Genomic DNA, 576,716 nt, shown 5'->3' with positions numbered 1-576,716 from the left:
TTCCTCTTCCCTTACCCCTTTTTCTTTTCTTTGCTGTTTTGGTGCACGTATATTTATGGTTGATATTTTTATGTTGTCCTAATTGGTGACAATGATGGATATGCACCGGCAAAGTCCCGTCAAATCCCGCTTTGCCCACTGCTCTCTGTGCTCTGAAATCGTCTCTTGAACGAGGACGCTCTCACATTCATTCTTCACTACGGACTTCAATATCCACAAGGCACTCTGTTTCCCTGTGTGGACGTGCCTATTGAAGAAGACTTGCGCGCGCACCGCGTGCGCGCACCAGCGAAGTCCTGTCAAGTCCCGCTTTGCCGCTTCGCCACGGCGTCGCAAACTAAGCGAGTCTCGGGGTTGATTTTGCTAGTTGCGTAAACTGGCTCGCTCACTTTCTGGATAGTAGCCCTGAGTTACGTGAGTCTTGCGGCTGCTGCTGCTGCTTTAAAATATCCAGAAGTTGGGCTCCTCTGGTCAAGTGTCCCTGATTTTCATTCCTTTGAGGCACCATGAAACAAAATTTATATACTTTACGTATTGGAATGCCTCTTCTGATCTCAACGACCTCAAGATCAAGCTGTATGCAGGTTAAAGCAGTCCCCTGTGTATCGACTCCTCGTGCGGTAGGCTCAGGGGTTGAAGCTCACCCCTTTTCTAAACTAAAAAAGCGAGTTACTGCTCGAATACTAATTGTAAGTAACAATCCACAAGTACACAGGATATACGTTTCTTCTATCCGGATTGTGTTACTCTAAATCCGACTTTACAGAATCCCAAAGACAATTCTCAGGTTGTTCCAAACACAAATACAAACAAGCAAGAGGAGTGTTGTATGACTGTGCATGTCTCTTTATCTGACAGCACAGTTTTAAGAGGGGACTCATTGGCTCCAAACTCAGAAACCAAACACAGCTCATCGTCAGCAACAACTCCTGAAGATGTAGCAGTGATTGATTTGCCTTCCCCTGACTCTGAGTTTATGTTACAACAAACTCTTGGAAATTTGTCTTTTTCGCCAAAGCTATTTTCTAATGGTGATTGCACAAGACCAAACTTAACATCTTCCTTTTTACATCCTACTCCGCGCAAATGCCCTCATGTAGAAAAACCTCAGCTCCCACAAAATGTGTCAAAGGTAGTGGAATTAACTTTGGGAGCAATGAATTTAACCATGCAAACAATTACCACTCTGTTTAATACGCTGAATACTAAACTGGACGTACAAAGTGCTCAATTATTATCTGTTTTAGCCTGGCAGGCTAAACAAGACATACTTTGGGCTAACAAACAACATTTTACTAATGAAATTTCCTTGCCCCCAAAGATGACAGTCGACCAGTGTTTATCACAAATAAAATCTACTCCTGTAGTTGATTTAACCTTGGATCCGAATTCTGCCCTTCCAATAGTACTGCCGAATTCGGTGGAAAATACAAACCTGCATCACATGTGGGGAGTCAACTGTCACCAATTACTGTAGACAACTCAGGCATTTTGTGCTCTCTTCCCTATATTGGCCAAATTATCAGAGAAGTCAATCCAGACAACAAGTGCCCAGTTGGTACGACTAACAACGCTCCTTTACAAGAACCTTATACAATATTTTGTAAACATTCCACACTATCAGGAATAAAACCTGCCTCTTCTGGGAAACCCAAACAAAAAATAAAGGCGCCGGCTGGTCCAAAAAATCTAAAAATGTTAAAAAAACTGGAGTAATTGCTCCGGTAAGCTCCAAACCATTCTTTAATATGCTTACTCTTCCTAAAAAGCACAGTCAGTTATCCTCATGTGCTATTATAAAAAAGTACACGCAATTGAACCAAATACGCAAAATAAAGCTTGATTGTGTTAAAAAAAATGTTGCTGCAGCTGCTCCTTGCGCGCCTTTGGACCACTTAGTTCAAGCAGTTCAAGACTTTGAAACTCTTGGAAAACAGAAAGCTTGTTCAGAGATTCAGCCTCCATTGCAGGCTGTTAGTACCAAATCTCTGAAGACTGTACCAAGGGGAACCGATAAGAGAATTACTAAGAGTCCCAAAACGAGACAAGTTTTGACCTCCCTATCTAACACACCTTCTGATCTCGCACAAGAGATGCTAGCGGCTCGTAGAGCAGAAATCAGAAAGGAAGTTGACTCATACATGAGTGCCTTTGTAGCTCTACCGTCACTTAAAGCTCCAATGGTTGAGTTAAGCCAGTGTAAAACTCTAATAACCCAATCGCCTGTGCCTAGACGGTCAGTTACCTTTAAATGTGACCATGATAAGAAAGTGTTAGCTTCTGCACCATCTTTGCCAACTCACAAGGCTGAAATTGCCTCTTTGTTAAATTCTTTACGCCCAGTGCCAAATAACTCTGACTCCCCCCTGGCATCAGCTCCTCCGAAGAACCCTGCCTCAAAGTCCATCTTGAAAACAAAAGCAAAAAAAGAACATCATATTGCTTTAGTGTTGGGATGTTGGCCAGCGCCGCATCCTTAATACGTGTTAAATCGTCATAGCATTTTACAGGTGTTCTCTGATATTCCACTCCTACAGGACATTGGGTCAGCAGACATAGCTCAGGTGGAGTTCTTCAATGACAACCTAGTGAGTACAGCGTGTATTTGGCTAACGTCCCGAGTTGTTAGAAATCTTATATGGGAAGCTAAAGACCAATTGCTAGAGCTAGGGTTCATACTCCTATTGGGACCCATCAATCCACGTAGTGGACCCCACAGTGCAGAAGCCTGGATTGAAACAGCTTCAAAGGAGCTTATGAATTCCAAAAGGTCAATTGAAGCTAATACAGTTGTTGACGTACCCTCCAATGCTGCTGTAATTGTGACTCCAGAAGTTAACTTCCGTACAAAGTTAAAAATGAATGGCTTGTTACTCTTGCCTCATGGAATACGCGTGGGTTTCGCCATCTAATTAACAACACACAAAAGTCCCTTCATTAATTATGATGTGATCCTTTTACAAGAAACCTGGCTGATGTCTGTCCCCTCATGGGATAATCACGGTTTACATTTTCTGCCAGCAATGAAAGGAGAGAAAGGTCGGCCGATGTCTGGTCTTCTGACAGGTGCCAAATTGACTTCAAATATTAGCATAATATTTATATATACTCCAAATTCCTTTGCGCAACTAACAATCATATCAATTGAAAAAATCTTGTACGCGATTGTAAACTTATACTGGAATGTCTACCATGTTGGACTTTATTGTACTAGTCCCGAATATCTTGCATACAATTGTTGCTGGTGATCTTAATCTACACTGCCTCCATGAAAAGTTGTGATAGAAAATTCAAGACAAATAGAGGGTTTTGTATGTTGAATGGGAGTAGACTTGACATTGGTGACTCTAATTACACATGGCAACAAGGTTCTCAAAAAGCCACAATTGATTATATCTACACAGATGACAGGCTTTTTTCCAAAATCCAAGCTTTTAATATTGTCTCAAATGTTAATAGTGACCATTCTATTCTTTCTATCAAATGGTTAGTTGATGCTTCTCACACCAAGTGTCGTACTATGGCGGTCTCTGGTCAAATGTCTTTCTCCAACCAGTTAAACCGCATACTCTGGAATGAAACCAGTCTTAATAATTTTGACAACTCCTTGCGAGCAGCCTTCCGCCACTCGCGAGACAGCCCACTATTCACTGTTACTCCTTACTATGATCTTATGCAATACTTTCCAGACAAAAGGGCTCGTAAAACTCTGGCCCCTAAGTGCACTCACATGTTTGATAGGGAAGCACAAAACAAAAAAACAGAATTTCGACTTCTAAAAAGAGAGGCCTTAAAGCTCCCATCGAGCATGAGATATGAAGTTCTAACCAAAATTAAAACCTCATACAGAAATTGGCGGCGACAACACCGCAGTAAATTACTCCAGCAAGATGGTGAATTAATGTTAACAATCACTTGTGACAGGAACACAGCTCAAATTTGGAAGGTTTTAACTGATGCTTTATCTCCGGTGCAAACAATGTCCCAAATTCAGAGTGTTCCGGAAGAGAGATGGATCAGTTACTTCTCCAAAATGTATGTGCTTCCGCCTAATTCTGTGCAAACTTTTAGTACATTCTCTCACAAACCTTTTCACATTGATATCTCGAAGGCCGATATATTGTATTTCATCAACAAAATAGGTAATTCCAGAGCCCCGGGTCCTGATGGCCTGTCTAACAAAATCTTCAAACAGCATCCTGAACTATGGTCATCGATCATGTATCAAATTTTTGAGCATATTAATGATAAGCAAGAGATTCCTGCCTCTTGGAAACGCTCTTTAATTGTCCCTATCCATAAAAAAGGTGATCGGTGTCTGCCTGAGAACTACAGACCCATAGCCCTATTAGATGCTCTGGGGAAGTTATATAGTCGCATCATATTACAAGAACTGAATAGATGGACAGCAGCTGACCTCAAACGAGATCCGTTTCAAACCGGCTTTGTGGCGGGTTTAGGAACCTCGGTGAATTTAATCACGCTAAACATGTTAAAGTCGAAAAATGCCGAACTCAATCAACCACTGTATATGGCATTCGTAGACTTTCGGTTAGCGTTTGATTCGGTTGATAGAATGCTACTTTTATAGAAATTGCAAAAGTATGGTTGTCCACCCTCAGTGCTAACCATAATTAAAAAGCTACACTCAAATACATCTATGCAAGTCAGATTGTCTCTTGAGGGTGCCCTGTCTGCGAACATTGAGACATTAAGAGGCCTAAAACAAGGGTGCATTTTAGAGTCAACTTTATTTAACCTTTTTTATTAGATATTGGAACTTTCTTCAAAGAAGCAATCTCTGATGCACCTAAGCTAGGGTCCCAAAAGATCATATGGCTTCTCTATGCCGACGATCTAGTCTTAATTTCGCAAACCCCAAAATGTCTGCAAGATCTACTAAATAAATTGGATGTTTATGTTGGTAATAACAACCTAACCATCAACGTGAGCAAAACGCAGATAGTGATCTGTCAAAGAAAAAATAACACAAAAATGTCTACTTATCAGTGGTTTTTGCAGAAATCACCCTTAAAAATTGTAGCCAATTATAAATATCTAGGACTTCCTTTCTCAGGCTCTGTAAAAAATCAAATTTATGAAGATACACTTAGGGCAAAAACTTTGACTTTAACGTCGCAAGCAAAGATAATTCTGTACAAATATGGAAAATTCACATCAACTCATGTAGTCACTTTTTTCAACCAAAACGTTGTCCCTATCCTTTCGTACGGAGCTGAGACTTTCACACCTCGTCCAAGAACCTTCTGGGATCTCCTGGAAGGCAAATTTTGGAAAACAGTTTTCTGCTTACCGATGTGCACCCCGATTTGTTTATTAAGGTAGGAATTGGGTTTGATTTCGTTATCTGCATTGGTTATGTGGAAGTTGTGTAACTTTTATCGTAAATGCTTGCTTGGATTTAACTACACGAACATTCTGGGGTCACTGGCAATGTATTTGTGCTCAACTCATGATGTTTTTCCTAAATTGTGGATAAAAGTTATCTTGAGGCTGTTGGTTGATGCTGACATTTCAATTGATTTGTTGCTAACTAATCCAGACAAAGCGAAGAAAAACATTTATTGGCATGATTGGGTGCTGACGCAGCAACTGTGTACTAATTATGTGGATTTTGATTTAAATATCTTTCCACCTAAAAAGTTTAAACAAATGGCCAATTATCTCATAAAGTCTCCATCACATTTTGTCCGTGCAGAAATGCTAAGAGTACGTCTAAATCTGCATCCGACTAATCAAATCTTAGCTAGACGTGGATTAATTCCAAAAGATCAACAATTTTGCCGGTTCTGTAAAAACTGTGAACAAGTGGAAACACTAGCTCACTTAGTAGTCGACTGCCTCGATCTCTCTAGTTTGCGAGAACTTTATTTTCGCAATTTACTACAATTATCGTGTGATCATTCCTCCATTGAAATTTGGACTATATTAATCACGATCAATCGAACTGCTATTCACATTGCACTTACGCAGTTCATAAAAACAATTCTGCCACATGTTTCCTTGCCATAAGAGAATTTTATATTTGTGTGGTTTAGGGTTCTTTTAACATTTATCTTGTTCAATGTAATATGCTATGTTAACTATTTTATATATTTTAGCTGTATTGGCATAGTTTTGGTTTGAAAAAAACTTTTCTTTTTTCTGTATAATAATGCTGTTTTTGTATAACTGAAGATAACTGATTTAATTATGTAAACAATCTGTAATTGTACTTCTGTTTGTCATTGTCTAAAATATGTTGTAACAAAGTTGTTTTTTGAAAGGTTGAAGTTTTCAGCCAATCAAATAAAGAAAAAAAAAACAAAAAAAAAAGGATATGCTCTAATGTTTGGGTTCAATGTACTATTTATGTTTTTTTCGACTCTTCTTGATAGTAATATATTTGTTTACACCCTGAGGACGGCCCAGAGAGGGCTGAAACATGTGATGGCGTGGCGTTTTTTGTATTGATTAAAAATGATGTAACTATCAGTACATCACTGTTGTCAGCTACCTTTACTTTCAAAGGGAACCTTGTGGATACATTTATTTACCCTTATGTAAACGAGGAGTACTAATACTGTTTGGGAGCACATATAGTGAGGCACCCCGCCTATCCTACATGAATCTGAATGGTGGCGGAAACTGACAGATTTGATTTTACATCTGTATCTTTGCCAGCCAGACTGCTAATATTTTCATTACTTGTGTTTCTCTGGTCACTCCTTCCATGTGGGGGTGGACTTTTCTGCCTTTGCCGGAGTTGCTGGTCCACGCCTTTTCCCCCCTTATTCGTCACTATTGAACAAATTGAAGATCTCCTTTCTTTATGAAAAGTGTATGCAATTTTATATCGCTGTTCACCATGTCTCTCTAATGTTAACGCTGTTTCATTCTCGTAATTCATTTGAAAATCACCATTGTCTCTCGCCCTGTTCATTGATCCTACCGTTGCAGTCCGGTCTGGCGAGGTAGTTGGATGTTTTTGCACCGATTATCTCACTCTCTCGATCGGCTGGAGGTCGTTCTCAAATGAAGTGACATTTCCAGAGCTGATTTTGGGGATGCTGTTGTTGCCGGCTTTTCCATTTGTAAAACTTTCTGCAAGTCTTACTTTCATTTTCTCGAAATCAGCCTGGAGTCTCAGCGTCAAGTGTGCCTCACGCCCAGTCGATCCCCTTATGAGATGTGCCTATACCAGGACCATGTTGGAAGTCACAAGCGTATCCACTAGTCTCAGCACTGGTTCCTAGTTCCAAACTGTTTGTCGTGTTTATTTCATTTTCCTCTCTTCTGTTGCAATCATTATTTTTCAACTTAAAAGTAAGTCCATCTTTGTTACAGCTTGCAGTCTTCGATATTGGAGTGCTCTCATTACGTAAGTTTAGATGTGGTGCGTGTGCTTGGGGAAAAGTGAATTTCAACAAGTTTGTGTCTAAAGCTACACGCGGAACATCTAAAGCGAGCAATTCCGTATCAGTCACGTCGAAGGGCGATTGAAATGCTCCTGCATTTATTTCCATCACCTCCGGGTCAGCGACGTGTACGATCGGGCCATTTTCATTGGTATTTAAGCCTGTGCTGTTACCAGAGTCGGATTTAGCTTTGCTATTAGCTCTAATGTCTTCAGTAACAGGGAAGGTTGTCGGTACAATACGATGGAAAGCAATTTCCTTTCTTTCGTTCTCTTTGCTGAGTTTAGATGTGCAGTCGTGTGCCCCACCTGAGTTCACATCAGCTGCCACAGCTCGCAAATACAATTGTTTCGGTATTGAAAGTGTTTCCGACATCTGGGTTTCTATTGACTTCACTACCGAAGCCGAAGCCGAGGCCGCATCCCTGTCAAAATCAGCAAAGTCCGACTCGGCTTCTACATTCAGAAGCGTTCCCGCTGTGATACATGGCACTATTTCTGTTGTTGTTTGGAGGGTGGATGCCTCCCGCACATCAAGTGCTATGCATTCTAAACGTGTCTGATTCTCGCTGGCAATACAGGACAGCACCGCCCCCTTCCGTTCACATGTCGCAGCGTTGATTCCCACACATTGTCCTGTTTCGCTCTCAATTTCAATGTCAGTTTTACAGTCAATGTCCATGCATTACACAATCAGCCATGTTACAGGACAGAGAGGAAAGAGAGTTCTGGGCTTGTTTTGATTTAAGGCGAGTCAATGGCCCATTTACCGCCATAAATTACTCTTACCTCTTGCCTCCTGTCACTGCTGTCTGCTGCGGACTGCTGCAGACTGAATTCAGCACGAACTCTGCGCGCGCTCCGTGCTCTTCCAGAGTTTTTAAAGGGAATGGAGCTTATTTTCCTTAAAGCCACACCACAATTCACTGGAAACAGAGTCCACACGCTGTAGCTGCAGCTCCTCTCTCCGCCTCACACTGCTGCAGACTGAACTCAGCACAAACTTTATTTTGTGGAGCTCATGGAATTTCCAATATGTATCTTCCACATCATCCCAGTAGACTCACACCAGATGATTTATCATTATTGATGTTCCCAGGTGTTGTGACTGAACATTACAAGGGCCACGCTTTAGTGTTTTCTTGCACAATGGGCACTGAACATTCTCTGCCTCCATTTTAGAGCAGTGTTCTTTCATCTTGAACCATCTCCAACTGTCTACATAGGTTTTCTTGTGGATTTCCCCCTGGGTGGTGATGGATTGGGGTCCTAGATGCGATCACCATAGTTTCTGATGCTGATCTCTTGATTAGACATATAAAAATGTACAACTGGTAAGGAAAATGTACAATCCCACAAATAACAACTCTAAAAAGACAATGCCACAAAAAATGAAGCCTCCTCGCAGAACCTCTCAAACATTTCTGATGACTCTTCGAATGGAGTGCTCCATTGCTACAGATGTTTCAAACATCTGGCAGCACATTTAATGGGTGGAGGTTGATTCTGCACAACCACCTCTCAGAGCTTCAATGAACAGGAAATACCACATATAAGCTAAAAAATGCTGCAGCCCAGTATGGGCCAGACCATCCAAAATATGTTAGGTGCAAGTTTGAGACATAGTTCACAGCATCTATCCCTCATGCAGGATTGGTTAAAGTTCACCCAAGGCATGGACAAGATAGGAAGTACAGGCAACAATGGAAAACAAAAAGAGGGAAGAAATCTCAGAGGCAAGATGATGGCCACACACCTCCGAGTACACCACAGAAAGAGAAAAGTGGCAAAGGAAAAGCCCTGACATTGAGGATAAGGGGAAGCACATGGTAGAAAATATCCTCACCCAGCTTGGTTGAGGAAAACGACAGCTAGCAGTAGTAGTCCCTTGAAGAGAAAGCGGAAACGCTGCCATTTTACAGCAAAGATAAAGACAAAATAGCTCTAAATAAAAAACGATTGACTAAAATCAGAAGGCTACAGAGACAACTTTGACCCAGACACTCTCATTCATCCCTGATAAACAGAATGGAAGCCACCAACAAAAATAGCGGCGTACCTGAACACCACTGGCCAAAAAAGCCAGAGAAAATGAATGAGTGTCCCAGACCATATCTGCCAAAAGGAATTGCTGAAACACCTAAAAAAGAGTCAGAGCAATGCTCACCTGAATGGGCAAATATACTAAAGACATCCGGAAACAGCTTGATGCATCTTGGAAATCATACCAAGATAAATTACTGGATGTTTTGGGACCAATTTGAAAGATACTCCAGCTGGCTGATAAAGTAAAAGAGAAAAAGGAGGAGCTTAGACTCCATAAAACCAACCGTACAATCACAGAAAAAAGGAAAAGGGACATCATAGTATAAATGTATCATATTTCAGGACAGGTTACCAACATCGAAGGCGGCAGCAGCCAAGGACACATTATTTGGCAAATCAGTCATCAGAGAAAACCATAACAAAACATTTTTCATTTTTATTCATTCTTTCAGACTGTCTGTCCCCTATTTACGAAACACCAGTTTGGTGAAAAATAAACATCTGTTACATGTTCTGTTTTATTTGATTTGTATATACGACACTAGCTTAAGAATCTTCGACTAGATATCCTGCTGACATATTTCAACATATAAAAAAATAAACTCCAGGAATATGCTAAGTTGCATTGGACATTGTCACTTTCTTGGGGAAACCTTATAGGAAACTTGCTCAGCACATAGAGGAAAAAACAATAAAAGGAAGTATTAAAGATGTGCATGGGTATGCTAAATCGCCTTAACTCCAAGGAAGAATCAGTGTGCCCAGAATACTGTAATTGACAGCTGCCAGTATTTCTGTGTCAAGTAGCAGTAGAGTAACAAGAACATTAAAGACATTCACAGGGTAATTCATAGAATTCAGCACACAAGTGGCGCACGCGGCTGGCGCACAGTGTGCGCGTGCGACAGTCTGCGCCAGCCGCATGCGCCAAAATCCTTTTCCGCGCACAGCGTATTCTTGGATTTTAACATCCATTACCAGCCGTGGTGCAGAGTGGCGCAGCGACACAGCGACACTGCAGCAGCGCCAGTTACGCCCCCAGCCCCTCCCCGGGCGCCATGCACAGCGCACAAATCCCGTACACGGTGCACAGGCCAGTGGACCAGCATACAGGCCCCCAACCACGAAAACGCCTGTAAAACTCCCTGCGCACCCCTCCGAATACATGTACACCCCTGCGTGGGGAGAATCACACGCGATTGGGCCTGTGAGAGCGGGGTACTTGTATTACTGGGGTGCGCGGGGAGTTCCAGACACGATTGGGCCTGTGCCAGCAGGGTATGTGTATTAATGGAGTGCGCGGGGAGTTCCACACGCAATTGACTCTGTGTGAGCGGGGTACGTGTATTACTGGGGTGCGCGTGGAGTTCCACATGCGATTGGCCCTCTGCGAGCTGGGTATGTGTATTACTGGGGTGCACAAGGAGTTTCACATGCGATTGGGCCTGTGCGAGTGGGGTACGTGTATTACTGGGGTGTGTGGGGAGTTCCACACGTGTTTGGCCCTGTGCGAGCGGGGTACGTGTATTTTGGGGGTGCGTGGGGAGTTCCACATACGATTGGCCCTGTGCGAGCGGGGTACATGTATTTCGGGGGTGCGTGGGAAGTTTCACACGCGATTGGGCCTGTGCGAGCGGGGTACGTGTATTTTGGGGGTGCGCGGGAAGTTTCACAGGCGATTGGCCCTGTGCGAGCGGGGTACGTGTATTTCGGGGGTGCGTGGGAAGATTCACACGCGATAGGCCCTGTGCGAGTGGGGTATGTGTATTTCAGGGGTGCGTGGGAAGTTTCACACGCGATTGGGTCTGTGCGAGCGGGGTACGTGTATTTTGGGGGTGCGCGGGAAGATTCACACGCGATTGGCCCTGTGCACGTGGGGTACGTGTATTACTGGGGTACGCAGGAAGTTTCACACGCGATTGGGCCTGTGCGAGCGGGGTATGTGTATTTCAGGGGTACGTGGGAAGTTTCACACGCGATTGGCCCTGTGCGAGCGGGGTACATGTATTTCGGGGGTGCGCGGGAAGATTCACACGCGATTGGCCCTGTGCGAGTGGGGTACGTGTATTACTGGGGTACGCAGGAAGTTTCACACGCGATTGGGCCTATGCGAACGGTGTACGTGTATTTCGGGGGTGCGCAGGAAGTTTCACACGCAATTGGCCCTGTGCAGTGGGGTACGTGTATCACTGGAGTGCACGTGAAGATTCACACGTGATTGGGCCTGTGCGAGTGGGGTACGTGTAGTTTGGGGGGTGCGCAGGAAGTTTCCCACGCGATTTCGCTGTCAGAGCAGGGTACGTGTATCCAGTGGGCGCACGAGGAGTCCCACATGTGAATTGGCAGTGTGCCCTCTACCCCCTCCACGGCCCCTGCAGGCAACCCACACCACAGGGGACTACCCTGCACCTCTGTTCATGTCCCGCAGGCAGCCCATCCACCATGGGCATGCCCCCCAGCCAGCCCACATGTCACCTTGCACTAGTGATCATCAACTCATGTCCCCCTCCACCCCCACCCACCCAGCATTGACGGGCACCTGCCAGCAGGGCCCGACTCATGTCCCCCAGCGCCCCCACCCACCCAGGATTGACAGGCACCTGCCAGCAGGGCCTGACTCATGTCCCCCAGCACCCCCACCCACCCAGCATTGACGGTCACCTGCCAGCAGGCCCCGACTCATGTCCCCCAGAACACCCACCAATCCCAGCATTGATGGGCACCTGCCAGCAGGCCCCAACTCATGTCCCCCAGCACCCCCATCCACCCAGCATTGATGGGCACCTGCCAGCAGGCCCTGACTCATGTCCCCCAGCACCCCCACCCCGCCAGCAGTGAGGGGCACCTGCCAGCAGGCCCTGACTCATGTCCCCCAGCACCCCCACCCACCCAGCATTGACGGGCACCTGCCAGCAAGCCCGACTCTTGTCCCCCAGCACCCACACCCACCCAGCAGTGAGGGGCACCTGCCAGCAGGCCCAGACTCATGTCCCCCCGCCCCCACGTCATGATGGTCCTCAATCATGGGCCTTATGGCCACCCACATCACACCCCACGCCACCCCAGTCCAAACACACAACCAGGTATCACATCCACCCCACAATGTAATCCCTATCACATGACACATCACAAATGGCAAGTATCCACATCAACACAGTTCTGTTACACCCACACAATGCGTGCATGAGATTGAGAAAACACACATCCTGACATGCATGTAACCAAAGAGAGAATACCACACATTGAAGTAGGAAATGAAAATGTATTAAAAACAAAAGCAAGGGAATTAAATGAAACATACAAGAATGGAAATGATGAAGAAAAAGCTGCATGTCCAAAATATAAAAAGAAAATGAGTGAACGCAGAATTGAAATCAATCCAAATGCACATGGGTCCAAAGTGACTGTCCGGCAAAACAAATCCAAAGTGATAAACCAAGACAAAACCATTGATCCATGGGAAAAAAAAATCAAAATAAAAAGTGAAATCCAGTGTTTAACTATTTACAAAGTACAAATCCAGGGTCCATGAGCCCAACCTTTCAGCTGAAAACGAGAAAAAACCCTACCTAATGAAGAACTATATACAAAAAAGTGGGGCATTGTGCCACAAAATAAGTAATAACAGAAAGGAAACCTAACACTATCTAACTATATAGAATGGCGGCGGGCAAGTCCCGGGCAGGGGCATCATCGAACTCCATGTCGATGTCCTGGAGGCGGGACTCTGCCCTGGCCCCGATGTCTCGCAGGGATGCACTCATGGCCTGTTCCAACTCCCTGCGAGTTGCCTCGAGGCACTCTGTCCGTCTCAACGCCCGACGCATGGAGAACTCTGCCCTGACCATGGTGAGCCGCGCCTCTTCCGCCCGCTGCCGCTCCACATCTATACGCTGGCCCAACTGCAGCCACACGGAAGACACACCCATTCCAGGGTCCTCCTGCCCCTCTGATGTCGATGGCCCTGAGCCATCATTGCTCCCACCTAGAGCCTGCTGCTGTTGCTGCTGTCCATGTGCCCTGTCCGATGATGCCTGCACATCCTCCATCTGCTGGTCTCCAGCTGTTGGGGTGTCCACCCCTGCTGGACCGCCGACTCCCGACTGTGGCAGGGATGGGATCTCCACCAAGCTGGCTGTGTTGGTCAGACCAGGTTCACAGGGGGCCCTGGTGGAATCTGGGCCAGAGGACGGCAGGGAGGACGACTGGCGCATAGTCTCCACAGAGGAGGAGAGGTCCGCCAGAGTGCGCAACACATGTAGGAACCCACCAACCAGGGCCCCTCCCAACAGTGCCACGTTGGGACGCTGCTGTTCACGAATGTCACGCGTGCGCAACATGACACCAACCAGGACGGAGCCCATACGGTCGTGGGACCCCTCATCCGCAGGTAGTGGAGAGGCAGATGATGTGGCACTCCCCCTACCTGCAGACGGCCTGGGACGGGGCATCCCTGCTGGTGCATGGTGGTGCAGTCACAGGGTCAAGGACAGCGGCATGCACAGGCCCCCCCACGGTGACCAGTGCTGCCTCCTGACCCTGGCCCTGGACTGCACCACTTGCACCAGTGGTACTACCCACACCAGGCCCCATGTGCGGGTCAGTAGCGGGCTCCTCCTCCTCTGTGGAGACCACCAACCTGGATGTCTCCGCACTGTCTTCCGCCATTGCAAGCCCCTGTGGGGGCCCACCCGGCCCTTCCGCTACAACCGTAGTGGCAGACGCGGCACCAGTCCCCTCGGTCCTGGATGATGGCAATTCCTGGGAGGGTGGCTGGGCATTGCGTCGCCACCCGGCGGAGGCATCCCCGCCGCTTGGCTCCACAGCGCCGTCTCCACCCTCTTCTTCACTTGACGCTGCATAGTGGGAGACATAGAACACAAGCATCAGGGTACAGTACAATATTCCCCTAGACAGGACGCAATAAGGCATGAGTGGCACTGTCAAATGTCACTTCCATCCTGTCCCTCCACAATACATGGCTGAATGCACGCAACACACATGCACAAACAGGCACGGCGCCTGCAATCAACATCAGCATCCATGTACAAGGGCCTCTTTTAAACAAAAAGTTGTCTTCAAACTCATATGCATCATGGCTCACACTGATCCCATGCACACACATCACCGGAGGGTCATGCATCATGGCTTGTACACCACAGACACAGTGGATAGTCACAGTGTTTACAACGGTGACGGCACTGCATGAGTGAATCTACACATCATCAGGGACATGTGTCATGCATCCATGGTGTTTCAAAGTCACACACACACTTCTCAGACACACACACACACATGTGCACCATACATGTACATGAGAGTAGCACCCATCCCTCACCCCCCCCATGTCCAAGAACAGAGACTGGCATGCATCCATGTGTGAATTCCGCATACAGCTCCCCATGTTGCATTGGAACACATGCACGTCCATGTGGTTCACACATTACTGGTCTCACATGCATGACCATGATGTCCCTGCACACACACATCCAGACATGGCCTATGTCACACATACAGGCAAGTATCAGACTACCAGCACACTGCAACATGCCCTGTCTCACACAGCAATGCTTGGCCACTTACCGCTGAACTCCAGACGGGTCTGCCTCCGAAGGATCTGGGTGTGGAGCGCTGGGCCTACGCGTTCCAGGACCCTCATCTGGATGTTGCTCATGCTGACCCGGCCCCCCTGCGGAAGACGGCGGGCCTTGTAGAGGGTCCTGGACCTGAAGTCCTCCCAGCGATTCCGGACATGCTTGATGTTGCGGGTTGCCACCCCCTCCACGGGGATGGCAACCACTGCGTCCTCCCAGATCCTCTCCCGTCCTTCCTTGTTGGCGCGTGATGTTCCGAAGAGGGCATCATAATGCCCCAGGACATGCACCACCAGGACACCAACTTCCTTCTCACTGAAGCTGGTGTCCCTCTGCCTCTCTGGCTGGGGGTCGCAAGTGGTCTCAGATGGTGTTTGTCCCGACATGGCGACCCCCGAGGCAGGCGTGGGTGGGCAACTGGGTCCTGGGGCTGGGCTGTGGAGCGATGGTATCCCAGTCGGGAGTTTTCTGTTCCAGCAGGGGTGGACACAGCAGCTGGACCCCTGCAGATGGCTGACGTGCAGGCACCAAATAGCAGGGCACGTGGGCAGCAGACAGGCAGCAGTAGATGGCTGGTGGGAGCGTGCTCGGGGCTCTTGGGGGCATGAAAATGGCCTTCTGGGCTGGAGCGTGGTCTTCCATGTGTTTTTGCGTGGCCAGCTTGATACGGAGTGATTTGGCACGTTAAAAAATTGCACGTCAGCGTGTAATTCGAGGAAAGGCCCTTAGCGCGTAAGCGCGTCTGTGATGTAGCGCACACGGGTGTTTCCCTCGTGACGTGGGCATAGTGGTTCAGCGCACGCGTGAAAAAACTGCACGTCTGCGTGTGAATACGTGTAATCCGAGGAAAGGGGCTACGCGCGTAAGTGACGCGACGCGCATGGGAGTTTCCCTCAGCACGGGTTAAAGGTGAGCGGGGCCAGCAGTTCACTGTACGTGCCTTTCGTGGAGACCGACGTGTGTTGCTACTTTGTGTTGTTTCGCGCACCATCACAACTTCACAGCGGATCAAGGACGTATCTCTTCTTTTGGCGGGAGTATTGGCTATGTGTGTTTTTCATTATCACGCTAGTCAGACGGTGAGTCGCGCACCCTATTTTTCCCACTGCGGGTGCCCCTGTGTATCGCACCCGTTTTCAAGATCATAGTAGCCTGCGTGTCCCACGCGGACATGTTTTTCGTGTTACTGGGTGCCACTGCGTACTGCGGGAGGTTAATTCCACGCACGTAGGCTGCAGGGTTGTGTGCACGATTTACTGAAGTTTTGGGGTGCCTGAGCGTTGCGTGACCCGTCACTAAATCACCGGGGTCACATACAGCCTTGCAGGTGCAGGGGGGCTGTTAACATCTTGCATCCCACCCCCTTCACCCCAATTGCCCAGGACAATTGTGGTGTACACCTCCCATTGGCACTCCTCCATCTGTGCCGGCACTACTCCATCTGTGCCATGGTTGGGAGGCCACCAGAGGTGAGGGGCACCTCAGCTGGGCGTCCTCCTCATGGCAGGCGTGGTCAGGAACGTGGCCGGGGTGACCAGGGAGTAGGGGGACTCCAGGGTGACCAGGGTGGTCGCAGAGGGGGAAAAGGCAGGGGTGCGCTACTTGAGCATGATGTTGTGCCCTGTGGTTCCGGGAGATGCAGCTTCTGCATCTGGCAATGGCGCCTGTGTGACCCGGCAGTGCGTTTCATCGACTGTCACGTGCCCAAGGATAGTGGTAGCTGCAGGTGCAGCTGTGGACACTACCACCCAGGCTCAGGGTCTGCCAGCGCAGGCTGCGTTGGCACTTGAAGAGTCCTTGGAAGATTTCCAACAGGCCAGGAGGGAAACCGTAGGTGCATGCAGGGCTGCCAAGACACGTGTCCCTGGGGCAGTAATGTCATCTGCTGCCCCGAACAACCGGGTGTTGGCAAGTGCAGGGGCAGATGCAGCCAGCAACACCCCGGTTGTGAGTCTGCCAACCAGGACAGTCACGGTCAATGACCCTGCCACAGCGGATGTTGCTATGCAGGGTACATTAGAGGGCAACCAGCTGCCACTGACGCAAGTCAGGCCTTTGGTCGTCCCTCCACCTGCCACTCCCTTGGCTCAATCCACCGGTGCCACTGGCCATAATGATCAGGGAGGCATTTGCCAGCGAGGGTCTGCGCCACAATCCAAGAGGAGGAAGGTTGCACCTGCAGCAAAGGCTGGGACCTCACACACAGCCACAACCTCCTGCAAACTGGACTTCCTCGTGGACTACGTGCGGGATCACAGCCGTGACATGCTAGTGGGTCCTAATTGTCAGACTACGGCTGCCTACCGTGATACCCACTGGAAGCAAGTTGCGGAACATGTGAGTGCATTCGGCCATGAGGTGCGCACCGCGCAAGAGTGCAAAAAGCATTGGAATGGCCTCAAACGCAGTGCTAATGCTAAGCGTGCCTCAAATTACAACTTGACTCTGGTGACTGGCAGTGGGCCTGCACCTGAGGAGGAAGACCTCACTCTGCATGATTCACTCGTTGCAGAGTTCATACCATCTGAATCGGTCGAAGGAGTGGGAGAGATGCCCAGTCCAGTGAGTGTTGCTGCGTATTTGTTCAGGACATGCGTGTTTTACTTGTGTGATGTGTTGTGCATGACTGCCACTACATGTCACGTGTACATGGTTCTGATGTGCAAGTAATGCAATGCTTCCCTGATGCATGGCTGCTCTGCTGGATGGTGGACATGTGGAGCAGACGGGGACTGTCCGCATCACCACTATTACACCCTACTCACATGCTGGTCACCAGTCCATGTTGCAGCTCACTGGCCCTTCTGCATGTAGCGTGCGGTGACCTTCTTCTCAGCACAGGGACTATGTCATAGCATGACTGATGTGCATGTGTCCTTTGCCTGCATGCGGGTACTCCATGTAGGTATGCTCCCTTGCCCCTCCACCCCCCGCTCTGCACCCCAATTCCACCTTTGCACTGGTCTGCTTCAATTTTGCCATTGAGTACTTCCCTGTTCATGCGTCCTGTGTACATGCTAACTTCCAGCGGCCAATCTGCCAGACATATCCCGTGTGGTACATCCTTTGTACTTGATGCAGGTTGTCTCACTTGGACTGTGCAGAGGTCAGATGCCCCGCAGGGACATGAGTGCCCATTCATGCTCCATGTGTATTCCACGCATGCCCCTATGTGTCCTTGACTGGATGATCATTGTAGTACAAGTCCAGGGTGACCTACATTGCATGGCATTTCATCAGCCTTCCCATGTCCACTGTAGCTCAGTCCTGCGTCGCACACATGTTTAGGGTGTGACAGTCTGTGTGGGTCACTGGCCTCAGCCTGTTTAATGGCCAATGACTCTGTCCAACTGGTGTAGTATCTTCTTCACACGTGGGTGTACTCCAGAGGTTTCATCATATGTCCTTCTTACTGTCCCATCATCATTTGCTGTGTTGTCACATGACTCACATGATGCAGTTGATGCTAGTCAACACTGTCTGTCAATACAAAGGTCTATGGTCAGCCTTTTGATACCATGCTAGGCATCCCTGCATTTGCACTTGGGGGGAGGGGTGGTTTGCTTGTAGCCATGCTACCCATTGAATGCACATTGCACGTGATGCCTGAAGTTGACCTTGCACTGCCTTCACATTTTCTGACACACATCATGAAGTACTTGTACATGTAGATAGTGAGTAACGTACAAATTTGCTGCACTGCATCGACCCACTTCTGTGCAAACTGACACCATTCTACATGCCTAATCACAGAAGCAATGTCAAGATTTCCAACAGAAACAATGTCAAGTTGCCCAGCATGCATGGCAGGTTCTATTTTGTGTGTGACATGTTTGCGTGATGTGTTTGGTGTCCGTGTGTGTGTGTGTTGTGTGCTTCTGACATGTGTAGTGACCTTTTTTCTCTTTTCAGATGATGACGCAAAGGAGCCAGAGGATGGTGTTGTCATGCCAGGCACAGGGTTGTTATCACTACAGCAGCCCGGCACAAGTGGGGGTCGTGGGGTGGTAGGCCACGAAAACCCAGATGTGCTACAGTCCATCTTGTCTCTGGCAGGCAATGAGTCCAGCCCTGATGAACACTCTGATGTCCATGTCGAGTTGGATGTGCATCAGGTCCATATGTCAGGGGTGAGTTATTCTGATGTGGGCACTCCTCTGTCTGCGACACCTGCACTGAGGGGTCAGACAGTGTTGGAACCTCCGCCTGTGGTGGATCGGGACACAGGGTCACCCTCCACATCAGTCACTGATGTGCCTGGGCCATCACATCGACGGGGGCATGTAGTCGTGCAGCCGCGGGTGGTGCCAAGACAACGAAGACACCCGGTCCTTGGGTCCCGCAGGGGTCAAGCCCAGCAACGCGGTCGCCACGTGCAATCGCAGTATGATGAGTGGGAGCAAGACATGACTGCCAATTCTGAACGGCAGGGGGCAGCAATGGCGAACATCGCTGAGAGCATGGACCGTGTGGCCCAATCCGTGCTCCCCCCTGCTAGGCAGGTGCTTCTCCAGCAGCAAGCGGCACGGTCCACGGCCCGCTCGCTCAGGCTGGGCATGGCGGCCTCAGACAGGGCATGCTAGGCTGAAATGTTGTCTCTGGGTAAAGCAATTGCTGCTCACACAGAGGCACACATAGAGGCCCTGGTGGCAGGAGTATGCTTCCCTCAAATCCACTCTGGGTGTCCTTATGATGTCCCAGAGGGAGCGGGCAGAGGAGAGGTTTGCGCAGCTTGAGCGTACCATCTCGGCTGAGCTACATGCTTTCCGGGAGGTGCAGCAGTTGTCCAGCCAGGCCTTGCAGCAGGAACTCCGTGTTACATGTGCTACCTTGCAAGAGGAAGCACGTGTATCTTGGGAGGTTCTGCATGAAGACCTACGTGTCATCGCCACACAGAACCAGGCTCACCCGTCCAGCAGACTTGCTGCCGACGAGGGGCAAGCTGTGGCTAGGCGTGGTCAGGCTCCTGTGTCACATCCTCCTTTCCAGGAAGAGCCAGACTGAGACGACAATGTATCTCCCACATTGGTCGGGCTGTGCAGGCGTTGAGCCCATGGAGTTTTTTTTTCCTCAACATCATCACATGTGGGTGTTGAGCAGCACCCTGTACCTCCCTCCTCCTGGTTGCCTCCCCCCCTGGGTCGTATGTGGCCAGTTCTGATTTTTCTTTTAGTTTAGCTAGTTTAGTTTCAATTTAATAGTTAGTTTAATTAGGTAATGTAGGTTTTTCATAGTTAGTGTAATTAGTTAACATAGTTTAAAATTGCTTGTCTATTGTGCTTTCATGTAACGGTGTGGTGCTTTGTGGCTTTTGAAAGCATCCACTGTCTGTTCCAGCTGGGCCCTTCAAGCTTGTCTTGTGTATGTGTTTGCAGCTTGGGGTCCTTGACTCACATATGCCACTCCTGCTTCCCTTATCCATGGGCTCGCAAGGATGGTTCGGTGTAACAGCCTATTACACAAGGGCCTTGGACTGTCATATCTATGGCATGTCTGCTGCTGTCCAACTTGTGTTAACACCCCTAGTGGGGATGATAGGGGTGTTATTGACCACTGTTCTTCTTTCGCTAGATGGGGGGTTTCATGATTCATGTGTACATTAATTGCTATGCATTGTGTAGTATGTTTCTTATCTTTACTGTACATGTGCTTGTTGCAATTCATGCCGTAGATAGTGTGTTCCACACTTTTCCTGTGAAAGAAGCACTGATGGTGTGATTTCTGATGTACGTCTCTGACATGGTCCAGTCATGAAATACCTGAAGAGACACACACAGATGATTTTAAAGCATTAATCATGTGTTTCATGCCCTTTTTGCAGGGGGATGAGCCTCCAGACCACCTTTGCCAGCAGACCTAGGCCATTGGACGTCTGGAAGCTGGACACGTTTGGTGGTGCCGGCATGCGCATGTGTGCGCAAGCAGAGGCACAGGGATTGCGCTCATACATCCAAAAACAGCTGACGTGTTTCAAGGGACTCCAGGCAAGGTGAGCAGCACAGGGCGACCACAACGCAGCAAACCTTTCACCAGGCCAGTTGCACATGCATGCTTAGTAGCAGCACTGATGGTGAGCTTGGACAAATATTGGTGTTGAAGCGCACAATACTGCTGAGATGTGTTGGTGGACTAATGGCTAGTTGATGGGAAAGTTGTCTGGGGCACCTGCAGTGGCAGTGGCACATATCCTCCGGTCCTCCATGGTCCATTGAGGCACTTGTATTAGCCATGTAGCATTCCAAGACATGGAAAGAAGCAGCTCACAGGGACAGACAGCAAGGGACAGACTTGTGTGCAGTGCATTTCATTCCCATGTAGAATGTGACACATGCACTACCTACTTTATTTTGTTCATGGTGGAACACGACTTGTTCTGAAGTCATACCTTGCTATATGCATCTGGCTGCTTACCCAGGGAACATTGCATGTTGTGTGAATCGTAACACATTGGTCTTCCATTTGCCACACACCCACCGGCGCCTGACTTACTGCATTGACTGTGTATGAACCATCACAGGGGTAATGTTACGTATGGGTACGAAGCATCCACACCAGATTGTTTGTTTGTAGAGTAGTTTGTTACTTTGGGGCATATATGGTGGTGTTTTCGTGTGTTATGGGCACTAACAGATTAGTAACTGTGGCTCTCTTGCATTGAACTGCTCCTGTTACCGGACCAGAGAGTGCGCAGGCAGGAGGCCAGCACTCACCCCAGAGATAAGTTTCTCTTTGTCTTCCATTTGAGTAATTTGTTACTATGTGCATGATGATCAAGTTTGGTGTACTTGTGTATGTATTTGTTTTTTTGTATTTGTTTATTATTTTATAATGCGCACAAAACCCAGGGGTAGCCGGGCGCAGCAGGTACAAGGTTACTTAAGCTTAGGTTGCATACAGAGGGTAAGAAGCATATCAATACAGTGCATACATGTCAATACAAGCAGTTGGAAATGAGAAACTAACATGTTACAGTATAAAAGGTGTATACAAAATGGTAAAAGGGTAAAAGCAGAATAGTCATAGACTAGGTTTCAGGAGTATCATGGCCATAGATACCGCGCAAATTAGTTGTCGTTGGACCAGAGCCAGTTTTTTACCTTACATCTGAGGTTGGTGTAGGGTAGGTTAGCCCTTAATGCAGTAGGCAATGCATTCCACGCCTGGGCAGCTCTGACAGGGAAGCTAGCTCTGCCCTCTTTGGATCGTCTAAATCTAGGGGTTTCAAGCAGGAAGTGGTTGGTAGCCCTAGTGTGGTGTCTGGACGATTTTCTGGTCAGTCTGGCTGAGATGTAGCGGGGTGCTGTGTTGTTAAGCCCTTTATGGGTGAGCGATAGTGTCTTGAGAAGGACTCTGTCGCTGATTTTAAGCCAATGGTGGTCTTTCCTGATGTTGGAGATATGTTCTCTACGAGGTATGTCAAGGGCTGCTCTAAGAGCGTTATTTTGAAGGATTTGCAATTTATTTATGATAGTTTTGTTGGCTCCTGCGTAGAGGGCATTGCAATAGTCCAGCTTGGACATTACTAATGCGTTAGCTAGTGTGATGCAGTTAGTTTTAGAAAGGTACGGTCTGCAGGTCCTGATTAATTTACAAGTATACGCTGTGGAAGATGCCAAGGAGTTAACTTGTTTTTTGAGGGATAGAGTGGAATCGAGGTAAAAGCCTAGAGTTTTTACCTCAGTTGCCACCTTGATTATGTTACCATCTATGTTGAAGTTACTATAGTTGGGACTCAGTTTTTTTTGGTTGGAGTCGGAACCCAAGATCAGTATCTCTGTCTTGTCGTCATTTAGACAGAGGCCGTGGGAGGCCATCCATGCCTGAATGAGGAGGTACATTTTGTTTACTAGAGCTGTGTCTTCGACAAAGTTGCCAGATAGTGGTATGAGAATCTGCGTATCGTCCGCATAATTGGTGTAGGTTACGCCTAATCTGTCAAGTTTGTCGAAGAGTGGCTTAGTAAATATATTATACATTGTCGGGGAGACACATGAGCCTTGTGGGACACCACAAGTGATATGGATTGGGTCCGCTGCCGCTACAGGGGAGAACACTCTCATCGTACAGTTAGCTAGGAAGGATTGTACCCATGATATAGCTTCACTTGAGAAATGGGCGGCAGATGCTAAGTGGTTGCATAATACTGCATGATCCACCAGGTCAAAGGCCACTGATAGGTCAAGGAGGAGGAGCATAGCTGTAGTACCTTTATCTTTCAACTCGTCGATTTGTGTCTTGAGGTCAATAAGGGCCGTTTCAGTACCGTGAAGTGGTCTGAAGCCAGATTGTCGTGAACCTGATAGTTGGTGTGTCTCCAAGTAGTTTTGGATTTGGAGGTAGGCTACTCTATCGATGATTTTAAGGAGAAATGGGACCGTAGTAATGGGCCTGTAGTTAGTGGGGATTGCTGGGTCAAGTGTCTGTTTTTTGAGTAGGGGTAGTACCCAAGATTCTTTAAGGTTTGTAGGTACAGTACTCGTATTGAAGGAGGCGTTGATAAGTTTCGAAATGAAGGGTGCTAAATCTCTGGATGCATCCTTGATGATTTGCGCAGGGCAGCTGTCGCCTTAGCAGTTCGATGGTTTAAGGGATAGAATGACCTTTTCAGTTTCCAATATAGAGATGTTAGTGAACCTGACGGGTTTACAGTTGCTTTGGGTGGATGTGCTCGGTATTTCTTTCTGTGGGGTGGTATGAGTTCCGCTAGGGATCAAGGAGGCTTTTTTCTTAGCAATTGTAATTTTATTTGCTAGGGCATTTTGGATGCTGGTGCACCAGGATTTGTCCTTAGGGACATTGTCTGTAGGGGCAATTGGATTTTCCAATTCTCAGAGAATAGTGAAGAGCTCTTTGGAATTCGAGTTGGCTTTACTGATTCTATCATTGAATTAATCTTTTTTGGTTTGAATTATTTCCTTCTTGTAACTTTTGGCAAAGTTGGCAAGTGTGGTTTTATTGTCAACCGAAGGGGTATGCCGCCAGATAGCTTGGAGTTTGCGTTTTTGGATGCGCATTTCTTTGAGTTGGGGGGTGAACCAGAAGTTAAGGTGAGCTTCACGTTTACTTTTATGAAGTTTGATAGGGGCGATCAAGTCTAGAGCTTTGGCCATGGAGTTGTTAAATGACTCAACTAACTCGCTAGGGTTGGATTCATTGGAGCTGGCGGTGAGAGCTGGTAGGAGTAGTGGGAGTAGTTTTTCAGCCGTGATTTCTTTTTTGCTTCTCGTTGTAATGGGGGGTGCTATTTTAATCTTGTTAGGTTTGGGAGGCTCGATGCTGGCTGTAAAGCATATGAGATAGTGGTCCGTCCATATTTGAGGTAGAATACTAGAGATGGTGATGTCGCAGTTATGGTTAGCTATCCAGTCTAGTGTGCGTCTTTTTGTGTGTGTAGGAGCTAGGACATTTGGGTAATGTCATGATTGACTAAAATGGATTGGATAGATTGTCTTCAGCGTCATTAAAGCCCAGGTTAAAGTCACCTAGTAAAAGGAGCTGGGTGGAGTCATTAATGCTGTTAGTAAGGAGACTAGATAGGTCTTCCTCAAAATTACCTAATGGGCCTGGTGGTCTGTACACTAGAAGTATTGTTAATGTGCTATTGTTTGAGATAGGTATTTTAGCTGAGAGAAGTTTGCACAATGTGATTGCTGGGTGTGGGGTGACTCTAGCAGCTAGCTGCTTTTTGGTTATGATGGCCAGGCCGCCTCCTCTAGTGTTAGGCCGGTCGACTCTTAGGATGTTGTAATTGTCCGGTATGGCAGTCATGAGGGCCGGGCCGGCTGCATTCTGGATATCTAAGTTATCCATAGCCAGTATATCGGCTATTTCAGTATTGTGTGCTATAAGGGACCTAGCATTAATAAGGGCTCATGATAATGTAGGAGTAGTAATGGAATGTTTGGCAGATCAGGGATTAGGGTGGTTGGGTCTCCTCTGTTTGTAGTATAGGTCACCTTGTGGTTCGGGACGATTTATCGTCGCTGAGGCTAAGATGTTAGGCTTAATGGCGGTAGGGGTACGTGTAGGTACTGGTGGACTAGTTCGTTTATTTTTGATGTCATAAAGTCGTGGCAGCCTAGCTCTAAGTCGCAATTTTCTCTCTTGCAGGTTGCAGGGGGTGAGGTTGGTGAGGGCCATTATTGTGGTGATGGTTAGAGTAGTCCAGGCTAAGGACCAGGATGTATATAGAAGGCAGGTCTGGAGGGTACGCATGTTGGGTGAAGAGGGCTCAGTGACAAGTATATTGGGCTGACCCAGTAGGGACTGAGATACAATTATGCCGATGCTTTAGCACCAAGGTTTGACAGTTTTAGTCAGGGCTAGTATGCCTATATACTTCAGTGAGGTGTCACGAGGCACAATTAAGCTAGAATGCACAGGGCAGTATCAGGATTTGGGCATCAAAGGCAGGCTACAATACACATGGCAGCACCTACATTCGAATCATCACAGGGCATCACAAGGCAACACAATTAAACTAATATGCACAGGGCAGTAACTAGATTTGGGCATCAAAGGCAGGCTACAATACACATGGCAGCACCTAAATTCGAATCATCACAGGGCATCACAAGTCAACACAATTAAACTAATATGCACAGGGCAGTATCTAGGTTTGGGCATCAAGGCTGGCTACAGTGCACATGGCAGCGCCTAAATTAGAGTTAGTACATGACATCACAGTAGATCTGGAGTGCATGGGACCCCATCTGGTTTAGGTAACAATGGTGGGCTAAAGGTACTCAAATGGCGCGCCAGAAAGGCGGCGATGCACGAGTGGGTTTAAAAGTGCACTGCAAAGTGGAGATTGGGGCAAAAAATCATTTGCAGCAGGGTTCATGTAGATTTGTAGCAGGAACTACGCATATATTGACAATGTGGTACAGTAAGCTGTAATGAAGAATTACCTTGGTTGTTGTGTGTGGGAGAACCAGGGGTTCTGGCAGACGGCAGAGTAGGCAGGTAACAGGCATGGAAACAGGAGATGGCCTTGTTAGCAGTGGGCCTTGAGTGAAGTGGGCCAGTTTCGCCTGCCGGCGCCCAATCAGAGAACAAATAGGCAGGGGCAGCCAATCAGGTAAGCTTGCTCGGGCCTCAGTAGGTGATGCAGGCAGGCATCAGGAATCGGTCGGCCATTTTTGAGCAATGAAGTACCACGTGTACTTCAATGGCGAATTTCGTTTCCAGACAGCGTGTAGCTGTAAACAGGCAGCGGATTGCCCTGCCCTTGCTTGGGCAGTGAAGCGCATCGGCTGCTGATGCGGATGCAGCAAGAAATGGTAAAAAAATGGTCAAGGCGGCGCTCGGACAAAGCGCTTACCTAAATTAAGGCATTTAGGAAAGATGCCTTGGTGCTGGATTCCCGCTGCTCCTGCAGGTCGGGATCAGGTCCATGAGCTCCAGCTCCGGTGCCGTGTTGCAGAGAGTGAGTTAATGTGTTAATGTGAGTAGTACAGTGATCCTGTGGCCACATGAACTTCAAGGATGAAGGCTACATAACCCAGGTGCAGTTGTTCAGTGGGTCCTGGTAATTTGCGAGGGGGGGGTGTTTTGTTGTTGACAGTTGCCTTGCCCTACAGTGTGATGCGCACCCTGACATTGTAATTGCGGTATCCTATGTACATGATGTATTCTGCTGATCAATGCCTGGTCATGTGTTGTGTTTACATTTCAGGTGTGAGGGAATAGTTGTGGCTTGACATGCTGGGGTGTACACAAGGTCAATGTTCACATGTGATGTGTAGAGGAAACTGATGGTCACTTGATTGCACATGCATATATTGAGTGCATTTCCCTACTGACCCACACACTCGCACTATGATCCACTACATGTACAACCACCCTTCCATGTCCACATGTACACTCTGTTTGCCTTCTGGTGCCCACTGTGTCCCTGCAGCACATGATCTATACCAATTGTGGATCCTGTGCATGCGTGATTTGCTTTTTGATGTAGTTTGTCGCTTAGATGTGATGCTCAGGGTGTGCGTCACACACAATGGCTGTTCACTATGCTGTGAACTGAGCAATGTGTTGCAGGAGGTGGACACGGCATACTGTCATGATCTCTGCTTCCAAAAGATCAGGACTTGCCCGACTCCCTTGGAAGCAGACCCATAACCCCGGTTCCGAGTGCCAGCCAGTCCCAATTGGGACCTTTTGGACCCTGTCCTGGCGCCAGTGGCACCAGGCTCATAAAGATGCCCAGTCCCAGCACTGGAAGCGCCGGGCTCATAATGCTTGGGTGGACTTACCTGCAGCAGACCATGCTGCTTACTTACCTGCCAGTTGAGCCCCTGATCCTCTTCTGTTTGGGACTACTTTTCCTGTTGGGTGGGGCAGGAGCCACTCCCTAGGTTCAGAACACTGGAACTCTTCTGGAAAGCAGGAACTCTTTTCTCACCTAGGCGAGGCTGTGGAAGGAGACACCTAAGCACTACAGGAGGCTATTTAAACCACACCCGATGGATGAATCTTGCTTTGCGTTATTCTGCATTCTCTGCAGCAGAACGCTCATCGTGTCTTCTGCTTCTGATCCTGGGCCTAAGGGAACAAAGGCTTACCATCCTGGAATCCAGTCTTCAGCAGCACCTGTAAAGACAAAGAAAGAACAGGTTAGCACTACGGTCTTCAGTGTCAGCGCATCTCTTACCTGGTCCATCGGCAGTCACCAACGCCTCGCGCTGCATTCCGGCATCTGAAAGACAAAGGCTTACCTACTCTTCGCATGCTCCGGAGGTCTTCGCACTGCATTCCGGCATCTGAAAGACAAAAGCTTACCAGCTCTTCGCACGCTCCAGAGGCCTTCGGCGCTGCATCCCGCATCTGAAAGACAAAAGAAGGTGCGTTTAAAGACATTGGGCAACTTTATTACTCACGTGCCATTACTCCTTCCCACGCCGAATCCAGTGGGTATTCCAGCACCCTTCAGCTTCTCTAAAGCTCCGAACTTGTACCTGCAAGATAAAAGGGACAGTTAGTGCGCATCGTGAAGCAGGCTACAAGCGCTTACTTACGTGCTTCCAGGCGCTTCTATTCCTCACGCGGGTTCGATCCTCAACTCTCATCAGCCCGCCATCCGCCATCGCCGGAACCCTGCAAAACAAGAGATATCATTACAAAAGACTTCTAAGACATCTGAAGTGCCCAGAACTTACCGTTCGTGCAGTTAACGACGGACAGCAGTCCTCTGAGGTCAAGAGGCCTGCACCCTTATCCAGTGAAGAAACTGGTTACGGCACCCTGCCCCGAGGCAGATGGAGAGCTCGGCGTTCACTTACCTAAGGTGAGGGCGTTAACCTTTGGGGTTCTACAGGAGAAGAGAAAGGGAGGAGGAGAGAGGCACCCAATAACCCCAGTTCATTAATCCCATATTTTCTATCTGCAGACATCTTACTCTTCGAGTCAGACATACAGTGCACAGAGGTCCAGCCCAAAGAGCCAACCGTGTGTTACACATCACCTTTGAAGATACGGCATTCACCCAGTCAAGACCGGCGCCTCTGCGGGAATCGGGTGAGCGTTACACATACAGAAGCTGCAGTGTTGATTTTGCAATGCACAATGTGGATGTAGACAGGCATTCATTGTTATGTTACAACTACAACTGTTGTAATGCATTTGGGTATGACTTATTTTGGGTGGGAGGTTGTTGGTCAGTCATTTCATCTGATTCCATGTCAGGCATCATTGTGTGATGCCACTTTACATTTTTCGCATGTCAATGTGTACCTTATTGGTACTGTGTTGGTGTATAGCTATTGCTTGCCATGTCATGTTGTGGTTTGGGAGGGTTTGGGTGACATACCAGTGATAGACATGGCCTGATTTGCAGGTCTGTGTGATTCACACCTTGCATGTGTGCCTTTTGGTCACACAGGATTGCTTATGTTTAAGTTGCTAGGGATGCACACAATGTGGCACTTCCATGGCAACATTCTCAGGGTGGTAAGGTTGTGACAGTTAACTGTCTCTTTGTCATCATCGATTGTCACCTGGTATGTGCCAGCCCTGTGTGCACTCCGCAGGGGTGGGAGTTTAGGTGAAAAATGTGGCCACAAGCTGGGTCCGGGCTTCCTCGCGACGTGCCCTATCCCCTCCCACAGGCAGCGTCTGTGCCTGTGGTTGGGGATGTGGGGGCACCACCATGTCCACCGGTACGCCCTGCCGTGTTGCAACATTGTGCTGGACACATGCTGCCACAATGATCCTGCACACTACTGGGGGTGCATAGAGTACCTGCCCGCCAGAGCGGTCAAGGGAGAGGAAGCGTGACTTGAGCACTCCGAATGCGCGCTCCACTATGGCCCTGGTTGCAATTTGGGCCGCATTGTATCTTACCTGGGGTGGTGTGGTGGGATTCCGGATTGGCGTCATCATGTGGTTGTTCAGAGGGTAGGCACTGTCCCCTGGAGAGGTGATGATGGTTGTGATTATTGGGGTTGGTGTATTTGTGTGTGTGTGACATACATGCATGTGCACAGGCATTTGTACTCACCTAGGAGCCATGTATCACCATGCTGCCCAGCTTCCAGGGCCCGGCTCAGGGCGGACATTCTGTATATGAAACTGTCATGGGTGAAGCCAGGGTAGTTTGCATAGACAGAGGTGATGATTCCCTTTGCATCGCATACCACCTGCACGTTGATGGAATGCCAGTGCTTGCGGTTTTGGTAAATGTGCTCAGTGGCCCTAGGTGGACGTAGGGCCACATGGGTGCAATCTATGGCACCAAGCACTTTGGGGAAGTGTGCCACCCTGTAAACGTCCTGGACAGCGGCCTGCCTTTCTGCAGGTGTTCTGGGCATGTATATGTGCCTGCGGCCTGAGGGGTGCGCTGTCATGATTGCTAAGACCTGGTGTAGGAAGCGTGACTGCATGGCCTGTGAGACCCCTCCCACTATGGCAGTAGTCCGCTGAAATGACCCAGTGGCCAAAGAATGCAGGACATTGAGCCCCTTCTCCAAGGGGCTCAATGGTTGGGAGCAGAGGGTGGGGGATGTAAGGTCATCTACCCACTCCCTGACCAGGTCTAGGATGATACGAGATGGAAACCTATACCTGCCGTAAACCTGATTGTCAGGCATCCCAAAAAGGCTTGTGCGGGGTGAAAAAATGCAGGCCCTGGCTATTCTCCTCCTCCTGCGGTGTCCCACGATCAGTGCTGCGACAAATGGGGCATTCATCGTAGCTGTATATATGTGTTTGTTTTTTGCGCGCACTTTTATACTGTGCGCGGGGACGCTTCCGCCTGCCTTCATGTGGCGGACGCGTTGCCACCTCTGCACGTTATTTGCTAAGCGCGGGTTTCCCGTATTCGAATCAGTGAATACGGGTTGTTCGCGTGCGTGTGGGCGTTCCGTGTAGTTCCCTGCAGTACTTCCCCAGTTACGTCTTCTTTTTCATGCGTTGTTCCCCATTCCGCGGGCTACGCCCCATATTACACCCACTTTTGTTGTGTGCGCCGCGCTATGTGCGCTTTCGCTGTGCGCGTAGCGCACTTCATTTGATGACGTGTGCCCTGCGTGCGCCACGCAGGATTTTAGCACACATCCCAGGATTTACACGCACACGGACTTCCATGAATCGATGTGTGTGCCTTTCGCACGTTTGCGCTGCGATTCGCACGCTTTCCCACACTTGCGCGGCACAAGTTAATTCCATATATAATTCGGCCCCTCAGTGTTAAACTGTTGCAGATGAAAGCTTCCAATAAACCATCCAACACTTTTGCAACCTCTAATTTGATTAAGCATCTCATCCAACTCCATTACAAGATGTGTACAAACCTTATAGTAAGGCTATTTTCCATCAAAATGTACAAACCCATGGCCTATAATCTTCACACAGGTTATCTGCTATAGAAAACCACATCTGAGTCACTCACTTCCACTTCGGTTGCTTCCTCTGTTACAGCTACCTCCACCCACCCTCGTCCTATCCTACCTATACCCAAGCTGCACGACTGCAGAGTAATGTGTTTGAAATATAATAACTGCATCATGGTGTGAGATTGCACCCTATATGGTTGCAGAAGAGCAATTTTAGAACACCAAAGCAATTGCTGCCACTACAAAGATATATACATTTTTTTAAGTGGACATTATTTAATCCCCTTATTTTACAAAATTAAAAACAGAAAGAAACTCATAAAAAGAGTAGACACAACAAACCCATACTTCAAATATTCATTGTAAACGGAAATTGCATTGCTGAAGCCCATAGTTCACCTGTATTTATTAAGGCAATTTGCACCAGAAAAAACATCACATTTCTTTTTTACATAAATACAATTACATATTTAACAACATCAAAGAAATTGCTACCACTACAAATATATATAAAAAAATGTTCAGTACCAACTTTTTATATCCTCTTATTTTACAAAAATAAAAACTGAAAAAAACTCATGAAAGGAGTAGCACAACAAACCCATACATCAAATATTATTTGTGGACCGAAATTGCATTGCTGAACCCATAGTGTACCTGCATTTATTGGGGCAATTTGTACCGGAAAAAAACATTCTATGGGCCTCATTATGACCTCATAATGAGGCGGTAGGGAGTTCACGGCTCAGGTAGAGCTGACGGTGCCGTTAACCCCCTACCGCCTCATTACGAGGTCTGCTTGCGGATCCTGCTACGGACGGCTGGTAAAACCAGGCGTCCTTAGCGGGTCCCGCGAGCAGACCTGGATACTAACAATGGGCCTGTCATTAACCGGCCCGTTGTTAGCATCCTCCCCATTCCCATTTGAGCCCTATGAGGGCTCAAATGGGAATGGGGATGTACCGGGTCCGGGTTCCCTGAATGGGGAAATACCGGACCCTCCAAGGTCGGAATCGACCAGTATTTCCCCATTCAGCGAACCCGAGTTTGGGGGAAGCCTTATAAAGGGCATGGCTACCTCCAAACTCGTAATGAGGCCCAATGTCTTTTTTACATAATAGCAGTTTGCACAACTAATATCATTCCTATATTCTTCATGAGTGTACATTTAAAAATAAAACCAAACATATTTTTCATGAAATTAAACTCTAGGTTTCATCAAACAACAAACAAATTAACACAATGGGCCTCATTACGACCCAGGCGGTAATTGCCCTTTTCTGGGACCTGGTAAAAATGAATCCCCATTCCCATTTGAGCCCCAGAGGGCTCAAATGGGAATGGGGAGGATGCTAACAACGGGCCCGTTAATGACAGGCCCGTTGTTAGCATTCTGGCCTGCTAGCGGGTCCCGCTTTTCATGTCTGGTCTGACCAGGCGTGAAAAGCGGGACTCGCTAGCAGGCCTCGTAATAGGGCAGCCCGTAATGAACGGTGCCGGTACCATACCGGCACCGTTCATTACGGGAACGCCAGGGTCCTAATGAGGCCCAATATGTTTTTCTCTTATAGCTAACCACACAGTAACACACTCCAGCAAAACAAATCCTTTAAGGCACACACTTTTTCAGATCACCTCATTCCAGCAAAAAAAATACTTTTAAAGCATAAACATTTTCAGACCACCCCAAAATACACTTTAATACACACCATAAGTGATTAGAAAAGCATTGTTAATAAAATCGCATGTCTACTGCTCTGTGATCATTCTTTTATTTTGAGTTCAGGAAGTATACTTAGTGATTCTATATCATGCACTTCACTGAAATACATTTTCTTGCCTAATAAACAACTTCCAGCAATTGTCCCCACCCATTTTCTACTTATGCAGCAGGACTACATCAATGTTAACAAATACAGTAAGATACAAAAAGAAATCACAAAGCCCAATTATCAACATATTATCAAATAAAACTTTCAACAAACCTATGACAAACGACTGAGGAATGCCAATCATATTTTATCACAGGTAACACGAACTGCAGAGTGTGAGTTCTGCAGTCAAAATTAGAAAAGTAGACATAATTGTGGGTTTCATACTTTCCACAATCAAAAGCAGAAAAAGACTATATTATAAGAACAATAATAAAATGGCCGACACATATTCACTGCAACCTATCACAAAGAAGTACACATTTACAACATTAACACCAGCCAATTAAAAATACTGAAACACAAACAAAACCCTGCGTAGCATCTCTAGTACCTGCGGCTATTCAGCGCGGCTATACATATTTCTTGTAACCGCGGTTACACAGACATATTCTACAAACTCAAAACCAAATTAAGCCATCCTTCAAAACTTCAAATAAGAAAAGAGAACATCTAAGCACAGAAAATAACACATACAGATAACATTCTGGCCTGTATCATCCACATAAAAATATGAATATTGCTCAGAAAGTTTATGGTCCAATAGACACGGCTATAAAAGCGAGGGCGCTCCCATGCACGTTCTTGGAATAGCCGTTGTTATAGAGATGCCTTGCCGGTTTGGCTGTTATTACCCGCACAGGGTACCACTTTTAACTTCAGGTACCAAAGCCGCGCAACGGGTGGGTGCTGTCTAGCCGCAGTTATTAGATTGAAAAAATAAAATATCTGAGTATGGAATATGGATGACAAAAGAGACAGTAGTGATACAATGGTAGTTATGACTTATGTAACATACATGATAATAAAGAGAGCAATTCAAATGTGCTAAAATACTACACTTGGTGTACTCCAAACCAGTCCTTTTAAAGACTACTTATCACATAGGTTTCAGGTAATAATGTCCCCATACATAATGTCCCCATACATAATGTTGTCAGCATAATGTCATCATATATAATGTCATTGGTGACATTATATATGATGACATTATGTATGGGGATGGGTTGCGGGGATATCCCCTGCACCCCTTGTAAAACAAAAAAAGAAAATCAGGGGTTACAGGGTGTCATCTGCATGTTCAATGTAATAATGTCTCCGCAAAAAACTGCCACTTTTTTGTCAGGAGACATTTTTACGGGGACATTATTACGTGGAACCATCACATTTGAATATACAAATACAATGGGCCTCATTACACGGAAGGCGGTAAGCCATGCCGCCGGTACCTCACTGGATCCGCCTTGGTGGATGGCGGAATTAGCGCCATATTCCAAGGTGTGTGGGGGCGCTAATTCCGCCATCCACCATTGCCCCTTCACGATTGCCAGTCAGCCCCATAGGGCTCCATGTTAATGGTGAAGGTGCTAATTACGGTACCGCAAATTGCAGTACTGTAATAAGCACCAAGGTGCCTTTGCGGGTCCCGTACTTAACGCCTGTAAAAACCAGGCGTTAAGGGAGGACCCGCAAAGGGACCTTGTAGTAAGGCGGTAAGGGTTTACCGGTACCGGTGCCCTTACTGGTACCGGTAAACCCTTACCGCCTTCCGTGTAATGAGGCCCAATGAAATCACATCCATCACTTAAATACACAAATACAAGGAAATGACTTCAAAAAACGTTTTCGATAATGATTCATCGCTGATAGCTGCGCTTAGTTCATTGACTTTTGTTCTAGCCACGTTTACAATATGAAACTTTTGAGGGATAAGTCGCATAGATTTACATACATATATACATAGTAGATAATTATTAGAAAGGGCTCTTTCCGGGTACAAACACTATACTTTTTCACATCGGGGCCTATAGCACGGGTATAGTTCAACACACCCCCAGCTACCATCCTTCCCAGTCGTTGTTCAGCTTAACCGCGTCTCCAAAATTCAACACCCCATTGGCCAATCCCATAGCTGTGGTTATTCATCTATTTTTAAAAAAATGATAATTTCCTTCTATTTGTAAAAAAAGAAACCCTAATTAGATTATGAAATTCTACTGTAACTAATAATTATTAAGTACCATTATGTATTTAATTTTTAATTTTTACCCTTTCATTTTGTCTTTTTTTGGATATTTCATGGACCCTAACCATCCTCCCCTCGACCCCTCCTCAATATCTGTTTATATATACTGTAATACATGGGTGTGGATATATGATGATGTATGTGAAATTTACATCAGATGTTGAGAATGTATATGCCCTGATTTGAGAAAGGCACATGACATGCTGAAACACATGTCATCCAATAGGGCTCTCCTTCGAGAGATATGACATACTTTCAAATATATAAAGCAAAAGAATTTACCCATCAAAATACTTGTGGCGCAGTTGTTGTGTGGAAGTGAGAGATTCAATTTATTGACAACGGAGGAGGGGAAGAGGTTCCTCCAATTTCTTCCACACGTACGCAACACTGAATACACTAACAAGTGACACTGGCCACGGGGCCGAGAAAGTTGATACCAAAAAAACCCCCAAACACCATGTTTAAAAAAATACAGTTTAGACTCTCAGTGGAGTTGGTCTAAGTGTCGTATGCGGATGGATGTCTCCAAGCTCTGCGATGGGATGTTGGAAGGTTGTTTTTTGCAGAGCTTGCACTAAACTTTGTTATCTGTTTTTGGGAATGGTGCTCCTTAACCATGAAGTATCTCCAGTTGTCAGATATCCTGGGAGGAAGATCGAACTAAAATTTAAAAAGTTTTGACAATTAGCACTATGCCACTGCAAATAATAATATTTACAAGAAAAGAAAATAACGAACTGAAATAATTATGGGCAATTTCCTGCGAGGTTAAAGGTTTGTTTGCTTGTCCTAAACTTTGTGTGCAATGAAATGTGGCCACATGAATGTTGTCGCGGTGTAGCTGGACTAATTGTTGATTGAGGACGGATGTTCCCAAACTATGTGATTGCACTTTATAAGGTCCACAGCATAGAAGCTTCTTGCAGAACTTGCCCCAGGCTTTTTCGATCTCACTTTGGCATTAAAATCTTAAACAATGTATGGGGGGATGGTGTGACGACTCAGATGACATTGTTGCTGCTACTGCTGCGGTGAGACATGGTGGACAATGTCTGAATGCAAAGGTTGACATGGTGGTTGTTGGTGCAGAGGTTGACATGGTGGTTGTTGGTGCAGAGGTTGTTGTTGGTGCAGAGGTTGACATGGTGGTTGTTGGTGCAGTGGTTGACATGGTGGTTGTTGGTGCAGAGGTTGACATGGTGGTTGATGGTGCAGAGGTTGATGCCACGGCAGCTGTTGGACATCGTAAAGAGTCAGACCCATGTGATTTTATTTTGTGTTGCTCATGGGCCTCGCGAAATGTTTGTTCATCAAACCTTACCCCTATCCTCGCTTCCAACACCTGTGCTTTCTGCATGCTCTTTACCCCAACCCTGCCCTACCACACCCTGTCTACCCCATCCTCTCCACCTCTCTACCTCCTCTTTCTTATCCTCTTATCCTACCACTTATCCTACCACATGCTTTGCTCAGTACCCCCATACCCTCACTCTTTATATCCAACCCATCCACTCACTTCTAACCTCACCCACCCTATCCTAGTCTCAGTTTCCCCACCCACGGTACTTCCCCTCACCCACCCTATTTCACCCTGTGTGTACCCGTATCCACTTATTGTATCCGCACCCATTCTACTTCCACCCATTCACCTTATCAAGGTCTTAGATAGTGTAGGTTTCTTTTTTAATCCACCTTGGATTCTTTTCCCAATGACACCATGATTATTATATGTGAAGACAACAACAGTGGAGAATGTACAAATGTTGTATCGAATATAGTGCATATGATGCAATACATATGAGGGTGAAAAAATGAACATATGTGCACAACTGTAACACATTTTATTTCATAAGGTATGTTCTCTAATTTCATCATCACTTACACTTTAAATATCTCCAAATGTGACTTACAAGGACTACTGAATACACACATATGTACATTTGTAAATAATTGATTTGTTAAAAGCATAAATTCCTAACCATGACTACCATAGTATCCAGCGAGATGGCAACAATATGTCTAATTGCAGCTGAACAAATATAGTCGCAGCTCACCTCAGGACGCTGGCGTAGGCGCAACTATCTTCAGACCAGTGGGACAATGTATTTCTTTACCCAATGGCTATGACGCAACCTTTGGTAGACGCGGCTAGAAGGAAAAAATGGTGAAAAATAAATGTTATCTTGTCTTTTTTTATAACTTAGAAGGTGGCCCTAAAAATGACCAATCACGGGGAGAGTATAGGGGAAGGGCAGAACTGAGAAGGGAAGAACATTATGATTCACAGAAGTAAAAAAAAAAAAGGAATATTCATCATCTGCACAAAACTTTGCAGACATTCAGGTCCGGTGTGGGCAGCACTAGGGTAGGTTGGGGCCCGCTGGAGGTTGTGGCAGGTATGGTGTTGGAGGTGGATGGTTGCCATGGTGGTTGCTGCTGTAGAAGGTGATGTCACAGCAGTGGTTCGACGATGCACATAGTTCGGCCCATGTGCCTGTATTTAGTGTTTCTCATGAGCCTTTCGGTAGTCCTCGTCAACATAGTCCATGTGGACTCTGATTAAGTGTTGTATGAGGACGGATGTCCCCAAGCTCTGTGACGGTACGTGAGATGGTTTACAGCGTAACTACTTTTGGCAAATCCTGCACTGCACCTGTTCTGTCTCTTTTAGGAAGTGGTGCTGCTCCACCATAAAGTATCTTCAGCTGTCTGCACCTTTTTTGGCGGGAGGGTGAGGTCGGTAATCAAATTACCTCATTGCTGCTGCTACTGCTGTGTTCAGACATGTTGGACAATGTCTGAACTGGGAGGAAAATGTAATCAAATCAAAACAGACACAACAGAGACTATGCCACTAAAAATTAAAACAGAACAAATGACAGGACAAAGGCAAGAGGTCAAGGGACAAAGGAGGGCAAAGAAGGATGGTAAAAAAATGAAGAGTTTGCTGAAAACCTACTTATACTCAGTAGTCAGAAGAAAAATCAATGAGAAAAAGTAAAGGAGTTGTCTTTGGGTGTGGTGAATATTCACGGCTATGGCCAGCAACCAATCAGGCGGCGCGGTTTGTACGCCCAGCTATGGGTCATGTGTCACTGTGTTACCACAGCGCGTGTTCTGATTGGTCAATTCCGCATGCACAGGTTATCATCATAGCAGCACCTATGGAATTCGACACATAATTGGTTGAGGCTTTAGACGCGGCTGATTGGTGGGTGGTTTAGGCACAAATGCGCATAGCCACGTTAACAAATGTGCTGACTTATTTGGCCGTCTCGTTGACACAGCTATATAGTGCACACAGTCCGATTGGTCGGTGCAAATGCACGTAGCTGCATTAATGAACCACGCTGCCTGATCGGGCCCTCTCGTTGATGCAGCTATATAGTGCGCACAATCCGATTGGTCGGTGTGAAAGGAGTGAATGTGTGAGGTGTTGACAATATAATGTATAGAATCAGCCCACGTACTGCCTATTAGGGGTATGTGAGGGCGGTAGAAGATATGGGAATCAGTGGTTTGCACTTGAACCGGAGTCTGGATGTGAACATACACTGCAAAAAGAACTTATTGCTGTATCCTGAGGGAAAAGGCAATGCCAGAAAAACCCTTGCTGGGATGGAGTTGCCAAAGCAATGAAATGTTGAAGATCCCAGCAGGATGGATGAAGAATCCTTAGCAAAGCTGCAACTTCGGAGGACAGAAGAGCTGTTGAGAAGGCAATCCAAGGAGGTGGAAGAACAGTGGGTTCAGTGCATCCAGAAGGCAGAAGGAAAAGAAACGCTGTACTGCAGGAGTATATGAAGTAGAATGGCAGGTTAAGGAAAAAGAAGGAGACCACAGAAGGAGTATTAAGTAATCAGGAGCCAGCAGAGGAACGGACGTAGCAGAAGGAATTGTAGGTTACAGCTTCAGGAGGAAATATGCAGACGCGGGGCGCAGAAGGCAATGATTCAGCAAGGAATCAGACAAGGAATTAACTAACACACTAGCGTCTGTACTCACGGGTTGAGAAACGTCTGTCCTGTGATTCTTTCCCAGACAAGTGCCTCGTGTGAGAGATGATGGGCGCCATCTTGAATCAGCAAGAACTGCCAACATCGCCATAGCTACCATGGCTGCAATCTCACAGAATGTGCGTAACCGCATTAACAAACCGCACGCCTGATTGGGCCCTCTCGTTGATTCATCGATATAGTGCGCGTAATTGGATTGGTCGGAGTGGAAGGCGCAAATGCACGTAGCTCCATTGACGAACAATGCCACATGATTGATTCCTCTAGTGGACATGGTTAAATAGTGTGTGCAATATGATTGGTCGGTGCGGAAGGCGCAAATGCATATAGCCACGTTAACAGACCATGCCACCTGATTGGGCCTCTCATTGACGCAGTTATATAGTGCAGGAAATCTGATTGGTCAGTGCAGAAGGCACGTAAGGTGCGAATGTGCAAAGCCACCTTAACAAACTGCACGCCCTTATTGGGCCATCTCGTTGGCTATATAGTGTGTGCAATCTGATTGCTAAGCACGGAAGGTGCAAATGTGCGTAGCCACGTTAACGTACCACACGCCTGATTGGACCCTCTCGTTGATGCAGCTATACATTATGTGCAATCTGATCTGCACAGGACATGAGCTATGCAAAGGAAACCCTTTAGGGGAACACCCAGCAATATGCAGGGTCCTGAAGTGAAACTGACCAGACCCTGGAACCCAGCTTTGCTTCTCTCTGGGACATTTATTTAGTACTGAGAAAGATAGAGGAATGGCAGAAAAGCAAGGAATTAGAGCTGAAACATGCCCTGCCGCTATGCCTGGTGTCCTGTAAGAGGGTATCAGACATAAAGCATTGAACATAGCAGGAAAGAGTTCTTCTCTGGAACGGGTCACCTTTACAGTGATGAGACGTAAAAAGTGTTACTGTAGGACCATTGCATATCCATAATTCACAGCTAGACCTAAGTTATGCGTAGCAAATTGTCTAAGAGTGTACGAGAGGGCGACAGCAGTACATAGGCCAGTGAGCTTGACTCAATGGCTAATAGCGCAGCAAGCACCTTTTGGATCAGTTTCCACTACCACCATTGCCAGATGGGTCAAGAGGGTTATGGCAGAAGCGGGCATTGACATATCTAAGTTTGGAGTGCATTTTGCTAGGGGTTCTATGGTGTCTAAGGACTCTTCAGTTGGTGTGGGTATAGAGGAGATTATCAAGATGGCGGACTGGTCTAGCGATGTAACTTTTAAGAAATGTGATTTTAAACCAATCATGGGAGTGGGAACTGCTGTGATCGATAAGGTTTAAACTCGAATAATGCTCCCCTCTGCTCTTGCCAAAGAATAAAGATTACCCAGAGTAGAATAGTTCAGGGAGTCTCGCTTCTATTAAAGACACAGGGCCGAGCATTATCTTCCCTTGCTGTTAATTTATACAAAAGCATTACAGTATTGGTGACTTTGACCTCTTGCTTATTTGATGTTTCCACTCGAATGATTTCAGGTGCAGAGCTGAAGCAAAATACTTGAGAACTCAGAAATGATAAGAGAGTTAAGGCTATTCACGAAGTTCAACAGTTCAAGTCAATTCAGGGTGTTGTCAAGTTCAATGAGACGGAGTGTCTGTAGTCGAGAACGTGTAGAGAAGAGATGGCATTGATCATCAAAGAAAGAAGAAGGAATGAGAATGGGGCTGGGCTTATAGGACCATGGATAGAAGAGGCATTTTCAAGAGAATCTACAGAACCTTAGACGTTTCATGTTGTACTGTTTGGTTTGTAGTTCTTAAAAAGTGTTTGTTTTTACTGCTGTTGAGAGTAGTAAAAGAAAGTGAAGCATAATGCTTGCATCCGTGCCTTTAATAGAATCAAGACTCCCTGCACTATTCTGGTCTGGGTAATCTTCATTGTCCAAGTGGTTGCTAATTGCAGAGATCATTGCGAAGGGTCTTTTCCATCTAGTGTTAGTCCCTCTTCGATGTCATGCTACTATCCTTTAGTGGTAAGGCAGTGTGCGCAAAGGTGAGTATGAATGGCGTTGCCTGCTCCATGCATCCAGTGTTTGTCTTTACCAACCGCCAATGCAAAGACAAGAGACCTCATAATGTCCCGACTTGGGCAAAGATATGTAAATACATTTCATAGCCAAAGTTTGATCAGTTGATACTGGTCTACACTGTCACCAGTACAGAACTACAAAATATTCAACTTTTCAAACTAAAATTGTATTTCTGTGGAAAATCTGCAATAGGGAAAATGATAAGTAACACAGAAAAAAAGCAGCAATAGAGGGTGCAACCCTTTAGAAAGCATCATCAAAAATGTACAGCATTAACTTTTGAAAAGTTTCTATAAAAAGAGATCTTGTCAGGAGTTGTTGTTTCTTATATCCTATGCTCTGTTCTTGTTCTTTCTCAGGGCGCTTTTTAACTCTGCATTTTTTAGACTGTATATAAGGGGGTTACACAGTGGAGTAACGGCGATGTAAGACAAAGACCACAGTTTGTTGCTTTTAACTGAATACGTTGATGTTGGCCGGATGTAGGTAGAACAAATAGAGCCATAGAATAAAATGACCACAGTGAGGTGGGAGGCGCATGTGGAGAAGGCCTTGCGCCTCCCTGCTGTAGACTGGATTTTCAGGATGGCCGAGATGATGTTGATGTAAGATGAGATGATTAAAATAAATGACATCAGCGGCAATATAGCACCAATGATGTAGGTCATTGTCTCGACGGAGCGGGTGCTCGTGCATGAAAGCTTCATAAGAGCAGTGAGATCACAGAAGAAGTGGTTGATTATGTGAGACTCACAGAAGGAGAGCCTTGAAACTCCTATAGTATGCGATATGGGAGTTGCAAGACCAATGGCCCAGGTGCCCACAGACATCCGGATACACATAGCCTGATTCATGATGACCATGTACCGTAAAGGATTGCAGATGGCCACGTAGCGGTCATAAGCCATGACTGTGAGAAGAATTAATTCTGAAGCCACCATGGCCATGAAAAAATATGTCTGCAGCAGGCAATCGGGAAGAGAAACATGCGTGCCTTCCAGAAAGAAGTGGACCAGCATTGGTGGGAATATGGTTGTTGTGTAAGTGATGTCCACGAAAGACAAATTTGTGAGGAAGAAATACATGGGAGTGTGCAATTTTGTGCTAGAATAGACAATTGCCACAATAAGAAGGTTTCCCGTCAGAGATAACAAGTAAATCATCAAGAAAGTAAAAAAAAGCGGAACTCGTAGCTGCGGAAAATCAAAGAACCCCACCAGGATAAACTTGATTGTCGAAGTCTGATTGTCGTTTTCCATTTTTACAGCGTCTGTTGAGGGAGACAGAAGACTGTGTTTAAATAAATCTGTTCAATTTTGGCCCCTTACTCCCTTGCCTGTGTATCATTCCTCAATGTGCTATTCATACATGGAACCAGGAAGATAATATTGACCTCCTCTCAGTTGTTAACACTTTTTTACCACAGAAAGTGGGGGACACCCCCTGTAATACCCCCTTTAAGGCCCCTTCTATCTATCTTACCCCAACCTACCATCTGTGTTAAAAAATAGGTGTAACAAATTAGACAAAAACAGAGTCTGTAAAGTTGCCATTCGGCAAATGTGGGGTATGTCCATGTTGTTGAGTGTTTTATGTAAACATATACACTGTCATTTTATATTTTGTGTGTTTCTTTTTCTAATATTGACATTTTATAATTCAGTGTGTTGCTTATTACATTTGTTGCATGCTAAATTTGATGAAGATTAGTTCAACGTCCTTAAAATGATGTTCCTCACATAGAATTAATTACCTTTTTCGAATGGGTTAAGAGTAATTTAGGATGAGTAATTGTTATATTTAGTTCCCAGTGTAAGCATGGTATATATTTTTGATTTTGGAGGGGGAAAGATCACGTTTTATGTTTTCTCATTTTTACAGCCTTGCTCTTGTCCTCAGTAAGTGCCATTTTTTTCATTTTGGTCTATCAGAATACAAGAGGCATTGACTGCATTGTAGACATTCTGATTTCAGAAGCACACAGAGAATTCTGGTAACAACAATGCAATTTCCCTGTAAGATATCATTAAGGGCTTTAAGTGTGCGGGGGCTATGGCAGCCTGGAAATACCGCTAGGGTTCTGCTTCTTAATGGGGTTAGGAAGAGTCGTTCAGCAGCAACATATGAAGCTGTCTTGATGTTTTTAGTGGCCATGTGAAAAGGCATCTGGAAAGGTCTATGGTGATTGTGTCTGCCTGAGCCCACAAAATCGAGGCACTTTTGTGCCTGGATAACACTACAGGTAGGGGTCTTGATAGAGCTACGATGAGAGTTGGCATCTTGGATGCTTGGGTCTTAATGAGAGCAAATTAAGGGGTTGTATAGACTTGTTTATGAAGAGGGGTTCAGCAGTGATATAGGAAGAGGTCTGGATGTTTACTTGTTTCTGGGTGGGAGCAAATGAAGAGGTGCTATGGATGGGGTTAGGAAGAGGGGTCCTGCATCAATATATGAAGAGGCCTAGATGGGCACCATACACAAATGGTGAAGAAACCCGGGTGGGCGTAACCAACATTATATTGACATGGAGAAGAGGACCAGGCATGCAAAACACCCTAAAATAAATAAAAAAATAAACCTTTTTAATTCATGATAAATAACATAATTAAAAAGCATATCTCAAAACATTACAATTCAACACGTTCAGAATGACTCGCATGTCATACAACCTCACACATAGCTGGTCTGATAGCACAGCGAGTAGAGCGCTCGCTTTGACATTTGTGCAGAGCTTACTGATGCAGGTTCGAATCCTGGCAACCATTCTAAAAACCACAAAAAATAGAAACCACTAATTAATACTGGTAAAATGCTGCAACTCCACCAGCCATTCCCTCACCCACTCTTTCCAAATGTACAAAAATGCATGGAATAATATTAACAAACTAAAATATACCATGTGTGTCCTGAATTGAAGGCACAAAGGTTAAAATACTTTGCCCAATTTGTAAACTCAACTCACAATGTAAATAGAGATTTCATATGGTACAGAATGCTACATAACAATTGTACAAGTCTAAAAATTCGTGAGACAACCTTTTTAAGAAATGTGTGTGATTTGAGTTAAAGATTGCAACGATTTTAGGTCTATGGATACGTTTAGTGATTTTAATGAATTTAAATTAATGAACAGTTTATTTGTGAAACTGCTCTTTCGTGTGTTTTTGTGAGTATGTAGAATTGTGTTTAGGTTGCTGATACTTTTCTCTTGTACAATATGTTCTGTTGATGAAAATGACTACTTAATTTGCTTTTCTTTACTTTTTTAATTTAAGATATTGTTATGTTCGATACTGTGATTTTGTAAAGGTTTGTAAATAAACTAAAATAAATAAATACATAAATAAATAAATAAATAATATATACCATGTCAATTTATGCCAGTATCACGCATCGGTTATGATAGGCTTCGCCAATTCAGTTGGGACCTCAAAAGTAGGTTGTTCCATAAAGCACCAGGGACCAATTTGACTTGTAGAATCTGTATAAGCAAACCTTGAGAACAGTACCAGGCATTAATAATGGAGGGCACTAAACTGAAAACCAAAAGGCTCAGAGAGCCTGCCCATGACTGCTATTCCAGAGTGTCAGCGGGTGGAGAAATGTGAAGAAAGGTGAGACACTGCCCCAGTGAGAGTTCAGCTGCACCCCAAGATGTATTTATCTATTTTATTTATTTTTCTTACATAGCGACCAAACCCTGAGGGACCAAGGCTTTACTTCAAAAGTTACAGTGATAGAAAACAAAAGTGCTTACAGTTACAAAATTAATACAAAAAAGGGTAAGTGCATGGTGCCAGCCACATGTTACATGGCAACAGCAGGATATACAAATACTGGGTCATAGTTAGTGGGCAAATACATGGTGCCAGCGGCATGTTACATGAAGGCAACTACATACATATGCAGGGTCATAGTCAGGTGGCACGTATATGGTGCCAGCCACATGTTGCATGGCGGCAGCAAGCCATATATATGCAGGGTCTTGGTTAGTGAGGGAATACATGTTGCCAGCCACATGTTACATGGCGGCAAGGTGCACATATAAGCTGGTCATAATAAGTAGGTACATGGAGCCAGTCGATATTACATATTATCACTCTTCATACTAACACGGAGAAAACTCTACATATGCAGGCACTGTGCCAATCCCATATTACATGTGGCAAATACATACAGATATAAGGTTTTGATTGGCTAGTAATATCGCAGAAGCGATGACAATAAAGTAGGGTGACAGCTACTCACATACATGAAGTCGGGTCCATGGAAGCACTTGTACTGACAAACCTCGATCCGTTAGTGGGGTAAGGGTTCATGTGAAAAGCCATGCGACAAAAGGGAGGGGGTGGGGGGCATTCACTCACACTGGTGACTGAGGGGAGGGGGTGGGGGCATTCACTCGCTTGGCACCCAAGGGGAGGGGGTGGGGGATATTCACTCCACTGGCGACTGGGGGGAGGTGGAGGGGGGCATTCACTCACACTGGTGACCGAGGGGAGGGGGTGGGGGGCATTCACTCGCTTTGCACCCAAGGGGGGGTGGGGGGCATTCACTCGCACTGGCGACCAAGGGGGAGGGTGGGGGGCATTCATTTGCACTGGCGACTGAGGGCAGCGGGTGGGGGGCATTCATTCACACTGGAAACCGAGGGGAGGGGGTGGTGGATATTCACTCCACTGGCGACCGGGGGGAGGTGGAGGGGGCATTCACTCACACTGGTGACTGAGGGGAGGGGGTGAGGGCATTCATTCACATTGGCAACAGAGGGGAGGGGGTGGGGGCATTCAATCACACTGGCGACCAAGGGTAGGGGGCAGGGGGCATTCATAAATACAGGTACGTGGCATACCGTGGTGGACAGGGGTAGACAGGGCCTTGGGAGTGGGCCTTTTGAGGAAGGCCGGCCAAGCCTGCCGGCCTTCCCATTGGCCCAGATGAGCAGGGCTATAGCCAACACCAGGCTTCCAGCAGCACCCTGCCCAGCACTTGAGTGCAGGCTCCAAACACGGCCATCTTGGAATGGCAGATTGAAATACCAACAAAGTAGGGCATACAACGTTGAAGCGAAAACAGGACAGTAACAAAGCAAAAAAAACATGTGGGACTTCAAGATTGTAAAAGTGCCTATGCAGGCAAAAGTCTGGGAAATATTACAGTCCAATTCACAGCTCTGTCACGCACCGCTTCGTGGGAGCCCAAAATATAAGGCTTACCTTTCTAATGTCCGTGCTGACAGTGCGATGGAAATCCGAGGCTGAGAGAGGAGAGGGAGCTGCAGCCGCTCACACTGCTGCATCCGTGAAGAGAAATTAATGTAAATATATTAATGAAAATACAGAGGACATGCATTCCATCACCAGCACCACGACAGAAGAATTCCAGAGAGGTATGGGAGAGGGCAATTACTAAACCCACACCTCAAAGTGAAGTCCTTGGCACCAGAGTGAACATGTCTAATCCACCACACATCACATAATTTCCACAAGGTTAAAGCCGGAGAGTGAGAATATATGTCAATATACATGATCGCGCTTGCCCTTCCAATATTCTGTGTATACAGCCTCCTACTTCTTGATTTCCAAAGTGCTCACTGTGCAGCATCTAAAGAAACACTGCCTGCAAACATCAAAACTCTGCACCGCATCAAGCTGCAAAAACTCTTGTATTCATTATATTCACCCAAAAACATGGCTCTCAACAGCCACCAGTGCCCAGCAGACCATGTAAAGGCTCCCTTACCTCAAACCGGAGCAAGGTAGTCCAGACGCAAAATAACAGTAAGTTTCCCGTAACACCCGAGTACATGAACGCACTAAATGTAGTGCAACAGACACCTAAAAACGAGTCACGTGTGCAAATATCACGTGATCGTGGCAGGCCCACCACAGGACCAGACCACGTTGCCAATCAACCCGGGCTAGATGGCTCAAAAGGAATTAAACAAAACTACAATGCCCAACTATACTCGGTGGATGCACGACTCAGGAGCATGATAGGTAATTAAGCGAGTACGAATTCCCAGGATCTTATCCACTGTGTATCGCAGCTCCTAACCACTAAATGTGTCAGTCACTGCCAACCTCTGTTATGAGTTCTCAATACTGTAAAAGGAAATTCGCCATAGAACGTGGAACGCAAAGCATAGAGGATGTACGGTATAAATGTAACACTTCCATTTTCATTATTATCTGCATATGTAGTCAGTGGGAAATGAACATGGCAATATTAACCATCCAAAAGAAAAGCCAACGATGCAGGCCACCTCAGAACATGTACATGCGCCCTGAACCCCCCCCACCACCCCACTCAAAGACGCACTAGTGAATGCTGGGTCAATACCCGCACATGCCCTAGACATTTGTGACCTAACCTCAATGCATTACCTTGACTTCCTAGCTGTCTCTGCGACCTGGCTACTTGCAGCATCTGGACCTGCCTCATCTATTGCCCTTCCCCCTGGCTTCACCATCCTTAGGAGTGACAGACACAATGCCACAGGTGGCGGAGTTGCTTTGATAACTAAGATCTCACTCCCTTTCAGACAAACCTATAAGACCATGTTATGAACTTCTACCTCCTCACAGCTAAACTCTCTATATCTAACACTGACACTATCACTGTTCATGCCATTTACCGCTCCCCAGGCCCAGTCCTTTCCTTCAAAGAGGACCAACTACATACACTGGGCTCTAACATAAAAGCTACCTCTAAATCCATCCTCCTAGGAGACCATACCCTTGGCCTCATTGATCCCAATGATCTTCACTCTACATCCGCAGCCAACTCACTCAGCGCATTAGGCTTCAAACACTGCATCAATAACTCCATGCATTGCAAAGCACACAGCTTGGACTGGATCGCAGATATTAACTGCAAAGTAACCATCTCCGTCAACACCCTTTGCCCTTGTTCTGATCACAGTATCCTTCACCTTGGAACCCACTAGACATCCCAGGCCCTCCACCACTGCCTTGCTCCCTGCCCTTACACGTTGCTACAAGAACCTCACAAAAGAGAAAACCATACCATTGCTTAGCTCACTCCAGTCAGCTGAGCTACTCAACACATCTGACCCCAATGAGCTTGCCAATGCATGCACAAAAACACTTTCTGGAGCCATTGACACCATCGGCCCACTGACAATGCAAAAACCCAAACCTACAGTACACTCCAACTCATGGTTTACTCAGAAGCTCCAACTGCTCCACAATGGGAAAAAGCCCCCTCTGACACTCACAGACACCTCTTCATCGCCACAGCCAATTGCTACAAGCAGGCCATCATATGTGCTAAAACCTCTACATACAATGCCAGAATCAAGAATGCTAAATCCAATACTAGAGAGATCTTCTCCAGTGTTAGAGTACTGCAAGCACCGTCCACCCCCCTTATATCATCCTAAAAGATGAGGCCTGGTACTACAACATACAGAAAGCGCTCTTTGATAAAAAACGACTCCCTACAAACAAAATCTCCCTCAAACAGGCGACCCTCAAACCCCTGACAACAAACTGTAGTGCTCCCCATGGTACACTCCATCCCTTTTCTGAACATGCATTTGTTTCAATTCAAAAGCATTTCAGTAGCCAAGGTGAATGCCTTACTAAAAACCCTGAAACCATCAAAAGGCAAAGGCGATGTCTGCCCAGCCCAGGCATCAAAGACTGTTCCGACACCATAACCCCCTTCATAGCCTCCTTCATCAACGCCTCCTATACAACCAATGTGGTCCCCTCCAGTCTCAAAGTAGCATGGATACTTCCCCTGCTGAAAAAACCTACCTTACACCGGGGGAACCCCCAACAATAACCGTCCCATCACCATGGTCGCATTCTTCCTAAAAATCCTGGACAGGGCAGCATACCTCAAATCCAGCACTACCTAGAGACCTACCATATCTTGGGTATGCATCAGTCTGGCTTCAGGCCAGGACATGGAACGGAATCCGCTTTGCTCGACTTGAAAAATCAGATGGACGACATCAGGGATGAGGGAAAACTGGCACTTCTCCTTCTCCTTGATCTCTCCACTGCCTTCGACGTTGCCGATCTCAAGATTCTGCATAATCATCTCTCCATGGCAGCCAACGTCGCTCCCGAGGCCACGGCCTGGATTGCCTCCTTCCTGGAGGAAAGATCAAACAGTCTTTGCTAACAATGTCTCTGCCCAACCGTCTCCCATCTTCTGTGGGGTGCCCCCAAAGCACCTGTGTTTCCCCCACCCTCTACAACATATTTACAAAGCCCCTATTTGACCTACCTATACTCCATCGGCATATCATACACTAATTATGCCAATGACACTCACATCCTCCTCCTGCTCTCTGGCAACTACCAACAGGACACAGAAACCCTAAACTCAGTATACCTCATCATCCAAGCCTGGATGGCCACCCACTTCCTGTACCTGAATGACGACAAGACTGATATCCTCCTACTAGGTCCGGCTGCAGTGTTAAAACATCTTACCCCTTGCTACTCTTCCTTCATTATTGATGGAATCTTCATCCCAGTCTCCCCAGCGGTGAAGGCACTGGGTGTATGCCACCCTCTCCTTCCCATTCATGCTATTGCCTCTTCAGCCTCCTACATGTCAAAGTTGATCAATGCTGCCAGATCCTTTCTCACTGAAGACAGGTGCCTGACTATTGCCTGTCCAGTCATATGCTCAAGACTTGACTATTACAATGCTTTGTTTTCAGGTACTTCGGCAACCAACAGTTACAAAATGCAAATCATACAGAATACAGCTCTCCATGCAGCAGCCATACGATTGGTGCATTGGCTCCCAGTAAAGGAAAAAATTATGTTCAAAACCGTATCTATAGCACATAGATGTTTATCCAAATCAGCTCCTCCTCACAAAGGATCAGCAAAGTCCAATCCACTATGCCTACCAGATCAGCCTATGCACACCATCTTAACCAGCCCAAATTCAAATGTGCCAAGGCAGGTGGGTCGAGTTTCCCCGCCATGGCAGCCAAACACTGGAACACACTCCCGCCCGCCCTAAGGACTGAGCCCTCGTTTTTGGTTTTCCAAAGATCCCTCAAAACATGGTTTTTTGTATAACGTTTCCTTGTTGCTTCCTTCCTGCCACAACCAGCAATCTATTCTACACTCTATGCTCTGTGAGTAACTTGGCGGTCCATGTAACTAGTCCTGTAGCAACCAGCAATCTCTTATGCATTCCAATCATTGTGAGTAACATGTATATTTCAGCGCCTTGATGCCCTTGGGCTTAGCACGCTTTATAAATGTGAAAATAAAAAATAAAAATGAAAAAAAAAACATGGACCCTTGCAACACTGGTTTAATTAAAAAACATAACAAGGCATTAAAACAGGCCACCCAGCAATTGCTTAAAAGTGTATTATTTATTTATTATTATTTATGTGGAGGCATCATTATGCATTCCACATATCTGAATCCAAGTTATAGTAACAGACTTTTCTTTTTTGAAACCCTACATTCACACAGTGTTTATACCCATTTACACGTCTGCAGATTGTCCCAAAAAATGCAGAATCCCAAAGATAGGGTGTTACCAAATTGCTTCATTATGCATTAATTACCAGGTGTAACACAAACAGGTCTAGTGGTTTCATTGATAAATATTGTTCATCCTACACATTGCGCCATTCAATGCATTCTTTTAAGCCTGTTAAATGGCTTTGTAGGTTAGAAAATCAAGCGCTGTTCCATTGACAGTAATCTGTGATTCATCTGTTCCTGGTTTTGACCTTTGATCTTCATTAGTGTGACTCATTGAAATTCCTCAAAACCATTCTTCCTCTCTATGAAATGGTGAACCAAAGGTAAATTTTCTACTGAATATTTCAGAAAACTATGATGTTCAATCATATGCGTCTTGCATTTGCGATTGGTTTTACCAATATATCTTAAGTCACATGTGCAGACCAGCATGTAAATTACATTGCTAGTTTTACAATTAGTCAGATAAAGCAATTGCCATGGTTCTCTGAGGCCAAGATCGATAGTTTTTGTGTTGTAGGTCTGGTTACACATGGTACGCCGTATTTGAAATGACCAATCACGGGTGTTAGCCCCGATGTAGCGGGTAAAGTAGTAGCTCTCAAGGGTGGTTTTTTAAGTTGATTGTGTTTTACCATGTCTCATACCTTTTCACCATTTTTAAACGCAAAAGGTGGTTGGTCATAGCCTTTTTCAAAACACTTCTTCCAATGTTTAGTCAACATGGTTTTGATTTTATACTATAAGTCTGTGAAAGTAGTCACAAAAAAACAACCTATTCGAAAGTGTGCTTATCCCTGATGAGTTCCAACAAAGCTTCACAACTGTGGTTCCAGGCTTGTTTTTTAGCTCGTCTAACTGTAACAGGACGATATCCCCTGTCCTGTAGTTTGGCGGTTAAAGTCAGGACCTCATTCTTGTAAGATTCCTTAGTACTGATATTTCTCTTAAGCCTCAGGAACTGGCCAAAAGGTTAATCAGATTTAATATTTACCGGATGATGGCTATTATATTGAAGCAGAGTGTTCCAAGGTTTCACTTGTATGTAAATTTTGAGAAAAGCATTTTGTACATTGATCTATTTAATGAATACATCAGCTTCAAAAGAGCTTCCTGACCAAATGATAAAGATGTCATCAATGAACCGATACCATGCCATGATCTGGGATTTATATGGATAGGAATATGCATATACCACAATTCTCTTAAAAGTTTGTACATATAAATTGGGCAAATTAAGGGCCATGGCGGAACACATGGCAGTCCGTTCAATTTGCAAGAAAAATTGTTCTTGGAATCTGACAACGTTTTTGGTCAAGGAAATTTAATACACCACATGATAAAGGTACTAAGAACCAGATGGTTATCAGTTCTCCCCAACAACACCTCTTCGATAACATCCTAGGTGGCCTGTTGGGGGATGCCTATGTAAAGAGATTCAATATCCATACAAATGGGCAATTGTGTGTTAGGATCAAATGTCACACCTTCAACCTTGTTAATAAGGTTCTTAGTATCTTGTATATCGGAGTCCATCATCATAGCAAATGGACGTAGGTAAAAGTCTGAAAACATTGAGAGTGGTTCCAGGATGTATGAGACACCTGATTCAATAAGTCTCCCAGGAGGATTTGCTAATCTTTTTTGTATTTTAGGCTAAATATAAAAGATTGGCAATCAACCATTCTTTTTAACCAAATGTCCTGCTTCCTGGGGACTAATACAGTCATGTTCTAGTGCCTCCAACACTTTAGATTCCATCAAGCCTGACAGTTCTCCAGTGGGATTCCGTGGAATCTTTTGGTAACTAACGCCATCCCCCCACCCTTATCTGCCTGGCGAATAACAATGTCATCCTAGCTACCCAATTTTTTAAGGATGTTTATCTCTAGTTTGGATAAATTGGAGTGAAATGGTCTTACTTGTTCCTACATAATTATGAGATCTTGTAAAGCTTTTTTTTCAAGTAACAAAGATGTGGGGGAATGAGAGTGTGCTGGTGCACAAGAAGTAGAGGGATTTTTTAGACCTGAGCAGTTGTTATGGTCAAATGTCTTGGCTAGTTGGAAATATTCTTTCAGATGGATTTTTCGCATAAAATTAAAGAATTCAGTGTGGAACTAAAATGCATCATTATGTCTAGTGGGTACACATCCTAAACCCTTACTGAGATCTTGTTCTATTTCAGGTGACAGTCTGTAAGTTAATAGATGTATAACCACTGTGCATGGCTCCTTGCCTGTACCCGGTCGTACGTAATCCCACTGTCTTCTGCCCTGGCCCGATCTGAAAAAGCAGAAGAATGTGTGTGGATGTGTCTACAAGGGAGGGGGTCTAGATGGGGGCTGCGTTGCTTGGGACAGGTTGGGAGCACATGAAGAGGTGGTATGGATGGGGTTATGAAGAAGGGTTCTGCAGCAATATATGATGAGGTGACTGGGTAGCTTGCATCTGGATGAGAGCATATGAAGAAGTGGTATAGACTGGGTTACGAAGATGGGCTCTGCAGTGATATATGAAGCAGTAGGATAGCTCAGGGGCAACATGCTCGCCTTGGAAGCAAGACGATATGGAGCACCACAGGTCCGCGCTCAGAAACCTCTGGGTTTTAAACGTATTATAAATAACCGATCATATCATATCATATGGGTTGTTTGGATCTTAGCGGGAACAGATGAAGAGTTGGCATGGATGGAGTTATGAAGATGGGGTTCTGCATTGATATATGAAGAGGTCTGGGTGTTGATTTATGTGCTTCTGTCTGGATGGGAGCATTTGAAGGGGTGGAACGGAAGGGGTTATGAAGAGGAGTTCTGCATGGACATATGATGTGGTCTGTTTGGCGACTTGGATACGCGAGTATCGATGGGAACATATGAAGAGGTGGTATGGGTTGAGATACAAGGAGGTGTTGTATCTCAATGTGGCTATGGGTATTGGATATGTCGGAGGCTATGATGATGAGATTTGGCAGGCCCTATGGGAGTGGGGTCTGTCAAGGCTATGAGGATCAGGTCCCATTGTAATTGGGTCTGGGGTGTAAAGCTGCTTTTATTGTGTAGGGTGGTTCTGGTGATTCTGTCTGGGGGACGTTCTGACTGGGTCTGGTGTATATGGCTACTGTCTAGATGGGCCTGTGACAATGTGTCTGGATAGGGCTATGGCGATTGAGTCTGGGTGAACATACAATGAGTGATCAATATTGTGTGTGGATGGGCCTGCAGGGGAGGGGGTGGGGAACCTGGATAGGGCTATGGCGATTGTGTCTAAATGGGCCTACATAGAGGGGTCTGGGTGGTGACTAGGGTGCTTGGGTCTGGACAGGACCATTATGAAGAGTTTAAATGGATGGGGTTATGAAGAGGGATTCTGCACAGGTATATGAAGAGGTGGTCACAATGGATATAGGAAGAGGGATTGTGCCTGTCATTGGCTCCAAGGATTGGGTCTGGCAGGGGCAGTATGTAGGATATGACTGGGGCTATGGGTATTGTTTCTGGCAGGGGCTATGGGGATGGAGTCTGGCAGGAGCTATAGTGAATGGATCTGGGTGTAGGATTCATGGTGGTGGTGTTTGGATGACTCTGATGATTTCATCTGGGGGATGCTCTGACTGGGTCTGGCGTCTATGTGACTGTGTAGATCGGCGTTTAACGATGTGCCTGGACGGGGTTATGGTGATTTTGTCTGTTTGAGCCTACTCAGATGGGTTTCAATTGTGCTGGATGGGAAAACAAGGAGGGGTCTGGAAAGAGCTATGGTGATTGTTATTGGATGGACCTACAAAGAGGGGTCTGAATGATGACTACAATGCAAGGGTCTGGGTGGGACCGTATGATGCGGTGGTATGGCTAGGATACGAAGAGGGGTTCTGCAGGAGTATTTGAAGCGGTGGTCTTGATTTGATACAGAGAGGTTTTGGTCTGGCTTAAACGTTCGTGACTGGAAATGGCAGGGACTATGAGGATTGTGCTTGGAATGTGCTAGAGGGTTGGTCTGATGGGATGTGGGTATTGGCTCTAACAGTGGTTGTGGGTGCTTTGGTGTGGGAATTTGAAGTGACAGTGACTCGGTCTGGTGGGCTATGGTAAAGGTTGGGTGTATGTTGGTCTCAGTGGGATAGCTCAGGGGCAAACATGCTCACCTTGGAAGCAAAACGACACGGTGCAACACAGGTTCGATCCCCGGGTCCGTGCTTAGAAACCTCTGAGTATTATGCGCGTTATAAAATAACCTATCATATCATATGGTGATTGATTCTGGGTATTGTGTTATATTATGCTGTGTTATGTTTTTCAGATGTATACAGTGCAATATTGTGATTTGTCTGGTCTCCGAGTACTCGTGTGGATCTGAGATGGAAAGTTGGTGTTTCTATAATGATACAGTCTGGGCGATATTATAACTGGATTTGGGTCTGTGGTGAATGACTAAATGGACTCTTGATGAGTTTCCTGAATAGGGCTACATGCGTCTAGCTGAGCCTACAATGTTGGGTTATCATTGTGGAAGTCTACAAGGAAGGGTGTAGGTAGTACTTGGGGGATTGTTTTTGGATAGTTTGAAGATGAGTGGTATGTATGGTGACCAGATCATGTGTAGAGATGGCACTACGTGTGGGGTTATGAAGAGGAGTTCCGCAGAAGTATTTGAAGAGGTGGTCTTGCTGGGCATATGAAGATGATTTAGGTGTGGGACTATTTATGCAGACTGGACTGCAAGGGCTACACAGATTGGGTCTGGCAGGGATTATGAGAACTTGGCTTGACAGGGGCTTTGGGCAATAGGTCTGCTAGCAACTATGGGGATTGGGTCTCGTAGGTACTACAGGGGTTGAGCCTGGCAGGGGTTGTGTAGGTTTGGCCCAGTTTTTCTGTGGGTATTGGGTTTGACAGTGGTTGAGGGAATTTGTTCAGACAGGGGCTGTGAGGACTAGGTTAGACAGGGGCTAATGGGATTAGTTTGGACAGGGGGCAGTGAGGATTTGGTTTTGCTGTGCCTTTGGGGATTGGGTTTTGCTAGTGCCATGAAAATGGGGCTTTTGTTGACTGGTTCTGAGGATGGGAAATATTTTGATTGAGTCTGGGTGTGGGTGATATTCTGGTTGGGTTTGGGGGTGCTGCGACTGACTGTGTCTGGATGGGCCTGTGAACATGGGTTTGGATACAGCTAGAGAGATTGTGTCTGCTAGGGAAAGTACAAGGGGTTAGTATAAGGCTATGGTGTTTGCATCTGAATGAGTCTATGAAAGGCGGGTTGATTTGTTTCTGGTGGTCTGGATGGGGCTATGAAGGCGGATCCGCAGGTGTCAATGAAGAGTGGACCGGGATGCGGATATAATTATTATTATCATAATTTTGTGTTTTATGTATTGCTTCATGTTGTACTCTGCCAGCTTCTATGCGCTCCACGGGGACTGAACACATTTTGCATGATATGGCCCTGTTTCCAAGGCAAGCACATTGACCCTGAGCTATCCTCCCATTTATGGAGTGTGACTCTGGTTAGGGACTTTGAGCGGGGAGTGATTTGACCTGTAGGTCTACAGTGGGCTATAGAGGTTGGGTCTAAATGGGGATATAAATATTGTACCTGGACAATTAAATAGGGGCTTGGAGGAGACCATGTGGCACATTGTCATTGCCCTACTGGCCCATTGTCTCCTGGTCCAGTCTTGCTGCGTGTGTGTGACACTCACCGAACTTTTCAGCTCTCTCTCTTGTGCAAACGTCTGCTTCCTAAGTGAAAGGAAATAATGGGGAGGCCACCTCCGGCTTCCTGTTGCCACCACTGAACAACCAACCAAGATCTACCTTAATACTTACCGTTTCTAAAAGTAAACATCATTGAGAAGGCCAAATTGGTATTTCAGGGCATGAACACTGACTTGAATAAGACTGAGTCAGTGCTAACACAGGACTGGGGTATTGAGTGCAAATGTTATTGCAGACTGAGGTCTGACCCACCTACAAGCAGATCTTGAAGACCTCAGGCAGAGGATGGCTACTATTGAAGATTTGGGAAACCACCATAAATGGGATAAAGCAAGGGACCGGAATCTCATCGATGGGATGGAAGTGGCTGGCCTCTGAAACTAGATTCTACACCTATGAAAAACATTCTTTCCAAATATTACCCAAGGTGAGATAATACTAGACTGTCTCTATATAGAGGGACCATTGCATTGAGGACCGGGGCAATTCCTAGAGATTGTACTATGAAATTGAACTAATACTCCAAAGACCTCCCACCAAGTATCCAACTAAATGGGCCCCATCTCAAGAACAAACATTATTGATTTTGCAGAAAATGATGGCCTTAACTCTACAAAGGCAGCAAACCTTCCGACTGGTCAATCCTTCCGACCGCTCAAATATAAGTGACAGTCCACGTCAGCCTGTGGTTCACATGGGAGGAGAAGCAGGTTCATTGCACTAATCTTGCAGAGGCAGCTCACAGGTGGCAAACAATACCTACATTTTAAAGGAGAAAAGAGAAAGCTGTAAATCAGAAGGACACACCATCCGCATCCCATGCAGAGACTGAATTTGCCATCTTTTGCCCTATTCCTTCAATATTTAGGTACTCTTCCACCTGCAGAGTAATTGTTCTTAACCTTATATGAGAATCACACACATTCTTCAGTCTGGCCATTGTCTTAGAGCAGTTCCATTTTAGAACTCCCTAATGTTTACTGAGCCAGGTGGTGCTCTCTTGGGGCATGGATGACATGGTCTTATGTCTTCTAGTTACGTTGTGGCACAACTTGTCAGCGCGCCACAGCCAGATCACAACTCCTAACACTTTATGATGCTCGGATTGTGAGTGGTCCTTAACATGCCAGGGAGGCATATTCAGATTTCCTAAGAAGGGGGTCCTTTTAACAATGATGCTCATTGTTTGTATACTAAATGGACTCACCCTTTCCCGGGACACTGCAAATATTGGAGATCCCTATGGGGTCCTCCAGTTTTATGCACCAGCATTAAGCATGCAGACCTCATAAGAATCCATTGTATGTGCTGTCTCCCATAGCAGGCAGCATGTTCAATTACAATTGAACCCTGCTCGACATGTCGGGTAGGGTATAATTGTAATTGTGAACAATGCTTACCATGCACGCATGGTAATCAGTGTTCTCAATGAAAATTAAACCCTGCCTGCTTGGTGGAAACAATTCAAATTGCATGGAGGTGCCCATTTGGAAAAAAATTGCAAATACAAGTGGCCCCTTCTGTGCAATTTAGGATTCAAAACCAATTAACTCCTTTACTCTTTTTCATCAACACATTTCTACAATGATGCATACATTGTCCTGTTGGTTTATCATGTGACTTTTTGAAGTAATTGAATACAATTATGTAGTATTTCTGGTATTGAAAATCAAACTTCAACACATATTTTTACCAACTTGAGCGTGGAAGATATGTGTGATTAGGTATCTAAATTTCAAGCTAGCCTCAAATTCTGGCTTTACCACTTAACCAACGTGTGTTATCCTGGGCAAATCATTTAATCACACTGCCCGATATGTGCAAAAATCAGGTGCCTCTTGAAGTGATTTAGTTCACAGTATAAGCTATTTCAAAAAAGTGTCACTCATTGTTTAATAGATGGGCAGTGCATGTTTCAGGATCTGCCAAGAACACACAGCACACACCTTTCTTTGAAAATATCAAGCCCCATTATTGAACAAACATATCAAACAAAAAGTCATCATGGATAATTGCATATTATAACCAGTATATAAACAGTATGTACCAGGCAATGAGGTACAGGGCATGGTAGGGGAGCAAGAGCTATTCCCCCCTGCCAATCCCCACCAGGAATGATACCAGGAAGACGGAAACCCCTCAACTTGCACTGTATGCCTCCTGATACCACTCATCCTCCCCACCCACCCTGGCTCTCCTGCATGCAGGCACTCCCTTGTGCACTCAACTTAACTTAAATGTTCTACAAAAATGCAACAAAGAAATAACATTGTGTGCTTCGAATTGTCATTTTGTAAGAAACACAATATCCTATTCCTTGCTTCAGTATTCTGAAAGGGGTGGGGGGCTGTCTTTTACACCAACATGGCTGCACCACAACCACCTCATCTTTGGCCTAATGGGAGTAGCCACCGTGTTCAGGGTGGTATTGTTGAGCGCACACCATCTAAAAGGAAGCATTACCTTTGATTCTCCCCAACCAGGCCAAGAAAGACATGTGTGGGTTTTTTGGGAAGGTGGAATTTGAGGTAAATGGGAATGGTTGTCAGGGGGAATGTGACCTGATCGAAGGTAACTGGGGGATGAAAGGTGAAGGAGAAGTGGATATAATAGAAATGAGAAGAGCAAATGGCAATGGAAGATAGGTAGCTTGATGTTGCAACACTATTTTCTGTGTTTCTCTTTTGTTCTATACTGTATTTTATACAGCTGAGCAAATATACTTCCTGGATCTGTGAAGACATTTTTTGCTGGATCATGGATTTGGGAAATCAGGATTAATGCCAGCAGTTTGTTTAGGGTACTCATACATCCACAGCCAATAGAAAGTGGGCCCTCCTGATCACAAACCTGGCCCACCCAGATGAAAATTCCTGGAGCCGGACCTGCTTTATAGGTGCAGTATAGCCAGCAGATACTGTAATGCCAGATAGGTGTACTCAGAAAGAGTGCAGTTAGTTGCATAGTGGGCTTCAGGTGTGCTCAAGCATTCCAATGTAATGTGTAGCCCGTCCGGGTAAATAGTACAGATTCTGCACTTTTCCCCCTTGGTCATGGTAAATTGTTGCGAAATCTCACTAATTACACGAACAGTGATGATGGCTGATTAGCACCGCTCTAAGACCCTGTGAGGGCTGGTTCCATGGTGTATTCTGCATAGTAAATAATATGCGCTATGCAGTCTTTGTCATGGGAAATAGTCGACATTCTGCACTTGGTACCCTTTATTCTGGTAAATCGTAGGGGTGCTGCACTGTTTATCCTCCGTCCAGGTAAATTATAGGAACCCTTCACTATTTATTAGGACAGTGGAGAATCTTGCCTAGCTCCTTTCTAAGACTCTCTCATGGCTATTTCCATAACGGTGTGGTAAATAGTAGAGGATGTGCACTATTTACCCTTCGTCCTGTTAAATAGCACAGAATGTGCACTGTTTACACTTTGTCCTGGTAAATAGTAGGGAATGTGAAAGATGTATGCAACACCCTAGTAAATAGTAGCAATTCTGCACTTTTTACCGTTTGATCTGGTAAATAGTAGAGATACTGCACTATATCCTTTGTCCTGGTAAATTATTGGAAAACTTCACTATTTAGCAGGAAATGGGTACCATGGGTCCATGGTGGTGCAGTATTTGACCTTTACTCTTGTAAATAGTTGAGAATGCACACTAATTACCTTTCACCCTGGTAAATAGTAGGGAACATGTACTATTTACACAACACCTTAGTAAATAGTAGCAATTCTGCACTTTTTACCCTTTGATCTGATAAATTGTTGGAAAACGTCACTATTTAGCAGTAAATGGGTACCACTGCCTAGCTCCCCCCTAAGACCCGCTCAGAGCTGCTTCCATAGTGTCCTGGTAAATAATACCAAAAGCACTCTATTTACCGTTCACTCATGTAGATAGCAGAGAATGTACACTTTTTCCCTGGTAAATAGTAGGGAATGTGCACTATTAACCCAACACCCTGGTAAATGTTGCACTTTTTTTTTTTCTTCATTCTGCTACATAACAGAGATACTGCACACTCTATTGTGTGACGTGGTAAATTATCAGTAAACTTCACATTTTAGCAGGACAATGGGTACCTCTGCGTAGCTCCCCACTATAACCCTCTCAGAGTTCATCCTTTGCGTCCTGGTAAATAATACCAAACTGTACACTATTTACCCTTTGCCCTGGTAACTAGTAGAGAATGTGCACTACTTAACCTTTCTCCTTGTGAATGAATGCTGCCAAGCTCTCTGCAGAGACATGGAAGTAGGTTGCCAGTTGGTAATATGGCAGAATGTGTTAGATTGTGACAGTGTAGATTAGAAAGGGTTTGGACCAAATGTGTTCCTTTACAGTTTTGGCATTTATGTGTGTGCTGTTAACACCTAATATCTATTGAGATTTTGATTAAGCTTATTGTTGCCACTAACCACATGTGATGAAAGATCTGGGAAGGGTGCTATTTCGTTTGACCTTTCCCTTTCTTTCTATTGTGAATGGTCATAAATGGAGCATGAAGTTAGTATGGAAATAAGATAGCAAATTAGGTTGTGTACCTGTTGCAGATTGTCAGGCCGCCTTTAGATCACAGCGTGGAATACCAGGGGCTGCTCGTCCATTATGTTTGATGAGCTGCCGACTTTATGGACACCTCATGGAGAAGCGAAGCCAACCCCGGACCGCTCCTGTAGCTGCATGAAGTAGCCGAAGTAACACTACTGAGCTGGATTTAACTGACGCTTCAGCAGTGCAGGATGCACCCCTAATGGGCCATGCAGGTCAGGGGGAATTTTGCTTTCTCAGACTTGCATATCGCATTGGGGATTCAGGCTGGTGTATTTCACGGCTGAATGTGCAAGGATGCACTAATACGCCTCCATGCACATCCAGAGACCGTGGAGTGGCATGATGGAGGTGCTCCAGCTCCACTGTGCATGTGCAAGAAGCTCTCCCTGCTCCCTGTTGTATGCTGCGCAGGAGTTGGAGTGCCACAGTGGGAGCATGAGATGGTGTGAGGCTGAGCAGCATGTTGTGTCCATGCGTGGCCTGCAGGTGTATCCGCACAAGCGACGGTGTGTGTCAGAGGGTTTGCGTTTCACTGAAAGAGCATATGATGTTTGGGTGTGCATATGAATGAGAGTGAATGTTGTGTGGGAGTGCATGTAGACCAGCGAGTGTATGTGATTGCATGCACATGTGGGTGAATGCGAGTGTATGTTGTATGAGTGTGCATGAATGAGAGAGTGTATGCTATGTGAATGGATGGGCTTAAATGTGTTAAAGGCCGGGGAACTGGCATCTGATTTGGGGATGGATCCTGGGAGGGGTTACATTGGTGCAAGGTGAACCAGTCCAGACTTTTTTGTTACTGTGGTGTGGGACGTTTTATTGGCATGAAGGGTAAAGCAAACATGATGAGTGTTCCCATACCGACCCACATTGGTACAGCCTGTCTGGACATGTTTTCTTACTATGGTATGCCATTTTTTACTAGCATCAAGGGTAAAGCCAACATGATGAGGGTTCCTATGTGGCCATACTGGCATACGTTGGTGCTGCAAACCTGGACATGTTTTCTTACTGTGGCATGGCATTTCTAATGGCAAATACAGCAGGGGCATGTTCTTAAATGGGGAGACTGGCATATGTTTGCAGAGCCAGCATGGACACGTTTCATATACTATCATCATTGGCATTAGAGGCAAAAAAAAACATGATTATGTTCTTTTACGGGAATACTAGCATATAGTGGTGCAGCCAGCAATGACATGTATGGGAACAGCCAGCAAGAAATTATTCATTTTATTGGCATATATTGTTGGCAAAGGCACTAGCAAATGTTCTTGTGCGTGTATTGTTGGTGCCTGACATTTTTCTTTCTCACATACGCTACTCTACTCAATCAATTGCAAACTGTGTGGCTTTTTATCAAATTTTTCACCAAAAGTGCATTTTAAAATGCACCATTTTAACGCATTATTGTTAAAATGGTCCAAAACAACAATAGATTGTAATAGTCTATTTGAAATGAAGGAGAAAGCAAATAAAGATATCATTTGTATAATGTATTTTTGGAATCTCCAAGGACCTCTGGTCTTTGGCTGGCAAAGTCATGTATAAGGTGATACTGCCTAGATATTGTGAGTAATGTAGGTCAACTAGCAGGTGCTTCACAGTGACTGTGCAATCCTACTGCTGCCAACAGTAGCTTGATTTTAGGGTTAATCCCACAGGCAGGGGCATAACTGACACTCCAGCTGCCGCAGCAGGATAGGGGAGCTCCCACTATTCATGGCCCAGCAATTGGCCTAGGGGCTGCATCTATTTCTCTGGGTGGTGGGAATATCAGCGGCCCCGCACCATGCTTTGCAGAGGCACCCCATAATTTCATGTCATGGCACCCGCCAAACTTCGCATAGGGCTTTGTGGTCTGCTTCTATGGACTGCAGTTTTGTTCTGAGGCAGCCCCTCGGAGCCTGCCTGCTTCCTTATCTTTTGCTGCTGCTGTCCTTGTGTGACCCAACGTTCAAACCATGATGCAGGTGCATCATTTCAAAATGGCAGCCATTGGTCCAGAGCCAAATATCAGGTCACATGTCAAAATAGAGAATAGATGCCAGCGCCAAGTAGTTCATGGGGCTCAGAAACAACCTTGCTGAGCAAGAGGGCTGGGGGCACCCAAGGAAGCTTCCCTCGTGGAGTGAAATTTGATCTAAAAGAGGTCCTGTCACTAGGAATCATATCAAATACCAATAGGCTGGGATGTGGAACAGTGCAAAGAAATAGGACGGTAGCAACCAAAGAAAATTACCAATTTGCCCAGAGCAACCAAATAAATTACCAACAAGCCACAAGCAATCAGATAGTAGGGAATTAGAACATTTGCCAAACTACCAGTGGTTATCAATATGATTTGATATGATTGGTTATTTAAAACACACTTAATACCCAGAGGTTTCTAAGCGTGGACTTGGGGCTCAAACCTGTGCTTCTCCGTGTCGTCTTGTTTCCAAGGCGAGCACGTTGCCCCTGAGGTATCCTCCTGAGACACACCATAGTGTAAAGTGTCCTTAGACACACCATAGTGTAAAGTGTCCTGAGGCACACCATAGTGTAAAGTGTCCTGAGACACACAATAGTGTAAAGTGTCCTGAGACACACCATAGTGTAAAGTGTCCTGAGACACACCATAGTGTAAAGTGTCCTGAGACACACAATAGTGTAAAGTGTCCTGAGACACACCATAGTGTAAAGAAGTGTCCTGAGACACACAATAGTGTAAAGTGTGTCCGTTGGAACAAAAAGTGTGTAATTGCCATTCTATCCTTATGACAGTGCTATATTTGAGTAGGTGGGTGAGCTAATGAGTGAGTAGGCTGGTTAGAAAGGTGTGCAGGATACAGTTATCATCCTACCACTCCTGTTCAGTGTCAGACCTTTGGGGACAGATGACTCCTAGGGAATGTGAGGTCTTTTTTTTTTTTTTAATTTATTTGTTTTTGGTTTTAAAAGAAAACCTTTACAAAAGAATAGTGCATTTCCTTAGATAAAATTACGAACGGTTCTCGGAAACCAGGGAATAACTAGATTACTGAGAGGCCAGTGAGTGTCGGCAAGGAAGCTCAGTAGGCTGTGTCATCTTTTGATACTTTGTTAGAATAGTAAGTTCCTCTGATACTTTTACTATCGCTGCAGTGAGCATGATTTCCTGGCCGGAGATCAGTCTGTTCCAGAATGCATCTTGAATTAGGCTCTCTTCTCTGCTGACGAATCTCCTCAGAAAAGACACTCTTATGGCCCATGTGCCTTCGCACTCCAACAGTAGATGTTTCAAGGTTTGGAGGTTCGAAGTTTGGCAGATTTCGCAGAATTTTATTGCCTTCTCTCCCTGGTTTCTTTGAGCCAGAATTTCTCCTGTGTAGGCTAAATTCAGACGTAGTCTGAGAAAGCTGTTCCTTATCTCGCGATCTGGGAATTTTTCCAGGTAACGTGGCATGGTTCCAAGTTTCCTGTCTACTATCAGGAAGGAGTTCGGTGATTTTAGGTTTCTAACTCTTGTGATTGTGTCGATCCAGTCAGCCATTTTTAGATTTTTTTTTACTTTCGAGGGGTTTTGTGGAAGGATTTCTGTTGTTAAATCAAGCTTATGCAGAATCTGTCCGATCTTCTCTTCTAGGCTCGATAGCTGATTTGATTTTGCTTTCTTTAGATGTTGGTTTATGTCGAAAAAGAGAGGGAATGTGAGGTCTCAGTCATGTCTGGACCAGGGTACCCGATCCCGCGAAGGGCTGTAGCAGTGATGGTCGGACAAAGAAAGAACAGAATGATGGGAGCACTGTGATCGTGTTTGAAACCCCACCTCCACAGGGGGAACAAGTTATACTGTGATGCCGTTGATGGCTGATAACAGTTTTTTGCAAACTGGAGACCGCGTCCTAGATTATTTCAGCTGGCCCAGTGATTACTGTTCACATGTGACTGATATCTGAGCAATAATGGAAAGGATCATGGGGCCTGGAGAGCAAGGAGGCATTGCCTAGCCCCAGATACATATGATGGGTAGGGCCAAGTATGAAGTCTTTGAACCTGACCTGTGAGTTGCTAGGCATTCTGGCATGATGGAGAGTGGGTCAGGTGGAGACCATGCCCACGCGTCAGGCCTCGGTACGCATTTCAGTGTTGCACTAGACTGCCATGGAGTCCTGAATGCAGGATTCAAAAGGATGATGTGTTTCCAAGAGGCTAAACCTTGGTATGATCTTAACTAAAATAAGCACATACCTTTGAATTTTAGGAGCATAAATAAATCTAGGGAAGATCTTGGTAGTTCAATCGTATGAGGTTCTCTGTAGGCCAGAATAGAGGCTCCACCCATTGCCGCAGTTTAGCCATTTGCATATGTTCAGGCACTGCATCCACCCATTCAAAAGAAACAAGGAGATTATGGAGGAGAGAGTGCAGAAAATGCCTTACTTCAGTGTTGGGCTGCAGTGAAAGTGGGGGATTTAAACTACATCTGGACTGGTACAGATGTCTCGAGTGTGGGGGTGGGTGTGGAGATCAGATAAGAGGATAGGTACCCGGACTCTTGTTGCTAGTGTGAACATAAAAGGAAGCCAGGAATGCAGCCAACATAAAACATGGCGGCAGAGAAGGAGTGAATAGAGAATGAGTTTTTTTGCAAAAATGCAACCAGGCTCACATGACATGGAAATGGAAAGAGAAAATGCCAGGCCACATGTTAAAATGTGGAGGGTGCCCTAAGGCTCTGAGGAGAAAAGGGGTCAACATTGAGCAGTAGAAAGGAATGCATTGGGAAGGTCCTCTTTTGGAGTCAGCATAAAAGGAAGGATAAAGTGGAAAGTACAAAGAAATAATAGTTCTAGCCCAGGGAAGGGACTGTGCAAAAACAGAAAAAAGTGGAGGAAAGAATGAGACTGGCAAAAGGACTAAAGGTGTGTGCTTAATAATAGATCGGATAAGGCAATGAATATGGGGAAAGGGCAAAAGGTGTAATCTAGGGGGTGGGCGGGTGGGTAGCTGGTGTTATCAGTGCGTAAGGATAGCAGAGGCTCTGATGGAAGTTGTTGATTTTACAAGATAGGTTCATACTCCTTAGATTGTCAGAGGAAAGCAAACCAGTATTGCCACTGACCCTCTCCCATGCCACCAATATGCAACATTCAGGGGCTATAGTCTGCCGTGAGCTTTAAGTAGTTGTTATTCTGGTAAATGTTAGGAGCAATATTTCAATAATGAAACACAAAACTGAAGAAAATATCAAATAGGCCAATCTCACTTGCTGTAGCAGTGCTACTCACCTGTGAGAAGTGAACACTCCTAAGGTTAGTCTCCAGGAACCAGGTGGCAATGCTGGGGTACAGAATCCCAAACTCTGCCAGAGCTTCATGAAATGGAGGAAGCGGCCGTAGGGGTGGGAAGGGGGGCAGCTGACCTCTGCACAGACCTCCGGGAGACGAGAAGGGACAGGTTTCTGCAGCAGTACAAACACACCTGGTCAAATGTAGTCAGTCAACTAATGTACTCATGGAATAGCAGCAAAGGATGAATTCGTCCTCCCTAATGCCTGGGCCCCAGGAACCCTCTCCACCTGCACTGGAGATCATGCTGCTTATATAGTCTATATCTGATGTGAGTCTACAGGGATGTGGTGCCTGAAGAGTTGGCTCTGGCAAAACATTCACAACCAGCCGCAGGTGCAGAGCAAAATGCTTTTTACAGTTTTTGGTCATTAAAGGTTCTGTATGGTTTCTTCCAAATGTTAACGTTTCTGCTGCAAAACAATAATGCTAAAGGTTGAGCATGCAACAATTTAGTAAGCATGCACAGCTGCATAACTACATTAATTGAATGAAGAGTCTTCATTTAAAGTTTTGTATTTCATCTTCCAATTTTTCTGCAATCAAAGTACAGGCCTTAAATGAGGCCATTCGCGGGTTGGTCAAATCAGGGACTGCAGATCTGCACTATAACCTATGCCCTGTAGGCACTATGGGTATAATCAATGTGCCAGGGGCTTGGCAGAATGAGATGCCTGAATGAGCATTAGATGCGCCATATATGACCCGTTTGCCAAGATGTCACTTTTTTCAAAAAGCTGCCCGCTTGTCAAATCCTCTTCTTCATGAGTTCCCAAGTGCTAGATATTTTGCCTACTATGCTCAGTTGAGCTGCAAATATGCTAAGTTAAGGTTTACTGGTGTCAACAGATGGCGGTTTCAGAATCAGTGTTTGAAAGTGAGCCGATCAATAAAGCATCAGACTGGAATCTCCAAATAAAAATAAAAAAATACGGAAATAAATATATATAAGTTAGATACATGTGCGGGACACTCCATCTACACCAGTGGTGGGTACTAAGGTGTACTAACGCCATAAGAAACACAAAAACTATATTTTTGACATGAAATAAATGCCATCCTGGCAAATGCCAACTATCATCAACAACATGGCTCTTGGGGCGTAACCATCACATACGATGCTCTCTGAAAAAATGCACCCCTGAATATTTTTTCCCAAAAAAGTGGGGTTCAAATGAATGGCAGTGTTGTTGGGTGTCCTGACCCACGTTTCAGCTATCATGCTGCAACATTTGGTGCTGTGGGATTAGAAAATCCAAGATGGCCAAAAAGCCCACATGTGCTCCAAAATCCAGGAGAACGACGCAGTTTGTGCACACTAAAATGGTTGCCTAACTTGCCACCCACCATTGCGAGCAGGATGGGCCAGGGTGCCATGAGTGAAATGTGTGCCAAAGGAAAAAACGCACTTTAAAATCACCTTTTGTTTCTCTGAATGCCAGCTCAAAATGCCTATTTTCAAACATTGCAACACATCCAAAAATCTCACTGAACACCAGCGGACATCTGGCAGAATGAAGTATGTGTGCATACTAAATCTGGGAAGTTGAAGAGCCCCAAAACAATGTTCATAACAAGACTGGCTGAGCTCTGCAGGTCTGCAGCAGCCTAACTGAAACTGGATTTAAAACTACCAAAAATCGAAAATGTTTAAATTAACTGAGTGACCTACTTTGAGTGTCACATAGTTTGTCACTGTTGAAATGTCATAGTTTTGAACTTAGAATCAGCATTCTAGCTGCATATGTAAAAATTGTATTCACTTAAACTGGGGAACAAAAAAATGACATTTTATCTGAAACCTGGCTTAATGAAACTGAATTCTGCTTGACATCTACCCCCACATGAGTTAAAACCTGCTCAGCCATTCTTCCCCTTGCCAAAAGGAGTTGTCACCTCTCTGATTAGATGAGGGGTGGAGCAGCTACAGGGAGTTGAACAAAGGTCTGTCCTGGGCCCAGGCAGATGGTTTATTAGGGTGGTCGTAAATGGCTTCCTTTTGAACAAAGCCCTTCCTTGACTCAGGCAGATGGTTTATTGGGGGGACCGTAAAACAGCCTCCTCTTGGCAGAAGCTGGGAGGGGCAGGTTCTCTGAGCTTGGCAGAAACTGGATAAACTGGTTTCTACACCATGTGACCTGAAAAGACACACCCCTGTTGGCCAGAATATGATTCTAAGAAAGATGTATAACTCACAGTGCGGACTTGTCAAAATTATTTAAATGATACCATAATTCTTGTGAATTTTCTGTGCACGTTTTAAGACGCGTTGGGAATTTGTGTGATGTTCTGGGGCAAAACCATGCTATTTATGGATACTACAGACTCTGGGCCTCATTACGACCCTGGCGGTAAGGGGTTTACGCCAGCGTTAGCTGCGCCGACCCCTTACCGCCAACTACGAGTTCCCAGAGCGCCATGGTCACTTTTCCGCCCGCTTTTTGCGGGCGTAAAAATCCATGGCGCTATGGGACCTCGGTGTTAATTATGCCACCGTAGTGTACGGTGGCGTAATTAACACCTTCCCCACTCCCATTGAGCCCTATGGGGCCGAAATGGGAATGGGGAAGGGTAAATGGGTCAAAGGGGACTTACCGCCCCGCCAACCTCGGAATGGGGCGGTAAGTCCGCCATCCGCCATGGCGTAAAGGGACTTTGCGCCATGGCGGAAAAATCCGCCGATGGCGGAAAAAATCCGCCAGGGTCGTAATGAGGGCCTCTGTGTTTAAGCTAGAGACATGGAAATTTACTGGAGTATGTATGGACAGGCCGTGTATATGTGTATAATTTTTAATGACGAACCAAGGTTGCATAACCCACTAAAATCGAAAATGTTGCCGTTCCTGAATGCAAGCCCTCAGGAAGAGCAGATTTGGGACAGAGACTACCTCATGTGATAGGTAATATGTACATGCAATGACAAACCACTATGTATTTGAGAAATGTGTATTTTGATCAAATATAGATTTGTGGGCAAACTGACCAGGGGAGGATCCTCTGACCCATAAAACCTACAGCATCACTCTGACTCACAGTTCCTTCCCCAACCATGGGAGAGGGGAGAAATGGGCCAATGACAAGTTGAAAGAGGGGCTGGCTAGTGATGCTGCACACACACACACTTTCAAAAGACATAAAAAGAGCCACTGGGAGCTAGAGAGGACATTCAATTCCATTTGCTGCGGAGCATGCTGCCGGACCATACAACATCCAGAAGATACCAGATTCAACACTTAGACTTTAAAACTCCAAAGAACTTGATTCAGAACTCAAGGCAAGGGCCTAAACCCACAAACTGAGAACTCTTCTCAGTAGGCCTCAGCATCCAGCAAACCTAACAGCGGTAGCAGCATCCAGGAGCCGTGCAGATCAGCGCTGGATCCAGAGAAAGCTGTGCAGAAAGATCCAGAAGCAGTGCTTTACCCAGAGAAAGCAGAGCAGTATCCAGAACCAGAGGCCAGAGATCCAGAGTGACCCAGACCGCTGTTAGCAGAACCAGAGAGCTGACCCAGATCACTGTGAAGTGCCAAGACCAGAACCGGAGTCCAGTCCAAAACCTGACCAGATCCGTGGGGAGGCCTAATTCAAAAATATATTGTGAGTACCTAGCAGAACTGTGCAGAACCAATCTCTTAGTTAAAATAATCTAATCCAAACTATTTTAATCTAACCAGAACTGCCTCCTAACTGTCACCTGTCGTTTGCAAAGCTGTCACCTGTCATTTTCTAGCTGCAAGCTGTAACCTGTCGCTTTGAACTTTTAAAATTCCAAATCCGAAAAACTACCTTTATTTAATCGTCCGTATCTCTGGAACCGCTTGGGCTAGGAACTTGGTTTAACTTTCCCCTGAAAGCTTAGAATCTCAGCTCCTTATATTTCCTCCGTAATCACGATTCTCGCACCCGCGAATTTTGCCGCAATTTGCGATTTGGCCCGATTTCTTTACTTGTAAAAAGATAGCTGCTTTTGCCTGAACTACTAAATTTCGTTTGCCTCTTAAGAACCATCCCTGAATCATTGCTAGAGTGAGCCTGGACTAAAATTAACTAGATACCACTCACCCTGAACCTCCTTAAGGGAATTAAAAGCATTTTCAGCATATTTCTCACTGCATTGTCACCATATTCAAAGCACTTGGGTCTGTGTTTCAAAACTCCTATCTGGATCACAAAGGATCCACTATGCCTACCAGATCAGCCTATGCACACCATCTTACCCATCCCAAATTCAAATGTGCCAAGGCAGGTGGGTCGAGTTTCCCGCCATGGCAGCCAAACACTGGAACACACTCCCGCCCGCCCTAAGGACTGAGCCCTCGTTTTTGGTTTTCCAAAGATCCCTCAAAAGATTGTTTGTTTGTGTAATGTATCCTTGCTGCTTCCTTCCTGCCACAACCAGCAATCTATTCTGCACTCTATGCACTGTGAGTAACTTGGCGGTCCATGTAACTAGTCCTGTAACAACCAGCAATCTCTTATGCATTCAAATCATTGTGAGTAACATGTATATTTCAGCGCCTTGATGCCCTTGGACTTAGAATGCTTTATAAATGTGAAAATAAAAAATAAAAATGAATAAATAAGGTGTCATTCCAAAAAAACATGGACCCTTGCAACACTGGATTAATTAAAAAACCTAACAAGGCATTAACACAGGCCACCCAGCAATTGCTTAAAAGTGTATTATTTATTTATTTATTTATTATTTATGTATTCACATTTATAAAGCGTGCATCAGCCTGGAAGCATCATTATGCATTTCACATATCTGAATGCAAGTTATAGTAACAGACTTTCCCTATTCGAAACCCTACATTCACACAGTGTGTACACGCATTTACACATCTGCAGATTGTCCCAAAAAATGCAGAATCCCAAAGATAGGGTGTTACCAAAATACAAATTGCTTCATTATGCATTAGTTACCAAGTGTAACACAAACAGGTCTAGTGGTTTCATTGATAAATATTGTTCATCTTACACATTGTGCCATTCAATGCATTGTTTTAAGCCTGTTAAATGGCTCTGTAGTTTAAAAATCAAGCGCTGTTGCATTGACAGTAATCTGTGATTCACCTGTTCCGGGTTTTGACCTCTGATCTTCATTAGTATAACTCATTGAAATTCCTCAAAACCATTCTTCCTCTCTATGAAATGGTGAACCAATAGTACATTTTCTAGTGAATTTTTCAGAAAACTACAATGTTCAACCATATGCGTCTTGCATTTGCAATTGGTTTTACCAATATATCTTAAGTCACATGTGCATACCAGCATGTAAATTACATTACTAGTATTACAATTTGTCGGATAAAGCAATTGCCATGGTTCGCTGAGACCAAGATTGATAGTTTTTGTGTTGTAGGTCTGGTTACACATGGTACACCATATTTGAAATGCCCAATCACGGGTGTTAGCCCGGATGTAGGGGGTAAAGTAGTAGCTCTCAAGAGTGGTTTTTAAGTTCATTGTGTTTTACCATGTCTCATACCTTTTTACCATTTTAAAACACAAAAGGTGGTTGGTCACAGCCTTTTTCAAAACACTTATTCCAATGTTTAGTCAACATGGTTTTGATTTTATACGATAAGTCTGTGAAAGTATTCACAAAAAACAACCTATTCGAAAGGGTGCTTATCCCTGATGTGTTCCAATAAAGCTTCACAATTGTGGTTCCAGGCTTGCTTTTTAGCTTGACTAACTGTAACAGGACGATATCCCCTGTCCTGTAGTTTGGCGGTTAAAGTCAGGGCCTCATTCCTGTAAGCTGTCATGATGCCTACCCCCGGGGATCCAGACCAGGTCCAGCAACCCCGGAAGCAGGCATCAAGTAATTTTGGGCAAGCCCAAAAACCCCTGCTAGGGGCTGTTTGGGTGCGGTCCTGGTGCCTATGGCGTCAGGCTCATATGGAGAGTCAGTCCTGGAGCCATAGGCGCCAGGCTCATAGAGTAGAACTTACCTGATGCAGGCCATGCTGCAAGCTTACCTGATGCAGACCATGCTGCAAGAGCTCCAAGCCAAATGAGGTTTGGAAGGGACTATTTTACCTAGGGACTATTTTTTACTCGGGCGGGGCTGGGGAGGAATACTTACCGGGGACTACTTTGGAGGCTATTTAAACCACGGCCAAAGAGCAGCACATGCTTTATGTTATACTGCATCCAGCAGCGTAACGCTCACCGTGCCTGCAAGTCTGCATCCAGCCTTCTACCACGCCCGCCTCGAGTTTGGAGCGCCTAGAACAAGGGAGAAAGAAGGAGGAAAGGTTAGAACAAGAGCAATACCTTTGATCCTTACCTGAATTCCCGATCCATCACGCCTTCGAGCTGGAAGAAAGAAGTTATTTTATGCGCGTCGCCTCGCCTGCTGCAGCGCCGCACTGAACTCACCGGCCTTCGCAGCATCTTCACATTCCACCGCATCCTCCTGCATGTTCCTGCCGCATTCCGGCACCTAAGGAGTAGACAAGAACAGCAAGGTGAGCCAAGGGAATACACAGAGGAATATTAGTAACCCCCCCATAGACTTACCTGATTTTACTACCGGGGGGTACTATTCCTCTTCACGGGTCGGCACAGCTTCCACTGCAACTTTGCCGAACCCCGCCCCCTAAGGGGAAACAAAAGGACAGCAAGGTGAAACAAAGGGACTATCAAGGGGAACCACATTAGACTTACCTGATTTTACTGCCGGAGGTATTATTCCCCGAGACTTCATACTTTCTCTCAGTGCCTGAATAAGGGAGAAAGCAACAGGTTACATATTGACATTATTTATCGAACTGTGTTGGAAATACAACTCCTTACCACAATATTACCGGTTGCTCCGAGGAACTCTTCACTAGGGTCAAGCTGCAATCTCCAAGCAATCGGACAAGAGTGAAAGTCAGGCATTTGAACTCAATATTGTTCTGGAACTCACCAATTCCTTCGAGCGAGTGAAGCAACTGGTTATTAACGCGTCGTGCGCTCAATGCAGGATGGAGAGCTCATCTTTTCAAACCATCAGGTGAGACTATAAGAGGGGACATCAAAGGTGATCCGTGGGGAGAACAGCAGGGACGTGGGGGGATTTACACTCAACTCCACGGGTGGTTAATTCCCTTTCTCCATTTGCAGAAGAATATTCCTACAGGCCAAGCAAACGAAGCTAGGTGGGCCAGTCCAGTCCGTCATCTCGGCCCTATGGGCCACATTGGTGGAGACCGCAGCTGTCCAGTTCAGATCGACGCCTCAGTGGGAGCCAGGTGAGCGTAACATAAGCTTCCTTAGTACTGCTATTTCTCTAAAGCCTCAGGAACTGGCCAAAAGGTTAATTTGATTTAATATGTACCAGATGATGGCTATTATATTGAAGCAGAGTGTTCCAAGGTTTCACTTGTATGCACATTTTGAGAAAATCATTTTGTACATTGATCCATTTAATGAATACATCAGCTTCAAAAGAGCTTCCTGACCAAATGATAAAGATGTCATCAATGAAACGATACCATGCCATGATCTGGGATTTATATGGATAGGAATATGCATATACCACAATTCTCCTAAAAGTTTAGTACATATAAATTGGGCAAATTAAGGGCCATGGCGGCACCCATGGCATTCCGTTCAATTTGCAAGAAAAATTGTTCTTGGAATCTGACAACGTTTTTTGTCAAGGACAATTTAATACACCACATGATAAAGGTACTAAGAACCAGATGGTTATCAGTTCTCCCCAGCAACACCTCTTCGATAACATCCTAGGTGGCCTGTTGGGGGATGTCTATGTAAAGAGATTCAATATCCATACAAATGGGCAATTGTGTGTTAGGATCAAATGTCACACCTTCAACCTTGTTAATAAGGCTCTTAGTATCTTGTATATCGGAGTCCATCGTCATAGCAAATGGACGTAGGTAAACGTCTGAAAACTTTGAGAGCGGTTTCAGGATGGATGAGACACCTGATTCAATACGTCTCCCAGGAGGATTTGTTAATCTTTTTTGTATTTTAGGCTAAACATAAAAGATTGGCAATCAACCATTCTTTTTAACCAAATGTCCTGCTTCCTGGGTGCTAATACAGTCATGTTCCAGTGCCTCCAACACTTTAGATTCCATCAAGCCTGACAGTTCTCCAGTGGGATTCCGTGGAATCTTTTGGTAACTAATGCCGTCCCCCCACCCTTATCTCCCTGGCGAATAACAATGTCATCCTTGCTACCCAATTTTTTAAGGATGTTTATCTCTAGTTTGGATAAATTGGAGTGAAATGGTCTTACTTGTTCCTCCATAATTATGAGATCTTGTAAAATGTTTTTTTCAAGTAACAAAGATGTGGGGGAATGAGAGTGTGCTGGTGCACAAGAAGTAGAGGGATTTTTTAGACCTGAGCAGTTGTTATGGTCAAATGTCTTGACTAGTTGGAAATATTCTTTCAGGTGGATTTTTCTCATAAAATTAAAGAATTCAGTGTGGAACTAAAACGCATCATTATATCTAGTGGGTACAAATCCTAAACCCTTACTGAGATCTCGTTCTACTTCAGGTGACAGTCTGTAAGTGAATAGATGTATGTCCACTGTGCATGGCTCCTTGCCTCTACCCGGTCGTAATCCCACTGTCTTCTGCCCCGGCCCGATCTGAAAACGCAGAAGAATGTGTGTGGATGTGTCTACAAGGGAGGGGGTCTAGATGGGGGCTGCGTTGCTTGGGACAGGTTCGGAGCATATGAAGAGGTGGTATGGATGGGGTTATGAAGAAGGGTTCTGCAGCAATATATGATGAGGTGACTGGGTAGTTTGCATCTGGATGAGATCATATGAAGAAGTGGTATAGACTGAATTACGAAGATGGGCTCTGCAGTGATATATGAAGCGTTTGGGTGCCTCAGGGGCAACATACTCGCCTTGGAAGCAAGACGACATGGAACACCACAGGTCCGCGCTCAGAAACCTCTGGGTTTTAAACGTATTATAAATAACCGATCATATCATATCATATGGGTTGATTGGATCTTAGCGGGAACAGATGAAGAGTTGGCATGGATGGAGTTATGAAGAGGGGTTCTGCAGTGATACATGAAGAGGTCTGGGTGTTGATTTATGTGCTTGTGTCTGGATGGGAGCATTTGAAGGGGTGGAATGGAAGGGGTTATGAAGAGGAGTTCTGCAGGGACATATGATGTGGTCTGTTTGGCGACTTGGATACGTGAGTATCGATGGGAACATATGAAGAGGTGGTATGGGTTGAGATACAAGGAGGTGTTGTATCTCACAGTGGCTATGGGTATTGGATATGTCGGAGGCTATGAGGATGAGATTTGGCAGGCCCTATGGGAATGGGGTCTGTCAAGGCTATGGGGATCAGGTCCCATTGTAATTGGCTCTGGGGTGTAAAGCTGCACTTATTGTGTAGGGTGGTTCTGGTGATTCTGTCTGGGGGACGTTCTGACTGGGTCTGGTGTATATGGCTACTGTCTAGATGGGCCTGTGACAATGTGTCTGGATAGGGCTATGGCGATTGAGTCTGGGTGAACATACAATGAGTGATCAATATTGTGTGTGGATGGGCCTGCAAGGGAGGGGGTGGGGATCCTGGATAGGGCTATGGCGATTGTGTCTAAATGGGCCTACATAGAGGGGTCTGGGTGGTGACTAGGGTGCTTGGGTCTGGACAGGACCATTATGAAGAGTTTAAATGGATGGGGTTATGAAGAGGGATTCTGCACAGGTATATGAAGAGGTGGTCACAATGGATATAGGAAGAGGGATTGTGCCTGTCATTGGCTCCAAGGATTGGGTCTGGCAGGGGCAGTATGTAGGATATGACTGGGGCTATGGGTATTGTTTCTGGCAGGGGCTATGGGGATGGAGTCTGGCAGGAGCTATAGTGAATGGATCTGGGTGTTGGATTCATGGTGGTTGGGTTTGGATGACTCTGATGATTTCATCTGGGGGATGCTCTGACTGGGTCTGGCGTCTATGTGACTGTGTAGATCGGCGTTTAACGATGTGCCTGGACGGGGTTATGGTGATTTTGTCTGTTTGAGCCTACTCAGATGGGTTTCAATTGTGCTGGATGGGAAAACAAGGAGGGGTCTGGATAGAGCTATGGTGATTGTTATTGGATGGACCTACAAAGAGGGGTCTGAATGGTGACTACAATGCTAGGGTCTGGGTGGGACCGTATGATGCGGTGGTATGGCTAGGATACGAAGAGGGGTTCTGCAGGAGTATTTGAAGAGGTGGTCTTGATTTGATACAGAGAGGGGTTTGTCTGGCTTAAACGTTGGGGACTGGAAATGGCAGGGACTATGAGGATTGTGCTTGGAATGTGCTAGAGGGTTGGTCTGATGGGATGTGGGTATTGGCTCTAACAGTGGTTGTGGGTGCTTTGGTGTGGGAATTTGAAGTGACAGTGACTCGGTCTGGTGGGCTATGGTAAAGGTTGGGTGTATGGTGGTCTCAGTGGGATAGCTCATGGGCAAACATGCTCACCTTGGAAGCAAAACGACACGGTGCAACACAGGTTCGATCCCTGGGTCCGTGCTTAGAAACCTCTGAGTATTATGCGCGTTATAAAATAACCTATCATATCATATGGTGATTGATTCTGGGTATTGTGTTATATTATGCTGTGTTATGTTTTTCAGATGTATACAGTGCAATATTGTGATTTGTCTGGTCTCCGAGTACTCGTGTGGATCTGAGATGGAAAGTTGGTGTTTATATAATGATACAGTCTAGGCGATATTATAACTGGATTTGGGTCTGTGGTGAATGACTAAATGGACTCTTGATGAGTTTCCTGAATAGGTCTACATGCGTCTAGCTGAGCCTACAATGTTGGGTTATCATTGTGGAAGTCTACAAGGAAGGGTGTAGGTAGTACTTGGGGGATTGTTTTTGGATAGTTTGAAGATGAGTGGTATGTATGGTGACCAGATCATGTGTAGAGATGGCACTACGTGTGGGGTTATGAAGAGGAGTTCCGCAGAAGTATATGAAGAGGTGGTCTTGCTGGGCATATGAAGATGATTTAGGTGTGGGACTATTTATGCAGACTGGACTGCAGGGGCTACACAGATTGGGTCTGGCAGGGATTATGAGAACTTGGCTTGACAGGGGCTTTGGGCAATAGGTATGCTAGCAACTATGGGGATTGGGTCTCGTAGGTACTACAGGGGTTGAGCCTGGCAGGGGTTGTGTAGGTTTGGCCCAGTTTTTCTGTGGGTATTGGGTTTGACAGTGGTTGAGGGAATTTGTTCAGACAGGAGCTGTGAGGACTAGGTTAGACAGGGGCTAATGGGATTAGTTTGGACAGGGGGCAGTGAGGATTTGGTTTTGCTGTGCCTTTGGGGATTGGGTTTTGCTAGTGCCATGAAAATGGGGCTTTTGTTGACTGGTTCTGAGGATGGGAAATATTTTGATTGAGTCTGGGTGTGGGTGATATTCTGGTTGGGTTTGGGGGTGCTGCGACTGACTGTGTCTGGATGGGCCTGTGAACATGGGTTTGGATACAGCTAGAGAGATTGTGTCTGCTAGGGAAAGTACAAGGGGTTAGTATAAGGCTATGGTGTTTGCATCTGAATGAGTCTATGAAAGGCGGGTTGATTTGTTTCTGGTGGTCTGGATGGGGCTATGAAGGCGGATCCGCAGGTGTCAATGAAGAGTGGACCGGGATGCGGATATAATTATTATTATCATAATTTTGTGTTTTATGTATTGCTTCATGTTGTACTCTGCCAGCTTCTATGCGCTCCACGGGGACTGAACACATTTTGCATGATATGGCCCTGTTTCCAAGGCAAGCACATTGACACTGAGCTATCCTCCCATTTATGGAGTGTGACTCTGGTTAGGGACTGTGAGCGTGGAGTGATTTGACCTGTAGGTCTACAGTGGGCTATAGAGGTTGGGTCTAAATAGGGATATAAATATTGTACCTGGACAATTAAATAGGGGCTTGGAGGAGACCATGTGGCGCATTGTCATTGCCCTACTGGCCCATTGTCTCCTGGTCCAGTCTTGCTGCGTGTGTGTGACACTCACCGAACTTTTCAGCTCTCTCTCTTGTGCAAACGTCTGCTTCCTAAGTGAAAGGAAATAATGGGGAGGCCACCTCCGGCTTCCTGTTGCCACCACTGAACAACCAACCAAGATCTACCTTAATACTTACCGTTTCTAAAAGTAAACATCATTGAGAAGGCCAAATTGGTATTTCAGGGCATGAACACTGACTTGAATAAGACTGAGTCAGTGCTAACACAGGACTGGGGTATTGAGTGCAAATGTTATTGCAGACTGAGGTCTGACCCACCTACAAGCAGATCTTGAAGACCTCAGGCAGAGGATGGCTACTATTGAAGATTTGGGAAACCACCATAAATGGGATAAAGCAAGGGACCGGAATCTCATCGATGGGATGGAAGTGGCTGGCCTCTGAAACTAGATTCTACACCTATGAAAAACATTCTTTCCAAATATTACCCAAGGTGAGATAATACTAGACTGTCTCTATATAGAGGGACCATTGCATTGAGGACCGGGGCAATTCCGAGATTGTACTATGAAATTGAACTAATACTCCAAAGACCTCCCACCAAGTATCCAACTAAATGGGCCCCATCTCAAGAACAAACATTATTGATTTTGCAGAAAATGATGGCCTTAACTCTACAAAGGCAGCAAACCTTCCGACTGGTCAATCCTTCCGACCGCTCAAATATAAGTGACAGTCCACGTCAGCCTGTGGTTCACATGGGAGGAGAAGCAGGTTCATTGCACTAATCTTGCAGAGGCAGCTCACAGGTGGCAAACAATACCTACATTTTAAAGGAGAAAAGAGAAAGCTGTAAATCAGAAGGACACACCATCCGCATCCCATGCAGAGACTGAATTTGCCATCTTTTGCCCTATTCCTTCAATATTTAGGTACTCTTCCACCTGCAGAGTAATTGTTCTTAACCTTATATGAGAATCACACACATTCTTCAGTCTGGCCATTGTCTTAGAGCAGTTCCATTTTAGAACTCCCTAATGTTTACTGAGCCAGGTGGTGCTCTCTTGGGGCATTGATGACATGTTCTTATGTCTTCTAGTTACGTTGTGGCACAACTTGTCAGCGCGCCACAGCCAGATCACAACTCCTAACACTTTATGATGCTCGGATTGTGAGTGGTCCTTAACATGCCAGGGAGGCATATTCAGATTTCCTAAGAAGGGGGTCCTTTTAACAATGATGCTCATTGTTTGTATACTAAATGGACTCACCCTTTCCCGGGACACTGCAAATATTGGAGATCCCTATGGGGTCCTCCAGTTTTATGCACCAGCATTAAGCATGCAGACCTCATAAGAATCCATTGTATGTGCTGTCTCCCATAGCAGGCAGCATGTTCAATTACAATTGAACCCTGCTCGACATGTCGGGTAGGGTATAATTGTAATTGTGAACAATGCTTACCATGCACGCATGGTAATCAGTGTTCTCAATGAAAATTAAACCCTGCCTGCTTGGTGGAAACAATTCAAATTGCATGGAGGTGCCCATTTGGAAAAAAATTGCAAATACAAGTGGCCCCTTCTGTGCAATTTAGGATTCAAAACCAATTAACTCCTTTACTCTTTTTCATCAACACATTTCTACAATGATGCATACATTGTCCTGTTGGTTTATCATGTGACTTTTTGAAGTAATTGAATACAATTATGTAGTATTTCTGGTATTGAAAATCAAACTTCAACACATATTTTTACCAACTTGAGCGTGGAAGATATGTGTGATCAGGTATCTAAATTTCAAGCTAGCCTCAAATTCTGGCTTTACCACTTAACCAACGTGTGTTATCCTGGGCAAATCATTTAATCACACTGCCCGATATGTGCAAAAATCAGGTGCCTCTTGAAGTGATTTAGTTCACAGTATAAGCTATTTCAAAAAAGTCTCACTCATTGTTTAATAGATGGGCAGTGCATGTTTCAGGATCTGCCAAGAACACACAGCACACACCTTTCTTTGAAAATATCAAGCCCCATTATTGAACAAACATATCAAACAAAAAGTCATCATGGATAATTGCATATTATAACCAGTATATAAACAGTATGTACCAGGCAATGAGGTACAGGGCATGGTAGGGGAGCAAGAGCTATTCCCCCCTGCCAATCCCCACCAGGAATGATACCAGGAAGACGGAAACCCCTCAACTTGCACTGTATGCCTCCTGATACCACTCATCCTCCCCACCCACCCTGGCTCTCCTGCATGCAGGCACTCCCTTGTGCACTCAACTTAACTTAAATGTTCTACAAAAATGCAACAAAGAAATAACATTGTGTGCTTCGAATTGTCATTTTGTAAGAAACACAATATCCTATTCCTTGCTTCAGTATTCTGAAAGGGGTGGGGGGCTGTCTTTTACACCAACATGGCTGCACCACAAGCACCTCATCTGTGGCCTAATGGGAGTAGCCACCGTGTTCAGGGTGGTATTGTTGAGCGCACACCATCTAAAAGGAAGCATTACCTTTGATTCTCCCCAACCAGGCCAAGAAAGACATGTGTGGGTTTTTTGGGAAGGTGGAATTTGAGGTAAATGGGAATGGTTGTCAGGGGGAATGTGACCTGATCGAAGGTAACTGGGGGATGAAAGGTGAAGGAGAAGTGGATATAATAGAAATGAGAAGAGCAAATGGCAAGGGAAGATAGGTAGCTTGATGTTGCAACACTATTTTCTGTGTTTCTCTTTTGTTCTATACTGTATTTTATACAGCTGAGCAAATATACTTCCTGGATCTGTGAAGACATTTTTTGCTGGATCATGGATTTGGGAAATCAGGATTAATGCCAGCAGTTTGTTTAGGGTACTCATACATCCACAGCCAATAGAAAGTGGGCCCTCCTGATCACAAACCTGGCCCACCCAGATGAAAATTCCTGGAGCCGGACCTGCTTTATAGGTGCAGTATAGCCAGCAGATACTGTAATGCCAGATAGGTGTACTCAGAAAGAGTGCAGTTAGTTGCATAGTGGGCTTCAGGTGTGCTCAAGCATTCCAATGTAATGTGTAGCCCGTCCGGGTAAATAGTACAGATTCTGCACTTTTCCCCCTTGGTCATGGTAAATTGTTGCGAAATCTCACTAATTACACGAACAGTGATGATGGCTGATTAGCACCGCTCTAAGACCCTGTGAGGGCTGGTTCCATGGTGTATTCTGCATAGTAAATAATATGCGCTATGCAGTCTTTGTCATGGGAAATAGTCGACATTCTGCACTTGGTACCCTTTATTCTGGTAAATCGTAGGGGTGCTGCACTGTTTATCCTCCGTCCAGGTAAATTATAGGAACCCTTCACTATTTATTAGGACAGTGGGGAATCTTGCCTAGCTCCTTTCTAAGACTCTCTCGTGGCTATTTCCATGACGGTGTGGTAAATAGTAGAGGATGTGCACTATTTACCCTTCGTCCTGTTAAATAGCACAGAATGTGCACTGTTTACACTTTGTCCTGGTAAATAGTAGGGAATGTGAAAGATGTATGCAACACCCTAGTAAATAGTAGCAATTCTGCACTTTTTACCGTTTGATCTGGTAAATAGTAGAGATACTGCACTATATCCTTTGTCCTGGTAAATTATTGGAAAACTTCACTATTTAGCAGGAAATGGGTACCATGGGTCCATGGTGGTGCAGTATTTGACCTTTACTCTTGTAAATAGTTGAGAATGCACACTAATTACCTTTCACCCTGGTAAATAGTAGGGAACATGTACTATTTACACAACACCTTAGTAAATAGTAGCAATTCTGCACTTTTTACCCTTTGATCTGATAAATTGTTGGAAAACGTCACTATTTAGCAGTAAATGGGTACCACTGCCTAGCTCCCCCCTAAGACCCGCTCAGAGCTGCTTCCATAGTGTCCTGGTAAATAATACCAAAAGCACTCTATTTACCGTTCACTCATGTAGATAGCAGAGAATGTACACTTTTTCCCTGGTAAATAGTAGGGAATGTGCACTATTAACCCAACACCCTGGTAAATGTTGCACTTTTTTTTTTTTCTTCATTCTGCTACATAACAGAGATACTGCACACTCTATTGTGTGACGTGGTAAATTATCAGTAAACTTCACATTTTAGCAGGACAATGGGTACCTCTGCGTAGCTCCCCACTATAACCCTCTCAGAGTTCATCATTTGCGTCCTGGTAAATAATACCAAACTGTACACTATTTACCCTTTGCCCTGGTAACTAGTAGAGAATGTGCACTACTTAACCTTTCTCCTTGTGAATGAATGCTGCCAAGCTCTCTGCAGAGACATGGAAGTAGGTTGCCAGTTGGTAATATGGCAGAATGTGTTAGATTGTGACAGTGTAGATTAGAAAGGGTTTGGACCAAATGTGTTCCTTTACAGTTTTGGCATTTATGTGTGTTCTGTTAACACCTAATATCTATTGAGATTTTGATTAAGCTTATTGGTGCCACTAACCACATGTGATGAAAGATCTGGGAAGGGTGCTATTTCGTTTGAACCTTTCCCTTTCTTTCTATTGTGAATGGTCATAAATGGAGCATGAAGTTAGTATGGAAATAAGATAGCAAATTAGGTTGTGTACCTGTTGCAGATTGTCAGGCCGCCTTTAGATCAAAGCGTGGAAAACCAGGGGCTGCTCGTCCATTATGTGTGATGAGCTGCCGACTTCATGGACACCTCATGGAGAAGCGAAGCCAACCCCGGACCGCTCCTGTAGCTGCACGAAGTAGCCGAAGTTACACTACTGAGCTGGATTTAACTGACACTTCAGCAGTGCAGGATGCATCCCTAATGGGCCATGCAGGTCAGGGGGAATTTTGCTTTCCCAGACTTGCATATCGCATTGGGGATTCAGGCTGGTGTATTTCACGGCTGAATGTGCAAGGATGCACTAATACACCTCCATGCACATCCAGAGACCGTGGGGTGGCATGATGGAGGTGCTCCAGCTCCACTGTGCATGTGCAAGAAGCTCTCCCTGATCCCTGTTGTATGCTGCGCAGGAGTTGGAGTGCCACAGTGGGAGCATGAGATGGTGTGAGGCTGAGCAGCATGTTGTGTCCATGCGTGGGCTGCAGGTGTATCCGCACAAGCGACGGTGTGTGTCAGAGGGTTTGCGTTTCACTGAAAGAGCATATGGTATTTGGGTGTGCATATGAATGAGAGTGGATGTTGTGTGGGAGTGCATGTAGACCAGCGAGTGTATGTGATTGCATGCATATGTGGGTGAATGCGAGTGTATGTTGCATGAGTGTGCATGAATGAGAGAGTGCATGCTATGTGACTGGATGGGCTTAAATGTGTTAAAGGCCGGGGAACTGGCATCTGATTTGGGGATGGATCCTGGGAGGGGTTACATTGGTGCAAGGTGAACCAGTCCGGACTTTTTTTGTTACTGTGGCGTGGGACGTTTTATTGGCATGAAGGGTAAAGCAAACATGATGAGTGTTACCATACTGACCCACATTGGTACAGCCTGTCTGGACATGTTTTCTTACTATGGTATGCCATTTTTTACTAGCATCAAGGGTAAAGCCAACATGATGAGGGTTCCTATGTGGCCATACTGGCGTACGTTGGTGCTGCAAACCTGGACATGTTTTCTTACTGTGGCATGGCATTTCTAATGGCAAATACAGCAGGGGCATGTAATTAAATGGGGAGACTGGCATATGTTTGCAGAGCCAGCATGGACATGTTTCATATACTATCATCATTGGCATTAGAGGCAAAAAAAAACATGATTATGTTCTTTTACGGGAATACTAGCATATAGTGGTGCAGCCAGCAATGACATGTATGGGAACAGCCAACAAGAAATTATTCATTTTATTGGCGTATATTGTTGGCAAAGGCACTAGCAAATGTTCTTGTGGGTGCATTGTTGGTGCCTGACATTTTTCTTTCTCACATACGCTACTCTACTCAATCAATTGCAAACTGTGTGGCTTTTTATCAAATTTTTCACCGAAAGTGCATTTTAAAATGCACCATTTTAACGCATTATTGTTAAAATGGTCCAAAACAACAATAGATTGTAATAGTCTATTTGAAATGAAGGAGAAAGCAAATAAAGATATAATTTGTATAATGTATTTTTGGAATCTCCAAGGACCTCTGGTCTTTGGCTGGCAAAGTCATGTATAAGGTGATACTGCCTAGATATTGTGAGTAATGTAGGTCAACTAGCAGGTGCTTCACAGTGACTGTGCAATCCTACTGCTGCCAACAGTAGCTTGATTTTAGGGTTAAACCCACAGGCAGGGGCATAACTGACATTCCAGCTGCCGCAGCAGGATAGGGGAGCTCCCACTATTCATGGCCCCGCAATTGGCCTAGGGGCTGCATCTATTTCTCTGGGTGGAGGGAATATCAGCGGCCCGCACCCTGCTTTGCAGAGGCACCCCATACTTTCATGTCATGGCACCCGCCAAACTTCGCATAGGGCTTTGTGGTCTGCTTCTATGGACTGCAGTTTTGTTCTGAGGCAGCCTCTCGGAGCCTGCCTGCTCCCTTATCTTTTGCTGCTGCTGTCCTTGTGTGACCCAACGTTCAAACCATGATGCAGGTGCATCAATTCAAAATGGCAGCCATCGGTCCAGAGCCAAATATCAGGTCACATGTCAAAATAGAGAATAAATGCCAGCACCAAGTAGTTCATGGGGCTCAGAAACAACCTTGCTGAGCAAGAGGGCTGGGGGCACCCAAGGAAGCTTCCCTCGTGGGGTGAAATTTGATCTAAAAGCGGTCCTATCACTAGGAATCATATCAAATACCAATAGGCTGGGAATGTGGAACAGTGCAAAGAAATAGGACGGTAGCAACCAAAGAAAATTACCAATTTGCCCAGAGCAACCAAATAAATTACCAACAAGCCACAAGCAATCAGATAGTAGGGAATTAGAACATTTGCCAAACTACCAGTGGTTATCAATATGATTTGATATGATTGGTTATTTAAAACACACTTAATACCCAGAGGTTTCTAAGCGTGGACTCGGGGATCAAACCTGTGCTTCTCCGTGTCGTCTTGTTTCCAAGGCGAGCACGTTGCCCCTGAGGTATCCTCCTGAGACACACCATAGTGTAAAGTGTCCTGAGACACACAATAGTGTAAAGTGTGTCCGTTGGAACAAAAAGTGTGAAATTGCCATTCTATCCTTATGACATATATTTGAGTAGGTGGTTGAGCTAATGAGTGAGTAGGCTGGTTAGAAAGGTGTGCAGGATACAGTTATCATCCTACCGCTCCTGTTCAGTGTCAGACCTTTGGGGACAGATGACTCCTAGGGAATGTGAGGTCTCAGTCATGTCTGGACCAGGGTACCCGATCCCGCGAAGGGCTGTAGCAGTGATGGTCGGACAAAGAAAGAACAGAATGATGGGAGCACTGTGATCGTGTTTGAAACCCCACCTCCACAGGGGGAACAAGTTATACTGTGATGCCGTTGATGGCTGATAACAGTTTTTTGCAAACTGGAGACCGCGTCCTAGATTATTTCAGCTGGCCCAGTGATTACTGTTCACATGTGACTGATATCTGAGCAATAATGCAAAGGATCATGGGGCCTGGAGAGCAAGGAGGCATTGCCTATCCCAGATACATATGATGGGTAGGGGCATGTATGAAGTCTTTGAACCTGACCTGTGAGTTGCTAGTCATTCTGGCATGATGGAGAGTGGGTCAGGTGGAGACCATGCCCACGCGTCAGGCCTCGGTACGCATTTCAGTGTTGCACTAGACTGCCATGGAGTCCTGAATGCAGGATATCAAAGGGGTGATGTGTTTCCAAGAGGCTAAACCTTGACATGATCTTAACTAAAATAAGCATATACCTTTGAATTTTAGGAGCATAAATAAATCTAGGGCAGATCTTGGTAGTTCCATCGTATGAGGTTCTCTGTAGACCAGAATAGAGGCTCCACCCATTGCCGCAGTTTAGCCATTTGCATATGTTCAGGCACTGCAGACACCCATTCAAAAGAAACAAGGAGATTATGGAGGAGAGTGTGCAGAAAATGCCTTGCTTCAGTGTTGGGCTGCAGTGAAATAGGGGATTTAAACTGCATCTGGACTGGTACAGATGTCTCGAGTGTGGGGGTGGGTGTGGAGATCAGATAAGAGGATAGGTACCCGGACTCTTGTTGCTAGTGTGAACATAAAAGGAAGCCAGGAATGCAGCCAACATAAAACATGGCGGCAGAGAAGGAGTGAATAGAGAATGAGTTTTTTTGCAAAAATGCAGCCAGGCTCACATGACATGGAAAGGGAAAGAGAAAATGCCAGGCCACATGTTAAAATGTGGAGGGTGCCCTAAGGCTCTGAGGAGAAAAGGGGTCAACATTGAGCAGTGGAAAGGAATGCATTGGGAAGGCCCTCTTTTGGTGTCAGCATAAAAGGAAGGATAAGGTGGAAAGTACAAAGAAATAATAGTTCTAGCCCAGGGAAGGGACTGTGCAAAAACAGAAAAAAGTGGAGGAAAGAATGAGGCTGGCAAAAGGACTAAAGGTGTGTGCTTAATAATAGATCGGATAAGGCAATGAATATGGGGAAAGGGCAAAAGGTGTAATCTAGGGGGTGGGCGGGTGGGTAGCTGGTGTTATCAGTGCGTAAGGATAGCAGAGGCTCTGATGGAAGTTGTTGATTTTACAAGATAGGTTCATACTCCTTAGATTGTCAGAGGAAAGCAAACCAGTATTGCCACTGACCCTCTCCCATGCCACCAATATGCAACATTCAGGGGCTATAGTCTGCCATGAGCTTTAAGTAGTTGTTATTCTGGTAAATGTTAGGAGCAATATTTCAATAATGAAACACAAAACTGAAGAAAATATCAAATAGGCCAATCTCGCTTGCTGTAGCAGTGCTACTCACCTGTGAGAAGTGAACACTCCTAAGGTTAGTCTCCAGGAACCAGGTGGCAATGCTGGGGTACAGAATCCCAAACTCTGCCAGAGCTTCATGAAATGGAGGAAGCGGCCGTAGGGGTGGGAAGGGGGACAGCTGACCTCTGCACAGACTTCCGGGAGACGAGAAGGGACAGGTTTCTGCAGCAGTACAAACACACCTGGTCAAATGTAGTCAGCCTGGAGAAAACAGGACTTGTACAATGAATATAATCATGGAATATCAATAAAGGATGAATTCGTCCTCCATAATGCCTGGGCCCCAGGAACCCTCTCCACCTGCACTGGAGATAATGCTGCTTATATAGTCTATATCTGATGTGAGTCTACAGGGATGTGGTGCCTGAAGAGTTGGCTCTTGCAAAACATTCACAACCAGCCGCAGGTGCAGAGCAAAATGCTTTTTACAGTTTTTGGTCATTAAAGGTTCTGTATGGTTTCTTCCAAATGTTAAAGTTTCTGCTGCAAAACAATAATGCTAAAGGTTGAGCATGCAACAATTTAGTAAGCATACACAGCTGCATAACTACATTAATTGAATGAAGAGTCTTCATTTAAAGTTTTGTATTTCATCTTCCAATTTTTCTGCAATCAAAGTACAGGCCTTAAATGAGGCCATTCGTGGGTTGGTCAAATCAGGGACTGCAGATCTGCACTATAACCTATGCCCTGTAGGCACTATGGGTATAATCAATGTGCCAGGGGCTTGGCAGAATGAGATGCCTGAATGAGCATTAGATGCGCCATATATGACCCGTTTGCCAAGATGTCACTTTTTTCAAAAAGCTGCCCGCTTGTCAAATCCTCTTCTTCATGAGTTCCCAAGTGCTAGATATTTTGCCTACTATGCTCAGTTGAGCTGCAAATATGCTAAGTTAAGGTTTACTGGTGTCAACAGATGGCGGTTTTAGAATCAGTGTTTGAAAGTGAGCCGATCAATAAGGCATCAGACTGGAATCTCCAAATAAAAATAAAAAAATACGGAAATAAATATATATAGGTTAGATACATGTGCGGGACACTCCATCTACACCAGTGGTGGGTACTAAGGTGTACTAACGCCATAAGAAACACAAAAACTATATTTTTGACATGAAAATAAATGCCATCTTGGCAAATGCCAACTATCAGCAACAACATGGCTCTTGGGGCGTAAGCATCACATACGATGCTCTCTAAAAAAAATGCACCCCTGAATATTTTTCCCCAAAAAAGTGGGGTTCAAATGAATGGCGGTGTACTAAAATATAATAAAACACAACTTTTTTCTGGGCTTCAGTCGATGGTCAGGCTATTAGGTTGACCGTTTGTCCCTGAGAGTAGTTTGGGTTACACTTGTGACATCTGCGTTACACCTCTGCCGCTTTCCTGAAATTAGCTGATATGGGGGGTCATTCCGAGGTTGGAGGTAAGGGAAAAACGATGCTGGTAAGGGATTACCGGCATCGCTTACCGCTACGGGCTATTCTGACCAACCAGACTGCTATTTATGGCTCTGTAAAGTACGATGCTGTAAATAGCAGTCAGGGCGTGCGTGCGCGACACACCAAGCCGACATTAGCGGCATGCCGTAAACCGGAGCTGATCCCAAGTAATGCGGACATGCAAATAACGGCCTCCTGAAGGCCAAAAAAGACCTTACCGGCATAGAGTAAATACCGGAATCTCTAAGAAGGTGTTAAGAACCCTGAGCAGTGTTTACTTGTTCCACGGGTGCACACAATCAGCACAGGTGGAGGCAATGGAGTCAGGGCCAGTACAAAAGGAGCACACCCACACACCACATCCCCTCACACACCAAGATGATACCAATAGTGGTAGCATTACTGGAGCTGAAGGCCCTGCTTGGAAGGCCTCAACAACAACAACAACAACAGGCCCCACCACAGAGGAGACACAGGTGGAGAAGGAGAGTGAGACAGGCCCAGCATGCCCCATCAGTGCATGTCACGCTCACCTGATTCCCACGGAGGCGCAGGTCTGGCTTCGAGTGCTGATGCTTCTTCAATGGTGAAGCGCAGGACTCTGAAGATGGACAGGAAGGGCCCTTCTACTCTGGCTTTTCTGGCTCGCAGGAATATTCCCCTGTGCGTGAAAAGGGAGTATTACCTACTGACGGAATAATGCTCAAGCCTCCCACTCCCTTCCAACCCTCCACAATACCCTTCCACGATTCCCCGTGAAGTCTCACCTTAGGGTCTGGAAGGATGAGTTCTCCATCCAGCTTCTGATGCAGAGGCGCGTTGAAACCCAGTTACTTCACTGGATTGAGGTTTGATGGGAGTTCAAAATAAGCTTGACTATTCAGGTGAGGCGCTGTAAGAGTTCTGTTGCAAGTTCAAAAGTTCAAGCTTAATAATAATGTTCATTGTCTTATTGCAGCAAGCGCTAATGCTTATGTCTTTTTCCCCTTAGGGGCCGGGGTTCCGAATGCCGGAGATATGGCGCCGACCCGAAGTGAAACGTGCAGTTCCAGTAAATGACAGGTAAGTTCTGGATGAGCATTCAGGTAATGTCTTGCATTCGCTCATTCAATGTCTTTGTCTTTTTTCCCCATAGGGGCCGGGGTCCGGAATGCCAGGAAGCGGCAGGACCCGAAATGAAATGGGAATGACCCAACAGGTAAGTCTTAGAAGGAAACTGAGCCTTTCCTATTCCCTTCCTTCTCTCACCTTGTTTTCTTGTCTTTTTCTCTCTAGGCTCTGGGAAGTGGGTGCGGATCCGGATGATCGCTGCTGAAGATGGTGGCGCCCAGGAAAGGTGAGTGAAATGCAGCGCTGCAGCGATCGAAGCAAAATGCTTTTAAAATGATGTCTTCCCTTTCAGGATCGTCGGTGTGATGTCTCCGTGATGCAGCTTTATCAGGTAAGGTCTTCATTATCTTCAATTCTCTCTTATCTCCCTTTGCAGGCGACCCAGGATGCTGACAGGCGTGGCTGAAGTCCAGATGGAGGAGCTGACACAGTGAGCGTCCAGCTGCGAGGAGCAGAACAACGCGAAGCGTGAGTTGCTGATCGGGCGTGGTTTAAATAGCTTTGGAAGAAGTTCCAGGTATGTATCCTTCCACCGATCAGGTATGTATCCTTCCCCGACCACACCCAGATGGAAAGTAGTCCCACAGGTAAAGTAGTTCCATTCAGGCCTCAAGAGGGCCTGGATGTAGCAGCATGGTCTGCCCCAGGTAAGTGCACATTAAAATACTTGAACACATGTCTAGCTTTATGAGCCTGGCGCCTAAGGCGCCAGGACAGGGGTCCAACATGAGCCTGGCGCCTAAGGCGCCAGGACTGTGTCCAAAGGGCCCCAGCTTGGGCCCGCTGGCACTTCCCTGGGGGGAATGATGCCTGCCTCTGGGGTTGCTGGGTTGGACCTGGCTCCTTGGAGGTAGGCATCATGACAGTACCCCCCCTCAAGGCCCCTCCCAAGGTTGTTCCCTCCGGGGGTTTTGGCTTGTTCGGAAATCTCCGGTGGAACCTCTGTATTAATCGAGGTGTGTGAACATGGTTACTAGGCTCCCACAATCTCTCCTGAGGTCCAATCCCTTCCAGTCAACAAGATAGAAGAGTTTCGACCTTAACACCTTGGAGTCTAAAATGTCTTTAACTTCGAATTCCAATTCCCTTTCAATTTGAACTGGGTCTGGAGGCTTGGACAGTCGGGTCCCTGGTTGTACTGGCTTCAAAAGTGATGCATGAAAAACTGGATGAATACGCATGTTGGACGGTAAATCCAGTTTAAAGCCACAGGATTGATTATAGCCTTGATGGGATAAGGTCCTATGAATCTGGGATTGAAGGTTCGCGGGCCCTTGAGGGGTAAATGTTTCGTTGCTAGCCATACCTGGTCTCCTACTTGGTAAGGAGGAGTTTTACTTCGGTGCAAATCAGCGTTTTCTTTATACTTTTTCTTGGCTTGCTGTAAATGAGTTACAGCTTCTTTGAAGGCTCGGGTTATTGTGGAATGCAGATGATTTACTGCGGGCATTTCCAGGGTCAGAGGTTGATCTAGGTCATAGGTCCGAGGATGGTGACCATACAAAGTATAAAAAGGAGTTTGTCCGGTTCCAGAATGCACTGAATTGTTGTATGCATATTCTGCGATCCAAAGGATGTTTTTCCAATTTAACTCGGATTGGTGTAACATGCACCGAAAATATTGCTCGAGAGTCTAGTTGGTTCTCTCGGTTTGTCTGTCGGTCTGGGGGTGGTGGCTGGTGGATAACCGCACATCTATTTGTGCTAGTTGGCAACACTTCTTCCAAAAATGGGAGATAAATTGACTTCCACGATCCGAGACTAATATGGAAGGGAAACCATGTATGCCAACTATATTCTCCAGAAATTCCTTGGCCAAGGTGGAAGCTGAAGGCAAACCTTTTAAAGGGATAAAGTGGGCCATTTTGGAGAATAGATCCACAATTACAAGGATAGTGTTGTAACCAGCACAAGGAGGCAGATCAGTTATAAAGTCCATTGACAAGGTGTGCCATGGTGCCGGTGGAATATCCAAGGGTTGAAGTAGGCCGGCTGGCCTTTTCTTTTGACCCTTGTTTTGGGCGCAAATTCCGCAAGACAAAACAAAAGACTTTATTTCTTTTCTCCAAGAAGGCCACCAGAAGTGGCGTTTGATTTTTTCCTCCGTTTTAGCGATACCAGGGTGTCCTTCCATTAATGATTCATGATGATGGGCAATAACAAGTTCTTGCAATTCTTTACTTGGCAGAAACAACCGCTCCTGGAAGTAGGGTAAATCATCCTTAACGGTGTAATGAGGACCCTTTTGACTCCATTCCAGTAAGGCTGAAGAGTCTAGAAGTTGTTTTACTTGCGTTTGGATGTCCTCAATAGTTTGCAATGAATTTAGGCCTAAGATTCTTTGTTCAGGTATGATTGGCACAGGTTCTAAACTCAAATTGGGTTCTTCCATGCCAATCCGGGATAAGGCGTCCGCTTTACCATTCTTGCAGCCAGGGTGATAGGTAATTACAAAATCAAATTCCGCAAAGAATAGAGCCCATCAGAGTTGTCGTGAAGATTGAGCTTTAGCCGTCTTTAAATACTGTAAATTTCTGTGGTCCGTAATTACGGTGATGGTGTGTCTTGCCCCGAGAAGGTAGTGACGCCAAGCCTTGAAAGCAGATTTAATAGCCAGTAACTCTTTGTCGGTAATTGCGTAGTTGATTTCAGGAGGAGAAAATTTCCTGGACCAAAAGGCCACAGGGTGTAGTTGGTTAGTTTCTGGGTCTCTTTGCGACAGGACAGCTCCCATGGCCGAACTGGATGCGTCGGTTTCCACAATGTAAGGGAGATCTGGGTGTGGGTGCTTCAATACAGGTGCAGAGGTGAATTTGGTTTTCAGGTCCTGAAAGGCTATTTCGGCCTCAAGAGTCCATTCAAAGCGTTTGTTTTTCTTTAGGAGAGCTGTGATGGGTTGGAATGTTCGGGAAAATTCCGGGATGAATCTTCGATAAAAATTGGCGAAGCCGAGCATGCTCTGAACTCCCTTCACCGAGCTAGGAGATGGCCATTTGAGGATGGCATCCACCTTTCGCGAGTCCATTCGGACTCCTTGAGGTGTCAGGATGAATCCGAGAAACTCAACTTCTGTGGTATGAAAAACGCATTTTTCGAGCTTTGCAAATAGTCTGTGCTGGCGCAATTTCTCAAGAACTGCCCTAACATGTTTTCTGTGATCGGATTCTGAAGAAGAGTACACCAGGATGTCGTCAATATAAACAATGACACAGACATCGATAAGTTCCCGAAGAACATCATTCATAAAGTACTGAAAGGCGGCAGGTGCATTGCACAACCCGAAGGGCATCACCTGATATTCGAAGAGCCCAAATTTGGTGCAAAATGCAGTCTTCCATTCGTCGCCTTCTTTTATACGCACCAGGTGATAAGCTCCTCGGAGATCTAACTTGGTGTACACACAAGCGTCTTTCACCTGGTTGATAAGCTCAGGGATCAGGGGCAGAGGATAACGATTCTTAATCGTTATTTGATTTAGGGCGCGATAGTCTATACATGTTCTAAGGTCGCCCTCTTTTTTCGGCACGAAGAACAGAGCTGAGGAGACAGGAGACTTAGACGGGCGAATAAAACCATTGGCGAGGTACTGATCTAAATACTGACGCAAATGCAGGTTCTCAGGTTCCGTAAGAGCATAAATCCTACTACAAGGTAGTTGAGCATTGGGTACCAGATCGATTTGGCAATCATAAGACCGATGGGGAGGTAACGTGTTAGCCTGTTCCTTCTGAAAAACGTCTTGGAATTCTTGGTATTCTGACGGTAGCTCTACAGGGGTGGAAGTTGCTGAGGCTAGACCCATAGCTGGATTTCTTGGATAACAAGTTGATTCACAATCAGGAAAACTTATCTTCTTTGCTCGCCAGTCAATTCTGGGATTATGTGTTTCTAACCAAGGAATTCCAAGGATTACTTGAAATTGTGGGGCCTTGATCACATCAAACACGATTGCTTCCCGATGTCCATCCTGACCCACCAGTGTCACTTCAACAGTGGAATGCGTTACAGGCCCTGAGGCTATTTCGGTTCCATCTACTGTAGTAATGACATCTTGGGTTACTTTCGGGCGGAGAGGGAGCTTAATCCTGGAAGCCAATTCACGGTCTATGTAATTTCCAATAGCTCCGCTGTCGATGTACGCTTTTATAGCATGCAACTGCTGAGGCTGTTTTGGGTCCACGAGCACCATTGGCATGACAAAATGCGAGGTCAAAGAGTTTGTTTTCAAGCTCGGCAAGCGGACCCCTATGCTTGTCGGGCTAGGTCGTTTCCCGAATCAGGTGTCAATAAATCATTATCAGTGGCTCCAACCACCTTCTTAGGTGGTTTGACTGGACAATTTCGAAGAAAGTGACCGGAAGTCCCGCAATACAGACAAAGTTGCATTTGCCGCCTTCTCTCTCGTTCCTTCTACGTTAATGGTCCTTTAACACCGCCGATTTGCATAGGTTCGGATACATCGGTACTCTTGGAGCTAGCGTGGGTTTTGATCGGTACTCGGGTTTCGTACTTGAACCGATCTGCTTTTCTATTTTGAAGTCTGTGATCAAGTTGAACCACCAAGTCTATGTAGTCTGCGCAGACCTGGGGTAGATTTACAATCTGAGCTAGAACATCCTTAAGCTCTCCGCGCAGGCCTCGATGAAACAATGTGATCCTTTTGTTTTCTGGCCATCCAGTTTCCACAACCAGTCTATTAAAGGTGGCAACGTAGGACAGGAGATCCTGATTACCTTGTCGTAAGGATAGCAGTTCGTTATCAAGGGCCTGTCCTTGAGAGTGTCGAGCAAACAATCTTTCCATGCTGGCCTGGAAGCCCTGAAAATCCTGGAGAATGGGATCATCCTGATTTACCAATGGAATAGACCAATCGGCAGCACTGCCACTGAGGTAAGATAGTATAAAGGCTACCTTGGTCTGGTCGTTAGGGAAGGCCCCAGGTCTGCATAGAAAGTGTAAACGACATTGGTTCATAAAGACGGCATATTTCTTGGGAACCCCCGCAAAACGTTCAGGCGGGGCCAAAGGCATGTGTCCAGGTAGATTGATTTGTACCAGGTTATTCAAACCCATTGATGTGGAAGTACCTCCGGAATTAGGTAAAGGAGTGTGCCCTGCCTGGGCCTGCAATAACCTTTTGGCCAAGTCATCTGTTCTTTCCTTTGATAGGATCAGTTCTCTTTTGAGAGCGTCAGTCTCCTGGCGGGCTGAGTGCACTTCTGCCCGTAATTCCCACAAAAGCTGGGCCAGCTGATCTGTCTCGGAAGTCTCCATAGCGCCCGGGTGGGAAATTGTGGGTAGTCTTCGCGTTCTGTCACGCTCGCCTGATTCCCACGGAGGCGCAGGTCTGGCTTTGAGTGCTGATGCTTCTTCAATGGTGAAGCGCAGGACTCTGAAGATGGACAGGAAGGGCCCCTCTAATCTGGCTTTTCTGGCTCGCAGGAATATTCCCCTGTGCGTGAAAAGGGAGTATTACCTACTGACGGAATAATGCTCAAGCCTCCCACTCCCTTCCAATCCTCCACGATACCCTTCCACGATTCCCCGTGAAGTCTCACCTTAGGGTCTGGAAGGATGAGTTCTCCATCCTGCTTCTGATGCAGGGGCGCGTTGAAACCCAGTTACTTCACTGGATTGAGGTTTGATGGGAGTTCAAAATAAGCTTGACTATTCAGGTGAGGCGCTGTAAGAGTTCTGTTGCAAGTTCAAAAGTTCAAGCTTAATAATAATGTTCATTGTCTTATTGCAGCAAGCGCTAATGCTTATGTCTTTTTCCCCTTAGGGGCCGGGGTTCCGAATGCTGGAGATATGGCGCCGACCCGAAATTAAACTTGCAGTTCCAGTAAATGACAGGTAAGTTCTGGATGAGCATTCAGGTAATGTCTTGCATTCGCTCATTCAATGTCTTTGTCTTTTTTCCCCATAGGGGCCGGGGTCCGGAATGCCAGGAAGCGGCAGGACCCGAAATGAAATGGTAATGACCCAACAGGTAAGTCTTAGAAGGAAACTGAGCCTTTCCTATTCCCTTCCTTCTCTCACCTTGTTTTCTTGTCTTTTTCTCTCTAGGCTCGGAGAAGTGGTTGCAGATCTGGATGATCGCTGCTGAAGATGGTGGCGCCCAGGAAAGGTGGGTGAAATGCAGCGCTGCAGCGATCGAAGCGAAATGCTTTTAAAATGATGTCTTCCCTTTCAAGATCGTCGGTGTGATGTCTCCGTGATGCAGCTTTAGCAGGTAAGGTCTTCTTTATCTTCAATTCTCTCTTATCTCCCTTTGCAGGCGACCCAGGATGCTGACAGGCGTGGCTGAAGTCCAGATGCAGGAGCTGACACGGTGAGCGTCCAGCTGCGAGGAGCAGAACAACGCGAAGCGTGAGTTGCTGATCGGGCGTGGTTTAAATAGCTTTGGAAGAAGTTCCAGGTATGTATCCTTCCACCGATCAGGTATGTATCCTTCCCCGACCTCACCCAGGTGGAAAGTAGTCCCACAGGTAAAGTAGTTCCATTCAGGCCTCAAGAGGGCCTGGATGTAGCAGCATGGTCTGCCCCAGGTAAGTGCACATTAAAACACTTGAACACATGTCTAGCTTTATGAGCCTGGCGCCTAAGGCGCCAGGACAGGGGTCCAACATGAGCCTGGCGCCTAAGGCGCCAGGACTGTGTCCAAAGGGCCCCAGCTTGGGCCCGCTGGCACTTCCCTGGGGGGAATGATGCCTGCCTCTGGGGTTGCTGGGTTGGACCTGGCTCCTTGGAGGTAGGCATCATGACAGTGCAGCCACCGTTACCACGCCGGCAGCCCCCAATCCCTCGCATCAGAGCCACCCCCTTCAAGCTAACACCTGAGCAGATCCACACCCTGTACTGGCTTGACCGTGACACCATCACCACCGTAGTGGACCTGACACACAACAACATAGTGAGCCTCATAGAAATATGCACCGCCATTCCCCCTCTACTGAAGGTAGTGTCTGTCCTGCACTTCCTTGCCACAGGCACCTACCAGCACACAGTGGGGCACATGCATGGCATATCACAACCCTTAAGTTCCCAGAAACTGACCCAAGTGCTGGATGCCTTCCTCAAGCACAAAAGGGACTACATATCGCTAGCACGGACTCCCCGGCAGATATTTGATACAAAAGTTTACTTACATGCACTGGCAGGCATGCAAATTGTATAGGTGCACTCAACTGCACCCATGTGGAGTTGGTGGTCCCGCATTCCATGGAGGTGGCGTATTGCAACCACAAGCAATACCACTCCATCAACGTGCAGATGATATGTAACACCAGCAAGATCATCACACATTGCTGTGCCCGATATCCAGGATCAACTCATGACTCTTTGGTACTGCAGACCTCCATGCTACCACGCTATATGGAGCGACATGCTGGATGATGTGCCTAGCTGCTTGGTGAGTTTCCTGACCGGGCCATGGCAGGGCATCGGGGTTGTGAGGTGGGTGGCTGCATACTCCACCTGGGTAGGAAGGGGGGGAGATGCATACTCCACCTGGGTGGAAATGTTGAAGCCAGTGCATGATGTGCACCTCACCGAACACTGTGCCCCAAAGCAAGTGAAACGGCACATGACTATCAAATCCCACAGTGAGGAAGTAAGGCCGACACCTAACACTACATGACTAACAGGTAACCAGGCCGCATTCAACAACACATGCACCACTCATCTGCAGCCCTCACACATTGTAAGGGCTTCCTGCACTATGCACTGCATATGCACTATGTCGCTGCCTCCAGCATATCACCACACAGGACAGTCATCCCTGGGAGTTCATTGAGGTGAGCCTAACAGGCATACCACAGCGTGTCACTGGTTCCGCACACCCATAGGAGTGCTACAAGTCACCATGGTACTGATCAGTGTAGAATGATGAATATGCTACTGACTACAGCCAACTCTCACTACTACCAAATCTCACAGAACACAGCACATCAATGATTTTACCCCAAGACTGCTGCATGCATATATGATGCACATGCAACAAGATGTGAGTGCACACCATAAACCATCTTGAAGATGCTACCCCCTCCATCATTCCATTGCACAGGACACATAGCGGTGCCAGAAATGGGGTCAATGCATCCAGGGACATGTGTGTATGGGCAGAAATCACCTGCTGCCACTTAAGACTAGTTCAGTTGTCCACCATGAATGTACAAACACTTGCCTTCATTCCCCTTTCATGCAGGTGATGGTGGCTATCCCTTGAAGCCATGGCTCATGACCCCTGTCTGAAACCCACAGAACAGGCACAAGAAGGACTACACACATTCCCATACCCGTACACGTGTGGTGATTGAGCAGATCTTTGGCCTGTTGAAGGCACAATTTTGTTGCCTCAGCCGGTCGGGTGGGGCACTCATCTACAGCCATGAGAAGGTGTCCAAGATCACCATGGCATGTGTATTGCTGCACAATATGTGCATATGTCGGAACGTGCCCCTGCCCCCTGACATGGAACTGCTACCACCTGATGATGAAGGGGAGGAGGAGGAAGAAGGGGCAGGACAGCATCACGGTGCCGATGCACAGGAGGGACGTGCCGTGCGGCAAGCATTGATTGGACAATCTTTCTGAAACACAAGTCAGCAGAGGGTGTGAGGATGTCAGGACATCGGGCCCTGGGTGTGGGGATACATGTACACTATGCACTGTGCAATATTAAATGACACATGCGCAATGATGAATGTCCACTCTGTTTTTTTTAGATGAACAACCAGTGTATTGAAATTGAAGGTTCAAATGTGAAAAATAAACCCTCCACCACCCTCCTCCCCTCCCTCTCCCACCACAACTCCCAAACACACCCTCATCCCCAACCCCCTCCCACCACAACTCCCAAACACACCCTCAACCCTCTCCTCATCCCACCACAACTCCAAAACACACCCTCACCCCCCTCCCCCACCCACCACAACAACCCCACACTAGTCCCATAAGGACCACATAGGCCACATGTGGATGGTAGAATTGTCACTGTGCGCTCCCAAAGCCAGGGGGAGGCATGTCCTGGCGGCACATCACACGTTGGGACCGACGGAGCGGACTGGTCTGGGTGGAGGAGTACAAAGAAGGTGTGTCCTCCTGCTGGGGCTGTCGTGCAGGGGGTGCTGCCTCCAGAGTATCTGCAATCCGGCCAAGGACCTCACAGAGCCGGTTTGTGCTGTCCGTAATGACCTCGCCCAGTGCCCTAAGTTCATTCCGCCACTCCTCCCTGGCCTGCCGATTGTCTTGCATGAAGTCATTGATCAGGCCTGTGAGCTGCTGAGCCCACTCTACATCAATGGCTGATGTTGTTGGCCTGCTGGGAATCAGGCTCACATGTGTTTCCGGCGCTTCACTGAGGGAACTGGCCACAGGACTGGCAGGTCCCTGTGTTGCTCCTTGCCCCGTAAACCCAGGTGTGTCACTCTCACCAGAGTCACTATATGAGACCTGGGGGTTGGTTTGGGCATCAGGGGTGTGGACGATCTCATATGTGTCCTCCTCAGTTGCTCCGCATATGGATAAGGGTCTGTCAGCAACATCGAGGGGGGCTGTGGCTGCAATCTCCCAGCCACACTAGACTCCTCAGAGCGCGGTGTAGGGCATGTGTCTGCTGCCAGTGCAGGGTGGGGTAGGGGTGGAGGTGGGGGTTGTGCACCCTCCATGGGCCTTGCTGGAGACGGTGGTGTGCCTCCAGTTGTTTTCCTGCTGGCAGGTAGACGGCGGCCCCTGCCTTGGCCCCTGGAGGTGCTGTGCCGGTTGCTTGCCTGGTCCTCGCTGTCATGCTCGCTGCTTGTGGGGGTGGAAGAGAGGGACGGCATGAGTGATTATTTGAGAGCCAGCATTTGGACATGGCTACAATATCACAATAAGATACTAGTGGGTTATCGGCATTTGGGTGGAGAACGGCACATTATTCTATGCTTGGGTGGTAAATGCATGCATATGTCTGTGTCACTCATGTTGGCCAGGTACTGTGCTGGCTCACATGCACACTGTTTACATCAACTGCCCTGTGTGCCTCACGGAATGGCATGTGGTATGTGTCATATAGGTTACGGCCTCGCACCTGGGACTAGCCTGGGTCTCACTTGTTTTGGCATGATTTAAAGGGGGGGTGTGGCCGACCATGCCGTGACACCGTGAACATTATTTGGAGTTCATCAGGGCTGAAGCGCTCCTTCCGGAGGCGGGCAGCTCCCTTTTTTGGCGCTTTGGGCATTCCTCCTTGATGATGCGATCTTTCCAGTGTGTCAAAAGTTTGTCAGGGGTCCTGTCTAGTGTGGATGGCAATGGATTGTGTTTTTAAAGATGGCCGCCGTGCTCCTTCCAGTTCCTGTGCAATGACGCTGTTTCCGGTTCCGCAATTTAACGGTGACCGTAAATAACGGTGATCGCTATTTACGGTCACTGCTAATGCTGTGTTACTCTAAGCCGGTAGTGTTTACTACGGTGCGATTCATGCCGGTATAGGGTTTTTCAGCAGTTTTTGCGGCATGGCGCTAGGTTCATTACCGGCATGGCGCAAATCTTGTGCCCGTGAACTCGTAATAGGGCGCTTTTAGCGGTCTATTGCCAGCTCAGACACGCTATTTGCACCATGCCGGAAATGAATGGAACTTACCTCCAAACTCGGAATGAAGCCCATTCACACATAAAGATCACTTTTTTTTCCCTTTGCACTTTTTTAACATTTGGAGATATGCATTCAATGCAGCTTGTTCTGAAGCCCACAAATACAGGCTTTATTCTGCATTTAGTGCAGTTTCCCCAAAAATTTAAAACATTTGTGAACTGTGCATTTCTGTTGACACATAGAGAAATATGTGTTTGTGTCAGTGAAGGAAACAATTAGAGTGCTCAAAATTAATTTGTGATCTCACTAGTAGCATGCCATTACAGCCATCTAATTTAAATTCTCCTCTGGCTGCATTAGCTGGACCTTCCCTGTAGCGACCCTGCCTTCCCTTTATGCCTTGGATGGCTCTTCCTTGAAGTTACCATGTCTTCTCTGGCTGCCTTAGATGGCCCATCCATGTAGCCACCCTGTGTTCTATGGCTGCCTTGTATGGCCCTTCCATGTAACCGCCCTGTGTTCTATGGGTGCCTTGTATGGCCCTTCCATGGAGCCACCCTGTGTTCTATGGCTGCCTTGTATGGCCCTTCCCTGTTGCCACCCTGTCTACTCTGGATGCCTTCAATGGCCCTTCTCGGTAGCCACCATGTCTTTTCTGGCTGTCTTGGATGGTCCTTTATTGTAGCCATCCTGCCTTCTCCATCTGCCTTGGATGGCCCTTCCTTGTAGTTGCCATGTCTTCTCTGGGATGCCTTAGATGACCCTTCATTGTAGTCACCATGTCTTTTCTGGCTGCCTTGGATGGCCCTTACTTGTAGCCACCATGTCTTCTCTAGCTGTCTTGGATGGCCCTTCCCTGTAGCGGTATGCAGTGATTATATTGAAGAAATAAAAACAAATTAAATAACACCGAAAATAATTACGAAAAATAAATATATGGGGGTTGGGGTAAGGGGTTATAAAGTGTGGGGGTGGTTCAATGTGGGGTTCAAAACAGAGGGAAACAAGGGGCTTGGGCCCCCAATTAAAAAAAAAAACATCTATGTTTTCTTTTTTGGTATTATTTCATTCATTATTTTTTGATTTGTTATAATCACATGTAACCCCCTGTAGACACCCTGCCTTCTCTGGATGTCTTGGACTTCCCTTCCCTGTAGCTACCATGTCATCTCTAGCTGTCTTGAACTGCCCTTCCCGGTAGCCACCATGTCATGTCTGGCTGTCTTGGACTTCCCTTCCCTCTAGCCAGCCTGCCTTCGCAGGATGCCTTGAATGGCCCTTTCTTGAAGCCACCCTGCCTTCACTGACTGTCCTGGACGACTGTTTCTTATAGCCACCATGTCGTCTCTGGCTGTCTTGATGACTCCTACCTGCACCCATCCTACCGTCTCGTGCTGCCTTGGATGGACCTTCCCTGTAGCTGCCCTGCCTTCTCTGGATGCCTTGGATGGCCCTTCATTGTAGCCACCCTGTCTTCTCTGGCTGCCTTGGACTGCCCTTTCCTGTAGCCAACATGTTGTCTCTGTCTGTCTTACAGACTACTGAGCAGGGTAGTAAAGCAACATGAACACAGGTGAGAACATCGATTTTGGGAAGGAAAACAATGCAGCAGAAATCACATGCGGCAGGATTGCAATTTCTTATTTCACACAGGCTTTAAACTAGCAAACAGCTGAGAAAATGAGTTTAGCAATCAAAATCGGAAATTGGATTTTGGGATGAGGAACAAAGGCACAAAACAGGTAGGATACTGAGGGGAAGGAATGACACTTTATAGGATGATAGCATGGGTTTTTCTATGGGAAATGGAAATCAGATTTTAAAGAAAAGCAAAATACACTGGCAAATTTGATTTTGGTTGCACAATGACAGGTTCTACTGATGCTATATTTTAATGACTATATTCTTAAGGAGAGACACTGTGCGCAAGGGGGTTAATTTCAGATTTCAACCAGCTTGCACTACGTACCTCCTTATAGGGGAATTAATTAATTTATCTCAAAATGGTACTAAGGACTTACACAGATAACTGAAATAATTATAAAAGAAATACGCTAACAGATATGTACTAACACAGATTCTTCTAGGGAAAGGGTGAACATAGGATACTGGCAATTTGGGAAATTATTAGAATCTTTATGGAATTGTTATAGGATTTGAACAGGATGCAAGGTAAAACAACAGAATATACAGTTTTTGGGTACTTGGAGATGTGATACTTACAAGATACACTTGAGTTTGGTACTTACAAGATACACTTGAGTTTGGTAATTTAGACAGCCAGCAAGGTCTCTGGACAGCGGGATCTACTGGATGGGAACAGCTGGGCAAGGTCTGGTCACTGTGGACAGCGGGATGGGTCAGCTGGGCAAAGGGTCTGGTCACTGGATTCTCCTAAAAGGGATCAGCGGCCACTCCTCTTTTTCCCCTGGATTATTTGGTATGCCTGGATCTAGATGGGTGGTTCTGCCTGGATCTGGATGGCCCTGCCTCTGGATTTGGTTTTCAGTTGCTTGTCCCTAGTGTTTCCCTGTCTCCTGCTCATATAGGCAAAGTGACATCAGAGAATTTTACAATCTTGGCGGAAGTACTATGGACTTGCCCCCCTACAGGGATAGGCCAAGCTACTGGTGTCCCTACCTCCCTCCAGGCTGATTGATTCAGAGGAACTGACATCATTTTGTGTGTGTGATTTTATGACTTCCTTTGTCTCCCAGAAGTTACTATTTACAAAAATAAGTTATGGAGCAAAACTTCAAATCCATGCTAGTCACCATCATAAGAAGCACATATGCAGATCCCATATTTCACAGGGAATCAGACAGTCCAAATGCCAACTCTGTGTGATGTTGCATCGCTTTTTGGCACAATTTTGCCATTTTTAGGAGACACATAATCTTTAAAATGTGTCTCCTTTAAATGCGTCTCCATTTAAAATTTAAATGGCTACACATGTGCCCCTTACCATTTTCACATATTTACACCAAGTTTCATGTCGGTGCCATATACGATTCACAGCAAAATACTTTTTTTCTGTCATTCCAGTTCACCATGGGCTAAAGAGACGCACATAGCCTCTTTCTGTGTGTCTAAAAATCACTTGATAACTGTCATAATATCACATTACTGCTTATTCAGGGAAATGAGAGAAACATCTTAATGTAAAAAGTTCTTTAAAGTCTGTCGAGGGCATTTGTCACTGTGTGGGCGGTCCTCCCAATCCCACGGCCAAATTGTCTGCTCTTGTCTTCAGCTTACACAAAGGCTCTCCTGGGAGAAGGTGCTTGAAGGAAATCACACCTTTAGGTGAAACACAGGGCTTCACTCCCCTCCTTTGTATTTGATGGCAGCCCTGCCGGCCAGTCTGGTAAAGCCAGTAATTCTCACTCCCTCAGCCCACTAAGAACAGAGCACATGTCCTGGCAGCATCCGTTCACTGGTAGGTATGAAAAAGTGGGAGGCAAACTTTCCTGCCAAAATGGTTTGACTGCAATTCCTGGGCTTCAGCCAGGCTGCTTGAAGTCTTTGTGGGAGGGGAGCATAATGTACATTACTTTGCAGTCCCCCCACCCACAGGGACAATAATATGTCTTGTGCGAGCACCAGTGAAGCATTTGACATTTAACTTTAAATGATATTTTCCCTGATTTTCAGAACAGCAAATTCACACGTGTGTTTATTTCAGTTCATTTTGATATTTCCACTGCGGTTTCTACAGCACACAGTTTCTTGTTAATTAACTTTCTGGACTGCTTTTACAAATATGGTCAGTTTCTGGACACAAAGAGATATACTGCCAAGCATTGCTTTGAAATTGACATGAGAAAAAGAAATACTGTGTTATTTCTTTCATTTACTGCAGTTTGTGCGCAATGGCCTAAAGAAAAGAAAACATAGCCATGTTTAAGTGGAAAACCAAATTCTTTGGGCCTCATTACACGGATGGCGGTGAACCATGGTGCTATCAGCGCCATGGTTCATGCCGGTAAAATACCGGCACCGCCTTGGTGGAAAGGGGAATTACCGCCCTATTCCAAGGTTGGCGGGGCGGTAATTCCCCCTTCCACCATTGCCCTTCCCCATTCCCATTTTTGCCCCATTTGGCTCTATGGGAATGGGGAAGGCGCTAATTACGGTACCGCAAACTGCCGTACCATAATTAGCTCCCTGGTCCCTTTGCGGGTTGGTTTTTAATGCCTGCAAAAAGCAGGCGTTAAATTCCCCAACCCGCAAAGGGACCTCGTAGTAAGGCGGTGAGGATTTACCGGTACCGGTAAAATACCAGTACCGGTAAACCCTTACCGCCATCCGTGTAATGAGGCCCTTTGCCTTTCACGTAATTTCCTAGTACATCAGCTTTCCTGGGAATGTTTTGCCTTAATTCTTAGTACTGAGAAGAAGTAAAGCATGACAGTGTGGGTTTTAAATTGAAATCAAGAGAAAATTGCAAAGCCATCTTGGAGGTAATGCGTGCAGCTTTAGTATTTCAGAAAACAGAACAGCAAATGTGGTGCCATTCTGCATGCAGGACATTTTTTAGATGATTTCAAATGGAGATAAAACAATGTAGAGCACTTCTTTTGGAAGCATTCCTGTGTTTAGTGCTCGACCACACATATGCGCCATGTTTGAAGGGGATTCCTGCAAGGGCCTAAATGTACCCCACACCTTCCCTGTAGCAACCATGCTGTCTCTGGCTGTCTTGGACTGCCCTTCCCTGTACCAGCCTGCCATCTCAGGATGCATTGGATGGCCCTTCCCTGTAGCCACGCTGCCTTCCCTGGCTGTTTTGGATCGCCCTTCCTGTAGCCAGCCAGTCTTCTCTGGATGGCTTGGATGGCCTTTCATTGTAGTCACACTGTCTACACTGGCTGCCTTGGATGGCACCTCCCTGTAGCCAACCTGCCTTCTCTGGCTGCTTTGGAGGGCCCTTCCCTGTTGCCAGCCTGCATTCTATGGATGCCTTGGATGGCCCTTCGTTGTAGTCACAAGGTCTTCTCTGGCTGCCTTGGATGGACCTTCCCTGTAGCCACCCTGCCTTCTCTGAATGCCTTGGACTGCCCTTCCCTGTACCCACCATGTTGGCTCTGGCCGTATTGGATGACCCCTCCCAGTACCCACCCTGCCTTCTCTGGTTGCCTTGGATGGACCTTCCCTGTAGCCTCCCTGCCTTCTCTGGATGCCTTGGATGGCCCTTCATTGTAGCCACCCTGACTTCTCCAACTGCCTTGGACTGCCCTTCCCTGTAGCTACAATGTCTTCTCTGGCTGCTTTGGATGATCCCTCTCTGTGCCAATGCTGGCTTTTCTGGCTGTCTTGGATGGCCCTTCCCTGTAGCCACACTGCCTTCTCTGGCTGCCCTGGTTGAGCTTTTCTTATAGCCACGATGTCTTCACTGGATGCCTTGGACAGCCATTCCCTGCATTGACTCTGCCATATCTGGATGTGTTAGGGAGAATTCTCAAGAATGTGCTAATTTCCCTTACCTTTTGAGACCCCCAGCAACTTTGCTGGATTTCTAGGATTTGATTTTTTTTACCTGGGAAGAGTGTGAGCCTTTTTTCCCACTCGTCCATGTATTTTGATATGTGTTTTACTTTTGTGTTCTTTGGTTATGGAGTTTTAAGACAACTCCATAGGCATCATCTTTTTCTGTGTGTCACACAGCACCTTCAGTGCAGTGGCACAGGGATGTCTCTCAGACTTCCCAAGGTTTAAATAACTTCTCTGGGACTGACAACTGTCTCCGAGAGCATGTACAGTTAAATTGACTTTACTAGTCTCTTTAAATGTACAGACCCAGCACACACTATCTTCCTATAGAGTGCTGGAGGGGTTGCCTAGCTTCCCCCGAGTCAAAACACTCATGTAACAGTCAAATGTTACCCTTTCCTACTTTAAATGGCTGGTGGAAGTGGTTTAGATCAAACAACCGTGATTGTTCCCAACCGCTAACAACGATAGCAAAAATCGGGTCAGCCATGTTTTTCAATATGTCGCCCCAGACCTAACTGTAAGGACAGACTCCGGTCATCTTTTTTTGCTATTTCTCTTAGGAAAGGTCCTTCTTGTGTTTTTCTCTGCATGCCATACCAGGTTTGGTCCCTTTGTTCGTTGGCCTTTGGCGAGCTTCAGTGCTGAAGCCCTCTTCTGGCGCCTGAGTGTCTGGGATGGACTGGATCTGAGGGAGGTGCCCGAAACTCCCTGTGCTTAGTCTCCTAGGAGACCTGAATGCACTCTGGCGTGATTGGCCAGTGGCTGTCCGGCAAGGACAGACACCCTGCTGTGTGAGTGACAGCCAGGCTGAAATGAATGGGGGAAAACTGTTTAAAAGCAGATCTCTGGGACTTGGAAAGCAGAGTCAACCACTGGAACAAAAAACCGAAGACGAGCTGAAGGAAGAGGACTGCTGCAACTCCTGGACGACCGGTGAAGCCCTGCTGCAAGACCGAATTGCCTGAAACTCCATCGAAAAAGAAGCCCTTCAAGGTTAACTTCTTCATTTGAGTTTGGTGGGAACAACCAACTCGTAAACCGCCTGGACACCGTCTCCTCCTGGTCGAATTTTCTGCAGAGTGCTGTGGAAAACCTGATAGCAAGCGAAAAGGATACCAGTTTGTGGTCTTTAAGACACTCACACCATAAACCAATGTTTTGCCAAGTTTGTGGCCTCATCCCTGGGCAGTGGAAGAACCTCCCTACGTCCTGCTTGTCCCCACGACTGAAGCTCAGGAACAGCGAGTTCTGCTCGAACTGCCATGAACAACTGCCTCAGCTACAGTTCTTCTTCACTTTTAAGGTACTGTGCAAATGCGGTCCGGAAAATTGTCCGGAAATTGTACTGACACTTGTAGTCTTAATTACATGCACATACTGAATGTGATTCTGCCTAACACTCTTTGCAGTCCGCCATTTTGAAATGGCACAACAGCACTTACTAATAATACAAGTTTGCATTAAACATAAATATGAGATCTAAAAACCATGAATTGAATGTGCATTCATTCGGATTAAAGATCAAGGTGATTTCAATCGTTCGATCCGTGTGAAATTAATAAATGTACCAAAATGGTTAACTTACTTGTGGTTACTCTACTACTAATTCTTCTTCTTATCTCACCATTATTGGTGGCCTAAAGCCTGTACATATAAGAAGACGTGTCTTCTCTGGCTGCCTAGGAGGACCCTTCCCTGTAGCCGCCATGTATTCCCTGGCTGCTTTGGATGGCCCTTTCCTAAACCCATCCTGCCTTCTCTGTATGCCTTAGATGACCCTTCCCTGTACCCACCCTGCCTTCTCTGGCTGCCTTGGATGGACCGTCCCTGTAGCCACCCTGCCTTCTCTGGATGCCTTGGATGGCCCTTCCCTGTAGCTACAATGTCTATTCTGGCTGCCTTGGATGGCCCCTCTGTCATGATTCCTACCCCCGGGCAACCGGACCAGGTCCATCTGTCCCGGGAGCAGACATCCAGATACTTGGGAAAAACCCAGCTGCCCCGGCTAGGGGCTATCTGGGTACAGTCCTGGCACCGTAGGCGCCATGCTCATAGAAGGGGTCAGTCCTGGCGCCATAGGCGCCAGGCTCATTTGCTTTCACTTACTTCATGCAGACTATGCTGCCAAGCATTCAAGCCAATGTGAAGTCTGAAGGGGGACTACTTTATTTCAGGAACTATTTTCCTACTCGGGTGTGGTCTTGGGAACTTCTTTCCTGGGACTACTGTGAAGGCTATTTAAACCACGCCCGAAGTGCAGCTCATGCTTCTCGTTATTCTGCATCTTGCAGCGTAACGCTCACCGTGCCTGCAAGCCAGCATCCAGTCTTCTGCCACGCCCGCCTCGAGTCTGGAGCTTCTAGGAAAAGGGAGAAAGAAGGAAAAAGGTTAGAACAAGAACAATACTTATTTCCTCACCTGATTCTGGATCCATCGCGCCTTCGAATAAGAAGAAAGACATTATTTGATGCGCGTCGCATCGCCTGCTGCAGCGCCACGTTATACTCACCAGCCTTCGCAGCACCTCCACGATCCTCTGTCTTCATCATTTCTTCGCCAAACTCCGGCACCTTAGAGGGAAAAAGAACAGCAAGGTGAGCCGAGAGAATAATAAGGCAATATTAGTCACCACAATAGACTTACCTGATTTTACCGCCGGAGGCATTCTTCATCTCCACGGGCCGGCGCAGCCTCCATTCATCTTCGCCAAACTCCGGCATCTAAGGGGAAACAAAAGGACAGCCAGGTGAGCCGAAAGAACAAACCAAGGGAATCTCTTTCACCATAATAGACTTACCTGATTTTACCGCCGGAGGTATTATTCCTAAAAACGCCATAATTTCTCACTCTGCACCTGTAATAAGGGAGAATACAACAGATTACATACAAGAGTCATTTACCGGACAGTGTTGGATAGTACAGACTCTTACCTGAACTTTACCAGCCGCACGAGGCAATCTTCTCTAGGATTAAGCTGCAAGCTGCAAGGAATCTGACAAGAGTGAAAGTCAGACATTTTGATCTCTTACGAACTATATACTTACGGCTCCTGAGGTGAGAATATAAAAAGAGACATCAGAGGTGATTAGAGGGAAGGGGAGGTGTTATCACTCAAATACACGGGTGGCTAATTCCCTTTCTTCACTTTCAGGAGAATACTTCTTTGGGTCAAGCAGACGAGATTAGGTGGGCCAGTCCAGTCTGTCATCTCTGCACTACGCGTCACGTGTTTGGAAACCGCAGCTGTCCAGTTCCGATCAACGCCCTTTGGGAGCCAGGTGAGCGTAACAAAACGCAAAGCCTACCCACAAATTCCCACCCGGCGTTATGGAGACCTCAGAAACTGACCAACTGGCCCAATTACTAGGGGAACTAAGGGCTGAAGTACATTCTGCCCGCCAAGAAACTAATGCACTCAGGAGAGAACTGATTTTGTCAAAGGAGCGAACTGATGACCTTGCTAGGCAATTGCTGCAAAGCCAGGCTGGACAAACACCTCTTCCTGGGCTAGGGGGAAACCCAACTCCTGCTTCATCAAGCAACCCTGTGCAAGTAATCTTACCAGGAACTATTCCTTTAGCTCCGCCCGAACGCTTTGCTGGGGGCCCCAAAAGGTTCGCCGTGTTTATGAATCAATGCCGCCTGCACTTTTTATGCAGACCTAGAGCCTTTCCAAATGATCAAGCCAAAGTAACCTTCGTACTATCATATCTCAGTGGTAGCACAGCCAATTGGTCTATTCCTCTAGTCAACCAGGACGATCCTCTTCTTCATGACTTTCAGGGTTTTCAACTGAGCATGGAAAGACTATTCGCTCGACGTTCACAGGGACAGGCCCTGGATAACAAACTTTTGTCCCTGCGACAGGGTAACCAGGATCTACTAACCTATATCGCTACCTTCAATAGGTTGGTGGTGGAAACAGGATGGCCTGAGGTAAAGCGAATTACATTATTCCATCGTGGACTGCGAGGAGAACTCAAAGATGTTTTGGCTCAAGTTGTGAACCCACCTCAAGATTGTGTTGAATATATAGACTTAGTGGGTCCAGATAGATCACCGACTTCAGAATAGAAAGGCAGATCGAGCTAAATTCGAGAATCGAGTGTTGGTTAAACCCAATGTTACCCCCAAAGGAACTGATGCACCGGAACCCAGGCAGATCGGGGGGGGGGGTTAGGGGACCTTTAACTCAGAAGGAAAGATAAAAGAGACGACAGTTGCACTTGTGTCTGTACTGTGGAACCTCGGGACATTTTCTACAGGATTGCCTGGTAAAACCACCCAAAAAGGTGGTAGTAGCTGCGGACAAGAGTCAAACAGAGTCTGATCCGGGAAACGACCACGCCCAACAAGCGTGGAGGTCTGCTTGCTGAGCTTAAAGAAGGACATTCAGACCTCACACATAATCGTGCCAATGGTCCTCATTGATCCTAGGTAGCCATCACGTATGCACGCAGTAAGAGCGTACATAGATAGCGGGGCCATAGGACACTATATGGATCAAGAACTGGCTTCAAGGATGAACCTATCTCTTTGCAAAAGAACCACTACAGATGTCATCACTACCGTCGATGTAACTGAAATTGCCTCTGGGCCAGTAACTCATTCCACTACAGAGATGACACTGTTGGATCAAGATGGGCATCGAGAAAGCATTGTGTTTGATTTAATCAAGGCCCCACAATTCCAAATAACTCTGGGAATGCCATGGTTGGAAACACATAATCCTTGTATAGAATGGCGAGAGAAGAGAATGACCTTCCCAGATTGTACACACACCTGCTACCAAAAAAAAACCTTGAACAAGGGCATGGCCACAGTCACTAACCCACCTGTTCAGTTAACTCATGAATATCAAGAATATCTGGATGTTTTTCAGAAAGAACAGGCAAACACTTTACCACCTCACAGATCTTACGATTGTCAAATCGATCTTGTACCTGGTGCACAACCTCCATGCAGCAGGATCTATGCCCTTACGGAGCCTGAAAACCTTCATCTACGACAATACCTGGATCAATACCTTGCTGATGGCTTCATTCGCCCATCCAAGTCTCCTGCATCCTCAGCTCTGTTCTTCGTACCTAAAAAGGAAGGTGACCTCAGAACATGCATAGATTACCGCGCATTAAACCAAATCACGTTAAAAAAACGATACCCTTTGCCTCTGATCCCCGTATTACTGGACCAAGTTAAGGATGCTTGTATTTATACTAAGTTAGATCTCCGAGGGGCATATCATCTGGTACGCGTGAAGAAGGGCGATGAATGGAAAACTGCCTTTCGCACCAAGTACGGATTATTCGAATATCAGTTGATGCCTTTCGGGTTGTGCAATGCACCGGCAGCCTTCCAGTATTTTATGAACGATGTTTTTCGCGAACTCATTGACATCTGTGTTGTTGTTTACATAGACGACATTCTTGTGTACTCCTCCTCAAGATCAGAACATGTGAAGCACGGTCGAGCAGTCCTTGAAAAATTACGCCAACACAAGTTGTATGCAAAGTTGGAAAAATGTGTCTTTCATTCCACAGAAGTTGAATTTCTAGGAATTATCCTGACCCCAAACGGAGTTCGAATGGACTCTCGAAAAGTGGATGCCATTCTCAAATGGCCATCACCCAGTTCAGTTAAAGGAGTTCAAAACATGCTTGGCTTTGCTGATTTCTACCAGGAGATTTATCCCTGAATTCTCTCATATTGTACATCCCATCACAGCACTTTTGAAAAAGAACAAGCGCTTCTTGTGGACTGAAGAAGCTGAAAAGGCCTTCCAAGATCTAAAACTGAAATTCACGTTTGCACCTGTTTTAAAGCATCCTCGCCCTGAGTTTCCATACGTAGTTGAAACTGATGCATCCAGTTTAGCCATGGGAGCGGTCCTGTCTCAGAAGGATCCGGAAACCGGCCAACTTCATCCAGTAGCATTCTGGTCAAGAAAATTCTCAGCACCCGAATTAAACTATGCGGTTACCGATAAAGAGTTATTGGCCATCAAATCTGCTTTCAAGGCTTGGTGGCATTATCTTCTCGGCGCCAGGCATACCATCACTGTAATCACCGATCACAGGAATTTGTAATATTTGAAGACAGCCAAGGCCCAATCATCACGTCAACTTAGGTGGGCATTATTCTTTGCAGAATTCAATTTTGTGATCACTTACCGACCAGTTTGTAAAAATGGCAAGGCTGATGCCCTATCCCGAATAGGAATGGAAGAAGCATACTCGAACCCGGAACCTGTACCTTTAATTTCAGAAGAAAGGATCCTTGGCATAACTACTCTACAAACTCTAGAAGACATTTATTCAAAAATCAAGCAATGTTTTAATCCAGCAGCCCTACAGGACTGGGTAAAGAAAGGCCAAGATTATTCAGTTATCAATGATCTACCGTACTATCAAGGTCGTCTATTCATACCACACAAGGAGCTACAGGAATTAGTCATCTCCAACTATCATGATGCACTGATTGAAGGACATCCAGGGGTCACAAAAACTGAAGCTAAAATTAAGAGGCAATTTTGGTGGCCCACCTGGCGAAAAGACGTTAAATCATTTGTGCTATCTTGTGGAATCTGTGCCCAAAACAAAAGCCAGAAGAAGAAACCAGCTGGTCTTTTACAACCTTTCAACCTTTGGATGTTCCACCCACGCCATGGCACACTTTGTCTCTTGACTTCATTACTGATCTGCCTCCATGTAGTGGATTTAACACCATTTTAGTTGCAGTAGATCTTTTTTCCAAGATGGCCCACTTTATTCCTTTAAAGGGATTACCGTCCGCTGCAATTTTAGCCAAGGAATTTCTTGAAAATATTGTTCGACTACATGGATTCCCTTCAGTATTGGTCTCAGACCGAGGTAGTCCATTAATCTCACAATTTTGGAAAAAATGCTGCCAACTGGCGCAAATCGATGTGAGGTTATCTACCAGTCACCATCCCCAGACCGATGGTCAAACAGAGAGGACTAACCAGACTCTTAAACAATACCTACGTTGCATGCTACACCAAACCGAAGGTAATTGGAAGGATATTTTGTGGATTTCTGAATATGCATACAACAATTCTGTAAACTCAGGAACTGGACAAAGCCCCTTTTTTACCATGTATGGGCATCACCCTCGAACCTCTGAACTCGATCTGCCCCAATACCTAATAATGCCCGTGGTGAATCATTTGCACTCTACTATTACACAAGCCTTCAAGGAAGCAACAGAGCATTTAAAAAGGGCAAAAAGAAATACAAAAGAAATGCTGACCAACATAGGAGTGATGCTCCACAATACCAGATTGGGGATCAAGTCTGGCTGGCTATTAAACACATACCCCTGAAAGGAACTTGGACTTTTAACCCTAGATATTTGGGACCTTACACCATTAAGGCCATCATCAACCCGGTGGCCGTTAAATTGGAACTTCCTTCTAACATGCAAATTCACCCCGTCTTTCATGTTTCACTCCTGAAACCAGTCCAACCCGGGACAAAATTAACCAATCCACCTGATCCTATCCTAATTGATGGGGAACCCGAATTTGAAGTTAAAAATATCCTGGACTCTAAGATAGTTAACTCAACTTTTTTATTTAATTGACTGGAAAGGTTACGGACCACAAGAAAGATCCTGGGAACCTAGTGACCACGTTCATGCACCCCGACTGGTGAAAAAAGTCCATTGGGACTTCCCAGACAAACCAGGGCCAAGAGGAAGAACGACCTTGGGAGGGCCATTGGGGGGGAGAGCTGTCATGATTCCTACCCCCGGGCATCCGGACCAGGTCCATCTGTCCCAGGAGCAGGCATCCAGATACTTGGGAAAAACCCAGCAGCCCCAGCTAGGGGTTATCTGGGTACAGTCCTGGCGCCGTAGGCGCCAGGCTCATAGAAGGGGTCAGTCCTGGCGCCTTAGGCGCCAGGCTCATTTGCTTTCACTTACCTCATGCAAACCATGCTGCTCAACATTCAAGCCAATGTGAAGTATGAAGGGGGACTACTTTATTTCAGGAACTATTTTCTTACTCTGGTGTGGTCTTGGGAACTTCTTACCTGGGACTACTTTGAAGGCTATTTAAACCACGCCCGAAGAGCAGATCACGCTTGGCGATATTCTGCATCCTGCAGCGTACTGCTCACTGTGCCTGCAAGGCAGCATCCAGTCTTCTGCCACGCCCCGCCGCGATTCTGGAGCTCCTAGAAAAAAGGGAGAAAGAAGAAAAAAGGTTAAAACAAGAACAATACTTATTTCCACACCTGATTCTGGATCCATCGCGCCTTTGAATAAGAAGAAAGACATTATTTGATGCGCGTCGCATCTCCTGCTGCAGCACTGCGTTATACTCACCAGCCTTCGCAGCACCTCCACGATCCACCTCTGTCTTCATCATTTCTTCGCCAAACTCCGGCACCTAAGAGGAAAAAAGAACAGCAAGGTGAGCCGAGAGAATAATAAGGCAATATTAGTCACCACAATAGACTTACCTGATTTTACCGCCAGAGGCATTCTTCATCTCCACGGGCCGGCACAGCCTCCATTCATCTTCGCCAAACTCCGGCATCTAAGGGGAAACAAAAGGACAGCCAGGTTAGCCGAAAGAACAAACCAAGGGAATCTCTTTCACCATAATAGACTTACCTGATATTACCGCCGGAGGTATTATTCCTCAAAACGCCATCATTTCTCACTCTGCACCTGTAATAAGGAAGAAAGCAACAGATTATATACAAGAGTCATTTACCGGACAGTGTTGGATAATACAGACTCTTACCTGAACTTTACCAGCCTCACGAGGCAACCCTCTCTAGGATTAAGCTGCAAGCTGCAAGGAATCGGACAAGAGTGAAAGTCAGACATTTTGAACTCTTACGAACTATATACTTACGGCTCCTCGCCAGGAACCTCAGTGTCAATATTGTTCTGGAACTCTCCAATTCCTTCGGACCAGTGAAGTAACTGGTTATCAACGCGCCCCTGCATTCTACGCAGGATGGAGAGCTCATCCTTTAAAAACCTAAGGTGAGAATATAAAAAGAGACATCGGAGGTGATTAGAGGGGAGAACAGTGGGGTGGGGGGGTTTATCACTCAAATCCACGGGTGGCTAATTCCCTTTCTCCACTTTCAGGAGAATACTTCTTCGGGTCAAGCAGACGAGATTAGGTGGGCCAGTCCAGTCTGTCATCTCTGCACTACGTGTAACGTGGGTGGAAACCGCAGCTGTCCAGTTCCGATCGACGCCCCTGTGGGAGCCAGGTGAGCGTAACACCCTCCCTGTAGCCAACCTGCCTTCTCTGGCTGCTTTGGAAAGTCCTTCCCTGTTGCCAGCCTGCATTCTATAGATGCCTTGGATGGCCCTTCGTTGTAGTCAAAAGGTCTTCTCTGGCTGCCTTGGATGGCCCTTCCCTGTATCCACTCTGCCTTCTCTGGATGCCTTGGGTGGCCCTTCATTGTAGCCACCCTGTATTTTCTGGCTGCCTTGGACTGCCCTTCCTTGTAGTCACCATGGTATCTCTGGATGTATTGGATGACCCCTCCCTGTACTCACCCTGCCTTCTCTGGCTGCCTTGGATGGATCTTCCATGTAGCCGCCCCACCTTCTCTGGATGCCTTGGATGGCCCTTCATTGTAGCCATTCTGTATTCTCGACTGCCTTGGTCTGCCCTTCCCTGTAGCCACCACGACCCCTCACTATACCCATGCTGCCTTCTCTGGCTGCCCTGGGTGACCTTTTCTTATAGCCACCCCTATAGCCTTCCCTGGCTGCCTTGGATGGCCCTTCCCTGTAGCCACCATGTCATCTCAGGCTGTCTTAGACTGCGCTTCTCTGTAGCCAGCGTGCCTTCTCAGGATGCTTTGGATGGCCCTTTCTTGTAGTCACCCTGCCTTCTCTGGCTGCCCTGGATGACCTTTTCTTATAGCCATCATGTCTTCTCTGGATGCCTTAGATGACCCCTCCCTGTGCCCACCCTGCTTACTTTGGCTGCCTTGGATGGCTCTTCCCTGTAGACGCCCTGCCTCTCTGGATTCCTTAGATAGCCCTTCATTGTAGCCACCCTGTCTTCTCCAGCTGCCTTGGACTGCCCTTCCCTGTAGCCGCAATGTCTTCTCTGGCTGCTTTGGATGACCCCTCCCTGTACCCACACTGCCTTCTCTGGCTGCCTTGGATGGCTCATCCCAGTAGCCACACTGCCTTCTCTGGCTGCCCTGGATGACCTTTTCTCATAGCCGCCATGTCTTCCCTGGTTGCCTTGGACAGCCCTTCCCTGCATTCACCCTGCCATGTCTGGATGCCTTGGATGGCCCTTCATTGTAGCCACCCTGTCTTCTCCGGCTGCCTTGGACTGCCCTTTCCTGTAGCCAATATGTTGTCTCTTTCTGCCTTGGACCACTCTTCCTTGTAGTCAGCCTGCCGTCTCTGGAAAAAATTGGATGGCACTTCATTGTAGTCACCATGTCTTCTCTGGCTGCCTTGGATGGCCCTTCCCTGAAGCCACCATGTCTTCTCTGGCTGCCTTGGTAGCCCATTCCCTGTAACCACCCTGCCATCTCTGGATGCCTTGGATGGCCCTTCCCTGTAGCCATTTGCCTTCTCTGGATGCCTTGGATGGCTCTTTCTCCTAGTCACCATGTCTTCTCTGGTTGCCTTGGCCTGCCCTTTACGGAAGCCAACCTGCCTTCCAGGATGCCTCGGATGGTCTTTTCTTGTACCCACCCTGTATTCTCTGGCTGCCTTGGACTGCCCTTCCCTGTAGCCACCATGTCATCTTTGGCTTACTTGGACTTCCCTTCCCTGTAGCCAGCCTGCCTTCTCTGAAAGCCTTGGCTGGCCCTTCATTGTAGTCACCATGTCTTCTCTGGATGCCTTGGATGGCCCTTCCCTGAAGCCACCATGTCTTCTCTGGCTGTCTTGGTAGCCCATTCCCTGTAACCACCCTGCCATCTCTGGATGCCTTGGATGGCCCTTCCTTGTAGCCATCTGCCTTCTCTGGATGACTTGGATGGCTTTTTCTTGTAGTCACCATGTCTTCTCTGTCTGCCTTGGATGACCCCTCCCAGTACACACCCTGCCTTCTCTGGCTGCCTTCAAGGGCCCTTCCCTGTAGCCAGCCTGCCTTCTCTGCATGCTTTAGATGGCCATTCCCTGTAGCCACCATGTCTTCTATGGATGACTTGGATGGTCCCTCCCTGTAGCCACCCTGCCTTCTCTGGCTCTTTTGGACCACCCTTCACTGTAGCCAGCAAGTATCCTCTAGATGCCTTGGAGTGCCCTTCATTTTAGTCACAATGTCTAATCTGGCTGCTTTGGATGACCCCTCTCTGTACCCATATTGCCTTCTCTGGCTGCCTTGGATTGCCCTTCCCTGTAGCCATCCTGCTTTCTTTGGATGCCTTGGATGGCAATTCATTGTAGCCAGCCTGTTTTCTCTACCTGCCTGGGACTTCCCTTCTGTGAAGCCACCATGTCATCTCTGGCTGTGTTGGACTGCCCTTCTCTGTAGCCAGCCTGCCTTTTCAGGATGCCTTGGATTGACCTTTCTTGTAGCCACCCTGCCTTCTCTGGTTGCCCTGGATGACTTTTTCTTATAGCCACCATGTCTTCTCTGGCTGTCTTGGATGAACCCACCCTGCACCCACCCTGCCGTCTCTGGCTGGCTTGGTTAGACCTTCCCTGTAGCCGCCCTGCCTTCTCTGGATGCCTTGGATGGCACTTTCTTGTAGCCACCCTGCCTTCTCTGGGTTCCCTGGATGAACTTTTCTTATCGCCACCATATTGTCTTTGGCTGACTTGGATGAGCCCTCCCTGTACCTACCCTGCCTTCTCTGGCTGCCTTGGATGGACCTTCCCTGTTGCCCCCCTGCCTTCTCTGGATGCCTTGGCCCTTCATTGTAGCCACCCTGTCTTCTCGGGCTGCCTTGGACTGTCCTTCCATGTAGCCACAATGTTTTCTCTGGCTACTTTGAATGACCACTCGCTGTACCCACGCTGCCTTTTCTGGCTGCCTTGCGTGGCCTTTCCCTGTGGCCACACTGCCTTCACTGCCTGCCTTGGACTGCCCATTCCTGTAGCCAACATGATGCCTCTGTCTGTCTTGGACCACCCTTCCCTGTAGCCAGCCTGCCTTCTCTGGATGCCTTCAATGGCCCATCCCTGTGGCCATCCTGCTTTGTCTTGATGCCTTGGATATCCCTTCCCTGTAGTCACACTTTCTTCTTCGGCTGTCTTGGCCTGTCCTTCCCTGTAGAGACCATGCTGTCTCTGGCTGTCTTGGGCGGCCCTTCCTGTAGACAGCCTGCCTTCTCTGAATGCCTTGGCTGGCCCTTCATTGTAGTCACCATGTCTTCTCTGGCTGCTTTGCATGGCCCTTCCCTGTAGCCACCCTGCCTTCTCTGGAAGCCTTGGATGGCCCTTCCGTGTATTCACCCTGAATTCTCAGTCTGTCTTGGATGACCCCTCCCTGCACCCACCCTGCCTCCGCTGGCTGCCTTGGATGGCTCTTCCCTATAGTCACCCTGTCTTCTCTAGCTGCCTTGGATGGCCCTTCCCTGTAGCCAACATGATGCCTCTGTCTGTCTTGGACCACCCTTCCCTGTAGCCAGTCTGCCTTCTCTGGATGCCTTCAATGGCCCATCCCTGTGGCCATCCTGCTTTGTCTTGATGCCTTGGATATCCCTTCCCTGTAGTCACACTTTCTTCTTCGGCTGTCTTGGCCTGTCCTTCCCTGTAGCGACCATGTTGTCTCTGGCTGTCTTGGGCGGCCCTTCCTGTAGACAGCCTGCCTTCTCTGAATGCCTTGGCTGGCCCTTCATTGTAGTCACCATGTCTTCTCTGGCTGCTTTGCATGGCCCTTCCCTGTAGCCACCCTGCCTTCTCTGGAAGCCTTGGATGGCCCTTCCGTGTATTCACCCTGAATTCTCAGTCTGTCTTGGATGACCCCTCCCTGCACCCACCCTGCCTCCTCTGGCTGCCTTGGATGGCTCTTCCCTATAGTCACCCTGTCTTCTCTAGCTGCCTTGGATGGCCCTTCCCTGTAGCCACAATGTCTTCTCTGGCTGCCTTGGGGGGCCCTTTCCTGAACCCACTCTAAGGTGGTGAGTGTGCACAGCCTATGCAAATATCAGCTTACTATAAAATGATTATAATCTGTTATATTCACTGTGGGGTGCAAACCCACTGAAAAGGTGCCTCTCTGTAGAGCACTCAAAATGTAACAAAAAGCCAAAACCTTGGCTACAATGCCAGATGTGTGGGCTGCACTCCCAAATGTCACGTTGTGGTGTGTAATATTCTAAGTAATTCTCTAAAAGAATATACATTCAAAGAGTTCAGCGATATTTAATTCTCCATATCCTTTGATTGTTTATCTTCATAGTGCAATTCAATATTCAATCATATTTGGCAAATGCATATCAGTGCCAGTGAATTTTGGACAGAAATTGTCCTTCATCAGGGCCAGTATGATCTTTTAGCTTGTAGTGCATGTAGCTATAAATAATATCTGCAAAACATTTAAATACAAGTGTTTGCAGGTATTGCATTTAGTAATCATCCACAGCATGACTATTCAGTAATGCCTGGTATATAAATGCCCAGATGTCTTACCTAAAAAAAAAGTAATTCTGCATTCAGTTTGTATATTAAAACGAGCGTGGCAAATAACTGGCATTCTTCTTATCAAGTAGTGTGTATAATCGCTGTACTGGATATAAAGACAGATCAATTTGTTTAATTCTATGGTTCTGAGCTATGCTATCCGTACTCGTATAGAGTACTGTAATCGTGAATCTTACCTAATTCGTGTTCATCTGGAACTTGGAAACTGCCGCGAGGACGCGGGAGTGAAGCAATTGTTAATGTTAGCTTCTCTGCATTGTCATGGAAACAAATATGGTGGATGTTTCTCATCAGGGTCCACCATCTTGAAATGGCGCAATAGCACTTACTAATAATACAAGTTTGCATTAAACAAATACATATAAGATCTAAAAACCATGAATTTGATGTGCATTCATTCAGATTAAAGATCGAGGTGATATCAATCGTTCGATCCGTGTGAAACTAATACATGTACCAAAATGGTTAACTTACTTCTGGTTAGTCTACTTCTACTAATTCTTACTATCTCACCATTAGTGGTGGTCTAAAGTCTGTACATATAAAAAGACATGCCTTCTCTGGCTGCCTTGGATGGGTCTTTCCTGAACCCACCCTGCCTTCTCTGGATGCCTTAGATGACCCCTCACTGTAACAGTCCTGCCTTCTCTGGCTGCCTTGGAAGGACCTTCCCTGAACCCACCCTGCCTCTTCTGGATGCCTTAGATGACCCCTCAATGTACCCGTCCTGCCTTCTCTGGCTGCCTTGGATGGACCTTCCCTGTAGCCACCCTGCCTTCTCTGTAAGCCTTGGATGGCCCTTCATTGTATCCACCTTGTCTTCTCTGGTTGCCTTCGACTGCCCTTCCCTGTAGCCACAATGTCTTCTCCGGCTGCCCTGGATGACCTTTTCTTATAGCCACCAGGACTTCCCTGGCTGCCTTGGATGGCCCTTCCCTGTAGCCACTGTGCCTTCTCTGGATGCCTTGGATGTCCCTTTGTTGTAGCCACCCTGCCTTTCTAGCTGCCTTGGACTGCCCTTCCCTGTAGCCACCATGTCATCTCTGGCTGTCTTGGACTGGCCTTCCGGGTAGCCAGCCTGCCTTCTCTGGATGCCTTGGATCCACTTTCTTGTAGCCCGCCTGCCTTCTCTGGCTGCCCTAAATGACCTTTTCTTATAGGCAACATGTTGTCTCTGGCTGTCTTGGATGTCCCCTCCCTGTTCCCACCCTGCCTTCTCTGGCTGCTTTGGATCACTCTTCCCTGTAGCCACCCTGCTTTCTCTGGATGCCTTGGATGGCCCTTCATTGTAGCAACCCTGTCTTCTCCAGCTGCCCTGGACTACCCTTCCCTTTAGCCAGCGTGCCTTCTCAGGATGCCTTTGATGGCCCTTGCTTGTAGCCACCTGCCTTCTCTGGCTGCCCTGGATGACCTTTTCTTATAGCCACCATGTCTTCTCTACCTACTTTGGATGACCCCTCCCTGTACCCACTGTGCCTTCTCTGGCTGTCTTCAATGTCCATTCCCTGTAGCCCCACTGCCTTCTCTGGCGTCCCTGGATGACCTTTTCTTATAGCCACCATGTCTTCCCTGGTTGTCTTGGACAGCCCTTCCCTGCATTCACCCTGCCATCTCTGGATGCCTTGGATGGCCCTTCCTTGTAGCCACCCTGTCTTCTCCGGCTGCAGTGGACTGACCTTTCCTGTAGCCAACATGTCGTCTCTGCCTGTCTTGGACCACCCTTCCCTGTAGCCAGCCTGCCTTCTCTGGATGCCTTCAATGGCTTTTCCTTATAGCTACAATGGTTGACCCCTCCCTGTACACACCCTGCCTTCTCTCGCTGCCTTGGAGGGCCCTTCCCTGTAGTCAACCTGCCTTCTCTGCATGCTTTAGATGGCCCTTCCCTTTAGCCACCATGTCTTCTCTGGATGACTTGGATGGCCCTTCCCTGTAGCCACCCTGCCTTCTCTGGCTCTTTTGGACCATTGATCCCTTGTAGGTAGATGACCAATGCATTCAGGAGCCGTTGAAGCCCAATCTCAGTTTGGTCGACTAATACAATATCATCGGCATATAAAGCCCAACTTATCATTTGATGGTTCAATTTTGGGGGAAAACAGCAGATGTTCTGGAAAGCTGCTGGCAGGTCAGCAATGTAAAGCTTGAACAGTAACGCTGCTAGCGGGCATCCTTGTTTAACTCCATGGATTGTTGGAACTTCTTTTGTCAGGCTACCACTGTTGTTAGTGCAAACTTTTATTGAAGTTTCTTCATGTAAAGCCATTAGAGGCTCCAGTAAAGTTGGAGGGCAAGCCCATGTTGTTAATTTGTTCCACAATTTTATGCGGTTTATTCGGTCAAAGGCTTGACGCATGTCTATAAATGCTAAAAAGAGTTTCTTCTTTGTCTTTAAAGTTTCCAGCTTCAACAGATTCACAATTAGAAGATTAACTTCTGTTCCAACTTCTTTAGTAAAACCGGTTTGGCGGACATCTGATAGATTTTTGTTTACCGCCCAAGCTGTGATTTTCTGTTGTAAGCAAGACGCAAAGATTTTCCCTATTATGTCCAAGAGGGCAATAAGGTGATAGTTGGCAGGATTTTCTCTATTGCCCTTCTTGAAAATAGGCAAAATGACAGCCGACTTCCATGAATTGGGTATACATTTGGACACTGATTTTACTTCAAATAAATCCGCAATATATTCAGCCCATAACTTCTTTTTTTCTTTTATCATAACATTCGTTAACCCATCAGGGCCTGCAGCACGCAAGTTCTTAAGCTGCTTTATAAGTGCGAGGAGTCTATCTCTGGGTTCACATACATCCCAGGGCTTCACGGATTGTGTAAACTTTATTATGTCATGGGTTGATGTCCCAGCAAATACTTTTCTGAAGTGATCTTCCCATGTTGCCATGGATATACCATTAACCAGAATTGCTTCTTGGGAATTATTTGTATTTAGAATTTTCCAGATGTCTTTTGATTGACGTTGGATTATCAACCCAAGTATCAATTCCACACGTTCTTGATCTCTAAGTATTTTGAACGATTTGAGCCAATTTCGATATTTCATTTTGCATTTTGTGATAGCTCTTTCTATTTCAATCGTTGTGCTATCTTTCTTTTTTAATTTCCTGATGGTCTTATGCATTTGTTTTTTTTTCTGATTAACCTGAATACTGAAGACAAATTTAGGTTTGTTGGTGGTGGGGCTTTGATGTTGTTTTTTTCGTACATATTTGCAGTAATAATGGGGCGTAATTTATTTTTACAGCGGCAGTTGTTTGCTCATTTTTTAATCGGTTTCTCAACTGGCAGATGTGATGATCTTTAATTCGCAGACGATTCCTGCCTTCATTTACTTCTACGGGACAGTTGTAATTGTGCAGAGTTTGAATCCGCTCTATTGCACAGGTTAATTCCAAAACCCTATGGTCGCTGTTGTCAGTCTTATGTACTGCCATTGTGTTTACTTTTGGCCAGAAAGACGAGGAGATCCAGAAGTAGTCTAATGTTTTCTCGGTGCCAAGTAGGTCGTTTTGGAATATCTCCATAAATGTGTCCGTTAACCAATTCACAACTTCTCGGTTTCATCGCTTTCCTCCATTTGTCGCCCTTTGTATGTGTCAAGCTTGTTTCCGCCACGGTTCTTGAAGAAGCGTTGAACCAGGAGAAGTTGAAGTCTCTGCAGATTAGTATTAATAAGTTTCTAAATAGTGTTAAGCATGGATCAATTATGCCTGTCACTGCTTTAATGAAACTCATCGTCAAAATCATTGCTGGATTCCAGTATAGATTAATCACCAGTAAGCATGAAGTCTGATTCGTATTGGCCGACATCAGCTGTAACAGTCAACCTTGTACAAAAATATTTGGCATATAGGTTTGAACAATCTCCCAACCAAAGGTGTTATTTACCATTGTGATTAGAGCAGAAAAGGGTCTTCCACGATGATTTTTCTTTGCTTTGTTTAACACAATGTTATACCCGTCCTTTATTGTGTTTTCTCTCAGCCAAGTCTTTTGTAAACAGATTATAAAGTTATTTACCTGCAGGATTGGAAATTCTTGAAATAAATGGGTAAATCCTCTCGTATTCCAAGATAGTATTCCACATGTTTCCGTTCCTATCGTTAATGATGGTTACGCTCAATGGACTTTGTTGGCGTCAACTCTTCTTGCGATTTCAGATGAGTCTTTCAAAGTATAGATCGTTGGAGACCGAGAGGCTCTTTCGGAGAAGTGCGTCCTTAAATCATCACGTCTGTGTTCATTTGAAGAAGTTTGTTCTGTTGATTTAGAAACTTGTTTCACACTTCTCTCAGATTGTACTTCGAACCCAGACGATAGAAGTTCATCCTTTGCTGCTAAAAGAGTTCTTTCCACAGCAGTTGATCTAATATGTAGAAAGCGGACTTTTCAGAAATATATTCTACAATCAGAATATCTTCTGTAGTTATTGTGCGTAAGGATGGAATATTGTGAAGTAATCTCATCACATTACGTCTGTTTAAATTCACTTCACTTTCTTCAGGGAACACATTTTCCACTCTGATTTTCCATGATTTAGGATTTATCTCTATCTGGTGTTGTTCATGATCTTTAGTTGTCATTGTTTGATGTTTATTTAATTGAGCAGCAGTCATTCTAGGGTTCAGATTTGTAGCTGACTTCAAGCTCCTGTTTTTTGGGGACATCTTTGGCTTTACGATAGGTCCTTTCAAAGATGTGCTTTGTTCATCATGAACTGATGACAACATGGGTACTCTATCTGCATTCAGCCGCTTTGTATTTATTTGTTTAGTCAATCTAGTCTGAAAAGTAAGATCACGACTTCTTGATGGCCTTTCTCCTGCACTTGTTTCTTCATGTGAAGATGATGAAACTTCTGACTCGATTGAATAAGTCGATAAGTCACATAGCTCCACCGAAACTTTGTTTTCCCCTGTTTGTTGAGTATCAGAGTCTAACCTTGCCCGTTTTTTTGGATTCTGCCTTTGGTTCAAACAAGGCTTTGCACTCTTAGGCTGAGATTTCAACTCCAACAATTGTGCCTTTGTTGAGTTGTTTGACGGTTGCCCTTGTGGAGTGCGCTCAAATAGGCTAAGCTTATGTGGGGTTGACAAGTTTCTGACAAATTGTTTGACTTTTGAAGAGGACTTTTTTTTCCACTTATTTCTTACTTTCTTTAAAGCAGGTTGTTGTTTTGTTGTAGTCATCTTCGCTGTCGTGACCTTGCAAGTGGGCAGATTCTTTGCTGCACCTGTGAAGATATCAAAGGTCATTTTCTTCACAGTCACGGCTATTGCATCTGATACAGCACTAGATTTTTCAGGGTCTTGTGTCTGGCCATTTTCGGCAATGGTGTTTCTTGCATATACTGAGTTCGACTGAAGGCATCACAGGTACAGCCAGCGAGCTTTCCTGCTCATCAGACGGATCCGGACTGCTTGCCTGTGTTGCACTTACCACTAATGTAGTAGGCTTTATTGACTGAGCGGCCTTTCCTGAAGATTGCATTTGTTCTAGACTATGGCAATTTGGATGTAGGTGAGTTCTATTTTCTTTTCCAACAGTGTCAACGCTGTGTACTTCATGGATCCCATCACATTTTGTATGTATGTTGTGTCTCAGCCATTTCATACATTCTAATGTTGCTGACATTAGAGTAGAATTTTCTGCCTGTGCACCTGTCGCCAGATCACCAAGGCGATATTGCCATTGTGAAGAGATCTCCGATTCTCTTTCTAATCTTTGTTGTAAGGCACTGTTTAAATGTGTCATTGCGTCTACTTTTGTGATTAAGTTGTTAATTTGAGTTCCTTGATCTTTTATGGAGTCATTTAAACTTTCGTATAACTTCACGAAAGGAATGAGCGCTAGGGAGGTTGCAGCTAGGACGTTATTGTGTATTTGGATGCCGGCAGCCACCGACAGATTGGTTTTATTCAATTGCTCTTGTGCTAATTTATCACATGCTGATTGTGAATGCACTTCTGGTCGATGGTCATCTAATGTGGCATGCTTCTCAGCATTTTGTGGCATATTTTCTACTTCCATTACGTCCTTATTTGTATTTTTAGGCCACATTACACCATGTATCTTTGGCAAATTGTCATCCATGGAAAAAGAACTCGACTTTGTTGGAGTTAACAGCAATCCATCGTGTGAATTAATTTGATGCAGCCTCATTTGCTCTCCAATAGATCGTCTTGCCAAATCCGTTTTATCACGTCCACTTCGTACTGACTTTACCAGGTTATCACATGGTGAATGAACGAAGCTTTGTACTAGCTTTTCTTTAATAGACTGGAAGTCAGCCGTCAGCCTCTCAGTGAGACGTGTCTCCCGACCTACCAGGTCAAGTATTCTTGGTGACTGACTGGATGGAGTATGAGACTGTAGACCTTTTAGTGTCTGCGGGCATAGTGACGCTGTGGTCATATTCTGAGTCTGAGGCCCTCGCAAACTGTTTAGTATGCCGTCATTATTTGAAAGTGTCATAGACATATTACATGGCAGAGTGAATCTTTCGCCAGTCCCTTTTGAGGCTTTATATTCACAATTTGATTTCTCAAAACATAAGTTTGTCTTTATAGTTGCTTTACGTTGTACATTCGCCAGATTATCGTCTCGTGTTTTATTAGAATTGTTTGATGACAGCCCCATCTCATTTTGAACAATTGGAGGCATGAACATTCTCTGGCTGCCCTGGATGACCTTTTCTTGTAGCCACCATGTCTTCTCTGGCTGCCTTGGATGGCCCTTCCCTGTAGCCACCCTGCCATCTCTGTCTGAATGGCATAACACAACACCTGTATTGTCCAAATGCTGTTCTTAATGTGATCTTACAGTCATCCCCAGATCTTCGATTCAAAAGGTTGCAAGGACCCTGGAGGCTTTAACCTTCCAATATATCTGCAATTAACAATAAAGGCCATCAATCCTTTCAAAGTTAACAGATAATATGTTCACTAAAAAGCCTAATAGTTAATAATTAATAAAATAGTTGATTAAACTCCTTAATAGTCTACATATGGGAAAATGATAGTGATTTATGGGCGCAAACAATATGTACCAGATGAAGATATATAATAGAAATACGTCCATTATGTACATTCTTCTGGACTTTACTCTTTAATATTACTTTCTCATTCTGCAGAAAAGAAGCACCAATATTGTATATTATATATTAAAATGCACAATCATACACTCCATGAGGAGGAGGAACAAAATGAACTGGTTTCGGAAATGCCTTTATAAAACTCATGAATCTGAGAAGGGGCTCCTGATGCATTCCAATTACTGATTGCCCCAATGGATTCTCATAGTGAATTCTCAATGGAAGTCTCTTCTTCATCTGGTCCAGCTTTCACATCATATTAGCTAACATCCGAGTGACCAGTCTGTGGTGTCAGACAGGAGTTGAAAAGTACCAGGTAGTTGCTTTATTGGTACATATGCAGGATCCTGTGTCCAACCATCTCCCTGGGCTCATGCTTGCACATTCCAGAGTCTTCAAATATTCCATACACGCAGGTGCTACACACCTCTCCCACCAATAATAGCGTAATGTGTTAATTTTGAAGTAAACACAAAAACACAGTGAGCATCAAGGGTCACTCAACTTGGAACTTCTGTCCCAAATTTTACATATACACTAAATGACACTAATGTATTAATGGCATGCAACATGTAATGAGTAGACTACGTCCTGATATAACCCGGACATTTAATAATAATATTCCTATTTCTTTTTGTGCCTCACTTCTTTCTTAACATTATAACACTTTTGTCTTTTTTTGTCTGATAACTTGGATGCATACCTGGTCTCTTCATCAGCGAGGACATTCCTCCATCACACTCATGTGCCTCATGACTCATCCCGAAATTCGTTAGCGTATTGGCTTGTGATTCCCCATCATGCCCGTACACATTTCTTAGGCTCCTTCTCTTCAGCCCACTGCCCTCCACTCCACCATCAGTCCTCTTCTTGCCTATTACAATGCTGTTCTAATTCCATATAGAACCATACTCCAATCTTACAGCAGTGGATAATACTTCTGTTACTATTTTGAGACTGATGAACGTATACTCACCCTTTTCTGTTATGGTTACTTTTTATACTCTAAGCCATTCCACTGGAATTTCTGAAATCCTCTATCAAAATATGCCTGGTAATTCCTTTGGGACTGGTAAATATGTTCCTTAACTACTTGGTCGCTTACTCATTTCATCCCTAGAAGATCATTCACGCATCTTAGGTTAATGTTGGTATTGATAGCTCCCTCGCATGCAGCAAAATGGTGGGATTCCTGTAGATACATTGGGTGCTGTTCACTAACTCCTTTTCAATTTCCTAAGAGTGTCTTTGTATCCATACTGTTCCTTAATGTCTGTTCTACAGTTTACACAATGTCCCTAGTGCTGTGGCCCCGAAAGTGTGGCTTGGGAGCAACATGTTGATGCGGCACCCGAAATTGCTGCTTGCGATGGTGTGGAGGCCTAGAAGGAGATACTGAAGGGGTGAGACCTCCGTAGCAGTATAGCCACGACAGAGTCCTGGACTGTGCGGGAGTGTTGGCCAATGAGCCTGCTGTGGTACCAGTTGGCTTTTTATTTGTACATGCAAGATTTGAGTTTCTTGCCATTGTGCAAATTATTTGTCAGTAAATGTCCTTTCTTATTATAGATTTCCCATTGTTCAAACCCTGTCATCTTCAGATACTTTACTCAATTGACACATGTATTAATTAGCAATATAATTGACCTATGTGTGTGCCCTGGAGAAAATGGCCATATTCTGTTCCTTTGTACGGTTAGTAGGAGAGTAATGGACAAATAAGTGGCATGCATACCCAACGTTCTTTTATTAAATAATTTGAATGCACTCGTTTTTTTACAAGTAAGATTTGTGTTTGATGCTACCATGCATTACATTTATCGGAAATATTGCTTTTATTTTATATATTTAATATTTCAGTGCCCTGGTGGAATGTCATAGTTTGTTACTCGGATAACGGGCCGATAAGGCAAATGCATGCATGCATGCCACATTTTTCATAAGTAATTTGTCCTATAATCAAATCCAATGATTTACTGTTAATAAGTATAAATTGTATAATTTGTATACAATGTATGAATTTGACAAGGTTGCTGTAAATTGAGGAAATGCTGAGTAAAATGTGATAATTTGTAATAAAGGTTTGTATAAACTAAAAGTTACAATAAAAAAGAAACAAGTGTAAATTAACAATCCAATGAATTAATCCAAATATCTAGTTAACACCATACCCCTCTATGAAATAGTGATCAAATGCTCACCGTTTTGACCAATGTTTGCCACTAAAATGTGTGTAAAATCCCTTTTGAGCAGAAGAAAAGAGAAAAGAAAAAAGAGGCTTCAAATCCTTCAGAAAAGTTTTGTTTAACATTCCTAATCCCTTTTTCACCAATGTAACAGGTCCCAGGTGCTTTAAAATGCAGTATTGGCCATTCAATGCCAAACGAACTCCTAGGATGTGACCTTCAAAGCCCCAGTGAAGTGATCTTTAAAGCCTACCAGGAAATGACCAGTATTACTCAATCAATATGTATTTAATCATATGTCTCCATTAAGTTAGCAACATTTAACATTTAAAAACATGTATCATATTTCATAGATTTTACATAGAACAGGTTCAAAATAACAAAGCAGCTTTAACATATTCACAAAAGCAATATGTAAAAACCAGATCATTACAATTAATGATATAAAACATTGCTTCCATGCATGTCCACGCTTATGCAAAACCGAGAAACAATGATACATTAACAGAAAATGAACCAAATCTTCATCCACTCCCATTCTGTAGGCACACTTTGACCCTCATTACAAGTCAGGCGGTGGACCATGGTGCTATTAGCACCATGGTCCATGCCGGATTCCGCCATGGTGGATGGCGGAATTACCGCCCCATTCCAAGGTGAGTGGGGCAGTAATTCCCCATTCACCATTTGCCCTTCCCCATTCCCATTTTTGCCCCATAGGGCATAATGGGGATGGGGAAGGCGCTAATTACGGCACCGTAAATTACGGTGCCGTAATTAGCACCAAGGTCGCTTAGCGCCTCGGACTTAAACGCCTGCAAAAAGCAGGCGTTAAAGTGTGAATCAGGCGTTAAGGGTTAACGGCGCCCACGGCGCCGTTAAACCCTTAACACCTGACTTGTAATGAGGGCCTCTGTGCTTCCGCCTGCACACCTTCTTTATTTATTGACGGGTGTGTATATTTAAACGTACCATCATCAGCCTCCTGCATTCTGGGGATCTTATTTCACAGAGTTCTCCTTGCCATCTTCTGTGTATGAAAGTCTGCAAATAAAGCTTAAGAGGGCAGTTTATGTATATTTTGGACATCTGCCTCTCTCCCCATTGGACAATCTCTTGCTTTAAGATCTATTTTGAGTTAACTTAATGTGCCAAATGTAGTTCTATCCCAACCCTCACCCCCATCCAAATGGACAGTGCCCTATAACCCCATGTACTACTAGAATTTATTTTTACCAGGGGAGGTTGCAATCACACTTATACTGAAATTCACTTTATGATTAACAGAAAATTCCAGATGTCCTTTTGAAAAATAAGATACAAATCTTAACTGCTCTGACAACTACAAACTGAACACCCCCAATTCAGCTCATAAGGTGCCACCAGGTTTACCTGGAGGGACAGCTGCTATTTGGCACAGGAATCTATTTTATAACTACTCCAGGACATGACATTTTCGAACCACCCCAGATTTTGCTGCCATAAAAAATCATGGAACACACCTTTGCCTTATATACCTTCAGGCACCTGTCCAATCTGAATGCCCCAAGCTTGAAATAAAAATGTAAAAAGCTATTTCATCTTTAATGGTGCCCTTTCAAGTGTCTTCTCAAAATTATTGACCCAAGCACCGCTATTTGAGAAGAGTAGGCTCACATAAAAATGAGGCTACCTCCTCATATGAACATTCATTTAAAAACTAGCTACACAGTTTCACTATTTTCCCAAACACCATAATTTTTATTTTTATCGGATTGAATTTCAAACTACTGCTTGTGTTAATTCCAAAATTGCTGTGTCATCAGCATAAAGAAGCATGCTATAAAAAGTACCCTTCAGAGAGGGTGAACTAACTTTGCTAAGAGAAGTAGCAGAGCCAATGTCTGAAAGGAATAAATTGGGGCCACCTGACATCCCTGCTTTTCACATTTATTGGTGGGAAAAAAAAATGTATAATTCTCTGATCTTGTATATCGGACAGACGCTGAGATGTCTGCGTATCACAGTTGGATAAGATTTAATAAACCATTAGGGACCCCAATAACATTTAAATTATGTCACAATATGTGTCTATCAATCAAATCAAATGCTGAAAAAAGTCACAAATAATCTCCCTCACTTACCCTTACACTATTTCTCCATGATGGTGCTCGGAGTGAAACAGTGGTCCACTGTACTAAGCCCTCCTCTGAAACCCATTTGGGAGGGCTTCAAGTTATTGTTACTTTTAGCTCACTCCTCCAGTATGAGTAACAAACATTTGGAAACTATCTTGCTGGCAATATCCAGTAAGGAAATTGGCCTATAACCGTGGGCTGGTGGTCCACGGCTACTTGTCTAATGAGATGGCATAATGCCTGTCTCGACAATTGAATTAAACATAAAACAATTTGGTGGCCTTCCAAAAATCTCCCATTGTTTCTCAATAATTGTTTTATTGTCTTTTAGCTAACTTTAGATGTCCTTTTGAAACTATAAATCTGAACAACCTTGTACACTCAACTCATTAAATCATGGTTCAATGTTCTTTTTGAGATTCTACATTCTGCATGGAACCATCGGGCATCCCTTTCTATGACCTAGACCTCCTAAACTTGGGAACGCTGTTTCCCAATAGCTCTGTCCTGGATAGATTCAACCAAAGACTCAAACTGACACTTTCTTTTGTGGCCTCTGAACTGTTTAAAGGTTTTCAGATAATATCTTAATTTTTAGGAATTAATGAATCTTTCGAATACCTCCTTGACGAGCTTAGGCATTGCTAACCACCACCTCTGGCTGTTCGATATTTTCACTGTGCATACTGTTCGGCATTTCATCTATGATGGACCTGGGGTACTTTTCAAGCAATGATGTTCCTGTTCACGTCCCTCAAATCTATGCACACTCTTATCTTCCCATTTTATTTCTTCACAACTACAATCTGGCTCACCCATTCTGGCGACTGAGTAGGCTTTTTTATATTGATTTACTAGGCACTGCAATTCTTTTTCCACCTCTACCTTGATGGCAATACGGATGCTCCTGACTTTGAGGCAAGGCTTACAGGTTTGGCTCATGATTTCAACACAAGTTTATGGGAGTACCCCCTGATCCATTCAATATTTGCAGGAAAATCTTCTGGAACTAGTTCTTCCTCTGTTCGTTGGTCTCTAGCATACCAGACTGTTTTGTTCATGGTGGGATCAAGTTGAAATCCTAGTGTCACTTGGTTTCTCCAACTAAGGATATCTACTCCCTTTTTCACCCCATATATGTTTGCTATCTGGCCTGGTGTCAAAGGATGTAGCAGCCACAACTTGTCATCAGCCCTTGAAGAACAGTGAATGTGAGACCCAGAGGCATCCCTTGTTAAGTTGCAAAGAGAGAACGCCATGAATGCCAATTTTCTCTATTAATGACAATTACATGCAATAATATGGGAAAATTCACGGTCTCGTGAGTCGAGGATGAAAATAGAAGTGGGCATGCAGACTGGAATCTTGGTATGCGTGTGCTCACACTCCGGTATAATACCCAAAATAGAGAAACTACTACAAGACCAAGTTCAAATGCAAATTGCATGGCAGAAGGCACGAGTGTTGAGAGATTCTGGGCTAATTGGGTGGGGAGACACGGTCAAGTCCACCCACTGACACCTGTGCTACCAACTTAGGAGCTGCTAGTGAGTCGAATATTCCAGAAGGGTAGAAGCATGCCAACCAATTGTAGAGGGCCATATAACAAAGGGCCTTATAGTTTGAGAGCTAATGAGATGCTTTGTAATAACTGTTGAAGAACAATTGCACTAGGGGAGGGCACACGTTGTCCACCTGACTATATAGATCCAATCACAATGCAATGCCTTATAGAAAGTACACTTATATGTCCCCCTTAAGCCATCCGCAATCTCACATAGATTTTCATAGTTTGCCACATAGTATGACATCTCGTATGACGAATTTTCATTATAAAGTATGATTATTTATGAAATGCTTCGAGACTATGCTGTGTGACATCCGTTGATGTCCATTGTAACTCCCTGTTTTAGACAATTGAAATTAAAATTGTCTTTCGCAGCACTTTGCCAACTTCCTGAGTCGGTTTTATCATTTGGTGTAAAAGTTACTCTGCATCTCCCTCCATCATACGATGTGTTGCCTCAATTAAAAGGACCATACAGGTTCACTCTGGTGGACAAAGTCAAAGGGCCTCATTACGAGGTGGGCGGTAAGGGATTACCGGCACCGATAACGGCACTGGTGCCAGTAATCCCTTACCGCCCTACTACGAGTTCCCTTTGCGAGTCCTCCCTTAACGCCTGGTTTTTCCAGGCATTAAGAACGGGACCCACAAAGGGACTCTGGAGCTAATAACGGTACCGCAATTTGCGGTACCGTTATTAGCGCCTTCCCCATTCCCATTGTGCCCTATGGGGGCTCAAATAGGAATGGTGAAGGGCCCTGGTGAATGGGCAATTACCGGTCCCGCCAACCTTGGAATGGACCGGTAATTGTTCCATTCCCCAGGGCGGAGTCGGTAGGGTTTTGGAGGTAGCCATGGAGCTAATAGCTCCATGGCTACCTCCAACCTCGTAATGAGTCCCAAAGACTAAAACACAAAACAATAAAAGAACAGCCACGAATAGCAGAAGAGTTGCAGGGCATCTCAGTTTTTTCATTGACAGCTTCTTCTATACTATCCATGTGAATGCAACAGGTTGTACATATTATTTCCCCATTTCATGTAAATTGGATACGTACATTAAAGTGCACAAAGTCCATACTTTTATAACAGTGCCAAGAAACAGAAAGTTGGTGCATGGCTTGAAGTTGAGGAACCACACCTCATCATTCTATAATAAAAGCAATGTACAGACCCTCTACAATGATGAACCTCAAGCGAGGCCAAAGAAAACAGTAAATGGTGAAATGAAGCTGGAACACTAATCACTCATCCTGTCCCCCGTGCACCCCTCCATCAAACATGTTCTGAAGCTTCAGAGTATCAAGCACATCTCTAATTGCCATGAGCACCAAACAATTCCCTTTGGTTATCGCTGTCAAAATGACACCAATGCTCCATAGGGGCTTCAAGCCATTATTATGCCTCAGTCCCAATGGCATCCATGCATGACCCTATGCCCCGCAATGCCACGCTGGCTCAGAGGAAAAGACAAGACAGTTGTGAATGAGAAAGAAAATTATCGTATTCTCAAATTAAAATGTAAAATTCAATCAATAACAGACTAAAGCAATATCAGCTACATTTTCAGGCTGCACCTCAGTAAAAGCAGGATGCAGAAATATCATGCTCTATTAGCCAATGGTTGCCTGAAATGTCTGCTTCCCAGGGGCTAGGTACAGGCAAAGTTCTTTCTCCACAAACTTCTCTCCAGGTCAACTGCCATGCCCCTCCCAGGAGCACTCCCTCCTCCTGCTGGCCCCTCAATTTTTAGATGGCTGCCGAGGCAGGCTGGCGCGTCTTCCCACTCTACCCAGCACCCTGCTCACAGGCTTTTCCCAGTGCGGCAACCCCACCAATGTTTTCACACCCAGCAGGATTGTATGGCCGTGGCTCTCTGTGCATGCAGATTGCCATAGCTTAAAAGCAGTAGCAGCATAGGGACGGGAATAAAGGATATTATGTGTCCCCTGCCCTCCTTAAGGGCCACCCTGAGTAAATATTGACTGGTTTCCCTCCTCCCTTAAGGGGATAATGCATAAATAAAAAGTGCCACATTTTAGAACACATTGCCACTAATTAACTATTTTCAGACAAACCCACCTTAAAGAGGCTTTTTAGAATTTGTGCATGCTATAATGTAATATTTCTCTTCCTTAGTGTGTTTTTCAACTGTGTGTTGTTTAGACTATATATAATGGGATTACAAAGTGGAGTAACAGCGATGTATGACAAAGAACATAGTTTGTTGATATTAATTGAATACGTTGATGTCGGCCGCATGTAGGTTGAAGAAATAGATCCGTAGAATAAAATGACCACAGTGAGGTGGGAGGCGCATGTGGAGAAAGCTTTGCGGCGTCCATTCGATGTCTGGATTTTCAGGATGGCTGAGATGATGTTGATGTAAGATGTGATAATTAAACCAAATGGCAGCAGTCCAACTACAGCACCAATGCCGTAGTTAAGCATCTCAATAGTGTGAGTGCTGGTGCAAGAAAGCTTCATCAGGGCTGTCACGTCACAGAAGAAGTGGTTGATTGTGTGGGACCCACAAAAGGTGAGCCCTGAAAGTGCTACAGTGTGCGGTATAACAATCATGAAACCAATGGTCCAGGTAGCCACTACCATCCAGAGACACAATGATTTATTCATGATGACCATGTACCGCAAAGGAAGGCAGATGGCCACGTACCGATCATAGGCCATGACGGCAAGAAGAAGGAATTCTGTACACATCATGGCAATTACAAAATACAACTGCAAAAGGCATTCAGACAGAGACATTTCAATGACTTCCAGAAAGAAGTGAGCCAGCATTTTTGGGAAAATGTTAGTTGTGTAAATGATGTCTAAACAGGACAAGTTTGTGAGGAAGAAATACATAGGTGTGTGGAGTTTGGAATGTGAGTAGACAATTGCTATAATAAAGATGTTTCCCAACAGAGTGAACAGATAAATCAGCAAGAAAACAGCAAAAAGGGGAACTTGCAGCTGTGGAAAATCTAAGAAGCCCACAATGATGAACTTGGTTGCTGCCGTCTGATTGTCTCCTTCCATTTGTCCAGTGATGCAGCTCCAGCATGTTGGAGTTTCACAGCAACCTGCAGATAGAGAGAAAGGACATGTCAAAATTCTGTACGAGCTCTGTGAGGGGGATTGGACATGGGTGGATTGCAAATTTAGATGCTATGTTTCCAGTTCAAACAATTAAAACAAGTCATTGAAATGTGCTGAATGGTGTGATTCTAATTCTAATTGTAATTGGTTATTTGTAACGCGCTTAATACCCAGAGTTTTCTAAGTGCGAACCTGAGGATCGAACCTGTGTTGCTCTGCGTCATCTTGCTTCCAAGGCGAGCAGTTAAGGTGAATACGTTAAGTTAATCAAACCTCCTGAAATTCAGTGGAAAGAATGTAGTTGAAGCACCATTAGGGTGAAACAATCTGATGCAACAAAACCCTTGAAATTCAGTAAACACTTTTTAACTTGAAGTAAATTAAGGGACTGATTTAATGACACAAAACCCCAAGCAACTGTGCTTCTACTAAAGTTGTGAGTGAGGTGGTGGCAGAGGGGTACTGTGAAGCGGAAGATGACGTTGGCCGTAGTGGTGAGTGATGAGGAAGACTGAGAAGTTGGTAGTGGGGTACTGTGAGAAGGAAGAGTGATGTGATAGTAGTAGTGGGCTGTGAAGAGGAAGACTGACATGGTGGTAGCGGTGGACTCTGATGAGGAAGAGGGAGTCAGTAGTACTGGGTGTCTGTGCAGTAGAAGAGACCCATGATGGTAGTGGGGTACTGTGATAAGGAAGAGTGACATGGTGGTAGTGGGGGAATGTGAAAAGAAGAGTGAATTGGTGGCAGTGGGGTACTGTGATGAGGAAGTGAAAGGTGGTGGTATTGGCAGACCGTGATAAGGAAGAATGAGGTATTGGTAGTGGGGTACTCTGATAAGGAAGAGTGACATGATGGTAGTGGGGGACTGTGACAAGGAATAGTGAGTTGATGGTATTGTGATGAGGAAGAATTATGTGGTGGTGGGTGTAGTGTGACGAGGAAGAGTCACGTGCTGGTAGTGGGGGACTGTTACGAGGAAGGGTGAGATGGTGGCAGAGGGGTACTGTGACCAGGAAGAGTGACGCAGTGGTAGTGGGCAGCTGTGATAAAGAAGACTGAATTGGTGGTAGTGTAATACTGTGACGAGGAAGAGTGATGTGGTGGTAGTGAGGTACTGTGATAAGGAATGTAGTAAAGGAATAGTGTGCTCAAAAATGTTATGGTCCCGAGCGTTCGGGCATGTGGTTTTAAACAAACTGTGAACGATCGTAAAAACATTTCCTATGCACCTTTCCATGGTTTTCTGCACTTTTACACATGCGAAATCAGGCAGAGGGCGTGGCCATCATGTGCTAATCTTATCTGTTGCCGCATCGCCCTAAGTTGAACTGCCTTCGCTGCACTAATTCATATCCCCCACCCCTGAAGCTGACATGACTAGACACGTACGGCCCAGTTCACAACACACATGCAGGTCTCGTGTCAACGTTCTCTGTGCGCCAGCTAATGACGCATCTCCATGGAAATGGCATGGAAATGGCAGGACGCCTCTTTCCTCAATAAGTATAAGCAGACCGCGTCTCATCCCTTTTTTTTCCCCTCCTGCACTTATCAGACCCACCTGATCTGCTGCCTCAAACCTAGAACTTGCCACTTGGCTGCACTACCACTTTGTGCTGATTTTATTATTTATTTATTTATGTTATGAGTATTTATCCTGTTTCTCCTTTGCTCTGCACTTTCCACTTTCTCCCTCCCCTCCATGCACTTTTCCCCTCCCCCTCTCCCATGCACTTGCACGTTCTCAATGTCACTGGGCCTAATAAGATCGTTGTTTCGTTCTCCATACACTTCTCCCCTCCCTTGCCCTGTCGCACTCTGAAACACCTGTGTATGAGCACGATATAAATAAAATATCATTTCATCAGCAACATCAGAGTTGCTTTTTCAATCGTTTCACTGTCTTTTCTTGTATTTCCTGTGACTCATTTCTGCTCTGTTCAGCTATCTTCGTTGCTCGTAGCCTGTGCCAACCAATACGACTACTAGCGTTAATATCGATTTTAATTTTGTCTTATAATGGCAACAATACAGCCCTACCAGTACGAGCCAGAGTATTCCGAGGCAGAATTAGTTGAAAGAGAAAGATGCGGGAACGATGGGGCATGGGAAGACAGTTGGGAGGACGAATCACGGGATCATGAGCCTGAGTCTAGTCGCATGGACGACGTCTCCACCTGGTGTACCTGCAATCGGTGCGAGGTCATGCCGACCGAGGAGGAGAACTGCTGCTGCTGAGAAAACTCTGGATGCTTGGCCTACATGTCGGAAGATGAGACACGGCTGCTATGCGTTACCCAGCTGCATGACTTCAGGGCAGCCTGCCTCGCAAGGTCCGTCTTGAGGATTATGATGGTGCGTATGCACGAACTTCGAGCAACAGTTCGCCCTCACAATCCAAGTAACGAGTAAGTGTACTCTAGATCTGATGTAATTTAGGAAACCTTACCTTAGGTTAGTCTCCTATGTTATTGTAACTTTGATCCATCACTTCCAAATAAATGTGGTCTGGCAACACAATACATCTCTCGTGATTTGGGGAAATCATAGTGGTCATTTTATGTGTCTTTCACGTACAACCATGAAACAATATTTATCTGTCCCCAAACATTATGGTTTGCATGGGTGTTCACTTTTGCAATGTGTCTACACTTTAAAGCCCAAGTGGATTGATCCATGAAGTCACATTTGTACTGGCAACTATGCATAGGATACAAGATTGCATTTTCAACTAAGGTTTTTACACTTATCATGTTCATTTAAATACAGTTTGTATGTTTCTCTTCCACAGGTGGTACAGGCTGGTGGCCTATTGTGTGTTTACATGGTGGCTTCATGGGAGGCTTGGATACCGCGTTCGACGAGCAATACCCGCCTGTGTCGATGGTGCCATTCGAGCCAAATTCCCCAGTGACAGCATATTTTCCCACACTCTGCTGCAACCCGAAGTACAAAATGTGTAGTACATCTGTCCCATCAACATCAGCAACAAAATAAAATAAAAATCAGCTTTTATGAATAGTTGTTTAACATTTTCATTGAATCAAGGACACGCTCACTTGTCCTGGCAGGGCTGGCTGGGTGGGAACGGCCAAGGTGCCAAACACCATTTACACTTCAAAGGTATCTTCCGCACAGGGGCCATTGTACACATGGCCTCCTTAGACCCAGTGTCTCCAGACAGGCTCCCATGAAGCAGGCTTCGCCCCTGCAATCCACATAAGTGTGTCTCCATACCGAAGTGTTCCGGCCCTTTTCTGCATGCCCCTCCATCCCCCCTCCAGTATCAATGGCAGTTCGCACCTGTGGCCGTGCCCTCCCAAGGCGGCTGGCAGGATGGGACGGAAAAGGTGCCAAACACCATGTACACTTCAAAGGTATCTTCTGCACAGGAGCCATTGCTCATATGGCCTAACCAGACCCAGTGTCTACAGGCTCCCCTCAAGCAGGCCTGCGCCCCTCCAATCCACATAAGTGTGTCTCCCTTCCGCAATTTTCCGGCCCTTTTCTGCATCACATACACACCCACTTTTCTAACTCTTTATAAAACCCTTGATAGTTATCCTCAGAACATCTGTGAGCATGGGAAGTCAACTCGAGATAGTGCTACCTGTTCTCCTGCTACTAACTACCCAGCTTGCTGAATCCAATTGTTTGTCAGTCAAGGTAAGGGCAGGTCACCTAATAAGCTCTTTCTGATCTCAAAATTACGATCTATTTCGGACGAATGTACCTAGTAGTGTAATGTTCATTCATCAGAATGACTTTACCATTGTCTACTGTTCAAAGTGTTGTGATCTCGATATATAGCACATTTCGTCAGTGTCAATAGTGATAGAATAGCATCTTTCTCAAATCATGTCTATAGAAGAGTTTGATATAATCCGATCAATCTCATGTATTCTGTAAAAGTAAAAAAAAATTGTAATTATGTCTACTTTTTCAATACAGATTTTCCACAAATACCTGCTCGTATGCTTTTCGTTTGCCGTTCTAGTAGCCATGTCAAAATTATGGGCACTATCATGCATAAATTCCTGATGAATATCGGTTTAATAAGAGAATGGGTTAGACGTTGTGGATTTCCGGTGGACGAGCTTGAAAGTAGAGTTGAGGATGTCTTGGGAGACTCGAGGGACTATCGATTCTGCATCTGCAGCCTGCACTTTACCCCAGATATGTATGACCAATCGCAGTACACAGAAAAGCATCGACTCGGAACGTCTCGTAAATTGCTTCCCAATGCAATTCCAATTCTATTCGTGCACACGCTGCCTCAGGTGAGTCCCGGATGATGAATACAATATTGTATTAGTTTGTAACTATAGCATATTTTACTACAGATCTGTCCTTGGTTTATAGAGCATTATAGAAAGTAAGTATGATCATAGAAAACAATGCCATAGTGCCCTTCAAAAGAAGCATAATCTTTTTGTAATCGCGTGCTTGACATGTCCTTTTTTTTAGGAGAGCATACTTACTGGAACACAGACCCTCGCAAGTGACGACAACACTGACACGTCCAGTTACCAATGGTGAGCCCTACAGATTTGCAGGAGATCATATTATCAAGAGTTGGGTCTTCCCACATGTCTAATGCAAATCAAATGTTCCCTTTTGCAACTTTACGATAATGCACTGAAAATGAAGGAGCAAGAAACTGCATCCAACAACAGATTCTAGCGCCTACCAGGTATTTTTTTTTTTTACTTTTCAATTACGAGAATGCATTATGCTTTGAATTTCAAATAATATGACATTTTTATGCATCCGGTCGGTTGTTTACACTATGTGTCATTGAAGTGTTTCTCTTTATATGTTCCATTGTCTGCATCCCATTGTCTCTGCTCCATTTCGCGGTTTTCATCCATACGGAAACAAGTATTGTGTTATAGGGGGATGCTGGTACCTCAACTACAATCTCATCATCCTTTGGAGCTGGTCCAGAAACGTAAATCCTACATAGAATACTATCAGACAGTGACATTCATATGAACGTGCATTCGTTCATACTTTTATCATGTCAGTCCCAACGTTACTAATTCTCCCTAATGCTGAATACATTGCAAAATGTTTGAGGGCAACATTAGAATCACTATGTTTGTTTACAGTGATCTCCTATCGAGTACATTTGCCATCAATCAAGTGAAAATCGAAATGTATATTTTGACTAAATGGCGTACACTATTTACAAGGTTATGTATGTAAGCCATGTGTGCGATGGAAGATTTTAATTTCAATAATGTTTGATTCCTTTTTTTTAATCAATGTTCTATTCAAGAAATGTGTGCAAGGTTGGGAATTAGAATAGGAGGCACATGGATCAGAGGTGGTGGACCAGCTTGCTGGTGCGGTCGTTACAGAGAGGACCAGGGTTTCACAGAAAAAAAAACAAGGGTAAGTAACAAACTTTTTTTATGTTTCCTCAAAGTGTTTTGGGCCAGTGTTTCCTCCATAACATGCTTTTTTTATTTAAAGCGCTATCTACTGTATGTGTGAGTCACATTGAACATTTTTTTCATCCCATCTCCTAGAGGCCCAGAAGGAAAAGAAGTATAAATACACAGACAACAAATGAAACCAAAGATGCAGCTTGTCAAACAGATTTGACCATGGAGCAACTACTATTTGAGGCGCAGTGTGGTCCAGTCAATAAGCAGACTCGAGATGCTTATGTCCAATGGCCAGAAAATGAATTGAATATGACCGACGAAGCCAGAAAAGTGTTGTTAGACCATTGCTACAATGTGAGAGCTCTAGAAGATGAAAATGAAACTGAATATAATGAAGATTCATTGCAATTCCTCGAGGACCACTTGACACAACCTACACCAGCAAAAAAAGGACCACCCAATAAACATTTGTTGTTGACGGTTTTTCCAATAAGTGTGCAAATAACACCAGCTGAACTAACACAGACTGAAGCTTCAACGCAATTGTCCGAGGAACTTGCCAAAGGTCTCGACTTTAGTTTGCCTAGTTCAGTCGAAATCTCCACCACAGTTGAGTCACAATCCACAATCATGCAGGACGATTCGTTAATAAAGGAGCATAAATACATTGTATTCGACAGCTGTCTGGTGGAGATTCTACTGATGCTGAAATGTGTGCATGCATCGAGGGGAAAAATATGCGGGGAGCCATTGGCGATTGTGACTCGTGTAGTACTAGGCACTAACCTCAAAATCCAAGCTACCTGTGCCCACCTCGATCATACATTTTCATGGTCCGCTCAACCAATGCTGGTAAAAGTGCCAGCTGGAAATCTACTGTGTTCAGCAGCTCTACTTTTCAGTGGGTCTACTTTTAGTAAATTGTTCAGTTTCTGTGAATTTCTGGGACTTCAGTTCCTTGCTAAAACGCAGTACTACAAATATCACCGCTATTAGTCAAGCCTGGAAAATTGAACAAATGTCAATTAAGAGAACATTCTCTGGGAAGCGGTTTAGGCTAGCTGGCGGTGGACAGTGTGACAGCCCCGGATTTTCAGCAAAGTTCTGCACATACCACTTTCAGAACATGGAAACAGGTGTCTGAATGTACATCCTCAGTGCCTTGGGGAAACATGGTTTCATAAAATCTGTCGAACATCTTCAATCGAGGGGAATGCAAATAGATCTCGTAGCCACTGACAAACATGTTTCAATAGCCAAAGCCATGCGAGAGCAGTTTACAAACATTCAGCAGCATTTTGATGTATGGCACGTTGCCAAATCAATTAAAATATCACAGCTGCAGGTAAAAAAAAGGGTTCTGAAAATATTTTACAGTGGTCCTGGTCTTTCAGCAACCATCTGGTGTGGAGCTCGAAAATGTGTTATAGGTCTGTGGAAATTCTGCTAGAAAAATGGCGCTCATTGATGCACCACTGTTCCAATGTTCATTCGTGGACAGAAAAACATTTTCACCAATGTGCACATGGTCGTTTATCAGAAGAACAGGAACGCAAGAAGAAGTGGTTGGTTCCATCTTCACCTCCACACAAAGCTCTTGAGAAGATCGTGTGTGATAAAACTCTTTCAAGAGACCTGAAGGGACTCACAGAATTCTGTCACACGGGAGATTTGGTGGTGTTTCACAATATGTGCCTAAAGTACAGACCAAAGAGGTTGCATTTCATCATAGACAGTATGCAATATCGAACATTACTGGCGGTATAAGCGCATAACAAGAAAATTGGTAGACAACAATCGAGAACTGCTGGAAACTTTGGGAAGCTTCGTTACACAATGGCCGTTGCCCAAAGAAGCAAAAATGGGTTGTCAAGCCAATATACCAGGAAATGGAATTCCATTTTGTGAAAGATCTCACTTTGACTGTGTTGCACATGCACACTCATGGAATCGATCATGATTTCGTTCCTAGGACTCATTCATTGCCACAAAACATTGCAAACGTGCCCTGTCCACCAAAAGAGGACCTCGTTGAACAGTTGATTTCCTTTTTTAAATGATTACCATCAGTGTGTATCTCCCACAATGTTTGTACAATGTACATGACCACTTGAAATCTATTTCACTTGATTTTCAAAGCTAATAAAAAGTCCAAATTGCCTTTTCAAATGTATCCTCTTCGTCAATTTTTTGTTGTTACAAGACGTGCCTGTTGGGGGATGCCATACAGTTTAATTCTGTGAATTCCCGCTTCCCGCTTTCGCCCGCTCTTGTGGGTCCTGCACTGATCAGGGCACGGGATGGTCAGATTGATATCAGCATGAAAAATATGCAAAATAACAAACTTAGCATGCAAGAACTAATGACTGTAAGCAAAACACTGCATGAAAGGGTGTTATTGGTGTGAAATAGGTGCATTCTGACCGTTATTTTTATGGGGGCATATGTTAGGGGTTGTTGCATTCGGATGCCTTATCAGAAGGGCTGATCTTTGATTTGCGGCCTTTGGAGTCTTACATTTTCAAACATAGTGGGGACAGGTGTTAGTGTTATCAAAATATATGACCACTCTAGATTAGGTATATGGTAGGTGAATTTGAGTTGGTGTGGGTTGTAGGGTCTGCTGACCAGATTTGTTCAAAGGAAATAGGGGTCATGGGTTCAGGGGACAGTGGCCCCACAGGGAGTGGTTGGAGATGGGATTAGTAAGTCAGCAGAGATGGATGGGGTACTGAGGTGGAAGCAGGCCTTGGTGTAACCTTCTTGGATGAACACAAATTGTCAGGGCTCGATAATCGTGACTTGCAAAAATGAATAGCTGCATTTCCGTGTGAACAGAACACGCACTGAGCTGACAGCGTTGGTGGGGGCTGGCTGTGTGCGGCGCTGGGAGAGGGATAGTGAACAGTCCGCCAGAGGGGCATAAGAAAAAAAAGGCAGTAGGAAGGACACCAATGGAGTTCAAAGTATACACATTGGCACAGTGTTAATACACTTATATGAAACATGGATGTTGCAAATAGGTGTTTAAGGGGTAGAGATGTCTCCCACCCTAGCTTATACATCATTTGCCAGGTACAAGAATGGCGCAGGGGGGCAGGATATACCACCTCTCCTCCAACATTTGTTAGTGCATGGGAAGTTCAGTGGAGATGGAAGGGCACTTGGATTTATGACTTGTCAGTGTCTCACGTTATCCGCAGAGCACATTCTCCCGTGAAAACAGGGTGCATGCAGATGTGACAATGGGGAGAAAAATAACTGGAACTATTGTCAGAAAATAACTAAATCACTATCAATGTAGAAGAGTGAAATAGTATTCACGGTAGCGCGGCATTGGTGGATGCCAGGTAACAATTAGTTTGTTTCTTGAAAATATTTCAAATTCCATGTTAGTCGGCAGGCAGGGCTGTTTGCTCCCATGGGAGTGAAGGTCACTGCATTTGAAGTTGCTTTAGGCCTGTTCACACCGATGCATCATGTACAGTATATTTTTGATTTGTGGCTTTCCTTCACCAAAAGGAAAGTTAGCATGGGCGCTCCTATGAAGGTTTAATTGTTGTTTGTGCTTGGAAGAAAGGGAGTATTCGCTTTGGATTGAATGACAGGAGGTTTGTAATACCCGCAACAATGATAACGTTCACCATTTCTTTTTTTTTTTAAACTTTTATTTTTGTTGGCAGAGGTTCACAGGGTACAAACGACAGGACAACAAGCATATGAATCGAGTGGCTCGCAGAGCTGTCAACGGGCCACAATAGCATCTTTACAATAATGACTGCAATATTTTACAAACAACAGAGGAGGCTGAGTAACATCACAATGCATGGGTGGGTGCCGGGGATGGGGAAGACTCCGAAGTGGCATCAGACAGGTCATTGAGATATGAGGTGAATTCACTCCAAATGTTCTTAGGACGAGAACGAGCAGGCAGTGTAGCCAGATAGTCTTCCTCGCAGTTCCGTGACCATGTGAGCATGCCCAACCATCTCTGAGGGGTCGGGGGAGAGGAACACCGCCAGGCCTGAAGTATACATTTCTTGGCAACCATGCAACTTATGTCTAGAAACTTTTTTTGGCGTTTAGTTTCCTCGGTGCCCCAAACCCCAAATAGGACTGCTAGAGGGTCGGGATTGACAGTGGTTCCAGTTACAGCACTAAGTGTGTTCATGACCCCACTCCAAAAATCGGACAGCTTGTGGCAGGACCAGAACATATGGAGGTGATCAGCCTCTGTGGCCCTGCAGCGCGGGCAGAGGCGCACCTCGGAGCGAGCAAACCCAGAAGTCCTGTGAGGTGTGTAGTAAAGCCTGTTGAGGAGTTTATACTGCATGGCCCGGAAGCGAAAGTTGAAGGAAACTCTTTTGGTGTGTAGGCACATGCCTTCCCATAACCCATCCGGTATCTCTAGACCCAACTCACCAGCCCATTTGTTGCGCGCCCCAAGGATCGGGGCAGGGGAGGCATCCTGCAGGATGTGATAAAGTGATGAGACAACCCCCCGTGCCCCGCCCGAATTGGCAATGTACGCTAAAGCAGGATCGTCTGGGGGTTCGTTCGGGAAGGAGGGCCACATAGTACGGAACGAAGCGCGGAGCCTGAAGTATTGAAGGGTCTCTAAGGGAGATCTGGTGTGGCCCGGCCTCCACGTCTGGGGATCTATAAATTTGCCCTCTGGGTAGAAGTCAGACAGTGCCCTATATCCCAACGCCTCCCAGTGGCGGGTCAAGGCCGCATCGTGCGTGGGTTCCAGGCCCGGGAAGGCCCAGACAGGCAGCCACTTGTAATACGGAGAAGTCCCAGGCGATGGGTTTAGTATGTGTGACCAGGCGAATAATGTCGCGGCTAAGGGGTCAATGGGGGAGTCCGGTGCGTAATGTCGGTGCAGAACTAAGGTCATCAGATTAATACCCGAGGATGCCAGCCGTTCCAGCTTGACGTGAGGGCGACCCGGGGCGCCAGGGTACCAGTGGGTGGCATACTGGGCTTGGGCCGCGAACCAGTATGTAGCCAGGTCAGGGGCAGCCATACCCCCCCGTCTGTACGAGAGTGCCATGTCAGTCCACTTTTTGCGCACCGCACCAGAATGCCAGAGGAACTGTGCGCAGAGCGTGTGAAGATTAGTGAAGTATGCCTTCCCAGGCCACAGGGGCACATTGCTAAAGGTGTACAGGAGCTTGGGGAGGAGGATCATTTTGATCAAGGACAGTCGACCCGCAAAGGACAACGGGAGAGTGCGCCAGCGTGAAATTTTTGTCTCAACAGTTCGCGCCACAGCGGAGTAATTATCGGTAAGTAGGGTGGGTTTAGTGAGGGATACATGTACTCCCAGGTATTTAATACCGTTAGGGGCCCAGCGCAGAGGATATTCAGAAGCGGGGTGTGTGGTAATTTTCGTAAGCGGGAAGATCTCCGACTTGGAGTAATTAATCGTGAAGCCAGAATGTGTACCAATGCGAGTGATGTCTCTCAGTATGGGGTTGAGGTGGGTAGCGGGATCCCTGATGTAAAGTAGGACATCATCTGCATATAGAGATATGATTTCAGGCTCCTCTATTAATCTTATACCCTTGCGGGAGTGTCTCGAACGCACATAGTCCGCCATCGGTTCAATCGCTAGTGCGAAGAGAATCGGAGAGAAGGGGCAGCCCTGCCGGGTGCCTCTGAAAAGCGTGAAGCTCTCAGATGTAAGAGAGTTAACACGAACCCGCGCCACGGGGGATGTGTACAAAAGTCTGATGAATCCTATCATGTTGGGGCCAACACCCATTGTCTCGAGGACCAGCCACATATATTTCCAAGAGACCATGTCAAAGGCCTTCTGGGCGTCTAGCGTAACCGCTACAGCATGGGCGTCCTGGTCTATGCGGGACATGACATTAAACAGTCTCCTGATATTGTGGGAGGTGGACCTGCCCGGAACGAAGCCCGCCTGGTCCTCATGAACGAGGTGCGTCATTATTGGCAAGAAACGGTTGGCAATAATTTTAGCGAAGATCTTTGTGTCCAGGTTCATGAGGGAGAGGGGTCTGTATGACCCACATTCGTCTTCCGGCTTACCCGGTTTGAGCAACACCGTGATTACCGCTTCCCGCATGGAGGGGGGAAGGATGGAGGTTTGTAGCGCCTCGTTCCATACCTCGAACAGACGAGGGGCCAGGACAGCAATGTGTTCCTGATAAAAGTCGGCGGTGAGGCCGTCAGGGCCAGGCGCCTTGCCTTTGGGCAAGTTGGAGATGGACGACACTATCTCGTCTAATGTAATCGGGGAGTCTAACTGGTCCCTAGTCAGTTGGGAAATCTCCGTAGTGGGGATTTGCACGAGGAGTTCACGCATATGCTGCTCGGTGTGTTCTGCGGGCTGGGAATAGAGGGAGCTATAAAACTCAGTGAATGTCTCCAGTATTTTCGAGTCCGCCCATTGTGCGTCCCCGTTACGATCTTTGATGGAGGAGATCTGTGTACGGCCCAATTCCCCTCTAACCAGGGTTGCAAGCGTTTTCCCAGGTCTATCGCCCTCCCCATATCTCCTGGCGGCCTGTGGGCGACTGAAATAACGGACTTCGGAGGTGGCCAGTGTATTATATACTTGAAGTTCGTCAGATATCTGGGCAAGAATGGAGGGGTCAGAGCCGGTAGTGGCGCGTTGCTCAAGTTGTTTCAATTTGGCCTCAGATTGCCCCAGGGCAGTTCTAATGGCCTTCAGCACCCCGGCCTCCCGGGAAATGGACATGCCCCTTATATATACCTTGAAGGCCTCCCACCTAACCGCTGCGGTCGTGTCCTGGAGAGAGTTAAGTTCAAAGAATGACTCGATATCCGCTAGTATTTCGGCCTTAAACACGATGTCCTTTAGGGCCTCAGACTTAAAACGCCAAGTGCTGACCGTAGGAGCAGGAGTGCCCAATTTCAGGGACAGTGTAATAGGGGCGTGGTCCGAGATCGTACGGGCAAGGATGCCCGCGCCCTCCACCCCGCCCATTACCCCACCGGAAACAAGAAACAGATCTATCCTGGACGAGCTGTCGTGCACAGACGAGTAATAGGTGTATTCCCGTTTCTGCGGGTGGAGAGTCCTCCAGGCATCGCAAATGTTGAGGGATGTCATGTGGCCCCGTAGCCTGCGCGCAGCGCGAGAGACTGCCCTAGGAGTCGTGGATGTTCTGTCCAAGACAGTGTCCAATATAAGGTTTAGGTCTCCTCCCCATATAATGTGCACTCCCACATAACCTAGAAGTATGGTGGCTATTGCGTCAAAGAATTCCGGTGAGTCAACATTGGGGCAGTAGGTGTTGATAAGCAGGTATTCCCTATTGACCAACGTGCAGTGTAATATAACGTAGCGACCCTCGGGGTCGATGTAACTTTTATGTAGTCCAAACTTAATTGATTTATGGATAAGCGTGAGGACCCCCCTGGACTGCGTGGAGTAGGAAGTGAAAAATCTGGCGGGACCCCAGGATGGGGCGAGTGCCCTTGGTATAAGACCATTGGAGTGTGTCTCCTGAAGTAGCAGGATCCTAGAGTTATGCCTGTTGGCATACGCCATGATCTTGCGCGCTTTAGTATGGTTGCTCAATCCTCTAACATTCCAGGACATTATGACAGTAGACATTTCAATTGTAGCCATATTCAACCGCAATATTCATCCTCAGTGAACATCCCAACCCAAGTGGCAGTGTGGGCCCCCGTAGTCAAAACAGCATGCGCGCTTGTGCCCCTTCAGCCTGCGCCCAGTGGAACCTCGTGTGCCTTTTGAAAAAACAACCCCCTTCCCACCCCCCACCCGCACCGCTAACCGTGAATCAGCAGTGTACCCATCACCCACCCTAAGCCGCCCAAAAATAGGCCAACCCCAACCTGGCCTAAACCACCCAAGGGCCCAACAGGGGCCAATCCATACCAACAGAACAGAGAAAAACAGTGCAATCGCAGTGGGGTGCGCCGTTGCCACGCACTAGCACGCCTAGAGCCAGCGGCTCTGTTACCAAACAAACAATATCAGCAGGCTCCCAACGCAAGTCCCCGCCCGCAATCGGAAATGCGGGGACCGCGCGCAAGCCCCTGCGGCTCCGCAGCCCTCAGACCAGTGTCAACAAACGAATAGCATCTACCCCATGTGTCCAATGAGTGGGAAACTGGAGCGGTCTTAATGAAGTGGGGGTCTCGCAATGGTGCCGTTTAGGGAGGAACACATGACAGTTGGGCAGCAAAACATTGCAATGTTGGCCTTATGCAAAGTGGCAACCCAGACCCGAGGAGGAGCAGGGCTCGGGCATCACAACCCGGGCAATAACGGAGGCATGGACCATCACAATGAGGTATCGTAATTACAAAGACAGCAAATGTAGCGAATAAACCCTCTCCCCAACATTCCCTCAATTCTCATCAGCAGGGTCCTGGAGCGGTATCTCCATTTCAATAAACTTCGCCGCCTCTTCAGGGATGGTAAAGAAAAAAAGTTTGCCCCTGTGGGTGATTTTGAGTCTGGCAGGAAATAAAATGGCATATGGGACTTTGCGCTCCCGGAGCATCTTCTTGACGCCAAGGAACTGTCGCCTTTCGTGCTGCACCGCAACTGAGAAGTCTGGGAAAATTCGAATAGTGTTAGACTCCAAGCGCAGCTCACCCTTCTCGCGCGCCAGGCGGAGAATGTGGTCTCTGTCCCGGTAATTGAGGATCCTGGCTATAATGGGCCTGGGGATATCACCAGGCTTGGGTCGCGGGGACAAGGCCCGGTGAGCTCGCTCAACAGTGAAATAAGGGGAGAGGTCCGGGTCGCCAAGCAAGTCCTTAAGCAGGCGCTCGACTGCCTCCTCCATTCGACCCTTCAGGGCGGCCTCAGGGACCCCAATGATGCGTAGGTTGTTCCTACGGGAGCGGGATTCCAAGTCATCACATTTGGCCCTTACATTCTTCATGTCGCGCGACAAGGCAGCCACTGTGTCCTGTAGCGTGTGTATAACGTCCTCGTTGGTCGAAATCCGATTCTCGGCCTCTGTAATTCTGGAGCCAGCCTGATCGACACGTGTTTTGAGCGAAGCCACATTAGCATTGATGTCGTCAAGCTTCTCATGAAAGGAGGCGAAGTTTTTTGCCATCGATTCCATCATGGCCGTAAGATCAGGGGATGGAGCCGCGGGGGCCTGCTCGGCATCAGGTTCCTCCGGCGTAGTCGATGTGTGGCCCCCCTCGGATCGAGGGACCGCCTTAGTAAATTTGTCCATGGCACCCCCTCTAGCGCCGCTCTTGGAGCGATTCGACATGGTCGATGGTAGAGAATGAGAGAGAGATGCCGAGCGAAGGGTAGCCAAATCCAGTGGCACGTGCTGCTACGGGCACGCAGGAAGCGGCCTAGTAGGCCTAGGTCGGTGAAGTCCCCGAGCCGAGAGGGAAGAATACCATATGCGTGGGAGTTGAAAATATTAAGCCAATGCAGGGCTCAGCAGAGGGACCGGCTGCCCCCCCAGCACAGACCCAGCGGCGGACCCCACCAAGGCGGGCCGCGCGCAGTCCACATGAAGTTGGAGCGCTGAGGAGGCGAGGTGCGCAGAGGAGATGCCCCAGAGCCAGAGGGAACGGTGCGGGGAGGTTCGCTGCCAGTGGCGGGCCCGGTTAATGTGGCGAGGATCAAGCCGGACCAGAGAGGTGGGAGTCCATTAGGTGTGGAGCAGGTCACCCGCCCCGGAGGAGGTAAGGTGTAGCGTAGACTCAGGAGCGGGGAGAGGCCCCCATGCAGACCCAACAGGAAGGGCCGCGATCCATACGTCCAGGTCACAGCAGGCCGGGACGACGCAAATCACAGCCACCCCCGGCTCTCACCTCGTAGTATGCCGATCAGGTCCAGGCGGGGCCGCTGCAGCGCGTCGGATCTCCAGCAACCCCCCGGGGGCGGAGGGGGAGGTCCGCAGCCGGGCGGGCGGCGATCACCGGCAGGCCCGCACAGCTCACACACACAGCCGCGGCAATGTTCCTCCTCCTGGAGGGGCGGGCAGGCGGAGATGGCTGGAACCTCGGCCCAGCGGAGTGGAGGAGTCGTGGAGGAGTCGCGCCCAATCCGCAGGACGGGAGGCGTACGATGGGACAGGGCCGCTGTGGGCACCCTGAGTCCGCCGCCGGGCGGGCAGTGGTCACCCGCGGGCCCGCTCAGCCCACGCCCTCAGCCACGGCCCGGCGGCCGGCGCAGTAATGTTCCTCCTCCCGGAGGGGCGGGCAAGCGGGGACAGCCGGAGCCCCGGCGCAGCGGCGTGGAGGAGCCGCGCCAGAGATGCAGGCACGATCCGGCTGCAATGGGGGCGGCGGCAAGCGCCAACTCGGGCCGTACGCGGGCGGATTACGGGCACCCGTAGACCGATTTCCTTCAGGAGTTGGTGTGGGAAGAGCCCCCACCAGCAGCCGTCGTTTGTGCGAGGCGGGGTACCAGGATCAGGCAGGGAACCGCAGATGTAGCCGGATAGAAGGCGGCTAGGCGTGGAGCTCGAGCATCAAGCGGCCATCTTGCAGGCTGCTCAACAGCGCCCCCCCAACGTTCACCATTTCAAAACTGGAAAAAGTAACATGCAATTTCATTTTATGAAAACTGTTGCGTTATGCTAAGAGTATGGAACTACCAACTATAATGTAAGTTTTACTGTAGACCAGTTCATAGACGAACGAGTCAATGTTTCATTTTCTGACCGTTATTGCTGGATTACATTGTAATGGGTTGTTGGTTGGGGCAGATTGGACGACACGCAAACAAAACCTGTATGTATTTGTCTTTGTCCGGGACACATTGGCAGTCCAGCACCGAAATGCATGTAGTCCACGTCTCGGTTCCCCCACGTTTCACCCACGCCAAGTTTGTGGCTAATATTCCGTTAAAATGCTGTCTATGTGTTGTTCTAATTCTTCCATCACCTTCCGCATCCCCATCCCATTGAGAGCCAAACATACTCCACAACACTAACTAACCTCTTTAGCACATTGTGTACTCAAACTTTCCGCAATGTTTTCTCTGTGTTTCAATTGCTTCTGGTTTGTGTTCATCATTAGTTTTCCCACGGTGCAGAATTAATGGTTAACTGGATAAATTAGAATAAAGGACGGTTATTGAGATACATTTCTGTTATATTTTTTACACAGATACATCCTACCATTCTGCAAATGTCATCGTTTCCAGATACCCATTGATGGCTTCTTCAGCAGGCAGTGGCAGATACACCTAAATGGCTGGCTAACAATCACGCTGTTGTGGGACAATCACCCTGGGCCGATATGCCCTTTCGCGGTACCAGCGATCCGGAGCAACCTGACATCGTTTATGGTGGTCTAGCAAGAACCTGATATCGAAGCCTTGCGATTCATGATGCGTCCAATGCGCTTCTTCTACCGAAATGAACATTCTGTGCCTCATGATAAACAATTGACGTTCGAAAAAAAGTAATTTAAAAATGGGGTTGAATATGTAAAGTGGCTGATGTTCTCGGAGCGTTTATTGTGAAATAACAGCACATTATAAATTGCAGAGTATTAGTGTTACCTTTAAAAATAGTGTTTTCTATTCCGATTTGGGACGCGCTGGGCTGTGTGAGGATGTCTGTGTTGATTTTCCGGGTTCTGCGTCAACAAATGTTAAAACGTAGGTGATGACTGGGCTCGTTTGGCTACGCTGCCTACTAACATCATAAAAATAGGTGGAGAATATCGCTAGGAAGAGTGATGTCAGCTTCAGGGGCGGGGATATGAATTAGTGCACGGGGGCAGTTCAATTTAGGGCGATGCAGCAACTGATGAGATTAGCACAAGATGGCCATGCCTCGCTGCCTGATTTTGCATGTGTAAAAGTGTGGAAAACTATGGTAAGGTGTATAGGAAATGTTTTTTCAACCGTTCACAGTTTGCTTAAAACCACATGTCTGAACGCTCGGGACAATAACATTTTGAGCGCACTATTCCTCTAAAGGGACTAACCACGTGAGAGATGGAGAACGAGCTGGAGCCGAAGAAGAAAAGTGAGACAGAGACCGAGCTGAGAGGTGATGGATAAACCCTGAGCACCGTGAGGCAGGCTGGCAGAGAACGGAGCACTGATAAGCTGAGAGGCTGTGGTTTGAGAGGGCACAAGAGAGTGTGGAGAGGGAGCCAGAAGGGTATGGCATTGAAAGCTGCTCTCTGAAAACAGAATCCTTAAAGGTGTTCATTCCCCTGGCCCAGAGAGGCCACCCAGGAGTGTAGGAGCGTCAGAGGGGCGAGCGAGGAGTCCCTGACCTCGACACAGAAGGCTACGCTGATCACAACCGGTGAGTTCAAAGTCAGAGAGGAACCCGGTTGGTGAAAGATGCGAAGAGCGTGAGGTAAACTGTAGCTAAATGCAGGACAAGAGTAAGATGAAAGACGCGCTGAAGAGAAAGCTTCAGTTGTCCATTGTGAACTGTAAATATTGTGTGAGTGAGAAAGAAACAGAAGGTTAGCTTGTACGTTTAACCATCATGGAAAGATTCAGTTGAAAGTGAAGATATCTCTCCGAAGTGCAGGGGACCTGTGCAAAGCCCGAAGTGGATCAAAAAGTAAAAGCACGAGTGATATAGTGCCTGGGGCATGATCATATGAGAGTTAAGGTGTCAGAGTTATCACGCATAGAGGAAAGTTATATATGCACATTCGAAAGTCTCAGATACAGAGAAATGTTAAATTGGAGGAACTTGAGAAACCAAAAGCCAGGGGCACGATCCTATGAGAGTCAAGGTGTCGGAGTGGTCACACATAGAACAAAGTAGCCTCTGTGCATTCGAAAGTCTCTGACATGAAGATTTTGTGAACTCTGTTAAGTTGTGGAATTGTTGGGGAAGGGAAGCCCTGTTGAATCAAGAGTGAGAATCAAGACTGAAAAGAATCTTATGTTAAAGCCTTTAAAATCGAACTTGTGAAACTTTTGAAATCGGGATTGAAAACCAGAAGCATATGAAAAGTCTAGGAACTGTAAATTGTGAAACCAAGAGGGCTGTGGAATCTGTGGAACAGGAAAGCCTGGAGAAGCCCGAAAGAATGTTATGAGTATTCAAGTTTATGGAACTTTCGTGATCCCGAGCAGTTCAAACTGTGCGACAGCTCCTCTATCGTTGAAAGAACATTGGAGAAGAAAGATGCAGAGCTATTGTTGTGCTATCCTAACATTCCTGTGCTACACCCTTTTTTATGTTGGCCAAATCCCTACACAGTATCTATTTAGAAAGTGAGGGCAAGATTAGGTTAGACACAGACTGTATTTTTATTTTGACGGGTAGACTTTGGACTTGTATTTATTTTCCTTCACGATTGATATTACTCATCTATAGCGTAGGGCAAGATAGGAGTTATCCCAACCCCTTGTCTTAAATAAAGGTTTTCAAAATGTATCCTTTTGTCTGTGTCTACTTCGTCGTACCATGCCAATCTCACACTGGGCAATTAATTTAATTGTGTGGTCCCTAGCCTGTCAAAATTGCCATTCTCTAAAAATGTCAAGTTGTCGGCCCTTAAGAGGGGTTAAAGTCTCAGGGAATCCTCTTCAAAAAAGTCTCATTCCACATTAAACTAGTTATAGTGTTGCTTCATGTGCAACGTGTATATTGTGAGCAGGCACCACTGTTTTAACAAAAATTATGATCAGATTTGATCAATTATGAACAACAGTATTTGGGGTCAACCAATACCTGAAATTCACTGTCCCAGGGAAATTACTATCCCAGTCCGCTGCAGCCATTTTTCTTCTTCTTTTTTTTTCTGGTGCAAAACACGACGCGTCTCACAACCAAACCAAAACACCATTAGTACCCCGGTCTAATGGGCTGGGGTGCTAGTGGCAATAAGCCCCTCGCCAGCAAGACATTACCACTCAGGCCTGTAACTATGGGCCCCGGGGGCCTTACTGGATGTAGTAATGGCCTGCCGGCTCAAGGCTTATTGCCTAATTAAATCAGCACCTTAATGCCATTTCAACCAGTTTTTCCACTGAATGTTATGTGTTTTGTTGCAGTGAGCATATTGACCGTTACTGTCCCTTAACTAAAGTTTTTTCATTGAATTTGAAGAGTTTGAATATGCTATACCTCCCAATCACCTATATAATTCTGTTTTTTCCTCCTGTAGCATAACTGATGTCATATCATTGTTAACAGTATCAATCAATTTCTTTCTTCTAGGGCGAGCTTTCACCAAAGGCATCTTGGCGCTTACACCGAGGGAACGAAGAGAACAGAGATACCAGAAGGAGGAGAACCCCCTATGCAAATATAAAGGTCTTGAGCTCTAGTTTTGTGGCTGCGGCTATAGCATGGCAAATGGGATGTCGTTTTCTTTAGCTGCGTCTATTGAAAAGTACGTGTGTAGGCGCGTCGGTACTATTCAGCATTTTATTAGTTGTGGCTGGAACCGGACGTATCTTTAAAGCTGCCTCTATAAACATACATTTTCTATGGAAACTTGGAATTCCAGGTCGGAAAGGGTGCTATGCAGCCCAGGGTAGGGGAGTCCCATACTTGGCAGATACTTCTCCTACAGTGTACTGAGAAGGAGTTGCTGGCCTGCCTTAGACTGGGTGGAATTGGTTGGTTACTAATGGACATTCCTTTCCCACTTCTCAAGCATTGAGGCACTGCTCAACTACGAGCCTCACAACCCGCCGAGCTACAAAAGACCCACCAAAGTTGGCAGGTCTTCGAAGAGTTGAAGCATTATCTATGCATCCACACCTCCTCACAAAGCCTGATTTCTCTCAGCCATTTAATTGCAAATGGGTGCTTCCTAGGAGGTATTAGGCATTTTACTCTCCAAGAATGAGGGGAAGTGAAGGGCCCATTTTCTACATCAGTCAGCAGCTAGTCCTGTGGGAGGGGAATTACACGACCATTAAGATAGAAGGTTTCATCAGTAAGTGAAAGCCCTGAAAACGTGCTTGATGAGTAGACACTTCCAGCTACTCACTGACAATAGCACTCTAACCTTCGCACATTACAAGGCGGTTCTTGGCATTGCAGCCCTATACTTTCATGATTTAAAAAACTGGGAGGAGCCCTTCCAAGCAATTTGTCACCACCCCCTGGCAACCACAAGAGAGAGCACCACAAAAGGGAGGTAGGAGTGTGACAAAGTACCATGCTTGGGGCTAGTGAATAGAACTGGGGTGAACAACCACTGTGTGATGCAGGACCAGAGGAGGTATATGGAAAATGCCCCAGGCTCTCCAGCCATCTGTAGCCTTGTATTTGTGGCACACCCTTCTTTCCCTAAAACACTATTCTAACCTTTGAACAATTCCCCTATTGGCACAGGCAGGAGATATTGTGAGTGGATTCCTGCAGTTTGCAGAGCCACAGCTGCAGGCCTCCAGAAACTTCAGCAAACATATAAAAAAAGGTAATCCGACAAAGGCAGAGTTATGTGAGGGCTGCATGTGCAGCGTAACACAGGTACAGCTTGTTGGGTCACAACCCCCCCAGAGAGCTGGAAACATACACATTAGTAATATAGATGAGATCCTAGTCTCTGCAAGAAAATGTGATGAAACGTAGAATGATTCCAAGATGGAGGACCAGTGAAGTGTATAATTGCATTGTGGAGTCATAGTGCTGTCCGCTAGCCAATTCCAAATACCTCGGGAATCGGTAGTCCACACAATCAGCAGATATCTTCATATTATGCACACACATAAACATAGATACACACAAACACAAACTTGCACATGCATGCACACACATGCACACATACTACCTGAACGCAAATACACAGATGAACATTCCGGGAACCACAACGTACAGGAATAAAAAGCGAATTGGACCACAAAAAAGCAGGGGGAGTCAGGAATAGTGAGGAGCAGATTACTATATGGCATGCGGCAAGGAGGAAAGGAGCAGAGCTGGCAGAGTTAAGGCCAGGAAAGAGTAGTGGGAGGTTGGAGAGAACAAATTGGAATTCGAGGAGAGGGAGCTAATAAAGGACGCAGGAGAGAGAAGAGTGGAGGAGACAAAGAGAAGGGCAGAGGTGGGAGAGAGCATTCAAGGAAGGAGAGAGAAGAGCTGATCTGGAGGCGAGCAAGTGATAGAAAGAGAGAGAGAGAAAGTAAGAAAGAGTGAGGTTGGGATGTGTAAGAAAAGACAGGATGTGGAGGAGAGAGTGTACAGAGTGGAGGAGGAGGAGGAGAGTGTGCTAGAGAATAACACAGAGAAAATGGTGGGAGGCAAGAGAAGAGTGGAGAGAATTCAGTTGGAGAGGATAGAGAGTCATGAAGTGGTGAGGAGGAAAGGGAAAAGAAAGAGAGTGTCAAAAGATGGCAAAATGAGGAACAGACAGTCCAAGATAGAGGAAGGGAGAATACAAAAGATCAGGAGGAGTGGGTAGAGAAAGGATGTAGAGAAAGGGAGGCCTGGCCCAGGACCGGGGCTTTGTGGTACTTCCTAAGCTCGTAGAGGTGGAAGTTAAGAGACTGTGGAATGAGACAAGGAAGGACTGAAGACACATGTCCTAGGAAGGCTAAGAAGGTTTTAAATGCTGATCCCTCGTAACTATGTTTTTTGTTGTTGTTGAAGAATAAACCTGATGTCATACTCTATTCCAAGAACTTTGTTCACCCACTTGATTAAACATGAGATACCAGTGCGTAATACCTCAAATAGCCAGTAGTAGGGAGGGTCACACTGGAATGAGATATCAGTGGCAGACATCCAGGGGTAGACAGACTACCATATGTTGTTTCAATTACTGCAATCTTAAGGCTAATTTTTACGAGTGCCTTCCCTTGGGGTGGAACATCGATGTCTTCATTGCTATAGAGGTCACAACCTGCTACCAAAAGGGCAGATCTGGTAGGGAGTTTAGCAATCTTCGAGACCCTTGCAACGCTTAACATTTCTAAATGTGGATGGCCTCTGTATCGGGCTTTAAAGATCCCACTACTGCCACCACTTATCATTTGTTGGTTCACTGACAAAATGGTTTCAAGAGTGTTTATTTTGTCTATTTTGGTTTGAACAAGAAATACATTTGTCAGGATGTAATTGTAGCATGCTCTTATGGGTCCTATAAAACTACATACTTCTATCCCTCAACCTGGAGTGGCAACCTACCAACCTAGCCCAGAATTCCTTTTGCCCTGGTTCAAGCTGTGTGGCCCAAGTGCTACAACCAGGGATATCTTACTGTCTAAACTAGGCTTCAATATTACACTTCAATCTAGGGGTTGCCTAAAGGTCATAACCTTATCTCACTAACACAACTGGGGATTTCTGAGGATCTTCCTATTTGCCCTTCCCGTTTTGCAACCAGTGGCGTAACGCATCATGCTCACCTGCGAGTACTCCCGAGGGGGCTGCGCTAGCCCCGTCCCAACAGTTATACCCCTCCCATCTAATTAGACCACCCCTACCACCATATGCCCTTGCCATGCATGTATGCTCCACCCATAAAAATGAGCTCCACTCATACATTTATTCTCCACCCATAGCCATTTCATCCACTCATGCCCTGATGAGCATCTGCACTCAAGTGCAATTCAGTACATTTTATTTTGTAAACATTGGTACTGAGTGTACAATGTACAGTATCTAATAAATAACACATCGTCAGCATATAATACAATAATACTTACTTATGTTATCCTACCACACATACAAACAAAGCACATATACATAAAGAAGTGATAAAGATAACAAGCCCCAAGTCAGAGTATAGTGATCAAAGGCATATATTAAGAAAATCTATGCCTCTGCATGTCAATAACACTATATCATCATTATCACAATTGAGGTATTGGAAATTTGGAAATGCAGAGATGTCCAACAAGAAAACAATCTCAATGACATGTGTATATCACATATAAATACAGAGAACATGCATGTGTGCATGTCCATCTACAGCACATAAACATCAGCGGGAAACAAAAAAAGCCAATACAGCAAGTTGAAAAAAAGAAAGTGGTCTCACCAGTATAGACAGTCTGACACACTGGCCTACAGACTGATGACTGCTTAGCTGGCAAGCTAACTGGAGTACACCAACTACTACTTTGCTGTCACAATTGACGACAGACTAATGTCTGCTTGATTGTCCAATGGGACTGATGACTGCTTGGCTGACAAACTGTTTTTTGTACTGTTGACTGCCTAGATAGAAAACTTGATTGATGACTGATTGCCTTGCCACATTGACTGGCAAACTGAACTAAAGACCCATGGCTGTGTGGCTGGCAAATCTGATTCATGACTGCTCATCTGGCAATCAAGACTGTGGACTTATAATTGACTGGCTGCCAAAAATGATGACTGCTTGGCTCACACAATGGAATGATTGCTTCTTTTCTGGCAAACTGGACTGATGATTGCTGGGCAGGCAAACTGGACTTCAGACTCATTGCTGCTTGGCTGGCAATCCCAACTGTTGCCTTTGCAAATGGGACTGAGGATTGCTTGGCTGGCAAACTGGAATTCAGAATCATGGCTGATTGGCTGGCAAACCTGACTGAAGACTGTTAATCTGTCAAACAGTACTGTGAACTGAGTACTGATTGGTAAACATTATGACTGCAATGCTGGCAGACTGGATTACAAGCAGGTGACTGCTTGGCTGTTGTCTGGAACACTAGACTGATGACTTCTTGGATTTCAAACTGGACTGATTGCTTGGCTAGCAAACAGGACTCCATACTCATGGCTGCTTGGCTGCCAAACCTGGCCATTGACTGCTTGACTGGTAGACAAACTGGACAACATCAATTCCTGTTTTGCTGTCACACTGAACTATAGACTGATGACTAATTGGCTGGTAAATTAAAAGTGTAATTAAAGGTGTAGAATATTCAGGCAAAAGGCTTCTTTTGTACCATTAGTCAAGCACTGTCATCATACTGTCAAACGCCAAGCACTGTTATTGTCACGACCCACACTCTGAAGACCCCCTGGCCAACCTATGGGCCAGGGAGAGTCTTGATTCCAGTCCACACTAAACTCAAGAAATTGCAGCCTAGGCCTGCTTGGGGCCAGTCCTGGCGCCTATGGCGCCAGGCTCATGTTTGGATATGGACTTGTGCTTGGGAACTACTTTTCATTAATGCCAGTCATGTGGAGGCACCCTCATAACCTGGCTCCTTGAAACCAGACTTGCAGTGTAGTGTTTTTGGGTGTGGTACCATGGGGACTATTTTACCTGGACTTCTTTCTTGAAGCTATTTAAACCACACCCGAATAGACTGACACGCTTCGCATTTCTGCAACGTAACGCTCACCGTGTTCAGCTTCAGCCACGAACCTCAGAAGAACAGCACCTGCAAAGGAAAGCGGAAGACATCGTGAGAAAAGGCAGCAGCTTACCTGAACTTCATCGCCAGCAGTCTGCAGCTCTCCCGACCATCATCCTGGAACCAGCGCTCCTTCGGATAGACAGACCTGTAAAAGAGAAGAAACAAGGCATTAGACATTTTACAATTAACGAACTGTGCCAAAAGGCTTACCTCGCCAGCCGCTCCTCAATCAGCATCACTACAGAATTCCATACTCCGGCCGAGTACCGCGACCTGTGGAGAGGAAAAGATAACAGGTTAGCAAAGGCAAGGCATTTTAAGCACAGCGCATAGCGCCTACTCACCGCGTCAAGGCGCAGATCTACAGGGAGGTGGGAGGCTGTTTACCCCGGTTGCCCAGTCCTGAACATAGCTTACCTGTATTCCAGGCAGAACTCTTCCGCTGGTCGCATCTGGGCATCGCAAGGAGGGACATCTGCTTTACAATGCACTGTAGAACTATGTTAACATGCAGACCTTGTTTACTTTGAATTACTGTCGATTGAACTTTATACATCAGACCTTGTTATGGTATACCCACAGTGCTCTTATCTGTTCAAAAAATAAAAAATAATCTTCATTGTGCAATTTGTAAATCCAAAGCCAACCAACTCTAACTCGCATATATCTGCATCTATAGTTCCTTTAGTCATTTTCCTTTTTCTTCCATACTCCTTAGAGCTTCGAGTTCTATCATTAGTTTATCCCTTATAAGTACATTCAAATATGGCCGCCATTAAGGACAGACACTTAGGAACATTCTTCAATCTAGGTATTGCAACATGAGTCCATTTTCTACCTCTACATAACATGAACTTCATACACAGTCTTACGCGTGCAGGAGGGTCCTTCATTCCAGATGGAGCGTCCCCTGCTTAGCAACAGTTTCTATTCACTCCCGGCTCGTTAGTGTGCCACTTCTGAGATCGGCTCCATAATGGACGAAGATTCCAACACACAATCGCGTATTGTGTTTACACTAGTAAGTTCCTGCATCCACACATGGCATTGTGCCGGCTTTGTATTCCACTCTTTGACTTTCCTTTACTTATCCGTAGCTCCTTTGTGCTATCTCTTATATTCACAGACCGTGTATCTTTCAGCACTATCTAGTGCTTCTACATTGTCCTTTGGATGCAAGTTACCGGACTCCACTGGCAATTGGCGAAAAGCATACGTACTCACCTTGCCAGGGTGAGTACCTCCCTTTCTTTCTTTACCGCTCCGAATTTGTACCGATTATGTCACAGCCCTGAGCACACTCTTTGCACATCATTAACTATCTGATTTGTCCACAACGAATAAGCTGCTGCTCTGTGTTATTTTAAATATCATTAATTCCCTACACCACTTAATGTAGGACCTAGGTCTCCCTTGTAATTGATGCCCGATAGAGTCTCCCTTGACTGATTGAACCCTCACTACCCCTTTACATCTTTACATCATCAAACGTAATAGGACTAAGGATCCTCCCATTGATGGTGAGCTTATATCTAGCCCACAGGGCATTATCTTACTCTACAAGGACTACTCCATTTTTTTCTTTCCATCTAAATTGATCATGGCGGCCATACGTAGGTTGGGTTGTTTGTGGCTTTGGATAAATCACCATATACTATTAGAAATGTCCACACAGAAACTGGTTGCTGCCTTGGGGCTATGTTACTTTGTCCAAATGGCGACTTACAGTCTATGATGAATGAGTAAATGTGCACTAGAAACAGACTGTGGTCTTGACTTGAGAGCGTTACAACCCTGATTATATTTCCTTTGTATTCTTTACATTTTAGTTCATATGTATGATTTATGGCTCAAGAAGAAGAGAATTGGTATCTCGAAACACGTCAGCCATCTACAATGAATTCAATCTTCTCTACTGTTTGTGTTTGGAATAAACAACACTTGTTGTAATATTTATACATCTGATTGTATTATTAGAAAGAGCCACACATGCTTCCGTATTGTACATTTTTACTTTGAACAATGTACAAGTTGTTTTGAATCAATGGTTAGGCGTCATATCGACACAATTTAAAGGTGTGCAGGGGATGGGAGGGTTCCATTTTGGATACTCTTTTTCTCACCTTTTTACAAACAGGCTGTCAGCCAGTGGCCAACACAGTGAAAAGGACACAGTGGAACACTGGAAAGGTCAAGTGCAATGTAAAGTGGACTTTCTCTCTCAGTTACCCTGTGAAGCACCTCGATCCAACCTGCATTGGGGAAGGGTATGAGAGAAACTTGAGGGAATTCACACTTCTTTTCCCTGTGGGTCCTCTGCGCTGGTGGCCAGGGAAAGGCCATCACTTTTGAATCCTGACCCTGGGGGTGGACAAGTAAGGGAGAATCACTGGGGTGGAGGGTCCTTGGGGACTGGGATTTGGATGCCCTTAGGAGAGACATGGTATCCCTCTTTCCCTACTAATGACCAACCCAACCCCTTCCCAGCCTTCATGGGTTATTGTGACTCAGCTTCCCTAACTTCCTCATATATGATGACTGACAGTACTGGGACGAAGAAGAGGCAACCAGGAGTAATGAAGACTATGTGCTTTTACCACTTTGGTACTGGGATGAGGAACAGGCCTGCTGAGAGTTGTAGAAGTCAGGCATGTCTCCTTAATGATGGTCAGGCAGGGCTAAGTACATAAACGCACCTGCAGTCTGTTAAAGGGCTGCAAGTGTATATAAGAAGATCAAATCAAGAAGTAAAGAGAGAGGCGGTGGCAATGGTGTCGGCAGCAGCAGCAGTAGGGGTCAAGAGAAACAGCGGAGGGCTGTGTTTGTGGAACACACTGACAGTTTATGGAAGTGCGCCTTGTGAGCCGGGGCTCTGTGGAACCGATCAAATGCTGGAAAGGGCGCTATGCAGAGGCTGTCCCTTTTCCTGGTGTTCACAGTGCTCATTCTCCTGTGGAGAGACACCAACACAGAAGTGCCTGAGGGGCAGGAGGAAAAATCCTGAGGCGGAAGGCAGAGGGACGAATGATTTGCTGGAAAGCCTAAAGACACAACCTTTGAATTTCTATCATGAGAGAAACCCGTATGGAAGTGTTTGAGCTTTCATGGAAGCATACTGTATAGTGCAGTGGTCGCATGTTTGATGAAGCATGTTTTCGAAGGTCTCTGATGTGAATCCTTGTTAACTACTTAACTAAAAAGAATACTTTGCAGCAGGGTGGTCACATGTGAATGAAGCACATTTTCAAAAGTCTCAACCTTGGTAGAAGCAAAACTACAAGTCCCCGAATGCTAACTGCTGTTAACTGAAAAACCAGACTTGGGGGTACTTCCTATATCACATACAGCAATAATTATGTGAAATTCAGTCCCCTGACTACCCTCTCTGTAGATCTTTCATGCAAGTGTCAGGAGTGATGAAAGTCTTGACCTACACCACCTTACAAATCTGCTTTTTGTCCTGCGTTCATTAAATGATTTTGAATGAAGGAGTATTGTTAGACGATTACAGTAAGCACCGGGCAGCATTGTGTCAACATTACCAGCATTGCTGACCTTAAAACGTTCTTACTCTGAAGTTGGCAGACTACATTTATGCAGCAAAACAGTGCAAGGTAAAATCCGTTCCACATTGTTGGATGGGGAGCCTCATCAAAACACACTTAATGTTGATTCTGGCTAAATATGGCCCCCTGCCAGCAATTTATAACCCACTAAAATTGATTTTTATATTATATCACAAAAGGATGAAATACCACCTCGGCCAACTTGAGCGTATCTAGATCCAAACCTGGGATTTAGCAATCCCAAACTTCTAGAGCAGGCCTCCAAAGCATTGAGTCATGTTGCCAAGCCATCTTTGTTATGATATATGATATGATATAGTAGGTTTTTTCCAAAGCACTTAATACCTAGAGGTTTCTAAGCGCGGACCTGGGGAATCGAACCTGTGGTGCTCCGTGCCATCTTGATTCCAAGGCGAGCAGGTTGCCCCTGAACCATCCTCCTGAGACGCTGTCTGTGGCCTATATATCCCGAACACACAATACTAAACAATTGCTAAATGGAAATGAAAGCAGGAGGCAGGCCAGTGTACATGATGTGCTCAGAAGGGCTGCATGCTTGCAAGATTGCCACAGCTGTGTCATGTAAGGAATATGCACCAATTCTTAAGTTCTCAAAATGCTCTTCCATTTTATGCAAAATAGCGTGCATTCCTTTTATCCCACCTCCCTGGGTGACTTTGTGGCCTATAGAAGATGCATGGGGTCTATTTTCAAAATGGGAGCCCCCGAGTCCCCACCAACGTCTGAGGCAGCTTATGCGGCATAGAATATAATGACATGTTTCCTAATGCAAACTCTAATGGGTGATTTCCCTGGATTTCTCATGGATGTGCAAAACCTGAGCCCCACCTTGAACTTCGTTATTATTCGCCAAACATATTCCCTGCCCTGCATCAAAGAGTTCCAAGCCGGTTAGAGGATCAGCGATAACACCTTTTAAAGAGGTCTGTCTCTGGCCGGCAAAAGCCCAGTGAAAGTGACACACCCTTTATAGTTTGCAGAGGCTGGTACCTCCCTACTGGGCAGAGCATGCACACCCACCATCAGTCCTTCACTGTGGGTTCCCAGTCAATGCAATGGTGCCATGCCAGCCAGGGCCAGGCTGGCATGGCTGCAGATTATCAGGCTGGCAGATAGAGCAGCGTAAGCCCTAAATGTGCCCACGAGAAAAGGGCAAAGGTCATTTATTTTACTAAATGAACAGGATTTACTTTCTGAATGGCTCACTGAGAAACTCATTTCTTTACAGACATCAATGTATTTAGAAACGAATCCATATGGATGCAGGGTGTTGCGTTACCTGCCCTCGGCTGTGCCCACCAGGAGGAGGGGGTTCCCTTCCCAGAGTCAATGTTTTCTATTTCCAGCACTGTAGCATGCTCTCTGTGCCGCCCATTATTTCATACTTAAATAAAATATATATATATATATATATTTATTTTTTTAATACAATTATTTATCTCTACACATTTTATTTGGCAAAGTCAAGCCGACTCTGAGAGTCGCAGTCGTCCTGACATTGTGGTGGTGAGGGAAGCAGGCAGTCAGGGCAGGGAAGCAGCCAGTTCAAATCCGGTTGTGCTGACCTCAATGACCTATAAAAGGAGGAGGAGGAGAGGAACGGTCCAGGGAGGGGGGGGGGGGGTGGGGGAGAGAGAGAGAGAGAGAGAGAGAGAGAGAGAGAGAGAGAGAGAGAGAGAGAGAGAGAGAGAGAGAGAGAGAGAGAGAGAGAGAGAGAGAGAGAGAGAGAGAGAGAGAGAGAGAGAGAGAGAGAGAGAGAGAGAGAGAGAGAGAGAGAGAGAGAGAGAGAGAGAGAGAGAGAGAACGAACATTTTAATTGTTTTAGTGTACAATGTTTAACCTTTATTGGAATTCTCATTCTGTGTACCTTCAGAACAAGGGGGTCGTTATGACCCTCCCGGTCCGGAATAAAAGTGCCAGTATTTCTGTATACTGCCATTTTTCCGGACCGGCAGAGTACATGTTTGCCAGTGGGGTGTGCGGGGAGGAGGGAGCTGATTTACCTCCAGCCAGAAGCTGGATGTACATCAGGCCCCCACCAGCAGAAAATAGCTGCTATTGCCAGCACAAGCAGTAGCAGTGCCGGTAATACCGGCAATTCCTTATGTGTAGCACCGGGATATTAGGCGATGGGAACAGTAATACCGTTTACTGCCATGGTGCCGAAATGACCAACGGGATACCGGCAAACGTATAATGAACCCCAAAGTGTTTGAATACTCCCCGTCTAGGATTTTAAGATCTGCTTCCTCCAGATCACAGATTCAGAGGGGGCCGAAGAGAAGGGCAGTGGCAGGACTCTGGGTGCTGCCGATACCAGACTATGGCACAAACTCCCGGCCCAAAACCGATCCGAAGAGATTTAACTTTGTTTTACAAAAGCCTGTGACTCATAGACCCTGTGCCTGTGTTCCCTGGTAGAGCCTGCCCGCCTTTCATCCATTGCCAGAACTGGGACGGGGCAGTGCCCCTGCCCCTCCAATACTGACTTACCCTCTGCACTGGCTGTTCTGTCTGCCTGGGGCTGGCCATGCCTCCAGGTCCCTCCTAGCCACCTTCCACTCCTGACCTTTGACCTGCACATCCAACTTTCACTTTGTTTTCCGTGATATCTGGCAATGGCCACCGGGCTCCATCTGTGACTGTCTGCAGTTGCTGTTTCTGTTTGTATTTGTAATGCCTGCATGTGCCCCTTGCACCATCTCTGTAGATCCGACTGTTCAAAGGCTTTATACATCAGTCTCCTGCCACAGCTACCTTTGTACTTTGGGGACTTACACAGTGATCACTTCAGACATGGCACTTTACACAATGCCTTTAAATTTTAAAAAAATGAAAATAAAAAATGAAAGTCAACAGTCATGAAATGGAGCCGAAAAACATGACTAACTAGTAAGATAAAATGTCCCCATCGGTAAACAACTATTCATTCCTGGGAATTAGGTGCGTCATTAGCAGTCTGTATGTATTGCTTTAATGTGGCCACATTTAATGGAGTGCGGCGCAAAGTGGTTTTATGTCTTTCTTTAATCTATAAACTCTACGGCCTCAACCTTAATTTATACCCACAAGAGCAAATACACACATTGCATCTTAATATGCAGCGCTGGAGCAACCCACCTGCTGAGCAACCCACCTGCTGAAGTAAGACTAGTGCGTGGCTAGAATAATAAGGGGATTGTCGATATTGACTTGTCATTTGTGGAACTAAGTGTTTATGGGAATTGTCAAATGCGGAAGCGGATGTATCCCGTTTCTGAACTGAATTGGAATGAGATAGGTTGGTCCATACTAGGATTATTTTCTATCATGTTGGACCAAGGTCGGAAATGGGTGGGAACTAAACTGAACGCAGCTGGCAAAGTTTGTTTTGTAGAAACACTTGTTTCTTCCCATAGATCAGCTCCCAAGCACTCAACCACCATCAGCCGGCGGGTTCAGGACACTTGGCCAGAGCCACCAGCAGCAGAAACAGCCAAAGCTGTATACCTTGTTGACAATCTGTTCAAATTGATATGTCTTGTGATGTACAGACATTTTTTAGTAAGGGCGAATGTTGTGAACATTAAAAACAGAAGAGAGTCTGACTCCCATTACTTGCTGAGAGGGTTTCTTGCTGTATCACTAACACAGACATATTTGAAATTTGAAATGATGCAGCCATACAGATGCTCCCAAAATGCCCTACGGTTTTATGAAAATCGCCAGGTTTTGATCCCTTGAAGAGACAGGATGTTGCGTGACCTGGGCCGGAGCTAGGCCCCTCATCCCTACCCTCAGCCCTGCTCACATGACCCCCAACACCCAAGAAGGAGGTTGTTCCCTTAGTAACCTGAGTAATGTGTCTTCATTTGCAGCACCTGGAGCACTGACAATGCATAGTACAGAATCTACTCTCCAGAAGACCTAGCGTTAAGCACTTGCTACCTCCTCCCTACCCCCCTCTCTGCGATAAATACCTTAATTAATCCAGGAAACAAAATGCAAAACTCCCTATTTAGGCAAATATCCTTTCTATATGGAGGAGGCACTCACCTTGGAGAAGGGGTCTTCGAAGTGCTAGCATGCGGCCGTAAAATGGCGCAGCCCGTACACAGTACCCTGAATCCTGACAAGGTTTAGAATTCCAAAGCCATGTTTTTGCACGTGCCACCTTGGGTTGTAAACTGGGGCGCTCCCTTCTGGGAAAGCGTCTTCCTGCCGCTCATAAAGAGGAGATGGGACAATATTGTCAGACAGGAAATGACTTGCGAAACGAAGTTGATCAGAGAATTGGCAGTGAAGGGGAAACGTCAGCATGATCATGTCAGTGGCCCAGCTTCCCTTTTCACACTGGCTGGGAGATTCTGCCGGCACGTGTTTTATACCTGATCTGGGTCCCCAGTGACATGTTCTCTCAAATGATATATGTTGCAAAACTTTCATTAGCAGTAAGAGAACCAACAACAATACTTCATTAAATCTATGAGCTCCCTTCTCCCAAGCACAAGCAGAGCAGTGTGTGCAATGGAAATGCAGGCCCCAGGGGTGGGTACTTTGGTAAGGTCGCAATCAGATCTGGGATTATAGCCACTCTGCAGCGTTGAGTTCTGCAGATGTCCAGCTGTGCTCTGCAGGAGATCCCCTGAGATTACTCTCCCTCCCCACCCACGCTGTAATGTAGCTGCCCTGGAGGCATGACATGTCACTCACTCACTGTGACATGTCACTCACTGCTCCTAACAGCTCATGCGCAACCCTCAACTGTGACATGTCACTCACTGCTCCTAGCAGCTCACACGCAACCCTCCACTGTGGCAAGTCACTCACTGCTCCTAACAGCTCACGCGCAACCCTCCACCGTGCCATGTCACTCACTGCCCCTAACAGCTCACGCGCAACCCTCCACTGTAACATGTCACTCACTGCTCCTAACAGCTCAGACACAACCCTCCACCGTGACATGTCACTCACTGCTCCTAGCAGCTCACACGCATCCCTCCACCCTTACATGCCACTCACTGCTCCTAGCAGCTCACGCGCATCCCTCCAACATGATATGTCAACCCTGCACAGTAATCTAACAGCTCACATGCAACCCTCCACCGTGACATGTCACTCACTGCTCCTAGAAGCTCACGCGCATCCCTCCACCGTGACATGTCACTCACTGCTCCTGACAGCTCACGCGCAACCCTTCATTGTGACATGTCACTCATTGCTCCTAGCAGCTCATGCGCAACCCTCCACCGTGACATGTCACTCGTTGCTCCTAGCAGCTCACGCACATCCCTCCACCGTGACATGCCACTCACTGCTCCTAACAGCTCACGCGCAACCCTCCACCGTCTTTGAAAACTGATGTGTAGAGTCTGGTCGCTTATTACTGACTTATATTTTTTTTAATGTGGACAAGGTCGACTTAAGTGTTTTGCAATGAAAAATCTCTTGGACATTGTGAGTAACTCAGAAGCTTCTTCTTAATCCCATCAGTACCAACGTTCACAATAATACCTACATCATGTTAAACCCCAATATGGAATTTTCACCCCCACAATAATCGCTAGATGGATCAAACCCAATACTTAATCAGTAGTTGGTGCCTGGGACATTTATTTGAAATCTTCCTTTGGTTTTTTGAAAATGAATCGGGTATCTATAAGGCGGTGTTTCAGCGCCATCTATAAGCCACATCTATTGCATTGGAGTACAACTAGAAGGGAGGTGGCAATTAATGAAGAGAATTGAGCTTGTTGGTGCTGTTTGGTTATTTACCCACCCATTGAGTGCCTCATGGCTATACTAATTCCTATGGCCATTTCCGCCCAATACCTTCCCCTCCTCGATCCAAAACAAATCCCCCTGGGATCTCTTCTGCTATCTTTATTAAGCAGTAGCATAACACTTTGGCCTGCCAGTATTGTTTCTTAGTTTTCTAAATGTCATATGTGATAGGCTAACACCCACCTTTGACCTGCTAATGGTTTTAATGTGCTCTGCCTAACCTGAATGCCTGAATAAGGCCTATACTCACAGACTGGGGCCATGACACCTGCCTACCTCCACATCTTGTCTGCCTGCTCTACTAGCAGGGAGGCAAACAAACTCTTTATATCTCCTACAGCTAAAGTGTTTCCTGCTGTGTGCTTCTCAAGGGCATAAATCCACTTGCCACTTGCAAAAGAAACTAAATCTGATCAAAAAAAATCATGTGAATTCACTTTTTTATACAAAAACTCACTATTTTTCACTTTTTTCAGCGAAAAAAACAAGTTCACAGTGAATTCATACATTTGATGAAAATATCTTGTTTAAAAGCCCTAGACCGTAGACCAGAGAAACAAAAACATATTTAATGAATATCTGTTTTATTCACTGAGTTATATTCAGTGAGTTTTTGTGTAAAGAAGTGAGTTTACATGATTTTTTTTACCAGACTTACTTTTTTTGCTCAGAATCAAGTTAGTCTTTGGGCCTGTATGTTTTTATCATTTTCCATCTATCATCATCAACAATCTATCAGCATCACATATTTAAACTCTTTTGCACTTTCCATCCCTGTTGACAAAGAGCCAAAAATATGTTTTTGTGAAGGAAAGACATATAGGACCTCATTACAACTCTGGCGATAGCCATGCCATTAAAAACGGCACGGCTGTCGCCGGAGTTGCATTTTTTCTGGCACCCGCGAATGGGCAAGTACAGGGTCATGCCGAGCTCGGCGGACCCGGTAATTGCCCATTTGCGGGTTCCGGAATCAAGGGCCTCCTCATCCCCATTCTGCCCCATAGGGCTGAATGGGGATGGGGACGTCGGATGCACCGGCACATTCAGAGTTGTGCCGGGGCATCCGACGTGCTCTGCTCATGGGTGCCGTTACACCCGCCAGGAAAAACCTAGCGGGTGGTACTGGCATGCTTACCGGTACCGTAGTTCCCGGACGTCCATGCTTTTAATGAGGCCCATAGTGCTGAAAATTCATTTGTGAGCTCACTATTACCATGCCATTGGAGCCATCCAATTTAAATTCAGGAAATATGTAATACATTTTTGAGGCTCCAAGTGGGACAAATTCAACATTTTACCTAACAAAGAGTTCCATGGCATCAGATCATAAAAGCCCTTCAACGTAAAATGTAGATTTTTTTTTTCCTGTGCACTTTTTTATCATTTGTAGATATACATTCAATGCAGATTGTTCTAAAGCCCTGAATACAGGCTTTTTTTTGCATTTAGTGCATTTCTCACAAACATTTTGAACATTTTTACACTCCGTGTCACTGGTGACGCATAGAGAAATGTATGTTTTTCTCAGTGAAGGAAGGACTTAGAGTTTTGGAAATGCATTCGTGAGCTCACTGGTACCATGCAGCCATCTAATTTAAATTCAGGAAATATGCAATGCATTTTTGAGCCTCCAAGGGGGACATGTTTCATGACATCGGACCAAAGAAGCCCTATGACACAAAAGGTGAAAGAAATATGAAAAAGTCTACCTATGTATGTGATACAGACCATCTACTCCACCTGTGGGTTAATCTATGTTATAATGCCTAAGATACAAGTACACTAATCTCCTGGATATGAACATTAGTGATGCACTAATGTCTCGCAATGGAATTTTCAAGTTTTCATCAAAACTAAATGTTGTATATATAAGTTAAATACATATGCAGGACACTCCATCTACCCCAGTGGTGGGTTCTGAGTTATACTGACGCCATCAGAAACATGAGACACAAATACTATATTTTGTCTTGACATGAACATTATTGACATCCTGGCAAATGCTCCATAGAAAAAGCTGCCTTGCTTGTCAAATCTTCTTCATAAGGTCCCAAATGCTACATATATTTGCTAGTATGCTCTGTTAAGCTGCAAATATGCTAAGTTAAGGTGCACTCGTGTCAACAGATGTCAGATTCAGAATCAGTCATCAAAGGTGAACCGAGCAATAAGTTCTCAGACTGAAGTTTTGAAAATAACCAAACCGTGTTGTATTTATAGGTTAGATAAATATGCGGGGCACTCCATCTATACTCCATCTACACCATCAGGAACACAAAAACTATATTTTGCCTTGACATGTGAATTTGTGATATCTTGGAAAATATTCCACAGATTACCATTTTCCAAGAATGCACTCTTTTTGAAAATTTGCCTCGATTGCCAAACCTCCATCATAAGTTCACATTTGCTCAATCCAAGTGCTGGGATGTTGAGTTAAAATGCACTGATGTGTCCAGTTGTCATTTTCAGAATAGATCTTGAAGGGTGAACCGAGCAATAGGGTATCCGACTGACATGTACATATTTCAAAGAAAAAAAGACTATGAACATATGTTGGACAACCCATCTACACCACCTGTTCATTTAATTTCACTCAGAATTGCAAATATGATCACATTTGAAATTCATTTTTATTCTGTTCAATACAACTTTGAATACATCAGTTACATAGAAATCACAATACATCATCGTCAAGATATTTTCACTTAGTGAATTTAATGATTAAACAGCTCAACATGATCACAGATATATTCACCACATTGAAGTTTCTAAATTGCATATCAGTCATGAGTGAGTTGATGAAAATGTGGCATATTTCTATGACGGTTTAACCGGTGGAGTCTGTACCCTTTCCACCAAATGAATTTGTTGGCACACCATAATCAAACAAGAGCTCTTCCTCTACACCGATGTCTCTCAATGCCATGAACATGATCACAAGCTGTGAAGTCCCAAAGATCTGCACCGTGACTTCATTTTGTTTGATGTTGTCATTCTCCCTTGAATGATTAATCAATCGTCCAAATGTTGGATGGCAAACACAAGGTAACATCTTTGCATCAACACACTCTTTTTTGCCAGCGTAATCCTGAAAGAAAAATAAGTAATCCATCTCATCGCTTTGCATGTCTTTCATTAATCCTTTTCCTTGCTCAGCTGGTATTACCATCCCATGGTGATCACAAATAATGTCTCCTTTTTGGAAGCTTTTGGTTGCGATCACCTTCTTTACTTTTATGGCATCACTTGTACCGTGAGGTCCATGCCACTTTGATGTTCCACTAATGAATGTTTTAAACTTGGCATTAACACTTATTCAGCACTTCTTCCTTCCTCATTTGTTTTTGTCAGATGGCTACTTCCAGTCCACCGATAAGGTGCCTAATGCAGGTGGCTCCTTCTTAATTCCTGGAAGCTTTTATGCAAGGGTTCCCAAGGCTGTGCTGGCCCCTTATGCCTACCACAGGCACAACAAATGCCTAGACCTGAAATGGCAATGTGATGCTAAAAGACTAAACCAGAAATGAAGTTTCTAGCTCCTTCCAATCCAGAGACAATATGCCTACTGCAGGTGGCCCCTTTTGCATTCCTGCAAGCTTTTATGCAAGGGTTTCCAAGCCGTTTCTTTCCGCTATTCCTTGTAAAGGCGCAACACATATATAGAAATGAAATGGTAAATTGGTGATAAGACAAAGGAACCAAAAAATTAAGTTTCTAGCTCTTTCCAAGCTGGAGATAACGTAGCTACTGCAGTTTGGCTCCTTTTCCATTCCTGCAAGCTTTATTGCAAGGGTTGCAAGGCTGAGCTGGTCCCTTTATACCTACACAGGCACAACACATGCATATGAATGAAATGGGAATGCGATGCCAAGAAATATGAACCAGTCCTTAAGTTTCTAGCTCCTTCCAATCCAGAGACAATGTGCCTGCTGCAGGTTGGCTCCTTCTCCATTCCTGCAAGCTTTTATGCAAGGTTGTCTTATGCCGTGTGGGCCCCCTATGCCTACTACAGGCACTCAGAATGCATAGAAAAGAAATGGCAATGAGATTATAAGACAAATGAACCAGAAGTTAAGTTTCTAGCTCCCTCCAATCCAGAGACAAGGTGCCTAATGCAGGTGGCCCCTTTTCTAATCCTGCTATTTTATTTTGCAAGCGATTCCAAGCCCGGGCTAGCCCCTTACGCCTACTACATGCACTAATAATGCATAGAAATTAAATGGGAATCTGATGCTAAGAAAGAATAACCAGAATAGAAATTTCGATCGCCTTCCCATCTAGAGAAAAGTTGCCTACTCTCCTATAAATTGGTGAATAAAACAGATATTCATAAGGTAAGTTTTGTATATTCTTTGTATCTCTGGCCTAAGATCTAGGGCTTTTAAACAAGACCTTTTATGTAAAAATAGTCACATATCTGAATTTGCAGCCAACTTTTTTTCTGTTGAAAAAGTCACAAGATTGAGTTTTTGTGTAAAAAAATGAGTTTACATGATTTTTCACCAGACTTTGTTTTTTATCTCTGACTCAAGTTAAGCCTTGGACCAGTATGTTTTTTAGTGATTTTCCATCTATCATCAACAAATCGCTTTTCGGGTGCAAGCATCACATATGATGCTCTTTGAAAAAATGCACCCCTCGTCGTTTTTTCCCAAAGTGAGTTCACTTGTTCAAACAGTGGTACGGCCAGTAAAACAACAGACTACCGTCCACTTCTCATGGCTTTTAAGAAACTGGACGGAAAACCAACAATTTGTGCAAGATCTGAAACTCACACTTACGACCAGGAACTAGTTCTAAAGCGCAGACTGATGTGCAAATTAAAGAGTCAAGCAAAAAAAAACAACATCACCCAAAATAAGAGCAGAGGCTATCAAAGTAGAAAAAGAATACAAAGCCTAGGTGAGAAATCATAGAAAGAAAATGTATCAGACTGACTCTGAAGAAATGCTGAGGGCCATCTGCGGGAGAAAAACAAATACCTTTTGGACTTTCGTAAAATCTACCATGAGATCATCAAATGAGGCATTACAGAACAGCGTGGGAGAAGCTAAGTGGATTAACCTGATCTGCTCACCAACCTTGACTCTAACATTCCATCTGTCCTCATCCTCCTCGATCTCTCTTCTGCCTTCGACACGGTCAACCATACCAGCCTGCTCAACCGTCTCTGTGAAAACCTGGGTATCACTGATCAGCTCTGGCCTGGCTGACCTCTTTCCTCTCAGATCGACCCTCCCCGGACCAACTTGGGTCCTTCCTTTCATCTGTCTTCCTCTCTACCTGTGGTGTTCCCCAGGGGTCTAACCTCTCGCCCTGGCTTTTCGACCAATACCTGGCAACCCTCGCCCACTGCATTGCCATTTTGTGCTCAAATTTCCAGTGCTACGCTGACGACACTCAACTCATTTTCAAGCTGCCCTCTGTCACCCCCTCTCCCTCTCTAATCTCTGATTGCCTAACTGCCATTCAAGATTTGTGTGCCGCCAATGATCTTTGTCTGAATGCCAGCAAGACGGAGATCCTCCTCATCGGCACACCTTCACCATCCTTTCTCCTCACTCTCTGGCCGGCCTCCCTTGGCCCTCCTCCTACCCCCACCTGCGAGGCTAAGAACCCCGGGGTCATCTTTGACTCCACCCTTTCCTTCTCTGCCCACATCTCTGAGGGCTCTAAAAAGTCAAATTTCCAACTGCACCTCCTCAGGGGTACTCTGCCTTTCCTCTCCTTCCCCCAGAAGCTCATGGTATCTCAAGCTCTGGTTCTCGCTTGTGGGATGTTTGTACCCATGCATACAAGCCCTACCATAAAACTATGCAGTACTGGCATGGAAAACATCATGATGGCCAGAACTCCCCAGAGAGTGCACAGGGAAAACATGAAGAATAGGCTGCCACCCATTGTTGCCTATGTTGTGAGCACAGGAGGGCATTGCTTAAAACCACCATTGGGCTACACACACAGTAGCCTGAAACCATTGGGAATGGCAATGCTGATTGCCAAAAAAGCAACTCAGAACTGTGGGGTATTCATTTTCTTAATCCCAAAAATGGTTGCATTACCAGTACTCACCACTATCAGAAAGCCAGCGTTTTAAAACCACCAGACTTTTGTGTAAAACTGAACAAATGAAACAAAACCAGGCCCAGGAAAGACTTGCTAAGAGGTGGATACAATGTAAAACTATATTCTGAAATGACTTGAAGGAAGTAATTATTTAATGTATAGGTAAAAATTGTCAGTTTGATTTGAATGTAGAAAACTGGGAACAAAAAGTGACATTTAGCTGAAACCTGGCTTAATGAAACTGAATTCTGCCTGACAACTACCCCCTACAGGAGTTGAAACTGGATGCTCAGCCACTCTGCCCCTGGACAAAAGGAGTTAACACCTCTCTGATTAGATTAGGGGTGGAGCAGCTGGGGGCTACAGGGAGTTGAACAAACGCCTGTCCTGGACTCAGGCAAATGTTATATTGGGGGCGTCGTAAAATAGCTTCCTCTTGGGAGAAACTGGGGGGCAGCTGTGCCTCTGCAAGCCAGCTGAGCTTGGGGGAAGTGGATAAACCAGTTATTCCACCCTGTGATGTGGGAAGCCACACCCCTTTTTGACCAGAGCATAATTTTTAAAAGATAGATAACTCATAGTGCGGACTTGTCAGAATTATATAAGTAATATCATTATTTTTGTGATTTTTCTGTGAACATTTTAAGAGGCGTTAGGACCCTGTGGTGTATTCTGGGGGGGTTGCTAGCGGAAAATAGGGTCTTAATCCAAATGTCTGCATGTTAAAAATCTGACACTTCATCAATTAATGTCCATACTCCTTGCGCACATGTGTGTAATTTTGGGTAAATGTCAAATATTGCAAAACCAGTTAAAAAGCGCAAAATGTTGTCATTCCTGAATGCAAGCCCCCAGGAAGATCAGAGGCGGACAAGCATGGACCATAAGGAATATATAATGTGCACATGTAATTTCAACAAATTGTATATCTGGGAAAGATGTATTTGAATCAAATATAGATTTGTGGGCAAACTGACCAGGGGAGGATCCTCTCACCCATAAACAGACCTCATCATGATGACAATCCATTTCCTTCCCCCAATCATGGGAGAGGGGAGAATTGGGCCAATGACAAGTAGAGAGGGGCAGGCTTAGCTAGGCCCAGGCACACACCCATTTTCAAAACACATAAAAAGAGACTGCTGGGACAGGTAGAGACATTCAATTCCATTTGCTGCGGAGCATGCTGACCGACGACTTCACATCCAGAGATCCAACACTTAGACTCCCAAGCTAAACAGAGACTACAGAACTTTGAAACAAGAAGGCCCACTGCAAGCAAAAGTATTTGTCAGCAGGCCTCAAAATCATTTGCAAACTATTCCACAGCCGAGCGAGCTGTCTGAATTCTTTTGCCAAGCACTCTTGCCAGTACCCAGAAAGCAGTGTTACATCCAGAATCCACTTGATCCGGACCGGAAAGCAGAGCAGTATCCAGAACCAGAGGCCGCTGAATCAGAGAGGCTAGACCAGCAGAGCAGAGCTGACCCAGATCGCTGTGAGCAGAACCGGTGCCTGATTGACCCACCGAGCAGACAGAACCGCAGCCGGACGTGTTGACCAGATCCGTGACGAGGCCTAGTTCAAATTTATATTGTGAGTACCTAGCAGAACTGTGCAGAACCAATCTCTTAGTTAAAATAATCTAATCCAAACTATTTTAACCTAAGTAGAACTGCCTCCTAGAAATCGTGTCATCTGTCATTTTTAAAGCTGCACAACTGTCACCTGTCAATTCTGCAGCTGCAAGCTGTCACCTGTCATTTTGAGTTTTACTTTAAATCCGAAAATCTACCTTTATTAAATCGTCCGTATCTCTGGAACCGTTTGGGCTAGGAACGAGATTTAACTTTCCTCTGAAAGCTTAGAATCTAAGCTTTCCGACAAGCCTAGCAGCTCCATTCTTTCTTTTGTTAAAATCCGTTTGCAACTTGGTAATAACACGCATCTCCCACTCACCCTGAATCTCTAGAGGGAATTAAAATCAGTTGGCACATTTTCCCATCCATTGCCATCACATTTAAAAAGCATTTTGGGCCTGTGTTTCAAACTCCTACCTGTTTCCTCTAAGCTGGCTGGGGGGGAACTGAATTTCATATTGTATTTGATTGCATTCCTGAGAAGTGTGTGCTCCTCTTTCCATCTCCTTCCATTTCTTACATTGCATAGGGGAGGGGGGTGAATTGCCAGAGAAAAAGTGATTATCTTATCTTTTGCTAAAATCATATCAAGTATCTCTGTACTGCAATTTTTTCCTCATTGCTTTTCCCTTGAAACCATAAAAGTATTTTTGCTACTTCATCCATCCTATACTAACTCCTCATTGATTGTAAAGAAGTGTGCTAGTGCCAGATTACCCATTGTTGATCAACATCATATTCTGAAGTGTGATATCAGTTATCAATTTATTATAAAGTGTGATATATATATATATATATATTGTTTAAATTCTCAAATAAACCTTTTAATTTGCAAAACAAACCTACTTCTTGGCTCAGTGGGGTCAGGGGGATTCCAAGAGGGGGGTGTTATGCAAGGGTGGCCATCCAGAGTACTGAACTAGACATAAAAATACATTAATAAGGGTTTTCCTGAGCATCCCAGACTAGGCATTGACTTGGCTGTAGTGTTGATTGAATATCGCTTACACTCTAGCTTGGACTATTGTAACAGCCTCTTTCTAAATCTACCTGCCTCTACTCTCCGCCCTCTGCAACTAATCCAGAACAGGACTGCAAGACTTGTCCTTGGCCTCAAGCCCTGGGATCGTATCTCTCCAGCTCTGAAATCTCTCCACTGGCTCCCAGTGGATGCAAGGATTAAATGCAAAACTCTCTGCATTATCCTCAAAGCTTTCTGGGGCCTGGGTCGAAAATACCTTCATCTATCCCTTCGCAAATACCTCCCCTCTCGAGCTCTTCGCTCCTCTACCTCCAACTCACTCAGGGTTAGTCGTTTTTCTAAGAAACGAGCTGGGGGTAGATCTCTGTCTTTGGCTGGGACCTCCCTCTGGAACAGCCTCCCTGCCACTCTAAAACTTGAGGAGAATCATCTCCGGTTCCGGAAGCACCTCAAGACCTTCCTCTTTTCTTCTGCCTTCGCTCCCCCTCTCCCCTGCTGATCTGTTCTCTCTTGGCACCGTGCATCTGGCCACCCTTTGTCTTTTGGGCCCAGGTACCTGCTCATCCTGCCACCCTCCCGCACTGCCTCCGGGCCACCCCTTGCACTGGGGTCTGTATCTGTACCCATACAGCCCCCCCTTTTTTTCTTCCTGCACTTATCAGACCTACCCTGTCTGCTGCCTTAAACCTAGCACTTGCAAATTGCTGGCTGCATTGCCACTGTTTGTTGCCTTTACTATTTATTTATTGTTATTTATCTGTTTCTCCTCTGCTTCACACTTTTCACCTGTCTACCCTTCCATACACTTTTCCCCTCCCCCTTCTCCCATGCACTTGCGCGTTCTCAATGTCACTGGGCCTAGTAAGATCGCTGTTTTGTTCTCCCCTATTCCCCTCCCTTGCCTTGTCGCGCTCTGAAACACTTGTGTACGAGCGCGATAGAAATAAAATATCAATCAATCAATCAATCACTTTGAACAGCTGTATCAAGCAAGAAACATCGACCCTGAACAAACGCAAGAAGAATCCTTGGAGCCATGGATCATTCCGCACAACCCAGATCAAATTTTAGCCAAAATAAGGAAACTAAATCACTCCAGAGCCCCGGGCCCAGACGGGGTGACTAATTTCAACTTGAGAAAACAAGCGGATGCTTGGTCGATATTCATTAGCAAAGTATTTGCAAAATGTAAGAGGACCAGATCAATCCCATTGTCATGGAAATGCACAAACATCGTCCCAATATTCAAGAACGGAGCAAGGCATAACCTGAAATACTACCGCCCAATCGCATTAATTGACACAATAGGAAAGATTTTTGCTTCTTTTACACTGGATCAATTTCAAATTTGGACCAACAATAACAAAATCAACGACCCCTTGCAGTCTGGATTCGTCAAAGCTACAGGAACAACAGCAAACATCCTTCTCCTGAGCATACTCAAGAACAAAGTCTTGGAAGGCAAACCAAGAGTATTTATGAGGTTTATAGACCTCGTACAGGCATTTGACCAAGCCAACCGGTCCAAACTTTGGAAAAAACTCATCTCTTGGAACTACTGGCTCAAATTAGAGCACTATACTCTGATACAACAATACAAGTACGTCTCAGCAGAGCGGGCCAACTAACGAAACCTATAAACACGTCCCGAGGTGTTAAGCAAGGCTGTGCCTTGGCCCAGGTGTTATACAACACCTATATTGCTGATTATAAAACCAGCGAACTTGAAGTCTCAGCATTCCCCCCAACTTTTGGGGACGAACCCCTACCGCGACTTATTTATGCAGACGACATTATCGTTATCGACCAGATTCAAATCGGCCTCCAGAGAAAATTGAACAACTTGGCCTTGTACATTAAAACGAACGACTTGGAAATAAACAACTCCAAAACCAAGATGTCTTTTAAACTTGTAAAAAAGAAAAACGAAAACTCAAAGTGGTACATCGAGGAGGAAAAACTAGACACAGTTACTAGTTTTAAATATTTAGGCGTGACCCTTAGCTCAAACAGAAAGGACTTACCTATGCACGAAGCCCCCCAAGGAAAACTGAAATCCCTGATTGTACAGACCAAAGCTGTAAATAGGAAATTCGGAAGATTTTCCTTTATACTTGTCCTGAACTTCTACAAAGCCAAGATTATACCAAGCCTAAAATATGGTGCAGAAGCAATGCCAAATCTTCCTGAAACTTTATGGGACAAGTTAGAAGGAACGTTTTGGCGAAGGGTCTTGTCACTCCCACAATCAACACCAATAGCATCGATTCTATTTCATTGATAGTGACTCGCAACAGAATCATGCTATACAGGAAGATAATCGACCCTGCAAGCCCTCACATATTTGGCCTAATTAACAAGGAACTTCAGGAAAACAGGACAAAGATCATGTCAAGATGGGTCAAGGATATTCAAATGAGACTTGGTCAAATCAACTGCCCAGAGGAGGACCTTCTAAAAAAAACAGACTAAAATAAAAAAAAGCTACTACTTCAGGATTGGATACTAACACAAGATCAGGCTAACCGAAATAAACTGACAAAGAATATACCTCTAATAATAAAGAAAATCAACCAACCTCCAATCTACATGCAAATATTTCCCAACAAAAACCTAAGGGAAAACTTCATGAGAATAAGATTGAACTTACTAATGACCAAAGAGGTAGTAGCTATAAGGAGCAAACAAAGCAACAAATTCTGCCCTTTCTGTCAAAGCAAGGAGTCAATCAAAAACTCACGACACCTATTATTAAACTGTCGAGCCCTCGAACAGCAACAAAAGACTTACTTTGGCCATATTCTCTTTGATCTCCAGTCTTATGAAGAAAATGAATGGTGGTCACGCCTCCTGAGTGGTGAAAGAACTATGTGGGTGATCACTGTTACAACATTTCTTAAGAGTTTGAAATTATAGACCCTAAGAATAGACTGAAAGGCAAGATGAAAGACTGCACAAGAGATAGGGGGGAGGAGTTCCTTAAATAGCCCAGCAGAACCCGCATTTGAAAAAAGAAAGGAGTATTACATGGGGTTTTGAGCACCTGCAATAACTAATCAGTTATGTGGAGTACTACACGCTTCCATCATTATCTCCATTCAACCCTCCGCCCCCTTCTTAGGACCTTGACTTTCTTCTAAAAAGTTTTATTAGATTACAGAAATGAGAAACTGTCGACTCTTGTAAAAATTGATTTTCAATTAAAACAAGTAATAATAAAAAAATTTAAAAAGTGGGTTCAAATTATTTTAGGTGTACTACAACATAAAAAACACAACTTCCTTTCTGTGCTTGTGGGGAGGGGTATACACCTTCCCCTTTGCTTCCCACAATCCTCCACTGACAGTCCTGTGTGTGAAAAAGATTAATATACAATGACCTTTTGTGAAGATGAGGGTCACCTCCTGCTAAATATATGTTGCTTTAGACCCTTGCTGAGCCCCCCTCTTCCCTATTACTAGAACCTTATTTTTATGAGTTTAAAGAGTGAAGCAACTTGCATGCGACCCTGCTCAGTCAGCAGATTCCACGGCAACCTGTGTTAAGCTCTCTGCACACTACGTGGTACCGGCAATGCCTACGTAACCGATACATCAAAACCAATTCACGTCATCCTTCACCTCTCTCTCTCTCTACCTTTCCATCCTAAAAGGTCATTCCCACACTGGGGTTCAGTGGGATTGTTAAGGTCATACATATCTATGGCAATGCTTGCAGGATTTCCGGCATGCCTACTTCTTGAGAACAGGGATACAGTTCTAGATAGTTCTAGAACATGAGCCTTCCGCCTGGTCAATCTGGCGCCATTCATCTCATGGACCTGTTCATCACTCATGTCCTCATCCAGTCATAAGCTACCCTCATTTACCTCTTGGTTCAGTCATCTTGCATCAGACACCATCAAGCACCCAACCCCTCTGAGGTTATATGTCCTGCCTGTTTCTCGGGGTGCCTGTATGTGCCCGCATCTCTGTGTACAAGGTTAAAAAACACAGCTTACTTATATACCCACTCACTGTATGTAAAGTCAGCCCACAAACTCTTGATTCAAAGTTTTAAAAACACATTAATATTTGTAAATGTACAATGGGGGTGTACCATATTTCCATTCTGATTACATGAGGATGTGTTTAGAGAACAGACATATCTGGAAAAAAAGCTTATATTCTTCTATTGTCACTTTTGCTCCCCCTGCCCTCCCTGCTCTTTACTGCCCTTCACCATTGCCTTCTCCTTTACTTTTCTCTCCTCCTTTTCCACACCCTTTTCCTTTAAAATCCCCCTTTCTTTTTTCAACATCCTTTCATTTTCCTGCTATTTTCTTTGGCTGTCTTCGCTTAATTCTTCAAGGTGCTCCTTTTCATCCCCTCCTTCGCCTTCTGTGATGATGTCATGTTTTTGTCTTGGGCAGTGTTCTCCGTCACCTTCTTGTCTGGCTTGTGGCCTCTTCTTTGCTTCCTCCTCATGGGTTTCCTTACCATAATCATGAGGAAGGTTAATGTCTTGGTTTTGCACCTGTAGAATTTCTAAAAGATAAAACATAGGAAACAGTGAATGAGGCAAGACATAGGTGTATCACTTTCAAAAACAATGCTAGCATTGGGGATGCAGAATCAGGCAGGGGTGATCGGATTTGTGGTCATATCAACTCCCTGACGTTGCCCTGATGGATCCCCTGGCTAGGGAACGTGGCGGTGAGGACGACAGGCTCCACATGCTATATTTACTAGATTTCCAGAAGGCTGACTGTTCTGAAAAAGGCAGACAGTAGGAATATGTTAGGCTGGCTTTTTGCATGACAATGTCAAAATGTTTCGGACTTGGAAACAATCAAGATATAACATTCATCAGGTTCAGGCAGAGGAGCAAAAGGTGATGTTGCCTTGAAGGATCTCCTGATTGTATAATTGAGGTGACACCAAACCATGCCAGACAAGACAAGACACATAGGCCCTAATCAGCTGTGCCAGGAAGTGATGTAAAAAAGAGAGATTTTACTAAGATGCAACAAAGGACTACATTGACAGGAAGAGCCTGGCACAGAGAGCAGCAAAAACAACAGGAAACCTATGGACAATTTTAGATGTAAACATGATGTGAAAAATGAGTTTCAGAGGCAATAGAGAAAGAGCAACAGCAATAGGGAAGCACTGAAATAAAGGAAGGGGGAGCGAGAGAGGTGGGTTGACAGCTACAAAGAGAGAGGAAAAGAGGAAAAAAGTAGCAACACACACACACACACACACACACACATGAATTGTTCTACAAAGAAACGTCTGAGAATAGCTTTCAACATTCACCTTTCCACTGGGTTTTCTCTTGATCTAGGAGTTCTTCTGTGTGTTAAGGGAATTTAACTTTGTAATGATAGAGTACGTACTAGAAATATTTTTTAATGAATGATTGTTGCCACCCAGCTCATAAATCCCAAGGAAAAAGCCAGGTCCCTACCCAGGCTGAAGGTCACTAACCCATCATACAGATTGTATGAATGGACTTTAATGCAATTAAAACATTTTAGAGTGTATGGAATGTGCAAAATAATCTTTGTCCCTGGAGCCACAGGAGATGTAAAACAGCCACAAGGGTGCTAACGGCTCTCCTCCCTTGCTCCCAAAATGCTGAATGTAATTGAGTTGGTATCAGGTAATATTATCCCCATAAATAATGTCCCAATACATATAGTCGCTGGGAAATGGCATAGGCAGCATTATGTACTGGGATCATTTATGGGGTAAATGGGAGCAGGGTTGCAGGGGTATCCCCCCACTCCCTTTAAAAAGATATGGGGGCTGCAGGGGAGTCCCCCGCAGGTTCCATGGGGTAATATTGCTGCAAATAAATGGCGCCATTCTTGTATGGTGACATTTTTGTAGGGATATTATCACATGGAACCATTGAGTTGCTGTTTCAGCAGGGCCTGCAAGTTGCGCATTGTGATCCCCTCTGTAACTGGCGTTCCTTTACAAAGGAAAGCACAGAGATGGCTTATCACAATTCAAGGCCCAGATCCTGTAAATAGCAATTAGAGACAAAGGGAGGGTGGGGACTGAGCTGGGTGGAGGAAAGGGGAAACTTACCTTTGCCCACGGCTCATGTAAGTAGCTGATTGAAAGCTACAGCAAGAGCCACAGGTGGAGACAGGTGGGGTGGATCCTCCTGTCCCTGGCAACCACCTGAGCCCCAGTATCTTTCTCTGCTCCATCCTTGCATCAGAGTTTTGCTGGAATGATGACACAGGAGAGTAGTCTTCCCACACCTGCTATTAGCAGTGTCTGATCTAATAGACATTTAGGAATAACCAGGAAAGATGGGTGCTGGGAGAGAGTATCCGACTTGAGTTGTCAAGCCACTCCTATGTCCTTCTCGATGCAAAGAAATGGTCCAATGGTACAACTTACACGTTCTGTGTTGCGCTCCATCATGGTCTCTTATGTCGCTCTTTCTCCAGCAAAGAGTTTCACCCCAGAGTGACCATGGGGTGAAATCCCTAGCTGGAGAAAAACTCACAGGTAGAGAAGTCCTCAAGGAAGCAAGCACGTGTCTATTTAAACTTGACCGGCCCTTCCAGCAAAGATCAGGTAAACACAGCAACCATGAGTCAAAGGGGCCGATTCATGGAACAAACGTGCGCCGAAAATCCCAGCGCAAGCAGGCGCAAGGAGGCGCAAGCTTGAGAAAGCAAGCGCACGCGCACGCGTGCGATTCAAGGAAGGCACAGCGCTACTTTCCCACTGGTTGTGCGCCAAATCCGTGCATGGCGCACGCTGGCGCACACGTCTCCAAACAGCATGCGCTAAGCGCACAGCGAAAGCGCACATAGCGCAGCGCACACAACAAAATTAGGCGGAACAGGGGGCGTAACACGTGGAATGGGGAATAACACGTGAAAAAGAAGGCGTAATGGGGGAAGTACTGCTGGGAAGTACACGGAACGCCCACACGCACGGGAAACACTCGTATTCATGGAATCGAATAGGGCAAACCCACACACGGGCAAAGACACGCACAGGCCTTAACATGTCCACCACACGAAGGCAGGCGGTGGCGTCCCTGCGCATTACAAAAGTGTGCACAAACAAAAAGCACGCATATACTGAGTGGGGTACGTGTATTCCTGGGATTCGCATGAAGTTACACACGCGATAGGCCCTGTGCGAGTGGGGTACATGTATTTCCGGGGTGCGTGGGAAGTTTAACACGCGATTGGCCTGGGTACGGGAATTTCAGGGGTGCACGGGAAGTTTTACACGCGAGTTCAGCAGGGTACGTGTATTTCAGGGGTGCACGGGAAGTTTTACACGCGATTTCAGCAGGGCACGTGTATTTCAGGGGTGCGCAGGAAGTTTCACACGCGATTGGCCTGGGTATGTGTATTTCAGGGGTGCGCTGGAAATTTTGCATGCAATTTCAGCAGGGTACGTGTATTTCAGGGGTGCGCGGGAAGTTTTACACGCGATTTCAGCAGGGTATGTGTATTTCAGGGGTGCGCGGGTAGTTGTACATGCGATTGGCCTGGGTATGTGTATTTTAGGGGCAATGCCCGTGCGCGATACGTCACAGATGCGCTTACGCGCTAAGGGCCTTTGGTCCAATGAAATCGGGTATGTGTGCTGACGCGCTTACGCGCTCAGGGCCTTTCCTCAAATTACACGCTGATGTGCAATTTTCTCACATGCCAAATCACTCTGTATCAAGCTGGCCACGCGAAAACACACTGAAGGCCACGCTCCTGCCTTGAAGGCCATTTTCCTGCCCCCCACAGACCCAAGCACACACCCACCTGCCATCTGCTGCTGCCTGACTGCCTGCTGCCCACGTGCCCTGCTATTTGGTGCCTGCACATCAGCCATCTGCAGGGGTCCAGTTGCTGTGTCCACACCTGCTGGAACAGAAGACTCCCGACTGGGATACCATCGCTCCACAGCCCAGCCCCAGGACCCAGTTGCCCACCCATGCCTGCCTCGGGGGTCCCCATGTCGGGGCAAACACCATCTGAGACCACTGGCGACCCCCAGCCAGAGGGGCAGAGGGCCACCAGCTTCAGTCAGAAGGAAGTTGGTGTCCTGGTGGAGCATGTCCTGGGGCATTATGATGCCTTCTTCGGAACATCACGTGCCAACAAGGAAGGATGGGATAGGATCTGGGCCGACTTTGTGGTTGCCATCAACGCGGAGGGGGTGGCAACCCGCAACATCAACTAAGTCAAGAAGCGCTGGGAGGACTTAAGGTCCAGGACCCTCATAAAGGCCCGGCGCCTCGTGGAGGGGGGCCGGGGCAGCATGAGTACCATCCAGATGAGGGTCCTGGAATGCGTAGGCCCAGCGCTCCATGCCCAGATCCTTCAGAGGCAGACCTGTCTGGAGTTGAGCGGTAAGTGGCCGAGCATTGCTGTGTGAGACAGGGCATGTTGCAGGGTGCTGGTTGTCTGATACTTGCCTGTATGTGTGACATAGGCCATGTACGTTTGTGTGTGTGCAGGGACATGTGTGCAGGGACATCATGGTCATGCATGTGAAACCAGTAATGTGTGAACCACATGGTAGGTTCATGTGTTACAATGCAACATGCGGAGCAGCATGCTGAATGCACACGTTAATGCATGTCTGTCTCTGTTATTGGACATGGATGGGGTGTGAGAGATGAGTGCTGCGGTCATGGTCATGTATGGTGTCCATTTCTGTGTGTCTGACTTGCGTGTCTGTGACTTGTAAATGGCATGGATGCATGACACATGTCTTTGACAATGTTCAAATTCACTGATGCAGCCTACTCATCCTTGTATCCACTGTTTCTGGGGTGTACGAGGCCAGATGGATGAAACTACGGTGAAGTGTGTGCATGTGATAGGCATGACCCATGATGCATGTGAGTTTCAAACCAGCATTGTATGTTTCAAGAGTCCCTTGGATATGTATGCTAATGTTCCTTGCATGCGCCATGCCTGTTACTGCAGGTGTTTTGCCTGCACTGACCCATGTGTTGTGGAGGGACATGATGGAAGTGATGTTTGACAGTGCCACTCATCTGCTATTGCTTCCTGTCTAGGGGACCATTGTACAGTACCCTGATGCTTGTGTTCTATGTCTCCCTCTACACAGCGGCAAGTGATGAAGAGGGCGGAGACGGCGCTGTGGAGCAAAGCGGCGGGGATGCCCCCACCGGCCGGCGACACAAGGCCCAGTCACCCTCCCAGAATTTACCATCGCCCGGGAGTGAGGGGACTGGTGCTGCGTCTGCCACTACGGCTGCAGCGGAAGGGGTGGGTGAGCCCCCACAGGGGCTTGCAACGGCGGAAGATGGTGTGGAGCCATCCAGGTTGGTGGTTTCCACAGAGGAGGAGGAGGCCGCTACTGAGCCGCACATGGAGCCTGGTGGGGGTGGCACCACTGGTGCAAGTGGTGCAGTCCAGGGGCAGGGGCAGGAGGCAGCACAGGTCGCCGTGGAGGGGCCTGTGCATGTCACTGTCCCTGACACTGTGACTGCACCACCATGCACCAGCAGGGATGCCCCATCCCAGGCCCATCCGCAGGTAGGGGGGGTGTCCATGTCATCTGACACTACTCTACCTGCGGACGAGGGGACCCCTGGCTGTATGGAGAAGGTCATGATTGGGGTCGCGTTGCGCACATGTGACATTCGTGATGACGTGCGTGCTTCCCGGGGAGAGCATGCACGTCATCATGAAGAGCAGCGTGCCAATGTGGCCCAGTTGGGAGTGTCCATGGTCGGGGGTTTTGTACATGTGTTGGCCACTCTGGCGGCCCTCTCCTCCTCTGTGGAGACTATGCGCCAGTCATTCTCCATGCCGTCTTCCGGCTTAGATGCCACCAGGGCCCTCTGTGGACCTGCCCTGACCAACGCAGCCAGCTCGGTGGGGATCCCATCCCTGCCACAGTCGGGAGTCAGAGGTCCAGCAGGGGTGGACACCACAGCAACTGGACCTCAGCAGATGGAGGATGTGCCGGCATCATCGGGCAGGGCACGTGCACGACGGCGTCGGTGGATTCCATCAGCCTGGATGCCATCGTGCTGGCAGAGGCAGTTGCGTCGGAGGCAGGGGCAGGCTCAACGTGGGAGGCTATAATCTCAACAAAACAAAGATACTGGTATGCTAAGGGTTAGCCATCTACATCAGAGGGGCAGGCATCGGCCGGAGGGCAGGAGGACCCTGGAACGGAAGTGTCTTCTGTGTGGCAGCGATTGGGCCAGCAGATAGGTGCAGAGCGGCAGCGGGTGGAGGAGGCACGGCTCACAATGGTCAGGGTGGAGAACTCCATGCGCAGGGCGCTGAGGCGGGCTGAGCGCCTCGAGGGAATTCGCAGGGAGTTGGAGGTGGACATGGCGTTATCCCTGCGAGACCTCGGGGCCAGAGAACAGGCCTGCCTCCAAGACATTGAACATGAGTTCGATGATGCCCTGGCCCATGACATCAACAAGTGAGCCTTTGGACTTGCCCGCCGCCATTGTATATAGTTCATTAGTGTTAAGTTTCATTTCTTTTTTCTTTCATTTGGGGCGCATGGACTATGCCCCACATTTTTGTATATAGATAGTAATTAGGTAGGTTTCATTGTAGGTTTCATTTATGTAGTTGGGCTCATGGCCCCTAGTTTTGCTATTTTGTAGTTTTACAGTGGATTTTTCGCCTTCATCTTTATTTTTCTTCACCATGGAGCAATAGATATTACGCTTTTCTTTCCCTTTGGATTTGCTTTCTTGGACGGTGACTTTGGACACATTTTCATTTGGATTAATTTGGATTCTCATTTTATTTATTTATCATTTTTTGGGACATGCTGCATTTTGATTATTATTGGCATTATTGTGTGTTTTGATTTCATTCCCTTCATTTTGACTTGATTACATTTTTGTTTCTTACTTCAATGTGTGGTCTTCTCTCATTGGTTTCATGCATGTCACAATGTGGGTTTTCTCAGGGCCTCATTACACGGACGGCGGTAAGGGTTAACGGTCACCGTTAATGGCAACGGTGACCGTTAACCCTTACCGCCGTACTACGAGGTCCCTTTGCGGGTTGGAGGATTTAACGCCTGCTTCTTGCAGGCGTTAATATCCAACCCGCTAAGGGACCTCGGAGCTAATTACGGCACCGCAAAATTGCGGTGCCGTAATTAGCGCCTTCCACATTTCCATAGAGCCCTATGGGGCAGAAATGGGAATGGGGAAGGGCAATGGCGGAAAGGGGATTTACCGCCCCTCCAACCTTGGAATGGGGCGGTAAATCCCCTTTCCGCCAAGGCGGTGCCGGTATTTTACCGGCATGGACCAAGGTGCTAATAGCACCTTGGTCCACCGCCTACCGTGTAATGAGGCCCTCAGTCATGTGTTGCCATTGTGTGGGTCTGGCAGACTTTTACTCATGCGCATACTGCTTATTTATGATCTATCATGTAATGGGGATTTCAATTTGGAGTGGATGTAAAGCTTGGTTGGGTGTTTGGACTGGGGTGGCGTGGGGTGGGATTTGGGTGGCCATAAGAGCCAGGGATCTAGATTGTGATGACATGTTGGCTGGGGGACATGTGTCGGGGCCTGCTGGCAGGTGCCTGTCAATGCTGGGGGGTGGGGGTGCAGGGGGACATGTGTCGGGGCTTGCTGGCTGGTGCCTGTCAATGATGGGGGGGTGGGGGACTGGGGGACATGAGTGGGGGCCTGCTGGCAGGTGCCCCTCACTGCTGGGGGGTGGAGGTGCTGGGGGACATGGGTGGGGGCCTGCTGGCAGGTGCCCCTCACTGCTGGGGGTTGGGGGTGCAGGGGGACATGTGTCGGGGCCTGCTGGCAGGTGCCTGTCAATGATGAGGGGGTGGGGGTGCTGGGGGACATGTGTCGGGGCCTGCTGGCAGGTACCTGTCAATGATGGGGCGCTGAGGGGGCTGGGGGACATGAGTGGGGGCCTGCTGGCAGGTGCCCCTCACTGCTGGGGGATGGGGGTGCTGGGGGACATGTGTCGGGGGCTGCTGGCAGGTGCCTGTCAATGATGGGGGAGTGGGGGTGCTGGGGGACATGTGTCGGGGCCTGCTGGCAGGTGCCTGTCAATGATGGGGGGTGGGGGGGCTGGGGGACATGTGTCGGGGCCTGCTGGCAGGTGCTTGTCAATGCTGTGGGGGTGGGGGTGCTGGGGGAAATGACCAGGTGTGCAGGGTAGTCCCCTGTGGTGTGGGCTGCCTGCAGGGGCCATGGAGGGGGTAGAGGGGACATCTGGGAGGACCCACACTGCCAATTCACATGTAGGACTCCCCGCGCACCCCCGAAATATGCGTTCCCCGCTCTGACAGCAAAATCGCGTGTAAAACTTCCCGCGCACCCCTGAAATACACGTACCCTGCTGAAATCGCGTGTAAAACTTCCCGCGCACCCCTGAAATACAGGTATCCTGCTGAAATCGCGTGTGAAACTTCCCGCGCACCCCTGAAAAACACGTACCCAGGCCAATCGCGTGTAAAACTTCCTGCGCACCCTGAAATACACATACCCTGCTGAAATCGCGTGTGAAACTTCCCGCGCACCCCTGAAATACACGTACCCAGGCCAATCACGTGTAAAACTTCCTGCGCACCCCTGAAATACACGTACCCTGCTGAAATCGCATGTAAAACTTCCCACGCACCCCTGAAATACACGTACCATGCTGAAATCACATGTGGAACTTCCCGCGCACCCCCAAATTACACATACCCTGCTGAAATCGCGTGTGAGACTTTCCGCGCACCCCCGAAATACACGTACCCCACTCGCACAGGGCCTATCATGTGTGAAACTTCCCGCGCACCCCCGAAATACACGTACCCTGTTGAAATCGCATGTAAAACATCACACACACTCCAGTAATACACGTACCCCGCTTGCACAGGGCCAATCGCGTGTGGAACTTCCCGCGAACACCAGTAATACACATACCCCGCTTGCCGTGCTGGTACAGGGTTAGCTGAGCCCTTTGTGCTGGATTGGGGATTTTGATGGCTTTTCCCTGCGCGAGAGGGGTTTTCGGGGGCGTAACTGGCGCTGCTGCAGGGTCGCTGCGCCACTGTGCGCCACGGCTGATTTTGGTAGCTAAAATCCATGAATACGCTTTGCGCGGAAATGGATTTTAGCGCACACGGCTGGCGCAGAGATTCGCACGCGCACAATGTGCGCCAGCCGCGTGTGCCACTTGTGCGCTAAATTCTATGAATTACCCCCAAAGAGTAGAAGCTGCTAAGAAGTGTCTTTGTTCCTGACAGCTACCATCTACTGAAGAGGGAAAATCGAGATCAAACTCCTCCCCCTCACCCAAGGCACATCGACAGACAGAACAGCAGGAAGAACAAGCAGCGCACTTATCATTTGCACCAGAATCCAGCGCACCCATGGGTGACAAATATGCTGAAAGACACCCACTTCACCAACAGTGCAACTTCCATGCTACATTAGAATCAATGCAGCAATACCATAATCTACAAAACACAAGAACCCCTGTTTAAAGGCTGCAGATGCCTATAGTAATTAACATGAACTAATTGCACAGTGTAAAGCCATGTTTCAGGAAAATCACAGCCAAGTGCATTTTGCCTCACTGAACACCAGCCGTGCTGACTTCATCAATACTCCTCGCAAACCCAGGAGCAGCCAAGGTCGCAGAGTGAGATAAGATTACAGACAAACATTTTTTAATTCTCAACAAATACGAGTAAAGCCACGTCAAAGTACCAAAGCCCAGTGTGTTTTTTTCTTTTCTTTCTGGGAACAAAAGACATTTTCGCAAAGACTCGCACGCCATTTGAAACATAATTGTAACAAGAATGGCTCAGCCCTAGCCAACGAACACTGAGAGCCCAGGGACGAAAAGCTTGTTTCAGCTAAAAAGTGAAGGGAACAAGTTCATAATGCAACAAGTTAGAATTAGGTAATGGTGGGTGGCACAGCTAAACCAACCCACTGACGCAAAACTCTAATGTCCAATTATCAGGCTCTCTATAAGGGCTACAGAGGGAACCTATTACTCAGCAGTCAATAACAGGAGGACCTGATCCAATTATGTGAGGTCAGCCTACAGTGTGTTACAAAGCTGGCTTGCAAGCCAGCCCCGGGGGAGACGGCGCCTGGACTTTTGATGTGCACGAAGCTCTGTGTGTTTTTTTTTTCTTTTTTGCTGCCCAGGAATAAACACAGTTTGGAACATGTGGCTGCCTGCTTGGGTCTCTGTTGTATTCCTGTGGGCCAAATGGGAGGTGTTGGGGTCTCCCATTGCTGCTTGCCCCACAGCCCTGGTGGGGGTCCAGCTTCTCCCCAACACTACATACAATGCTCAGGTCATCTGACAGAAAATAGATGTGCATACTCCATGATGGCTTGGGAAATTCTCACTCATTACCCTGCAATGATAGCAACAGCAAAACACATGGCAGACATCTTAGAATGGAAAACAAACCAATGCTTTCTAACCAACATCAATACAACACCAGGCCAACCTTGAGGCTATGGTCTGCCGTGTGGACAGCAGTGCATCACCGAGGGGAGACTTCTCTGACTTGCCATGACCTCAGACATTACCTCTCCGGACCCTGTCAAGCTCACTAACCTGCAAGGAGTGCAGAGGGAGAAACAGGTGTGGAGTTTAGGAACAACATTAGAACATTCATTTTCAGGTAGTGGGCTCTTTCCTTGTTTTAGAACATGCTGCCTCTCCAATGTAAACCATGTAAACACTGTTAACATTCAGGGCATGCACATTCCTATATTGTAATAGCTAAAAGTGAGCTAGTTGTTCAGAAAGGGCTATCAGTGGAGTGGAACATTTCCCAAGCAGGACAAGATGGCGGAGGGACCTTTCACCACCAGAGGACCAAGGTAATAATTTCTCTAATACTATCCAAATTAGACTATGCAAACATTCTCTATCTCAGACTCCCAGATTACCTAATGAGGAGACATCAAACATTTCAAAATGGAGCGCAAAACTAGAATTAAGTGATTTGAACATATCACGCCAGCTTTATTTATTTTTCCACTGACTGACCATCAAAAATAGCATTACATTTAAAAACCTTGTGCTACACCCTTCATTTATACCACAGAGAGGCCATTCCCCCTTCAGTAGTAAGTTCAACACTGCACTACACAACACTACACTCCCTCCAGAACATTTGGGTCCAGCAATGCTGCACTAGTACCAGTGTCCAACATCAACAAGAAACGGCCAAGAGGATCCTCATTTTCAGTGTTGCCCTCAAAACTGTGGAACTCTACCCAAACCTCTCTGCTGGAAGTAAACCACCTGAGTTTAAGGAAACAGCTCAAGACTTTGATTTTCAACCAACCTCTTTGAAAGAAATACAAAATAATAGAATCCAACCAAACACTGTGCACCAGAAACTTGGGCTAATTTACGATAAGCAATTTTCAAAACTTTTAACACCACCATCTGTGGGAAACCCATTCAACTCATGGAACCTCTGCTGCATAACACTTGTCCACAGCTTAATCTCAATGAAATTGACCGCCAAGAGCCAGGAAGTGACAACACCCCCACATCCCTCTCTATCCATCTCATCCCTTAACTCACTCCTCACCACTAAAACCTTGCATCCTTACACCTCGCACACTCCTACAGGCAACCTCATAGGTTTAGCGTACTTAACAGATTAATATCCTATCCAGCTTCTATAAACAACATGCTGTTACTTTTTGCCCTCCACAATCCAGGGGCTGCCCATGTGGCAAACCAACCTGATCGTCACCAACCACAAAAAACATAGATATTTTCAAATCGCCACACAGGTAATGGCTACTTCTGACCTGCATCCATCAACACCAAAGTTTTCTGCACCTGTCTTCCCTCTATCTGATTAACATACTGTGCCCTCCTTTCTTACAGGCCCATGTACAGTGAGGCCAACATTGTTGGCAGAAGGGTGCTATATAAAACCACTATTCATATAACCATCATTATGTATCATACCCCCATGTTCTTGGCTTTATAGATCCCCTCTTTAACCTCATTTTCTGCTCACGGACACTCACCATCACAAACAACCTCTGTATCCTTTTTAAGTAGACTGTGAATGGGATGTTACTTTTTTGCTAAATTCTTCAAGAATTTACTGTAGAATTCTGCCATTCCCAGGAAGGCTTGTACTTGTTCTTTATTGGATTAATTGGGTGCATTAATGATGGCCTTCATTGTGTCCTCTCTTCGTCTATAACCTTCCGCACTGATCACATGACCAAGGCACTCAACATCTTGTTCTCTGAACTTACACATGCTAGATTCTATCATCAACCCCTTGGACTTTGGTTTGCTCAATATTGCTTGGAGTTTCTGGTCATTTTCCTTACTATCCCTGCCGTGTACTAGTATGTCATCCTTGTATGCTAAGGTGCCAGGGATTTCCATCAATGCATGACTCATACTCTTCTGGAGGAAAACGTCTGCAGCTGCCGCTAAGCCTAAGGCCTTTAGGAGGTAACAAAATTGTCCAAATGGAGTGACGAGAGACGTTAATGTATGACTATCTTCTTTTAATGGGATTTGTTTGTATGCGGCAGATACATATAATAAAGTGGCTCTACAGGAGAACACATTTCCTGCACAGGACGTCATTTCCAGGATCTCAGCCTCCGGCGACCATTTTTGCGAAACCTACCACATCTTTGGCCCTCCATTCCTCAAACGGATGCCACACATCCAGCATCCACTTGCACCTTGAGGACACTGTGACAGCCGACCACAGCCCGTGGACCTTGCCACACACCATTGAAACAGCAATTCCAAGACCCATCCAGCATTGCTGCCCCCCAGGGAGACCTATTCCAGGCCCAAGATGAAGGCATCTTGCCAAAACGTCTAAGGACCAGCACTCCATACTCAACCTGGTCCATCCATCCTCTTGATTCAGATCTAGACGTCGACCACGTGTTAGGTCACCCTTTAGCCTGGCTACATACAACCTAGTGTTATACAATTTACTGTTTTCAGCCTGGTTGTTCTGTGAGTACCTATACTATCACATGTCACTATAGGTGGTGGTTACGCACTGATATTAAAGCACTACTATGTTTTAAGCAATGTATATTTACAAATCAGTTGCTAACTCAGTTACGTTGAGGATTTGTGAAGACTAAAGATTAATTACCCTTAATGTACTGTACCTTTTACTTTCTACAAAATCACAAAAAATATAAATGCATGATTTTGAAATGCATTCAACAGAAACATAAAACAAAAGCTGTATGATTTACATCTATTATTGCCTGAATGTTTCCATTTCCAGAGGACTACTATATTTAGAGTGTTCTTGCATGCATGTGACTTAATAAAATAAGCCTAGGCCTACTGCAGTCAATAAGAAGACCCCAGAACTTCAGACCTCAGAGCAAACCCCCTTTTTGTGTACCTACATATAATAAAGTGAACACATTTTCACTGTGCATACAGTTCAGCATTTCATCTGTGATGGATCGGGGGTACTGCTCAACAAATGATGTTCCTGTTCAAGTCCCTCAAGTCTATGCGCACTCTTATCTTCCCATTTTATTTCTTCGCAACTACAACCTGGCTCATCCATTCTAGTGACTCAGTATGCTTTTTTACATTGATTAACTAGGCACTGCAATTCTTTTTCCACTTCTAACCTGATGGCAATATGGATGCTCCTGACTTTGAGGCAAGGCTTACAGGTTTAGCTCATGATTTCAACAAAAGTTTATGGGAGTATCCCCTCAATCATCCAGTATTTTCAGTGAAAACTACTGGAACTAGTACCTACACTGTTCATTGGTCTCCAACATACTGGACTGGTTTGTTCATGGTGGGATCAAGTTGAAATACTAGCGTCACTTGGTTTCTCCAAATGAGGACATCAACTCTCTTTTTCACCCCATATATGTTTGCTACCGCCATACTATCTTTACATTTGACCACTGCATAAAACATATCCTATATACTAATTCAAGATTCTTCAAACCCACTAGGGTCTAGATGTCTGACTTCTTAAGTCTTGATGATAATTCTTCATTTTGCATCTTTGTCCATCTTTCATTGGATATGATGTGGCGGACAGCTATCCAACCTTACTTTGATCAGTGCACCGTTAATTCATACTGTGCAGCTGGTACATCTTATTTTCAATTAGCTGGGGGGTCAATCAGGAGGCTCAGAACAGAGGTTTATCACATGGTAAAACCCCTACTCCAAGGGTACTCGGAAGCGTGAGGTCGCCATCTTCCCCATCGGTACTAAGGTAAGTGTGTCCCTGAACCCTCTTACCCCAAGCCACCAACTCCACTTTCCACATCCTCCACCACTACTTACATTGCGCTCCTTTGTCCCTCGCCAGTTCAGCTCTGTCACTGCAATGGCCACCATGGAGAGGGAGAAGAAACTACGTCTAGTTCCCTTCTCGCTTTTCTATTGTAGGTATCCTAGTTTGTATTTTCTTTTAAGTTGAGAAACGGCACAAACACTGTTTCTCAACTTAAAAAAATAACTATTAGTATCCCGGTACAATGTGCTGGGATACCAATAGCAAAAGAAAACTCCTGAGAGGGGGCATTACCGGGAAGGGGGGGCAGTTAATGAACCAGGGAAACGTTAAAGCCTTTTCTTCGCTCAGGCTTATAACTGGCCTGGGGCATTACCTGGCCTGGTAATGCCCCTGCCCATCTGGGTTTATTGCTTAAGCTTAAGTAGTCTCTCATATTATTCAATATTGTCATCACCCCTTCTTCATCCGAACTGCCATCTTCTTGGACACACAAGACTTTCTTTTTTTGGCATACAGATGTGACGGGCCTCCTTAGCCAACAACACTTTTGGTTTATTACTGGACAGTTAGTTGCATGAGTTTGAAAAGTGTTCATGTCTGCCACAATGGGAGCACCTATTTCATTACAAATTGCAGTATGCTCCTGACTTCTTTTTGTCCCTTCTTTCTTCTGGATCCTTCTCCTCCTTATCTTTAACGTGACCCTGCTGTTTTGTCATTTTTAGTTAAATGTTCTCATTTCTCAACGTGGTTTCTGAATTTTCAGCTAATTGCTTCCTTTCTCTGAAGGTTTTCAAACAAGCTCCGCCTTCTTTGCTATCTCTATGACTTCTCCCAAGGTTGCGGTGCTGAATATCTATAGTGTTTCTTGGGTGATAGGGTTATTAGTATGTATAATGATCTGGTCCTTGATAAGGTTGTCCGTGCCCATGCCATTGTTAAAATTACATGATGTGGCAAGATTGCATAACGCAGTTGCATGTTCCTCCATTGACTCTTTTGGTTCCTGTCATCTTGTATTAAAGTTATATCCATTAATGGCGTTATTTGTTTTGGGTAGATAATAATTATCCATTGTTTGAGTCCTCATCAGTGAGAGGGTGGGGGAATTTCCATTAATTTCTTTGACCCTTCTGGTCCCAAGGCATGGAGAAACAATGATTTATTTTTGTCCTTCATGATCTATTACGTTGAAATAATTGCACAGAGGGCCGGAAACATATTGCATTTCCGTGATAGACATTCATTAATATTCATGAGATACATTTGCATACAATGAATCTAAATGTATGCAGATGTATTCTCATGAATAATAAAGAGGGATATCATAAAAAACGTCAGGATTCCTGCCTTTGAGGCCTGGAGTTGGACAACTCTGGCATAAATCATTGGCCCTGATGAATCTCTTGCAAGGCCACAAGTGCCAAACAACGTCATGAATTCTGAAGTTATGTTTGAATCCCCCACCGCCATCCTGGTTCTGATGAACCAAACTGCAAGACAGGTTCTGATCCCTCAAAGCACATACCAATCCCTTATTGGCTATAATCACCAAACATAAGCGATACCCAAAGCTCCAATGATGACACCAGTGATCCACACCACAGGACACGCTCCGAACTCACAGACATTAATGCAGGATTCTATACCACACTGATCCAGAGGGATAGACAGAACAGTTGCCAATAAGTGAGAGATAATTACAAAAATGATTCTCAAATTAAAATATATATTGAGAGGACACAAACATGGACTTAAAAATTGCATCCAAATTAGATTGAAGGAATGTTAATGGGTGCTGCATGTTGGGACAGATGTATTCCTTTTCTTCCTCGGGGTGTTTTCGAACTGTTTATTTTTTTGACTGTCCATAATGGGATTACATGGTGGAGCAACAGCAATGTAAAACACCAACCATAGTTTGTTTGTTTTATTTGAATATGATGATGCAGGCCGCATGTAGAAGCAACAGAACCAATGAATAAAATGACCACAGTGGGGTGGGGGGTACACGTGGAGAACACCTTGTGCCTCCCCTCCTAAGACTTGATTTTCAGGATGGCCGAGATGTTGTTGATTTAAGATTGAAAGTCAAACCAAATGGCAACACTCCGACTAGAGCTCCAATGCTTTACCTCAGTGTTGCAACAGTGCGAGTGCTGATACAAGAAAGCTGCATCAGGGCTGTCACATCACAGAATAATTGGTTGATTGTGTGCGACCCACAAAAGGAGAGCCTTGAGAGTGCCACAATTGGTGCTATAAGAATTATGAATATGATGGCCCAGGTAGCGACTGCCACCCGGATGCCCAATGATTGTGCATGATGACCATCTACCGTAAGGGATTGCAGATGGCTGCATAGAGATCGTAAGCCATGACTGCAAGCAGAATTAATTCTGTACAGAGTATGGTCATGATACAAGACGTCCGCATCAGGCATTCGCCAGAGACTTGCATGACTACCAGAAAGAAGTTGGCCATCATTGTTGGAAAATGATTGTAGTGCTAATGATGGCCATGCATGCTAAGTTTGTGGCGGTGAAATACATAGGTGTGTGTACCTTTGAATTCAAATAGACAATCATTATTATCAAAAGGTTTCCAAGCAGAGTAAACAAATAAGTCAGGAAAGAAACCACAAAAAGAGGAACTATCAGCTGTGGGACATCAAAGAACCCCAAAATAATGAACTCAATTGCCAAAGTCCGATTTTCTCTTTCGTTTTTAAATGTTATTTTGTTTCTATTTATTTTTTTTTCTCTTTCTATGTGTTCAGTGATGCCTGCAGTCACAGCGACCAGAGTATCCAAAGTGTGTGACATACAGTTATGCCTGTGGCTTGTGGTCTCGTGAAGAAGGGATGCGGCCAAGCAGTTCTGGCTGGACTGACTCTTTTGTGGTGGGACCAAGCCTGATTTGCATATGGTTTTTTCCCTTTTGTAATGGCTTGGCAGGTTGAAGAATGATGGTCTGGAGGGTTGTCCAGAGCAATGTAGGAGGTTAGGATTAATTACAAACCTTTCAGCCATCGTCTCTTTTGTTTTGCATGTATTACACGAGACCACAGCTATTATAGCTCATGGCATGTTGGTATCGTGTAGGCAGCTGGCACTATAAACTGCTCACAGTGTAGTAGGGGCCTAGGCCCTTGGGAACAGTGCATTATTTGGATTCTAATAAAATGGAGAACTGCATTAAGGATATGAGATAATGGAAATATGCTGAATGTTTAGAATGAAGATAAGGCACCAGGTAGCCCCAAAGGCATTGCCGCAGTATGAACACTTCTAAAAGGTTTGCGGCATATGATCAGGTGCACCAGGTGCACAAGAGGTCAAAGAAGTACTACTAGAGAAATGGCAGAAGGGCTCAGTGGGTCCTGTTCCTGAAGCTGAGAAATGCACCTTCCCTGGACTGCCCAAAGTTATCTAACCTCATTGTTTATGATATGGTTTGCTTCACGTCAACATGTAATGTTTTTAAAAAGCTTGTGTTTTGGGGTTGGGTCCAGGTTACTGCTTGAAGTTTAGGAGGGGACTTGCTGTCAGTTAATTGTATTGCATGGCAGTGTAAAGAGCTGACTCTGTTTTTGATACTCTTGAAAATGATATTGTTGGCCTTTGTCATGCCATGAAAATTTGGTTTTGTGACCCAGATTTGTTGTTGGCCTGAGAGGACACTCGTGGCTTGTAGATTGTCTTCCTCTGGATCCCTACGGCATCACATCTGAGAGGTAAGGGGTCTATTATGGCTTGACCATAAGGGGTGTTTTCTTTTGGGCTACACAAGGAATCACATTCCTGACGAAGGAGCATGTTCAGATGCAGAGAAAGTCGCTGGAGTAATTGGAATGATATAATGTAGGGATCCACAATCTGTACTCTTTAATCTGCCCGATACAGTTTAAGAAAACACACATGTGCACAGTCTAGGAACTTAGTACACCACACTGTGTCTGATACATGCAGCCGGTCAATTGCGGAGGGGCAGAAGCAGCTAGTGTGTTGAGAGATGCACATCAGTCAATCGGTAAGGTAAGGTTGTTAGTTCCAAATTTTCCCCACTCAGGGCCTCAGGAAAGTTACATTTGTGTGAGTGTTGGTGGGTGATTGCGTGTGTGTTTGTGGATAGATCAGGAAGGAAAAGGGCGTTCATGGATTTATTTATTTTTGCATTTTCAAAGCACACAAGATCCATCATCACCAGGGATCTATGAAACCTGGTAAAAGACGTTACAGATATCACAGAGATTCACAGAGGGATTAGAGCATGTTGTCCAGTGCTATCATTCCTCGGGAGCTGAGATAAGCTGATTATCAGCATATGAGCGTAATCACTCCCACAGTGGTCAGACTGGACTCATTCAGCAGGGCGGTTGGCCAGTGGCTGACCCAAGGATAGCTATAGACTTGGTACAGTTATGGGAAATCCTGCTTAATACATACCAATCGTTGATGTTTTCATCTGACCATATGTACATTTCTACACATGTAATGTGATTTAGACCTTACGGATTCAAATTTGTTTTTGGCTTTAAAGAACACTTTAGGATTGTATTTAATGGCATTTGTTGTAAGATATACTTCCATTATATTTTTGGAATGTTGGTATAAAAGTTCAATTTAACGACAGAGGGTTGTTGGATCCAGAGATGTGCATTCGGGGGCACCAGTCAGCAGCGATTGGTATGTGTTTTGTTTAGTTGATGCTGGAGCCCCAACAGGTCAGGAGGCACCACCCGAATGCACCTGAAATGGTTTGAATTATTAGAGACATTAGTATTGAGTTTTTCTCACACCTATTGAGTTTGAGTGATTATCACTTTGGTGCATCTCCCATCTGTTCGGATTGTTTTAAAACCAGTGCAATGCCATCTCCGAAGTATGCCCAGGAATAAATGGATAGTGCCAGAATCACATTTACAAACAGAAAAAGAGGGAACCTTCAGTGCACTGGTTTAGAATAGTTTTTACTCACCATTCAGAAAACTAGAAACACTGCACAAGAAGATGTGACAATGACACATGCATTTCTTCTTGGACTACAACCAAAACATCAACAGCAGCCTAAAATTATTCTCACTTGGTGGTAAACTAAGTCCTTGTCGCAATTGGTTACGGTTGCGAGCCACCCACTGTCTCGCTTAGCAAGAAGAAAAGAAAGAAAATGCTGAGTACAAGCCCATGGCTTTGCAATTGGTTACGGTTGCGAGCCACTGCCTGGTTTAGCAAGAAGAAAAGAAAGAAAATGCTGAGTACAGGCTCATGGCCTTGCAATTACAAAATCTCCAATGTCAGAGATCTCAGACAGAAATGTGAGGGTCCCACTGGGGGGCAGGAAAGAGGATGGGGTAGATAGATGGTACAGAAAGGTAAAGAAAAATGTTCTCTTTATGCCACTGACCACATTACATTTGAGAGAGCAAACAACAATTAAATGTGGATGCAATTAAAGATTCCTAACCCTCCTCATTTAAATGACTATTAAGCTATGCAATATCTGATTGTAAGTGCAGGTTTAGTCTAACAAAAATTACATTGAAAAGGAAATGTTCTTTTTCTTTTTGTCCCTAAGCTGCTGCAATAGTCAGCTTGTTCATATCGGATATAGGTCTATCAATTGACTCAGTAAACTCATTCCCACCAAAAGTAGCTAACTCACACCTAAGCTGGCTTTTGTATGCTGACGAAGCGGTCCTGATTGACGTAACACCTGTCGGCCTACAAAGAAAACTGAATGCTGTCTGCCAATACGTTGCATCCAACCAACTCTTGATAAACACAAAAACTTGTGCTCAAGAACTTGAACGGTCAAAGTGTGAAAAAAACGAAAAACGGAAATGGTTTCTGGGTCAGGACCTAATCCAGACATCCCAGAGTGTAAAATACCTTGGAATGTTAATAAACTCATCCATCAATGATGGTCCATGGATTGCTGAAACCCAAAGGAAATGCAGACAACTGGAGAGTCAAGCCGTGATTATGCAAAAGAAATTCGGGAAATTTTCAATAAAACCATTGTTGGCTTTTTACCAACAAAAAGTAATCCCAGTTTTGCTATACAGCGCTGGAAACGCATTGGGCTGCTTCCATGAAATATGGTCGTCACTAGAGAACTGTTTCTGGTCTAAGGCACTGGCTCTTCCAAAGGGAGTTATGACAGCGTGTGTCGCTCATATCGCTCCACGCTAGGATATATTGGAGCTTGCTGGGTTTGTTTCGCAAAACTCAACACTGCGAGCAAATACCACAATTTGACATTTTTCATTGTCCGACAGCAGAGAACAGGAGCATGGTGTCATTGTGGATCAACAGATGCGAATGGATCCTGAAAGAACACGGAATCAGCCTGGTTATGCTTCACGATGATCTGAATGCCGCTAAACTAAAAATCTGGCATGCTGACTGGGATCAAACCTGTACACAACGAGCCGCCACTAAAATGATGAGTGAGGTGCCTCTTGAAACTCGGGCATTTAATATGCCATAACGCTATATCGAGCTGTTTCCAGATCCTCAAGTACGAAGGTTGTTTATGATGTTGCGTCTATACACATTCAAAACTAAGGAACGGCTGTGCGCATGGAAATGTAACAAAACTTTAAACCCAATGTGCAGGTTTTGTACTCAAGACAAGGAAACCCTTAAGCATTTAGTGCTATTTTGCACTAAGCTCTGATCAGAAAGAACAATCCACCTGAGACCTTGGAGCTTAAATCACCCCTCGCTCTGTGCAGACGACTGGTGGGCCTACATGTTTCAGGGTTCTGACATGAAACTGTTACTGCCACTGACCTGCTTTTTAATGATAATAGAACATCGTTTAAGCTTGCCTGTAGTTGATGGGCAATGAAGGTAGTGATTGGGTCACAAAAAATGGGAATGAGGGACTTCTTAGGAGAGTGTATACAACAAAACTGTTTTGTTATGTGTATTGTCTGTACCATTTTAAAGGTTTGTGATAAACTGATAAAATATAAAAATAAAAAAAGGACATTACAAAGCCGGGTGGTGGAGAGACAGGAGAGCATGACACAAACCGGTATCCAGTGAAAATGTTGCTGAAAAAAATCCAGCGGCCAAAAAAGCCTCTGTTTACAAAGCACTTTCAAAAGCATATATATTTGTGGAGGGTGGGTTAGGGTTATATTCGATGGTAGGTTGGAGGATGGGGGAGCTGCGGGGGCTCTCCCCGGGTTTTACATGTGCTCAAAAGTGCATTTTTAAAGGCGGCTTCTTCAGCCGCATGATCGTTTGCAGCAAGATATTTACATAGAACCCACAAACCTCCCTTCCTACCACTCAAGATGTAGAAGAAACTCCAGAGACTGGCACTTCTTGAGTCAAAGTGGAACATCCAGAAATCTACCCCAGATGGCCTCATATTGAGGATGCGTCTCTTTCACCCATTGCAGGGCAGATACAATTTCACAACATTGTATTCTTGGCATCGTGATGGCTCTCCTGTGCATTATCTTGTCATGCCCCCACAGCACATCTTGCCCCTCCGAGTCATTAAATACCATCATATCCTATGAGCCGCATACTCTCTGCTGAATGGATGCCATGTCAAGGCTGATACATGCCTCCTGTATTCCTTTTAGGTGACACAGCCAGTTCCTTTCCAGCAGATCCCTTCTGAGCTCGTGCTCCCATGCCTTTTGCATTCCTTCTAGGCTACCAACTCCTGAGCTTGTGAAGGCCCTACAAATGAGCTCCAGACTTGACTTTGACCAGTTAATTCTGTAGCCCTTGAAGTCTCTGAATGTTCTTGCCAGGTGCACCAACTCTGGCAGTCTTCCCTTGGCTGTGTCAGACAGCATCAACAGTATGTCATCTGCGAAGGGCAGCCGCTTGTGCACCTGGTTACCTGAATGAACACCTTTAATATTGGATGCTCCTCTCATGATGATTACCAATGGGTCTAAGTCTATGTCGAAGAGGATCGGTGATAGAGGACAACTCAGTTTCACTCCTTTGGCCAGCAGAGTCAGCAGGACAGCAATCCATGTGGGTGGACGTTCATTGTAGCCCTCTGCTAGATTCTTCACACATTCTGCAGAAGCTTGCCCTAGATCAATTCTTTCCATGGCTGCATACATGTAGTACTAGTTATATTATCAAAGAGCTTTTTTATGTCAAGGCTCACAAAGAGTTGCGATTTAGATATGGCGATTTATGTATATAATATGCCTGGTGTTGCATGTATCTATGACCTTTCCTCAAATTTGTTTTGCCAAGAAGAACTTTGCTGAATTCTCTTTGACTGATTCTACCACTTTTTTTCTGAAATAAATGGGGGAGATTTCCTGCAACCACCCTTCCAAACCCCTATGCCCGACCATTCTATATACAAAGCCCCAACTTACCATCTATAATTTGGCAGCAAAGAAAAGTGGTGAAAGAATCAGGAGAGAAAATGTGGCAAAGTTCTTGTCAGGAAAAGTGAGCATTGCCACTTTCTCGACTATTAAACATTTGGCTTAGGCATATCACCTTGTCCACAAACAGGCAGAGCCTAACTGCGTAGCTTTTGGTGTTCAATTGTGTTTCTAAGTTAGATAAATAGGCCTGCAGTTGGTACACTCAAGTGTATCCCTCCCAGGTTTCTGAAACACAAGGGTTTCAATCTCCTTCATGATCCCTGGGAAAAGCTGTGTCGCAAGCGTTTTATTGAACAGCTTTTTTCGCCGGTCTAGCAATGTTTTGTTGCTCTTGCGAATGAAAGACATGAAGCCATCAGGCCCCAGAGGCCTGCCAATTTCCAGTCTGCTTAATGCCCTCTTCACTTCCTTCTCTGTCATTTGCCATTCAGGAATTCTCTGTCTGAGTCCTTCATATGAGGCAAGTTTTACATGTCCAGATAGCCAGATAGGGCCCTCAAGTTTGGGTTCCTCCACTTTACATGAGTGCATGTAGAACTCCTCAAAGACCTTGCTAATTCACTTGTCGACTGTCACCAAAACACCATTAAATTTTCTGATGGCACGTATACTCTTTTCAGACTTTTTCGATTTGTGCACCAGTAGTTTGCCAGACTTTGCACCCACTTTCCAGTATTTTAGCTTGGTCCCAAGGAATGCTGCTATTGCCATTTTTGAGTTTTATTTTTTTATTTTTTTTATTTAGCTGCTTCTATATTGCTCTGCAACTCAAACAAGACAGCCTGCGTTTTCATCGACCCGTCCATGAAGCCAACATCCTGCACGCAATATTTTCCCTTCACTTTTCTCTCATCGTGGCAGCCTCTTCAATGTTTAAACCTTAGATAAATGCCTTCAAGCTATGCCACACTGTTGTTATGCTTCACATAGTTCCCTTGTTAGACTCTATGTATTGATCAATTTCTGACATAATTCTCTTAATTCTCTTGGCTATATCTGTGTCCTGCATCAGTGTAGGGTGGAGGCTCCAACAACATTCTCTTTCCTGTAACATTTGTGGTTGAAGTAACAATTCTATATGAGCATGAGCTTACATGACTTATTATATATTTTGGAAGAAAGAGAGCTGATCCTCTCAACTCTTTAACTGAAAGGATCAGGGTTTCTTAAATAATAGGATGGGTGGGCTTTTGAGTACTATGTGTAATCCTTGTCTGATGGGTGTAATAGTCTCCAAATGTCAGTGAGCCCCAGCAGGTTTTGGAAGATTCTGTTAAAGCCTGTTCCTACAATAATATTGGCACAGTGATTGGACATCATTTCCTTCTTTAGTTTTTCTCAAGGAGGTTGACAGACTGGTGTTCAACATGTACACATTAACAAGTGTCATGGGGTTTCCATGTTACTCTGCTCAGGCTACTGCACACCTAACGCCTGGGTCATTTTCTTACAAAATATGATTTTATTCTGGATTTCTAATGTAACAAGAAACTCACTGCTCTCGTTTTCCTTTAATTTGCACCATTACATTTTGCCATCACCCCGCTTCTGGGCAACGATGCCAGGCACCAAGCAAGGCGGAGTAACCTGTTCCCCATGGCAGCCAGGCTGGGGGAGAGGGGCAAGCAGCAGCTCAACAAACGGGGCCGCGCTCCCACTCTTCCTCGTCACGGCCACAAGGTGACACAGAGTCGCCGGCCGTGATGCCAAAAAGGAAGGGTGAGGTGTGAAACAACACCTCGCCCTTCCTTCCAATGTAGGTGCTAAGCACACAGGAAGCTCAGGAAGCAGGGAGGCAGGGCCACATCAAAGAAGCACCCCCTGGTGCTGTGACAGTCAGCGCCTGCAAACCGGCATCAAAAACAACGTGTTCAATGAAAAACACATAGTAAAACACCTCTTATCACCCATGATATGCCATGATATGATATGGCATTTATAACGCGCCTATACACAAGTGTTTCAAGGCGCGACGAGGAAAGGGAGGGGGAATAGAGGGAAGACAGAGACAACGATCTTACTCGGCCAAGTGACATTGAGATTGCGCAAGTGGGGGGGGAGCGGAGAAGTTCACAGGAAAGGGGGGAGAGGGGAGTGCTGTGCATAGGATAAACAGTACAAAAATCAAACACGATAAATAAATAAAAAGTGCGGCCAGCTGGTGGCAAGTGCAAGGGTAAGTGCAGACATCAGGTGTCAATGGCCAGTGGATGTTTTTTGGGTGACCTTTTTGCAACTGTTGAACATAGATTACCTTTTCAGGGTGCATATTAACTTGATGCAAAACTTAATTTTCTTAAACTTACTCTGAACTTGCATAATATCAATTATTTTCAGTTTGCCAATTTCTGGTGTCTTCATATCGAAAACATCCAAAATAAAGAACAGTCAGTGAATACAATTAACTAACAGAAATATGCAAATGCTTGACAAAGGTTAATGAAACATAACAGATATATGTGATGAGAGATATGACAGACCTCATCCAAACAAGATTATATAGTCATCAATTAAAACAACTTTTGACAAATAGTAACATTAAACCACAGACAATTCAAAATGACTTGAAGGTAACATAAACAGGAATAAAGCAATCAAATATCACAACCAAACTATAAGCAATAAGGGGAGGCCAATCTTATAAGTGATGAACATATGATTCCGATAAGGCTAAATAGTTCAATCCACATTCAATAAATGAGTCCAACAATATAAAAGAGCATACATGCACAAAACAAGAGCACACGCAAGAGGAGGGAAGGACATACAAGTGACGCAAAACATTAGCATAAAAATATCGCAACCTGCACCTTTTAGTCATATAGCCTAGCTCAACCAAAACCCAAATTAAGATGACTCTAGCCTAGAGAACAGGATGCACATCAATCATCATGTCACAATGATGGGGTGATGGGCAAGAAAGTGATATACGTAATACCATTTAATGTATTTCCTCAACATTAGGTTTGGGGTTGTTGCAGGGCATTTTTCTAATCTATGAATATTACTTGTGTCATTCCACCATTCACTAATCATAATATTATGGAAATGCTTCCAGATTGCTGTAATGACATGTAGCGACAAATATAAATAAATCAAAAAGAGCAAAATAATACTTATCTGTTGCAGCACCAATAGCTGAGCTACTTAACACAATATGTCCAAAAGAAACAGGAACATTGATCTTAAATATACACTGCAATGTTTCCCAAACTTGATTCCAACCAGATTTCATTAATTTACATTCCAAGAACATATCAGGTTTAACATTAAAAAGTTTGCAGACTATTAAGAAAGTTCTATGAATTAAAAAATAAGAATTTTGAGTCAAACTAGCTGACATAGAAATCGTTCCAAGTCTACTCCAGCGTTATGAACAAATCTTCCCGTCCATTTCACAGTCCAACTCCCAACCTGTTCCAGAAGACCATTATTTGTCCCAGGACCAACGCGTGTTTAGAATGGAAAAATGTAGAAGCCCTAGAGTGAGATATATTAATTTCACACAATTTAGCATCATTCAGGGGAAACTCATAATTACATTGAAGGGGTATGTTATCAATGAACGCATTAAGTATCTTACTACATTGGGTCAAAAGCGAGATAGGGTGGGCAAATGTAGCCCTAAACTTATCAAAGCAAAAAAGATCATCAGTATTAAACAATTAGGTTACAAAATGAATCTCTTTCTTCACCAATGCCTCCACTGGAAAGGTTTCCCATTGATCTGTATCAATGTAGTATGCTATAAATATTGGATAACAAATTCAGAATGCAGGAATAAGAACTCTTGAAGATGTGAGATGGTAATATTATTGCATATTGGCTCGAGAATTTTAACCCTACTATTTAAATAAAAGTACCCATAATAAACCAGACTGGGGGATTAACAGAGTCATCAGGTAAGAACAACAATTGTGCCTATTTAAGTGTTTATGCGCAGACGGTTATGCCCAGACTTGGACCCCATGCCTGCTGGGCCTAGAGACCCAATCTACTCCTCACTGATAATGCCCAATGAGGCTGAAACATAAGTCTTGGGATGTCTGGTGCAGAGCAGTGTAACCTAACAGTTCGGGCAGGACTACTATTTTGAGGGTGGGACCAAGCCTGATTTGCATATGGTCTTTCCCCTTTCTGTACTTGCTTGGCTGGCAAAGAATGATGGTCTGGAGGGTTGCCCAGAACAATTGCCAGAGGTTTAAGATGAATTCTAAACTTTCCAGCCATCAACTCTTTGTTTTCATTGTGTTGGGTGAACCAGGCAATTCATAACAAGGTGCTACTTATGACGATGCAACCCAAACTGTTCCTGACATCCTTTTTCTTCCTCAGACACTGAAGCAGTGTCTCATATCAATCTGTTAAGGTGCATCCATGTGGATCATTTTCCTGATAATGAAGGGGGCCTGGTTTCCTCAAATCAGCCTCTTGGGAAGACAATGACATTCTAGGATTGTTCCCATTCCTGAGCCTAGAAATACATTAAAATGAGTCCTTGAAGGTTTCAGGGCTTGCCACTCTTCCCAGCTCATCTGTAATCTCTACCTTAATTTCTCTATGAATCAAAGTATATTGGGCTTCATTAGGAGTTTGGCGGTAAATCCGCCAACTTACCACCATAATAATGTATCCATACTAACACTTTGTCACGTGCCATGACCGTGAGGTTATAAGTTGTGGTATGGTGGTTTAAATCCCCATTTAGGAGTCCAAAGGACTCCATGGGATTGGCATGATTAGCAGTAATGGTAATTCCAATGTGGTAATTCCACTAAATATTGGAGGTAAAATGGAAGATTCACTAACAGCTTGTTTGCTGGGGGAGAATTTTCCATTTTAACCTCCAAACTCAGAATTCTGCGGTGCAGTAAATGTGGCGATAATTTCGTTACTGCCAGAAAATAGGGTGTTAATGGATTTACCAAAACCTTTTTACCACATGGCTGAACTTCTTGTGAGGCCTATTGTGCTCTATCAACCTACTGGACTCTGATGTCAACTGTTTATATCTAATGATGCACAAAAGAATAGGCTCTCTCTCCAAATCTAGTTGGTCAAACATCTGGGGAAGCATTGCCAAAATACACTGTATTCATCCAGATTGTAATTAGTCAGTTTGCTAGATATCTCCCAACTTTACAATGTCTGAAACAAAAGCAAGTGACTGCAAAGTAATGTCTATCAAACAAGCATCAAAGAATTATTTGATCATGCCTTGTTGACCAAAATAATTGCCCTATTCGGGCGACCTACAGCCAGCTCCGGAACATCAGCAGGCAGGTTGTTGTGGTGAATGTCAATTGTGCAATTCCATTTTTAAGATGGTGGACCTTCACTGTCAAGCTGCAAACCATAGTAAATAGTCCCTATCATTGGTCTATGCTAAAGCATGAAGTCCATCAGTGTAGTATAATCTGTATGGCTCTATGTGTGCTGTCATTGCTTTCTCCCTCTTAGTCCAGAGAGAAGAAGGCCCATACCCTGTACCCGCTCTGCCTCTCCTTATAACCAAGCAAGCAGAAATAGAATAGCCTCTGGCAGACAAAGTCAAAGGCTAAAACACAAACAATAAAAGAACAGCCCCAAAGAGTAGAAGTGTTGCACTGCCAGATTCTCTATACCATCCATGTGACGGCAACAGGTTATACACACTATTTCACCCATATCATGTAAATTGGACATGCACATTAAAGTGCACAAAGTCAGTAGCATTAAAACACTGCCAAGAAACAGATTGTCGGTGCATGTCTTGAAGTTGAGGAACCAGACCTCATCTTTCTATTATGAAAGCAATGTACAGACCATCTACAACGATGAACCTCAAGAGAGGCCAAAGAAAACAGTAAATGGTGAAATGAAGCTTGAAAACCAATCACTCATCCTGTCCCCAGCGCACCCCTCCACCAAACATGTTCTGAAGCCTCAGAGCATCAAGCAAATCTCCAATTGCCATGAGCACCAAACAAGCAACCCGGCTGAGAAAGTGTCTTGAGGAGCTGGGGACATGGATGACATCGAACTGGCTAAAGCTAAATGGTAGTACAACCGAGGTCCTGGTTGTAGGTACTACATCTGCTCATCTGTTTTGGACGGCTGATTTCTGGCCCACATCTCTGGGTCCTCTCCCCATGCCTGTCCTGTCGGTCAGGAATTTGGGGGTGATAATCTCTGCCTCTCTGGCCATGGATGAGCAAGTTGCTGCGGTCTGCAAAGCCGGCCACTTCAAGCTTTGTGTCCTCCGGAAGGTTCTTCCTTTCATCCCTACAGCATGTCAGGTCCCGGTGGTTACAGCCCTGGTTGTAAGCGTACTGGATTACTGTAACTCACTTCATCGGCTATCTGATCAGTCGGTTACAGTTACTACAGAATGCCGCTGCCAGATTTATTCTGCACCCCCCTTTCGGAGCCCACATGACCTAGTGAGGCAATTGCACTGGCTCACTGTTGCCGAATGTTTAAGTTCATGTGCATGGTACATCGGGCTTTCAATGGCATGGGATCAGAATATTTGCAAGCCAAATTTGTCCACAACATGCCCACTTGTTTGCTCCGATCCCAGGCGGCTATTCGGGTAGTGGTTCCCCGAAATATCTCATTCTCAAATTACAATGTAAAATAAAATTCATAACAGACTAATACAATATCAGCTTCATTTTCAGGTGGCACCTACGTTGTCTCCATGACCATCAGTCTGGCTACAGAGCTGCCAGAAGCACAGAAACTGCTCTCCTTAACATCGTGAAGACCTGCTCTCCAACCTTGACTCGAATACCCCCTGTGTCCTCATCTTACTTGATCTCTCTTCTGCCTTTGACATGGTCAACCATGCCATCCTGCTCAACCATCTCCGTGATAACCTGGGTATCACCAATCAGGCCCTGGCTTGGCTGACCTCTTTCCTCTTAGATGGACTCTACCAGGTCCTACTTGGGTCCTTCCTCTCCTCTATCTCTATCTCTACTGTGGTGTTCCCCAGGGGTCAAATTTCTCTCCCTGGATGTTCAACCAATGCCTGGCACTTCTTGCCCACTGCATTGCCGCTCTCTGCCCCAACTTTCAGTGCTATGCGGATGACACTCAACTCATTTTCCAGCTCCCTTCCGCCACCGCTTCTCCTTCTGTCATCTCTGTCTGTCTGATATCCAGGAGTGCTGTGCTACCAATGATCTCTGCCTTAATGCCAGTAAGACTGAGATTCTCCTCATCAGCAAACCTGCTCCATCCTGTCCTGGCGCTCTCTGGCTGGCCTCTCTTGGCCCTCTTCTTACTCCCACCTGTGAGGCTAAAAACCTTGGGGTCATCTTCGACTCCACTCTCTCCTTCTCCACTCACATCTCTGACATCTCTAAGAAGTCAAACTATCAGCTGCACCTCCTCAGATGTATTCTTCCTTTCCTTTCCTTCCCCCAGAAGCTTACTGTCTCCAGAGCTCTGGTTCTCTCTAGGCTGGACTACTGCAAAAACCTCTTTCTAAATCTGCCTGCTTCTACTCTCCGCCCTCTGCAGCTCATCCAGAACAGGACTGTGAGACTTGTCCTTGGCCTCAAGCCCAGGGATCGTATCTCTCCAGGACTAAAATCTCTGCACTGGCTCCCAGTGGCTGCAAGGATTAAGTTCAAAACCCTCTGCATTGTCTACAAGGCCTTCAGGGGCCTGGGGCCTCAATACCTCCAACTCTTTCTTCCTAAATATCTTCCTTCGCGATCTCTTCACTCACCCGCCTCCAACTCCCCCAGGTCAGTGCCTTCTCCAAGCAATGAGATGGTGGTAGATCTCTTTCTTCGGCTGGGGCCTCCCTCTGGAACAGCCTCCCTGCCTCCCTGAAACTTGAGGAGAACCATCTCCAGTTCTGGAACACCTCAAGACCTTCCTCTTTGCTTCTGCTTTCGCTCCTCCTCTCCCCTGCGGAATCCCTGACTGAAACTCCACTGGTCACCTGGCCACCCTCTGATCTCGGGCATAGGTCCCCTCCCAGCGGCACTCCTGCACTGCCTCCCGGGCAACTCCTGCACTTGAGGGCTGTTTCTGTATCCCTATAGTCCCCACCAGCTCTGGACACTTGATGTCTGCACTTACCCCTGCACTTGCCACTTGCTGGCCGCACTTTTAGCTACTGTTTTTATTATCTTATTTATTTTACTGTTGATCCTATGATTTACATTGCACCCTACACCCCCCACACACTTTCACTTCCCCCCTCCCCTGCACTTGTGCAATCTCAGTGCCACCTGTCCCAGTAAGATTGTTGTCTCTGTCTTCCCTCTGTTCCCCCTCCCTTGCCTCATCGCGCTTTGATACACTTCTGCATATATGCTTAAAAATGACATATCATATCAGATCCTATCACCTCAGTAAAAACAAGATGCAGAAATATCATGCTCTATTAGCCAATGGTTGCCTGAAATGTCTGTGTCCCAGTGGCTAGGTACAGGCAAAGTTCTTTCTCCACAAACTTCTCTCCAGGTCAACTGCCATGCCCCTCCCAGGAGCACTCCCTCCTCCTGCTGGCCCCTCAATTTTTAGATGGCTGGCGAGGAAGGCTGGGGTGTCTTCCCACTCTACCCAGCACCCTGCTCACAGTCTTTTCCCAGTGTGGCAGCCCCACCAATGCTTTCACACCCAGCAAGATTGTATGGGCGTGTCTCTCTGTGCATGAAGATTGCCATGGCTTAAAAGCAGTAGCAGCATAGGGACGGGAATAAAGGATATTATGTGTCCCCTGCCCTCCTTAAGGGCCAACCTGAGTAAATATTGACCAGTTTCCCGTCTCCCTTAAGGGGATAATGCATAAATAAAAAGTGCCACATTTTAGAACACCTTGCCACTAAATAACTATTTTCAGACAAACCCACCTTAAAGAGGCTATAGCATGTGTGCATGCTATAATGTAATATTTCTCTTCCTTAGTGTGTTTTTCAACTGTCTGTTGTTTAGACTATATATAATGGGATTACACAGTGGAGTAACAGCGATGTATGACAAAGACCATAGTTTGTTGATATTAATTGAATACGTTGAGGCTGGCCGCATGTAGGTAGAACAAATAGATCCATAGAATAAAATGACCACAGTGAGGTGGGAGGCGCATGTGGAGAAAGCTTTGCGGCGTCCATTCGATGTCTGGATTTTCCGGATGGCCGAGATGATGTTGATGTAAGATGTGATAGTCAAACCAAATGGCAATAGTGAGACTAGACTACCAATGCCATAGTTCAGTGCCTCAATAGTGCGAGTGCTAGTGCAAGAAAGCTTCATCAGGGCAGTCACATCACAGAAGAAGTGGTTGATTGTGTGGGACCCACAGAAGGTGAGCCGTGAAACTGCTGCAGTGTGTGGTACAGCACTTACGAGACCCATGACCCAGGTCCCAACTGCCATCCGGAAACACAATGATTTATTCATGATGACCATGTACCGCAAAGCAAGACAGATGGCCACGTACCGATCATAGGCCATGACGGCAAGAAGAAGGAATTCCGTACACATCATGGCAATGACAAAATACAGCTGCAAAAGGCATTCAGACAGAGACATTTCAATGGTTTCCAGAAAGAAGTGTGTCAGCATTTTTGGGAAAATTATAGTTGTGTAAATGATGTCTAAACAGGACAGGTTTGTGAGGAAGAAATACATCGGCGTGTGGAGTTTGGAATTTGAGTAGACAACTGCAATGATCAGAATGTTTCCCAACAGAGCGAACAGATAAATCAGCAAGAAAACAGCAAAAAGGGGGACTTGCAGCTGTGGAAGATCTGAGAACCCTACAATGATAAACTTGGTTGTTGCCGTCTGGTTGTCCATTTCCATTTGTCCAGTGATGCAGCGCCAGCATGTTGGAGTTTCAAATCAACCTGCAGATAGAGAGAAAGGACATGTCAAAATACTGTATGTGCAGTGTGAGGGGGATTGGACATGGGTGGGCTGCAGATATAGATGCTATGTTTCCAGTTCAAACAATTAAAACAAGTCATTGAATTGTGTTGAATTGTGTGATTGTGTGTGTATATATATTCACTGTAAAAGTTAAGGGGCAGTTAAGGTGAATACGTTCAGTGCAACAAAACCCCTGAATTGCAGTGGAAAAAATGTAGTTTAAGCATCATTAGGGTGATACAATCTGATGCAACAAAACCCTTGAATTCAGTAGCATTCCTTTAGCTGTAGTGACTTTAAGGGGCTGATTTAATGACACAAAACCCCTAGCAACTGTGCTTCTGCTAAAGTTGTGAGTGAGGTGGTGGCAATGGGGTACTGTGAAGAGGAAGACTGATAAGTTGGCTGTGGGGTACTATGATAAGGAAGAGTGATGAGATAGTAGTGGGGGACTGTGATGAGGAAGAATGATGTGATAGTAGTGGGGTACTGTGAAGAGGAAGAGGGATGTAGTGGTAGTAAGGTACTGTGATGAGGAAGAGTGATGTGATAGTGGTGGTGTACTGTGATGAGGAAGAGTGATGTGATAGTGGTGGTGGGCTGTGAAGAGGAAGACTCACATGGAAGTAGTGGGGGACTATAACGAGTAAGAATGAGGTGGTGGTAGTGGGGTTCTGTGACAAGGAAGAGTGATGTGATAGTAGTGGGGTACTGTGATGAGGAAGAGTGATGTGATAGTAGTGGGGTACTATGACAAGGAAGAGTGATGTGATAGTAGTGGGGTACTGTGATGAGGAAGAGGGATGTAGTGGTAGTAGTGGGGTACTGTGATGAGGAAGAGTGATGTGATAGTGGTGGGGTACTGTGATGAGGAAGAGTGATGTGATAGTGGTGGTGAGCTGTGAAGAGGAAGACTCACATGGAAGTAGTGGGGGACTATAACGAGTAAGAATGAGGTGGTGGTAGTGGGGTACTGTGACGAGGAAGAGTGATGTGATAGTAGTGGAGTACTATGACAAGGAAGAGTGATGTGATAGTAGTGAGGTACTGTGATGAGGAAGAGTGATGTGATAGTAGTGGGGTACTATGACAAGGAAGAGTGATGTGATAGTAGTGGGGTACTGTGATGAGGAAGAGTGATGTGATAGTAGTGGGGGACTGTGATGAGGAAGAGTGATGTAGTGGTAGTGATGTACTGTGACGAGGAAGAGTGATGTGATAGTAGTGGGGTACTGTGATGAGGAAGAGTGATGTAGTGGTAGTGAGGTACTATGACAAGGAAGAGTGATGTGATAGTAGTGGGGTACTGTGAAGGGTAAGACTGATAAGTTGGCTGTGGGGTACTATGACAAGAAAGAGTGATGTGATAGTAGTGGGGTACTGTGATGAGGAAGAGTGATGAAGTGGTAGTGATGTACTATGACAAGGAAGAGTGATGTGATAGTAGTGGGGTACTGTGATGAGGTAGAGTGATGTAGTGGTAGTGAGGTACTGTGACGAGGAAGAGTGATGTGATAGTGGGAGTGGGCTGTGAAGAGGAAGACTGACAAGGGGTTAGTGGGGGACTATAACGAGTAAGAATGAGGTGATGGTAGTGGAGTACTGTATTTTTTTTTTAAACTTTATTTTTCGGAATTTGCATACAAAACCTATACATTTGCACCAAACGGGTGCTTTCATGACATTATCAACTTCAAACACCCTTACGCGAATTCTTCCTCCCCCCTTACGCCCATTTGTGTGGATATGAAAGTTATTTTCTCAGCTGTGCCAATGTGGTTTGACTCCTCCGTTATTACTGAGTTGCATTGTCCTTTATGCTGTGTCTATGTTATTAAGGTTTCTGAGTCTGAGGTTTCAGCGCTGTTTAGCAAGTATGTTATGTATGGCCTCCAGATGTCAGGGGGACGTGCGTGTAGTGGCAGCGTCTTTATGAACTCATTGTCCATATCTTGACAATACACAATATCTTTTTTGCTGTCTTCGATCCTTTGCAGTGGGCCACTGCCCCAGGTCATGGCGATTCTCCTCCGTGCCAGTACCATAAGTAGGGCTGCTAGTTTTTGTGTTGCGGGATGTATGTGTCTGGTTAACCCGAGGAGGGGCCCCAGTGGGAGTGGGGTCACCTGTTCTCCTATGATGTCGGCTGTTATTTGTACCACGGTGGTCCAGAATTGATGTATTCCGGGGCAGTTCCAGGCTAAGTGGAAAAAGTCTGCGTCAGCAGTTGTGCATCTTTCGCATTGTGCTGACATTTCTGGATGGTGTCTGTGTTTTCTAGCCGGGGTGTAATAGGTTTGGTGCACGAAGTTGAAGTGAATTAGTTTATAACGAGTGTTTAACGCAACTTTTTGGGTTTGGCGGAGGATGTAGGTCCAGTCTTCTACGGATATTGTTTCTTGAATGGCCATTTCCCAGTTTTGCTTCACCCAAGGGTCTATTGCTTCCGTGTCTGTTAACAGGGATTTGTAAAGTAGTGACACTAGTCTTCCTTCCCATTGGGCCTGGATTACGTTGTGCAGTAAGTCCCAAGTTGGTGGCTGTTTGGGGCATGAAGGGAACAGTGTTTGTAAAGTGTAGCGTAGTCTAAGGTAGAGGAATATGTCAAGGGAGGTGTTCCCTCCTCTTTCTTTGGCCATTTGTGGAGTTAGAAAGGTGCCTTCTGGGAATAGGTCTCCGAAGGATTGTATGCTGACTTTGTCTGTCCATACAAGGAATACTTTTCATTTCTGAGGGGAATGCTGGGAATAAATTTGATTGGCAGTAGGGGGGAGAATCTTATTTTTACCTCGTATTTTCGAGCGATCTTTTTCTAGATCGCATACATGGATAAAACTGTATTTAGCGTGTTGTGTGGAATCAGAGTGTTACTTATGATGATGGCTCTTAGCAAGTTGGGGGATGCAACAGCCAGTTCCACTTGTACATGTGGACGGATGAACTGTGTTGTGTACCAGTGGCTTAAAAATTGTGCTTGGGCTGCCCAGTAGTACTTCTCTATGTCCGGGAGTGCCAAGCCACCGCTCGAGGTTGGTAATGTTAGTGTATTATATGCTACTCGTGCTGGCTTTCCCGCAAATAGTAGATCCAGGATGAGACTCTTCACTTTTTGGAGGAAGGACTTCGGGATTAGTAACGGAATATTTGTAAATAAATAGAGGAGTTTGGGAAGGATGACCATTTTAGTTAGCAAGGTCCTGCCCCATAGTGTTAGCGGCAATAATTTCCATCTCTGAATTCGTTCCTGCAGGGAGTTTAGTGTTGTTACGTAATTGTCTTTATATATATCGTTGTTACTGAGGGACATATAGATACCCAGGTATCAGACTTTTGAGTTTTCCATTTGAAGCCGTGATCATCTTGGAACTCACTGATATTTGGAGTCAAAGGGAATACCACTGATTTCGAATGATTGGTTTTTAGGCCGGACATTTGACTCAACTTGATCATTTCGTGCACTATAGGGTTAAGGATGGTTTGTGGATCGCTACGAAAAGCATGACATCGTCAGCATAGAGGGAGACTATTAGTCTATGGGGTCCTAACTTGAGGCCTCTGTGTAGTTGGTTGGATCTTAGCCTTGAGGCCAGGGGCTCCATCACTAGCGTGAAAATGAGGGCCAAGAGGGGGCATCCTTGCCTAGTCCTGCGCTCTAATGTGATACTTGAGGATCTAGTGTACCCTAGTGTGATGTAGGATCGTGGGTCTCTGTATAGCAGCGATACTAACTTGATAAAGAAGTTCCCCAATCCCATTTGTCTGAGCGTTGCAAACATGAAGGGCCATTCTAGAGAGTCAAACGCTTTCTCAGCGTCGAATAATACTGCTATTGCCTGTTGTGTTGGGTATAGGGCCTCTATGACGCCAAATAGCCTTCTAATTCTGTAGGTTGTGCTGCATCCTGGGATGAATCCGGCTTGGTCACTGAGTACTAGGGCTGGCATTAGGGGGAGTAATCGTGTCATCAAAATTTTAGCCAGAATATTATTATCTAGATTGATCAGGGTGATCGGTCTATATGATGCGCATTCTTCTGGGGGTTTGCCTGCTTTGTGCAGTACTATTATGTTGGCTTCGCGCAGTGTGGGAGGGGCAGCTCCCTCGTTCTATTGATTCTTCGTAGACGCGAAGCAGGAGAGGGGCCACGATAGTTGAGTGGGCTTTGTAGAACTCTCCTGTGAGCCCATCGAGTCCTGGAGCTTTAGTGTTTGGGAGAAACTTAATTGCTTCCAGGATTTCTCCCAGTGTTATAGGAGTGTTTAGAGGTTTGCGTAGCTCTGCGGCTACCCAGTATAGTTCGGTGTCATTTAGGAAATCTTGCAGAGTCTCTGCGCTTGTGCTGCCTTTGGAACTGTAGAGGTTTTGGTAGAAGTTGTGAAACACGTTGGCTATTTCCTCTTCCGTGTAGACTAATGTTCCTTGTGCGTCTTTAATGCGTTCCACACGTGTGGGAGTTTTGTCGATTGTTAAGAGACGGGCCAGCAGTGCACCTGGTTTTTGACCTTCTCCGTATTGACAGATCTGGTGTTTATGTCCAAGGAATTTCCGTTCACGTTCGGCTGTTTCTTTGAACTTTAGTAGTTCCTCTTTTAACTCAGCTTGGGTGCGTGGGTTTCTGGTGATGGTGTATTTGAGCTCCAGTTCCTTTAGGCACTGTTCACTGCTGGTCTGCTCTCTGCGTATCAGTGTAAGCAGTCCATTCTCTTTGGCCATGCATACACCTCGGATGTAGCATTTTAGTGTTTCCCTTATGGTACTGGCCGAGTCTACAGAGCCCTGATTTATTTCTAGGAATGATTTTATTTCTTGGCGTAGCTCTGCTGCAAACACAGTGTCGGCTAGTGAGCCTGGCTTGAACCTCCAATTGAGCCCAGGTGTTGTAACGCCCGATAGTGTGGCATCGACTGTTACCACTGAGTGGTCTGAAAAAGACTGTGGGAGAATTTGGCACTTTCCCCAATTGAATGGGCTATGGGTGGATGCCAGAATATAGTCTGTCTGGGTGCTGGTATTATGGACAGCTGAATGGAAGGTGTATTCTCTTGCATCTCGGTTATATTGTCTCCACGTGTCAGATAGGTTGAATGCTTGGCAAATCTCTTTGATTTGAATGCTCGCTTGGATGGGTTTTCTGCTGTGTTGTGGGATATGTCGATTCTGGGATCCAATAATGTATTGAGGTCTGCTGCCCATATGATGGTCGCTGCGTCAATCTTTCCTAATTGAGTCATAACCCAATTAAAGTTGGTTGGTCCGTCGATGTCAAACAAGTTTACTATGACTACTTCTTTCCCTGCCAGTATCCCTCTTACCAGTATGGTTCTTCCTTCTGTGTCTTTCCTCGAGTCGATAAGGATGAAGTTTGCTCTTTTGTCGATTAGGATTGCGACGGCCCTAGCATAGGATGAGTTGGACGAGAAATATCTATGGCATCCCCAGGACTTGGCCCAATGTTGTTCCGAAGACTGGAGGAGTTGGGTCTCTTGTAGTATGGCAATGTTAATTTTGTGTCTTCTGAGGTATTGGAGGATCCTCCTGGTTTTTGCTGGTTGCTTAGCACCATGGATGTTCCAGGTGGCGATTTTAAACCCTGTCACTGGCATCTTGGAGGATGGTTGGATGTGGACCAGTCTTGGGTGTTGAGGTGAGGCTGTCATCTAGGCGCGTGTAGGGGTCTGTTGGAAATTGCTTTCATCTGGCTCGTGTTCTGTTGTGTGGGCGTTGTGATGTGTGGGTGTGCTGTAACAGGCCTCTTGCAGAACTAACTTCCCTCCCCTGTGTGGGCAACCCCCAACTGGCCCACAGTGAACATTCCCTTCTAAACAAAACAATCAGCATTGCTGTGCTCGGGGTGCTGGTAGCCCTCCAAGAGAGGGTGGCTCCCTGCTACTGCTGTAGATTTGTTCTGTGGTGATTATTTTGTGAAATTAGTGGTGACATGATGCCTTTGCCTTACGTTTCTTGTAGAGTGGTTTTATGGCGGGTCTCTTCTCATCTGGTCTCTCCTTTGTGGTCTTCTATTGTTCGAGGTGGGCCTGCAGCCGGCTCGGTCTAAGTGGTCACTGGTTTCCTCTGGTGTGTTAAAGAAATGGGTTCTACATTCATATTGAATACAGAGTTTTGCCGGAAAAAGCATTGAGTATTGTATTTGGTTATCTTGCAATCTGCGTTTCACGGCTGTGTACAATCTTCTTTGCGCCTGGACTGCCTGGGAGAAGTCTGGGAAGAATTTATGTTGTCTCCTTCAAATTGGAGGTCCCCTTTTTCCCTGGCTGCCTCGAGTATTGCATCGCAGTCTTTATAGTTTAGCAGCTTTGCTACAATAGGGCGGGGGTTTGTTCCTGAGATTAGTCTCGTGTTGGGGACTCTGTGTGCTCTTTCTACAACGAACAGCTTGGAGAGGGTCTCTGCTCTGAATAGTTCCATGCAGATTTTCTCTATGTGCTCTTCCATTCTGATCTTAAGTTGTTGTTCTCTCACTCCAAAAATCCTAATGTTATTTCTGCGAGAGCGTCCCTCTAAATCTTTGTTTTTGGTGCACACAGCTTTCATTTGTGCTTCTAATGAGGATACTATGGCGGTTAGGGATGTTGCCCCGTCGTCGAGGTCTGACACCCACTGTTCAACCGTGTCGAGTCTGTCTGCGTGCGGTTGAAGATGGTCGTCTTTGGAGGAAAGTGTCTCTAGTTTGCTTCCCAAACCTCCAATTCCTGCTTTCAGGTCTAGTAGAATCTCCCTCATGTTGAAGTCTTGCACTTCTTCTTCTTCCTGTAGGGGCGCCTGTGTTGGTGATTGTGGTCTGCTTTTGGGATTGGCGCTTTGGAGGAGGAACTGGTTTCGAAGTTCAGTTTTCTTTGAGATTTATCTGTTTTCCCCATTTCTTGACTTGATATGTTCTCTTTTATGCCCAGGTGGTGACTTGAAGCAGGTTTGTGGTTGTTGGCTGCGTGACTGCGTTTGTGTCTGATAGGTTGTCTCTCTGTCGTTAGCGGATTAAGGAGCTTTATTGCCGAGCTTTGTGTGGCTCTGCTGCGTTTCACGCGGCCCCTGGGAAGGCGCGGGACCAGGGTGTCGCGCAGTGGTCGACGGCGACGGTGTTGTCCTCTGCAGGAGGTCTGTGCCTGATGTCGTTCTCCTGAGCGGGGGGTTTATGCCGACTGTGGTATGTGGCAATCACCTTGATTTGCGCTGGTGGTGGGTTTGAGTCGGGGGACTGGAACGGCTTTTTTGGGTTTATGCAGGGTAATTTGCATCTATAGTTCGGAGCACATCGGGGGTGTGCAGTAAGACCGCCACCGTTCCATTCTTGGAGGCTAGTGTTTGCGGTTCCTGTCCGCCTTGTCTGTTGGCGTGGGGCTGCAGCTTGGTGGTAGCCTCTCTCCTGCAGGCACTCTGTCTGGTGAGCCAGTTAGGGGCTGTGTGGCACTTTCACCACCCTCGGCCCTGCGTGCCGCTCCGGGGTGCCCAGGTTAGACTTTGGTTGTTGAGGCGGTCTCAACCTAATGCCGCCCGCCTTTTAGGTGCTTCCGGGGGGTTTGGTCGTGATCGGGGTCTCATCGAGAAGTGGAGCTTCGGCCGGAGGGGTGTCAGGAGCTCCTGCGGCTGCCTATAAGTCGTGTGTCACTTGGGGAAACCGGGGTAGCAGGGGAGACTGATACGCGGTTGGGTGTCTGCAGCGTCGCAGGGGGTGCTCATACCTAGATCTCCCCTGGAGCTCGTCCGAGTGGCGTGGAGTCTCCTCTTTACTCCGTGCCGACTCTCCATGGTTCACAGGGCCCTCCTGTGCACCGTGGGTGTGCGCACATCAGTGCTCTGCCGTGGCCCGGGACTACTAGCAGGACGCGTCCGGTGCTCCCCGGGTGTTCCTTTCTGCACCGGATCGCTTCACAGCAGGCTGCACTCGTTCTTGGAGCCCGCAGCGTTACAGCCAGAGGTCCCGGCTCCATGCTGGCAGGAGGGGGGGGTACTTCTTCCCCGGATTTCGGAGTGAATCAGCAGGCTGCGGATGGAATGGGGGCTGTGTTTTGTGCCGAACCACCGCGTGAGTTTGCTGATGGCGTTTGCAAGCAGTTTAAACACCACAGAAGCAGCGATTCTTCAGGATTGTTTTGGGAGCTACACGGAGCTCACTTGGAAGCCGCCATCTTGGATGGCTCTCCAGCACCCTCCGTGGGGTACTGTAATGAGTATGCTTGATTTGGTGTTAGTGGGGTACTGTGACAAGGAAGACAGATGAGGTGGTAATGGGGATCTCTTATGAGGAAGAAGGAGACGGTAGGACTGGGGGTCTGTGCCGAGGAAGAGACACATGATGGTAGTGGGCTACTGTGATGAGGAAGAGTGACATGGTGGTAGTGGGGCACTATGAAAAGAAGAGTGAGTCAGTGGTAGTGGGCTACTGTGATGAGGAACAGTGACATGGTGGTAGTGGGGGACTGTGACATGTAATAGTGAGTTGGTGGTACTGTGACGAGGAAGAATCATGTGGTGGTGGGTGTAGTGTGACGAGGAAGAGTCATGTGGTGATAGTGGGGGACTGTGATGAGGAAGGGTGAGATGGTGGTAGAGGGGTATTGTGACAAGGAAGAGTGACGCAGTGGTAGTGGGGGACTGTGACAAAGAAGAGTGGGGTACAGTGATGAGGAATGTTTTAAAGGGATCTGGGAAGTTACTGTTCAGTCACCCCTGAAATTGTCACTTCTGAGAATATGCTGACCAGCACAATTCTGAATGAGCGTAAATGAAAAAACGCGTAATCTGCCCTATTTTGTCTGTTCACTAAAGCACGACGCTTATAGCATTGACACCTTTCTGTGGGAAATATATTGATCATGTGTAATCCTGAAAGTTGAAATGCATGTTAAAAAGTTTACATTTCACAATTTCAGTGGGGTAAACACTAATTACAGAGATTTGAGGTCATATACCACATCACTGTATCAAGTTCCTGCAAGATCGACTCAGCATTTCCTATGTGCGTGGTTGATAACTCGCATGTACATATAACGATAGTAACACCTACTCCACAAAACAATAAAGTACCTCACCAGACAGTGCCATTAAAGGTAAAACAGCACCAGTATGCATATGAGGTTTGTAAAAATTAGCAACCACCCCCCTAAAGTGTTAAGTGGGAAAGGTGATGAGGTATTCAAATTAAAGAGAGTTGAGGCTTATATCCTGGCTTTTCCTGCAGAGGAGATAGTGATCCTGGACAAATCATCTCGCTCATTGTTTAGTACTCTACCATCAGTGGGAAGGTTTGCCTTCTCAAACAGTGGTGCCATTCTTTAGCCTGATCTTTATTTTTTATGTAGGCTATTTGATCAAATGTCGCTGGCCTCTGGCAAGATTATTTTCAGGTGGGCTTATTTAGCTCCTTTATACAATTTCAAAGGTATTTCTGCACATCATAACTTACAGTCAATAACTCTGTGTGTTGGGTGTATTTGCACCTTCAAAATACAAAAGAAATAACCAGCATAAATCTTTGAAGCGCACAGCAGTTACTATTCTGGTACTCGTATACATGCTTTGATGATAGAGAACATGAAGCTGGAATGGTTCTCCTTTTGCATAACATGCTTCTATAAAGTTTTGTTTTTAAAAATGGTCAAGTTGGGTTATTATGTTATTTGTGTACTTTCCTAGTAAGTTCCATAAAACAGGGTGTTATTTTAGCCCATGAAAGTCAAACATTCACATATCATTGTACCTTTCTCTATGATAAGAACTGGGAAACAATATGCCAAGTGTAGAAGTTGCAGATTGGCTCAACTCCCTTCCTACTCCCGGGGAATCTTCCAAACAGGTTGGCCATGGGAGGGCCATCACTTTTGGATCCGGACCGGGGGGGCGGATTAGCAAGAGAGGATCACCTGGGTGGAGGGTCCTCTGGGATTGGGAAGGGATTACCCAAGGGTGAGACATGGTATCCCTCACTTTCCAAATACCCCCCTAAAACACATCCCTTCTGCCTACTGTTAACAAGAGCCCTGGTTTTCCCTGAACACTCCTTGTTTAAACCGTCACAATGTTACACAGACGGAACATCTACATTCAGAGGGACTCGACTATTTTCATGAATATCCCATTAATATCCCATTAGGTGAAGGCAGGCAATGAACAAACATTTTCACCACCTGAAGCCTGTTAATTCTCCTCAGGTGCATGAAAGGAGTAACCATATGAGAGACAGAGAACAAGCTGGAGCCGGAGAATGGACATGAGACAGAGACCGAGCTGAGAGTTTATGGAGAAGGCCTGAGCACCCTGAGGGAGGCTGGCAGAGAACAGAGCACTGAGAATCTGAGAGGCTGTGGTTTGAGAGGGCCCAGTAGAGTGTGGCGAGGGAGCCAGAAGGGCATGGTGTTGAAAGCTGCTCTCTGAAAAAAGAATCCTTAAAGGTTTTCATTCCCCTGGTCCAGAGAGGCTGCCCAGGAGTGTAGGAGCGTCAGCGGGGCGAGCGAGGAGTCCCTGACCTCAACACAGAAGGCTACACTGATCACAACCGTTGAGTTCAAAGTCAGAGAGGAACCCGGTTGGTGAAAGATGCGACAAGCGTTTGATAAAATGTAGCTAAATGAAGGACATGAGTAGGATGAAAGACGCGCTGAAGGGAAACCTTCAATTGTTCATTGTGAACTGTAAATATTGTGTGAGCAAGAAAGAAACAGAAGGATAGGGTGTACGTTTACCCGTCATGGAAAGATTCAGTTGAAAATGAAGATATCTCTCCAAAGTGCTGGCGACGTGTGCAAAGCCCGAAGTGGAGCTAAAAGTAAAAGCACAAGTGATAAAGTGCATGGGGGACAATCGTATAAGAGTTAAGGTGTCAGAGTGGTCACGCATAGAGCAGAGTTATATATGGGCATTCTAAAGTCTCTGATACAAAGAATTGTTGAATTGGAGGAACTTGAGAAACCAAGCGCCAGGGGCACGATCCTATGAGAGTCAAGGTGTCCGTGTGGTCACGCATAGAACAAAGTAACCTATGCGCATTCGAAAGTTTCTGACACGAAGATTTGGCGAATTGTGTTAAGTTGTGGAATTGTTGGGGAAGGGAACCCCTTTTGAATCAAGACTGAGAATCAAGAGCAAAGATAATCTTATGTTAAAGCCTTTAAAATCGAACTTGTGAAACTTTTGAAATAGTGATTGAAAACCAGAAACATCTGAAAAGTATTGGAACTGTAAATTATGAAACCAAGAGGGCTGTGGAATCTGGGGAACAGGAAAGCCCGAAAGAACGTTATGAGAAGTATTCAAGTTTATGGATCTTTGGTGATCCCGAGCAGCTCAAGCTTGGGCATGGGAGCTGTGGGACAGCTCTATCATTGAAAGAACATTGAGGAAGAAAGCTGCAGAGCTACTGCAGTGCTATCCTGACATTTATTTGCTACACCCTTTTTTATATTGGCCAAATCCCTACACAGTATCTATTTAGAAATTGGGGGCAAGATTAGGTTAGACACTGACTGTCTTTTGATTTTGATGGGCAGACTTTCTTTCATAGTTGAGATTACTCATCTATAGCGTAGGGCAAGATGGGAGTTATCCCAACCCCTTGTCTTAAATAAAGGTTTTCAAAATGTATCCTTTTGTCTGTGTCTACTTCTTCGCCCCATGCCAATCTCACACTGGGCAATTCATTTAATTGTGTGGTCCCTTGCCTGTCAAAATTGCCATTCTCTAAAAATGTCAAGTTGTCGCCCCCTAAGAGGCTATAGTGTTGCTTCATTTATAACATGTATATTGTGAGCGGGCACCACAGTTTGACCAAAAATTATGATCATATTTGATCAATTATGAACAACATGTCTCAGGAAAATTACTATCCCAGTCCGCTGCAGCCATTTTTGTTCTCCTTTTTTGTTTTTCTGGTGCAAAAAGCAACGCGTTTCACAACCAAACAAAAACACCATTAGTACCCCGGTCTAATGGGCTGGGGTGCTAGTGGCAATAAGCCCCTCGCCAGCAAGCCATTACCGCTCAGGCCTATGACTATGGGCCCCAGGGGCATTACTGGATGTGGTAATGGCCCGCTGGATCAGGTCTTATTGCCTAATTAAACCAGCACCTTAATGCCACTTCAACCAGTTTTTTCCACTGAATGTTAAGGATTTTGTTGCAGTGAACAGATTCACCATAACTGTCCCTTAACTCAAGTTTTTTCATTGAATTTGAAGAGTTTGATTATGCTATACCTCCCAATCACCTATATAAATATGTTTTTTCCTCCAGTAGCATTACTGATATCATATCATTGTTAACAGTATCAATCAATCAATTTCTTTCTTCTAGGACGAGCTTTCGCCAAAGGCATCATGGTGCTTACACAGAGGGAACGAAGAGAACAGAGATACCAGAAGGAGGGGAACCCCCTATGCTTGAGCTCCAGTTTTGCGGCTATAGCATGGCAAATGGGACGTCGTTTTCTTTAGCTGTGTCTATTCAAAAGTATGTGTTTAGGCGCGTCGGGACTGTTCAGCATTTTATTAGTTGTGGCTGGAACCGGAAGTATCTTTAAAGCTGCATTTTCTATGCAAACTTGGAATTCCAGGTCGGCAAGGGCACTATGCAGCCCAGGGTAGGCCGGGCAGACACTTCTCCTACAGAGTACTGAGAAGAAGTTGCTGGCCTGCCTCAGACTAGGTGGAATTGGTTGGTTGCCAATGGGCATTCCTTACCCACTTCTCAAGCATTGAGGCACTACAAGCCTCACCACCCCGCCGAGCTACAAAAGACCCACCAAAGTTGGCAGGTCTTCGAAGAGTTGAAGGGTTATCTATGCTTCCACTCCTCCTCACATAGCTTGATTTCTCTCAGCCATTTAATTGTAAACGGGTGCTTCTTAGGAGGTATTAGGCACTGTACTCTCCAAGAAAGAGGGGAAGTGAATGTCCCATTTTCTACATCAGTCAGCAGCTAGTGGCATGGGAGGGGAATTACACAACCACTGAGATAGAAGGTTTCATCAGTAAGTGAAAGCCCTGAAAACGTGCTTGATGAGTAGACACTTCCAGCTACTCACTGACAATAGCACTCTAACCTTCACACATTACAAGGCGGTTCTTGGAATTGGAGCCCCATTCTTTAATGATTAAAAAAAACTGAGGGGAGCACTTCCAAGCAATTTGTCACCACCCCTTGGCAACCACAAGAGAGAGCATCACAGAAGGGAGGTAGGAGTGTGATAGAGTCCCATGCTTGGGGCTAGTGGATAGAACTGAGGTGAACCGCTGTGTGATGCGGTATATGGAAAATGCCCCAGGCACTCCAGCCAGCTGTGGCCTTGTTTTTGTGGCACACCCTTCTTTCCCTAAGAAAACTATTCTGATCTATAAAGAATTCCCCTATTGGCACAGATGGGAGATGTTGTGCGTAGATTCGTGCAGTTTGCAGAGCCACAGCTGCGGGCCTCCAGAAACTTCAGCAAACATATACAAAAAGGTAATCCGACAAAGGCAGAGTTATGTGAGGGCTGCCTGTGCAGCGAAACGCAGGTACAGCTTGTTGGGTCCCATCCCCCTCAGAGAGCTGGAAACATACACATCAGTAATGTAGATGAGATCCTAGTCTCTGCAGGAAAATGTGATCAAACGTAGAATGATTCCAAGATGGAGGACCAGTGAAATGTATAATTGCATTGTGGAGCCATAGTGCTGTCCGCTAGCCAATTCCAAATACCTCGGGAATCGGTAGTCCACACAATCAGCAAATACCTTCATATTATGCACACACACAAACATAGATACAAACATACATACACACAAACTTGCACATGCGTGCGCGCACATGCACACATACCACGTAAACGCAAATACACAGAGGAACATTCGGGGGACAACAGCGTACAGGAATAAAAGGCGAATTGGGCCACAAAAAAGCAGGGGAGTCAGGAATATGGAGAGTGAGGAGCAGATTACTGTATGTCATGCGGCAAGGAGGAAAGGAGCAGAGCTGGCAAGGTTGGGGCTAGGAAAGAGTAGAGGGAGGTGGGAGGGGAAAATTGAGGATAGCGAGAGAGATAAGTAAGGACGCAGGAGAGAGAAGAGTGGAGGAGAGAAAAAGTATGGCAGAGGTGGGAGAGAAAGCATTCAAGGAAGGAGAGAGAAGAGGTGAGCTGGAGGCAAGCGAGTGATAGAAAGACAGAGAGAGAGAGAAAGTAAGAAAGATAGAGTGAGAAAAGCAGAGGTTGGGATGTGTAAGAAAAGACAGGATGTGGAGGAGAGAGTGTGTGATAGAGAATAACACAAAGGAATTGGTGGGAGGCAAAGAAAAGAGTGGAAAGAATTATGTTGGGGATGACAGAGAGTGGTGAAGTGGAGAGGAGGAAAAGGAGAAGAAAGAGGGCGTGAAAAGATGGCAAAATGAGGAACAGACAGTCCAAGACAGAGGAAGGGAGAATACAAAAGATTAGGAGTAGTGGGTAGAGAAAGAATGTAGAGAAACGGAGGCCTGGCCGAGGACCAGGGCTTTGTGGAACTTCCTAAGCTGGTAGAGGAGTAAGTTAAGAGCTTGTGGAATGAGACAAGGAAGGACTGAAGTCTGATGCCCTAGGAAGGCTAAGAAGGTTGTCAATGCTGACCCCCCATAACTGTACGTTTTTTTGTTGTTCAAGAATAAAGCTAATATCATACTCTTTTCCAAGTCCTTTGTTGACCCACTTGATTGTACACGAGATACCAGTGGGTAATAACTCAGATAGCCTGTAGTAAGGAGGGTCACACTGGAATGAGATATCAGTGGCAGACATCCAGGGGTAGACAGACTGCCACATGTTGCTTCGAATACTGCAATCATAAGGCTCATTTATACCAGTGCCTTCCCTTGGGGTGCAACATTCATGTCTTCATTGCTGTAGAGGTCACAACCTGCTACCAAAAGGGTAGATCTGGTGGGGAGCTTAGCAATCTTCGAGACCCTCGCAATGCTTAACACTTCTTAATTTTTATGGCCTCTGTATTGGGGCCTTAAAGATCCCACTCTGCCACCACTTGTCATATGTTAGCTCACTGACAAAATGCAAGAGGTTGGTTTCAAGAGTGTTTATTTTGGTTGAACAAGAAATACATTTGTCAGGATGTAATTCTATCATGCTCTCGTGAGTCCTCCAAACTACATACTTCTATCCCTCAACCTTCGCTGCAACCTACCGACCTAGCCCAGACTTTTTTTTCCCCTGGTTCAAGCTGTGTGGCTCAAGTGCTACAGCCGGGGATATCTTACTGTCTAAACTAGACTTCAATACTACACTTCAATCTAGGGGTTGCCTAAAGGGCATAACCTTATCTCACTAACACAACTGGGGATTTCTGAGGATCTTCCTATTTGCCCTTCCCGTTTTGTAACCAGCGGCGTAACACAAAATGTGGAGGCTCCCCTGCGAGAACTCCTGAGGGTGCTGCGCTAGTCCTGTCCCAAAAGTTATACCCCTCCCATCTAATTAGACCACACCTGCCACCATATGCCCTTCTCCTGCATGTTTGCTCCACCCATAAAAACGAGCTCCACTCATACATTTATGCTCCATCCATAGCCATTTGACTCACTCATACCTTGATGAGAATCTGCACTCAAGTGCAATGCAGTAACTTTTATTTTGTAAACATTGCTACTAATGAGTGTACAATGTACAGTATCTAACAAATAACACATCATCAGAGTATAATGCAATACTTACTTATGTTATCCTACGATAGATACAAACAAAGCAAATATACATTAAGAAGCGATAAAGATAACAAGCCCCAAGTCAGAGTATGGTGATCAAAGGCATATATTGAGAAAATCTATGCCTCTGCATGTCAATAACACTATACAGTCATTATCACAATTGAGGTATTGGAAATTTTGAAATGCACAGATGTTCAACAAGAAAACAATCTCAATGACATATGAATACAGAGAAAATGCATGTGTGCATGCCAATCTACAGCACACAAACAACAACGGGAAACCAAAAAAGCCAATCCAGCAAGTTGAAAAAGAATAAAATGATCTCACCAGTATAGACAGTGTGACAGGGCGTCCATTTAATGAATATGTCCATGCTGTTCCATGATACGCTATGCTGTGTTTGCTAGATTGTGCCTGTGAAATCGGTTGTAATGATTCACTCTGTACAGGTATAACGCCTCTTCAATTAACTGTCCCACAGTGACAGCTCCTTGAGCCTGGCGTCAAGATCTATAATTAGAGAACAGAAACAAAATAAATATGCTTAACCAACTAGCAAACTACAGAATTATTTGAAAATAATCATGTATCTGCATATGAACTGCCTTTCAAATATTGTTCCTAACAAATGATCAGCTGCACTAATTCATTGTTAAAAATGGCAAGTGAATGTTTGCTAAATAACCACAATGCTCACTAAAGTAATTTCAACATCACTTTTAAAATACTTTTTTGGAGAGGGAAATGAGCATTATAAATCATGGATACCTCACATCTGTAAAAATTCTTGGCTGTCACACTGGACTGCAGACTGATGTCTTCTTGGCTGGTAAACAACCCTGATGACTGCTTGGCTGGTAAATTGCCCTGATAACTGTTTGGCTGACACACATCCTTAGCTGGCGCACTGGAATACAAACTCACGACTGCTTGACTTACAATCAGGACTGATGACTGCTTGGCTGGTAAATTGGACTGATGACTGCTCGGCTGTTAAACTGGACTGGTGACTGTTTGGTTGGCACACTGGACTGATGACTCCTTAGCTGGCACACTGGACTACAAACTGACGACTGCTTGACTGACAAGCAGGACTGATGACTGCTTGGCTGGTAAAGTGGACTGATGACTCCTTAGCTGGCACACTGGACTACAAACTGACGACTGCTTGACTGACAAGCAGGACTGATGACTGCTTGGCTGGTAAAGTGGACTGGTGACTTCGTAGCTGGCACACTGGACTACAAACCCACGACTGCTTGACTGACAAGCAGAACTGATGACTGCTTGGCTGGCAAACTGAACTGATGACTGCTGGGCTGTCAAAATGGACTGATGACTACTTAGCTGGCACACTGCACTACAAACCCACGACTGCTTGACTGACAAGCAGGACTGATGACTGCTTTGCTGGTAAACTGGACTGATGACTGCTTGGCTGTCAAACTGGACTGATGACTACTTAGCTGACACACTGCACTACAAACCCACGACTGCTTGGCTGACAAGCAGAACCGAAGAATGCTTGGCTGGCAAACTGTTCTGAGGACGGATGACTGCTTGACTGTCCCAATTTACTGATGAATGCTTGGCTGGCACAATGGCCTTGAGGCTGATGACTGATTTGCAGGTGCACTGGATCAATGATTGATTGGCTGGCAAACTGGACTGTCGACTGCAAGGCCAAACGAACTGTACTACACCAACTGATACTCTGTTTTCACAGTGGAGTACAGACTAATGATGAGCGACTGATGATCGCTGTTCTATTGACTGTTGACTGCCTGGCTATCAAACCTAATGGATGACTGATTAGCTGGCAAAATCATACAATGACTGCTTGGTTGCCACATTGCACTGCATACTGTTTAGCTGTCATACTAGACTACAGACTCATGACTGCATGGCTTGTAAACAGTAATGAGAACTGCATGGATGGCAAAATTGACTGATGTTTGCTTATCTGACACACTGGCCTACAGGCTGATGACTGCTTGGCTGACACACTGAATAGCTGACTGCTTGGCTTGCAAACTGGACTGTTGACTGATTGGATGGCAAACAAAGTGAAGTACACCAACTACTACTTTGCTGTCACAATGAACTACAGACTGATGAATGATTAATTGGCCAATGTGACTGATGACTGCTTGGCTGACAAACTGTTTGTTTGACTGTTGACTGCCTAGATAGCAATCTTGATTGATGACTGATGGGCTTTCAATATTGACCAATTACTGCTTGGCTGACAAACTGAACTAAAGATCCATGGATGTGTGGCTAGCAAACCTGAATCATGACTGTTCATCTGGCAAACGAGACTGTGGACTGATGACTGACTGGTTGACAAAAATGATGACTGCTTGGCTGGCACAATGGAATGATGGCTTTGTGCCTGGCAAACTGGGCTAATGATTGCTAGGCAGGCAAACTGGACTTCTAGTTCATGGCTGCCTGGCTGGTAAACCCAACTGTTGGCTTTACAAATGGGACTGATAATTGCTTGGCTGTCAAACTGGAATTCAGAATCATGGATGATTGGCTGGCAAACCTAACTGATGACTGTTCATCAGCCAAACAGTACTGTGGACTGAATACTGACTGTCTGGCAAAAATGATGACTGCGATGCTGGCAGACTGGATTGCAGACAGGTGACTGCTTGGCTGTTGGCTGGCACACTGGACTGATGACTTCTTGGACTTCAAACTGGACTGATTGCTTGGCTAACAAACTGGACTTCAGACTAATGGCTGCTTGGCTGCCACGACTGGCCATTGACTACTTGACTGGTAGAAAAACTGGATGTTAGGCAGAATTATATGCAGTACCCTTTGGGAACACAACACACAATTAGGACTACAAGTGACAGTACAAATTCACCTTTGGTACAAGCCTGTACTACACAGTAAAGTGGTATTGATGGCTGAAAAGCCAGACTTATCTCAATAGTAAAGTGAGCAGTATGAATAGTTAACAAAGGACAGCAATTACTATGATTCAAACAAACACTGACTCAAGGTTTCTGAGTAAAAGAATATACATTTATGTACACATCAGTTATTAAACATTTCACTATTGTTAAGCAGTTCAAAAATCATGTTTCTAATACACTACACCACACCCAATAGATTCTGGACAAGTTAGGCTCAAAATGAAGTGTGAGCAAAATGGCACTCCAGAAATAAAAAGGAAGGGAAAGACAAAGTTAGACAGAAATTGAGCAGCACCAACAAGTAAGTATCTAGAAAAAGGAACAACAGTGAGGAAATCATATCAAGAGGCCAGGGCCGAGGTCAATGGGCCAAAGTCTTTGCAGAGGATCACAAAGTTCAGGGTGGTTCGCGGTTAAGTCTTTACCAAGAGTTCAGAACGAAGTTGGTTGAATGAAAAGTTACTTTGAAGAATAGAGAAGGACAAGCCCTCGGATTGGCAAAAGATTAAACACACTTTCACCGTGGCTGTACGAAACGAACAACCGGGTTAGCACAGTACCTTTAGAGCAGAAGAATGCCATAGTTGCGGCACACATTCCTGGCAGGTCCTGCAGGCTCGTGAAGGGACTGTCGGACTGACACGAAGTAGGAAGACTGGAGGGTCCTGCACTGCCCAGGGAAGAAACCAGCAGCGCAGCAAAGCAACAAATAAAAGGTGCACCCCTTAAAACGCAAGCAGAGTCCGTTCCTCCTGGCTATCCGTTTCACTGTAAATGTGCACAGAAAATTCGACCAGAGGAGGGAGGCCGGCTAGCAGTTTGGTCAACTGGTTGTTCCCACCAGCTCAAGGGGAGAAGATTCCTTGCAGATCTTCCCTGCTGTCAAAGTTTGGAGATTCGGACCTGCAGCAGGGCTTCACCGGGAGGTTCAGTAATGGTAGAGGTCCTCTTCTGTCAGATTCTCTGTGGTTCTCTCAATCCAGTGTGACTCTGTCTTCTCAGTCCCAGAGACCTGCTTTTTATGCAGTTTTCCCCCATTCACCCAGCCTGGCTGTCAATCACACAGCAGGGTGGCTGTACCGCCGGGACAGTCACCACAGCCAATCATACCAGAGTACGACATGGGTCTCGAAGGAGACCCTGTGCAGGGAGTGGCAAACCCCTCCCTCACATCCTGTCCTGTGCAGAAGCCTGCAAAAGGTCGGCGAACAAAGGAACCAAACCTAGTTTGGCACGCAGAGTAAAACACGAGAAAGACTTTTACAAAATGAAATGGCGAATAAAACCAGCCAAAACCGTATAAAAACGCATATGGTCCAGCAAGTTTAAGTTCGGGGCTACCAAGATAGCCTAAAACAATACCAAGGCTATTTAAAATAACCGCAATAGGAAAATAGGGTAGCTACCACTGCCACCAGCCAAGTCTTAATGAAAAGGGAACGAAACAATGTTCCATGAGAAACAGACAAAAAGGGATACAGATTAACCCTTTCCAGAACTCTATGTAAGATAGTTTGTACTGGGTCTGTGAGTTTAAAAAGACTAATAAAGTCAATGGCAACTTTACATGTTCTGAGAGACAGTAGTCAGTCCCAGAAAATAGAGTCTGAGTTGGGAAGTCTGAAAAAGAAAACCCTGTGTTACTGCACTGAAGGTGCTGTGTAACACACAGTAAAAAGATTGTGCCTATGGAGTTGGTGAGGCTCAGCAGTTTATAAATACAAAAATGTTAAACACACACAGCAAAACACATGTAAGAGTGGGAAAAAAGTCTCACACTCTTACCAGGTGAAAGAATCAATCCTAGAAATCCAGCAAAGCTGCTGAGGGACTCAGTAGGTAAGGGAAATTAGCCATTTTGGCGAATTCTCCCTAACACTGGACAACATCAATTCCTGTTTTGCTGTCACACTGAACTATGGATTTATGAGTAAATAGCTGCATCAAATCAGCTGTTCTGTGTTGCGGAACAAACGTTTTTTATCCTGCAAGCCAGCACTGCGAGCTGTGAAGGAGCTCTTGCTGTTACTCGTGTGCCCGTGTGCCCGTGTGCTTCCTGGAGGAGGCGGGGCTTGTGTTAACCATGTGACGTATCACGTGAGTTCCAACTTCTTGAAGAGGCAGAGCAATTCGCCCAAGGGGCGAACGTAGCTGCATCAAATCAGCTGTTCTGTGTTGCGGAACGAACGTTTATTATCCTGCAAGCCGTCACTGCGAGCTGTGAAGGAGCTCTTGTTGGTACTCATGTGCCCGTGTGCCCGTGTGCTTCCTGGAGGAGGTGGGGCTTGTGTTAACCACGTGACGTATCACGTGAGTTCCAACTTCTTGAAGAGGCAGAGTAATCCGCACGAGGGGCGAACGTAGCTGCATCAAATCAGCTGTTCTGTGTTGCGGAACAAACGTTTTTTATCCTGCAAGCCAGCACTGCGAGCTGTGAAGGAGCTCTTGCTGGTACTCGTGTGCCCATGTGCCCGTGTGCTTCCTGGAGGAGGCGGGGTGTAAGAATGAAGGAGAGGCACTTCGAGTGGAACAAACAAGTAAGTTTATTTGGTAAGGGACCCGCCGTGCCCAACCACTCGACAACTCCTCCAACGGCTCACTGGGTCACGCAAACCAAGCTCCGAACAATGCAGGGAGATTGGTTTGTGTGCCCCAACATTCCAAAGACACATCACTACACACCTTCCTCATTAAAGAAAACAAAATTCATTTCCACTACAATTTGTGAAACTAAAATTAACAATTTACCTATTGCATAAAATAGAGAATAACCACATATAGAAATATTTGTGTAAATAAAACTACTATGCTTGTACCAGAATGGACACAAACGTAGACAAATAACCTTTGTCAACACCAAAAAATTTACCATTTTAGCACGGATGATACACATTCTTGTCAATGTTTCAATAAGAAGCATAGTCTTTCATCCACACTGGTTTCGATCTGGATCTCTGATTACTACCGGAACTGTCATGTGCATCACCACCACCTTGGGCACTTTCACTCCCACCTTGAACAATTTCACCCTCTTCATCTCTTTTCTTTTTGCTGTCATTATTAGACTCATTTGTTACCACTCTCCCATCCACGCCATGTGCCCTTGCAATTTTTCCTTTGGACCAGACCTCTCCTCCTTCCATTATAACCACGCTCTTCCTTACTGCGGAAATCATTTTTGGGCCCACAAATTTGCTGTCCAAACATTTGTTCACCAACCTGGGATTCTTTATATATATCATATCTCCTACCTTCCACTCACGCTCCTTCACTTTCTCACGGGGATCAAAACACAATTTATTTTTTTCTTGGTTTTCCTTGATACATTTCATTATCTGTTTTCTATCCACCTGGACTACACCTGCTACTCCCAGCCACCCTGGACACAATTTGGTTCCTGGTTCTCTTCCCGTAAGAGAAACAAATAGTGATATCTTTGTCACTGAATGCGGGGTGGTGAGATAATTCCACACCATAATCTCTAACATCTGCTTCCATGGCTGCCTTACCCTCATGGCTAGTTGCAAACCTTCCTTCAAAAACCGGTTGACCCTTTCCACTAGGCCATTGGCCCTTAGGTGATACAACGCAGTTCTAACATGTCTAATGCCATAACTGCTGAGAAATGTCTTCATTGCCAACGAGACAAACTTAACCCCATTGTCCGAAATAAGTTCAGCGGGCACCCCCTCTCAAAAGAAAATTTTCTCTAAGAACGTAATGAGCTCTTTAGCTGTGACCTCTCTTACTGATTCCCATTCAATCCATTTTGTGTGGAAATTCAATAGCACAAACACAAATCTCAATCCATCTCCTAAACCCATAATGGGTCCCATGATGTCCACAGCAACTTTAGACCACGGCTGGTCTGGCACCATGTTAGGACTTAACGGGGTCTCCCTTGTCACTTTAGTTTTGTCACTCATTTGACACTCCATGCAATCCTTCACCCACCTTTCCGCCATTTTGTCAATGCGCGGCCACCAGAAATTCTGTCGCAGTTTTCTCTTCATTGCACCTTCCCCTGGGTGACCCTCATGATCAAATTCCAACAGAGTCTGCCTGATCGCCTCTGGGGCACAATACATCGTCCTCTTCTCAGTCTGCCCTCACTTATGTTCAACTCCTCCTTGACTTCCCACCATATGTCATATCTCCTATCTTGTGGGGCCATCTCTTCACCGTCCATTCTTTGATCAACTTGAGTTCCTTGTCAGAATCCTCTCCCTGCAACCACTTTTCTTGAGCCACTGCCTCATTAATTTCAGCTACCACTGATTCTTCCACTGTCTCATCTTCTCCCATTTCATTATCACATAAAGGCATCCTCGATAGGCAATCTGCCACAACATTCTTCTTCCCAGGCAGAAAACTCAGGTCAAAATTATATCCTTGAAGACCCAATCCCCACCTGCTTCTCCTTGGCGAACCTAAAGCCCACCTTCCACTCTCAAACAACTGTACCAACGGCTCATGATCCGAGCGAACTACAAATTGCCTGCCCCACAAGAAAAATGTAAAATGCACCACAGCCCAAAACATGGCCAAAGTCTCTCTCTCAATCACTGAATACTTGGACTCTGACCCCCTCAATGCTCTTGAAGCAAAGGCAATAACTCTCTCCTTATTCTCTTTATCCAATTGCACCAATGTGGCCCCCAACCCCATCAAACTGGCATCTACAATCAGTACTGTCTTATCCATGGGATTAAACCTCCCAATAGACGGTGCCTTACTGATTGCTTCCTTGATACTTTCAAATGCTCTCCCACACTCCGGAGACCACTCAAATCTCGACCCCTTTTTAAGTATCATTCTTATTGGGGCCGACACTATAGCAAAATCTTTTACAAAATGATGGTAATATTCTGCAAGGCCTAAAAAAGACCTCACTTGGTCCTTGTCCATCGGCACAGGGGCTTTCTCCACCGCTTCTACCAAACATCTTTTTGGTCTCACTCCCAGTTCATCGATCTCATGCCCGAGATACTCCACCTTCCCCACAGCAATCTTACACTTGCTCCTTCTTACAGTCTTCCCGGCATTTGACAATCTTCCTAGCACTTGCCTCAAAACCTCATCATGTTCAGACTTAGAATTCGCAAACACAAGCATATCATCTTGGAACACCACAACATTCCTCACACCCTCCATACCTTTGTCCATTACTCTCTGAAATACGGCCGCTGCTGAGGCAAGACCGAATGGCATCCTCCGATATTTGAAAGTTCCAAAAACTGTAATGAACGCCGTCAAATGCTGGCACTCTTCCTTCAAAGGGATCTGGTGATACACCTGAGAGAGGTCAATCACAGAAAATACTCTGCCCTTATCGAGAGTCGACAACTTGTCACTGATGATCGGCAAAGGGTGCCTGTCCACAAGAATGTTCCTGTTGATGTCCCTCATATCAACACAAAGTCTTATATCACCATTTGCCTTGGCTGCTACGACGACTGGCGAAAGCCATTCTGAGCTCTCACTTTCTTCAATAATTCCTTTCTGTAAAAAGGACTCAATCTCAGTCTTCAGTCTCTCTCTCAGGTTATGAGGTATCGGCCTCACCTTATGCACCTTGGGGACCGCTCCGGCTTTAAGGTGAATCTCATGTTCAAAATCTCTAACCATCCCCAATTCTTCCTTAAAAACCCTCGGGAACTCTTCCTCCCACTTGTCGCGAATCTCAGCCACTGAAACTGGTTCCTTGGCGCTTGCTTGTATCCTGATTCCTAGTTTGCGCTGTTCCTCCCAGCCTAACAAGGACAAGCCTTCCTGTGTGACAAACACTTCCGAATCACAACTTCTGCCCTTATACTTAATCACTGCTTGGAATTTGCCCAACACGTCTATCTTCACATTTCCGTAGGCATATGGCTCTATGCCGTGCTCCTTCAATTCGCTCACTCTTCTTTGCAAACAGACTTCATACGTCTTCCTCGAAATCAGAGTCCATGGAGAGCAACTATCCACTTTCAAAGCCACTACTCTCCCGTTCATCATAAATACGTTGGTGGGAGCACTTTGTTTGCCGGACACTTCTGAGACTTCCAACACGTGTTTGGCCTGAGTCAGTTGAGCAACATCCGTGTTTTCTTCCTGCTCGGAGATTCTCGCACCTGACCCAATGTACTGCAATTGCCTTGCTTCCCTACACACTCTAGCGAAATGCCCTTTCTTCTTGCACTTCAAGCAGAAAATGTTCTTAGCAGGACAAAATGTGTTTGTAGAGATATGGCAATTGCTGCCACATTTGTAGAATTTGAGTTCTCTACTCAAATTCATTTTCTTGAATGCTCTCACAGCCGCTACTTCACCCTCTGGTTTATCACTTTTCATCGTGGACATGTATTGTGGGTCTGTTCCATACTCCGGGCCACTTCCAGAGATACATCCTTGGTCAACAACCTCTCCTGTATCTTCATGTTGCTAGTGCAACATCACTACTTGATCTCGTATCAATGAGTCAGTCAGCACTCTGAACTCACAGGTGTGAATTAAGGATTTTAGCGCTGCCACAAAGTTTTCCACTGGTTCCTGCGGATCTTGGACTCTCTGGAAGAATGTGTGCCTTTCAAACGTTGTGTTCTTTTTGCTTCAAAATGTATTTCCAGTTTTCTTTCAGCTATATTGTACTGGTCCATATCACCTTGCCCCTCCAGTGGATGTTGAGGCAAGCCATCGTAGACACTGCAACCCTCAGAGCCCAGGTTGTGCAGTAGAATCGCTTCTTTCCTCCCTGCAGCAAATTTGTCGCCCCCAATTCTTCCACCTGTCCCATCTTATGGGCGATGCTCCTGGTTCAGATAAGAAAGGCGGGGGCGGGGCCATGCATGCTGCTGCCATGATAGGCAGGAAATGTCACCTGCTCCACCCAGCAGGTCCTGATTTCACTTGTAAATGTCTTTCCACCTGACTGCTTTGCAATTTGCTCCCAATTGCTTTCTCTGTAAATATGCCTGGGCAGTGCAGACAAACGTTCACATCATCTGTGCCTTATGTGCTCTCTTCCATGTACATGCGTGTGAACAAAATTCGCTTAAAGCTCTCTGCTTTAAACCTTCAGCCCCTTTTTTTTCCAGGCCAGTTGGGCTTGTTTTCCTCCCGAGGCGAAGGCAGATCCTGCTCTGACGCCGCCCCCTGTGTCCGCCCCTGCCTCCCTTGTCTCTCTTCCTCCTCCTCACCTCTGTAGTGCGGCTGCGGCAGGGAAGCGCGGCTGTATCCAGCGCCTTGCGTGGCTTCTCCCAACGGCTCCGGCAGCTACAGCAACGCCGCCGCTCTTCACAGCGCCGGGCCTGCAGCCGTCCGCGCTGGTGAGACCCAGGAGGAAGGGGCTGAGGTGGCGCTGCGGCTGCGTGCGGCGAATCAGCTGCTCACTGGCTGTGGGTTGAGGACTGTCAGAGCGCTGTGGCGGGCCCCCTCTCCTCACCTCGTCGCCAATGTAAGAATGAAGGAGAGGCACTTCGAGTGGAACAAACAAGTAAGTTTATTCGGTAAGGGGCCCGCCGAGCCCAACCACTCGACAACTCCTCCAACGGCTCACTGGGTCACGCGAACCAAGCTCCAAACAATTCAGGGAGATTGGTTTGCGTGCCCCAACATTCCAAAGACACATCACTACACAGGGCTTGTGTTAACCACGTGACGTATCACGTGAGTTCCAACTTCTTGAAGAGGCAGAGCAATCCACCCTTGCGGCGTTAAGCCCGTAGGAGACAAGCCCACTGGCTGTTGTACGGCTGTTTGGCACTGAGGTGCTCAAATTGAAGTTAGCCAGGAAGTAAGTTGACATTTGTGAGTACTGTCCACCAAGAGTGCAAAATCGATGTAATAGCATCATTAGATGCTTTTGCTAGGATAACAACTGATAACTAGCTCAAAAATTGAACTTCCATGCAATTTATATCACTGTACATCTAAAATGGTGGATTGCATGTGAACTTTGGCTGCGGGAGTGTTTTTGCTACAGTTGGCCTTTTTGGGTGGCCGAGTTTTCTCTTTGGATACCGGACATGGGGCGGATGCCTTTTGAAAACTGGCATTTCTTTTTTTAGAATTGTGATTCATATTTTATCTGCTTCTCTCTGGGTGTAATCCGTTGCTCTTATTATTCAACTAGGCGTTTGCCTCTTTTATAAGATTACCCCGCATATGCAATATTGTTTGAGATTTATACAAGGGAATAGTTAAGTGATTGCTGTCTCGCTGTCTAGTCAGATAGCGGGAGAGTAGGTGTGATTGTGAAGTAGGGTGCTTTGATTTTTTGTGTATTTCTTAATTTTTTTGGGTTTCATTACTAATTGTTCTAATTGACGTTGATTATGTCCCGGATAACAAAATCATTGAAAACGGGAATGCCAGAGCATGTAGTAAACACATATAATTTGGTCTCCCCTACAACTAAAAAAGCTTTAATTGCTAAGAGAATCAAGGATAATAAAGACAGAAAGCGGGCGAGTTCTGCGAATACATACATTCACACTTTCTGTACATTAGATGGTGTGGGGTTAGAAACTATTACTTCTGTTCCCCATTAAGTGAGACTAATACGTTATCAACATATAGCTTGTGAGTGGCTCAAAATCCTCAGGCTATTTGTTCTAATGTCTTGGCTTTGATTGAAGCATCAATTACATCAAATATACTCTTTAAGGAAACAGTGATTGATTCAAAGGCATGTCCTACAAATGCACAATTACAACAGGCAGGAAGAGAAGTAGCGAATGCAACGATTGCTTTAGCTTATACAACAGGAGAAATAGGTATTTCTCAAGTGAATACTGGTGCTGACATCGCAGTAGGAGTGCATGCGACTAAATCACCATTGCCTGCACCTACGTGTTCCGTTGCAGCTCAGCACTTATTACGAGCTGAATATGGGAAATTAACCACAGTGGGTGAATTTAGTGATGACACCTTAGTATCTATGAATGCGTCAAGCCCACATGAATTCAAATCACCAGAGGTTATGTATATATGCTCTAACACTGGTGATTTGATACAATTGGCTGACAATTCGCATATATATACATCTGCCTGCGTAGAGAATGTACAGACACACCTTCCCATTTCCCTAATGGAAAATATGAATCCAGAACTATATAAATCTCCAGTACTCTTTGAGAAATCTCCATCTAGTATATCAAATTTATCATTTGTAGCCCCAACACCTAGATGCACTAGATTTAATGAACCGGATAATAATCATCCGTATTTTATCCGTGATAGTCAGATGCCATATAAAGATAATAGGTTCTCCTTTCCGGAGGCTCCGGCATTAAATAATACATTGAGTGCAATGAACACAGTTTTATTATCCCTAGCAAAATTGTATGAATCATTAGAGGAAAAAATGACATGTCAGACCAGAGAAGTACACTTGATATATTCTCTACTTAACAAAGCACAGCAAGCACAAAACCCATTATCTCGTCCCCCCTTATATTGAAGCTTATAAGCCAACACACTCAAACAATTGCATTTTCACAACAGGATAAGATGGGAGATTTATTAACAAATCCAGCAAAAAATTACAACCTTGTAGCAGATGTTGTTCAGGGACCAAGAACTCAGTTAGTACTTCGTAATTTGACAGAGGTAATTCCTAAAGTGCAAAGTGCCTTATATATCACTGAGGGTGCAAGTAGTCAATCAGTCTCTGCTGATTTAATCGGGGTAACGCCGAAAGTACAAGGAATATCATTTTCACCCTTGTTCATCAACGTGCAAGCCCAGCCAGCAGCCCCTACATGAATAATTGAGCAGGTTACTGATCCTACAACTCGGGAGCTAACTGTCAATAGAAACTCTGGGCTGAAAGCTAAAAAGGCTGCAAAACTAGTGATCTCGGCCAGGAAAAAAAGGAAATTGAATCTAAACCTTGAAAACCAGTGTAGGAGAACAGAAGCCCTAAAATATAAACCACTTGATGATCTGCTTGCCATCGCAGTACCTTCATCTCAAAAATTAATAGAAGATGGTACACAGGTCTCAAATGTGGTTATGTCCACTCAAACTATGGCTGTTGATATAGCGGCCTTGTCCAACCTTTCACCCACTGACACAGTACAAACCAGGAGTTCTATAGTAGCTCCTACTAAAACTTTAGTACAGACACACGAAAATGTATCAAACTCGACAGTTGATATAATACAGATTTTACGAGAAGATATACAAGCTTCCTTTGACAAACAGTCTAACATAAATTATGCCCTTGTGAAGTCTTACACAGTTCCTTCTAATGAGTTTCAAAACAACAAAGTACATGGTACCTTTGTAGAAGTGAAAAAATGTACAGGCAAATAATACTGATGGCATGATGCAAGATCTACGTGAGGAAATTAGAGCTTCCTTCGAAAAATATACCAGAGTGAATGAGGCTCTCACACAAACTATTAGGTTAGCCAATCAGGGCATACGAAGCAATTCTAATCAAAATAAGCAAGACACTCATAAAAAAGTGCCCAATATTGAGCTTCTGTTAAAAGGACCTCAAACATTACAAATAACAGTGCCACATGAGTCTGCTGGGCAGGGAATGAATTTTGGGCCCTCCAACTGCTAGTAGGCCGCTCAGGGCCCAACAGAGTGTGACCCTGGGATGTCCAGGCATATTGGTAAAGGCCAATATAAACACCATCATCGCCTACTTATCAAATGTCATGGCTACCCTTTTGCCACATATGATCTTAATCGTGCTAGCATCTTGAATATTTGCGCAGAAATTACCGCTCTTGAAGATATAACATCTGCGGATATCAGTTTAGTTGAATTTGTCAATGACATAGATCTAACAGAAGCACGATTGTTCATTCAATCAAGGGTTGTTTTAAACACCTTGTGGCTAGCACGAATGGCCTTCTACAATCTGGGCTTTATTCTAACTCAGGATGTGACGCCCCATGATATGAACCAGATGAATATTGAGTGCCCAAAAATGAGAACATATGGTGACAATGTAACATCTGTGACATCTAAGGAAGGGCGCTCACAAAATACATGGCCATCTGACACTTGTAATGCGAGATCATAACAACCCCAGACGATGGTCCCCATAAGTCTACTCTCCTGGAACACAAGAGGTCATAGACATTTAATCAATAATAAGAGCAATGACCTCTCCCAGTTTGACATACTAGTGCTCCAGGAGACATGGATTCGTACAATACCAGTATGGGATCAATATAACATCTTTATGGTACCCGCTATAGAGCAGTCAAAGGGACGACCCATGGCTGGCATGTTAAATAAAATAATAATGGGGGAAAATTAGCCCGATAAGTTTCGCTTGGACTGGCCGGGATCTGAACTCCCAAGTAGCTAAGTTCTTTGGTCGACCAGTGTATTGGGCACAGCGGAACCAGGGCTTCACAGGCTTCTTGGGTCAAGCCCACTCCCATGGCGACTGATTTCCAGTAGGTAACTGTGAAGCCATAGCTCGTTATCTCAGCCCGGGCTTGAGGGAGGGAGGAGCGGGGTTTCGTGATAGTCAGGAGGACATCATCTGCATAGAGGGCCAGCTTGTGGTGCGCTGAGCCTGATTGAAAGCCTTCGACTGCAGGGTTCAACCTGATCCGCTGGGCAAACGGTTCCATAATTAAAGCGAAGAGAAGTGGCGACAGCGGGCATCCCTGTCGGGTTCCGCAAGTTAGGTTGATGGGGGAGGAGAGGGTGCCGTTAACTCTAAGAAGGGTTTGGGGGCTTTGTAATTTGCCAGATTCATGGTTCAGAAGTCCGGGCCAAACCCAAAGCCTCCAGGGTAAGCCTCATGAAAGTCCAATCCACTTTGTCAAACGCCTTGGTCGCGTCCAGGGCCAGGAGCACCAACTCCCGGGAATCTCGGGAAGCGAGTTCCACCAGATCCAAGGCTCTGCGAATGTTGTTGGCCGTGGAGCGGTGTCTGAGGAAGCCACTCTGATCCGCACTGATTATCTCTGGCAAGAATCGAGACAGACGAGATGCCAGGATTTTAGAGTAGATGCTGGCATCTATATTGAGCAGGGCAATGGGTCTATATGATGCAGGGTTCTTCGGATCGCCCCCCGGTTTAGGTAGTGAGACCGTAATTGACTCCTGCATGGATGGGGTTACAGTGCCCATGGTCCTGAACAAGTTAAACAGCTGTACTAAAGGAGCTAATAGCTGGGGTTTAAAAATCTTTTAGAACCTGGTTGTATAGCCATCAGGGCCAGGGGCTCGGGATTTGAGAGTTTTTATTGCCTCGTCCACTTCTTTGTCTGTGATCGGCGCCTCCAGAGAGTCACGGGCTGTTCTTTTTAGTTGGGGAAGTGCCGCACCCCGCAAGTATTCCTTCTGTTCCTCTGTGTCCCGCGCTGGGGCGGTCATCACCTGAGTTAGGTGGGCCGCAGCGAGCCGCAGTTTGTCCTGGTCAGCGTAATGGACCTTGCCACGTTGGTCCTGCAGGCCCACAATTGTATTGTTCCTCTTCGCTTTGGCAAGTTTGGCCACTAGTAGCTTATTTGCTTTGTTGTTTTTAGCATAATAAAACTGTTTTGCTTTTGCCATTTTGTGGGCAGTGTGTTCAGCATAGTGGGCCTCAATCTTTTTCTGTGCTATCTGGATGGCTCGTTCGGTTTTAGGGGTCCAGCCCTTCTCCTTATGGGTCCTTTCTGCATTTTTAAGATCTTCCTCAAGGCTCTGGCAAGTTTGACGCTTGTGTCTATGATAGGCCGCTCCTTGCGCAATCAGTTCACCCCGCACTACTGCCTTCATTGTGTCACAAGTGTTGGCGGTAGAGGTGTCCTCACTGGGATTTTCCTTAAAGAAGTTGGAGATCGTGGTTGCGATTGCGTCCCTCAGTGGCATCTCGTTGAGAATCGGATCATATAGGGTTCATCTGCGCTGTTGGGGGTTAGCTGGTTCCTGCGCTCGATCTCCAGGGGCACCGGAGCATGATCGGACAAGATTCTGGAGCCATTCGTCACATCGTTTGTAAACGTAAAGATTTGTGGGGACACTAGGAGAAGATCTAACCTGGAGACGGTCCGGTGGACATAGGAATAAAAGGAAAAGTCTCTTTTGGATGGGTGGAGAACTCTCCATGAATCCACCACCCCCAAGGTTCTAAATAGTTGTAAGAGAGCCTGGGCTATGGCGAGGTCTCCAGCGCTGGGTGGGTGTGACTTGTCTTTCGAGGGGTCCGGGACCCCATTGAAGTCCCCTCCGATCACTATCTGGCCTTCAAAAAACGGGGAGAGGGTTGTACACAGGGATTCATAGAACGGTTCCTGGCCTGAGTTGGGTGCGTATACAGAGATTATAGAGTAGAGTTGTCCTAGTAATAGGCATTTCACCGCCATGTATCGCCCCTCCGGGCAGCTTATAGAGTCCAGAATCTGAGGGTTCAGGCCCCTCCCGAATAGGAAAGCTGTGCCAGGAGGTCCCAGACGCGAAAAGTTGCTTCGGAAAGTCTCAGGAGCGCAGGCGGCAGTGGTCAGCCGGAGCAGATGGGTTTCTTGTAGCATAGCCACAGCTGAACCGTCGTTCTGAAGCTTCTGTAGGATAGACTTGCGTTTGGCGGGTGAATTTAGTCCCTTGACATTCAGGGAGACAACCCTTAAAGTTCGATGTTCCGGGGCCAGGACCGGGGAGGTTGACGAGTCTTAGGGGAGAGGGGGAGATATAGAGGAATCAGCCATCATGTCGCAGAGTGTGTAGCCATTCCCCAACCTGCCTGTGGGGTTTTTTCTCAGGCCGCCAACAGGGGGACCGAGTTTTAACTGAGGGTGGCTGACCTTTTGCGGGTCTAATGCCTCCCTTGGCCAACGGGGCCATCGAACAGTGTGTAGCCAACATGGCTAACTTTATGAGCAATCGTAGTGGTTTGTTCCAAGGACTCATAGATGAATTGTGCCTTGAAACCGGGCATGGGCCGTGGAATAATGCCCGCTGCTTAAAGAATATAGCTTATCTGTGTTCCTGAGGGTGTAGATCGGATCATGGTGCTGGACTGTAAGCTGGGATTGAGGTGGAAGCTCCACCGTGGGGTCGCATCTGGCTATTTCCTCTTCCGGAATCTGGGAACCCTCGACCAAGAGTTTTGTGTGGGATTAGGGGAGGCCACCAAGGTTGAATCAGCCACTGCTTCGGAGGGCAGGAGAGACGAGGGGTTGGAAGCATCTGGACGTAGGATGTCAGTAGCATCTTCCAGGTGGCTAATTTTCCTGAGCAAGCCCTTGTAGGAAAATTGCAAAGCTGTGGGAAAGAGCCATCTGTAGCGAATTTTGTGAGCCTGAAGAAGGGCGGTTAAAGGGCGAAGGGCCGCCTCTTTTGAAGAGTAAGCGGAGAAAGGTCCTGGAAGATCTGGAGAGAAGTCACTTGAAATGTGATTTCGTCTTTGGAGCGGCTTATGGCCGAGATGGCTTCCTTCGTAGTAAAGAAGTGCACCCTAGTAATGACGTCGGGGGGGCATCCGATTCCACTCTGCGTCGGGGGTTCAGCCTGTGAGTGCGATCCAGTAGAAGCAGTGAATCTTCGAGGTCGGGAGAAGAGATTGGAAAAAGAGGCCTACATATTCGGCTAACCCCTTGTCTGGGATTGAGGTGGGAACCCCCCGAATGCGGAGGTTGTTGCGCCGGGCCCTATTTTCGAGGTCTTCTTGCTTGTATTCCAGGATGTCACACCTGTCCTGCAGTAGTCCGATTGAGCGTTGGACCTCTGTTGAGGCATGGTCTTGGATATGATCCTCAACAACTCCCACTCTTTGTTCAACCTCTGAGAACTTTTTGTCTGTGCTTTCCAGTTTAGTTGTGAGTTCTGCCATACAAGAGCAGAATTCTGATTTGATATCCGCCATGAATTCACGAATATCTTCTTTGGTCGCCAAAGGTCCCTTGTTATCTAGGGATTCCCGTTGGATAGAGGTGCCGGAATCTTGTTTTTTAGCTTTGTCAGAGGCGGTCAGCAGAGTTGCTATGTCCGAAGACTTGGTGGTCTTTTGTTGCTTGGACATCGCGCTGGTTGTTAGTGGTGAGGAGGAACCGGATTGTGGGCCGGGGCGCCACAGGAAGTGCTCAGGGAGAAGCGCATGCAAGCTAGGCCCACCTTAAATCTCTCAGGGGGCTCCCACTGAAGGCTCCCGCCGCCAACTGTTGGGGGGAGGGTTTCTCATCTTCGCTCCATGAATTGAATCGCTTTTTAGGGCCGATATCTGTGTCCATGAGCCATAAAGTAGGCCCCCCCGAGCATCCAAGTGGGCCACTAACGCAGCCGCGTAGATCTCCGTCCGCTGGAAGTGTGTAGGCGGCGTGGGCCGGAGCGCCCCAGGAAGAAAAGGGGAGAGGGTGCGCAAAACGGGGCCGATGTATGCGGGGCTCCCTGCCGGATCCAGGGGGAGGCCCTCGCCGGCCGATGGAGATAGTCCCCGTTGTCTGGATATCCGGATGTCCGGCCGTCCCCTCTGGCTCAAGTGTTACGGAGAGGATCGCCCTCGACCCTTGACTGCGGCCGCCATCAAAGGTGCGCCCGCCATCTTGGATTCTCTGAGCCGCAGAGGGGGGGACCAGGATTCAGGCGACGAGTACGGATATAGTGCTCCCTCTCCCAGCTTTCATCTTTGAGCCGCTCGTGCTCCATCGGTTCCGATCCACATAGCTGGCGTCGGTGGATCGTATAGGCCACAGGAACTGCGCAATTTTAGCTAAAGCAGCGTGCCGTCCATGGGCGGCTTTAGAGGAGCGACTGCATCGTGTCGGCTCCAAGCCTCGCCCCTCAAAATTATTTTTTAATTTACTTTTGCACTACTTAGATTTGAGCTTTGCTTAACAATTTTCCTCTGGGCATCCTTGCATTCAGGAATATACTTTAATGACTACATAAAATACACATTGTATTAGGCCGTTTACTCCAACTTCCCATCATGATGGAAACATGTTTATCTGTGATCTTCCATAACACAAGTAGCTGATGGTAGATTACTGGATCCATTGATTGGAGTCTAAACATTGCTTACATCTTTCTTTGAAAATCTGGAACTGTGCTGGAATAAAGTTTGTCTCCTTGCCTTTCTTTGTGCAAACTCCTCTGTTAACTCTTTAACATCTACTTTCCTTTCTATTTTGCTCTCTATACTCAGAATAGAGAGCCCTGTCCGTCTCTCCTGTGTCATGGAACTTCAAAGGTAATCGATCTACTAATTCTAGCCTAGAAAAAGATGGTTCTGCAGTAATAACAGTTACTGGGATTGATATGAAAAGTTTAATAAAGGTTGCAATATCCAAAACAATTGGGAGAGTTCCATTATTTTTCACAAAAAAAAGAACTGCCATATCCTTCATTGTTCCCTCTGAAAATGTTTTGATTGGATCTTTCAATGCTGCCCTGAATTTTAGACGTTGCAATGGGAAGTTTAAGTATAAGGCATCCTTTGAACAGTGGTATCTATACCTGAAAATATTTGTTGAAATCGTGTTACAATAATATCAATATTGGTATAAAAATCTGATACCGTAAAATGATCTTCAGTGTTGGATTATCTTTTGTCTTCACTCAGTTCATCGACATGCTTTTTTGTGTCCAGAATTCTTTACTTAGCAAGAGAAGAGGCAGTGTTTTTAATATATTCAAACTGTCCTCTGAGACTTACAAAGGTTTTAGTTGTGCTCTTCAACATACCAGATGCTTAATGGCGGGGCATCTGTTGAAATAGCCTAATCCATGGGATTTTGAATGAAGGCAAGGTGTGTCTACTGGGAATGCATTGATATTGAAGCATACAGTCATGTAATACAAGGGTGTGTGTGATGTTATCAATCCACGATGGCCACCGTTGCGGATACTAATTTTGTTCTTGAGCTGTACGCTTTTAGGGAGGTTTCTTTGAAAACATTGCAATGTGGGTTTTTTGTTAAACATGATCAAGGGAATACAAAAGTTCATATAAGTACTCTGTGACATCTTTTACAGTTTCCGAGATATAGGGCCTCATTATGACCCTGCCGTTCCGGTGGCAACGGTGCCGGTAGGCTCACTGGCACCATTGTTACCGGACCGGCAGAGTACAACTCTGCGAGCCGGTGGCCTTTTTGCCCGCCAGGTCTGATCAGGCAAGCAGAATGGCATCCGCTCAAAGACTTTGACGGAAGCATCAGCACTGTTGCGCATAGTGCTGGTGCTTCCATCCTCCCCATTGCCATTGAGTCCTATGGGACTCGAATGGGAATGGGGAGTTACTTTTCTGGCCTCTGGCTTCTGGGACCGCCGATGCTGTAATGCCCATGTAATTGCCCAAAGCCAGGCGCTGGAAAAAAACACAACTCCGGTGGCAGCCGTGCCATTTTTACGGCACAGCTACGGCCAAACTCGTAATGAGGCCCATAGCCTCGTAAATTATTGCAGCTTCATCGCAAACCTTTGAATGTATGTTCACTAAATTAGAAATGTTTAAATAATTATCAACTTCCTCTGTGAAAAATACTATTTATTAAAATTACAATAGCTATTTACATTTGAAGAAATTAAGGTTTTACGGCTCATTTCCTGAGTCCCAGAGTTCATTTTCATCATCTAAATTGTGATTATCACAGAGTTCTTTGTTGCCACCACACTTACACAGTTCTGTGCACCTTAGTGACAGAGGTTGGTATTTGCAATGCATAGCACACCATCTGTTGATGTATGCACACCATAACGGCTGTTGTTTTGGGGTGCACATGGAAGTGTACACACAGTAGGATAATGTTGATTATCTGTCTTCTCCTACACAAATTGTGATGGCTCTGGGAATTTGGGTGTTGTTGATCAGTGCGTTGCCACTCCATCATCTGGTAATGAGTCCTTAAGATGTACAGAATTAGAGAGGATCTTGATGACGGCAGATTTTCAATTTACATCTCGTTTTTTGTGAACATCCACAAACACAGTTGACCAATGTCTGAAATCTTTGTTCCTGGCAAGTAGACTTAGCAAATTAATTGTTATACCAATCGTTCATCCTCCTTCTTAAAATCTCCTAGACATCCAGGTCTTCCCAAAGCGGCAAGGATTTCTTTTACTAAAGTCTTGAAAACTTTCCAGAACTATAGCTTTCCTTTATTCCTAAAGCACCCGGTAACATCACACCCTGAAAGAAAATGAAAGCCTAATATTGCCTGCGCTTTTGTAGGCCTTAAGCAGGAGTGCACACATTTGAGATCTATAAATCTTCTATTCTTTCCAACTCCTGTGACAACCATGCTGTCAGCTGGGAAAAACAGTGGCCACCACAGTGAAAGACACAGTGGAACACCGGAAAGGTCAAGTGCAAAGTAAAGTGGACTTTCTCTCTCGGTTTCCCTGTGAAGCACCTCGGTCCAACCCGCATTGGGGAAGGGTATGTGATAAACCTGAGGGTATTCTCACTTCTTTTCCCTCCCTGGTCCCCTGCGCTTTTGGCCAGGGAAAGGCCATCACTTTTGAATCCTGACAATGGGGGTGGACAAGTGAGGGAGGATCACCTGGGTGGAGGGTCCTTGGGGACTGGGATTTGGATGCCCTTGGGAGAGACATGGTATCCCCCTTTCCCTACTAATGACCAACCCAACCCCTTCCCAGCCTTCATGGGTTATTGTGACTCAGCTTCCCTGACTTACTCATATATGATGACTGACAGTACTGGGACAAGGTGGTTTTACCACTCTGGTACTGGGACGAGGAGGAGGCCTGCTGACAGTTGTAGAAGTCAGACATGTCTCCTTAATGAAGGTAAGGCAGGGCTAATTACACATTTGCACCTGCAGCCTGTTAAAGGGCTGCAGGTTTATATAAGAAGCTCAAATCAAGAAATAAAGGGAGAGGAGGTGGCGGTGGAGTCGGCAGCAGCATGGGTCAAGAGAACCAGCAGGGAATTGTTTAAATTGACATGTCCTTTGGGACTAAGGGGGTTATTACAAACCCTGGAGGTAGCCATGCCGCTATTTGCGGCATGGCTACCTCCATTCTGGGTACCAGGTCTGGGTTCCTGGAATGGGGAAATATCGGGCCATTCCAACCTTGGAGGGCCTGGTATTTCCCCATTCCAGGAACCTATCCCCATTCCCATTCGAGCCCCCATAGGGCTCAATGGGAATGTGGAGCATGCTTACAATGAGCCTGTTAATGACGGGCCCGCTTTTAGCATGCTGGTCTGCTTGCGGGACCTGCTAAGGATGCCTGGTAAAACCTGGCGTCCTTAGCGGGTCCCACGAGGAGACCTAGCAATGAGGCGGTAGGGTGTTAACGGGGCCGGCAGCTCTACCGGCCCCGTTAACCCCCTACCGCCAGGGTCGTAATGACCCCCTAAGTCGTTATGGGAATTGTCAAACAGAGAAGAGGAAGCATCGAGTTTGTGAACTGAATTGGAATGAGATATGTTGGTCCCTTCTAGGATGATTTGATATGATGTTGGACCAAGGTAGGAATTGGGTAGGAACTAAACTGAACGCAGCTGGCAAAGTTTGTTTTGTAGAAACACTTGTTTCATCTTGTGGTCCAAACCCAGGATAAAGTAGCCCAAAATACAGGTTCAGACACTTGACCAGAGCCACCAGCAGCTGAAACAGCCAAAGCTGTATATCTTGTTATCAAGTTGTCTAAATTGATCTACATGTCTTGCTATTTACAAACATTTTTTTGTTAGGGTGAATGTTGTGAAAATTAAAAACAGAAGAGAGAACGACTTCAATTACTTGCTGAGAAGGGTTTCTTGCTGACTCACTAACACTGACATATTTGAAATATTAAATTATGCAGGCATTCTTATGCTCCCAAAATGCCCTACGGTTTTATGCAAATCGCATGTTTTGATCCCTTGAAGAGACAGGATGTTGCTTGACCTGGGCTGGAGCTTTGCCCCTCATCCCTACCCTCAGCCCCGCTCACATGACCCCAAACAACCAAGAAGGTTTTTTTTCCCAGAATAATGTGTCTTCATTTGCAGCACCTGGGGGACTGACTATGCATAGTACATAATCCCCACTCCAGAAGACCTAGCTCTAAGTACTTGCGATAAACACCTTAATTAATCCAGGAAACAAAATGCAAAACTCTCTGTTTAGGCAAATATCCTTTCTGTATGGAGGAGGCACTCACCTTGGAGAAGGGGTCTTCGAGGCGCTAGCATGGAGCCGTAAAATGGCGCAACCCGTACACATTACCTGGAATCCTGACAAGGTTAATAATTCCAAAGCCACGTTTTTGCACTTGCCACCTTGGGTTGTAAACTGGGGAGCTCCCTTCAGGGAAAGACGAGATGGGACAATATTTTGCAACAGGAAATGACTTGCGAAATAAAGTTGATCAGAGAATTAGCAGTGAAGGGAAAACGTCAGCATGATCATGTCAGTGGCCCAGCTTCCCTTTTCACACTCCCTGGTAGATTCTGCCGGCACGCGTTTTATACCTGATCTGGGTCCCCAGTGCAATGTTCTCTCAAATGATGGATGCGGCAAAAGTTTAATTAGCAGTAAGATAACTCAGGTAACAAATCCTTCATTAAACGTCTGAGCTCCCATCTCCCAAGCAGAGCAGGTTGTGCAATGGAAGTGCAGGCCCCAGAGGTGGGTGCTTTGGTAAAGTTACAATCAGATCTGGATAATAACCACCCTGCAACCTTGAGTTCTGCAGGTGTCCAGCTGTGCTCTGCAGGAGATCCCCTGAGATTGCTCTCCCTTCCCGCCCCCCCACCTCCACGCTGTAATGTAGCTGCCCTTGAGGCATGACATGTCACTCACCCTCCACCGTCACATGTCACTCAGTACGCCTAACAGCTCACGCGCAACCATCAACCGTCACATGTCACTCAGTGCTCCTAGCAGCTCACGTGCAACCCTCCACCGTGACATGTCAATCAGTGCTCCTAGCAGCTCACGTGCAACCCTCCACCGTGACACATCACTCACTGCTCCTAACAGCTCACGCGCAACCCTCCACCGTGACATGTCACTCACTGCTGCTAGCAGCTCACGTGCAACCCTCCACCGTGACATGTCACTCACTACTCCTAACAGCTCACGCGCAACCCTGCACTGTGACACGTCACTCACTGCTCCTAGCAGTTCACGCGCAACCCTCCACCGGCACTGCTCATAACAGCAGGGCGCTGAGTACACGGGTGCTCTGGGGCCCGGGCATCAGCCGGCAGAATGAAGTTTCGGCTGAGCCGCCCCGCGGCCCATAGAGTAGAGACGCAGTATGGGTGGCCCTTTGTTCCATCCATACTGTGTCTCTCTGGCTGCCCGGGTGAAAGCCGGGTAAAAAACGATGTTTAAAAATTGAGGGACGGATTCAAAGCAAGAGGCTTTTGCTTTCACTCTGTCCCTCAATTTCTAAAAATAATTTTGGTTTGGGTATACTTCCCCATCTGTGCACAGATGTAGAGGTACACCCAACCCAAAATGATTTTTAGAAATGGAGGCACAGATGCAAAGCAAGTCTGTCCCTCAATGTCTAAAAATCTTTTTGGGTTGGATATATTTGTACATCTGTGCACCCCTCTTGCATTGCATCTGCGAAGGGAGGTGGCAGGGAGAGGGCAAATTAAACTGTTTGCATGTCTCTGAGTGTGTACGTGGTGAGGGTGAATGCTTTGCTATGGGCGGGGAACGGAAGCATTGAGGGAGGTAAGTCCCCTGAATTCTAAGGAAGGTAACAGCGTGGGAGAGGGTGAGAGTGTGGGGTGAGGCGGATCACCTTCTTCGGGGGGTTTAGCGGGGTGGTGGGGCAGTAGAATGTGATAATTCGGCCTTTTGAAGACCACACAAATCGGCCGAAATTAATCAGCTTTTTTTGTATTTGTTCTTCAAAATGAAGAATTATCACATGGAACCCATGGACCTTGCCATACTGTTGACCTTGTTCAGTGTAATAGCATTCGATGGGACAGTACTTGCAGGGCCTAATGGTGAAGGCTTCTGTATGTTTAAAGAGACTGTAACAACACTTCTTAGCAGGGCTGTGTAATCTATTTTCTACTAGAGCTGCCATATTTGAAATTGGGCAATGCTGGTACTTCTCAGCTCGCTAAACAGGGCTTCTATTATTGTAATGCTATGCTCTTGTTGAGGCAATGCTAGTTCATCTTAGTGGGGCTGCTATACTTTTGATGGGACAACATCAGCACTTCTCAGTTGAGCTGCTACACTCTTATTGACAAAGCCCCAGCACTTCTCACCAGATTTATTTATTTTTATTTTTATTGGTTATTTATAATGCGTGTAATACCCAGAGGTTCGTAAGCGTGGACCGAGGGATCGAACCTGTGTTGCGTGGACTGAGGGATCGAACCTGTGTTGCGCGGACCGAGGGATCTTCTGTACTTCTCAGCCGCTCTGATTTACATTTAAACAGACCGAATTGTCATTTCTCTGCAGGACTGCAATACTATTCCATTGTGTTCTGTATGTTGAGTGCTTCTTCACCACCAATGTGGGTTCATGGCACTCTCCCAGTGTCTAAATTGTAGATCTGGCTATATTCAATTGGCAACAAGCATGTCCCGAGCTGCCTGCTGTACATAAGTAGCCGCTCAGAATGTTGGAAGCCGTGATGGGGCAAGGGATAGAAGGCTGGAGCTTGTAGGATAGCAGAATCAGCAGGGTCTGAAAACCTGCTCACTCATTCTGGCATGAGGGACCATGGGGCAAAATGAGCCTGATACCACATACAGGGGGTTGTTACCACTTTATCTCTCCTGAATGAAAGAAACGCTCTCTCGTACACAAGTTATCACCCCTGCACACACAATGAATGAATATGGTATGGATCTATAGATCGAGAAAACTGGAGTGAGAATTTGGAGTGTTTTAACAGAAATATAATTGTCTTCCCAGATGGGAGACTGACTCCATTAATATACATGGGGTCACTGAGATGACCAAGAGTGAAACTGTACGTTCAGTTGTGAGATTATAAGCAACGGGTATACTATGTTCCAAGGAGTGAGGTGCCCACTCAATATATCACACTGTTTAAAGGTGTGAGACCCATCCTGAATGCTTGCCCAAAGAGCCTTGGCCAGAATTTCACACTGAATTAGTGAGCATGTGATCCGAGGTCTGCAGCCCACACACATGCATGGGATTCCCATGCACCCACTTGCGAGATTGTGCTCCAAGGTAGGAGGCACACGCACAGTCTGCTCTGAGGTTTGACACACTCACAGCATGGGATGGCATTTCCTTCTCCCATCCTAGTTGTGTATCCTAGTTGTGTTGCTCTGCCTTTTGAGGGCTACTACAACCTGGATGATTATAGAGGGGTGGAGTAGGGGCAGTGTTGGCCTACTGGAATGCAACTGGAAGGCTTAAACCTCCTTCTTACTTGACTTTAATATATGCAGTACATGCTAGCCAATGTTTACACTGTTCTGCGCCCCCCCACTCCCTCGCACAAAGTTGGCGACTACGTGCAAATGCGGTCATATAAATGCTGGTGATGTCACTTTCTATATTTGGGCACCCAATTCAAAAGTCGGCTCCCCTTCCTAACAGCTCACGCACAACCCTCCACCGTGACATGTCACTCACTGCTCCTAACAGCTCATTCGCAACCCTCCACCGTGACATGCCACTCACTGCTCCTAACAGCTCATTCGCAATCCTCCACTCTCTTTGACTACTGATGTGTGGAGTCTGGTCGCTTCTTACTGACTTATATTTTTTTTAAAGTGGAAAAATGTCTACTTAAGTATTTTGCAATGGAAAATCACTTGGACATTGTGAGTAACTCAGAAGCTTCTTCTTAATCCCATCAGTACCAACGTTCACAATAATTCCATACATCATGTTAAACCCCAATATGGAATTTTCACCCCCACAATAACGGTCAGATGGATCAAACCCAATACTTAATCAGTGGTTGGCGCCTGGGCCAATTATTTGAATTCTTGCTATGGTTTTGTGAAAATGAATCAGGCATTTTTATTAGAAAATAAAAATGTAGGCCACAAATATCCATATGTTTTTAGTTGTATTTATAAGGTGGTGTTTCAGTGCGACCTATAAGCCAAATCTATTGCATTGGAGTACAACTAGGAGGGAGGTGGCAATTAATGAGGAGAATTGAGCTTGTTGGTGTTGTTTTGTTATTTACCCACCAATTGACTGCCCCTGGCTATACTAATGCCATTGGCCATTTCCACCCAGGACCTTCCCCTCCTGACCCAAAACAAAGCCCCCTGTGATCTCATTAGCTATATTTATTAAGCAGCAGCATAACTCTTTGACCTGCCAGTATCATTTCCTAGTTTACTACTGAGAGTTAATGGCTATATTGCAGATATAAAATGTGCTACAGGTGTAATAGAAATGTCTTAACCAAGTGTGCCTGTCGCCTTGTACTGAAGTCCTGTTAAAAAGAACCATTAATAAAGCCAACCATTGTATCTGACTTTCTCATGCTACTCACACCTGGCATAGGGCAGTATGCGAACTTTGAAGTCATGGGATTTCATTTGTCTCTTATATATGGCATATTCCCCACCTTAGGATGTGCGGATCCAGGCATGTTTTCTGGGTGCAAGATCATGTTCTGATGTGTGTTTGCTAATGAGCAGCTGTAATACCCATTGCACGCCGTCATCACATTGTGTTGAGTGAATGTATGTTTTACATCTAACCATTTATTAAGTGGCTATTGTTGTGTTTGTCATTAAATAAACTGTATACAATGAAATATTAAAATGTCTAATTCAAGCCTGACATTTGCTACCTGAATATCTTTGGTAATTATTGGTCCAGTCCTTTTGTGCTGATGCGCAGGGAAAGCCACATTTGCACAGTGGCAGCTTTCATTTTGTAAATACTTCCACATCGTTGATTATTTCCTAGTTTAATGCAATTGGTTTTCCTTGTGTTGTGCGCCATATTCCTAGTGTGTCTAAGCCTAGACACAGCTTTCCACGGGACTGCTTTTTGATTGGCCACGTGTCATATCCTTGCATTTCCCATAACTTCACCTGAAATATTTATAGCGACTCTTTATTTTCAATGTGCCCTGTTTTAGAGACTGGAATGGGGGTGCTGGAGGGGAAAATGGCTAGAGGCAAATCACATTATACCAACCTAACCATTGGTTCGTAGACAGCGGCAAATCAGAATGCTTTCTTGAAGTGCGCTTGAGTTCACTGATATTGCATGTTGAGCTCAAATACTGAACTCTCTTCAAATGGCTGGGAATACAGAATCACAGAGCACCCAAGCTTCCAATGGCCATGTGTGAGATGTAAGAAGTCCACCCAGTCCTGGTTTTGCTTGGAATTGTGGGATTTGTAGTTTTCCTAAATTTCAAATGGGAAACCCCAAGGACCCAAAGGGGAAAAAACAGAACAGGAGGGTCCCTTGTGCCTGGCCACTTGAAACCTGAGAGCTCTGGAATCAGACGTTGACAATTAAGCGACACTTGAAGCGCTGCCCATAAGCAGCAGCTATTGGCCTGGGAAGTGAAGCTGGGAGAGAGAAGGGACGTGAAAGGGGGGACATATATGCTATGGGTAATGTTTGGATATTTATCTGCCCACTGACCAGTCATGGCCATGCTAGCCCCTAAGAGCATTCTCAACCACTACCTGCGCCTCCCCATCTAAAACACCCTTCCCACAGGATCCATTTGAGCTAGCTCTGTGCTTTTAAGAGGAAATCTTTGTTATTTCTAAGCAGTCTTCTGTAAGGTGTGGTGTTTTTGCCACTAGTGACCAGCTCCTGGTGGACTAGAAAGTGCTCAGATAAGTGTGCTTTCAGGCATTTGATTTATAATCAATATGTGTACACTTGCATCTGTTTCTTGCACTGAATTCCTGGTAATAACATGCATGGTTGGCTATTTTATAGACATTAGATAGGCATATGTCATGTACTGTCGTAATATACCCAGGTGCTCACACCATTTGCCAGATGTTGCCATCTTATGGACAGATAATACAATTATGGCAGTGCCTGGAAAATGTCTCTCCCATTCCTAAATAAAAGCCACAACTGTTGTCTTTGCCAATGCGTGTTTCCAATTGGATCTATGGACAGTCGAGGATTTGACGCTCAATCCGAGATTATATTTGTCAAATTAATGTCTGAAAAGTTTGAATCTGGCAACTATCTTGGGTCCAAAGTTGTGGGGGGGTTGATTTATGTTACAAGGAATCCAGACACTTCTCATAAGGGGAGCTGTTCCAGGGGGGAAAGGATTAGGGAGAGTTGTGGAATAGTTAGGGAGAGTTAGGACCACCGGTTGGAGGATTAGGAAGAGGATGTGCAAAGGTAAAAGGGTGGATTGCTGATAGTTCTTGCTCGATCAAATTGTGCTTCTTTGCTGCGTTAGATGACTCGCTTTCCCCCTCTCTCTGACCCTCTCTCTTTTCCTCTCTCTTTCCTTATCCCTCCCTCCCTCTTGCTTTCCCTTTCTCTTTTTCCCCTCTCTCTTTCCCTGTCTACCCTGCTCTCTCATCCTTTCGTGCCCTCTCTTTTCCTCTCTCTTTCCCTCTTCCTCCCTGCCGCCCTCTCTTTCCTCCCAACTCTTTCTCTCTGTCTATCCTGCTCTCTCACCCTCTAGCACCCTCTCTTTCTCCCTCACCCCTCTTTCTTTCCCTTTCTCTTTCCCTCCCTTTCTGGTTCACTCTCCCTCTCTCTCTTCCCTATTCTTTCGCTCTGTCTATCCGGCTCACTCAGCCTCTCTTTTTCCCTCTCTCCCTCTTTCTTTTCCTTCCTCTTTCCTTCCCTCCCTTGTTCCCTCTGCTTCTCTCTTTGCCTCTCTGTCCAAATTCTCCCTCTTTCTTTATCTATTTCCCTCTTGCTGCATTTATTCACCTAAACTCAATGGTGTTTGACTCATAGGTGTCTCAGGCACTCGATATTCACTTGCTTTACATTGACAAGATTGTGCCAAAGTTCTTCAATATTCTTCGCTTGGTCCTGAAAAGCAAGCCCATAATGCATGTTTCAATAAACTGTTCATTAGTTGCGATGACCATTACACATCCAGAGAAGCAATGTCTGTAAGCAGGAATTAGCGTCGTGGTTAGTGTTCAATGCTGGAAAACTAAAGTTTTGCTTGGCTTTAGCTTCGTCGTTGTACTAGTCCTTCCCGAGCCTGTACACAAGTGTTTCTAGGTGCGACAAGACAAGAAAGGCAGGACAAAGGAGGACAAACAGCGATCTTACTAAAGATTAAGGAGAGTGCAAGTAACTCATAAGTGCTGTCAGGAGGTGCCTCATATATGCAGAGAGTCAGGGGACTGTAGGGTTACAGATACAGTCCCTTAAGTGTTAGGGAGGCCCAGAGCCAGTACAAGGGAAACTGGTCATGCAGGAGCCTGGTCCCGTAAATTCAGAGAGTGGCCAAGTAACCAGAATGCAGAGCAGACAGGGACATCAGCAAGGGAGAGGGAGACATAAAGCTGAAGTGAAAAGGAAGGTCTTGAGTTGTTTACGGAACCTTAGGAGGTACTGCTCAAGTTTAATAGAGGCTGGCAGGCTGTTCCAGAGGGAGGCCCCAGGAAAAGAGAGAGATCTACCCCCCACACTCTGCCTGGAGAAGCGCCTGATCTTCAGCGAGTTGGAGGTGGATGAGCAGAGGGCTCGAGAAGGAAGAGGCTTAGGAAGAGAAAGTTGGATATAGTGTGGACAATGCTGACTGTCTTGAACTTGATCCTCACAGCCACAAGGAGCCAGTGGAGGGATTTCAGGGCTGGAGAGATATGATCCCTGGGCTTGAGGCCAAGGGCAAGTTGTGCAGTCCTGTTCTAGAAAAGTTGTAAAATGGCGAAGAGTAGAGGCAGGCAGATTTAGAAAGATGCTGTTGCAGTAGTCCAGCCTAGAGAGAACCAGAGCTCTGGAGACAGTGAGCTTTTGGGGGAAAGTGAAAAAAGAAAGAATACCTCTGAGGAGCTGCAGCTGATAGTGTGAGTTCTTAGAGACGTCATAGATGTGAGGGGAGAAGGAGAGCGTGGAGTCGAAGATGACACCAAGGTTTTTAGCCGCATATGAAGGAGCAGATTGAGGGCCCAGAGTGGGGGCCACAGTGAGAGCGAAGGTGGGAGAAGGTGTCCCAATGAGGAGTACCTCAGACTTGAAACTCAGTAACACAATGTTACCCATGCCCCTGACTGAATATGACACATGCCCAGACATATTGTCCATCGCCAGGCCACAGTAATATGCGCCACTAGCTTTCCAATGGCCTGTCTCCAAACCATGTCACAAAATAAAATCTCCTCCCGGATCGAGCAGTGGGGGACTATCGTTCAAATTTATCTTTAAGGGTCTGTGGGACTGAAGTCTTGCAGTGGCGTTCTGCATGGTACTCTCCTCCCTCTGCTCCGCCATCAAGGGCGGTATCCAGCATGGATGATGCACATGTGTCTGGGAAGTGCAGGTTCGCCCCGCGTGTTGAGATCTGTGTTGAATCTCCTGTGTCTGTGGAAATTGGCAATGTAGTGCTGTCCCTCTCTGGGTATTTTGACAGCGAGTGGCAGGTTCCATGCGTGGTAGGGCCTAAGTAAGCAGGCCCACAATATTGCCGCTGCTTGAGCATGTTGGTATCTATGACTGTAAGCCTGCTTTCATCAACACTGACCTTCAATGCTTTCCACGAGCAGAGCAGATCAGGCGATGAGCTTGGTCATACCTGTCCCTGGTCATGGATGAGAGCATCCAGATACTTATAGCACAAGCCATTGGAAAGGCACACAATGTTACCCCCGTGAAGCCCTTATTATGACACTATGGTAGCATCAATTACCGTTCTGGTTTCCCTTGTGGATTGGGCCCTGAACATTTCAGGCCACTCAGGGAAAGAAACTATGGCTACATGTGGTTACAAGGTCTGCTGAGCCCTCGGGTGTACCAGTGTCCCAGAGGACACTTATGTCAGACAACTCTATCTCCATGGGGTTTAACACCTTGCTTTGATCTCTGAAGATATTTTTCAGGGAAATGTATACTTCATTCAGCGATCTTAGGCTCTATCTACCTTTCTTCAATGCCGTATTTCAGAAAATATAACATATTCATCAGTACACATACTCATTTTAGAGTCTTTTGCTAACCTCACTTCAGACCTGTCTCTGCCTTCCATATCTTTATATTTTGGGTGACCTAAACATCTGAACAGACCAAACCTCTGCAGCTGTTTTTAAAGTTTTTTTTTTTTGATAAGACATTTTTTATTTATCAATTAGTCATAACATAGACAAGACAACCAAAACCAAGGGAGAGGAACAAAAGAAGGAAGAGGCAGCAACATCAAATGAGGCTGACACAGCCCGTTAAGCAGTAGTAATAGTAAGTCTTAGATCACCATTCTTATGGGACAGAACTACAATTCACAGTGTAAATGTTCAAACTAGCGTCCCCCGAGTCAATATCTTCCAATGTCTTTCAGGGCCCTACCTCCTCCCATGCCGCTCATATTTTAGAGGCCTTGTTAGGACAGCCCCTTGCGTTATAGATCCGTCTTTCGAGCATAGCACATGTGTCCATGTCCAGCGCCCACTGCTCCATTGTCGGAGACTCCGGGACTCCCCATTTCTGTGCAATGTTTCGCTTCATTAGGGCGGCCGCCGTGTGCAGTAACAGTTCTTCCCATTTATTCAGTTTGTACTCCCCTGGTAACTCCCAGGAGCAGGACCTTCGGGTCAAGTTCAATTGTTTTGGAGAGTATCCGGGCCAGTTCCCGACAGCAAGCCTCCCAGAAAGTTTGGATGCGGGGGCAGGACCACAGAATATGGAAGAAGGTCCCCTCCTCGTCCCCACACCTGAGACAGTTCGAGTTCGTTGCTTTCTTCCACCCAAACAGTGCAGTTCTAGGGTAGTACACTCTGTGCAGTATTTTGAGTTGCACCAGTCTGAGTCTCGAGGAGATGGCAGTTTCCCGTGCGTGCATTAATACCCGTATCCAGTCCTCAGGGTCGATATCCCCTACATCTGTTTCCCACTTGGCTTTTAGACTGGTCAGTTCAGGGGTCGCGAAGGATGTGATGGCATTATAAAGGAGGCATGTGCATTTGGAGGGGATAAATTCAGGAAAAATGTTGCGTTCTATAGTTGAGTACTCCGGGGTGTTGTCTTCTGTCGCTATGTGGACTCTTAGGGCGTGGGACATTTGCATGTGATGGTATCTTTCAGTATCAGCGAGCCGAAATCTGTGTTGTAGGTCCGCAAACGGGGCAAGATTCACGTCTTTCAGGACATCCCCCACTTTCTGAATCCCAGCTCTTACCCAGGATGGCCAAGGTTCAAACCTTGCAATTTCTCTCAGGTTAGCGTTTCGCCATAGGGGCTGCGCCGCTGATATCTTGTTCCCCCATCCCACAAACTTATGTACGTTCTTCCAAATGGTGGTAATCTGTGCTCTTGTTGTTGGTGGGGATGGTCTAGGGGGGGCTTGGTACAATAACTGTATTGGATCGGTGTCGTGCATGGCAGCCACATCGGCTTTGATATGGGGTAGTTCCCGGTCCCCGTGTAGTAGGTCATTGATCACCGCAAGTTGTGAGGCCCAATAGTAGGTCTGAAGGCGGGGCACACCGATCCCACCCTCCCATACCGACCTTTGAAGTTTGGCCAGTGCTATGCGCGGCTGTCCTCCGCCCCACAAGAGCTGCCTAAGGAGGGTTTCCACCCGGCCAAATTCAGCCCCCGAGATCTGCAAAGGGGCGTTTTGAAGGATGTAGAGGAATCGCGGGAGGGCCAACATTTTGAAGAGAGCGGCTCTGCCCATGAGGGTCAGGGGGAGAAGCTTCCAGTGTTGTACGTCATTAGAGAATCGGTCCAGGATTGGTTTGAGATTGTGCTTGCTATAACTAGTTAGATCCGTTGTTATCCAGATCCCGAGGTATCGGAAGCCAAGTTGTTCTATTTGGTATGGGCATTCCCTTGGGTCGGGCTGTCCTCCTCCCTTCACCGGGAAGAAAACAGATTTCTTCCAGTTGATCCTTAGACCGCTAAATTCCCTGTACTGGACAAGAATCTGAGTCACTATGGGACAGGTTTGGTTAGGGTCTCCCAAGTATATCAGGAGGTTGTCAGCGTATAGGGATATCCGATCTTCGTGACCCTCTGGCCATTTGAATCCCACCCAGGATGTGCTCTGGCGAAGCCATATGGCCAATGGTTCTATCGCCAGAGCGAAGAAAAGGGGGGAGAGGGGGCATCCCTGTCGTGTGCCCCTGCCCAGTCGGAAGGGGCGAGATGTCCACCCGTTCACCTTGACTTCCGCCCAGATGTTTGTGTATAGCAGCTTCACCAATCCCAGGAACCCCTCCCCAAAGCCCATCCGTGCCATGATCTCCCAGAGGCCATCCCATCGGACCGAGTCGAAAGCTTTCTCGAAGTCGATTGCTAGAAGAGCAAGCGGATTGTCAATGATAGGGGCCCTCTCTAACACTAAGTGAAGTCGGCGCAAGTTCATCCTGGTCGATTTGTGTGGCATAAAGCCACATTGGTCCGGGTGTATTAGTGTATCAGCCACTGGTTGTAACCTGTTGGCCAGGACCTTGGCGAGGACTTTAGCCTCGCCATTGATTAGCGAGATTGGCCTATCGGAGGCACACTGCTCCTGGGGTTTGTCAGGTTTAGGGATGACTACGATGGTAGCCTTACACAGGTCCTGCGGGAGAGCGCCTTGTTCCTGGGCCATCAATAACATTTTATGGAGGGAAGATGCTATGTTGACCCCCCCACCCTCTGCCATGTTTCGACTGGGAACCCGTTCGGGCCTGGCGTTTTCCCGGTCTGTAATTGGGCTAGTGCTTCAGCCACCTCAGTCTCCGAGAGGACAGAGTCCAAGCGCGCTTTTTGTTGCACTGAGAGAGTTGGGAATGTTATGTCGTTTAGGAGGGTTGGGTCCGCCGCGAGGTCGGGGCCCGGTAAAGTGCTTCATAAAATTGGGCGAAGGCTTCAGCTATCTCTGCGTCCGACTGGAACCTCTCACCCCGTGGGGTGACAATCTCGCGAACACATCGTTGACCCTCGTCCCTCCTCTCCAACCAAGCTAGCAATTGACCAGCCTTGTCCCCATGCTCATAAGTTCTGGCTCTGGAGTCCCAGTGGGCTTGTTTGGCATTGTCTAATAAGAGGTTACGGAGCCGCTCAGTGGCACGTTTAAGGGAGAGTTGGATCTGCGGGGATGGGTCAAGGATGTGTTCGTTCTCACATTGGGCCAGTTCGTCTTCCACCTTTGTTATATCCTGGAGTCTCTCCCACCTTCTATTTGCCACCCAGGAGATTAAGGCACCCCGCAGAACGGACTTATAGGCCTCCCAGATCACCACCGGATCTTGTTCTCCGTTATCGTTAATTTCGAAGTACTCGGTGGAGACTTCAGTGAGGTGGTCAACAAGCTAGGGGAAACCCAGGTAGTAAGTGTTTAGTCGCCATGTCCTAGGGGGGGGAAGCGCCTTGTGCGCGAATCTCCACAAGTAGAGGCAAATGGTCTGAGGTGCCTGTCGGACCCGAACCATCAGTGAGGGCATTGTCTTAAAAAGTGTGAATCCGGCCAAAACTTCATGGGCAACCAGAGGACCCTACAGAAGCAGGAAACCATCATCAAGAGTCCCCTCACCAAAGTCCAGGACTGAGGGATCAAGTAATTTTCACTGAGAAAATGGTGCCAAAACTGCAAAAGGCTACTGAATCAAGGAGAATCCATTGCTGCTGAGTCCCTCTCTCCAGTGCTGTTGCAGGAGCTCACCAGACATCCTCCCTTTCCTCACCATGACCAAGGACCAGTAACAAGGGTCTGCTACACTGCAATAGAATGACATCCAGCTAGAACACATTCTTCAGTTCAAAGGTACTGTGGGGTATGGGGTCCATCTACCTTTTGCTGTTTGTGGTGCTTCCTTGCTTGGGGAGTACTATTGTAAGCCTTCTTGAGTTGACCTCAAATCACCCACACTGGTCTCCCAGCTTGTACTTCTTCAAGGTGGCTCCTCTTGAGCTTCTGTGATTTTCCACTGAACTACTGACTGTTTCAAAACAAGAAGAAGGCATCAGACGTTTGAACTGGCCCATTCATGTTGCCTGTCCTGGCTCCCCAATTGCCCCCTTCTGAACCTATTGGAGTTGGCAATGCTTGTTCCCTTACAGGTTTTAATTGTTGAACACTATTACTGCTGGGATAAAAGACTACCTACATTCTTCTGGGAGAATCTAAATGTTTTACAAAGTATGTTCTGATCTGACTATAACTTTTCCCTCCTTATAACTCAATATTGCAATGGTGATCACAAATAAGTGTTATTTTTGACCTCAAAGGGCGTCACTCAATGTGCTAGAATATGTATAACATATGAAAGGTTACTTACCTGCTTTATTGCTCTTGTTGAATTTCATCCTAATTTAGGGATTAATGTTACTATTGGTTGCTGCTTTTTAAAGATTATCTAATTACCCTTGTTTATATATAAATACATATGTATATTATAACTTTAAGTGTTTAAGTGTTTACTTGGATACCTGTATTTACTAATTTCATTGTAAAGCTCTACACTCACATTACCCCTCTTAAAATAAGCCTGGCTGCTCAGTAACACTACCAACTTGTGTAGTACAGGCCTAAATATAAAAGGGGGGTTACCTAATATCAAGAGATAAGTCTTGTAAAGTCCCACACCAGTTGGACTCTACAAATTCTTACCTAATAACAGATTGAAAGTAAGAATGTGATACTGTGTGCATCATACTAATGCCATGAGGGTCTGATCATAAACCTGTGAGAGACTGTGCTTCCAGACTGTGAGTCTCTGAGCAAAGCCTTAGAAAACCATGTTCCCTAGAAGTGCCTTAATGTGTACGCTTCTATCAAGAAATCAGGAAAGCATCTGATTCTATTCTTCTACCAATATAAAATGGAGAACTTCTACCTTCCAGCTCATGCAGTGGCGGGCCTTGAGTCAAGTTCATGAATGATAAACCAAGCATGAATTAGGCTGATATGTTGCTTCATCCCTGTGTGAAAGCCCGGTCGAGTGTCCAACTTTAGACCACCACAAGCCCTCACCCATGTCCTAATCAGCATACATTGAATAGTAACATGGCTTATAGATTCTTCTGAAATCCTGGCATGTAGAGCATTCTTCACTGGACAAATGCACAGATGAATTAGTCGCTGTTTAATGAGTTCATTATTGGGAGTTTTTTGTATCTCCCTCCTCGGCAATTTGGGTTCTTATTCTCGATATTGCTGATAATTCTGGTTGGAAACATCCTCAATATGGCAACCATCTGTGCTAATAAGCAATTGCACACACCAATGTATTTCTTCCTTGTAAATGTCTTTCCTCAAAATCACAGCTACCATTTTTCCAATTATGTTGGCCCACTTCTTTCTCGGCAGCCGACCAACCCCACACGCTAAATGTTTGATGCAGGCATATATTTTTATGGCGTATACAGAATTCCTTTTTCTTGCGATCATGGCTGATGATGGCTACACAGTCATCTACAGACCTTTACAATACATGCGCATCATGAACAAGACTGCGTGCATCTGGTTGGTTCTGGCAAGCTGGGACATTAGTTTCATGAACGCATTTCCACATACTGTTAAAACACACGACTCTCCTCATGTGGGTCCAACACGATCTACCACTTATTCTGTGATATGACAGCCCTGATGAAGCTTTCCTGCAGCAGCACTTGCACTAATGAGATACTTACATAAATGATTGGTGTGCTAGTCAGGGGTGCCTCTTTTGCATTGATCATCACATGTTACATCAAGATTATGTCGGCCATCCTGAGAATCTGGTCTACATAGGGATGGCGCAAGGCCTTCTGCGCCAGTGCCTCTCACATCACTGTGGTCATTTTATACTATGAAATGAGTTGTTCTATGTACATGCAACCGATATCAATGTATTCAATAGATGCCAACAAACTAGCATCTTTGGATTACAACACGGTTTCCCCACTCGGTAACCCTATCATATACAGTCTGAAAAAGACTTGGACATTGTATTGAATTGTTTGTTGGTCTGATTGAGCAAACTTTAATCATTTAATTTCTGCCCAAAATACAATATCAAAGGTGAAATTATTCTTATATGTATGTGTTATTTGTTCTTTGCAAGACAAAGCAATTATTGTACAATAACATCATTGCACCAAAGAAAACAGTAGAAAATAATTTTCATTTGTCATTTGTCTTAACAATATTTTTCTTTTCCCATAAAGAGTGGTGATAAAAAAGAGTTGGGTGCATGAAGCGCTTTTACAGCACACAGGCTGCTTATCATTTGTGATTAAAACTGTCTTTTTTTCCTTGGGTTTGTCAAGGGTTTTGAAGGTAAAAGAATTCTTTCCACGATTTGGGCTTCCAAGGGTAATTTGGTCGGACAATGGACCCCATTTTGTTGCAGCAGTAATTTTGCAGATATGCACAGCGTTACACATTGAAAAGCGATTTCACTCGGCTAGACATCCTCAAAGTGCTGGGTTGTTAGAGAGACATAACAGTATCTTAAAGAATAAGCTTGCAAAAGCATGTGCCGGCACCAAACTGAAATGGCCAGATGCCTTACCTATTGTATTGTTAGCCATGCGTACCACACCTCAAACTAAGACTGGGCTCTCTCCATTTGAGGTAGTGTTGGGGAGACCTGCTAACATTTGGGGTCTTCCGAAGCCATTGGGTCATTGAGGGAGGTAGAAAATGTATTGCTTGTAGACTACTGTAACCAGTTGACTAAAAATCTGTATCTCATTTATCATCAGGTCCAATTACCTTTACCTGTACGGTTTACGGACCCAGGACACGATATTCAGCCTGGAAGTTGGGTCATAGTGAAGGCCTACGAAAGGTCTTCCTGTCTCGCGCCTCGCTGGCGGGGACCCCACCAGGTACTGTTGGTCACCCAAACAGCAGTGCGGGTGGCTTGAAAGAAGCATTGGATCCACGCGACGCATGTCAAGAAACTTCCTCACCCGCCGCCACACGTTACAGAAGAAGCAGAACCCCTCGCTGATGCTACAATCTCTGATCCTGGAGTAGCAAACAGCGCTGTGAGTGCGTCAGAGAATTTCTCTGAGCCCGTGGAGCTTGGGGAACAGTCAATTTAATCTCCGCACTCTTTGAAAAAGTCACTTCCGGAAAACACTGTTTCAAGTTCTGTGACTTCCGTCGCCTCTGATATGTTGCTTCCCTCAGGAAGTGACGTTACCTTATTTCCGGATCAAACAGCATTGGGTACCACCAGGTACGACCTTCGACGAAGAAAATAGAACTACGGCACAGGTTTTGCCTGTGCATTTGGAAAGAAAAAGTCATTGAGAGTTTTTTCTCTTCTAAAAGGAAGTTTTTGTTGAAAAAAGGGATTCTGCTGGATAGGGTTGGGGAAGGACTAAGAAGTCGCGCGACCGTAGTGTCGCCAGCAACAAACATTGGGGTCGTCGATTGAGAAACTACGATGCCTGCCACCTCCACCGCTGCTGTTCGCATTGGACTTGTAAATAAGGGGGTGACCAACTCGGACAACGAACAATGTGCCTGGGCCCCGAAAACGTATTGCTGTGTTGTGATAATAGTAATTGGAATTTGTATAGTTACTGCTGTGGGACTTTGGTACTTCGAAGAAATGTACCCTCTAAAACCTTTACTGCCAATTGATATTTTACCTACTGCTTTGACTCCCTCTGTACAACTTCACACTCTGTCACCTAGAGACTCCCAGCATAGACGAAAGTACCATAATAACACTTTAATGATAATAATGAATTCGACGCATGCCATTTTTAATAAGAGTAATTGCTGGATTTGTACCCATTTACCGCAACATGGAAACAAGGGGCTAGGATGGTATATTCACCCTTTAACGACTGCTTGCTATGCCTCTCTTAGAGCACTATTCTTTGGCCGTTGGAATGATAGCATCTCAGGGAACTTTGATGGAACTAATTTAAATGATTTTGAAAAACGTGAATTGACTCCCCTGGGATGTTCGCTTTTTGCAAATAGAAGTAAACCTAATGTTGCTTCTATTAGGCCATCTGATAAACTATCTCTTCCTTTTCAAACTCTAATATCCTTTAAAATGGCTCCGATAGGCAATAAGGACGCCGTGCCTCCTTCCTACTCTATTAATCATAGCCCTGATGCAGTCCCCTTCTGTGTACAAAGAAATGGCACTCGGTCAATGGGAGATTTTGAAGGTTGTGTGAACATTGTAAATTTGACCGGAGAGAACAGGCCTCTGTATGTAGGGGGGCCTGTCTATTTTGTTTGTGGTAGTTCAGCATTTCCCTGGTTGCCCAAGGATTGGCAGGGGACCTGTTATTTAGGAATCCTGTTACCTGGGGTATTTATAGCTAGTACATTGGAAGTTTCTAAGACTCGCCCACGGCGGGACGAGAACGGAGATACCCCTGTGCAAGTATTGGGAGATATAGCAAAATCAGTTGTGCCATTTTGGGGACAGATAGCAAATTCCGAAAATATTAGGGGACTAGCAAGGGTACTGGAGAGAACCATCAACCGGACCACTGATATACTGTACAATATGACACTAGAACAAAAAGCAATAAGATTGGTAGCACTCCAAAATCGGATCGCATTAGATGTCATTCTGGCAGAACGTGGTGGAGTATGCAAATTAGTGGGGTCCGCTTGTTGTGTTTTCGTACCAGATTCCTCACCGACAATTTTCAAAGCAATACAGAACTTGCACATCCTTAGTTCTGAAGTGCATGTTCCTGTGGGAGATTGGAATATTAGCGCCTGGTTCTGGGATTCTCTACGATCCTGGGGTTGGAAGGTGCTTTCTGTTATCCTGGTTATTTTGGGAATCCTGCTATTCCTTTGTTGCTGTTTCCAATGTCTACCTAGTGTATGTGCAATGCTAGGGGGATGTTGTGCTCAAGCAGTGAGCACAGTAGGGCACAACATATATGCCCCAGATACAGCACCTAAAGAGTTTGTGTTACAAGAAGTTCTGATGAACGACCTAATGGCTATAGATATTACAGATAATGATTCAGGATGTATGGATGACAATGCATGGAGTTATTTACAAAGATATTAGAAATGATATTAGCACTTGGCATAGGCCAAAAGGGGGGTTTGTCGGAATTGAAACAATGTTATGCCTCCTATCGCAACAATTGTAGGTGTATTGGCCTACGCCAAGTTGTCTAAACATCATATGCGAACAAACTCCATGGCAAGGGAGAAAGTAATGTAAGTCGCCATCTTGATTAAGCCGCCATTTTAGGTTCTCTTGTTATATGGAAGTCACCCTGAACATCAAAATGGAGGCCGAATGACATTCTGAGTAAAATTCTGGCCGTTGTGACCTCCGTACACACAAATAATTAATATGCCTGCACGCCACTTGTCGGGGTCGCGAACTGAGACCTTGTCCTACTGTTGACCTATGTGTAAATGTACAACTATATCAGCAAAACTAATCAAAATGCATATATTATAGGATTGACCTGGCAAGGAACCATAGGCCCGACTCCTAAATTGGTTAACCCGCGAGAGTATTCCAATGTACGGTCTCTCTCACTAACGCATTGAACTCTCGTTGAAGTTTGTTATGTTACTCTGAGAGCCGAATAGCTATCCGTTTGTCAATTGACTTTGGTAACTGTTATAGCTTTTAAATAAAGCACTTGTATTTTCTTTGTAAACCTGTGTTGGTGTGTTTCTTTCTGGGCTTCCCGGCCTCATATTATTTATATGTTTTCACAGCTTTGCCGGGAGACTTCAGACTTCACATCCAGAGATCCAGACTTCAAATCCATCAACCTCCAGAACCTGTAGCAGAAATTAACTCCAGAATTTGTAGCAGAGAGGCCTGAATCCACAAGCTGAATCTTCTTCAGCAGGCCTCAAAACCAACCAAACTATTCAACAGCCGGGCAAGCTGTTTGAATTTTTTGCCAAGAACTTTTGCAGTATCCAGAAAGCAGTGCTGTATCCGGAACCAGAGAGAACCACAAACCAGACCTTTGTGAGCAGAACCGGTGCTTGACAGACCCAGAGAGCAGAGCTGACTCAGATAGCCGGGACTTCAGAACCACCCGCCGGAAGTCCTGTCCAACCTGACCAGACCTTGACGGCTTATTTCAAAAATATAGTGTGAGTACTCACTGTACCAAAACCAATTTCTTAGTTTAAAATAATCTAATCCAAACTATTTTAGCCTATTAGAACTGCCTCCTAGAATCGTGTCATTCTGTCATCTTTAAAACTGAAAACTGTCATCTTTCATTCTGAGCTTTAAAATTTCAAATCCGAAAAACTATCTTGACTAAATCGGCCGTATCTCTGGAACCGTTTGTGCTAGGAGCGAAATTTAACTTTTATCTTAAAGCTAAGATTCTAGGCTTTCCAGCGAAACTACTTGCTACTCCTTAAACGGCCTCTGTAATTACGCTCAACGCACGCAATTACATTTGCCGCGATTTGACATTTTGCACAATTTCAGCCACGTGTAAAAATCAGCAGCTCCTTGCTTTCCTTTGCTAAAATTCGTTTTAACCTGCTAGTTACTCGTAGAGCATTGCTAAAGTTAGCCTGAACTACTATAAACTAGATATCACCCACCCTGAACCTCTAGAGGGAATTAAAAGCATTTTTAGCACCTTTCTCACTACATTGTCATCACATTCAAAGCATTTTGGGCCTGTGTTTCAAACTTCTACCTCTTTTCCTCTAAGCTTGCTAGGGGGGAACTGAATTATATTGTTTGCATTCCTGAGAACTGTATGCTCTCCTTTTCATCTCCTTACATTGCATAGGGGGGGAGTGAATTGTTCAAGAAAAAGTGACCATATTATCTTTTGGTTGAAATCATCTCAAGGTTATTTCTGTGTTGTATTCTGTCTCACCTTGCCTTTCCTTGAACCATATAAAGCATTCTCTGCCACCTTATTCTTCTTTTCCTATTCATAAGTAACCAAGAACTGTGCTACTGTAGGATTACCTCTTGCTGATTACTGCTCATATTCACAAGTGTACTATCCATTATCAATTTATTTATAGAAGTGTGATATATATATATATATTGTTTTATTTTTCAAATAAACCTTTTCAATTTGCAAAACAAGCCTACTTCTTGGCTCAGTGGGGTCAAGGGGGATTCTAAGAGAGGGGTGTTATACAAGGGTTCATCATCCAGATTATAACTTGCTATAAAAATACATAAATAAGGGCTTCCCTTGGGCATCCCAGACAAGGCACTGACTTAGTGGGATTGCTTGATCAGAGTCACGTGCGTGGGGACTCGTGCCGGGAAATTCTGGGTTAGAATTACCACTTGTGCAGCTTAATACAGTGTGCTAACTGACGGGATACATACATCCGGTCGGATCACCACGCTGTGGTACGCTGTAAAGCACTCCTCAAAGGAACGCTCGAAGGAGAAGGTTTGTTTTGCAAAATAAAATACAAACTTCGGTAAGTCAGGAAGGAACTCAAATCTCCAGAATGACGACACTGGTAGACATCAAAATAACCAGGGAGCACTTCTTACATAAGCTATTTGTGAGAGGTGAGTGGACTCATCAGGACCAAACGGTCTGGTTGCAGGCAATCGCGCAACAGGTCACTGAAACAGGGTCAGATACATGGAGAGATCAGGGTCCATTACATGTGGCCCTGTGTGAATTATATTTGGCCCCTAAAGCCAAAGATGAACACAATAAGATTGTTAGGATAGTGGCATATTTGTATCTATATATGGGAGCCATGCAGGATAAATGTGCTGAAGGCCAAGATCTGGCAAATAGGCAACAGATGGCGTTAGAAAAGGCCCAATCTGACCTGGTCTCTTCTGAGCAGAGGCTGCTCAGGAGCCAGGAGTCAGAAAATGACAGCAGACAGTACATCACTAAAATAAAGGAGGATATGGATATCCTGCAACAGGAAAAGGCTGACCAGGATACCAGAATTCTGGCTTTGCAGAAGGAGCACCAAGACAGTTTGGATTCCTTACTGCAGAGCCAGAAAAAGCTGGAGCAACAGATAGATTTCAACAGGGCATGCACAAAGCAGGCAGCCACCCTCAAAGCCAATTGGACAGAGAAAAAGAGGAGAGCAATAAACTGATTCTGAAAGACCTGGACACACAGAAAGAATTTCAGGAAGAGCGCCAGAAAGCTGGTGCCTTTCAAAGGCAGAGGGACGACTTGGCGGCACAGATGCAGACTCTTAGTCAGGAAAGGGACACCTTAGGCCAGGAAGTCTGCCATTTAAAAAGAAAAACTGAAGAAAATCACTTAGCCCTCCAGGGGCTGGGTGACCTCCAAAAAGAGCATCAGAACCTGTTAGAGCACACCAGGAGGGTGGAAGAGGCTCTGGCAAGAAAGGAGCAGGCCAGTAGGGATGGGACGCAGGAGGTAACCCTCCTGCAGCAAAGACTGGCCCAGTAGTCCAGGACCAATCAGGAGGCACAGAGAGAGAATGAGGCTCTCTGCCAGCACAATGATAGGCTCCAGCAACAGGTAGTCATGCAGGAGAGATTGATAGAGTCGAGTAAGGCCTTGGTTGAGGAGCTGAAAGCCCAGGCTCTAGCATTGCAAAAGGGAGCAGGGGCTGATAGAGATGAAGTTCGCTGGGAAAGGGAAACGCCTGAGCATAACCCCAGGAGCCCTAGTACCAGAGGCCTTCATCTCTACCAGTCCTTGTACTCTGCCACCCCCATGTTCCCTGGCACACATGAGCACGGGGCCACAGGGATGGCAGATTACTATCCAGCTAAAAGTATGGGACTCATAGGCCAGTACCACCCAGGAATGGAGGGGCGGGCATCCGGGTATGGGCACCCAAGCACAGTGCAATTTAGTGGGGAACCCCAGGAGAGTAGGCCCACTAAGGGCATCCTGAAAACCTCTGCCCAGTTAGGTCAGTGGGGGGGGTACCCAGCAAATCCTGGCAGCAAGGAGGGATCTGAAGACTCTTCTGAGCATCACAGGATACAGGAGACCAGGTTCCCACATTCTGCCAGCCATTCCCAGGCTAGCAGAATCTGGGAAAACCTGGAAGATCAGACGGGCACCTCTGGGAGCAGTGCTTCTTAGTCGGAGGATGAATGGACCAGGGTTACCCGAACCAAAAAGGCCAATAAGGCAAAAAGAGCCTTGCTTAAGGACCCATTGAAACAAATAAAGGCAATAAGGAGTGTCATCACGCCTTATCATAAGGACGCCAAGTATTCTGTTTGGGAACACTTGGAGCTCTATGAGCAAATGATGGAGACTTTCCATTTGAAGGACAGCAGTAGCTGCATCCAGTACGTCAAATGGACATTCTCCCCAGAATACTCCAGTTTCTTTGCAGGGCTGGAGGACCAAAACCATTCAAGATGGTCCGCATATAGGGCGGCCATCTTGAAACATTTTTCTGTACATAGAAATCCCCAAGAGGCTCGCAAGGCAGCCTACAATTTGCAATGTGGGGAGGATCAGGCCCCACAAGAATTCGTGCAAGAATTGAAGCGTGCCTTTGCGCAGACCACCAGAAGGGTGCGCACGAACAGCAGAGAATTCATCAACACATTTTTCCATGCTCTTCCCAAGTACATAATGACCCAGCTCGTGAGAAATTTTCACTAGAAAAGATCTTTAGACTTGGTCATGGAGCAACCCATCCGGATCTATGAGGTGCAGAAGCCCATAGAAAATACAAGTAATGCGCAGAAAAACCCCAAAACCAACAGCACCCCTGCTGCTGCCAAGATGGCAGAGGTAAAGGTTGCCCCCGTTTTAGATTTGGAGATGGGGGGCCTAAAAACCTGCCTGCACCAAATAATTCACAGCCCAGAAGGCCCTTGGGCCAGTCACAGACAGGGAGTCGAGGAGGTAGTCCCACAAATGGGGTCCCTCGCTCCCCTGATTATGTAAGTCCCCGCTACAAGGGAAACCGACCCATCCTGGGTTATGTGTGGACTCCTCCAGCCCAAGGGGGGGGATCCAGTCAAGGATCTAGCCCAGAGAACTTCCCTCCAAACTTCCCACAGGAGGGCAGAAATTCACCAAATCCTGGGCAGAACTTTTTCCCCAGGTATCCACCCAATTTCCAACCCCAAAACCATCCATCCTTCTTTCCCCAATTCCCTGAACCCAGACAACCTAATCCGGGAGAGGGGAGGCCAAGGGTGGAGGGGTACCCAAATCTTCCCAATCTGGGGTATTACCAGAGAAGGGATAGCTACCCTTCCAGGGATCAGCCCAGGGGAGAAAATAGAGCCCCGTATCAGCCTGAGCGGGTTTCACAACTTGAGCGCCAGGTCCAAAATATTGCACGGGATCTGGGTCACATACTGAGGGCTCAACAGAACCCTCAGATGAGCATGCCACTGCAGAATGCCCCAAACTCTGGGCCTGGTGCTCAAGAACAATGACGGGGGCAGCACCCCGATAACCCACCGGTTCCCAGGGAGGAGGCACAAGGGGAAGGGGGGTGTAAAGCCTTGGAGGAAGCTTCCTTCCCAACTTGTAAACAGCCCCTGGAAAACCAGGAACCGGAAACAAAATCTCCTACCCCTGAAAGTCTGCCACCCAAGGAGCAGAGAGGAGGTAGGAGAAACAAAGGACCCAAACAGACCCACTTTGTGGAGGAGGTACAGGTCTTCCAATTTGAGGGAGAGGGATCCTCAGAGGATCCTGGGAAAAGGACCGTCTCCTTCCGAGATGGGGGAACTCCTCCCAAGGAAAAATGGGTCCCAAGAGATTCCAATCCAGAATGGGTAGATGTGGGGATTGAGCTGTCTCCGCCCATCATCCTATCCCAGAACCAACAAAACCAAAAACCCCTGGTTCAAACCCATCCTGGTGACTGCCTCCCAAAAGGCAGGGGCAGCCCAGAACCGGAACCAGGGGAACCTAAAACCGAATCAACAGACTGGGTAGATGTGGGGATTGAGCTGTCGCCGCTGTTGGGTATTTTGTGTAGATTTGGGGCCTGGCGGTATTTTCTTACCGCTGAAAAATAATTTAGCAACAATCACTCCTTGTATTCAGATTGGGTTATGTAGAATAATAATACAGTGGATATGCATTATTTCAGTACACAGACATGCATGGTTGGTATGCGTGGTTGATATGCGTGGTTGGTAGTATTTTTGGTGAGCATAATTCCTTTGTTTTATTTGTGGCCCCAATATCCAGAACCCCTTATTTTTGTTTAGATTGTTCATGTAATCACTAGAGGGACCTCAGGCTTGCATTTCAGGAACATCAGATTTTCATTTTTAGTGTGCCACCATGGGCAATTTCTTATCTACGGCAGCGAGCTATCATGCGGTATTTATCACCAACTTATTTACGTCTGGTGAGCTATGTCCAGGGCACCCCTTTCTGCTGACTCATAGACCTCCGGCAGACTACAACACACACAGTTAGTTATAATTGCTCATACTGAATGACATTGTGTACACAGCTGCAGCCAAATCTTATTTTTAGCTACCTTAAAAATGGCAATTGCACTGTCTAAACATCTCCCCACATCATCAGCACTGTATTGTTAAATGCACAAATGAAAGAGAAAATAAAACACACCACCCGTCTGCTTTCAGATATTTTTGTGTATTATAAAAGTTGCATTTTAACACGATCTCACTCTTTTACAGAAATAAATGAAATAGCACAGTAACAGCATTATTTGTGGTACACTAAGAAGAGAGTGGCGGGGAACAAGAATTCAATTTGCAACATTAAACACGTGGGTAAAGCACAGGAAACTCCTTTCCTACACTGACTGTATATTTCCACACACACTCAGCCCCCACACTTCAGCGAGATAATTAACAGGCTTATTCAGCATGTAACTTCTTTGGCTGTTCGCCTTCTGGAGGGGTTCACCCAGCAAGGACAAGCATTTGCTGTCACTCAAACTGGGACTTGTTGACTGGGAATCCCAGTCTCTGCAACCAAGTTGAATCTGCTTTAGGAATCAGGCATCCCCAGCTATCAACTCAGTCCTTCTCCGAGCTGTGTCAAGATGTCTCTCCTAGCTTCTTCCTCGAGATTATACAAGAAAACTCTGGTTACCTCCTACCAAAGGATCCTAACCAATACATTTCTATCATGCCCTAACCACCCTCTGCACACAATGGCTTGGCTTATACAGTTGCAACTGTAACCAAACTGATTTCCTGCTTATTCGAGGTCTTTGCTTCAGCAGTTACTGTGGACAGAACAGCAGAGCAGAGTTTCATTTATGAATCTTACTTGTTCATCCAGTCCCCTTCTAATCCCATCTAATGTTTTTTGTATTATTTCTAGGTCAATACTCAGTTGTTGCGCTTTAGTACTCAGTGTTCCTACCGAAATAGCATTGGCTGTTGATATTGTGGTACCTATTATGGCTCCAACTATAGACATTACCAATGATATCGCGAGCATCACTGTACCTCTCTTTCCTCTCCTCTTCTTAATGTCTGCTGAATTCACAAATGTTTTCTCCAATTGCATCAATATATCTCTTATCGACTGCTTAGCGTCCTCTTTTCTTATTTCCAGCCACTCTTTAGTCTGTTCAATTTTAATGTCGGTATTGTTCAAATGTTTTTCAATCAAAATCTCAGGATTCAATGGTATGTAGATATTTTGGAAAATCATCCTTCTATCACTCATGATAAATCCTGGTGCCTCTTCCACCGCGATACCAGATGCTGGTCCAGGTTCAATGACAACCTGTGCTTCTGAATTCTTGAAGATCCCTCCAAATATCATTATCATTAAACATATTGTTGGTGTCATCTTCAATGCTGATCGTTTTGCAGCCTTGGTCTTCGCCCCCCCCTCGGGGCTTTCCCGGAATCTGTCCACGTGGGCTCCAGGACTCCATCGTCTCCCGTGACCTCCGGTATAAATAGTTAATGTTCTAAACCAAAATAGGAAAGAAACAGATTAAGTATATAGCACAATACTAACTTCACCCTTTTGCCAAAAATAAAACATTATTTTTTTTTTCTGAAATTAAACACAGGTTAAAACGAAAATAAACATACATGAAACAACATTTTAAATTCAATGCATTTTCATTCTGCATACCAATCCCACAAGCTTCCATTATATTTATTTATTTATTTATTTTACATTTTATATATATTTACATATATTACAGTGTTTATGTGCCATTATAATAATCAACTTTTTAACTTCTCTGTCACTGCCTCCTGACTGTACCCATTTATTTTATCTTTTTGTGTTCAAGGGATTTTCTGTTGTATTGTGTGCATCAGTGGGCAGTAGCCCAAGGGGTTTCTGTTTCTACATGCTCAAGCTGCCTGATCTCGTGTCTGGGATGGCATGGCTTGATCTGATTTACATGGACAAACTGTTCTATCGCTGTTTCACCTTCATTCTTCAAAATTTTATAAACTACAGGAGAGACCTTATCTATAATTCGAAATGACCCCTGCCAGGCTGCTAGAAATTTAGAATTTTCTGTTTACTTTTTCCAAAATGAAACTTGTACACCTGATCCCCTACACTGTATTCTCTCACTGATGTTCTTTTATCATAGTATGTCTTAGCACTGTGAGCAGCCCTTTCCAGATTTCTCTGCACAAAAGCAAATGCATGTTGCAAATGCTTCCTCAGTTCATCAGTGTACTCATGAACTGTGGATGCACTCACAAGTGTCTGCTCATGTGTTCTGTATAACAGGTGTTGTGGTAACACCATTTTCCTACCTGTCAAGACCTCATGGGGGCTAACACCTGTTGCTTTGGCAGGAGTTTATCTGATTGCCATCAAAACCAACAGTAAACGTAAATCCCAGCTGGAACCTGCTTCTGCCACGAATTTCTTGAAAATATCCACAACAGACCTATTGCTCCGTTCAACTCCACCTGAAGAGGCTGCCTGATATGCGATATGTAGTTTCCTTTTCACCCAGTATTTGCCATACCTTACTCATTAGAGTACTTGTGAAATGACTTCCTCTGTCTGACTCAATTCTTTGTGGCAACCCAAACCTTGAGAACACATGGTTCACCAGCAATGTGGCTGCTGTTTGCGCACTACAATCTGGTGCAGGAATACATTCAATCCACTTCGACATCAAACATATAACACTTAAAATGTAACGGTGTCCTCTGCTCGACCTTTTTAAAGGGCCTACATAGTCTATTTGCAAATCTGACCATGAGAGAGTTAGGCCTCTTTTCATCAATGGGGCTCTATGCATTGGTGAAGCAGGTTTAAATTGGGCGCATACTAGACACCCTCTAGTATCTAATTCCAGATCTTGGGACATATGTGGCCAGTAAGCATAATCTTTTAGTATTTCCAATGTTTTTTGTGAACCTCTGTGGCCTGCAGTTATTGCATCATGTGCATGTTGTAGCATTAGCCCTCTGAATGAAAGGTGTACCACCCACTGCATTTGTCCTGTTATGGACTCTCTAATCATGAGTCCATCCTGCAGTCTAACTCGTTTTCTATTCTTTAATAGCACCCTCAACTCTTCTTTTCCCATACAATCATTTTCTGTTAAAGGGTTTTGTTCAGGATCTATCAAATGGTTATAACAGATTCCCAAAATTCGATCATTCTTTTGTGCCTCAATCAAATCTTGGTCTGGCATATCATGACCCCACTGTACCACTGGTTGCTCTGTCTCCTTTGGTGTTTTAGAACGTGTTACTGCATCAATTTGTATTTCACCCAGTAAATCATCTATAGGTAGCAATTCTCCCATCACAGCCCCAATTTTAGCCAGGTGGTCTGCCTTATCATTTCTCTCCTTATCCTCTCCGGGTGTTTTTAAATGCCCACAAATTTTTCTCCAGTATATTGTCAAATCATTTCCTGACACCAATTTGTCTATGGCTTGTATCATTTTTCCATGTTTAAGTGGCTTTTTGTTGTATGTAAACATGCCTCTCGCTTTCCAGCCAGGTAAATACTCCACAAAGCTATTTCGTGCATAGTCAGAATCAGTCACCAGGACAATTTCACTGAATTTATTATCAACTGCAGTAGCAATTGCTTTATAAATGGCCGCCAATTCCGCCACTTGACTGCTTCTAGCTCCAATCCTCATCCCTACACTAGGGACGCCTTCACATTTCAACCAGACATTCCCTATTCCTGACACTAATTGTTTATTACTGTCATTTTCAATGTGAAAAGCACAACCATCCACATATACAGTTGGCAGATCCTTGCATGTTTTTTCATCAAAAGCTTTGTGTGTTGATTGTTCTAATTCCTGCAAACTAGGTTCCACTTCCATTTCGTTTGATACTTGTTCAGCTGCACAGTCATGTAAGTCAGCTAACCCTTGAGCAATTGGGCTCTTTTTATTTTGTCCATATCTCACTTCTACAGGAAAACCTTATAATGCCAGCGTCCATGAAGTGATTCTGGACTGCGCTAGATTACCTGACCTAATTCTTTTACTCTCTAAAAACTGCAAAGGTTGATGATTTGTTTCAATAATCACCTTTTCTCCCTGAACAATAGGGCGGAAATGTTGTAGCGCCCACACAGTGGTTAATAGGGCCTTTTCACATTCATTGAATTTCATTTCAACTTGGGAAAATGCTTTACTTGCATATGCAATAGTCTTGTGATTCACATCATGTTTTTGTGATAACACTGCTGACATACAATGTTCAGAGAACCCTATTTCTACAACGAAATCCCTACCCTTTATGGGATTTGCTAAACATGGTGCCTTTACAAGACATTCCTTCAATTTAGCTACTGCCTCAGACTGCTCTTTTTCCCATATCCAGGGTGTATTCAGTTTAAGCAGTTTAGTCAATGGTTGAGTAATTTCAGCATAATTTTCAATAAACTTTCTGTTATAGCCTGTCATCCATAATAAACTTTTTACCTCTTTCACATTTTTAGGGTCTTTAGTTTTTGTATGGCCTCTATTTTTTTCTTTTGTGGATTTAGCCCATGTTCAGTCACTTCATGGCCTAGAAAGTTCACTTTTTTTTCTTGCACCATTGTGCTTTTTGTAAAGACACTTTGGCGCCTGCTTTCTGCAACTGGCCAAAATAGCTTTTCAGGCTTTCATTTTTTATCAGGACATCATCCACATAAACTATGGTTCCTCTTTCCGCTGCATCTGGCATGGCTTTTCTCAAAAATATGCCAAATTCACTCCCACTATTGATGTACCCGAACGGAGCTCTAAGCCAGGCGTATTGAGTCCTGTCAAATGTAAAGGAAAATAAATTCTGTATCTCCTCTGCCAATGGCACGCACCAATATCCAGAGGTGAAATCTAATGTGGTAAACACTTTTGAACCATGTACCTGAGCTAAACCCTGATCAATGAATGGTAGTGGCCATCTGGATACTGGCACTCTTTTATTTAACTCCCTCAAGTCTGCACATAGCCGCAATTGACCATTTGGCTTTAACACAGCTAAAATAGGTGTATTGGATGTGCTATGAATGGGCGTGATGATTCCCCGAGCTTCCAAATTCTTTATAATCTCTGCTAATGATTCTAAACATGCCAGTGGTAGTCTATACTGGCATACAAATACTGGACTTCTGCTACACCCTTCTGGTAGTGTGGCCACATGTAAATCAGTTAAACCGCAATCATACGCATCTTTTGCAAATACATCCTTAAACTCCATAAATATCTCCCTCAGATTGTTTCTATCCTCATCGTTGTCACACGCATCCGCTAAGGAGATCTGCTCTTCTACCATTTTGGAAAATTCTGGAAAATCTTCTGGTAAGGGAATCTCGGCGCTTTCCTCTAACTGTGTGGCTGTGTCTTTTTGTAAAGCTGCCACTTTTAAATATTTTGGCATATCAGCTTCCACTTCAATGGGCTGATTTTCTGTTTCATTTTCATTTACATTAAATATTATGCAATCCTCTTGATGGCAGCACACTGTCTCATTTGAATCATAAGGATACACATAATGAATTTTAAATATTCCTTTGGGCTGAGAGTCCAGGTGTTCTGGCAACTCACCATTGGCATCTACATACTTTTCAGAGATATTTCCAATCACCATGTTATTTAAATCGGCCGTATAATGTGATTTTTGTACGGCCATTCCTAATGGGGAGTTTTCCTCTAAATGAATATCCTGACAACCTTTATTATCTACCATAATTTTTACAGATCCTTCACCAATATCTACCAATGGAATGTATTCATAATCCAGGCCTTGCTGTTTTATGGATTCATTCAGGCATACACATGCATCAGAGTCTTTCATCTGCTGTCCATTTTTGCATTTCAGTGTTAATGCAAACTGTTTTGTAAATGCAGGAATAATAGTATCTTTCCTCATTTGCAATTCGATTGCATAAGGAACCAGTTGTGCACAATGATAAGCCCTTCTTTTGTCTTCAAATTCAGGTGCCGGGCCACCTAGACGTGACCATATTTTTTGATTAAGGAAATCTAACACCATACACATTCTGTGTATGATGTCATTGCCCATGTAAAAGTCATTTCGTGCTCCACTCACTATCTAGACAATATGGTAAATTGTTTTCTGCCCAATGCTAATTTTAAGCATGCATCTGCCTGCAATTCGGTTTTCAAAGTCTGGACTGTCCAACCCAGAAACATATTGGTTTTTAATCCTAAATTTCGGGATTTCCTCCCTCTCCATTATTTTTTGCAACAATTTCTCATTAATGAAGCTCCTCTCCTGTTCAAGCGCTAAACTGGCTTTTATTGTTTTAAAACAGTGATTTATACTAACATGAACCCATGGTTGCTCATCTTCCATGTGTATTTCAGCAAGAGTGGTAATGTGTTTTTCTGAATCTGTTTTAGGAGCAATATTATGTTTGATTGTTTTCTCTTTTAAATAAAAACGTAATGTGTGCTCATCTATGGCAGTCTGCCAATTTTTCTTTGGGTCCAAGTATATTTGTACAGGTAGTCTTTCGTTGTCGCTCTGCATTTTGTCTTGACACATTGATATAACAGTGACACTAGGTATTCAACTATTCTGGAGATATACCTCCACAGCATCATTTGTTTTGGCAACGGTGTGACATTCATTTATGTTGCTGTTTTGTGATTTTAGTTTCTTAGGTCTCAATGGTTTCTTGGTTAAGGACCACAGCACTCCATTCACCCCATCTATGAGAGGAGACAATCTTTTCAGGCAATCTGTCCCCATCAGAAATGGAATTTCACAAATAGATGTGATCAATACCTCTTGTTTCATTCTGTGCTTTCCTATTTTTATGTCAACCTCAGTTACACCTATGATGGGCACCTCCTCCCCATTAAAGTTATGCACTGGACCTTGATTTCCCTTCACTGTGATCTGATTCTGTAGGGGTCTCCCTTCATTGATACTCTTTACCAGCTCCTTGGACATAATTGTGGCCTGTGCGCCAGTGTCAATCATAGCAAATGTTTGGCATTTTTCTTCTACAGTGATGGGTGCATAATATCTGTCCTCAACTTCCTCTAATACACATAATAAGTGTGAATTCTTACTGATTTCAGGGCTCACCTTTCTCAGGCCTTTTTCACTTTTGGCTAAGCACATTGGTAAATGGAAAGACATTTTTCCCTCCTTTTTACCCATTTCTGCGCGAGAGACTTTATTAATTTCTCCATGATCAGAGGTTTTTTGGAGTGTGGCCACTGTTCGCCCATCCATCTGGGTAACATCAGGGACCACATTACAACCTTCCAACTGAACATGTGTAACAACATCATTCAGCAATTTGTCATTGTTTAATTCTGTGCATTTGTGATCATTTAGTGTGATACCAGCCCTTTCAGCCTCTTCAAAAATATGTGGCTCAAAGAATTCTTCAGGTGATTGACCTGTACCCTCCTTTTGAGTATTTCCTTTTTCTGCCTGTGTTTGGTCATTGTTTTGCTTGCCCAGGGAAGGAGCTATAGCATCCCCACTTACTCCCTGTTCACTGGTATTCCCCATGCATGAGTCATTTCTCTTAAATCTGTCTCTTTGTTCTTTTGATATTTCCGGTGTTTCTTTTTTATTTGCACAAATCTTCAATGTTTGATTTAGTTCTAGGTTAAACCGTACCTCTTTTTTAGAAGTATTTGCATTTTCTGTTACATGTTCATTTATTGGTGCTTTCCCTTTTTAATCATTAGGCATCTCAGAGTCATTATGCAAAATTACATCAGGGCAATCTGTCGTTTTGGCACTGCAGGTGTCATAAGTACTTAGTCACTTCTCAGAAGCCCCCCGGTCATTGCTATAGCCATCAGCCCCCTCTTTAGATGGTTGTTTTTGCGCTGTATAGAGCTTTCCTATTTGCTCAGATAACATTTTCACTTGGGCCTCAAGGCACTGGAACCTTTCCATCTCTCTAGAATCCTCTTTCTGTGGCCTAGGTCGATATTGGTTGTTTTCCCCCTGATTGGATATATTCTGATACCTCTCAGGTGATTGATGTCTGTTGGGATGGTTTCTGAACTCTTGATTCATTTGTGGAGATGAGCGGGGTGCACCCATCCTTTGATTATAGTCCCCTGGTGGGGAATCATTGTACTGACGTGGATTGTAGTTCATGTTCTGCCTCATGTCCTGTCTCTCAGATTGTGGGTACTGGCCCCTATGTTGATTTCCATTATCAGTAAATCGATCCACATATCGGGGTCTATCCTGATTACCATATATCATGGTGTCGGGATCAAATCTGCTCTGTGTACCCAATGTCTGGTAGGCACCATCATTTCTTTGATCTTGATTTTGTCTCTGGTTATTGTTCATACCTGACATATCAGGCCGATGTCCTACCCGGGGTCTGTCCCCTAAATACCTAGGGCTGATGTAGCTCTCCCTATTACTAGGATCATGTGATTGGAACATTGGTATAGGAAAGGGCGATCTTTGTTGATTACCCCTTTGTTCAGGTGTCACATTATTTTTACCTGGGCTTTGAGCAGACTCAAGGGACATTTTGGCTGACCTGATTTCCATTACTGTGGCTGAGGGTTCTTTAGATTTAGGTCTAGTATCTTTCATTTTATCACTTTCTCTACCCTGACAATAGAGTACCTCATATAGTTTTGTGATTTGATGTACAATCCATTCAAGGGACTTGTCACGGTCAAGTTCACGGACCAATTGGGATATGATGTCTTTCTGTAGCCCATAGAAGTATGCAGTTTTAAACTCATTGGAATTTGGGTCAAAAGATACATCAAAGCGAGAAAATGCTCTTTTTAAGTCTTGTAAAAATTGGCGAGGGGATGTATTAGGCCCAGCAGTGATTGTGTAAGCGACTTTCTTTGCCTCCTGCAATGACTGAAAAGGAGAAAAATGACGCCTAATTTCTTTTTCAAACTCCACCCATGTCATATTCTGCTGTTCATTTAATCCCCTTATGACGCTGGCCGTCGGGGCATCTAAAGTTAAATGAAAATATGGTCTGTACTGTTCCTTAGGTATCTGGAGTGCTTTAAAAATGTCATGAACCGCTTCTAAGTGATCCTCAATGCAGCATTCACCTCCCTTTTTAAATGGTTGGATCAGGGCTTTAATGGATTTCATTATTTTTATGGGGCTACTTGTTGCAATGCATGGAATTGCACTACTTTGTGATTGAATCCTGGTTTCAGATGTATGGGATTGGTGGCTGCCCCCAATGGGAGTATCAAATCCCCTAAGGGCGCTGCAACCAAGTTCAGTCACCGGCCCAGTCACTGGAGCACTAGCTCTTTGGGCAGAACTAGAATTCACCTCCACTCCATTGAATGTGGTACCCTGCCGCCTCTCCTGGGACCTGGGAATGCACATTTGTTGTTCTAAGTCGTTGCACTTTTTAAGGAGCCTGCATGCTTCATTTTGCAGATAGTTGTTTTCATCACTCATTTTATTTATTACCTCCTGCATGTTGCACATTTGCATTTGGCATTCATTGAATTCTTTGTTTCTCTTATCTTTTTCTTGAATCATTTTAACCATTTCTTGCTCTGCACCTTGGAGATCACTTTCTTTTTCAAAATGTTCTTTTTGTAAAATCTGCATTTCTGAAACAATCCCATCTTTATCCTGTCTAATGTGGTCCACTAAGGCTTTTAAGTGTACCAATTATTGCTCACTATCCTCAAATTGTTTCTTGCTTTTGGATAACTGAGCATCAAAGTCTCTGCATTTTAATTGCATGTCTTTTTGGCATACATCCAATTCTGCTCTTAACATTTCCTGATTTTTACTTGCCCCATCTAATTCAGTCTTTAACCTGTTAATTAGCTGGGTATTATTTTCCTGCATTCGCAGGGACCTATTCAAAATAAACCATATTTTGCTGCATAGCCGTGCTAAACAGTCTTTCTCTGCACTTGTATCGGCTGCATTCAATAATCTTGTAAGGCAGACCTGAATTATGCTGCCTTCTGCAAAAATATTGTCTAGTTTTTCTTTATGCACCTCACCCTGAATGCGGTCATGCCATTCTAAGGTACTGTTCGACGACCACGTCCCATGTGCAAACAACTTTGCCTCTAAATATTGCACTAGGTCTGAGAATGTGGTTTCCCTTTGTGACATTCTGAAATTTGTTTTTAGTAACACACTGCTATTATGAAATGGGTTCCTTTAATGTACAGATGGCAGTGTGAGACACACTTGCCACGCCCAGTAGGTGCTCTGTGATCACATTCCCTGCCTGCAACGCACCGTAAATATGTAGGGTATTTTGTGTAGATTTGGGGCCTGGTGGTATTTTCTTACCGCCGAAAAATAATTTAGCAACAATCACTCCTTGTATTCAGATTGGGTTATGTATAATAATAATACAGTGGATATGCATTATTTCAGTACACAGACGTACGTGGTTGGTATGCGTGGTTGGTATGCGTGGTTGGTAGTATTTTTGGTGAGCATAATTTCTTTGTTTTATGTGTGGCCCCAATATCCAGAACCCCTTATTTTTGTTTAGATTTTTCGTGTAATCACTAGAGAGATCTCAGGCTTCCATTTCAGGAACACCACATTTTCATTTTTAGTGTGCCACCATGGGCAATTTCTCGCTGTCTTATCTACAGCAGCGAGCTATCATGCGGTATTTATCACCAACTTATTTACGTCTGGTGAGCTATGTCCAGGGCCCCCCTTTCTGCTGACTCATAGACCTCCGGCAGACTACAACACACACAGTTAGTTATAGTTGCTCATACTGAATGACATTGTGTACACAGCTGCAGACAAATCTTATTTTTAGCTACCTTAAAAATGACAATTGCACTGTCTAAACATCTCCCCACATCATCAGCACTGTATTGGTAAATGCACAAATGAAAGAGAAAATAAAACACACCACCCGTCTGCTTTCAGATATTTTTGTGTATTATAAAAGTTGCATTTAAACACGATCTCACTCTTTTACAGAAATAAATGAAATAGCACAGTAACAGCATTATTTGTGATACACTAAGAAGAGAGTGGCGGGGAACAAGAATTCAATTTGCAACATTAAACACGTGGGTAAAGCACAGGAATCTCCTTTCCTACACTGACTGAATATTTCCGCACACACTCAGCCCAACACACTTCAGCGAGATAATTGACAGGCTTATTCAGCATGTAACTTCTTTGGCTGTTCACCTTCTGGAGGGGTTCACCCAGCAAGGACAAGCATTTGCTGTCACTCAAACTGGGACATGTTGACTGGGAATCCCAGTCTCTGCAACCAAGTTGAATCTGCTTTAGGAATCAGGCATCCCCAGCTATCAACTCAGTCCTTCTCCGAGCTGTGTCAAGATGTCTCTCCTAGCTTCTTCCTCGAGATTATACAAGAAAACTCTGGTTACTTCCTACCAAAGGATCCTAACCAATAAAATTATATCATGCCCTAACCACCCTCTGCACACCATGGCTTGGCTTATACAGTTGCAACTGTAACCAAACTGATTTCCTGCTTATTCGAGGTCTTTGCTTCCTGCAGTTACTGTGGACAGAACAGCAGAGCAAAAAGAAAAAAAAAACTGAATGTGCATTTAAATAATGACTTTCAGAGCCTGTCATTTTCCATTCATTTTGCACTGGAGAACACATTATTATTAGTGGGTTATGATCAGGTTAGTTGTTAATGAGGTTAGTTTATTAATTTTCAAATGTGTCTCTTGCAACATAGACATTTCAGGTGAAAAATAGTGCGCATTTGAATGTACAAATGTGTGCTTTTAACTGTGAAAAAAAAAAAAAAGATTTGCATTTTATATGTAAAAATCATTTTTGACTGAATAACCTGCTCTCACTTATATGTCCATGTTACACTGGCAACACATAGCTTGAAACAATTGCATCATAGCAATGCACCAAACCCATGCAGTGGTACTGCATAAAAAAAACATGCTACATATTGGTCACGTGCAGTAGTGCTGTACTCTGTGTTGCAACACGCTAAATAACCTTACACCGCCCATCATTCTATCCCAAAACCAACAATACCAAAATCCCATGGGTCAAACCCATCCTGATGACTGCCTCCAAAAAGGGGGGGGTGGCACAGAACCCAAAACCATTTCCAATTGCCAACTTTTTCTTTCAGATTCCCCAGGCTCTCCACAGAATTCTGCCCAAATCTCTTTGCTAGCAATGCAAAAAAAAAGAAAATTAGCCCACCAGTTGTCCAAAAATGTGCATTATCTGTGCCCCCTTGAGGAGAAGGAGGGAAGATACTCTGCCCCGGTACAAGTACAGGGGCAGGGTACAATTTTGGCACTGGTGGACACTGGATCCCAAGCTACCCTTCTGTCCAAAAGGGCCTTTGATGAACTAAATGCAGGAAGGGGGGAGAATTACCGTATTCCTCTCACCTCTCTTCCTGGACAACTGCAGAACTTTGACGGGAAGGAAATTCCTGTCGAGGGGACTGCAGATTTGGACATCAAAATTGGGCGACACAAGGTGAAACACCCGGTCATAGTAGTGACTCCAGAGGGCACCCCTTGTTTACTAGGGAATGACCTCATGAGAAGGTTGTCACCCCTAATAGATTGCGTAAACAAGGTCCTCTGGACCCAGACTAGCCGACCAATAAAATTAAAACAGAGTGTCAACCATGTTAGTTTAAATGGCACCTGCCACATGGTTGAACAAAAATCTGACCAAGTAGAATTTCACTTCCAGAACAACCAAATTCCAGACGTGACAGTAATAGCAGTAGGACAACAGACTGGTGATGGGGGGTCCTCTCTATTTCTGAAAATCAACCTTCCTTCCAGTTTAAGGTGGTATTCCACACTGGAAGGAAACACTTTGAAATTCTTTGCCAATCCACAATCAGACACTCCCACTTCTATAGTCCAGAAAGATGTGAAATCAGCTCAGAGCCTGGCTGATATTCAGCAAATTGGAGAGCAGTTGTTCATCCCTGTTCAGTTAAATGATGGGAAGGACTATGTTCTCGCTCGAGTGTGTGTGAACAACGGTAAGAGCTTCATCAGCGAAGCCATGTTCCGCCAACTACCAAAAGATCCAGCCATTCCCACATTCAAACTGATAGACAAATGGGAAATGGACCTGGAAGCACCCAATTCCAAACATCTCCTGCCAAGCAGGTGTATGCTCAAAATCTCCACTGGCAACAAGAGCATAGTCCATAATTGTTGGGTCGTGCGAGACATCACTGCCGCCTTTTACTTAGGCAGTGACATTCTCAATCGCTTCGCCATTAGTTTGGACCTAATAAACTTGAAAGCTTGGTCCCGATTAGCGGATAATCCCATGGGCTTTGATGACCAAGAAAAAGCATTTAGGTCATCTCAATTGCTACCTTATGCAGTTGAAATTCAGATTAAAGAGGAAGTCACCATCCCAGAAAGGACCCGACAATTCTCCCTGGAAGTGAAAGTTAAAAGAGGACAAAAATTGAAAAACCCTGATGCTTATATTCATCTAAATGCTTCTCTCCAACAGCAAGGGTAGGGGTAAACCCAACACCATTAGTCAACATAGAACATGACACCATTCCAATAGAGGTGGATAACAGCGACTTAAACAGTATTACTCTAGCCACAGGCACCATTATTGGAATGGCGGTTGATGACCGACATTTCTCCATTGATTTAGGAAATGAACTGTTAGGACCGATCCCCAAGGACTGTTTTGACAGTGACAGTGAGGACAATACAACACCAGACAGGATTTTCACCCGGCATGGGGGGAACTTCCTGGTGTACACTTCTTGCCCTTATGGTAAGGAAGATGTGACTTGTGACTTCAGAGGGGATGAGGTGATTTTCCAGGTCTATGAGGGCTGCCTTTCCCACCTGAAGCCTCCGGTCCAAATCAGCACTCTGACCAGGGACTTCTCCACCCAGCTGGAGGAGGCTGCTGAGATACCAAAACCAGAAGTCTTTCCAGGCTTCAGGCAGATGGTGGAAGGGAGAGTCAACCTAGCTGATGCCTGCGTGACTCTGGAACAGAAGCAAAAGTTGAGACAAGTTTTCTTGGATTTCCAAGATCTCTTTGCGGTAGACTCATATGACTGTGGTCGCACCGACATCCACACAACAACAATTCCCACGGACCCTGGCATGACTACAGTGTTTGTGAAGCAATATCACTTGCCTCTCGCATCCATGGAGTCCCTTACTGAAATAATTAAGAACCTTGAGTCCCGGGGAATAATCTGTCCAGTCCACAGCACTTTCAATAATCCAGTGCTGGGTATATTGAAGCCAAACGGCCAGTGGAGACTCTGCGCCGACCTTAGGGAGCTCAACAAACGGGCCCATACTTCCCGATGGCCTGTGCCCTACATTGACCAAGGGCTGGTCCAGATCCAGGGGTCACAGGTATTCACTGCAATAGACCTGACCAATGGATACTGGACCGTGCCTGTCAGTAGGGAGGACCAATACAAACTGGCTTTTACCTTTGGGGGCCACCAATACACATGGACCCGGACTCCCTTTGGATAACTCAACTCCGGCAATGAATTCAACATTTTCCTACATAGGGCCATGCCCGACCTGGGTGCGAGGGGTAACCTGGCTTATGTAGATGATGTCCTCATCAAAAGTTCATCTGTGGAAGAACATATAGCGGAGATCTGTTATGTTCTGACACAGTTGAGGGCCGCCGGAGCAAAACTTTCCTTTCAGAAAGCACAGTGGTGTAGAAGCCGTGTTAATTTCTTGGGGCATGAGATTACTCCTCATGGTCTCTGTCCCCAAGAAAAGAAAGTGGAAGCACTCCAGAAACTGAAGGATCCCACAACTCTGCGGGAACTAAGGAGCCTCCTTGGACTGACTAATTACAGCAGGAAGTTCATTGAGGGCTACGCAGAGATCACCAGTCCCCTGATTCATGTCTTGAAGGGGGGGGTCAAGTGGGAATGGGGTCCAGAACAATCTGAGGCAGTAAGACAACTCAAAAGAAGCCTCTTACAAGCGCCTTGCCTAGCTTACCCTGTCAGAAACAAGGCGTTCTTCCTGGAGACAGGGTTTTCTAATACGTGCTTGACGGCAGTATTATACCAAAAGCATGACAAGGTCAATAAAGTAATCTCCTATGCGAGCAAAACTTTATCCTCTGTGGAGTCCCCTTGCGCAAGTTCTGGCTGACTTGCATGATAGTGCTCGAGGACGAAAGTCTAAAAATCAAGGACAACATGGAGGCATACCTTAATTCCACACACAAAGTCTTTGAAGAAGACAAGTGTGAGGGAATGCCCACTGTCTATGTGGATGGATGCTCTTACCATGTTGAGAACAACAGGGAAAAAGAACTGGTGGCCCCGGTAGGGAACGCATGGGTGAATGAGTCCCCAGAACCCTCTGCTGGGTACAAAATTGGGCCCCGAAGTAGTCAGGTGGCAGAATTGATGGCTGTGCATCAAGCCATCCTCACTGCTGTCCAACATCAACTCCACGAACTGGTCATAATCACAGATTCGGATGATGTAAGGAACGGGTTTGTGGAGCACCTGGTTAACTGGAAAACGAGAGGCATGCTATGTGCTAATAACAAACCTTTGAAACATGGGAAGTTGATTCAAAACATTGATGACCTGGTCACCTCGAATGGGATGACCATCTACTGGAAAAAGATCAAGGGTCATTCCAAAGTAGAAGGACCAGACAAAACTGGAAATTACTTAGATGATCAGCTGGCCAAAACCGGGGCCATCCAAGGGGATCTAATAGAAATAGAGTCCCTGTTGGGGGAAATCCAGGTCACCGCTATCACTACATCCCAGACAAATGCTCACAATGATCTTTCAACTGCACAATGCAGTAAGGAGACCCCTGATGCTGATTTGATTACAGCTCAGAAGGGGGATCCAATAATTGGTAAGTTTTACCAACACATTGAGGAACCTGAGAACTTTCCCCTGACGGATACCGATTACATTGGGAAAGAGGACCTAAGAGTGTTGATGAAATGTCCAAAAAGGTTCCGAATCCAAAATGGTTTGTTGGTAAGGAAATCCCAAGCTGGCAATGATCAGTGGGTGGTCCCTACCTCATTCTGAAGCCTGATGTTAAGTCACGCCCATGATGCCACCACCGCCGGTCATAGGGGGTTTCACACAACACTGGAAATCTTAAGAGAGGTTGCATACTGGCCAGACATGGGGCAGGACCTCGACCAATACTTGAAGGGGTGTCTTGTGTGTGCACAATTTCAGCCATCATCCCTCACACACCGTGCGCCTCTCCAAAAGAGGGGGATGACACTGCCATGGGCAGATTTGCAAATCGACTTTGTAGGCCCTGTAATTCGCTCGTCTAGAGGAAACAAGTACATGTTGACGTTACATGCTTTTTTACCAAGTGGGTGGAATGTCTCCCGGCCCCAAACTGCAAGCCAGAAACAGCAGATGCCCTGATGATTAACCACATCTTTTCCCGTTTTGGTCTACCTCAAAGGATTGAGTCAGACAGGGGTAGCCACTTCACCAGTGAAGAAATGACAAAGATGTGGGAGATACTGGAGGTCAAAAGGAAGCTACTTATTGCTTACAGGCCAGCTTCTTCTGGAGCAGTGGAGAGATACAACCAAACCATTGTGAGCATCTTAAAAAGTTTGTGGCAGATTCTGGGCTAAGTTGGGATATCCGACTACCTCTGGTCCTAATTGCCATCAGATCTACCTCTTCATCTGCAACTAAAATGTCACCATTTGAGTTGATGACTGGATACAAGATGGTGCTTCCCCAGCATTTGCTCTACAGAACCCAAGAGCAAACGTTGATAAATGCCTCCACAACTCATCAGTATGTGGAGAATTTAAGGAAACACCTTCAGCATGCTTTTGCATATGCTCAGCGGAATCTAGAAAGATCAGCTGATAGCATGAAAACCCACTACGACCTGAAGACCACCAGGAAGGAATATGCTGTGGGAGACCGGGTCTATCTATACAATTTCCAAAGGAACCAGGCCAAACAGCGAAAATGTTTGCCTACATGGAAGGGACCGTTTGAAATTATAGACAAGGTCTCCCCAGTAGCGTATAAGATCTGCATCCCCAAAGGTAGTCTGGTGGAAGGGGAAGACAAGTGGGTACATATAAATCAGCTAAAGTGTTGCCATCCCAGGCACACTCTGCAGCAACTGGAGTAGTCCTCTGCAATACCAGAGGGGACCGCTCCAGATTAATTCAGTTCCCATCCTAAAATATCCCACATATAGTCTCTAAAATATTACGATTTGAAAAAAAAAAATGTTTCATATTATATCTTGTTTTTCAAAATAAAAATGCCATGTCTCTTGAGTTATAAAATGTACATGCCGCCCCACTAGATCAATAGTGGTGGGAAAATGTCTATGAATAGGTATTGCCGCTTTTGCTTTATCATCCTAGGAGAGATGAAACCATGGAGACTGACCAAGGACAGCGACCCAGGGACCGGGAGCAAATATCCGAGGGGCCTGGGGTACCGCCCAATATTCCCATCAGGACCGGCGAGGAGAACCGATCGATCCAACCGGATGGAGGAAAAGATGCAGAACTGTGCCATCTACAGAATTGGGAGAAGATGATGCGGACATACCAGCGTGTGGATCAAGACATTCTTTGCACCCGACTCCCCCTCAACTCAAATTCAAAGTGTAGTCGGGCGGGGGGGTTTGTCAGGGGTTTTGACCCATGTTGAATTATTAGACGGGGTAGATGTGGGGATGAGCTGTCGCCGCCCATCATTCTATCCCAGAACAAAACTAAATCAATGGACTGGGTGGATGTGGGGATGAGCTGTCGACGCCCATCATTGCATCCCAGAACCAGGAAAACCGCGCGGTTGTGCGCACACCAAAATGGTTGTCTAACCTGCCACCCACCAGTGCCAGCATGATTGACCGGAAGTGCCAGGGGTGAAAGGTGGTGTCAAAGGAAAAATAACAGTGTTGTTAGACCAAAAGCGCCTTAAAATCACCTTTGTTTTCCTGAATGCAAGCTCAAAGTGCCTATTTCAAACATTGCAGGATATTCAAAAATCTTACTGAACACCAGCAGACATCTGGCAGAATGAAGTGTTGTGTGCATACACAATCTCGGAAGATGAAGAGCCCAAAACAATGTTTATAACAAAACTGGCTGAGCTGTGGATGTCAGCAGCTTAATTGAAATTGGATTTAAAACCACTAAAATCGAAATGTTTAAATTAAATGAGTGACCTACTTTTGAGTGTCACATAGTTTGCAACTGTTAAATGTCATGGTTTTTAACTTAGAATCAGCATTCTAGCTGCATGTGCAAAAATTGTAAGTTTGATTTAAACGGGGAACAAACAGGACATTTAGCTGAAGCTTGGCTTAAAGAAATTGAATTCTGCCTGACAACTACCCCCGACAGGAGTTGAACTGTCTCAACAACTCTTCCCAGGCCTGGCTGAATCCTGCTGCCCCGACCAAAAGGAGATCACACCTGTCTGATTGAATTTAGGGAGGGGTACCTGCAGACTGCAGGAAATTGAACAAAGCCCTGTCCTGGACTCAGGCAAATGTTATATTGGGGGGGTGGTAAATGGCTTCCTCTGGGGAGAAACTGGGAGGGGCAGTGCCTGTGAGAGCAAACTGAGCTTGGGAGAAGTAGATAAACCAGTTATTCCACCATGTGATGTGGGAAGCTACACCCCTTTTTGACCAGGGCAGAATTATAAAAAGATAGATAACTCATAGTGCGGATTGGTCAAAATTATATAAATAATATCATTATTCTTGGTATTTTTCTGTGCACATTTTAAAAGGCGTTAGGACTCTGTACCATGTTCTGAGGCAGAACCCCCCTATTTATTGATATTGCAGACACTGTGTTTAAGCTAGACACATGAACATTTACTGGAATGTGTGTAGAAGGGGGGTGTACAGTTGTGTCAAATCTGGAATGGTGTAAAGGTCGTTATCTGGATGAAAAGGGGCAGGTTTCTGTCAAAAGTGGACACAACATTGTACAAAGACAGGGATCGGATGGTTTGGTACTACAGAAAATATGTTAACTGGACCTATAATATTAGAAAAATGGTACATAGATAAATGTGTGTTTGGATCAAATATAGATTTGTGTGCAATTTGACAGGGGAAGGATCCTCGGACCATAAAACCTACAGAAACCACTCTGACTCACATTTCCTTCCCCCAATCAAGGGAGAGAGGAGGAATTGGCCAATGATAAGTGAGAGGGGCAGGTTTAGTTATGACCAATGCACACACCCACATTCTAAAGACATAAAAAGGACCACTGAAAGACAGGCAGGACATTCACTTTCCACTTTCTTGCGGGACGCTTTGCCGGGAGACTTCAGACTTCACATCCAGAGATCCAGACTTCAAATCCATAAATCTCCAGAACCCGTAGCAGAAATTAACTCCAAAATTTGTAGCAGAGTGGCCTGAATCCACAAGCTGAATCCACTTCAGCAGGCCTCAAAACCAACCAAACTATTCAACAGCCGGGCGAGCTGTTTGAATTTTTTGCCAAGAACTTTTGCAAGAACTTGTAGCAGTATCCAGAAAGCAGTGCTGTATCCGGAACCAGAGAGAAACACAAACCAGACCGTTGTGAGCAGAACCGGTGCTTGACAGACCCAGAGAGCAGAGCTGACCCAGATAGCCGGGACTTCAGAACCACCCGCCGGAAGTCCCGTCCAACCTGACCAGACCTTGACGGATTATTTCAAAAAGTACTCACTGTGCCAAAACCAATCTCTTAGTTTAAAATAATCTAATCCAAACTATTTAAACCTATTAGAACTGCCTCCTAGAATCGTGTCATTCTGTCATCTTTAAAACTGAAAACTGTCATCTGTCATTCTGAGCTTTAAAAATTCAAATCCGAAAAACAACCTTGACTAAATCGGCCGTATCTCCGGAACCGTTTGTGCTAGGAGCGAAATTTAACTTTTATCTTAAAGCTAAGATTCTAGGCTTTCCAAGGAACCTACTTGCTACTCCTTATACAGCCTCCGTAATTACACTCGACGCACGCAATTAAATTTGCCACGATTTGACATTTTGCACAATTTCAGCCACGTGTAAAAATCAGCAGCTCCTTGCTTTCCTTTGCTAAAATTCGTTTTAACCTGCTAGTTACTCGTAGAGCATTGCTAAAGTGTGCCTGAACTAATATAAACTAGATATCACCCACCCTGAACCTCTACAGGGAATTAAAAGCATTTTTAGCACCTTTCTCACTTAATTGTCATCACATTCAAAGCATTTTGGGCCTGTGTTTCAAACTTCTACCTGTTTTCCTCTAAGCTTGCTAGGGGGGAACTGAATTATAGTGTTTGCATTCCTGAGAGCTGTATGCTCTCCTTTTCATCTCCTTACATTGCATAGGGGGGGAGTGAATTGTTCAAGAAAAAGTGATCATATTATCTTTTGGTTGAAATCATCTCAAGGTTATTTCTGTGTTGTATTCTGTCTCACCTTGCCTTTCCTTGAACCATATAAAGCATTCTCTGCCACCTTATTCTTCTTTTCCTATTCATAAGTAACCGATAACTGTGCTACTATAGGATTGCCTCTTGCTGATTACTGCTCATATTCACAAGTGTACTATCCATTATCAATTTATTTATAGAAGTGTGATATATATATATATATATATTGTTTAATTTTTCAAATAAACCTTTTAAATTTGCAAAACAAGCCTACTTCTTGGCTCAGTGGGGTCAAGAGGGATTCTAAGAGAGGGGTGATATACAAGGGTTCATCATCCAGATTATAACTTGCCATAAAAATACATAAATAAGGGTTTCCCTTGGGCATCCCAGACAAGGCACTGACTTAGTGGGATTGCTTGATCGGAGTCACTTACACACTGACCTCACTTCGCTGGGCAGAGGGTCAAGATTACAGAAACATAGTTTTGTTTCAAGTGCAATTTTACATGGAATTTCACTATGGCAAAAATCCCCCTAGTATTACAGAAACCTTGCACTGGTTCAAATGCAATTACCACTAGAGTAAAACATAGCCCAATTGCATGAAACATATTCTTTTCATTCATGTTTTACAAAGGCAAGGTACAGAAAATGCATTCAAACAATGTGTTTTGCACTAAGTTAATTTTTGCATTAGTCCTGTTGCATGGATGCAACATTTCGATAACACGGCACAATCTCTGCACTTTGCATCTGCTAAAAACACACATTGTCAATGAATCAATGCACTAGTGCTAATGCTATTTTAAGTGCAATCACCAGAGGGTTCATGAAGAAAGAGTGTCCTGAACTTGTCGAAATATGGACTATGACCAGCCTTCTGCCCCCTGCCACCCTGAGGGTTCTTATCCCATGGGGGGCAGGTGACAGCTGTGCAGGTGACTGGGTGAAAGTTAGTTCCTGATGCTTGATGGGGTGTTGTTTGCTTGGGGCCTGAGGCATAGGGGACAAATTAGGGCTGTGGAAATTGGTGCGAGGGGTAAAAGTTGAAACAATGCCTTGGGACATTAGGGTTATAGGGCATGGTCGGCCTGCTCCTGTGTTCTTGTGTGAAATGGCCTATCTTCCCACAGGACACACACTGCCCACCAAATCAGGGATTTGTACCCCCATATCAGGCCCCTCTCCCTCTCTGGAAACTTCCTTTTTCTCTCTGGAATCCTCCCGTGTCCCCTCTCACATCTCTTGGCCCCACTGTCCATCCTTGTATGGGGCTGTGCTCAGGCTGCCCTTCCATGGTGCTCATTATTACCACACCTTCCACGCCAGCTTTGCTAATTTTTTCTGCACCAACTTTGCTTCTGCCCTCTGTGTTTTGTCTGCCCGATCCTTATCAGTCTCAGGTTTATTTTTTTCCCAACCACCTTATTCAAATCTGCGTTTAGGGGTGACCCTTGCGCAACAAATGATAGAAGACATTGATATTCTTATCCCATGCCTCTCCTTTTTCTAACTGCCACATCTCTTGTATCTGCTGTATGTAATATGCAGGGTCCTCATGTACATTAATCTTATGGACATGTCTCTCACAACTGTCCATGCTTGTGCTAAAGAGCTATTAAATTGGGCACCCTCGTGGGCTGTGTTGCTTAATGTTACTCTTGTGCCCCAAGCCTACCTCCACATCTTGTCTGCCTGCTCCCCTAGCAGGGAGGCAACAAAAAACACTTGTCACTTGCAAAAGAAACTGGGGCCGATTCATGGAACAAACGTGCGCCGAAAATCTAGGCGCAAGCAGGCGCAAGCATGCGCAAGCATGCGCAAGCGGAAAAAAACAGGCGCACACGCACGCGTGCGATTCATGGAAGTCCCTGCGCGTGTTCACCGCGGGATGTGCGCCAAACCCGTGCATGGCGCACAAGTCACTGCAACATCGCGAAAGGCGTGCGCGACGCGCACAGTGAAAGCGCACAACCTCAGCGCACACACCAGAAAGTGGGCGGGACATGGGGCGTAACGCGCGGAATGGGGAACAACACGCGAAAATAAGGGCGTAACTGGGGATGTACTGCACGGAAGCAGAGGGAACGCCCACACGCACTCGAACCACACGTATTCATGGAATGGAATAGGGCAAAGCCACGCACAGCCAAAGCCACGCACAAGCTGAAACACGGCCGCCACACGAAGGCAGGCGGTAGAGTCCCAGCGCATCAAAAAAGTGGCGCCGCGGGAAGTTAAATACGCGATTGAGCGGGGCACGTGTATTCCGGGGGTGCGCGGGAAGTTACACACGCGATTGAGCGAGGTACGTGTATTCCGGGGGTGCGCTGGAAGTTACACACGTGATTGAGCGGGGTACGTGTATTTCGGGGGTGCGCGGGAAGTCAAATATGCGATTGAGCGGGGTACGTGTATTTCGGGGGTGCGCGGGAAGTTACACATGCGATTTGGCCGGGTACGTGGATTTCAGGGGTGCGCGGGAAGTTCCACACGCGATTTGGCCGGGTACGTGGATTTCAGGGGTGCGCGGGAAGTTCCACACGCGATTGAGCGGGGTACGTGTATTCCGGGAGTGCGCGGGAAGTTACACATGCGATTGAGCGAGGTACGTGTATTCCGGGGGTGCGCGGGAAGTTACACACGCGATTGAGCGGGGTACGTGTATTTCGGGGGTGCGCGGGAAGTCAAATATGCGATTGAGCGGGGTACGTGTATTTCGGGGGTGCGCGGGAAGTTACACACGCGATTTGGCCGAGTACGTGGATTTCAGGGGTGCGCGGGAAGTTCCACATGCGATTTGGCCGGGTACGTGGATTTCAGGGGTGCGCGGGAAGTTCCACACGCGATTGAGCGGGGTACGTGTATTCCGGGAGTGCGCGGGAAGTTACACATGCGATTGAGCGAGGTACGTGTATTCTGGGGGTGCGCGGGAAGTTAGACACGCGATTGAGCGGGGTACGTGTATTTCGGGGGTGCGCGGGAAGTCAAATATGCGATTGAGCGAGGTATGTGTATTCCGGGGGTGCGAGGGAAGTTACACACTCGAATGAGCGGGGTACGTGTATTTCGGGGGTGCGCGGGAAGTTCCACACGCGATTTGGCCGGGTACGTGGATTTCAGGGGTGCGCGGGAAGTTCCACACGCGATTGAGCGGGGTAAGTGTATTTCGGGGGTGCGCGGGAAGTCAAATATGCGATTGAGCGGGGTATGTGTATTTCGGGGGTGCGCGGGAAGTTACACACGCAATATTATCAGGGTATGTGTATTACAGGGGTGCGCGGGGAGCAGCACACGTGAATTGCACGTGTGGGTCCTCCCAGGTGTACCCTCTACACCCTCCACGGCCCCTGCAGGTGGCTCACACCACAGGGGCCTACCCAGCACATGTCCTGCAGGCACCCCATCCACCTTGGCCATGCCCACCAGCCAACCCACATATCAACTAGCACTACTGCCCACCAACGCATGTCCCCTTGCACCCCCAGCCACCAGGGGCAGCCTCCACCAGGCCCCCACCCATGTCTCCCACCACCCCCACCCCCCAGCACTGTGGGGCACCTGCCAGCAGGCCCCCACCCATGTCCAACCCATGTCTCCCAGCACCCCCACCCCCCAGCAGTGCAGGGGCAGCCTCCACCAGGCCCCCACCCATGTCTCCCACCACCCCCACCCCCCAGTCACCAGGGGCAGCCTCCACCAGGCCCCCACCCATGTCTCCCACCACCCCCACCCCCCAGCAGTGCAGGGGCAGCCTCCACCAGGCCCCCACCCATGTCTCCCTCCACCCCCACCCCCCAGCAGTGCAGGGGCAGCCTCCACCAGGCCCCCACCCATGTCTCCCACCACCCCACCCCCCAGTCACCAGGGGCAGCCTCCAGCAGGCCCCCACCCATGTCTCCCACCACCCCCACCCCCCAGTCACCAGGGGCAGCCTCCACCAGGCCCCCACCCATGTCTCTCAGCACCCCCACCCCCCAGCAGTGCAGGGGCAGCCTCCACCAGGCCCCCACCCATGTCTCCCACCACCCCCACCCCCCAGCACTGTGGGGCACCTGCCAGCAGGCCCCCACCCATGTCCAACTCATGTCTCCCACCACCCCCACCCCCCAGCACTGTGGGCACCTGCCAGCAGGCCCCCACCCATGTCCAACCCATGTCTCCCAGCACCCCCACCCCCCAGTAGTGCAGGGGCAGCCTCCACCAGGCCCCCACCCATGTCTCCCACCACCCCCACCCCCCAGTCACCAGGGGCAGCCTCCACCAGGCCCCCACCCATGTCTCCCACCACCCCCACCCCCCAGCACTGTGGGGCACCTGCCAGCAGGCCCCCACCCATGTCTCCCAGCACCCCCACCCCCCAGCAGTGCAGGGGCAGCCTCCACCAGGCCCCCACCCATGTCTCCCACCACCCCCACCCCCCAGTCACCAGGGGCAGCCTCCACCAGGCCCCCACCCATGTCTCCCACCACCCCCACCCCCCAGCAGTGCAGGGGCAGCCTCCACCAGGCCCCCACCCATGTCTCCCTCCACCCCCACCCCCCAGCAGTGCAGGGGCAGCCTCCACCAGGCCCCCACCCATGTCTCCCACCACCCCACCCCCCAGTCACCAGGGGCAGCCTCCAGCAGGCCCCCACCCATGTCTCCCACCACCCCCACCCCCCAGTCACCAGGGGCAGCCTCCACCAGGCCCCCACCCATGTCTCTCAGCACCCCCACCCCCCAGCAGTGCAGGGGCAGCCTCCACCAGGCCCCCACCCATGTCTCCCACCACCCCCACCCCCCAGCACTGTGGGGCACCTGCCAGCAGGCCCCCACCCATGTCCAACTCATGTCTCCCACCACCCCCACCCCCCAGCACTGTGGGCACCTGCCAGCAGGCCCCCACCCATGTCCAACCCATGTCTCCCAGCACCCCCACCCCCCAGTAGTGCAGGGGCAGCCTCCACCAGGCCCCCACCCATGTCTCCCACCACCCCCACCCCCCAGTCACCAGGGGCAGCCTCCACCAGGCCCCCACCCATGTCTCCCACCACCCCCACCCCCCAGCAGTGCAGGGGCAGCCTCCACCAGGCCCCCACCCATGTCTCCCACCACCCCCACCCCCCAGCAGTGCAGGGGCAGCCTCCAGCAGGCCCCCGCCCATGTCTCCCACCACCCCCACCCCCCAGTCACCAGGGGCAGCCTCCACCAGGCCCCCACCCATGTCTCCCAGCACCCCCACCCCCCAGCAGTGCAGGGGCAGCCTCCACCAGGCCCCCACCCATGTCTCCCACCACCCCCACCCCCCAGCACTGTGGGGCACCTGCCAGCAGGCCCCCACCCATGTCCAACTCATGTCTCCCACCACCCCCACCCCCCAGCACTGTGGGGCACCTGCCAGCAGGCCCCCACCCATGTCCAACCCATGTCTCCCAGCACCCCCACCCCCCAGCAGTGCAGGGGCAGCCTCCACCAGGCCCCCACCCATGTCTCCCAGCACCCCCACCCCCCCAGTCACCAGGGGCAGCCTCCACAAGGCCCCCACCCATGTCCAACTCATGTCTCCCACCACCCCCACCCCCCAGCACTGTGGGGCACCCTCCACCAGGCCCCCACCCATGTCTTCCACCACCCCCACCCCCCCAGTCACCAGGGGCAGCCTCCACAAGGCCCCCACCCATGTCCAACTCATGTCTCCCAGCACCCCCACCCCCCCAGCACTGTGGGGCACCTGCCAGCAGGCCCCCACCCATGTCCAACTCATGTCTCCCAGCACCCCCACCCCCCAGCACTGTGGGGCACCTGCCACCAGGCCCCCACCCATGTCTCCCACCACCCCCACCCCCCAGCACTGTGGGGCACCTGCCAGCAGGCCCCCACCCATGTCCAACCCATGTCTCCCAGCACCCCCACCCCCCAGCAGTGCAGGGGCAGCCTCCATCAGGCCCCCACCCATGTCTCCCACCACCCCCACCCCCCAGCACTGTGGGGCACCTGCCAGCAGGCCCCCACCCATGTCCAACCCATGTCTCCCAGCACCCCCACCCCCCAGCAGTGCAGGGGCAGCCTCCACCAGGCCCCCACCCATGTCTCCCACCACCCCACCCCCCAGCAGTGCAGGGGCAGCCTCCACCAGGCCCCCACCCATGTCCAACTCATGTTCCCCACCCAACATGTCATCACAATCCAGAACCCTGGTCTCTATGGTCAGCCCCCAAATGCAAAACACCCACCCGAGTATTGCATCCACCCACTCATAATTTGCAATTACATCACAGAACACCAATTGCAAGTTCCGAAACAAACACATGTCCCTCACATACACCCAATGGGTGTCAGTGAATCTCAAAACACATAACATGAAATGCATGAAAACAATGAGATACCACACATTGAAGTTCAACAAAAAAATAATGTATTAAAGGAAACATGAATAGAATCAAAAATGAAGAAACAGAAATGTGAATGTAAAAAAATGAAAAGAAGCATGTCCGTTCAAAATTAAAAAAAAAATGAATATTGAAATCCAAAGTAATGTTGTACAAAGTCAATGTCCACAAAACAAAATCCAATGGGAAATAAAAATAAAAGCCATTGATCCATGGAGAATGTTAAAAAAGAAAGTATGTACAAGTCTACAACTATGTACAATGCAAGAAGCCAGGGTCCATTATCCCAACAAAATAAAGGAAACCTATCTAACTACACTAACTAATAAAAAAAATATATACAAAAATGTGGCCAATGTCCAAAAGGTCCAAATGAAACAAAAACAAAAATGAAACCTAACACTACCTACATAACTATGTACAAGGGCAGCGGGCTAGTTCCACGGCTCACTTCTGGATGTGCCGGGCCAGGGCATCATCGAACTCCTCCTCAATGTCCCGGAGGCGGTCCTCCTCCATGGCCCCGAGGGTCCGCAGGGCCGTCGACGTGTCTACCTCCAAACCCCTGCGGATTGCCTCGAGGCACTCGGCCCGCCTCAGGGCCCTCTGCATGGAGTTCTCCGCCCTGACCATTGAGAGCCGTGCCTCTTCCGCCCGCTGCCGCTCCGCATCTATGGCGTGGCCCAACCGCTGCCACACGGAAGACACTTTTTGTCCTGGGTCCTCCTGCCCTCCGGCCGATGCCTGCCCCTCCGATGTTGAAGGCCCCGAGCCTTCATGGCTCCCACCATGGTGCTGCTGCTGCTGTGCCTCTGCCCCTGCACTGCCTCCTGCTGCCTGCACATCCTCCGCCGGGCCGGCTGGGGTGCAGTCGTTGACGTGGCCACCCCTGCTGGACGTCCGACTCCCGACTGTGGCAGGGATGCCTCCTCCACCAGCCTGGCCGCACCGTCAGAGGCAGCTCCACAGGGCACCCAGGTGACTGATGGGTGGGAAGATGGCACAGAGTACGACTGGCGCGTAGGGGGTCCAGCTGAGGAGGGGGTCGTGGCAAGCCCCATCAGACGGAGGAATCCGGCCTGGGTGACCTGTCCCAGCAGGCTGACGTGGTCAACGAGCCATTCGAGATGACGTGCAGTCTCTTCATGAAAAGACTGCAGGTCACCTCGCATGGCCCGTTGACGCAACGCCACACCAGCCAGGACAGGCTCAACCCGGGCCTGGATAGCCACGTCCGCAGGCAGAGGAAGGCCAGTTGACGTCAGCTCATCCCCTGCCTGAAAACTGGTCTGGACATAGGCATCCCTGCTGGTGCAAGATGATGCAGGGACAGGATCAGGGACAGGATTGCACACAGGCACCTCCGCGGCGGCCTGTGCTGCCTCCTGTCCCTGGTCCTGCACTGCACCACTAGCACCAGTGGGATCCCCACCCCCAGACCCCGTCTCTGGTGCTTGCACGGCCTCCTCCTCCACCAAACCCCCCCACCAACCTGGATGACTCTGTGCCATCTTCCCCCGTTGGGCCCTGTGGGGTCCCAGCTGCCCCTTCTGCTGCCGAGGAGTCCAACTGCAACCTCCGCCTCTTGGACCTCCCCCCGGCAGCTGCGGCCTGGGACGCGGCACCGGACTCCTCACTCCCCGACGAGATGACAACATGGGAGGGGAGCCGGGCCTTGCGTCTCCGGCTGGCGGTGGGATCCCCGCTGCTGTGCTCCACAGCACCTTCTCCGCCCTCTTCATCAGTTGACGCTGCAGACAGGGAGAAACAAAACACACGCATCAGGGCAATGTACAATGGACACATACACACATGACAGTTGTACATGAGTGGCATTGGCAAACCTCAGACATGTCATCACGATCCCCAACACACATGTCATTACAACTCGCACACACGAGCCATACCACAGCCATATCGCAACTGCCAACACCATCCATACACATACAACAGCATGAGCAGCCAAAGGTGAGCCAGACATCACATGCAACACAGGAAGTGCACCACACATGTACACACACCACCACACTTGCATGCATGTGTACACCTCTGGCAAGTGTCGCAGTGTTCAGACGGGCATCCATGTCACATCTGCCCATCAGGCTTCCACATACCGCTATCACATGCATCCATGTTGCATCACTGTTGCACCCTTGTCAAGTACACACACATGCACATGTACACAGCGCTGATACATGCAGCTGAAAACAACATACATGCGTGACATCACGGACATGTCTACTCACATACACATTCATACAAACTTGTGTGCCCACACAACTGCATTTGGCATGCAAGCCCACACACACAGGCACCATCCATGTCTCACACATTACAGCCCTCGCATGTGTCAGCCCCACGGCCCTGTACACCCGCACCCATACTCGACCCCATACAAACAGATGTGCAACCTGCACACTACTGAACAATCACCACACGCACTGCTCACAATCAGGATGCATGTACACTCACCGCTCGACTCCAGACGGGTCTGCCTCTCAAGGACCTGGACGTGGAGCGCTGGGGATATGTGTTCCAGGACCCTCATCTGTTCCTCCGACAAGTGGCCCCGGCGCCCCTTGGCATCCGCTGCCTTCAAGAGGCGCCGGGCCTTGTTCAGGGTCCTGGACCTGAAGTCCTCCCAGCGCTTCTTGACATGTTGGAAGTCGCGGACTGCCACCCCCTCCGCGTTGATGGCAGTCACGATGTCAGTCCAGATCCGAGTCCGTCCTTCCTTGTCGGCGCGGGAACTTCCGAAGAGGGCATCATACTGCCCCAGGACTTGCTCCACCAGGACACCAACTTCGGTGGCACTGAAGCTGGTGCCCCTCTGCCTCTCTGGCCGGGGGTTGTCAGTGGTCACAGATGGAGTTTGCCCCGACATGACAACCCCAGAGGCAGGAGTGGGTGGGCAACTGGGTCCTGGGGCTGGGCTGTGGAGCGATGGAATCCCAGTCGGGAGTCTTTGGTTCCAGCAGGGGTGGTCACACCAACAGCACCCCTGGCTGATGTGCAGGCAGCAAATGGCAGGGCACGTGGGCAGCAGGCAGTCAGGCAGCAGCAGATGGCAGGTGGGAGCGTGCGCGGGGCTCTGGGGGGCAGTAGTTCGGCCTTCTGGGCAGGAGCGTGGTCTTCCGTGTGCTTACACGTGGCCAGCTTGATACGGAGTGATTTGGCACGTGAAAATTCTGCACGTCAGCGTGTAATTCGAGGAAAGGCCCTTAGCGCGTAAGCGCGTCTGCACGCATACGCATTTTCATTGGACCAAAGGCCCTCAGCGCGTGAGCGCGTCTGTGACGTGACGTGCGAGGGAGTATCCCTCATTGCACGTGATGACAGAACACAAGTGGATTTCAACCAATCGCGCGTGAAAGTTCACGGCACCCCGGAACACACGTACCCAGGCCAATGGCGTGTGGAACTACCCGCGCACCCTGAAACACACGTACCCAGGCCAATGGCGTGTGGAACTACCCGCGCACCCCGAAACACACGTACCCAGCCCAATGGCGTGTGGAACTACCCGCGCACCCCGAAACACACGTACCCAGGCCAATCGCGTGTAGAATTTCTCGCGCACCCCTGAAATCCACATACCCAGCCCTATCGCGTGTAGATTTTCTTGCGCACCCCTGAAATCCACGTTCCCAGGCCAATTGCGTGTAGAATTTCTCGCGCACCCCTGAAATCCACGTACCCAGCCCAATCGCGTGTAGATTTTCTTGCGCACCCCTGAAATCCACGTACCCAGGCCAAACGCGTGTAGAATTTCTCGCGCACCCTGAAATCCACGTACCCAGCCCAATCGCTTGTAGAATTTCTCGCGCACCCCAGAAATCCACGTACCCAGCCCAATCGCGTGTAGATTTTCTCGCGCACCCCTGAAATCCACGTACCCAGCCCAATCGCGTGTAGATTTTCTTGCGCACCCCTGAAATCCACATACCCAGGCCAATCGTGTGTAGAATTTCTCGCGCACCCCTGAAATCCACGTACCCAGCCCAATCGCGTGTAGAATTTCTCGCGCACCCCTGAAATCCACGTACCCAGCCCAATCGCGTGTAGATTTTCTCGCGCACCCCTGAAATCCACGTACCCAGGCCAATCGCGTGTAGAATTTCTCGCGCACCCCTGAAATCCACGTACCCAGCCCAATCGCGTGTAGATTTTCTCGCGCACCCCTGAAATCCACGTACCCAGCCCAATCGTGTGTAGATTTTCTCGCGCACCCCTGTAATACACGTACCCAGGCCAATCGCGTGTAGATTTTCTCGCGCACCCCTGTAATACACGTACCCAGGCCTATCGCGTGTGGGGACACCCGCACACCCCTGAAATACACGCTCCCCGCTCTGCGTTTGCTGCTGCCCTTTGCGCTGGATTGGGGATTTTGATGGCTTTTCCCTGCGCAAGGGGCGTTCTTGGGGGCGTAACTGACGCTGCTGCAGGGTCGCTGCGCCACTCTGCGCCACGGCTGGTTGTGGATGTTGGAATCCATGAATAAGCTGTGCGCCTGAATGTGTTTCGGCGCACGCGGCTGGCGCAGACTACCGCACGCGCACACTGTGCGCCAGCCGCGTGCGCCACTTGTGCGCCGAATTCTATGAATTGGCCCCACTAAGTCTGGTGAAAAAACCATGTAAACTCACTTTTTTATACAAAAACTCACTATTTTTTTCCACTTTTTCAGTGAAGAAAAAAGTTTGCAGTAAGTTCATACATTTGATGATTTTTTTGAAAAAAAGGTCTTGTTTAAAAGCCCTAGACCGTAGGCCAGAGAAACAAAAACAAATCATGAATATCTGTTTAATAAATACAAAAAATGTAAAAAATTATTTATATTCAGGGAGTTTCTGTGTAAAAGTGATTTACATGATTTTTTTTACAAGACTTAGTTTTCTTTTCTCAGAATCACATTAGTCTTTGGCCTGTATGTTTTTATGATTTTCCAACTATCATCAACAAAATCACTTTTGAGTAGCAAGCATCACATATTTAAACTCTTTTGCACTTTGCATCCCCGTAGACAAAGAGCGAAAAATGTGTGAAGGAACCACCTAGAGTGAGCTCACTATTACCATGCCATTGAAGCCATCTAATTTAAATTCAAGAAATATGTAATACATTTTTGAGGCTCCAAGGGGGACAAATTCAACATTTTCATGGCATCGGACTGAAAAAGTCCTACAACGTAAAAAGTAGATTTTTTCCTGTGCACTTTGTTATCATTTGTAGATATACATTCAATGCAGATTTTTCTAACGTCCCTGAATAGAGGCTTTTTTGCAGAAAGAAACATGTTTTTCTCAGTGAATGAAGCACTTAGAGTGCTGGAAATTCATTTGTGAGCTCACTAATACCATGCCATTGCAGCCATCTAATTTAAATTCATTTTTGAGACTCCAAGGGGCACAAGTTTCATGACATCGGACTAAAGAAGTCCTATGACACAAAGGGTGAAAGAAATATGGAAAAGGCTACCTATGTATGTGATACAGACCATCTACTCACCTGTGGGTTAATTGATGGCATAATGTCTAAAATGCAAGCACACTAATCTCCTGGATATGAACATTAGTGATGCACTAATGTCTCACAATGGAATGTTCAAGTTTTCAACAAAAATAAATCTTGTATATATAAGTAAGATACATTTGCGGGACACTCCATCTATCCCATTGGGGGGTTCTGAGTTGTCCTACAGAAACTATATTTTGCCTTGTCATGAAAACTTTCGACATCTTGAAAAATGCTCCATAGAACAAGCTGCCTTGCTTGTCAAATCTTCTTCATAAGTTCCCAGATGCTACATATGTTTGCTAGTATGTTCTGTTAAGCTGCAAATATGCACTGGTGTCAATAGATGTCGGTTACAGAATCAGTCTTCAAAAGTGAACCGTGCAGTAAGGCCTCAGACTGGAATGTTTAAGTCTTAAAAAAACAGAAACATGCTGTATATGTAGGTTAGATAATTATGCGGGAGACTCCATCTACACCATCAGGAACAAAAAATATATTTTGCATTGACATGTGAATTTGTGACATCTTGGCAAACTCCATCATAAGTTCACATTTGCTAAATCCAAGTGATAGGATTCTCAATTAAAATGCACTGAGGTGTCCAGATGTAATTTTCAGAATCAATCTTGAAGGGTGAACCGAGCAATAGGGTATCCGACTGCCATGTATACATTTCAAAGAAAAAAAGACTATGAACATATGTGGGACAACCCATTTTCACCACCTGATGAATTAGTTTCACTCAGAATTGCAAATATGATCGCATTTGAAATTCACATTTATTCTGTTCAATACAACTTTGAATACATCAGTTACATAGAAATCTCAAAACATCATCGTCAAGATATTTTCATTTGGTGAATTGAATTATTAAACAGTTCAACATGTTCACAGATATATTCACCACATTGAAGTTTCTAAATTGCATATCAGTTCATGAGTGAGTTGATGAAAATGTGGTAGATTTCTACAAGTGTTTAACCAGTGGAGCTCTGCACCCTCTCCACCAAATGATTTTGTTGGCACAACATCATTCTCTACACCATTTGTCTATCAATGCCATGAAAATTATCACAAACTGTGAAGTCCCAAAGATCTGCACCGTGACTTGATTTGGTTTGATATTGTTATTCTTCCTTGAATGATTAATCAATCGTCCAAATGTTTCTTATGTTGGATGGCAAACACAAGGTAAGATCTTGGCATCAGCACCCCATTTTTTGCCATTGTGATCCTGACAGTAAAATAAGTACCCTATCTCATCACTTTGCATGTCTTTCATGAATCCTTTTGCTTGCTCAGCTGGTATTACCATCCCGTGGTGATCACAAATAATGTCTCCTTGTTGGAAGCTTTTGGTTGCGATCACCTTCTTTCCTTTTATGGCATCACTTGTACCGTGAGGTCCACGCCACTTTGATGTTCCACTAATGAATGGTTTAAACTTTACCATTAACACTTATTCAGCACTTCTTCCTTCCTCTTGTGTTTTTGTCAGGTGGCTACTTCCAGTCCAGCGTTAAGGTGCCTAATGTAGGTGGCTCCTTCTCAAGTCCTGCAAGCTTTTATGCAAGGCTTTCAAAGGCTGTGCTGGCCCCTTATGCCTACCACAGGCATGACAAATGCCTAGACCTGAAATGGCAATGTGATGCTGAAAGACCAAATCAGAAATTACGTTTCTAGCTCCTTCCAGTCCAGAGACAATGTCCCTACTGCAGGTGGCCCCTTTTGCATTCCTGCAAACATTTATCCACAGATTTCCAAGGCTGTCCTGGCCCCCTGTTCCATGTTCAGGCACACGACATATATAGAAATGACACGGACAAGTGATCTTAAGACAATGGAACCACAAATTACGTGTCTAGACCTTTCCAATCCAGAGATAAGGTGCCTACTGCAGGTTGGCTCCTTCTCCATTCCTGCATGCTTTTATGCAAGGGGTTCCAATGCTATGTGGGCCCCCTATTCCTACTACATGCACAGAAAAATGCATAGAAATTAAATGATCATCTGATGCTAAAAAAGATTAATCACAATTGAACTTTCTAGCTCCTTCCAATCCAGAGAAAAGGTGGCTAATCTCCTATAAATCAGTGAATAAAACAGATATTCATACCATATTTTTAGTTTCGTGGGCCTACGATCTAGGGCTTTTAAACATCAAACGTATGAATTTAAAGCAAACTTTTTTTGTTGTTGAAAAAAGAAGTGAAAAATATTGAGTTTGTGTGTAAAAAAGTGAGTTTACATGATTTTTCCCCAGACTGAGTTTTTTTTTAAATCTCAGAATCAAGTAAAGCTTTGGGCTGGTATGTTTATTATGATTTTTCATCTATCATCAACAAAATCGCTTTTGATGCTCTCTGAAAAAATGCACCACTTGATATTTTTTTCCAAACAAAGTAGGGTTCAAATGAACGTGGATGTACTAAAACATAAAAAAACTACTTATTTTCTGTGCTTCGGGGGAGGGGGTTCACCTTCCCCTTTGCTTCACACAAGCCTCCACTGACAGTCCTGTGCATGAAACAGGATGAACATCCAATTAACTTTTGTAAAAATGAGGGTAAACTCCTACTAACTACATGATGCTTTAGATCCTTATTTTTATGAGTTCAAAGAGTAAGGCAACTAAAAGTCAGCAAATTCCACTGCAACCCGTGTTAAGCTCTCTGTGCACACTAAGTGGCACCGACAAAGCCTATGTAACCGATACATCACAACCAATTCATGTCACCCTTCCTCTCTCTCTCTCTACTTTTCCATCCTAAAAGGTCATTCACACACTGGGTTTCAGCGGGATTGTTAAGACCATGCATATCTATGGCAATGCTTGCAGGATTTTTGGTGTGCCTACTTCCTGAGAACTCCTGTGTTCTACACACTCCTCCATACTTACGCACTCATCCGCTCTACTCAATCATCGGCTCTAAATACTCATCTGCTCCACACGCTCATCCGTTCTAAATACTCATCTGCTCAGCACACTCATCCGCTGAGCACACTCCTCCACTCTGCACACTCCTCCGCTCTGCATACTCCTCCACTCTGCACACTCATCCTTTCTATACACTCATCCGTTCTATACACTCATCTGTTCTATACACTCATCTGATCTACACACTCACCTGGTCAAAGTGATTGTCCGCTCAGCTCACTCATCCGATCAACGAACTTCATTCATTCTAGCGATTTCATCTGCTCCATTCGCTTCGTTCGTTCATCATGGGTTATCGATTCAGGCCACGTCACTTGTTATACGCGTTGGATCTGTTCTGTGCTCTCTATCTATTTCATGCACTGCTTTCCTGTCATGTATTGGAATCTTCTATTCTGTAATTTCCATTTATGCCATGCACTCATGCAGTCGGAATCATCAGTCTGTGCACTCATTACATCCATTTCATTAATTTAAACTTTGTTACTGTTTCGGTACAATTTATTCTTTTATCCACTTCACTGCTTTGGTCTGTTTTATTCGTTCAATTCTGATTGTCTTTTTAGTTTACATTAGCGGTTATTAGTTGTCGATTTCTCATATGGATCTTGATGTTGTATTGTTATTTGTCTTATTGTGATTCAGGAACTAGTAGTTTGTTGGATTGGTGTCATTGAGCTGCTGTTATTCTGTTTTGGTTAGATTGCGTACGGGTTAGTTTCGGGGAAGAGCCAAGTTTTCAATAGTTTGCGGAAGGACATTAGATCAGCTGTTAGGCGGATATGGGGTGGGAGTGCGTTCCACAGCATGGGGTCAAGGCTGAGATGATGATCCACCTAACTTGGCTGAGTTTGTTTTAGGTATAACTAGGAGGCCGGCTGAGCTTGATCTTAGAGGACGAGAAGGGAGATAGGGTTTTAGCTTGTCTTGGAGATATTGAGGTCTGGTTTTATGGAATACTTGATGAGAAATGCATAAGGTTTTGAAAGTCACCCTTCGGGCTACTGGAAGCCAGTGCAGAGTCTTAAGGGCTGGGGAGATGTGGTCTCTCGGGCCAAGCGCGAGTAGCAGTTTGGGCCCTTTGAAGTTTATTTAGTTGATAAGCGTGTACTCCGAGGTAGAGGGGGTTTGCATAGTCCAGTCTTGTTATAACAATTGATTGGACCGCGGAGAGTCTGTTTGGAAAGGAGAGATAAGGAAAGATGCACCTAAGAGTTTTAAGGTGGTAGTGGCAGGACTTTGAGACGTTGTTGACTTGGCGTGAGAGTGTTAGGTCAGAGTCAAGGGTGCATCTAAAGTTTTTTACAGAGTTAGAGGGAGTCGGTGAGTTGCCCATGGCGGATGGCCAGGGTAGCGGGTGCGGAAGAAGTTCGGAGTTGCCACATACCATGATTCCGGTTTGGGAGGGGTTTAGCAAGAGGTGGCTTTGGGTCATCCAGAGCTCTATGTCAAGGAGGCAGGAGACGAGGTCAGGTCAGCAGTTGGGTTTTGAGTTCAGGAGTTTTAGAATTAGGTGACTGTCATCAGCGTAGTTGTAACACAGGTTGTTGTATGAGCGAATTAATGGTGGCAGGGTGGTCAAGTAGAGATTGAACAGGAGGGCATATAGGCATGCTCCCTGTGGGACTCCCGTGTCGACTGGTCGGGCTTGGGAGGAATAGGCAGAGAGTATCATTATTTGGTACCTATCTTTGAGGAATGAAGCTATCCATTTGAGACCGGTTCCAAAAATTCCTAGGGAGTGGAGGCGGTCAAGGAGGATTGAGTGATTGATTGTGTCAAAGGCGGCGGATAGGTCCAGCTGGATTAATGCAGTGCATCCCGCGGAGTCTGCCGTGATTTTTTGGTCATCCCAGAATGAAGTTAGGGTGGTTTTGGTTCCGTTATGGGCTGATTGCCGGGGTCTAGGAGATTGTTGGCTTCAACAAAGGCATTTAGTTTAGTAGGAGTAGGCGGTTCAGTCAATGAGTTTGGCAAGGAATCTGGTGTTTGAGATGGGGCGGTAGTTTTTTGGTTCGAGGGGGTGAAGGGAAGGTTTTTTAAGTAGCGGTTTGACATGAATCGTTTTGAATGCGTCGGGAAAAATACCTGAGGAAAGGGAGTCATTTATGATGGCTCTTGCGTGTTCTCCTGCGCAGGTAGAAGTGAAAATTTCTTTGAGGTGTGGCCGGGCAAGGGTCTAGCAGAGAGCCGGATGGTTTGCGGGCAGAGAGAAGTTTGAGAAATTGATCGGGTGATATTGGACTAAAGGAGTCGAATGTTGATTGCGTTTTGGTCGCTGGCGGGGGGATGGCCACTATGGGAGGATGGTTGCCTGTTGGATGTAAGAGAGCCAGTTTGGTGGTTAGTGCATTTGTTCTTTCGAGAGCCGTGGTGTAAAAGTGGAGAGTGAGTCACACAGTGATTGTGAGGGGGTCGGGACAGTGGTAGTGCATGCAGGTTTGGTGAATTCAGAGATGATTTTGTGAAGTTCTTTGCTGGAGTTTTTGCAGTTTAGGATTTGGGAGTTGTAGTGGGCTTTTTTTACTTTCCGGATTTCGGCCTTGTATTGATAAAAGTGTCCGACTAAGGTGGCTCTGCTCTCTTGGGTTTTGTCTTTCTGCCATTTGCGTTCTAGATATTTATATAGTTGTTTAGTGGTATTCAAGTCAGGTGTGAATCATCTAGGGAACAGACCACGGTGGGCCGATAGTTTGCAAGAGGGCGTGAGTCACATTAGTGGGGTGTTGAGCAATGAGTCAAAGGCAACGGGGGTTAGTTATTTATTAGGTTGGCAGGTAGGGAGAGGGGACTGGAGGAATGCGTCGGCTAGTTCAGGAATGATTATTAGTTTTCTCCAGCATTTGTGTAGGTTTGGTGGTTCAGATTCAAGTACGGGAAGCGGGGTGGGAGAGCAAATGGTGAAAGAAACAATGAAGTGATCAGACCAGACGATAGGGGTGGGGGGGTTTAGATGTATCCGGTTGTGGGAGCTAAAAATGGAATCAAGAGTGTGTCCTTTATAGTGAGTCGGGCTGTTTATGTGGGGTTGGAGGGTGGTCAGTCAAAAGGCCGAAAAAAAATCGAATGACAAAAATATCGAGAAAAAAAATCTCAAAACAAAAAAAATCGAATTTTTTATTTATTTATTTATATGTATTTTTGGGGTCAGGTAACCCCCCCATTTCGAAAAAAAACATATTGAAAAAAAATATCGATTTTCTTTTTCGAGATTTTTTGGTTCGACTTTTTTCTTCGATATTGTTTTTCGCTCTTTTCACTATAAACCGGGTTGGAGGTTGATCGCGTCTAGACCGTCAACAAGAGAGTGTGTCATAGGGTTGGTGGGAATGTCGAAATCTCCAAGAAGGGTGAGGTTGGGGTGGTTTAGTTGAAGGGTAGCAATGGACTCGCAGAGGTGGTTTGAGAATTGTCTATCGTAGCCAGGTGGTTTAGCAATAAATATTATATTCCAATTGCCACCAATTATTGGGAACATTTACTTACACAATACAGACCAATTGTGTTTGTAAATGTTAGTCCTTCATAGAAATGCAACCAACAATCCTGACAACACTTACAGTGGTCATGGAATAAGACAAGAATTGGACTACTGTGCTGGAATTGTCAAATTCACTATAAATTCAGCTATATATAAGCTCCACAACAATATAAGCTCCACAAGAATGTCTAATGTACTTACTACAAGTACTAGAAAACAAAAACATACCTATAAAATAAATCTTTCAGATGTCATACATGTGGAAACATACGTGCACTTTCTGCAACCATGTGGCACAGGAAGAAGTCCCTAATGAATGCTTTGTGTATGTATCCATACCTAACAGTGAATCCATTCCATTTTGGCAACTTGTACAAAATGCAAACCATGGCAGATTATGTACTACCTGCAAATCAGATAATCATTCCACCTTACAAATACAGACACATAGTAAATAAGTAATAGTAATGCTTTTACATTACAATGCAGATGGTACCAAAAATAACTGCAAGCTGACTGGATTCAAACATGGTCAAGTATCACTAGGTAAGAAAACCTTCACAACAATAGGTATAATCTACCGCACAGGAGCCACAACCAATGCAGGTCACTACACTGCATATATAAAAAAAGAATTGTGGATGGTTTGAATGTAATCATAGTACCATTACTCTAAAGCAGAGATTGCCAGCAAATCTTGTAAAAGATTACTTAATATTCTTAAAACTAAAATTGAATACCTAATCTGTGTATGAACATAAGCAAAACTTCACAAAACTGTGCACAGAGTACGCCTACATGTATCTAACTGCCCAAAGATTCTGCAACAAGCAAACAGATAAATAAATGCTACTAAAATGTAACAAAATACACAGTTAGAATATGCCAACAGGTATCTAACTGCCCCAAGATACCGCAACAAGCGAACGCATAAATAAATACCACTAAAATCAAACAAGGAATATACAGTTAGAATATGCCAATAGGTATCTAATTGCCCCAAAAAATCTGCCACAACCCAATAGATAGATGAATAGCATAAAAGTAGAAATAAACAATTAGAATATGCCAACATGTATCTAATTGATCCAAAAATCTGCAACAAGCCAAAGATAAAGGATGAGCAAGAAACAAGAAATAAACAGTAAAACAATGAAAGAAATATATTGTACCACAACATAGAAGGTTTTTTTTTTAATCCAGCATGGACCCAATGATTTAGAAAACAAAAACAGAAACTGAGCAAATTGCCCAGTACATTGGTTTGAACTATAGTACTTGTAAAGTACTAAATATGAGGGTAACAAAAATACAGAAATGTCTATTATGCAATGCAATAACTCATTATGAACTACCTGCTATAACATATGATCTTTTCTTTTATCACAGAGATTGAAAAAAAAGTATATCTGGTCCAGTTACCCATGTCATAAAAAAACTGCATGCAACCACAGAAAACTCAACCAGTAAGTATACAATAAATAAGCTCAGAAATACTGCACTCCTTGTTACAAACTCCACAATCTTAACTGCATAACCTAGCCAAAACTTCAGATAGAAACTCTACAAATGAAAGTGTATACAAACTTTTGGTTTTTGGATATTTGATGGGTGTTTGATTGTATGGGTGTTATGCTGCGGTGGTTGTGGCCAGGGCCTAGAGTCTTGGGTGCATGGCCTACGGCATACAGCCTTCGGCCATGCACCCAAGACTCAAGGCCCTGGCCACAACCATCACAGCATAACACACCTATAATACCAATCATTTTGACTGTGGTATGTGAGCTGCTTATAGGGGATAGTAATTACAATCAATCCTCTACTAACATCCCAAAACAAACATCATACTAAAGTAAAATAGCTACAACCGCCAACATAGCGATATCCCTAATTATTTTGCCTTACGTTTTGGCCATTAAAAAATGAACGATTTACACCAAATTAACAAAAGCATGCTTTCGGGACTAAGGCACCGCTACTGCCGCAAATTTGGTGGAAATCCGTCCAGCGGTTTGAGTTGTAGGCGTGCGCAAAGTTTTTTTTTCTCCATTATGTCGATGGGAAAAAAATACATTTTGGGACCCCCCATATAACTTTCGACCCCCTGGACCAAACCTCACTAAAAAGTGCAAATAAATTCAGAGTGGGCCATATACTTTTTTTACAAAGTTTGGTGAGGATTCGTCCAAGGGGAGCAAAGTTATAAGCCGCCCAAAAAGTGCTCTTCCTATTGGATTAGCAACTTAACCATAACTGCACAGCCACTACCGTGGACTGTGTAATGTCATTCCACCATGCACTAATCATAATATTATGGAAACACTTCAAAGTTGCTGTAATGACATGTAGCGACAAATATAAATAAATCAAAAAGAGCAAAACAATGCTAATCAGTTGCAGCACCAATAGCTGAGCTACTTAACACAATATGTCCAAAAGAAACAGGAACATTGATCTTAAATAGACTCTGCAATGTTTCCCAAACGTGATTCCAACATGATTTAAAGAATTTACAGTCATAGAACATATACTCGAGAGTACCGGTTTGGCCAAGGTATGGCCAGTACTTATCACTATTATCAGGGTCAATATGAAACAGTTGGCGGAATATTTAGAAAGTTCTATGAATGAAAAAATAAGATGTTTGAGTCAAATTAGATGACATAGAAATCGTTCCACGTCTACTCCAGCTTTATAAACAAACCTTCCCATCCATTTCACAATCCAACTCCCAACCTATTTCAGAAGAAGATTTAATATCCCAGGACCAATGTGAATTTGGAATGGAAAAATGTAGAGCCCTAGAGTATGATATATTCATTTAATACAGTTTAGCATGATTCAGGGTAGACTCATAATTACATTAAAGAGGTATGTTATCAAAGAACACATTAAGTATCTTGATACATTGGGTTAAATGAGAGGTAGGGAGGGCAAATGTAGCCCTAAACTCATGAAAGGAAAAAAGATCATCCTTATGAAACCATTAGGTTGCAAAATGAATCTCTTTCTTCACCAATGTCTCCACTGGAAAGGTTTCCCATTGATTATAATCAATGCATTATGCTATAAATATTGGATAGCAAATTCAGAATGCAGGAATAAGAACTCTTGAAAATGTGAGAAAGTAATAATAAAAGTACCCATAATTGATGAGACTGGGGATTAATAGAGTCATCTGGTAAGAACAACAATTGTGCCTATTTAAGTATGAAAACAGCAAGATATAGTTTACATTTTGGTAAATTGGCACCCCTGATATCTTTAATTTGCTACGTTTTTGCTAAGAACATTCAAACTCGCTTTTTGCACAATAGGAAATTAGTAAGGATGGATTCAATAATTTTTTAACAAATTCAACAGGTATTCAAAAAGGAAGCATGGCTAAAAAGATAAAGCAAGATGCGAGTCAGCATCAGTTCTATAGCTTCCAGCTGCCCCCCCAACCCCCACCAAGAAACAAATAATGGAGACCAAGAACTAACAAAATCATTCAGCAGGGTAAACAGATGAGCAGAATTGAATTGTATTCTCTCTTTGACTCATGTAGCAATGTGGACACCTAGATATTGAAATTATTTAAAAACTGTTTCATGCCATAGTTGATAAGATGCTTATGACAATATGGATTATGTGGGAGTACTTCCGATTTATCCATTTTTAATTTATAATCAGAAACAGGGGGGAAAGTTGCATACATGGAAAGGTTCTGAAGACCGGATTTCGGGTTCCATAAATTAATTAAAATATCATCCCCATACACAGCCATTTAAATCTCTGTTTTCTTATAAACAACACCAGAAATACTGTTGTTTTGTCTTTTTAATTCAAGAACTGTCTCTAAAGCAAGAATACATTAAAAAAGCGGCATATAGGACCATGTGTAATACCCCTAAACAATGTAAATCCTTAGAAATGTATGCGTTTATGAAATGCAGCTCTTTGGATCAGAGTAAAAACAAGGTTTATTAGAGAAATACATTGGGGACTAAATCCATGGCGGTTTAATGCTTCAAATAAATAATCCCACTCAACATGATCAAATGCCTTTTTCGATATCCAAGGCTATTGCTGCAAAACTATATAAATATATAATATTTATTATAAAGGGCGGTATACGACATCTGGGTTTGTCTCATATAATCTGCAAAAGACCCTGTTAACGATTATCAGTTGTATCTAATTCCATTGCGATGTATAAAGCAAATTGCCGTGTGTGTCCGTATTGTTATACTGGCCCGTGGACCCAGTTCCTGAAATCAGGGAGTGAAGCTAAACATGTCTAATTTCAAGGCCCTTAATATGCAGTTTTTTGACAAGCGATTGTATTTTTGGTCCTCCTCCCATTTATTCATCTCTCTGGCACCCTCAGTATGTTTTTCGAATGGCCGCGCATTAATTCATGTTCCAAGCTCCGGCTCATGTTATTGTATTCTATATGAGCGACGCATGGGTGTTTTTCTCGCCATGTGCCTTTAAGACACTGTGTTTTCTGCTGATTTCAATGATCTAGTTGCTAGTCCGTTTTTGGTGTTTCCAGCACCTTTTAAAAGATAGTCCTTTGACTATGTTTAGCCCGCATTGACTTTTTGCTATGTTTGTGCTGGTGTCGAGTGAGTGAACACGGTACCGGCTGTGCAATTTTTCCACAAAGGGGGCTGCACGTTTTCCATTCAAGGTAAGCGTTCCCCCCTATGAGAGCGTGACCCAGGGACACGTTAGAGGTTTTTGTAGTGTGGCATTAGGATTGCTCTGAGGAGCGCCGCATATTATTTAGCGGCGTTCTGTTTGTTTTTAATTTATTTTGTTACACATATTACAATTTTCTCGAATGCGACACGATACATGGATAAAGAGGCCGTTTGTTATACACGCATACTTGCGTTACCTGCGTACATGGTGTAGTGTGCATCATGTGAGTGGTGCCTTCGGTATCACTGGTTTTATATATGTCATACATATAGTCTACACATTATGAGTGTTCACTTGGTGAGGAATTGGCTATGACGAGATTTTGCATTGCCTGATTAGTTTTACAGGTGTACATTTTCTAATGCGAATGCATTTGCACACATGGCTTTAGTGGTTGCGTGTGTTTTTCAATCGCCACATATATGCTGTAATTGTTACATGAGGTGAAAAATCCTCACACAGTTGTCATTGTGTGTTTTTTTTATAGCCTCGTGATTGGCCTAGTGACCAATAGACTTTGGGAAGATCCGGCTAAAATTACGCGGGCTCTAAGGGGATCCTTTGGTGGTCGCATTCTTTGAAAGATCGCCAAGCTGACCATGGGTGCTTGTAAGTGGTCTAAGCCTTATTTTGAATGTATATTATGTATGGACATATATATGCACAGTGAGTATTCGGTTTTTCCAAGAATGCTGAGTGGTGTTTCTGTTGGTTCCACAGGTACAGCATACACACTGATGCCAGTGGAGGATTAATGTCCGCTGTCCCGTTCACCTTCCCTTAAGTTGGAATTTGGAGGTGAGTAGGGGCCTATGTGTTTATTGAATTTGAATACATTGTGACATTATTAGTCACCGACTCTAAGAAATAAGGATGACACTATGGTTTTTATCATTACTTTTTTAGATTTACTACTGGCCCATACACGTTGAGAACAGGGCGGAGCATTTACTCCAAGCCCTACGTCCTGAAGAAGGTCTCCGACCGAAACACGTGTCGAAGCTTTTCTGTGAGAAATATCTTGTCAAATTTGGCATCAGATACACAATGGCACCTAATATTATGGACTGGGTCACTGTTTGATGTGATAACTGAAAAGATTTGGTGTAACAATGTTTCCAATGCTTATTGAAGTACTAAACACTTGGGTGTTTTTATATTTTTATATTTGAATGTCTGAATGAGTCCTGTATGTGGTTATGATTGATTATACGAATCGACTGTTCTTTTATCGATTTTTATGATATTAAGATGAAGTTTCCTTGTGATGAGTTTACTGAATAAAATGTGATATGTATTGAAATTTAGTTAGTGTCATCCTATTCTACTGATCCAATTTTGGATATCTGTATAGTATACCTGAAGGATCAGGGACTTGAGTGCAGGTCTACCCCTTTATTTACCCTTTGCAAAACTATAAGTTCATGAGTAATATGAAGAACATCAAAGAAAAGTCTAGAATTAGCAGAAGAAAAACGGCCCTTACCCAAGCCAGTCTGACCAGCCTTAATTAAGTATGTAAGAAAGGAACCCTCATTCCGAATAGATGTCTGCCCCATAATCCTGGTGTGGATCATGAAGGGACATTGACCAGGGCCCATGACAGTCAACAGAAAGAAACACCAAGAAAACAAGAAGACCATCTTTAGAATCCAAGAATGCAGAGGTCTAGTAGAATTGTTCACAAAAGCATAGTGAAATGTTTATCCTTAACAAGGATCTGTACCCATCCAAACGTGTACTTTTATTTTCATAAGCCAGCTGAGAAACATCAATTTCAGCACAATACTGTTCTTTCTTCATCTAAGGTGGTGGTATAATTTCCTGACAATGTTGCTGAATGATGGTCTGGAGGGTTGCCCAGAGCAATTGCCAGAGGCGTAAGATTAATTCTAAACCTTCCAGCCATCACCACTTTGTTTTCATTGTGTTGGGTGAACCAGGCAATTCATAACAAGATGCTACTTATGACCATGCAACACAAACTGTTCCTAACATCCTATTTCTTCCTCAGACAGTGAAGGAGTGACTCATGTAAATCTGTTATAGTGCATCCATGTGGATCATTTGTTTGATACTAAAGGGGGGCTGGTTTCCTCATAGCATAGCATCCCCTTGGGAAGACAATGACATTCTAGGATTGTCCCCCTTCTTTTTTTACTTGATCCATTACTGAGGCTAGAAATACATCAAAATGAGTCCTTGAAAGGTTTGAGGGCTTGCCACTCTTCCCAGCTCATCTGTAATCTCTACCTTACTTTCTCTATGAATCAAAGTACATTGGGATTCATTAGGAGTTTGGCGGTAAATCCACCAATTTACCAATATAATAATGTATCAATACTGACACTTGGTCCCGTGGCATGACCATGAGGTTATGAGTTGTGGTATGGTGGTTTAAATCCCCATTTAGGAGTCCAAAGGACTCCATGGTATTGGCATGATTACCAGTAACAGTAATTCAAATGTGGTAATTCCACTAAATATTAGAGGTAAAGTGGAAGATTCACTTCCAGCGTGTTTGCTGGAGATGAATTTTCCACTTTACCTCCAAACTCAGAATTCTTCGGTGCAGTAAAAGAGCGATAATTTCGTTACTGCCAGAAAATAGGGTGTTAATGGATTTACAGAAACCTTTTTACTACACGGCCGAACTTGTTTTGGGGCCTATTGTGCTCTTTCAACCTACTGGACTCTGATGTCAACTGTTTATATCTAGAGATGAACAAAAGAATAGGCTTTCTCTCCAAATCTAGTTGATCAAACATCTGGTGAAGCATTACCAAAATACACTGTATTTATCCAGAATGTAATCAGCCAGTTTGCTAGATATATCCCAACTTTAGAATGTCTGTAAAAAAAGCAATTGACTGCAAAGTAAACTCTATCAAACAAGCTAACTACAGCCAGCTCTGGAACATCAGCCAGGCAGGTTGTCATGGTGAATGTCAATTGTGCAATTCCGTTTTTAAGATGGTGGACCTCCACTGTCAAGTTACAAACCACAGTCAATAGTCCCTATCATTGGTCTATGCTAAAGCATGAAGTCCATCAGTGTAGTATAATCTGTATGACTCTAGATGTGCTGTCATTGCTTTCTCCCTCTTAGTCCAGAGAAAGAAGGCCCATTCCCTGTACCCGCTCTGCCTCTCCTGATAACCAAGCAGGCAGAAATAGAATAGCCTCTGGCAGACAAAGTCAAAGGCTAAAACACAAAACAATAAAAGAACAGCCCCAAAGAGTAGAAGTGTTGCACTGCCAGATTCTCTATACTATCCATGTGACAGCAACAGGTTATGCACACTATTTCACTCATATCATGTAAATTGGATACGCACATTTAAGTGCACAAAGTGAGTACCATTAAAACACTGCCTTGAAACAGAACATCGGTGCATGCCTTGAGGCTCAGGAACCACACCTCATCTATCTATTATGAAAGCAATGTACACAGCCTCCACAATGAGGAACCTCAAGTGAGGCAAAAAAAACAGTAAATGGTGAAATGAAGATGGAACATCAATCACTCATCCTGTCCCCAGTGCACCCCTCCACCAAACATGTTCTGAAGCCTCAGAGCATCAAGCAAATCTCGAATTGCCATGAGCACCAGACAAGCCCCTTTGATTATAGCTGTCAAAATGACACCAGTGCTCCATAGGGCCTTCAAGCGAGTATTATGCCTCAGTCCCAATGGTATCCATGCATGACCCTATACCCCGCAATGCCACACTGGCTCAGAGGAAAAGACATGACAGTTGTGAATGAGAAAGAAAAATATCTCATTCTCAAATTACAATGTAAAATACAATCCATAACAGACTAATGTAATATCAGCTTCAATTTCAAGCTGCGCCTGCGTTGTCTCCATGACCATCAGTCTGGCTTCAGAGCTGCCAGAAGCATGGAAACTGCTCTCCTTAACATCCATGAAGACCTGCTCTCCAACCTTGACTCGAATACCCCCTGTGTCCTCATATTACTTGATCTCTCTTCTGCCTTTGACACGGTCAACCATGCCATCCTGCTCAACCATCTCCGTGATAACCTGGGTATCACCGATCAGGCCCTGGCTTGGCTGACCTCTTTCCTCCCAGGTCCTACTTGGGGCCTTCCTCTCCTCTATCTCTATCTCTACTTGTGGTGTTCCCCAGGGGTCAAACCTCTCTCCCTGGATGTTCAAACATTACCTGGCACTTCTTGCCCACCGCATTGCCGCTCTCTGCCCCAACTTTCAGTGTTATGCGGATGACATTCAACTCATTTTCAGGCTCCCTTCTGCCACCTCTTATCCTTCTCTCATCTCTGCCTGTCTTTCTGCTCTCCAGGACTGGTGTGCTGCCAATGATGTCTGCCTTAATGCCAGTAAGACCGAGATTCTCCTCATCGCCATACCTGCTGCCTCCTGTCCTGTGGCTCTCTGGCTGGCCTCTCTTGGCCCTCTTCCTTCTCCCACCTGTGAGGCTAAAAACCTTGGGGTCATCTTCGACTCCACTCTCTCCTTCTCTCCTCACATCTCTGACATCTCTAAGAAGTCAAACTATCAGCTGCACCTCCTCAGATGTATTCTTCCTTTCCTCTCCTTCCCCAGAAGCTCACTGTCTCCAGAGCTCTGGTTCTCTCTAGGCTGGACTACTGGAATAGCATCTTTCTAAATCTGCCTGCTTCTACTCTCCGCCCTCTGCAGTTCATCCAGAACAGGACTGCGAGACTTGTCCTTGGCCTCAAGCCCAGGGATCGTATCTCTCCGTGACTGAAATCTCTGTACTGGCTCCCAGTGGCTGCAAGGATTAAGTTCAAAACCCTCTGCATTGTCTACAAGGCCTTCTGGGGCCTGGGGCCTCATTACCTCCAACTCTCTCTTCCTAAATATCTTCCTTCTCGATCTCTTCGCTCACCCGCCTCCAACTCCCTCAGGTCAGTGCCTTCTCCAAGCAATAAGTTGGTGGTAGATCTCTTTCTTCGGCTGGGGCCTCCCTCTGGAACAGCCTCCCTGCCTCCTTTAAACTTGAGGAGAACCATCTCCAGTTCTGGAACACCTCAAGACCTTCCTCTTTGCTTCTGCTTTGTCTCCTCCTCTCCCCTGCTGAATTCCTAACTGAAACTGCACTGGTCACCTGGCCACCCTTTGATCTCGGGCCCAGGTCCCCTCCCCTGTCAGCTGCACTCCTGCACTGCCTCCCGGGCAACTCCTGCACTTGAGGGCTGTTTCTGTGTCCCTACAGTCCCCACCAGCTCTGGACACTTGATGTCTGCACTTACCCCTGCACTTGCCACTAGCTGGCCTCACTTTTAGCTACTGTTTTTATTATCGTATTTATTTTACTGTTGATCCTATATTTTGCACTGCCCCATACCCCCCTAACCCCACACTTTCACTTTCCCCCCTCCCCTGCACGTGTGCAATCTCAATGCCACCTGGACTAGTAAGATTGCTGTCTCTGTCTTCCTTCTCTTTCATCGCGCTTTGATACACTTGTGTATATACACCTTATAAATGCCATATCATATCATATCACCTCAGTAAAAGCAAGATGCAGAAATATCATGCTCTATTAGCCAATGGTTGCCTGAAATGTCTGCTTCCCAGAGGCTAGGTACAGGCAAAGTTCTTTCTCCACAAACTCCTCTCCAGGTCATCTGCCATGCTCCTCCCAGGAGTGCTACCTCCTCCCGCTACCCCCCACAATCTTTAGATGGCTGCCGAGGCAGGCTGGGGCGTCTTCCCACTCTACCCAGCACCTTGCTAACAGGATTCTCCCAGTGCAGCAACCCCACCTATGCCTTCACACCCAGCAAGCGCTTATGGGCGTGTCCCTCTGTGCATGCAGGTTGCCATGGCAACATGTCACAACAGGAAAACACAGGCTCTGGATATATTCTTTCAAGGGTACATCCACCACTGCAATGACTGTTAAAAGCAGTAGCAGCATAGGGACGGGAATAATGGATATTATGTGCCCCCTGACCTCCTTAAGGGCCAACCTGAGTAAATATTGACTGGTTTCCCTCCTCCCTTAAGGGGATAATGCATAAATAACAAGTGCCACATTTTAGAACACCTTGCCACTAATTAACTATTTTCAGACAAACCCAGTTTAAAGAGGCTATAGAATTTGTGCATGCTATAATGCAATATTTCTCTTCCTTAGTGTGTTTTTCAACTGTCTGTTGTTTAGACTATATATAATGGGATTACACAGTGGAGTAACAGCGATGTATGACAAAGACCATAGTTTGTTGATATTCATAGAATAAGTTGAGGCTGGCCGCATGTAGGTAGAACAAATAGATCCATAGAATAAAATGACCACAGTGAGGTGGGAGGCGCATGTGGAGAAAGCTTTGCGGCGTCCATTCGATGTCTGGATTTTCAGGATGGCCGAGATGATGTTCATGTAAGATGTGATAGTCAAACCAAATGGCAATAGTGAGAATAGACTACCAATGCCATAGTTCAGCATCTCAATAGTGTGAGTGCTGGTGCAAGAAAGCTTAATCAAGGCTGCCGTATCACAGAAGAAGTGGTTGATTGTGTGGGACTCACAGAAGGTGAGCCGTGAAAGTGCTACAGTGTGTGGTATGGCACTTACGAGACTCAAGGCCCAGGTCCCCACTGCCATCCGTATACACAATGATTTATTCATAATGACCATGTACCGCAAAGGAAGACAGATGGCCACGTACCGATCATAGGCCATGACTGCAAGAAGAAGGAATTCCGTACACATCATGGCAATGACAAAATACAGCTGCAAAAGGCATTCAGACAGAGACATTTCAATGGTTTCCAGAAAGAAGTGAACCAGCATTTTTGGGAAAATCGTAGTTGTGTAAATGATGTCTAAACAGGACAGGTTTGTGAGGAAGAAATACATCGGCGTGTGGAGTTTGGAATGTGAGTAGACAACTGCAATGATCAGAATGTTTCCCAACAGAGCGAACAGATAAATCAGCAAGAAAACAGCACAAAGGGGGACTTGCAGCTGTGGATAATCTGAGAACCCTACAATGATAAACTTGATTGTTGCCGTCTGATTGTCCATTTCCATTTGTCCAGTGATGCAGCGCCAGCATGTTGGAGTTTCAAATCAACCTGCAGATAGAGAGAAAGGACATGTCAAAATACTGTACGTGCTGTGTGAGGGGGATTGGACATGGGTGGGCTGCAGATATAGATGCTATGTTTCCAGTTCAAACAATTAAAACAAGTCATTGAATTGTGCTGAATTGTGTGATTGTGTGTGCATATATATTCAATGTAAAAGTTAAGGGGCAGTTAAGGTGAATACGTTCAGTGCAACAAAAGCCCTGAATTGCAGTGGAAAAAATGTAGTTTAAGCATCATTAGGATGAAACAATCTGATGCAACAAAACCCTTGAATTCAGTAACATTCCTTTAGCTGTAGTGACTTTAAGGGGCTGATTTAATGACACAAAACCCTAGCAACTGTGCTTCTGCTAAAGTTGTGAGTGAGGTGGTGGCAGAGGGGTACTGTGAAGAGGAAGACTGATAAGTTGGCTGTGGGGTACTATGACAAGGAAGAGTGATGTGATAGTAGTGGGGTACTGTGATGAGGACGAATGATGTGATAGTAGTGGGGTACTGTGAAGAGGAAGACTGGTAAGTTGGTTGTGGGGTACTATGATAAGGAAGAGTGATGTGATAGTAGTGGGGTACTGTGATGAGGAAGAGGGATGTAGTGGTAGTAAGGTACTGTGATGAGGAAGAGTGATGTGATAGTGGTGGTGTACTGTGATGAGGAAGAGTGATGTGATAGTGGTGGTGGGCTGTGAAGAGGAAGACTCACATGGAAGTAGTGGTGGGGGACTATAACGAGTAAGAATGAGGTGTTGGTAGTGGGGTGCTGTGACGAGGAAGAGTGATGTGATAGAAGTGGGGTACTATGACAAGGAAGAGTGATGTGATTGTAGTGGGGTACTGTGATGAGGAAGAGTGATGTAGTGGTAGTGATGTACTTTGACGAGGAAGAGTGATGTGATAGTGGTGGTGGGCTCTGAAGAGGAACACTGACATGGTGGTAGTGGGGGACTATAACGAGTAAGAATGAGGTGGTGGTAGTAGGGTACTGTAAGGAGTGTGCTTGATTTGGTGTTAGTGGGGTACTGTGACAAGGAAGACTGATGTAGTGGTAATGGGGCACTCTGATGAGGAAGAAGGAGACGGTAGGACTGGGGGTCTGTGCCGAGGAAGAGACACATGATGGTAGCAGGATACTGTGATAACGAAGAGTGACATGGTGGTAGTGGGGGACTGTGAAAAGAAGAGTGAGTTAGTGGTAGTGGGGTACTGTGATGAGGAACAGTGACATGTGGTAGTGGGGGAATGTGACAAGGAATAGTGAGTTGGTGGTACTGTGATGAGGAAGAACCATGTGGTGGTGGGTGTACTGTGATACAGAAGATTCACGTGGTGGTAGTGGGGGACTGTGATGAGGAAGGGTGAGATTGTGGTAGTGGGGTACTCTGACGAGGAACAGTGACATGGTGTTATTGGGGGACTGTGACAAGAATAGTGAGTTGGTGGTACTGTGATGAGGAAGAATCATATGGTGGTGGGTGTTGTGTGACGAGGAAGAGTCACGTGGTGATAGTGGGGGACTATGATGAGGAAGGGTGAGATGGTGGTAGTGGGGTACTCTGACGAGGAACAGTGACATGGTGGTATTGGGGGACTGTGACAAGGAATAGTGAGTTGGTGGTACTGTGATGAGGAAGAGTCACGTGGTGATAGTGGGGGACTGTGATGAGGAAGGGTGAGATGGTGGTAGAGTCGTACTCTGACAAGGAAGAGTGAAACAGTGGTAGTGGGGGACTGTGATAAGGAATAGTGAGTTGGTGGTACTGTGATGGGGAAGAATCATGTGGTGTTGAGTGTAGGGTGACGAGGAAGAGTCATGTGGTGATAGTGGGGGTCTGTGATGAGGAAGGGTGAGATGGTGGTAGAGTCGTACTCTGACAAGGAAGAGTGAAACAGTGGTAGTGGGGGACTGTGACAAAGAAGAGTGAGTTGGTGGTAGTGTAATACTGTGATGAGGAAGAGTGATGTGGTGGTAGTGGGGTACTGTGAGGAGGAATGTATTAAAAGTATATGAAAGGCGGATCTTTGCGCTACTGTTCAGTCGCCCCTGAAATGCGCAAGTCACTTTTGAGAATATGCTGACCTGCACAATTCTGAATTGAGCGTAAATGAAAAAAGCGCATACTTTACACTTTTTTCATTCACACTCAATTTTGAGAATCTGCCCCAACTTGTCTGTTCCCTAAAGCACAACCCTTGTAGCATTGACACCTTTCTGAGGGAAATATATTGATCACGTGTAATCCTGAAAGTTGAAATGCATGTTGAAAAGTTTAAATTTCACAATTTTTCAGACGATAGCTCAGTGGGGTAAACACTAACTACAGAGATTTGCGTTCATATACCACATCACTGTATCAAGTTCCAGCAAGATAGACTCAGCATTTCCCATGTCTGTGGTTGATAACTCGCATGTACCTATACCTTTGCGATAGTAACACCTACTGCGCAACACAATAATGTACCTCACCAGACAGCGCTAGCTATTAAAGGTAAAACAGCACCAGTATGTAAATGAGGTTTGTAAAAATTAGCAACCACCCCCCCTAAAGTGTTAGTTGGGAAAGGTGATTAGGTAGACAAATTACAGAGTGTTGAGGCTCATATCCTGGCTTTTCCAGCAGGGGAGATAGTGATCCTGGACAAATCAGCTCACCCACTGTTTAGTACTCTACCATCAGTGAGAAGGTTTGCCTTCTCAAACAGTGGTGCCATTGTTTAGCCTATTGCCTGATCTTTCTTTTTTATGTAGGCTATTTGACCAAATGTCGCTGGTCACTGGCAAGATTATTTTCAGGTGGGCTTATTCAGCTCTTTTATACAATTTCAAAGGTATTTCTGAACATCATAACTAACAGTCAATAACTCTGTGTGTTGGGTGTATTTGAACCTTCAAAATAAAAAAGAAATAACCAGCTTAAATCTTTGAAGCGCACAGCAGTTACTATTCTGGTACTCATATACATGCTTTGATGATAGAGAACATGAAGCTGGAATGGTTCTCCTTTTGCATAACATGCTTCTATAAAGTTCTGTTTTTAAAAATGGTCAAGTTGGGTTATTATGTGATTTGTGTACTTTCCTAGTAAGTTCCATAAAACAGGCTGTTATTTTAGCCCATGAAAGTCATCATTCACATATCATTGTACCTTTCTCTATGATAAGAACTGGGAAACAATATGTCAAGTGTAGAAGTTGCAGATTGGCTCAACTCCCTTCCTACTCCCGGGGAATCTTCCAAACAGGTTGGCCATGGGAGGGCCATTGCTTTTGGATCTGGACCGGGGGGGCGGATTAGCGAGAGAGGATCACCTGGGTGGAGGGTCCTCTGGGATTGGGGAGGGATTACCCGAGGGTGAGACATGGGGCCTCATTACACGGAAGGCGGTGATCCAGGGTGCTATTAGCACCCTGGACCATGCCGGTAAATTACCGGCACCGCCTTGGCGGAAAGGGGATTTACCGCCCCATTCCAAGGTCGGTGGGGCGGTAAATCCCCCTTCCGCCATTGCCCTTCCCCATTCCCATTTCTGCCCCATAGGGCTCTATGGGAATGGGGAAGGCGCTAATTACGGCACTGCAATTTTGCGGTGCCGTAATTAGCTCCGAGGTCCCTTAGCGGGTTGGTTTTTAACGCATGCAAAAAGCAGGCGTTAGAGCACCAACCCGCAAAGGGACCTCGTAGTACGGCGGTAAGGGTTAACGGTCACCGTTGTCATTAACGGTGACCGTTAACCCTTACCGCCGTCCGTGTAATGAGGCCCAAGGTATCCCCCCTTTCCAAACACCCCCCTACAACACATCCCTTCTGCCTACAGTCAACCAGACCCCCTGGTTTTCCCTGAACACTCCTGAACATTCCTTGTTTAAACTGTCATGATGTTACACAGACAGAACAACGACATTCAGAGGGACTCTACAATTTTTTGAATATTCCATTGACATGGTCAGGCAAAGTAAGGCAAAGTCAATGCTCCTCAAGTGTATAAAAGGAGTAAGCACATGAGAGACAGAGAATGAGCTGTAGCCAGAGAAGGAACACGAGATAGAGACTGAGCTAAGAGGCTATGGAGAAGGCCTGAGCACCCTGAGGGAGGCTGGCAGAGAACGGAGCACTGAGAAGCTGAGAGGCTGTGATTTGAGAAGGCACAAGAGATTGTGGCGAGGGAGCCAGAAGGGGATGGCGTTGAAAGCTGCTCTCTGAAAAGAGAATCCTTGAAGGTGTTTGTTCCCACGGTCCAGAGAGGCCTCCCAGGACTGTTGGAGTGTCAGAGGGTTGAGCGAGGAGTCCCTGACCTGGACACAGAAGGCTACGCTGATCCCAACCGGTGAGTTCAAAGTCAGAGAGGAACCTGGTTGATGAAAGATGCAAAGAGTGCAAGATAAAATGTAGCTAAATGAAGGATGAGAGTAACATGAAAGATGTGCTGAAGACAAAGCTTCAATTGTCCATTGAGAACTGTAATATTTGTGAGCAGGAACGAAACAGAAGGATAGCGTGCACATTTACCCGTTATGGAAAGATTCAGTTGAAAGTGAAGATATCTCTCTGAAGTGCAGGGGGACCTGAGCGATGCCTGAAGTGGAGCTAAAAGTAAAGGCACGAGTGATAAAGTGCCTGGGGCACAATCATATGAGAGTTAAGGTGTTGAAGTGGTCACGCATAGAGGAACGTTATATATGCGCATACGAAAGTCTCTGATACAGAGAACATTTGAATTGGAGGAACTTGAGAAACGAAGCGCCAGGGGCAGAATCCTATGAGAGTCAAGGTGTCCGTGTGGTCACGCATAGAAGAAAGTAACCTATGCGCATTCTAAAGTCTCTGACACTAACATTTGGTGAACTGTGTTAAGTTGTGGAATTGTTGGGGAAGGGAACCCCTGTTGAATCAAGAGCGAAAAGAATCTTATTTTAAAGCCTTTAAAATCGAATTTGGGAAACTTTTGAAATAGTGATTGAAAAGCAGAAGCATCTGAAAAGTATTGGAACTGTAAATTGCTCACTAAAGTAATTTCAACATCACTTTTAAAATGCTTTTTTTGGAGGGGCAAATGAGCATTACAAATCATGGATACCTCACAACTGTAAAATGCTTGGCTGTCACACTGGACTGCAGACTGATGTCTGCTTGGCTGGTAAACTGCCCTGTTAACTGTTTGGCTGGCACACTGGACTGATGACTCCTTAGCTGGCACACTGGACTACAAACTGGACAACACCAATTCCTGTTTTGCTGTCAGACTGTTGACTAATTGGCTGGTAAATTAACAGTGTAGAGTATTTAGGCCAAAGGCTCCCATTCTACCATTAGTCAAGCACTGTCATCATACCGTCAAAAGTCAAGCACTGTTATGCTGTTAGTTAAGCTCTCTTTAAGCTTTCAAAAGTTTAATTTACTTTTCCACTACTTAGATTTGAGGTCTGCTTAAAAGTATTTTTCCTCTGGGTATCCTCGCATTCAGGAATACATTTAAATTACTACATAAAATGTACATTGTATTAGGCAGTTTACTCCAACTTTCCATCAAGTAGGAAACATTGGGCCTCATTCCGAGTCCGGCGCTAACCAATGGCCGGCACCGAACCCGTACCAGCACCGCCCTGGTGGAATGAGAAATTACCGCCCTATTCCGAGTTGACCAGGGCGGTAATTTCCCATTCCCCAGGGCTCTTCCCCATTCCCAAATGAGCCCCCGTAGGACTCAATGGGAATGGGGAAATTGCAAATAACGGTGACCGTACTTTACGGTCACCGTTATTGGCTAAAAAGCCCCTTTGCGTCCTCGTCCCTAACGCCTGCTAAGCAGGCGTTAAGGACGAGGGCGCAAAGGGAACTCGGAATGTGGCGGTAAGGGATTACCGGCACCGGTCTCGTTAACGGTGACCAGTATCCCTTACCGCCATACATGGAATGAGGCCCATTATGTTTATTTGTGATCTTCAATAACACAAGTAGCTGATGGTAGATTATGCAATCCGTTGATTAAAGTCTAAATATTGCTTACATCTGTCTTTGAGATGACAGTGCCTGTCAATGTTCTCCCAAAGCAGTCATATGAGAGTTAATGACTTTATTGAAGTTGTAAACTCGCTACTGGCATAATAAAAATGTCTTAACAAGGCCTGCCTGCAGCCACTCTATTTATAGGCACTGTGCATGTTCTTCATCAAAGTAATGTTAAAAACAAGCCTTGGCATAGCCAAACGTTTTGGATTGTGTATAGGCATTAGGCATTTGCCAATTAATACCACTACGGCAGTGCCTGACAAATGTCTTTCCCATGCCTCCACAAAAGCCCAAACTGTTGGCATTGTCAATGCTTGTTTCACCTTCTCTCATTCACCATTCTTGTCTCTACTCTGTGAGTTTTTAAGCACAGAAGTCAAACACTCACTGTGTTGTAAATCAGAATTGTGAATAAAACCTTGCAGAATGTATAGTTTAAGCTACAGTTTCTTCATTGTGGTTTTGTCATGGCCAAATCCCTCCTTTTCCCTCCATTCTCTATTCACTGTTTCAGTATTGAAACATTTAACCTTTTCATTAGTATACCTGAGCATGTTGTAAAGGAATGTTTTATTATTCATACTTTGTAGATGGTCATTGAGAAGGCATCTTGAAGTAAGATACTGACAGCAGATTCTCAATTCGAAACACATTTTATTAACTTAAAAGTCAGGATGGAAAAAGGCCTATCTTACCCTGTACTTTGGTGGGATTTCCCTACTGAAATAAAATTAAGGAAAGGCAAATGGCCTCATTACGACCCAGGCAGAAAACCATCGTGCTAATAGCACCATGGTCCATGCCGGTAACTTACCGACTCCGCCATGGAGAAAGGGGGAATTACCGTACTTAGCACCAAGGTCCCTTTGCTGGTCCCTACTTTAACTGCTGGTGCCGACCAGCCGTTACGGTCGGGTCCCGCAAAGGGACCTCGTAATCAGGCGCTAATGGGTTAACAGCGCCAGGGTCATAATGAGGCCCAAAGGCACAGAGTTCAATTTAAGAATCTGTCTTTGTCCGAAACCTATACTTGCCCTGACAAATAAGCTAAGCAATGTCAGCAACCAACAGAAACAGTGTCCAACACAAAGGCTCTGAGCTCTGTTCAGCTCAGAGCTTCCTTTGTCGGTCCCTCCCCCAGTATAAACAGTTCAACCCAGTAAAGTCTCAAAATCACCCTTATATAGAACTATAATGCAAAGACGTCTCTTCAAGTCTCAGGGTTTCCTTTCCCCCGGGTAGGACTCGGGATCCCCTTCCCCAATTTCCAAATCACACACAAACGACTTTAAATAGAAGGTTTCTAATTAGGACTCAGGGTTACCTTCCCCAAGTTCCAAAAACACAGTTTTAAACCTAAAACAATCTCGAGACTCTGTCCTCAAGTCAATAAATGGGTTAAGCATCTGGGTTCCCTTCCCAAGACTCAGTTTCAATACTACACCAGTGTTCCTGGTCTTTTGAAAGTTCTGCGCCACTCTTGCGCCCTCTTTGGATGGTCGGTCTTTGCACAAATACCTTGAGTGAGAGTTACATTTCAGAGTTGTAGTTCATTCAGCTTGCAAAGTATACTTTTATTGTAGTCAATTTTTTTCCCACTTTGTTGGTTAGTATGTCTCTCTTGAATTGACCATTAAAGTTCAGCTCCAGAGTTCCATGCAGCCTGAAGTCCACCATATAGTATGTTCTTTTACACTGGTAAAGTTCTATTCACTTTAAAGATCAGATTGTATTGGTTTTGCTTAAAATTCAAAGTTCTGTTTGCTTGAGTTTAGCATTTATGGATTTTATTTAGATTGAAGTTTCATTCACGTTTGAGTTTGGCATCTGGTGGTTTTATTTAAATTCAAAGCACCAATCACTTTTAATTCCCACATGTAACAGCTCTGTTTATTTATTATATATTTTTACTCAGTTCGGAGTTCAATAACCATGAGGTTATTTTTGTTAAGGTTTTCATTTAGGTCAGCCCATTGTGTAGTGTCTTTGTAAATTGCCTTTATTGAAGATCCCAGCACCCAGAGACTTTCGAAAACCTGCTTCATTGACATGCTGCAAAGTATTCTTTTTAGTTCTGTAGTTAACAAGGATTCACATCAGAGACTTCGAAAACGTGCTTCATCAAACATGCGACCACTGCACTATACAGTATGCTTCCATGAAAGTTCAAACACTTGAATACACGTTTCTCTCATGATAGAAACTCACAGGTTGTGTCTTTGGGCTTTCCAGCAGTGCAAATCGTTGCGCCCTCTGCCCTCCGCCTCAGGGTTTCTCCTCCTGCCCCTCAGGCACTTCTGTGTCGGTGTCTCTCCACAGGAGAACGAGCACTGTGAACACCAGGAAAAGGACAGCCTCTGCACGGTTCCCTTCCTAGCATTTGATTGTTTCCACGAGTCCCGGCTCACAAGATGCACTTCCATAAACCGTCAGTTTGTTCCACAAACACAGCCCTCTGCTGTTTATCTTGACCCCTGCTGCTGCTGCTGCCAACACCACTGCCACCGCCTCTCTCTTTACTTCTTGATTTGAGCTTCTTATCTACACCTGCAGCACTTTAACAGGCTGCATGTGTGAATGTGTAATTAGCCCTGCCTAACAATCATTAAGGAGACATGCCTGACTTCTACAACTCTCAGCAGGCCTCTTCGTCCCAGCACCAGAGTTGTAAAAGCACCTAGTCTTCACTACTCCTGGTTGCCTCTTCTTCGGCCCAGCACTGTCAGTCATCATATATGAGGAAGTCAGGGAAACTGAGTCACAATAACCCATGAAGGCTGGGAAGGGGTTGGGTTGGTCATTAGTAGGGAAAGGGGGATACCATGTCTCTCTTAAGGGCATCCACATCCCGGTCCCCAAGGACCCTCCATCCATGTGATCCTCCCTTACTTGTCCATCCCCAGGGTCAGGATTCAAAAGTGATGACCTTTCCATGGCCACCAGTGTAGAGGACCCGCGGAGGAAAGAAGTGAGAATACCCTCAGGTTTCTCACATACCCTTCCCCAATGCAGGTTGGACCGAGGTGTTTCACAGGGAAACCGAGAGAGAAAGTCTGCTTTACGTTGCACTTAACCTTTCCGGTGTTCCACTGTGTCCTTTCACTGTGGTGGCCACTGTTTCTCCCAGCTGACAGCATGGTTGTCACAGGAGTTGGAATGAATAGAAGATTTATAGATCTGAAACGTTTGTGCTCCTGCTTAAGGCCTAAAAAAGTGCAGACATACTAGGTTTTCATTCTCTTTCAGGGTGTGATGTTACCGGGTGCCTTAGGAATAAAGGAAAGCTATCATTCTAGAAAGTTTTCAAGACTTCAGAAAAATAAATCCCTGACGTTTTGGGAATACCTGGATGTCAAGGAGAATTTAAGAAGGAGATTGAACGATTGATTGACCGTTTCATTTGTCAAGTCTACTTGCCAGGAACAAAGATTTCGGACATTGGTCAACTGCGTTTGTGGATGTTCACAAAAAAAGAGATGTAAAGTGAAAATCTGCCATCGACAAGATCCTCTCTAATACTGTACATCTTAAGAACTCATTACCAGGTGATGGAGTGGTGATGCACTGATCAACAACACCCACATCTCCCAAAGCCATCCCAATTTGGGTAGGAGAAGACAGATAATCAATATTAACCTACTGTGTGTATACTTCCTTGTGCACTCCAATCAATCATACAGCCGGAACAGTGTGCATACATCAACAGATGGTGTGCTGTGCATTGCAAATACTGACCTAAATCACTAAGGTGAACAGAACTGTGTAAGTGTGGTGGCAACGAAGAACTCTGTGATAACGACAATTTAGATGATGAAAATGAACTCTGGCACTCAGAATATAACCTGTAAAACCTTAATTTCTTCAAATGTAAATAGCTATTGTAGTTTTAATAAATCATATTTTAACAAGAAAGTTGATAATTATTTAAACATTTCTAATTTAGTGAACATGCAGACAAAGGTTTGCGATGAAGTAGCAATAATTTACGCGGCTATATCTCGGAAACGGTAAAAGATATCAAAGAGTCCTTATATGAACTTTTCTATTCTTTTGATCATGTTCAACAAAAAACCTACATAGCAATGTGTTCATAGAACCACCCTAAAAGCAGCTACAGCTCAAAAACAAAATTAGTATCTGCAACGGTGGCCATCTTGGATTGATGACATCACACAAGCCCTGGTATTACATAACTTTATGCTTCAATATCAATGCATTCCCAGAAGACAAACCTTGACTTCATTCAAAATCCCCTGGACTAGGCTATTGTAACAGCTGCCCCTCCAGTAAGCATTTGGTATGTTGAAGAGCACAACTAAAGCTTTTGTATGTCTCAGAGGACAGTTTGAAGATATTAAAAACACTGCCTCTTCTCTTGCAACGGCTTTGGGAATTGAACCAAGACTTACTGAGAAAAGAATATGGCACTCAAAAAAGCATTTTGATGAACTGTGTGAAGATAAAAGATTATCCAACACTGAAGATCATTTCACGGTATCGGTGTTGTATACCAAGAGATGTTATTGTAACACAATTACAACAAATATTTTCAGGTATAGATACCACTGTTCAAAGATTTCATTTCATGACTCCATCAGAAATTCGAAAAAGTATTTTTTTTTAAAGTCCCTTGCAGCTCTATACAAGGAAGCCTTATACTCAAACTTCCCATTGAAACGTTTAAAATTCGGGGCAGCAGTGAACGTCCAAATCCAATAATGTTGAGATGGAACAATGAAGGATCTGGGAAGTCTTTTGTTTTGAAAAATAATGGAATTCTGCCAAGTGTTTTGGATTTTGCAACCTTTATAAAATTGTTCATAACAATCCCAGTAACTCTGACTACAGATGAAAAAAATCTTTTCCTAGGCTAAAATTAATAGATAGATTACCTTAGAAGTTCCATGACACAGGAGAGATTGACAGGACTTTCCATTCTGAGTTTAGAGAGCGAAATAGAAAAGAAAGTAGATCTTAAAGAGTTAACAGAGGAGTTTGCACACAGAAAGGCAAGGAGACAGATTTATTCCAACACAGTTCCAGAGTTTCAAAGACAGACGCACGGAACACTTGTTCAAAGTCCTGGTGTTCATTTACTACATGAACGCTCATCCACCTGAATAAGGAATACAGGACATGCATGCTTTATGAATTTACGTCTCTTTTAATGACCAAGTTTAATCGTTATGCTGGAGTTTCTGCTCCTATTAGAAACCTGGAGAAAACATAACCTAGTTAAGATTTAAATACAACATCTCCAGGTCGGGCACTTTAGTATGAATAATTAGTTAAACATTGTTTTAAAAAAACAGGAGGATTGTCAGATACCCGAATCCTGATACAAATAAAACTCTAATATAAAAGTTAAAACTTCGATACGGTATCAAGCAGGGGAAATTAACGTATTCTCCCACTGTGTTCTCTTTTTTTCTTGTTGAAGTGCTCGCAACGCTTATGAGTCTGATGGGACTCTATCTAACAACACGAGATCATTGCACGCATTTCCGACGATAGGTAAGCCCTATCTGGAGACAGATTTATTTTAAATTTAACTAGCAAGTGAAACATAAACTATTCTTTAGTCCTTTTCTGTTATTTTTTTTTCCCGTTCCACCAATGATGTTTCCCTCCCTCCCCTTCCTCCCCTACGGTGATTGCTCATGTCCCGCCACTAGGTTTGGGCACCATGATGGTATGTTCTATGTTTTTATGTTTTGATGGATTTACACATGCTTTCTCAGAATCATAATGGTGTGGAAACAAACGGGTGATGTATTTTGTTTTGTGTTATTAACAAAAATGCCGATCTGTTCTGGTCATATACTGGATAATATGATTGATATGTATTTGGTCTTTTGGGAAACCTGGGGAATCTGTTTTATCTATACATCACAAAAATTGCTTTGTAATGTTATTTAAATCCTGCTATCTTGTATATAGTTTATCAAGCGACCCTTAATGCCCAGATTTGAAAAAGGCACACTTAGGGTGCCGAAACACGTGTCATCCTTATGGGCTATCAATAAATATAAGATGATGTAAGAAAAACTGGTTTTGGTTGATACCTGAACTTCACTGTGGCGCAGTAATAGATGGGCGCAGAAAACAAGACTTGGGTGTATGTCCTATATCACATACAACAATCAGTGTGTGAAATTCAGTCCCCTGACCACCCTCTCTGTAGATCTTTCAGGCAAGTGTCAGGAGTGATGAAAGTCTTGACCTACACCACCTTACAAATCTGCTTTTTGTCCTGCGTTCATTAAATGATTGTGAATGAAGGAGTATTGTTAGACGATTACAGTAAGCACCGGGCAGCATTGTGTCAACATTACCAGCATTGCTGACCTTAAAATGTTCTTACTCTGAAGTTGGCAGACTACATTTATGCAGCAAAACCATGCAAGGTGTAATCCGTTTCACACTGTTGGATGGGGAGATGGGGAGCCTCATCAAAACACACTTAATGTTGATTCTGGATAAATATGACCCCCTGCCAGCAATTTATAACTTTTTTTATTATATCACAAAAGGATGAAATACCACCTCAGGCATCTTGAGTGTATCTAGATCCAAGCCTTTGATTTAGCGATCCCACATTTCTAGAGCAGGCCTCCAAAGCAGCGAGCTACGTTGCCAAGCCATGGTCGTCTTCTGTGTTATGGTATATGATATGATATGTTATTTATAACACACTTAATCCTTAGAGGTTTCTAAGTGCGCACCCGGGGATCGAACATGTGGTGCTCCATGCCGTCTTGCTTCCAAGGAGAGCACATTGCCCCTGAGCTATCCTCCCGAGATGTGTCTGTGGCCTATATATCCCGAACACACAATACTGAACAATTGCTAAATGGAAATGTAAGCAGCAGGCAGGCCAGTGTCCATGATGTGCTCAGAAGGGCTGCATGCTTGCAAGATTGCCACAGCTGTGTCATGTAAGGAATATGCACCAATTCTTAAGTTCTCAAAATGCTCTTCCATTTTATGCAAAATAGCGTGCATTCGTTTTATCCCACCTCCCTGGGTGACTTTGTGGCCTATAGAAGATGCATGGGGTCTATTTTCAAAATGGGAGCCCCCGAGTCCCCACCAACGTCTGAGGCAGCTTATGCGGCATAGAATATAATGACTTGTTTCCTAATGCAAACTCCAATGGGGGTTTCCCTGGATTTCTCATGGATGTGCAAAACCTGAGCCCCACCTTGAACTTCGTTATTATTCGCCAAACATATTCCCTGCCCTGCATCAAAGAGTTCCAAGCCGGTTAGAGGATCAGCGATAACACCTTTTAAAGAGGTCTGTCTCTGGCCGGCAAAAGCCCAGTGAAAGTGACACACCCTTTATAGTTTGCAGAGGCTGGTACCTCCCTACTGGGCAGAGCATGCACACCCACCATCAGTCCTTCACTGTGGGTTCCCAGTCAATGCAATGGTGCCATGCCAGCCAGGGCCAGGCTGGCATGGCTGCAGATTATCAGGCTGGCAGATAGAGCAGCGTAAGCCCTAAATGTGCCCACGAGAAAAGGGCAAAGGTAATTTATTTTAGTAAATGAACAGGATTTACTTACTGAATGGCTTACTGAGAAACTCATTTCTTTACAGACATCAATTTATTTAGAAGATGGGTGCAGGGTGTTGCTTTACCTACCCTCGGCTGTGCCCACCAGGAGGAGGGGGTTCCTTCCCTTCCCAGAGTCAATGTTTCTATTTCCAGCACTGTATCATGCTGTAGTGGCACCACCCATTATTTCATATTTAAATAAAAATATATTTATATATTTATTGTTTAATACACTTATTTACCTCTGCACATTTGATTTGGCAAAGTCAAGCCGCCTCTGAGGGTCGCAGTCGTCCTGACATTGTGGTGGTGAGGGAAGCAGGCAGTCAGACATCAGGCAGTCAGGGGAGGGAGACAGCCAGTTCAAATACGGCTGTACTGCCCTCAGTGACCAATAAAAGGAGTAGGAGCAGAGGAACGTCCCAGGCAGAGAGAGACGGTAAATTCAGTGGCAGTGTCACGGCCTGTGCCACTAAAAAAAACAAAGTGCCTTTTTTTTAAATATATCAGTCACACGTGCCTGCAGCATAGAAAGACTGGTGCAGGGCAACCCGCGTGGTGTCAGTGCGCGGCTCGCGTGGCAATGTAGAAAGCGGCCGGCGAACCTGCCTGGCAGCGTGACCTGTGCCTGCTTGCAGACATCGTGTTCCACCACCATTCAATGGGGCGTGGCTCGGCAAACCGTGGGCAGCAGGCACAGAAACGAGGCACATCTATGGAGAGATTTTATTTCCAGCCTAACAAAAATACAGGGCATAAAAAAAGCAAAATATTTTCAGTAGCGTCTATACTATAAAAAAAAGAAATTGGTGGGTGCTATCGAACCCACTGCCACTTGGTCCCAGCTGACTATTTGAATGCCTCGGCCACCAACCCAATAGGAAGATGTACATCTGAATGCATATGTGACTAAGAATGGTGTACTCTTTTGTGTTTTGGATAAGGTGGGTAGGTGCAGGTGCATTGACCTCTTGTTGAATGACAAGGAGAAATCTAGAGGCAACATGATAGACAGTGGCGCATGCAGCTGTGTGGGCCAAGAGTACATCAGGCCCAAAAAAGTGGCTAGACCTGATTACAAGATGGCCATTTCAGGTGGGGAAAAATGGCAACATTTACAAATGTTGCTCTCAAGTGCAATTAAAGAAAGTCCCAGATTCACTCCAGAGGACAAATAAAAAAATTAAAAAATAGAAAAATAGAAAAATAGAAAAATAGAAAAATAGAAAGGGTGCAGAAACCCAGGAAACCCAGACCAATGAGAAGGCAAAATGCTATTAGCAGCATAAATCCTCTTTGCTACAAAGCTGCAGTGAGAGAATGGAGAGGGAAAGGAGATAGATGCATCAATAGGGTGAATGATATCATTACTACAATCCAACCAGACCAAGGACTACTGAACCATCCCCCTGCTGTCGCCCTGTGAAACCATTCTGCCTCTGATTGAACGAGAAGGCCTGTACTGGTACTTTGACCCTTTGGAATAGTGGGAACAACTATTCTCGGCATCTTCATCATCTCCTGCACGTAAGCCTTCGGAAGCGTCTCTGGGCCATCCAGTGGACTGACCAGCCTACCCAGGAGCCTTGCTCTGTCACCGCCGTCAGGTTGCTGTTGTATTCCGAGTCCTTGGCACTCTCACACGATTCGTACACTTGGTATTCCAGGTCTGAAGTGAGGAGTGTGCACTAGGCTGAAATACACACGGCCACTGCGTTGGCCTGCTGTGGTAACAATCTGTGCGGGTTCACTGCGTTTGGGACATCCTCAACTGCCGCGGAATCTACACAACGCTGAGACGTCCCCTGCTCGTATCTGAACCTGCCAGCACTGAAACTGATGCGGAGAAGCCTGGGTCTGCCTGCATCGGGGACCGGTGAGTAGCAACGCTAGGAACCGGTCGCCCTCCTGCAGTAGCCTGTAGATTTTCCTCGCTGTGTTAAACACGCCTCTGCTTCTGCCCACAAGTGGAGTGGAGGCCGCACTTGAGTAGCGGAGATCTGTTCGTCCTCATTTGTTCACCTCTCTGAACTGCCTGATTTCCTTGAAGAGACTCCCCTTGGCCCACTGGCACCAGCGTGTGCAGGTACTTTTGATCACAAGTCTCCACTCTTCGTAGGGCTCGGACTTCCTTCTAGTTAGGTGTCCTCTGAAGGCGAACTCGGTCTAACGATTACTTGCACTGCCTGTTTTCCTCCCCATCTAGGTGGTCTGCATATTTTGTGCTCCTAACTCTTTAGACCCTTCGGTAATTGTATATATATTGCATTCGATTGTGATGTGTTGGTTTACTTGAGTTATACAGTGATTCTTTACTATGGTCAATGTTACAGAGGCTTTGTAATAAATGTGTCGATATTTTTAATATAACACCTGCTTGGAGTAATTTGTAAGTGTCCTTGCTTTGTGTGCTCATTGCGGGCTTTCAGTCACCCTCACCCCTCTTGAGACCTAGTCTTGACCGCCGCCATCGCTACCCTGATTGGTCTGACTTGTGCAGAGGTTACTCTGTTCCAAGAAACTAGGCTGGCCTTCTGAACCTCTGCCTCTCCAGGACAGAGTTCAGAAATCCATCTTAACATGCAGAGCCCCTCCTGTTTGTCCCCTCAGGCTAGGAACATGGGGTACATATTTGAAAGATCTTTTTCCTCTGCCCCACAGTGCCTTGAATTGTCCTAGAAATCCGTTTTCATGCTGCACCTGCTCAAACTCAAATCCTTTCATGATTTCTTCCACAAGGTTGATGTCTCTAGAGCTTTTTTCATCGCGAGGATTGACTATTGCAAAGGTTTACACCTTATCCTCCCTAGGGCTCTCCTTCACCAGCTGTGAATCGTGCAGAGCAAGGCAGATCATCTCGGCCTGTAGAACACATCAATGCAGCTCAGAATGCCCTCTGGCATGGGGGTCAGGCAGGGATGCCCGCTAGCTCCCCTGCAATTTATAATCTGTTTTCAGATTTTAACCCCTGTGCCAGCAGGGTTTAATATTTCCTCCAATATTAAAAGTCTGTAGTTACCCTGCTCTCCTGTATGTGGATGACACAATTCCGCAGGATCTTACACCAAAGGGTCTTGACCGTAGCTTGAGGTATGCAGCAAACTGAGTTTGAATTGTACCCAGTCGAAAATAGTTATTTTGGGTAAAAAATACCTCTAATCAGCTTTGGAAGATAAATAATGCAAGCATTGAGGTCACTGATACCAACAACTACCCGAGGACTGTGTTTGCTAAGAATTATAATTGGGGAGCCCATTTGGGTATGCTAGGAAACAAGGTACGAACAGGGTTAGGGGCCTGAACACATTTTATTATAACTTTGGTGGGCGCAGGCTGGATAAATGAAAGTGAACGCTACTGTACTTTATGGCTGTGAAGTATGGGGTCATTCGAATCTCATGGCCTTGATTCTGATCTCGCAGCCTCGATTCAGATCTCACGGCCTTGTACCGGATCTCACGCCCTTGATTCGGACCTAACAACCTTGTACTGGATCTCACAGCCTTGATTTGGATCTCACGCCCTTGATTCGGATTTCACAGCCTTGATTCAGATCTCACGGCCTTGATTTGGATTTCACAGCCTTGATTCGTTCTCACGGCCTTGTACCAGATTTCAAGGGCTTGATTCGGATCTCACAACCTTGTACTGGATCTCACGGCCTTAATTTGGATCTCACAGCCTTGATTACTGAATTTCGGGCGCTGCGTACCTTCAGAACAAGGGGGACATTATGACCATGTGGGTCTCGAATAAAAGTGCCAGTATTTCCATATACCAGCACTTTTCCCGTCTGGCAGAGTACATGTTTGCCAGTGGGGGTGGGGGGCTGATTTACCTTCACCCAGAAGCTGGAGGTAAATCAAGCCCCCACCACCAGAACATAGCTGGTATTGCCGTCACCGGTATTAGCGGTGCCGGTAATACCGGCAATCCCTTCTTTGGAGTCCTACAGGACTCCATGGAATGGGGATTTTCTGCCCATCCCATCAGGCGATGGGAACGGGAATACTGTTTGCTGGTATCCTGCCGAAATTACCAGTGGGATACCGGCAAACCTATAATGATCTCCAAGTGTGTAAATACTCCCCGTCTAGGATTTTTACGATCTGCTTCCTCCAGATCACAGATTCAGAGCGGGCCGATGAGAAGGGCAGTGGCAGGACTCTGGGTGCTGCAGATGGCAGAATACGGCACAAACCCCCTGCCCATAACCGATCAGAAGAGATTTGCCTTTGACTCATAGACCCTGTGCCTGTGTTCCCTGGTATAGCCTGCCCGCCTTTCATCCATTGCCAGAACTGGCACGGGACAGTGCCCCTGCCCCTCCAATGCTGACTTACCCTCTGCACTGGCTGTTCTGTCTGCTAGGGACTGGCCATACCTCCAAGCCCCCCTGGCCACCTTCCACTCCTGACCTTTGACCTCCACATCCAAATTTCACGTGTCTTCTGTGATATCTGGCCATGGTCATCCTGGTTCCCTCGGTGACTGTGTGCAGTTGCTTTTTCAGTTTTTACTTGTAATGCCTGCACTTGCCCCCTTGCACCAACAATGCACTTTTCTGATCCGAATGTTCAAAGGCTTTACAGATCAGTTTCCTAGCACCCCTACCTTTGCACTTTGGGGACTTAAACAGTGATCGGTTCACACATGGCACCTAACAAAACACCTTCAAATTAAAAAAAATGAAAATAAAACATGAAAGTCAAAAGTCGTGATATGGGCCCGAAAAACATGACTCGCTAGGAAGAAAAAAATTCCCCATCCGTAAACAACTCTTAATTCCTGGGAATTACGTGCGCCATTAGCAATCTGTATGTATTGCTTTAATATTGCCACATGTAGTAGAGTGAGGCCCAAAGGGGTTTCATGTGTTTCTTTAATCTGTAAACTCTACAGTCTCAACCTTAATTATACCCACAAGAAGAAATACACACATTGCATCTTAATATTAATATGCAGCGCTGGAGCAAGCCACCTGCTGAAGTAAGATTAATGCGTAGCTACAATAATAAGAGAATTGTTGAATTTGAAATTGACATGTCATTTGAGAGTAAGTCTTTATGTGAATTGTCAAATGCAGAAGCGGGTGTATCACGTTTGTGAAATGAATTTGAATGAGATATGTTGGTCCATTCTAGGATGATTTGATATCATGTTGGACCAAGGTCGGAAATGGGTGGGAACTAAGCTGAACGCAGCTGGCAAAGTTTGTTTTGTAGAAACACTTGTTTCATCCCGAGGCCCAACCCAGGATAAAGTAGCCCAGAAAACACCTAGATCGGCTCCCAAGCACTCAACCACCATCAGCCAGCGGGTTCGGTATACTTGGCCAGAGCCACCAGCAGCAGAAACAGCCAAAGTCTTGTGATTTACAAAACAAATTTTGTTACGGTGAATGTGGTGAAAATTAAAAACAGAAGAGAGACTGACTTCCATTACTTGCTGAGAAGGTTTCTTGCTGTATCACTAACAAGGACATTTGAAATATGAAATGATGCAGGCATTCCTATGCTCCCAAAATGCCCTACGGTTTTATGCAAATCCCCAGGTTTTTTATCCCTTGATGAGACAGGATGTTGCGTGCCTGGGCTGGAGCTTTGCCCCTCATCCCGACCCTCAGCCCCGCTCACATGATCCCCAACACCCAAGAAGGTTTTTTTTCCCAGAGTCATGTGTCTTCATGTGCAGCACCTGGAGGACTGACAATGCATAGTACAGAATCTGCACTCCAGAAGACCTAGCGTTAAGCACTTGCTGCCGCCTGCCCCCCCACCCCCTCTGCGATAAACACCTTAATTAATCTGGGAAACAAAATGCAAAACTCCCCATTTAGGTAAATATCCTTTCTGTATGGAGGAGGCACTCACCTTCGAGAAGGGGTCTTCGAGGCGCTAGCCTGGGGCCGTAAAATGGCACAGCCCATACACAGTACCCGGAATCCTGACAAGGTTTAGAATTCCAAAGCCATGTTTTTGCACGTGCCACCTTGGGTTGTAAACTGGGGCGCTCCCTTCCGGGAAAGCGTCTTCCTGCCGCTCAAAAAGAGGAGATGGGACAATATTGTCAGACAGGAAATGACTTGCGAAATGAAGTTCATCAGAGAATTGATAGTGAAGGGGAAACGTCAGCATGATCATGTCAGTGTCCCAGCTTCCCTTTTCACACTGGCTGGGAGATTCTGCCGGCACGCGTTTTATACCTGATCTGGGTCCCCAGTGACATGTTCTCTCAAATGATGGATGCTGCAAACGTTTAATTAGCAGTAAGAGAACTAACAACAATCCTTCATTAAATGTGGGAACTCCCTTCTCCCAAGCAGAGCAGTGGGTGCAATGGAAGTGCAGGCCCCAGGGGTGGGTGCTTTGGTAAGGTCAGACTCAGATCTGGGATTATAGCCACTCTGCAGTGTTGAGTTCTGCAGGTGTTCAACTGTGATCCCTTGAGATTGCTCTCCCCTTCCCCACCCACGCTGTAATGCAGCTGCCCTTGAGGTGTGACATGTCACTCACTGCTCCTAACAGCTCACATGCAACCCTCCACCATGACATGTCACTCAGTGCTCCTAACAGGTCACGCGCAACCCTCCACCGTGACATAGCACTCACTGCTCCTAGCAGCTCAAGCGTAACCCTCCACCGTGACATGTCACTCACTGCTCCTAGCAGCTCACGCACAACCCTCCACCGTGACATTTCACTCACTGCTCCTAACAGCTCATGCGCAACCATCCGCCATCACTCACTGCTCCTAACAGCTCACGCGCAACCCTCCACCATCTTTGACAACTGATGTGTGGAGCCTGGTCACTTATTAATTACTTATATATTTTTTTTTTTAAAGGTGAACAATGTCGACTTAAGTTTTTTGCAATGGAAAATCACTTGGTCATTTTGAGTAACTCAGAAGCTTCTTCTTAATTCCATCAGTACCAGCGTTCACAATAATTCCATACATCATGTTAAACCCCAGTATGGAATTTTCAACCCCACAATAACCTCTAGATGGATCAAACGCAATACTTAATCAGTGGTTGGGGCCTGGGCCAATGTGAAATCGTGCTTTGGTTTTGTGAAAATGAATCAGGCATTTTTATGAGGAAGAAACAAAATATAGGCCCAAAATATCCATATGTTTTTAGTTATATCTATAAGGTGGTGTTTCAGCGCCACCTATAAGCCAAATCTATTGCATTGGAGTACAACTAGGAGGGAGGTGGCATGTAATGAGGAGAATTCAGCTTGTTGGTGTTGTTTGGTTCTTTACCCACCTATTGACTGCCCCATGGCTATACTAATTCCTATGGCCATTTCCGCCCAGTACCTTCCCCTCCTCAACCTAAAACAAATCCCCCTGGGATCTCATTAGCTATATTTATTAAGCAGCAGCATAACACTTTGGCCTGCCAGTATTGTTTCTTAGTTTGCTACTGAGAGTGAATGGCTATATTGCAGATATAAAATGTGCTACTGGTGTAATACAAATGTCTTAACCAGGTGTGCCTGCCGGCCCCTAATTCATATCTGCTCCTTGCACTGAAGTCCTGTTAAAAATAACCATTAGTAAAGCCAACCGTTATATCTGACTTTCTCATACTGCTCACACCTGCTATAGGGCACTATGAGAAAGTAATGGGATATTATTTCTCTCTTATATAAGGCATATTCCCCACCTTAAGATGTGCGGATCCAGACATGATTTCTGGGTGCAAGATCGTGTTTTGATGTGTGTTTGCTAATGATCAGCTGTAATGCCCATTGCACACCGTCATCACATTGTTTTGAGTGAATGTATGTTTTACATCTAACCATTTATTAACTGGCTATTGTTGTGTTTATCATTAAATAAGCTGTATCCAATGAAATATCAAAATGTGTAATTCAAGCCTGACATTTGCTACCTGAATATGTTTGGTAATTATTGGTCCAATCCTTTTGTGCTGATGCGCAGGAAAAGCCACATTTGCACAGTGGCAGCTTTCATTTTGTAAATACTTTCACCTCCTTGATTAGTTCATAGTTTAATGCAGTGGGTTTCCTGTGTGTTGTGCGCTCCATTCCTAGTGTGTCTAAGCCTAGGCACAGCTTTCTCTGGCACTGCTTTTTGAGTGGCCACGTGTCATATCCTTGCATTTCCCATAACTTCACCTGAAATATTTACAGCGACTCTTTATTTTCAATGTGCCCTCTTTTAGAGACTGGAATGGGGGTGCTGGAGGGGAAAATGGCCAGAGGCAAATCACATTATACCAACCTAACCATTGGTTGGTAGGCATCGGCAAATCAAAATGCTTTCTTGAAGTGCGCTTGAGTTCACTGATATTGCATTCTGAGCTCAAATATTGAACTGTCTGAAAGTGGCAGGGACTACGGAGTCACAGAGCGCTCAAGCTTCCATGCGTGAGGTGTGAGAAGTCAATCCGGTCGTGGTTCTGTAGTTTTCCTAACTTTCAAATGGGAAAGAAAAAACGAAAACCCCCAGGACACAAAGGGGAGAAAAACAGGACAGGACTGTCTTCTTGCACCTGACCACTTGAAACCTGGGAGCTCTGGAATCAGACGTTGAAAATTAAGCAACACTTGAAGCGCTGCCCATAAGCAGCAGCTATTGGCCTGGGAAGTTTAGCTAGGAGAGAGATGGGATGTGAAAGGGGGGACATATAGGCTATGGGTAATGTTTGGATATTTATCTGCCTACTGACCAATCATGGCCATGCTAACCCCTATGAGCATTCTCAACCACTACCTGCACCTCCCCATCTAAAGCACCCTTCCTCCAGGATCCCTTTGAGCTAGCTCTGTGCTTTTAAGAGGAAACCGTTGTTATTTCTAAGCATTCTTCTGTAAGGTAATGGCATTTTTGCAACTAGGGACCAGCTCCTGGTGGAATAGAAAGGTCTAAAAATAGTGTGCTTTCAGGCCCTTGGTTAATAATCAATATGTGTACACTTGCATCTGTTTCTTGCGCTGAATTCCAGGTAATAACAAGCATTTTTGGCTATTTTATAGACATTAGATAGGCATCTGCCAGGCACTGTCATAATATACCCAGGTGCTCACGCCATATGCCAGCTGTTGCCATTTTATGGACAGATAGTACAATTATGGCAGTGCCTGGAAAATGTCTCTCTCGTTCCTACATAAAAGCCACAACTGTTGGCTTTGCCGATTCTTGTTTCTTATTGGATCTATGGACAGTCGAGAATTTGAAACTCATTCCGAGTTTATATTTGTCAAATGAATGCCTGAAAAGTTTGAATCTGGCAACTATCTTGGGTCTAGGGCCCACAGCAATACAAAAGCGTGTTGGGGTGTCGTTTTCTGTCACAAGTCATCCAGCCATTTCTCATAAGGGTGCTGTTCCAGGGGGGGGAGTTTTAGGGAGAGTTGTGGAATAGTTAGGGAGAGTTAGGACTGCCGGTTGGAGGATTACGAAGAGGATGTGGAAAGGTTAAAGGGTGGATTGCTGATGGTTCTTGCTTGACTTACTTGTGCTTATTTGCTGAGTTAGATGATTCTCTTTCCCTTTCTCTCTGACCCTCTCTCTTTTCCTCTCTCTTTCCTTCTCCCTCACTGCCTCTCGCTTTCCCTCTCTTCTCCCAGCTCTATTACTCTCTTTCCTTGTCTATCCTTCTCTCTCATCGTCCTGTGCCCTCTCCTTTCCTCTCTCTCCCTCTTCCTGCCTAACTCCCTCTCTTTCTTCCCAACTATTTCTCTCTGTTTATCCTGCTCTTTCACCCTCTAACACCCTCTCTTTTTCCCTCTCCCCCTCTTTCTTTCCCTTTCTCTTTCCCTCCCTTTCTGGTTCCCTCTCCCTCTCTCTTTCCCTCTCTTTCTTCCCTATTCTTTCGCTCTGTCTATCCTGCTCACTCAGCCTCTCTGTTTCCCTCTCTCCTTCTTTCTTTTCCTTCCTTTTTCCCTCTGCTTCTCTCTTTCCCTCTCTTTCCAAATCCTCCCTCCTTCTTTCCCTCTTCCCCTCTCTTTCCTTCTCTCTTCCCCTCTCTTTCCTTCTCTCTTTCCCTCTCTTTCTTTCCCTCTTTCCCTCTCTTTCTTTCCCTCTTTCCCTCTCTTTCCTTCTCTCTTTCCCTCTCTTTCTTTCCCTCTTCCCCTCTCTTTCTTTCCCTCTTCCCCTCTCTTTCTTTCGCTCTTTCCCTCTCTTTCCTTCTCTCTTTCCCTCTCTTTCTTTCCCTCTTTCCCTCTCTTTCTTTCGCTCTTTCCCTCTCTTTCCTTCTCTCTTTCCCTCTCTTTCTTTCCCTCTTTCCCTCTCTTTCCTTCTCTCTTTCCCTCTCTTTCTTTCCCTCTTTCCCTCTCTTTCTTTCCCTCTTCCCCTCTCTTTCTTTCGCTCTTCCCCTCTCTTTCCTTCTCTCTTTCCCTCTCTTTCCTTCTCTCTTTCCCTCTCTTTCTTTCCCTCTTCCCCTCTCTTTCCTTCTCTCTTTCCCTCTCTTTCCTTCTCTCTTTCCCTCTCTTTCTTTCCCTCTTTCCCTCTCTTTCCTTCTCTCTTTCCCTCTCTTTCTTTCCCTCTTTCCCTCTCTTTCTTTCGCTCTTTCCCTCTCTTTCCTTCTCTCTTTCCCTCTCTTTCTTTCCCTCTTTCCCTCTCTTTCCTTCTCTCTTTCCCTCTCTTTCTTTCCCTCTTTCCCTCTCTTTCTTTCCCTCTTTCCCTCTCTTTCCTTCTCTCTTTCCCTCTCTTTCTTTCCCTCTTCCCCTCTCTTTCTTTCGCTCTTCCCCTCTCTTTCCTTCTCTCTTTCCCTCTCTTTCCTTCTCTCTTTCCCTCTCTTTCTTTCCCTCTTCCCCTCTCTTTCCTTCTCTCTTTCCCTCTCTTTCCTTCTCTCTTTCCCTCTCTTTCTTTCGCTCTTTCCCTCTCTTTCCTTCTCTCTTTCCCTCTCTTTCTTTCCCTCTTTCCCTCTCTTTCTTTCGCTCTTCCCCTCTCTTTCCTTCTCTCTTTCCCTCTCTTTCTTTCCCTCTTTCCCTCTCTTTCCTTCTCTCTTTCCCTCTCTTTCTTTCCCTCTTCCCCTCTCTTTCTTTCGCTCTTCCCCTCTCTTTCCTTCTCTCTTTCCCTCTCTTTCCTTCTCTCTTTCCCTCTCTTTCCTTCTCTCTTTCCCTCTCTTTCCTTCTCTCTTTCCCTCTCTTTCCTTCTCTCTTTCCCTCTCTTTCTTTCGCTCTTTCCCTCTCTTTCCTTCTCTCTTTCCCTCTCTTTCTTTCCCTCTTTCCCTCTCTTTCTTTCGCTCTTCCCCTCTCTTTCCTTCTCTCTTTCCCTCTCTTTCTTTCCCTCTTTCCCTCTCTTTCCTTCTCTCTTTCCCTCTCTTTCTTTCTCTCTTTCCCTCTCTTTCTTTCCCTCTTCCCCTCTCTTTCCTTCTCTCTTTCCCTCTCTTTCCTTCTCTCTTTCCCTCTCTTTCTTTCCCTCTTTCCCTCTCTTTCCTTCTCTCTTTCCCTCTCTTTCTTTCCCTCTTTCCCTCTCTTTCTTTCGCTCTTCCCCTCTCTTTCCTTCTCTCTTTCCCTCTCTTTCTTTCCCTCTTTCCCTCTCTTTCCTTCTCTCTTTCCCTCTCTTTCTTTCCCTCTTTCCCTCTCTTTCTTTCGCTCTTCCCCTCTCTTTCCTTCTCTCTTTCCCTCTCTTTCCTTCTCTCTTTCCCTCTCTTTCTTTCCCTCTTTCCCTCTCTTTCTTTCCCTCTTTCCCTCTCTTTCCCTCTCTTTCCCTCTCTTTCTTTCGCTCTTTCCCTCTCTTTCCTTCTCTCTTTCCCTCTCTTTCTTTCCCTCTTTCTCTCTCTTTCTTTCCCTCTTTCCCTCTCTTTCTTTCCCTCTTTCCCTCTCTTTCCCTCTCTTTCCCTCTCTTTCTTTCGCTCTTTCCCTCTCTTTCCTTCTCTCTTTCCCTCTCTTTCTTTCGCTCTTCCCCTCTCTTTCCTTCTCTCTTTCCCTCTCTTTCTTTCCCTCTTTCCCTCTCTTTCCTTCTCTCTTTCCCTCTCTTTCTTTCCCTCTTTCCCTCTCTTTCCTTCTCTCTTTCCCTCTCTTTCCTTCTCTCTTTCCCTCTCTTTCTTTCCCTCTTTCCCTCTCTTTCTTTCCCTCTTTCCCTCTCTTTCCCTCTCTTTCCCTCTCTTTCTTTCGCTCTTTCCCTCTCTTTCCTTCTCTCTTTCCCTCTCTTTCTTTCCCTCTTTCTCTCTCTTTCTTTCCCTCTCTTTCCCTCTCTTTCTTTCCCTCTTTCCCTCTCTTTCCTTCTCTCTTTCCCTCTCTTTCTTTCCCTCTTTCTCTCTCTTTCTTTCCCTCTTTCCCTCTCTTTCTTTCGCTCTTTCCCTCTCTTCCCTTCTCTCTTTCCCTCTCTTTCTTTCCCTCTTTCCCTCTCGCTGCATTTATTCACGTAAACTCAATGGTGTTTGACTCATTGGTGTCTCAGGCACTCGATATTCACTTGCTTTCCATTCACAAGATTGTGCCAAAAGTCAATGATTTATATTGCGCCTGTACACAAGTGTTTCTAGGCGCGACAAGACAAAGAGAGAACAAAGCAGGACAAACAGTGATCTTACTTGGGATTGTGTCATTCAGATCGTGCAAGTGTTGGGGGAGGAGAGGAAGTGCTAGGGCGAGAGAGTCGAGGGGAGAGTGCAAGTAACTCGTAAGTGCTGCCGGGATGTGCAGAGAGTCAGGGGACTAGGCCATGGAAAGGTACATCTTCAATGGCAATCAGCAATTATTTAGAAATCAATCCCCTTCCACTCAACTGGTGGTCAGAAAATTCAGACACAGGATATCGCTCAATTCTGCCTAGAATATGAAGAACTAACAAATTGGAAAAATAATTGATCCGTTTCAATTCTGCAGCATGTCATATAGAAGAAGCACGTTAAACTTCAGAAGTGAAGCTACTATACTGGTCGGCATGGCCAAGCCAACAACAAAAAAATAAATAGTTCAGGATATTTCAAAGTTAAACTCTGCCCGCTAATATTATACCCTCCCAAATTGCATGTGATCAATTGGCTAATTTATTTGCTACTAAAAATCAAGTAATATATGTCGGAATTAAAATCTACTCTATCGTTACAGTCCCTTCAATGTATTCAAGTCACTGAAAAGTCTGAAAAGTCTAAAAAGGTAAGGGGTGCAAAAGAAACTAGGCAAGTTACACACAAAGGTAATAAGATAGCTGTATGCCCCTACACACTGGTCAAGCATCTGATAAAGCCAAGGGGCTAGATGTTGATCTGAGAACTGTTCATGCAGTTGGCAAATCCAAGAGGCTAGGAACACCCCTGAGGATTGTTCATGTAACTTACAATGACTCAACGCTTGATGAGCCTCTGAGAAATGCCAAGCCACTGACAAAGCCAAGAGGCTAGGAACACCTCTGAGGATTGTTCATGTAACTTACAATGACTCAACGCTTGATGAGCCTCTGAGAAATGCCAAGCCACTGACAAAGCCAAGAGGCTAGGAACACCTCTGAGGATTGTTCATGTAACTTACAATGACTCAATGCTTGATGAGCCTCTGAGAAATGCCAAGCCACTGACAAAGCCAAGAGGCTAGGAACACCTCTGAGGATTGTTCATGGAACTTAGAATGACTCAACACTTGATGAGCCTCTGAGAAATGCCAAGCCACTGACAAAGCCAAGAGGCTAGGAACACCTCTGAGGATTGTTCATGTAATTTAGAATGACTCAACACTTGATGAGCGTCTGAGAAATGGCAAGCCACTGACAAAGCCGAGAGGCTAGGAACACCTCTGAGTATTGTTCATGTAACTTACAATGACTAAACGCTTGATGAGCCTCTGAGAAATGACAAGCCCCTGATAAAGCCATGAAGCCTGGTGTGCAGATTTCTCAGAACTATTCAACTTGCTGATGACTATCCACGTTACAGACAAAGTCAACGTGGTAGATGTATGCTTCTGGTAGTTATTCAAGCCTATGATAAGTCTAAGGATTTAGGGGAAGGTGTGTGTGAGAATGTGCTTCATCCTAAGGACACAAGAATTGATGGTAAACCTCTCAGAGTATGTGCCTCATTCGTACATCACACAGGTGTCTCTGTGCCAATTCCATTTAACCTTAGAGACCCTGGGCTCTTTTGCTGGACTCAGTGCTTTTTCATTTTAACTCCTGAGTGAGTGGGACTTTCTCTCACTCTTTTATGTATTTTTCTGACTAGAATTTGTTGTGTTTCTTACTGTTTAATGGAGTCTCGTAAAATCCATAGGCATATACGTTTTACATTGTGACGCACAGCACCTTTTGTGCAGCGCCACAGAGGAGTCCCTTGGACTTCTCTTAATTTTTAACTACATTTTCTTGGATGAACTACTGTTCCCAAGAATAGCAAGATGACTCCTTTTGTTTTGTGGGCTGGTGGGAATGGTTTCTTTTTTACTACCTTGTGCCATGTATCTGCAGGCTGATTCTTCAGCTGCAGTACAGCACTGAAGGGTGACAATTTTCCCAAAATGTCCCGTCTTCTTTTTTTGCCATTTCTTGTCAGTTAGTTCCTTCTGGGCTTTTACTCTGTTATTTGAATTGGGTTTGAGTCCTTTGTGCATTTTCCTTTGGCAGACTACAGCTCACCCAGGCTCCATTGTGTCTGGAAAGGCAGGAAGTGAGGAGGGTCCTGAAGCTTTTCTGTCCTTTGTCTCTAGGGGTGCCTGAGTGAAACCAGTTCTGATTGGCTGGCTGGCTGGCAGGACAGCCACCCTGCTGGGTGATTGACATCCTAGGGTTGTGAATGAATGGGAACTTGCTTAAAAGGCGAGTTTTTCGGGAGGCATACTCAACCACTGGAGGACAACATGCAATGAAGAAGACATAAAGAGATTCCAGAAGTACCCTCCTGGATCGCGAAGTGCACGGTGAAGCCCTGCAGTTATGCTGACCCTGTTTTCATTTCAACTTGAAGACTCGCAAGGGACGACTTCCTCCCTTGGACTGATGGAACCAACCAGCCTTGAGACAAACTTCATTTTGGCACAACCCCCAACTTGCTGTGACCTTCCAAGGCTGCAGAATCCTAATGCCCGGGGAACCCTAACCATCATTGAGTGCATTGTCTTAGAAAGTGTGAATCTGGCCAAAAACACATGGGCATCCAGAGGACCCTACAGAAGCAGGAAAGCATCATCCAGAGTCCCCTCACCAGAGTCCAGGACTGGGGGATCAAGTAACTTTCAACCGGAGATGTTCGTTCTTCTTTGGCACTGAGAACAAGGTGCCAAAACCACAAAAGGCTGCTGAATCAAGGAGAATCCATTGCTGCTGAGTCCCTCTCTCCAGTGCTGCTGCAGTAGCTCACCAGACATCCTCCCTTTCATCACCATGACCAAGGACCAGGAAAAAGGAACACTTCACATACACTTCAACAGGAAGGCATCCAGCTGGAACCAATTCTTCAGTTCACACGTACTGTGGGGTTTGGGGTACATCTACCTTTTGCTGTTTGTGGTGCTTCCTAGCTTGGGGAGTACTATTTTAAACCTTCTTGAGTTGACCTCAACTTACTTGCACTGGCCTCCCAGCTTGTGCTTCTTCAAGGTGGCTCCTCTTGAGCTTCTGTGATTTTCCACTGAACTACTGACTTTTCTAAAACAGTTTCTAAGAAGAGAGCATCAGAACTTTGAACTGGGCCATTGACTTTGGCTCTCCTGGCTCCCTAATGCCCCCTTCTGAAACTATTGGAGTTGGCAATGCGTGTTCCCTTACAGGTTTTAATTGTTGAACACTATTATTGCTGGGATGAAATACTGCCTACATCACTCTGGGAGGATCTAACTGTTTTTCTAAGTACAAAGTATGTTCTGCTCTGACTATAACTTTTCCCTCCTTATAACTCAATATTGCAATGCAATGGCGATCACAAATACGTCTTATTACTGACCTCAAATGCCGTCACTCAATGTGCTGGAATATGTATAACATATGAAAAGTTACTCACCTGCTTTATTGCTCTTGATGAATTGCATCCTAACTTTGGGATTAATGTTACTATTGGTTGCTGCTTTTTAAAGATTGTCTAATTTTCCATGTGTATATATCAATACATATGTATACTATAACTTTAAGTGTGTACGTGTTTACTTGGATACCTGTATTTACTGATTTCATTGCACAGCTCTACAGCTCACAGTACCCCTGTTCAGATAAGCCTGGCTGCTCAGTCACACTACCAACTTGTGTAGTACGGGCATATATTAAAAGGTGGGTTACCTAATACCAAGAGTCCCACTCCAGTTGAAATCTACAAATTCTTACCTAATAACAGAGTGAAAGTAAGAATCTGATAGCGTGTGCATTATACTAATGCCATGAGGGTCTGATCGTAAACCTGTGATTGACCATGCTACCATTGGTGGTTGACTGTCAGTCAATGAGCACAGCCTTAGGAAACCATGTTCCGTAAGAAGTGCCTTAATATGTATGCTTCTACCAAGAAAGCAGGAAAGCATCTGATTCTATTCTTCTACCAATAAAGAACAGAAAACGTCTACCTTCCAGCTCATGCAGTGGCAGGCCTTGAGCTTGACCAAGTTCATGAATGATAAACCCAGCATGCATTAGGCTGAGATCTTGCTACATCCCTGTCTGAAAAGCTGAGTCTAGCCGCTGCTTGAGCTTAAGTAAAGCACATTTAGCTCTGTTCTCGCCTATCGAACGCCAGTGAGTCCATGACAGCATCCAGCCTCGGACCACCACCACCCCGCCCCCATCCTAAACAGCATACATTGAATAGTAACATGGCTTATGGATTCTTCTGAAATCCTTGCATGCAGAACATTCTTCACTGGACAAAATGGGCAGATAAATCAGTCGCTGTTAAATGAGTTCATCATTGGGAGTTTTTTGGAGCTCCCTCCTCGGCAAGTTGTGTTCTCATTCTCGATATCTCTGATAATTCTGGTTGGAATCCTCCTCATCATGGCAGCCATCTTGCACACACTAATGTATCTCCTCCTTGCAAATTTGTCTTTCATCGAAATCAGAGCAACCATTTTTCCAAATATGTTGGCCCACTTCTTTCTGGGCAGCCGACAAACCCCACATACTGAATGTTTGATGTAGGCATATATTTTTATGGTGTATACAGAATCCCTTTTTCTTGCGTTCATGGCTTATGATGGCTACACAGCCATCTTCCAGCATTACGATACATGAGCATCATGAACAAGACTGGGTGCATCTGGTTGGTTGCGGCAAGTTGGGGCATTAGATTCATGAACGCATTTCCACATACTGTTAGAAAACACAACTCTCCTTCTCTGAGTCCCACGTGATCAACCACTTCGTCTGTGATATGACAGCCTTGATGAAGCTTTCTTGCAGCAGCACTTGCACTAATGAGATACTTACATAAATGAATGGTGTGCTAGTCAGGGGTGCCTCTTTTTCATTGATCATCACATGTTACATCAAGATCATCTCGGCCATCCTGAGAATCCGGTCTACAGAGGAATGGTGCAGGTCATTCTCCACCAGTGCCTCTCACATCACTGTGGTCATTTTATTCTATACATGCGGCCAACAGCAAGGTATTCAATAGATGCCAACAAACTATCCATCTACACTCCATCTACACCATCAGGAACAAAAACTATATTTTGCCTTCACATGTGTTCACATTTACTAAATCCAAGTGCTAGGATGCTCAGTTAAAATGCACTGATGTGTCCAGATGTCATTTTCAGAATCAATCTTGAAAGATGAACCGAGCAATAGGGCATCCGACTGATATGAAAACATTTCAAAGAAAAATGGCTATGCACATATGTGGGACAGCCCAACTATACCACCTGTTGAATTAGTTTAACTCAGAATTGCAATATGATCACCTTTGAAATTCATATTTATTCTGTTCAATACAACTTTGAATACATCAGTTACATAGAAATCACAATACCTCATTGTCAAGATAATTCCATTTAGAGCATTGAATTATTAAACAGTTCAACATGTTCACAGATATATTCACCATATTGAAGTTTCTAAATTGCATATCATTTCATGAGTGAGTTGATGGAAATGTGGCATATTTGTTCAAGTGTTTAACCAGTGGAGCTATGCACCCTCTCCACCAAATGATTTTGTTGGCACCCCATAATCAAGCAAGAGCTCTTTCTCTACACCAATGTCCCTCAATTCCATGAACATGATCACAAGCTGCGAAGTCCCAAAGATCTGCACCGTGACTTGATTTGCTTTGATGTTGTTATTTCTCCTTGAATGATTAATCAATCGTCCAAATGTTTCTAATGTTGGATGGCAAGCACAAGGTAAGATCTTTGCATCAACGCACCATTTTCTGCCAGATTTATCCTGAAATTGAAATAAGTACCCCATCTCATCACTTTGCATGTCTTTCATTAATCCTTTGCTTTGCTTAGCTTGTATTACCATCCCATGGTGATGACAAATTATGTCTCTTTTTTGGAAATGTTTGTTTGCGATCCCCTTGCTTCCTTTTATAGCATCACTTGTACACAGCAGTTTTGGTGTTCCACTAATGATTTTTTTTAAACTTGACCATTAACACTTATTCAGCACTTCTTGCTTCCTCATGTGTTTTTGTCAGATGGCTACTTCCAGTCCAAAGATAAGGTGCCTACTGCAGATGGCTCCTTCTCAATTCCTGCAAGCTTTTATGCAAGGGTTTCCAAGGCTGTGCTGGCCCCTTATGCCAACCACAGGCACAACAAATGCCTAGACCTGAAATGGCAATGTGATGCTAAAAGACCAAACCAGAAATTACGTTTCTTGCTCCTTCCAATCCAGGGATAAGGTGCCTACTGCAGGTGGCCCCATCTCCATTCCTGCATGCTGCTATGCAAGGGTTTTCAAGGTTGAGTTGGCCCCTATGCCTACTGCAGGCAAACACAATGCATAGAACAAATGAACCAGAAATGAAGTTTCTAGCTCCTTCCAGTGAAAGGATAAGGGGCCTCATTACGAGGCTTGTGCTGACCGAATGAAGGGGGCCGGTACGGGACTGGGCCCCTTCATTCCGTCAGGGCTGATTACGATGTTCCCTTTGCGGGACCCGGATCAGACGTCTGGTAAAACCAGACGTCTTTTCCGGATCCCATGAGGGGAAGAGGGAGGTAACAAAGGGACACCTGTAATGTGCCCGTTGTTACCTCCCTCCCCATTCCCATTGAGCCCTATGGGGGCTCAATGGGAATGGGGAATGGGTCCTGCAAGGAGGACTTACTGGGTCCTCCTATGTCAGAATGACGTGGTAAGTCCCCATTTCAGGAACCCGGTAATGGAGCCCATTCTGGAGGCAGCCATGGAGCTAATAGCCCGCCTCGAATCCAGAGCTCCTAAAACAAAGAGGAAAGAAAGGGACAAGGTTAGAAAACAAACTTATTTCTATTCCACACCTGATTCTGGATCCATCTCGTCTCCGGACCTGTAAAGAGCATCATTTCTGCACGCGCCGCACCTCCAGCTGCAGCGCCGCGCCATACTCACCAGTCTTCACAGCATCCTTCGGGTCGGCGCTGCCTCCATCATTTCTTCGCTGAACTTCGGCACCTAGGAGACAAAAGAAAACCACAATGTGAGCCGAGGGAACCAACAAATATAATTCTTACCACCATAGACCTACCTGATTTACCACCGGAGGCATCCTTTTGTGACTCTCCATATTTTCACGTGCCGCATCTGTAAAGAGAGACAAAACAACAAGTTTTCCACGTGCAACATTTACCGGACAGCGCCGGGTAATACAGACTCTTACCTGAGCGCCACCAGCTGCCACAAGAGCATCTTTTCACGAGCCAGCTGCAAGACAAGAAAGGAAGGGGGGAACAAGAGTGAACATCGGACATATTGAACTCTATGAACTTAATACTTACTTGTCCTCACCAGGAATCAAGTGGCCATCACCCAGTTCAGTTAAAGGGGTACAAAGCATGCTCGGATTTGCTAATTTCTACCGCAGATTCATTCCGGATTTCTCACATGTTGTACACCCTATCACAGCACTTTTGTGAAAAAACAAACGCTTCTTGTGGACCGAAGAAGCTGAAAAGGCCTTCCAAGAGCTGAAAGCGAAATTCACGTCTGCACCTGTCTTAAAGCATCCACGCCCGAAGTTCATAGTTGAAACTGATGCATCCAGTTTAGCCATGGGAGCTGTCCTGTCCCAGAAGGATACTGAAACCGGTCAACTTCACCCAGTAGCATTTTGGTCCAGAAAGTTCTCGGCACCCGAGTTAAACTATGCGGTTACCGATAAAGAATTATTAGCCATCAAATCCACCTTCAAGGCTTGGTGGCATTATCTTCTCAGTGCCAGGCATACCATTACGGTGATCACTATCTGGGTTCAGTCCTGGCACCTTAGGCGCCAGGCTCATAGTAGAAATCAGTCCTGGCGCCTAAGGCGCCAGGCTCATAGTCATTACTTACCTCAGGCAGACCATGCTGCAAATGACTCCAATCCAACATGAAGCCTGAAAGGGACTATTTTTCTACAGGGACTATTTTTTACTCGGGTGTGGTTCTAGGGACTTCTTACCTGGGACTACTTTTGAGGCTTTTTAAACCACGCCCGACCAGCAACACACGCTTCACGTTATTCTGCATCCAGCAGCGTAACGCTTACCGTGCCTGCAGCCTGCATCCAGTCTTCTGCCACGCCCGCCTCGAATCCGGAGCTCCTAAAACAAAGAGGAAAGAAAGGGACAAGGTTAGAAAACAAACTTATTTCTATTCCACACCTGATTCTGGATCCATCTCGTCTCCGGACCTGTAAAGAGCATCATTTCTGCACGTGCTGCACCTCCAGCTGCAGCGCCGCGCCATACTCACCAGTCTTCACAGCATCCTTCGTGTCGGCGCTGCCTCCATCATTTCTTCGCCGAACTTCGGCACCTAGGAGACAAAGGAAAACCACAAGGTGAGCCGAGGGAACCAACAAATATAATTTTTACCACCATAGACTTACCTGATTTACCACCGGAGGCATCCTTTTGTGACTCCATATTTTCACGTGCCGCATCTGTAAAGAGAGACAAAACAACAAGTTTTCCACGTGCAACATTTACCGGACAGCGCCGGGTAATACAGACTCTTACCTGAGCGCCACCAGCTGCCACAAGAGCATCTTTTCACGAGCCAGCTGCAAGACAAGAAAGGAAGGGGGGAACAAGAGTGAACATCAGACATATTGAACTCTATGAACTTAATACTTACTTGTCCTCACCAGGAACCTCAGAGTCAATACTCTCCGGAACTCTCCCGAGCCTTCAAACCAGTGAAGTAACTGGAATCGACGCGCCACTGCAAATCCACTAAGGATGGAGAGCTCATCTTTCAAGAATATAAGGAGAATATTTCTACGGGTTAAGCAGAAAAGATAAGGAGGGCAGATCCAGTCAGTCATCGCTGCACTACCCATCACGTGGGTGGAGACCGCAGCTGTCCGGGTGCGACCGACGCCCCTGTGGGAGCCAGGTGAGCGTAACACATACAGAATGTATGAACAGCTTTAATGCAATTATATTTTTTCATGTGCAACATTTACCGGACAGCGCCGGGTAATACAGACTCTTACCTGAGCGCCACCAGCTGCCACAAGAGCTTCTTTTCACGAGCCAGCTGCAAGACAAGAAAGGAAGGGGCGAACAAGAGTGAACATCAGACATATTGAACTCTATGAACTTAATACTTACTTGTCCTCACCAGGAACCTCAGAGGCAATACTCTCCGGAACTCTCCCGAGCCTTCAAACCAGTGAAGTAACTGGAATCGACGCGCCACTGCAAATCCATGCAGGATGGAGAGCTCATCTTTCAAGCATATAAGGAGAATATTTCTACGGGTTAAGCAGACAAGATAAGGAGGGCAGATCCAGTCAGTCATCGCTGCACTACCCATCACGTGGGTGGAGACCGCAGCTGTCCGGGTCCGACCGACGCCCCTGTGGGAGCCAGGTGAGCATAACACATACAGAATGTATGAACAGCTTTAATGCAATTATATTTTTTTAGAGTGTATAGAATGTGGAAAATAATCTTTGGCCCTGGATTCACAGGAGAGGTAAAACTGCCCCAAGGCTGCTAACGGCTCTCCTCCCTTGCTCTCGAAATGCTGAATGTAATTGAGTTGCTGTTTCAGCAGGGCCTGCAGGTTTGTTCATTGTGATCCCTGCTGTAACTGGCATTCCGTTACAAAGGAAAGCACAGAGGTGCCTTATCACCATTCAAGGCCCGGATCCTGAAAAACATAACAAGAGAAAAAGGGGGGGGAGGGGCTGAGCTGGATGGAGGAAAGGGGAAACTTACCCTTGCCCATGGCTCATGTAAGTAGATGATTAAAAGCTACAGCAAGAGCCACAGGTGGAGACAGGAGGGGTGGATCCTCCTGTTCCAGGCAACCACATGAGCACCTGTATCTTTCTCTCCTCCCTCCTTGCATCAGAGTTGTGCTGGCATGATAGCACAGGAAAGTAGTCTGACGTCACCTGCTATTAGCAGTGTCTGATCTAATAGACATTTAGGAATAACCAGGAAAGATGGGTGTACAGGAGGGCGGAGCATCCTCTGAAGGGCCCATAGGTCAGAACTCACCTTCTCGTACTTGTAAGACAAGATAGCTGCACCTTGAGGAGGTTAGGGTGCAGGATTCACTTACTCCGACACACTTCAATAAGGACAACTCAATGGTTTGGCAAAGGGAAGTCCGTTTAATGACAAGTACAAAAAACGGGGAATCAAATGGTAATCATCAATGATGTGAACGCCTGTCTCGCTTCAACTCCCAATTTCTTCATTCAGACAGCAACTTTTATAGGCAAAATTTGTCATCATTTGACGTGAAAAACTCATAAGTTTGTCATGCAATTTCTATTGGTTCGAAAGGTAACTTAAGTATAGGTGCTATATCTGTATATGGTAACAGAGCATGTGTATTGGATAACTCTTATCGGGTGGGCGTCTACGCCCATCCCACTACATCACTCATGATAGATGTCACTACAACTACAACGTCTTATTGGTTCTACAAGCTATAGGACCCTAGATTATTTGGTCCATTGTGATTGCGTGGGTTACACCCCTAGACATAAATCTCCACTTTAATTAGCAGCATGCAGAATGGACTCCCAGCTGCGGAGTGCCCCAAGATTCACCCTGCCTCCCTTCCATCAATCAGTACCTTTAGGGCTATGTGTCAATTAGTTGGCTGAGGATGGCCTCGAAACTGTAGTTATTATTAGGAAAAGTTATGGCATCCTCGGGTTCTGGGTGACATCAGACGTTGGTACCTCTTTACCCTCGGCTGGTCACGTGTCTTTTCACCGTGAATCTGCTTCATTTTCCCTCTTATTCATGTATTTGATTCTTCCATAGCCTCGTCACCTGCCTGGGGCCTCCTTATCACGACCTTCACTGGCTGGCTGGTATGCTCTTAAGTTTCGGTTCTCCGGAGTTGCTGCTCTCCTCCCTTCCTGGAGTTGACCTCGAATTCTCAAGCATGAGCTACTTCTTGCTGAGTTTCGATTCCGCTCTTCCCCCCTGGCTTTAGCTAGAATATGAATCTCGTCTTGGTGGCCCCCTTGCAGCGTGGGCTAAGTTCTGCTTTACAAAATGGAGTTGCACTAGTATAGCGTGCTTCATCGTGGTAGATATATATACTTGGCGCATGCCGCTCTATTCTTCTACTAAGCATTGCAAGCAATACCGTTTTCTTAGCTTCTTGCGTTCCAAGCCTATTTACATGCATTCAGTTAGTCGCATATTTTCATCTTACTTCAGGGTTAAGTTTCTGTTTATTAACATTGTTTCTTCTTATATGTCCATTACATCGTTACTCTTTGCTTTTCGTCCTTGTGTGACGGTTTTCGCTCGTCGTCTGTGTTCGTTTGTTGTCACCATCTGCCCTCCATTAAGGCTCTCTGGAACTCTTCAGGGACTGTTTGAAAGTAATCTTTATTTTGTATCAGCTGCTGGTATGGCTGCCTCAGTGGGTACCTTGCAGCCCACGGTTGTCTGGTTATTGGCGCTTCAATAGGTATACATGTCCCTATGATGGGTACTGGACAGAGCCCCAACGTGGCTCTCTGTTTGTTCATTTGCTCCTTATATGTCACATATCTTGGCGAGTATGCTTCTTGAATTGCGACATGAGTGGCTGGAGTGCAGACCTCCTCTACATGGGTGCTCAGAAAGAGTATCCGACTTGAGTTTTCAAGCCACTCCTCTGTCCTTCTTGATGCAAAGAAACAGTCCAATGGTACAATTTACAAGTTCTGTGTTGCGCTCTATCATGGTCTCTTATGTCGCTCTTTCTCTAGCAAGGAGTTTCACCCCAGAGTAACGCTGGGGTGAAATCCCTTGCTGGAAAAAAATCCACAGGTAGACAAGGCAGTAGACACTTGTCTATTTAAACTTGAAGGTCCCCTCCAGTGAAGATCAGGTAAACACATCAACCATGGAGTCAAAGAATAGAAGCTGCTGAGAAGTGTCTTCGTTCCTGACAACTACCATCTACATACAATGCTCAAGTGATCTGACAGAAAGTAGATGTGCATACTCCATGATGGCTTGGGACATTCCCACTCATCACCCTACAATGAAGGGAGCAGCAAAACGTATGGCAGTCATCTTAGAATGGAAAACAAACCATTGCTTTCTACCCAACAGCAATACAACACCAGAACAACCTCGAGGCTGTGGTCTGCCGTGTGGAAAGCAGTGCATGACCGAGGGAAGCCTCCTCTGACTTAGCATGACCTCAGACCCTGCCTCTCCGGGCCCGGGCAAAAGCACTACCCTGCAAGTGTGGTTTTTAGGAGCAACATTATAATGTTATTTTTCAGGTAGCAGGTTCCTGCCTTGTATTAGAACATGCTGCCTCTTCAATGTAAGCCATGTAAACACTTTAAACATTCAGGGCAGGCACATTCCTATATTGTAATATCTGCAAGTGATCTAGTTGTTCAGCAGGGGCTGTCAGTGTAGTGGGACCTTTCCTGAGCAGGACAAGATGGTGAAGGGACCTTTCACCATCACAGGGCCATGGTCATACTTTCTCTAATACTACCTGAACTAGACTTTGCAAACAACCTCTATCACAGACTCCCAGATTACCTAATGTGCAGACATCAAACAGTTCAAAATCGAGTGCAAAACTAGAATTAAGTGATTTGAACATATCAGGCCAGCATTACATATTTTTCCACTGACTGGCCATCAAAAATAGCATTACATTAAAAAACCTGTGCTTCACCCTTCATTCATTCAACACTGCACTACACAACACTACACTCCCTCCAGAACACTTGGGCCTAGCAATGCTGCATTAGTACTAGTGTCCAACATCAACACGAAATGGCCAAGAGGAACCCCATTTTCAGTTTTGCCCACAAAACTGTGGAACTCTACCCAAACCTCTCTGCCTGGAAGTAAACCACCTGAGTTTCAGGAAACAGTTAAAGACTTTGATTTTCAACCAACCTCTTTGAAAGAAATGAAAAATAATAGCAACCGACCAAACACTGTGAACCAGAAACTTGTTATAATTTATTACAAGCAATTTTCGAAACTCTTAACCCTACCATCTGTGGGAAACCCATTTAACTCATGGAACCTCTGCTGCATAACACTGGTCCACACCTCAATCTCAGTGAAATCGACCACCAAGAGCCAGCAAGTGACAACACCCCCAAACCCCTCTCTATCCATCTCATCCCTTAACTAACTCCTCACTACTAAAATCTTGCATCCTTACACCTCTCACACACAGGCAACCACATATTCATATCCTATCCAGCTTCAGAGATACTCTCTTTAACCTCATTTCCTGCTCACGAACACTCACCATCACAAACAACCTCTGTATCCTTTTTAAGTAGACTGTGAATGGGATGATACTTTTTTGCAAAATTCTTCAAGAATTGACTGTAGAATTCAGCCATTCCCAGAAAGGCTTGTACTTGTTCTTTATTGGATTGATTTGGTGCATTCATGATGGCCTTCATTGTGTCCTCTCTTCGTCTGTAACCTTCCCCACTGATCACATGACCAAGGGACTAACCTCTTGTTCTCTGAACTTACACATGCTAGCTTCTATCATCAACCCCTTGGACTTTAGTTTGCTCAATATTGCTTGGTGTTTCTGGTCATTTTCCTTACTATCCCTGCTGCATACTAGTATCTCATCCTTGTATGCTAAGGTGCCAGGGATTTCCTTCAATGCATGACTCATTGTCTTCTGGAGGAAAACATCTGCAGCTGCGGCTAAGCCTTGTTAAGGATTTCAATCGGGCATCACACACCGGATCAGGACCCTTGCCCTTAGCATGTATGTAGCGCTCAACTGAGATGCCTTTTCGCTTTATTTTCTATGAATTCAATTTGAGATGGCACACAACCCGTCTCACACCCCCTTTTACAAATACCCAAGGTCACAATGGACCATGAACTAGGCCGTTTGGTAGGAATACAATATTTATTTATTTATTTATTTATTTTAAATCACACCATTTTTATGTTGGGCAGCAATCACCAATGGGGTGATAATTACAATGAAAACTACTGAAATGCACTTGGGTAACCTTCTACCAGAACATATCCAAAGCAAAATTGAATAGGAGCACTATTTCAATTAGGATAGATAGCACCAGAGTTAGGATTTCCCCCTGCAATGTTCTCTCAATCAGCAATTAATCGAATTATGAGTGGATAGAAAGCAGCAGCAGGTAGTCAGGGATATGAGGCAGCAAACAGAATCAAAATCCAACCTTCTTTTAAACCCTTTGCAATGGCCTAAAAAGACACTCGGATTTTAACAAATAATTAATTATATGTGTAAGTAATGATGTACATATGTTTTATCACAGTCTCAGGGATGTCATATCACCAGCAACTATAAGGTAAGATATCACAAAAGGCATACAGTTCACAAAGCAGGTTGTGAATTCGCAGTGCAGTCAAATCACATATGGAAAAGTTGAATTTTTTCTAGTTTACAGTTTTAAATGTCAAAACGGTTTTTAAGAAAAATGGGTGAAAGACTCGAAATCGCAATGCAGTTTTTGGGCTGGGGAATAGATTCACATAACAGGAACAATATAGAAGTAACAGGATGTTTCTAGCTGAATAACTGGATGAGATTTGCAAGATAAAAGGAGGTTCGGTTTTGATAAAAATGAAGCAGTGAAAGAGAGGAAATTGGTTTGGAAAGAAAGACTTCAAATAGACTAGACTAGATAGGTAAAGAAAGACACAGTACGATCCAAGGTTGATTTGTGACGTCAACCTTGTCACCCCGCGTTCAACTTTATGTGTTAATTAGTTTAAATTATTCCAAATATCGCTAAGGAGTTACAAGATGGGATGAATGAAAGAATTACGCTAAGACTAGAAAAACAAGGCAGGCTGCAAGGAGAATTCTAACAGTTTTAAACAAGTTACCAGGGTATGGATAGGGTTACTGGGAGAGTGTAACAAGGCAAAGGATCAAGATGGGTAAGCTCTGCGCTTTTATGGGATGGAGAGATACTCACAGTCCACATTTGAGCTTGGGATTTTGGAACAGTCAACCAGGTTCTGGTCACTGCTCGATGGGCGCCCGATAGCGGCAGACTCTCCTGGCAGAACGACAGCTAGGCCTGTCTGGTCACTGGATGGCAAAGGTACAGCTGGATGCGGGTAGTTGTATAGCTGGATGGAAGAGGTACAGTGGGCATGCAGAGAGCAGGCAAAAGCTGGTCTGGTCACAGGATGCTCCCCAAAAAGGGTACTACAGATTTTCCCTTTTTTTTTGTGGGGTTTTTAGTTCAAGGCCTTACTCAGATAGAGCCAGCTATGCTTTGGCCTTGCAGTGGAATCTGGAATCTGCAAGATGAATGTAGAAGATCAGGAATGCAGGCATTGGAAATTCAGGAGACAGTGTGTGTAGAGTTCTGTCAGCCACCCTTATTTATAAGACACAGTGACATCATAGAATTATTGGTGGCCAGAACTGAGCTAGGCCTACCCCCAAGAACCGGATAGTTGGTCTCCTCTATGAGGTGACTCAGTTTATGGAGTTGAATTTTATGATGTACAAAGCCTTCCCACAGACCTTTTTGCCAAAAATCCGCCTTCACACAATTTACACATTTGTACAGTTGTGGCAGTTTAACAAATCACATGGGCAGATTCCATATTTTACACAGAGCAAGCCAGTTCAACTCTACAGTTTGTAAGACTTTCGTCCACTTAACAATTTTTCATCGTTTTCAGTGAGAAATATCTGGCCTAAACTTCTATAACTTCATACATTTGTATAGATTATTATTAGGCATATCAGTATTGAATTTCAAAGTGGCATCATGTACACTTTCCTTAGAATATGCAATTCTCTGCCAATTTCTGTTCCCAATGTGGCGGTGAAGGCTACGTCTTAAATTAAAAACCACAAAATTACATTTGAACTGTTAACTTTTTACATTCCTGCGAAGTCCTGTTGCAAAGATAAAAGTTTTAAAAGTTTATTAATAAAATAGTCTTTAGAGCCAAAATGGTCAGCTTTGTTCACCATATGAGGGCATAGTTCCAAAGCTGCTCTTGAATTGGCTTTGAAGATCCCATTAGAAGTCACGGGGATGTGTGATTTCCTTTTTGACATGTCCGTGTCCCAGGATCTCCGTTGTAAGAGGCCTCAGCCCAGACAAAAGTCTGATACCTAGGCTGTTTAGTGCTTTTGGGTCCATTCACAGTTTTCCAAGGTAGCAATTAGCACTCATGTGTCCTAGAATCTATTGTGGCTCCTCCTGTTGCTAGCAACCCCCCAAACAGAAGCCTGTTTGGCTTCTTTTCAGAAGGCAGCCCATGTCTTTATTTCTTTTTTTTTTTAAATCAAAGCAAGCCTGTTTAATAAAGCGTCCCATATATGCTTCACAGCAAAAACACAATTTATATTGCTAGTCCAAAACAGGGCCTTCTTTCAACATTACACTTTTAAAATAGGCATATTTCCTTATTTACAAAAGCACATTTTAAAACATGGTGAAGTCTGCTGGGCTGACCATTTCAAAGGGCTTTCTCTTTGAATTTCCCACATTGTTTTGCAGCCACAGTCAGTTTCACTTATATAACAATCTGTTTAAGATACAGATCCATTGAAATTGACATAGGCCCAGAGATTCACAGTCTCTTTTGCAGCATTGATATGTGACATTTTGTAACTCAAAAGTCAAGCGTTTTCCCGTGCGACTGAAAATAAAGCTTCTTTTGAGTTCTCAGATTTGGCTGAAACAACTTGTCATACAGGAATAATGTTCTATTTTTCTGAAGCACAATGTGGATATGGATGGACATGGCAGGGCCTTATTGATAAAAGCACTGTGATGTGGAATAGATGAAAATAGAATCAGGGCAGCATTCTTTTTAGTGTAAAATATTCCCTTTTCAAAACCTTTTGCAAGCAGCTGAGCAGTGTTGTATTTTTCAATTTGCTTCTTTTGGTGCACACACGAACACACACTGGCACTTTTCCCGGTGTCCTCCCTGTTCCAACTTGCCCAATATGTGTTTGGCAATATGGTCCAGCCATCCCTTTGACGCTGCCAAACGCAGTTTGTGATGCAATGGTGCTCCAAGGAACCAGCGCAGCCATAACAACCTTTGTACCCTTTTTAAGTAGACTGTGAATGGGATGATACTTTTTTGCGACATTCTTCAAGAATTTACTGTAGAATTCAGCCATTCCCAAGAAGGCTTGTACTTGTTCTTTATTGATTGATTTGGTGCATTCCTAATGGTCGTCATTGTGTCCTCTCTTTGTCTATAAACTTCCCCACTGATCACATGACCAAGGCACTCCACCTCTTGTTCTCTGAACTTACACATGCTAGCTTCTATCTACAACCCCTTGGACTTTAGTTTGCTTAATATTGCTTGGCATGTCTGGTCATTTTCCTTACTATCCCTGCCATATACTAGTATGTCATCCTTGTATGCTAAGGTGCCGGGGATTTCCTTCAATGCATGACTCATAGTCTTCTGGAGGAAAACATCTGCAGCTGCTGCTAAGCCTAAGGCCTTTAGGAGGTAACAAAATAGTCCAAAAGGAGTGACAAGAGACGTTAATGCATGACTGTCTTATTTTAATGGGATATGGTTGTACGCGGCAGATACATATAATGAAGTGAACACATTTTCACTGTGTATACAGTTCAGCATTTTCTCTGTGATGGATCAGGGGTACTTTTCAACAAATGTTGTTCCTCTTCAAGTCCCTAAAGTCTATGCACACTCTTATCTTACCATTTAATTTCTTCGCAACTACAACCTGGCTCACCTATTCTGGTGACTCAGTATGCTTTTTTTATATTGATTGACTAGGCACTTCAATTCTTTTCCCACCTCTAACCTGAAGGCAATATGGATGCTCCTGAATTTGATTCTTCTAACCCACTTGGGTCTTCATTTTGCATCTTTGTCCATCTTTCATTGGATATGATTGAATGTGGCGAATAGTTATCCAACATTACTTTGATCAGTGCACCATTAATTCATAGTGTGCAGCAGGGACATCTTATTTTCAATGAACTGGGGGGGCAATCAGGAGGCTCATAATGGGGGGTTTACCACATGGTAAAACCCCTACTCCAAGGACACTCGGAAGCTTGAGGTCTCCATCTTCACTGTCAGTACTATGGTAAGTGTGCCCCCTGAACCCTCTTACCCCCAGCCACCAACCCCAATTTCCACATTCTCCACCCATCCACTCCCCATCCCCACTTACCTTGCGCTCGTTTGTCCCTCGCCAGAGCAGCTCTGTCACGGCAATAGCCACCATGGAGAGGGAGAATGAACTATGTCTAGTTCCCTTCTCGATTTTCTATTGCAGCCATCCTGTTTTGTAGTTTTTTTTAAGTAGAGAAACGGCACAAAAACTGTTTCTCAACTTAAAAAAATAACTATTAGTATCCCGGTACAATGTGCTGGGATACCAATAGCAAAAGAAAACTGCAGACAGGGGGCATTACTGGGAAGGGGGGAAAGTAATGTACTAGGGAAACGTTAAAGCCTTTGCTTCACTCGGCCTTCTAACTGGCCTGGGGCATTACCTTGCCTGGTAATGCCCGCGTGTCAGGGTTTCGTGCTTAAGTAGTCTCTCATATTATTCAATATTGTCATCACCCCTTCTTCATCCGAACTGCCATCTTCTTGGACACACAAGACTCTCTTTTTTTTTAATACTGCTGTGAAGGGCCCCCTTAGCCAACAACACTTTTAGTTCATTACTGGACAGTTAGTTGCATGAGTTTGTAAAGAGTTCATGTCTGCCACAATGGGAGCACTTATTTCATTACAAATTGCAGTATGCTCCTGACTTCTTTTTGTCCCTTCTTTTTTCTGGATCCTTCTCCTCCTTATCTTTAACGTGACCATACTTTTTTGTCATGTTTAGTTGAATGTTCTCGTTTCTCAACGTGGTTTCTGAATTTTCAGCTGATTGCTTCCTTTCTCTAAAGGCTTTCAAACGCAATTGGTCGTGCTCCGTCTTCTTTGCTATCGCTATGACTTCTCTAAAGGTTGGGTTGCTGCATATCTATAGTCTTTCTTGGATGATAGGGTTATTGGTATGTATAATGATCTGGTCCTGGATAAGTTTGTAAATGTTAAAAATGACATGATGTGGCAAGATTGCATAATCACACTCAATCACGGTCTAGGGAGAAAGCGATTTTTCAAAACACATTTGAATATGTATAAACATTTCATCAGTCTTATATAGCAGTAAAGAGGTTATTCTGTATGTCAATGGTTCTTTCCCAACATCAAAGAAAAGTGCCACTTTTTCACTCCCAACAATTAAAAATCAGTCCCAAGTGTATTAATAAGAGCTGAAACAACACAAGGCATTTTACATTAGATAATGCCAAAGTACTTAGAGTTTTCTAGTGCTATATCTGCAACCCAGTGTAGGAATATTTAATGGCCACTAGGGTGCCAGCAACTATAAAAAGCCAACAACTTGTACTGATAACACACAATACATGAATTATAACGACACCCTAATATAACGGTCCTTTTTGCAACATCTAAAACTTGTATAGACAAAAAACACAGTATAATGCCATATTTGTTACACAGTCTATGTCAACAATTCTATACACAGATCTAAAAAACATGAGACCAGTTCATGCTGTATCAAGGTCGACCGGTTTCATAACCATATCTTGCTTTGGTCATCTTCATCAGGACTTTGTTTTGTAGGGTCTTTACTCCCTGTCTGGGATCGCTGTCTTGCACCCTTACGTGTGTGTTCCTATTCCTATACGGTATGAGTCATAGAAAAACAGAAGAGAAAAGGGATGGTCACACTGTGCTCCATCCAATCTTCTAATATTGTATACTACTATACCTCTTTTACTTTTAATAGGTGTATCTAAATATATCACTAGGCTCTATTACTCACATGGACGATTATTTATGTCCGAGGTTGTGCCTATTGTAACGAAAAACATGAAAGGGGACGGTGGTAAAGGAATAGGAAGGGGTGAACACGTGCACAGAGGAACTCCAGAGTCTTATCCACCTCACCCACAGGTTTACAGTGTATGGGATAACCTTATAGCCCATGCAAAACTCAATTGTGCATAGGCTTACCGCACTGTATTAAGAACGTGTCTGCTCAAACTGTCTAAAAGCAGGGCGCACACTGGCGCTATGGATACTGTATGCCACGCTGTCAACTCAAGCGCTGGCTATTTCAGAGCCTATGATAAATAGACAAACCGGCAAAAAGAATGCGGGTAAGTTCAAAAACCTTCGTTATTTTTACAATGCCAAAGGATATATTATGTAACTGCTACAAACAACTCTTACCCAACTTTCTTTAGTGGTGCTTAAGACAGAGCATAATTGCGTCTGCGTGGTGCCTCAAAGCCATAGAAATGCTTCCGCTGCTGGACGCCAATCAGCTATGGTGCTTATCTTTCAAATAGTACTTCTAGGGAACACGGCTGAACTCTATGGTACATCGGCCATCTTTGGTCTAGTGGCGTATTCAGCCATCTTACGTCAGGCTGGGAGGATGTGTATATATATCTCGAAGATGTTTAACTCAAAAAAGACCACGAGTATAAGCGAAGGGCGAAACTACTATGTTGTCTGTGATAAATAAAAAAAATATATATATATTAATCACAGACAAGGCAGCTATTTAGTCGTGTCACAGGGCGAGTTGTTTAATATTCAAATTAAGGCATTCGAAAAAGACGTGGCTTGACGATATACTTCGTCAGCCATCCCAGCTCTTGTCATAATATCAGCCATCTTAGGCCAGTGTGTGAAGCTATCTATTCCTTACTCTTAATATATGCAAATGAGGACAAAGCTGCTATTTTTGCCGTCCAAATGATTGTGTAAGGGAAAGGGAAACAGCTTATTTTGTCCGAGTCAGAATGCAAAGTTTTTTTCTTTTCTTTAAAAAAAGAAAGAAAAACATTAAAAAATAATGTCAAATAATGTTCAAAAAATGGATTGTTTGAACAACAAATTCTATATATATATATACATTGATATATTAGTGGGCCCCCACAGAAAAGGACTCTATCTCTGAAAAAAAACGGCTGTGGCATTATGGTTAATGCTGGCAGTACATATCACACATAATTATTGCACAAACAGAGGAGACAAGGCTGTATTACATACAATACGGGCTTGGCTGGATGACAAACTTTAACTTGTTAGTACATCATTGTTATAACAAATGCATTCATACTTTATATTATTACGTCATCTGTTTAGAACATAACTCATAACACCCCCTCTTCTTTATATATACCCTAAAACCAAGCAAAGTGGGTAAGGGAATATATATCTCTATATAGGAATGTCCTGGGGTAAGATATACATAAGCATAAGTCCCCTAGTTCTTTCATACTTGGAGTAGACCTATACACTGTGTGATGCTTTTTAGGTAGGTAGAACGGCTAACTCGTTCCATTGAATAAATTCCTTAAGCCCTCTCCTATGTGTATTAAGCCTAAATATCCAGTTTTGTTCTCTCCTAAAAAGTATGAAAGTTGCCACCCCGTTTGGGAATATTGATTTGTTTCGATTATTGTCCATTTGAATGCTTTTGGACTATGTCCTTTCATGATGAAATGGTTTACCATGGGTGCTGTCAACTTCTTTGTCCTTAGACACGAACGATGTTCGATCATCCGTTTCTTTATTGGTCTCATGGTCATCCCTACATATTTGAGATTACAAGGACATTTGATCATGTAAATGACTCCTGGAGTGTTACAATTAGCGAGTTGCCATTGTATCCAGGGGGTGCGAAGCCCCAGATCAATTTCTTTTGTGTGCGCCGTTTGCGAGCACATCGAGCAGGATCCACAAGGTGAATGTCTTGTAGGGGCAGTACTTTGCCAGATGGTTGCAGGGCATTTATCTCTTTTTCTCTCAGGGTTTTTACTAGCTTGTCCTGGATACTACTCCTCCGTTTGATAGCAAATTTTGGCTCCTCCAGATGATGTTGTCCAGTGTTAAGAATCGGCCATAGATTTTTATTTCCTTTTTAAGCTTGTTCAGCATGGGAGAATAACTCATAACTGCCATTATGTTGTCTTGCACGGGTGGTTTAGGGTGTTGTTGCAGAGTAATGCTTCTAGGAATGTTGCAGGCTCTCCTGTATGTGGAGTCAATGATCCTCTTTGGGTAACCTCTATTGGCCAATTGTGTTTTAAGGGCTTTCCCTTGTTCTTCGTAATCAGAGGTCTGGGTACAAATTCTTCTATGTCGAAGGAATTGACCGAATGGAAGGTTATCTTTCAATGCCTGCGGGTGGTAGCTGGAATATGTCAAGAGTGAATTCCTGTCGGTAGCCTTCTTGTATACTCTAGAACATAATTTATCTTGTACTACCATGATGTTAAGGTCCAGAAAATGAATAGCTTTTTTTGTCAAATTCTAAAGTGAATTTCAAAAAGATATTTAGTGAATTGAGCCACGTATGAAATGTATGTATTTCTGCTTCTGACCTCTGAAGGTCATAAAAACATCGTCTATGTACCTCTTCCAAAGTTTTATTTGGTCCAGGAAGGGGTTAGAGGAAGGATAGATGGCATCACATTCAAAAGCATTGACAAAAAGATTAGCCAAGCACGGGGCAAAAGTGGCCCCCATGGCAGTCCCAGATATCTGTTGGTAAAAGACGTCATTGCAGATGAAATAATTTTTGGTAAGAGCTATTTCAGCCAGTTGGATTATCAGACCAGGGGAGGTATTGTGTAGATCAATGCCTGATTCAAGAAGATGTTGTATCATGGAGAGTGTGGTTTGTTGTGGTATTTTAGTGTATAACGACTCTATATCCATGGTAACTAACCATTCTGTTTCTTGATTGAAACTGATGGTATCCAAAAGGTTTAGCATTGCTGTGGAATCCTTTACATAAGCTCGCATCTTCTGAACTTCCTCTTTAATAAAGAAATCAACAAATTGTGAGAGGGGTTCTAGAACAGACTGAATGCCCGATACTATGGGTCTGCCAGGAGGTGGGGTTATGCCTTTATGAATTTTCAGAGTAGCGTAAAATGCTGGTATCCGAGGGTACGATGGTGTCAGAAAAGCTGCTTTTTTCGCATTTATATATCCCTCTGCCTCTGCTTCTTCAATTATAGTGTTAATTTGATTTTGCAGTTGGTTAGTGGGATTGCCCGGAAGAATGCGGTAGCTGGTATGATCTTGTAATAGCACTTGAACCATGTTGTCATAATCTGCTTTGTCCATCACAACAGTTGCTCCTCCCTTATCCGCCGGCTTAATAACGATGGATTCATTATCTGCAAGAGTTTTTAATGCTGCTATTTGTTGTTTCGTACCATTAGAATGTGTAAACGGGACATTTTCTTCTAATTTGCTAATCCTCTTAAGCAGGGCTTGTTCAAAGGTCGTGGATTCAACTGTATTGGTGGCATACGGGGGATGAAATTGAGATGGTGGCTTCAAGCCTGTAGCATCTTGTGTGCCTAGTGTACTTTCATCGAAAAATTGTTTCAATCTGATCTTCCTCATAAGTTGACTGACCTCTAGTCTCATTTGGAATGGGTCATAGTAAGCAGTTGGTACAAACGACAGGCCTTTTTGTAAGACCTCATCTTCTGGTTTCGTAAGCGTATATGTGGATAAATTAACCACTAACGAGACATTGGCTGTTGAAGGCCTCTTCCTTTGCTGCGGGTGACTACCGGGGATTGGCCTTGCCACCTCTGGTTGCCTCTGTTGCTCCCGTGTTGTCCTAAAAAAGGAACATTAGTGGGAACTGCCGGGGCCTGATTTGGATTAAATCTAAGTCTGGGATTGCCTGAACTGTTAGATGAACCAGATGAAGAGCCTGATCTACTTCTGTTGTTACCTCTCTGCATGTTTTGGAATCTAAGCTGCGATGCATCTCGTCTTGCCTGTATTGCGTCATCTGAAAAGTAATCAACACCCACATACGGATAAATTTTTTCATGGGAAAATGCTGCCAGGTCTTTTTTCAGTTTGGTCAGCTTTTTATTCAGATTAAAGTTTTAAACTCTTTTAAAGATGTTTCTAAAGCCAGTAGTTTAGTATTATAAATGTCCAGAGAAATATTAAGTTTCATGGCGTCATTTTTATCATTAAGTTCTTTCATCAATTGTTCAGTGACTTTCTTGGCCGTATTGATTATAAGAATTAGCCAGTCTCTGGTACATTTATTCGCTATATATGACCAATCTTTTCTGAATGCTAAATTGTCCAAAAAGATCCGTGGTTCTATATGTATGATAAGACCATTCGGGGCTGTGTGAGCTCTTAAATATTCAATCATTAATGCACCGTGTAATTCTGTACGGATAATTTTCTTTCTAATGATTTCCATCTCATTCCATTCATCTGAATTTGGGTTGACATGGATGGCTAAATCTGCACTCAACAGAGATGGGTTTGATAAGATGCCTTCAACTAATTCTTCCGCAAATGCGAGGTAATTATTTTCAGCCATCCTTGTATATATGTGTGTCTAGAAGCCAGTGAATGGCCTACAAGGTAACAAGATAAATACAGACTTTTTGTGAGCCAATAGAAGGACTAATGGAGCAATTCCTATATGCACTACAAACAAAACAAGACAAAACACTGAAGCAATTTCTTTACTATGCTTCTTACAATTGAGGACTCCCAGGTGTAGACACCTGGGTCCTAAGAATGAATCAATCCAACCCAACAACCCTAAGGTTGTGCGAAAAATACTACAACACTAAGGGTAAATTTAATTGAACCTTAAACAAGGTCTAATTTCAATTCCTACAGAGAATTACAAAATCATAGTCACACTCAATCACGGTCTATGGAGAAAGCGATTTTTCAAAACACATTTTAATATGTATAAACATTTTATCAGTCTTATATAGCAGTAAAGAAGTTATTCTGTATGTCAATGGTTCTTTCCCAACATCAAAGAAAAGTGCTACTTTTTCACTTCCAACAATTAAAAATCAGTCCCAAGTGTATTAATAAGAGCTGAAACAACACAAGGCATTTTACATTAGATAATGCCAAAGTACTTAGAGTTTTCTAGTGCTATATCTGCAACCCAGTGTAGGAATATTTAATGGCCGCTAGGGTGCCAGCAACTATAAAAAGCCAACAACATGTACTGATAACACACAATACATGAATTATAAAGACACCCTAATATAAGGGTCCTTTTTGCAACATCTAAAACTTGTATAGACAAAAAACATAGTATAATGCCATATTTGTTACACAGTCTATGTCAACAATTCTATACACAGATCTAAAAAACATGAGACCAGCTCATGCTGTATCAAAGTCGACCGGTTTCATATCTTGCTTTGGTCATCTTCATCAGGACTTTGTTTTGTAGGGTCTTTACTCCCTGTCTGGGATCGCTGTCTTGCACCCTTACGTGTGTGTTCCTATTCTTATAGGGTATGAGTCAGAGAAAAACAGAAGAGAAAAGGGATGGTCACACTGTGCTCCATCCAATCTTCTACTATTGTATACTACTATACCTCTATTACTTTTAATAGGTGTATCTAAAGATATTACTAGGCTCTATTACTCACATGGACGATTATTTATGTGCAAGGTTGTGCCTATTGTAATAAGCTCCAAAATGAGCCTGGCGCCAAAGTGCTACACTTTGTGCTATAGGAAATATTAAACTAATGGGCCAGGCAGCGACTGCCAGCGGGATGCACAATGATTGTGCATGATGACCATCTACTGTAAGGGATTGCAGATGGCTGCAAGCAGAATTAATTCTGTACAGAGTATGGTCATGATAAAAGACATCCGCATCAGGCATTCGCCAGAGACTTGCATGACGACCAGAAAGAAGTTGGCCATCATTGTTGGAAAATGATTGTGGTGCGAATGATGCCCATGCAGGCCAATTTTTTTGTAATGAAACACATAGGTGTGGTGTGTGTTCATTTGAATTCAAATAGACAATCATTATTATCAAAAGGTTTCCAAGCAGAGTAAACCAATAAGTCAGGAAAGAAGCCACAAAAAGAGGAACCATGAGCTGTGGGACATCAACGAACCCCAAAATAATGAACTCAATTTCCAATGTCCGATTTTCTCTTTCTTTTTTTAATTTTCTTTTATTTCTTATTTATTTATTTTTCTCTTTCTATGTGTCCAGTGTCTAGAGTATCCAAAGTGTGTGACATACAGTTATGCCTGGGGCTTGTGGTCTCATGAGGAAGGGATGCAGCCAAGCAGTTCGGGCTGGACTGACTCTTTTGTGGTGGGACCAAGCCTGATTTGCATATGGTCTTTTCCCTTTTGTAATGGCTTGGCAGGTTGAAGAATGATGGTCTGGAGGGTTGTCCAGAGCAATGCCAGAGGTTAGGATTAATTACAAACCTTTCAGCCATTGTCTCTTTTGTTTTGCATGTATTACACGAGACCACAGCTATTATAGCTCATGGCATGTTGGTATCGTGTAGGCAGCTGGCACTATAAACTGCTCACAGTGTAGTAGGGGCCTAGGCATGCATTATTTGGATTCTAATAAAATGGAGAACTGCATTAAGGATATGAGATATTGGAAATATGCTGAATGTTTAGAATGTAGATAAGGTACCAGGTAGCACCAAAGGCAATGCCGCAATATGAACACTTCTAAAAGGTTTGCGGCATGTGATCAGGTGCACCAGGTGCAGAAGAGGTCAATGAAGTACTACTAGAGAAATGGCAGAAGGGCTCAGTGGGTCCTGTTCCTGAAGCTGAGAAATGCACCTTCCCTGGACAGCCCAAAGTTATCTAACCTCATTGTTTATGATATGGTTTGCTTCACGTCAACATGTAATCGGCTTCATTCCGAGATTGGAGGCAGCCATGGCGCTAATAGCACCATGGCTGCCTCCAATAACGGTACCGAGTCCGCCCTCATTCAATGCGGGACCGGTAAGTCCCCAATGAAAATACCATTCCCCATTCCCATTTGAGCCCCCATAGGGCTCAATGGGAATGGGGAAGGTGCAAATAACGGTACCGCAATTTTCGGTACCGTTATTTGCTCCCTGGACCCTTTACGGCTCCCGCAAAGGGACCTCCGAATAGGGCACAAAGGGATTACTGGCAACAGTGTCCTTACCGGTGCCGGAAATCTCTTTGCGCCAGCCTCGGAATGAGGCCCAATGTCTTTAAAAAGCTTGTGTTTTGGGGTTGGGTCCAGGTTACTGCTTGAAGTTTAGGAGGGGACATGCTGTCAGTTAATTATATTGCATGGCAGTGTAAAGAGCTGACTCTGTTTTTGATACTCTTCAAAATGGTATCGTTAGGCTTTGTCATGGCATGAAAATTTGGTTCTGTGACCTGGATTTCTTGTTGGCCTGAGAGGACACTCGTGGCCTATAGATTATTTCCTCTGAATCCCTACAGCGCCACATCTGAAAGGTAAGGGGTCTATTATAGCTTGACCATAAGTGGTGTTTTCTTTTGGGCTACATAAGGAATCACATTCCTGACGAAGGAGCATGTTCAGATGCATAGAAAGTCGCTGGAGTAATTGGATTGATATAAAGTAGAGATCTGCAATCTGTACTCTTTAATCTGTCCGATACAGTTCAAGAAAACACACATGTGCACAGTCTAGGAACTTAGTACACCACACTGTGCCGGATACATGCAGCTGGTCAATTGCGGAGGGGCAGAGGCAGCTAGTGTGTTGAGAGATGCACGTCAGTCAATCAGTAAGGTAAGGTTGTTAGTTCCAAATTTTCTCCACGCAGGGCCTCAGGAAAGTTACATTTGTGTGTGTGTTGGTGGGTGATTGCGTGTGTGTTTGTGGATGGATCAGTGAAGGAAAAGGGCTTTCTTGGATTTATTTATTTATTTTTGCATTTGTAAAGCACACTAAACCCTTGGGCATCAAGGCGTTAGTGCATACATTTAAGGCATGCCCGGTAATTAATGTAACCAGTGTACTTAACAAGCAAGAGTTTATAGACATATCAATGTGATTCCTTATAACATGTGCAGTGCATTGTCCTTAGGTCACAACAACAGTGGATTTGCAGAGAAAAGAAGAGTCTTAAATTGTTTCCTGAACCCCCAGTGGCTGCTCTAACCAGGAAACTAGAACCCCCCTCTCTCCTACGCCTGAAGCCTGGGATGATGAGGTGATGTGAATATAGGGAGCGGGTCGGTCTAGTCGGATGCTTTTTTGTAAATTTCTGTGAGAGATAACAGGGGGCTTTGTTGGCAAGGCATTTGTGTGTGATGGCTAAGGATTTAAAGATGATGCGCTCGCGGATGAGTAGCCAGTGCTTGTTTTCACTTGCCACAGAGATGTGATTGCACTTTTGGATGTTGAGAGCTGCCCTGAGGGCGTTATTTTGAATGATTTGCAGTTTTTTCAAGTTACGCTGTGAGGTTCCAGCAAAGAGGGCATTGCAATAGTCCAGTCTTGACCCTATGCCCTATAAGGGCTCTGGCAATGGTTAGCCAGTTTTATGGCTGTGAGGAAGGATCTGCACACGTTGATTAGTGTGTGCGGCAGATGACGCGATTGCGTTAACATGTCTAGTTAATGACAGTGGTCAGTCAAGATAGATACCATAGTTTAGGATTCTTGCTATTAGTGCAAGGTTTAGCATGTCTAGCCAGACAATGGTGATGGGACAGTCCAATGAGGTACCAAAACCACTTAAGGACGCTTCAGCCCATTACATGTGCCCTAAATATAACAGCAGAATATGTAGGTACTTGTAATAATGACATGTGTTATCATGGGAAATCATCCTAACCAATTCCTATCCTAAACCAATAGAAGAGCAATACACAGGGAGGGCACCCACTCTGATATACCCTCAATCAGTAAAAGATAAGCAGGGTGAGAAAGCAGCAGAGAGTATCATTAATTTTATTACCAATGCCCAATATTCTTCTGAATAATCTCATTCGTCAACTGCCCTGGATAGCTCATGGCTGGCACCTTGCAACAAGTTGACCAAGATGCCGAGACCGCCAACCAGCAGATCCAGCAAACGATTGTTACTCTACTACCTGCTGTCAAGGACCAGCACATTTCCCGTATTCACTCCCAAATCCCAAATTCCCCTAACCAATTCCCTTTGACAGTCCCGTCAGCCTATTCTATTAATAAGACATCTGGGGATTTGGTTGTCCCTAGATTTTCCAAGAAGGCCACCACTTCTTAATTTCCACTTTCCGTTCACCGGAGTGATACCAACTATAGAAGGGTGACAGCCTTATTCTAGACTCTACTTAGACATCAAGCAGGACTCTCCCAAAAAAAGCCAGTTTGGTCATCATGCAAGCCCCATCGTCACCGGGGATCTATGAAACCTGGTAAAAGACGTTACAGATGTCACAGAGATTCAAAGAGGGATTAGAGCCTGTTATCCAGTGCTATAATTCCTCGGGAGCTGAGATAAGCTGATTATGAGCGTATGAGCGTAATCACTCCCACAGTTGTCAGACTGGACTCATTCAGCAGGGAGGTGGCCATTGGCTGACCCGAGGATAGCTACAGACTTGGTACACTTATGGGAAATCCTGCTCAATACATACCAGTCGTTGATGTTTTCATCTGACCATACATTTCTACACTTGTAATGTGATTTAGACCCTGTGGATTCAAATTAGTTTTTGGCTTTAAAGAACACTTTAGGATTGTATTTAATGGCACTTGTTAACGAATTCATGTGATTGTATTAAACACGCTTGTTGTAAGATATACTTACGTTATATTTTTGGAATGTTGGTATAAAAGTTCAATTTAACGACACTGGGTTGTTGGACCCAGAGGTGGGCATTCGGGGGCACCAGTCAGCAGCGATTGGTATGTGTTTTGCTTAGTTGATGCTGGAGCCCCAACACGTCAGGGGGCACCACCCGATTGCACCTGAAATTGTGTGAATTATTAGAGCCATTAGTATTGAATTTTTGTTACACTTATTGAGTTTGAGTGATTATCACTTTGGTGCATCGCCCATCTGTTCGGATTGTTTTAAAACCAGTGCAATGCCATCTCCGAAGTTTGCCCAGGAATACATGGATAGTGCCAGAATCACATTTACAAACAGAACAAGAGGGAACCTTCAGTGCACTGGTTTAGAATAGTTTTTACTCAACATTCAGAAAACTAGAAACACTGCACAAGAAGATGTGACAATGACAAATGCATTTCTCCAGGGACTACAGCCAAAACTGCAACAGCAGCCCAAAAAGATTCTCACTTGGTGGTAAACTAAGTCATTGTCGCAATTGGTTACGGTTGCGAGCCACTGCCTGGCTTAGCAAGAAGAAAAGAAAGAAAATGCTGAGTACAGGCTCATGGCCTTGCATTTGCAAAATCTCCAATGTCAGAGATCTCAGACAGAAATGTGAGGGTCCCACTGGGGGGCAGGAAAGAGGATGGGGTAGATAGATGGTACAAAAAGGTAAAGAAAAATGTTCTCTTTATGCCACTGACCACATTACATTTGAGAGAACAGAGAACAATTAAATGTGGATGCAATTAAACATTCCTAACCCTCCTCATTTAAATGACTATTGAGCTATGCAATATCTGATTGTAAGTGCATACAGATGCAGGTTTAGTCCAACAAAGATATCATTGAAAAGGACATTACAAAGCCGGGTGGTGGCGAGACAGGAGAGCATGACACAAACCGGTATCCAGTGAAAATGTTGCTGAAAAAAATCCAGCGGCCAAAAAAGCCTCTGTTTACAAAGCACTTTCAAAAGCATGTATATTTGTGGAGGGTGGGTTAGGGTTATATTGGATGGTAGATGGGAGTATGGGGAAGCTGCGGGGGTCTCCCCCAGTTATACATGTGTTCAAAAGTGCATTTTTAAAGGCGGCTTCTTCAGCCGTGTGATCGTTTGCAGCAAGGTATTTATACAGAACCCACAAACCTCCCTTCCTACCACTCAAGATGTAGAAGAAACTCCAGAGACTGGCACTTCTTGAGTCAAAGTGGAACATCCAGAAATCTACCCCAGATGGCCTCATATTGAGGATGCGTCTCTTTCACCCATTGCAGGGCAGATGCATTTGTCATTTCAGTTTGCCACTTCCCTGATCTCAACTGGTAAGTGCAATTCCAGTTTCACAGTATTGTATTCTTGGCATCGTGATGGCTCTCCTGTGCATTATCTTGTCATGCCCCCACAGCACCTCTTGCCCCTCCGAGTCATTAAATACCATCATATCCTATGAGCCGCATACTCTCTGCTGAATGGATGCCATGTCAAGGCTGATACATGCCTCCTGTATTCCTTTTAGGTGACACAGCCAGTTCCTTTCCAGCAGATCCCTTCTGAGCTCGTGCTCCCATGCCTTTTGCATTCCTTCTAGGCTACCAACTCCTGAGCTTGTGATGGCCCTACAAATGAGCTCCAGACTTGACTTTGACCAGTTAATTCTGTAGCCCTTGAAGTCTCTGAATGTTCTTGCCAGGTGCACCAACTCTGGCAGTCTTCTCTTGGCTGTGTCAGACAGCATCAACAGTATGTCATCTGTGAAGGGCAGCCGCTTGTGCACCTGGTTACCTAAATGAACACCTTTAATATTGGATGCTCCTCTCATGATGATTACCAATGGGTCTAAGTCTATGTCGAAGAGGATCAGTGATAGAGGACAACTCAGTTTCACTCCTTTGGCCAGCAGAGTCAGCAGGACAGCAATCCATGTGGGTGGACGTTCATTGTAGCCCTCTGCTAGATTGTTCACACATTCTGCAGAAGCTTGCCCTAGATCAATTCTTTCCATGGCTGCATACATGTAGTACTAGTTATATTATCAAAGAGCTTTTTTATGTCAAGGCTCACAAAGAGTTGCGATTTAGATATGGCGCTTTATGTATATAATATGCCTGGTGTTGCATGTATCTATGACCTTTCCTCAAATTTGTTTTGCCAAGAAGAACTTTGCTGAATTCTCTTTGACTGATTCTACCACTTTTTTTCTGAAATAAATGGGGGAGATTCCCTGCAACCACCCTTCCAAACCCCTATGCCCGACCATTCTATATACAAAGCCCCAACTTACCATCTATTGTTTGGCAGTAAAGAAAAGGGTGAAAGAATCAGACCAAAAAATGTGGCAAAGTTGTTGTCAGGAAAAGTGAGGAATAGTGTTGGCCTTGCCATTTCCTCGCCTATTAAACACCCCATTTGATTTAGGCATATCGCCTTGTCCACAAACAGGCCGAGCCTGTCTGCATAGCTTTTGGTGTTCAGTTGTGTATCTAAATCAGAGAAATAGGCCTGCAGTTGGTACACTTAAGAGTATCCCTCCCAGGTTTCTGAAACACAATGGTTTGAGTCTCCTTCGTGGTCCCTGGGAACTGCTGTGTTACCAGTGCTTTACTGAACATCTCTGTTAGCCGGTAGTGTTGCAATCATCTCTTTGCTCTTGTGAATGAAAGACATGAAGCCATCAGGCAACACAGGGGTCTCCATTTTCATTCTGCTTAATGCACCCTTTACTTCCTCCTTTGTTATTTTCCATTCAGAAGTCTCTGTGTGAGTTCTTCATATGAGGCAAGTCTTACATGTCCAGATAGCCAGACAGGGCCCTCCAGTTTGGGTTCCTCAGCTTAACATAACTTAGTCAAACTCCTCAAAGACCTTGCTAATTGGCTTGTCTACTGTCACCAACACACCATTGGCTTATCTGGTGGCATGCACACTCTTTTCAGACTTTTTCAATTTGGCGCCAGTAGTTTCACAGACTTTGCACCCACTTCTCTGTATGTTTGTTTGGTCCCTATAGAATTTCCCCCATTGCCCTTTTTGAGTCGTATGTATTATGTTTTTATTTAGCTGCTTCTATATTTCTCTGTAACTCAACCGAGGTATCTGTCGTTTTTGCGACCCTTGCATGCGGCCAACATCCTGCCTTCGGCACGCAATATTTTCCCTTAACTTATTTCTCATCTTGGCAGCTTCCTCAATGTTTAAACCTTAGACACATGCCTTCAAGCTATGCCACACTGTTGTTATGCTTCCCGTAGTTCCCTTGTTAGACTCTATGTATTGATCAATTTCCAACATAATTCTCTTAATTCTCTTGGCTATATCTGTGTCCTGCATCAGTGTAGGATGGAGGCTCCAGCAACAGTCTCTTTCCTGTAACATTTGTGTTTGAATTAACAATTCTATATGAGTATTAGCTTACATGATCCTATTGCCTATTTTGGAAGAAAGAGAGCTGATCCTCTTAACTCTTTAATTGAAATTATCAGGGTTTCTTAAATAGGATGGGTGGGCTTTTGAGTACTATGTTTTAATCCTTGTCTGATGGGTTTAATAGTCTCCAAATGTCAGTGAGCCCCAGCAGGTTTTGGAAGATTCTGTTAAAGCCTGTTCCTACAATAATATTGGCACAGTGATTGGACATCATTTCCTTCTTTAGTTTTTCTCAAGGAGGTTGACAGACTGGTGTTCAACATGTACACATTAACAAGTGTCATGGGGTTTCCATGTTACTCTGCTCAGGCTACTGCACACCTAACGCCTGGGTCATTTTCTTACAAAATATGATTTTACTCTGGATTTCTAATGTAACAAGAAACTCACTGCTCTCGTTTTCATTTAATTTGCACCATTACATTTTGCCATCACCCTGCTTCTGGGCAACGATGCCAGGCACCAAGCAAGGCCGAGTAACCTGTGCCCCATGGCAGCCAGGCTGGGGGAGAGGGGCAAGCAGCAGCTCAACAAACGGGGCCGCGCTCCCACTCTTCCTCGCCACGGCCACAAGGCGACACAGAGTCGCCGGCCGTGATGCCAAAAAGGAAGGGTGAGGTGTGAAACGACACCTCGCCCTTCCTTCCAATGTAGGTGCTAAGCACACAGGAAGCTCAGGAAGCAGGGAGGCAGGGCCACATCAAAGAAGCACCCCCTGGTGCTGTGACAGTCAGCGCCTGCAAACCGGCATCAAAAACAACGTGTTCAATGAAAAACACATAGTAAAACACCTCTTATCACCCATGATATGCTATGATATGATATGGCATTTATAACGCGCCTATACACAAGTGTTTCAAGGCGCGACGAGGAAAGGGAGGGGGAATAGAGGGAAGACAGAGACAACGATCTTACTCGGCCAGGTGACATTGAGATTGCGCAAGTGGGGGGGGAGCGGAGAAGTTCACGGGAAAGGGGGGAGAGGGGATTGCTGTGCATAGGTTAAACAGTACAAAAAACAAACACGATAAATAAATAAAAAGTGCGGCCAGCTGGTGGCAAGTGCAAGGGTAAGTGCAGACATCAGGTGTCAATGGCCAGTGGATGTTTTTTGGGTGACCTTTTTGCAACTGTTGAACATAGATTACCTTTTCAGGGTGCATATTAACTTGTTCCAAAACTTAATTTTCTTAAACTTACTCTGAACTTGCATAATATCAATTATTTTCAGTTTGCCAATTTATGGTGTTTTCATATCGAAAACATCCAAAATAAAGAACAGTCAGTGAATACAATTAACTAACAGAAATATGCAAATGCTTGACAAAGGTTAATGAAACATAACAGATATATGTGATGAGAGATATGACAGACCTCATCCAAACAAGATTCCATAGTCATCAATTAAAGCAACTTTTGACACATTTTAACATTAAACCACAGACAATTTAAAATGACTTGAGGATAACATAAACAGGAATAAAGCTATGAAATATCACAACCAAACTATAACCTATAAGGAAAGGACAATCTTAGAAGTGATGAATATATGGTTATGATAAGGCAAGACAGTGCAATCCACATTCAACAAATGAGTCCAACAATGAAAAAGAGCATAAATGCACAAAACAAGGCAATACACACGAGGAAGGAAAGACATACAAGTGAGGGAAAACATGAACATAAATATATTGCAACCTGCACCTTTCAGTCATATAGCCTATCTCAATCAAACCCAAACTAAGATGACTCTAGCCTAGAGAAGAGGATGTACCTCAATAATCATGTCACAATGATGGGGTGATGGGGGATGGGGCAAAAACATGATACACGTTACACTGTTTAATGTTATGCCTCAACATTAGGTTTGGAGTTGTTGGATGTCATTTTTCTAATCTATGTATATTACATATGTCATTCCACCATGAACTAATCATGGCTTTATGAAAATGCTTCCAAATTGCTGTAATGACATGTAGCAACACATATAAATAAATCAAAAGGAGCCAAACAATGATTATCAGTTGTAGCAACAATAGCTGAGCTACTTAACACAATATTTCCAAAAGAAACAGGAACATTGGTTTTAAATATACTCTGCAATGTTTCCCAAAATTGATTCAAACATGATTTAATTAATTTACAGTCATAGAACATATGCTTAAAGGTACCGGTTTGGCCAAGGTATGACCAGTACTTATCACTATTATCAACTTTAACATTAAACAGTTTGCAGAATATTAAGAAAATTCTATGAATTAAAAAATAAGAAGTTTGAGTCAAACTAGCTGACATAGAAATTGTTACAAGTCTACTCCGGTCTCTATCTATCTATCTATCTATCTATCTATCTATCTATCTATCTATCTATCTATCTATCTATCTATCTATCTATCTAGCTATCGTGACTTTTGTATAGCGCCATATCGCCCAAGCCCTCAGAGCGCTCACATAGACAAACAACATAAAACAGATACCTCAGGCAAAAAAGAGAACAACGGGTTTTGTTAGATTTCTCCTTCATCAAACAGGTGTGTCTTCAGCAATTTCTTGAAGACGACAAGCGACATGCTGTTTTCAATCAGAGGGGGCGTGGAATCCGAAATCATTGTTGCCCAATGAACAAAATGAGTGCCACCTACTCTTTCCAGGATTTCTCATGGTTGTTGAAGGCCATGTTTATCATTGGATAGAAGGTTTCTTCGAACGGGGGCCTTAGGTAGTCTTTTGGTGAGATAGTTAGGAGCGGTACCAGCTAGGCATTTTAAGACTATAGTGGAGCATTTAAATTTTATCCGCTGTTGGACTGGCAGCTAATGGAGTTTTCTTCTGGCCGCTGAGATTTTCCCCCAACGGTTCAGCCCAAAAACAGCCCTAACGGCGCCATTTTGTATGGTTTGCAGTTTTGTAGTGTTGCTCTTGGAAGTACCCATCAAGTTACAATAGTCTGGTTTTGAGTTAATTATGACTCCCGCAATCAGAGCCAGGGTTTGCTCTGTTAGGTATGGTCGAATTTGCCATATTAGGTTAGTGTAAAATGCGCATGTTGATTTTAGATAGGACACATGTCTCTTATAAGAGAGATGCGAGTCCATGAAAACACCCAAGGTTTTAACATGATCCAAAACCTCGATGAAACTATTATTAATCTTGCATTTTTTGTATTGTTGATTTAATTTTCCTGTTTTTGGAGGAGTGCCAAGTATTAAGAGTTTGGTCTTTGTCTCATTGAGTGCAAGAGAGTTAGTAGCCATCCATTTTTGGATAGCATTGAACAATTCATTAACTCTTTGCGCATCTTTTTCATAGGAGCCTGACAGTTTAAATACCAACTGGGTGTCGTCATCATAGTTCGTAAACTGGACAGCCAGGTTTTGATGCATGTCACACAATAGTTTCGGGAACATGTTAAAAAGCAACAGGGACAAACAAGATAATTGCGGGACACCACAGGTCAACAGCGTTTTCAAGGAGCAAAAGTTTCCCTTTACAACTGCGGCCATCCTTGGGTCCAAAAATGATTTAAAACAATTAGTTGCCAATGGAGAGTATCTGCCAGTAGTTCTCAATCTCTCGTCCAGGAGATCATGATCAATAAAATCAAATGCAGAGGAGAGATCAAGTAGCATAAGTAAGGCATTGTTCCCTTGTTTGATAATACCAGCAATATTGGCCTGAAGGTCCAGAAGAACAGTCACTGATCCGTGTTTAGCCCTTAATCCGGATTGCTCATTAGCCAGTAGTTCATCTGTATGTGCACATTTTTGGTACTGTAAATAAGCAATCCAGTCAATGATTTTGATCATGAAAGGCACATTTGTTATAGGCCTAAAGTTGCCAGGTATTGACAGGTCCAGGTTCTCCTTTTTTAGAAGAGGCGTAATCCAAGCTACCTTGAGGTCTACGGGAACATAGGCTTCTTCAAATGATTGATTCGCAAATTGCGCTACCCAAGTTGCTAGGGTATCTTCATAGTCCTTGAATAGTTTGGCAGGGAAAATATCCACCTGACATGAGGATGGCCTTAACTTATGGATAACCTCCAGAACCTCTAAGACAGAAACATTTTTAAAAGGAGAACAACTCTGTATGGCTATCTGTCGTGTCGCTTTTACTGGTGGAGGTCGTGTGGGAGGTGTTTTTAGGGTCAGAAAGCCGTTTTATCTAGGCTTCAATAGCCTGTTGGTGTTTGCAAGTTTTTTCAGAAACAACTTCATGCATTGCCTGACACCAACTGTCACTCTCTTGAGATAAGTGGATAGCCGGGGGGCCTTTCAGTTCTTTAAGAATTGAGCATATTTCTTTGGATTGTGGCTTAGCTTGTTGAATTCTCTTATTAAGGTGTTCTGCTTTTGCTTGAAAAATAGTCATCTTATAAGCTTTTGCGGCTAGTTTATAGGATGCTAGTGATGATGTAGATTGATCTTTTCTCCAGAGACGCTCCACTTTGCACTTAGCTCTTCTGGCTCCTAGGAGATCATTAGAGAACCATTTATTCAAATTAGTGTATGTATTCTTTTTTTCTGGTTTAAGTGGAGCCAGTGTATCAAAGGCTTGATTAGTAGCTTTTCTGTATGACTGGGTGAAGGTGTCTGGCTGATGTAATGAGGGCAGAAGGGGATAAAGCTTTTGTGAAAAACCTTCCAATCCATTTCACAATCCAACACCCAAACTATTTCAGAAGACCATTTAATGTCCCAGGACCAATGAGTATTTAGAATGGAAAAATGTAGAAGCCCTAGAGTGAGATATATTCATTTAATACAGTTTAGCATCATTCAGGGTAGACTCATAATTACATTGAAGTGGTATGTTATCAAAGAACACATTCAGTATCTTAGTACATTGGGTTAAAAGAGAGGTAGGGAGGGAAAATGTAGCCCTAAACTCATCAAAGCAAAAAAGATCATCCCTATTAAACTATTAGGTTGCAAAATTAATTTCTTTCTTCACCAATGTCTCCACTGGAAGGGTTTCCCATTGATCTTCATCAATGTATTATGCTATAAATATTGGATAACAAATTCAGAATGCAGGAATAAGAACTCTTGAAGATGTGAGAAAGTAATATTATGGCATATTGGCTTGAGCATGTTAACCCTACTATTTAAATAAAAGTACCCATAATAGACCAGACTGGTGGATGAATCAGGTAAGAACAACAAATGTGCTGATTTAAGGATAGAAACAGTATGATATAGTTTACATTTTGGGAAATGTACTCTTCTTTTGCACCATAAGAATTTAGTAAGGATGGAATCAATCATTTTAACAAATTCAACAGAGATTCAAAAAGAATTGCATTTTATTGTCTCTTTGACTCATGTAGCAATATGGACACCCAGATATTTAAAATTATTTGGACACTGTTTCATGCCATAGTTGATAAGATGCTTATGACAATATGAATTACGCAGAAACACTTCAGATGTATCCATGTTTAATTCATAACCAGAAACATGGGGGAAAGTTACATACATGGGAAGATTCTGAAGACTGGATTTCGGGTCCCTAAATTAATTGAAATATCATCCCTATATGCAGACATCTTAATCTCTGTTTTCTTATAAACAACACCAGAAATACTGTGGTTTTGTCTTTTTTATTTCAAGAACTGTCTCTAAAGCAAGAATATAAAAAAAAGGGAGACATAGGACCCTCTGTAAACTCCCTAAACAAAGTAAATCGTTAGAAATGTATGTGTTTATGAAATACAGCTGTTTAGACCAGAATAAAAAAAAGGTTTATTAGAGAAATACATTGGGGACTAAATCCCCGTCAGTTTAATGATTCAAATAAATAATGCCACTCAACATGGCCAAATGCCTTTTTTCGATATCCAAGGCTATTGCTGCAAAACTATTAGTTCATGAGTAACATGATGAACATCAAAGAACAGTCTAGAATTAGCACAAGAGAAACGGCCCTTACCAAAGCCAGTCTGCTCAGCCTCAATTAAGCATGTGAGAAAATGTCCAATCTTGCTAGCAATTACCTTCACATATATTTTACAATCACAATCAATAGGTGGCAGAGGAAACCCCATTCCCAATAGATGGCTGCCCCAGAATCCTGGTGAGGAGAATCTAGGGACATGGTGCAGGGCCCCATGACAGTTAATAGAAAGAAACAACAAGAAAACAAGAAGACCAACTTTAGAATCCAAGAATGCAGAGGTCTAGCAGAACTCTTCACAAAAGCATAGTCACATATTTATCCTTCACAAGGATCTGTACCCATCCAAATGTGTACATTTATTTTGATAAGCCAGCTGAGAAACATCAATTTCAGCACAATACTGCTCTTTCTTCATCTGAGGTGGTGATCGAATTTCCTGACAATCTTGTTGACCGATGGTCTGGCGGGTTGCCCAGAGCAATTGCCAGAGGTTTAAGATTCATTCTAAACCTTCCAGCCATCACCTCTTTGTTTTGCTTTGTCACCCTGAGTGGGACCTGTATGCCCAGACTTGGGCCCCATGCTGCAGGGCCTAGTGACCCAAGCTACTCCTCACTGATGATGCCCAATGAGGCTGAAACATGTCTTGGGATGTTGCGTGCAGAAGGAGTGCAACCTAGCAGTTCGGGCATGATTGCCACTTTGGTGGTGGGACCAGGCCTGATTTGCATATGGTCTTTCCCCTTTCTGTACTTTCTCGGCAGGCAACGAACGATGATCTGGAGGGTTGCCCAGAGCAATTGCCAGACGTTTAAGATTAATTCTAAACCTTCCAGCCATCACCTCTTTGTTTTCATTGTGTTGGGTGAACCAGGCAATTCATAACAAGGTGCTACTTATGACGATGCAACCCAAACTGTTCCTGACATCCTTTTTCTTCCTCAGTCAGTGAAGCAGTGACTCATATACATCTGTTATAGTGCATCCATGTGGATCATTTGCCTGATACTAAAGAGGGCCTGGTTTCCTCATAGCAGCCCCTTGGGAAGACAATGACATTCTAGGAGTGTCCCCCTTCTGTTTGAACTTTATCCATTCCTGAGGATAGACATACATTAAAATGAGTCCTTGAAAGGTTTGAGGGCTTGCCACTCTTCCCAGCTCATCTGTAATCCCTACCTTAATTTCTCTATGAATCAAAGTATATTGGGCTTCATTAGGAGTTTGTCGGTAAATCCACCTATTTACCACCATAATAATGTATCATTACTGACACTTGGTCCCGTGACATGAACATGAGGTTATGAGTTGTGCAATGGTTGTTTAAATCCCCATTTAGGAGTCCAAAGGACTCCATGGGATTGGCATGATTACCAGTAACAGTAATTCCAATGTGGTAATTCCACTAAATATTGGAGGTAAAATGGAAGATAGACTAACAGCTTGTTTGCTAGAGGAGAATTTTCCACTTTACCTCCAAACTCAGAATTCTGCGTTGCAGTAAATGTGGCGATAATTTTGTTACTGCCAGAAAATAGGGTGTTCATGGATTTACCAAAACCTTTTTACCACACGGCCGAACTTGTTGTGAGACCTATTGTGCTTCTTCGCCATTCTGGACTCTGATGTCAACTGTTTATATCTAGTGATGCACAAAAGAATAGGCTCTCTCTCCAAACCTAGTTGGTCAAACACCTGGTGAAGCATTACCAAATTAACTGTATTTATCCAGAATGTAATCAGCCAGTTTGCTAGATATATCCCAACTTTAGAATGTCTGAAATAAAAGCAAGTGACTGCAAAGTAAACTCTATCAAACAAGCATCAAAGAATTCTTTGACCATGCCTTGATGACCAAAATAATTGCTGTATTCGGGCTACCTACAGCCAGCTCTGGAACATCAGCCAGGCAGGTTGTCGTGGTGAATGTCAATTGTGCAATTCCGTTTTTAAGATGGTGGACCTCCACTGTCAAGCTACAAACCATAGTCACTAGTCCCTATCATTGGTCTATGCTAAAGCATGAAGTCCATCAGTGTAGTATAATCTGTATGGCTCTATGTGTGCTGCCATTGCTTTCACCCTCTTAGTCCAGAGAGAAGAAGGCCCATACCCTGTACCCGCTCTGCCTCTCCTTATAACCAAGCAGGCAGAAATAGAATAGCCTCTGGCGGACAAAGTCAAAGGCTAAAACACAAACAATAAAAGAACAGCCCCAAAGAGCAGAAGAGTTTCACTGCCAGATTCTCTATACTATTCATGTGACGGCAACAGGTTATACACACTATTTCACCCATATCATGTAAATTGGACACGCACATTAAAGTGCACAAAGTCAGTACCATTAAAACACTGCCAAGAAACAGAAAGTCGGTGCATGTCTTGAAGTTGAGGAACCACACCTCATCTTTCCATTATGAAAGCAATATACAGGCCATCTACAACGATGAACCTCAAGCGAGGCCAAAGAAAACAGAAAATGGTGAGATGAAGCTGGAACACCAATCACTCATCCTGTCTCCAGTGCACCCCTCCACCAAACATGTTCTGAAGCCTCAGAGCATCAAGCAAATCTTGAATTGCCATGAGCACCAAACAAGCTATTCTGAGAAAGTGTCTTGAGGAGCTGGGGACATGGATGACATTAACCTGGCTAAAGCTAAGTGGCAGTAAAACCGAGGTTCTGGTTGTAGGTACTACATCTCCTCATCATCGTATCAGGTATTAATATCGCCACATATATGGTCGCCGTAAATAATATGGCCGGGAAAATGTTGTGGCGATATTATTTGGGTGACCATATGTGTGGAGATAGGGGCAAAAAAAAATTGGGGGCTGCGGGGGTGTCCCCCGCATTTTCCATGCAATAATGTCGCCACAAAAAACGACAATTTTTCGGCGATATTTTTGCATGGTGATATTTTTGTGGCGACATTATTACATGGAACCTCCTCATCTGTTTTGGACGGCTGATTTCTGGCCCACATCTCTGGGTCCTCTCCCCACGCCTGTCCTGTCGGTCAGGAATTTGGGGTGAAGATCTCTGCCTCTCTGGCCATGGATGAGCAAGTTGCTGCAGACTGCAAAGCCGGCCACTCCAAGCTGCGTGTCCTCCGGAAGGTTCTTCCTTTCATCCCTACAGCATGTCAGGCCCCGGTGGTTGCAGCCCTGGTTGTAAGCGTACTGGATTACTGTAACTCGCTTTATCGGCTATCTGATCAGTCGGTTACAGTTACTACAGAATACCGCGGCCAGATCTATTCTGCAACCCCCCTTTCGGAGCCCATATGACCTATTGAGGCAATTGCACTGGCTCCCTGTTGCCGAACGGATCATGTTTAAGTCCATGCGCATGGTACATCAGGTTTTCGATGGCATGGGAGCAGAATATTTGTAAGCCAAATTTGTCCACTACATGCCCACTAGTTCTCTCCGATCCCAAGTCGGCTCTTTCCCGGTTCAGGTTTGCTCGAAAAGGGTGATGCGCATTCTCATTGACAGCTGCCAAAGCCTGGAATTACATTCCTTTTGCACTCCGGGGGACTGTAGAGCAACTTGCTTTTTGTCAGGAACTGAAAACGATGAAATTCTAGAAACAATGATATCATATAAATTCTCCTTACGCTTCCAGTGCCATGATGCCTCAAGGCGTGCATGCGCTTAAATTAATTCAGTTAACATAACAAGCCCCTTTGGTTATAGCTGTCGAAATGACACCAGTGCTCGATAGGGGCTTCAAGACATCATTATGCCTCAGTCCCAATGCCATCCATCCATGTCCCTATGCCCCGCAATGCCACGCTGGCTCAGAGGAAAAGACATGATAGTTTTGAATGAGACAGAAAAATATCTTATTCTCAAATTACAATATAAAATTAAATCCGTAACACACTAGCACAATATCAGTTTCATTTTCAGGCTGCACCTGCGTTGTCTCCATGACCATCAGTCTGGCTTCAGAGCTGCCAGAAGCATGGAAACTGCTCTCCTGAACATCCGTGAAGACCTGCTCTCCAACCTTGACTCGAATACCCCCTGTGTCCTCATCTTACTTGATCTCTCTTCTGCCTTTGACATGGTCAACCATGCGATCCTGCTCAACCATCTCCGTGATAAGCTGGGTATTGCCGATCAGGCCCTGGCTTGGCTGACCTCTTTCTTCTCAGATCGACCCTCCCAGGTCCTACTTGGGTCCTTCCTCTCCTCTATCGCTATCTCTACTTGTGGTGTTCCTCAGGGGTCTAACCTCTCTCCCTGAATGTTCAACCAACACCTGACACTTCTTGCCCACCGCATAGCCACTCTCTGCCCCAACTTTCAGTGCTTTGCCGATGACACTCAACTCATTCTAGGTTCCCTTCTACCACCTCTTCTCCTTCTCTCATCTCTGACCGTTTGTCCGCTATCCAGGAGTGATGTGCTGCAAATGATCTCTGCCTTAATGCCAGTAAGACTGAGATTCTCCTCATCGGCACACCTGCTCCCTCCTTTCCTGTCGCTCTATGGCTGGCCTCTCTTTGTTATGCGCGCAAATTCCCGGAATGGGATACGTACTGTTCGTTTCATCAGTAGAAACACGGGGCTCAACCGAGTTTTGCGTTGTGGTTCACAGAAAGGAATATCCCGAACTACGGGCCTCCGAGGTGGCTGGAGGTTGCCATGGAAGCTTAGCACTGCGTTGCTAAGGAGAGGCAACGTGCGTGTCGGTTCACGGCAGTGATCATGTGACATTGGATATTTAACCCCGCCCCACTGCTTGCTCAGTGCTTCTGATAAAGCATTTTTGGCTCTACTTGTTTACTGTCTTGCATCTCGTTTACCTGGTATCCTGAACCCTTGCTTTCATAACCGACCTTGCTTTTGGATAATCCTGTTCTGTTTTGGTATTTCATTGATCTACTGGTTTTTCGACCCTTGCCTTCTGCCCTCGGATTTTGATTATCATCTTTTCCTCTAGTTTACATTTGCTCGTATGGATTTGACCCGGATTGTTTAAAGGACTTCTCTTGAATATTACTCCGCGGGACAGCCTCCGCTGCAACATGGGACAGCATCGGCTGCGCCGCGGGACAGCCTTCGCTGCAACGTGGGACAGCATCGGCTGCGCCGCGGGACAGCCTCCGCTGCAACGTGGGACAGCATCGGCTGCGCCGCGGGACAGCTTCCGCTGCTACGTGGGACAACGTTTGTTGCATCACGGGAGTTGCACATCAGGAAAAAACACTTTGACTTCCCGTATTCCTCCCAATTCATCTTTCTCTTGCATCATGAATATTTACCATGCATAGTTAAACCCTGGATTCCCTCTGGTAAGAATCTCTGTGCTTTTCTTCTTATTAGTACTGTAGTGTAAAAGGGAATAGTAACCAGAGAGGTCGTTTGTTTTGCAGAGAATTCCTATTGTTTCCGGTTCCTGCTAGATCGAGGTTAATCAACTTAAGATCTGTTCTATCTCTAAGCAGGTTAGTGTGGGAGGAGTGTTAGTACTTAGAGAAGACACACGGTATACTTGGATACTAATTATGCTTCTTTCCTTCTACAGCTACGGTGGTCTCTGAGGGAAATCCAAACATCATTGAAAACATCTTTCAATTAATTGATCCCTCTGTATGTGAATCATTACCATTCAGAGGGGTACATTGGTGGGAAGAATTCTTCTTCTACACTACGGGGTCAACCAGTGAAGAGGAATTCTGACACTCTTGGCCCTCTTCCTTCTCCCACCTGTGTGGATAAAAATCTTGGGGTCATCTTCGACTCCACTCTCTCGTTCTATCATCACATCTCTGACGTCTCTAAGAAGTCGCACTGCCAGATGTATTCTTCCTTTCCTCTCCTTTCCGCAGAAGATGATTGTCTCCAGAGCTCTGGTTCTCTCCAGGCTGGACTACTGCAATAGCCTCTTTCTAAATCTGCCTGCTTCTACTCTCCACCCTCTGCAGCTCATCCATAACTAGACTGCAAGACTTGTCCTTGGCCTCAAGCCCAGGGATCTTATCCCTCCGGGACTGAAATCTCTGCACTGGCTCCCAGTGGATGCAAGGATTAATTTCAAAACCCTCTGCATTGTCTACAAGAGCATCATTACCTCCAACTCTCTCTTCCTAAATATCTTCCTTCTCGATATCTTTGCTCACCGGTCTCCAACTCCTTCAGGTCAGTGCCTTCTCCAAGCAACGAGTTGGTGGTAGATCTCTTTCTTCATCTGGGTCCTCCCTCTGGAACAGCCTCCCTGCCTCCCTGAAACTTGAGGAGAACCATCTCTAGTTCCGGAAGCACCTCAAGACCTTCCCCTTTGCTTCTGCTTTCTCTCCTCCTTTCCCCTGCTGAATTCCTGACTGAAACTGCACTGGTCACATGGCCACCCTCTGATCTCAGGCCCAGGTCCCCTCCTCTGGCAGCTGCACTCCTGCACTGCCTCCCAGGCAACTCCTGAACTTGAGGGCTGTTGCTGTATCCCTACAGTCCCCACCAGCTCTGGACACTTGATGTCTGCACTTACCAATGCACTTGCCAATAGCAGGCCGCACTTTTAGCTACTGCTTTCATTATCTTATTCATTTTACTGTTGGTCCTGTGTTTTGCACTGCCCCCTACCTCCCCACACTTTCACTTCCCCCCTCCCCTGCACTTGTGCAATCTCAATGCCACCTGTCCTAGTAAGATTGTTGTCTCTGTCTTCCCTCTGTTCCCCCTCCCTTGCCTCATCACGCTTTGATACACTTGTGTATAGACGCCTTATAAATGATATATCATATCATATCACCTCAGTAAAAGCAAGATGCAGACATATCACACTCTATTAGCCAATGGTTGCCTGAAATGTATGCTTCCCAGGGGCTAGGTACAGGCAACGTTATTTCTCCACAAACTTCTCTCCTGGTCATCTGCCATGCCCCTCCCAAGAGCACTCCCTGCTCCCGCAGGCCCCTAAATTTTTAGTTGGCTGCCGAGGCACGCTGGAGCGTCTTTCCACTCTACCTAGCACCCTGCTCACAGGCTTCTCCCAGTGTGGCAGCCCCACCCTATGCTTTCACTCCCAGCAAGCTTGTATTGGCGTGTCCCTCTGTGCCTGCAGGTTGCCATGGCTACATGTCACAACAGGGAAGCCACATCCTCTCGATGCATTATTTCAAGGGTACATCCAACACTGCAACGACTGTTAAAAGCAGTAGCAGCATAGGGACGGGAATAATGGGTATTATGTGCCCCCTGACCTCCTTAAGGGCCAACCTGAGTAAATATTGACTGGTTTCCCTCCTCCCTTAAGGGGATAATGCATAAATAACAAGTGTCACATTTTAGAACACCCTGCCACTAATTAACTATTTTTAGACAACCCATCTTAAAGAGGCTATTTAGAATTTGTGCATGCTATAATGTAATATTTCTCTTTCTTAGTGTGTTTTTCAACTGTCTGTTGTTTAGACTGTATATAATGGGATTACAAAGTGGAGTAACAGCGATGTATGACAAAGACCATAGTTTATTGATATTAATTGAATAAGTTGATGCCGGCCGCATGTAGGTAGAACAAATAGATCCATAGAATAAAATGACCACAGTGAGGTGGGAGGCGCATGTGGAGAAGGCTTTGCGGCGTCCATTCGATGTCTGGATTTTCAGGATGGCCGAGATGATGTTGATGTAAGATGTGATAGTCAAACCAAATGGCAATAGTGAGACTACACTACCAATGCCATAGTTCAGTGTCTCAATAGTGCGAGTGCTACTGCAGGAAAGCTTCATCAGGGCAGTCACATCACAGAAGAAGTGGTTGATTGTGTGGGACCCACAGAAAGTGAGCCGTGAAAGTGCTGCAGTGTGCGGTATAACAATCATGAAACCAATGGTCCAGGTAGCCACTACCATCCACAGGCACAATGATTTATTCATGATGACCATGTACCGCAAAGGAAGGCAGATGGCCACGTACCGATCATAGGCCATGACAGCAAGAAGAAGGAACTCCGTACACATCATGGCAATGACAAAATACAGCTGTAAAAGGCATTCAGACAGAGACATTTCAATGGTTTCCAGAAAGAAGTGAGCCAGCATTTTTGGGAAAATTATAGTTGTGTAAATGATGTCTAAACAGGACAGGTTTGTGAGGAAGAAATACATCGGCGTGTGGAGTTTGGAATGTGAGTAGACAACTGCAATGATCAGAATGTTTCCCAACAGAGCGAACAGATAAATCAGCAAGAAAACAGCAAAAAGGGGGACGTGCAGCTGTGGAAGATCTGAGAACCCTACAATGATAAACTTGATTGTTGCCGTCTGGTTGTCCATTTCCATTTGTCCAGCGATGCAGCGCCAGCATGTTGGAGTTTCAAATCAACCTGCAGATAGAGAGAAAGGACATGTCAAAATACTGTATGTGCTGTGTGAGGGGGATTGGACATGGGTGGGCTGCAGATATAGATGCTATGTTTCCAGTTCAAACAATTAAAACAAGTCATTGAATTGTGCTAAATTGTGTGATTGGGTGTGTATATATATTCAGTGTAAAAGTTAAGGGGCAGTTAAGGTGAATGCGTTCAGTGCAACAAAAGCCCTGAATTGCAGTGGAAAATAATGTAGTTTAAGCATCATTAGGGTGATACAATCTGATGCAACAAAACCCTTGAATTCAGTAACATTCCTTTAGCTGTAGTGACTTTAAGGGGCTGATTTAATGACACAAAACCCCTAGCATCTGTGCTTCTGCTAAAGTTGTGAGTGAGGTGGTAGCAGAGGGGTACTGTGAAGAGGAAGACTGATAAGTTGGTTGTGGGGTACTATGACAAGGAAGAGTACTGTGATGAGGAAGAGTGGTGTAGTGGTAGTGATGTACTGTGACGAGGAAGAGTGATTGATAGTAGTGGGGGACTGTGATGGATGAGGAATAGTGATATAGTGGTAGTGAGGTACTGTGACGAGGAAGAGTGATGTGATAGTAGTGGGGTACTGTGATGAGGAAGAGTGATGTAGTGGTAGTGAGGTACTGTGACAAGGAAGAGTGATGTGATGGTAGTGGGGTACTCTGATGAGGAAGAGTGATGTAGTGGTAGTGAGGTACTGTGACGAGTAAGAGTGATGTGATAGTGGTGGTGGGCTGTGAAGAGGAAGACTGACAAGGGAGTAGTGGGGGACTATTACGAGTAAGAATGAGGTGGTGGTAGTGGGGGACTGTGATGAGTATGCTTGATTTGGTGTTAGTGGGGTACTTTGACAAGGAAGATTTATGAGGTGGTAATGGGGCACTCTGATGAGGAAGAAGGAGATGGTAGAAGTGGGGGTCTGTGCCAAGGAAGAGACCCATGATGGTAGTGCGGTACTGTGATAAGGAAGAGTGACATGGTGGTAGTGGGGGACTGTGAAAAGAAGAGTGAGTTAGTGGTAGTGGGGGACTGTGACAAGGAATAGTGAGTTGGTAGTACTGTGATGAGGAAGAATCATGTGGTGGTGAGTGTAGTGTGATGAAGAAGAATCACGTGGTGATAGTGGGGGACAGTGATGAGGAAGGGTGAGATGGTGGTAGAGTCGTACTCTGACAAGGAGGAGTGACGCAGTGGTAGTGGGGGGCTGTGACAAAGAAGACTGAATTGGTGGTAGTGTACTACTGTGACGTGGAAGAGTGATGTGGTGGTAGTGGGGTACTGTGAGGAGGAATGGATTAAAGGCATCTGAGGAGCAGATCTTTATGCCACTGTTCAGTCGCCCCTGAAATGCACAAGTCACTTTTGAGAATATGCTGACCTGCACAATTCTGAATTGAGCGTAAATGAAAAAAGCGCATACTCTACACTTTTTTCATTCACACTCAATTTTGAAAATCTGCCCCACTTTGTCTGTTCACTAAAGCACAGCCCTTGTAGCATTGACACCTTTATGTGGGAAATATATTGATCACGTGTAATCCTGAAAGTTGAAATGCATGTTCAAAAATTTAAATTTCACAATTTCTCATAAGAAAGCTCATTGGGGTAAAAACTAACTACAGAGATTTGCGCTCATATAGCACATCACTGTATCAAGTTCCAGCAAGATAGACTCGGCATTTCCCATGTCTGTTGTTGATAACTTGCATGTAAATATACCTTTGCGATAGTAACACCTACTGTGCAACACAATAATGTACCTCACCGGACAGCGAGACAGCGCTAGCTATTAAAGGTAAAACAGCACCAGTATAGAAATGAGCAACCACCCACATGAAGTATTAGTTGGGAAAGGTGATTAGGTAGTCAAATTACAGAGTGTTGAGGCTCATATCCTGGCTTTTCCAGCAGGGAAGATAGTGATCCTGGACAAATCATCTCGCTCACTGTCTAGTACTCTACCATCAGTGAGAAGGTTTGTCTTCTCAAGGAGTGGTGCCATTGTTTAACCTATTGCTGATGTTTCTTTTTTATGTAGGCGATTTGACCAAATGTTGCTGGCCTCTTGCAAGATTATTTTCAGGTGGGCTTATTCAACTCTTTTATACAATTTCAAAGGTATTTCTGTGCATCATAACTAACAGTCAATAACTGTGTGTTGGGTGTATTTGAACCTTCAATATAAAAAATAAATAACCAGCATAAATCTTTTAAGCTCACAGCAGTTACTATTCTGGTACTCGTATACATGCTTTGATGATAGAGAACATGAAGCTGGAATGGTTCTCCTTTTGCATAACATGCTTCTATAAAGTTTTGTTTTTAAAAATGGTCAAGTTGGGTTATTATGTGATTTGTGTACTTTCCAAGTAAGTTCCATAAAACAGGGTGTTATTTTAGCTCATGAAAGTCAAACATTCACATATAATTGTACCTTTCTCTATGATAAGAACTGGGAAACAATATGTCAAGTGTAGAAGTTGCAGATTGGCTCAACTCCCTTCCTACTCCCGGGGAATCTTCCAAACAGGTTGGCTATGGGAGGGTCATTGCTTTTGGATCCCGACCGGGGGAGGGACTAGTGAGAGAGGATCACCTAGGTGGAGGGTCCACTGGGATTGAGGAAGGATTACCCAAGGGTGAGACATGGTATCCCCCACTTTCCAAACAGCCCCCTACAACACATCCCTTCTGCCTACTGTTAACCAGTGCCCTGGTTTTCCCTGAACACTCCTTGTTTAAACCGTCACAATGTTGCAAAGATGGAACAGCTACATTCAGAGGAACTCGACTATTTTCATGAATATCCCATTAATATTCCATTAGGTGAAGGCAGGCAGTGAATAAACATGTTCACCACCTAAAGCCTGTTAATTCTCCTGAGGTGCATGAAAGGAGTAACCATATGGGAGACAGAGAACAAGCTGGAGCCGGAGAATGGACATGAGACAGAGACCGAGCTGAGAGTTTATGGTGAAGGCCTGAGCACCCTGAGGGAGTCTGGCAGAGAACGGAGCACTGAGAAGCGGAGAGGATGTGGTTTGAGAGGGCCCAGTAAAGTGTGGCGCGGGAGCCAGAAGCGGATGGCGTTGAAAGCTGCTCTCTGAAAACAGAATCCTTAAGGTTTTCCTTCCCCTGGTCCAGAGAGGCTGCCCAGGAGTTTAGGAGCGTCAGAGGGGTGAGAGAGGAGACCCTGACCTCGACAAAGCAGGCTACACTGATCACAACCAGTGAGTTCAAAGTCAGAGAGGAACCCTGTTGGTGAAAGATGCAATGAGCGTTTGATAAAATGTAGCTAAATGAAGGACATGAGTAAGATGAAAGACGCGCTAAAGAGAAAGCTTCAATTGTTCATTGTGAACTGTAAATATTGTGTGAGCAAGAAGGAAACAGAAGGATAGCGTGTACGTTTACCCGTCATGGAAGGATTCAGTTGAAAATGAAGATATCTCTCCGAAGTGCAGGCAAAAAGTACAGGCATTAGTTATAAAGTGCCTGGGGCACAATCCTATGAGAGTCAAGGTATTGGAGTGGTCACGCATAGTAACTTATGCGCATTCGAAAGTTTCTGACACAAAGATTTGGTGAACTTTGTTAAGTTGTGGAATTGTTGGGGAAGGGAACCCCTGTTGAATCAAGAGTGAGAATCAAGAGCAAACATAATCTCGATTTAAAGCCTTTAAAATCGAACTTGTGAAACTTTTGAAAACCAGAAGCATCTGAAAAGTATAGGAACTGTAAATTATGAAACCAAGAGGGCTGTGTTATCTGGGGAACAGGAAAGCCTGGAGAAGCCCGAAAGAACCTTATGAGAAGTACTAAAGTTTATGGATCGTTGGTGATCCTGAGCAGCTCAAGCTTAGGGATGGGAGCTGCGGGACAGCTCTATTGTTGAAAGAACATTGGAGAAGAAAGCTGCAGAGCTACTGCAGTGCTTTCCTGACATTTCTTTGCTGCACTCTTTTTTATATTGGCCAAATCCCTACACAGTATCTATTTAGAAAGTGGGGGCAAAATTAGGTTAGACACAGACTTTCTTTTGATTTTGACGGGCAGACTTTGGACTTGTATTTACTTTCTTTCATGGTTGAGATTACTCTTCTATAGTGTAGGGCAAGATAGGAGTTATCCCAACCCCTTGTCTTCAATAAAGGTTTTCAAAATGTACCACCATGCCAATCTCACATTGGGCAATTCATTTAATTGTGTGGTCCCTAGCCTGTCAAAATTGCCATTCTCTAAAAATGTCAAGTTGTCGGCCCCTAAGAGGGGTTACATTCTTAGGGTATCCTCTTTAAAAAAGTCTCACTCCACGTTAAACTAGTTATAGTGTTGCTTCATGTGTAACGTGTATATTGTGAGCGGGCACCACTGTTTTAACAAAAATTATGATCAGATTTGATCAATTATGAACAACAGTATTTGGGGTCAACCAATACCTGGAATGCACTGTCTCAGGAAAATTACTATCCCAGTCCGCTGCAGCCATTTTTCTTCTTCTGATTTTTTTCTGGTGCAAAATGCAACGCGTTTCACAACCAAACAAAAACACAATAAGCCCCTCGCCAGCCCCTCGCCAGCAAGCCATTACCACTCAGGCCTGTGACTGTGGGGCATTACTGGATGTGGGAATGGCCCGCCGGTTCAGGGCTTATTGCCTAATTAAATCAGCACCTTAATGCCACTTCAACCAGTTTTTTCCACTGAATGTTAAGGGTTTTGTTGCAGTGAACAGATTCACCGTAACTGTCCCTTAACGAAAGTTTATTCATTGGATTTGAAGAGTTTGATTATGCTATACCTCCCAATCACCTATATAATTCTGCTTTTTCCTCCAGTAGCATAACTGATGTCATATGATTGTTAACAGTATCAATCAATACATTTCTTTCTTCTAGGGCGAGCTTTCGCCAAAGGCATCATGGAGCTTACACCGAGGGAACGAAGAGAACAGAGATACCAGAAGGAAGGGATCCCCATATGTAAATAGAAAGGTCTTGAGCTCCAGTTTTGCGGCTGCGGCTATAGCATGGCAAATGGGATGTCATTTTCTTTAGCTGCGTCTATTGAAAAGTACATGTGTAGGCGCGTCAGTACTATGCAGCATTTTATTAGTTGTGGCTGGAACCAGAAATATCTTTAAAGCTGCCTCTATAAACATACATTTTCTATGCAAACTTGTAATTCCAGGTCGACAAGGGTGCTATGCAGCCCAGGGTAGGGAATTCCCAGGCCGGGCAGATACTTTTCCTACAGAGTAATGAGAAGGTGTTGCTGGCCTACCTTAGACTGGGTGGAATTGGTTGGTTGCTAATGGGCATTCCTTACCCACTTCTGGGTAAGAGGCACTGCTCAACTACGAGCCTCACAACCCGCCGAGCTACAAAAAACCGACCAAAGAGTTGAAGGATTATTTATTTATGCTTCCCCACCTCCTCACATAGCCTGATTTCTCTCAGCCATTTAATTGTAAACAGGTGCTTCTTAGGAGGTATTAGGCACTGTACTCTCCAAGAATGAGGGGAAGTGAATGTTCCATTTTCTACATCAGTCAGCAGCTAGTGGTATGGGAGGAGAATTACACAACTACTGAGATAGAAGGTTTAATCAGTAAGTGAAAGCCCTGAAAACGTGCTTGATGAGTAGACACTTCCAGCTACTCACTGACCATAGCACTCTATCCTTCACACATGAGAAGGCGGTTCTTGGCATTGGAGCCCTATTCTTTCATGATTAAAAAAACTGAGAGGAGCACTTCCAAGCAATTTGTCACCACCCCTTGGCAACCACAAGAGAGAGCCTCACAGAAGGGAGGTAGGAGTGTGACAAAGTCCCATGCTTGGGGCTAGTAGATAGAACTGGGGTGAACCGCTGTGTGATGCAGGTCCAGAGGAGGTGTATGGAAAATGCCCCAGGCTCTCCAGACATCTGTGGCCTCGTATTTGTGGCAGACCCTTCTTTCCCTAAATCACTATTCTGACCTATAAAGAATTCCCCTATTGGCACAGACAGGAGATATTGTGAGTGGATTCCTTCAGTGCGCAGAGCCACAGCTGCGGCCCTACAGAAACTTCACAAACATACACAAAAAGGTAATCTGACAGCGAAACGCAGGTACAGCGTGTTGGGTCCCATCCCACTCAGAGAGCTGGAAGCATAAACATTAGTAATGTAGATGAGGTCCTAGTCCCTGCAGGAAAATGTGATCAAACGTAGAATGATTCCAAGATGGAGGACCAGTGAAATGTATAATTGCATTCTGGAGCCATAGTGCTGTCCGCTAGCCAATTCCAAATACCTTGGGAATTGGTAGTCCACACAATCAGCAAATACCTTCATATTATGCACACACACAAACATGGATACACATATACATACACACAAACTTGCAAATGCGTGCACACACATGCACACATACCACGTAAATGCAAATACACAGATGAACATTCCGGGGACAACGGAGTACAGGAATAAAAAGGGAATTGGACCACAAAAAACTAGGGGGAGTGAAGAATATGGAGAGTGAGGAGCAGATTACTATATGGCATGCGGCAAGGAGGAAAGGAGCAGAGCTGGCAGAGATGAGGCCAGGAAAGACTAGAGGGAGGTTGGAGAGAAAAAGTTGGAGTTCGAAGAGAGGGAGCTAAGAAAAGACGCAGGAGAGAGAAGAGTGGCGGAGACAAAGAGAAGCTCAGAGGTGGGAGAGAGAGCATTCAAGGAAGGAGAGAGAAGAGTTGATCTGGAAGCGAGCAAGTGATAGAAAGAGAGAGAGAGAAAGTAGGAAAGAGAGTGAGAAAGACAGAGGTTGGGATGTGTAAGAAAAGACATGATGTGGAGGAGAGAGCGTACAAAGTGGAGGAGGAGGAGAGTGTGCTAGAGAATAACACAGAGGAATTGATGGGAGGCAAGAGAAGAGTGGAGAGAATTAAGTTGGAGAGGATAGAGAGTGATGAAGTGGTGAGGAAGAAATGGAGAATAAAGAAGATGTCAAAAGATGGCAAAATGAGGAACAGACAGTCCAAGACAGAGGAAGGGAGAATACAAAAGATTAGGAGGAGTGGGTAGAGAAAGGATGCAGAGAAAGGGAGGCCTGGCCCAGGACCGGAGCTTTGTGGAACTTCCTAAGCTCGTAGAGGTGGAATTTAAGAGCCTGTGAAATGAGACAAGGAAGCATTGAAGACAGATGTCCTAGGAAGGCTAAGAAGGTTGTCAATACTGATCCCTCGTAACTATGTTTTTTGTTGTTGTTGAAGAATAAACCTAATGTCATACTCTATTCCAAGTCATTTGTTCACCCACTTGATTAAAATGAGATACAGTGGGTAATACCTCAAATAGCCAGTAGCAGGGAGAGTCACAATGGAATGAGATATCAGTGGCAGACATCCAGGGATAGACAGACTGCCATATGTTGCTTCAATTACTGCAATCTTAAGGCATATTTTAGTGAGTGCCTTCCCTTGGGGTGGAAGATTGATGTCTTCATTGCTATAGAGGTCACAACCTGGTACCAAAAGGGCAGATCTGGTAGGGAGTTTAGCAATCTTCGAGACCCTTGCAACGCTTAACATTTCTTAATGTGGAGGGCCTCTGTATCGGGGCCTTAAAGATCCCACTACTGCCACCACTTGTCATATGTTGGTTCACTGACAAAATGGTTTCAAGAGTGTTTATTTTGTCTATTTTGGTTTGAAAAAGAAATACATTTGTCAGGATGTAATTCTAGCATGCTCTTGTGGGTCCTATAAACTACATATTTCTATCCCTCAACCTGGAGCGGCAACCTACCAACCTAGCCCAGAATTCCTTTTCCCCTGGTTAAAGCTGTGTGGCCCAAGTGCTACAACCAGGGATATCTTACTGTCTAAACTCAGCTTCAATATTACACTTCAATCTAGGGGTTGCCTAAAGGTCATAACCTTATCTCTCTAAGTGGCGTAACGCATCATGTGCAGGCTCCCCTGCGAGTACTCCTGAGGGGGCTGCGCTATCCCCGTCCCAACAGTTATACCCTCCCATCCAATTAGACCACGCCTACCACCATATGCCCTTCTCTTGCATGTTTGCTCCACCCATAAAAATGAGCTCCACTCATACATTTATGCTCGACCCATAACCATTTAACCCACTCATGCCTTGATGAGCGTCTGCAATGAAGTGCAATGCAGTAACTTTTATTTTGTAAACATTGCTACTAATGAGTGTACAATGTACAGTATCTAATAAATAATGCATAGTCAGAATATAATACAATACTTACTTATGTTATACTGTGACATATACAATTAAAGCAAATATGCATAAAGAAATGATACAGATAACAAGCGCCAAGTCAGAGTATAGTGATCAAAGTCATAAATTAAGAACATCTATGCTTCTGCATGTCAATAACACTATATAGTCATTATCACAATTGAGGTATTGGAAATTTGGAAATGGACAGATGTCCAACAAGAAAACAATCTCAATGACATATGTATATCACATAAAAATACAGAGAAAATGCATGTGTGCATGCCAATATACAGCACATAAACATCAGCGGGAAACAAAAAAAGCCAATCCAGCAATTTGAAAAAAAAAATGGTCTCATAGACAGTGTGACAGCGCGCCCATTTAATGAATTTGTCCATGATGTTCCATGATAAGCTATGCTGTGTTTGCTAGATTGTGGCTGTGAAATCGGTTGTAATTATTCACTCTGTACAGGTATAAAACCCCTTAAATTAACAGTGCCACAGTGACAGCTCCTTGAACCTGGCGTCTAGAACAATAATAAGAGAACAGAAACAAAACTGAATGTAAATAAAGTGGCTATAGCAGCAACATACACGTCATATTCTTAACCAACTCGCAAATGATCAGCTGCACTACTTCATTGTTTAACATGTCAAGTGAATGTTTGCTAAATAACCAAATTGTTCACTAAAATACTATCAACATCACTTTTAAAATACTTTTTTTGGAGAGGCAAATGAGCATTACAAATCATGGATACCTCACATCTATAAAATGCTTGGCTGTCGCACTGGACTGCAGACTGATGTCTGCTTGCCTGGTAAACTGCCCTGATAACTGTTTTGCTGGCACACTGGACTGATGACTCCTTAGCTGGCACACTGAAATACAAACTCACAACTGCCTGACTGAATAACAGGACTGATGACTGCTTGGCTGGTAAACTGGACTGATGACTCCTTAGCTGGCACACTCGACTGCAAACCCACGACTGCTTGACTGACAAGCAAGACTGATGACTGCTTTGTCGGTAAACTGGACTGTTGACTGCTTGGCTTTCAAAATGTACTGATGACTGCTCGGCTGGAACAATGGCCTTCAGACTGATGACTGATTCACAGGTGCACTTGATCAATGACTGCTTATCTGGCAAACTGGACTGGCAACTGCTGGCTGCCAAACAAAGAGTACTACACCAACTGATACTCTATTGTCACAATGGGGTACCGACTAATGACTGCTTGGTTGGCCAACGTGACTGATGATTGCTGTTCTATTGAATGCTGACTGCCTGGCTAGCAAACCTGATGGATGACTGATTAGCTGGCACAATCATCTGATGAATGCTTGGTTGCCACATTAAATATATGCCAAAGTCATTCAAGCGACGTGGGAAGAAAGATATTACAACATTACAGTATTGTAATTGAAACATTGACCCCTGACAATTGGCTAAACGTTCATAATTTAGCATTCAGATAGAGTCATTATGCTAATACTCAATGATCTACAAAACAGCATAACATTGTTCTACTTTGAAAGTAATGTTATTAACAAATTGAACCATCCTAAGCAGAAACGCTCACTGACTCATATCCTGTCCATGCTTTTTTTAGTATCCTCTACCAAAAATGATATCACAAAATTAAAAATGTCAGGCTCATGCCCTCCAAGTGCTCTTTATAGTAAGGTAAAAACTAATAATTAGACCTAACATTCTTTATCCTAAGAAAATATAAAAAACTGGGACATGAAAGCATATTTAAGCTTTAAAAACATTTTAAAGGCACTACCATACGATCTTAAAATGGCATTGGCGTAACGACGCAAAGACGTCATCACGCATGTTCCAATTTTGCGTTATGGCGTCATCGCAGCAGCGTCGTCTGGCGCATAAAAGCCTGCGATTTTCGCAGAGGATCTATGCAACAGGATAGCTGCATCATCCTTGGGGACAATTGGATCCCAACTTCCAAGAAAGTTGAAACTATAACCTTAGATAAGTGGATTAGCCAATTTTCTGTATCCCACTCTTTCTAAATACAATTAAAATGGGCAACCCTTTCAGAAAACTACAGCATCCTAATTGCTCATACATTTTGTCATTGGTGACTGTTCTCTGTCTACCTTATCTAGTTCCAGTGACAGAAATGCTCTGGACTCTTAAATAAGCAAAAAGTTTAAAACTCTATGGAATTTAACCTAACTGAAGCAAGTACACAACAGGAACTACATGTGTGATAGATGAGCAGCCTTCCTAATTAGTTAAATAGCCTTAAATAGCCACGCAGGAGAAATACATTTCATAATCAAAATATATGCAGGAACTTGACTTTAGTTAACCTACTATTGGGACAAGCAGTATGTTTTTGCTTTATATGTTTATTAAAGCCTATGAAACCTTCATTCTAATAGATACACTCCTGAAGAGCCCTCTGAAGCTTACAGGGTGAAACACATGTAGAGAGTTCACACTTTGCCAACAAATAAAGAATATGCTTGTGAAAATAATCAATGTGGAACTACAATCATTTGGCACTCACCTGAATTGAATATTAGCACAGTTTGGCGCAATCAGGAATATACTTACCTTCAGAACCTTCCCTTCTTTATCTTTAGCAGTTAAGATAAAAGTATAAATCTTATGCAGACAACTGACCATCTATCATTATTACAATTATTTTATTTTGGATTCGCCCAAAGAGAAAGTCCTCCTTTGATTGCCTACATTACAATGCAGACTGCTTAGCTGTCATACTGGCTGCTTGCCTTGTAAACAGTAATGAGAACTGCTTGGCTGGCAACATTGACTGATGTTTGCTTGTCTGGCACACTGTCCTACAGGCTGATGGCTGCTTGGCTTACACACTGGATGGCTGACTGCTTGGCTGGCAAACAGGGCTGTTGACTGTTTGGCTGGCAAGCAAACTGGAGTACACCAACTACTACTTTGCTGTCACAATGGACTACAGACTGATGGCTGCTTGATTGGCCAATGGGACTGATGACTGCTTGGCTGACAAACTGTTTTTTTGACTGTTGACTGTCTAGATAGCAAACTTGATTGATGACTGATTGGCTTACAACATTGACTGATTACTGCTTGGCTGGCAAACTGAACTAAAGACTAAACTGAACCATGGCTGTGTGGCTGGCACACCTGACGCATGACTGCTCATCTGGCAAATAAGACTGTGTACTGATGACTGACTGGATGGCAAAAATGATGGCTTCTTGTCTGGCAAACCGGACTGATAATTGCTGGACCGGCAACCTGAACTTCAGATTCATGGTTGCATGACTGGCAAAGGCAACTATTGGCTTTGCAAATGGCACTTATGATTGCTTGACTGGCAAACTGGAATTCAGAATCATGGATGATTGGCTGGCAAACCTGATTGATGACTGTTCATCTGGCAAACAGTACTGTGTACTGAATTCTGTCTGGCAAAAATGATGACTACGATGCTGCAAGACTGGATTACAAACAGGTGACTGCTTGGCTGTTGGCTGGCCCACTAGACTAATGACTTCTTGGACTTCAAACTGGACTGATTACGTGGCTAGCAAACTTGACTTCAGATTCAAGGCTGCATGGCTGCCAAACCTGGCCATTGACTGCTTGACTGGTAGACAAACTCCAATTCCTGTTTTTCTGTCACACTGAACTATAGACTGATGACTAATTGGCTGGTAAATTAAAGGTGTAGAGTATTCAGGCAAAAGGCTCCTTTTGTATCATTAGTCAAGCACTCTCATCACACTGTCATACGTCAAGCACAGTTATGCTGTTAGTTAAGTACTCTTTAAGCCAGGCTTGTCCAACCTTTTTGAATGTGGGGCCGAAGCATTAACTTTTTGTCACCTGGTGGGCCGGTGAGCCAAAAGTGAACACTCTCACCCAAAGCAGTATATTCAAAAGCGGTGGTGTGTGACCTTTGACACAATAGCATCACAGGCATAGCCATGTAGTCCCAAAGATAGCCCCCCCCCAAGATTATTTTCCAAATACCAGGCAGCAATCCCATGCCTGACCTGCCCATGCCGGGCGCGACGTGGAACCACAGCGAGGCTGAGCCTCGATCCGGCCCATAATTTGCATTCTGCATCCGCCAGCAGGCAGATGCGCCGGCTTTGTACGAAGGCCGTACAAAGGCCCTGTTTTCCCCTGTTTGCATCCTGGAGCGGTAAGGAGCGCTCTACCGTGAGTCTTATAACCTGAGCTGGCACTGGAGCAGGAGCTCGGCTCACCCGTTCTCTGCCTGCTCTTGCCGTCTCTGCCGTCCCGTCTACCAGATCTTCTGGCCCACGTCTACCACCACCAAGGTAACTTTATGCCTCACCGCCATTCCGACACCCCTGCTACCGTCATTGACTTCTAACAAACTCGTATGAGCACCAAGACATTGCCTAAGTGTGCACACCTGCTCTCCCTTTAACCGACTCGTGCACCAAGTCAACCCTTTGTGTAACCGTAAACACTGCATGCAAACCTCCGCATACTGATTAACTTAGCCTATTACACCTGCCCATGTGCCCCCTAGACTAGGCCCTACCTGATTGGCTGCAACCCACTTTAGCTGCTAAATTCTAGAACTTAGAGGGTGCTTTATGTATTCTAGCCCTCCTGCCACATCTGAACCTAGTTGATGCTCTATGTATCCTAACCTCACTGCCATATTTCGATTTCAGATGTTGTCCTATGCATTTTAGCCTCACTGCCATGTTGAATTTAGATTGTGCCCTATGCATATGAGTCCCAATGCCATATTTCGAATTTAGATGGTGTCCTATGCATTTTAGCCTCACTGCCATGTTGAATTTAGATTGTGCCCTATGCATATGAGTCCCAATGCCATATTTCGAATTTAGATGGTGTTCTATGCATTTTAGCCTCATTGCCATATTTGAATTTAGATTCTGTCCTATGCATTTCAGCCTCACTGCCTTATTCTGAATCTAGATGGTGTTCTATGCATTTTAGCCTCACTGCCGAATTTGATTTTAGATTGTGTCCTATGCATATCCGCCTCACTGCCATATTTCTAATTTAGTTGGTGTCCTATGCATTTTAGCCTCACCGCCATATTCTGAATCTAGATGGTGTTCTATGTATTTTAGCATCATTGCCATATTCAAATCTAGATGGTGTTCTGTGCATGTTAGCCTCATTGCCATATTTGAATCTAGAAGGTGTCCCATAGCCTAGGTCTATAATATAAATGCACACTGCCCTAACTAGCGTTACTAAGTCTATTCCCTAGCCTACCAATATTCTCACCACTACTTAGTATGTTTCCATCTACTACTAGTTTGTTTGCCTGCGTCCTCATCGTCCTAAACAGTGTAACTCAGCTTAAGATGGCTCCGCATTTACCCAACATGCCTTCTCCATCCACGCTTATCAACCAGGCACCACACTTAGGCATAAACAACCCTCTGCTACTACCCACCAGTCTCCCTCGTACTACCATAGATAGGAACCTAGGACTTAGAGCTAGAATAGCCAAAATTTATGAGCCACTCGCCCTCTCACTGCCCACTTTACAGAAGTCCAAAAAGCAGCCTCCTCGATCCAGTCCTGCCACTGAAACTTCTAATCCACCCTACAACCTTACCCCCAGACCCCATCACAACTCCCCAGTCAGGGCATTCTTGAATTAACACAGAACAAACATCATAGAACTATTACTAAAAACACAGCCAGCCCTAAAATCAAGGGAGCTCTGATCAACGCCAGATCATTAGTAGCTCACGCCATAGAAATCGCAGACTTGATCCTTAAAGAAGATCTTGATTTCCTTGCTATCACTGAGACTTGGCTACACCCTGCAGCAGGTCTCATGCTCATGCTAGTAGTCCCAGATAACTATTCCATCCTGAGGCAAGATCGCCCCAACTCCAGAGGAGGGGGTGTCGCCATTATACACAAATGCAGTCTGTCCATGAGATAAGATACCTGTAACGCTCACCTGATTCCCACAGAGACGCTGACCCGAACTGGACTGCTACCGTTTCTTCTATCGTGAGGCGCAGGGCCCAGAAGATGCTCTGGGCGGGGCCTCCGAATTTGGATTGCCTGGCTTGTAGAGTAAGTTTTCTGCAGGTGGAAGAAAAGGGATTGATTACCAGCTGGGGTGGATATGTGTTCCCACCAATCTCCCGTTTCTCACTCTTCTTGACCCCCAACTTGGTTTCTGCGAGCTCTCACCTTAGGTATTGTAAAGATGAGCTCTCCATCCTGCTTCAGGTGCAGAGGTGCGTAGGATCCAGTTACGTCACTGGATGGGAAATAGTTGCGGACACTGTGTCCTTTCGTCTCTCCTGCGGTAGCCGTAAGTATGAGTGTCTTTTCTCCACAGGAGCCGGGGCCCAGAAACCTAAAGCAAGTAAGTCTCTTGGTGAGTATTTGTTCTCCGTGCTTAGTTAGTGCTCACCATGTATTCCTCTTATGCAGGTGCTGGGATGTAGCTGGCGTCGTGGCCACGGTGGAGGAAGGTAAGCGAAAGAAAAGCGACTGCTTACTTCTAATGATTGTCTTTTTCTGCTTACAGGTGCCGAGATGCTGCCGGCGACACAGCCGCTGTCGCGCGTGATGAAGCACGTAAGTAAGTGGAAGAAATGTGGCCGCTTTAGAGCGGGCACCTCTAATGACTGTCTTTTTCTGTCTTTCAGGTGCCGAGATGCTGCCGGCTTCGTGGCCGCGGTGGAGTTCGGCGAGGCCACGGATGGGTAAGGCAAGGCGGCGCGGCTGCGAGCGTTTGAGAGCGCTGCTAATCTTGTACCTTTCCTTTGCAGGATCGTCAGAGGTAGGATTGGTGAGGCCGGATTCCAGTAAGTATAATTTCTAATGCTCGCCTTCTCTTTTCTTGTCTGTTTGCAGGTGTTCCGGGTGCTGGCGGGCGTGTCAGGAGCCAGGATGCAGGAGCCGACTCGGTGAGCGTCCTGCTGCTGATGCAGAATAACGCGAAGCACGTGTATTCCATCAGGCGTGGTTTAAATAGCAGAGAAGTGCTTCAGGTGTGTGTTCTTCCACCGGCCCCACCCAGGTAAGAAAAGAGTTCCTGAATAGAGGAAATAGTTCCTCCCAGCCCTGATGGCTGGGGACTTCAGCCAGACTGGATTGTTCTGGGTAAGTATGCAGCATGGTCTGCCTCAGCTAAGTCCACCCAAGCATTATTACACAGTTTATCAATATGAGCCCGGCACCTATGGCGCCGGGACTGAAGTCCTTTATGAGCCTGACGCCAAAGGCACCAGGACACGGTCCAAAGGGCCCCTGTAGGGGTCTGCTGGGTCCGGAGATGTGGAAGAAGGGTCTGCTTCCGGGGGCGCTGGGCCAGTCCTGGCTCCTCGGGAGTAGTGCTCATGACAATACCTCCACCAATGGCCTCTCTTGTGAAACACTATCAGTCAAAGTCCCACTCACTAATACCCAAACCCTCAATATCCATTTGATTTACCGCCCGCCAGGCCCTATTGGCATATTTGAAGAAGACCTCAACGCCAATCTTTCTAGCAATCTTAAAAGCTCCTCTCAAGTTCTCACCCTTGGGGACTTTAACATGGGCTACAACGACCCGGCAGACCAAACAGCCAGCACTATAGCTAACACTCTTGCTGAACTAGGCTTTGCGCAAAGAAGTATGGCACCCACTCATTCGAAAAGGTAGAATACTTGATTGGGTGGCCGACCACAACTGCTTAGCGAACATCACAAATACCTCACCACTACCTGGTATCGTTCTTGTTGTCCACCGACAGACCCCCCCCCTCCGACTAACACCACGGCCCCTTCTACTCTCACCAGAAACAAGAAGAACATTACACCAGAAAGACTCACCCCGAACCTACTCCCCACACTTAACACACTCCCTGACAACTTGGATCCAGAGATCCTGGTTGAAGAATACAACAAGGTCATGGCTTCCTCGTTGGACCTCATCGCCCCACTTAAACTTAGACCTAGCAAACCGAAAACGCCCCTCAACAAATGGTACACTCCATTCCTCAAAAGCCTAAGGCAGCAAAAAAGAAATTGCGAGGCCACGTGGAAAAAATCCCCTTCAGCCGCAAACACACTCTTCAAACTAACCGCACTTTATAAAAAAGAAATCTACCTGGCTAAACAAACTTCCATTGACTCTCGCATATCCCAAGCTAAGTCTAATATGAAAGAACTCTTCTCTATACTTAAAGAAGTAGAAACCCCCACACTACCCCCTGATACTTGCACCAAAGATAAAAACTGATGCTCAGAAATTCAAAATGCCTTGGAAAATAAGATCGTGACCCTTCAAAGCAAAATCTCTAGCAAAAAAGCTGTCTTGAAAGACACTCTCCCTTCCAAAATTCAGGATAAGCACACAACCACAGATCCCACCCTCTTCAAGTTCTCCAAAGTCAATACTCTTGAAGTAGAAAAAATAATCCTGTCTTTGAAACCATCTAACTGCCAGGGAGATCTGTGCCCAGCACAGCTCATCGAAGATGCCGCCCGCGACCTCTCACCCTTCATCACTAAACTGATCAATGCCTCCTTCAACACTGGCTCCATCCCCTCCAACCTAAAACAATCCTGGGTACTTCCATTATTAAAAAAACCTACTCTGGACCAGACACACCCACAAATTACTGACCTATAACCACTGTTCCCTTCCTACTAAAAATCCTTGACAAAGTCACCTATGTACAAATACAGAAGCACCTGGAAGAACACCACCTGTTAGGATCCAGACAATCAGGGTTCTGTCCTCAACACAGGACTGAAACTGCACTTATTGACCTGAAAGCTCATATTGATACACTCAGAGACAAAGGGCAAGTTGCCTTGCTCCTCCTCCTTGACTTATCTGCAGCTTTCGATTTGGTCGACCATTCTGTCCTATGCTCACACCTCCATACAGCAGCACACTTCTCTCCAGAGGCCATCACATGGATCATTTCATTCCTTAACGGAAGAACCATGAGGGTCTTCTCTCCCACTGCTGCAGCAGACCCCATTCCCATCACTTGTGGTGTCCCACAGGGCTCCTGCGTTTCCCCCACACTATACAACATATTACCAAGCCCCTTTTCGATGATTTGGATCATCTCGGTATCACCCACACTAACTACGCAGATGATACCCAGATCCTCCTTCCGCTTCCTGGAGATTATGAAAAGGATTTGGCCTTGCTAAATAGGGTGTACATCATCATTCAGGCATGGATGGCCACTCCTGGACTATGCCTGAATGATGAGAAAACGGAGCTTATCATCCTGGGTACTACGTCCAATTTAAAGAAACTTAGCCCTGCCTGGGAACAATATCAAAGTTGGACAGGAGGTCAAAACATTGGGTCTCTACTTGGACTCTTACCTTTCCTTCAAAAGACAACTGAGTTCCCTGGCATCCTCAACTGAATCCACGTGCAAATTAATCCGCTCAGCCAAACCATTTCTGTCAGACACTAGCTGCCTCACACTCGCTAGAGCCCTTATACTCTCCCGCCTTGACTATTGCAACGCCCTAGACCTGGGAACTTCCAAGGCTACCACCAACAAGCTACAAACCCTCCAGAATAATGTCCTGAGAGCAGCCCTAGGGATCCCTAGAAGAGAGCACATTACAGGACTCCGCCAACAGAACAACTGGCTATCCACTGGAGACAAATTCTCCTAAAAACGGCATCACTTACCTACAAATCTCTTAACAATGCCGCCCCGATCTATTTGATCAACAGATTCCACAGACAAGCATCCTCAAGACCCCTAAGAACGACAATCAAAGATTGCCTCTCTGTCCCAAATTTCATACATGCCACCATAGGAGGTAACAGTTTCCCGGTAAAAGCAGCCAAACTGTGGAACTCCTTGCCTCCCAACCTTAGAGTAGACATGCCCTACCTGAAATTCGGATCCATGGTAGTCTCATGGCTGAAAACAAGAGACCACCAAGGCTATCACTCCATGCTATCTGCACACTGTGTAACCTCGTGCGCCCACTTTGCACTTTTGTTTAAATTGTATATATTGCTTGTTCTCCTCATTATGCTTTGTATATACTTCCATTGTCAACATGTACATTTTATATTGTAACTAAGCTTCGCATATTCTTGTAAATGCTGCGTCTTGATACCCCCGGGTACATCTGCGCATTATAAATAATAAAACAAACAAACAAACAAACAAACAAATATGGGGCTGAAATTGTGCATTTTACAGCAGGAAAAGTGACCAAAAAGCCATAAATTTACAATCAGTTCTAAAGGGGAACATGTACATTCCATGTCACAAACAGCAGACAAGAAAATTGTAGAACGCAACACACTTTAATGATCAATGTGTCCACAGTGTAAGACAGCACTGTCACTGATGTAACACATTGGCATGCTGGTTGTGCCCAAGATATGCCTCTGAAGCAACATGTCTATGCTGGCTGTTCCCAATTTAGGCCAGTATTGTCCTCTACAAAGCATGATTGATGCTGCCTGAGCATGTGCAGTGTGCCCAATACATATGCCAGCTTATCTCTGTAATAGACATTCATTACTTATGTGGTAATGAAAGAAGCATAATCCAATTCCAGGGGGCACCTGAGGCAGTAAAAGTCCTCCGCCACGGCCCGGTTTAACGGTCGGACCCAACATTGCAGAAAGAAAGAAATTAATTGTGTCCACGGATCCGACAAACAATGGACAAATAAATAAACCGGGCAGGGGAGCCGACTTATGAATTTCCAGAGGGGTGCCCAAATATAGGAAGTGACATCACTAGCAGTGATATGACCTCATTTGCACGCCAACATGGTGCGAGGGGAGTGAGGGGTGCAGAACAGTGGAAACATTGGCTAGCAAGTACTGCACATACTAAAGTCAAGTAAGAAGGAGGTTTAGGCCTTCCAGTTGCATTCCAGTAGGCCAATACTGACCCTACTCCACCCCTCTATAATCATCCCGGTTGTAGTAGCCCTCAAAAGGCAGAGCAACAAAACTAGGATGGGAGAGAACGAAATGCTATCCCATCCTGTGAGTGTGTCAAACCTCAGAGCAAAGACTGTCCGTGTGCATCCTACCTTGGAGCACAATCACACTAATTTGGTGAAAATCTCGCAAGTGGGTGCATGGGAATCCCATGTGTGTGTGTGGGCTGCAGACCCCGGATAACTTGCTCACTTCTTCATTGTGGAACTCTAGCCAAGGCAGTACTGTCCCCAACGGTGAGAAGTGTTGTATTTTCACATTAACTATGCTTAAGCACTTTGGGTTATTGAATAGTGCTGCTACATTCTGAGTAATTCCATCCCTTTAAATATATTAGCTCTTGTATAACCACAACAGTGTTGATTTATTCTGATGATGATGAAGATGATGTTAGACTTGCTCAATAGTTCTGGTTCTGTATCATTAAATGTACTTCAGATCTTCAGAGTCTCGGAGGATAGCTCATGGGCAACGTGCTCACCTTGGAAGCAAGACGACATGGAGCAACACAGGTTCCATCACTCTGGGTATATTATAAATAACCAATAAAGATAAATATATCTGCTGAGAAGTGCTAGGGCCTTGTCAAGAAGAGTGTAACTGCTCAACTGAGAAGTGCTGATGTTGTCCCATGAAAAGTTTAGCAGTCCCACTTAGATGAACTAGCATTGCCTCAACAAAAGCATAGTATTACAATTATAGAAGAGCTGTTCAGCAAGCTAACTGAGGAGTACCAGCATTGCCCCATTTCAAATATGGCAGCTCTAGTAGAAAATAGATTACACAGCCCTGCTGAGAAGTGCTGTTACTGTCTCTTTAAAAATATAGAAGCCCATTAGCTCTGCATCATTAGGCCCCGCAAGTACTGTCCCATTGAATGCTATTACACTGAACAAGATGAACAGTATCGCAAGGTCCATGGGTTCTGTGCGATAATTCTGCATTTTGAAGAACAAATACAAAAAAGACTGATTCATTGCGGCCGATTTGTGTGGTCAAAAGGCTGAATTATCACATTCTACTGCCCACCCATCCCGCTAAACCCCCGAAGAAGGTGATCCCACCGCACCCCACACTTCCACCCTCTCCCACGCTGTTACCTTCCTTAGAATTCAGGGGAGTTAGCTTCCTCAACGGCTCCGTTCCCCGCCCCTAGCATAGCATTCACCCTCACCACGTACACCTTCAGAGACATGCAAACAGTCTAATTTGCCCTCTCCCTGCCACCTCCCTCTGCAGATGCAATGCAAGAGGGGTGCAAAGATGTACAAATACATCCAACCCAAAAAGATTTTTAGAAATTAAGGGGCAGACTTGCTTTGCATCTGTGCCTCCATTTCTAAAAATAGTTTTGGGTTGGGTGTACCTCTACATCTGTGCACCCCTCTACATCCAACCCAAAACGATTTTTAGAAATTGGGGGACAGACTTGCTTTGCATCTGTGCCTCAATTTCTAAAAATCGTTTTGGGTTGGGTGTACTTCTACATCTGTAGATCTCTTCAAAAGAGGGGTGCACAGATGTACAAATACATCCAACCCATAAAGATTTTTAGAAATTGAGGGACAGGCTTGCTTTGCATCTCTGCCTCCATTTCTAAAAATCGTTTTGGGTTGGTTGTACCTCTACATCTGTGGACCCCTCTTTACAAGAGGGGTGCACAGATGTACAAATACACCCAACCCAAAAACGATCTTTAGAAATTGAGGGGCAGACTTGCTTTGTATCTGTGCCTCGATTTCTAAAGATCGTTTTGGGTTGGGTGTACTTCTACATCTGTGCACCCCTCTTCAAAAGAGGGGTGCACAGATCTACAAATACATCCAACCCATAAAGATTTTTAGAAATTGAGGGACAGGCTTGCTTTGCATCTCTGCCTCCATTTCTAAAAATCGTTTTGGGTTGGGTGTACCTCTACATCTGTGGACCCCTCTTGCCAAGATGGGTGCACAGATGTACAAATACATCCAACCCAAAACGATTTTTAGAAATTGAGGTACAGACTTGATTTGCATTTGTGCCTCCATTCCTAAAAAAAATCGTTTTGGATTGGGTGTACTTCTACATCCATGCACACAGATGTAGAAGTATACCCAAACCAAAACGATTTTTAGAAATTGAGGGACAGATGCAAAACAAGAGCATCTTGCTTTGCATCCGTCCCTCAATTTTTAAACATTGTTTTTTATCCGGCTTTTACCCGGGCCGCCAGAGAGAGACACAGTATGGATGGAACAAAGGGCCATCCATACTGCGTCTGTTCTCTTCGGCTTGGGGGTTGGGGTGGCTCAGCCCTGACTTCATCCTGCCGGCGTGTGCCCGGGCCCGGAGCACCCGCATACTGGGCGCCCCTGAAACCGTGCCGTGGCCCGTAACTGCCTCTGCTGCCAGTTACAGGCCACGGCCCGGTTTATTTATTTATTTGTTCAATGTTTGCCGGGTCCGTGGACCTGATTAATTTATTTATTTCTGCAATGTTGGGTTCGAGCACCATTGCAGAAATAAATAAATTAATCGGGTCCACGGACCTGACAAACATTGGGCAAATAAATAAATAAACCGGGCCATGGCGCAAGACTGGTACTGCCTCAGGCAGTAACAGGCCACTGCACGGTTTATTTATTTATTTGCCCAATGTTTTCTGTACAGCCTCGAGGGCCACATAAAATGACTTGGAGGGCCGCATTGTGGCCGCGGGCCTTATGTTGTACAACCTTGCTTTAAGCTCTCTACATTTCAAAATAATTTTTTTATTTACTTTTCTACTACTTAGATTTGAGGTTTGCTTAACATTATTTTTCCTCTGGGTATCCTTGCATTCAATGATATATTTTAATAACTTCATAAAATACACATTGCATTAGGCAGTTTACTCCAACTTTCCATCAAGATGGAAACATGTTTATCTGTGATCTTCATAACACAAGTACCTGATAGTAGATTACTGGATCCACTGATTGGAGTCTTAAGATTGCTTACATCTCTCTTTGAAACTCTGGAACTGTGTTGGAATAACGTTTGTCTCCTTGTCTTTCTCTGTGCAAACTCCTCTGTTAACTCTTTAACATCTACTTTTGTTTCTATTTCACTCTCTATGCTCCGAATGGTCAGTCTTGCCAGTCTCTCCTGTGTCATGGAACTTTTAAGGTAATCTATTAATTTTAGCCTAGAAAAAATTGTTCCGCAGTAGTAACAGTTACTGGGATTGTTAGGAAACAATTCTGCCAAGTGTTTAGGATTGTTGATGCAACATCCAAAACACTTGGCAGAATTCCATTATTTTTCAAAAATAAAAGACCTGCCAGATCCTTCATTGGTCCCTCTGAATATTTTTGGATTTGGTGTTTCAGTGCTGATTTTGAAAAAATATATAACTTTTCAGAATTTCTGATGGAGTCATGAAATGAAATATTTAAACAGTGGTATCTATACCTGAAAATATTTGTTGTAATTGTGTTACAATAAATCAATATTGGTATACAACACTGCTACCGTAAAATGATCTTCAGTGTTGGATTATCTTTTGTCTTCACTCAGTTCATAGAAATGCTTTTTTGTGTCCGGAATTCTTTACTTAGCTAGAGAAGAGGCAGTGCTTTTAATATATTCAAACTGTCCTCTGAGGCTTACACAAGTTTTAGTTGTGCTCTTCAACATACCAGATGCTTACTGGAGGGGCATCTTTTACAATAGCCTAGTCCAGGGGATTTTGAATGAAGGGAAGGTGTGTCTACTGGGAATGCATTGATAATGAAGCATACAGTCAAGTAATATCAAGGCCTGTGTAATGTCATCAATCCAAGATGGCTACCGTTGCGGATACTAATTTTGTTTTTGAGCTGTAACTGCTGCTTTTTTGATCAAAGGAATAGAAAACTTCATATAAGGACTCTTTGATATCTTTTACCATTTCCGACATATAGCCTCGTAAATTATTGCTACTTCATCACAAACCTTTGACTGTATGTTCACTAAATTAGAAATGTTAAAATAATTACCAACTTTCTTGTTGAAATATACTATTTATGAAAACTACAATAGCTATTTACATTTGAAGCAAGTAAGGTTTTACAGGTCATCTTCCGAGTCCCAGAGTTCATTTTCATCATCTAAATTGTCGTTATCACAGAGTTCTTCGTTGCCACCAGACTTACATAGTTCTGTGCACCTCAGTGACTGAGATCGGTATTTGCAATGCACATCACACTATGTGTTGATGTATGCACTCTCTACCAGCCGTATGATTGATTGGGGTGCACATGGAAGTGTACACACAGTAAGATACTATTGATTATCTGTCTTGTCCTACCCAAATTGTGATAGCTCTGGGAAATGTGGGTGTTGTTGATCAGCGCATCGCCACTCCATCACCTGTTAATGAGTCCTTAAGATGTGTGCTATTAGAGAGGATCTTGCTGATGGTAGATTTTCACTTTACATCTCTTTTTCTGTGAACATCCACAAACGCAGTTGACCAATGTCCGAAATCTTTGTTCCTAGCGTGTAGACTTGACAAATGAATAGCTCTATCAATAGTTCATCCTCCTTCTTAAATTCTCCAAGACATCCAGGTCTTCGCAAAGCTTCAAGGATTTCTTTTCTTGAAGTCTTGAAACCTTCCAGAATGATAGCTTTCCTTTATTCCTAAAACAACCGGTAACATCACACCCTGAAAGAACATGAAGGCCTAGTAATGCCTGCACTTTTGTAGGTCCTAAGCAGGAGCATACACGTTTGAGATTTATACATCGGGCCTCATTACGAGTTGGGCAGTAAAAATCTGGTGTTACCGTGATGGCGGTACTACCAGGTACGCCACCACGTGGTGCCGGAAACAAGGTAGGATTATGGTTTGCCGGCCGTGCCCATCCCTTATGCGTTTAACCAGTGGCACCGTTATCACATTAACACGGGTGTAGATGGATGTACCGCCACCAATGTTGTCGGTGCATCCACCTCTGCCGTGTGCATGCCGGACATAGCAGCACTGTGTACGTGCAGCCAGAAACACCGGAACCAGAAATAATGTGATTGCTGGAAACAGAAAGAGGTTGGCGGCCATTACAAAAATCACAATCCACTGCAATCTCCCTGTACCAGAAGCCATCCAGCATTAGTTAGTGGCCCAACACATACAGGGACATTACATCAAGGATTCCCCAAAACTGCCAGCCGAAACCACGCTTCAGTGAGGCAGAACTCACCATGCTGGTGGAGCTCATAGTGGCCAATGCAGGGGAGCCTTTCTCTGCTGACCGGTGGCGCAGCACACAGCTCCGGCGCAAGGCTATAAGGGCAGAAGCAGCCCAGAAGGTGACAGCTGTGGGTGTGACATCCCAGAGCATAAAGGACTGCCACAAGCGGAGGGATAACCTCTAGCTAAGGGTGTAGAACCTTCTAGCTGCTCACCGGCGCAAATGCATATCAACAGGTGGCGGACCACTCTGACCCCTGAAGCTGCTTCCATTGGAGGACAACCATGTGCAGCAGTGTGCTGCTCTGGAGGGCATTGAGGGAGTCGGTGCAGCAGAGGCACGACCTGGGACACCTGCCGAGGCTGGTGAGTACTGAAAGTGCACAAATATCAAGATGGCTCAAGCAAATCCTGCCCCCCTCTACCATCCATGCACACACATGCCCATAGCACTGTCCACATCACCTCGACCACACCCAGTACTCCCATGCCCCCCTCACTGAATACATTGCAAAGGCAGTCACATGCCCTGCCCCAAGTACACAACCACATGACAATGCACCACACATGATTGCAGTGAACTGACACTGTGGTTTGTGTAAGTAGACCACCACACAGGTCCAGCAAACACATGAGGATGACCCATTACAGTGGCTGCCAGGGCTGCAGTGGCCAACATGCCCGTCTGTGGCGGGTGCTGTGCTCCTGGCATGCTGAGTTGCCATGTAATCACTGCCACTGCACATGCCTACCCACCCAAATGGGACTTTATGGGACTAAATGCCAATGTGAATCAACAACATCCTGCCGCCTGACTTCCGGTTCCCTGGACTCAGATCATCCCAGTAGAACTGTTAAGTCAGCATATGTAAATTGGTAATGGCTCCAGTAGCAATGTTCCAGTAGCACTGGCATGGTAAATACAGGACCCATAATGAGGCACAGTGTCACCTGCACACTGCAGCACACACACCCATGCTGGCACACCCATATATTGCTGCATGTACAGCATGGCTATGGCGTAGACCACGCAACAAACCCCCTATCCCCCAATAACCCGCACAGGCGAACACAGAAGAACAACTCCCCAGCAGGCCCAAATACCTATATCAGAAAGCATAACCCACGAAAGTGACAACGTGCATCCTGGTCATGAGTATTGCATGTGTGTCTGCCGTGCTGCCACTGCCAGCAGATCACAATACTGGCACGCCCTCACCTGCATGGAGACACGGGCATACACTGATTGTGGAGTGCATGTTACTCATATGAACCTGGCAGCCCTACCATGAAGATACCACACACATCCTGGCCAGGCAACCAGGTCACACATCGACTCCGGGCACACCCCCCCAAACCTTTGACACACATCCCAAATATCTGCACACGGGCAGACACACAAGGCACTACCCACACCTTAATGTGAGTGTACCTTTGAGCATACCCCGCGCAGCTGTGTCACATGTTCTGTCTGCACAGTGCTTATAGCTCACTCAAGGTAACCCATGGATGAGCTAGACATAACATGCATCAATGCCTGCACCCACAATGTAATATAGCTCGATGACTATGTTGCATGTAATTGTACAATACTCATCCAGTCTGTTCCCTAACAGCATGCCTTTCATTCATCCACAGGAACATCATCTGACATGGATGGCGGTCGAGCAAGAACATCAAGGGACAGCAGACGTGCAAGGCACACAACACAACGTCCCTCAACCTCTGCTGCAGGCACCTCAGCCATCAGGGCAGTTACAACTGCAATGGTATACCACACAGAGACGGCCAACACCCCTGCTGACCCGGTTACACAGGCAGCCCCTCTGGCTATCACACATACTTCCCCTGTGACACAGGCAGCCCCTCTGTCTATCACACCTGCTACCCTTATGACAAAGGTAGCCCCTCTGGCTATCACACCTGCTACCCCCATGACACAGGCAGCCCCCTTGGCTATCACACCTGCTGGCCCCCGTGACACAGGCAGCCTCTTTGGCTATCACACCTGCTGCCCTCGTGACACAGGTAGCCCCTCTGACTATCACACCTGCTGGCCCTGTGACACACACAGCCACATGTGCATTCCCACAGGGACGTGTAGCACCACCAACCCACCAGGCCGAGTCTCATGGCACAGACAGCAGTTCCGAGGAAGTGGCTGTTGAGGCAGGCAGAAACAGCGGCAAGGACACAGAGCACACCCCAGATGTACCGGGCATCTTCAGCCCCAGGAGACCCATGCGCTCGCCCACCCATCACTCCAGGAGCTCTGTGTGTGTCTCCAATGGATGGAGGAGGGCCAGGACACACTGGTCACACTGGTGCAGCAGCACTTAGAGGAGTTAAGGCTACAGAGGGAGAGTAACCAGGCCATTGGGTGCCAGGTTGCCCGTGCCATTGGGCATTCAGCCTCTGCCAATAGCCTCATGTCACGGAGAGTCCATGAGGGCAATAGTGTCCAATCTAACATTGTCACATCTACCGCCTCAAAGCACCCCAATGCTCTCCACCAGCACCACGCCTACTAGCACCCAGGCAGGCAGCTAGTAGGTGAAGGAGAAGGTAAATGCGCCTGTCTGGCTCGTCTCAGAGGGACAAACATGTCGCCAAACATAGTAGGTAGTAGAGCCGATTCCACATGTTGCTATTTTGGGCCAGGGAGGTGGGAGGGTACGTTTGGGAGGATGAGGGAGGGTCCATAGTTGGGATAGGTAGTTGGGGCCAGGGAGGTGGGAGGGTATGTTTGGGAGGAGGAGGGAGGGTCCGTAGTTGGGATAGGTAGTGGAGGCCAGGGAGGTGGGAGTGTACATTTGGTAGGAGGAAGGGTGGTCCATAGTTGGGATAGGTAGTTGGAGCCGGGGAGGTGGGAGGGCGCGTTTGGGAGGGGTATGGGGGAATGCATGGTCGGGCTAGGTAGTTGGGGCCAAGGTGGTGGGAAGGTATGTTTGGGAGGGGGAGAGGGGTCACTGGGGTTTCACTCCCATCCCATCATCGTCTTCATCCGCATCCTCCTCATCTGCTGGGTCCACGTCCAGGTGCAGTGCAATGTTCCATCGAATACACATATTATATATATACAGGACAATTTTGCCCACCTTAATGGGGCTATACATTAATGCCCCGCCGGATCTGCTGAGGCAGTGGAACCTGGCCTTGAACAGTCCAAAAGTCCATTCTATGATGCCCCTTGTATGGATGTGTGCCCGACTGTAGGCCTCCTTATGTCCGTTCTGCGGTCGTCTAATGGGTGCCATCAGAGAAGTGATTGTCACAACTTTTCTATATTCCAAACTTTGCTCACTCATTCCTACTGAGACTGTTTGGCCTGCTCAATGTCTGCAGTCATGACATGGCCTTCAATGCTGCTACATGTCTTATTCCTTCCAATGTACACAATGATGTGTTTCTGCCTAGTAGGAGCCTCGTAACTTGTATGGTGCTAACATTCTGCATCATGCACCCGCAGGGCACAAGAGTGAAGACACTACTCTGCGCAGAAGGACAAATAGGCATTGTGCACATGGGAGCACCTGCTACTTTCTCACCGGTGGCAATTCTCTCATTTACATGTCACCATTGCATAGTGCCACTTATTGCCATTCCGCTTGTTAACTCTACAACATCCTAGCAACGTATCTGTCATTAATTATATTGACTGTATCTAGCCAACTGGAATCGTGTGCATTCATGCTTACTGGATCACCTAAATTAGATTGTGCTTCTCTGTTACGCTTTGCAACGCTCACCATCTCAGTTGTACTCAGGCTTTTCTAATCCCTTGAATCAGCCTGTGATGCTAGCAGTTATTTTTGCTTTCTCAGAGGTAATTGTGCCCAGCTGAACTAACCTATGTCACCCTGATTCCATTTGAGATAACCGAATCAGTCCACGTCTTTTCTGTTATAGCACTTACAACTCAGGTCTACTCGCCTCAACCCTCGCCACTGTGCCTGCATCTGTACCTTTTTGAATCAGCCTAACCCACCTGTTTCAATGATGTCTATCTGAAACTGTCCCAGCCTTTCCCCACCATTAGATTTCAATCTCTGCCCCTACATTGGCACTCCATTTGCATCTGGCCCCTTTGGAATTTAGCAATTCTACCTTAAGCCATATTACCTGCAACTGGGCCTACCCAGTCTAATTTACACCAACTGCCAGTAGTGGAACCAGCCCACGCCACCTTTGTCTGTAGCAGTACATAGACAAACTAACTATCACTTACCCCTACCAACCCTAATACACTATGTATGCCACTGTATATTAGTCAACCTTCTTCTGGACCATACTCACTTTAATTCTAGATCCAACTGACTCTAATAGTACCCTAAACGCCACAGCAACCAACACCATGGCAACTACACCAGATGATGTAGGCAACCTTTTGGAGCTCAGCAATCCTTGCATATCCGCATCCATTCTGGGAGGATAGCTCAGCGCCAACGTGCTCGCCTTGGAAACAAGACGACACGAAGCAACACAGGTTCGATCCCCAGGTCCCCGCTTAGAAACCTCCAGGTATTAAGCGCGTTATAAATACGCAACTGCAACTAAGAGAGATATTCCTGTAACAGCGCCTCGATGCCCCCGGGCTGTGTGAGGGCTTTAACAATGCAAAATAAATAAATAAATGTTTAGTCACGCCCAGAGCCCACCTAGAACCAATATACCCTGTCACTTTATGCCGAGAAATCTCAGTCTCCGTTCTAGACTGACAAAATTATTCGAACCACCTGCCAGTTTAACAACCATTACAGCCAAAAAAGTAAACACCTTCATAACAAACAAATCATCTCACCATAAAATCTGAATACTGCCAACCCAAGTACCACTCCCGAACCTAACCACAGAACATCCAAGCAGTACAAACCCCATGCCCCATCCCTAACAGACGATATCAACAGCAATACTTCTCCGATCCTATTGGCAGGTACTCATGTTCCCAACCTTAAAGGGGCCCTAATAAACACAAGGTCCTTAATAGCACATGCCATAGAAATAGCTGACCTAATTCAGACAGAAAACTATGATTTCTTAGCTATCACAGAATCATGGATACACCCTGCAGCAGGCCCAGCCCTTACCCTTGCAGTGCCGGACAACTATATTATCCTCAGAGAAGATAGACTTGAAACCTGCAGAGGAGGTATAGCTATCATTGCCAAATCCAGCCTAGCAATGAGACTAGTTGCCACCCTGCATGTCAAATCCTGCGAATCCCTCACCGTCAAACTACCCATTTCAAACGCCCAAACCCTCACTATCCACCTAATATATAGGCCCTCCAGGCCCCATTGGCACATTCTAGGAGGACATCTCCACAATCCTCTCTGACAACTTAAAAAATACCTTGCAGGTAACTCCTACTTGGGGATCTGAACTTGCGATTCAATGACCCTAAAGACCAACAAGCGACAGCCATAGCTAATGTCTTTATTGAGCTTGGCATCACACAAAAAGTGACACTACCAACTCATGAGAAAGGCAGAACTCTCAATTGGGTGGCTGATTACAACTGTGACACCACTATCACCGCCATTACCCCCTAGGCATGGACTGACCACTCACTCATTGCATTCACATTGGATGCCAAAATTCACCCGTCTCAAAACAACCCTGTTGCACCCCTTCTCTAACGAGCAACAAAAAGAATATAACTACTGACAAACTCCTACCACTGATACGTCCTACCTTCAATTCATCACCAGATACCACTGATCCGTTGGTCTTAGTAAACAAATACAATAAAGTTATGACAGAAGCCCTAGACAACGTCGCCCCCCTGAAAATGAGGAATAGCAAACCTAGAGCACATCTGAATGGTTTGAGAAAGGAAAAACGCAAAAGCAAAGTTACCTGGAGGCGAGTGCCATCTGAGGTGAATAAAGTCAACCTTATTAACATCTCCACCAAATACAAAAACAAAATACGGTGCTCTAAGAAGAAAACTTACAACAACAGGATCTTGCATGCCAAATCAGGCACAAAGGAACTGTTTGCAATCCTGAAAGAACTTGAGAATGCGATCCCCGTACCTGATAATTGTGTCACAGACAAGAGGTGGTGTTCTGACATAGAGAAGGCCCTTACGAACAAAATCTCCACCCTTCAAGTCAAAATCTCTAACAAAAACTAAACATACCAAGTATGACTTCACAAGTCAGCATGCCACCTACTCCACCTAAACCAGCACAACGCTTCAACTTTTCTAAAGTCTCAATACTAGATGTCAAAAAAATCATTCTCTCTCTCAAACCTTCTAACTGTCAGGGAGATAAATGTCCTGCCCAAATTATAAAAGACGCAGCAAGAGACTTAGCACCATTCATTTCTAAGCTTATTAATGTCTCATTTACCACAGCCACCATCCCAAGCAACCTAAAGGAATCCTGGGTCCTTCCGCTCCTTAAGAAACAATCTCTAGCTCCCTCTATACCTACCAATTAAAGGCCCATCACAATGGTGCCATTCCTTCTAAAAATTTTAGACAAGGTGGCATAGCTACAAATTCAGAAATACCTCGAGCAGAACCAACTTCTAGGAATCCGGCAATCAGGATTCAGGCCCCAACACGGCACAGAGACTGCACTTTTCTACCTTAAGACCCAGGTCGAAGAGTTGAGAGACAAAGGGAAATCTGCCTTACTACTCCTTCTCGATCTCTCAGCAGCGTTGGACCTGGTGGATCACAAGGTCCTCTGTAACCATCTAGACTCAGCAGCACACTTCTCTCAACATGCCATATCCTGGATCCAATCATTCTTAAGCAGTAGAACGATGAGAGCCTTCTTGCCCAAAGCAACAGCAGACCCCATTCCCATCACATGTGGAGTTCCTCAGGGGTCATGCGTTTCCCCCACTATGTATAATATATTTACCAAACCGCTTTTTGATGATCTGGATTATCTCGGTGTCACCTACACTAACTATGCAGATGAAACCCAGTTTCTCATACCTCTTACTGGGGATTATGATAAGGATTTGGCCTTGGTGAATAGAATATACCTCATCATCGAGGCATGGATGGCACTCGAAGATGTTACGCTCACCTGGGTTCCACAGGGGCACCGAACGAAGCTGGACTGCAACGGTCTCCACCAATGTGACTCGTAGTGTAGTGATGAGTGACTGCACTTGCCCACTTAGTTTCGTCTGTCTGGCACGTAGGAGGACTTCCCTAGAGTGGTAAAAATGGTAGTTATCCGACCACGGTAAAGAGGTGTAACTTCTTTTTTTCCATAATCACCTTGTGTTCCCCTTGTTATGTCTCACCTTATTCTTAAGAAGGATGGGCTCTCCATCCTGCGTCGGAATGCCGGGGTGTGTAGAAACCAGTTAACTTCACTGATCCCGTAATCTTATGGCAGAGTTCCAGACAACAATGACTCAGAGGTAAGTCTTTATGCCAATCCAAAGTAGGATGCAATGCTTTAGAGTTCAGGTTGTCTTATAGTTCACTCTTGCACCTTTTCTTTATGTTTCCTCCTCTTGCAGAATGGCCCAAGATGGATGTCTCTTCTCCAAAAGAAACAAGGTGGCGCCAAGATTAGAGTCCGTTTTTGCACCAAGCACAAGTCTTAGCAAGCGATATTGTTAATTCATGTGGTTAATCAATTGTCCTCTCTTTATTTTGCAGGTGCAGCGCTTCTCTAGAATGAGGGACGTATGATGGTGACTAGCGAGACCTCGAGTGGGTATTGTTCCCAAGTAAGTATCTTGCGGTGCGAGTTTAAATGTCTTTTAACGGAGCACTGCTCACCTGTTTTCTTTCTTTCCTTTGCAGATGCGGATGCTCCGAGCGGCGATCTCATCCGAGTGCCTCGCGGGATCGTGTGGATGAAAGAAGCTTTGGTGAGTATTCTGCGGTGCTGCTGCTGACAGTACAGCGCCATAACTGGTGTTCCTTTTCTTGCAGGTGCGGTGACTCCCAGATGAATGCGATGACAAATGGTAAGGCTCCTGTTCTAATCTGCTTTTCCTTTTCTCCTTTGCAGGTTCGGTTCGTGGAGAACAAGACGGGCGTAGCTGTGAACTGGATGCTGGAGCTGCAGGCACGGTGAGCGTTACGCTGCAGGAGTGCAGAATAACATGAAGCCTGTTCTGCTCTCCGGGCGTGGTTTAAATAGCCACCACGAAGTAGTCCCCAGGTAAAGTAGTCCCAGTACCACACCCAGGAAAATAGTCCCTGGAAGAAAGTAATCCCTTCAAAGGCCTCAAGGTGGCTTGTATATGATTTCTCCACTTGATGACCTGATCTGTCTGTCTGTCTGTCTGTCTGTCCCATGGGTGCCTGTACTGCATGGGTGCCTGTACTCTGGGTAGACTGGGCTGCTCCTGATGTCTGGGGGCAGGCATCGTGACACATGGTCTATGCCTGAATGATGTCAAAACAGAGCTCATCATTCTAGGAACTACGACTACAAAAACGACTACGGCTACGAAATATTCACAAACGTGGCCATAAATACACCTCCTTTGATATAGATGGTAACACTATCAAGGTCGCCAAGGAGGTAAAAACCTTAGGTTTCTACCTGGATTCCAGCCTTACTCTAGCCAAACAGGTGAATGGGATGGCATCCTCCACGGCCTATACATGTAAACTGATTAGATTGGCCAGACCCTTCCTATCTACAAGCAGCTGTACTATAATGGCTAGAGCGCTCATTCTGTCCAAATTGTACTACTGCAACGCCCTATATCTTGGTACCAACAAAGACATCAGCAGAACAATCCAAACTTTACAGAACAACACCCTGAGAGCAGCACTAGGAATAGCTAGAAAAGAACATATCTCGGAGGTAAGGAGGCAGAATAACTTGCTCTTCACCATTGATAAAATCCTGCAAAAAACGGCCTCCTTAACCTTCAAGTGCCTAAACAACACAGCACCCCGCTATATGATCGACAGAATCAACAGAAAACCCTCATACCAACCTACCAGAGCGGCCTACTCTAACTGTGTAACAGTCCCTAGCTTCAAACTGACTAAAGTTGGCGGCAACAGCTTACCAGTCAAATCTGCCCAACTCTGGAACACCCTAACTGCTTATCTGAGGGCAGACCAATAATATTCCAACTTCAGACGTAACATCATCAACTGGTTCAAAGAAAATGACCACTAACACTTTGACATCCAACTCTGACATTTTACTGCACGACTCGAAATCTCACCAGCTTCTACCCCTCCCTCTCGCCCCTACTGTAAATCTACACCCTCACTCCTAACTAGACTAATCACCTCTATCCCTCCTGTCCAACCACTCTATGTGTATATATGCATTGAACATATATATTTCACTATCGTAATCTAAATGTCACTTTATTACCATGTACTTTGTAACCTGTATCTTGTGACATATGCATTGTATATATTTTGCCCTTTATTGTAATCTAAGTATATATCGCAAGGTATTTCTGTAACCTTGTAAACTGAAAACATTCTTGTTCCTGCGCCCTGATACCCTCGGGTCTGGCGCGTATTTTAAATAAACAAACAAACAAACAAACAAACATCATGTGCCACACCATGGTTAGGGCATATTTACATTAGCCAGTACATGGATTCCCGTGACATGGCAAACTGTCATGGACCTTAGGCAGCAGTAAGCTGGGTGCACTCTGGTGAGTGCCTATTTACCCCCCCATTGCACAGGGGTCATGCATTGGTCATTCTACTCATCCAACTGCCAGGTGCATGCTGGTGAGTGCATATTTACCCCCCCACCCCCACTGCACAGGGGTCATGCATTTGTTATTCTACTCACCCAACAGCCAGGTGCTCTGTCCGATGTGACGTGCCTGTATCCTGACAACGTGGAGTTCCGCAAGACCATTGAGTCGTGTGTTGATCCTGGAAAATGTGCACAGCAATGGGTGATGAGGTGTTCAGCATCACAGACCATCTGCACATTGAGGGAGTGGAATAGTTTGCGATTTCTATACACTGCCTCAATGGCATGTCTGGCCACCAACTCCACATGGGTGCAATCTAATGCACCAATGCAATTGGGCATGCCTGCAAGGGCATGGAAGGCCACTTTGGTGGAATTGACCAGGGCAGGGGTTCGGGGTAGGGCAATGTGGTCTGCCACATGGCGCAGCAGTTCTTCCATTATCTGGAACAAAATCCTGGAAAAACAGGGTTGTGAAAGCCTGTGCAGCTCACCGACGGTGTGCTGGTATGTGCCGTTTGCAAGGAAGTGCAATACCGACACTTCCTTCAGCAAGGGTGGAATTGCAGTCCGTATGTTTATCATGCTGCAGATGTCGTCATTGATGAGGGTGACTATTGATATAATGGTCTCCTTGTCAAGCCAGTCTAAGGTGTGGATTTGGCTTGGGCTCAGGTTCCAGGGCGAGGCCCTGATGCTGAGTATTGGTGGCTGCCTGCAGGGGGCTACCTGATGCACTTTGATGTTAGGAATGGCCAACTGCTTCCTCATTCGCTTCCTGCACTTACGCCTCCTCTGCCTCTCTGCTGCTTCAGTCTCAATAGCTACTTGCATGTTCCTCAGCCCAATTGCTGCTGCTCCGACTGCCAGCATGGTTTTGTTGGGAGTTGGGTGTTGGGAGTTGGGTTGGGTGTGAGGGAAGTCCTTTTGTATATTCTGAGTGGTGAGTGGTCTGCAGATGGGCTAATTTGCAACACCTGGGTCCTGTTGCTGCTCATCTGGTAATGTTTAACGCCTGGCGTGCAGTGCCGGTATTACAGGCGCGATGGTCACGGTAGCACTGCCATTTTTATGTCTGTGTTTCCGTGTAGGTGGAACTCAGAATGTGCCCGTACTACCGCTGTGTTGGTAATTCAGGGACATCCGGTGACTCATTCCGCTGTTTGCTTTGACGGTGCTACTGCGTGCGGTAGCACCGTGGGGGTCACTTTGCATGACAGTGTTTCCGCACTTGTGGCTCAGAATGTACTGGTCTGGAAAATGGTGCCGGTACGGTGTTACCGGCACCTTTGTTGCCGGACCAGCAAGGTTGTAATGAGGCCCATCGTCTATTAGTTCCAACTACTGTGACAAACATGCTGTCAGATGGGAAACACAGTGACCGCCACAGTGAAGGGACAAAAACATCGGTACCAGGTGAACAAATATGGAGAGTAGTAGCATGACGACGTTATACATAAAGGGAGAGAAGAATGATGTTTGTGTCTGCATCCTCATGGGTGCTTTCAATGCCTCAACATAATTTCCATCTGATGACTTGGCTTCATTTCGCCAACTGGCTACCATGCTTCTTTTTATCCTCTGTGCATGCAGAATTACTTTATTTGAGAGGTAAGCTTTAACTCATCTTTAGTTTTAGAATGGAAGAGGAGGGTTCTCATGGAAACATCTGCAATATCTGTAGTTTTTGTGATTTTGTACTCAACACATGTTGCTTTTCCTGCTGTTTTCCTTTGCATGGAGACTTGAGAGAATGTTCTAGGTAGGTATCAAATGCTAAATGAGTTTCATCATACTTGAGCAGATAAGGTTCTATTTTTTTGTTGAATTCAATTGCGATGTCATTGGCATGCAACGACGGTTTCTGCAATGCTTGCAGTTCCACCATTCTGTCAAGGACTGCTGCTCAATATGTCTTCTCTGGTACAGATAATCTGTCCTCAGTAACAAATGAAGAGACCTCTGTCATGTTGTTAGAAATCTCTGTATGTTGTTCGTCTTCCAGTATCTTCATCATCTTGCTTTTGTTTGCAGCTAAAATCAAGTTAAACATTGAAAGAGGTACTGCAGAGAATTTGTAATTACTCAAGCATTCCTGTAGACCAATGCCAGTTCGACTTTGTGAAGCAATAAGTAAACGTGTGATCAAAGGACTGTCTGCCTTCAACAACGGCACTATGGTGTCTGTTACTTTTGCCTTAACAACTTTGCGTGCACTTTTACACAGCTGAAGGTTTTCTTTCTTAAAAGGTGCCCACAGTTTACAGCTGTCTGATTCAATCCTGTCTTCTTTAAAGCTGTTGTACATATGGCAACCTTTTTCTGTCAATCTTTAGGCATCCTTCTGAATTATTTAATCAAAAACCACCTTTGTTGAGATGTTGTTCTTTTCCATCATAAGTCACAGGATTATAAATGTAATAATCGAGTTGTATGTAGATCTGTTGAAAATCTTCCTTTTGGTGTGTTGCTTTGGATGCTGTTAGGTGGTGATGTTTTCACCGTTCATAATCTGTGATTTCTTTTGCTTCTGTAAACATCTTTGACATCTGAGTAGAGCCTAAAAAGAATCATGCCAGACAATGTTTCTTTTCAGCAATATTAACCACACCACCAAGCAGAGGCGTTGCTAGAGGGGGCTGAGGGGGTTATAGCCTCTGGTCTTTTGGTTGTAACCCCAGATAGAATCACAGGGGCTACAACCAAAAGGCTAGCTAGCCCCAAGTCCCGACAGCCCCGGCATTAGCATAGCCCTGCACCTTTTCCAGACCAAGCAACACCCCTGCCACCTAGTACTTTCATTGCTCTGTTTTAATATCCCAGAGCTTCATCTGAACCTAAAGCACAAAAGGATACTTTTGCCTTGCTTACTTCCCAATTGCCTTATTGAGACTCATTCCACAAGTCTGGGTGTTCGCTGTCAAGCTGTTTCATTTCTGCAAAGTACCATGCTATCATACTTGCATAGTTCCTCAAATTGAGAGTGAAAAAGTACTTAACAAACTCTTCAACTGATGCAAGGTGTCAATTCCATTTTGGAGTTCTGAGTGATCAGATAAATAAAAGCATTGCGTCCATATGAATGTACTGAAGAGCAACTCAGAGTTTTGTTTTTTCTTGAGATTCTTTAGTCTGAAATGCTGCCATATTGGCCATCACATTCAAATTGTGTCAGAACTGTCACAACGTAATTATGGACCAATTTTGTTTCTTGGGAATCAGCCACTTATATACTTTTAAGTAACTTCATAAACTCAGGTTCCATTCTTTCCATGATTTCGACATGCTCTTTGTAGAATTAATCCTTAGTGATGTGTGTGCTTCAGCAGCTCCCATTACGCACTTCCCTGATAGAATCTTTCACACAACATTTGCATCATAAAGTACAGTTACGGTGGCTTCAATGCCTGTACCATCCAAGAAAGAACCAATATCTCGAAGAATCGCCCTTATCATATGTAGGTCGCCTGCGCTAAGCATCCAGTTCTTTGCCAAGTCTTTTTTAGCCATAGCTAACATTAGAACAGGCTTATAAATGCCAAGATCCAATTTTACAGCTGTTTTTGATTCTGGGAAGACATCAGATGTTATTTTCTCCAACACCTTCATGAATGTGAGCTGTGTGCTTGTTGGGCTAGCACCTATGAGTGGGAGTAAGAAACTAGTTTCTTTAGCTGAAGGATCACTTATAATGTAATTGCAAGCTGACACAGTAGGAATTGTAGTGAGTGGTTCAGACTCTAACATTCATCACTCTAGGTTTCTTCAGTGAGATTACAATGTCTATCCAGCAACTCTTCATCTAAACATTCTTGAAAATCACTCAATGGCAAGACTTCCGCTAACATCCAAAGTAGGTCCTTAAGCATGTGGGAATCTAAACTAACCTTATTCCTCTCTGTATAATCAGTGATTTGACTGGTGCAACATTGTGTGAATACCTGGGCATCCAATAGCAGTGCCTGGCAAATGTCTAATGCCTATACACAAGCCAATAACTGTTGCCTAACAGGACTTTGATGAAGAACATGCATAGTGGCTATAAATCGAGTGGCTGCAGGCAGGCCTTGTTAAGACATTTTTATTACACCAGTAGCGAGTTTACAACTTCAATAAATTCAATAACTTTCATCTGATTGCTTTGGGAGAACACTGACAGGCACTTTGAGTTAAAGTGAGCTCAAATAATTCTGTTGAGGAGGTGTTTTGGGCGGGGTGCGATAGAAACCCGCTGGAAATGGTAATAGGGGTTAGCATGGCCATGGGCAGTCAAATGGTGAGCAAATAATCAAACAACACCTACAAGCTTTGTGTTCCTCCTCATATGCCATTTCTCCCCATCTGTACTCTAATGCGATAGTTTTGGTTTATAGGTGGAGCTAAGGAACCATCTAGTAGCCCAAACAAAACAGGACTGTGAGAGAGAAAGGAGAAACGGTAAAAGAGAAGAGCAGTACAAATGAGGAGTAAAAAAGATGTAGGAGGGAGTAGTGAAAGTAGGAGAAATGAAAGGAGAGGGGAAATTGACCTCACATGATACAATGTGAACCAGCTCCCTCTTTACATTTTTGACAAGAGATATCTTGAAAAATCTCTTCTGCGAGGTGTTGGTCACAGTTACAATGCTCATGTGCAGCACAGACAGTGTCCTTGCTGCCTGACCCTGTACCTTGAAGACTGTAGAGAGACATAGACAAAGACCTACTGTGAATTGACTGCTGTACACACCATTGTTTTAAGTGTGCTATGCACGCTCAGCTGCAACCACTACCAACAGCTCTCAAGTAGTCCAGTGTCACATGTGTAGAGGCCCACTCAGTCCAGATGTACTGTTTTCTTTGCATTCTGGGATTTATAGTTCTGCACATTATGAGTTCAAGAATGCAAAAAACAGATGTCTTGGGTATGTGAATGTATATCTCAACTTAAACACTCCCATGTATGCTAAGTATGCAGTGTTGGAAAAGTAGTGGCCAATTGGCCAGGATTTTCCTTTTTTAGCCAATGGCAATGTCTATTGCATGCTTTCAAGGCCCAGACCTTGGTCAAAGCAAAATTACAAGTCCCCGAATGCTAACTGCTGTCAACTGAAAATACAGACTTGGGGGTATTTCTTACATCATATAGAACAATCAGTACCTGACTCCCCTTTGTAGATCTTTCAGGCAAGTGTCGGGAGTGATGAAAGGGTTGACCTCGACCATCTTCCAAATCTGCCTTTTGTCCTGCATTAATTAATTGATTGTGAGTTTGTTATTTGTTTGTTTGTTAATTTATTTGTACGGCGTGCCCAACCCAGAGGTATCTGGGTCCCTTTGTATAGTACAAAAATACTTTCAGCTTAGTTACAATAGATACAAGAAATGGAAGGTTGCATACAGTTGAATACAATGACAAATAACATAAGGCGTACAAGCAAATAATACATGTTACACATAATGCACGGATGTCTATTCAAATGTACCAAGTGATCACAAGTAACTAATAGTCAGCTAAAGAGGTGCTAGGGATAATGTTAGTCCATATGTTTATGGGACTAAGGCTGGCCGTGGGTGTCATTGTTGACGCGCCATTTTATGATGTTGCGCCTAAACGTGTCAAATGGTTGGTCAATGAGGGGGGAAGGGTGTTCCATGCTTGAGCTGCCATGACAGGGAAGCTGGTTCCTCCAGCCTTTTTCAATTTGAATCTAGGCACAACCAGGCATGCTGTGCTGATAGTCCTAGTGGGCTGTGTAGAGGATTGTTTGGAAATTGTCTCTGATAGATATGTGGGCGCTGAGTGAAGGAGTATTGTTAGGCGATTACAGTAGGCAATGGGCAGCATTTTGTCAACATTACCTGCATTGCTGACCTTAAAATGTTCTTACTCTGAAGTTGGCAGACTACATTTATGCAGCAAAACAGTACAAGGTATAATGCCTTCCCCATTGCTGAATGGGGAGCCTCATAAAAACACACTTAAAGCTGATTATGGCTAAATATGACCCCCAGGCAGCAATTTATAACCCACTAAAATTGATTTTTTTATTCTAGCACGAAAGGATGAAATATACATCTCGGCCAACTTGACCCTACATAGATACAAACCTGTGATTCAGCGATCCCACATTTCTAGAGCAGTCCTCCAACGCATCGAGCTACGTTGCCATGCTATCATTGTCCTCTGCGTTATGGTATCGGCTGTCTGTCACATATATATTCTGAACACCATACTTAACAACTGCTAAATGGAAATTAAAGCAGCAGGCAGGCCAGTGTACATGATGTGCTCAGAAGGGCTGCATGCTTGCAAGATTGCCATAGATGTGTCATGTAAAATATATGCACCAGTTCTTATGTTCTCAAAATGCTCTTCCATTTTATGCAAAATGGCGTACATTCGTTTTATCTGAGTATTTGCCTGAGACACAGCGGGGGATGGTTGCAGCTCCAGTTCCGAGGAGGTTCGGAGTGGGGGCACTACCATGTGGTTAATCCCCCATTCTGAACCTCCTCATTGGCTGGAAGGCTGGAACCACACAACCACAGGGTATACTAATGCTTCATAGAATGTAGTGGGCCCTGCCAGACAAAATGCGAGACTCTGATTTCCAAAACTATTTGGAAGACTACAACCTAATTCTACTCCAGGAGACCTTGAGCGCCAGCTAATTAGCCCTTCAGCTAAATCTTAGCCACAGACAGCAGATCATGAAAGAACTCAGAAAGCCTGCAGATACGTGCAAGAATGGACAACATACTCAGGTTTACACAAATTGTACAAACTGTACTAAAGAATAAAAATCGAGGCTGAATAAGAATAAAAATCCAAGCTGCCAAGGTTATGCCATGGTGGGCAACTTAGACTGCATAACCATAAGTAGATATGCCCAGTGGCCATATTCAGAGAGTATGGCTATGAAAACATCTTCGTATCTCTGTATAGTTCTGTCTTAATATGTCACTGGAGTGAGTGCACCGGTCTGGGCTGCTTTTGCGGACTATACATTCGTATTTGACCACAGGTGGATGCTATGGTTAACGCTTCTACATACGGGCATCAAAATATCCCTCCTGGCTTTCTTAATGCTACTGCACACGGGTACTCTAGCACAGGTGAAATATCCGGTGGGTGGTGAGTTATTGGAAAAGACTGGTGAGAAGATTGCAAATTGCCCACCCCCTTGTTTAACCTTTACATCAATTCTCTTTCCCAACATCTGAAGAAGTTATATCTGTGGTGTCCCTTATAGGATCTAGGAGAATCGCAGTTCTCTTTTAGGAGGATGACGCAGCGCTGCTGCCTGGAACTCCAAAGACACTTCAGGAACGGGTGAATGCCTATCCTTTAGACGTGGATTCAAGAGGATGACTATCCCGTTGGGTATATAATTGCACGTACCAGGGCAAAAAAAATTCGTACGGGTATGCATGGAAGCAAAATCAGGGGCTACACGAATATGGCCAAAGTTAGGACTTTCTTGACTTAATCAGATAGCGTTCATGTGGAGTTTGAATTAAGCTACTTATCAGATTAGTTAGTGATTGAACCCTTGACATCCTCAGAAGATCATGCAGTAATGAGGAACTGTACTGACTAAGATATTCCTGCAGCATATGATGGATAGCCAGGACACACCAACCATTCCATGGTATATGCACATGATGAGGTATGTAAAATTAGCCTGTGAGGGATGCTGGCTTGAGCATCCAGAAACTGTGCCTAGCAGTGCAACGCGTTTAACAAAGACTTCCCAGATAGCAACGAGAAGAGGACAAATTGAACACGTGGACAGTGATGATATGATGCGGCATTTATAACGCGCCTATACACAAGTGTTTCAAATCGCGAATGGGTATATTTACTAAATAAGCTTCAACTCTAGGCACAGCGGATTGTCTTCTTGCAGTAAATAACAGGAGACATTGGGTTCTCTTGAGCTGATTTGTACCAAACATCCATCCGCTAAGACAACATAAGCCAGATAGACCGAAGTTGTTTGTATCACTGTGGAAAATAGAAAGTTTGACTCACCGTTGAATGTTTTGTCACTCTATAATGAACATATTTGCCTGTTTGGAGGAAAAGTGGCTTGAGTCGGCGTAAACCAGCTGTTTTATGTCTGCTAATGCTAGAGAACACCAATTATGTTTTGCACTGCCCACATTACTTCCGTTCATCAACATTATACTCTCACTCACCCCGGCGAACAGGACAGGCGAACAGGACCTGCCACCCAGCCAGTATTTAGTCTGTGGGACAAGAGTCTTAATGATGTATATTTTATTTCTGTGGCACACCCCTGATAGCTAGTTTGCATCTCTCTTCCTGAACAAGTGTTAGATCCACTCCGTCAAGGGCTTACCTTCCTTACCACCATCCGTGATGGGCACGCCCTAGACTACTTCCTCCCTACCTCTCTCCTTACCTCCAATATCTGTACAATATCCCTCCCATGGACTGACCATCTCTTTCTCACAGACTGGCCAAGCCAACTGCTAAAAATCCAATGCAGGTGTCTGACCCTGAATAGATGTACTTATGACTCATGAACAGAGACTTTAATGCTGCCTTCTTCCAGCCCGTCCATGGCCAGGAAGACATATGTACCCACCCAGACCCCTTGCCTGAACCAGTCAAACATTGCTGCGTAGCACACAGATGTCCCCAGTGCTCCTCTGGCCCCTCTAGCTAAACATAAGTTAGATTTCCCAGCTTCCAAGCAGGTCACTGCTACATAAGTCCTTTAAGCAGTCACAGAAATGACAGCCTGGCCTTTGACCTGCAATCACCATGAAAGACAAGATCGCCACCCTGGCCCCTGCTCTAGCAAACGTTATCAACAGCGCTGGCTACGCAGGGAACTTGCTGCAGGAACTGCAAATCACCTGCATTGTCCCACTGCTGGAGAAATCATCCAATGCACCTGCCATCCAAATAAGTAGGGTCCTTTCCTTTGTACTTCATTCATCAGCAAGATCTTTGAGAAGTTGGCCATCACTCAAGTCCAGGACGTCTGTGAACCGAATGTGATCAGTCAGGTTTCCAACCAAGCAGAGACACTGAATCGGCCCTTGACTTCACAAGGAAAGATCTCCTCCAGTCTCTAGACGCAAACTGCCCAGTTGTCCCCATTATACTGGACCTATATGTGGCTTTCAATACTATTGGCCTTGTCACCCTGCTTGATCACCTAAAACACCTTTGTCATCAAGAAAAGTGCCATTGATTGGATTGCCTACATCCTCTGGGGCAGAATGGTCCAGACCAAATGTGGCCCCTTTCCCTCAGACCCCAGAATGTACAACTGGAGTGTCCCCCCAAGTTTAATACTCTCCCCTTGAATCTTTTATGGCCACACTGCACCCCTTCACCAAGCAAATGCATCATCTTTCCTGATTCTTCAGTCACACACTGATGATTCATAGATTGCCTTCAAGTGGGAACCCCTCTCCAGCTCCAGATTCTGTTGCATCCTGCCTCCCCTTTATCCATAACAGGATGTCTGAACAACCTGTGTCTGAATACTGGAAAAACATAAATCATGGGGTTAGCTACCCCCACCCTCTCTGCCGTGATGCAGAGCCCCTCCTGTTTGCCCCTTAGGCTAGGAACATGGTGCACATATTTGAAAGCTCTTCATCCTCCACCCCACAGACCTTGAATTGTCCAAGAAATCTTTTTTTAAGCTGCACCGGCTCAAACTCAAATCCTTTCCAAATGTTTTCCCCAAGGTTGAAGTCTCTAGAGCTTTTTCCATCTCGAGGATTGACTATTGCAAAGGTTTACACCTTGTACTCCCTAGAGCTCTCCTTCACCAGCTGCGAATCGTGCAGAGCAAGGCAGATCATTTCAACCTTTAGAACACATCAATGCAGCTCAGAATGCCCGCTGGCATGGGGGTCAGGCAGGGATGCCCTGCAATTTATAATCTGTTTTCAGATTTTAACCCCTGTGCCAGCAGGGTTTAATATTTCCCCTAGTATTAAAAGTCTGTAGTTACCCTGCTCTCCTGTATGTGGATGACACAATTCCGCTGGATCTTACAACAAAGGGTCTTGACTGTAGCTTGAGGTATGCACAAAACTAGTTTGAGATCTGTGGTCTATGTTTGACTTTTAGCAAGACTAATATAGTTATTTTGGGTAAAAATACCTCTAATCAGGTTTGGAAGATAAATAATGTGAGCATTGAGATCATTGAAACCTACAACTACCTGGGGACTGTGTTTGCAAAGAATTGTAACTGGGGAGACCATTTGGGTGTGATAGGAAACATGGTACGAACAGGGTTAGGTGTACTGAACACATTTTATTATAACTTTATTGGGCGCAGGCTGGATAAATGTCTTGAAGCCCTACAGACTAACGTGAACGCTACTGTACTTTATGGCTGTGAAGTATGGGGTCATTCGGATCTCATGGCCTTGATTCAGATCTCGCAGCCTTGATTCAGATCTCACAGCCTTGTACCGGATCTCACAGCCTTGATTCGGATCTAACGGCCTTGTACCGGATCTCACAGCCTTGATTCGGATCTCACAGCCTTGTTCTGGATCTCACAGCCTTGATTAGGATCTCATGGCCTTGATTTGGATCTCACAGCCTTGATTCCAGTCTCACAGCCTTGATTCGGATCTCACAGCCTTCGGTCCCTGCGTACCTTCAGAACAAGGGGGGCATTATGACCATGCAGAATAAAAGTGTCAATATTTCCATATACCAGCACTTTTCCAGCCCGGCAGAGTACATGTTTGCCAGTGGGGGAGGGGGTCTGATTTACCTCCAGCCAGAAGCTGCAGGTAAATCAGGCCCCCACCAGCGGGACATAGCTGGTATTACCATCACTGGTATTAGCTGTGCCGGTAATAATGGCAATCCCTTCTGTGGAGTCCTACGGAACGCCATGGAATGGCGATTTTCGGTCCGTCGGCGATGGGAACGGGTATACTGTTTGCTGGCATCCTGCCGAAATTACCAGCGGGATATTGCCAAACCTATAATGATCTCCAAGTGTGTAAATACTCCCCGTCTAGGATTTTAAGATCTGCTTCCTCCAGATCACAGATTCAGAGGGGGCCGAAGAGAAGGCCAGTGGCAGGACTCTGGCATAACCTACCTTCCCATAACCAATCAGAAGAGATTTTACTTTGTTTAAGGAAGTCCCTCAAGACGTTCCTCTACAAAAGCCTCTGACTCATAGGCCCTGTGCCTGTGTTCCCCAGTAGAGCCTGCCTGCCTTTCATCCATTGCCAGAACTGGCACGGGGCAGTGCATTTGCCCCTCCAATACTGGCTTACCCTCTGCACTAGCTGTTCTGTCTGCCTGGCACTGGCCATGCCTCCAGGTCCCCGCTGGCCACCTTCTACTCCTGACCTTTGACCTCCACATCCGACTTTAAACGTTTCCACGTGTTTTCCGTGATATCTGGCCATGGTCATCCTGGTTCCATCTGTGACTGTGTGCAGTTGCTTTTTCTGTTTGTACTTGTAATGCCTGCACGTGCCCCTTGCACCAACTCTGTAGATCCGAGTGTTCAAAGGCGTTATACATCAGTCTCCTGCCACAGCTACCTTTGTACTTTGGGGACTTACACAGTGATAACTTCAGACATGGCACCTTACACAACGCCTTTAAATAAAAATAAAAAAATGAAAATAAAAAATGAAAGTCAAAAGTCATGAAATGGGGCCGAAAAACATGACTCGCTAGGAAGAAATAAATTCCCCATTCGTAAATCCTGGGAATCATCTGCGCTATTAGCCGTCTTTATGTACAGTGCTTTAATATTGCCACATGCAGTGAAGTGAGGCCCAAAGTGGTTTCATGTGTTCCTTTAATCTATAAACTCTACGGCCTCAATCTTAATTATACCCACAAGAAGATATGCCCAAATTGCATCTTAATATTAACATGCAGCGCTGGATCAACCCACCTGCTGAAGTAAGACTAATGCGTGGCTAGAATAATAAGAGAATTGTTGAAATTGACTTGTCATTTGCAGGACTAAATCTTTATGGGAATTGTCAAATGCAGAAGCGGGTGTATCCCGGTTGTGAACTGAATTGAAATGAGATAGGTTGGTCCATTCTAGGATGATTTGCTATCGTGTTGGACCAAGGTCGGAAATGGGTAGGAACTAAACTGAACGCAGCTGGCAAGGTTTGTTTTGTAGAAACACTTGTTTCATCCCGAGGCCCAAACACAGGATACAGTAGCTCAGAAAACACCTAGATTGGTTCCTAAGCACTCAACCACCATCAGCACAAACAGCCAAAGCTGTATATCTTGTTGACAAGCTGTATACATTAACCTATATGTCTTTCAATTTACCGACATTTTTTAGTTAGGGTGAATGTAGTGAAAATTAAAAATAGAAGAGAGTGCGACTTCCAGTACTTGCTCAGGGTTTCATCCCTTGAAGAGGCTGGAGTTATGCCCCTCATCCCGCCCCTCATCCCTACCCTCAGCCCCGCTCACATGACCCCCAACACCCAAGAAGGGGGTTGTTCCCAGAGTAATGTGCCTTCATGTGCAGCACCAGGAGGACTGACAATGCATAGTGCAGAATTTGCACTTCAGAAGACCTAGCTTTACGCATTTGCTGCTCTCCCCCCCCTGCGATAAACACCTTAATTAATCCAGGAAACAAAATGCAAAACTCCCGATTTATGCAAATATCCTTTCTGTATGGAGGAGGCACTCACCTTGGAAAAGGGGTCTTCGAGGCGCTAGCCTGGGGCCGTAAAATGGCGCAGCACGTACACAGTACCTGGAATCCTGACAAGGTTTAGAATTCCAAAGCCATGTTTTTGCACGTGCCACCTTGGGTTGTAAACTGGGGCGCTCCCTTCAGGGAAAGCGTCTTCCTGCCGCTCAAAAAGAGGAGATGGGACAATATTGTCAGACAGGAAATGACTTGCGAAATGAAGTTGATCAGAGAATTAGCAGTGAAGGGAAAACGTCAGCATGATCATGTCAGTGGCCCAGCTTCCCTTTTCACACTGGCTGGGAGATTCTGCCGGCACGCGTTTTATACCTGATCTGGGTCCCCAGTGACATGTTCTCTCAAATGATAGAAGTTGCAAAAGTTTAATTAGCGGTAAGAGAACTAGCAACAATCCTTCATTAAATGTGTGAGCTCCCTTCTCCCAAACAGAGCAGTGTGTGCAATGGAAGTGCAGGCCCCAGGGGTGGGTGCTTTGGTAAAGTCACACTCAGATCTGGGATTATAGACACTCTGCAGTGTTGAGTTCTGCAGGTGTCCAGCTGAGCTCTGCAGGAGATCCCCCGACATTGCTCTCCCTCCCCACCCACGCTGTAATGCAGCTGCCCTTGACATGTCACTCACTGCTCCAAGCAGCTCATGCGCAACCCTCCACCGTGACGTGTCACTCACTGCTCCTAACAGCTCACACACAACCCTCGACCGTGACGTGTCATGCACTACTCCTAACAGCACACTTGCAACCCTCCACTGTGACATGTCACTCACTGCTCCTAGCAGCTCACGCGCCACTCTCCACCGTGACATGTCACGCACTGCTCCTAACAGCTCACGCGCAACCCTCCACCGTCTTTGCCAACTGATGTCGCTTATTACTGATGTATACTTTTTGAAAGGCGAAAAATGTCAACTTAAGTGATTTGCAATGGAAAATCACTTTGACATTGTGAGTAACTCAGAAGCTTCTTCTTAATCCTATCAGTACCAACGTTCACAATAATACCATACATCCTGTTAAACCCCAATATGGAATTTTCACCCCCACAATAAGCGCTGGATGGATCAAACCCAATACTTAATCAGTGGTCGGCACCTGGGCCAATTATTTGAAATCTTGCTTTGGTTTTGTGAAAATGAATCAGGCATTTTTATTAGAAAGAAACAAAATGTAGGCCCACAATATCCATATGTTTTTAGTTGTATCTATAAGGTGGTGTTTCAGCGCCACCTATGAGCCAAAACTATTGCATTGGAGTACAACTAGAGGGAGGTGGCATGAAAGCAGAAAATGGGAGCGGGAGTGCACTGCCGTGTAGTTTAAAGTTCAGAGAAAAATAAAAAAAATTGGGAATCCAGATTAGGATTTAGTTGGGGTTTTGTAATGTTGTTTCAGTTGCAGGCGGGCTGTTGTCACAAGACCACTTGGGACACAAAATAGGACCAAAACCAGAACTGCGTATTACTAAGCAGTACGCCCAAATGCACTCTTGAAGAACCTAAGTTCAATGATTCATTTCACACAACAATAATTTCAATTAACTGTGTAACATCAGGCTTATGTTGATGTGTTTGGCTTCATAAAAATCATTCAATTAAATGGTACTTCTTCAGTCAATATAATAGCAATTACTTCAAATGAAACTATAGATACAATAGACCAGAAATAACTAAAATTATCAAAAAAGCATTTATAACACTGTTCAGTGATAAGGTTCGTTTTAATTAACCCATCTTCTTTTTTTTCAAGAAGAAATTTCCAAACAAGGATGTGTAGATTAGTCAACAACAACAGTATCATCTAGTGAACTACAAGTATAATACATCACAACAACATTAAAGGAATTGTTCATCATTACAAGGTACAGAAGGACCAGCTAGTTGACAACATACAACATCAGACCGATCGTTATCTAGATGATACTGTTGTTGTTGACTAATCTACACACAAATAACAGGTCCATCATCACTCTGAAGAGCGACAGATTAAGGTTACCCTCACTTAACGATTTATACACAGATGTGAGATGGGGGCACCCCGCGGGTACAGATTTGTTCCGCGGAGGAGAATTCAGCTTGTTGGTGTTGTTTGGTTCTTTACCCACCCATTGACTGCCCCATGGCTATACTAATTCCTATGGCCATTTCCGCCCAGTACCTTCCCCTCCTCGACCCAAAACAAATCCCCCTGGGATCTCATTAGCTATCTTTATTAAGCAGAAGCATAACACTTTGGCCTGCCAGTATTTTTTCTTAGTTTGCTACTCAGAGTTAATGGCTATATTGCAGGTTTAAAATGTGCTACTGGTGTAATACAAATGTCTTAACCAAGTGTGCCTGCTGGCCCCTAATTCACGTCTGTTCCTTGCACTGAAGTCATGTTAAAAAGAACCATTAGTAAAGTAAATCGTTGTATCTGACTTCCTCCTACTACTCACACTTGCTATAGGCCAGTATGCAAGCTGTATAGTCATGGGATGTCATTTGTCTCTTATACATGGCATAATCCCCACTTTAGGATGTGCAGATCCACGCATGTTTTCTGGGTGCAAGATCGTGTTTTGATTTGTGTTTGCTAATGAGCAGCTTTAATGCCCATTACACACCATCATTACATTGTATTGAGTGTAGGATGTGCAGATCCACACATGTTTTCTGGGTGCAAGATCGTGTTTTGATTTGTGTTTGCTAATGAGCAGCTTTAATGCCCATTACACACCATCATTACATTGTATTGAGTGATGGTATGTTTGAAATCTAACCATTTATTAAGTAGCTATTGTTGTGTTTATAATTAAATAAGCTGCATCCAATTAAATATTAAAATGTCTAATACAAGCTTGACATTTGCTACCTGAATATCTTTGGTCATTATTGGTCCAGTCCTTTTGTGCTGATGGGCAGGAAAAGCCACATTTGCAGTGGCAGCTTTAATTTTGTAAATACTTCTACACCCTTGATTATTTCATAGTTTGATGCACATGTGTTTTCTGTGTGTTGGCGCTCCATTCCTAGTGTGTCTAAGCCTAGGCACAGCTTTCTCTGGCACTGCTTTTCAGTGGCCACGTGTCATATCCTGGCATTTCCCACAACTTTACCTGAAATATTTACAGCAACTCTTTATTTTCAATTTGCCCTCTTTTAGAGACTGGAATGGGGGGTGCTGGAGGGGAAAATGGCCAGAGGCAAATCACATTATACCAACCTAACCATTGGTTGGTAGGCATCGGCAAATCAGAATGCTTTATTGAACAACGCTTGAGTTCACTGTTATTGCATTCTGAGCTCAAATATTGAACTCTCTTAAAGTGGCAGGGACTACGGAATCACAGAGCACCCAAGCTTCCAGTGGCCATGTGTGAGATGTGAGAAGTCCATCCAGTCCTGGTTCTGCTTGGAATTGTGCGATTTGTAGTTTTCCTAAATTTCAAATGGAAAGAAAAAACGAAAACCCCCATGGCGCAAAAGGGAAAAAACAGGACTGGATGGTCTTCTTGCGCCTCGCCACTTGAAACCTGAGAGCTCTGGAATCAGACGTTGACAATTAAGTGACGCTTGAACGGCTGCCCATAAGCAGCAAATATTGGCCTGGGAAGTGAAGCTAGGAGAGAGATGGGATGTGAAAGGGGGGACATATATGCTATGGGTAATGTTTGGATATGTATCAGCCCACTGACCAGTCATGACCATGCTAGCCCCTATGAGCATTCTCAACCACTACCTGCGCCTCCCCATCTAAAACACCCTTCCCCCAGGATCCCTTTGAGATAGCTCTGTGCTTTTAAGAGGAAACTGTTGTTATTTCTGAGCAGACTTCTATAAGCTAATGGCATTTTTGCAACTAGAGACCAGCTCCTGCTGTAATAGAAAGGTCTCAAAATAGTGTGCTTTCAGGCCCTTGATTTATAATCAATGTGTCCACTTGTATCAGTTTCTTGCGCTGAATTCCTCGTAATAACAAACATTGTTGGCTATGTTATAGAACTAGATAGGCATCTGCCAGGCACTGTCAAAATACACCCAGGTGCTCACACCATTTGCCAGCTGTTGCCATTTTATGGACAGATAGTACAATTATGGCAGTGCCTGGAAAATGTCTCTCTCATTCCTACATAAAAGCCAAAACTGTTGTCTTTGCCAATGCGTGTTTCCTATTGGATCTATGGACAGTCGAGGATTTGAAACTCAATCAGAGTTTATATTTGTCAAATGAATGCCTGAAAAGTTTGAATCTGTCTAGCTGCTGCTTGAGCTTAACTAAAGCCCATTTAGTTCTATTTTCGCCGATGGAAAGCCAGTGAATCCATGACAGCGTCCAACCTCGGACCACCACAACCCCCGCCAATATCCTAAACAGCATACATTGAATAGTACCATGGTTTATAGATTCTTTTGAAATCCTGGCATGTAGAGCATTCTTCACTAGACAAATGAACAGATAAATCAGTCGCTGTTAAATGAGTGCAGAGGGTAAGTTTTTTGGATCTCTCTCCTCGGCAAGTTGGGGTGTCATTCTCAATATCTCTGATAATTCTGGTTGGAATCCTCCTCATCATGGCAGCCATCTGTGCTAATAAGTAGTTGCACACACCAATGCATTACTTCCTTACACATTTGTCTTTCCTTGAAACCACAGCATCCATTTCTCCAAATGTGTTGGCCCACTTCTTTCTGGGCAGCCGACCAACCCCACGTGCTGAATGTTTGATGCAGGCATATATTTTTATGGTGTATACAGAATTCCATTTTCTTGCGGTCATGGTTTATGATGGCTAGACAGCCATCTGCCAGCCATTACGGTGCATGCGAATCATGAACAAGACTGCGTGCATCTGGTTGGTTGCAGCAAGCTGGGGCATTTGTTTCATGAATGTATTTCCACAATCTGTTAGAACACACGACTCTCCTCCTGTGGGTCCAACACGATCTACCACTTCTTCTGTGATATGACAGCCCTGATGAAGTTTTCTTGCAGCAGCACTTGCACTAATGAGATACTTACATAAATGAATGGTGTGCCAGTCAGGGGTACCTCTTTTTCATTGATCATCATATGTTACATCAAGATCATCTCGGCCATCCTGAGAATCAGGTCTACAGAGGGATGGCGCAGGTCATTCTCCACCAGTGCCTCTCACATCACTGTGATCATTTCCTACTATGGAATGAGTTGTTCTACGTACATGCGGACAACAATGATGTATTCAATAGATGCCAACAAACTATCATCTTTGGAGTATAACGCTGTTTCCACACTCAGTAATCCTATCATATACAGTCTGAAAAATAAAGATTTTCAAAAGGTCCTGAGGAAGGCGAAGAATGCAGTATAGATTGTAATGACTCTTGTCTCTTTAATGTTTGTCAAAGCTTTAGAGTAAGTGTTTTAATCATTGAAGAGAAATTAAAAACCTGAACATTGTATTGCATTCTTTGTTGGTCTGATTGAGCAAACTTTAATCATTTAATTTCTACCTAAAAATACAAACACAAAGGTGGAATGGATCTTATATTTATTTGGTATTTGTTCTTTACAAGACAAAGCAATTGTTGCACAAAAACATCTGTGCAGCAAAGAAAACAGTAGGAAATAATTTGATTTCACTGCACACCTAGTGATATTTGTCTTAACAATATTTATTTGCTCAGAAAGAGTGGTGATAAAAATGAGTTGGGTGCATGAAGCGTTTTTACAGCACACAGACTGCCAACTGTATTGTTTCCCTTGCACTGACCTGACTTCACAGGGCAGAGGGTCCAATTTTACATGGAATTTCACTGTGGCAAATACTCCCCCTAATATTACAGAAACGTTCAACTGGTTCAAATGCAATTACCACAAGGGTAGAAAATAGCCCAACTGCAAAAACACATATTCGTTTCATTCATTTATTACAAAGGCAAGGTAGAAAAATGCATTCAAAGAATGTTTTTTGTACTTATGTCATGTTTGCCGAACTCCTACTGTATGGATTCACCATTTCTATAATATGGCACAATCTCTGCACTTTGCATCTGTGCAAGTGCAATTAGCACTAGAACTAGTGCAGAAAAAAAAACACATTTTCAATGCATCAATGTACTAGGGATGGTCTTTGGGGGCCATATAACAGAAATATTGCATCTGTGCAAGCGCAATTAGCTCTATATCAAAGATTACCCAACTCCTCTAAACATTTTCTTTCACTGCAAAGTTTGCCCTAGTGCTAATGCTATCATAAGTGCAATCACCAGAGGGTTGGTGATCAAAGGGTGTCCTGAACCTGTCGAAATATGGAATATGACCTTGACACATAATACGCCCCCCGCCCCCATGTCACCCCGAGGGTTCTTATCCCACGGCTGGGCAGGTGACAGCTGTGCAGGTGACTGAGGGAAAGTTAGTCCATGATGGTTCATGGGGTGTTGTTTGCATGGGGTCTGAGGCATACGGAACACATTGAGGCTGTGGAAATTGGGGCTAGGGGTAAAAGGTAGAATGATACCTTGGGGCATTAGGGTTATTGGGCATGGTCAGCCTGCTCTTATGTTCTTGTTTAAAATGGCCTATCTTCCCATAGGACAAACTCTGCTCACCAAACCGGGGATTTGTGCCCCCATATCAGGCCACTCCCCCCCTCTGGAAAATTCCTTTTTCTCTCTGGAATCCTCCCGTGTCCCCTCTCACATCTCATGGCCCCTCTGTCCATCCTGGTACGGGCTATGCTCAGGCTGCCTTTCGATGTGCTCATTATTACCACACCTTCCATGCCAGCTTTGCTAACCCTTTCTGCACCAACTTTGCTTCTGCCCTCTGTGTTTGGTCTGCCTGATCCTTATTCTTCTCCGGTGTCTGTTTTCAACCCCAACCACCTTATTCAAAACTGCTTTTACTTCTGTGGGGAGACCCTTGCGCAACACATGATAGATATGATATTCTTGTCCCATGCCTCTCCTGTTTCTAACCGTCACATCTCTTGTATCTGCTGTATGTAATATACAGCGTCCTCTTCTACCTTCATCGTGCGGATCATGATGGAATTCATGTTGGGCCTGTCAGGATACATGTCCCTCACATTTCTCCATGCCTGTGCTCGACAGTTATTTAATGGGGCACCATTGTGGGCTGTGTTGCTTAATTTAACTCTCGCGTAACCAGCTGTAACGCTTACCTGGATAATACCTTCCCGTTCTGTGGATCTGATACCTTGGAGCCTTTAGGATTCTTTTTCTGTTTAAACAACAAACAACAACAATAGGAATGCTATAACATCTATTAACTGAGATAATACTGTGTGAAAAGTGTATTTCCCCTAAAATCACTCCCTAGTAACTCTAGGGCTAAATTCCCTTCTCACCTGTGTTTTATTATTGTGGAGCTCTCCATCCTGCTTTTCTACAGGAGGGCGCTGAGATGGAAAAACAATGGTAATTATGGGATGCTGATGAATTCTGTAGCTTCTTGCCTTTAATTGTCTATTCTTGTAAGAAAGAGGCTTTGGGTGACTCAGCAGGCGAAGACACTGTAATCGTGAGGGCTTGACTATATTCCTACGTTGGAGGGATCTCTCTTTCTAAACACTTTTTTTTCTCCTTTTCGCAGGTTCAAGGAATTTTGGGAAAGAATTATGGCTGCTGATGGCTGAGGAGTTAGTCAGGATGAGAAAACGTTTTAAACATAAGTTCCCCAATACAGAGTAACAGCAGCCTCCTAGGTGCAGCGTGGTAACAACTGTGAGGTGAAAACTTGAGGAACCTTCAGGTATGTAAACTCTTAAAAAACTTCTTCTATGTAAAACTGTTAAGTTTGTTTATTAATCAAATACCTCTTGTGTTGTCTGTAGGTTTTCAGAAAACTGAGGAAAAAAACCTTTTGAAGATGCGGCGGCTGCGGACGAAACTTCTGACTGAAGATGCTGCGGCTGCGAGCGAATAAATGTTCTTAACTGAATATTACAGCGTCGGAGATAACTTCTGTTGGATAAGTCTATTCAGTTAACTATGGTAATCTGTAACTCTTCGTAAAACTAATGTCTCTATTATTCTCTTTTCTGTCAGGTTCTGAGAAGAAATGCTGGTAGCGTTACCCGCTGTCAGCAGAACAGACGCGAAGCGCGCATTCCAGTGGGGTTGGGCCTTAATTAGCTCCCTCTGCTAATATGTATAGAACATGCTGTTACTTGTAAATGGGTTTGGCGGCGGCCATTTTAAGTGTATGAAATTACAATTTAACTCCACTGGTGTCTATGGAAGTAGCTGCTGTGAATCGTGTAAATGTCACATGTGATAGGCTAACACCCACCTTTGACCTGCTGATGGTTTCAATGTGCTCTGCCTAACCTGAATGCCTGAATAAGGGCTATGCTCACAGACTGGGGTCATGACACCAGCCTACCTCCACATCTTTTTGGCCTGCTCCTCTAGCAGGGAGGCAAATAAACTCTTTATGGGGGTGATTCATAGAATTCAGCGCACAAGTGGCGCACACGGCTGGCGTGCAGGGTGCGCGTGTGACAGTCTGCGCCAGCCGCGTGCGCCAAAATCCATTTCCGCGCACAGCGTATTCATGGATTTTAACATCCATTACCAGCCGTGGCGCAGAGTGGCGCAGCGACCCTGCAGCAGTGCCAGTTACGCCCCCAACCCCTCCCCGTGCGCCATCCATGTACAGCGCACAAATCCCGTACATGGCGCACAGGCCAGTGGACCAGCATACAGCCCCCCAACCAGAAAAAGTCCGGTAAAACTCCCCGCGCACCCCTCCGAATACACATACACCGCTGCGCAAGGAGAATCACACTCGATTGGCCCTGTGCGAGCGGGGTATGAGTATTTCGGAGGTTCGCGGGGAGTTTCACACACGATTGGCCCTGTGTGAGCGGGGTACGTGTAATTCGGGGGTTCGCGGGGAGTTTCACACGCGATTCGCCCTGTGCGAGCGGGGTACATGTATTTCGGGGGTTCGCGGGGCGTTTCACACGTGATTGGCCCTGTGCGAGCTGGGTATGTGTATTACTGGGGTTCACGGGGAGTTTCACACGTGATTGGCCCTGTGCGAGTGGGGTACGTGTATTACTGGGGTTCGTGGGGAGTTTCACACGCAATTGTCCCTGTGCGAGCGGGGTACATGTATTACTGGGGTTCGCGGGGAGTTTCACACGCGATAGGCCTTGTGCAAGTGGAGTATGTGTATTGCGGGGGTGCGTGTGAAGTTTCACAGGCGATTTCGCTGTCAGAGCGGGGTACGTGTATCCAGTGGGGTGCGTGTATCTAGTGCGGTGCGCAGGGAGTCCCACACGTGAATTGGCAGTGTGGGTCCTCCGACGTCCCAGGTCCTCCGACGTCTCTAAGAAGTCACACTACCAGCTGCACCTCCTCAGAGGTATTCTTCCCTTCCTCTCCTTCCCCCAGAAGCTCACTGTCTCCCGAGCCCTGGTTCTCTCGAAGCTGGACTACTGTAACAGCCTCTATCTTAATCTGCCTGCCTCCACTATCCGCCCTCTGCAACTCATCCAGAACAGAACTGCGAGACTTGTCCTTGGCCTCAAGCCCAGGGACCGTATCTCTCCAGGACTGAAATCTCTACACTGGCTCCCAGTGGCTGCGAGGATAAAGTTCAAAACCCTCTGCATTGTCCACAAGGGTTTCTGGGGCCTGGGGCCTAAATACCTTCAACTCTCTCTTCCTAAATATCTTCCTTCCCGATCCCTTCGCTCATCCGTCTCCAACTCCCTCAGGGTCAGCCGCTTCTCGAAGCAACGTGCTGGGGGTAGATCTCTCTCCGCGGAAGGGGCCTCCCTCTGGAACAGCCTTCCTGCCTCCCTGAAACTTGAGGAGAACCATCTCCGGTTCAGGAAGCACCTCAAAACCTTCCTCTTTGCTTCTGCTTTCTCTCTCCCTCTCCCCTGCTAATTCTTCGCTGAAACTGCACTGAATCTGCAACTGGGCCACTCTCCCCGACCCTGGGCCCAGCCACTCTCCACTTGCACTGCCTCCCTGGCACCCCCTGCACTGCGGGACTGTCTCTGTATCCCTCCAGCCTCCCCTTCCCAGCACTTACCTGCACTTACCTTGCACTTGCCACCAGCTGGCCCTCCTTATTTATTTATTTATTATTTATTTTATTCTACTTACCTTGTACTGCACTTCCCCCTCCCCCTTTGCACTTCCCCCCTCCCCCCCTTGCACTTCTTCCCTTCCCCCTACACCTGCACTTGCGCGATCTGAATGACACCTGGCCTAGTAGGATCGTTGTCTGTCTTCCACCTGTTCCCCCCTCCCTGCCTCGTCGCGCCTTGAAACACTTGTGTATAGGCGCGTTACAAATGCCATATCATATCATATCATATATCATATCAGGTGTGCCCTCTACCCCCTCCATGGCCCCTGCAGGCAGCCCACACCACAGGGGACTACCCAGCACCACTGGTCATGTCCCCCAGCACCCCCCTCACCCAGCATTGACGGGCACCTGCCAGCAGGGCCCGACTCATGTCCCCCAGCACCCCCACCCACCCAACAGTGAGGGGCACCTGCCAGCAGTCCCCGACTCATGTCCCCCAGCACCCCCGCCCACCCAGCATTGACAGGCACCTGCCAGCAGGCCCTGACTCATGTCCCCCAGCACCCCCACCCTCCAGCATTGACGGGCACCTGGCAGCAGGCCCCGACTCATGTCCCCCAGCACCCCCACCCCCCAGCAGTGGGGGGCACCTGTCAGCAAGCCCCGACTCATGTCCCCCAGCACCCCCACCCCCCAGCAGTGAGAGGCACCTGCCAGCAGGCCCCAACTCATGTCCCCCAGCACCCCCACCCACCCAGCATTGACGGCCACCTGCCAGCAGGCCCCGACTCATGTCCCCCAGCACCCTCACCCCCCAGCAGTGAGGGGCACCTGCCAGCAGGCCCCAACTCATGTCCCCCCTACATGGCATAAAGATGCACAATCATGGCCCACATCTCCACCAAAATACCACAGCAGCCACCCCAGTCTTGAGATGCAATGATTTCCCAATCCACCCCACACTGACATGCCTATCTCAAGACACAAACCAAAAGTCAACTATGTACATCAACACATGTCCGTCACACACACACACTCATTGGCATTGATTGTGTAAACTGACATTTTCACATGCATGAACTCAATGAGTGAATTACACACATGGAAGTAAAATATCAAAATGTATTATGGAGAAAAATAAAGCAATGAAATGAAAGCATAAAGAAATTGCAAACATGAAATGAAAAGCATGTCCAAAAGATGAGTACATGAAAAGTATAACCAATCTAAAGAAATCCAAAAGAAAAATAGTCCAAACTCCCCTTCCACCAAAGCAAATCCAAAGGAAACGTAAAAAGTAAAATCCATTAATCCATGGTGAAATTCAAAGAAAAAGTTCCAATAAATGCATTGTCCAACTATGTACAATCATTTGTCAAGGGTCCATGAGCCCAACGAAAGAACAGAAACCTATGAAAAAAACTACCTAATAAAAAAACTATATACAAATGTGTGGGGCAAAGTCCAAACACCCCAAAATAAAGGAACACGAAAAGGAAACCTAACACTAAAAACTATATACAATGGTGGCGGGCTAGTCCGACGGCTCACTTTCCAATTTCCCGGGCCAGGGCATAATCGAATTCCTGCTCAATGTCCTGGAGGCGGTCCTCTTCCATGGCCCGAGGGTTCGCAGGGACGATGCCATGTTGACCACCAACTCCCTGCGAATTGCCTCGAGGCACTCAGCCCGCCTCAGAGCCCTCCGCATGGAGTTCTCCGCCCTGACCATTGCGAGCCGTGCCTCTTCCGCCAGCCGCCGCTCTGCATCTATGGCCTGGCCCAACCGCTGCCACACGGAAGACACTTCGAATCCTGGGTCCTCTTGCCCTCTGGCCGATACCTGCCCCTCGGATGTTGAAGGCCCCAAGCAATCATGGCTCCCACCTTGTTGCTGCTGCTGCTGTGCCTGTGCCTGTGCCCTGGCTCTTGCTGCCTGCACGTCCTCCTCCAGCAGGGATGCAGTTGTTGAGGTGGCCACCCCTGCTGGACGTCCGACTCCCGACTGTGGCAGGGATGTGTCCTCCACCAGCATGTCTGCAGGCTCAGAGGCAGCTCCACAGGGTACTCAGGTGATACATGGGTGGGAAGATGGCATGGAGGACGACTGGTGCATAGGGGGTTCAGGTGAGGAGGGGGTCGGATTAAGGTCCAGCATACGGAGGAATCCAGCCCTGGTGACCTGTCCCAGTAGGTCAACACGGTCAACAAGGCATCAGAGAATACATGCAGTGTCTTCACGAAAACACTACAGGTCACCTCCATGCCCCGTTGATGCAATGCCATCCCAGACAGGACAGGATCAACCCGGTCCCAGATTGCCACGTCCGCAGGGAGAGGAAGGCCAGTTGTTGTGTGCTCATCCCCTCTCTGAAAACCGGTCTGGACGTAGGCATCCCTGGTGGTGCAGGATGATGCAGTCACAGGATTGTGAACAGGATTACACACAGGCACCTCCGTGGCGGCCTGTGCTGCCTCCTGTCCCTGCACTGCACCACTAGCACCAGTGGAATCCCCACCTCCAGACCCCGCGTGTGTCCCTTCCACGGCCTCCTCCTCCACAAAACACCCCACGAACCTGGATGACTCCATGCCATCTTCCTCCGTCGGACACTGTGGGGTCTCAACTGACCCTTCTGCTGCCGAGGAGTCCACCTCCAACCTCTGCCTCTTGGACATACCCTCGGCAGCTGCGGCCTGGGACATGGCACCGGACTTCTCACTCCCCAACGAGATGACAACCTGGGAGGGGGACGGGCCTTGCATCTCCGGCTGGTGGTGCGATCCCTGCCGCTTTGCTCCACAGCACCCTCTTTGCCCTCTTCATCAGTTGATGCTGCAGACAGGGAGAGATAGAACACAGGCATCAGGGCACCGTACAATGGCTGATACACACATGACAGTTGCACATGAGTGGCAGTGTAAAACTACAGACATGGCATCACACTCCCCAACACACATGTCATTTCAACTCACACACATGAGCAAATCAACAGGAATACTCCACCAGGCAGCACTGTCCATACACAAACAACAGCACGAGCAGCCGAAGGTGAGCCTAACGTCACATGAAACACAGGGAGTGCACAACACATGCACACACGCCACCAGACTGACATGCATCTGTACATCTCCACCACTGCAGTTTTGCGCGCCATCATAACTTCACAGCAGATCAAGGACGTATCTCTTCTTTTGGCGGGGGGTATTGGCTACGCGTGTTTTTCATCATCACGCTAATCTGACGGTGAGTCGCACACACTATTTTTCCCACTGCGGGTGCCCCTGTGTATATCACCCATTTTCGAGGTCATTGTAGCCTGCGTGTCCCACGCGTATGCGTTTTTCATGTTACTGGGTGCCACCACATACTGCAGGAGCTTAATTCCATGCACGTAGGCTGCAGTGTTGCGTGCACGGATTTACTGCAGTTTTGGGGGGCATGAGCGTTGCTTGACCCGTCACTACATCACCGGGGTCACATACAGCCTTGCAGGTGCAGGGGGGCTGTTAACATCTTGCATCCCACCCCCTTCACCTCAATTGCCAAGGACAATTGTGGTGTACACCTCCGATTGGCCCTCATCCATCGGTGCCAGCACTACTCCATCTGTGCCATGGTTGGGAGGCCACCTCAGCTGGGCGTCCTCTTCGTGGTGGGCATGGTCAGGGATGTGGCCGGGGTGACCAGGGAGTAGAGGGACTCCAGGGTGTCCAGGGTGGCCGCAGAGGGGGAAGAGGCAGGGGTGCGCCACTTGAGCACGATGTTGTGCCATGTGTCGGTGCAGTCATGCCACCACCCCCTGTGGTTCCGGGAGATGCAGCTTCTGCATCTGGCACTGGCGCCCGTGTGACCCGGCAGTCCGTTTCATCGACTGCCACAGTCCCAAGGGTAGTGGTAGCTGCAGGTGCAGCTGTGGACACCACCACCCAGGCTCAGGGTCTGCCAGCGCAGGCTGCGTTGTCACTTGAAGAGTCCTTGGGAGATTTCCAACAGGGTAGGAGGGAAACCAAAGGTGCGCGCAGGGCTGCCCTGACCGAGACACGTGTCCCTGGGGCAGTAATGTCATCTGCTGCCCCGAACAGCCAGGTGTTGGCAAGTGCAGGGGCAGATGCAGCCAACAACACCCCGGTTGTGAGTCTGCCAACCAGGACAGTCGTGGTCAATGACTCTGCCACAGCGGATGTTGCTGCGCAGGGTCCATTAGAGGGCACCCAGCTGCCACTGACGCAAGTCAGGCCTTGGTCGTCCCTCTACCTGCCACTCCCTTGGCTCAATCCACTAGTGCCACTGGCCATACTGATCAGGGCGGCATTTGCCAGCCACGGTCTGCGCCACAATCCAAGAGGAGGAAGGTTGCACTGCAGCACAGGCTGGGACCCCACACACAGCCACGACCTCCTGCATGTCGAGGAAGAAGCCTTTCTGCAACCAGGAACTGGACTACCTCATGGACTACGTGCAGGATCACAGCAGTGACATGCTAGTGGGGCCTAATTGTCAGACTACGGCTGCCGACTGTGATACCCAGTGGAAGCAAGTTGTGGAATATGTGAGTGCATTCGGCCATGAGGTGCGCATGGCGCAAGAGTGCAAAAAGCGTTGGAATGACCACAAACGCAGCACTAAGGCTAACCGTGCCTCAAATTACATCTTGACTCTGGTGACTGGCAGTGGGCCCGCACCTGAGGAGGAAGACCTTACTCTGCAGAAGTCACTCGTTGCGGAGTTCATACCACCTGAATCGGTCGAAGGAGTGGGAGAGATGCCAGACTTTGATGCCCAGTCCAGTGAGTGTTGCTGCGTGTTTGTTGAGGACATGTGTGTTTTACTTGTGTGATGTGTTGTGCATGACTGCCACTACATGTCACATGTACATGGTTCTGATGTGTAAGTAATGCAATGCTTCACTGATGCATGGCTGCTCTGCTGGATGGTGGACATGTGGAGTGGACGGGGACTGTCCGCATCACCACTATTTCACCCTACTCACATGCTGGTCACCAGGATGCCCCTCGGGTCCATGTTCCAGCTCACTGGCCCTTCTGCATGTAGCCTGGGGTGACCTTCCTCTCAGCCCAGGGACTATGTCATAGCATGACTGACGTGCATGTGTCCTCTGAATGCATGCGGGTACTCAACGTAGGCATGCTCCCTTGCCCCTCCAGCCCCCCTCTCTGCCCCAATTCCACCTTTGCACTGGTCTGCTTCGATGTTAACATTGAGTACTTGCCTGTTCATGCGTACTGTGTACATGCTAACTTCCACCGGCCAATCTGCCAGACATATGCTGTGTGGTACATCCTTTGTACTTGATGCAGGGTATCTCACTTGGACTGTGCAGAGGTCAGATGCCCCGCAGGGACATGAGTGCCCATTCATGCTCCATATGTATTCCACGCATGCCCCTATGTGTCCTTGACTGGATGATCATTTTAGTACGAGTCCAGGGTGACCTACATTGCATGGCATTTCTTCAGCCTTCCCATGGCCACTCTGGCTCAGTCCTGCGTCGCACACATGTTTAGGGTGTGACAGTCTGTGTGGGTCACAGGCCTCAGCCTGTTTAATGGCCAATGACTATGTCCAACTGGTGTAGTGTCTTCTTCACACACGGGTGTACTCCGGAGGTTGCTAGTCAACACTGTCTGTCAATACACAGGTCTATGGTCATCCTTTTGATACCATGCAAGGCATCCATGCATTTGCACTTGGGGGGAGGGGTGGTTTGCTTGTAGCCATGCTACCCATTGAATGCACATTGCATGTGATGCCTGAAGTTGACCTTGCACTGCCTTCACATTTTCAGATACACCTCATGAAGTACTTGTACATGTAGATAGTGAGTAATGTACAAATTTGCTCCACTGCATCGACCCACTTCTGAGCAATATGACACCATTCTACATGCCTAATCACAGAAGCAATGTAAAGTTGACCCAGCATGCATGGCAGGTTCTCTTTTGTGTGTGACATGTCTGCTTGATGTGTTTGGTGTCTGTGTGATGTCTGTGTGTTTGTGTGTTGTGTGCTTCTAACATGTGTAGTGACCTTTTTTCTCTCTACTTTTCAGATGATGACGCAATGGAGCCAGAGGATGGTGTTGTCATGCCAGGCACAGGGTTGTTATCACTACAGCAACCCGGCACAAGTGGGGGTCGTGGGGTGGTAGGCCACAAAAACCCACATGTGCTACAGTCCATATTGTCTCTGGCTGGCAATGAGTCCAGCCCTGATGACCACTCTGACGTCCATGTCGAGTTGGATGTGCAGCAGGTCCATATGTCAGGGGTGAGTGATTCTGATGTGGGCACTCCTCTGTCCACGACACCTGTACTGAGGGGTCAGACATTGTTGGAACCTCCACTTGTGGTGGATCGGGACACAGGGTCACCCTCCACACCAGTGACTGATGTGCCTGGGACATCACGTTGACGGGGGCATGTATTCGTGCAGCCGCCGGCGGTGCCAACACAACAAGGACACCCGGTCCTTGGTTCCCGCAGGGGTCAAGCCCAGCAAAGCGGTCGCCACGCGCAACCGCAGTATACTGAGCGGGAGCAAGACATGACTGCCAATTCTGAACGCCAGGGGGCGGCAATGGAGAACATCGCTGTGAGCATGGAGCGTGTGGTCCAATCTGTGCTTCCCCTGCTAGGCAGGTGCTTCTCCAGCAGCAGGCAGCAAGGTCCACAGCCCGCTCGCTCAGGCTGGGCATGGCGGCCTCAGACAGGGCACACCAGGCTGAAATGTTGTCTCTGCATCAAGCAATTGCTGCTCACGCAGAGGCACACATTGAGCCCCTGAGGGAGGAGTGTGCTTCTCTCAGATCCACACTGGGTGTCCTTCTGATGTCCCAGAGGTAGCGGTCAGAGGAGAGGTTTGCGTACCATTTCGGCTGAGCTACTGGGAGGGGCATCAGTTGTCCAGCAAGGCCTTGCAGGAGGAACTCCGTGTTACACGTGCTACCTTGCAAGAGGAAGCACGTGTATCACGGGAGGTTCTGCATGCAGACCTACGTGTCATCGCCACACAGAACCAGGCTCACCCGTCCGGCAGACTTGCTGCCGACGAGGGGCAAGCTGAGGCTAGGCGTGGTCAGGCTCCTGTGTCACGTCCTCCTTTCCAGGAAGAGCTAGACTTGAACGACAATGTATCTCCCTCATATGTCAGGGTGTGCAGGCTTTTGAGCCCATGGAGGTTGTTTTTTTCCTCAACATCATCGCATGTGGGTGTTGACCAGCACCCTGTACCTCCCCCCTCCTGGGTGCCCCCCCCAGGTCGTGTGTGGCCATTTTTGATTTTTCTTTTAGTTTAGTTAGTTAAGTTTCAATTTGATAGTTTAATTAGGTAATGTTAGTGTAATTAGTTAATATAGTTTAAAATTGCTTGTCTATTGTGCTTTGATGTGACGGTGTGGTGCTTTGTGGCTTTTGAAAGCATCCACTGTCTATTCCAACTGGGCCCTTCAAGCTTGTCTTGTGTATGTGATTGCAGCTTGGGGTCCTGACTCACATATGCCACTCCTGCTTCCCTTATCCATGGGCTCGCAAGGATGGTTCGGTGTAACAACCTATTACACAAGGGCTTTGCACTGTCATATCTGTGGCATGTCTGCTGCTGTCCTACTTGTGTTAACACCCCTAGTGGGGATAATAGGGGTGTTATTGACCACTGTTCCTCTTTTGCTAGATGGGGGGTTTCATGATTCGTGTGTACATTATTTGCTATACATTGTGTAGTATGTTTCTTATCTTTACTGTACATGTGCTTGTTGCAATTCATGCTGTAGATAGTGTGTACCACACTTTGCCTGTGAAAGACGCACTGATTGTGTGATTTCTGATGTACGTCTATGACATGGTCCAGTCATGAAATGCCTGAAGAGACACACACAGGTGATTTTAAAGCATTAATCATGTGTTTCATGCCCTTTCTGCAGGGGGATGATCCTCCAGACCACCTATGCCAGCAGACATGGCCCATTGGAGGTCTGGAAGCTGGACACATTTGGTGGTTCCCCGACATGCACACGTGTGCACAAGCAGAGGCACTGGGATTGCGCTCATACATCCAAAAAAAGCTGACGTGTTTCAAGGGACTCCAGCCAAGGTGAGCAGCACAGGGGGGCCACACCACAGACAACCTTCCACCAGGCCAGTTACACATGCATGCTTAGTAGCAGCACTGACAGTGAGCTTGGACAAATGTTGGTGTTGAAGCACACAATACAGCTGAGATGCGTTGGTGGACTAATGTCTAGTTGTTGGGAAAGTTGTCTGGGGCACCTGCAGGTGCAGTGGCACATACTCTCCGGTCAACCATGGTCCATTGAGGCAGCTGTATTAGCCATGTAGCGTTCCAAGACATGGAAAGAAGCAGCTCACAGGGACAGACAGCGAGGGACAGACGTGTGTGCAGTGCATTTCATTTCCATGTAGAATTTGACACATACACTACCTACTTTATTTCGGTTATGGTGGAATATGACATGTTCTGAAGTAGTACCTTGCTATATGCGTCTGGCTGGTTACCAGGGAACATTGCATATTGTGTGAATCGTGACACATTGGTCTTCCTTTTGCAACGCACCCACCGGCGCCTGACTTACTGCATTGAATGTGTATGAACCATCACAGGGGTAATGTTACATATGGGTACGAAGCACCACACCATATTGTTTGTTTGTAGAGTAGTTTGTTACTTTGGAGCATATATGGTGGTGTGTTTGTGTGTTATGGGCACGCACAGATTAGTAACTGTGGCTCTCTTTGCAGCATTGAACTGCTCCTGTTACCGGACCGGAGAGTGCGCAGGCAGGAGGCCAGCACTCACCCCAGAGATAAGTTTCTCTTTGACTTCCATTTGAGTAATTTAGTACTATGTGCATGATAAACAAGTTTGGTCTAATTGTGTATGTGTTAATGTGAGTAGTACAGTTTTGTGCATTCCCTACTTTCCCGTGTCAATCCTACTCCCCTCTCTAGCCCCTCATTTCGGGTATCCAGTATACCAACTGTCCCGACTGCATGTGCCTGACCCTCTTTCCCCACCAGGGTCTCAGAGGCCTGCGTGAGTTTGACCTTGCAGGCACCCAGACCACGGTGGGGGTGGTTGGTTTGTGCCACTCCTGTGCCTGTACATGTGAGCTGTTACAGTACACATCAGTTTGTGGTGCATCATTCTATGTTATGTACCACACATGGTACACATCATGTTGTGACATTGTTTTACTGTGCTAACTTGGTTGTTACATCATTGTGGTAGTACTTGGGCTTTGTGATGTACTGCTACTTCAAGTCATCTCCTGGAGGCTCTTCTTGTTTGTTTTGCTGCCTGCAGGCTGTTTGTTTGGCTTTTGTGTTGACCTGCTTTGAGTTCTCTTTGATTTGGGGTTTTTGCAAGTCAAGGTGGCCTCTGAGGGTGCTGGTTACTTTTTACACACAAGGTGGAAGATGGTGACAAAGGGAAAGGGTGATACTGTGGCCAGATGAACTTCAAGGATGAAGGCTACATAACCCAGGTGCAGTTGTTCAGTGGGTCATGGTGATTTGTGAGGGACGGGGGGTATTTTGTTGTTGACAGTTGCCTTGCCCTACAGTGTGATGGGCACCCTAACATTGTAATTGTGGTATCCTATGTACATGATGTATTCTGCTGATCAATGCCTGTTCATGTGTTGTGTTTACCTTTCAGGTGTGAGGGTATAGTTGTGGTTTGACATGCAGGGGTGTAGACATGGTCAATATTCACATGTGATGTGTAGAGGACACTGATGGTCACTTGATTGCAGATGCATGTATTGAGTGCATGTCCCTCCTGACACACACACTCGCACTATGATCCACAACATGTACAACCACCCTTCCATGTCCACATGTACACTCAGTCTGCCTTCTGGGGCCCACTGTGTCCCTGCAGCACATGATCTATGACCATTTGTGGATCCTGTACATGCGTAATTTGCTTTTTGATGTAGTTTGTCATTTTTATGTGATGTTCAGGGTGTGCGTCACACACAATGGCTGGTCACTATGCTGTGTGCTAAGCAGTGTGTTGCAGGAGATGGACACAGCACACAGAATCTATCTGTAGTGTTGATTTTGCAATGCACAATGTGCATGTAAAAAGGCATTAATTGTTATGTTATAACTACAACTGTTGGATGCATTTGGATATGATTTATTTTGGGTGGGAGGTTGTTGGTCAGTCATTTCATCTGATTCCATGTCAGGCATCATTGTCTGATGCCACTTTACATTTTTCACATGTCAATGTGTACCTTATTGGTACTGTGTTGGTGTTTTGCTATTGCTTGCAATGTCATGTTGTGGTTTAGGAGGGTTTGGGTGACATACCAGTGATGGTCATGGCCTGTTTTGCAGGTCTGTGTGATTCACACCTTGCATGTGTGCCTTTTGGTCACACAGGATTGCTTATGTTTAAGTAGCTAGGGATGCACACAATGTGGCACTTCCATGGGAGCATTCCCAGGGTGGTAAGGTGGTGACAGTTGACTGTCTCTTTGTCATCGATTGTCACCTGGTATGTGCCAGGCCTGTGTGTACTCTGCAGGGGTGGGAGTTTAGGTGAAAAATGTGGCCACAAGCTGGGTCCGGGCTGTCTCGCCACGTGCCCTATCCCCTCCCATTGGCAGCGCCTGTGCCTGTGGTTGGGGATGTGGGGCACCACCATGTCCACCGGTACGCCTTGCCATGTTGCAACATTGGGCAGGACACATGCTGCCACAAAGATCCTGCACACTACTGAGGGTGCATAGAGTAGCTGCCCGCCAGAGCGGTCAAGGGAGCGGAAGCATGACTTGAGCACTTCAAATGTGCGCTCCACTATGGCCCTGGTTGCAATATGGGCCACGTTGTATCTTACCTGGGGTGGTGTGGTGGGGTTCCAGATTGGCGTCATCATGTGGTTGCTCAGAGGGTAGGCACTGTCCCCTGCAGAGGTGATAATGGTTGTGATTATTGGGGTTTGTGTATTTGTGTGTGTGTGACATGCATGCATGTGCACATGCATTTGTACTCACCTAGGAGCCATGTGTCACCATGCTGCCCAGCTTCCAGGGCCCGGCTCAGGGCGGACATTCTGTATATGAAACTGTCATGGGTGGAGCCAGGGTAGTTTGCATAGACAGAGGTGATGATTCCCTTTGCATCGCATACCACCTGTACGTTGATGGAATGCCAGTGCTTGCGGTTTCGGTAGATGTGCTCAGTGGCCCTAGGTGGACGTAGGGCCACATGGGTGCAATCTAGGGTACCGTGCACTTTGGGGACTGCGGACTGAGGGGCGCGTTGTCATGATTGCCGATTACCATTTTCCAAGAATTCACTCTTTTTGAAAACTTGCCTCGGTTGCCAAACCTCCATCATAAATTCACATTTGCTAAATCCAAGTGCTAGGATGTTCAGTTAAAATGTACTGATGTTTCCAGATGTCATTTTCAGAATGAATCTTGAAAGGTGAACCGAGCAATAGGGTATCCGACTGACATATACACATTTCAAAGAAAAAAGACTATGAACATATGTGGGTCAGCACATCTTCACCACCTGTTGAATTAGTTGCACTCAGAATTGCAAATATGATCACATTTGAAATTCATATTTATTCTGTTCAATACAACTTTGAATACATCAGTTTCAAAGAAATCACAATACATCATTGTCAAGATAATTTCATTTAGAGCATTGAATTATTAAACAGTTCAACATGTTCACAGATATATTCACCATATTGAAGTTTCTAAATTGCATATCAGTCATGAGTGAGTTGATGAAAATGCGGCATATTTCTATGACTGTTTAACCAGTGGAGCTCTGCACCCTCTCCACCAAATGAATTTGTTGACACACCATAATCAGGCAAGAGCTCTTCCTCTACACCGACGTCTCTCAATGCCATGAACATGATCACAAGCTGTGAAATCCCAAAGATCTGCACCGTGACTTGATTTGGTTTGATATTGTTATTCTTCCTTGAATGATTAATCAATCGTCCAAATGTTTCTAATGTTGGATGGCAATGACAAGGTAAGATCTTTGCATCAACACATCATTTTCTGCCAGACTGATCCTGAAATTGAAATAAGTATCCCATCTCATCACTTTGCGTGTTTTTCATTAATCCTTTTCCTTGCTCAGCTTGTATTACCATCCCATGGTGATCACAAATAATGTCTCCTTTTTGGAAGCTTTTGGTTGCGATCCCCTTCTTTACTTTTATGGCATCACTTGTACCGTGAGGTCCATGCCACTTTGATGTTCCACTAATGAATGTTTTAAACTTGACCATTAACACTTATTCAGCACTTCCTGCTTCCTCATGTGTTTTTGTCAGATGGCTACTTCCAGTGCAGCGATAAGGTGCCTACTGCAGGTGGCTCCTTCTCAAGTCCTGCAAGCTTTTATGCAAGGCTTTCCAAGGCTGTGCTGGCCCCTTATGCCTACCACAGGCACGACAAATGCCTAGATCTGCAAATGGCAAAGACCAAATCAGAAATTACGTTTCTAGCTCCTTCCAGTCCAGAGACAAGGTGCCTACTTCAGGTGGCCCCTTTTGCATTCCTGCAAACTTTTATGCAAGGGTTTCCAAGGCCGTCTCGGCCCGCTATTCCTTGTACAGGCAGAAAACATATATAGAAATTAAATGGAAAACTGATGATAAGACAAAGGAACTAAGTTTCTAGCTCTTTCCAATCCAGAGATAACCTGCCTACTACAATTTGGCTCCTTTTCCATTCCTGCAAGCTTTATTGCAAGGGTTTCACGGCTGTGCTGGCCTCTTACACCTATACAGACACAACACATGCATAAAAGTGGAATGGGAATGAGATGCTAAGAAATATGAACCAGAAATTAGGTTTCTAGCTCCTTCCAGTGCAGGAATAAGGTGCCTACTGCAGGTTGGATCCTTCTCCATTCCTGCATCGTCTTATGCAAGGGTTTCCAATGCTGTGTTGGCCCCCTATGTCTGCCACAGGCACACAAAATGCATATACATTAATTGGGAATCTGATGCTAAGAAAGATTAACCACAATTGAAGTTTCTAGCTTCTTCCAATGCAGAGAAAAGGTGCCTAATATCCAATAAATTGGTGAATAAAACAGATATTCATAAAACATTTTTTGTTTCTCTAAACTACGATCTAGTACTTTTAAACAAGACCTGTTTTGTAAAAATCGTCAAATGTAGGAATTTACAGCAAACTTTTTATTTAGTGGAAAAAAAGTGAAAAATATTTAGTTTTTCTGTACAAAAAGTGAGTTTACATGATGTTTCACCAGACTTAGTCTTGTAAATCTCAGAATAAATTTGAGCTTTGGGGCTGTATGTTTTTTTATGATTTTCCATCTATCATCAACAAAATCGCTTTTGGGGCGCAAGCATCACATCTGAAAAAATGCACCCCTCCATATTTTCTTCAAAACAAAGTGGGATTCAAATGAACGTGGGGGTACATAAACATAAAAAAGCACAATTTCTTTTCTGTGCTTGAGGGGGTGGGGAGTATCACCTTCCCCTTTGCTTCACTCAAGCCTCCACTGACAGCCCTGTGCATGAAAAAGGATGAACATCCAATGACCTTCTGTGAAGATGAGGGTCACCTCCTACTAACTATATGATGCTTTAGATCCTTGCTGAGCCCCCTCTTCCCTATTACTAGAACCTTATAGTTCAAAGAGTAAAGCAACTAACATGCTACCCTGCTCAGTCGGCAAATTCCACTGCGACCCTTGTTAAGCTCTCTGTGCACACTGCGTGGCACCGACAAAGCCTATGTAATCGATACATCACAACCAATTAATGTCATTCTTCCTCTCTCTCTCTACTTTTCCATCCTAAAAGGTCATTAAAACACTGGGGTTCAGTGGGATTGTTAAGGCCATGCATACCTATGGCAATGCTTGCAGGATTTCTGGCATGCCTACTTCCTGAGAACAGGGATAGGGTTCTAGATAGCTCTAGAACATGAGCCTTCCGCCTGGTCAATCTGGCACCATTCATCTCATTGACCTGTACAACACTCATGCCTTCTTCCAGTCATAAGCTACCCTCATTAACCTCTTGGTTCAGTCAGCTTGTATCGAGCACCATCAAGCGCCCAACCACTCTGAGGTTATATGTCCTGCCTGTTTCTCGGGGTGCCTGTATGTGCCCGCATCTCTGTGTACGAGGTTCAAAAACACAGCTTACTTATATGCCCACTCACTGTATGTAAAGTCAACCCACAAACTCTTGATTCAAAGTTTTAAAAACACATGAATACTCCATTTGAAAATGTACAATGGGGGTGTACCATATTTCCATTCTGATTACATGAGGATGTGGTTAGAAATCGCTGGGAAAAAAAGCTTATATTCTTCTATCGTGACTTTTGCTCCCCCTGCCCTCCTTGCTCTTTACTGCTCCTTCACCCCTGCCTCCTCCGTTACCTTTCTCTCCTCCTTTTCCATACATCTTTCCTTTAACTTCCCCCTTTTTTCAACATCCTTTCATTTTCCTGCCATTTTTTTTGACTGTCTTCACTTAATTCTTCAAGGTGCTCCATTTCATCCCCTCCTTCGCCTTTTGTGATGATGTAATGTTTTTGTCTTGGGCCGTGTTCTTCGTTACCTTCTTGTCTGGCTTGTGGCCTCTTTTTTGCTTCTTCCTCATGGGTTTCCTTGGAACGTTAATGTCTTGGTTGTGCACCTGTAGAATTTCTAAAAGATAAAACATAGGAAACAGTGAATGAGGCAAGACATAGGTGCGTCACTTTCAAAAACAGTGCTAGCATTGGGGATGCAGAATGAGGCAGGGGTGATAGGATTCGTGGTCATATCAACTCCCTGACTTTGCCCTGATTGACCCCCTGGCTAGGAAAGTGGTGGTGAGGACGACAGGCTCCACCTGCTATCTGTTCTAGATTTCCAGAAGGCTGACTGTTCTGAAAATGGCAGACAGCAGGAATACGTTAAGCCGGCTTTTAGCCATGTCAAACTGTTTCAGGCTTTGAAACAATCAAGATATAACATTCATTGGGTTCAGGAAGAGGAGCAAAAGGTGATGTTGCCTTGAAGGGTCTCCTGATTGTATATGGATATCCAGTACCTACGTGATGCTCAACCCCACCAAGACTGAATTTCTACTCCTAACCAACAACACCAAATACCCAGACATACAGATCTGGCTATCGACCATAAACTCTGAGTGCTTCACACCCGAGCTCACCTCCTGCGCCAAGACCCTCTCCTTCAAGACATAAGCAGTAAATAAAACTCAGACAGCTTAGTATCAGCTCTCCCTCCTGTGAAAAGTCAAACCCTTCCTCCCTCCAGACCACTTTAGATCCACTGTTCAAGCACTGGTCCTATCCCACATGGATGGGGGCAATGCACTCCACGAAGGCCTCCCGTCATCTCCCCTTGTACCCCTGAGAAGTTTCCTACATGCGGCTGCGCGCCTCATCAAATGTCTACCCAAATACGTCCACAGCACCCTGGCCCTCATCGACCTTCACTGGCTCCCACTGCATGCACAAATCATCTTCAACTCTAGCTGCATCATCTATATGACAGTCGCCGACACGTCACTCTGCTGCCTCGCAGAGAAACTCAGCATCTACGGTGGACAGTGCACCACCAGAAGCCAGGATATGTGCAGACTTTAAATCTGCAGCTTCAAAAAGGAAAAGGAACAGAAAATAAGCCTTCTCTGCTTACGCCCCAAGACCATGGAACCTCATCCCCATCAGCTTCAGACTCGCGCCCATGATCCTACAATTCAGAAAATAAGCCAAGACACACCGCTTGGAGGAGTCTCTCCTCTTGAACACCTAGGCCATCACGTCGCCCCTCGCACCACCTGACTCACTAGACACTGACCACCCTTCTCCTCCCCGATACATGGTACAGCTGTACCCCCTCCTCTGTGCCCCTCTATATCCTACCCTCGCTGTATATCTGTTCTGGTGTTACCTCTGAAAAACACTCAGTTATGCACATGTACTGTTGGATACTTCTGCAAAGCACTCCGCTATGTATCTGTATTGTTGTAGACCTCTGTAAAGCACCCCATTGCTTCTCGAAGCCAGGTCCGCACTCAATAAATACCCTAGTAATAACAATAATACTAATAATACCCTTTCAGTGCTCTCAGGAAGGCGGAATGGGTTAGTGTCGGGCATAGTAGGTGCAGTCCAGTTGGAATTGGTACATCAGGCCAGTCCCTTTGCAAGATCAGTGGTAGCACAATCATCAACATATCAGACTTGTGCCTCTAGAAGGCTGAACGATGGGATACACAACCAGTTATGTGTGAGCCTGTAACTCATGGAGCCCAGTGTGCTTACCTTATGTCAAATCCCATCTCGGGATTGTTTTGCAGCACAATCATGAGGCACGGTGGGGTTTGACTAGAGAGAAGGGCCCTGACACGTCTCTGGGTCGCTTTCAGCTGGTTTATTTTGAGGGCAGAGGGGCCTGGGTTGGAGGGAGTCCGGTAATTATTCATTGCATTAGAGAGGATGGTGGGGCTGGTACAGTGCACCTATGCGGGGATGTACGCCTTCACACAACACAGTATCTGAATTGACATCTCCCACCAGAACCAACCTTTTTTACACAGAAGGGTGAGGTGATGTAGTTCCTTTAAAGAGTATTGAATACTCCAAGTGTGATTAAGGCACTCTCCCTAAAGGAACAACTCTCCTGTCCCTCCTCTATAATAAGGGGCTAGTACAGTATCAGTTGAATGCCTGTGAATGGCTTTGGAAAATTATGGAAAGTGTCAGGTCTGAATGTTGTGATCCCTGTATCTCTATGAGTGGAAAAGGTTTGTTATTTGGGATAGTGACTCATGAAACCACAATGTCTGTTCAAGTCCCCTGCTAGTGTATTAAAAATGTGCATGTATTTGAATTCATAGGTCTTTCTGGCTTTGTCAGTCCTGATATTATCTCAGAGTACAGCAATTTTGAGATCAAGGGTATGATTAGTTTCTGAAAAATGATCACCAAATGCGCTCTCGTTTGTGCATTTTTTGACACTCTGACGATGAAGATTCATGCATTTATGTAGAGGTTGGCTAGTTTCTATAACATATTAGCCACGTCTGGGGTCTTTCATCAAGTAAATGCCCCATGTGGGGTATCTTGATTGTGTCTGAAATGTTGATATGTGGGCAGGTTAGGCATCTTTTGTTGCTGGAAGGCGTGGTTCCATAATCTGTGCTATCGGTGTGTAGTTTGCTTCTGACGATTATTACCTTCGGATTGGCTGGTTGTCTGAAAGCAAGGAGGGGCATCTCAGGGAAAATGTCTCTCACACATTCATCTTGTTGCAGGATGGGTTGGGGATCCTTAGCAATCTTGCGGAGGGCTCCCAACTCTGGATTGTATATGGCTACCAGCGGCACCCTGATGTGTGTCTCTTTCGCTCTGTATTCTAAGAGGTTGCTCCAGGGGGGTCCATGCTGCCCTGTGGATCTGGCTGTCCACAATTCTGTGGTTGTATCTATTGTCTAGGAGGTCTGATCTCAAAGTCCATATGTTTTTATGCCAGTCCCTTGTATCTGAGCGTATTCGATTGTATCTTAATGCTTGGCTGAATTTGGGAGCATGTTTTGTGCGCACTGGGTGGAAGCTCTCAATTTTCAAGTAGCTGGCACAGTCACTTGGCTTCAGAGACACTGTGGTATGTAGCTGGCCCTATAATGTTAGGGGGGTGTTGAGGAAATGTACTTTTTCCGGAAAGTCGGAGAGTTTAAGGTTGATGTTTATGTGGAATTTATCAAATATTCTGTAGAAGATTAGGAGGTCCTGTTCCCCAGCAGCAGTCCAATTTAGGAGGATGTCATTGACGTAGCTCAGGTATCCCAAAGGTCCGCAGTCACAGGTGCCAAGGAAAGCTGTCGCTAATTGTGCCTTGAATACATTTGCATACTGGGACGCCATTCGAGTAGCCGTGGCCGTCCCCGTCATTTGGAGATAAGTATCAGTATTCATAGAGGTGCACCAGAGAGTTCAATATGAAATGTAATGCAGAAAAGAAAGTTGGACCCACATTTATCGGTCACTGAGTAGAATCTATTAACGGAGGACTTTGGTGTTAGCTTAGATCGATATGAATAATATGAATTTTCGTTGTTAAGAAGGTTAATGTCCTGAAATAAAAACAGTGATCTGTATAAGGGATTGTGACCATCTGGAAGGGCACGGTCCATATCAGGATGTGACATACTGTTACTGTTATTCGTCACAGAAGAGAGACTCAGGAAGGAATCCCCCATCTGCAATGTGTGGCTCACAGAAAGCGGCACTTGGGAATTGTCATTCAGTGATCAAATAAGGCTTGGAGGAGGTCAGTTGCTGAGGACGCGCGGGGAGGGAATGGGGAGGATCTACCGATGTCGTGGTGATTTATCGCGTCTTCTTTGGGCTTGAAGAAGGCTGTAGTTTTTTGCTGGATGCTTTTGCAAGGAGCACTAGGAGATTGTCCTGTGGTGGCATGGACAGGTGTACGCTTGGCAGCGAAAGTTCTATCATTGGGGAACATCAAACATGTAGATGGTCCCGCTTTATTGCATAGATCGTACATATAAATATAACAGGAGTCAGTAATGTAGAGGATTGAGTCTGTACTCACACAGCCAGAACTCCTGCACAGCCACTTCGCTGCTCCAAACTGCTCACAACTGCACTTGGCGTGCAGCACTTTGCACGACACAGACAGGGTAATTCATAGAATTTCGCACAAAAGTGGCGCACGCGGCTGACGCACAGTGTTCCTGTGCGGTACACTGCACCAGCCGCGTGCCATAAAATCCATTTCATCGCACAGCGTATTCATGGATTTTAGCCTCCAAAACCAGCCGTGGCGCAGAGTGGCGCAGCGACCCTGCAGCAGCACCAGTTCTGCCCCCAAGAACGCCCTTGTGCAAGGAAAATCCATCAAAATCCCCAATTCATCGCAAATGTCTGCGCTAACCCAGGACCAGTTTACAGGGCTGCCAAACAGCAAACGCCAAGCGGGGAACGTGTGTTTCAGGGGTTTGCGGGAAGTTTCACACGCGATCCCAACAGGGTACGTGTATTTCGGGGTGCGCGGGAAGTTTCACACGCGAATCCTGCAGGGTACATGTATTTCGGGGTGCGAGGGAAGTTTCACACGCAGATTCATTAGGGTACGCATATTTCAGGGGTGCGCGGGAAGTTCCACACACGGTTGTCCTGGGTACGTGTATTTCGGGGTGCGCGTGAAGTTTCACACACGAATCCTGCAGGGTACGTGTATTGCGGGGTGCGCGGGAAATTTCACACACAAATTCAGCAGGGTACGTGTATTTCAGGGGTGCGCGTGAAGTTCCACACGCGATTGTCCTGGGTACGTGTATTCCAGGGGTGCGCGTGAAGTTTCACACGCGATTCCATCAGGGCACGTGTATTTCAGGGGTGCGCGGGAAGTTCCACATGCGATTGCCCTAGGTACGTGTATTTCGGGGTGCGCGGGAAGTCTCACATGCGATTTCAGCAGGGTAAATGTATTTCAGGGGTTCTGGGGAGTACTACACGTGAATTGGCCGTGTGGGTCCTCCCAGGTGTTCCCTCTACACCCTCCACAGCCCCTGCAGGCAGCCCACACCACAGGGGACTACCCTGTACCCCTGCTCATGTCCCGCAGGCAGCCCATCCACCATGGGCATGCCCCCCAGCCAAGCCACATGTCACCTTGCACTACTGATCAACAACGCATGTCTCCCAGCACCCCCACCCCCCAGCAGTGCAGGGCACCCTCCACCAGGCCCCCACTCATGTCTCCCAGCACCCCCACCCCCCAGCAGTGCAGGGCACCCTCCACCAGGCCCCCACTCATGTCTCCCAGCCCCCCCAACCCCCAGCAGTCAGGGGCACCCTCCACCAGGCCCCCACACATGTCCAACTCATGTCCCCCTGCACCCCCACCCCCCAGCACTGTGGGGCACCTGCCAGCAGGCCCCCACTCATGTCCAACTCATGTCCCCCTGCACCCCCACCCCCCGGCACTGTGGGGCACCTGCCAGCAGGCTCCCACTCATGTCCAACTCATGTCCCCCTGCATCACCACCCACCAGCAGTCAGGGGCACCCTCCACCAGGCCCCCACACATGTCTCCCAGCACCCCCACCCCCCAGCAGTGCAGGGGCACCCTCCACCAGGCCCCCACTCATGTCCCCCTGCACCCCCACCCCCCAGCATCCAGGGGCACCTGCCAGCAGGCCCCCACTCATGTCCAACTCATGTCCCCCTGCATCCCCACCCCCCAGCAGTCAGGGGCACCCTCCACAAGGCCCCCACACATGTCTCCCAGCACCCCCACCCCCCAGCAGTCAGGGGCACCCTCCATAAGGCCCCCACTCATGTCCCCCTGCACCCCCACCCCCAGCAGTGGAGGGCACCTGCCAGCAGGCCCCCACTCATGTCTCCCAGCACCCCCACCCCCCAACAGTCAGGGGCACCCTCCACCAGGCCCCCACTCATGTCCCCCTGCACCACCACCCCCCAGCAGTGCAGGGCACCTGCCAGCAGGCCCCCACTCATGTCTCCCAGCACCCCCACCCCCCAGCATCCAGGGGCACCCTCCACCAGGCCCCCACTCATGTCTCCCAGCATCCCCACCCCCCAGCATCCAGGGGCACCCTCTACCAGGCCCCCACTCATGTCCCCCTGCACCCCCACCCCCCAGCATCCAGGGGCACCTGCCAGCAGGCCCCCACTCATGTCCAACTCATGTCCCCCTGCATCCCCACCCCCCAGCAGTCAGGGGCACCCTCCACCAGGCCCCCACACATGTCTCCCAGCACCCCCACCCCCCAGCAGTGCAGGGGCCCCCTCCACCAGGCCCCCACACATGTCTCCCAGCACCCCCACCCCCCAGCAGTGCAGGGCACCCTCCACCAGGCCCCCACTCATGTCCCCCTGCATCCCCACCCCCAGCAGTGCAGGGCACCCTCCACCAGGCCCCCACTCATGTCCAACTCATGTCCCCCTGCGTCCCCACCCCCCAGCAGTCAGGGGCACCCTCCACCAGGCCCCCACACATGTCTCCCAGGACCCCAACCCCAAGCAGTCAGGGGCACCCTCCACCAGGCCCCCACTCATGTCCCCCTGCACCCCCACCCCCCAGCAGTGCAGGGTACTTGTCAGCAGGCCCCCACTCATATCTCCCAGCACCCCCACCCCCCAGCAGTCAGGGGCACCCTCCACCAGGCCCCCACTCATGTCCCCCTGCACCACCACCCCCCAGCAGTGCAGGGCACCTGCCAGCAGGCCCCCATACATGTCCCCCCAACACCTCATGACGATCCATAATCATGTCCCCCATACCCCCTCAATACACTGCCTACACCACCCCAGTCCGAACACAACACCAGGTATGACATCCACCCCACAAAGAAATCACCAGCACATGATGCATCCCAAATGGCTAGTCTGCACATCAACATATATCCGTCAAACCCACACAATGAGAGCATGTGAATGATAAAACACACATTGTGACATGCATGAAACCAAAGAGAGAATACCACACATTGAAGTACCAAATGATAATGTATTAAACAGAAAAGCAAGGCAATGAAATGGAGCAGAAAAAAATGGAAATAATAAATGAAATCCAGCATGTCCAATAAACGAAAAATGATGCATGAAATCCAAATGAAAAGCAGTCCAAAAGCAAGTCTTCAAAGTGTCAGTCTGAGAAAATAAATCCAAGGTGCAAAAATAATAAAAAACCATTGATCCATGGAAAAAAAAAATCAACAATCCAAATCCATTGTCAAACTATGTACAAAGTGAACATCCAGGCTCCATATGCCCAATTCTTTAAATGAAACCTATAAAATAAAATCCTACCTAATGAAGAACTATATACAAGAAGTTGGGACATTGTCCAAGCGCCCCAAAACAAAACAAAACCGAAAGGAAACTTAACACTAAAGAACTATTTACAAGGTCAGCGGGCTAGTCCGACGTCTCACTTCTGGATGTTCCGGGCCAGGGCATCATCGAACTCCTGCTCAATGTCCCGGAGGCAGTCCTCTTCCGTGGCCCCGAGGGTCCGCAGGGATGACGACATGTTCTCCTCCAACTCCCTGCGGATTGCCTCGAGGTACTCGGCCCGCCTCAGGGCCCTCCGCATGGAGTTCTCCGCCCTGAACATCGTGAGCCGTGCCTCTTCCGCCCGCTGCCGCTCCGCATCTATGGCTTGGCCCAACCGCTGCCTCACGGAAGACATTTCCCGTCCTGGGTCGTCCTGCCCTCCGGCCGATGCCTGCCCCTCCGATGTCCAAGGCCCCGAACCATTGTGGCTCCCACCTCGTTGCTGCTGCTGCTGTGCCTGTGCACGTGCCCTGGCTCCTGCTGCCTGCACATCCTCCACCGGCCGGGGTGCAGTCATTGATGTGGCCACCCCTGCTGGACGTCCGACTCCCGACTGTGGCAGGGATGTGTCCTCCACCAGCCTGGCCGCACCTTCAGAGGCAGCTCCACAGGGCACCCAGGTGACAAATGGGTGGAAAGATGGCACCGAGGACGACTGCCGCATAGGGTGTTCAGTTGAGGAGGGGGTCGGAACAAGCTCCAGCAAAGGGAGGAATCCGGCCTGGGTGTCCTGTCCCAGTAGGCCGACGCGGTCAACGAGCCATTCGAGATGACGTGCAGTCTCCTCATGAAAAGACTGCAGGTCACCTCGCATGGCCCGTTGACGCAACACCACACCAGTCAGGACAGGCTCAACCCGTACCTGGATAGCCACGTCCGCAGGCAGAGGAAGGCCAGTTGTTGTAAGCTCATCCCCTGCCTCAAAACGGGTCTGGACGTAGGCATCCCTGCTGGTGCAAGATGATGCAGTGACAGGATCAGGGACAGGATTGCACACAGGCACCTCTGCGGCGGCCTGTGCTGCCTCCTGTCCCTGGTCCTGCACTGCACCACTAGCACCAGTGGAATCCCCACCTCCAGACCCCGTCTCTGTCACTTGCACGGCCTCCTCCTCCACCAAACCCCCCACCAACCTGGATGACTCCGTGCCATCTTCCACCGTTGGGCCCTGTGGGGTCTCAGCTGCCCCTTCTGCTGCCGAGGAGTCCAACTCTGACCTCTGCCTCTTGGACCTCCCCCCGGCAGCTGCGGCCTGGGACGCGGCACCGGACTCCTCACTCCCCGACGAGATGACAACCTGGGAGGGGAGCCGGGCCTTGCGTCTCCGGCTGGCAGTGCGATCCCTGTTGCTGTGCTCCACAGCACCTTCTCCGCCCTCTTCATCAGTTGACGCTGCAGACAGGGAGAAATAAAACACAGGCATCAGGGCACTGTACAATGGACACATACACACATGACAGTTGTACATGAGTGGCATTGGCAAACCTCAGACATGGCATCACAATCGCCAACACACATGTCATTTCAACTCGCACACATGAGCCATACCACAGCCATATCGCAACAGCCAGCACCATCCAGACACATACAACAGCATGAGCAGGCAAAGGTGAGCCAGACATCACATGCAACACACGGAGTGCACTACACATGCACACACACCACCACACTTGCATGTATGTGTACACCTCTGCCAACTGTCGCAGTGTTGAGATCGGCATCCATGTCACATCTGCCAATCAGTCTTCCACATCCCAGTGTCACATGCCTCCATGTTGCATCACTGTTGCACCCTTGTCAAATACACACACATGCACATGTACACAGTGCAGATACATTCAGCTGAAACCAACATCCATGTGTGACATCACGAACATGCCTACTTACATACACATTAATTCAAACATGTGTGCCCACACATCTGCAATTGGCATGCAAGCCTACACACACAAGCACCATCCATGTCTCACACATGAGAGCCTTCGCATGTGTTAGCCTCACGGCCCTGTACATCCCCCCCATAGTTGGCCCCATAAAAACACATGTGCAACCTGCACACTACTGGCACACCACCACACGCACAGCTTACAATCAGGATGCATGTACACTTACCGCTCGACTCCAGACGGGTCTGGCTCTCAAGGACCTGGACGTGGAGTGCTGGGGATATGCGTTCCAGGACCCTCATCTGATCTTCCGACAAGCGGCCCCGGCGCCCCTTAGCATCCGCTGCCTTCAAGAAGCGCCGGGCCTTGTTGAGGGTCCTGGACCTGAAGTCCTCCCAGCGCTTCTTGACATGATGGAATAGTCGGACTGCCACCCCCTCCGCGTTGATGGCAGTCACGATGTCCGTCCAGATCCAAGTCCGTCCTTCCTTGTCGGCGCGCAAACTTCCGAAGAGGGCATCATACTGCCCCAGGACTTGCTCTACCAGGACACCAACTTCGGTGGCAGTGAAGCTGGTGCCCCTCTGCCTCTCTGGCCGGGGGTTGCCAGTGGTGCCAGATGTTGCAATGCCCGACATGACAACCCCAGGGGCAGGAGTGGGTGGGCAACTGGGTCCTGGGGCTGGTCTGTGGAGCGATGGAATCCCAGTCGGGAGTCTTCGGTTCCAGCAGGGGTGGTCACAGCAACAGCACCCCTGGCTGATGTGCAGGCAGCAAATGGCAGGGCACGTGGGCAGCAGGCAGTCAGGCAGCAGCAGATGGCAGGTGGGAGCGTGCTCGAAGCTCTGGGGGGGCAGTAATTCGCCCTTCTAGACAGGAGCATGGTCTTCCGTGTGCTTACGCGTGGCCAGCTTGATACGGAGTAATTTGGCACGTGAAAATCCAGCACGTCTGCATGTAATTCGAGGAAAGGGCCTTAGCGCGTAAGCGCGTCAGCACACGTACGTGAATTCATTGGCCCAAAGGCCCCCAGCGTGTAGGCGCGTCTATGACGTTACGCGCACGTGCGTTTTCCATGGCGTGTAGAAAAAATATGCACATCAGAGTGTCATAGCGTGTAATTGGTGGAAAGGGCCTGAGCGCGTATGCGCGTCTGTGATGTGCGTGCGCAGGCGTTTCCCTGTACACGGGTGCATGTTACACGTCCAATGACTGCACTTCAGAGTGTCAGCTCGTGTAATTGGAGGATAGGGCCTTAGCGTGTACACGCGGAAGTGACGCTGGACATGTGGGCATGTTTAAAAGGTACGTGTAGAACGCCATTTCCTTGTACGTGCTTTTCGTGTAGAGCGAGTGGGTGAAATCTGTACTTCTTGTCGGTTCACACGCGATTTACTTCACGGCGTTCCAAGTTCGTACTCCCTGTTACCTCTGACAGCTTTTTCTCTTTTTGTCTTTTTCCTGGGCCTGTTTCCTCAAACAGCGTTCACTTCTTCTGTTGTCCTGTCTCCTCAGACAGCGTACAATTCTTCTTTTAGCGGGGGTGTTGCCAACGCGCACACGCGTGTCTTTTTCACGCTATTTTTCCAGACAGATGGCGAGTCGCGCACGTATTTAACATCTGTGCTTGACCCGTGTGTCGCATACCCCTTCAGAGATCATTCTAGGCTGCGTGTGACACGCATACGTTCATTTTTGTGTTTCTGGGAGCCACAGCGTAGTGCATGTTTATTTTTCCACACACGTGGTCTAGGAGGGGTTGCGTGCACATTATCTCCCTTTTTTGGGGTGCCTGTGCGTTGCGTGACCCGTCATCTTCCCCCAGGGGTCACATACAGCCTTGCTAGAGCACTAGGGTACGAATTCCATCTAGTACCCTACCCCTTTGACCCCCAATTGCCCAGGACAATAGTTTACTGCAACTCCCATACGCACAACATCAGTGCCATGGTTGGGAGGCGAGCATGCGGTAAGGGTGGCAAAGGTGGCCGAGCCTCAAGAGGTGGGCGTGGTGGATACAGTAGGGGACGTGGCCGGGACTTGCAGGGTGCCCCTAGTCCCCCATATGTGGATGACCAGTCAGGGACACCCATGACCCCCAACTGGTTGAGGGTAATGTGGCTGACACCATCCCTGCTCAGCCCTTGTTGGACCAGCCCATTATGGCACCAGACCTGGCACAGGGTGACTCCATGGCTGACTTCCAGGTCAGCAGGTCTAGGCCACGTGTGGCGGTGCATGTTGGTGTCACCAGGCCACGTGGATCATGGGCAGTTATGTCATCTGCTGCCCCGAGTAGGCAGGGTGGGGAGGCTGCAGGGGCAGCTGTGGCTCCATCCACCCCAGCTCTGAGTCTCCCAGCCAGGACAGTGTCGGTCCCAGTCCATCCTGCTGACGTTCCCTCTGACTACATCACACTTCAGCTAATGCCTGCACCAAGTCCCATGGTGAGTGTTCATTCCCACACTCCTAGTCGACAGTCCACCGGGGATCCTGCCCCTAGTGTCCAGAGCGTCGTAGGACTCTCAGGATCCCCACCACCTTCCAAGCGGAAGAGGAAGAGTGCTCGTCCAGTACAGGCTGATGCCCCAGACACGGCTACACAGTCCGGCCCGCCAAGGAAGCCCAGCTTCAATCAGGCCTAACTTGATGCACTTGTGGAGTATGTGTCCGCACATGACAGCGAAATGGTGATTACTGCAGGATGCAAGACCACAACTTCACCACGTCTGGCACACTGGCAGACCATTGCGGACATCATAAGTGCCCTTGGATTCGTGAGGCGCACAGCTAATGATTGCTACAAGCTCTGGAATGACCTGAAGCGCAGGACAAAGAAAAAGCTGGCCTCAAGTCATGCCGCTACTCTAGTGACTGGAGGTGGGTCTCCAGCAGAGGACATTGAACTCACTCCACATGCGTATGTTGCTGGGACCTACGTCATGGAGGGACAGATCCAAGGGGTGGGAGACCTGCCAGATTACGAGGCATTGTCCGGTGAGTGCACATGCATGTGTGTGTCATCCATGTGCATGGTGTGTGTGTGTGAGGGCTTCTGATTCAGTGCCAGGTGAGGGTGTGTGTGCCTGAGTTGTTTGGGTCACCCATGTGCTTCATCCAATACATTCTGCGCACCAGGATCTGGGTATTGCAGTATCCCTTCTGGCAACAGTAGACATTTAGCCCAACCTCACGCCAGTTGCCCTTGAAGTGTCATCTTGCCACAACATTGTTGCGTAATATTCTGTGTTCATTCAGGCTGATTGTTTGCATTCCACCACTTTCACTAGGCATTTCTCAGTCCTATTGTCACATGTGTGACATGGCTATGGTACATGCCATCTGTGTGATGGCATGTGTCATGTATGTGTATTGGGCATGCCAATCACAGGCCAATGTGTCATGGCACTGCTAGCCAGCATGCAGCAAATGTGTTGGTCTTCCATCTTGGTGTCATCAATGTGTGCCATTTGCCTGCCCTTCATACGCAGTGACGGTGCATGCATAGGAGGGTTATAGTCATGTGCGACATGTGTCAATGAAGTACTGGTTCTGTTGCTTCACATCCCTAATTGTGTGCCATGGTGCTAATGGCTGTTCCCATTTCTTTTCTTTCATGTCTTCGCAGGGGATGATGCACTTGATACTGCTGGGGTTGTGGAGATGGTGCAGACCCAGGAGGGGTCTCAGGCCCGACCGGGCACCAGTGAGGGACGTGGTGTGGTGGTGGGTGAGAACCCACACTTGCTCCAGACCATTCTCTCAAGGGGTGTCTCTGGGTGCACCTCCCCCGAGCTCTATTCAGGTGTCAATTCGGATGATGAGACCTATGTGCCGTCGCAGGTAAGTGTATCTGGGAGGGATTCTGTACTGTCCAACCCACCTGCGCCAGCAGATCAGAGGGGGAATGCAGTCCTGCAGCCGCAGGCAGTTCGCCTTGCCCCAGACAGGTGTGGTGCCCGCCGACGCGGTGGCCATACGCCACCTGGCAATACTGCATGGGTGCAATCCATATACGGTATGGAAAACCAACAGGCAGCATCATCTGAGATGATGGCTCAGGCCATGGATAGGGTGGCCACTTCCATTGTCCCCCAAGAAAGGCTGATGGAACAACTACAGCAGGCAACAGACTCCATTTGCCAGTCACACAGGGAGGACATGTTGGCGTCCAACAGGGACAGACGGGCGGCACTGGAGGGAAGCTCTGCGGGAAGCCATTTCTATTGAGTCCCAGGGCCACAGGGAAGCCCTGAGGGTGGAACTCCGTCAGCTCAGGGTGACTCTTGTTGAGCTTGAGGCTTCAACTGACACGAGGACAGAACAGCAGCTGGAGTGGTTCACACGTACACTCTCAACTGAGATGCAGGCAACTAGGGAGGAGCATGGGGACCTCCGCACGATTATCCTCAAGAACCAGACCTTCCACACCCGCATGCTTGCTGCCATGGAGGACCAGACTAGGGCTTTGCGTGGGCTGCCTCCCATAGTACCACCACCTCCTGATGCAGCTGCAGAGGGTGAGGAGAGCGACAGCAGCGATTCTCTCACAATAGGGTAGCCTATGCAGGCCATGAGCCCATGGAGGTGTTTTTTTTTTCCCAAAATCCACACAGGTGGGTTTTGGTGTGCACCCTGTCCTCGGACCTCCTGGGTGGCCTCCCCACCCCCCTGGCCCATACATGGCCATTTTTGATTTTTGATTTTTGATTTTTGATTTTTGATTTTTGATTTTTGATCTTTTTTACAGTATGTTGCCTTGTGTGGCTCCCGTGGGCATGCGCTGTATTGTGGCTGGCCACATGCAGGCTTGTCCTGAATTTGGGTTAGATGCTTGGGTTTGTGTGACACACACCCCTCCTGCTTCCTGTTTCCATGGGCTTGCAAAGGGTGTGCCCAAGTGACATTGATTTACACAGTGACGTTGGACTCCCATTTGCTGTGTGGGCAGTCTGTAGTCAATACTGTGTATACATTCCTAGTGCATATTGTTGTTGTGTTGTACACTGCATGTTGTCTTGATATGTGCCTCTGCATCCATCTCATCCTCCTAATTTGCAGGTCCATTCCTCATGTCTTCACAAGGCGGTCCACATTGGGAATGTAGTCCATGTTGTAACAAGTGCACCTACACTTTTGCGTGGCGCTAACACTGTACAGTTGGAAGTGGTCGAAGTGCTGGCATTATCAGGTAGTGAGACTACCAATTTTTAAAATCCGTACTGTCATGTTTATGGTAGGTTTGAGGTTGTGTAGGTGATTTGTATTATTGCTAAATATTTGGTAATGTGTGTTGTTGGTCCTGCATTACTGTGAGCATTTCATGTGTGGCCAGTTTCCATTAGGGACAATGTACTTTGTGACACTTGTGTCATGTTGTGGGGATTACTTTGTTTGCTCTCACGTTGTATTTTGCAAGTGGGTATTCATTTTTGCTGCATAGAAGTGTGTCTTTGGATGACACTGCATTGGTGGTGTTTGTGTAGGTAGGGATGTATACATTGTGACACTTCCAGGTGAACAATCTCAGGCTGCTATGGTTCTGACAGTTGACTGTCCCTTCATTCATCATAATTGTCAGATTGAGTCACCATTGATTGAGTCACCTTTGATTGTCAGATGGTATGTGCCAGGGCTGTGTGCACTCCACAGGGGTGTGATTTCTATGTGAAGTAATTAGCCACCAGCTGCGTACGGGCTGCCTCACCCCGTGCCCTTTCCCCTCCCATGCGCAGCGGGCGTGCATGTGGTTGGGGATGTGGGGGCACCACCATGTCCACAGCCAGGCCCCAGCGTGTTGCAACATTGTGCAGGACACATGCTGCCACTATGATCCTGCACACTACTGGGGGAGCGTATAACAGCTGCCCGCCAGAACGGTCAAGGGAGCGAAAGTGTGACTTGAGCACTCCGAATGTGCGCTCCACTATGCCCCGGATTGCAATATGGGCTGTGTTGTATCTTACCTCGGGATGCGTGATGGGATTCCGAATTGGCATCATCATGTGGGTGCTCAGAGGGTAGGCACTGTCCCCTGGGGAGGTGGTGATGGGTATCATTAGTGGGGTAGTGACATTACTCTGTATCTGACATGCATGCGTGTGCTGTGGCATTTATACTCACCAAGCAGCCATGCATCGCCATGCCGCCCAGCTTCCATGTCCTGGTTTAGGGTTGACATCCTGTAAATGAAGCTGTTGTGGGTGGACCTTGGATAGTTGGCATATACTGAGGTGATGATTCCCTTGGCATCACATACTACCCGGACGTTGATGGAATGCCAGTGCTTGCGGTTTCTATAGATGTGCTCAGATGCCCTGGGGGGACGTAGAGCCACATGGGTGCAATCAATGGCACCTAGCACTTTGGGGAATTGTGCCACCCCGTAGAAATCCTGGATGACAGCCTGCCTTTCTGCAGGTGTTCTGGGCAGGTATATGTGCCTGCGGACTGATGGGCGTGCAGTGATGATGGCCAACACCTGGTGTAGTCACCGTGACTGCGTGGCCTGTGACACCCCCCCACTATGGCACATGTCCGCTGAAATGATCCGATATCCAAGAAGTGCAGTACATTGAGGACCTTCTCCAGGGGGCTGAGTGCTTGGGAGCACAGGGTGGGTGATGTGAGGTCATTCTCCCACTCACTGACCAGGTCAAGTATTATGTGAGGTGGAAACTTGTACCTCCCATACACCTGGTCATCAGGCATACCAAAAAGGCTGGGGTTCTGGGTGTAAAGATTCTGGCCCTGACTATCCTCCTCCTCCGGCTGCGGTATCCCATGGCCACTGCTGCTAGGAACGGTATATTCATCCTGGCGTCTGAGCTTGTTTGTCATTTGCGCACACTTTTATGCTGCATGGGTCGACATACGCCTGCTTCCTGCGAGTCAACGTGCGCCTGCTTCATGCTGGCGTACGTGTTTCCGGATTGGACCTTCTTTTTTGGCGCGTTGTAGGCGACCGTGTAAATCCACTCTCCCAGGCCCAGTCGCGTGTGGAAGTTCACGCGAACCCCGTAATACACGTACCCTGCTGATGTCACGTGTGGAAGTTCACGCGAACCCCATAATACACGTACCCTGTGTCATGATCTCTGCTTCCAAAAGGTCAGGGTTTTCCCAACTCCCTTGGAAGCAGATCCATAACCCAGGTTCCGAGTGCCAACCAGTCCCAATTGGGACCTTTTGGACCCAGTCCTGGCGCCAGTGGCACCAGGCTCATAAATATGCCCAGTCCCAGCGCTGGAAGCGCCGGGCTCATAATGCTTGGGTGGACTTACCTGCAGCAGACCATGCTGCTTACTTGCCTGCCAGTTGAGCCTCTGATCCTCTTCTGTTTGGAACTACTTTTCCTGTTGGGTGGGGCAGGAGCCATTCCCTAGGTTCAGAACACTGGAACTCTTCTGGAAAGCAGGAACTCTTTTCTTACCTAGGCGTGGCTGTGGAAGGAGACACCTAAGCACTACAGGAGGCTATTTAAACCACACCCGATGGATGAATCTTGCTTTGCGTTATTCTGCATCCTCTGCAGCAGAACGCTCATCGTGTCTTCTGCATCTGATCCTGGGCCTAAGGAAAAAGGCTTACCATCCTGAATCCAGTCTTCAGCAACACCTATAAAGACAAGAAAGAACAGGTTAGCATTACGGTCTTCAGTGACAGCGCTTCACTTACCTGGTCCATCGGCTGTCATCAACGCCTCGCGCTGCATTCCGGCATCTGAAAGACAAAGGCTTACCTACTCTTCGTGCGCTCCGGAGGTCGTCGCACTGCATTCCGGCATCTGAAAGACAAAAGCTTACCAACTCTTCGCACGCTCCGGAGACCTTCAGCGCTGCATCCCGCATCTGAAAGACAAAACGAGGTGCGTTTAAAGACATTGGGGAACTTTAATACTCACGTGCCATTACTCCTTTCCACATCTAACCCAGTGGGTATTCCGGCACCCTACAGCCGCTCCGAACTTGTACCTGCAAAATAAAAAGACAGTCAGAGCGCATCGTGAAGCAGGCAACAAGCGCTTACTTACGTGCTTCCAGGCGCTTCTGTTCATCACACGGGCTCCATCTTCAACTCACTTCAGCCCGTCATCCGCCATCGACGGAACCCTGCAAAACAAGAGACATCTTTACTAAAGACTTTTAAAGACATTAGAATTACTCGAAACTTACCGTTCGTGTAGTAAAACGACGGACAGCAGTCCTCTGAAGTCAAGAGGCCTGCTCCCCTTATCCAGTGAAGAAACTGGTTACAGCACCCTGCCCTGAAGCAGATGGAGAGCACGGCGTTCACTTACCTAAGGTGAGCGCGTTAACCTTGGGGGTTCTACAGGAGAAGAGAAAGGGAAGAAGAGAGAGACATTCAATAACCCAGTTCATTAATCCCATATTTTCTATCTGCAGACACCTTACCCTTCGAGTCAGACATACAGTGCACAGAGGTCCAGCCCAAAGAGCCAGCCGTGTGTTACACATCACCTTTGAAGATACGGTATACGCCCAGTCAAGACCGGCGCCTCTACGGGAATCAGGTGAGCGTTACAGAACGCAAAGCCTACCGCAAAACTCCCGTCCAGGCGCTATGGAAACCTCGGATACCGACCAACTAGCCCAGTTACTTGGGGAACTAAGGGCAGAAGTGCATGCAGCCCATCAGGAAACGAACGCTCTAAGAAGGGAACTGATTATTTCCAAGGAGCGAACAGATGATCTCGCTAGACAATTGCTACAGTCACAAGCCGGACAGACCCCGTTACCCGCATCTGGGGGAAATCTTCCTTCTACATCCTCTATGAATCCAATGCAGATCAACCTACCTGGGAATGTACCTCTGTCTCCGCCCGAACGATTTTCTGGTGACCCAAAGAGGTTTGCAGTATTTATCAATCAGTGCCGGTTGCATTTCTTATGCCGGCCAGCAGCCTTTCCAACTGATCAAGCTAAAGTAGCTTTTGTGCTTTCGTACCTTAGTGGCAATGCGGCAGACTGGTCGATCCCTCTAGTAAATCAAGATGATCCGGTCCTCCATGAGTTTCAAGCTTTTCAGCTCAGTATGGAAAAAGTGTTCGCAAGACATTCACAGGGGCAGGCCTTGGACAATGAGCTTTTTTCGTTGCGATAAGGTAATCAAGACCTTTTGGCTTATATTGCGTCTTTCAACAGACTGATAGTGGAAACTCAATGGCCTGAGGACAAAAGGATTACGCTGTTTTATAGAGGTCTACGTGGAGAGCTCAAAGATGTGTTAGCCCAAGTAGTGAATCCCCCACAAGATTGTTCGGACTATATAGACTTAGTCGTTCAAATAGATCACAGACTGCAGAACAGGAAGGCCGATCGTTCCAAGTTTGATGCTCGAGTATTTTCCAAACCGCCAACTCCTTCCAAAGGAGTAGACTCCGGGGAACCCATGCAAATAGGGGGCCTGAAAGGTCCTCGAACACAAAAGGAGCGGGAAAGGAGAAAACAGTTGCAATTATGCCTCTATTGCGGAAACTCAGGGCACTTTCTTCGAGACTGTCCGGTGAAACCTGCCAAGAAGGCAGTAGGAGCTGCAGTTACCAAAGTTACAAACTCTGAGCAGGGAAACGACCTCGCCCGACAAGAATAGAGGTCCTCTTGCCGAGCGTGAAAACCAGTTCCGTGACCTCGCATTTCGTGATACCTATGGTCCTCATTAGCCCTGATAATCCGGATAGATTACATGCAATTGAAGCTTACGTCGACAGCGGTGCCATCGGCAATTATGTGGATCATGAAATGGTTTTGAGGATGAATCTAACTCTTTGTCCCAAGGCTGTAAAGGACGTCATTACTACGGTGGATGGGACGGAGATAGCCTCCGGACCAGTAACGCATACCACTCAAGAAGTGACGCTAGTAAGTCAAGATGGACACCATGAGAATATCGTGTTCGATGTGATCAAGGCCCCTCAGTTTCAGATTATTCTAGGAATACCTTGGTTAGAGAAACACAATCCTCTGATCGATTGGCGAGCAAGAACGGTCCAGTTTCCAGAATGTGTCTCTACTTGTCACCCTCCACCTGGTGTTGCACTGGCAGCAATTTCTTCAGAGACTCCCCAGTTACCTCCCGAATACCTAGAATACCAAGATGTTTTCCGGAAGGATCAGGCTAACTCCCTACCTCCTCATAGGTCTTATGACTGCCAGATAGACCTGATACCTGGATCTACTCCTCCTTGTAGTAGAATTTATGCCCTCACCGAGCCTGAGAACCTTCACCTTCGACAATACCTGGATCAATACCTGGCAAATGGGTTTATTCGTCCTTCCAAGTCCCCTGCTTCTTCAGCTTTGTTCTTCGTTCCAAAAAAGGAAGGAGACCTTAGAACTTGTATAGATTATCGCTCCCTGAACCAGATCACCGTCAAGAATAGATATCCGTTACCTTTGATCCCTGAACTCCTGGACCAAGTCAGAAAAGCATGCATATATACAAAGCTGGATATTAGAGGAGCCTACCACTTGGTACGAATAAAAGAGGGCGATGAATGGAAGACGGCCTTCCGCACCAAATATGGGCTATTTGAATATCAGGTCATGCCCTTTGGACTTTGCAATGCCCCGGCCGCCTTTCAATATTTTATGAACGATGTCCTCAGAGAGCTCATAGATGTGTGTGTTGTTGTTTACATTGACGACATCCTCGTTTATTCTTCATCGGAATCTGAACATTGGAAACACGTGAAAATGGTCCTCGAAAGATTGCGTCAACACAAACTTTTCGCTAAGTTGGAAAAATGTGTTTTCAACGTGACTGAAGTTGAATTCTTGGGATTCATATTATCACCTAGCGGAGTGCGTATGGATTCAAAGAAGGTCGATGCAGTTCTCAAATGGCCATCACCATCCTCCGTAAAAGGTGTGCAAAGCATGTTAGGCTTCGCTAACTTTTACCGCAGGTTTATCCCCGAATTCTCTCGAATAGTCCAGCCCATCACTGCCTTGTTAAAGAAAAACAAACGTTTTGAATGGTCTACCGAGGCGGAACAAGCTTTCCAGGATTTGAAGACTAAATTTATCTCTGCACCAATCTTAAAACACCCTCGCCCCGAACTCCCCTACATCGTGGAAACTGATGCTTCAAGCCTTGCCATGGGGGCAGTTCTATCACAAAAGGACCCGGTAACCAATCAGTTGCATCCCGTGGCATTTTGGTCCCGCAAATTCTCGCCTCCTGAAATCAATTACACGATTACTGACAAGGAACTTCTGGCTATCAAGTCTGCCTTTAAGGCTTGGCGGCATTATCTGCTGGGGGCCCGAAACACCGTTACTGTGATTACGGATCACCGGAACCTGCAATATTTGAAAACCGCAAAAGCCCAATCCTCTAGACAACTCCGTTGGGCATTATTCTTTGCCGAGTTTGACTTCATAATTACCTATCGACCTGGTACAAAAAACGGTAAAGCTGATGCCCTTTCTCGGATGGGAGTGGAAGAACACTTGATCAACCCTAAACCTGTACCAATCATTCCCGAACAAAGAATTCTGGGTGTAATCGCCACACAATCCATAGAGGAAGTTAAGGATAAAGCCAGGCAACTTGTAACTCCAGCAGACATACAGAATTGGCATCTGCAGGGAAAGGACTTTGCAGTAAAGGACAACTTATTGTATTTCCAAGAACGATTATACCTGCCCAGCACAGATTTACAGAAAAAAGTAATCTCTTGTTATCACGATTCTTTAATGGAAGGACATCCCGGTATGGCCAAGACCTCAGAAAAGATCAAGCGCTACTTCTGGTGGCCGTCTTGGAAAAAAGATATCAGAGACTTTATAATGTCCTGTGGAGTATGCGCCCAAAACAAGAGTCAAAAGGAAAGACCAGCAGGCCTCTTACGCCCTATTGACATCCCACCTCACCCTTGGCATACGCTTTCTATGGACTTCATCACCGATCTACCTCCATGCTCCGGATACAATACGATTCTAGTAATCGTGGACTTATTCTCCAAGATGGCGCATTTCATTCCGCTCAAAGGCTTGCCAACAGCAGCAACTCTGGCTCGAGAATTTCTCGAAAACATCGTCTGACTGCACGGTTTTCCTTCGGTTCTAATATCGGATCGAGGTAGTCAATTTATTTCTCATTTTTGGCGAAGTTGCTGTCGGTCGGCTCAAATTGATGTGAGACTATCGACCAGTCACCACCCTCAGACCGACGGACAAACCGAGAGGACCAATCAAACTCTGGAACAGTATTTACGCTGCATGCTGCAACAAACTGAAAAAACTTGGAAAGACATTCTTTGGATAGCCGAATATGCCTACAATAACTCTGTCCATTCGGGAACTGGGAAAACCCCGTTTTTTCTTTTATACGTCAGTCACCCTCGAACCTCGGAGTTGGATCCCCTCCAAGATCTTGAAACACCAGCAGTAGACTACCTGCATTCTACAATCACCCAAGCCTTTAAGGAAGCTGTTTCTCACCTTCAAAGGGCTAAAGAACAATACAAGAAAGGAGCAGATCAACATCGGAAGGAAGCCCCTCAATATCAAGTAGGGGATCAAGTCTGGTTATCCACCAAATATCTACCTCTAAAAGGGCCACGCACATTCAACCCAAGATACCTTGGTCCCTATTCCATCACTACCATAGTAAACCCAGTAGCGGTCAAGTTGGACTTGCCCCCGCACATGAAGATACATCCGGTCTTCCACGTCTCTCTATTAAAACCCGTGCAACCTCAAACCCGACTAACTAAATCTCCAAAACCTATCCTAGTTGATGGAGAACTCGAGTTTGAAGTCAAAAGCATTCTGGACTCCAAGATCTCCAAATCTAAACTATTTTACCTAATTGACTGGAAAGGCTACGGCCCCCAAGAGAGATCCTGGGAACCTGCTGAATATGTCCACGCTCCTCGCCTAATCAAAAGATTTCACCGAACATTTCCTGACAAGCCAAAACCCCCGGAGAAGCCCGGTTTGGGAGGGGCCTTGAGGGGGGGCACTGTCATGATCTCTGCTTCCAAAATGTCAGGGTTTTCCCAACTCCCTTGGAAGCAGATCCATAACCCAGGTTCTGAGTGCCAACCAGTCCCAATTGGGACCTTTTGGACCCAGTCCTGGCGCCAGTGGCACCAGGCTCATAAATATGCCCAGTCCCAGCGCTGGAAGCGCCGGGCTCATAATGCTTGGGTGGACTTACCTGCAGCAGGCCATGCTGCTTACTTGCCTGCCAGTTGAGCCTCTGATCCTCTTCTGTTTGGATCTACTTTTCCTGTTGGGTGGGGCAGGAGCCACTCCCTAGGTTCAGAACACTGGAACTCTTCTGGAAAGCAGGAACTCTTTTCTTACCTAGGCGTGGCTGTGGAAGGAGACACCTAAGTACTACAGGAGGCTATTTAAACCTCACCCGATGGATGAATCTTGCTTTGCGTTATTCTGCATCCTCTGCAGCAGAACGCTCATCGTGTCTTCTGCATCTGATCCTGGGCCTAAGGAAAAAGGCTTACCATCCTGAATCCAGTCTTCAGCAACACCTATAAAGACAAGAAAGAACAGGTTAGCATTACGGTCTTCAGTGACAGCGCTTCACTTACCTGGTCCATCGGCTGTCATCAACGCCTCGCGCTGCAGTCCGGCATCTGAAAGACAAAGGCTTACCTACTCTTTGTGCGCTCCGGAGGTCGTCGCACTGCATTCCGGCATCTGAAAGACAAAAGCTTACCAACTCTTCGCACGCTCCGGAGACCTTCGGCGCTGCATCCCGCATCTGAAAGACAAAACAAGGTGCGTTTAAAGACATTGGGGAACTTTAATACTCACGTGCCATTACTCCTTTCCACATCTAACCCAGTGGGTATTCCGGCACCCTGCAGCCGCTCCGAACTTGTACCTGCAAAATAAAAAGACAGTTAGAGCGCATCGTGAAGCAGGCAACAAGCGCTTACTTACGTGCTTCCAGGCGCTTCTGTTCATCACACGGGCTCCATCTTCAACTCACTTCAGCCCGTCATCCGCCATCGCCGGAACCCTGCAAAACAAGAGACATCATTACTAAAGACTTTTAAAGACATTAGAATTACTCGAAACTTACCGTTCGTGTAGTAAAACGACGGACAGCAGTCCTCTGAAGTCAAGAGGCCTGCTCCCCTTATCTAGTGAAGAAACTGGTTACAGCACCCTGCCCCGAAGCAGATGGAGAGCACGGCGTTCACTTACCTAAGGTGAGCGCGTTAACCTTGGGGGTTCTACAGGAGAAGAGAAAGGGAAGAAGAGAGAGACATTCAATTACCCAGTTCATTAATCCCATATTTTCTATCTGCAGACACCTTACCCTTCGAGTCAGACATACAGTGCACAGAGGTCCAGCCCAAAGAGCCAGCCGTGTGTTACACATCACCTTTGAAGATATGGTATACGCCCAGTCAAGACTGGCGCCTCTACGGGAATCAGGTGAGCGTTACACCCGGCTGATGTCGCGTGTGGAAGTTCACGCGAACCCCGTAATACATGTACCCTGCTGATATCGCATGTGGAAGTTCATGTGAACCCGTAATACACATACCCTGCTGATATCGTGTGTGGAAGTTCACGCAAACCTGTAATACACGTGCCCTGCTGAAATCGCGTGTAAAACTACCCGCACACCACTGAAATACACGTACCCAAGCCAATCGCACTGCTGGGGGATGGGGGTGCTGGGAGACATGAGTGGGGGCCTGGTGGAGGGTTCCCCTGACTGCTGGGGGGTGGGGGTGCTGGGAGACATGTGTGGGGGCCTGCTGGCAGGTGCCCCTGGATGCTGGGGGTGGGGGTGCAGGGGGACATGAGTTGGACATGAGTGGGGGCATGGTGGAGGGTGCCCCTGGATGCTGGGGGGTGGGGGTGCTGGGAGACATGAGTTGGACATGAGTGGGGGCCTGGTGGAGGGTGCCCCTGGATGCTGGGGGGTGGGGGTGCAGGGAGACATGAGTGGGGGCCTGCTGGCAGGTGCCCCTGGATGCTGGGGGGTGGGGGTGCAGGGGGACATGAGTTGGACATGAGTGGGGGCCTGGTGGAGGATGCCCCTGGATGCTGGGGGTGGGGGTGCTGGGAGACATGAGTTGGACATGAGTGGGGGCCTGGTGGAGGGTGCCCCTAGATGCTGGGGGGTGGGGGTGCAGGGAGACATGAGTGGGGGCCTGCTGGCAGGTGCCCCTGGATGCTGGGGGGTGGGGGTGCAGGGGGACATGAGTTGGACATGAGTGAGGGCCTGGTGGAGGGTGCCCCTGGATGCTGGGGGGTGGGGGTGCAGGGGGACATGAGTGGGGGCCTGGTGGAGGGTGCCCCTGGATGCTGTGGGGTGGGGATGCAGGGGGACATGAGTGGGGGCCTGGTGGAGGGTGCCCCTGGATGCTGGGGGGTGGAGGTGATGGGAGACATGAGTGGGGGCCTGGTGGAGGGTGCCCCCGACTGCTGGGGGGTGGCAGTACAGGGGGACATCGGTTGGACATGATTGGGGGCCTGGTGGAGGGTCCCCCCGACTGCTGGGGGGTGGGGGTGCAGGGGGACATGAGTTGGACATGAGTGGGGGCCTGCTGGCAGGTGCCCCTGGATGCTAGGGGGTGGGGGTGCAGGGGAACATGAGTGGGGGCCTGGTGGAGGGTGCCCCTGGATGCTGGGGTGTGGGGGTGCAGGGAGACATGAGTGGGGGCCTGGTGGAGGGTGCCCCTGACTGCTGGGGGGTGGGGGTGCTGGGAGACATGCGTTGGTGGGCAGTAGTGCAAGGTGACATGTGGGTTGGCTGGGGGGCATGGCCATGGTGGATGGGCTGCCTGCAGGACATGTGCAGGGGTGCAGGGTAGTCCCCTGTGGTGTGGGCTTCCTGCAGGGTCAGTGGAGGGTGTAGAGGGAACACCTGGGAGGACCCACACGGCCAATTCACGTGTAGTACTCCCCGGCACCCCCGAAATACACGTAGGCTGCTGGTTTCGCGTGTGGAACTTCCCGCGCACCCGAAGTGCACGTACCCTGCTGAAATCACGTGTGGAACTTCACGCACACCCCAAAATAAACGTACCCTGCAAATTCGCGTGTGAGACTTCTCGTGCACCTTGGAATACACGTACCCTGCTGAAATCGCGCGTGAAACTTCACGGGCACCCCCCGGAAAACACGTACCAAGGACAATCGCGTGTGGAACTTCCCGCGCACCCCGAAATACACGCACACGCTATTTTTCACAAATACTGCAGACGGACAGATATGTAAATAAATAGACCCGTTGTGAACAAAGTGAAGTTCAAAGTGTGCAGAGCTAAAAGTAAACACCCGACAGGAAGTAGCAGAAAGACTGAAGAATAGCGAGGGCGCCTTAAGCAAAAAGAGTGAATGCTGACCGAGACTTGGTGAAAGAGAGAAGGAGGGGTTCCCTTAAGAAGGAAAAACTAAGAATACAGGAAAGTCAGAATCCGTGCCAAAGGGGATACATGCGAACAAACAGGATAAGCGAGAAAGTGAAATGAACTGAGGAAAGAGGAAATGGAAAGCTGCGAGGGTGCGGGTAGACGAATAGCAAAACGCAAGGCGCGGACACAAAGGAGTCAGAGAGGAATGGACTAAAGAACGAAGACAGAGAAAGGTAGCAAAAAGGCTCCAGCAGAGAACCGTAGTCAGGCGGGCAGGCAATGGAAGGCAAAAAAGGAACGCTGGAACTCTCAGAGACAGAGATACTGCAAGCGTGTTCCCAAAAGACAGATACAACGCAAGGATCCCAAGTCCCCGCCCACCAATATAGAGGCGACGGCCATGTTGGTAGGAGACTACACCGTTAGTGTAGATGGAAATGAGGCACAATACTACAAGTATTTCCACTGCTGCCACTTCTTCCACTGGTGGCGCATGACAACTACTTCCTCGTAAAGCAAGTAGTACCCTATTGAGAAATATTGCAGGAATTGTATCTTACGTTATTTATGTAGTTCATGGAAAGGTAGTAACTTGTTTTTGTAGGGTGCTCCACCACATTCTCTGTGTGTCTGTCTGCCGAAATGAAACCCACAGTGAACCCAATCATGGAGGTGAAACAGGCACAGCCCAAAAAGTAGGTCCCTTTCCCTTCTGTGGTAACATGACCCAGGTCAGGCTGTGGAGTTATAACAGTAGCAACCCAAAGAGAAAAAGTGCAAAGATTCCAGAATAAAAGAATGTCCAATCAATGTTCGATACAAATATATATACTTAAATAAATTAAACAATAAAAATGCCAAAAATAACTTAAACAATATCAGAAACCCATCCCTGTAAATAGAGCACAGAAAATGCAGGCTGATGTAGTATGGTACTCTGGGTAACTGATCAGTGGTGTTTATGGAAGAAATTACGGCAATGTCAATGTTCAAAAAGGATGTGCCTTGAGGAATAAGATGGAAGGGAGGGTGTGCACATTCCAGAAAGTGGGCCAAGGGGAAAGTGCTTCTTAAGGGTTCCTTTATCTTGTCTTAGGATCCTGAACAGCATAAAGTCAGGCTTCTTGGGGCTTTAGCTTCGGTTGAGATGCTTTGAGTTGATGCAGTGCCACTGCCGGTCCGCATCCAGGTGGTTTATATGGTGTAGGCTCCCAAAGGATCGAGTCGGTATTCAAGACTTTGAGATGATGTCTTCCCACGGGTTCGGGCAGCAGTCGAGCCACCGGCGAGATGGAGGCTTCTGCCAGGTGGAGTCGGCATTTGTGACGGCTACTTTGATGGCTTTCAGCAGGTCGAGTTGGTTACTCACACAGGTAAATCTTGAGTTCAGGTTGTTTAAGATGGTGTGCAGCGATGGGCTGACCCAGTATTGGGATAGCTCCACAAGCAGCAAGCATTTCAAAGTCTGCTGAGAGTGCCAGAAGCTCCACCGCCGGTCCTGTGGTGGCTCGAAGGTGTCAAACAGTCAAAGCAGCACAGAGATGTTCCATAGCGGTGAGACAGGGTTCCAGCTGTTCTTGGACTTCTAGGTTGCTGTGTGAGTTCCAATCCAGAGGCTCTAGGACAACAGCAGTCCGATGGACTCCTTCTCGAGAGTAAGTTTAGCTGGTGCCTACAAGGGCTCCCTCACTTTCTACGACATGTTCCTGGCTCCAATGCAGCCAACAAATCAGTAGTTAGTCCGGAAGCAGTTCATCCCCAATATGGACTGGAGATGGGAAAGGAGCAGAGTTTTCCTATGCCTGATGCCTTCTGTCTTCACCTCCCAGTTGTAGGTCTCTGGTATAGACTGTATACCCAACAGATGGGCAGATGCATTTTTCATGTTCTTGTAGAAGTCCAGAAATGAATCAAGGGTGCAGTGGGAAGCCCCTTACTTATCATGGCAAAATGTCACAGGAGTTTGGTCCTTAGCAAGCCTGCTATCAGGAGTCCAATCCTCATTGCAGTAACAAGTGACCCTTGCCTTCTGACATTATACACAGAGTGCACTGTTCTGCAGGAAAGGAAGGAGACAGGAAGGAAGAGAACCCTGACAGAAAACCAAGATGGTGGGACCCCTTCTCAGCGCCCTCTTCCCCTCTAGCCCCCTCGGCTGCTCTTACACCACCCTCTTCCTATGCCTGCTGACTTCAAAGGAACTCTGTTGTGCAGCACCTTGGTGTGAAGCTTCTTTTGTTATGTCAGTGCTGCCTTTTCAGCATCAACTCACAGGTGATCTCCTGCTGAGAGATCATGGGCATTTAGGGAGGTGTTGCCCTTCCTCCCAGGTTGCTTATTGTCTGTCTTGGCAGAAGTGGGGACAACCAGACCAACCATAAAAACACATTTCCCTGACAAAGATGGGCATGGGCACACAGAGTTTTCTCTTGTCTAATATTGAACTGTGGTGGCTTTGATAATTGTGTGCTCTTATTAGTCACCATACAACAATGTATGGCTTGTTTTCTAGAGATGGCACTGCCACCACAGTGATTAAGGCAGACAATTATTATATTGTCAATGAGAGGTGCACAACCTGAAATGGTAACTCTGCCTGCAGGGACTTGGTGACCTAGCAGCTGTCAGGAATGCACATGATTTTTGAACCTGCTCTATGCCACTGAAGAGCAGGTTCTGCAGGTGTCAGGAGACTAGTGCAGCAAAGTCATGTGGATGCACTATGCTTTTTGGCATGGAGCTTTTATGAAAGGGGGTTCTGTTTAGCAGCCCCCCCTTAGATAAAGAATTACCTTCATCATTTTATAATAATAAAAGTTAAAAAAAGACAGGGCTTTCACACCCTCACCGATGGAAATCCATAGCAGTCTGATCCTTACCAGAAATTGGGAGGAAATTGGTAGTTAGTGGACAGAACTAAATGCTTTAACATTAATGATTCTTCCATTCCTCTCCTTCTGTTTAAATTTATCAATTGGGAATGCTGCATCCTCGTAATCTATGGACCCTGGTACATTAACAAAGGTACTGTAGAGTCTTCAGGCAACAGGTTGCTGGCCTGTTTACCCATAATCAATCAGAAGCACCAGCCAATGACGGTCCTATCATCCACTGCCATCACTGTCACCGAAGAACTGCGCCAGCATGAGACCTTTCCTCACCCCCTCTCATACCAGTCCACCTTGCTGTGCGCTTCGCCACTCAAGACCACCCACCAGCCTCAGCACAATATAAACAATCGTTGAATTAAGACCGGCTCACTTTACCCCAGAAATGTTTCCATCGTAAAGGATTTTGTGTCCCTTTTTGAAAAGAAAACTAACGACGAGGGTCACAGGGTTGCCCGACCCCCGTGCAATACGAGGAAGGGGTGACCCGCGACCTCTCTTCAGCAGTAAAGGAGAAGGGTGAAACCAGAGCAGAAAAAGGTGTGGTGGAATAATGGCTTATGACATCATGACCCCGATCCGTTGAATTGTATCACTCCCACACAACGCGCAGCATTTGGCTGCTTGACAATTCACATACATAAAATAATAAAATAAAATAATCTGCCTTGCCAGTTGGAGTAGCATTTACGTGGATAACTTCTGAACAGCTCGCAGCTCACCTCGCGAGGAGTTGTCCTTTGTGTTCTTAACAGAGTTATAAAGCATCAAGTAGGCCCTTTGCTCTAGCTCTCGCATATGGGCTTCCCAATCTAAAAAACAAAATGGATTCATTCTCGAGACATTAGCATGTAAATATGCAGCTGCCCCCGCCATTCTTTAAAACAAGTTTACTTTAGACAACGTTGTTTGACAGTGTCTAATTACAGCCTCATTCCTGACCCCCCTTTCCATAATTCCGCTGTCCCGACCCCACCCTTCAGCATCTATGCAAGCTTAACTGCAATGGTTCTGCTCGACATCAGGAAAACTCATCTACTATCATGGATTTAGGGGGATGGTCGTTGCAGTTACCTATGTTGGCCCAGGTGCAATACCATTCTAGCCCCCACCCTCCTATGAAAAGGAGGACAATTCCAGGCACAACCCGGCCCCACTGGTGGCCCCTTGTGTGTGGCACCCTAGCCAGATTGCCTAGAAGTATCTTGCTCTAGACCCGGCCTTGAACCTTGATAGTAGTCACCTTCATGGGGGCCTTGATATACTGGACGGTGTGCCGCTCTCCTCTTATCAAATAGTATTGTCATTGCAGGACCAATGGACATGTTATTTCACTCTTTACAAAGAACACCAGTTGGCCCCTATGCTATGGTCAAGTGGTAAGAAGGTCTGGCGGGTGTGGCCTCTTACAGAGTCTGCTAGAGTACACCTTCCCCAGCTCAGAGCAAAGGACGTTAGGTAAATGTGCGTGACAGTGGAGTAATGTTATGGACTCAGCACAAAATATTGCTGAATCTCAAAGACTGTTTGAGATTTTTGCAATGTGCGTTAATGAGGGCTCAGGTCTGTTACCCCTGTTCCAGCCCTTGGAATGGTGTGTTAAAGCCATTAGCACCCTGGGTTAACAAAGCTGATTCAAAATGCCCGCAAAGGTTTTAGAAGGCAGGGCTCCGTACAGAGTCCCTCTTCTAGGACCATGACGGCCAGAAAAGGGAACCTGCTGCGGCGGGTGGTGCAATTAGGTAAGTGAGTATGTGGAGTGGGATTTGGAAATATAAAGAGAGTGATGTGGGGGGTGGAGGAATGGGGGTTTGTGGCATGCCTGGGTTAGATGGGATGGGATACTGCCCCGCACCAGGTGAGGTAGCCTGCGCGTTCCGTGGAATGTGGGCTGAGATTATACGTTTCAGCGCACGATCCGCACAACCTGATTGGCTGAGCCCCCCACCCCGGGTGCTGATGGGAGCTCTCACACACTTGGGAACTTCCTATACTGCTAGGGTGAATTCTATTCATTTGGATGCTCCTGTTTGGACAAGACTACTTCCTGGTAACTAACTAGTCCCATTTTCATTTTCAGAGATCCAGCAGGAATTATGAAATGTAAGTGTTTTCCCCCAGGCCAGGGTTTGTAATGGGAATACAACACCACTGCACAATAACCACTTGTCATGAGTGTACCCAGTTTGCACGGTGTCCTACCAGCTTTTGTGTATCAGAACCTCTACAGGGATCAGTGAAATTTGGAAGCAGTTTGGAGGAAGCTAAAATCATGACCAGTATCGATTCCCGAACATTTCCCGCTCCCACTCTTTTGATGGAAACTTATAAAGGTGTCATTTCCTCCCAAGGTGATGCCTGAACTCCACTACAACAAACTACAATGCATTCGTTGACTCAGATCTTGATTTCGGCAACGGTACCAAACACGGGGGCCAATGAGAAGGATGCACATGAACTGGGAGGAAATGGGAACCAATCATCAATCAGACAAATATTTACCCCATCCTACTAGAACCCATGACTGCATTCAGGCCTTAACAGCAACGCCTTCCATACACAACTGACACTTGCACAACAACAAAACCAACATTGCATTTCTCCATTTTGAGATGGAGATACTGTAGAAGATTGATGCATGAAACAAGACGGTGATGGAAACAAGCACACTACTGCGTGTCCATTGGGTGGGTATAGGGGAACCCTGTTGAAGGTTTAAATTTAAGGGCCAAGTGAAATTTCAGACAGAATGATTCATACCCACTTAATGCTCACAATATGAAACAAAAGTTCCTTTCGAGACACTATGTAAGTAAGGATGTCAAAACTGCCTTTGAAAAAGGCCAAAGCCAATGAAAGGTTCATGTTGTTAACGACCAACCTAGCAAGGACAAAGCGCTCGCATCACGTCTGTGAAACCAGAGAGCATTCCATTCAGAACCCAAGATTCCACATGAAGCCATGTCATCAATGTCAATATATTGTGACATTGGCAAAGGCAAAAAAAGAATTGACTCCCTACATTGATGAGGAGGCCAAGCTCAGTCCTAGATTCCTGGAGACTCCAAACCAAGAATCTGGCATCTGGCTTCCACCAAAACCCATACGCTCCTATATACATGGTAATTCAGGTGTCCGCATGCATTTAACAAAACTACAGATTGTTCAAAATGGCAACTTTATCAACTTCAACACTGCTTTCTGAACAAAGGCACTCTGAACTACTGTGGCTGTGCTTTGTCACAGTATAAAAGCATGTTATCATCACATAGCTTAAAATATGCGCTCACTTGTATCTGTAACCATTCATGATTGGTAGCACATATGGGGCCAATATGCAACCAGATGCCAAAGCTTGGCAAGGAATCCATGCCAAGAGGGAATCAGAACAGGCATACACTAAACGTTACATCCAGCCAGAAGAGGCAACATAGAACCTCCATTGAGACAACAAGAAGTGTGCCTTATGTTTAAGGACCGCACCATTGACACCGGTCTTCACTGAGACCAGAACGTGCAATTGTTGTAATAATTTGCTTGTTTTACATTTGTTTCCAGCAGCTTCATTACCACCATTCATTCATGGGCCCCATTGGACTCAGTACAGCTTTACCCATTGCTACAACTTTCAAATTAAGCGCCTCACGTATGCCCTTTATTTTAGCGGCTCTTACTTTCCTAGCGTAACCACTCCCGTCACCCCACTCTTCAGCTCTCTGATAACTCTGGTAACTCACCGTCTTGCCCAAGTACTGGTGCAACGTCCACTGACTTCAAACAATGGAACATTGGTCCTCTGGTTAATTGTATACATACCCCCCTTATTTTCTTTTATGTTATATTGATAACATATCAATTTCTCCTGCTATCGTGCCATGCCTTAGCTGCCCCTTACTCCATTCAAACATGGCTGCCTCAATCTCTTGGCCATCTCCCTTTTCTAAGCAGATATTTGTTACCTTATTTATTCACCCTTATATTCGTTCGCGCCTCGCGATCTGCCTTCAGTAACTGACATTCTGCGTTCTCTTCAACAAACCCCCAGGTAACCAACCCTTGCACACAGACGGATCACTTTTCATGGGTTACAACGGCCAGTATTTGTTATTTCCTACTTGCCACACATGAGTTTAATTAGTGGCAGCATTTTTTCTTTCCTATATTCTTACCCCCTTGGAGCTCAGTTTTATGATTTGGCAAACCCAGACATTGCCTCAACACACAAGACCACAAATCTGTCCTTGTGGTGCTTTATTTTTATACAGCACATTAACCAGTAAAAAAACATGGCTGGTGACGTTCATGCTTGCTGTTCCCAAAGCCCATATTTTATTTGTATGTGGTTCATTGCTTTATGTTTTTTTACAACAGCATCAGCTCCCACCAACACCAGCCGGAACCTCAAGTATAATCCAAGGTTCAGAGGAAGCCGGATCCTGCTCCTCTGTGCAGTTGATGTCTTCAACCTGTACCCTGTAACACCTCCTTCTTCCTGTATCCAACCACCTAATTCCAGCACACTACACCACACCCTTGCAACATCTTATCTTTCCTTACCTGATCTTACATTTCTGGGTCTCCATCATGCTGCCATCTTCGCCAAAGTTTCCACCACCAAAAACAAGAAGGGGCTCGTTCCTGAACCCCTCTCATATGGTTGCCATGCAAGCTCAATTCCGTTCATCTCCCTTTCCCAGGCAGGTCAATATTGTCAGGATGGAACCCATGCACTGGCTGCAGGAACACGCATTGTCATGCAGGGTTGCAGAGATCTTAGCTAACTAGTCTAGGGCAACCCTAGGCATTCAGAGCTTCAGCACCCGAGTGCATCCAAATGCAAATACATAAACATTAAATAAATACATAAATACAATTAAATAAATAAAAATAAGATGCAGTGGCTTAACACCCAAAGCCATGACTTTACTTTAAATTTACTTTACAATACTTATGGAGCGCACCAGAGGCTTAAGGGCGCAGACAACATGTAACATGAAATAACACACTGGGGCTACCAGAAGCGGAAAAATAAACAGCGCCGTGCGAGGAGAGAAACTCTCCCATCAGCATCATCTAAACAGCCAGGTCTTTTGTTTCTTCCTGAACAATGAAGTACCGCTGATTGCCCTGAGACCGGGCGGAACGGCATTCCAAGCTCTCGGCTGCAAATAAGAAGGCACAATTCTGCACCTGCGTAAGCTTACATGCAGGTATCTTGAGCTGTTTCAAGGTGTTAGATCTGAGGGTCCTGTTACAATCATTCTTGACCCGCACTTCACTCAGATATATGGGACTAACCCCAGTCAGGCATTTGTATGTGATCACGAGAAGGCATAATTGAATTCTGGCCTCGATTGGAAGCCAATGCAGACTGTGTCCCTCTTCCTAAGGCCCATCGTCACTCTAACAGCGCTATTTTGCATGGTTTGCTGTCTGGCGCTATGTGTCTTGGTGATGCCCACAAGCAGACTCCTGCAATAGTCAATTTCTGAACCTATAAATCCTCTGGCTAGTCTTTCACAACGGAACTGGGAAATACACGGGGGAATCTGCGCTAGCAAATTGATGTCATAGGCAGTCAAGGAGACAAGACTGCCCACATGGGCACGCATATTCAAGGTCTTGTCCAAATAGACTCCCAACGTCTTCACTTTATCTTTGATTTTAATAATCACATCCTGCTATTATAAAGCTGGAATATTCCTTTCCCATCTTCCTTAGTTTGACTTCTGTGCCTATCATCATTAATTCTGTTTTTTCTTTATTTAGAGCCAAGCCATTACTTAGCATCCAAGGTTGGATAAGCTTATATATTCTATTAATGGACTCTTCATTCTCTGGTTGATTGCCAGTCAATGGGATGACACACTGCGTGTCATCTGCATAGTTCGTGAAGCCAATTTTGTTTTCTTCCTGAAGATCAAAGAAGGGGACGGTAAAAACATTATAAAGGGTGGGGGATAAACACGCCCCCCTGTGGTGCCCCATAATCAAGGATTGACTGTTCAGCCTCTGCTGCTTTGCTACACACGTCTGCCATTTATTAAGGATCCCATGGTTCTTCAGGTATGTTGAGACCTGCTCATAGGCAACACGATCTAAGATTTTCAACAGAAACAAAGTGTTTGTCATTGTGGCAATAAGCCCCTCGACTGTGGGCCAATACCGCCCCAGGTAATGCCCCCGGGGCCGTAGTTTCAGGCCTGAGCGTAGAAAGGGCCTTAAAGAAGGCATTATTATTATTGCCATTAGTACCCCGGCCCGTTAGACCGGGGGACTAATTGCTTTTTTTTCCTGTTCCGAAACATGTTTCGGAACAGAAAAAAAAAGATTTTTTTTTAAAAAATGGCCGCCGGGAAAGGGAAAACGTAGTCCGTTTTCCCTTTCCGTGGCGGTCATCGGGAGTGGGCGCGCTCTGTTCCCAGCGCGTCCGCTCCCGAGAAAAGAAGAAAAAAGAAGGTAAGTGGGGTGGGGAAGGAAGAAAAAAATAAATACGGAACGCGGGCTCCGCCAGGGGACGATCAAAGCCTCCAGCTGTGTGGAGGCTTGGAGCGGGGATGGCCCCGCTCCGAGTCTCCTCACAGCAGGAGGTTTCCATCGTGCCCCGCCGGAGACTGCGAGATAGAAGGTAAGTGGGGTGGGGTGGGAGCAGCGAGGAGGAAAGGGGAAACAAAACAAAAATGTCTTACCTGAGTCCCCAGCAGGGGACGAGGGAAGCCTCCAGCCATGGGGAGGCTTGGAGCAGGGATTGCCTGCTTCGAGCCTCCTCATTGGCTGAGGGGCTGCCACGCCCCTCCCCGGGAACAGAGGAGCCGGCATGCATGGCGTAAAAGGGAATACCGTGTGGTATGGCTCGCAAATGAGCCAATCACCACGCTGTATTCCCATTTCACCGCACGTGGTGGGTACTAATTGGCAGTAATTGATTAGCAGCGTTGGACATAAACCTGTCTTTATTAACAGTAGGGTAATCCATGCTTTTTTGAAGTTTGTTGGAACGTAATTCTCTCTAAATGAGGCATTAACAATCTTACTGAGAACACCTATCAGTGTGGCAGAGCACACCTTAATAACCATAGGAGGGCATGCGTCCCCATTGCCACTGGTCCGTTTGAGGTTTTCAATAATTACTGTAAGTTCTGTTTCTGACAACGGTTTGAAGTTGAATTGATCAGATAATCTCTTGGGTATGCAGACATCTAGATCCAAGGTCATAGTAGCTACTTTGCTGGCCATCTGACTAATTTCTATGTTATGTTTGATACCTGTCGGTTCCCTAACATTGCTTCTTGAATGGTAGCACACCAGGCTACATCTTTATGATATGATATGATAGTTTATTTATATAGCGCCTATACACAATGTGTTTCAAAGCGCTTCAAGGCAAGGGAGGGAACAAGGGAAAATATAATGACATTCTTACAGGCCATGAACAGTAAGGATGTGAAATTAACTATCGTACTCGGCCTGAAGACATTTCAGATAGTGCACGTGCTAAGACATAGATAAGGAAGGGAGGGGGAGAGTGGGATGGAAATGGAAACAGACAGGCAACTACCATACTAGGCCTGATGACATTTTTGGTAGAGCCGGAGGAAAAGAAAAGGTGAGGGAGAGGGGTGCAGAAAGGGAGGGGAGGAACAAAACAAGCGACTATCGTACTAGGCCTGATGACATTTCAGATAGTGCTGGAGGGAGGGGGTGGCAGTAAGGGGATGCAGTAGCGACAGACGAGGTTGCTATCATAATAGGTCCAGGGACAATTCTGATAGAGTAAGTGCATGGAAGAAAGTAAGGAGAGGAGGGGAGGAGATAGGAAAAGGGAGAGGGGAGGGGAGGAGAGAACAGAGAGTAAGCAGTCAAAAAGAGTGGAGAAGCAAGAGAGGAGAGTGAATACAATGGCAGAAGTCAGTAGTAACACATAATTCACTTTTACAATGATATCTGTTTTCTCGGGACATGGGTCTTCTAACACTTTTAATATCTTAAATAGTTCTTTTGATTGGGATTGTGCTTTCTCAATCCTGGCATCAAGCAATATTTTGTTTGCAGCAATCGCTGCTGTTTTATTTATGTTGGCAGCCCTCTTATATGCCTCCCTATCTTGATTAAGCTGGGCGGCTCTCCAAATGTAAAAGCTCTTCGTTTTTATTGATTTGAGTTTTTGTAGGTCAGGCGAGAACCATGAATTGCTCATTCTATCCACAACCCACTTCCTCTTCAGAGGGGCTGAGATATTGGTTGCCTCTTCAATAGTGTATTGATAGGCTACCATAATATCTTCTGCCTATGCCAGATGTTTGACTTGCTTCACCAACAGCAAAGGCCAAGATTCCAGTGCTCCTTAAGTTAATATGCTGGACACAATGCAAACTTTGGTCACTTCCCTTACCTTACATTGTTTTTCACTCACTATGGTAAAGTGAACAAAAAATGGTTCGACCCTCGACATGGATAAACCATAACATCAGCTGTGATAGCTTTATGCATTGCCACCCAATTGAATGTATTCCCTGTGTGATGAGTAGGGGAGCTAATCATTTGCTCAAATCCCAGATTTGCTGAAACCTCAAGAGCCTTAGCCTGGGTGTCATTTTTGTTCCCCAGCAAGTAGTTAAAGTATCCTAAGACAAAAACTCTGGTGTTGGGTTTAAGAAGTGGTAGCAGCATAACAGTAAATTGGTTAGCAAACTCAGGCATAGTGGAGGGGGGGGGGTCTATAGACTAGAACCAGATTGTAAGTAGTTGTTGCTTCTGGCCTAATCCCTCCATACCCAGTGTTTCCATTTAACATATATATCAAGATTTGTTTTGAAAATGAAGGCACCCCCCTCCCCGGCCCCATCCTTTCCTCTCCTATCTATCCTCGCGTTGACTACTGTAGCCAGGTGGGATCACCAGTGCAAGAAGAGGTCCTGCTGCCTCACCACACCATGTTTCAGTAAGAGCACACATATCAATGTCCCGATTAATGATATATGTGGCCAGATCCAGTGCATGTTTAATAAGAGATCAGGTATTCAGTGGTACTGTTTTCAGATTCCCACAGTGTCCTCTTGTTTCTGTTCCTCCATTGATTGTATTTTTTGAGGCACATGTTGCTCGCCCGCGAGCATGCTATGTGTCGTCATGTTTAGTGGTGAGGTTGTAGTATCACTATGCTATTGTCCCCTCCCAACATCTTTTTTTTGTTGCATTAATATACACATCTGTGTGAGGTTTGGATTGGTAGCCATCTCGTCTACCGTTCCTGCCGCTTGACGAGGTGTATTGGTAACACTGACTTGAGCACTCCTTGTGTCACCTATTTCCATGAGGGAGGACGATTCCTCAAGGAATCGTTTAGTTATAGCAGCTCTACTTGCTGCTCCACCAGCTACAAGCGCCTCAAAACTCCTAATCCTATCAGCATTCATAAGGAAGATGTAAAATCGATGTAGGAACTTACTGCGATCCGGGTGAGTGGACTCTTGCGGGCAACGGGTGCCTCTGAGCGCCACTGACCAGCACAGACCGGCTAGTTGCACCCACGCTGGCACTCCCACGTCTGCTTTGCAAAAAAGTAGTCCCGCGGACTCCAAGTCTGCTGGCATATGTAGTGTCCTCTTCAACTAACGAGGACCACAAAGAAGACTAAAACAATTCAAAGGAGCAGCAACTGAAGCGCAATAAAAGTTTAGCAACCCAATAGCTCAGGCCCGGCTCCAGAACGTATTTATTTATTTATTTAATTTGCATTTTTAAAGCACTCACACAGCCCGCAGACATCGAGGCGCTGTTACAGGAATTGTTTTTTTTTTCTTTTAGTTGTGTAATTGTTTTTGTCTTAGTTGCATATTTATAACGCACTTAAATACCCAGAGGTTTCTCAGCGCGGACCCAGGGATCGAACCTGTGTTGCTTTGTGTCGTTTTTCTTCCAACGCGAGCATGTTGCTGCTAAGCTATCCTCCCATGAGGGAGATGTATCATCTAGGTGGGCCAGAGGTGTTATTGGGGCGGGCAATGTCCAGTTGGTGTGAGAGTAGCCTAACCCACCCAGTAGCTACATTATATAGCCTTCCAAGCCTCTGGCACAAACAATACACGGGTTAGATTCTGTTTTCATACAGACACTATTGACAGTTACCCAAACTGCATGAGCTAATGAAGATCAGTACTTTATAAACAGTCCCAGCCATGACATCTTTTGGCCGGGCAGTCTTCCATACTTGTTTGGTCAGAAACCATCCAGTAAGTTGTACGTCAGGAAGCACTGAAAAACGGCCCATGCTCACCATCTTGCCCTAAGGGTGTGTGCGTGCATGTGAGGGACGTAGGCGCACACATGTTTTGTGCATCAATGGCATATCTTATGTCCCGACCCAGTAGTACACTAGGCTGGTTCTCTTTCCTGCACCATCTGTCGCTTTCTACTTGTCCCTTCCCCTCTGTCCCTCTCTTCCTGACTGTTCCTTCTGCTTTTTGACTACCCATCTCCTCCCATCCATATTTTCCTTCATATTCATTTCACTCAGCTCTAACCCTCTCGTCCTGCCTATCCCTTCTGCTTTCTCTGCTTTCTCTGTCTGCCCGGCGCCTCTCCATCAATCCTTTGCATCCTCAGTGCCTATTTCCTCTACTCTACCCCCCCTATTGCTGCTTGTTACTTCTGTTATCTTTCTGCCCCCATTCATCCTTCTCTTTGTCACTGCCCCTCTCTCGTTCTGCCCCCTCATCCTCGTACTCACTGTTGCCTGGCTCATCCTGATACTCGCACATCTCTCCCCCTCATGCTTCCTTCCTGCCCATTCTCTTGGCGGCCTCTTTGAAGATGGGCGGTGACAGCCCTGATGCCCCACAATGCAAGTGCTGCTTATTGTTTGGTACAGCACAATGACAAAGTACGGAAGTGCTAGCTTAAAGAGGTCATTAAGCCCCAATATTGTGCATTTCCTCTGCGCCCAAAATCTGCTACGCTTATTCTCATTGCAAATGCATACGTGTAGCCAAATGCGATTTTCGAAAGAAAGACTGCACATTTCAAATAGAGCGCAAGATACTCCTCTGCTCACCTGTACCCTGCATCACAAGTCTCAGAGCCCTGGAAAATCATGAGCGCCTCTAAAGCGGCCGGGATGTCGCAGTGTTCCAGCGACACTGTGCGTGTGGACAAAATAAAATATGGTGACCATGTGCGCGTGGTTGTAAAGCACCCCAGGACATTGACAGGCCTGATTACACAAAAATTCAGACTTGCGCAATTGACTTATCCAGAGATAGAAGCACTGTAGAGCGTCATTCCACAATGCAATGTGCAAGCTCCGCACCAAAGGGTGCCCTGCCAATCAATAGAAAGACAAAAAAAGAAAACTGATTAGCAGATCCCCTGAGCGATGGAAAACGGGTCCAAAGCAAAACAAGCACTGACAATACAAACAGTTTGGGCTTTTGTGCAGGCATGGAAAAGCATTTGCCAGGCACTGCTCCTGTAGACGTATTAACCGGCTATCAGGTGCAAAATGGTATGACTATATTGGTATATAATAGCACGCCTGTATGCCTCCTAATGAACTCTATACTAAACTGGTGACCACTGTGCGCACTGTCTACAGTGTGTGTACCGTTTTCTTTTCGTTCATAAAAACAACGACAACCAAAGGTCTAGCCTACATTTCTGAGCATCTCCAGACACCTCTACAGCAGTAGAAGCCACCCTGTTGCCAGACTAGAAATTAAAATAGGACTCTTTCTGGTACGCACCTACGCTCCGGAACAGACACCCTACCCATGGCAGATAAGTCCCACCTCTCCCTCACCTCAGGGAAGCCTTGTTGTCGGGTGACTCCCAGATACCAGCTGTCCTGCCGCCTCCTTCCCCCTCCCCCTCCCCTCTGTTCACTTTGTCCATCTCTTGCTCTGTATTCTTTGTACCAAGCTGTATTGCTTTCTAGCTAGGGTCAGGCCATAGCGATCCCTCCCACAGGATCATACATAGGATCATGTGTACTAGATAAATCCCCTACATCTGATCATAAATCCCATACATAGAGTGGTTCCAAAAAAACTCACACATTAAAAGTGGGAAGTGGATTTTGAACCGGGTCCTCTTGGCACAGGAACTCTGGTGTCACAGTTTGGTTGCTTGAATATCTTATCAAAACAATGAGGTGTTTGCGTCTGTTCATCGATAAAAACTTACCAGAGAGTGCTAATTTGGCTGGTAGCAGGGTCAGCAGGGAAGATAAGAGTAGGATCCTCATTTTGTTTGAGGACCCAACAGAGCCTCAGTATCTGCAGCTTTGAGTCAAAGGAACTGACCTTCCACTGGCGATCAGAATCAGACTTCCCTCCACTTATAGGGCTGGATGACGGCATAGAGATAACGGAATAAGTTGTGGTTCAGCTGCCAAACAGGGGATTTGTTCAGCTCACCAGCCCTAAACAGGTACCAATCAATGCCTCTTTGTTCACTGTTGTGTGTGCAACCTTTACACGGTACACATAAATTGAATGCTATGCAATATGAGAAATCAACTCCAAAAACAACAAGCCAAATCTGACAATGTTTTTTTCTTGTAGATTAATTTCATTTTTCACATTATGAATTATGGATTTGGCATTGGCTGAGTTTTATTCAGCCGTGCCTCATTTAGAATTCTAATGGCAAGTGTGCGCATTTGTTTCTTTTTATGTGAAAGTATGGTTTCTGTCACTTAGATAAATGTGGTCAAAGTTCGGTTAATTAATTCGGCTTTTTCACAGTGCTTAACTCAGAATGAGACCCTATATCTATCTATCTTTGAGGAGAGTGGACTTTGGGAACATTTTTAGCAGAAAGCTATTTATTTCGAACTAGTAAAAAGTACCCGTACTCCGCACAGGTTCTGTAGACAGACAAGATGACACTCTCACACATTTTTGAAAAATCAATGATCCTGTAGGTCGCTGTTGCGAGTTGCTTATCGCTTGATGTGCGTTGAACTCTGAAGTAAACTGCACTGAGAGTGGGCGTGTGTGTTGGTTTACATACCCTGAAGCAGATGTGGATGAGAGGCGAGAGTTGGCGTGCTGCAGCATACTGGGACCTGCTATGCGCTCTCCCCACCTGTCGCCTTACCGTGGAATGGTGCAGTGCAAATATCTCAGAAACGGTGCATCCTAGGGCCTTGAAACAAGGTTTTCGAGGTCCCATCAAGTTTTGTTCCTCGCGTTGAGGCACTTAAAATAAGTCTTGTCTGGTCCTTCTATGACCACATTAATGTTGCCCCGATTCCAGGCAGCCGTCTCATGAGTAAAGGGGCTGAAATCTGCAGAAAGGGGGTGGGGTGTCCAAATGTCATGTAGCCAGTAATTTCCGGAGGATCCCAACAGATTTTCTGTTTTATACAGATGTTAAAAATAAAGGTCACTCAAGGTGCCAGATCACAGACCATTACATCAAGCAAATGCACAAAAGAAGAATGCCCAACTTCACACTCAGTCATTATGATATGTTATTACACCTGGCGGAAAATATACAAACATCTAGCATCCCAAGCAAACTAAATCCTAATGCACAACTGGTTAGTCTTGGCCGCAGATGAGCTAGTCGTGCCATACACGTATTAGGACAGCGCTTGGAATACACATCGTCAATCCAGTAAGGATCCAATTGCTCTTGAAACCAAATTTCGCACATAGGAAGAGTGGACAATGAATGTGTAATGTTGAGAAAGAAACCATGATTGAGGCTCATTGGTCTGCTTATGGTTAATGCTGGAATCCTAAATTCTCATGAGATATTGGTCCACATATGGAGCATAGATGTACCTTTTTTTAAATGTGCCTGCTTGAGGTAGCAGGGTCTCTACAACTTTAACAAAGGATTTCCCCTAAATTCATTAGATGGAATGATCATAGAGATACCCTTTTCCACAGGATACTGGAATTAATGATACCTGGCAAACCATGGGGAAGGTAGCATCCCCAGAAAGATGGATGGAAGCACAACTATTTGTAGCAGCATACTTCCCAACGCAAATAGAAAGACCATGGAATAATGCCAGTTTTTATTAAAATAATCACTAACAGTTGTAGCAAAGTATGTCGTAAATAATGATTTCTGTTCTCATATTGTACTCTGTGCTGGATTCCTTCGGCTTCTCAGCGCGGCCACAACAGGTGTTATTATTAACCAATTTGATAGTACTCAGTTTATGAACTTGAGAAGGACGAGTGACGTCAGCCCTGCCACAAGATTCAAACTTGCAAGTGCAGGCTGCTGCCATCTCAGAGGTGAGGGCATGATTCGTATTCACCCAAACTAGTAACAGAAACTGTCTTGAAAAATGGACCCCGAGAAGACAGGCCCATGGAAAGTCTTGCATCCGTTTGCATGTCGGGGGCCCCATGTATCTGCGGATAAAAGCATGGACTCCGAGAAGCAGGTAGCGTGTGGCTAACATAAGATCATGCAGAAGTCAGGGATGTGGCTGAAGAATGTAGTCCTATACCTGGAGGCCAGGTGGCCCATATGGCAGGGTTCAAAGGTGCATTAGAGGGTGACTGGACTGTGCTAGACACAGTCGCTACCTGCACGCGAGGACAAGAAAGCCAGCATTGATGCGGAACACCAGGCGTGAGATTCCTTGTGATGGACCTGGAAGGAATGCTGAGGCCACCCTTAGATGCTGAAGAGGTAGACAGAGGGAGAGGCCTCAAGAGTGAGCAGCTGCTACAGATCCTGCATGGCTCAATCAGAATACGATTGACAAGAAGCTCAGGTGGAGGCAGACGCATGATTGTATCAGAAACACTGAGGCAGGAGATTGTGGACCCAGCCTGTGACCACAATCCTGACAAAGGCAACTGCGGCCTAGTCACTATAAAGGTTTGCAAGATATAAGATTCGACATATATGGTCATTCAATATAAAGGATTCAATATAAAGACTGTATACCCTAGTAAAATAAATAAGCGGCTGAAGACAGACACGCCCACTTGGGAGCTGCAAGCCCATAGGTTGGATGGGAAGGGGGGGTGATGCAGTGCCAATGAGTAACCAGGGATAAGGAAAGCAAGAATCCTGTCACTCCAGAGGTGGGGGGGGGTGAACAACCAGTGGGCAAGGTGGACGCACTGCTGAATGCTGGGACTGGGAGAATTGCGCATGTCAAAGAAAAAAGGCTTGGAGGTACGAGAAGGAAAGACAGTCATGTGAGGGCATCGGCACAGTGGAAGCATTGCATTCCATGATACTGAGTCCCATTGGGCTCCATAAGAGAGAGCAACAACCAGGAACCAAATCAGACTCTGCCTTCAGGAGAGTCGACACACAAACATCCCCAAGGCAAGAAAACGTTGGAAGAATCACTGAACTATGGTGATTAAAGCACATCTCACATGGCATGCTGTGAGTGAGAGACAACTCGTAGCACCCCATCTGAAAAAGGATGAACTTTGAACTTTTATACTGTTTGATGGAGTGCAAACAAAAGCCTGATTAAAATTGACAAACAACAGTCCCCATGTAGAAGACAGGCTTGACACCGGTCCGTACACTGGCCACTGACACCTGTCCGTACGCTCGCCACTGACACTGGTCCGTACCCTGGCCACTGACACCTGTCCGTACCCTGGCCACTGACACCTCTCTGTACCCTGGCCACTGACACCTCTCCATACCCTGGCCACTGACACCTCTCCATACCCTGGCCACTGACACCTGTCTGCACCCTGGCCACTGACACTGGTCCATACCCTGGCCACTGACACCAGTCCATACCCTGGCCACTCACACCTCTCTGTACCCTGGCCACTAACCCTCTGCATACCCTGGCCACTGACACGTGTCTGCACCCTGGCCACTGACACCGGTCCATACCCTGGCCACTGACACCTTTCCGTACCCTGGCCACTGACACCGGTTCATACCCTGGCCACTGACACCTGTCCATACCCTGGCCACTGACACCGGTCCATACCATGGCCACTGACATCTGTCCATACGCTGGCCACTGACACCTGTCCATACTCTGTCCACTGAAACCTGTCCACACCCTGGCCACTGACATTTGCCTGCACCCTGGCCACTGACACCAGTCCATACCCTGGCCACTGACACCTGTCCGTACCCTGGCCACTGACACCGATCCGTACCATGGCCACTGACATCTGTCCATACGCTGGCCACTGGCACCTGCCCATACCGTGGCCACTGACACCTGTCCATACTCTGCCACTGAAACCTGCCTGCACCCTGGCCACTGACACCAGTCCATACCATGGCCACTGACACCTGTCCGTACCCTGGCCACTGACACCGGTCCATACCATGGCCACTGACATCGGTCCATACGCTGGCCACTGACACCTGTCCGTACGCTGGCCACTGACACATGTCCATACTCTGGCCACTGACACCTGTCCATACACTGGCCACTGACACCTGTCCGTACCCTTGCCACTGACACCTGTCTGTACCCTGGCCACTGACACCTGTCCATACTCTGTGCACTGACACCTGTCCATACCCTGGCCACTGACACCTGTCCGTACCCTGGCCACTGACACCTATCTGTACCCTGGCCACTGAGACCTGTCCATACCTTGGCCACTGAGACCTGCCTGTACCCTGGCCACTGAGACCTGCCCGTACCCTGGCCATTGACACATGTCCATACCCTGGCCACTGAGACCTATCCGTACCCTGGCCACTGAGACCTGTCCATACCCTGGCCACTGACACCTCTCCGTACCCTGGCCACTGACACCTATCAGTACCCTGGCCACTGAGACCTGTCCGTACCCTGGGCACTGAGACCTATCCATACCCTGCCCACTGAGACCTGTCCATACCCTGGCCACTGAGACCTGTCCATACCCTGGCCACTGAGACCTGTCCGTACCCTGGCGACTCACACCTATCCGTACCCTAGCCACTGCTTCCTTTATTACATTGTTTGAACTTTATTTTGAGTTTTGAATTGCGCTTTGGGACATCATTGTCACAATACAGAGTAGGTAAGACCTTCTGACATATGTTCAGCAACTACAGGCCTTACTGAGAAGAGGTGCAAAGTTGATAGTACACCATTGCTGTTGGGGAGCCTCTTGCAGTCGGGGAGATGATCGTCACTTTGGTTTTCATGGTGTTATAATATGAGAACCAAAGAACTCAATCCCTACCCTTTTTAAGGCCTTTAGATGTGGTCGCCAAGGGGATTGCACTGCATGGTTTCAATCAGGCATTTCATCAAGGAAGTAGAGAAAATGTAACAAGCAGAATTTGTTCTTAAAATATTAAGTGACTCCTTCTAACTCTGGAGACCAGATGCATATTTCATCTTAGAGAGAGAAAGATAGAGAGTTGGTTAGGTGGACTATGCTTTGTATAGGCTAGACTCCTCCGTGCCGCTGTTGAGCGCGCCCCCCAAAAGGTAAACCAAATACCACACTTAACATTTGCAATATGGGCCTGTATTGTGTGCCTTCAGATGTTAAATCTAACCCTCACAGCCGATACGCCAGCACGCCACCGGACGCATTATGCCTTACAGATCAGCAGATCACGTGTACGCCCACACGCCTCCTCTGAGCAAAGCGTCTTTCTCCTTACCCTTGAGCTCCCATGAGGTTAGGACACACAACCTACTGGGTGCTTAGCTGGTACAGGCTTCCCGCCCTGCACACCGGCCCTGCACATCAGTGGTTCTCTAAACAGGCAGTAGTAACACGGTGCCATGCAGCCAACTCACACATGTGCCAACCATTACTAATACAGCTCTCACCTCTGGGACCAAGACATGGTGTGGCTCTAAGATCTTAGCATCTTTGCAGCAGCATGAAGCGAGTCCAATGTACCAGAGACAATGTAACGCATCAGGCATTGACTGCTCCCAGATACAGAAAAGCCTGCTCGCGGCCCACCTCCTTGTCCTCTCTCACCCAATCTCCATCCACTGAGACCATAAACCTGCCCCTTGAGATGTAATGCCTCCCTGCACTCTCTGCGTGAGAACGTGTATTTCCCATCCCTCTCCCAAACATTAGAGGCAAGGAATTCTTGCCTTGGAGTTCGCACCGGCATGAAATCCAGCCCCAAGGCAAAGCAGCCTCCTACCCTCCGGGGCCACATGCCAACCCAGACTATCTCCTCACCTCAACCCAGCCTCCCAAGCCTCCAAGTAAACATGAGTACCTGTCACAGCAGAGTAAGAAACCTCGTTCAAGCCAAGCGCCAAGACATGCCTCCCACCAGATACCACAAAGGCTACCCCAAAAAATGCTCTACCCAGCATAAATAAATCCAAAATGCCGATACCACTGCTGAACTGTGCCCTCGTCAATGCCAGGTCCATCCCTGCTCACGCCTTAGACATTAAAAATCTCATCACTGCATCCAACCTTGACCTCCTAGCTGTCACAGAAACGTGACTACACGCAGCCTCCTGCCCAGCTCTTTTGATAGCGGATCCTCTTGCCTTGTCTGTCTTCTGGAGTGACAGAACCAACGCCAGAGGTGGGTGGGAGCGATACTGATATCTAAGGACTCCCTACCTAGCGGAGAATTCAGTACCTCCCTGGATGGAAACTGTGATATCCTATCTGTCAAACTGACCATCTCATATATAGACACCATCACTGTCCACATCATCTATTGCCCCGCAGGCCTAGCACAATCCTTTGAAGAGGACCGTGTACACACCTTGGGCATCCACACCAAGCCTACATCCAAAATAATCCTCCTAGGTGACTTTAATCTGGGATACAACAACGTGGTCGACCCAGCTGCCACCTCATTAGCCAAGTCGCTTAGCGCTTTAGGCTTCAAGCACTGCATCAACACCCACACCCGTTTCAAAGGTCACATCCTTGACTGGATTCTGTCGGATAGCTTTACACACCAGCGACCCTTGTCTGACCATCATATAGTGTACTTCACCATCTCTCCTATTGGGCATACAACACTGTCCAACCTGGTGCTGCCCCCAACACTAGCCCGCAGCGCAAGACACCTCACTAAGGATCACATTGTGCCCTTACTCAGTGCACGTTGATCTGAATCACCCCACACCATGGACCCTAATTTGCTCGCCGACCTTTACTCTAATACCTTGACTGCAGCCATTGACGCCATTGCCCCCCATTAGTACCAAGTCAATCTAAACCGTCAGCACACATAAAATCCTGGTTTACTTCTGACCTACAAGAGCTCTGGACCATCAAACAGCTAGCAGAATCCAACTGGGAAAAATCGCCCACAGGCGCCTTGAAGGTGCTGTTTACCACTGTGGCCAAATGCTATAAACAAGCTATTCTCCTGACCAAATTCAACACATATAATGCCATAATTGCCAAAGCAAAGTTCAACACCCGTGAGTTTTTCACCATCAATCAGGGAACTAGAAGCCCACTTTAACCCACCTGCCACAATAATGAGAGACAAGACTTAGTGCATTAATATTCAAAAATGCTATGCGTGCCAAAATGTGAACCCTTTACAAAAAAAATCCACCTCAAGCAATCTATTCTCAAATCCCTGCAGCAGCCCTCGCCAAGGACCCCCTCCTCACTGCCCCCCACAAAGTCCTTCCTAGGTTTCAATTCACAAATATCTCTGAGTCTGAAGTCAAAACCAAATTAAAGGGCCTGAAACCATCAAGTTGCAAAGTGTCATGATTCCTGCCCCTCATGTGCCCAGCCCTCCAAGACGACAGGCTAGAGCCAGGCCACGATCACCTACATGGCCCTCAAGGGCCTCTCCATCCCGCCAAAGTGGCACCAGACTCACTCACTCCCATAGGATAACATTGGGGATTGGACTTGTAGTGATTTGATGGGGACAAGATGGATGCCCCCACGTATTTCGGTTCCCAGAACTGGATGTGCAGTCTAGTCCTTTGGGTGTGGTTCAGCCCAGAGACACCTGGAATACCCAGAGACTATTTAAGCCACGCCCAAGCTGAGAAACATGCTTTGTGTTTTCTGCACCGGCAGCGTGACACGCACTGTGTTCGGATCGGTCTCCAGTAGGCCTGCATCTTTCTTCTGCGCTCAGCTCCTGCAAGAACAAGAACACAGTTAGGAAAAGCCTTACCTTGCAGCGCTTCTGCCCATCATTCATCGCTTCTTCTGTTCTGCGGGCATCTTCGGCAGTCTCATTCCCATCCCGGCACGCCGCTTCCTAAGGAAAAGGGAAAAGAACAGAAAAAGGCATTAGTAAGCATTCAGCAAATCTTCGCTTATTTCTAAAGACTGTACGAGCTACAAACGCTTACCTGAATCCCAGCCGCTCTGGGGGAACTCTGTCTCCGGAACTTCTCATCCATCTGCAAGAGGGAAAAGACACTCCAGGTTAGCGTGGAAACATCTAGAGGCACTGCATACCGTGCTTAATCACCGCATTTCTTCTTCATAACCGGCATCCACGCTGAAAACGTTGCGGCACCTAAAAGACACAGAAAAAGAACTCAGTCCAATACAAATACGAAAGGGTTGCATCGCGCATCGCGCTCTCACTCATCTTCAGCGCTACTCATCTCAGCAGCACGTTGCCATCCCCGGATGCCAGCCATCCTCTAAGGAAGGAAAGGAACGAAGTTAGTTCAAAAGACTCATTATACTTACCTGTCGGAATCTTGCCAGTGAAGTAACTAGGCAGCAACAAGCCCGCATCAATCAACGCACCCCTGCGCTGAAAGCAGGACGGAGAGCACACTTTCCAAGAAAACAAGGTGAGCTGTGGATCAAAGGGAAGGGTTGGACCCCGGGGAAGAAGGGGTTCAAGCACACAGAGACAATAGGGAGTTAAACTCTACCAATCTGTGTTTCAGGCCCAGTCTCCAGTCGAGTAGACTCCAGGGAACAGTTTGAGGTCGTCAGAGGTAAGAACAGGCTGAGTGAGGTCCCCGTGGATACCAGATGAGCGTTACACAAAGGGGATATTTTCCCAGTGACCCTCATCAAGGACTGCTCTGAGGTCCTCACACCTTTCCTCGCCACCTTTATCAATCCCTCATTCTCCTCCAGAGTAGTCCCCAGTCATTTAAAATCCCTCTCTAGACCCCACGGTCCCTAACAACTACCATCCAATCACGACAGTCCGCTTCTTACTGAAAATCTTGGAAAGAGCAGCCTATTTGCAAATTCAGAACTACTTGGAAACCAATAACGTATTGGGTGTGTGTGTGAGGAATCAACTTCCGGGGCACCAGTGGTTCAAGGAGCAATATTGGTTTCTAAACCATCAACCCCACACCTCTATTACACCAGAAGGGATCCAAACAGAATGGAATACAAGTGAATTACACAACCTCCTTGTCCAATTTTTGGTAACGTGGATGGAACAGCAGACTTATCTCCTCAAGGTCGTGGATCATTGGTTAGTTGCAGTATAGCGAAAATACAATTATTACCCAATGATAAAAAGGACTGTCCAGTCAAGGTTGTATACAAATATCTACTTTATTATTACTCCAACAGGCAGTTCTAAAACATTACAATTACAACCCACACTGTAAAGGAACACAGAGGATAGACAGTTTCACGAAGGAAAGGGATGCACTCTGGATACTGACAGGAGGGTAGTTGGTTAAGTAATAAGTCTTATAGTTCAAGATTATTTGGTTCCAGCACCAAAGGGGCAAAGGGTTGTAACTGTCTCTAGGGGCCTTCGGAGAAAGACCGGGGGGGGGCAGAACCACAATGTACCTGGTGCTGAAGAAGTTCTTGGTGCTCGACAGTGTTGAGGCGGTTCCAGGGCAATTCACAGCCCTTGAGACAGAGTTAGTGGCGGGAGACAGCTGCAGGTACCAAGCAGCAAGCAGTTCGGCAAGTGAGGCTGGACGGACATCTACAGGCTGTCCGGCGCAGCGGCTCAGGACCAAGAATCATTGTCTCTGTGTTGGTTGGTGGATCTGGAATGCTGGTTGAGGAGTCTCGGATGGTTCTGGTGACTGTGGCATGACAACGGTCAGCATTACAGCCCGATGCGGTTCGAGGATTCGACTGTCTCGGAATTGTCCTTACAAAGATGGACGCTTATGTGGCACTCCTCCTAGCTTCTTCGCAGGGCTTGTGTCCTTTAAGACTGTACCTTCAGCTCGGGTTGGAATTAGTCCTTCTTACTCCTTGCAAAGTCTTCAGATGATCTGCTAAGTGAGGGGTTCAGCCCTCTTTTAAAGACCTCTGCAACAGGACAGACATGGGGTGACAACATATACCTAGGTCCCATACATCTTCCTGTCTGTTGTAGATCAAAGTGTCTCTCTGGTTAACTGAGCCCTCTGTGACTCTTGATTAAAGCACAGGTTTTCCCTTGACATATGTGCCGGGAGCAAATTTCCTGTTCCCCCCAAACCACATACGTCTCCACTCTGAAAGGGGTCAGCCCTGCAGGGGTTTGCCTACGGTAAATAGAGGTAAATAGTGGACCCAGACATGCAGTTCACTGCCTTTCATACAGAGGAGTGTGAACTAGCTTTGGTTTGACACATTGCACACCAAAGGGGAGTTAGTCCCGCCTTCCTTATGTCTCTCCGGCGCCCAAACCCACTCAGCGGGCTTGCCTCAATTATCTCTCATTAGTATGTACTGCCACCAGCCGGAGACAAAGGAATGCAGATCCATGGAGCCTTCGATATTTTAATTAGCCTACTCATGGCTGGAGGAAGTTGTGCCTTCCCCCTTCTTGAAATGCTTTGATGTAACCAGGGCTGTCACATTCCATGTGAATATGACATGGGATGACAGCGCCTGTAGGCTGTGTCTTCCCAGAGTACAGGTGACTAGGTGTTTGGTGCCGGAAGCAGATGAAATGGGTGTGGAATGGCAACCCTCATTTCTCTGAGGTCGGTCTCCCATCATTCATTTTCACATATCAAAAAAATCAAAAAATCTCAGGCGAGCGCACTCTCCCTGTGCGGATGGTTGAATTCCTCACATGCCCCCCAGCCTCAAAATATGAACCACCACCCGACTGAGGGTCTGGTTCGACCCAAGGTGAAAGTACCAGCAGAGGCCAGCTGCATTTCCATGTTGGAGCCCGGCTTGTGTTGGATGTCCATATCTAATCCGTGTAGGCATATGGCCCAATGCAAAAAGTTAGGGTTCTCCAATTGCATGGCCATTAACCCTTGCAGAGGCCTCTGGTCCGTCTGAATCATTAAGTGAGACCCAAAGATGTAGGGTTTCAGCTTCTTCATGGGCCCACATGACCGCATACGCCTCTTTTTTTATGACAAACCAGTTGCTTTCCCTTTTTGTCAACCGACTGCTAATGTAGGCAACAGAGAGATCAGCTGTGCTAACACTGCTCCAATCCCAAAATCACAGGCATCTGTCTGGTTGGTGAATCTGGCAGTTTCAGAGTGGGGGCCCTGCACAATCCATCCTTTAAATCCTGAAAGGAGCTTTGACAGGCAGGGGCCAAGTTACCTTCTTTGGCATCTTTTTGGATGTTACATCATTCAGGGGCATGGCAATGGTCCCATACCCTCTAACGAACGACTGTTAGTACCCGGTTAGACTGAGAACCCGCGTAAGTGTGGTGGGGATGTCCCACTCCTTCACAGCCTGTAGCTTTGCTTTAAGAGTCCCCCGCACCCTTGTTCACTATACTGTGAGTGGGCATTGCGGGTGAGTCCTCTGCAGCCGATCCCATAACAAGTAAAAAAATGTTTAAAAAAAGGAAAGGACCCTGCGGTGCCAGTTTCCGATCACAGAAGTGAAAGGGAACAGGCGTTGCAGGGACACAGTGAGTCAGCGGCACACAGCGAAGTGTGCCGCCGCAAGGTAAGTAGGGGGGTGGTAGTGGGGGTGTGGGTGGGGCGGGGCCAAGTCAGGAATATTTAGGGGAGAACAGACTGAAGTTATTTTCGGAAAAATTACTTTCGGTCTTTTCTCCCTCGAGCATTTCCTCCTAGGGCTTCTAGCAACAATCCACAGTGGGAATGGGGCTAAGACCAGTCTGGGATTTAATATACCCTCCAAGGTTAGCGGCAGGTCTGGTCCCAAAATTGGAGGGTTATATTAGAGTGTTTTGGGAAATCTGGGACCTTTCAAGCTTCCCTTCTCCTTCCTTTCAATGTTTGGAACATTCATCCCCTACTCTCCACTGGTTTTCACTTTTGAAGCCAGCCTTTGGGAAACTCCCAACTACTTCCACTCAATTCTCCCTCCAAGTACTACGGGCAGGCATAAGCCTAGCCCGAATTCTTCGTCTGAATTCAAATCACCTGAGTTGTTACCATATTTGGGATCCACCAAATTTCCCAAACATTTAAGAGGTTTCGGTAAAAGAGTTTTGGCAGGCAGATTCTCCAGCCTATATATAGGAAAGTTACTGGAGCTTTTTAGCAGTGACTAGTAATCTTTCAGAGAGGGAGGATAGTGGTGGTCGCACAGTGTTGGTTTCTGTTTTCATAGGGTATTTAACTTTCTTTTCTAGGTAGGGCTTTTTGGGTCTGTGCATTTCATATATTTATATAGAGAGACAGATAGAAGGAATATTTAAAAGGAAAGGAAGCTGGAAGATGTTGCTTTCATTTTAATGTAGGGTTTTTTGGACTTCGAAACAAAACAACATTGCTTGTTACACATTTAGTATCATAGGAGAGGTCTTAATTAGGATTTCTTTTGGCAGTGCTTAACAGAATATCATTTTCCTTTCACAGGATTTGGGATAGTTTTTATTGATTTCACTATCTCTGCCAGACAACTCAACACATGACTTTGCATGTTTGCACTTGCTGCTTGATTGAACACACGCTTAGACACAAACAGTTGGAAATATAGGTGAGGTGGTTGAGGTGGGGGTACTTGGCTCCTTCTCTACGCAACGAAATATGATCATTTATTATGTGTGGAGAGGCATAGCTGAACAAAGGTCCTGATAGTCTTGCAGGTAACATTTGATACATAGAGAGATTATGTTGGCATACTTTCCCAGTGACGCAGCTAGCACTGGTCACTGCGGCGGAATCAAACTGTGAAGTGGCTACATATATGAACATGTTTTTATTGGCACAGTATATAAAAAACAATCCCCATTCCATATCCCCCTTTTCCTACCCACAAAGCTGGAAGCCCTTTCCCCCACAGTTGTGCGCCTACCACTTGCTAGAGGAACATCCCGTCCTCGACATTATGGACACAAGTCTCACGTTCCGAGGGCACCATTGTAGCACATTCCGAGGGCACCATTGTAGCACATTCCGAGGGCACCATTGTAGCATATAGCGCCCCCTACATCCCCCGAGGTAGTACATGTGTTTTAACCTACCTTTGGCCAACCACTGGAAGGGAGTTGGGCTTTAAATTTTGAAAAGTTGCAGGGGTTGAGTGCACCACACAAGAAGTCAGTATGAGAAAACATTTAGAATGGAAAAACATAACTGACCGAGATGAACTACAGTTTATCATGGCTTCATGCGGACAGAACCAATGAACTGACCAGAAAATAAAATACATGGTAATGATGAATACAAAATAGTAGTGTTGATACATTGAGAAAGACATTGGTGGGGAGGACGGAGCTGAAAGCTGCAGGTTCCCACGTGACCAAGTGCTTATGTGCCTGAGAATGGTGCGTCTGTTGTGTGCTCTGGGCAGACACGCAGGTGTCGCTTCTTCTCGCAAGGAGCTGGCTCGTGGTGAAATGGTGGTCAGCTTCTCATGCAACTCTATTGTTTGTTTTTCATAGGTAAATTGAGGCCAAAATAGTGGTGAGATGTGTTAATGAGAGAGCCATTTTGGTGATAAAAAAGATATATATATTTATAGACAAATGTTCTCAAATGCATTTGGACAAACTCCAGAAAGCGAAGAGCAAAAAAAAAAGTTTAAATCAGAAAGATGCAGAAACCAATGCAAGGGTATTTAAATTTTTTTTTTTATATTTATAGAATTTTCTATTTCGATAGCAACAATTGACACTGTAACAAAAAACCCACAAACCAACATATTGTGGGTGGCATGGTACACAGGACATGCACAACATTGGCAAGACTTCAATCATCACATCATCACATCACATCATGTCTCTGTGCCTCAGAATGGGGCTCTCTTTAGGGACTGTTCAACAAGACCTGATCTCTCAAGGCTGAAAGGAGGTTGTTCTGGTATGGGGGCCCATATATCCAAAGGTCGTGCATTTAGCCGCATAGCGCATATATATGTGTTATCCATGTCATATCAGTATGCTATGTCGAGTAACCATTCATCAAAACTTGAGGTGGGGTCTTATACGAGGTCATCGCTATTCGACTCTGGGCTAGAACTAACAGGAGCCGGATCAGCCTTCTTGCAAAGCCAGGAATGGGTTGGGTACACTCCAGGATGGCCATCATCGGGTTCAAATAGTGATATGGGCAATCATATTAAACGCCATACTCCAGAATTTCAAGACCGCTAGGAATAGCCACGCCCAGTGTGTAAAATCAGCATCCAATTGTTTACATCGTAGGCATTCATGAGATACAGCAGGATAGAATGTGTGGAGCTTGATTGGTCTATATGGTATGTTTGATCTATACATTTATCAATGTGTGCCTACTATTCAGTGAAACCGTCTTAGTCTGCCCCATAATGTATGACTACTCCTAGTCGTGTATCTCCAGATCCAAGCTATTCTCCCACCTGCACCTGGAGGATTCATATATGTCAGGTTTCGCTTGGTTGAGCCTCTCGAGTCGACCCTCACCCTGTGCACCGATGACAGCGTGAAGTAGTGTGAATGTAGGGTGTGGTGTAGGGAATGACGGAAACCATTAAAACATTAAATTAATTCCTGAGTCTAAATTATGTGTCAAGCCAGCGAGGTGCCCCCCATCCCCCTATCCTTGAAGCTCTCCGGTTTGAAGAAGCTGGCCTCTGGATACAAGTCCCCAAACATATCCAGACCAAGTCGGGTAATTCATACTATGTATGTTTTTTCATGCGTTATTTCCAATCCGGACACATTTTTTACTGGCAGGTAATATGAGTACAGACTAGAAACACCTAATTTCAGAGAGATCTTTCTTCATGCAGCCAAAAAACCTTTATCTCACTTCTCTTATCCTTAATACCAATTAAGATCAACATACATCTCAAACCCGGGGCTACTAATGCAATCTCAATCTGAACACGTGGCCTATTGGTCTGGCACGGTACCAGAACAACAAAAGCTGAGCCTGTGCGGCGAGATAGTATCGCTCAAAGTCCGGGAGTGCTAGTCTGCCCATATTCAGCTCCCACCTCCCTCTGGGATGCTTTCCTGCCCACATCAATTCTAATAGTATACCTTTGAGGTAAGAAAAGAAGGTCTTAGTTAAAGTCAGCAGGATGCTCAGAAATAAATATAGACATTGAAAGGATCACCATGTTAATTAGCGCAATTCTCCCAATTATAGACAATGGTAGCTCCTGCAACCGCTGTACCTTTTACTTCAAATGATCAATGGCTCTTCCATACTTCTCCCTAAAAAGCAGATCAGGATGGATATTTGATAAATAACATCATGTCATCTGCATACAAAGATATAATGAACCTGTGGCTGTACAGCAGAATGGCCCTGTGTAGGTGCTGTGCTCTTAATAGGGCCACCAGCAGTTTGATGGCCAATGCAAATTGCATCAGTAAGAGGGGGCAGCCCTGCCTCATGCCTCTGGCCATCATAAAGGGGTCCGACAGCATCCCATTTACACTTACTCTAGCCGTTGGGAGATGGTACAGTACCATAATCATGGAGACAAAACGGGTTCCCATCCCAACCTTTGTAAAAACTGCAAACATAAATGGCCACTGTATTGACTCAACGCATCAGGAAGGACTGTGACAGGTTTAATCAGATTCAATAACCCAAAGAATCTACGCAGGCCAAAGGATGTACTTCAGCCTGGAAGGAAGCCTGATTGATCAGTAGGAACCATATTATGAATGCACGGGAGAAGTTGTGTTGCCAGCAGTTTAGGACATATTTTATTGTCTACATTGATAAGTGAGATTGGGCGATAGGAGTTGTAATAATCTGGCTCCTTTCCAGGCTTGAGTAATAAGGTGGTTATGGCTTCTCTCATTGTTGCATAGAAGGTTCCTCGGTCTGCGGCTTCTCGATAAACCTTCAAATGATAAGGAGCCAGGATATTGGCATCGGCTTTATAGAACTCAATGGTTATACCATCTGGTCCAGGGGCTTTAGATCCAGCCAGACCCGTGATAGCCTCCAACATTTCTTCAACTGCAATATCCCGGTTACGCATCTCCCGTTGTGCTGGAGTGAGCCAGAACAGTTTAATGTCCCCTTGGTACTGCAGGATTTGGGCAAACAGTGTTTCCCATTTGGGCAGGTACACGTTGCTATAGAACTGCAGAAATACCTCAATGATTTTGGCGGTGGCATACCGACAGTCATTGTCACTGTCCTTAATAACATCAATACATTTCCTTTTCTTCCGCACTACTAAAATGTTGCCACTAGTGCATCAGGTCTCTGGACCTCTCTATATTGTCGCAATTTGTGATGCTGACTAAAGAATTTCATTTCCACTGTCACATTGTCTCCAAATTCCAACAATTCCTGCTGTATGTCTGCTAGTGCCTCCTTGCTCCAGGTCGCCCTTTCTAGTCTGCCCAGTCTTTGTTCATTGGATTCTAGATCTGCTCTTATAGTCTGTATGATCCCTAACTCTTTGGCTATGCATACTCCGTGTATATAACACTTGAAGGATTCCCAGAGCTTGCCGTGAGAGTCCACTGTGCCCTCGCTTATGGAAGAAAAAAGCTCTATTTCATCACGTAGGTTATGCCTAAATATGTCATATAGCAGGGCCTCCGGCTTAAACCTACACCCACCCCGGTTACGATGCATTTCTATCCCACTGCCCTCTAACATCACAGGTGAATGGACTGACAGCATTGTATGGCCCAGTTCCCCAAATGTGTTGCCAATAGCTTGGAGACTAAGAGAAAGTCGATATGCCAAACGGTGCTGTGAACCCAGGAGTGAAACGTGTATTCACTTTCAAGATGGCGTAGCTTCCATATATCCACTAGAGCATACACGCCATAGATCTGTTTTATTTTCAAAGCCGCCTTGGATTCTGCTCTGATGCTTTCAAAGTTTCTATCCCCCACAGGGTCAAGAACAGTGTTAAAGTCCGCTCTCCATATTATCATGGAGCCATCCATTGCTGTCAGAGCATCCAGAGCCCAATTATAGAAATCTGGATTATCCGAATTGGGGGCACAACATGTGAGGAAAGGGATTGGCACCCTTTCATCATTAGAAACCGTCCATTGTCATCTTTCGACACCTCTCATAGCCATACATCTTAGGGAACTATGTATTAGAATAGTCACACCCCGGGCATAAGGGAATTGGACGAATAATAACTATGTTAGCCCCACTAGGTGGCAAATTTGCATTCAGAGGAGTTAGTCAAGCGCGTCACTTGAAGAATATCAACGTTAATGGTATGTTGTTTCATGTAAAATATGAGTTTTGCAGCCTTATGTGGGTGGCTACTCCATCTGTGGTTCCTGGTGACCGATGTCAGTATCGTTTGGGAGTGGGGAAGCCCTTCACTCACAATAAGAATGTATGTGGCTTTTACTATTGTATCTCCAACCTTCTCACCACATTGCCTCTCCCAGTTCCACATAGATTGACCCATAGATGTGCCTCCGAGCATTCCCCTCAAGCATGAGTCTAAAAGTGATTGTCACAGACCCCCAGCACATTCCCTCCTGTTCTGTGACCTGCCACTCCTGTAGAACATGTAAAAACATAATATAACCCAACCCCATACCCTTCACCCTCCGCACAGGCAACTAAAATCCACCCGGTATTGTCCCACCCTGACCCATCACCAATAATGAACTATGCAGCACGTGCAGAGGGCCGCACGATTCAAACAAGGTAACCTGTCCGTACCCTGGCCACTGACACCTGTCCGTACTCTGGCCACTGACACTGGTCCGTACCCTAGCCACTGACACCTGTCCGTACCTTGGCCACTGACACCTCTCTGTACTCTGGCCACTGACACCTCTCTGTACCCTGGCCACTGACACCTCTCCATACCCTGGCCACTGACACCTGTCTGCACCCTGGCCACTGACACCGGTCCATACCCTGGCCACTGACACCAGTCCATACCCTGACCACTGACACCTCTCTGTACCCTGGCCACTGACACCTCTCCATACCCTGGCCACTGACACGTGTCTGCACCCTGGCCCCTGACACCAGTCCATACCCTGGCCACTGACACCTGTCCGTAACCTGGCCACTGACACCAGTTCATACCCTGGCCACTGACACCTGTCCATACCTTGGCCACTGACACCTCTCTGTATCCTGGCCACTGGCACCTGCCCATACCATGGCCACTGACACCTGTCCATACCCTGGCCACTGACACCTGTCCGTATCCTGGCCACTGACACCTGTCCATACTCTGGCCACTGACACCTGTCCACAACCTGGCCACTGACACCTGCCTGCACCCTGGCCACTGACACCAGTCCATACCCTGGCCACTGACACCTGTCCGTACCCTGGCCACTGACACCGGTCCTTACCATGGCCACTGACATCTGTCCATACGCTGGCCACTGACACCTGTCCGTACCCTGGCCACTGACACATGTCCGTACTCTGGCCACTGACACCTGTCCATACTCTGTCCACTGACACCTGTCCATACCCTGGCCACTGACACCTGTCCGTACCCTGGCCTCTGACACCTGTCCATACTCTGTGCACTGACACCTGTCCATACCCTGGCCACTAACACCTGTCCGTACCCTGGCCACTAACACCTATCCGTACCCTGGCCACTGAGACCTGTCCATACCTTGGCCACTGAGACCTGTCCATACCTTGGCCACTGAGACCTGTCCGTACCCTGGCCACTGACACCTGTCCTTACCCTGGCCACTGACACCTATCTGTACCCTGGCCACTGAGACCTGTCCGTACCCTGGCCACTGAGACCTGTCCGTACCCTGGCCACTGACACCTCTCCATACCCTGGCCACTGAGACCTGTCCATACCCTGCCCACTGACACCGCTCCATACCCTGGCCACTGACACCTGTCTGCACCCTGGCCACTGACACCGGTCCATACCCTGGCCACTGACACCGGTCCATATCCTGACCACTGACACCTCTCTGTACCCTGGCCACTGACACCTCTCCATACCCTGGCCACTGACACGTGTCTGCACCCTGGCCACTGACACCGGTCCATACCCTGGCTACTGACACCTGTCCGTACCCTGGCCACTGACACCAGTTCATACCCTGGCCACTGACACCTGTCCATACCCTGGCCACTGACACCTCTCAGTATCCTGGCCACTGGCACCTGCCCATACCGTGGCCACTGACACCTGTCCATACCCTGGCCACTGACACCTGTCCGTACCCTGGCCACTGACACCTGTCCATACTCTGGCCACTGATACCTGTCCACACCCTGGCCACTGACACCTGCCTGCACCCTGGCCACTGACACCTGTACGTACCCTAGCCACTGACACCAGTCCGTACCATGGCCACTGACATCTGTCCATACGCTGGCCACTGACACCTGTCCGTACCCTGGCCACTGACACATGTCCATACTCTGGCCACTGACACCTGTCCATACTCTGTCCACTGACACCTGTCCATACCCTGGCCACTGACACCTGTCCATACCCTGGCCACTGACACCTGTCCATACTCTGTGCACTGACACCTGTCCATACCCTGGCCACTGACACCTGTCCATACCCTGGCCACTGACACCTATCCGTACCCTGGCCACTGAGACCTGTCCATACCTTGGCCACTGAGACCTGTCTGTACCCTGGCCACTGACACCTGTCCGTACCCTGGCCACTGAGACCTGTCCATACCCTGGCCACTGAGACCTGTCCGTACCCTGGCCACTGACACCTGTCCGTACCCTGGCCACTGAGACCTGTCCATACCCTGGCCACTGAGACCTGTCCGTACCCTGGCCACTGATACCTGTCCATACCTTGGCCACTGAGACCTGTCCATACCTTGGCCACTGACACCTGTCGTACCCTGGCCACTGACACCTGTACGTACCCTGGCCACTGATACCTATCCGTACCCTGGCCACTGAGACCTGTCCATACCCTGGCCACTGAGACCTGTCCGTACACTGGCCACTGACACCTATCCATACCCTGGCCACTGACACCTGTCCGTACCCTGGCCACTGACACCTGTCCACACCGTGGCCACTGACACCTGCCTGCACACTGGCCACTGACACCAGTCCATACCCTGGCCACTGACACCTGTCCGTACCCTGGCCACTGACACCGGTCCATACCATGGCCACTGACATCTGTCCATATGCTGGCCACTGACACCCGTCCGTACCTTGGCCACTGACACATGTCCATACTCTGGCCACTGACACCTGTCCATACCCTGGCCACTGACACCTGTCCGTACCCTGGCCACTGACACCTGTCCGTACCCTGGCCACTGACACCTATCCGTACCCTGGCCACTGAGACCTGTCCATACCTTGGCCACTGAGACCTGTCCGTACCCTGGCCACTGACACCTGTCCGTACCCTGGCCACTGACACCTGTCCATACCCTGGCCACTGACACCTGTCCGTACCCTGGCCACTGACACCTGTCCGTACCCTGGCCACTGACACCTATCCGTACCCTGGCCACTGAGACCTGTCCATACCTTGGCCACTGAGACCTGTCCGTACCCTGGCCACTGACACCTGTCCGTACCCTGGCCACTGAGACCTGTCCATACCCTGGCCACTGACACCTATCCGTACCCTGGCCACTGAGACCTGTCCATACCTTGACCACTGAGACCTGTCCGTACCCTGGCCACTGACACCTATCCGTACCCTGGCCACTGCTTCCTTTATTACATTGTTTGAACTTTATTTTGAGTTTTGAATTGCGCTTTGGGACATCATTGTCACAATACAGAGTAGGTAAGACTTTCTGACATATGTTCAGCAACTACTGGCCTTACTGAGAAGAGGTGCAAAGTTGATAGTACACCATTGCTGTTGGGGAGCCTCTTGCAGTCGGGGAGATGATCGTCACTTTGGTTTTCATGGTGTTATAATATGAGAACCAAAGAACTCAATCCCTACCCTTTTTAACGCCTTTAGATGTGGTCGATCAGGGGATTGCACCGCATGGTTTCAATCAGGCATTTCATCAAGGAAGTAGAAAAAATGTAACAAGCAGAATTTGGTCTTAAAATATTAAGTGACTCCTTCTAACTCTGGAGACCAGATGCATATTTCTTGTTATAGAGAGAAAGATAGAGAGTTGGTTAGGTGGACTATGCTAAGCATAAGCTAGACTCCTCCGTGCGCTGTTGAGCGCGCCCCCCAAAAGGTAAACCAAATACCACGCTTAACATTTGCAATAGGGACCTGTATTGTGTGCCTTCAGATGTTAAATCTAACCCTCACAGCCGATACGCCAGCACGCCACCCGGACGCATTATGCCTTACAGATCAGCAGATCACGTGTAAGGCCCACACGCCTCCTCTGAGCAAAGCGTCTTTCTCCTTACCCTTGAGCTCCCATGAGGTTAGGACACACAACCTACTGGGTGCTTCGCTGGTACAGGCTTCCCGCCCTGCACACCGGCCCTGCACATCAGTGGTTCTCTAAACAGGCAGTAGTAACACGGTGCCATGCAGCCAACTCACACATGTGCCAACCATTACTAATACAGCTCTCACCTCTGGGACCAAGACATGGTGTGGCTCTAAGATCTTAGCATCTTTGCAGCAGCATGAAGCGAGTCCAATGTACCAGAGACAATGTAACGCATCAGGCATTGACTGCACCCAGATACAGAAAAGCCTGCTCGCGGCCCACCTCCTTGTCCTCTCTCACCCAATCTCCACCCACTGAGACCATCAACCTGCCCCTTGAGATGTAATGCCTCCCTGCACTCTCTGCGTGAGAACGTGTATTTCCCATCCCTCTCCCAAACATTAGAGGCAAGGAATTCTTGCCTTGGAGTTCGCACTGGCATGAAATCCAGCCCCAAGGCAAAGCAGCCTCCTACCCTCCGGGGCCACATGCCAACCCAGACTATCTCCTCACCTCAACCCAGCCTCCCGAAGCCTCCAAGTAAACATGAGTACCTGTCACAGCAGAGTAAGAAACCTCGTTCAAGCCAAGCGCCAAGACATGCCTCCCACCAGATACCACAAAGGCTACCCCAAATAATGCTCCACCCAGCATAAATAAATCCAAAATGCCTATACCACTGCTGAACTGTGCCCTCGTCAATGCCAGGTCCATCCCTGCTCACGCCTTAGACATTAATAATCTCATCACTGCATCCAACCTTGACCTCCTAGCTGTCACAGAAACGTGACTACACGCAGCCTCCTGCCAAGCTGTATTGATAGCGGATCATCTTGCCTTGTCTGTCTTCTGGAGTGACAGAACCAGCGCCAGGGGTGGGTGGGAGCGATACTGATATCTAAGGACTCCCTACCTAGTGGAGAATTCAGTACCTCCCTGGATGGAAACTGTGATATCCTATCTGTCAAACTGACCATCTCACATATAGACACCATCACTGTCCACATCATCTATTGCCCCGCAGGCCTAGCAAAATCCATTGAAGAGGACCGTGTACACACCTTGGGCATCCACACCAAGCCTACATCCAAAATAATCCTCCTAGGCGACTTTAATCTGGGATACAACAACGTGGTCGACCCAGCTGCCACCTCATTAGCCAAGTCGCTTAGCGCTTTAGGCTTCAAGCACTGCATCAACACCCACACCCGTTTCAAAGGTCACATCCTTGACTGGATTCTGTCGGATAGCTTTACACACCAACGACCCTTGTCTGACCATCATATAGTGTACTTCACCATCTCTCCTATTGGGCATACAACACTGTCCAACCTGGTGCTGCCCCCAACACTAGCCCGCAGCGCAAGAAACCTCACTAAGGATCACATTGTGCCCTTACTCAGTGCGCGTTGATCTGAATCACCCCACACCATGGACCCTAATTTGCTCACCGACCTTTACTCTAATACCTTGACTGCAGCCATTGACGCCATTGCCCCCCATTAGTACCAAGTCAATCTAAACCGTCAGCACACATAAAATCCTGGTTTACTTCTGACCTACAAGAGCTCTGGACCATCAAACAGCTAGCAGAATCCAACTGGGAAAAATCGCCCACAGGCGCCTTGAAGGTGCTGTTTACCACTGTGGCCAAATGCTATAAACAAGCTATTCTCCTGACCAAATTCAACACATATAATGCCATAATTGCCAAAGCAAAGTTCAACACCCGTGAGTTTTTCACCATCAATCAGGGAACTAGAAGCCCACTTTAACCCACCTGCCACAATAATGAGAGACAAGACTTAGTGCATTAATATTCAAAAATGCTATGCTTGCCAAAATGGGAACCCTTTACAAAAAAAATCCACCTCAAGCAATCTATTCTCAAATCCCTGCAGCAGCCCTCGCCAACGACCCCCTCCTCACTGCCGCCCACAAAGTCCTTCCTAGGTTTCAATTCACAAATGTCTCCCAGTCTGAAGTCAAAACCAAATTAAAGGGCCTGAAACCATCAAGTTGCAAAGTGTCATGATTCCTGCCCCTCATGTGCCCAGCCCTCCAAGACGACAGGCTGGAGCCAGGCCACGATCACCTACATGGCCCTCAAGGGCCTCTCCATCCCTCCAAAGTGGCACCAGACTCACTCACTCCCATAGGATAACATTGGGGATTGGACTTGTAGTGATTTGATGGGGACAAGATGGATGCCCCCACATATTTCGGTTCCCAGAACTGGATGTGCAGTCTAGTCTTTTGGGTGTGGTTCAGCCCAGAGACACCTGGGATACCCAGAGACTATTTAAGCCACGCCCAGGCTGAGAAACATGCTTTGTGTTTTCTGCACCTGCAGCGTGACACGCACCGTGTTCGGATCGGTCTCCAGTAGGCCTGCATCTTTCTTCTGCGCTCAGCTCCTGCAAGAACAAGAACACAGTTAGGAAAAGCCTTACCTTGCAGCGCTTCTGCCCATCATTCATCGCTTCTTCTGTTCTGCGGGCATCTTCGGCGCTCTCATTCCCATCCCGGCACGCCGCTTCCTAAGGAAAAGGGAAAAGAACAGAAAAAAGGCATTAGTAAGCATTCAGCAAATTTTCGCTTATTTCTAAAGACTGTACGAGCTACAAACGCTTACCTGAATCCCAGCCGCTCTGGGGGAACTCTGTCTCCGGAACTTCTCATCCATCTGCAAGAGGGAAAAGACACTCCAGGTTAGCGTGGAAACATCTAGAGGCGCTGCATACCGTGCTTAATCACCGCATTTCTTCTTCATAACCGGCATCCACGCTGAAAACGTTGCGGCACCTAAAAGACACAGAAAAAGAACTCAGTTCTATACAAATACGAAAGGGTTGCATCGCGCATCGCGCTCTCACTCACCTTCAGCGCTACTCATCTCAGCAGCACGTTGCCATCCCCGGATGCCAGCCATCCTCTAAGGAAGGAAAGGAACAAAGTTAGAGAACTGTTCAAAAGACTCATTATACTTACCTGTCGGACTCTTGCCAGTGAAGTAACTAGGCAGCAACGAGCCCGTATCAATCAACGCACCCCTGCGCTGAAAGCAGGACGGAGAGCACACTTTCCAAGAAAACAAGGTGAGCTGTTGATCAAAGGGAAGGGTTGGACCCCGGGGAAGAAGGGGTTCAAGCACACAGAGACAATAGGGAGTTAAACTCTACCAATCTGTGTTTCAGGCCCAGTCTCCAGTCGAGTAGACTCCAGGGAACAGTTCGAAGTCGTAAGAGGTAAGAACAGGCTGAGTGAGGTCCCCGTGGATACCAGGTGAGCGTTACACAAAGTAGATATTTTCCCAGTGACCCTCATCAAGGACTGCTCTGAGGTCCTCACACCTTTCCTCGCCACCTTTATCAATCCCTCATTCTCCTCCAGAGTAGTCCCCAGTCATTTAAAATCCCTCTCTAGACCCCACGGTCCCTAACAACTACCATCCAATCACGACAGTCCGCTTCTTACTGAAAATCTTGGAAAGAGCAGCCTATTTGCAAATTCAGAACTACTTGGAAACCAATAACGTATTGGGTGTGTGTGTGAGGAATCACCTTCCGGGGCACCAGTGGTTCAAGGAGGAATATCGGTTTCTAAACCATCAACCCCACACCTCTATTACACCAGCAGGGATCCAAACAGATTGGAATACAAGTGAATTACACAACCTCCTTGTCCAATTTTTGGTAACGTGGACGGAACAGCAGACTTATCTCCTCAAGGTCGTGGATCATTGGTTAGTTGCAGTATAGCGAAAATACAATTATTACCCAATGATAAAAAGGACTGACCAGTCAAGGTTGTATACAAATATCTACTTTATTATTGCTACAACAGGCAGTTCTAAAACATTACAATTACAACCCACACTGTAAAGGAACACAGAGGATAGACAGTTTCACGAAGGAAAGGGATGCACTCTGGATACTGACAGGAGGGTAGTTGGTTAAGTAATAAGTCTTAGAGTTCAAGATTATTTGGTTCCAGCACCAAAGGGGCAAAGGGTTGTAACTGTCTCTAGGGGCCTTCGGAGAAAGACCGGGGAGAGGGGGGGGGACAGAACCACAATGTACCTGGTGCTGAAGAAGTTCTTGGTGCTCGACAGTGTTGAGGCGGTTCCAGGGCAATTCACAGCCCTTGAGACAGAGTTAGTGGCGGGAGACAGCTGCAGGTACCAAGCAGCAAGCAGTTCAGCAAGTGAGGCTGGACGGACATCTACAGGCTGTCCGGCGCAGCGGCTCAGGACCAAGAATCATTGTCTCTGTGTTGGTTGGTGGATCTGGAATGCTGGTTGAGCAGTCTCGGATGGTTCTGGTGACTGTGGCATGACAACGGTCAGCATTACAGCCCGATGCGGTTCGAGGATTCGACTGTCTCGGAATTGTCCTTACAAAGATGGACGCTTATGTGGCACTCCTCCTAGCTTCTTCGCAGGGCTTGTGTCCTTTAAGACTGTACCTTCAGCTCGGGTTGGAATTAGTCCTTCTTACTCCTTGCAAAGTCTTCAGATGATCTGCTAAGTGAGGGGTTCAGCCCTCTTTTAAAGACCTCTGCAACAGGACAGACATGGGGTGACAACATATACCTAGGTCCCATACATCTTCCTGTCTGTTGTAGATCAAAGTGTCTCTCTGGTTAACTGAGCCCTCTGTGACTCTTGATTAAAGCACAGGTTTTCCCTTGACGTATGTGCCAGGAGCAAATTTCCTGTTCTCCCCAAACCACATAAGTCTCCACTCTGAAAGGGGTCAGCCCTGCAGGGGTTTGCCTACGGTAAATAGAGGTAAATAGTGGACCCAGACATGCAGTTCACTGCCTTTCATACAGAGGAGTGTGAACTAGCTTCGGTTTGACACATTGCACACCAAAGGGGAGTTAGTCCCGCCTTCCTTATGTCTCTCCGGCGCCCAAACCCACTCAGCAGGCTTGCCTCATTTATCTCTCATTAGTATGTACTGCCACCACCCGGAGACAAAGGAATGCAGATCCATGGAGCCTTCGATATTTTAATTAGCCTACTCATGGCTGGAGGAAGGTGTGCCTTCCCCCTTCTTGAAATGCTTTGATGTAACCATGGCTGTCACATTCCATGTGAATATGACATGGGATGACAGCGCCTGTAGGCTGTGTCTTCCCAGAGTACAGGTGACTAGGTGTTTGGTGCGGAAAGCAGATGAAATGGGTGTGGAATGGCAACCCTCATTTCTCTGAGGTCGGTCTCCCATCATTCATTTTCATATATCAAAAAAATAAAAAAATCTCAGGCGAGCGCACTCTCCCTGTGCGGATGGTCGAATTCCTCACACGCCCCCCAGCCTCAAAATATGAACCACCACCCGACTGAGGGTCTGGTTCGACCCAAGGTGAAAGTACCAGCAGAGGGCAGCTGCATTTCCATGTTGGAGCCCGGCTTGTGTTGGATGTCCATATCTAATCCGTGTAGGCATATGGCCCAATGCAAAAAGTTAGGGTTCTCCAATTGCATGGCCATTAACCCTTGCAGAGGCCACTGGTCCGTCTGGATCATTAAGTGAGACCCAAAGATGTAAGGTTTCAGCTTCTTCATGGGCCCACATGACCGCATACGCCTCTTTTTTATGACAAACCAGTTGCTTTCCCTTTTTGTCAACCGACTGCTAATGTAGGCAACAGAGAGATCAGCTGTGCTAACACTGCTCCAATCCCAAAATCACAGGCATCTGTCTGGTTGGTGAATCTGGCAGTTTCAGAGTGGAGGCCCTGCACAATCCATCCTTTAAATCCTGAAAGGAGGTTTGACAGGCAGGGGCCAAGTTACCTTCTTTGGCATCTTTTTGGATGTTACATCATTCAGGGGCATGGCAATGGTCCCATACCCTCTAACGAATGACTGTTAGTACCCGGTTAGACTGAGAACCTGCGTAAGTGTGGTGGGGATGTCCCACTCCTTCACAGCCTGTAGCTTTGCTTTAAGAGTCCCCCAGCACCCTTGTTCACTATACTGTGAGTGGGCATTGCGGGTGTGTCCTCTGCAGCCGATCCCGTAGCAAGTAAAAACATTTTTAAAAAAAGGAAAGGACCCTGCGGTGCCAGTTTCCGATCACAGAAGTGAAAGGGAACAGGCGTTGCAGGGACACAGTGAGTCAGCGGCACACAGCGAAGTGTGCCGCCGCAAGGTAAGTAGGGGGGTGGTAGTGGGGGTGTGGGTGGGGCGGGGCCAAGTCAGAAATATTCAGGGGAGAAAAGACTGAAGTTATTTTCGGAAAAATTACTTTCGGTCTTTTCTCCCTCGAGCATTTCCTCCTAGGGCTTCTAGCACCAATCCATAGTGGGAATGGGGCTAAGACCAGTCTGGGATTTAATATACCCTCCAAGGTTAGCGGCAGGTCTGGTCCCAAAATTGGAGGGTTATAGTGGAGTGTTTTGGGAAATCTGGGACCTTTCAAGCTTCCCTTCTCCTTCCTTTCAATGTTTGGAACATTCATCCCCTACTCTCCACTGGTTTTCACTTTTGAAGCCAGCCTTTGGGAAACTCCGAACTACTTCCACTCAATTCTCCCTCCAAGTACTACGGGCAGGCATAAGCCTAGCCCGAATTCTTCGTCTGAATTCAAATCACCTGAGTTGTTACCATATTTGGGATCCACCAAATTACCCAAACATTTAAGAGGTTTTGGTAATAGAGTTTTGGCAGGCAGATTCTCCAGCCTATATATAGGAAAGTTACTGGAGCTTTTTAGCAGTGACTAGTAATCTTTCAGAGAGGGAGGATGGTGGTGGTCGCACAGTGTTGGTTTCTGTTTTCATAGGGTATTTAACTTTCTTTTCTAGGTAGGGCTTTTTGGGTCTGTGCATTTAATATATTTATAGAGAGAGACAGATAGAAGGAATATTTAAAAGGAAAGGAAGCTGGGAGATGTTGCTTTCATTTTAATTTAGGGTTTTTTGGACTTCGAAACAAAACAACATTGCTTGTTACACATTTAGTATGATGGGAGAGGTCTTGGTTAGGATTTCTTTTGGCAGTGCTTAACAGAATATCATTTTCCTTTCACAGGATTTGGGATAGTTTTTATTGATTTCACTATCTCTGCCAGACAACTCAACACATTACTTTGCATGTTTGCACTTGCTGCTTGATTGAACACACGCTTAGACACAAACAGTTGGCAATGTAGGTGAGGTGGTTGAGGTGGGGGTACTTGGCTCCTCCTCTACGCAACGAAATATGATCATTTATTATGTGTGGAGAGGCATAGCTGAACAAAGGTCCTGATAGTCTTGCAGGTAACATTTGATACATAGAGAGATTATGTTGGCATACTTTCCCAGTGACGCAGCTAGCACTGGTCACTGCGGCGGAATCAAACTGTGAAGTGGCTACATATGTGAACATGTTTTTATTGGCACAGTATATAAAAAACAATCCCCATTCCCCCACCCCTATATCCCCCTTTTCCTACCCACAAAGCTGGAAGCCCTTTCCCCCACAGTTGTGTGCCTACCACTTGCTAGAGGAACATCCCGTCCTCGACATTATGGACACAAGTCTCACATTCCGAGGGCACCATTGTAGCACATTCCGAGGGCACCATTGTAGCACATTCCGAGGGCACCATTGTAGCATATAGCGCCCCCTCCACCCCCCGAGGTAGTACATGTGTTTTAACCTACCTTTGGCCAACCACTGGAAGGGAGTTGGTCTTTAAATTTTGAAAAGTTGCAGGGGTTGAGTGCACCACACAAGAAGTCAGTATGAGAAAACATTTAGAATGTAAAAACATAACTGACCGAGATGAACTACAGTTTATCATGGCTTCATGCGGACAGAACCAATGAACTGACCAGAAAATAAAATACATGGTAATGATGAATACAAAATAGTAGTGTTGATACATTGAGAAAGACATTGGTGGGGAGGACGGTGCTGAAAGCTGCAGGTTCCCATGTGACCAAGTGCTTATGTGCCTGAGAATGGTGCGTCTGTTGTGTGCTCTGGGCAGACACGCAGGTGTCGCTTCTTCTCGCAAGGAGCTGGCTAGTGGTGAAATGGTGGTCAGCTTCTCATGCAACTCTATTGTTTGTTTTTCATAGGTAAATTGAGGCCAAAATAGTGGTGAGATGTGTTAATGAGAGAGCCATTTTGGTGATAAAAAAAGATATATATATTTATAGACAAATGTTGTTCTCAAATGCATTTGGACAAACTCCAGAAAGCGAAGAGCAAAAAAAAAAGTTTAAATCAGAAAGATGCAGAAACCAATGCAAGGATATTTAATTTTTTTTTTTTATATTTATAGAATTTTCTATTTAAATAGCAACAATTGACACTGTAACAAAAAACCCACAAACCAACATATTGTGGGTGGCATGGTACACAGGACATGCACAACATTGGCAAGACTTCAATCATCACATCATCACATCACATCATGTCTCTGTGCCTCAGAATGGGGCTCTATTTAGGGACTGTTCAACAAGACCTGATCTCTCAAGGCTGAAAGGAGGTTGTTCTGGTATGGGGGCCCATATATCCAAAGGTCGTGCATTTAGCCGCATAGCGCATATATATGTGTTATCCATGTCATATCAGTATGCTATGTCGAGTAACCATTCATCAAAACTTGGGGTGGGGTCTTATACGAGGTCATCGCTATTCGACTCTGGGCTAGAACTAACAGGAGCCGGATCAGCCTTCTTGCAAAGCCAGGAATGGGTTGGGTACACTCCAGGATGGCCATCATCGGGTTCAAATAGTGATATGGGCAATCATATTAAACGCCATACTCCAGAATTTCAAGACCGCTAGGAATAGCCACGCCCAGTGTGTAAAATCAGCCTCCAATTGTTTACATCGTAGGCATTCATGAGATACAGCAGGATAGAATGTGTGGAGCTTGATTGGTCTATATGGTATGTTTGATCTATACATTTATCAATGTGTGCCTACTATTCAGTGAAACCGTCTTAGTCTGCCCCATAATGTATGACTACTCCTAGTCGTGTATCTCCAGATCCAAGCTATTCTCCCACCTGCACCTGGAGGATTCATATATGTCAGGTTTCGCTTGGTTGAGCCTCTCGAGTCGACCCTCACCCTGTGCACCGATGACAGCGTGAAGTAGTGTGAATGTAGGGTGTGGTGTAGGGAATGACGGAAACCATTAAAACATTAAATTAATTCCTGAGTCTAAATTATGTGTCAAGCCAGCGAGGTGCCCCCCATCCCCCTATCCTTGAAGCTCTCCGGTTTGAAGAAGCTGGCCTCTGGATACAAGTCCCCAAACATATCCAGACCAAGTCGGGTAATTCATACTATGTATGTTTTTTCATGCGTTATTTCCAATCCGGACACATTTTTTACTGGCAGGTAATATGAGTACAGACTAGAAACACCTAATTTCAGAGAGATCTTTCTTCATGCAGCCAAAAAACCTTTATCTCACTTCTCTTATCCTTAATACCAATTAAGATCAACATACGTCTCAAACCCGGGGCTACTAATGCAATCTCAATCTGAACACGTGGCCTATTGGTCTGGCACGGTACCAGAACAACAAAAGCTGAGCCTGTGCGGCGAGATAGTATCGCTCAAAGTCCGGGAGTGCTAGTCTGCCCATATTCAGCTCCCACCTCCCTCTGGGATGCTTTCCTGCCCACATCAATTCTAATAGTATACCTTTGAGGTAAGAAAAGAAGGTCTTAGTTAAAGTCAGCAGGATGCTCAGAAATAAATATAGACATTGAAAGGATCACCATGTTAATTAGCGCAATTCTCCCAATTATAGACAATGGTAGCTCCTGCAACCGCTGTACCTTTTACTTCAAATGATCAATGGCTCTTCCATAATTCTCCCTAAAAAGCAGATCAGGATGGATATTTGATAAATAACATCATGTCATCTGCATACAAAGATATAATGAACCTGTGGCTGTACAGCAGAATGGCCCTGTGTAGGTGCTGTTCTCTTATTAGGGCCACCAGCAGTTTGATGGCCAATGCAAATTGCATCAGTAAGAGGGGGCAGCCCTGCCTCATGCCTCTGGCCATCATAAAGGGGTCCGACAGCATCCCATTTACACTTACTCTAGCCGTTGGGAGATGGTACAGTACCATAATCATGGAGACAAAACGGGTTCCCATCCCAACCTTTGTAAAAACTGCAAACATAAATGGCCACTATATTGACTCAACGCATCAGGAAGGACTGTGACAGGTTTAATCAGATTCAATAACCCAAAGAATCTACGCAGGCCAAAGGATGTACTTCAGCCTGGAAGGAAGCCTGATTGATCAGTAGGAACCATATTATGAATGCACGGGAGAAGTTGTGTTGCCAGCAGTTTAGGACATATTTTATTGTCTACATTGATAAGTGAGATTGGGCGACAGGAGTTGTAATAATCTGGCTCCTTTCCAGGCTTGAGTAATAAGGTGGTTATGGCTTCTCTCATTGTTGCATAGAAGGTTCCTCGGTCTGCGGCTTCTCGATAAACCTTCACATGATAAGGAGCCAGGATATTGGCATCGGCTTTATAGAACTCAATGGTTATACCATCTGGTCCAGGGGCTTTAGATCCAGCCAGACCCGTGATAGCCTCCAACATTTCTTCAACTGCAATATCCCGGTTACGCATCTCCCATTGTGCTGGAGTGAGCCAGAACAGTTTAATGTCCCCTTGGTACTGCAGGATTTGGGCAAACAGTGTTTCCCATTTGGGCAGGTACACGTTGCTATAGAACTGCAGAAATACCTCAATGATTTTGGCGGTGGCATACCGACAGTCATTGTCACTGTCCTTAATAACATCAATACATTTCCTTTTCTTCCGCACTACTAAAATGTTGCCACTAGTGCATCAGGTCTCTGGACCTCTCTATATTGTCGCAATTTGTGATGCTGACTAAAGAATTTCATTTCCACTGTCACATTGTCTCCAAATTCCAACAATTCCTGCTGTATGTCTGCTAATCCCTCCTTGCTCCAGGTCGCCCTTTCTAGTCTGCCCAGTCTTTGTTCATTGGATTCTAGATCTGCTCTTATAGTCTGTATGATCCCTAACTCTTTGGCTATGCATACTCCGTGTATATAACACTTGAAGGATTCCCAGAGCTTGCCGTGAGAGTCCACTGTGCCCTCGCTTATGGAAGAAAAAAGCTCTATTTCATCACGTAGGTTATGCCTAAATATGTCATATAGCAGGGCCTCCGGCTTAAACCTACACCCACCCCGGTTACGATGCATTTCTATCCCACTGCCCTCTAACATCAAAGGTGAATTGACTGACAGCATTGTATGGCCCAGTTCCCCAAATGTGTTGCCAATAGCTTGGAGACTAAGAGAAAGTCGATATGCCAAACGGTGCTGTGAACCCAGGAGTGAAACGTGTATTCACTTTCAAGATGGCATAGCTTCCATATATCCACTAGAGCATACACGCCATAGATCTGTTTTATTTTCAAAGCCGCCTTGGATTCTGCTCTGATGCTTTCAAAGTTTCTATCCCCCACAGGGTCAAGAACAGTGTTAAAGTCCGCTCTCCATATTATCATGGAGTCATCCATTGCTGTCAGAGCATCCAGAGCCCAATTATAGAAATCTGGATTATCCGAATTGGGGGCACAACATGTGAGGAAAGGGATTGGCACCCTTTCATCATTAGAAACCGTCCATTGTCATCTTTCGACACCTCTCGTAGCCATACATCTTAGGGAACTATGTATTAGAACAGTCACACCCCGGGCATAAGGGAATTGGACGAATAATAACTATGTTAGCCCCACTAGGTGGCAAATTTGCATTCAGAGGAGTTAGTCAAGCGCGTCACTTGAAGAAAATCAACGTTAATGGTATGTCGTTTCATGTACAATATGGGTTTTGCAGCCTTATGTGGGTGGTTACTCCATCTGTGGTTCCTGGTGACCGAGGTAAGTATCGTTTGGGAGTGGGGAAGCCATTCACTGGCCATTCACTCACAATAAGAATGTATGTGGTTTCTACTATTGTATCTCCAACCTTCTCACCACATTGCCTCTCCTAGTTCCACATAGATTGACCCATAGATGTGCCTCAGAGCATTCCCCTCAAGCATGAGTCTAAAAGTGATTGTCACAGACCCCCAGCACATTCCCTCCTGTTCTGTGACCTGCCACTCCTGTAGAACATGTAAAAACATAATATAACCCAACCCCACACCCTTCACCCTCCACACAGGCAACTAAAATCCATCCGGTATTGTCCCACCCTGACCCATCACCAATAATAAACTATGCAGCACGTGTAGAGGGCCGTACGATTCAAACAAGGTGCCGGCAATATCATAAACACATGTCAACCAATTATGCCACATGCATCTTCCCTTCCTTCGCGACAGCATGACGCTCACCAGCATCCCACCTCTGCTGGTTCTCAAGTTGAGACATGTCCTCAGGGTCCATGTCAATTCTTCAAGGTTACAGGTTGTATCCTTTCGGCGAAGGTAGATGCTGACTCGGGCGCAGTGAAAAATTGCACTTTGCCATCATATAGTACCCGCAGCTTAGCGGAAACATAATTTAGAACGTGACATTATTTTCTCAAAGTCAATTCTAGTCAAATCAGAACACCTAATTATTTTTGGATCAAAATCCAGCGAAAAGAAAGGGATTCATTTTCCAAACGGAAATCAAGTTATTTATACTTAATTTTAATTTTTTCAAAGAAAAGAGAAATCCATATTTTGTGTTCATTCAATAATCATGAAAACAATATGTACTCATTCCTTAATTCCATACCAGTAATTCCATACCAGTAGTCCAAACACACTATGTCATATCTGCACAGCAATGTCCAATCATATAAAAAAGGTACCATGAAGTGATTACTGTCAAGAGTCTTTGCCTGTGGTTTAAGATGCTTCAATCGTCAGAGCGAAAAATAGAGAAGTTGATCATCTATCTATTCGCATCAATGAGTGATGCGACCTTGTATGTAAAGAACATAGAAATGAAATTGAAAAGAAGAAGCTTTGGCTATGTCTTACCAGTGATGATATCAACATGGCTGGCGAGTAGATGCTGAATGCGGATCCAATCTGATCGGATGATCCGCCATTTTGTTAAGTAAGGTAGGACTGTATTTTAAATGTGTCCGGGAGCCCCTGATCTAGAGAAAAAGTCAGAAGAAGTAGATGGAGATTCAATGACCCGTGGAGGAGGAAAAAAACCTAATGATCATTAAGGGTCAAAAAGCATACTCACGTTGTGCGAAATGCTTATATCAAGAAGAGAAGAACAGAAGAACACGGTCTTCAGGCAGGTGCTGTCTCCTTGTAGGATCCGCTGCAAAGAAAGTGATTTGCAGCGGTCCTTAAATACTCGGCACAAATCCACGTACCGTGTCGTAAGAGCGTGTGACACGCTCTTACGACCTATGAGTAATGACCTTACTGTTGAAAACCAACACCCATCATTTATCTACTTCTCATCCCGCAAAGTATGAACCTATACTGCTAGATTCTACCACTGCTTCATTGGTTTGTGAACCTGTACTTAATCCAGCTTCTCTGCTGCTGAATCCAACATATGGTGGAGCACACAACTGCTTTATGTGTCCCCAAAATGATATTCCTGATACACCACTTCTTTTATTGCATAGATCACATTTGAGTGACCAGCAAGGTACGCTGATGAGATATAACAGAGCAAGCTCATATTCATGAAGTTTACTCACTCCAGCTGCTGAGGTCATTGCACTAATAACCATCTGCACATATTTACATCAACGCTCTCTACCCATTTGGGGTTGTCCATGGTTATTGGCACCTACGGAGGCAGAGGGGATTTTTAACAGCAGTGGATACCTCTTTCATTAATGTTTTGCATGTTAACACATTGCTAACTGCGCTAATGTTAACACTTGAACTGATGGTGGTGAAGTGTGCTTCACATCAATCCCCTTAAGATTATGTTAACCGAGGGAATACCCTTGCTGACACTCCGGCTAAGGAAGCTGCCCTTTTACCGGAAGTGAATATGTTCCCCCAAAATGAAGTGCAGCCACCGCTTTATACTACGCTTGAAGAACTTGCTAGGATTCAGGATGGCACCTACTGACAAGAATGGTTGGAGTAAATCAGGTAGCATGTTACATAGTAATACATTGTGGCATGCAAACAGGGTTTATTAATAACAACTCAATTGTTAGAGCACTACTTTGCCTGCATGAACCACTGCATTGTGTACATGGGCTAAGAGGGATAGTGAGCATAGTTTGGTGCAATTGGTTTGCTCATGGTTTCCCCATGGTGGCTGAATAGCATTGCAAATAGTGTTTGGCATGCCTGCAATACATTTGCAAACGTACTAAAACATGTTAGGCAGTGCATTTGCATGAAGGGACCCCTGTGTATCTACCCAAACAGATTTTGTCCAGAGGCCTAGATTCCAGAGTATATTTTGGTAATTGTAGATAACTTTTCCAACTGAATTGAAGCTTACAACTGTAGACAAGCTGATCTCATGCTATTGTCAAACCCCTGATCAGAGATTCTCTGCTGCGGTTTGTAGAAAAATTAATATCAATAATGATCTAGGTACTCCTTTTAAAGGGGATATTGTTTGGGAACTCTGCAAGATTCTCCAAGGTCAGCCGGAGCATCATTGCTCACACTGCTGCCAAACAGCGGGAGCAGTGGAGTGACAAAAAGGGATTCATGAGGATGCAATTTCAAAAATCTCTTTTAAAACTGGCCTGAAATGGCCTGCCACATTGATACTTCACTGGCAGACCAATGCATTTACATGAATTGCCCCGTGCCCCCCATCGTTTGCTAATGTTCACCTTTTAGATGATGATGTGTTGAGGTATTGCTGGGTTTTAATTTAAACAGTCAGGGTATTTGTTTACAGGTTTGCCCTGTGCCATTCCCTGGGGCCCAGTGATCGCCTTGGTGGAGGCCTAAGAATATTTTTATTTGGCAAGTGGGCAGGGGAGGAACTGCTTCTTGGGAATGCAGCATTTATTTATTATTATTATATGGTATTTATTGAATGTGGACCTAGCTTTGAGAAGCAATGGAGAGCTTGACAGAGGCATACAACAATACAGATGCATAATGGAGAACTGTTCAGAGGTAACAAAAGAAAACATATACAGGGGGGTAGGATACAGAGGGGCTCACAGGAGGGGCTCAGCTTTACCGGATGGCGGGAGGAGAAGGGCGGGCAGTGTCTAGCAAGTCAGGTGGTGCGAGGGGCAACATGATGTTGAGGAGGAGAGACACCTTGAAGAGGTGGGTCTTGCATTCTTTTCTGAATTGTAGGAGCATCAGGGCAAGTCTGATGGGGAGGAGGTTCCATAGTCTTGGGGTGTAGGCAAAGAAGACTTGGTTTCTGGTCCTTTCCTTTTTGTAGCAGTGAAATTCCAGTCTTCACATTTCCTGGCTTCTGGTGGTGCGCTGTCCAACAGAGATGCTGAGTTTCCTTGCAAGATAGCTGGGTTACTTGTGGGCAACGTCCTTATAGATGTTGCAGCAAGTTTGAAGGTGATTTGTGCATGCAGTGTGAGCTAGTGAAGGTCGGTGAGGGCCAGGGTGATGTGGTGATATCTGTGTAGACCCTTGATGAGGCGTGCAGCTGCATGTAGGACCCTTCCCAGGGGCACTTCGAGGAGTGCATTGCCCTCATCCAGGTGGGATAGGACCAGTGCTTGAATGGTGGATATAATACAGTCTGGAGGGAGGAATGGTTTGATTTTCCACAGGAGGGAGAGCTGATACCAGGCTGTCTCAGTTTTCTTATTCATTTGTGTCTTGAAGGAGAGGTGTTTGTTGATGTGGAACCCGAAGGACTTGGCGCAGGAGGTGAGCTTCGGTGTGAAGCCCTCATAGTTCATGGTTTAAAGCCAGGTCTGTATGTCTGGGTGTTCAGTGTTGTTGGTGAGTAGTAGGAATTTGGTCTTGGAAGGGTTGAGCTTCAAGTATGCACTGGACATCCAAGACTGGATCAGCGAGAGGCAGGGTTTGAGCCTATGGATGTCATTGATGGACCTGAACCAGCGTAGCATAAGGTTGCTGATCCCCATGTGCCAATGTATGGTGTCTGTAAACGTCTAATGGTCTACTGTGTCGAAAGTAGTACCAGGAGGCAGAGGTGGCCATCGTCAGGAAGTTGAGGGTGTAGTCGACCACATGCATGGTTGCTGTCTCCGTGCTGCATCTGGGTCTGAACTCTGATTAGTAGGTTTGGAGTAGATTGTTGGTGTCTATGTATTGCTGCATTTGTGCGGCTACTGCTTTCTCGATAATCTTACCTAGGAAGGGAAGATGGGTGATGGGGCAATAGTTACCTAAGTTGTCGGGTTCCAGAGTGGGTTTCTTTAGGAGCGGGAGGATTTGTCCTGTTTTTAGGGTTGATGGGAAGGTGCCTTGAGTTAGGGAGCTGTTGATGATCTTCAGGTAGGGAAGGAGATCTTCAGCAGTGAGGGTCTTGAGGATGGATTCTTGGAGGATGTTTTCTGTATACAATGTGGCTTTGAGTGTGGCCAGGGTTTCTACCAGGTCTTCTGTCAAGAGTGTCTTTAATGTTGTATGCCGTATAGCGATTTTGCAAGGAGTGATATGTGGTGGGTCTGTGATGCAGAACTGACATCGACGTGCTGGTGAATTTTGCTGATTTTGTTGAAGAAGAAGGTGTTGATGGCAGTGGATTTCTCGATGGAGTGTGGTATGGCACTATTGGTTAGCGGGATGATGCAGTGCTTGACCACTTTGAAGATGGCTCTGTTTTTGTTGCTGGCTTCTGCTTTGGTGTTGTGATAGTAGAAGTATAGAAATAGAGAAGGAAACCCAGTAGACACAAAATAAGCACCTGCTAATAGTGCCTGTTGTATCTATTCTGGGTAGAATAAAGTATATATAATATGAAAATAGAACTATAAGGGCAGGTCAGTGAAAAAAACTGTTTACATATTTTAATAATACAATCACATATATAAAACCAATATAAAATAAGACAAAATCAGAATATACTTTTCTAATATAGAGCCAATTCATAGGCTACACCTCAATTTGGAGCAAAGGCAGAAGGCAAAAAAATGATACATCATGTTTCACAATCATTAAACACTTTTACAATAGATGTCTCTAGTCTCTCTCTGTTATTCCACAGAGGTAACTCATCTTCTCGACATGTTTCAGTTCTTAATGTCTTTCATACAGAACTTTCGTCAGCAGAAAAAAGTGTGCATCCAGTTCCTATTGTGCGTCCAGTTTGAGTAGAGATAAAACCACGTACAATACTCAACCTGTCCAAAGTTAAAAGAAAAGGAGAACTCGTGAGCTATTATTGCTACAATCAGTCTCAAAAAGTTCACCAATGAACTCAGAACCCTTCACCTAAGATCACCATATTACCTCAGGGGGTTCTTGCGGGGAGTACAATCCTTATCTTGAATTATAGGAGGGCACAGAACTCTCCCCTCTCAGTGGCTGCTCTAAAATCAAGCAAAAGATCTAAATTAGCCACTCACAAAATATGAAAGACGTGGCAAGCTCAAGGCATTTATAGGAAAGCCACATTACACCTAGTAGAAACCAAACCCACCTGTGTTCAGTCTCAAAACACCATGGAGTGTTGGAGGGTGGACAGATAAATATCCCACTCCCTCTCCGGGGCCAGTCTCTCCCAGCTAAGATCACAGAAGGCTCAGAAGACCTGAGGCATAGCCCACAGGGCCTGCCGTTGTCTAGAAGATAAAGAACAGTAAACAAATTAACCTCCTTTAATGGGGGAATCCCCATACATAGGTAGTCCGGCTACTGTTGAAAGCCACAACCACCTCAACCATCTCAGTGCCAAAGGGTGACCTACACACCAGTATACAAACTCAATCATTTGGGACCTCGCCAGTGGTAAACGTACTACAACACCAATTACCTGAAACGATTTAATCCCCAGGCTGCCTGTTGAAAGTAGGCACGAAAGAAGACACTGTGTTGCTGCAGGAACGCCAATCCTCCTAAACAACAAAAATGGAAAAAATGTCCCTAAATGTTTGTCAATGTCGACCTCTAAGTGGAAAACTTGTAGTAGTGCCGCACATAACACATAGTAGGGTAACAACAAATATATGCAGGGCAAATGTTCCCACGGGCCCCCAATCCATGCAGCAATCTCGGGAGTATGGTCAGATCTACATCGTCAATAGCTCCATTGGCCCGGCGTACACACCATTTATATGCACCCCCTCACTCGATCAACCAGAGATGTACGTTAACTCCGGTAAAAAAAGGACTCAAAACAGTAACGCGACTCAGGAGTGAGACAAACGTACACCTGGGAACATGGGAACGAGTTCCATTACCTGCAAAAAGGCTCTCAGGTCCCCGTGTACAGAAACCACTGCTGCACTGCACTGCCGAACGCCGAGTCAGAAAAATCACTCGCGTAAGGAAAACCAAAGACGGACTAGTATTTATACAATGCCATAAACCCTACAACGGCATCCTGGTAACTGTGGAAACACGCAATCAGGAATCTAACAAGGTGTCCTGGTTCCTGTGGAAACATCCAGTCGGACTACTAAGTCCACAGTAATAGCGTATTACTGCGCGTGCTCCTGAGAAGAGGAGCGTCATGCTGGAATGGAGCGAACCGCCCCATGGGAGTGTGTAACCAGGAGGCTCCTTCTGCATACCACACGGAAAACGAGGTCAAACTAACCAAATAGGGGAGCGTGGAAAAAGGCAAAGTAAATATACAAGGCAAAAAAGTATAAAACTGAATCAACAAGACTAAGATTACTAATACAAAAATCATAAAACTACAGTGCCCACAAACCCACAACTACACCTCCTGCGCCGAATTGCACTGTGGTTAACCTCACAACATGGGGCACACTCTAGGAAACAGAGGCACGCTACACAAAAGCCAGTTCTTAAATTCAATCATGATATTGCAAACACTGCAGCCAAACACTCTAAAAGACAAGGATCACATCTATATTCAACAGGTATGTACATTTTATATTATATTGCCCCTGGAGAGTAGGTATTCTCAATCCTGTGTATAGCAAGTCAGGTGGTGCGAGGGCCAACATGATGTTGAGTAGGAGAGACACCTTGAAGAGGTGGGTCTTGCATTCTTTTCTGAATTGTAGGACCATCAGGGCAAGTCTGAGGCTGATGGGGAGGAGGTTCCATAGTCTTGGGGTGTAGGCAAAGAAGACTTGTTTTCTGGTCCTTTCCTTTTTGTAGCAGTGAAATTCCAGTCTGCACATTTCCTGGCTTCTGGTGGTGCGCTGTCCAACGGAGATGCTGAGTTTCCTTGCAAGGTAGCTGGGTTACTTGTGGGCAACGGCCTTATAGATGTTGCAGCAAGATTGAAGGTGATTTGTGCATGCAGTGTGAGCTAGTGCAGGTCGGTGAGGGCCAGGGTGATGTGGTGATATCTGTGTAGACCCTTGATGAGGCGTGCAGCTGCATGTAGGACCCTTCCCAGGGGCACTTCGAGGAGTGCATTGCCCTCATCCAGGTGGGATAGGACCAGTGCTTGAATGGTGGATATAATGCAGTCTGGAGGGAGGAATGGCATGATTTTCCACAGGGGGAGAGCTGATACCAGGCGGTCTGAGTTTTCTTATCCATTTGTGTCTTGAAGGAGAGGTGTTTGTCGATGTGGAACCCGAGGGACTTGGCGCAGGCGGTGAGCTCGGGTGTGAAGCCCTCATAGTTCATGGTTTATAGCCAGGTCTGTATGTCTGGGTGTTCAGTGTTGTTGGTGAGTAGTAGGAATTTGGTCTTGGAAGGGTTGAGCTTCAAGTATGCACTGGACATCCAAGACTGGATCAGCGAGAGGCAGGGTTTGAGCTTATGGATGTCATTGATGGACTTGAAACAGCGTAGCATAAGGTTGCTGATCCCCATGCGCCAGTGTATGGTGTCCGTAAACGTCTAATGGTCTACTGTGTCGAAAGTAGAACCAGGAGGCAGAGGTGGCCATCATCAGGAAGTTGAGGGTGTAGTCAACCACCACATGCATGGTTGCTGTCTCCGTGCTGCATCTGGGTCTGAACTCTGATTGGTAGGTTTGGAGTAGATTGTTGGTGTCTATGTATTGCTGCAGTTGTGCGGCTACTGCTTTCTCGATGATCTTACCTGGGAAGGGAAGATGGGTGATGGGGCAATAGTTACCTAAGTTGTCGGGATTCAGAGTGGGTTTCTTTAGGAGCGGGAAGATTTGTCCTGTTTTTAGGGTTGATGGGAAGGTGCCTTGAGTTAGGGAGCTGTTGATGATCTTCAGGTAGGGAAGGAGATCTTCAGCAGTGAGGGTCTTGAGGATGGATTCTTGGAGGATGTTTTCTGTTTACAATGTGGCTTTGAGTGTGGCCAGGGTTTCTACCAGGTCCTCTGTCAAGAGTGTCTTTAATGTTGTCTAGCATATAGAGATTTTGCAAGGAGTGATATGAGGTGGGTCTATGGATGCAGAACTGACATCGACGTGCTGGCGAATTTTGCTGATTTTGTTGATGAAGAAGGTGTTGATGGCAGTGGATTTCTCGATGGAGTGTGGTATGGCACGATTGGTTAGCGGGATGATGCAGTGCTTGACCACTTTGAAGATGGCTCTGTTTTTGTTGCCGGCTTCTGCTTTGGTGTTCTGATAGTAGGAGGCCTTTGCTGTGTTGAATAGTTGTTGGCAGCCTGCTCGGAGGACCTTGAGGAGTGCCAGGTTGGATGCGGTGCTGGAGAGGCACCAGGTTTTCTCTTGTTTTCTGATAACTCTTTTGCTGAGGTTAAGTTCTTACATGTACCAGGGTGCTGACAGATTCGGTTTGTAGGTGTGTTGTTTCAGAGGAACGTGTCGGTCGATGGATGCTGACAGGGTGGTGTTGAGTGTTTCCAGTAGAGAGTCGCAGTTCGGTTGGGTGTGTTCAGTCCATGAAAGGTGAATGTTGGCGACTTCTTCCATGAGGACTTTCACTGGAAGTTCTTGAAGGACCTGAAGGATTGTCTGATGGGTTTCAGCTGGGAATGGTGGGTGGTGGCTTGACTGGGTTGGTGTGCAGGATGTAGAAAGGCATGGCTAGTTGGTCAGATCAGTCAAGCGGGAGAGGAGAGCTATAGTGGAGGAAGACAAGGCAGTGATAATTTGGTTGAGGATGTTACCTTTCTTGTGCGTTGGGTCTTTTATGTGCTGTGTGAGGCTGAGTGTGTCGAGAAGGCAGAGGAGTGCTTCCTTCATCAATTTGGTGGCCTTGTTGCCTGGAAAGTTGAAGTCACCTAGGAAGATGTTGTTGGCATGTGTCAGGGACATGGTGATGACTAGGTCGGTGAAGTCTCTGATCAAGGCAGTGTTGGATTTGTATGGTCTGTGCATGAGATGCCCTGTGTGTATCGGGGAGAGGGTGGAAGAAGAGGACTTCAGAGGTGCCAATGTTTTCGACGTCAAGTCTGGTGCAGGGATACAAGGTTTTGTCGATGACTGCGAGGCCTCTGCCTGTCTTGTTCGGCCGGTCTCTGTGTAGGATGCTTTAGCCATCGGAAAGGATGCCTAGGATGTGGGTGGAGGTTGGTGTCAGCCAGGTTTCAGTGATGAAGATGGCCGGTTGACGATGTCTGCTGCATGGGCGATGCCGAGAGGATGTTGGCATTGAATTCCGTGTTGTGGATGGTGAGTGGGTGCTGATGGGATTGGGGCCGATGTGGGTGAAGTTGCTGCATTGGGAGTCCATCCCTTAGAGGAGGGGCAATTTCATTGATGTTGGCGTTGCCTGGGAATGGTGGGGATGGCCTGTGGGGACAGATGGAGAAAACACATGTCAGCATGTGCTTACCTGTTGTCTGAGCAGGGGTTCGGGCACTGGGTCCTCCTGGTCCTCCAGGTCCAAACAGGAATTGCCCTTTTCTTTGTCTAGCACTTCACTTCAGACACCGAGGCAAGAGACACCATTGATCTAAGAGCAGAAAGGAAGAGCCCGGGCTGAGAAGGTGGGCGGCGCTTAGGCCATGTGACCTAGATCCACTTGCACATGCTCACCAACTGCAAAGGAAAAGAGGCTGGAGGGCTGCTTAAGTAAGGAAAAAGGGTGGCAAAACAGGAAGGCACCAACAGTTTAAAGTGATTGACAGGTGGGTCTGGCTTAGTCCACTTGTGCCTGCTCACCAACTTGCACCAGCTCACCAACAAGCACTGTCTATTGTTTGAGACTGGTTCTGGGGGCGGCTCCTTGTATGTATGGCAAGGTGCCCTTGAACTGTCAAGTATTTCGGAACTGATTTCTTAAGAAATTAAAGTGTGACGATCTTTTTAAAGTAACACCAAATCTAGCAGAAAAGGATAGAATAGTTGCTCTAGCAACATCTACTGCCCCATCTAACATGAGCTCCCGTTTTAAGAGGCTATGATTGTTCTAGACCTTCATGAATCTCTACTGTGTCCTCTTAAAGCCCAAATCAACTGTATTTTTAAGAGCAAGGAAATCCAGTGGGGGTCCTAGTGGAACTGTAAGAACTGAAACAATAGACATATAGGGTGAGGATACTTCAAATGGTTTTGCTGGGAAAAAAACATAAATTATGATGGCACCGTAGTTCTGTATACCGGAGGATGAAAAACAAGACGGTGATTGCTATAGGCACAAGGATAATACAGAATGAAACCACAATGGAAAAGATGTACATGGAAACTCCAAGGTTTCTTGCTTAGAATGTTTGACTGTTGAAATTGAGCGTATATAAAACTCCACAATGAAAGTCAATAATGGACACACCCCAGCAGGAAAGGAGACCAAGACCAAGTGCGGGTGAAGTTAAAAGTTTTATCCAAACCAATATAGGGCAAGCAGAGAACTCTGCAAACTCCTAGAGCGCTCTACTAAACATCAGAAAACATCTATATTTTGTTACAAAACCACATCATCTATGACGTGGGGGCTAGGGATTGCATGAATCCATGGGATTGGGCAATGAAGACGGGTACATATAGATGTATATGCGCAGAATATCCGGATTGGCAAGGCTCCTTGACGGGTCATGGTGATGCAATCAGGTCAGCTGGACTTGTCAGGGTGGAGCTCTGGTCAGCCAATGATGAATTGATACATCTTGGACTAAGCTAGCACCTGCCCTCGTGGCCACACATACCCATTCACTAGTCATTATAGTTTATGCTGCCCTGTAAAAAATATGGGTTGTTAATCTCACATCACACAAGGAATAGCACATAACTCTAAGTGCTCTCAATTTACCATTATAAAGACGTTATTCTAAAGGGGCAGCTTCATGAGTCCAGGTGCCTTATCAGGGGGCATGTGTCAGGATACCTTTATCATTCTGCTTTGTTAGATTAGGTAGAAGACCTCTTTATAGGATGTTGGTACAAGAGTGAATAAATGGCCACCATGGCCAGTCAAGGTTGGGGTGAACTAGAATACCATTGGGTCAGGGGGCACATAGCTGATTCATCAAAAGGCAGAGGGATGTGGGGCCTTGCTGCTCATAATACTTTTAACCAGAGCAAGGAGGTACACAGTGGTTTTATGGTGGCATTGTGTGTCAGGGGCATGGGTGAGGGCAAATACTTTGTGCGGGTTCAGCAGGAAGGTGAAGAGGTGTATCTGTGTTATTCCAACATCAATAAAACAAGGGCCTTAAATCTTTAGCCTGGCCTTAGAGGGAGGAAGGTGGGGGCTGAGTATGCGGCTCTGCAGGGGAAGGGAGTGATGGCCCTGTGGCTTCTCGCGTGTCTGCGTTACAGGGTTGCATGCACATCATTATAAATGAGAAACAGAATTATGCCAGTATAATTGCATATATATTACATAGACGCGGTAGCGTCCATGTAGTTATGGTTAAGTTGGTGTTTCCATAGGAAGAGCATTTTTTGGGTGGCTTATAACCTCTCTACCTCTGGACGAATCCTCACTAAACTTTGCAAAAGAAAGTGTATGGCCCACTCTGAATTGTTTTGCAAAGTTTGGAGAGGTTTGGTCCAGGGGGGCAAAGTTATAGGGGGGGTCCCAAAACTTTTGTTTTTTCCCATAGACATAATGGGAAAAAACTTTGCGCACGCCTACAGCCCAAACCGCTGGACGGATTTACACCAAATTTGTGGCAGGAGTGGGGGCTTGGTCCTGAAAGCGTGCTTTTGCAAATTTGGTGTAAAGCCGTCCAGTAGTTTTTTTTTAAAAATGACCAAAATGTAAGGCAAAGAAATGAGTGATATCTCTGTTCGCTTCGCGGACGGACTTCCCTGTTCGTTCAGTGGACAGTGCCCTGATTGGCAGATCGACTTGCGCGATGTCCGCGAACACCTGACGTGTTCGCTGATTGGACGGCGGGTGGGTGAAGCGTGTCAGATTTTCTGTGCCGCCCACCATCTTGCATTCGCGGACGACCGCGGACAGCGCAGTGAAACTTGGATTAAAAATTGTATTTAGTGAAGTGTGTTGGTGTGTAAGAGTGTTTGGGGAGGGTGGGGGAGTATGAGATAGGTTCAATGTTCTGTTTTTTTATGTGCTAGACACTTTTGTTGTGTTCGATTTGTCTGCGGACAACACGGCTGTTCTGAAATGCTTGTAAATAAGCAGAATGGATTTGGTGTCAAGTTGAAAGTGTTGTAAGAAGACTTGTGGGGTGCTGGAATGTTCGCAGGGGGTGTCCTGAAGACGTTGTCTGTATTGTTCGTTGTCAAGCTGAAAGTGTTCTAAGAACACTCACAGTGTCCTGAAATGTTCGTACATAAAGAAAATGGGGGTGTTTTGAGGACGTTGTCTGTATTGTTCGCTGGCAAGTTGAATGTGTTCTAAGAACACTCGCGGTGTCCCGAAATGTTCGAAAATAAACAAAATGGGGGTATTCTGAGGATGTTCTCCGTATTGTGTGCCTGCTTAGCTGTATCCAATGAGGGAATGGCACAGAGAATGAAGTGGAAATGGTAGAAGGGCTGTCTAAGAGTTATGCGGTCTGCGGACAGCGCGTGCTACATCCAGGGTTTTCCAGCAAATCCAGCATGGAAAGAAGACTGTAGGGATCAGTCAATCCGATGTTGAGGTTGTGGATGTGTGTTGAAAGAGACTGTGTGTAGTGAAGATGGCAGAAGTGGAGAAAGTCAGGGTGTTGGTGCTCGGAGATATGTTTGTGCATGGTTTACAACAGTATGCTCAATGCAGGCATGTTGCAAAGAATTTTGATGTTAAAGGAGTGGAGGTCGTGTGGAGCACTGTGCCTGATTGCAATGTACAGGGAATTGTACACGTTTGTGAAGATATGGGCAGGATCAACAGTCCCCATGTTGTAGTTTTGCACTATGGTGCTTTCCGTTTGGGCTATGTCAGTGCCCCTACTTTGTTGGCAGATTTGGAACACAAGCTGTAATGAACATGCTTCCAAATGCCAAAGTAATTTTTTCTGGATTACTACCTAGGTCAATTTGGGACAATAGTTCAGTTTTTTGTCCTCAGCAAAACAATACTAGGTGTGTAATCAACCGAGGCATGTGTGCCTTCATGCTTAGAGCTGGTATGTTCTTCTGTAATAATGAGAATATTGATTCCAGTAATGCTGTTTATTTTAAAGAAGATGGCATTTCCTTATCTTTTATGGAAATGCCATGCTGTTTTGGAATGTAAGGGTTGATTTGGAGAAGGTTATGTGAAGATTTTAGGAGTAAAGTAAGAAAAACAGAAGAAAAAAAAATACAAAATAACAGGTGTCTGTCAAGCATCTGCAAAAAAACCCAAAAAAAACTGCTCTTTTCAGAGCCAACCTCAAAGGGGAAATGGGGCACACTATTTAAATTTGCGTTCACCACGCTCAGATTTTCGATATGTCCGCGGACATGGCGGTAGTCCGCGGACATCGAAATCACTAGCTAGGGGTTCAGTATGTTCTGTGTTACATGTATTTAAAGTCAGGGATATTATGGTTAACAGAGCAATCATTTCTCTGCATAAAGATAATCAGTTAGGTTATGAACTCTTTCTGCTACTACTTCTGCTTTTTTGCTTACTTCTCTGTCCCTGTATATACTCATATTTGTATGTGTTGTTGTCTCTTTGTGTTTTGTCTGTATTATTGTAATTAGTGTAATTATGTATTAAGTGGGTTTTATTAGCTACTTATTACATGTTAGATTATGAATATTGCACCTTCATCATGTATACTGCACACACTGCCTAAGTTTCTGCATGAGGTGCTTAGTATACTGGATAGAACTTCATAATAGAATGCTATTTATATCAATGCATTGCTTAATGCACTAATTAGCCCATGATATTTATCCCAATGAACCTTGACAGTTTTTGGTCAGCATTATAAGAATCCCTCGTACAGAGTTTTTATGAAAGGTAAATGCACATGTGATGTCATCAGTGATGTCATCAATGACATTTGTGATGTCATCTTTGATGTCCTGGGTGTTAGTGTTAGCAGTGCACGGTGGCGCGAGTTATGGTTGCTTATTTTACCATAACTGCCGAATTTCAGGGGTTTTTCGGTTTTACTTGGAACCATAACGTCTCTTTAAAAAAGTTTTTTTACTGAATTTCATAGGTTTTTAGTAGCGCAACTTCACCATAACCTCCCTTTATCAAAGTTTTTTTTTTTACAGAATACACATATACATAGTGTGAATTTGATAGACGTTTGTAGGATTCCCTTACTTTATATACATGTAACATAGTACCTGCTGACCCCCCTGCTAGTGATTTTGATGTCAGCAGACGGACACGGACAACACCAACACTACCCAAAAATTTAGGGGGAATCTTAGATTGTTCTACCATCCTATATAAACACTGAACAAGTTCAAAAAACAGCATATAAACACATTATATGTAATAATAAATAAGAAGTGGAACCTATATATATGAAACATCAACCATCCATTTAAATACCATATGTACTAAAATCGAATATACGAAAACAAAAAAGATATGCTTCCAACATAATTACCTCACAGAAACTGCACAGCTAGGAGCAACAGCAGACCTATACAACAGTAAGAACACAATTTACCAGAAAGTAGTAATAAACTTCATTTTTCTTACATATTTCTAAACATTCTGTATTAGGTACACTAAAAGTAAAATATGTTTTTTACACAGAAATGTCCAGTACTTTGGAATGTCTTGAGGAAAATTTCCCACATGAGGAAATGTCTGAAGACAGTGATACTAATGGTAGACACTTCTCTATGTAAGCAAATTAATAATCATCACTTTATGTGCACTTAACATATATATTTTTTTAACAGACCATACAAACATTGAACATAATACACCAAAAGAGACATTAGAAAATACTCTGCAGCGCATGGAACAAAAAATGGACATGCTAATGGAAAATTTCAATCTTTTAAAACACTTTGTGGAGGACCACATAAAAGAAAAAAATAAATATCATTGTCCCACATGCACCTGTTCCCCCTCTCCATGTCCCAGTCAACTATGCCCAAACCCTCAACACCAAGAAAAACTTCTTGATGAGACTTCCATCCCTTCATCCCCTCCCATCCATTCTCTCCAAACCCCTAATTCCCCTGTATTTGTGTTAGTTTCTGCTTCCCCGTCTCTTTCATAAATTTTATATCTGTATATAATAAAAAACATATGATGTGAGTTTTAATTCAGTCCTTTGTGTCTTTTTTTTTAGAAAAAGGCAGTTAAGGTGTCCGCAGACAGCACATCTGTCCGGGATGTCCATAATTAGCAAAATGGGGGTGTCCTAAGGACACCATACCTGTCCGTACTGTCCACAAGCAAAATGAAACTGTTCTTAGAACACGCGCAGTGTCCGGGATGTCTGTAATTAGCAAAATGGGGTTATCCTAAGGACACAATACCTGTCCGTACTGTCTGCAAGCAAGATGGAACTGTTCTTAGAACACGCGCGGTGTCCGGGATGTCCGTAATTAACCAAAATGAAGGTGTCCTAAGGACACCATACCTGTCCGTACTGTCCACAAGCAAAATGGAACTGTTCTTAGAACATGCGCGGTGTCTGGGATGTCCGTAATTAACCAAAATGGGGGTGTCCTAAGGCCACTATACTTGTCCGTACTGTGCGCAAGCAAGATGGAACTGTTCTTTGAACACACCCGGTGTCCGGAATGTTCACAGTTAACTGAAATGGGGGTGTTCTAAGGACACTATACCTGTCCATACTCTCTGTAGAACATCTACGCACATGCGCACCACACCCATTAGTCCTAAGAACATTGCGCCTGTCCGTAACTGTCCATCTCACTTGTGTCGCACTTTTAATTAGTTTGAGGACCCGAACACTGTCCGTGGAACACCCGCGCGCACGCGCACGACCGTCCCTGTGCATTTGGTGTCCTGCAGACACCCGTTCCCTTCGCGGACGTGTTCGCGATGTCATCATGTGACCGCACCCACGCTGAATGTGTGTCCTGATTTGTGGACACTGTCTGGGTTCCCGAACATTTTAAAAGTACTTTTTCAGACAATCCAAAATATTTTACAGTATAAATTCACCATTGCACATGTGCCAGACAATGACCCTGGCTTTCTACATACTTTTTGGAAGTTTTTGAGCCTTTTTGGGGTGTTAGATCTGTCCGCAGACAGCGCAGCTGACCGTGGAGCGCACACCAGCACCCCTATAAAAGGCCACACCCAGCTGATCTGCATTGTGCTTCTGGCTGTTGCAGATTGACTTTTGCTGGCTTTGCTGCTCTTACTGAGATTCTCTCATCAACCCTGATGGCATCCATGGCTGCTGTTGCTACATCTGCCTCAGCACCACCCACAACCCCTCCACAACCACCACCTCCCCAAGGGCCTGCAGAGGGGAACAGGCATGAGGATGTAGAGGAGGAGGATGAAGAGGATGACAAGGATAAGGTAGTGGAAGTACCTACTACCAGCACTCGCCATGAGTCTTGGGTGTGGCGGTTGTTTACCATTCATGGTGACATACCAAAAGCATGTGCGAACAAGGTCACCTGCAACCAGTGCAAATTTTGCTGAGTCATGGGAGGCCTGGTTTGTACAACTTTGGTACGACATCCATGAAGCATCACCTAAGGTCATTCCACGGTGGGGCCATTCACAAGGTTGTAGGTTGAGTTGCTCTACCACATCCTCCATTTCTGCTCCTCTCACCACAAGAGACACTCCTGTGGGAGAGTGCATCCCTCCAGCTGCCTCACAGGCCATTCACAATGCTGTTGACCCTTACCTTTCGAGGGTCACAATATTGTGTATGTACTGCGATGCAGTACTCTGCAGAAGGGAGAATCTTCGAAGTGCTTTCGAGACTGCGGTCACGGAGCACCAGAAGACCTGCTACCTACCTAAGTAAGGCCCACCCTACATCTTCCTCTCTCCACCTGCCCTTTCTTATCCCCGTGGTTGGTGTCCCTTCCTTACCCTCTTTTCCCCTCCTTTCCTTGTGTGTCGTGTGTAAAAAACCCAACAAAAATATAAAACAACAAAACCCCCCCAAAAAAGGCTCTTTTCAGAGCCGCCTTTCACAGTTTAAAAATAGAAGTGGCAAATACATGGAGCAGGGCCCTGTGCATTTTTTAGACGTCCGCGGACAGTTCGTGGACATCTAACATTTTGGGGTGCTGCCCTAGCAAAACCATTGCACTTTTCTCTGGGAGGAAGTGGTGGCTCTGAAAAGAGCCTTTTGGTGGGTTTTGTTGTGTTTGAAAAACTTGAAATGGTCAACACCTACTTCAAAATGCATTTTGTACATTTCTCAGAAAAATCTGATTGCCAGCATAAGTAAGATGGACTCCATCTCTGCGAAAAAATGTATGTGCTATGGAACATAATATTTTCATTGTGAAAAGAGGACATGCCAACATCTCAAAGCACAAACAGCCTTATTGACAATGCGCCTCGCTTTCTCCATTTGTGGACCAAATGAAGAAGAACGCAGCCACATTTGTCTCCGCGCAATATGAGAAAAAATTACTTGGGAATTTGGAAACATGTCCATGACCTTCCCAAGTCCTTCTTTCATTGCAAATTGCAAATAAATTCCAGACACATGTCCTAAACTGTTTATATAATTATGTCTGGATGATGCTGTGTCTCCAAAGTAGCACAGAGAGGTACCAAGTCCAGCCACTTCATTCCACATACTCCATGCCAGTGCACTTCCACATGAGGGAATCCGAGATCTGCAGCTACTCCACAGCATTCTGCATGCACCTCCAACCAATGTATCCATCAGTCTCCCAAAATCCTGATAATCTGTTTTCTGAGACACACATCCATAGCTATCTGTTCTTCTCTCAGGAAAAAGACTTTCTGACAAACTCTCTCCTTACACAACACACCCAGTAAACTGTACTGACCAATCCCTTGCTCTACTCATTCTCATTTGCATGCCTCTCCACCCCAAAATCCCTGTATGTAATATGCGCTGTCCGCGGACTACTGCCATGTCCGCGGACATATCGAAAATCTGAGCGTAGTGAATGTAAATTTAAATAGTGTGCACCATTTCCCTTTTGAGGTTGGCTCTGAAAAGAGCCGTTTCTTTTGTTTTTTTTGCAGATGCTTGACAGACACCTGTTATTTTGTATTTTTTTGGTATTTTCTTTTCTTAGTTTACTCCTAAAATCTTCACATAACCTTCTCCAAAGCAACCCTTACATTCCAAAACAGAATGGCATTTCCCATAAAAGATACGTAAATGCCATGTTCTTTAAAATGAACAGCATTACTGGAATCAATATTCTCGTTATTACAGAAGAGCATACCAGCTCTAAGCATGAAAGCACACATGCCTCAGTTGATTGCACACCTACCAATGTTTTGCTGAGGACAAAAAACAGAACTATTGTCCCATATTGCCCTTGGTACTAATGCAGAAAAAAATACTTTGGCATTTGGAAGGATGTTCATTACTGCTTGAACCAAGTGTTCCAAATCTGCCAACAAAGTAGGAGCACTGACATAGCCCAAATGGAAAGCACCATGGTGCAAAACTACAACATGGGGACTGTTCATCCTGCCCATATCTTCACAAACGTGTACAATTCCCTGTACATTGCAATCAGGTACAGTGCTCCACACCACCTCCACTCCTTTAACATCAAAATTGTTTGCCACATGCCTGAATTGGGTATACGGCTGTAAACCATGCGCAAGCATATCTCTAAGCACCAACACCCTGACTTTCTCCACCTCTGCCATCTTCACTACACACAGTCTCTTTCAACACAAATCCACAACCTCAACATCTGATTGGCTGATCCTTACAGTCCCCTTTCCATGCTGTATTTGCTGGAGAATCTTGGATGTGGCACGCCCTGTCCGCGGACAGCCGCAGTGTCTGTGGACCGCCTAACTCTTAGACAACCCTTCTACTCTTTCCACTTCACTCTCTGTGCCATTCCCTCATTGGATACAGCTAAGCAGTCACACAACCATACACCAATCACATCCAAGACCTCTACATCTAACTCCATCATCAGAGTTCAGCACTTCAAATGTACTGTTGATCACTCTGAGTACAAGCCTCATATCATTGGAAAGCACCTACTACAAAAACTACTGTACAAGTCTCCAAGATTTCTACTTACAGCTGCATACATATCCACATTCATGAATACAAACTACAGGTATGCATATTTTCTGCACAGTACATGTACAACTCGTATGAATGCATATAAACAGAGTAACTGCCACTTAACATGTATAACCTGTAAAATGAACTTACTGCCATTTTTCCCATCTGCTATAATCAACTGTGACTTCCAAACCTGTCTGCTATCTAAATTTATTTGTACACACACAGTTATCTAAAAAAGTATAATATCAGAAGATGGGAGAAATACCAGTATAATTGTAGAAAAACACTTAGTAGTGTATTATAAAATTACACACAGCCAAGATAAGGTCATGCATCTTCATACACTCACACAGATAGACACTGTCATTGAAAAGCTCCCAGCTGAAATAACACCACTGCCTGTAAATCACATCCTTCTGCATTATTACCCACACCTTCACAAATGCATATATTCCATGCTTTTCTATACAGTTTGTGCCATTTACCTTCCAAAAATTGGAAAATGAGTATATCATTATTTCTTCTTTCTCCTAACATTCAATAACACAGCCTTAAGAAACCAAGTGAGTTTCATACACTTAGTATTCTACTCATTTACAAAGCATGTTGAACTAACATATTTTAAGTAAAATATAAAGGCTGCACATAGTCAAAGGAAACTGCATGCACATACTATGGGCCTCATTCCGAGTAGGGTGGTAAGGGATACCGGGCACCGGTAAGGAGACCCGTGACGGTAATCCCTTACCACCCTACTACGAGGTCCCTTAGTGGGTCCCTCCTTTAATGGCAGGTCTGACCTGGCGTTATGGATGGGACTCGTTAAAGGACAGGGCGCAAATAACGGGCTTGATATATGCAAGCCCGTTATTTGTGCCCTCCCCATTCCCATTGAGGTCAGATCAGGGCTCAAATGGGAATGGGGAATGGCATTTTCAATGGGGATTTATAGGTCCCGCAAAGGTCGGACTGCACCGGTAAGTCCCCATTGAACTAGACTGGTGCCGGTCCCATTATTGGTGGCAGTCATGGCGCAAATAGCGCCATGACTACCACCAACCTAGGAATGAAGCCCTCTGTTCAGATATCAAACAAGAAAACTACTACAAAAACATAAAAATCAACATCTAAATTAACATCAGTGCTATAAACACACAAAATTACTAAATTCTTTTACAATTGCAGTGAAGACCACTCTCCTGAAAAGCAGCAGCATCTGAAGTACAAATAACAACTCAGAAGAAACCTGCTCATTCCACACAAAAAGAGTAAGTACAATACTTCCATAAAATTCCTACTTTTACTCAAAAACACTGTGGGGTTGATTCATGGAATTTGTGTGCCCAAAAACAGAGATTTGTGCACCATTCTGCCCACAAATCCACATTTGTTAACACAAATGACATAACTCAGGCCCTAAAATGTTAGTATTACAGAACAAAGAACTGTTTTAATTCTATACCAGTAGATTTAGTATTAGTGCTTCTCCTCACCACTAGCTTATTTTCTACTGTCATCTGAACCCCAGTATAGTAACACACAAATACAAGAATAGCCTTCACAACTAGTTGTAGCTGCCCAATGCACAATCACACACCACCACATACATCCTTACCATCATACTCAGACACTCATGCACACAGCTCACATACATTGCAGAACAGCCCAACCCATACCTTCTTTTTTTTCAACAGACCCCAAAGAATGCCTACCAAAAAGCAAGTCCGTAGAAAGCAACGCAGAAGTAGAGCAAATTAAAATAAGTGTCCAAAATAAGCATCAATCTCTAGCAGAATTTGTACAAAAAGTTCAAACAAAACAGCTAATACTGTCATTAAGCGAACCAAAACAAGCTTCCAGTACAGAAATGTTCCCTCCTCTATCAAAATGTAAAACGAAACAGAAAGTGATTAACAAGAATTCAGCTACCACTACTGCTAACACTGCTCCTATAAATCTTGATGTAGTGGCAAGTAACCATACCAGAAAAAGTATTTTAGCAAAAATGTTTCCACCACAGAGTCCTTCAGAATCTTATAAAAACAGGAGACAAATCATGCATAACCCTTAAAACCTACTGTAGAAAATTAATCTTAGAAGCTTTGATAGACAGTGCAATCCTTCTCAAAAGGAAGTTATTTATTTTAGTGTTAAACAGAATGAAACCACTAACAAAACTAACTACTAAATTACAAAAAAAACTTCTCAATAAAAGGAATGTCAACAAAAATAACTTCTTAAATATCTGTGGAGGAGAATGGAGTCACACCATGAGCACAGAACCATTTTTCAATGAAGAAGCATACAAACAAAGGCAAACAAACACAATTGCCATACATAGCAGTGGAAAAGGGTATAAAAAACGTAATAATACCATAATGCAACAAGAAATACTGCTTACAAAAATTCCCCAGAAAACTCATTATCACCTCTCCATTCGACTGAACAAAAGCGTCCAGTATACAAATGGTCATGCACGTCAATGTGTAACATTGCCAAAAATCTTTCAAATCTTTACGCCAGTTCCTCAATCAGTATGTGAAAGGCAAAGACAAAATCAAAATGAAACTACTACAAAATATGGATACCTGTCCAGTGCGCAAATACAAGGGACTACAAGGACATTCATTAGCATGCATTTTAGGACCTATTTGCAAAAGCACCTTCCATCATATCAAAATGATATCAACACATCATTCAACTATAAGAAATCTAGTCTATAAACTGTACTATGTTAAAAGTCCTGATTTAGCACTAGCCAATTTAAATAACAATCTTCCACATGGTACAGCTAAAGACCCACTTGAAGAAATAGAGCATATCCACAGAAAATGTTTTGGAAGTAAAAGCCACTTACAAAATGCAATAGCTTAACAACAGACTAGCAACAATTGTACAGATGGCAACCTTCTACTACACACATACAAAAAACAAATATTAAAATTTAAAAGTACATCCGCTGAAGTACCAAACCATGTGTGTGTGTGTTGCTGCAGAACTTTTTATAAAAGTAACACAAAAACTGTAGACGTAACATACAAAATAGAAGACAATGAAGATTCCAAATGGTTTGAAATAGCTCTCTACCTTATAGCAGAAAGAAAATATGAAATAACTGACCCCTTAATACTTTGCAGTTACTGCACTACAAAACTTGACAACAACCAAACTCCTTCACATGTTATCACAAATAACTTTGAATTATTCCCACTACCAAAACCCCTGCAACAACTCAATTTATATGAGAGCATTATAATTCAAACAGTGCACCCATTTCAAGCAATAATACGCATTCAACCAAAAACAGAAAAATTACCTCCCTCTGAATTAGTTAAAGGCATTCAAGGCAAAGTCGTTTATTTACCATTAGATCTGAAAGAAAATGTGCACACTCTGGGAGTGCAACGTCCAAAAGAGCAATCTTTAATTGTCTTAGTAAATGGTGTACCTACAAAACAAAGTATAGAAGCACATGCTTTTCCTCTACTCTTTCCTACTGGAAAGGAGGAAGGTATGACGATAGACCCATTCAGATAACAACATCAGAATACCGCTCGTTACAAATGTATTCTGAAGATCCCAGATTTAGGCAAAATTTGTAATACATATTCCACCTACTCTTTGAAAGTGAACTAGCAACTCTATGTGACGGAGTTGCACACATATTGAAATCAGGTACCCACTTTCAAAATATGTCAGCTATGCAATTACTACAAAAAGTGCATGAAAAAGATGAGGTTTTACAATGAAGCATTACACATCTGTTAGCAAACATGTGTGGTGCTAAAGAGTACTGGTTCCAATGTCACGGAGGTGTACGTTGTATAAGTTGAAGTTGGCCCACCCACTTGTTTTGTTACATTAAGTTGTGCATAATATGAATGGGAAGATTTACATGATATCCTACGCATATCAAACAAAAACAAAACAAACATAGATATACGAACACCTGGAGAACTTTGCTCTCTAGATCCTGTTAATGTTTCAAGATATGTCTATCATGGCTTCATTGCTATGCTACACTTTATTTGTAATAAAATGCTTCCTCCCCTCGGAGTAGTGCAACGCGTCTTTTGGATAAACGAATACCAAGCCAGAGGAGCACCACATATCCACATGCTTTTATGGATTAAAGATCCTCCTAAATTTGGTCAAGACAGTGATGCCACTGTTTTACAGTTTATTGAAAAATATGTCACTTGTGAAATTCCATCAGAAGCAACAAATTGTACAATTTCAAAGACGCTAATGTGGGAAATATTGTTGTTGCAAATACAAAAACAAAGGGAAATACTACACCAAATGCTGCTTTCATTTCCCTAGACCAGTTACAGAAACAGGTAAAGTGAACAACTTCATGTCTTCAGTTAGACATAGTGTTAAAGGTAAATCACCTAAGAACACATATTACATAAAAAGAATAGAAGAAGCAAAATATATCAATGATTACAATGCATAGATGTGCAGAACATTGCAGACAATTCCACAGCAGTTGCAAGATATGTTACAGCCTACTTAACCAAAGCAGAAAAAACAGAGCTTCATGACCTCTGGAATGACCTATCATCGGACAAAACACTGTCTCAGAAATTGTACAGCTTAGGCATAAAAATGCTCTCACATAGAGAATGTGGCTGCTATGAAGCTGCAGATTGTTTACCCGGTACTGCTTTGTATGGAAAATCTGAAAATATATTATGGCTAAGTCTTGGTCCTGCTAAATCTAGAAAAAGAGTTCTCAAATCATACGACGACATAGAAACAATAGCCAAAAATGATCCCAACAGCCAAGACATTTTACTATACACATACTACCCAAACAGGAGTACCACTTTGGAAACCATGTGTCTATTATACCACATAGCCCAAAACTTCACATACAAAAATAATATAAAACCTGATGAAAATAAAGGTAGATATAGAGTGACAAATTGTGAAGGCAGCTTAGTGAAAATTACCAAACGATAATTAATTATATCAAATTGTCATTAAAAACTCCTCAACATAAGGAACTATATTACATGTCCCTGCTAGAACGTTTTAAATCATGGAGAAAAGAAGAAGAGATACTAGGTATCTATGACGCTTATGAAGACACTTTCAAAGCAAATGAAAGCACTATAACTGATGTAAACTGTATACACTACACAACAATGTTGCACAATGAACATCAACACGAAGAAGAACTCCGGGCCCAACTAGATATGGACACTCCCAACAGTAGTCAACCTTCTGTAACAGGACACCAAGAACCACTGGGACAGCCACTAATAGCAAATGAGGCAGAATTAGCTATGACAGAAGTAGAAAACACCATGTGTCACGATGAAGAAGATACAGAAGACTTAACTGCACTACAATCAAAACTGAACAAAGAGAAGCGTACCATTTTTCAAGAAGTAACAAAAGAAATTGCACATGGTGTACAACATGAAAATAAAGAATGTACCTGCCAAAATTACAAACCTATACTACTATACGTCAGTGGTGAAGCTGGTTCAGGCAAAACATTCTTAATCAAAATCATCAGCAAGTTCCTTCAACAATTGACAAACAACAAACTGTCAGCTGTTGTAACTGCCCCCACAGGTTTAGCTGCCTACAACATAGGCGGTGTCACTTTACACCGATTACTACTCCTTCCAGTAGAACACCAAAACAAATTAGAATATCACATACTTTCTACAGAAGCTGCAATGGAACTACGCAGAGTGTTAAAACAAATGAAAATGTTACTAATAGATGAAGTGAGCATCATCTCCAACCTAAAGTTGGCTTTGATTCACCTTAGATCACAAGAAGTACTCAAAACAAACTACGAAGAGCTCTTTGGAGGAAAACACATTATTGTTTACGGAGATCTTATTCAATTGACACCAGTGAAAGATGAACCTATTTTTAAAACCTTAGGACACAAACTCTGCCGGAAAACTGTTGGCAGCATAGGAAATGTTAACCTTTGGCAACATTTCCAATGCATAGAATTAACAGAAAACATGCGCCAGTCTGCAGATCTCACCTACACCAACATTTTAAAAAGTATTAGAGTTGGTGTACTATCTCAAGAAGCACAAGCAATATTAAAAACCCGGCATATCCATGCACTTTACGGCCATAACTCATGTGCTACTGATGTCATGGAACAATTAGCATGCAAAAATGTCAATTGTATGACCTTGATGCCAACTCTTGCAAGCTTTTCCAAATTCAATGAAACAATGTTGAAAAAATAAATGCAACCAATAATCGAAATTTGCTCCACAGACAAACTGGACATATATGGTATGACACTACCCATGTGTCAACAAGCCACAACAAGACTATGGGGGTAATTCATAGAAATCAGCGCAGAAGTGGTGCACGTGCCTGGCACACAGTGTGCGCGTGTGGCAATCAGCGCCAGCCACGTGCGCCAAAACCCATTTCAGCACACAGCGTATTCATGGATTTCAACATCCATAACCAGCCGTGGCGCAGAGTGGCGCAGCGACCATGCAGCAGCGCCAGATACGCCCCCAATCTCACCCCAAGCGCCATAAAGAGCGCACAAATCCAGTACATGGTGCAAAGGCCAGTGGACCAGCATACAGCCCCCCAACCACGAAAACGCGTGTAAAACTCCCCGTGCACACCCCAGAATACACGTACCCCACTCGTGCTAGGCCAATAGCGTGTAAAACTCCCCGCGCATGCCCCAGAATACACGTACCCCGCTTGCGCTTTGGCTGGGGCCTCCCTCTGGAACAGCCTCCCTGCCACTCTACAACTTGAGGAGAACCATCTCCGGTTCCGGAAGCACCTCAAAACCTTCCTCTTTGCTTCTGCCTTCGCTCCCGTTCTCCCCTGCTGACCTGCTCTCTTGGGACTGTGCACCTGGCCACCCTCTGTCCCCTGGGCCCAGGTACCTGCTCACCCTGCCACCTTCCTGCACTGCCTCCTGGCCACCCCTTGCACTGGGGACTGTATCTGTACCCATACAGCCCCCGCCCCCTCATTTTTCTTCTTTTTCTGCACTTATTCAGACTTACCCAGTCTGCTGCCTTAAACACAGCACTTGCCACTTGCTGGCTGCACTACCACAGTTTGCCTCAATTTTCTATTTATTTTATTTATCTGCGCTCCTCGGCTTCTGCACTTTCCACTCTCCCCCTTCCATGCACTTTTTCCCTTTTCCCTTTCCCATGCACTTGCGCGTTCTCAATGTCACTGGGCCTAGTAAGATAGTTTTTATGTTGTGCTGTGTTCTCCCTTGTTCCCCTCCCTTGCCTAGTCGCTCTCTGAAACACTTGTGTATGAGCGCGATACAAATAAAATATCATATCATATCATAGCAATAGCGTGTAAAACTCCCCTGCACGCCCCCAAATACACGTACCCGCTCGTGCTAGGCCAATAGCGTGTAAAACTTCACACGCACCCCTAGGAATACACATACCCTGCTCGCACTAGGCCAATAGCGTGTCAAATTCCCCGCGCACGCCCCAGAATACACGTACCCCACTCGCGCTAGGCCAATAGCATGTAAAACTCCCTGCGCACACACCAGAATACACGTACCCCGCTCGCGGAGGCCAACAGCATGTAAAACTCCCCGCGCATGCCCCAGAATACACATACCCCGCTCGCTCTAGGCCAATAGCGTGTAAAACTCCCCACGCACGCCCCAAAATACACGTACCCCGCTCGCGCTAGGCCAATAGCGTGTAAAACTTCACACACACCCATAGGAATACACGTACCCCGCTCACACTAGGCCAATAGCATGTAAAACTCCCCACGCACGCCCAGAATACACGTACCCCGCTCGCACTAGGCCAATAGCGTGTAAAACTTCACACGCACCCTTAGGAATACACATACCCCGCTCGCACTAGGCCAATAGCGTGTAAAACTCCCCACGCACGCCCCAGAATACACATACCCCGCTCGCGCCAGCGAAATCGCATGTAAAACATGGGAAAAGTCCCCCCTGTTGAGTGGGCTGCCTGCGGAGCATGGCCAGGGTGGAAGGGCTGCCAGCGAGGCTTGCCCAGGGTGGATGGGCTGCCTGTGGGTCATGCCCAGGGTGGAAGGGCTGCCTGCAGGGCATGCCCAGGGTGGAAGGTCTGCCTGCGGGGAATGCCCAGGGTCGATGGGCTGCCTGCGGGGCATGCCCAGGGTTGATGGGCTGCCTGTGCGATTTCTGGGGCAGGCGCGTGTATTTTCACACGCTATTGGCCTAGCGCGAGCAGGGCACGTGTATTCCTAGGGGTGCGTGAGAAGTTTTACATGCAATTTTGCAGTTTGGGCCCTCCCGGGGGTGCCCCTCCCCTCTTTCCCATGCCCTGCAGGCAGCCCACATCACAGGGGACTAGCCTACACCCTTGGGCATGCCCCGTAGGCAGCCCTTCCACCCTGGACATGCCCCGCAGGCAGCCCAAATGGCACTGTGCACTTGGTAGACCCAACTTATGTCCCCTGCCCCACCCCCAGTGACGGGCACCTGCCAGCAGGCCCTGACTCATGCCCCCACCCCACCCCCAGTGACGGGCACCTGTCAGCAGGCCCTGACTCATGTCCCCCGCCCCACCCCCAGTGACGGGCACCTGCCAGCAGGCCCTGACTCATGTCCCCCACCCAACACGTCATCACAATCCAGACCCATGGCCCTTGAGGCCACCCAGATCCCACCCCACGCCACCCCAGTCCAAACACCCAACCAAGCATTCCATCCACTCCACAATGAAATCCCCATGTCACGATAGATCCCATATAACCAGTATACCCATGAACACATGTCCGTCAGACCCACATAATGGCGACACATGAATGAGAAAACCCACATTGTGACATGCACAAAAACAATGAGAGAAGACCACACAACTGAAGTAAATAAAAAATGTATTATATAAAAACAGAATGAATAAAACGAAATCACCCAAAAAAAAAAAAAATAATAAACAATATCCAGGATTTGCAAATTGATGGGGTAGAAATGAATGCAGAAATCAATAAAATCCAAACTAAAATGGCTCCAATGGGTCAGTCCATCAAACAAAAATCTGAGTTTAAAAAAAGCAAAGCATTCCACTCTGGGTCCAAGTAAAATGAATGCAGGTCCAAAACTATTTACAAATGAACATCCAAGGGTCCATGAGCCCAACAATCCAAACGAAAACTTAGAAAAAATGTACCTAATGAATAACTATATAAAAAAAGGCGGGGCATAGTCCATGCGCCCCAAAGGAAAAATAATAAAGGAAACCTACTACTACATAACTATTGACAAAGGCGGCGGCCTAGTCCCACGGCTCACTGTTCGATGTTCCGGCCCAGGGCATCATCGAACTCCATGTCGATCTTCCGGGGGCAGGCCTGTTCCCTGGACTCGAGGTCTCGCAGGGATACAGTCATTGAATCCCTCAAATCCCTGCGTGTTTCCTCGAGGCCCTCCGCCCGCCTCAAAGCCCGGTGCATGGAGTTCTCCACCCTGAGCATCCTGAGATGTAAAGGGAGACATTGAACACAAGCATCAGGGTACTGTACAATAGTGCCCTAGACAGGAAGCCATAGCAAATGAGTGGCGCTATCTGCTGGCCCAACCGCTGCCACACGGAAGACACTCCCAGTCCTGGGTCCTCCTGCCTCTCGGCCAATGTCTGCCTCCGGGGTGCTGATGGCCCCGAACCATGATGCCTCCCACGCTGAGCCTGCTGCTGCCTCCGACGCAACTGCCTCTGCCACCACGATGACATCCGGGCTGATGGAATCCCCCTGTGCCATTGTACACGTGCCCTGCCCGATAATGCCGGCACATCCTCCATCCACTGAGGTCAAGTTGGTGGGGTGGCCACCCCTGCTGGACCTCTCACTCCCGACTGCGGCAGGGATGTGATCTCCACCTAGCTGGCTGCGTTGGTTGGGGCAGATCCACAGGGGACCCTGGTGGCATCTGGGCCAGAAGACGGCAGGGAGAATGACTGGCGTATAGTGTGAACAGAGGAGGAGAGGGCCGCAAGGCTGGCCGACACATGGAGGAAACCCCTGACCAAGGCCCCTTCCAAATGGGTCACATTGGCACACAGCTCTTCGTGATGACGTGCGTGGTTCCCCCACAAACCACGCACGTCATCACGAATGTCACGTGTGCGCAACATGACACCAATCAGGATGGACTCCATCTGGTCATAGGTCACCTCGTCCGTAGGTAGAGGAGTGCCAGATGATGTGGACCTCCCCCCTACCTGCGGACGGGCTTGGGTCGGGGCATCCCTGCTGGTGCATGGTGATGCAGTCACAGTGTCAGGGAGAGAGACATGCACAGGCACCTCGCGGTGACCTGTGCTGCTTCCTGCCCCTGCCTCTGAACTGCACCACTTGCACCAGTGGTACCACCCCCACCAGGCACTATTTGTCTGGCT

General features: G+C 45.8%; 1 protein-coding gene across 1 annotated transcript; it reads right to left on the bottom strand.

Annotated features, from left to right (window-relative positions):
- Positions 1 to 41,239: 41,239 nt before the first annotated feature.
- LOC138579804 (olfactory receptor 5V1-like) lies at positions 41,240 to 41,815 on the bottom strand. The gene has a single exon (XM_069650034.1). The coding sequence runs from the start codon at positions 41,813 to 41,815 to the stop codon at positions 41,240 to 41,242; it is 576 nt and encodes a 191-aa protein (XP_069506135.1).
- Between the last annotated feature and the right edge of the window lie 534,901 nt (positions 41,816 to 576,716).

This window comes from Ambystoma mexicanum, chromosome 3p, assembly GCF_040938575.1.
Source record: "Ambystoma mexicanum isolate Mex_15411 chromosome 3p, UKY_AmexF1_1, whole genome shotgun sequence".
Lineage (NCBI taxonomy): Eukaryota > Metazoa > Chordata > Amphibia > Caudata > Ambystomatidae > Ambystoma > Ambystoma mexicanum.
The sequence above is the reverse complement of the archived record's forward strand: the minus strand, read 5'-3'. Positions and strand labels throughout refer to the sequence as shown.

What these genes read in the sequence shown, in the direction of transcription:
- LOC138579804 (XM_069650034.1), bottom strand. Translation starts at nt 41,815, where the DNA reads ATGGCTTATGACCGCTACGTGGCCATCTGCAATCCTTTACGGTACATG.